At 35.8% G+C, this 486407-nt stretch overlaps 32 protein-coding genes and 5 long non-coding RNA genes across 108 annotated transcripts; 19 read left to right on the top strand and 18 right to left on the bottom strand.

Moving 5' to 3' along the window:
- Window positions 1–2699: 2699 nt before the first annotated feature.
- LOC147763624 (uncharacterized) lies at window positions 2700–4020 on the top strand. Its single transcript, XR_015333120.1, has 2 exons — window positions 2700–2966; window positions 3598–4020. It is a non-coding gene; the product is annotated as an uncharacterized LOC147763624 (long non-coding RNA).
- Window positions 4021–8177: 4157 nt separating this feature from the next.
- On the bottom strand, window positions 8178–16056 carry LOC147763623 (uncharacterized). Of its 6 annotated transcripts, XM_087005184.1 has the most exons (9): window positions 15774–16056; window positions 15097–15159; window positions 12958–15016; window positions 12656–12853; window positions 12070–12244; window positions 11694–11839; window positions 11139–11392; window positions 10464–10563; window positions 8178–9993 (listed from the first exon to the last, which is right to left on the bottom strand). In XM_087005184.1, exons 1-3 carry the CDS (start codon window positions 15908–15910, stop codon window positions 14929–14931), a joined length of 288 nt encoding a protein of 95 aa, XP_086861310.1. In that variant the 5' UTR covers window positions 15911–16056; the 3' UTR covers window positions 8178–9993; window positions 10464–10563; window positions 11139–11392; window positions 11694–11839; window positions 12070–12244; window positions 12656–12853; window positions 12958–14928. The 6 variants fall into 6 exon arrangements, 2 of the variants coding, with proteins under 2 accessions (XP_086861310.1, XP_086861309.1); XR_015332955.1 differs by having other exon boundaries at window positions 12958–13830; window positions 13911–16017; XR_015332956.1 differs by having other exon boundaries at window positions 12958–13450; window positions 13503–16016.
- A 1947-nt stretch (window positions 16057–18003) lies between these two features.
- Window positions 18004–24085, bottom strand: LOC147763622 (RNA helicase MOV-10-like). The gene is made up of 6 exons (XM_087003115.1): window positions 23865–24085; window positions 22553–23016; window positions 21581–21757; window positions 20743–20831; window positions 20120–20235; window positions 18004–19818 (listed from the first exon to the last, which is right to left on the bottom strand). The coding sequence occupies exons 1-6, from the start codon at window positions 24040–24042 to the stop codon at window positions 19754–19756; spliced, it is 1089 nt and encodes a 362-aa protein (XP_086859241.1). The 5' UTR covers window positions 24043–24085; the 3' UTR covers window positions 18004–19753.
- A 946-nt stretch (window positions 24086–25031) lies between these two features.
- LOC106154830 (uncharacterized) lies at window positions 25032–39575 on the bottom strand. The gene is made up of 11 exons (XM_087003112.1): window positions 39455–39575; window positions 38408–38576; window positions 37980–38114; window positions 36527–36566; window positions 35709–35821; window positions 35221–35289; window positions 34947–35075; window positions 28092–28151; window positions 27629–27740; window positions 27358–27385; window positions 25032–26506 (listed from the first exon to the last, which is right to left on the bottom strand). Exons 1-11 carry the CDS (start codon window positions 39514–39516, stop codon window positions 25969–25971), a joined length of 1455 nt encoding a protein of 484 aa, XP_086859238.1. The 5' UTR covers window positions 39517–39575; the 3' UTR covers window positions 25032–25968.
- LOC106154829 (monocarboxylate transporter 9) lies at window positions 39544–55059 on the top strand. 3 transcript variants are annotated; one of them, XM_087003108.1, is made up of 5 exons: window positions 39544–39667; window positions 46065–47837; window positions 48093–48423; window positions 52500–52713; window positions 52887–55059. In XM_087003108.1, coding segments are annotated over exons 2-5 (2154 nt in total). In that variant the 5' UTR covers window positions 39544–39667; window positions 46065–46229; the 3' UTR covers window positions 52888–55059. The 3 variants fall into 3 exon arrangements, with proteins under 3 accessions (XP_086859234.1, XP_086859236.1, XP_086859235.1); XM_087003110.1 differs by lacking the exons at window positions 52500–52713; window positions 52887–55059 and adding an exon at window positions 49597–50045; XM_087003109.1 differs by lacking the exon at window positions 39544–39667 and adding an exon at window positions 42970–43116 and having other exon boundaries at window positions 52500–55059.
- A 1140-nt stretch (window positions 55060–56199) lies between these two features.
- Window positions 56200–67371, bottom strand: LOC106154834 (uncharacterized). Its single transcript, XM_013529342.3, has 10 exons — window positions 67079–67371; window positions 62608–62751; window positions 62104–62195; window positions 60280–60391; window positions 59752–60009; window positions 59114–59231; window positions 58793–58935; window positions 58223–58366; window positions 57761–57886; window positions 56200–57584 (listed from the first exon to the last, which is right to left on the bottom strand). The coding sequence occupies exons 1-10, from the start codon at window positions 67119–67121 to the stop codon at window positions 56857–56859; spliced, it is 1908 nt and encodes a 635-aa protein (XP_013384796.2). The 5' UTR covers window positions 67122–67371; the 3' UTR covers window positions 56200–56856.
- A 2975-nt stretch (window positions 67372–70346) lies between these two features.
- On the top strand, window positions 70347–75520 carry LOC106154826 (uncharacterized). Of its 2 annotated transcripts, none has more exons than XM_013529327.3 (7): window positions 70347–70511; window positions 71103–71217; window positions 71747–71914; window positions 72319–72613; window positions 72961–73169; window positions 73649–73815; window positions 74092–75520. In XM_013529327.3, the coding sequence occupies exons 1-7, from the start codon at window positions 70488–70490 to the stop codon at window positions 74419–74421; spliced, it is 1308 nt and encodes a 435-aa protein (XP_013384781.2). In that variant the 5' UTR covers window positions 70347–70487; the 3' UTR covers window positions 74422–75520. The 2 variants fall into 2 exon arrangements, with proteins under 2 accessions (XP_013384781.2, XP_013384780.2); XM_013529326.3 differs by lacking the exon at window positions 70347–70511 and adding an exon at window positions 70534–70697.
- A 262-nt stretch (window positions 75521–75782) lies between these two features.
- On the top strand, window positions 75783–101496 carry LOC106156062 (vitamin K-dependent gamma-carboxylase). 3 transcript variants are annotated; one of them, XM_087003104.1, is made up of 16 exons: window positions 75783–75932; window positions 77307–77464; window positions 82799–82954; window positions 86802–86967; window positions 87525–87603; window positions 90209–90315; window positions 90841–91004; window positions 91421–91590; window positions 92891–93094; window positions 93249–93380; window positions 93762–93913; window positions 94692–94873; window positions 95264–95394; window positions 96640–96787; window positions 97127–97304; window positions 98675–101496. In XM_087003104.1, exons 2-16 carry the CDS (start codon window positions 77311–77313, stop codon window positions 98802–98804), a joined length of 2253 nt encoding a protein of 750 aa, XP_086859230.1. In that variant the 5' UTR covers window positions 75783–75932; window positions 77307–77310; the 3' UTR covers window positions 98805–101496. The 3 variants fall into 3 exon arrangements, with proteins under 3 accessions (XP_086859230.1, XP_086859233.1, XP_086859232.1); XM_087003107.1 differs by having other exon boundaries at window positions 94692–94876; window positions 95267–95394; XM_087003106.1 differs by lacking the exon at window positions 75783–75932 and adding an exon at window positions 76206–76389.
- A 462-nt stretch (window positions 101497–101958) lies between these two features.
- Window positions 101959–116117, bottom strand: LOC106156069 (ras association domain-containing protein 2). 4 transcript variants are annotated; one of them, XM_013531174.2, is made up of 11 exons: window positions 115948–116117; window positions 114263–114357; window positions 108343–108476; window positions 107932–108007; window positions 107536–107691; window positions 105864–106121; window positions 105460–105561; window positions 105096–105147; window positions 104730–104848; window positions 104341–104438; window positions 101959–103971 (listed from the first exon to the last, which is right to left on the bottom strand). In XM_013531174.2, exons 1-11 carry the CDS (start codon window positions 115985–115987, stop codon window positions 103911–103913), a joined length of 1191 nt encoding a protein of 396 aa, XP_013386628.2. In that variant the 5' UTR covers window positions 115988–116117; the 3' UTR covers window positions 101959–103910. The 4 variants fall into 4 exon arrangements, with proteins under 4 accessions (XP_013386628.2, XP_086859239.1, XP_086859240.1 ...); XM_087003113.1 differs by lacking the exon at window positions 115948–116117 and adding an exon at window positions 115335–115908; XM_087003114.1 differs by lacking the exon at window positions 115948–116117 and adding an exon at window positions 113613–113629.
- An 80-nt stretch (window positions 116118–116197) lies between these two features.
- On the top strand, window positions 116198–158830 carry LOC106156068 (uncharacterized). Of its 6 annotated transcripts, none has more exons than XM_013531165.3 (17): window positions 116198–116343; window positions 134003–135057; window positions 139704–139796; window positions 142514–142648; window positions 146709–146822; window positions 147733–147815; window positions 149709–149820; window positions 150613–150670; window positions 150930–151024; window positions 151293–151626; window positions 151917–153587; window positions 153820–153909; window positions 154150–154263; window positions 154447–154621; window positions 154974–156613; window positions 156854–156882; window positions 157113–158830. In XM_013531165.3, the coding sequence occupies exons 2-17, from the start codon at window positions 134611–134613 to the stop codon at window positions 157812–157814; spliced, it is 5892 nt and encodes a 1963-aa protein (XP_013386619.2). In that variant the 5' UTR covers window positions 116198–116343; window positions 134003–134610; the 3' UTR covers window positions 157815–158830. The 6 variants fall into 6 exon arrangements, with proteins under 6 accessions (XP_013386619.2, XP_023932521.2, XP_086859227.1 ...); XM_024076753.2 differs by having other exon boundaries at window positions 116240–116356; XM_087003101.1 differs by having other exon boundaries at window positions 116240–116366.
- Window positions 158831–159158: 328 nt separating this feature from the next.
- Window positions 159159–171282, bottom strand: LOC106156070 (folliculin-interacting protein 2). Of its 3 annotated transcripts, XM_087003103.1 has the most exons (20): window positions 170787–171047; window positions 170129–170249; window positions 169637–169747; window positions 169002–169102; window positions 168419–168484; window positions 167803–167888; window positions 166490–166573; window positions 166134–166303; window positions 165848–165930; window positions 165637–165757; window positions 165183–165358; window positions 164857–164974; window positions 164590–164642; window positions 162522–164288; window positions 162094–162262; window positions 161758–161819; window positions 161366–161492; window positions 160930–161045; window positions 160519–160640; window positions 159159–160440 (listed from the first exon to the last, which is right to left on the bottom strand). In XM_087003103.1, the coding sequence occupies exons 1-19, from the start codon at window positions 170930–170932 to the stop codon at window positions 160559–160561; spliced, it is 3759 nt and encodes a 1252-aa protein (XP_086859229.1). In that variant the 5' UTR covers window positions 170933–171047; the 3' UTR covers window positions 159159–160440; window positions 160519–160558. The 3 variants fall into 3 exon arrangements, with proteins under 3 accessions (XP_086859229.1, XP_013386632.2, XP_013386631.2); XM_013531178.2 differs by lacking the exon at window positions 170787–171047 and adding an exon at window positions 171122–171282 and having other exon boundaries at window positions 159159–160640; XM_013531177.3 differs by having other exon boundaries at window positions 159159–160640; window positions 170787–171046.
- Window positions 171283–171727: 445 nt separating this feature from the next.
- LOC106156071 (double-strand break repair protein MRE11) lies at window positions 171728–179948 on the bottom strand. Its single transcript, XM_013531179.3, has 9 exons — window positions 179785–179948; window positions 178768–179053; window positions 177779–178544; window positions 177503–177599; window positions 176596–176690; window positions 176279–176370; window positions 175912–176031; window positions 174991–175394; window positions 171728–172970 (listed from the first exon to the last, which is right to left on the bottom strand). The coding sequence occupies exons 2-9, from the start codon at window positions 179026–179028 to the stop codon at window positions 172796–172798; spliced, it is 2010 nt and encodes a 669-aa protein (XP_013386633.2). The 5' UTR covers window positions 179029–179053; window positions 179785–179948; the 3' UTR covers window positions 171728–172795.
- A 10-nt stretch (window positions 179949–179958) lies between these two features.
- LOC106156065 (cilia-and flagella-associated protein 96) lies at window positions 179959–184555 on the top strand. Of its 2 annotated transcripts, none has more exons than XM_013531163.3 (7): window positions 179959–180238; window positions 180668–180887; window positions 181209–181346; window positions 182330–182405; window positions 182819–182998; window positions 183444–183619; window positions 183888–184555. In XM_013531163.3, exons 1-7 carry the CDS (start codon window positions 180139–180141, stop codon window positions 183937–183939), a joined length of 942 nt encoding a protein of 313 aa, XP_013386617.1. In that variant the 5' UTR covers window positions 179959–180138; the 3' UTR covers window positions 183940–184555. The 2 variants fall into 2 exon arrangements, with proteins under 2 accessions (XP_013386617.1, XP_013386616.1); XM_013531162.3 differs by lacking the exon at window positions 182330–182405 and adding an exon at window positions 181950–182025 and having other exon boundaries at window positions 179962–180238.
- A 588-nt stretch (window positions 184556–185143) lies between these two features.
- On the top strand, window positions 185144–209196 carry LOC106156073 (uncharacterized). 16 transcript variants are annotated; one of them, XM_087004612.1, is made up of 5 exons: window positions 185144–185295; window positions 186314–186431; window positions 187034–187812; window positions 208006–208314; window positions 208564–209196. In XM_087004612.1, the coding sequence occupies exons 2-5, from the start codon at window positions 186323–186325 to the stop codon at window positions 208858–208860; spliced, it is 1494 nt and encodes a 497-aa protein (XP_086860738.1). In that variant the 5' UTR covers window positions 185144–185295; window positions 186314–186322; the 3' UTR covers window positions 208861–209196. The 16 variants fall into 16 exon arrangements, with proteins under 16 accessions (XP_086860738.1, XP_086860737.1, XP_086860743.1 ...); XM_087004611.1 differs by having other exon boundaries at window positions 187034–187818; XM_087004617.1 differs by lacking the exons at window positions 208006–208314; window positions 208564–209196 and adding exons at window positions 200873–201266; window positions 202563–202716.
- Window positions 209197–209228: 32 nt separating this feature from the next.
- On the bottom strand, window positions 209229–214381 carry LOC106167323 (uncharacterized). Its single transcript, XM_087004624.1, has 9 exons — window positions 214216–214381; window positions 213942–213978; window positions 213361–213557; window positions 212968–213122; window positions 212416–212576; window positions 212132–212213; window positions 211725–211920; window positions 211346–211478; window positions 209229–210832 (listed from the first exon to the last, which is right to left on the bottom strand). Exons 1-9 carry the CDS (start codon window positions 214264–214266, stop codon window positions 210621–210623), a joined length of 1224 nt encoding a protein of 407 aa, XP_086860750.1. The 5' UTR covers window positions 214267–214381; the 3' UTR covers window positions 209229–210620.
- A 2249-nt stretch (window positions 214382–216630) lies between these two features.
- LOC147763621 (uncharacterized) lies at window positions 216631–219409 on the bottom strand. Its single transcript, XR_015333286.1, has 2 exons — window positions 219348–219409; window positions 216631–217639 (listed from the first exon to the last, which is right to left on the bottom strand). It is a non-coding gene; the product is annotated as an uncharacterized LOC147763621 (long non-coding RNA).
- Window positions 219410–220505: 1096 nt separating this feature from the next.
- Window positions 220506–234808, top strand: LOC106167361 (polycomb protein suz12). Its single transcript, XM_087005078.1, has 15 exons — window positions 220506–220698; window positions 220885–220931; window positions 221080–221144; window positions 226081–226149; window positions 226804–226856; window positions 227159–227226; window positions 227756–227966; window positions 228210–228421; window positions 228786–228948; window positions 229240–229469; window positions 229972–230129; window positions 231329–231421; window positions 231651–231756; window positions 232174–232253; window positions 232364–234808. Exons 1-15 carry the CDS (start codon window positions 220548–220550, stop codon window positions 232560–232562), a joined length of 1905 nt encoding a protein of 634 aa, XP_086861204.1. The 5' UTR covers window positions 220506–220547; the 3' UTR covers window positions 232563–234808.
- A 1885-nt stretch (window positions 234809–236693) lies between these two features.
- Window positions 236694–243816, bottom strand: LOC147763620 (uncharacterized). The gene is made up of 6 exons (XM_087007205.1): window positions 243740–243816; window positions 243296–243481; window positions 239491–239616; window positions 238559–238726; window positions 238234–238317; window positions 236694–238032 (listed from the first exon to the last, which is right to left on the bottom strand). The coding sequence occupies exons 1-6, from the start codon at window positions 243780–243782 to the stop codon at window positions 237425–237427; spliced, it is 1215 nt and encodes a 404-aa protein (XP_086863331.1). The 5' UTR covers window positions 243783–243816; the 3' UTR covers window positions 236694–237424.
- A 3256-nt stretch (window positions 243817–247072) lies between these two features.
- LOC106167325 (uncharacterized) lies at window positions 247073–263489 on the bottom strand. 10 transcript variants are annotated; one of them, XM_087004231.1, is made up of 10 exons: window positions 262805–263487; window positions 262307–262576; window positions 261308–262225; window positions 253766–254116; window positions 253211–253660; window positions 251081–251137; window positions 250750–250812; window positions 250139–250192; window positions 248148–248299; window positions 247073–247654 (listed from the first exon to the last, which is right to left on the bottom strand). In XM_087004231.1, the coding sequence occupies exons 1-10, from the start codon at window positions 263274–263276 to the stop codon at window positions 247517–247519; spliced, it is 2925 nt and encodes a 974-aa protein (XP_086860357.1). In that variant the 5' UTR covers window positions 263277–263487; the 3' UTR covers window positions 247073–247516. The 10 variants fall into 10 exon arrangements, with proteins under 10 accessions (XP_086860357.1, XP_086860360.1, XP_086860353.1 ...); XM_087004234.1 differs by having other exon boundaries at window positions 253793–254116; XM_087004227.1 differs by having other exon boundaries at window positions 253211–254116; window positions 261308–262144; window positions 262199–262225; window positions 262805–263483.
- A 3292-nt stretch (window positions 263490–266781) lies between these two features.
- LOC147763619 (uncharacterized) lies at window positions 266782–268692 on the top strand. The gene is made up of 3 exons (XM_087005513.1): window positions 266782–267087; window positions 267643–267697; window positions 268189–268692. The coding sequence occupies exons 1-3, from the start codon at window positions 267020–267022 to the stop codon at window positions 268390–268392; spliced, it is 327 nt and encodes a 108-aa protein (XP_086861639.1). The 5' UTR covers window positions 266782–267019; the 3' UTR covers window positions 268393–268692.
- Window positions 268685–272151, bottom strand: LOC147763618 (uncharacterized). The gene is made up of 3 exons (XR_015333016.1): window positions 271604–272151; window positions 270551–270680; window positions 268685–269838 (listed from the first exon to the last, which is right to left on the bottom strand). It is a non-coding gene; the product is annotated as an uncharacterized LOC147763618 (long non-coding RNA).
- Window positions 272152–274703: 2552 nt separating this feature from the next.
- LOC106167387 (calexcitin-1) lies at window positions 274704–284176 on the top strand. Its single transcript, XM_013546170.2, has 8 exons — window positions 274704–274890; window positions 281091–281168; window positions 281498–281562; window positions 281726–281778; window positions 282048–282158; window positions 282413–282545; window positions 282782–282879; window positions 283336–284176. Exons 3-8 carry the CDS (start codon window positions 281505–281507, stop codon window positions 283441–283443), a joined length of 561 nt encoding a protein of 186 aa, XP_013401624.1. The 5' UTR covers window positions 274704–274890; window positions 281091–281168; window positions 281498–281504; the 3' UTR covers window positions 283444–284176.
- A 745-nt stretch (window positions 284177–284921) lies between these two features.
- On the bottom strand, window positions 284922–288443 carry LOC106167378 (death-associated protein 1 homolog). Its single transcript, XM_013546157.3, has 4 exons — window positions 288289–288443; window positions 287586–287694; window positions 287312–287369; window positions 284922–286433 (listed from the first exon to the last, which is right to left on the bottom strand). Exons 1-4 carry the CDS (start codon window positions 288329–288331, stop codon window positions 286314–286316), a joined length of 330 nt encoding a protein of 109 aa, XP_013401611.1. The 5' UTR covers window positions 288332–288443; the 3' UTR covers window positions 284922–286313.
- On the top strand, window positions 288397–295837 carry LOC106167377 (uncharacterized). Of its 3 annotated transcripts, none has more exons than XM_013546156.2 (9): window positions 288397–288508; window positions 288949–289076; window positions 289446–289561; window positions 289933–290026; window positions 290465–290534; window positions 290891–291217; window positions 291493–291710; window positions 293911–294072; window positions 294471–295837. In XM_013546156.2, exons 2-9 carry the CDS (start codon window positions 289000–289002, stop codon window positions 294583–294585), a joined length of 1179 nt encoding a protein of 392 aa, XP_013401610.2. In that variant the 5' UTR covers window positions 288397–288508; window positions 288949–288999; the 3' UTR covers window positions 294586–295837. The 3 variants fall into 3 exon arrangements, with proteins under 3 accessions (XP_013401610.2, XP_013401608.2, XP_013401609.2); XM_013546154.2 differs by having other exon boundaries at window positions 288442–288573; XM_013546155.2 differs by having other exon boundaries at window positions 288444–288577.
- A 294-nt stretch (window positions 295838–296131) lies between these two features.
- Window positions 296132–300221, top strand: LOC106167383 (glucose-induced degradation protein 4 homolog). The gene is made up of 5 exons (XM_013546166.2): window positions 296132–296412; window positions 297280–297447; window positions 297726–297827; window positions 298104–298234; window positions 298484–300221. Exons 1-5 carry the CDS (start codon window positions 296266–296268, stop codon window positions 298545–298547), a joined length of 612 nt encoding a protein of 203 aa, XP_013401620.1. The 5' UTR covers window positions 296132–296265; the 3' UTR covers window positions 298548–300221.
- Window positions 300192–305694, bottom strand: LOC106167382 (dynein regulatory complex subunit 3-like). 2 transcript variants are annotated; one of them, XM_013546164.2, is made up of 11 exons: window positions 305564–305694; window positions 304613–304799; window positions 304234–304350; window positions 303880–304046; window positions 303316–303516; window positions 303026–303145; window positions 302488–302600; window positions 302081–302255; window positions 301599–301730; window positions 301241–301435; window positions 300192–300955 (listed from the first exon to the last, which is right to left on the bottom strand). In XM_013546164.2, exons 2-11 carry the CDS (start codon window positions 304770–304772, stop codon window positions 300707–300709), a joined length of 1629 nt encoding a protein of 542 aa, XP_013401618.2. In that variant the 5' UTR covers window positions 304773–304799; window positions 305564–305694; the 3' UTR covers window positions 300192–300706. The 2 variants fall into 2 exon arrangements, with proteins under 2 accessions (XP_013401618.2, XP_013401619.2); XM_013546165.2 differs by having other exon boundaries at window positions 304613–304796; window positions 305564–305621.
- Window positions 305695–305727: 33 nt separating this feature from the next.
- LOC106167353 (TOM1-like protein 2) lies at window positions 305728–317174 on the top strand. Of its 3 annotated transcripts, XM_013546106.2 has the most exons (16): window positions 305728–305879; window positions 308007–308091; window positions 309126–309210; window positions 309597–309743; window positions 309884–310018; window positions 310533–310589; window positions 310863–311108; window positions 311683–311761; window positions 312081–312265; window positions 312700–312793; window positions 313171–313309; window positions 313670–313763; window positions 314231–314251; window positions 314862–314915; window positions 315135–315171; window positions 315604–317174. In XM_013546106.2, exons 1-16 carry the CDS (start codon window positions 305828–305830, stop codon window positions 315732–315734), a joined length of 1641 nt encoding a protein of 546 aa, XP_013401560.1. In that variant the 5' UTR covers window positions 305728–305827; the 3' UTR covers window positions 315735–317174. The 3 variants fall into 3 exon arrangements, with proteins under 3 accessions (XP_013401560.1, XP_013401561.1, XP_013401562.1); XM_013546107.2 differs by lacking the exon at window positions 314231–314251; XM_013546108.2 differs by lacking the exons at window positions 314231–314251; window positions 314862–314915.
- A 360-nt stretch (window positions 317175–317534) lies between these two features.
- LOC106167352 (signal recognition particle subunit SRP68) lies at window positions 317535–323809 on the bottom strand. The gene is made up of 11 exons (XM_013546105.2): window positions 323652–323809; window positions 322449–322629; window positions 322027–322222; window positions 321688–321770; window positions 321044–321239; window positions 320512–320751; window positions 319932–320156; window positions 319460–319554; window positions 319007–319148; window positions 318626–318763; window positions 317535–318366 (listed from the first exon to the last, which is right to left on the bottom strand). The coding sequence occupies exons 1-11, from the start codon at window positions 323737–323739 to the stop codon at window positions 318130–318132; spliced, it is 1821 nt and encodes a 606-aa protein (XP_013401559.1). The 5' UTR covers window positions 323740–323809; the 3' UTR covers window positions 317535–318129.
- A 146-nt stretch (window positions 323810–323955) lies between these two features.
- On the top strand, window positions 323956–329844 carry LOC106167357 (E3 ubiquitin-protein ligase CHIP). Its single transcript, XM_013546112.2, has 7 exons — window positions 323956–324187; window positions 324538–324736; window positions 324828–324993; window positions 325649–325724; window positions 328201–328257; window positions 328438–328554; window positions 329068–329844. Exons 1-7 carry the CDS (start codon window positions 324098–324100, stop codon window positions 329191–329193), a joined length of 831 nt encoding a protein of 276 aa, XP_013401566.1. The 5' UTR covers window positions 323956–324097; the 3' UTR covers window positions 329194–329844.
- Window positions 325924–327828, top strand: LOC147763617 (uncharacterized). The gene is made up of 2 exons (XR_015333243.1): window positions 325924–326492; window positions 327213–327828. It is a non-coding gene; the product is annotated as an uncharacterized LOC147763617 (long non-coding RNA).
- A 929-nt stretch (window positions 329845–330773) lies between the features above and the next one.
- LOC106167354 (TBC1 domain family member 15) lies at window positions 330774–339557 on the bottom strand. The gene is made up of 12 exons (XM_013546109.2): window positions 339395–339557; window positions 338570–338769; window positions 337383–337458; window positions 337061–337146; window positions 336709–336830; window positions 336343–336446; window positions 335873–336002; window positions 335304–335385; window positions 334935–335025; window positions 332949–333097; window positions 332602–332743; window positions 330774–332100 (listed from the first exon to the last, which is right to left on the bottom strand). Exons 1-12 carry the CDS (start codon window positions 339421–339423, stop codon window positions 331932–331934), a joined length of 1380 nt encoding a protein of 459 aa, XP_013401563.2. The 5' UTR covers window positions 339424–339557; the 3' UTR covers window positions 330774–331931.
- Window positions 339558–339592: 35 nt separating this feature from the next.
- Window positions 339593–347412, top strand: LOC106167355 (uncharacterized). 2 transcript variants are annotated; one of them, XM_013546111.2, is made up of 8 exons: window positions 339593–339782; window positions 340845–341020; window positions 341954–342119; window positions 342441–342532; window positions 343137–343353; window positions 344950–345105; window positions 345346–345426; window positions 345718–347412. In XM_013546111.2, exons 1-8 carry the CDS (start codon window positions 339719–339721, stop codon window positions 345870–345872), a joined length of 1107 nt encoding a protein of 368 aa, XP_013401565.2. In that variant the 5' UTR covers window positions 339593–339718; the 3' UTR covers window positions 345873–347412. The 2 variants fall into 2 exon arrangements, with proteins under 2 accessions (XP_013401565.2, XP_013401564.2); XM_013546110.2 differs by having other exon boundaries at window positions 343137–343470.
- An 8971-nt stretch (window positions 347413–356383) lies between these two features.
- Window positions 356384–369177, top strand: LOC106167343 (aromatic-L-amino-acid decarboxylase-like). Its single transcript, XM_087006822.1, has 13 exons — window positions 356384–357066; window positions 361692–361864; window positions 362278–362391; window positions 362620–362742; window positions 362931–363065; window positions 363279–363422; window positions 365061–365127; window positions 366388–366550; window positions 366691–366761; window positions 367141–367160; window positions 367514–367612; window positions 367921–368022; window positions 368254–369177. Exons 1-13 carry the CDS (start codon window positions 357039–357041, stop codon window positions 368959–368961), a joined length of 1947 nt encoding a protein of 648 aa, XP_086862948.1. The 5' UTR covers window positions 356384–357038; the 3' UTR covers window positions 368962–369177.
- Window positions 369178–370251: 1074 nt separating this feature from the next.
- On the top strand, window positions 370252–380791 carry LOC106167363 (synaptotagmin-15). Its single transcript, XM_013546124.2, has 8 exons — window positions 370252–370589; window positions 374544–374715; window positions 376275–376493; window positions 377237–377364; window positions 377499–377629; window positions 378017–378181; window positions 378422–378542; window positions 378761–380791. The coding sequence occupies exons 1-8, from the start codon at window positions 370442–370444 to the stop codon at window positions 379078–379080; spliced, it is 1404 nt and encodes a 467-aa protein (XP_013401578.2). The 5' UTR covers window positions 370252–370441; the 3' UTR covers window positions 379081–380791.
- Window positions 380792–380949: 158 nt separating this feature from the next.
- Window positions 380950–436238, bottom strand: LOC106167362 (protocadherin Fat 4). Of its 20 annotated transcripts, XM_087003279.1 has the most exons (60): window positions 436105–436214; window positions 428479–428649; window positions 427753–427985; window positions 427455–427511; window positions 423605–423691; window positions 423279–423368; window positions 422787–422903; window positions 422406–422522; window positions 421937–422030; window positions 420256–420368; window positions 419664–419843; window positions 419080–419214; window positions 418260–418421; window positions 417776–417981; window positions 417169–417298; window positions 416610–416701; window positions 416239–416323; window positions 415792–415920; window positions 415234–415411; window positions 414873–415012; window positions 413333–414640; window positions 412951–413058; window positions 412505–412645; window positions 411917–412051; window positions 411413–411529; window positions 410962–411061; window positions 410097–410212; window positions 409594–409687; window positions 409139–409272; window positions 408695–408820; window positions 408198–408384; window positions 406418–406530; window positions 405867–406076; window positions 405164–405268; window positions 404710–404829; window positions 404281–404430; window positions 403469–403706; window positions 402980–403255; window positions 401991–402548; window positions 399815–399921; window positions 399087–399197; window positions 397743–397920; window positions 397429–397520; window positions 397048–397191; window positions 396067–396172; window positions 395601–395788; window positions 394429–394612; window positions 393740–393874; window positions 393343–393473; window positions 392954–393133; window positions 392497–392678; window positions 392131–392199; window positions 391664–391858; window positions 391116–391250; window positions 389006–390475; window positions 387920–388015; window positions 385868–385920; window positions 385307–385350; window positions 384466–384504; window positions 383731–383862 (listed from the first exon to the last, which is right to left on the bottom strand). In XM_087003279.1, exons 2-58 carry the CDS (start codon window positions 428555–428557, stop codon window positions 385316–385318), a joined length of 10551 nt encoding a protein of 3516 aa, XP_086859405.1. In that variant the 5' UTR covers window positions 428558–428649; window positions 436105–436214; the 3' UTR covers window positions 383731–383862; window positions 384466–384504; window positions 385307–385315. The 20 variants fall into 20 exon arrangements, 18 of the variants coding, with proteins under 18 accessions (XP_086859403.1, XP_086859402.1, XP_086859413.1 ...); XM_087003278.1 differs by lacking the exon at window positions 384466–384504 and having other exon boundaries at window positions 383695–383862; XM_087003281.1 differs by lacking the exon at window positions 385307–385350 and having other exon boundaries at window positions 383721–383862.
- A 20953-nt stretch (window positions 436239–457191) lies between these two features.
- On the bottom strand, window positions 457192–460103 carry LOC147763616 (uncharacterized). The gene is made up of 4 exons (XR_015333091.1): window positions 459821–460103; window positions 458331–458423; window positions 458146–458219; window positions 457192–457920 (listed from the first exon to the last, which is right to left on the bottom strand). It is a non-coding gene; the product is annotated as an uncharacterized LOC147763616 (long non-coding RNA).
- A 19945-nt stretch (window positions 460104–480048) lies between these two features.
- Window positions 480049–485045, top strand: LOC147763615 (uncharacterized). 2 transcript variants are annotated; one of them, XM_087005413.1, is made up of 3 exons: window positions 480049–484475; window positions 484774–484848; window positions 485002–485045. In XM_087005413.1, the coding sequence occupies exon 1, from the start codon at window positions 480104–480106 to the stop codon at window positions 484052–484054; it is 3951 nt and encodes a 1316-aa protein (XP_086861539.1). In that variant the 5' UTR covers window positions 480049–480103; the 3' UTR covers window positions 484055–484475; window positions 484774–484848; window positions 485002–485045. The 2 variants fall into 2 exon arrangements, with proteins under 2 accessions (XP_086861539.1, XP_086861538.1); XM_087005412.1 differs by lacking the exon at window positions 485002–485045 and having other exon boundaries at window positions 484774–484974.
- The last annotated feature ends 1362 nt before the right edge of the window (window positions 485046–486407 follow it).

Raw genomic sequence — 486407 nt, 5'->3', positions numbered from 1 at the left:
ATCCTTTCTCCTTGCAAAATCAAAGCAACCAAAAAAACTGGACAACTCCACATAAATATTAATAGCAAAAATGTATTATCACTTTATCTTTATTGTCATCATCTGTGAAACAAGATATGAAATGAAAGTTTCTTCAAAGTGCATTGTGGATCAGTGTATATTGTGGATAAGTGTTCCAGTGTACGCGGACAAGGTCGTTCAATGACGGCCTGGGGCAGGTTAGTAAACTTCAAGTTGATATCATGTCAACAAGATGCAAGGACACTGTCAATCACAATTAGGGGAGAGGCATGCGTGGTTTCCCTTCAAAAACTATTATAGCCTAACATTGATTCTTCCCTCCGAAGTAAATGTGTGATTTTTTTCTTTTTAAACAAAAAAGTTAAGGTATGAAAACGCTGAATGTATTTCACACGTAGGTGTATATACAATACAAATAATGAAATCTGTGTCTCACTCTCACACGGGGGCGTCTCGATAGTCCGAAGGTTCATTGGTCCGAAGGTTCATTGGTCCGAAATGTGGTAACATTTTCATCGATTTTTTTAATCAAGGGTTCATTGGTCCGAAGGTTCTATAGTGAATATTCGGACCAATGAACCTTCGGACTATTGAACCTTCGGACTATTGCTACGGCCCCCTCTCACACGACACCCCCGCTGTCAGGAACCATAGTGTATAGAAAAAAGTGTAATTAGTACTTTTAAAACTTTCATACATAATGTTGTATTAACTCAATCAGAGGAAGCCATTGTTTGATCAAATTCAGACATGGGAAGCCAAGTTGTACAAGTTGTTCAGATAATGCTTCACACCTTGCAGTTCAAATTTTAATGTCCTTTGTTTCGAAGCCAGTAATCTGTTAAAACTAGATTACAGGGTGTTATTAGGAGTGCCCACCTGGAAGAAGGTGGATTTGTGTATGAAGTAACCAATCAGTTTCTAAGCTACGTGATGGACAGGTTAACTGATAAAGTTTAGTATAAAGAAATCTGTAAACTGAAATCTAGAGAAAGAGATGGTAATGAAGAGTAAGATGTAGAAGGTATAGAGAGTAGTATGTAGAATGGAGACTGGAGAGCTAGAGAGAAGGAGAGAGAGGACATACTTGTATCATGTAACTTTTAGTGTAGCAAAATATATTCTGTTGAAGTTACAACATGGAGTCGTTTCATTCTTTTCCGTGTGCAGAATTTAAGACAAGGAACCTGGGAATCTCTGTAGCAGTATTACAGATAGCGTTATCCAAAGTTTTGAGCCCATTGTGCACAAACCCTGGGGGTTATATTATAAAAAGGTTATTTTATGTAATGTGGGGGCCCCGGGATGGTTTAAGGGGGTTCCCCACAAGTGGCGTAGCTCGCCTTGGTCTTAAAATTATATGCATGGAAAGAAATGTAAGGATTCCAGGTTGTAACAGCACTCAACAGTTTCGCTGCGAAACTTTGAAGAAAACACAGGAACAGGTAGGAAAGGAAAGCAAGATGAAAACTGGAGGAAAGGTAAATAACACTGTATCGTTCTAAGGTAAGTGGAAAAGTGTTATTAAAATTGTTGAGGTTATAGAAGGAACCGACAACTATGTTATATGCACATTTAAGAAGGTAAAATATGTATATATATTGAAAAAAAATCGAAACAGGTTTAAAAAGGTATTTATCTGTAGAAATATGTAGTTATTTTGATATTGTTATGATTGTAATTTTGTCTGATATATAAGATATATTCAGTTAAGGAATAAGGTGCTTGGATGGGGGTGTGTTTTTGTGTTGTGTGATAGTATGGTGGGCAGAAACTTATCTTTTTCTTCAGTCAGGGTTTCTTGTTGTTGTAGAAGTCATTCTGAGATATTGGGATCTTTTAAGTCATAACCATAAGAACATGATGGATCTGACGAAGGAATTGGCACTGCAGTAGGGAGAGGTCTTGTTTGGAGGAAGAGTTAGTTTCAGTCTGACGTTTTTGTGTTTGTGGTGCTGTGTGTAACAGTAAAAAGGCAGAAATTAATATTTTTTTCCGGTCATGGTTTCTTGTTGATGTAGAATTCATTCTGAGATTTTGGGGTCGCTAAAGTCATAACCATAAGAACATGATTGATCCGACGAAGGAATTGTCTCTGCATTGGAGAGAGGTCGTGTGTGGACGAAGATTAGTTTCAGTCTGAGAAGAGTGGGTGTAAATAATCTCTTAGGTTTTCCTTCTCACAGGGGTGGAGAAGTTGAATTACCCTGCGGTTTAAAATATTTTTCTGAGTATTATTCTGAGTTGTGTGTTTGGAGGCATAATTATCCTCGTGACCATAATGGATAACGAAAAGTCTCAACCTTTTCCGTGGGTTAAGGGATTTTCAGGCAACCGTGCCAGCTTTGGCCAGGGCAGGTTCGGTTGGTCTGGGCGAAGGGTGCTCATTCGTCTCAGACAATCTGTGGGTTCTTTGACTTGGTGGGATCGGTGGCTTGTTAACTTTTTGGCTTCACTGCGGACAAGAAAGGACGGTGCGTATTTAAGGGAAATAATTGACAGGTAATTGTCGGTAAATAATCTCCTGGAGTTGGAGATGTTTGGCTGGAGAAAGCCGGTGTTGTGTTCTCCTTAGAGGTAGGGGATAAATTTTTGGGACCTAAAGTGGTCAGTGGATATATACCATGGAGATGGATATGGATTATAGGAGCCAGCATGCGCAGTACATTTTGGGTTTAATAACCTTGCGCGCGTTATACGTCACAGGTCTTGCGTAACTACCCACGTGCTACGATTTTTCCCTTGGGGGGGGCAGCAAGCGGCCATTTTGTACAGGAGCAATGTATAGATGGGTGAAAACGATACGTTGTTTTTAACCAAAAACGATGTCCCCGGGGCGAAACTGCCAACAACAAAAGTAAAGGAGCATACCAGCGTTGTTATGAAACGATGTGGTTAGCCTGTCAGTGACGAGTTAGGGAGAAAAGAGCAGCACTGATAGCAAGGTACTGTATACACGTGAACCGGCAAAGTTAATGATGATTTCATGTTGCAAAAGCATAATTAAATGAGTTAGTTATTTTCCAAACGATATTATTTGAATAGCAGATACGTAAATCAAACTAACAACAATAAACATTTTTGATGACATTGAAAATCAAAACCTGCGGTGCACGATAGGTTGGGGAGGACACTGCCACAACAAGTAATGCATGAATTTTGTTACACAACACCATATGCTTGTGTCATTGTTAACTCTGTGGTATTATTACTCAATTTACTGCTCAAATTAATACCTGATACTATTTCTCAGGCTACCAAGTACAAATCAACTTATTTTGTGGCAATTGACCTCCATGTTCTATCTTGTGTGCAGGTTGTTTATTATTATTATTATTTGTTCAAGCACATTTTAATGAAGTGTCTATGCTTTAACAAGAGAAATTTATGCTGAAGTTTAAAAGATTAAATCATCAGTAGTATGTACAATTAAAGCTATTAATTTGATTATGCATATTTGATTTTCAATTATCTTGATTATCATATGAGGTTTCTGCATTTTTCTCTTGCCCTCGAATCAATATCTAACAAGTAAATTGATAGTGCTTTATTACAATTTTTGCTTTATACTTTCAGATGTAAAAACTGTGTAGCAGTTGGTAAAGCTGTAGAGATTGATGTGAGCATATAGATCAGCGGAAATGGTATTACAGAAACTAGGAGGACAAGACATAGATAATGTACTAGTAGATCCATCATCACAGCAAGGATAGATGGTGTGATCTTGTCCCTGAAGCTATGCCACAAGTTTTCAAACTGGTTGAGTCCTTACTAAGACAAGCTGCTGCGGTGTGAATCGCAATATGTTCATTCAGGTTATACATGGCAGATTTATGACAAAAGAGACCTTCACAATATACTTCAAAGAAGTTATTCTTGCATCTATGCCTCATCAAAAGTACACAGTTACAGTGACTAGAACATTGTCTGCAAATAGTGAGGCAGTGAAGGCTGCAAGGTGCCATTGTTTTTCAGTATTAAGAATGACAGTATCTGTTATTTATTTATTTATTTTTATTTCTCATTTTTAATGGGAGGGAGACTCACTTTGTTCTTTCTATGCCCATTCAGTTAAGGGTTGATGGCAATATATGGTAAATCTGTCATGCCTGTATGTAGAATTTCTCTAGCTCAAATTTCTACATTTATTGGGTGCATTATGAAGTTTCCTGACTGATTAATGAGGTTACTTGTAAAAATACCTTGCTTACACACATTTTGTGATATTTTTACTACTTTATACATATGATTATTCACATCTCATCAGTGGTGTGTGAAAGGTACTTGGTATTTGCATTTTAGAACTGTAGATCTGTGTACCAGCAGGGTTATATTTCATATACAGGTATCTGCGAATGTTTCTTAAAATAAGCTTCATGTTTGATAATTAATTGGTTTGAAATAAATAAATAAATAAATAACCCAAATAAAATCAATTCATTTTATATTTCACATAATTTGTTTTTATTATTCTTCTAAGCATTTAATCATAACATCTCCCATCATTATACTGTTATTGTGTAATAACATTGAAAGTTTCCAAGTTTTTATTTACAGGTTGATGCTAACGTATTACAAATGAATGTAAGCATAAAAGCATATTTCCTTACTCAAATGTATCAAACAGTACCACTGGCATAATACCAGTAAAGATACAGGTAAAGATGACAGCATTGATAACTGGGTTTACAGCGCTGTTAGTGCAGCTTGGTAAGTGTCAGATTGTTATCTGATAAAGTTTGCTACTAGTACCTGAGAACAAAAGGTCTGGCACTTGACAATCAAGTTGATAAAATCACAAAACACCTGTAGAAAATAGAGTATACCCTGTACATGTACCTGCCCAACATTGATTTGTTCAGATTCTTGACTAAGGGGTGCGTTACAGGTGTCAAGGGCCAAGATTTGAACTTAGGGGGTTTGGCATGTCACTGGGCATTACCCCCGATTTCTGTCCAAATCTAATAAAGCCTCAGTTGCTTAACTTTCTCCAAATTTCCAATATCTACCGGTTGTGTTGTTTAATGCTTGGGGTCTCTTCTCTGGCGGCGGTTAATTGGGGACACCTGTGCGGCCTGTCAACGCACCTAGATTCACTTTTGCCGCCGCCACATTTTCAATTGCCGTAAATATCAAATTCATGAATAGAATAAGGAAAAATGACAGTTATGAAAAAATGTTTGGAAGTACCTGTCACCTTCGCCACAGTAACCATATGGGCTGTGATGCCCCCCCCCCCCACCACAGGCGACACCTTGCGGAGCAAACGTGCGTAATCCAGGGTGCAACTGAAAATAACCTTGACGCGCGACCTTATTATTAGTGAGTAATGTGTGAGAGATGTTTACGTCCAGTATTAAGACGGGATTGACCCAGGGGACACAGTTGTAGCTTGGTATACCAGACCAGCCAACTTGGTGACTCTTAACAGGGTTGCATAGCCAGTCAATACTCAGACAAAATAAGAACACAGGCAGTGTACAGTTAATGAGTACATTGGGAGATGAGTACATATCACCTGTGTAGTTAGAAATGTATGGCAATCATAATAAGCTTATATTAAATCTTTGACCTTGCATGTATTTGTTTCAGATTAACAGTGGCGGGAAGAAAAGAAGATGTTTTCTACTTTTCATAGGGTTATCATATTTTTGAAATTAATTTTTCCCCACTCGGGGAGCGTTTTTTGTTTTTCGTACTTTCGGGTTTACGGCGCGACATAGACCAGGCACTGAGATCTACACAACGCTCATTTCGTCTTCAATTCGGGCCCTACGATAAGACAACGAGGGTGTGGTGTGATAGCTAGGGATTTTCCACCGACGGAGGCATCATGGATCTTCAGCATTCAAGTCGTCTTTCACCTACGTAACGCTCCGGCAACCTGCAATCTCCGACGCGGCTGGGCCGTGATCAGCACCGTTCCTATCGTCATCGTGGGCTACGTCTTTTCGTGATTTTACGAAGAGGCCCTTACTACGCAAGTGACTACGCGCAAGATATACATGTAGACTATGAATTAATAACAAAGAACTGACAAATATATATTAAAACTAAAGAATTGTAAAAAGCAAATGGTCGAGAGACAACTCGATTTTTATGTTTTTTTTTTTGTGCTGTCTGAGCAATTGGATAAACCTATGTCCCTCTTCCTAATATGAAAAAAAAAAAAAAAAAAAAAAAAAAATAGGGAGAGGCTGGCGCAGCCGGCTCTCAGCACTGTTTTACATTTGCTTATTCAAGGTGTTGCCTGTTCTGAATCATTATTATTAGTATATTACTTCAACTGTCGTCAAACCTTTCATTGTATATATGTTCCACATTATTATCATTGGTATATTGTAACTTTTAATGTATATACTTTTTATAGTGACGCTTATACCAAAACTTGCAATGTATATATCTTAATGGCGCTTATAGCCGTGTTATTGCTATTCCATCCGTCAAAGTACATAATTTTAAAGGTAATGTTTATATTATTATTATAAGTTGTAAATACTATGGTGTATGTACAGGTTATTTCCACAAAAGGCTTATGTGACTGTTATTAAAATCTTTAATGTATATAATGTAATATAAGTATATATTTCAATGGCAATAACCACACCGTAAGAAAAATGTCATATAAATTCCATTTTCTTGTTTGGGAAAAGGAGGAATATGTCAGGAACCATAGTGTATAGAAAAAAGTGTAATTAGTACTTTTAAAACTTTCATACATGTTGTTGTATTAACTCAATCAGAGGAAGCCATTGTTTGATAAAATTCAGACATGGGAAGCCAAGTTGTACAAGTTGTTCAGATAATGCTTCACACCTTGCAGTTTAAATTTTAATGTCCTTTGTTTCGAAGCCAGTAATCTGTTAAAACTAGATTACAGGGTGTTATTAGGAGTGCCCGCCTTGAAGAAGGTGGATTTGTGTAACTGATTTGTAATAACTAAATTTTGTCATTTGCTACGGGAATGGGGGGGGGGGGTCTTAAAAATAAAAATTTTGGGCCGCAATTCCCACAGCAAATATGAAGGAGTACCAGTAGATAAGGCCGGTGCCATGAAACTGAGGGTCCGTGTGACAGAAAGTCCGTCCTCCATATAGTTAGGGTTAGTTTGACCTAAGTAGGTCAAAATCTAGGGCGAGGCTCACTTGTACAAATGAATGGGAAGCGGACTCTCTGTCATGGGGGACTTTCTGGTACATGTCACCGGTGATGGCACAGAAATGGGAAAATTCTTGGTTTTGTCTAGTTTTGCTTGCATTATACATTTATATAAAATCTGATTCTCAAAACAAATGCAATCGGCAAGTATTATGCTACAGGGATGGGAGTGAGGTGTTCTTAAGAAAAAAAAAATTGGACCTTAATTCCCTCAGCAAATATAAAATAGTGCCAGTAGATAATGACAATAATGGCACAAGGATGGAAAAAATCTTGGTTTTGTCTAGTTTTGCTTGCTATATACATTTATATAAAAATTGGGCCTCAATTCCCACAGCAAAAAAAAAAAAAAAAAAAGTGCCAGTAGATAAGGATAACAATGGCACAGGAATGGGAAAAAACTAGTTTTTTTCTCGTTTTACTTGTGTTATAGTCAAGAACATATACATTTATACACAATGTACCCCTTCGTTAACATTAAGGGGTGTTGGGTTCTTAAATCTACTGTGGGATTTATTTAAGTAAGATAGTTACTTCTCTAATTTGACTCAGGAAAGTCTAGGTAACGGCTCGAGTTATTCCTGGGGCTCCGTAACTTAAAAGCATCGCGTATTGCGAACGGCTACAGTGTATTACATGGGGCGAGCATGGACAAGTAATGGAATCGAGACGCTTGCGCTCGGTCGCAATGCGCGCTGCTTTCGAGTTACGGGGCCCGGGAGAGCAAAGTAACGCAGCACCACAGCTTAGTATCCAAAAACCAAAATTCAACTCATTACCTGGACATCGGCTAGTTTTATGGAAGAATTTGGAGTGACAGAAATAATGACGAGATTGTAAAAGTTTAAGTGAGAGGCGAAAGAGGACAATTTCTACTAATGATTAAACGAGCATACATGCGAGTCCATTTAAATTTGCAAGTCTCGCTTTTTTTAGCGATCTGTACACGACCACTTTTTTTACAAAAAAAAAAAAAAGAAAAAAAGAAAAAAAGAAAATTATAGAATATTTTTTATTCAACTATTATGTACAATTTTGAATATTTACAGTTGATTTAAAAAGGACTAATAATCAGTAATGAACTACGTAAACGCAATGAATTAATACATAGCAGTATTATCAAAAGTTCTAAGATTTTCCATCGTCTTCATCTAGCGTCGGAACGCACACAGTCCGATAATGCAGGTCTTGTGGTCGGAAACTGGTACCAGATGCTCTCGGGCCGTGGGGAAAAACCCGTCTAAACCCTTCGTGGGGAATGCCGGGAAAGTGCCCACGCCCGGATAATTCGGTCCTTATAACATGACGAAATCGGTTTCTATTGGCACGGCGCTGCGTACAGTTCAAGAATCGTCCCGTTTTAGACAGCATTGTGTGACGGAATAACCTTTGTCTTGACCAACTATTCTCTATATATACTATACACGAGGGGAAGCATAAAAACTTATTAAAGTAATTCTTACAGAAAACGGCACTGAAGCCATTAAAAAACTAACAAGAGACATAACAATTAAACAGAATCATTTTGACTTTATCTTGGAGAATTAAAACCATAAATAAAGTTGATCATTTTACAACTGCAAGCATCTTTCAAAACTTGATTATAGTTCTCTTTATGATAAAATGCAAACAGATTCAAGTAATATGATTATAACTCGGGAATATCAATGATTTCAACTAAACTTTGATATATAATTCGACTTAAAATACCAGGTTTCTAAAATGTAACTTTGCACTGAAATCGCAACTACCTGCATGATACAAGTACAGAATAAAGCAAGCTTGCTTCAAAATATTTCGGATCTCACATTACACTGTATGACCGCCCATGTAAATTTCAATCTGAATTTTTTTGATCCGGAGAAAAGGTGCATATGTGATGAAGTGGATGTATTTGTCAACTATAACACTTGAGAAAATCTGAATATTAGTAATGTGATCTCTATCTTGAGAGATGACAGCATCTCTCAAGAAGAGCAGACTGTACAAAAAATATAATGAAATATTTTCTCACACGTAAAATATTTCATTACAGATTTTGCACAATCTATCAATGTAAAATCTCTTCATGTAAAAGCGTTTACATGAAGTCAGATTTTACAAAGATGTGAGGGTTTGTTAGTAAGGTTAGTGTGCAGGTTAAGACCTTTTCAAATGCCATACTGACAAACAACTCCACATCATCAAAAGCACAAATTTGAAAAATGACCATCTCAGATTGAAACGAAACACAGACGACCACAAGTGGTGGGAATGTTTTTGTGAGCAAAAAACTATCTGCATTCAGAATGTGGATAAAGCAACTCTATATTCAAATTTATTAATATAATAATTATAGCAACTGTAGAGGTAGACTTTTCCTACAGAAGCACACATCTTATTCAATTGATCTTGTATGGAATGAAGAATTATCTTGAACCTCAGTTTTCTCTTCTGTTATTGAAATAAAATGGTTCACTGCATAAGGCATAAAATACAAATGAAATTTGATGCAATTTCACCTTGACATGTTTGTGACCCATGAACCCCAAATATTCTCAGCATCCAAAAGACTGATACATTATTAGACTGTATTCCCACTACATTCAGTACTGTATATTGCCTTCATTACCATTCCACATTCTCTATATTTGTTTGCAGAACAAGCCGTGTCCTTCAACACCAAAACTCGTGGGATGTCCGAGCATCGATGAAAGTGTCCACAGGGCTCCTTGCTAACGCTGTACAGTGTTTAACATCTTGGACATTTGGTCTTGGGTCGACGTTATCTGACATCATGCAGGCGTAATTATTGGAAAACTGCCAATTCATAGCCTACAAATGAAATCCAACTTTTACTCAAAAGTATGAAAAGCTATATCGAAAGCTTGCAGTAACTGCAACAAAGAAAGTATATCACTGGTATTTACACACCGTTAACATTAATGAAAAGCTTGGTTCTTAAAATGATCAGAGCGTTATTTCCAAATGTACAGTGAAATATGCTTCCTTTATTGAAATATATATATTATCTTTTTAGAGTAAGTAGACAGCAGTCTTCAAAAAATAAATTATTTCAAACATTTGACAAAAAAGTAAGAAAAGATGTTGCTATATTGAATATTGTAATGTTAGCCTACATGTTAAATTGTTGACTGTCTGTGCTACTTCTAATTCTACTGTTTGTTTACATAGGATATAGTTTTTGATCACTGTCAATAATAAGAAATGCCATAATACACCAATAATAATACTTAAAAAATTCAGAACCACTTTTCTTAAGTTGTTGATCCCCAATAACTTACAAAGTTATCTGTATAAAGATCCCTCAATCCTGAAGAAGTGTTTCATCTGGAGGTTTGGTAGTTGCAATCTTCATTTTTAGAATCCACCACTTTTGGTAGCCTGCAAATTTAAATTATTACTTCAAAATGTAATAAAAGTCAACCATTTGTATATGAAATGTGTTTTTAAAGTTTCAGCAGTTTGATGGGAAATAAATATCAAAAGCACTTTTGTCACAAACTTGGAAAAAACATTCAAGCGAAATATTTTGACATGCCACTGGCGACCTTCAGACTTAATGTCACAATGGGGTATTGCACAAATTAGTTTTAACAAAGGAAAGACAAGTTTAAGTAAAGCCTGAACAATCTAGATCCAGCGGGAGGAGTGTACTAGTATTCCATTAAGTGTTTAATTTGTGAAGGACTTATATGGGAGAGACAAAGAGAAAGTTGAACGTTAGAGTTAAAGAACACGGGAAGGAATAAGAAAGGGTACCCGAAGAGGGAAAAATACACTACAGCCCAAGGTAGCCTTCTGCTACAACGAACCATCACAAAAAACATTGATTGGGAGAGTGCCAAGATTCTACAAAAAGAAAGTGACTGGAGAACAAGAGGCGTAAAGGGAGGCATATAAACCAGGAAAATGCCTAACAATCTGAACAATATAGAGAGATGGAAATAAATACTCACTTCTACGGTGGCCTTTTATTACCACAACCACAGCACTGGAGGTGGGGGTGGTAGTTGCTAGTATACAATTTCTGGACCAGTGACAACGTCCCGGAGTCACATTGGTGGTGGGTGTTGGGGGCGGTAGCTCCAAGTAATCTGGACCAGTAACCACGCCCTGGAGTCACATTGGTGGTGATGGGTGGTGGGGGCGGTAGCTCCAAGTAATCTGGACCATTGACAACGTCCTGCAGAATATTGAGACTGTTGAGGATCTGAAAGTTGACGAATGGCATGTCAAAATATTTTGTATGAATGATAAGGTTTTTCCACATCTGTGACAAATTAAAAGAGCTTTTTACCTATGAAAAATGAGCACTGAATTTGCTAGAGTAAATTGTAAATGGAAAACAAAGGCCTGCACCGAGTGACAGGTCCCAAACATTCTTAAAACAATTGTCTAAGACCTTGCACAAAATGCTCAGTTTGTTGGAGTTGCACTGATAAAAGATCTGTATTATCTATACAATGAATGACAATCTAGTTCATTTACCCTTATCCTGTCCCATAACTTACCTTGAATGCTCTCTAATCACAACTATTGAAGGGCTCTTGAAACACTATATGATATAGCTGACATGGCTTTCTCCATTTTAGCCTTGTTAACCTTGTTAAAATGGACCGTCATCAGGACAGGCGCTCGCCAATGCTATCTGCCTCAACTACAAAATAAAAAAAAATTATAAGTCAAAAGTTTCCCTCTTTACTTCTCCCACCCAAATCCAATCTACTAACCATAAATATCTTAATCCTAGGAGTGGGTCATGGGTAAAAGACATTGCCTTCTGAATTTGAGCTGTCAAATTAATGTGGCTAACGGTCTTTAGTTTTTCAAGGTATGAAAAATCACTTAAGTGTTTTGTTTTCCCCAAAAAACAAGAGTGGTATGTACCTTTTAAGGGTTTCCATCTCTGTGAAACACCATATGCTTCTGATGCTCCCCCATGCAGCCCCCTAACATACAGACCATGGCAGGACTCAACCATGCACCAAGGATTGAATGTGACCCTCTTCTTGCACCTCTTTCAAAAAAGCGGGACTTTATCAGGAATTGCCCTAATTGAGTTCTGTAAATAGAAAGGAAAATTTGATTAGTTTTCAAAAATTGTATATCAAAAGCAGTCTGCAGCCAGAAAAATTGTTGGAATCGGTAGATTTCCAGAATGTGTCAATTTGGTGACATGGCTGTTAGATTTTTTCTATAAGTATGAAAAAAGAGCTTTTGATTTATTTTAAATGTAACTGTTACATCATGATTCGAGAAAAATGTCAAGGTCTTGTTAATACAAATATTAATGCAATCCAGTCTAGTCCTATTGAACTTTGTATTCGAACCAGTGAATCAAGATTCAGACATCTATATCTAGTTTTTAGGAAAGAAGGTGGACTGAATGGCCAGTAGGGTGAAAAGTTTATGGCACAGACTGCTGCTGAAAAATTAATTTTAGTGTATTGTTCTCGCCAGTAACACGGGTTACCTTGCAGGTTTTTCCGCCTCAGTGAAACACCATATGCTTCAGACCTTTCTCCAATGCAGCCTCCTCAACAGACCGTGGCAGGACTCACTGGCACCAAGGATTGAGGGCTGTATCGGTAGTGTGCACGTGGCCCTCTTCTCCTTGCAGTTGCCATGAAACGTTGGACAGGACTCGCTGGACGCTTCCTAGTGCAGCCACCTCGTAGACGGACCATGGCAGGCCTCGCTGGACGCTTCCCCAGTGCAGCCACCTCGTAGACGGACCATGGCAGGACTCGCTGGACGCTTCCCCAGTGCAGCCACCTCGTAGACGGACCATGGCAGGACTCGCTGGACGCTTCCCCAGTGCAGCCACCTCGCAGATAGACCATGGCAGGACTCGCTGGACGCTTCCCCAGTGCAGCCACCTCGCAGATAGACAATGGCACGACTCGCCGGACGCTTCCTTAATGCAGCCACCTCGTAGACAGGCCATGACAGGTCTCGCTGGACGCTTCCCCAGTGCAGCCACATCAAAGAGACAGGCCATGGCAGGACTCGCTGGCACCAAGGAATGGTCAAAGTAGCTTAAGTGTAGATGTGGGACGTCTCCTTGCAGTTGTGTTCTGTCAACAGAAAGAAAAATGAATTAATGACTTTTCATACTATGTCAGCACTCTGCAGTCAGGCTTACCTTTAAGTGGTTTCCATCTCATTGAAACACCATATGACAAGACTCGCTGGACGCTTCCCCAGTGCAGCCACCTCGTAGACAGACCATGGCAGGACTCGCTGGACGCTTCCCCAGTGCAGCCACCTCGTAGCCAGACCATGACAGGACTCGCTGGACGCTCCCCCAGTGCAGCCACCTCGTAGACAGACCATGGCAAGACTCGCTGGACGCTTCCCCAGTGCAGCCACTTCGTAGACAGACCGTGGCAAGACTCGCTGGACGCTTCATCAGTGCAGCCACCTCGTAGACAGACCATGGCAGGACTCGCTGGCTCCAAGGGATGGTCGAAGTAGCTTAAGTGTAGATGTGGGGTGTCTCCTTGCAGTTGTGTCCTGTAAACAGAAATAAAACGAGATTAGATTTCTTTCATTTCTCAATCCCCCCTTCCAAAAAGAAAAAAAAGATGACATACCTTAAGGAGTGTAGTCGAAGTCCCACAGGTGGCGCCCATCATCTTCTATGTCCTGTAAACAGAAATAAAAACGAGATTAGATTTCTTTCACTTCTCAAACTCCCCTTCCAAAAAGAAAAAAAGATTACATACCTTAAGGAGTGTAGTCGAAGTCCCACAGGTGGCGCCCATCATCTTCTATGTCCTGTAAACAGAAATAAAAACGAGATTAGATTTCTTTCACTTCTCAAACTCCCCTTCCAAAAAGAAAAAAAGATTACATACCTTAAGGAGTGTAGTCGAAGTCCCACAGGTGGCGCCCATCATCTTCCATGTCCTGTAAACAGAAATAAAAACGAGATTAGATTTCTTTCATTTCTCAAACCCCCCTTCCAAAAAGAAAAAAAGATTACATACCTTAAGGAGTGTAGTCGAAGTCCCACAGGTGGCGCCCATCATCTTCCATGTCCTGTAAACAGAAATAAAAACGAGATTAGATTTCTTTCACTTCTCAAACTCCCCTTCCAAAAAGAAAAAAAGATTACATACCTTAAGGAGTGTAGTCGAAGTCCCACAGGTGGCGCCCATCATCTTCTATGTCCTGTAAACAGAAATAAAAACGAGATTAGATTTCTTTCACTTCTCAAACTCCCCTTCCAAAAAGAAAAAAAGATTACATACCTTAAGGAGTGTAGTCGAAGTCCCACAGGTGGCGCCCATCATCTTCTATGTCCTGTAAACAGAAATAAAAACGAGATTAGATTTCTTTCACTTCTCAAACTCCCCTTCCAAAAAGAAAAAAAAAATTACATACCTTAAGGAGTGTAGTCGAAGTCCCACAGGTGGCGCCCATCATCTTCCATGTCCTGTAAACAGAAATAAAAACGAGATTAGATTTCTTTCATTTCTCAAACCCCCCTTCCAAAAAGAAAAAAGATTACATACCTTAAGGAGTGTAGTCGAAGTCCCACAGGTGGCGCCCATCATCTTCTATGTCCTGTAAACAGAAATAAAAACGAGATTAGATTTCTTTCACTTCTCAAACTCCCCTTCCAAAAAGAAAAAAAGATTACATACCTTAAGGAGTGTAGTCGAAGTCCCACAGGTGGCGCCCATCATCTTCTATGTCCTGTAAACAGAAATAAAAACGAGATTAGATTTCTTTCATTTCTCAAACTCCCCTTCCAAAAAGAAAAAAATTACATACCTTAAGGAGTGTAGTCGAAGTCCCACAGGTGGCGCCCATCATCTTCCATGTCCTGTAAACAGAAATAAAAACGAGATTAGATTTCTTTCATTTCTCAAACCCCCCTTCCAAAAAGAAAAAAAGATTACATACCTTAAGGAGTGTAGTCGAAGTCCCACAGGTGGCGCCCACCAGTTTGCAGTCTGCTTCCTGGACCTATAATAAAAAGAAACCTGGAAAGCATGGGAATATGCAATGACACTACGACTCCAGCCCACGACAGCAAAAAGGTGAAGTATCCTGCGAAGATGACCGAGCGACGATTCCTCGTGGGGAGAAGCGAAGATTTTAGCTGGCCAGCTAAGAGAAACGCCGAATCCACCGTCTAGACGTCTGCGTGTGCAGGGAACAATATGTCGAAGAGCGATGCGTTGACGTAGGATGAGTAGAAGATTCGGAGAAATGGGAGTCGACTCCCGTGTCCTTTGTGTTTGATACAGGGCGCAGCACATGGCATCCGTCCTGTTGCTCTAGATCTGTCCGCTGTTGAGTGAACGCACTTTTCAAATTTTGCGCTTTTATACCTTTGTTGACGTATAGTCACATGATGGCGTTCTTGTTGTCACCAATGGTCAACTTGTTCAAAGGGGATGGCCTTTGATAGTGATGCGCAAAGTTGGTAATGATATCTTATCAACATATACATTTTCTTTTATATTTTATATTTTGATTATTCTGCCTGTCAGTTTGTTTATAATAAGAGTAATAAGTTCTAAGCAATGTCTGTGAAATGTGCAGGCAAATTTGATGAAAATTTCTGAGCAACATACCTTCTCCCTAAAATTTTTATAGGTACGATGTCCGTTAAGCTGGTAGCTGTGAACTTCTCGCAGGCTACTTTAGTGTGCGTGTATTTGAACACTGATCCAAAATGTGGATGATGTAATTTGGCGTAGGGTGACTGCATTTTTGAGGCAGCCTGAGGGAGTATGGTTGTTCTGATTGTAGTGAATTGTAGAGAGACAATTGGAAGTACACTGGACTTAGGATGTTCAGTCACCCAAGTACTCTGAAACACAGCTGACTTGTTATTCTGAAAAATGAAAAAACAAATTATATTGATTTACAAAACCGGAAGATAGAAGCAGTGGATCATATTACTTATGCCAGGCAGAAGAAACGACTGAATGTATATTTTTATATTCAAAACGTCTACTGATTTAGGTAATAATTAATAGCCTGGAAGATAGCAGCAGTGGATCATATTACTAATGCAAGGCAGAAGAAACGAGTGAATGTATATGTCTATATTCAAAACGTCTACTGATTTAGGTAATAATTAACAACTGACGTCTCCCTTCATGGCGTCGGGTTATCAGTACTCCCACACCAGTAACATGAGTTATGAGTTGAGCAGAAACAGAAAAAGATTTTTTATAAAGATAATGCAAGTATATGTGTAGGCCCATTTATCTTTTTTTATATTACTAAACGTAAGAATTGTTTGTCCAAGTGAAACTTTACTTACATCAGCCTAGCAACTAAATCTGACGTTTTAACGTCTCCGAAAATAACTAGAATTTTTTGAATAACGCAATAATGCGGCCACCTTCGAGGTGTCGCCCGGTTTTTAAAAATTGAAAAAAGAAACTTTTCGGGGCGTCTTTTGTCGCGGGTCATTATTTTCAGTTGTTTGATGTTTTTTTTGTAATATTTTAGCCATTGATAGAATCTATAATTCAGTTACATCCACGATTAGCTAGACGAAATGGTGACAGGGAAAAGTCAAATTTTTTAAACGGCAAAAACTGCATTCTCTTAGAAAGCAATTAGCAAACATTCATTACCAGGCACTGTGAAAAATTCAACCGAAGTTGAAGACAAAATGTGTCAAAAATAAACGTGCATGTCGTAATACCTATTTAAAGCAGTATAATTTTTGTTAGTATTAAAAACGTGTAAATATTATCCACATAGGATATTTTTAAAGCCTTCGATATTTGAAATATTTAAACTTCCCATACTTTGAGGCATGCATGAGTCGGAAAATGTTTGCATAATTACATAAAAAACTAGAATTATCTCTTTATGTGACCACAGTTTACTCATGTGCCTTACATCATTCCCTTAAACCCTTTCCCAATATCGATTTCAGATATTTTTGACACATTTTGTCTTCATCTGAATCACGTGAACGTTATCAAGTGTCATAAGGCGTACATTACGAAAATATTTAGGTCTTGGAACGTGATTTGATGACTTTTTTAAATGCATATATATACAATTATAAATTTATAATTAAGTTATTTAATATCAAATTATAAGTTCTGACCGAGTTTTAAAATTTATTTTAGGAGGGGTAAAAAAACCCAACCCCATCTAATATATATTGGATACATCCGTAGGCTTATGTCCTTAGAACTAGGCGTACAAAATGTGTCTTCTAGCTAAAGTTATTATTATGGTGTATGTGTAATTTAAAAAAAACTACGTAAGAGTGACAAAAGGTCATGTGTTTCGAATGCACCCCCACTCTCCGATCAGACATTACTTTTGTATAATTCACAGTCCATCTTCGTTGTAGTTTGCAGGGCCGTAGCCTCCGGGGGGGCAGGGGGGGCAGCTGCCCCCTCCCCCCCCCCCCCTGGGATTTGAGGTGCAAAAAAAATAATCGCAATTTCTGACTTCTGATTGAGCAATAAATAACAGTTAAAATGCATCAGAATGCAGTATTATACATACAGTTTTTAAAGATTTTCCACACTGTGGGAGGGGGACCCCCCCCCCCCCCCCTTAGTGGCTTCGCCCCCTCGTGTCCGCTTACTGCCCCCCCTGGCAGTTTGCTCAGGCTACGGCCCTGGTTTGTGACTTTACGTCATTTCTTAGTGAAGCGGTGTTGTCCTCAATTTACCTTAAATGTCCAAATTACTTAGAAGAAACCACTTGCAAGAATTATAAGGCTTTTTATACTGCTAGGTCTATAGACGTGATACACACGATATTTTGCAACCCCACAAAATCTGTTTCTTAAAATTTTGGTTCCACCACAAAGCTTAGCACTATCATTCTTTTTTGCTTTATTGATATATTTTCAGTACATAAATAACCATTGTCTGTTGCCCAATTTTGCACAAAATTAAGATAATCCCCAAAACCTCATTAATTGTGTTTCCTCCATCCCAAAAAGTATTAAAAATTTCTCCTCATAATTTAGTAGTGCACTGTACATAAATGTATCATTATAATAACATCTTGTTCTTACTGATAACATAATTAGCTTAATTCTATAACAATTCTAAAATGTTAATAACAATGAAAATTCAAAGTAGATGGCAAGATTCTTATTGTGCTGATAAAGATAAAATATGTATATTCAATACTGATTAGGTACTGTATACTGGCTCATTGAAAAAAGGGAGCCGTTTCACAAAAAAATTAAGCTTAGACTGCTAAATCTGGATAGCCAACTATACAAAGTCAACTTTGCAATATTGTCTTACAACTACAATTTTTTAAGAATGATTGGTCCACAGTTGATGAGTAGAATATACATAAATGGGCTACTGACACCACTGCAAGTAAAAGACTTGCCAAGACAATCAAAATGTTAATCAAAGGAAAGTGAAAAGAAAGTAAAAAGACTGGAAAAAATGAGGCAAAATTGATAACTTGGTTAATGAGCGAACAATACTCTAGTTTTGATTAAATCAGAACTTTTCTTGCACCTATTTTTATTTTTGCCATTTTGTAAGTGAAAAAAGGGGAATAGGGGATTGGTGTAGTGAAAGCCCAACCTTAACCTTTGGATGCTATTCTCATTAAACATATGCATAAAAGTCAAAATTTAGACCACAAATAGATTCATGCAATCTACCAACCTTTTTTACAGTGAGTCATTGCAACTTATCAGTTATTTCTGGCCTAGGCTATCTGTAAGATTCTTACAACTGTGAAGTGCAACTTAGCCAGCTAAGTCTTTATAGGCTCAGATTTTAGACTACAAACCAACTTCAAACATTTAGTAAAGCAAGTGCAAGGAATAGTTAGTTTGAAGGCTCTGCCTCCCCATAGGGTGAGAACAAACACAGTCACACTGTATGATACATTACAGAAAACATTGGTTAAAAATATACTCTGGAATTTTTCATTTTCACTAGTATAGAATCAATTTGATTTCTAAAACTGACTTCTTATTATAAAAATACTCCTGTGAATTTAAAACTTTTTCATAAAGCATATCTGAAATACACTGATAAAATATTATTAAAAATATTAAAATTTGATATTCACAGATAAAATAGGCTCAAGTCAAAATGATTAAGACAATTATTGAAGCATTATTCAAACCCCAATTTTGATTATTTTCATACAATTAGTGATTCACAAGTTTTTTTAACAGAGTTGTACCTAATCTGACTACATGATATCTATCAAAATCTCTCTAAAATCAAGTGACAAAAAATGCCCACAGTTTCAAGCACCATAAAATATGGCTTAAGTAAGTAATATCCTCAATTGTTTCATAATAAACGTCATGTCACTTGAATGTACCATTCTCCAGAAAAAAAGATGAACTTGCAAGGTTTGATAAGTCTGCGTTTACAGGTAGATGTCATAGTTTAATATACATGAGGCAGCTTTATATCGTGGTCAACAATATTATATTATATCAGTTTCTCTAGCCTCCATGTCTTATTCGTCATAATATTTTGATTTTCAAATTCAGGGTCCCCCAGTAAAAGATCTTGCATTTCCTCTTGATCACAGAAGAATCTGAGTTGAGAATACAGTTGAGAATACAGAGTTAAAATTAGGCCTCTCCTCTCCACTCGGGGTCCTCTTGCAACTGAACCTGGCTGACATCCATGGTTACATCTTGAAAAATAATATATTCCCAAAAAAGTTTAAATGGTGCAGTAATAATAATAATAATAATAATAATAATAATAAAAATCAATAAATCTTGGACACATTACTTGTCGTACGTCTGAATAACACAACAGACAAGAAGAAAGTAGTTGCTCTTGAAAATGGACTTTAAGTAATGAAAATGCAAGATGACAGTTAGTAATTCACAGTATTTGAAATTCTGACTTTTCAGTCCTAATGATTTAGATTATTTATAGCCAATAATCTGAGAAAATAAAATATTCAACAGAGAAATTGATTGCAATACCTGACTGCTTAATATTCACTGCAACAAACCTCTCTACGACATCGTCGAGCTGATCAGTAGGGTCATCGTAATCACATCCTGTGTACGCTTTTTTCTCGAGGCAGTACTTAAGGAAACTACACCAAAGAGAAGTTGAAAATAAAGAAAGAATTGCCTACTTTCTTTTGTCTTTCTGTATGGACTTTCATTCACAATAAAAGAAAGAATTGCCTAGTAGACACTATTTTGTCTGTCAGTTTGGAGTTTAATTTACATGTTTTTTAACTTTCCTTTTTTTTTCTATTTTTTTTTTTTTATTTAACAGTCTGTCTGAACTAAAACATGATAGCTTTCTCTTTTTAATCTTTCTATCCTCTTTGTTTTTTTTTTTTGTCAGTCTGTCTGAACAAACATTAAAAATTTAATTTATGATCTTTATTAAATCCTTAACATTTCTTTTTTTGTTGGTTTGTCTGTCTGTCTGAACAAGAGTTCTTAGAAACAATGAGATTAAATAAAGATTAAATAAAGGAAAAAAATTTTGAACCTAACATGGCTGATTTGTGTTTGGTTTGAAAAAGTCTTATAATTTGATTGAACTTTTTTTGCTTACTGATCAAATAAATTAAAATAATTCACTTCACCTGTTCCAATGTGCATCTTGCGAAAGAAGAAACGGATTCCCTACAACAATCAATAGGGCCTTTGCTCTTGTGATCGACACATTAAACCTCTGAAAAAAAATTAATCCCACATGTAACTGTATGTGCGGGTGAACACTGAAGACAGTATAGTCTGAGACTAACTGTTCATACCTCTTCTGTGAATTCCGCATCACATGGCATAGTCTCTGCAGTGCCATAGTGGAAAGAAATGGTGATGAAAATAGTATGGACTCTAGCTGTTTAAATAACCTTACATTTCAAAATATGTGTGTGCACATCCACATGTACAAAGTCTTATGAATTATGTGTTCACGCATATACACATGCCACAGCACAATCATGGTAATGACACTATCTTTTCAATGGGCAAAAATTATCAAACTTTCAAATGTATACCTTTATAAACACATAAAGTATATAGTATTAGTGGTACTCTTACTGCACAGATTAGAACTATAGAGTAGCTTACTTTTTTATTCTGTTGTGACCATCCAATAGGAATTGGGTAGGAGTATTAAAATTTTAAAAATTAATGGCCTAAAAAATACCGCATCTGTAAAATTCACGATTTCCCCCCCACTGAAAAAAATCAAGTTATTACCATATGCTGAGGTGGCACTAGCAATTTTTTCTAAAGCCAAATTACTACTTTTTCATCACTTTTTTCTCCAAAATGGTTTAAATTTGACTAAAATAAGTCAAATCAACCCTATTTTGTTTAGCCAATTGAAGTCAGTTTTAGCATTTGGCTTAATTGGGCAGTGTTAACTCTACCCCAGTTTGTGTGTCCACATGCATAAGTGTACAAATGACTGACCTTTGGGTTCTTTAAAAAGCCCAGCTTGAACTCTGCGTCCAGAGCCAGGTAATCGGGGTTACTCCTCACGGTGGACACCATGATGACCCGTCTCTCCTGACCCTGAAATTCATCCACACTGCCCACCTTTATGTCCCGAAAGTTTTTCTTGAACAGCAGTTGCCTCAGTTTTTGAACCTGTGGAGAGAATAAAAAGGGATGTCTGTGCATTTACAGGCCCGTAACCAGCAATTTCAAAAGGGGGGTTCTTTTTCTGAAAAAGTGGACCTTTTTCCATAAAAACTTCATGTACCTAGATCAAATTTTACCCACAGTGGACCTTTCCCCAGCAAAAGTGGCAGTTCTTTAAAACCCCCCAAACCCCCCCTGGCTACACGCCTGATTTAATACTCATCCGTTACATTCAGCATTTACTTTATCTTTATCTTATTTTACTAGTAGTTAGCCATAACTCTGAACAGGCTGCATATTGTTAGTACATTACATTATAACCAAGCTCAGGTGGATTAGTAATTGAATTTGCCATGTGAGATGGGAGTGAGCAAATTCACCACAATTTCAATTTTAATTTTTTAAATTTTTCTTTATACTTTATCACATGTACACTTCTGTAGTTAAAGTAGGACTTTTCATAAGCCTAACAGTACCATATCTATAACATACTATTAACTCAGATGTATTGTGGCTGTACTTTAAGGTAAATGGAATATTGGACCTTTAAAGAATGTTGACTACTGGCTCTTTAGAGCTACGCCACATTCTTAGAATCTATTGCCCTAACTCAGCAAAAAGGCCCAGTTAATAATTGTAAACAAATTTGCAAAGTTTTACTAGGCAGCTTCAATTAATTGGCATTTGGCGTGAAGCCCGATTTGATATTGCAAACTGTTGTTAGTAACTTGAAAAGGGAGAGGGACTGGGGAGGGGTTGCCTGTATTCATCATGGAATAAGCTCTGTCATATTTCCCTCACTTGTTTTCTGTAGGGGGAAATAATTCCAATTTCATTCTGCAAGACTCGGATGCCTCTGGCCTCCAGTAGCTTCTCCACATATCCCAACACAATAGTTGCTTCTTCTGGATTGAAGAATGATGGACTCCTTTCCTCCCTCATGTCCTCCCCAACCACTCCATGGAATACAAAGGGACACCCCGTTTTTGGTAAACCTTCCCAGTTGCAGAGGGACTCCCTGGCAAGTCGGTCAGCACAGGCTTCTAGCTCGTTGTCGTAGAACTGTTCATTTGGAAGCTTGAGGATAGCAGGATGTGATCTGTAGTTTTTGAGGAGTTTTGTGAGGAGGAATGGGTTGTAATGGCCTTGACGTTGGTACAGTACCCCCGGTACATCTTGATCGTCGTCATCTGAGCCAGGACTCGAACCACCCCTCTTCTTGTACACATCACAGTAGGTCATGTATCTTTCTAAGAGTGAGAGTCCTGTAAGACATTAAAATGATGAGACATTTCATATACATGTATAAATATATTTATAAATGAAGTTATTCTTTATCAAAGAAACTAAATTACTATGAGGTTCAAAAGGTTTTAATTTCACCATTATATGTACAAAAGAGATGAAAGAGACATTTTGTCAATGCTTAAGTACAAAATCTCTACTACCACATCTAAAAGTATTTCAGTGTTTGCAATTTTACCAGAGCTTATAGAACTACCAAAAAAAAAACTGATCCATGTCAAAACCTAGTCCTAGTCAAAAGAAAGACTTTCTTTTGTCATATTTAAAATTATTGAAGGAATAATTCTGGGCACATCCATAGCAGTAAAAATGGTTCATTAATTGCATTACTTTTTATTTTACTTAAATCTTAGAAGCAGAAATCACTGGTCAATAAAAAGCTTTTAGAATAAGTCCTACATGTATATGATTTTACCAGACTCTCAAACACCTTTGTAAATATTATAGTTAATCATAGTACTTTTGTCCACAATTTTCAACTTCACTTTTCTTTTAGTCATAGTCTTATTTCATTTTTATTTAAGCCCGAGGTAGTAATGTAACTTCCCCTTTTAATGCATTTCATAACACATACACTCACACACACTGGCAGATTAAAAATTTCCTATTACTCATATTATCATTTTTATTATAATGGCTGTTGGGGGCATATTATTATAATTATAATTTTACTATTATCATTATCAAGTCAAAGATAAATCACCCCAGTCCACATTTAATGGCCAGAGGATACTTATCATTGTCATTAATATAAATGTAATAATAATAATAATAAAGATAATAATTATCATTATTATAAGTTACCTACCCAGTCCATATTTAATGGCCAAGGGAGACCTCAGAATTGGTCCAAGTTGTTTGGGATCGCCTGCCAGCACCACCTGACCGCCATCTTTGCTCTGAACGTCACACTCCAAGATTCCAGCTAACGTAATCAAACCCTCTGGCTCCACAGCATGACCTGCCTCGTCAATGAAAATGTGCATGAAGTGCCCTGGTGGAAAATTGGCTGAGGCAATCCTGGATACACAGTGAGATTTTCAATTTAAAAACAAGGCAGCAAAGCTGTCAAATGTACAGACAAAAAAACCCCAGAAAATAATGATGCAAAATAGGTCATTTTGTCAATTTTGATGCAATAATAAATAATGCTTATAATAGCACTGTTAGTCGACACTGAATTTTAATCATACCAACAGGTAACATGGTCAATAACAGGAGCGGACCCAGAGATATTTTCTGACAGTATTCCAAAGTATCTTTGTTGATCCATCCTCCATTTTGATGGTCTTCCAACAGAAAAAAATAGATATCTGTCAATATAAACTTAAAAACCCGACCGTCTTCCGGAAGACCCAGAAGATGGTATCAATCCATCCCTTCAATAAGATTACACTTTCAGGACCATGAGAGTTCAAATTCACATGATGAAAGTCCCAATATTTGAAAAATGATGACAGTGCATTAAATAATATTACATAATGTTTAAAGACATAAAAACCAATACAACTGCTTATGTGGAAATACAGAAAATGTGCAGAGCCTCAGGCAGATGGGAGTTAAAAGTCACAAATGCCAGTGTTTGAGAAAAAATTAATTTAATTTAATTTAATTTAGAAAAAATTTGACCTGCATTTTATGAAAGCTCATCAGTTCTGTAAGTTTCAAGCCAAAAGGTAAACGGTTTTTCACTTATCATGTTATCGGTGGTCAAAGTGCACGGCGACGACGACAGACGCAGGTGATGGCTATATGTACAGACACATCTGTGTCTGTACATAAAAATATGAATAAAAATTAATCTCAATTCAAGAGTACATTGATTTTCATTATTTAAATTATTTAACCTGCTGCACACTATCCTGTGGCAGTCATCATTTCAAGATGATGCTAGTTAAGGTGGTTGCTCAATTTTCACAATTTAAAAAAATTATACTTGCGTTAAAAACAAAAATAAAAGTGAATGCCACAAAGCTTCAAAACTGTTCAGTTCTAATTTATTAACTAAAATCAAACATTGCAAATGTGTCAAGTGCTAAAGGGCCATTTTTGTGCTGTATCACAGTATTTGAAACACACTCCAGGCTTCACGGTGCTATTGATTACTTAACTCTCAGGCCCCTTTGCCAGACCATCCTTTAGTGCAAAAAAATGTTGCATTAAATCAACAGATTACATACTAACATTGATGAGGATAGTTTATCAAGTATAGATCAATTATCATCTATACCACAAGTCCTCATAAGAACACTGCATATACCAAATTGCCATATTGTTTAACTACATTTGTACATATGGACTTCTTAAAGTATTGAACAACTAGGACATTGATGTCATGAAGTATTGTCCCCTCTCCCATCATCAGTGACTGGCATTCTTGCTCATATAAATGACTCTTTGACAAATTTCACACTTCACACATACAGTATGGTTTGAAACCTCTTTAAAATGATAATTACACAGCTATTAAAACTTTAGTCCAGTTAAAACAGTCACTCTGACACTTCATGCAGTGGTCTGGAAGACTTAAACAGCAGTTTGAGAGCAGAGCAAACCATGAAAAGTTTCATGCACCATTCAGGTGGAACAACTCTCAAGTAAACTGGCATTTTGCTAGATCAGTACAGTAGGTAAACTTTGTGAAGTGCACAAAGATCCTTACAGTAGGTTAGTCTTCCGTCTCATATTTTTCAAATAGTAAACTGTTAAATATATTCCTTGTTCGGGGTGACAATGACAAGTTAACGTCTTTCTGCACAGATCCAATGTTGAGAATGTGTCACAGTAAACCAGAAGTCTATCCAGTTCACATGAATGTCCTCAGAATATTAGTTTTCACTAAAATTTAAAAATTATGTCCTTGCCAAAAGACCACAGAAGATTACAAAACAATTACTAAACAATTAGTTGAATCAAAGATCAATCTCATCCACATAAGAATAAGAAGAATACCACTTGGAAAGTTTCCATAAACAGAACCCTCCAGCTGCCAAGGCAACTATTGTGTGGAGAATTTTTCGTGCAGTATCGTCTTTTCTTTCCAGAGCCACATAGGACGGCGAGGTGAGATCATAAAGAGGGAGTCCCTGTAGTTTTCTGGGGTCAGTGACCACTTGGTATTTACAACACGGGTCATACTGCCATGAAGCCATGTAAAGACCAGCACACATAACACTGACCACCCCCAATGGACACGTCAGGATACTGCCAACCTGAGGCCACAGCTTGCCAACAGCCAAGCAACACACCCCTGACAGGAGCGAGGTTTTGTGCAAACAGTTCCCAACTTTAATCCAGCGTGCAGTCTCGTCCCCGAGTTTGGTTGGTTCTATAATGATAAAGCTCACACAGTCCTCCAAGGCACGGTCTAGTTCATTCTCAAAATCTTCTGGTGCACTGTCATTTTCGTAGATCTCACGAATGATCCTGAAGTCATTTGGATTCATCTCCCTGTAATAAAGAAAAATGTACAATCTAATTTTACTTTTTTTTTTTTCGTTTGCATTTGAAGACATATGCCAATCCCTGAACAGCAGCCTATTATTAAATAAATAAATAAAATAAAATTACTATGTAAGAAACATTTCCAACAGCTTATGCACAGAGCTTTTTAAAGATCGGTCATAATGAATTATCACAATTTCAGTCCCAATATTTTACCTACAAATAAAGAATCGTGAGAATGAACAGCGCAGTAAATTATAACTGGGAATGGCACTATGACAAGGGCGCATAATCTGTATTCAACAAAATATATCGCAACACATGTAAAGGGAGTCACATTTATTGCAGTTGAACAAGTCAGTTAAAAAATTCACATATTGGGACCTACTCATTGTTTAACTTAGATACAAGTAGAAAACTTCAAAGATTTAGCACTACATTTCTTTTCGGCTACAGTTTATTGTATTGAGCAGCTGTGTTAAGCTTTAGTTCCAATTTTGTTCTGAGCAAATAACGACACTGATCGACGTCTGGTTTCATGTTAAATTCGCTAAAAATCCAATGTAACCTCTTCGATTCGATTTAGATCTGCAAGCTTAGTCCTTACCTTGCAAACTTATATAATATAAAAACAGCAACAGACGCACGCTTGAAAATAAAATGCTATATTCTGATTACAAAACCAATTAGTGCTAACAAACCATAAAACCATAAAAAACCCATAGCACCAAAAGAATGAGTTGTGAGAAAAAATAAAGATATGCAGTATATTACCCAACTCTTCCAGCCATGTTGCTGTGTTACAACTGTACGTGTAGATGGCACAAAATCAAGAAAGGCCCAAATTCATAACATACCTGTACTGAAAACGTTCTAGCTCCAGTTCTGAAAGAAAAATATATGAAACTTATATAATCTAAAAAGCTAAATAATGCACAGGTAATATTTTTAAATTCAAATTGCAAGTTCAATGATTAAAATCGTTTTAGGTCTCATTCAAATACATTTTAACTTTCTGCATTGTGGTAGCTGGTCTTTGGTACAACTACAGCAACACCTACACTTACAAGAAGAAGAAAAGGAAATCTCACAATGTCAATCAAATAAGTTAAACAAATCAGGCCTTACCCTCGTCAGTTTTGCAATTATAGTTACTGAAAGCGTCTTTTCCATATTCATTGATGAAATGTCTTTTATCGTCGTCTACAAGTATCTGATAGGCCTCCGTCACTTGTTTGTACTGAATGGTAAGAGAAAATGGATTCATGCTACATATAGTCGATATAAATAAACATCCACTGGTTATATACATGGTTTACAGACAGGCCCGTTTTGTAGAGGAGTATACAGAATTATTTTAAAAACTATTCAAAATATACGTTACAGCTTGTTTCATAATAGTCTAATAACTCAAAAAAATCACTGATTCACGTACCGGTGGATTGAATTGAAGTTATTTTCATTAGAACTATTTTTTTATAGTTTTACAAAATTCAAAGACTCAGAGACTGAAATAAGTCAATTGTTAAGTTACTCATGGATACTTTTTAAATCCTGAAGCATTACGTCAGACGAAGATTTGAACTCCCACCTTGTCGTCCCCGCCACCATTTCGATCTGGATGCAGCTCCTTGGCTTTTCGATAAAAGGCCTTCAACGGAAAAAAATACATGAAATCAAATGAAGGCAAGAGACCATAAACGAGTTCACATAGTTCCATTATTTTATTGTTTGGAAAATAATTTTCTACATGCTCACCCATAAAATGAGTACTCAGTATTATCATTTCAAGTGGATAATGGATGGCAAAGTTAATGAACTTAAAGGTAGAGTCAATATATAACATATTCGGGATTTTCCAGCTGAATCGACCCCCCTCCCCCCCCCCCCCCCCAAAAAAAAAAAAAAAAAAAAAATTATGAGGCCATTTATATACTGACCGGAGTATTTTCGCTCGTTTCCTTTTCTCTCTTATTTGAAAGACCAAAAATACCTGGTACGTTTGCCGTTTCGTTTTGGAAAGCAGCATACATTGGAGTGGGGAGGTACGGGTGGGCTGTAACGGTTTTTACGTCATTTTTAAAGACCTGTAGCTCAGTAGGTAAGAGCACTCGCCCTGTAAGCGAGGGGTCCCGGGTTCGATTCCTGGTCTGGCAGGTGGTTTTTCTGCACTCACCCCAAATCGTTTCAGACTGGAGAGGGGGATTGACTTTATTCGGGTACACAGATTTGAATTGTGGATGACGGTTTGTATAAGAATTAAAGTCGTCTTGCGTCTGTGGAAAAATTTTACACAAACGCTAAATCTGAGAAAGTTCGAAGGCAGGCAGTGCACTTCATTACGGGTAATTATGCTGACAAAGAAATAGTGTGTTTCTCAGATATGCTACAGTACCTAGGGTAACTCCACTATGGGACAGACACAAAGCTCGCAAACTTATATTCTTTTACAAAATGATTGAGGATTTCATGCCATTCTAGCTGTTCTTACTGTGAATTGAATACTTAACAGGAAGCGAAACTTGCCTGTTTGATCTCTCCTTTTGATGCACTTTTATTGATTCCTAACAGACGAAATAAATCTTCGTTCGAACCATCAGCCATGATCGACAACGCAACTTTTACGCGCGAAGCAGACGAACGGAAGTTGTGGGCGGGCGTTGCTTAATTATAGATGGCGCTGACTGGTCTATGGTGGAAATAATTTTTCCCAAATTCATATTTAAAAAATCAGAGGGTCTTAATAATCAGTATTTGTAGATAGTGTTTCAGAAAATTCTAATCAACCCAGCTAACAAAAGAATGCCTTTATATTAGAACATTGAGGGAACATTAGGTTTATGATACCAAAGTCTAAGACTGCCTAGATCGGTCTAACTCCCTGCATGGGGAGTCTAACTAAAGATAATTAGGCCTACCCCCTAACAGCTTTACTGGGCGTGACAGGTATTTAAGCCGGATAAGTTGATAGCAATTAAGTGAGACTCCCCAGGGAGATAGATCGATCCAAGTATCTGTGGGAATAGTCCCTATAGCGTTATGAAAAATATGTTAACCAAGAAAGTTTTGTCAATGTTTTGGAATATGTATTTGTGAAACGTTAGATCTAGATCTACACGATAACGTTTAGAGAATATTAAAGATGTAAAAATTAGGGCCATATGGACCTGTACCTCACAATTATAAGTATGTCTATTTAGAGATATAGACTTCAATTCTCATATTTTGATTAGTTGTGGGTGGATGGATAGGATCAGCGCTAGATGACCGTGATGAATTGGGGCTACTGTTCAACGTAGGCCTAACTCAACTCAATCAACTCATTTCACTGCTAGACTTATTCACTCTTATGTTAACTGCACTTGTGATTAAGTTGATTAAAATGTATTTCTTAAAATGGAATTAAGGCAATTTACGTTCCTCATTAAAAAAAAAAAAAAAAACTAGCAAGATTGGGCTGTTTTTAAACATCTTTTTAAGCACTTTGATGAAGTTGGTTTAAGTAATGATGTCTATTTAACCCTTCCAAAAAGTAATTAAAAGTAATTAAACTAGTTGTTTATTCAGTTTAATAGCTCTTCATCACATGTCGGTTATCTCGGGTACGTAGGCCAAAGGTTTATAAATCTGCACCACTCTTAAATCGCCGGCAAAAACCAAGCCCAATTTTAATAATGATAATTATGATAATTTTAATAAGCTGCCTAGGTATTGTTCAATCAGTGTAAGATAAAACGTAGGCTTGTGGCCCAGCGTCGGCGCGATCACTGCTTGCTATAGGCTATATCTGGGTAAATATGACCGACATATATAATTTTATTTTGACATTGTGGGGACGTTTTCAACACGTTAGATATGATCATTAAAATTGTGCAAATTGTAATGATTCAAAATCTGAAATCCTTTTTGAATATATTTTTTTCTTAAATTAACAAAACTTGTAGGCCCCTATGATTAAAAAATTCGTCAAATCTTACACGTTAATACATGTAGGCCTGGAGTTTGATGACAATATTTCTGGGATCATTTATAATAATGATAGTGTAGAACGTGAGGACAACATTCTGATAATGTTTGCTGATAAACTAACCAATATATAAAGGTTCTGACACAACTAACATACAGAGGTACACAATGTAGGCCTGCGTATAAGTATCGTATGTGACACCGATTACACGCACAATTTTGAGCGTGCACGTGTGAAGGCATCTTCACTGAATTTATTGAATATTCGTGAACAGTTTCAGTAACAACATCTCACCTCAAATGAGCCATACCTGTTGTAATTTGCATGCAAATAAGTTGCTCTTCGTTGTGTGAGCTGTCCTCCCGAATGCTCAATTGGCAGTTGGACAGAGACGTGTGTAGACGCAACAGTTTGTGTGGTGCAGTCACAAAGTCGCGTAGAAGGGCGTAGAAGCAAACACATAAATGTGAGTATCACTATTTCTTCAATAACCACCTCCATTAAACATCAAAGGGGAAGACGAATTAAAGAATATTTACGACAAATATTCGAGTCCTTATACTAATATTCCCATCGTTACTTAAATGTCATTCAAAATAGTAGTATTTAGCCTTTCGGTTACAATGCTTTAGGACTCCAAATGTACGATATGAACGGCAAAACGAAATTACTCGATGGGACCTTTTCATTGTACAGGCGTAAGGTAACATACTACCGTAGCTATAATAGTTATTTTTCTTTTCAGAAGTTCAACGAGATTCTGCACAACCTGCGCCTGCAAGCAACCTATGAAGCCTAGCCTTTGTTTCATAGCCAGGAACTCTTCGCCCCTTCGTGCATCAATTATATGAATACTGAATAAATACTTTTGTTATTTAAGTTTTTTATTTTTTTTTTTTATAAATTGTTGATAAAGATAGTAGTAAAGATAAAAGGAAATTTCGTGTTTGAGGACTTAATTTATGTCTAAATGTTTTTGGCCTAAGAATACATGTATTTAAAATTAAAATATTTGTAAACGTCGTAACAAATATATCCAGCGTTTTGTATAATTGGGACTTTAACATTTCAGCTGTTTTGACACACTAAAAGAAAATCTAAAACAGTTTCCAACAATCCACATTTATAATTTATTTGTAAAATTTACAATCCTGCTTTGTAGAACTTCACTTTAAATTTGTTCTATAGCAAAATGGAACTAAATCATTTGCCCTCCTGAACATAATTTTCCTAAATTTCCTAATATAGGATCAGCCCATTTTTGACGGTTCTAGTTTGCAACTGTATATTAATTTATATTGGGTGACCTATTCTTTATGTGAATACTTCAATTAATATAAAAATGAAAGTGGGAATTATTCTGATGTAACCTTAAACCACGTTTTTTTAAACGGCAATAGTTGAACTTTGCCCAAAATTTACATTCTGAGGGTATAACATATACACACTTTTTAGTTCCTTTTCTCTGAACCAAATTGAGGTAGTTAGAAAATATGTTTGAAATTAATTTCTGATTTCTTTATGTGTTTTTGTGACCATTTCCGGATTCCATAGATTCCTGAATATGGGTAAATTATGCTCGATTTAGTATATCTGTGACCCTTCAAATTGAACTGATTTGCCCCACGTAATACCACATAATACCCCCCCTTACCCAAGAAAATGGACTTGCCCCACCTGACACCTCTCCAATGGAATGAACTTGTCCTACCTGACACCCCTAAGATGCAATGTACTCGTCCCACCTGACACCCCTCTGATGGAATGGACTCGCCCCACCTGACTCCCCTCTGATCGAATGGACTTGCCCCACCTGGCACCCCTCTGATGAAGTGGACTCGCCCTACCTGACTCCCCTCTGATGGAATGAATTCGCCCCACCCAACACCCCTCAGTTGGAGTGGACTCGCCCCACCTGACTCCCCTCTAATGGAATGGACCCATCCCACCTGACACCCCTCAGATGGAATGGACTCACCCCATCTGACACCTCTCTAATTGAATGGGCTTGCCCCACCAGACACCCATCCAATGGAATGACCTCGCCCCACCTGAAAAGCCTCCAGTTGAATGGACTTGCCTCACTTGACTATTTCGACACATTTACGGTCCTCATATCTCGACTAGTTGTGTGACTGTGACCGTGACCAAGCCCATTCAATGTAACTCACGTCACTCACCTCATTCTACTCGTTACTGGACTTATCTACACTTGTGTTAGCTCACCTTGCGAGCAAATTTATCGGAGTTTTGCTTGAAATGAAGTTAAATCAATTCAATAGTTCAAAAGCTTACTTTAAACTACTTTTCACCATTTTCATAAAGTTCGTTACATTGCAGTGTTGATGTCGATTTAATCCTTCTCAGAAATAATGAACACTAGAAAATGGTGGTTGATTCATGTCGGTTATCTCGGGTACGTGCTGACAGTCCAAAAGTTCTCTAATCCTCTAATCTACACCTATACAAATATAGAAGTGCACTTCACATGCTCGAAGTATCAAAAATACAATTGAATGAATTCGAAGTTATATTTAATTTTTTAGAACATACACGTGTATAGACCGGGTTGACCGCCTCTACCAGCTACAGGCAGCCTGCACAGGTTGTCTCGATTTTACATCTACATTAATTTTTTACCTATACATTATGTAAGGAGCCTAAATTGTAACGTATGTTCCGGTAACGTACATTCCGTGCCATATAATTTTAATTTTTATATCGCTTGCCGATATATTTTGTAATAATTCAGTCATGGTTATATATATGACGTAAAGATGTTTTATAAATTTTTAAAAAATTAGAACAAAAGAAAAAAAAATAAAGAAACAGATAACATATTAGACAATAAATATATAGAACAAGGTAAAGTTTAAAATCAGTCAAACCAGGCTATGAAACTTTTTAAAAATTGTCTTCTGTCTGTTATTTTCAAGTACATGTTATTGCACCTGGCGAACGTGATGAACAACAGCTTCTCTTTCCTAGAAATCCTACTAAGATCTTTTCAAAATCTCATCAATAGAAATGACGTAGTTTAAATGAAACAAGCACGTCTTTAATATAATGCGAAAGTTACAATTTGCCAGTGGCGGTGTGGTCATGCAAGCTCGATCCTCCCCAGACATAGCAATCAGTCGACCAGTCAGTGACCGCACCGTTGTTTCACTCAGTATGGCAATATTGTCGGCACGGTCGAGGTCGCCCCCATGTTGGACCACTGGCAAACGCCTCCATTCTACCAAATTCCTCCCAACGTCTGTATCCCGACTTTCCCGAAGTTTGGCCATTGGTGTTGTGCTATGCGGTATATATATATACATGTATGTTCCGTGCATTCCTTCTTAGTTGTCCGTTATGTAGACAAAACTTTTTACACATACATATATTTGAAATGATTACACAACAGAGTATTTATCTCTTTTTCATACCGTAGTAAACTTACATATACGTTAAAAGTTCAGTCTGACTTTGCTTTGTTGCAACATCATCTAGGAATAATAGCATCATTTAATTTCGTATCTACCGTTATACATATCGTAACGGACTTTGTCGTAAGTAATTTGCTAGCTTAATGATCTTTCTGATAAACCAGCGAGTTGCTTTGCCTTCTTTTTTCTTTACTGATAACACTTTGAGTAACTCCCAGGCGATATCAGTCCACAGGTGTCAGTAATGATTTTTTGTAGCTGTGTCTTTCTACACTAATTCGGTAAATTAATGTAGCACTTCTCGGTCAGGACCCCATTTACAGCATTAACGCCGGGCTTGCAATCGTTTGGAGAACAAATTTAGGCCCAGCTGCACAACAGATCACAGGATATCGTCCTGACGGCCCTGGGGATGCAAGGTGTTTTCCAACGGAACTCGATGGTCTGCCAAGCCGTTGCTCTAGGTCTCCACCACCATTCATCGGTCGCCTACTGGCTTTCACGATGTAACTGGTTACTGTCCAAAATACTTGCAAAAATTATGCGAACAGTGAACGATCGTTCCTGTCTCCACCTCATATCTCCGGCTGTATCTCTTGCCTGCTTTAATTTAGAGACTTATCTCTTATGTCTTTTCAGCTTGGCTATTTTGTTCTGGAAACAGCTGACGCAAGTATTCTCTAGATTTGATGTCTGCCTAATAGCAGAATAACCAAAAAAAAGTTGCATTAATATAATATAATATAATATAATATAATATAATAATGTTTACAATGCTGTTCAAAGTGATTCATTCAGTTATCCCTTGGCATGTCCACTTTATTTAAGTCATGCAAGAAACTAGAAGTGGTTAATATGCATTACTGGGAATCAACACTCTCTTAAAATGTAACTTTAAGAACTAAATGTTTATCAAAACACTAATATCTGAGGCACACTCTGATCTGGAAGAGCAACAGAACACTGCACACATCTACAGTAGGTATTTTTGGATTTTAATTTATTAAAATTAATTAAATTAATCAAAATTATCTTTTGAATAGTTTACCTGTCTTATTGGTTCAGGTATCCTATACTTGCAGCACTGATGAACAAGACATACCGCAGTTTCTAGAGAAATTTTGTGACCAATTGAGACATATACAGGGTTTTCTGTGTTGTCAGAACTTCGAAGAGCCTGCAACATTGAAGACAGTGCAGTATATAATAAATAAATAAACTAATTTATCATTTTAAGTGACATCGTTTCTAAGTAGTATCATATTATATATAAAGTGTGTATTATAACAAATGAAAGAGAATAATTATCAACTAAAATGTACCTTTCCTAAAATTCTGCCAGAAGCACCAATGAGTGGGAATGTATCACCTCCTTTAGCCAGTTGCTTCACCTTAAAACATGATTTATAGCAATGTTTTGACAAACAAATAAAAATACCACAAACAAACAAACAAACAAAAAAGCTGTAATGAATATATATGTGTGTGTGTGTGTGTGTGTGTATAAAAAGATGCAGTTAATATGCACATAACTATCAGTTATAAAAGCTGCAGCCTATTATTGACTGTCTGTTAGCATAATGTATATTCAAATAACTAATTTCTAGATCTTGTAAAGTGTTTACAAAATTTTCCTTCTTAACAGGAACTTATTAATGCGCTTACCAAACTTCTTATTTTTATGAGGTCTGATTTTGATAGTAGGGTTATTTTCATCTTTTTATAATAAACTTATTGATACTTGAAATAGAACTGTGACAGAGGGGATGGAGCTTGTTTAATTAATGAGATGGCTATGACATTATTATACCTTGTCAGCATGTTCTGCATTCTTTTCCAGGCCATCCACCTGAAAGAGTTTCTTTGCCACACCCACTGTGGGTATGTCCAATATGATACCAAGGTGACAGGCAAGTCCAAACTCTACAATGGAATAAATTCAAAATATTTTTCCATATTTTATCTTGTCTGAAGTGGACATGACTAACATGGCATAGAAAACAGGACTTAACAAACACTTCATGGGGCTGGATACAAAAGCTATGGCATATATGCATATCAAATCAATTTTTCAAGCGCTGATCTTGAGCTTACCTGTATTCTTTACAATTCTTTTTTAATGAAAAAGTCAGTGGTTTAAACTATTCAATTAATCTGCAAAAATGATAATGTTATATCATGTATTTGGTCAAAAATTTAAAAGAAATCAGATGGATTAAAATAAGAAAATTGCAAGTAACACACCCATCTGTGATGCTTAGTACAATAGTATTAGTTATGTCTCCTTGATCTAAGCTAATTTGAATATAACAACATGCTGATAAAGTGATGTGACAAACTCAAGTATGATGTTCGAAATTTGGCCGGTGACGGACGCATTTATTGAAAGTCCCAAAACTAAGAGAAATGAAGCAGACTAATAATAAACACTGAATAGTGTTGACAAATGACATTTAACATCAATGTGTGCGCCTGAAATATCTACATTTGAAATAAAATTTCCAAAGAAATAGTGCACACATTTCAATTTGTGGGGTTGCAAAGAGTAGTATTATATGCCAGTTAAAACCGTATTTACCAGGTGAGCCAGTGAAAAGGAAACAACTCATAAGCAGACATTAAACTTACCTTTTGGATGAAGGATGCCATTACCATCAACTAAAACAACCTGTAATATAAATAGTGGATCATATTACTCCAGTCTTAAAGGAGATACATTGACTGCTGATCTAACAAGAATTTAATTAAAGCCTTGCAAGTGTATTGTTCTTAAAGGATTTAAAGAAAGTACACCAAGTTACATAGCTGTTTGAACAGTGTAGGAAAACCGAGGCTCTTTTTATATCAATTTTGATATAATTTATAATTATAATGTCAATATTTATGTCAAAATTATTGACCAATCTACTTTTCTGTTAGAGCTAAAAGTAAAAATAAATGACAGTTTTAAAGTCTCTCTGAAAGTGCATCTTTTAAATTGTTATATGATTAAAGTCTTTAAATTTTAAACAAAGTGCTTATCAGTTTAGTACTGTAATTTTTCAAACATTTAATATAATAAACCTGTGAAGTCCATTAATTAAAAATGTGTTGTAATATGTGTTAAAATATAATGGTATTTTCTGTTTAAGAAATAAATATAATTATATATTGTTCTTATTATCAAATAAAAAACTAAATCTAAACAGCAGAGGTATTATTTTTCAAGATCTCTTTAAAAGATCTACATGTACATGTAATTCTTTTTTTTTTTAACTATGCATGCTATAGAGTATCTACCTGTGATGTCACAATCACATGACTACTTGTCTATGATGTCACAAAAGTTTAATTTACTCTGCTTATGATGTCACAATCACATGTGTACACAATTTTACTACTGTTACAGCATAGCTTTGTACTAAAATTTAAACCTTTATGACAAATCAATCCAATTTGTAGAGACTGGTTATACATTTACATGTATATAGCAAAAGAGCATCCCTACAGTACAAACCACTGGCAAAGCAAAATGCTAATAATAATGAAATAAATTAAATTCTTTTAACATATAAATAGGACCGTATTCATTTGAAATTGTTATCAATTTTTATCCATTTGATGAACTGACTAACCTGAAATTTCACCAAAATTTGTGAAAAACTTTATGAGATATCTACCTTACAAACAATCTATGATGTATATAAAAATAGTATACTAGTTACCAACTATGTTATAATTTATATAAAAAATGTAGGAGGTAAACAGTGTTTTAAAAACAGGGCTGGTAGGAGAATATTACATAAGCTTTTATTGCCTTAACATTTTTTAATTTTCATTGTGCCTCTTCCTAGCTGTCTCTTTATAAATTAAGTTTACCAAATTAAACCTCAAGGCTCGTACTGTAAAACATATGCAATTAAAGGTAATTTTGTAGGTATAAAAAGATGAAATTTATTATAATGAGAAGAAGGATGAGATTATCAGCAAAACATGTCAAGGTTGGCTGAAATGGAATATGAAATCAAACTTAGTAAATCTCCAAGATAAAAGTTCGATCCCTCAAATTAATCTGATTTATGATAAATATATCTAAGTTTACCTGAGGCATAAGTTCCGGATTTTTCTTCTTAAGTCTCTCAAAGCTTTCCACTAGGAAAGGCACCTCACGGAAAGCTAGGAAACCAGGAATGTAGGGTGCTGTCAGCTGTATGTGACAACAATCTTCATACACAACCTAATAATAGTGGACAAATATTACCAGTAAAGGTCAAAATTGTTTTTATTTGAAAAAAAAAAAGCAAAGCTACAGTACAACAAAATGTGCATATAAAACTAATAGACTAAGCACAATTTCAGTTACAAATAAAGAGATAATAAAAAACTTTAAATGCCTTACCCAAAATGTACATAACATTTTTCTAACAGATAAAATACAAAGATGTAAATTTGTTCTAAAATTTGACAAAGGCATTTTTCAGACAACATGCCAGAATGTCAGTATGTTAATGATATTTTACATAAGCGTACCTTTAAATCTGGATAAGATGTCACCACAAGAGAGGAGCATGCATTTACATCATCTCCTTTCACAAATGACAGGTCTACACCCCCAACATATTGCAGACCTTCCTCTAGTTTACTCTGCCATGGTTCACAGTTCTCTAGGACCAGCTTGGTCTTCAGCTTATCTTGTTCCCTAAAAATAAGTATAAAACGAAGAATTAATAAGGTTTAGAATTACATTTGCCACATAAATAATCAATTAATAAAATAGCACTTTTGAAATAATTTTTTTCTTTTTGTAGTTTTCTTAGTCACCAGAGCATCTACACTTACTAAATACCTTTATGAGCTAAGGTAAATATTTTCACCAAATATTGATGGATAATGCACCAACCATTTGTTACTTTTTGAAATTTTTGCAGGGTAAGGAATTCTGTGGGAATAACAGCAACTTTTATGAATGTGGGATCAAATTTAATTTTCACAAATCATGCAAATGGAGTGACAAAGTTTGAGCAGGTCTTGACAATAAACAGTGGAGGCTTCACATGTGACACTGCTGAGCAATATGATACTGATGCTGCCTAAAATAAAGATCTTTATTTTACTGTATGGTTATTTTATAATCATTCATAATAACGATGTTTCCAAACTTTTTTGATCAAGTGTATAAATTTTTAATTATTGGTAGCTGTGAAAAGGGGACACATTCAGATTTTATCGACAAAATAAATAAATAAATAAATAAATAAATAAATAAATAAATAAATAAAATTAATTAAATTAAACAATGATAATAAATGAATAAATGAAAAAGCGACTAGAATCCTTTATCGGAGTAGGTGCATAACAGAAAATCAGCGTTGATTTCAAAAGTCACGTAAGCCAAAAAATGAGGCAAATCGTGGTCAAAATTGTGAAATCCTGTAAAAGACTACATGTATCAGGGTTTTTTTTCTTTAAAGATTTTAATGTATTCTTTTAAAATGAATCTATTTATACTGCCCAATGATTCCATAAAGTTCTTATATTGTATATGGTACAATCCCAAATTCCCGGTGTAATTCTTACCCCTCCCATTCACTTCTTAATTCTTCTGAAATATCTGTCGGTTCTGCCGGCGCCGTTTCCATGTTTGAGGAAATCCCTTCCTGCTACGTCATAAAGCTAACCTAATTTCAAAACGAGGCACCTTTTTTATTGCAGCTGTACCTGCAGCAGGAAGCACAGAAGCAGAAGATGCATTGATCTCTGAATATTGCGCTTCTAAGGTGAAATTATGTGGTAAGTTTAAAGGGAGATTGTCCTACCTTTAAGACATTCATAGAGAAGTTTATTTAAAAAATACAAATTAATGACTATTTTTGACAATTTTGCATTGCCCGACTAACAAAACAAACGACTCGCAAATTACATGATTTCGTGATGAAGCCCGCATCTCTTCTTTGATTTTCTTTGGCACCCACTGCCACTGTTGACGTATCATTCTTATGTGACTTGATGAATACAGATACAAAGTAAGACCTATTCAGATTTATCAATGGCGAATAAAGCATGTAGTTTTGGAAGGTGCTGCTAGTGCTAGAGCTGAGTATATGGAACACGTCAGGTAGTCTTAATTCCTACGACTGCATGACTTCACAGCTGTCACCGTAAAATTATGGCTCTGGATTGACAGAAATTATGTTTTAGTGAAATATAAATTTGTGGCAATTTTGACAGCAGCAATAGTGTACTTGCATGTGGCATGATAAAAGTAGACTCACAGTGTGCATATATATTCAAGTGTCAATCCCTTAATTGATATTATTGGTATTTATGCCATTAGACCCGCCCCCATTATGGGACAACCCCGGCTAATGGGTCGACCCTGGAAGTTCCTGTTTTTTCATCCAGCTTGTAGAATGTTAACAACCACTGATACCACATATTTATTTAATTGAGCATCATCAGTTCTGGATTATTATGGTATAGGTCTGACTTAAGTGGAACTAGTATCTGTATAATGAATTGTGGTTATGAATTAGAGGTACACCATTAGCTTACAAATCAGCAAGTTGTCATTGTCTTTTTGTCATGTGCAAACGTGTTTTTGCATTTGTCATTTTGTGTGCTAGGGGTACAGTACCCTAAGCTTATGGAAGGACACAAACCAACCTAAAAAAAAAAACTTATTTTTAAATCGTTACCCCTATATTGTATTTTGACCGTTATTTATTATTCAGTTAGCTTTTTTCTTTGCATTGCTTGGCATCTACATTTCATACTAGGAACCATCTGATTAAATTGCTATTCCTTTTCAATTTTCATATATCTTGATGCTTTTCAGATCTGCAAACATATAACCACAATATTGCAGGGATGTCCCTATACCTGAACCCAAAAATGTATAACCATGGTATGGCACATTAAATATCTATTATGAGCTGTATATATAAAAAAATAATTAGAAAAATAAAATGAAATAAAATGAAATAAATTAATTAGTTGATTAATTTAATTATAAATACAGATTATACAAAACTTTAAATTGTTTCAATACTTTTGGTGTATTCTTCATTATTGAAAAGTCAAGCCTCAAAGATATATAGTGAGCAACATCTGAGATGATTTCTACACTGTGTGATGTGATACTGGAATAAAAATTTTTGCAGGGTGAAACTATGCATGAGGAATGCTGTTATTAGAAAGAAAATAAAAAATGACAAAGTAGGGTGAAATTGTTTTGCTGTACAGTAAATTAAAATTGGAGAGAAAACAGCGAGAAAAAAATATCTGTGGATAAATTCTGTCAGCTTTTATGTGTTAATGCACCATGTTTACTAGTCTGCCTTTATTTTTGATCCTAATCCTGCTGTGGTAAAATACAATGGAGTGAAAGACTTCAATAAAGCTTGCCCAATAGTGAAATTAAAACAGAATACTTTTCTTTTGTCTTTCACACCTCAATCTGCACTTTGTTTTAGATGACTCTTCCCACACAAAGTCTGCTCCCTGAATAAATCGCTGTGCCATAAAAATTTATATTGAGGTTCATCAGGCAGTACAGATTTTCTGATCAGAATCAGTAATTGTGTACAAGCAGATTGATATGAGATGCAGAGCATAAAGGCAACATAGTTAGGAGGAGGAAAAATTGATGGCTCTGTATATCAGTATGGAAATGGCCTGTTGCTGGTGACCTGTCTGCTTACATGGCATCAAATAGAAAGCTACTTGTAAGGGTAGGACAAGAACAGTAGTCACTGTGAAAAAAGTGTTTTTTATCTAAATAAGCTTATTATGTTTTGTGTAGAGAGGTTATTATGGATCACATGAACCAATGTATCAGCACTGGAGGAAAAAAAAGTATCTTCAACTAAACTACTAGTAGTTATGGAGTATGCACAGTTTTATACTGCAGTCAGATTAAGAAAGATCAAAGGACAGTTTCTACTTTGCTTTTCTGTCAAATGAATGCCAAAACAAGTTTTGAGACTTTATCTGTACATTTTTTTATTGTTTGTATTTGATCGTTTACTTGTACAGTTCACATGCAAGTTGCACACAGTTCAAGTGGCTCTTATCTTTTGAAGTCTTCTGTGCACCCCTTGTGAAATGTTTACACATTTAGGTTAGGTCATGGTATAAGTTAGGAGCATATTAACATATGTCAAGGTGCACAAATAAAAGGATGCTGTAAAACCTGTCACAGATAATTATTGAAATGTATGTATTCATTCATAAAAAATCTGCTGATAACCAGATCTCGTCACTTGAGGAGAATTTTGTTTCTGTCCAGTCCTCTTTCCAAATGAGTTTGTATGCAATCAATATATGTAGAATTTATTAGAAATATTATTGCATGTCAGCATATTCAACATTTTTGCTTGATATGTAGAAAGAATTCAACTATGTTACCATAAATATCGTGAACCTCTTTTAGGGATTCTCTGATGAAGTACGCAAAATAAAGGTCTTCATGTCATTAAATATATCTTACACAGATGGGATTTTGTCACCCAATTGAATGAGTAAACTCATTTTTTTTCCTGCAAATTGTTATGTTGTAATATAATTGACAAATGGCCTGCTGAGGTACACAATTTGGCTTGCCTACTAGTACTCTCTCAAACAATGCACAATGCATGAAAGAATATTGATTGGTTATTTATCAGCTGTTCACAATTTGTTTCATTTACTGTTTTTTTTTTTTTTTTTTTGTTTTTTTTTTTTTTTTTTTTTAATATACGGTGAAAATGTACTGGAAAACACTAAACTTAAATGAAATAATCAGTAACGGAATAGTCCAAATCAAAGTGCATCTATAGAGAGCATGGAGAGTGTTGAAGCAAGTTGACATGCCACATTCATGGGATAGATTTATCACATGATAATTATTATTTGTTGTTGTTTTTTTTTAAATTATTGATATTTCATTGTCAGTTTACAAATAAGTTTTAAGGGCATTTGGAAAACAATATATATATGCAGACAATGCTGCAATTGCTTACATCCCACTTTGAATGGCATTTACAGATGATTCATAGTACTTTCTGATTATTAATGTGCAAGCTTGATCCTTGTGAGCTCAGCTGTATACACAGTTTTAACTCAAACAACAATGTCAGACAGCATGTGCAAGTATAGATGAATATGTATATCATTATATTAGGGTATTATAATCGGTTTAAAACCCATTGAGTGAGAGAAAGAAGCCATGAATAGTCCATTTTATGCATCTTGATACCTGGGTAAGTGAAATTCTGTAACTGGGTAAGTGAAATATTTTAAGCAAGGGCTTAAACCATATGAAAATTGCTTCTGAGTCAATACTTCATCTTTCAAGCTGTCATCGAATTATGTCACTTCCTGAAAGATGAGAACACTGATCATAATACTGTGATAGACATGACTAGTCATCCAGTCATATTTTACATAAAAAAAAAGTTTTTTTAATCTATTACAAGATTCTTTTATGACTGATGATGTTATATCTTCTTTTCGGAAACTCTAGACTTTAGACTGAGGTACCTGAGAGAGAGAAATACTTGCCTAAACTATTTCCAGTAATAAAAAAACTCTCCTCAGATACTTGGTTTCAGTTTGCCACTGTGAATAGATGCAGGCTATCATGAGGTTATTGCAGAGACTTTTTAGATATCTTTTTATTTATATATTTATTTAATTAATTACTTGCTTATTTTGCTATGCTATAAAAGAAAGGATAAGTCATGTGATGTGAATGAGCACTAGTTTTAATACAAGAATGATAGCTAGATTGTATGTTAAAGAGATTTCTAGGACAATGCCCCCCCACCCTAAAATGCCACACTTTGGCTTCGTTCACATGCAATGTCTATTTTCTAAATTCTATTTTCTATTCGCGCTATCTTATGATCACGGTCTGTGCCCTGAATATCCCGCCGCGTAATTACTGGCAGCACGAGCCAGTTACTTATAGTAACTTATAGTAACTGGCTCGCGCTGCCAGTAATTACGCCGCGGGATATTCAGGGCACAGACCGTGATCATAAGATATACCGAAAATAGAAAATAGAATTTAGAAAATAGACATTGCATGTGAATGAAGCCTTTGTGTCAGATAATGTGAGAATTGTAATTATGCCTGAGAGCATTGGCTTTCAGTTGGAGAAATGGTAAATTGTTCTTGTTAACAGTCTGTGGGTCTTGATTAGCTATTTTTGCACCTTTTTATTTAGAGAAAATATGCAATAAATATAGACCCACATACTGATTTAGTACAAAAATTAACTGGCAATCATTAATTTCGATATTGTATAATATTATCACAGGGATTAGTCAAAACCAGGTAGATCTTTACTTTCTTGGTTAAATAAATTCAATTCTATATCTGAATTTTTATTTATCTTTGATATGATGAAATAGTTGGTAATTGGCTGTAACAATGTGACTAATTTGAAGACAGAGACTTATAAAAAGGCTACTCAAGCTCACCTGTATTGAATATTTGGTGCACCTTTGTATTATATGGAGAGCTGTGGCTTTATTCCTCTGGAAACACCACTGATTTTGAAAAGTAAATGGAAAATACTTCAATTTAATGGTCTGTTAATCATCTTGATATTTCAATAATTGCATCCATTGATTGCAGTTATCACGGTAAATGGCCACCTTTTTGCCCTTTCTCCCTGGCAATTATATTATGGTATGAGTAAGAGCACATATAGTATTCTTATTTGTGTGTATGCAATGTATATCCATTTTCACGACATTCACATCAGTGCTTAACCATGAAAATGTACTTTACTCATGTCATTTTAGCCTTACTTCCATATTCGAGTCACATGGCATACACACAGAAAGCAATGGTATTGTTTGTTTCTCTTTAGCATTCAGGGCAGTGGGTTTAAATAGTGTCTCATTGTGAAGAATGATTGTATTTTTTTAGTACAGTTGGATGAAATCTCAACAACAAGCTGTTTTACTAATATAGATGCCAATGTGACAGTCACCTTGCGTTGTACTGTTAAATACAGGTGCTGTAAATACGTAGGCATATACATATATATTGAGTATTTGCATTTGCATTATTTATTCAAGTATACAGCTTAATATTGATACCAGTAACTGCGTTTTCTAATTAATTATGATAATAGAAGAACAGCACAGCTGGGTTCAGACTGCTTTTCACAAGTTAACAATATACCAAAGCAAGCCCCCCTAACCCTCCCACCTGTTGGTGATTGCTAAAACTCTGTTTACATGGGCCTTCCGATTGCTTATAAGAGAAGGGGTTTGGGCCTAGTCTCACCAAAGGTTACAGGGAATAGGCCTGGGTAGCCAAGTGTTGCCAAAGTGATCTTAGAAGTCTCCCAAGTCTTTTCTTTTGGTCTCTGTCACTCTCAGTCAGGGTTTGTGTGAGTTTAGAACTACGTGTATTAGCTAGGAAACTAGTAACCATTTTAAGAGTGAATTAAAATTTAGCAAGACAAAGTCTCAGGAGTCACAAGTCAATGGGTTTCAGATTATCAGACACTCTTGAGTCACTTGGCAAAGGATAGCATCTGGACAAGTTACTTTTGAGGAATGTTTCAATTGTGAGCTTTGTAGGGAGATATGGCCAAAATAAAGCCATATCACTATCCTGCAGCCATATATAAGCAAAATGCCAATCAGGATTGGATTGGATTCTGTCTCCACAAAAAACAGGCTACTTGATAATATTGTGCCACGTATTAGGGGTAGCATATAGCTTGCACTATATGGGATTCAACAACAAAGTTTCATTTTTTTATGGTGATGGTGTTTTTGTTGATAATGTCTAGAAAACTAATTATTAATAACTCAGTTGTCCATACTATGACTTTGAAAATATAATACCGTAGATGAGATGTTACCAGTCTGGGGTAGGGCTAACACTCGCCAATTTAGCCAAATGCTAAAACTGACTTAAATTGGCTAAAGAAAAAGGGCTTGATTTGACATGTTTTAGCCAAATTAGAACCATTTTGGTAACAAATTGACAAAAATGTGGTGATTTGGCTAAGCGAAAAAAAATTGCTAGCGCTACCCCAGCCAGTGTAGCACAAACCAGCTGTTGACTTTGTCAGCAAATACCCTTTGCTTTTATAATTTATAAACTAAAAGTAACAATAATGTAAACCATGCTGTGTTGATAATGAACTTTGATTAAATATCCCTCTTCATTATGTTGTAGGTTCTCCTTCATGCATCGAAGTCGTAGCATGATTTGGCACACTCTGAGCTGCAGAAACATCCTGAGACTACGGAGTTCAATGACTAAGTTACACTTATACAGCTGCCTTTTTAGCATATACACAGCAGAGCTATTTGCCAGTAACTGTTTAATATCATAGACAACATGAGCTTGGCTCACAATCAGAAGGGAGGTTGTCGAGATAGCAATAGAAGTGTGCATAGTACTCACTCTTCATCGTCATCGTCTTCATCTTCTTCTTCTTCCTCCTCCTCTTGGACTTACCCCACACCGGATCCCCCAGATGGAGGGTGGGGATGGGTGATAACCTTTGCTTCTTTCATCATCCACTTGATAGCTGATGGAAGTGCCTTCACATTTGGTGTGCTGTATGCAGAGTTCATGGACTACTTCCAAGAGAGCAACACCAAGACATCACTTATAGGCTCCCTCTATGTTGGCATTCCACTTCTCTGTGGACCACTAGGGGGAGCCATGACAAGCCGTTTTGGATGTAGAATTACAACTATAGTTGGAGCTATTATGGGGGCAACCGGCATGATATTGAGCTACTTTGTCGAATCTATGGATGTGTTATTCTTCACATATGGTGTAATATCTGGCATTGGATTATCCATGGTATATGTACCTGCAATTGTTGTAATTGCAAATTATTTTGAAGACAGGCGAGCATTTGCAACAGGGTTGGCCGTTAGTGGTAGTGGTATTGGAACTTTCATTTTTGCTCCTCTCACGGAATATCTGATCAACGAATATGGTTGGCAGGGAACATCTCTGTTGATTGGTGGAATTATGTTGAATATGTGCATATGTGGTGCCCTCTTTAGGCCATTACTCAGCAAGAGAGAAAAAAAGAGGTACAGGTACCTTCACACTTTGGAGAAGTTTTCAGCTTCTGTACACAACGTGCAACATGGAAACAAAACACCAGGGAATATGTCCAAGACAGGCTCATTGGATTGTTTGTCAACGGCAATCCATGACGGAAAGCAGATGCATCATAATACCACAGTGCAAATTATAGTGACTCAGGCCCCAGACCAAGATGGACCTTCTATTCCATTGCAGCATCCCAGAAACCATGCTGTTGATGCCAAGGTGTTGCCATGGTTGAAAGATGTACATCTTCCGCGTGAATGTAAAAGTCTGAGTGCACTGCCAGATGAAGCAGTAGATTTTGACTTAGAAGATATGGTTGAAAATACTGATGAAATGACTGAGATAGCAGATAGACCTGGCTTACCTAAAAATAATGTTAATGTCCTAAATCATGGTCATTATAAAAAGCACAAAAAGAAAAACACAGCTGAGAATCGTGTATGGAAAAAGCGTCATGGCAAAAAGAACACCAAACTTGCCCCAAGTTGTATTCCTGTAACTGAGAGTGCTCAGGTTTTCAAAAAGGATACATTTTATCGGGGGTCACTTATACGTACTCCAGGTAATATGCCTCAGGTACACAAAGTCAAATTCAAGGCCACCAGCTGCCCTGATATCTTCCTGAAGCATCCAGCGTCCTCATCAAGTTCCTCTTCAGATACAGATATATGGGACACTTGTGGACTCTTACAACTCGTCAGGCTATCAAAGGGGGTCAGGAACATTGTTCGTGAAATGACAGATGTGAGTTTGGTGAAGAATCCATATTTTTTGTTGTTTTTCTTCTCCAATGTGTTCCTGTACCTTGGCTACGACATTCCGTACATGTATTCTGTGGAAAGGGCTTTGCATTTGGGATACGACAACAACAAGGTAGGTGGTTAACTTCCAGATAATTTTGATATAAATGCCTTTTTTCTTCAATTATCTTTCAGGCCATTCAAGGTTGTTATTATTGTCATAGATGAGGAGAAAAAAAGGAAATACACTTCCATATGAATAGAACTATGTACCCAGTTAACCCAGTAAGTTAGTTATTGGCTTTAAAGATATAAGTATTAATTTGAATGTTTCTACTTAAAAAATAAGTGAAATGTTAATAAAGAACTATATTATTGATTATTCTAGGCATCCTTCATCATCTCAGTGGTCGGCATTGTCAGCATGGTTGGACAGCTTGTTTATGGTTACCTTGGTGACCACCAATGCATCAACATTCTTCTCCTATACGGCTTGTCTGTGATTGGCTGTGGAGTTGCCGTGATGCTGATTCCCACAGTGAACACATATGAGGGCATGTGTGTGATGATAGGGCTGTTTGGGTTCCTTTTGTCAGCTAACTACTGTCTGGAGTCAGTGGTCATTGTGGAGCTCCTCACCCTGGACAAACTGACCAATGCTTATGGCCTGATCATGCTTGGACAGGGAATGGCTAACCTAATAGGGCCACCCATAGCAGGTGAGGGAGTGTTATTTTAATGTTTATTTTGTTTTTAGGCATGTAGAATGAGAAGCAAAAAATAAGCAAATCTGCTGGTATATTTTGTTTCTATGCCTCCATGTAGAGCATGTTGTTATTTAATGTGTCATTTGGGTCAAAAAGAGATGTATATTTCAGATTTGTTTTCCTTTTGCCACCATATGTGGTCAAAATGTAGTGTCTGACTCTTGTTTTTTAGTTTCTAAATCAAGAATAGCTCCTCTTATTTAAAGGCCATGAAAAACCTTTTTCATAATGCTTTTGCTGTTGTTTACATTTTTAAAGTTCTCAAGTGATAGTGCCTGGTATTATATACATTCTTATCATTTTTGGTTTACAAGTGAAATAGAGAGATAAACTTGATTTTTTGTTATTATGGTAGAATTGACAGCTAATCACAACTAGCGCATCTTTAATACTGTGTACACCAAGCTGCAATGGGTTTGGTCAGTTAGACACCTAATACATTCAGGTGCCTGCAGAAATGTTCACAACCTTAAATGTTTCTACTGTATGTCTACCTGTCTGTTTGGCTGTCTGGCTGGTCTTTGCTTCTTGATGAAGAGAACTGACATGTATGTGCCTATTTTTAAGGATTTTTTTTTTTTTTTGTTTGAAATTCCAGATTAAGAGGAATTATCTTCATATACGAGAAAGTCGTTTTTTTTTTCCTGATTTAGATGCAGGACATGTCTAAGGTTAGACTTGAGGCATAATTGAATTGATGTTTCACCAAGTTGTGTCCTGCTGCTTAAATGTCAAGTTGTTCTCTTACTCCCTCGATGCATCAGTCTATAACTACTGGGCTCACTAAGTTGTTCTGCTAATCTTGGGCTCAGAAAAAACAGAAAGACATTTACATAGCTTAATTTACTTAACTCTTGTTTTGTTTTAGGGTCTGAAATATTTTACACAACAATTCAAATCATCCAGAGATGTTTTGCAATGCAATGGCAATTTGGAATGAATACTAATGTTTATGTGTGCGTGCGTGCGTGCATGTGTGTGTATTTTTATCAGGTGTTTATTTATTGAGGAAATGTATTTGATTGGTTTCAGTTTCTTATATAAACAGATGTGTTAACTATCATGAGGTGAACAGCTTAATATGTTACATTTTTTATTTTGTTTTCTTTTCTTACTTGCATTCAGGTGCATAAATAGCTACAGGCCAAGGAATGTGTCTGTTACTGGAGACAGTGGCAAATTTGGCATTTGAAGATATTTCAAAATAACAGGAAAAGAATAAGATTATCTTATTGGCATTAGTGGAATTATTACATTGAATGTGGGCATATTTTACCAATTTTAAACTGTCAATTTCCATTATTTTTTCTTTATTAGACTAGGTGAAAAATTTGATAAATTACAAATCTTAATGTCACATTTTCTTACATGTGGGCAAAATCAAAGTAGAATTAAGTCATAATGGTTTTAGATAAGATATGAAAGCACACATTCTGGCTTTTAACTGCGTGATAAAGTAAAACATTTTTTCCTTTTGAGAAGCAGTTTCTATCTTTAATTCAATCCTGATGTATACTGACAAGAACATTTATTTTAGATTTATATGTGGATGTTGTCTTTTTATAGTTTTTTTTAAAATAAACTGTGTTATTTATAATGAAAATTAAAGAGTTATTGAAATCTGGGCCCACACAACATGTATATAAATCTTGGAAGAGCGGATATACATATTTTGCCTGTTTCTTAGTGACTTGTCTCAACTTAGTCATTTTAATTTGAATATGTGAGCTAATAGGCTAAAAGCCCAGGTTCACACTGCCATTATTTGCTCCAACAGATTAGAATAGAATAACTGGAATAAAATAGAGCCTTCCAGTACTTTTATATTTTACAGAGCCTAAGTGTTTAGTGGTGAAATATTATATGCTGATAACACATCAGGCATTTACCTGTAGTGTGATAAACATCACAATGAGATGATTTTAACCTGGCTGTAATTACAGGGAAAGGCAAAGAGTTGAATGGCATTTCTTTATATTAGCAATACAAACCAGCTTTGTGTAGGCAGTCCTCAGTGGAGCTCTCTTTAGTGCGGTTAGGCAAAGAGCTGTAGTACATCACCGTCTACATTTTCAAATCAGCAGAGCTGTGTTGAAGTTGAAAAGTCATGAGTTTTGTGTGCCGTACCTCCTGTATATTCAGACAACTTGAGAAGCGCACAGTGGTTTAGGGCTAGGCATTGCTGTCTACGAGTTAAGAACGCCTGCCTGCTTTGGAGTGCTTTTAACAACATTATGAATATACACTAGCCAGAGTATATGTGTAACTAGAAGAATCTAGAAGTAGGCAGTATGTATATTAAAGGAATTCAGGGTGAGTAGTGCATGTCATGTGAATGTGTATATGTGTTGTGATATGTGTATATGTGAGTTATGTATACATACTTGTTAATTGCTGCTTCTTATGGTATATTATCCGTATGTTATAAGATATGTCACATAGTAATTATAGCAGTAGTTGCAGGCATAATATTGTGAAAAGCTACGTAAACATTGCATTAAACATGGTATTTTGTGAAAGGGACCTATTGTACCTTAAATTTTCTTATTTATTTTTAGATTACGTGTGCTTATATCCATTAAAACATTTAATCCTTTAGAAATTATACATTTGATTCCCACTTTAAAAATGGCTATTTTCACATGGTAAAGATACAGGCATCCAATACATGTCCCGTTATGTTAGATCCAATATTGCTTGTAAAATTCCAAAATAAAATTTTTTTGTCATTTTTTTCTGATAACCTTAATAGCCTATACAAAACATATGAGGCACTGGTCACAACATGTTCCATGGTAAATTAAATTTTATTTTTAGCAGAAATTGTAAGTCACCCCTTGACTGCTGCTTGCCAATTCTGGAGTTTCTGGTTTGTATGGGGGTAGTCACTTGGAATATTTTCCTGGAATTCAATTAACTTCAACCTGCATGGCTTAGATATTTTGATTACCTGCTGGGCTTACTCTGCCCTCCATTTGTAGAAAGATCTGCAAAATGCAGTTCAATCCCAGTGTATATTATTTTGTAAATGAGTTTCTTTGTGCATTTCCCTGAATCTGTATTTTATGGCTATCAGCAATGTAATTTAGCTATGGAATAATATAAAATATTTAGTGCATCATGCCAGTATTCATGATAATGTCTGACTTAGTGACAGTTACATTGGAAACTGATTACTATATCTCACACCCATTTACAAAAGCAGCAAATTTGTTGATTGATTTTTGTCCACCCTACATGCAGAAGCATGTAAGGTGGTGAATAAAGGAACAGAAAATGGAATTTGTACCCAGAAAGTGTTTATATTTATTGTGCTAAATTCCTGATAAGTATTTCACATAAAAGAAATAGGGGAAAAGCTATTTTGTCAAAAACATAACATATCAAACCCCCTTAAGGTCACAAAAGACTATATTGTAGAACAACAAAAGAACGTGACTTAACAGTAAACTTTCATTAGTCAAGGTACGTAGTCAGATAGTGTGTCCATTTTTTCGGGACACCCTGTAGAAAGAGTCTGAGAACAGAGTGTCATGTAAAATAAGAATTACCCTGCTTTCCTAAGATTACAGGTGGAACTCCGAACCACTTAATTCTGGCATTACTTTTTTGGACTAGTATATAATGTGAATGGGATCTTAACAGGGATGGCTCAAAAGCTATTAAGTAAAGTTAAATGTGCCAGAGGCAATACCATACAATAGTAAAAACCCCAATTTGAGGTACAATTATGTGTGGGGTGATGGCTGTGAAGCAGTGTGACACTGTGACATAGTTTCCGACATAAGTAATCTTATAATCGATATCAGTTTTAAAATGAAGTATGCCTACATGCAATTCTGTGAATGGATGATTTTCAATTGAAAAGTAAAGTAATAAGAAGGGGGAGGGGGAGATTATGCGTATATGCAGTATGTATGCAAATGGTAACCTCTCTTAACCCACTCTCCAAAGCAGGATGCATAACTGACTGTCCGTGTCATAACAATGCCTTCACAAGATCTTTCAACTTCTTTCTTTATTTTCAGGTTATTTTACAGACACAACTGGAAGCTTCGATTTCTCTTTCTTCCTATTTGGTGCCGTCATTATCCTGGCGGGGGTCTTGCCACTGCTGATACTCTGCGCCAAGTGGAGCAGGAAGGGAAAAGATGGCGAAGGAGTTGAAGAAGGGGGAGCCACAAACAAAGACAGTCCCAATACTAATGACGTTGTGGTGACAGCTAGGGAAACTGTGCTATAGTAATGTCATATATATTGGTTTTCCTTATAGATTAATCAGTCCTGAAATTAACTTGAAATATACATTGATATAGATCTGATTAAACCTGGGTCATATTTTGGATTGGCAATGTAGAATAGGGTTATATCTGAGATCAAAGTTAGCAATTATTGTTTCAAATGACCAATCTTAGGTGGAGCCACTGAGGAGGACTGGGTTAGTTGAACCAGCTGTTCAACTTTGTATGAAGACATAGAAGCTCTGATGATATATACTAAGCCATGTGTGTTCCCAACCTGTTAAAAAGTTCTAGATCTGGATGGCTAGTACAAGTTCAAAGCTACTCGTATTAATGAGTGAATGCCATTGGTGCAACCAAGTTGGGGCCACAGAAGTGTAATATAACATAAAGAGCAGTGACTTGACTGATACAGGGATATTGAGAAAAAAAAAACTGTTTATCTGAACAAGTAACCTATCGATCAAGATTTGAATATTCACCTAATGGCAGGTGACCTTTTTGTTTCACAGGAACTGCAGTTTTGTTCAGCAAAGGCTTTTGATGTATTATCTGGAAAGTCTGGTGCATTTTTTATAATAGTCCTGATAAGTGTCAGACTAAGAAAGGGTTAAGCAATTAATTTCTTTATAAGAAGTATAAACATAAACATTTTATTAGTATATATTTAATTATTATAAGCCAGTATTGATCAACTCTGCCTTTTCTTTTTGTTCTTCTTTTTGTGTGTTATGACAACTGATTGAATTTTTTTTTTAATTTTTAAATATTTACAATCTATTTCCAGCCAGCCAATATTCTTCTTTTACAGTGCCACTTACATAGCTTGGTGATACTGTTGTTTATATGCTGATGGTAACATTTTTCTTGCCAAAATTTGAAATTTAGTTCCCAGTTGAGTAGATATTATAGTGTTTAGAGGAGAATGATTGATTATATTCACCCTAAATCTGTTATGACCTTTTCTGAGTCGTTTCACCAAACAAACTCGGTGGGTAACTACAAACCTGTGGTTATATTCACAGTTTATTTCTCTCATTACTTCTTGATTTATTGACAAGTATGAAATCCCCATTTTATAATGTTCGACCACATGTTGATACTGGTGCTGCTCCAGGTAGATATGACTGATTGCACAGCTGCTTAAGACTGCGTTCAGAACAGCGGAGTGATCCAATATGGCAACCCACCAAAAAGTTTGCCGCTTAATTCCCGATTAGACACTGAATAGATTTCCTGCGGGGATTACGCAGCGTGCATTCAAATGGGTTGGCCATATTTGATCCGCGGATCTGTTTGTCCACTGTTCTGACAGGGCTCTAAAAGTCTTAAAAGTCTAGGATGTTTTTGCTCACTTAAGTTGCATGCAGCTAGCACAAAAATTCATGTGTAATAGCACCTATATTTATGTTTATGTGCTAACGTATGAAAGATATTGGTATAAACAACTTAAACTGCTGTCAGCTGGCTAATCATCTCCATATCTGGGGCTCGCAAATCTTTGGCTTTCCTATCACCACCTCAAATCTCGCACTGCAGAAAGGCCAACCTTTTTTTTTTCTCTGCTGATAGCCCTGTGCATAGGTTAAGGTACATCAGCTCACTTGCCAGTTATTACCATGTTAATTAGAATGAAAAAAAAAAATCAAATAGAAGCTGATGAATAATTGCTCAAGGCTTATTTTAAAACATTGTCTTCTTTTTGATGATGTTTGTATTCTAGTCACAACAATATATTGAAAATCTTTGCACAACTTGCACTAGAGCTTGAGAGTAAGTTCTGAAAGTTCACCTTGTAAGCTACTGCCAAAATTATATTTAAGTTGCTTGAATGCATTTCATCAAAACGTTCATTTGCATTTGTCAGATTATCTCTGTGGCATTTAAAACTCATGAGGTAAAGAACACATCCATGTGACTCTGTATGTTTTTGTAGAAATGATATACTAGTGTATTTTTTGTTGATTTTTAATAAGTGTTTATCACAATATAAATGTTTTGTTGGTTTTGAGATAAATTTTGATTCAAAATGGTCAATTTTGATTCAAAATTAAATGGTGCTCTCATTTCTCCTTGTTTCATCAGCACCATAGATGTTGGTGGCAATTCAAGTAAATAGCTGTTTATTATTTTTTAGTTTACATGCCACTGAATTGGTGTAGCAGCATACTGCACTACCCTTTCAGATATATACCTTTTTTCTGGTTAGAAGTTTAAGAAGGGCATTAGTACAATAGAAAACATTGTAGTGGTGTTTACCTAAGTCCTTTAAAGCAAATTTGACAGTTGCAAATGACTCTTGCAAAAAAAAATAGATGTTAATAAATAAAGCTTTATTCAAGATCAAGCCAGGTTGTTTTGCCTTTTTTATCTTAAATTAGAAAATATCACAATAAATTAAGACCATAAGTCTTAACCAATTCAAGATATAACCGCTAAATGTTCATTGGATGTAGTGGTAAGAAGCCTGATCCAAATTAATGTTTGCAAGTTGCATTTCTGCTGATCAAGTAATACTAAAAAGTGCCGAAATGTCATTACTTTTCAATGAATTCACGTATTACCTTAAGGATTGCATTTATAGATGCCCTGGAGATGGATAAAAGTTTATAAATGACACTTCATCCAAAAAGATTAATACGTTACTATTACATCGCCCTTTGATCACGTTACGGAACTTAAAGGAAAATTTACATTTTAGGAATAATGTAACGATTTCTCATCATTCATTTGTACATGGTGAATGCGGGCCATGTATATCTCAGAGCTTCCATACGTGTAATTAAATAACACCCTGACATGTAACAGAAAAGAAGTGAGTTTCTAATGTCCTCGGAAATTGGGGAAGCAGTTTTCAATAGCACGGTCTACAGTGCATTTCCCTCTTGGATTCCTATATATTCTTGACTCTATTAAACGCTTAAAGTCGGTAAAGTGGCCCCTATAATAATATTAATTTAGACCATCTAGCCCAACTGAACACCTGAACACACTCATTTAGTCAAAGCATAGAAGTATATCGTAGACGATATATTTCCATGGTCAAAGCTGGCACACGTGCTCTACTGTCGCACTATTTTCGAAATGATTCGATATATCAAGTTTAAGTGTGTAGAAAACGAAATATTGCGCGCGCGCGCGTGTGTAGCTATTAATTAAAGAAACGACAAGTATTTTTTACAGTCGTACCATTGATCGTTTATTCGGCGATTGCTAGACGAACCCGCGGGTTTTTGTTAAGCCTGTACTGAGAAAAAAAAACTTCATTGACACGAGTGATAAACATTTCATAGTTCCCCTTAATTCACATAATACCCTTAAGCCACCAATTCACAGCTATAGAAAACCCTTCCACAGACACACCCTCCTCATAGAGTTTTGAAATGCAGTATATTAAGTTACTGTAATAGATGACGGTTGATATAGAAATCGTCAAAATTTAATGCTGCGTTCATCGTAAACATGAAGGTACACAGACTCAGTAAAATTCGCAGAAAGAAGCATTTATCTTAAGCTTTTATTTCCACTATGGTCGATGATTAGCATAAGCACGAGGGGAATCGCAGAAGCTATTCAGATGAAATATTTCAAAAGATACAAATATACATCTAAATAAGTCTTCCTCCTGAAAGACATTTAAGGCACTAATACAATTGTATTCACTTTCGTAAGTCTTACCTATTTGATAAAACTCTAGCAACCATATTAAAATAATAAAAGCTGCCATTGTAGACTCATGAAGAAAGCATAGCTTTTAAAGCGTTTATAAAATACCTAACACACTGTAACGATTAGGAGTGAGCGAATATATATATATATGTTGTCCCGGGAAATATTTTCATCATGATCCATAAAATAATTTAAATTTCAACATTCAGATATAACGCACAGTTTATATGGACGCAGAGTATAAGTGGCAGAGATTATTTTTAGTCTTCCCTGACTCTCACCTTTCAACCAGAACGAGAACAACATAAAACATAAAACATGCCTACAAATTTAGCATTTAGACAAAACAGGCTAGAAGCAGTAACGAAATATTAATTTTCACATTCGACCGAATCTGCACCTAATCACAGGACTGATTCGGTTAGGCAAGTTCATAGGAATGTTTCTTTATTGGTTTTTCCACCATGAGAGCATCTTAAGGTGTTAGAGGTTCGTCATACGGGAATGACAGTATCAAAGCCTTCATGTACGCAGCTGCAGCTAGAGAACTGTAAGGTTGCCAATCCTTTTTCCTGGACCCATCAACGTAGTCCGCTATGCCACGGATGACAACAAAGCTGTCCTTACGGTTCCCTTCGATGGAGTCGAATACCGCTTGGAAGTCGCAGTCGTAGGCCTTAATGTTGTTAGCCACAGCGAACTCCTGGCGTATGTCATCGCGTCGCGTGATGGTATTTCCACACGCGATCAGCCCGTAGCGGAGGTTAAGTTTCGGAGCGCCGTCGACGCTGTCAGGGGCCGTGGGATGCTCCACCTCAACAATCTGGTTAGCGTCAACCACTTTGTATAGTCTGTCCGTCTTTGAAGGTGGCTTTTCGAAACGCGATCCCTCATCACCCAACCCGCGCAGTGCGTCGTCCATGTAGGCCTCCCATGGGCGACCGTAGAAGGGGTCGTTCTCGTACTTATTCCGCAGTCTGTTGATGACTTCGTGAATTGTTGGGTCGCTCGGCGCGTACCCTCTTGTATCGAAAGACATGCCTTTATCCGGTGTCTGACAGTACATATAAACCACGTCCCCGGAGTTCTCGGCCTGAGAGATGACCACGTCGCCGAGGCGTGTGTGCTTGGAGTAGTCGTTGTAGTCGGGGACGCCACCTCCGCAACCCACGAGTAGAACGTGCTCGACTTTATTGAATGTTCCTAAAATGTGACCGCAACATGTGTGTTTGTCTTATGGAGTAAAGACGGTATGTTTTTATGAGAAAAAAGTAACTATAGCCCTATAATGAAAAGGTTACACCTGCTAGTTATCGTTATGAGTGGATAATGATAAAATTTCTACCTTGAAAAAAGAATGCATTTGAGTCATGTCTTACCTGAAAGTCTAGTAATAACGTTTCCAGCTGAAATCATGGCACCTTTGCCGCTCCCCACCCTGGCGAGTTTGGTGGACACCACTTTATGTGGGCCTATCATTCCAACTGTATACACAAGAGATTCACCTAGAACATCATAGGAGAATGTAAAACAGTGAACAAATGCATGGGTACTATTTTTTCTTGAAAAAAATTGAAACCGAATTTTATTTTAATAAACATAAGTCTGTGTCTGAGACCATGATCCAAATGGATGCATCCCTTCTGACATATACAGAAATTAACCAATTAAAATGCAATAATTACTTTCCTTTTTCTTTAATACAACACTATATCATCACCTGTCATTTACAGTCCACAAATCACTCAATTGTGAGTTTTGGTTATTTTAATCCATTAATTTCATAGCGTTTTGGTTTGTCGGACACGTTATAATTAAGTGAATCAAACTATCGTCTTTACCTTCAGTCTTAAAGCGCACGTATGTTGTCTTTCTATCCATCATGGCGTCCACGGCGAGTTTTTCACAGTAAAGTAAAGTAACAATAGCGATAGTTGGCTGTTCGCTGCCAGACAACTGAGGGAGATTCTTTACCACCTTGATTTCTAAAAGAAAACGGTAAATAAACATGACTGTTCTTGAAGCAATATTGCAGTAGGTGTGGCTTGTGCCAGAAGGTGCATGTGCATGTTAATCTGTCATTGTGTTACATTTGACAAGTAGCAGTGGACTAGATAAGGGGCATATCGACATATTGGATAAATGTATTTCAATATCCCACTTGCGGCAATATAACTAGGCTTTATGTCTGAAATGCAACAGCTTTCTGTATTGCCCTAATATAATGTCAGTAAACGAGGAAATGCGCTGCGATTGACGCAATGTTTTGTCATTTGAAAATTAAAGAAAAAATTTACACGAGTCAGTACGCTTATAGGCTCATCCAAAAATGCGACACCTGTCGTGATAATTTCAAAATCACATTTTACTACTTTTCAGATACAACTGCTTTACTTCACTATGTCCATTACCATGAGTCTGCCCATGTTCCTCTGTGCTAGTGGGTATCCTCATCCAGCTTCCAGAGGCGACTTCAGAGATTAAACCTTTGGACTGGAGACCTTTCAGAATCACCGACACAGATAACAAGTCTTGGGAACGAAAACCAGCGATTCTGAATACAAAACATTAAATAAATGAGAGATATCACAATGAAAAAAAGGATAGATTGACCGTATACTGCGGATATTTTGATTAAATTCCAAGTTTTATTTTAGTCACAATTTGCTGTAAACTATGTGATAGTCATGTAGGAGATGGGCCCGTTAAGATGCTTTTAAGTAAACTTGTACCTGACTAGCTCCTCAGCAGCAAGAGAGTTTGGAAAAGCGTTTTCCAGAATATTGAGTACTTTCTGTTTCTTGGCAATCCATATTAACACGCGCCCTCTCTTCGATGGAGTCAGCTTTTCTATTTTTGAAATCAAGAGAAAATAAGATTAAATCAATGGCAAAAATATAAGCGTGCCAATCCCCTTACACCCTGCAGTTAAGCAAATACATGTATACATTTGAAAAAAGGACGAGCTTCAATTCGCTACACCTTTTTAAAGAATGTGAGAATGCTTTCATAATAACTACCAGGTAATTACACATGTACATGTCGTCCGAAGACAAAATACACTGAAAGAAGCATATTTGTCCTTTGTCCAAAAGTAGAACAATGAAATCTAAATGATGATGATGATGATGATTAATGTCAATCTGATGAATTATTATTATTATTATTATTATTATTGTTTGTATCAGTAGTAGTTATTGTAGTCATGGTAGTTGATTAGATATAACTTTATATTGTCACTGTTTTATATTCTGATGAGCCGTAGGGCTTAAAGGTTTAATAAATTGAATTGAATTGAATTGAAATCTAAATGATGATGATGATGATGATGTTGATGAAGATAATGATGATGGTGGTGATGATGACGTACCTCTAAACGAAGGCCCTTTCACCAGTTTCTTAAAGGAAGGCCCTCTCCGAACACCTGCCCCTTTACGTCCCGATCTCCCAGCGTCCTCCGTGGATAGGGTGGACATCGTGGTGGCCACCAAGACCTCCTGTTGGTGCATGTAGCTGGAGTCGCTAAGAGCAGATTCTTCGTTCACGGGGATCAACTCCAGCTCCACCTTACGGATCATGAGGAATTTACGTGTGAGAAGCAGAACCCGACGAGAGAAACTTGTGTAATCTGTTGAAAAAATGTTAAAAATGATTACATCTAGCAGCAAACATATTTGGTCACATAAATAGTTATATTTGCCGCCGTGACAGCAGTGACGCGCGAAAAAAAGTTGATGAAACAAATCACTACCGTCATGAGCGTTTCCAACTGGCATGTAATTAATTGAAACTTACACAACGACTAAGCTATTCATTTGAGCTGGAATCACGAAAAAAATGTTCAAAATTGTTCAACACCAATGTCCTTTGTAGGCCTATATTTATTGGGTCTTCTCACCTCGTGGAAACTCCTCAGGATCACACACTTCTTGGAAGAACTTCTCAGCTGTCGCGACTTGGGACGCTTCGTTGACACCATCTCGGAACCAAAAACGAAAAACGCGTTCTTCCTGAAATTGCCACCAAAATCATAATTAAATTTCATGATAATTACTTATAAAAATGTAATTGGGATATTAAACTGTATCTGTTAAAATGTATTTTTGTTGGCGTTTTTATTTCAGCTACAAGCGAAAATATAAATTAGATTATTAATGGAATGAGAATTCAACATTATTTTATATTGATTTCAAAGTTAATCGTTTATTTGGAAAAAAGGAAATCTATACAATGGTCAAGGCATAGTTAGATCTATAGGTCTAACGTTACTTACATGTCTGGAGTCAGAATGCAAAAATGAAAAAATTCGCAACGCCACAGTAACAGCGACAATGCGGTGCTCTTGTTTGCAGAAACGTTTATACGATTATGACGAAAGCAGAAACGTTAATGCAATTATGACGAAAGCAGAAACGTTTATGCGATTATGACGAAATCAAAACGTTTATGCGATTGTGATGAAAGCAAAACGTTTATGCGATTATGATGAAAGCAAAACGTTTATATGCGATTATGATGAAAGCAAAACGTTTATGCGATTATGACGAAAGCAAAACGTTTATATGCGATTGTGATGAAAGCAAAACGTTTATATGCGATTATGATGAAAGCAAAACGTTTATGCGATTATGACGAAAGTAGAAACGTTAGTGCAATTATGAAGTCGATTACGCTAGGACGTCAGCACTGACTCCATAACAACAACACCAAGCAGGGTGATTATGTCAATACAGATGCTGACAAACAAATTTATGTTTAAACCTCTTTTTTACCCACGGTCGCAAGTATATCATGGAATTCCACTAAGGTGCAGGTATAATGAAACAGGTTAGAGGTAAGTAACGGAATTTTTACACATATACATATTGAAAGTTGCCTTTAAAAAGATCTATTTTAAGCATAAGCGATTGTTAGATTGAATATTTGTGAAAATGCCGAAGTAGAAATCTTCGAAAGATCACAACAGGAAGGCCTATAACATCAGGGAAACTAGGAGTTTGTTTATATTTTGTCGAATAAAACGTAGCGATTTCTACTTAATAAATTACGTTATTTCGTCATGATTATGGATACTTAATTTGTGGAAAATGTGCAAGAACATTGGAAAACGCCACGAATATATCCCAAAACTTTTTTAAAAATAAAACCTCGAAATAAAAGTATTCAAATGTTTCTGTGAATGGCAACAGAAAGCACCCAAATTTCAGGAAAATATCAAACAAAATCATATATCGTAGGTTACTTAGGAAGAAGGAAAGGAAGTAAAGGGTTTATTAATTTTTAAAAGAACTGTTTCAGAAGACCTTGCAATCGTCGGAAATCACCACAAATATATCCCGAGCCTTTTAGGAATAAACTTCGAAATAATTTTGTATCTGAGGATGCAAACCAAATGGAAAACGATGAGGTCATTGGAGATCATTACTCTCTGACCACAGGTATCGCTAGGGTCTCTTAAAAAATTGTTGAATCTTCAATTTTGTGTACTATACCAGAGACCCTTGTGATATTCGAGGGAGGGAGAAAATTACCTATTGAGTTTGCGGATGCCTGAGACTGATGTAGAAAAAATCGAGATCACCAGAAAATACCATACTACGAAGTAAAAAACAGCAAAACAAAAGGACATCTTGGAAATGAAAAATATATATATTAATCACCAGAAAATATCTGACACATGCTCGCAAACAAGCAGGCATACATAAACACCCACGATCCATACCAAATAATAAACGTCGGGGTCGTCGGCTTCGGGATCTACCAAATATGCTCTCAATCCTGCTGACACTTGCGGCTCCTCCAGAGAAGGCATCACTGGAAAACGTTATAAAAGGCAGTGAGTGCTAAACATACATGTATAAACATATCTGCTTCAAACTTTTTTTATGAGACATATATACAAACATTCTCAAAATATCATTTTCACAAGTAATCAAATGATTTAGGCCTCAACTATTACAATCGTAGATAGCCTTTATCTTTTATGTAACGAAAAAAAACATCCTTTTTTAACACTGTATTCTTCAGTCGGAGATACGTGAATTTTGTTTTTCAAAATATTCAGGTAAAGCAACATCTTCATAAGAGTAAACGTTTATGTTATAATTCTAGCTACAAGACAACTTAACGGATTTGACGAAAGAAAACATCCAGGAAGCTGAATGTCCTATATCTATCCTGAACGCAACCAATGCATATATTGCGCTTGTGTTTATTCTTCGCTTACCTTTGACTGCCTTGTTAACGTAGATTCCGGTGTACGGTCCGCCCGCCACATGCTGAACTAGACTAAAGTCAATGTCATCTGGTGGCAGTTTTTCCACCCTGACCACCATACTTTCACCGAAGATCAACGGTGTCATCACAACCGCTGTAAAAAAATCAATGAAAAAATTAAGTGAATTTCAAAGGTTTGGGCGGCAAAGCAAAGCAGAATGAAGATATACATGTCTGGAATCTCAGAGTAGTAATTCAGAATTTCCATAATACAATATTCTTCGTATACATAATAAAACATAACAAATTTGCCTTACTTATCATAAATACTTCATCAAGCAAATTGGAAAGCAAAAAAAGTGAAGACAATCTTAGATCTGCGCTTCATTCTATAAAAAAATATTCTCAGTCTGGGTTGTCGTGCTATCTACATGTACGTATGTTTCAAAAGACACTTTAATTTTCACTTCTACACGGATAATTTTATACACGTAGCAAGGCTACCGTCATTCTAGCACAAACGAATTCAGTATTTCTAAGCCTATTGATGTAAATTGGCCCAAAGTAACTGTTATATGCATGCAAATACAAAACTTTTAAGTGTGAGTACTTTCCATGTAATAAATGATATACGAGCATGGAGTTTATTCCCGGACAGTAAGCATAAAACAATACATACAAATTTGATGTTTGTTTGTTGGTGCGTTACTGTCATTCTTTTTTTAAATTTTATTATTATTATTATTATTTTTTTTTTTTTGAAAGCGTCTCTGGTCACTGTTTTTTGTATATCAATCTTACGTTTTGATCACACCCCAGCACAAAATAGGAAATCTGTTTTACTTTATTTTCGATTAAAAGAAACCAAAGAAAGGCACATCCTTCTTCACTTGTGTTTTGTACAAGTAAGCCTTCCCTTCTCGGTTTCTTATCGCAATTTTACAGGGCGACTTAAAATAACATAATTTAACAACTGTGATGTGCAAAAACTGGTTCTATTTTTGGCAATTCAACTGTACTGAGCTAATCTCCCATTTTTGCCACAGCCATTGCATTCAAGCTATCTACGTATCAAACTGATTTTTGGCATAAAATGTGCGTTAACACAACAAAGCCTCATTTAGGTAATAAGAAGATATTTTGGTCCCGTCTCCATGCATTAGCGGTAACTCTAATTATGATGTTACTCTACTATGTAATGATTCTATCATATTCTTTGGTGTACCTGCCTATCTAGATTTTCAAATTTAAAGTAAAGAAAATAATATAAGTGTGAATTTATTTCGCTTTCTTAACAATTTGCTATTCTACGATTCTTTGCTGATCAGTTCCCAGTACAAAACAACTCCCCATAATAACAAATCCCTAACAGAAATCTGAGTGTAGGGACAAGTCGAGCAATGATTCGTGAGTTAGAGAAAATTGCTTTTTTTTTCTCGAGGTACATATTAGGTTCAGCGCAATCGTCCAGCAAAAAATACATTCAAGTGTAAAGCTATTGACAATCCGATCAAAATATCCGCCCATTTGTGTTCATATTTTAAGAGAATACTGGACTAGTAGAGGAGAACTTCTGTTAGTTTTATAAATTCAGGGCACAAGAAGACGATCTAAATAGATGACAGTAAGGACCTGCTTTATCTATCAATTATCACAGTGTAAAGTTAACCGAGAACAGCCTACAAAGGAGCGTAAACCCTCTCATATATTTCCATTGTAAGGAACAAATCAAATGCGTACACACGCCTGTATCAATAACACGTAAGGCAGCAAAGCACTGTCCTTGGTCGCCAGACAAAGCAATAGTCTGTTGCATTGTAATGGAAAAAGGTGTGACCTATCCAAATTTTGGTGGGTCGCCACCTACCTATATCTTTTGACGTTATTTATTGCGTCGCGGATTACATTTCTGAACAGATCTAACCAGTTATACCACTTTTGGTGCAGCACCTTCAGACCACAAGCTTACACAAACTATCTGTAACGACCCACGATATGATTCAAAAATAATTTTTGAATAACACAGGATGACCGTGGATGTTGTACAATCCACGATGCACTTACTATCTTATGCTTAGACGAAGCTGTTTATATCCTTTTGTTCTTTTTTTATGTTACTCTTCAATGCTAGTGTTTTGTTTTGCGGTATGTATCGGGTCACGCATATCACAGCCTCCTAAACATAAGTGCGAGCGTCACAAAATATAATTTGATATGGATCACATTAAATCGGAGCAGAGGTGAAGAGTGACAGGGGGCACAGCATACACAGGTCGTCTTGACCCAGAGATAGTAGCAAGCAGTAACGTAAAATAAAATACGCATTTCTCATTCAGGATTTTGATTTGATTGAAGGTTGACGTTGCCCTTAAAAGGATTGTTGTGTGCAGTAAATATAAAGACTTATTTCAAACAGTTAAAACATTGTATTATCACCATTTCTATGGCACAGGTGTATACTTGTTACTAGTATACTTGATGTGATAATAAGTATTTTGCACATTGCAAATCAGTGGGAAAGGGAAAACCTGGCAAAGATTTTCCAATTAGGTAAGGTTCAGAAAACAAATGGTATCATATAACCCTGATATTGCTCTTTCATGCGCAATGGGCAATATCCCTCGTGGGGCGGCATTTTAATTTGTGACCTCGTTGTAACAGGCCATGACACACGGTTGACACCACACCGGTGAACGAGGTCTATATTATTTATGGACTATACCGTGTGAGTGTTTTGTACATCTAACCCAGCACCACTATTTTCTTCTGCTAATTGAATGTAGTAGGTGCATTATCGTAGGTGTAGCCTATTCACAACGTGGAAAGTAGACGAGATCGGCGTATGTAGACGTGTTCTGACAACAAGAGACGCAAAATCTGTTTTCTATATGCCCATTTCCTTCTCCTTCTCCCTCTCCTATGCACACAAACGCACGTGCATGTACACTCCCACACATATTCCATCTCTGTATAATTTTAATAAGTTCTCACGTATAAGCATTGTGTAACTTCAAAATACAAATATAAACATAAACCCAAGGTTGACCTCACGAATGGTTTTTAATATAATTGGAGACCTTTATTTGGTAAAAGAAACCAACAATTTGTAATTTAGACGTTCCCTGACCCTTGAAATTAGGATGTTTTTAAATGACTGCGTACACGAAAACGAGAGACAGTATATTACGCTGTCTCATCTTAGCTTCTTACCCCATTGTAGATTGCTTAAATTACTTTATTTAATGTCTGCCTGTGGTTACATTCAACTGTATTACATTATATCCATGACAGATGATCTTTAAATACGTTATCAGACTGGTTTAAAAGGTGAAAAAAAAAATACATTTGAACATGTTGATTGCCATTGCAACAAGTGAATGTCGTATAAGATCTACCTTATATGCAATAACGTCTGAATTATGTTTTCGTCTTCAGGTAATATGTCTATGACATAGTAATCATGTACTAGGTCATAAAACATAATGTGAATAAATCGTAAACAGGCAGATCTTCCTTCAGGGGTTGGTTGAATTTAAATGTAATTGTACTGAGACGAGTAAAGTGGTTGACGCCGTGGTTGTGAGCGTGTGCGCGCGGGCGTGTTTGGCATTTGCACTGTCTAGGGTACTGCTTTTCAGGGTTGAATTCGTCTTCAAGTGTTTCGGTCTGATGTATGAATAAGAAAACAATCCCCTGCTTTAACCCTGACCTGACTTTAATATTTTCGCAGATAATTTTATTGGGGACAAGTCCAGCTTCGTCGTTTACAAGGGCCAGTTGGAGTATCTCAGGTACCCAGGGAACCTGTCATTTACTTGCCTGTTAAAGCACGGTGAGGAGGGTGCGTCGATGTTCTTGCGTTCTTTTTACGTTTCCTTCATATATTGTATATAGCAAATAAAATACACAATTAACTTTAAATGATGTCTGCGTACAATAAACCTTAAGGTTAAACACAGGTTTTAATTTTTCCGCATACATACTCAGGGCATACTGCTTAACGTTGGATTTTTAAGCCGTAATATAAAGGGAGATCCAGTAAAAAACACCAACTATATCAAGTGTGTAATACACCCGCTTAGTCTGACACCATACGAATAAAATATATATGTGTGTGATTTATATATGATTGCCTGAAGCAGCTACTGCCTGCCGGTGACGTTTAGTAACTTGCTTGATTCATACCAATTGAGTCTATATATAGATGTATAGTGTACTCTATATTAAATGAAAGAATGTCTTATCACTTGTAGGCTGTCGAATATGGTAACATCAACCCGGCTTGACCTGTCCCGTGTACCAAGGTATTTGTTGACCAAATAAAGAGGGCGTTTTTGAGAACCATGTTATGATAACAGTGCACACTAAACAAGTGGTGATATATCTAGATCGCGGATGCAGATCCAGTCAGTGTCATTTAATATATGGGGTATACCTTTTAAATGTACATTGTAATAGGCCGTCTGGGAGCCGAAACTTACCTTCTTCGGCCAGGTTGTCGAGATTCGTGTCCGTCAAAGTCATGTTAACGCTGAAGCTTTCACAGCACTTGTAGCAGTCCAAGTGTTAGTGAGTCGTTCACTGAACTTAACGCTTATCTTAAAACCTTGACTTGGGTGTTCTCACTTTCTGTCCTGTACATGTAATGCTGTGTTCTAGCCAAAGGACTCACAGGCAAGTTGTGGAGGCCGGCCGGTATAACTTTGAACGCACGCCTACAACCCAAACCGTGCCCTAAATGTTCTTAGCGTCCTGCGTCCAAACACATCCGGGCGCGTCACAGCCTCTGTCGCAGAGCTGATATTATTTAATAAAGCCACAAAGTTCTGTATTTTTATTCTAATTTTGCAATAAAAAAATCTAGCTTTCATTAATCTGGTTTAAAATGTCTATTCTTCGTTGGATTCTTCGATCACTCCTTCCTTTGTTCCCTTCTTTATTATTACAATCCCTATTGTCATATTTGATCATTCTATGTCATCAAGAAGGTGAGACCAACGTACTTTTGGCCATATAAAAAGAAAAGGGGCGATATTATTAGGTGACATAATCAAAAGCCCTAAACTTCCAAAATGCAAGTAATTTTCCAGTTTTCGTTTTCGCTTTTCTGCTTGAATAAGGGGATATTCATATTTACACTTTCTTCTTAGTAGATCTGAAAGTTTTTATTATGTTTTCATACAATGTATTCCCTGTGTGCCAAATACTTCTTGTCAAAGCCCACGCTTTCGACACTTCAAAGCACGATGCGATGACTAACGGCATTACTATTTTGTTTTTTATTTGTGGCATGAAATGTCTCTCTCTCTCAAAGTTGTCACACCCAGTCCGTAGGACACCTGTTTAGGTGGGTAAGAGACGCTCATTTTACGACAGCTCATTCTTATAGTGACATTCCAACCATATCGTCTCTTAATGTTATTCATACAAATGCAGCCAGGTAATAAACGCTATTGCTATGCAAGTAGAGCAGATAAAACCCGCAGCGTTACAACACACTATAACAGTCCCTATAATGTTGTTCGCACTCAGGCTGGTCATTGGAAAACTGCATATAACTAACTTTTATAGAAATATTGGAATTTCTAAAACACAGAGGAAAAATTATTGACTTGACATTGCCCACGATGTATATCCTAATAGTGCTTTTGATACTTTCCCTTTAAAGCCAAATGTCAACTTTGATTTATTTTATCAGTTCATTCAAAACACTGCATCCAAACGTGTTTTGTTGAGCATTTGTTGGATTACAATATCCACCACCGTAAGCTGCCATGAACCTTCATGCTTGAATTTCATTTTTTTTATCACTGATAAAGTTTTCAAAGTATTCTAAGCATGTTGTATCTAAGACATTTAGAGGATATCGCTAACAAAGCTCGCTTCATTTTGAAACGAAAGGTTCCCCCCAAATGCCACATCCATGATATCATACTGTCATTATTATCATGCTTATCACATTTAGTATTTTGTCACATTAGAAGAGAAGACTGAGGTGTCATCAATTTTCCATCTTTGTCTGCCCCCGTCTCTGCCTCACCCTCTCTCTCTCTTTCTCTGTTCCATCCAGTGACTTTCCTATGATTTTGTGAAAAAGTAATCAATGAAACCGAAAGCACCGAGTTTCGGCACAAAGGCAGGTGTAAATTGAGTATTATGAAGGTCTACTTATTATTTGTGACTGCACACATGTAGGCTAATTACCTTACTGCTCGTTATCCGACGGTCTTTAATAAGGACAGCATAACATAAAATAATGATGATAACGTTCGACATCCTTGAAAGAAAATTAGGTCTTTCTTATATATAATGCCAAGTAGGCTACATGTAATATCGTCGAAGGTTGATAGTTTGAATACACAGTGATAGGAATATGACGATTTATTTATCTATTTTATTTTTGGATAATTGATTTCTGTCTGACTGTCGCAGTCCCTGTCCCTTTGATAGATGCATTTTTAATTAGGAAGGAGAAACAACACTATTACCTTTACCGGATTAATTTTATTATAAATCATTTTGGCAATCTTATCACACCACGGGCTGCCCAGCGGAGAAAGTGAGCGGTATAAGAAGTGGCACTGAGTTGAGAAATAGCAAAAGCGGACCTTATTTCATAAGTTTGAGATCTGGAAGATTTAATCTCATTAATTTAAAATTAAATCACTGTTAAATACTGTTAAATTAATCACTGTTTAAAGGCTTATAAAAGAAAAAGGGACTGAAAGCAGTACGTTAGCGTCGATTTATGTTGAATTCTCATTTACTCTTAACACCGTGTAAAGCTACCCTGAGTGTCAGAGCAACGTAAAAGCTAGCTTGCTAAATATACCTTGTGATGGAGTCGCTTTTACTGGTATTGCTACTATGGGTTATATATGAAATCAAGATCGAGCTGGCAATACCGGAATCTAGAACCTAGGGTATGTAAAGCTCGACTTGTCTGATATAGTGACAGTTTTTTAAAAGTCGCTGCACCTAGGGTATGGAGTTTGCTTCCAACTTTACTTCTAGTAAGCCTATGTAGGATAGACTCTCCGACGGAAACTGAAGACTTTTATTTAAAAAATTATGGATAGAATTTTTATTAACGACTTTTTAAAGTGAGTGATGAAGTAACATTTTTAATATCATTACTTGTCTAATTCAATTTATCCTGTTTTAATCAAATTTTCTTTTCTTTTACTAGCTTTTTTTTTAGTGTGCATTGTTAAGCCTACCGAAAAAATTCGGATTTTATACTCAAATATATATTTTCATTCTTCTTATTATTGAATAATGTCTTGTTTCTTTCACCAGAATGATAATTATAGTGTTATCCATAGGATATCGCTACCATGCAGTGTTGATGAAACTGGGCCCTGTTTAATAATCACCAGTTGATGTTCGTAATCCAGTCCTTGGGCAAATACTGCCCGATGTTGAACATCCACTTTGGAAATGAAGCCCAGAGACAAAAATATGCAAATTTCCGTAAATGTGCAAATGGGCAAATTTCCGTAATTCCTCGCCATTCTAAACTTTGTCAATTGCTGGCGGTTCGTGAATCTCGTACATGTAGTTGGGGTAGGATAGCGGCATAAGTGAGGTGAGTTTCCAGTGTCCTGTGAAACTCAGGGTGTTCGCCTTGAGCTTGGTTACCTCAGATTGTGCTTAGCACAGCAACTGCAATTTATACTGTCTTTCTTGTGCCTTTTGTAAAACTAAAATTTATGATTCTTTGAAGCGATATGTAAATAATTTAGTACATCACAGTGAATTAATCTTAATATTAATGTGAATGACATTTGACAAGAAAGAAGAAGATGTAAAAAAAGGCTGTGAAAATGAAGTTAAATAGGCACCGAAACTATATATCCAATGTGAAGTCAGCTTCACCTCTGTTTGAACATGGCAGCGGGAGGGTTAAAGGAGGTAAGACAATTTTCACTTCCGTGCTCACAGGTGTGGACTAATACTGTTGATTAGTGTACGTGTTAACGTGTGGCCGAAGTGACATTCAGCAGAAGTGACCAACTGAAGCAGAAGGGGTGATTACAAATTGTTGGAGCTGACTGGGATCGTATCAGTCGGACGGACTTTGAACAGTGGCCTGATCTTGTACGAGATCTAATTGTATTATTACTATGCACTGACCACGATTGTAGTATTGCTCTCCTTAACATTTTAGCTAATTTGAATACATTAAAATGATCTGAATAAATCAAGTGTGGGTATATTATACTGATCGTCCTTTATAATTAGATCTCTCGGATTTATAACATTTCAAACCACTGATCGAGGTAAAACATGCATGTAGTCATGCAAATACCATGTAATATCAATATCTGGAAGAAAGCATGTGACGATTACAGTAGACAAGGCACACTGTCCACAATCCAAACAATTATCACCATCTGAACTGAAATACCTCTCATTTCAGCAACATTGGTAATATACAAAAGTTTCTGTGTGTTATTTTTATTTATTTTTTTTTGTCTGATACATTTTCCATTTTTGTTCCAGTTTTTGGACTGGTTTGTGTGGTTTCGAGATCCCAGAGAAATATGGAGGGAGCAACCCACTTACCTTATGCTAGAAATCTTTACTTACGTAGCTGCAATTTTAACACTTAGCCATGGTGAGTAAAGACATGTTTATAATAATAAATAAAGACAAAATGTGTTAATTACCGCATAAAGTATTTACATTCATGATATTGAACCTTTTCCCTGTGATGCCCTGTGTACTGATGACTAGATAAGCTTGTATAGTTGGGCTGGTGAAGACGGTACAATATATTGCAGTGAGATACATACTTATTGTATATGGCTGTCTCACACAACAAAATATTAGTATGTTTCTCATTTGAAACTTTGTATTATTAAAAAAAAGAAGGCTGCATGCAATTTTTTAATGAACACTGTATATTTATAATTATATATGTAACCAGAGTACAAATAGATGTCTCACCACTTCATCATTGAAAGTGTAGACAAGCTTGATTTTCTACAAGTCCTGCATGATATTTCTAAGGGCAGCATACGTAACATACCACTTGTTCATTATGTTAAATTCACAAATTTTATATTTGCATCACATGTGCTCCCCAAGGGAGTGACTGACCAAAACCATTCTCATAGCTACTCTGAATTCTGGCTTCATTTCAGCACTGCGGCATGGAGGACGCTACCCGTACCTGTGGCTGGCAACCATTTTCCATGGCTGGACTGTTGAGTGTATCAGCTACTTCTTGCCAGATATTGACAACTTCTGGCATGGACAGTCCAGTATTATATTCCTGGGAGGCAGACTGCCTCTACACATTGTCTTATTCTGTAAGTTTTGTATGGTAAAGTCAGAACATACTGGGTTGCAGTATAGAGATGGGCTAGAATGGGTTGACAATAATATGGAAAGCATTTTGTGTATATTTTGGTGCACAGCCAAGACATGCTGGAACTGTGGTGGGGGTGTGTGAAAAATTTTGATATTTTATTTTACTGGTGCTACTACTATGCAGGCCCATAGCCAGCAATTTCAAAAAGGGGGGGGAGGGAGTAGGAAAAGTGGACCTTTACTATGAAACCTCCATGTGCCTAGAGCAAATTTTACCCAGAGTGGACCTTTTCCCAGCAAAAAGGGCAATTGGTTTTAACCCCTGAACCCCTCCTCTTGTTATGGCCTGACTTTGTGTAAAAGGCTCAGTTTACTCTCTTCACCTTATTGCTTATATTTTCAGACCCATTCTTCATATACACTGCATCTGTATCAGTATCCAAGTTGCGGTTAAGTTCGTGGGTAGAACCATTTGCTACTGGACTGGCTGTGGTCCTGCTGGATGTCCCCTTTGACATCATGGGGATTAAACTGATGTGGTGGACCTGGCACGACACAGAGCCCAATATCTATGACCGCCATTACTGGGTGCCTTGGACCAGCTACTATTTCCATGCCTCTTTTGCCTTCAGTTTTTGTTTAATTTTCCATGGCACAAGAAAGTTATTAGACAACAGAGAGAAGTTTGAAGCTAGCAAGTAAGTCGTAGTTAATTATTTAATATCGGCTTCCTGATGCAAATCTTAAGTAAGATTTCTTTTGCCAGCATTAAGGAAAAATCGGCAATAGGAAGTCAATAGAAGAAATTTTATCTTCTTTGACTTTTATTCGTTATTTGTGTTTTAATAGGCCATTTACCACATATTCTCTTCAGTTGGCAAATATTTGTAAATGACCACCATTGTCTTTTGATGGTCATTGTTTTGCAGGTTTTTCTTTTGATATCAATTAATTTAAATTTCATGTACATATTTGGGTGTTTGTAACATCCTATATTTATAGACGACCAAGATGCCCAGTCACAATACATTGTTACACCTTTCAGTGTCTGTGTAGAGTTCCTGAGTACTGTGCTGACAGGCCTGTTCTCCATGCCTCTGGGAACCATTCAGTTCATTCTACTGTACCATCCCCTTCATGATGTATATCAGCTCCACTCAGAGGTGTGTGTTCTGGCCCTGCTTGCCCTCTATGTCATGGTGATATGGAGTGGAGACAGGAATCCTACGGAGGATGCCAGATCCGAGGGAAAAGGTAAGCGTGTGTGTGTGTGTGTGTGTGTGTTTGTGAGTGTTTGTATTGGAACTGCCAAATTTATGGCTGGGGAATTTTTTGTGTAATTCAAGGTAAAGTCATGTCCCTTTGTCGACAAACATAAAGCAGCTTGATGTTGTGAAGGTGTTTGCATGAATTTTCGCAACGTTTTATTTTTACAAGAAATGCACTTACTTGGAGGTACACATCATATTTCAATCTTAAACACACTCATAGTCAAAAGATGCGCCTTTTTCTCCACACTCACAACTAACACACTTTGTCCAAATAACAATGCATTGCTGCAACTTTCCAATAATTCCATATTTACTGAACTGAATGATGAAGATATCTATACTTTTAGTTATCATCTTTACACTCTACATAACACAAGACATTTTAACCCTACATTCAGCCACATCAGAATATCTCTAGTTGCCACAATCCATTTAAACAAGCCATTACATGGAAAATTTCAGATTTTTTCAGCTGGTTTGATGAGATATCTGCACTGGTCATCATCCACTATCTATTCTACGTGTACCTGGTGGTGTTCTCCAAACCAGAGCAGCAGAGTTCAATGGGACTCCATGAAACTGTTGGTCCTTGCAATGAAACGTCACCTGTGTATACTGCAGCAGGCATGGTAAGATCAGTTAAAGATGTTGAATAGGACTATATTGGTTATTGCATAAAGCGTAATGTATAAAAAAAAATCACTTTTTGTTGTTGCCAGTATTGAAACTTTTGAAGTATCTTAGATGGGCAGGTAAATAATTTGTTGAATTGGAAACCTTTGATTCTTTAACATACACATGAAGCTGATATTATGTGTTTTAAAGTAATTAGTTGAAGTTTTTCCTTTGTTTTTAATATAAGTAACAAATATACATAAATATAAATAACAAATGTCAAATTTCAGATTTTGTCTAAACGCAAGTACCTATGCCTCAGCGACTATGATGAAGGGTATTATGATTTCCACTGCATTCCAAACCAGAGGGAGCTTCCCCCCAAGACAAGCTGGTATAGGATATGTGGCACTCCTTTTCCCAATCATGTGGAGTACATATTTGTTGTGTGTACTTTTTGTGCCCTGGGTCTGTATGTGTATGTGCAGATGCTGGCCAATTCAGGACAATACCCACCAGTAAAAACAAAAACAAAGCCTGAGAAAGAGCCACATGGAAAGGAGCCTCATGTGAAAGAGCTACATGTATCTGGAAAAGGAAAGAAGCAGAAAAGGCACTGATGGATTTGTTGATTAATGTTGTCATGATGATGGATTAATAAAGATAAACTTTAGTCTACTTTTTATCATCGTTGTAGCCACCGTGCAGGTTTATTCAACTATAAATCATATATATTGTGGAAAACTCGTAGTAAATTTGCAGCACACAAAGGAGGATGAATATGTTTCCTTTATATTGTCTAGTAGAAATTGTTGACCACTACTAGACATGCCAAATGAATTCATAGTTTCCTTTCCAGGCAGTATGACAACTATTTGGTGAGAACTACTCAGTACTTAACAAATTGCAAGATGTTTGGTGTGATACTAGAATTTAAAAAGAAGATGATTCAAGGAAATGTGGCTAATTTCCTTTGCAAAAAGTTTTGTTATTGATAACTTGTATATGACTTAGATATACCATGTTTAAGATAGGCTTCATTTCTGTTAAACAACATGAAAAATAGATCACCAATGAAGGTTTATAATTGTGATAGATGAGTACAAATCAGTTGGCAAAACAAAAATGTTAATGTTTTGTCAATGTTTTAAAGTTAATGGAAAATACTATGTGGAGTTAAGTATTGAAAGTGTTATCAAAATTTGTTGAATGGGTCCGGTTGTGTAGATAATTAAGCCCCTATACCTTGATATTTTCATTTAAAGATGTTTAATATAGTGTAATTGCAGGTAATGAAATGCCTGTAATTGGATACATTCTGCCAAGTGCTTTTAAAGATAAATGTATATGAATGTGAATTATAGAGTTATGATACAACAGTGAGAACATTGCACAGTTTATTTGATTTATAAGTAAACATTAGGTCATGACATGACATGACATGACCAATTATACCCATATGAAAATGTAACTTGCAGTTGTTACTGTTTAATTTTAATATCTTCTTGTGTAATTTTCAACACGTTTGTCTGTGATGCATTTTAGATATAAAAAATTGAGGGATAGATTTATGTTAGTTTCTTAAAAGAATTCTTATTGAACCAAAATAGAACATAATTATATTGTTATACTTGTAGATATAACAAAATATCTTACACTAGAAATCTTTAATATATTCTCCACTAAAAAATGGAATAAAATATAAAATTAAAAGTCAAATTATTTTCTGTGTTTTACACATAACATGTATTAGCACAGGGGATTTTTAAATAACTTATTTTTTAGAATAATTAAACCATGAAAAGCAGAAAAAAATACACTCGGGTTACTTTCATTTACTGAACACATAACTTATTTTTATTTGAAACATTAAAATTCCACATGATGCGATATTTGACAAATCCGCCGAAAACTCCTTTCATTAAATGTGAAAAGTCTACATCCACTAAAACTTATGATAACTAATGTTATGACCGTAAGAGGTCGCCGGTTTCCACGTGGTCTTTTGTATTTGGAGATTAAAAGCAGGCACTCAGCTGAGGGAAGCGGAATGTTTGTACACAACCTTGTAGCTATAATGTCATAACTGTCGCAATACGCGCCAGATCAACTGTGGTCAAGTTACTAGCGGGTAAGTTCTGACAACCAACAAAGAGACTGAGGTATTCTAAGAGTTAAAGAGTTTCAGAAATGTTGATGGAGAGGTGATAGGTGCTGCCGAATTTACGTGTAGCCTTCACATGTGTTACTACTTTTTACATGTGGATTAACTCAACTGCTTCGATCGAGAACACACTGCATTTTTTCTGCAGTTTATTCCATGTATGCGTACGTAACTAATCGGAGGAATTGATCGACTGCTATTTTTGTGAATGAGTGTAGTCTGAGAATGTTAAAATTCAATGAGTGGGGCGTCGGACCCCGGATTTGAGGGAGGGGGTGGGAGAGTTGTGAACCCGGATTCTCTGGTAATCGCCAGCCACAACCAGGATGTTTAGTATTATTGATAGTGCCACGTCCTGCATAGTGTTGGAGGCGCTTGTTTTGTGTTGTGCAATTCTGTTTCACACATGATGACCTTGGCTTGGGTAATTATGACAGAAAAAGGTGTCCTGTTGAACATTGATTTTTCTTTCACTTACTCGGAATGATTTAATCGTTGTCATATAATGTTATTGTTACTATGCTATCCATGGTCCACAATGCTACATGTAGGACTCAGGCTATATGTATGAATTATATATATATATGTATAAATATACTATTTTTTTATTAACAAATTTTTTGTTTATTATTAATGAGTGTTATTTGTATGAAACTAGACATGTTTACAATTCTTTTATTTTATTTTAATTGCAAATTATTATGACAGCCACTGTCTGTCCTTAGATGTATTATCACACAGCTTAGCTTATTATGTCGTAAGGTAATATGATTAATAGGACAGATATTGGTTACAAAGTCAACATTTTGAGACTATTGCATTATTGATTTTAAAGTGCTTTTTGTAACTGGCTTGAAGTGTAATGAAACATTGGATTAATTGATCCCATGTGTAGAGAGAAGGAGAGAGAGAGAGAGAGAGAGAGAGAGAGTATCGGGTATTTATAGTATTTTTTCATATAATAGATAAAGTAGCATTTGTTTTTGAATGTCATTTGAATTGCATTTGTCATTGAATTTTGATGAGATGAAAGATTGTTCTGTTCGATTCTTACCATTCATTAATCTTCATTCAAGCAGAATACTACAAAAGATACCAATGTATTTTCATAACCATGAACAATCCTTCTTTGTCCATTAACCCCATATATCCTGCCTAGAAAGAAAATTGCAGCTACTGTAGCTAATATCCTAATCAGTATCTGCTAAGATATTGCGTGAGGACCATTAGTTTGTGTGATAGCACAAGCAACTAGCAGCCATAATAACCACCAGTTGGGTTGCTATTTCCTGAACTTTGTGTGCACAATTAAAGACACAGATATTGATTTCTGTTCCACAGTAAAATGAAGAAATCAAAGGAAGAAGTGGGCAAAGAGGACAAGATGAAAAAACTGCTGGGCTTCACCTGGGAAGACATCAGTAGCTGGAATGCCTTCGTTCGACTTCTCAGTCGCCCTTCAGACCCTGCCCTTCTTGGGCTGGTACGAGCTTTATATGGTGAGATGTAGAATTTTTATATCTGAAAATATTTGATAAACATAAAAAATTTTTTCTTAAATATTTCTGTAAAAGTTACTGAATTTGATATCTGTTATTTGCTGATATTTTTTAAGTGATTTACAATTATTGAAGAGTTTCTGTGCCATGTTTGTGTTTCCAGACATGAGTTTTATTGTGACAAGAAACGCAACAACAAAAAAAGAAAAAAAGGGAAAAATAAAAACAAACAAGCAAAAAAAAAAAAAAAAAGGAAACAAACAAAACAGCAATTATAAAGAATGAAATAAGGAAAAAAGAAAGAAAAAAATATCAAGCAAACAAAAATAGAAAAGCAAACAACCAACAGCAGTTTTACAGAGAACTAATTCTACAACAAAAAAATTGTGGAAATCCTTGCTATATTTGTGGTATCATGTTGAAATCTTAGATATATTGTGTAACATGTTGTAATATCATGTGTTGGAATCATGATCTTTTTAAATTTGTACATCAATATACAGCTTCATGACTGTAAAGATCATGCTCACTCAGAATTTTTTTTAGCTGAACTGTAATATTTGCTTGATGCTAAAAGTACAATGAATTCTTTTTTGAAAGTTGTTTTTAAAAATTTACAGTTCTATGCAGGAACCATTTATATATATATATTTTTGTAAATTCACTTTTTGATAAAAAAAAAAAATTGTTTTGAAGGCGTCATTGGAGCAGTGTTTGATGGTTTTTAAATGCTTTGTTTTATAAAGAAACCCAACAGGTCCTCCACATTATCACATGAGGCACAAGTTACTATTAAAAAGGTTAAGAAGATTACTGTGGCCCAAAAGGTTCACATGTAGCCCAGGTGGTTATTTTTTCATGTTGGCATGACCAAATAATCAAACACAGAAACTACTGTTCACAGATTCCAGTGAAATGGTCTGTCACTCTCTGCAAGGAATTGGAGTCCTTGAATGTGGTTATTATCGCAGGTTATTTCTAGGAGCACTTCTTCTAAATCAATAATTTCCATTCAGAGGTGTTTAAATTCTAAGGATTTTCTTTGAAATATTCCCAAGGATGTAGTTTATTGAGTATTTGGATTAGGATCTGAAATGGAGATTATTAAGGAAATAATTTCTGTGAATGAATGGCCATATGGTGGTAGTCAGGCTAATCTTATTTCTAATGCTGGGATCTATATGGATTGATGAATGATCAGGCATGTTAACTGAAGCACATAAAGCACTTAAGTTCTTCGTACTTTGATTTAAGATTGTGGCACGAAGCCTTAGTGATGATGTCCTCTTGGTTGATTCCCATCTTGAAAGTGTCACATCTTCTTTTCATTTCATTTGTACAGATCACTCTATATTTGAACAAAATGACCTGGGTTTCTTCTTTTTATCTTCTGTTACTGGACTTTCTTACCATTCGTCATCTATAAGAAGACAAAAAAACAGACAAAATAGTAAATATCATTGTGATAAATGGTAATTCTGCATTTTAGGCAGTTAAGCTTAATATCAAATGATTACCACAGTACAGTCTTTAGGCATCTCTGCTTATGCAGTAACTGTGTCTCTTAAATTTGTATGAAGGTAAATATTAAGCTACAGTGTATGTGACAGAAATGGTTGTATTTTTAATGGGTCAGGTTAGACATGACCGAGATATAATAAAGTACTGTTTTTACAGTTTAAGTCACATAGTAACTTGAAAAACCCTTTAAAATGCAAAATAATCTGAAAGTCATAAATAGATTACAGGGTTCATTGCAGAGAATGCCAGTATTAAAACCTTGATTGGGGAGAATCAATTAACTGATTTTGTGCTTTATATTTTAAGAAACCTTAAGGGGCCTGCACACGGTGAGCATTCGGCGCGCGCCACTTGTTGCTGCGCCAGATGCTCACGCTCCTCAGCTCCCCGCAAACGATGCGCTCTTTGCTCAGCAGAGATGCCTCCCGGCCTGCCCCTATTGGACGCACCGCGAACTGTGGGATCATGTGATTAAGGAAACATTACATATTTATTTTTTTCTGAAAATAATGGCAATCAGACTAACTATAACTGTGTACATTTTTGTTTACTTCGCTGGAGGCTGCCATTTTTCTTTGTTTCCGGCTACCGGCACATGCGCATTGTTGGCATGGCGTGAGCAATCGGCGCTTGCACCCCGCATACGCTGAGACATTTGCCTCAAGAGACCAAAAATATCAAACACATGAGATATTTTGCTCAGCCGTGCGAGAGGCAAAAATCTCACCAAAATAGCCCTGCACACGATGAGAAAACGGCGCTGCGCAAGTGGCACACGCCAAATGCTCACCGTGTGCGGGCCCCTTAATTTATATAATGCTTTTCTTTCATAGAAGATACAATGTATCAGTTGAGTTCTTTTAAATGCTTTACTGTATTTGCTTTTCTGTTCTTCCTTGATCTTGCTGTCTCATTTCTTATCTTGGTCACGTCTGCAACTCATCCGCCGCCAGCTAATCTCATACAGTATAGTGATCTAATACAGTGGAACACGGCACAACATTATAGTCTATTATAGTCTTGACAGGATATGGTAATTACTTCTCACAGCCCACAAACTACACATCATGGATTACCGTCAGGCTTAATTCTCTAGTTAATGATTCACTTTGTCATGGATGCTTTTAAGGTTAAATTCAAATTGGTCAGGATGTTTGTAAGATCTGTGCATTGTATTTTAGCAGAGTTGTTGTCTGTGCCACAAGGTTTCAAGAGCCACAAGGTTTCTGTTGAAGGTTCTTATTAGGTCTACCAGTGGGAGAACTGTCATGAAACCCTTATTAAATTTCCCACTCCTCTGCTTGCCCCAGAAATCTGTGCTTGGAGGTCAACTGTGGTAAATGAGGGTTTGTAGAGTCAAGGATTCATTTGGTGATTATGCATGTTGAATGCCCAAATTACAGAACTGCACAAAAAATCCATGCTTACATGCACGTATGTTTACAAACAAGGTCATGCATGTGTAATGCTGCCATTGAAAAAAAAAAAGAATTTATACGTACTGACACATTTTACACCTGAAACCATCAGTGTACACGCAGAGAAGATAAAAAAAAAAAAAAAAACTTTGGTATGTTTCAAACAAATTTAATCTCATCACCATGGTGAGAGGTTTTGAGAGTATTTATGTGTTACACATTGGGTTTTGTCCAAGAAGTAAAAATACATTTTGCAGCCCAGTGTAGAGGTCACAGCGCTTTACCCCCATGTTATGGTCAGATATAAAAAATCAGATTTGTTTGTTATGTTTCATATGATTTTTTTAAAGAGAAGACATTTTATTTTTATCTTTAGTCATGAATCAATAGTAGTTTTCTTAATTTAGGCTAAAATAAATTGATGTGATTTACTTTAAAGAAATTAATTTTTTGGGGGTCTCCATGACAAAGTGCGACAAAGTCTACCCACATCCAGTCTGTTTTGGACAAATAATTTTACAAGATAGATTTAACACGTGGATAAGATAATGGCTTTATAATAGACTTCACATCAAAAAGCCATAATTAGGTTCAGCTAGATGTTTGCTTCTCTTAAAAGCCAAGAACCTTTTTTTTCCTAATAAAGATGTGATAATTTTTTTTTTCTTTTGCCCAGTGTTGTTCTTTTTTTATGGGAAAAGGGGGAGCAGCTTAATGCACGATATTGTACATGATGGCATGTATACAAACTATAGCCATTGTGTCATTATGTTATCAACAGCCCTTTTACAATATGAACCCAGAATGTCTGTACTTTTGCAAGTCTTAAAAGTCTTAAAACCAAACTTACAAAGAGTTCAGGCCTCAATATCAAGGCATCCGCCTTAAAATTTCATCTTTCCCAATCATTGATTGCCCACTCAGACTTATGAAGGGGTGATAAATAATTGCTCTTAGGCATTTTTGTACTGGGTTTAAATAACATCTCGTTTATCAACTATAGTGGTATTGCCTGTGTAGCAGATTGCAATTACTTAGCAGTTCATCATTTTTATTGATCAGAAATCTTCACACCAAGTCTTGAGGTAGAGGACTTACCTAAGTGATTATTTAGCAATGTCTCCTGTCTGCCCTTGAAATGTTTTGCACATTTTGTCATGAATGTCTTATTGACTTTGTCAAATACGTAGTGATCTTTTTTCAGAATTATGTTGAACAAGAAACTGCATTTAGTGTTGAGCTGATATTGCTTTGAAAATCAATCAGTTGTGCTTATTTTTTGTTAAGTAGACCAAGATTGGATTCAATACATTTCTTTTTTAGAACTCATTTTTTCCACAGATTTTCTTTGTGTTTATAAAACTTTCATTTTTATTATTTTTTACACTAAGAGGTGATAATTAGGAATGATAAGTGAAAATATGATAAATGTTTCTACGCACAGACATAGACTGTATTTTATTTGTTTGCCTGGGATTTCTCATATTTCTGCCACACCACCCACTACTCAGCTTCAATCACGTCATAAGATAATGTCATGTCAGGAATGAAAAGACCGCAATCTGAGCAGAATGATTTGGCCTTTGTTAGTATTTAATCATTCAAATGATTTCAAGATCTGAATACTTGCATCTCATGAGATGTTAATTCCAAACATATACATTTTCTCATATGAGATAAAGTGATCTGTCTTTTGTTCTGATGGTCGATTACCTTTTCTTTATGTTATGATGATTGAGTTCGTTATGTAACAGCTGTTTTTTTATTATTTTTTTTTTGTTGAGACTGTTCAAATAAGATGAAGATGGGGCAGCTCAGAAATATTTAGAATATGCAACTTCCCCCAAGATTTAAATCATGTTGAAATTTAGAATGTATAAAATATGAATCTGTGGTCCACAGAGAGTCTTTTTTGCGGTGGGGTGGCTGGATCAGCCATTTTGTTTTGTGAAAAACTGTCAGTAGTGAATAATGTTATTCTACCAATGTTGAGATGAGTCCACAAATGTTTTTTCAGTTTTGAATATATTTTTATGTCATATTCAAGGATTCAGATGAGTCCACAAGGCTTTCCCCAACAGAGCAGAAAGCTGTGCAGCTGCCATTTGGATAGCCATTAAAACAAAACAAAACAAAACAAAACTATATTTTCAAGGACAGCTGGGCAGCTTACAAAATTTTGGAGTTGGTTGGTTGGGCTTGCTGTGGTTGGACTCCCTGTTAATTGATGACCAAATTACCGATTCACATTTTGGACTCCCTGTACCCCAAATCCCCAAAATGTTGGGATTGGTTGGTTTGGCTTGCTTGGTTGAACTTTCTGTAAATCGATGACCAAATTACAGATTCACATTTGTAATTTCTGATCTGAATATACTTCTTCTTTATATGCCAGGATTCCTGATGGTACTGGACATACCCCAGGAGAGAGGATTAGCAAGTGCTTATGCTAAATTTGGAGATTCATTTGAGTGCAGGTTCCCATTGTTCAACTTCCTGGAACCAATGTCTATGAAGTGGATGTACCTGGTCTACTTGATCATGTTGGCAGGTAAGATATGTGATGTGACATTGCGTTAAGAGTGATATTGCATTGTTAAGAGTGACATTGTGTTGTTAAGAGTGACATTGCATTAAGAGTGACATTGTGTTGTTAAGAGCTACATTGCGCTTAAAGTGACATTTTGTTAAGAGTGACATTGTGTTAAGAGTGACATTGTGTTGAGAGTGTCATTGCGATAAAGAGTGACAGTGTGTTAAGAGTGACATGGTGTATAAGGTGTGTCAGGGCGTTGTTTGTGTTAGTGTTTTAACTGTGATATAGTGCTTAATGTGACAGTGTGTGATATATCAGGTGGGAGGTTCAGTCTTAACAAATAGATACATTGATTTTATGGATACTTTTCTATAAGTCAGGTACTGAATTGTTTTAGATGTATAGATATAATTTAAAAATGCAGCATGGTAGTCTGAAATAAGCATGCACTTGCGGTTCTCTGTAAAATGTTTTGGATATTCCGTATTTTCATAAGGCAGATGTTTTTTTTTTCAATTTGAAAAGGGGTTAACAATTATCTATATATGGATTAAAACATACCACTCAATGAAAAAAAAAATAGAAAAAAGACTGATACCTACTAACCTTTAGCATGGCAGCCAGTGCAGAATCAAGTGAGTGGAAAGAGAAATAAGTCACTTGGGACTAAGAAGTTAGACTTCAACACGGTCAGGCTGATGTAGCTTTGAACCGGCGATTGTTATATTTTATGACAGCATGAGCTGCAAATTAGAATAAAACACACAAGATAATATTGCCATCAGCAAGTAATTGTGATATTCTGTGATGACATACTCAGACAGTGATTAGATTTGGTTATAAATACCCAATATACATAACTTTGCCATGTGACAAATAATATTCATTTGAAGAAGAGAAGCATGGCTGGTTTAATGTGTGTGGTTGTGTGTGTGCTCATAATTCAACTTGGTTTTTTCTTTAAAATTAGAATCATGACTTTGTGATTGATTGTATTTTAGAAGAAAATAAATATGTTCAGTGTACATGCCCAAGGTATAGATGGGCAATAAAAAAAGAATTTATTCATTATATGTTTTTGTGGTAGACAGTTTTTTACACTAATACATTGTATTGAATGGCATAACTGTGTTGAAGGTAATTTATTTTGTTTTGTGATTGTTGTTTTTGTAGTTCATTTGATTGTATTTTAGAAGAAAATAAATATGTTCAGTGTACATGCCCAAGGTATAGATGGGCAATAAAAAAAGAATTTATTCATTATATGTTTTTGTGGTAGACAGTTTTTTACACTAATACATTGTATTGAATGGCATAACTGTGTTGAAGGTAATTTATTTTGTTTTGTGATTGTTGTTTTTGTAGTTCATTACTGTATGTTTTCAAATTGTAGGTGTGTTTTCCATGCTTTGTAACTGATGTTTTCTGCAGCATGTAAAGGTTTAGCTTTTCTCTCAATAGATTCTCCTAAAAATAAAGCGTCACAAAGGAAGCGCCTTTGGGATTTTTAGTGAACTGGGGAACAGCATAAGTTTTTCTAATTACAAAATAATGTGATGGTGTATAATTAAGTCCAAAATGGTACAGTTTTCTGTCTATCCAGAGGGATTAAAGAGAAAGTTATCATGATATTAAGTCTTAGTCAACAGGGACTTGAAAACTATCTCTATGTGGTTGTAGAGTTTTGTGAATTTAAAGCATTTGCTCCAGGAATAGTGCTCTTTGATAAATCAGTTTTTTCAATCTGTACCAACATTTTCATTTGAGGCAGGTGACAGGTACCAAGCTTTTATTTCATGAAAAATTAGGATTGGCTTATTATTTTTATTATTATTATTATTATTATTTGAATACCAATGAATTCTACACATTGATGGACACATATTTTCCACTGTAGATTGAAATTTTGGAAATTCTAATTTTGGTTTTTGATGAGATATTTTGTGTTTTAGTAGAGAAAGCCATATTATATTTTGAGGTTGTTTTTCGAAGTCTGTTACCATAAAGTAGAACTGTTAGGAAAAAGAATGGGGAAGAGCCTCGAAGAGCTAAAATGCAGAGGGAGGATATTCAAACAGCTACCATTTTAAGTGGAAAATGAGCAAACAAGCATGTAATGAGCCTTGAAGTAGGATATCTTGTGACTGCCCACCCATTATTTTTCATATAATTGATAGATAAGAGCCGAATTCCCTGGTGTCTACTTAGGCTTGATGGATTTTGATTTAATAAATGTTCCCAGGAGTCCTGGTCTAAGATTTATTACAGCACACAACTGGATCAGGTGAACAACTGACATTCTGTGATGGAAAACATTTTTAACTGTTGGAGTGACATCTTATTGAGAAAATAAATGATTGATATTTTTGATCCAAGACAAAATATGAAAAATAAAGTTTGTTAATTGAAGCAGAAATCTAAATTTAAGTGATATTATCTCTTGTCAAGAGTGAGGTATACTTTGAAAATGGTTAATATGGTAATCATGGTCAGAGGTACCCAAAGGCGGATTTTTTTGTGTTAAAATTAATATTTAACAAATGATCCCAGGTAAATGGCATTTTCCCCAATTCACCTACCTTTAATCTTTCTTTCCTGACACCTGTCATAACTCTATAACAATTTTGGAAAAGGCCAAAGAACAAAACCCGAGCATAAGCAGAGGTTTTCCAGATATGTCTTTCATTCCACTGACTCGACTTCCAGATATTGTGAGACTTTTGCGGCGTCACTTGTGTTCTTTTCAAACTGTGTCAAGATGACTGACTACAGAGGTTGAACAGGGGACAGTGAATATGATTATTTTTTGCGATATGGATTGAGGCTATTTATCTGTCATTTTTATGTACAGACACAGGTGTGCACTTTCAGCGTAAACACAATAAGTGGTAGACAGTTTTACCTTTTGGCTTTATTTTGTTTTAAAAGTTTGAATTGTCCTCAGATGAATACAACTAGAAATGATCCATGCACTTAAAATGCATTTTAGATCCTACCTTGAGTGCCTTTAAATTTTTTGTCTAGCCCTCTGGGCCAGAAGATTTATAAATCCTCGATCAATTAAAGGTGTATAATTCCCAAAATGTTAAAAACTTAAAACTGGAAATTTAGAATATCATATGTTATGCTTATCACTATATGTTCCTCTGTAAAAGAAGAAAGGAAGAGAATATTGCAGAAACAAGATCACTCTTTATTTCATTTTAGTCCTGGTGGCTTTTTTCCTTCTGACAGATTTAGAATGTCTGGGGAATATTACAAGCCTTACTGGAAAGTAATTGGCTTAATAGGGTGCCAAAGGGCCATTAGTTATTTGGCAATTTGATGATAGTTCAGAGCTGTTTAGTGGCTATTTGTGTTGAATAATAAATTTTGATACAAAATAGATTTTTTTGATGGGATTTTATTTTCAACTTCATATTTGAAAACTAACGCCTAACAGGTTTCTTAAAGTCAGAAAAGAAGTTCATCAGTTGCTTATGGAAGTGGACAGTGTCAATATTAGCTATTGATTAAGAAAAATCACAGACACTTTAAACGTGTGCTTATAATATATGTGCCTGCTTGATAATGTTTGGGATGCTCTGTCCTAAAGTGACTGTGGAATAATGTTTCATATATTTCAATTCAATTGTCTTCAGAATAATGTTCATTACAGTCTTTCTTTATGTATATGAGGTATATTGTACAGATTGCAAACATGAATTTTTTGTCATCTTTCATCTGGTAAAATGAGAAGTGCTAAGTTCCACCTAAACTGTCATCAAAATTATTTTTGCTTTATACTACATGTATCTTTTGGTGCCTTTGGTATAATTTTGGCATGTAGTCTTTGGTATAAATTTTAGTATTTTATCTTCAGGTGCCTGTGGTATAATGTTGGGTATGTTCTACCGCCTGAGCTGTCTAATGTTTGTATGTTCCTACTGGTATGTGTACCTATTAGACAAGACAGTCTGGAATAACCATTCCTATCTCTATGGTCTCATTGGACTACAGCTGCTATTCATGGATGCCAACAGATACTGGTAGGCCACTCAATCACTGTGATGCTCTGTCATGTAGCATACTGTTGTACTCTGCACACACATGTGCGTATATGTTCATGGGGTGCGCATGCACATACATGCACAAACACACACACATGCACACACACACACACACCTAATATATTTTACCACACTCTTTCCTTACACATTATCATACATATTTCTTATCATACAATTTTACTCTTACATTGGAATCTTACACTTTTTCACCAATACAGCACAACACTAGCACTGTTTATATAATTGTGGAATGTATAAGGCATTTTAAACATGTAAATAGTGTTTCCTTAATCAAGAACTAAAACCAGTAAATTGTCTGATGATTGATGACATTTATGTCCTCATTGGATGATGTAATTGTTAGGTAATTGTCTTGTAAAAGTGTGCTTGAATAAAGGTTATTATTATTATTATTATTTTCATTAATATTTTTATTATTAAACAGGTTTGCTAGTAGTAAGTTAAATGCGTACCATCATTGAATTATGTATTTGACCTCTTCCTAATTTTATCTTATTTTTTCTCACATTTTGAAGGTCAGTAGATGGCTTGCTGAGGCCTAGTATAAGAAATGCCCATGTTCCTTTGTGGAATTATACATTAATAAGAACACAGGTAATTTCCTCCTCTTTTGCAATTTTTTTTTTGCACAATAATTTGGAATCTTAGGGTAGATAATCCAGAGTTATCAGGAGAAGTCTCAGCTGCATGCATTTATTGCATTTCCTCATGCAGATATCCAGATTGTTATGTGCATTGAGGTTTGAAATGAGTTTTGAATGTGTTTTGTGAGCACAAGGAAGAAACATTAGTACATTTTGTTTTGCATTTAAAACAGACTAGTTTCTGAATTGTGTGTAACCCTGCAGTATTGTAATTTATTAACTCACAGTGATATCTCACATTGGGATATGACGTTTGCAACAACCATTTTATATACTTGGAGTTGTTTGTCGATAAATTACTCAAAAAACACTAGCATCCACTTGTGATATTGTATTACTTTGTTTTTCTCTGTCTTGTTTCTTGCTAATGGTTTCCATCTTGCTGGTTAAGCACAGGACTCTTGGGAGTTCATTGCAGGAAATGAGTTCTCAGGAAAATAACATTGGATTTAGATTTTTCACTATACAGAAGTCATTTAGCTTTGTCTTAATATTTCTTTGTAATCATTTTAACCCTGGACTTTTTGCCAGTGAGGAAATCATTAATTTTTGCCAAAGAAATTAAAGGTGTGATGTCATTAGTTTAGCATCTGTGTATTCGTCATCAAAATTATTGCATGTTGATTCTTTTAGTCAATCCAAGAAAAAAGCAATACTGAATTTAATCCAGAAGTATTTCATTTATTTTGCTTCCTCTTTTAGTGGCTCTTCTCTATATGCATGCATCAGTTCAGTTATATGTGTTGAAGCCTAAAGCATTTTCAGCAAATAAAACTGCCCTAAAAAGCACTTTGCTATTCCACCATCAATCTATTGCAATCTGGTCACCTGATGAAAAAACAAGCACTGTGAAAGTTCACTGATTTCCAGATCGCCTTGAAAACCTGAAGAAATTTATCTTATCCAGTAGAATGTAGTCCAGGATAATGGTGATAATTTTCAAAGACTTCAGCTTAATTACTAGTACTAAAGGCAAACAACAGTAATATCAGGAAGAATGGAAGGCAGTATTCGGGTCATGTTAGCATTCTGTTTTACCAAATTACCATTAAATTGTGAGAAAACTGATAAACGAAAAAATGATAAAATAATGAAATCTTCAGCATTTAATGAAAGCTTTTTGTCATTGTTCATATGGTATATTGAGAAATTTTTCAATGAACCAAGGTTGAGGTTACAACTATATTTCTTTAGGTGTTTCAGCATTACTTTCTTGCATTGCCTAAAACCCTCTACCCTTGTTAATTTAAACTAGGCTATACTTTTTCGGACTGCAATTTCCTTGTCATTTCCTAAGCTTGTCCATTTCAATGCAACTAGAAGCCCAATCATATAAATTTTGATAAATTCCTTCAGGTAAATGGCCTTAATAAGTGATTGGTTTCTTGGTACAGCTGACAGCAGCTTGTTTTAAGTGGAATGATTATGGCAAGGTTCATGATTAGATTTATTACATTGCCTTCAGCCATTTGTAACAAGAGCGTGCTAGCCTAGGTTATGGTTAGGTAATGATTTTGGTAAAGAAATTTTTTTGCAAAAAGGATAAGAATTATTAATAATCTTTATTATATGTGATGCTTTCGGTCATATGCATTTTTTTTTTTTTTTTTTTTGTAAATTGCAATGACATATACAGGAATGAAATATTTGGCAAGCAGAGTAAATGAAGAAAAAACTGAAATAGACCAGAGTAGACACACTCAAGATATGTTTGCATAATCTTTTTCTCTTTTAGTTTAGTACACTTTATGCAGCATGCGACAAAAACATATTATACATCATAAAGTGTTCCTGTATGCATTTGTTCCGTTTCAATAGATAAATCAGCCATCTACAATGGCAACCATCCAAAAGGGCTGACAATCTCCCAATACAATTCTGAAATCAAATCACCAGTTGTGCACGGGGACTGATCTAATCCTCATCTGTGCATGATGAACCACTCTCAGCAGACATGCCTGGCCCAGTGTGTCCTCTGTACATTGAATAGACAAAGAAATCTGAAGAAAGAACAAGAATAACTTGATAATTAAGACAGTCAAACTTGTTAAGAGTTGTGAATAATTGACTAAGGCAAGATAATTAATCAAATTTCAAATTGTCACATAGTTGTGTTAATATTTTTTCTACTTTTTTATTTATTTTAATAAAAGTCATGAATATAGGTTATCGTTCAATCTTTTTAGACAAATTTTTTACTGCTATAATTGATAAGAACATTTTTAAGGAAATGAGATTATCAGTTTTGTTCAAATTAACTAAATTTTCATTGCCTGACTCTTCTGTTATTAAATGAGATTTGCTTACTTGTCTCTCCTGCCTAGTGAGCAGAACAATGTAATCCTTGCTGAATTCAAAATTTTCTGGTGCTTGATGAAAAAAGCTTGCTTTAGAATTTCTGATAAAAGGGTTTCTTGAATAAAAGAAAGAACTCCTCCATGTTGTATTTAATGAAAATGTTTTTTTTATGTCTTTAAAAAATTTTCTGAAATTTAGCATGTTTGACAAAGAATTTATTATTTAGTGGGTGCTGCTATTGTCATCATATTTTTCAGATTTTTATGGTGTATTTCATAGCGGGATTAAAGAAATTGGACTATGACTGGATGCACGGCCATTCAATGACAACACTGTCCAAGGAATGGGTATTTGACCCCCTAAGGTGGGCCAGTCTTTACTCATCATGCTAGATGTAGTGTGTTGGTTGTGACATTGTGTTAGGTGTGACATTGTGTTAGGTGTGATATTGTTTTAGGTGTGGCAGTGTGTTAGGTGTGATATTGTGTTAGGTGTGACAGTGTGTTAGGTATGACTGTGTTAGGTGTGACAATAGCAAAGCTTTGACAAGCTGTTTTCAGCATGACATTCTGTTAGATGCTGTACTGTTTCAGTTTCAAAGTTGGTTAACTGTTTTAATAGTTTCAGTTGGCATTCATTAGGTATTTTAGTTAAGACAGTGCTTGAAATGAAAGATTACATAAAACACTGGTATGACTTATTGTTATTCAGGCGTGGCAGTGTTTTAGATATGATTTAGTTTTAAAATTGGACATAAAATGTCTTGACAATTTTATCTGCTTGAAATTGAAGTCAAAACCTGTGCTTGATAGCTAGCACAACAATACAATATAACACTGCAAATAAATAAAATAATAAATAAAATCCACTTTGTGATGTGATATTTCAGATTCATTCTCACTGATGAGCAAATAGACCTATATGTAGTCCATCTTGGTGGGTTAACCATAGACCTGTTCATTGGCTTTGTATACTTTTTTGATGCCACCAGACCTATAGGGTTTGTCATAGGCTCATTATTCCATCTCATGAACTCACAAATGTTCAGTATAGGTAGGTACTCTACTCAGAAATGCTACAAAAATAGATATTTTTCAAAATTGATAGAAATTAGATTGAATATACCAGGACGAACAAAGCTCTGTGTTCAGGATAATATTTGGTTGTATATGTTGGGTAGAAATGCTCAAATTATATATAGATATTGATCTCAGCTTGGTATATTTGTTAACTGTTTTTGAAACCATTTTAGCTACAACATGGGCTAATTGGTAAATGACAAATAATTTGTATTTGGGAAAGCAGAGTATTTACATGTCAGAGGGTTAGAGTTTCTGTATCAAAAGGTCTGAGGTATATAACATACACATAGGGGGGTTAAAGGCAAAAAAACAAAAAAAGAAAAATGAGCAAAATATACTCTTACTCATTATTAATAACATTTGCTGAAAAGTGGGACTTTTTTCCAGGTATGTTTCCATGGACCATGTTAGCAACTCAGCCTGTATTCTGTCACATGGACCTGCCGCGTAGACTCTTCAGAAAAATGCCATGCTGGTTGACCCCTGTCCTCCCTCTGGACACCGAGGCTCAGCCCAGTGGCCACTGCCTCTACTCCAAAGAGGTGGTCAAACCTGAGGTATGCTGTGGGGTAGACTGAGTTAATTCTTTTTTTACATTTGATGGTTGCAGCATTTGAGAGAGAGAGAGAGAGAGAGAGAGAGAGAGAGAGAGAGAGAGAGAGATTCAGCTTCACAATTACAACAAGTACACACATAACTTCACATGATGCAGACACTTAACAGATTAACTTGTCATAAAGCTGATGAAAATAACACAAATGAATGTGTCATGTGAATATGACATGACAAGTATCTTCTGAACTTACAGCTATTATAATTGTACTGAATATACTTGACACATGCACTTTTTTCTTGTCAAAGTTATTTTAACATTACATCAGTAGAATTATTTGCTCAGTCTACAGCTGTTAGACTTTTGATTTATAATTTGATGAGGGAACTATCATTTTGAGTGTAAGGAGATCTATTTGACAAGCAGTTTGTTTACATGTATAACCATAAAGAAGAAACAACATATTTCCTTACTTTGTGAGTTATTATTACCAATACAGTTGTTATACTACTTTTTCCCTCTATTGTGTAATTTAAGATATCTCAGGTAATCACAAGAGATTTGACAGAGACTGGAAACAAAATTATTAAGAAGCACAGCATGTAGGATGGGGCATTTGTATAATTGTCTTTGACACCCACTCATTTGTACTTGCACAAACAACAAAATCATTAAGAAGCCTGGCATTTAGGTATTAGTAGGCGTGCTTTTAATCACGATTCCTTCCCAGTTGTATTCATACATAAATATATCATTTTGTTGCAAAGGTTTTAGTCCTTTGGTTGTAGTATTTTACCTGTTCATATATAAATGAAATAAAATAAATATATATACATGTATATCCACATTGTGTGTCTGCCTAATATCATCACATCATACGAAAGTGCTTTTCCATAATAGGATTAAAGAGGTTATAGCTGCTCTTTTAGGAGATGAGATTGGTGAAATACATCAGATGTGTCTCATTTGCTGATTGCCCCTGATGCCAGCTGGCTGCTGGGATGGATTTTATTTGTGTCTCTGATGATAAATGTCATTGGTTGCTAAATAACCTGTCTAGGATGTTCATTTCTATGCTGATAATGTCAGAATGAGTCGAGTAATTGGAAACTTGCCACAATCACTTGAATGACTGATTTTTTTTCTAAGAAAAAATGTGATATGCATTTGCCATTGAACTTGTAGATGTAGGAAAGAACAGCCATGCTGTAAAATGGTGAAAGTGAAGTGTTTCATAAGATATGCTCCTTACTTGACGTGTATAAGTAAATTATATGTGTATGTTTCTCTTCAATGTATTTTAGGACCAACAAAACATTAGAACAGATGAAAGAGAAAATGGTCACCAGCCCACAAAAAATGGCAGTTCTTCCAGATCTGAAAATAACAAACAAAGAAGACCACTCTTACACAGCTCACCTCAATTCTTTCACAAGATGGCTGCCTTGTGTGTTGTCAGCTATATCTCCACACAGTGTTTCCTGCCATACTCTCATTTTCTCACAAAGGTATGAATAATAAAAAATCAATCATTCTTAGAAATTTATGAGTTTATCTAGGTTTGAAAATGATATCCAGCGAATGCAATTAGTCAGATTGGGGTCGAAAATTACCTGGTATTTTTTTCTCTTTATTTTCTTTTTTTTTTTCATTCTATTCCAGGGCTATAATAATTGGACCAATGGTTTGTATGGTTATTCCTGGGACATGATGGTTCACACATGGTCATCACAACATATCAGAATTACATATGTTAATAAAGAAACTGGAGAAGTGGGGTACCTGAACCCAAGGGCAAGTGTACAAAGATTTTTTTAAAAGCATTTTCATATTTAGCAAAATCACAAAATCATACTGACACAGTTAAACCAAGCTTTGCTGACGTATCGTCATATTCAAGGTTTTTATTTAAGTTTTTCAAAGTATCATCACTTCTACAAAATCTGTTATATTTGGATATCAAATTGATTTTTTATTATTTTTTATTATTCAGTTACTTTTAAATTATTAACTCAAACAGATGTACTATGACACCATAATTCAGTCACAAATACCACGACACACCATTGCACCTTACCATACCAATCCATTGTTTTCTGTTCTTATAACTTGCAGTTAAAATTAACACACTGTTTCAACTTACCTTTTCTTATATTCTGTATAATTTATTTCCAGACTTTCACTGGAAGCAAGCGCTGGGCATCCCATGCGGACATGTTGAAACAGTTCAGCACCTGTATTTTAGACAGATTGAAACTGTACAACCTGACCAACATAGAGCTTACCTTTGATATATGGAAGTCCATGAATAACAGATTTCAACAGAGGTAGTAACATTATGTGTATTTTGTTATGGATGTCCTGTTTTCTTTAGGTTAACATGTTGTCTTTTTAACATTTGACTTTTTTTTTAAATGACAGCACCTTATGTAACCCAGGGTTGTCATTATTGAAATTTGAGCTATGCAGAGTTTGTTGTTAACAAATGAATGGTTCCTAATAGAATTACAAATGAATTGTCAAAAATATATGAATATCAAAAATTTACAGTTCTTATAATAAAAGCAGTCTATTTGTCTTACATATGGAATTGTCTCACCCAACACATTATCACACTCAGTTTTGTTATTGGTTAGAATCCATCAACTTTTGCTAACAGTGAAAAACACTTGCATCAGCAACATATAATTTTCTGTCATGTCTGATCCTAACACACTGTCACACCTAAAACATTCCATCTATCACACTGTCACACCTAAAACATTCCATCTATCACACTGTCACACCCAACACATTCCATCTATCACACTGTCACACCTAAAACATTCCATCTATCACACTGTCACACCCAACACATTCCATCTATCACACTGTCACACCTAACACATTCCATCTATCACACTGTCACACCTAACACATTCCATCTATCATACTGCCACACCTAACACATTCCATCTATCATACTGCCACACCTAACACAGTGATTAGTGTTAAACTAGTTTGACGGACATGTGGAAACTAACATTGAAGTAGTTCCAATTCAACTTGTTCAGTGAAAATGCACTAACAACCTGAAATATTGAATACTTTGTGAATGTTCTACAGGATGTTTGACCCCCGTGTGGACATCTTGACTGCAGACTGGCACCCTTTCAAGGCCACATCCTGGCTGATGCCACTACTGGTGGACCTTTCTGACTGGAGGGCCAAGATGGATGAAATAGAAGACCAAATTTATAACAACACCAACACCACCACTGATGTGGTCTTTGTGGCTGATTTCCCAGGTGCTGGTCTTGTGGATATGTTTGAATGCAAAGTTTTTTGCTAGTAGCTGAAAATGAAATACTTTCATATTTATTGGAGAAATTGAAAAACTTAAGTTGAAGGAAAAGTTGTCATAGTGTAGGTGGAGGGTTTGCTTGTGAAAAATGTAACCATTATCTCTTGATATAAACTGATATGCTTTGACACATGACCCAATCATTACTATAAAATATAAACTGCAATACTCTAACATTTAATGAAAAACTGTTGCTAGTAAATCTGAAAAACAAGAACACTTTTGCAGTCAACAAAATTTAAGAACCCTTTTATTTATTATGAAAAGTGATGTTCATCTTGTAACATTCAGTTGGCCTTCAGATCTGTAATATCTGCTGAATTGTAATTTTCAGGACTTCACTTAGAGAACTTTGTACAAGCAGATTTGGGAAACACAAGCTTGACAGTGTTGAAAGGAGAAGTGGTGGTAGAGTTAGTTGAAGAGAAGAAAAATAGATCACTGAAGGAAGGAGACACAATGAAAGTAATGATGAATTACAATTTCTATTTACTGTGGCACTTAATGTGTTAAACTCTGTTATGCAAATCTTATTTTTTGTTTATTATTAGTAAATTACATTTTGGCTACTTTCAGTGAGTATGCCTGAATCAACACTAGCTGTTAGTTTTCAACAATATTCTGCATGTATGTATCTGACAATTCCCAGGGAACACATTGAACATCAGCTAAAGATGAAGTCTTCATAGAAATTCTGCAATCTGTAAATAGTTTGTGTGGGAACTGGAGAGTTTGCCTTTGGATTAATTAATATGTGATCCTTCTGAAAATGTCACAACATTCATAGATACTAATCTTCCTGTTTTCTTGTGAAGTGTTTTGTCTCCCAGTTGTCTGACTTAATTATTTTCATTTTATATGTCACGTACTCCAGAGATGTTTTGACATTTAAAAAAAAATGCGCCTGGTTTATTGTTGGTTGTTTAGGATTAACCTGCTTCGGTGATTGGGGTGGGTGGTTTGTTAAGGTTGGCGAAGATGTGTTTCAGTATCAGCCTCAGCTTTACATGTTTGGCATTATCGTTTTAATGAAAAAGACAGCAGGTGGAAAATTTGTTGTATGTCTAAGTTATACCATGCTTTTTGATAAATAGACAAAAAGTAAGGTCATTTTATTTGCACTTATAACTGCTTTATAGCATGATGTTTAATCTCGTATGTTGTGGCTGGGATTTGACCATGTTGTATTCATCAGGGAAATCAGGTACTGGACTGTATGTAGGCTGATAAGTTGTGTCATTATGATTGCAGTAGTAAGTCATCTCCATTGGGAAGGTTTGTAACACTAATGACTTACATTGTGTGAAGGTCTCTCTTCCAGTTCAACAGTTGCAAGATGGTGGTAATTATGTATTGAACAGGCAAGCTATGAGAAGCTGCACGTTCAACAGCTCGGAGTTGTTGGATGTTCGTGATCAGTAGCATACACCTAAACACCTAAAACAATGTGTGTTGGCTACATCTTTTGTGTCGTTTGGAGAAACATTTGTTAATATAAATATGGTAAAAAGTTGAGTAGTGCAATAAAAAAAAAAATGAAAAGATTTATGTTAAGCCTTTGGCAAATAAACGTTTGTGTTAGCCTGGATTTTTTTACATGCATGATCATGTCTAAGGTTTATAGTGATGATTTTCTTTTTAGAAAGTAAATTTCACAATACTTGAAAATGTCATGAATTGTTTTATGTAAAATTTCTCACTTTCTTTCAGCTACCACCTGGTAAATTCCATAATGTCTACACTGTGTCTGAAACCCCCTCCTGCTACATGTATCTGTTTTGCAATACCACCGAGGATGAATTTCTGAAAAATGTCACAGAATATGAGCAACAACTAGAAGATGAAAATAGAATGCAAGGTAATAGCCAAATGAATAAGTATATAACATTCATTTTTATTGCATGATACTTTTTGGGCTTTATACATACCAGTAAGAAGTATGAAAATCAGTTTAGTTATTTAATTAAGCTTACTGTTTTATTTTTCACAGTTTATTATATTAACTCCACTTATATTACAGTTTATTATATTAACTCCACTTGCAAAACATTATTTTTAAAGAGAGTTGCCTAATCTTTAGGATAAATACATTACACATATTTCATTCATATAATTCTAAGAAAATTTCATTGCTCCACTTATGGGAAAAACCATGCAATGACCCCAACTCAATAGAAATCTTATTCGATTTCTGTAGAACTGGCTCAAGAGGTAGAGACTGGGGTGGCAGCCACAAGTAAAGAGGATGACCCACAAATCCAAAGCTACAGACAGGCGCTGAAGAACAAACTTCTTCATCAGATGAAACAAAACTCAACTTTTTGGCAGAGAAGTAAGCAGTTCTGGGCCAAGAAGTACTCAGTGCTCAAGACAAGGTAATGGGCAACATAGGACACTGTGTACAGTTTATATGCTGTTTAAGAGACCATTCACAGACCCTATCATATAAATTTTAGATCGAACTATCTCCAAGGGAATTCTCCCTTAATTGTATTTAACTTAAACGACTTAGATGTCTGTCATGCCTACAGAAGCTGATAGGGGTAATTAACTATTGTTAAGCAGCTTTAGGTGTCCCAGACATCTAAACCACTTTAGCTGAAAGCAATTTAGAGAGAGAAACCTCATGGAGATGGACTGATCCTGTTAGATTGATCTAGGGATGGGCACCCAGTCTTAGTTTCATTCATCCATTATTGTGTTACAGAATTCAACAATTTGTAATGAAATCTCATTGAACACACCGCATCACCACATGAGTACTGTGCAAAGTTGTATGTGTGACCACATAGTTCCAATATGGTGTGTTAATTAGGGTTTGTTTAAATTCCTGTTTCTTTGGTCAGTATGATTTTGTTTGATTTTGTCCTCTGTTTACTTCTGTTAGACTCTTAACTCTAGATAAAACATCATGTGAGGTGAGAGAACAGTTTCATTAGCTCTGTATGTATCAATTTAAATTATTGTTTTTCTTTTTATCAAGAGCTTATAAAATATGTAGGTATAATGTAAGGTGTCCTATACTTGTGTGTAAGTTTGACAGGACAATTAGATAGGTACATACAGTAATTACTCAATCTTTACATGGGGGAAAATTGTGAATTTTTCAGATTCTGTATTTTTTAACTCACAATTTCTTTCATTCTATGCAGTAAAAGCACCACAAATGCTGTATAAAAGTGTAATTTTGTGATAATAAAACTAAGTATCTGAAATTTTGCTAAATTTTGCCCATTGAATAGATCGAGCTATTACAATAATGTCAAACATTTGATACTTTTTAGTAGGACAGTGTGTTAGGTGCGAGAATGAATTACCAGTTGCAACATGAAGGATGCATCCATTAGTATTATACATTTAGCTATGTATGATGTATGGGGTTTACTGACACACAGACCTGCAAATGTGTAGCAAAGTAGATATTAGGCTTCATTCACATGCTTATAGTAACTTATAGTAACTGGCTCGCGCTGCCAGTAATTACGCCGCGGGATATTCAGGGCACAGACCGTGATCATAAGACATACCGCGAATAGAAAATAGAATTTAGAAAATAGACATTCCATGTGAACGAAGCCTTACTGTGCTACAGATAATTAAAATACAGATTATTTCTTTGATGAAGAATTGTTTGTGATGACAATGGACTGTCATGAATACATTTTCAACACATGACTAATTTAAAAGTGAAACTTGTTTGTTTGTCTATTTCAATAATTGGAAGACAATTCTTGAAAATTTTCAGTGTGACTATGACCAAGATGGCGCTGCAGAGTTTCTGGGACGGTCGACCCATGGAGGAGCTGCTGGCTGAGATGCCTATAGAGGACGATCCAGCTGGAGATGTTATGACTGATGATGATGATGACTATTGATCAGTAGGCCAATTAGAAGATTTGATAATTGCACTTTATTGTAACATTATTTAATATGTCTATTTGAAAGATTCAACCCTTGAAAAAAAGTTTTGAAAATTGTTTAACTTAGTCTAGTAGTTTTCAAATATATGGCCCAAGAGTAGGGTATTAAAAAAAACAGGCAATGTTAGTATTATTCAGAATTAAGATTGTGCACAGTATATTTGTAAGGTGGTGTTTTAATATCATGTCGATATTTATGCTTATTATTCAAAACCTCCTAAGGTATCATATGCCAGCCAAAGAAGTTGAATGTTTGATATTGTTGACAACTTTTCCGAGTTACAGTGGACAGCAAAACTAAAGGGATCAAATTATATTGAATTGAAACACAAAGTAAAAAGTTAATGTACCAGAACATGATAAGATGCCATAATAGACTATAATCTAAGGGTGCATTCCCAGAGAATCAGATCGATCCAGAGATTTAGATTTAGATTGACCTAACTCCCTGGGGGTTCACGCTAAATTGCAGTCAGCCGAGCGCGCACTTTAGTTAATTACTCCCTTACAGCTTTTAGTAGGCGGGACAGACGCTTAAGCCGGCTAAGCTGACAGTAATCTAGTGAGACTCCCCACAGGGATAGATCGATCTAAAATCTATGGGAATGGGGTCTAAGTTATAGCGATTTTAAGTAGATGTAAGTATATAATTCATACCAAATAAGATTGCCAGAACTAGAACAGTCTTAGTTGTTTAGTTGGACTCCTAACACATACAGACTACAGTTGATCTGTTCATGTGCTAAACGTGACAACTTACGGTGCTACATGTATATTTTTCAGTGTCAAGTTGCAAAGATTGATTGGTATGACAGCTAGTGCCTTACTAAAATTTAATGTAGAAACTCAGCCTCAACAAGTTGGCTGTTGGAAGACTTTTCTTAACATGAGCTAATTTGTTAAGGGGTTTCATGAAACCTTCAGTTGTCTGATGTGTTATTTAGCTATACTGATTTTAATCTTTTGGGAAGTATTTATCTCATTTTAACAAAAGATTTCCTGCAATTTCCAAAAGACCAAGCTCTCTGTAAAATACAGGGAAGCTAAAGCATTTAGAAATGTTTCATTTCATAATATCCAAGATCTATTGACTAAAGCATTATAGTATAAACTCGCCAGTCAAGATTTAAGGATGTTCAGCTAGTTTTGAAGTTTTCAGAGTCATATTTAGTACATTTACATGATAAGAAAGAAGGAATTATTTTCTATTCAGAATGGAGTTGACATAGCATCTTCCGTTTGATAATGTTGTGAAGAGAGATTAAGTGTGATGATGAACTAATTATTTGATAAATAAATATATGTTGGTGCTATGTTTTAATATAGTAGATTTAGAAATATATATTTACCGAGAAGTATTATAGGGTGACATACAGCTTTTTCAGTGTTCTTAATCTTTGTTTTTGAAATTTCCCTTTATTTATAATAACAGATAGTATGTATCATGTATTTCTTAGGAAAAATAGTGCCATTTCAGTGGAATTTGTTTCAGCTTAACAAATATATACTTTTGAATCAGTCCTGCAAGTTTCAAAGCAAAATATAGCATGGTTTTCATTTTATTTGTATAATGCTAGTAAAAAATATGCTGAAAAAAGAATTTTTTTTGGAAAAATGGTCTGATCAGGCTGATTTTCAAACTTGACCTGTATTTCATGAATGATCATCAGTTCTGTAAGTTTGAATACAAAAGGTAAAATGGTTTTCATTTATTTGTATAACAGTACATAAAACAGACACAGACACATCTGTGTCAGTACATAAAAAGCAGCTGCAAAAATTGGGAATCATATGTGGATGCTTAAAAGACATTTATATTTTGATATTATGAAATGTTTAAATGTTATTATCAGTATATTTAAGTAAATAGCCAATATAGTTTGCAATAGACACATTTCATGGATTAATTCCATTTATTGTAATTTATTTTTCTGTGCCATGTTCCAAACATTAATGTTTTTTTTTTTTTTTTTTTTTGCTTTCAATTGGAAGTCTTCAGTGATTCATGCTATGTATATGTTATTACTTTATACTAGTTAGTTTGTAGTATACTTATTGTGCCTTGTAGCATGCACTGACTAACAGATTCAATGGAGATGAACACGACTTTCTTGTATTATGTAGCTTAGATAAATCTAGAACTCCCCTAGTGTTTTACATGGGCAAATGAATAATAATAATAAATTTAGAACTGATGCGTCCTTGGATAAAACAAACTGTGCAATCTGTGTGCATGGAGTCATCTTAATCAAGTTTAAATTTTCATTGACTGATCAATCAAAAATGGGCTAATGAGCATATCATTAGACAAATTAGTCAAGAAGTGTGTAATAGTCTCTTTGTGTGATCTGATAAATACCATACATGTATAGTGAGGGAATAGATGGAAAGTGGGAGAGGAGATATGTACCTGAATAGAAGGAGTTATTGCTGGGGGGGGGGGGGGGGGGGGGGGTTGCTATTACACCATGTACTGTAAGCACCTGCTGGTGTGTAATTATAATGTGGTCATAATGGAGATAAGTTTTGTAAAATGGTGGAAAAAACTTCTAAACTTCATGAAGCCAGTAACAATAGTCAAAATGAAATATTTTGGAAATAAATTATTTTTTTGAAATAAATGCTAATTACCTTTATAATGCACAAATCATGCTTGTGTTTCTTTCAACATCTGGTTTATAGGAACACAGATTTAACATCGACTTGACTTTATCAAATGACTTTATTAAAACCTTGGACAAAATTGCTTAATAATGCGTGTTCATTGTTACAGACACTACAAGTGTCTTTATATATTTTGATTTGTCTGCCTGTCCATGTCGTCACCATCACTGTCCAACACGTGACATTCCCCCATAACTGCCAAACCGTATTTTGTTTTACTTTAAATTTACTGAGTTGCCTTGTTTGGCAAAGAAGCAGATTGCTTTGGAAAATCAGCATGATCCGTTCATATTTACAGTATTTATTGTTTCTTTGCACAGTTTAGGTGACATTCACCCTATAACTACCAAATCATATTTTTGTTTTACTATTAATTTACCGAGTGACTTTGTTTGGTAAAGAGGCAGGTAACTTTCAAAAATATACAGTACATTTACAGTAAATATACAGTTTTTTTATATTTATTCACACATAAGCATTTCCAGTGGCTTTAAAGCTCCTGAAACTGAATCACTTGCTAGTTTTTCAATGCCCATGTTACCTGTAGTACTTAATGTAAGAGGGTAAGAGTGATTATGCTGTTTTAAAGCATTATGTAAAAGTGCATCAAAATTGGCCAATTTGGTGCACTCTTTTCTGGGTCTAAATGTCCAAACATTTGTCAGATTTGCTGCCTTGTTTCCTGTATGGTGTCTGTATATTTGTCAGCTTTGCTGTCTAGTTTTGTTTTACATACAAATGTGCTTACTCCATCTAGTGGTACAATATCTGTAGGCGGCATCCCCTCTCTGATCCTCTAGTTTGGATTTCCTTTCTGCCTAAGTAAGGAATTTTAATAACTGTGACCATGTTAAACAGATAATAAGAAATAATTAGGAAAAGAATTTTGAAACGGGAGAAACTTAAAAAAACATATTAATACAAAAACTTATGTACAGGATAATATCTGATATTTTAAAACAGCTCAGCTTATAACCCAGATTAATACTGTTGAACCCCTATATGTTGGAACAACTACTACAATAACACAATCATTAATGCATTGAACAACCAATTCAATTGGAAATTTTATGAAAAACAAAATTACTTATAGCAAACTTAACTACATGTAAGGCAAAACAAATTACAAAACACCATACTAATAAACAGATACAAATATATTAAAATATTGACAATTCTAGGTAAATCATGCTTAAAAGAGAACCCAGCAGATCCACATTTTCCAACCCAAAGTGTGAAGATGGCGAAGAACCCATTTTAAGCCCATCTAGGTATGTCCTTGTTTGTGCTCGAGCACAGTCACACAACATGTTATAGGAGTGTAACGGTACTGCATATACATACACTCACACTGTACTGACTGTTAAAAGTTTTATATAGTATAACCATAATAAATTATCTTTTCATTACCAGTAGTAATGTATGTTAACTTACCATTCCTGAGTGGTGTACAATAGTGTACATAAATAGTCTAATATATGGTGTATATATTGTATGAATATTTATTAAAAAAATTGTGGGCACTGGTAAGTGTGCTGCCAAAAAATGTGTGGATTTCAAGTGCAATAAATAAATAAATAAATATATATAGTTTATTATAGCTCAATCCTACATGTATAGGAAAATGTAGGTTGTGTATGTTTCAGTTGATAGGTTAACTTTAGGAATATATAATAGGAAATACTGGGCATGTGATTTGTTTTCATGATTTAAAGAGGACAGCTTACACAGATGCAATTCCTATGCTTTTAGCAAACAAAACAAAAACATTTCTTTTTTAATATATGATCATTTGCAAAAAAATTTGCCCTTGATAAATAAGTGAGGCATGTCAACATTGCATGTAAAACAACAGTGCATACATATACAGACATAATATCACTAACTGGTAACTCTATGAGCACCTATGAACAGTAACTTTAACACAACAGCTATTACTAGACATATTACAAAAAAAAAAAAAGGGTTACAGCAGCATTTGGGTAAAACATCTCCTTCAGAATATTAATTATCACTCAAAGATATCTTGATTTATTCTAATGATGCAGAATGAGTCTTTAAAAAAATCAATAATTTGTTCCAATGACTCTCAAACAGTGGTAACTGCTTTAGGATCATGTAAATTTAAATGAAACTTTGCAAAGTATCAAAAGTTTCATAATTAAAAATTGTATAATAGTAAATATGTGCATCACATAAATGTTGGAATGGTTAATGTATTACATATTTCACCAAACTGGGTAACCTCGGTGTGATTTAAAGTCCTGAACTACTTGTGCCCACATTATGGATAATGCCTGAATCTAGATATGAGATCATGTTACGAAAGTCTTCTCAAAGTGCAGTGAAACTGCAGGTCTTCGTACATAAATGGAGTTAGGATTTCAGCTTTCTCACTCAAAGATATGTCTGGTAGTCAATCATGCTACGTTTTAAAGCTTCCCTGTAGTTAACGTACCTGTAAATTAAAATAAAAAGATAAAAAAGGGTGTCCAGTTAGGAGTGATCCCAAGATCTCCATGGGGGAAAAGCACCACTTGGCAAACTTGCAAAATCACCTGCTGCCCCCACACAAACTGATGATATATTATACAGGCATATGCTGAGAATAAGGTTTAATTTATAAAGAAATTTGTTGCAGGATAATACTAAAGGAACAAAGAACTAGAACCAAATATTCAAATTTAACTGTTTTGTAGTACTTGGTGAGTTTCACAGAGCCTACAGAATATATACAACACTCACTGACAATTAAACCCTTAGTTATATAGTTATTTTACAGTAAACACACTGTATAAATGAATACAGTGACAAGAGCGTCAATTACCAGTTTTTGATGCGCTGTACTTCTTTTTCTTCTTCTTCCTGGAATTTCTTGTAAATCCCCAGTAGCACAGTTTCTGGGAGGTTTAAATACTGAGCCACCTGGATGACAATTCATTATTCTCACAATAAATATACATATCTCCTTATAAATTTCATGGTTTTAATATCTAGTAGAATGCAGTTTTTTCTAGAGCACCAACTGACTACTACCTTATTATTATTTTCTGGGATTGAGCTTATTTGTTAAAATTTGATTTGTTATTGAAGAAAGATCCCTAAGAAAGCCTAGGAAAGGTGCCTAGAGTTTTATTCAAAAATAAAATTTCAACTTCAGGTCTCTGATGTTTTTTTTTTTTTTTTCATTTTGTATATTGTAATATGTATGTTTACCTCATGTGTGATAACCTGTGATGAATCTTCCATGATGAATAGTTTAATGTGATCCTCATCAGGACCCAGCTCTACCCTGGTGATCAGAGGACTGTCAGACTCCTCCAGTTTCCTAGTCTCTGGAGAAAAAAAGAGGAATCTGATATCAACTGTCAGTGAATCAATTAATTCTAGGCTTAAAAACAATGAAAAAGGATGATCATTAATGAAAGACAATACTGTCAACATATATTTTCCTACTACTTACTTCTGTTGTCAGACTTTTCTGCAATGTTTAATCAATTGAGTGATCATAAAATGGGCAATATTGTATAATACGGTTTTAAAATCCCAGCACTTGTGTGAGTTTATAGTGGCAGGACTTACCACCATTGTCCTTCACAATATAGAGAGCAAATTCTTCTGGGCTGTTTTCCACCTGTAAATGGCAAAAATCTATTACCCTCTCTTGCTCTGATCTATTAATCTAGCTTCCAACTTACAAATAAATAATTAACAAAATCACCTTTCTTGTCATACTGTTTCAAGATGACTTGCCTTATTTAGTTCAAAACAATTATTTGTGGAACAACTGTTTTTGTATGATTGCGTAATGTATTCTCAGCAAATTTTTAATTTTTATTTATACAGCACCAACCTTGAATTTTCTAGTATTCATAGATCAACAGTTTTTTAGAAATGATTTTGCCTATGATATTCCGATTAAAATTTTTACTTATACAGCACCAACCTTGAATTTTTCTAGCAGCAACTTGATGACATCGTGGACTGGTAGCAGACTGGACACCCTCACTGCCGTCACTGTGCCATGAGTGGGGGTAAACACACTGGTCTGAAAGACACAAAAATATAGCTGTACAGTACCATAAAACACAGTGAATTATAAAAAAAATTATCAAATTTACATAGAGAAAAGTTGGTTTTAAAATTTATCTTATAGGTTAAGGGCAGATTTTGTTTTAGCTGAAGACTGCATTTTTAAAAATTATATTGAGCTTTGGTGAAGTTTTCTTCATATAGATATATAACACAATGACAATTTCATTACTTATATTAACAAATGAGCAGCTACCAATAACAGTACGACAGCTAATACTTACTTCATTTAATTTTTTTTATTCACATATCACATACCTTTGGGTTATAAAAATGTCCATTAATTGTGTATCTTTTCTTTAATTTCTTGGTGGCTGTTTCACCCCTATAGGCTATGGTATTATACTTTTTGATCTCTCTTTTGTTCTTCCTCCCTCGTTTTACCACTGTTTCAGCAGCTGCTAATGCGCCAGTGTCTATATCATCTAAACTACCTCGGCGTTCTCTTTGAATGGGTCGGGAAGCAGGGGTTTCTTGACTAGAGATGCCACCTGCAGGGAGTGTTCTGGAATCAACCTAGTGGAGAAGAATTAAGTTTCTTATAAACCTTTTTTAATCCAATAGAGTCTTTTCCACGAAATTGTGAGCATGCGCAGTTCACGCCATTTTGTGCGGGACTGTTTCTCAGGGGGAAAGAGTAGAAGGCACTGAGCAGAAGGGGCCTTCGGTACTTTTGTAGTATACCCCCCACCCTGTAACTTTCTGTAACTTTCACTTTTCAAACAGTTTTTTACATTTTATTGTTTATCTATGTCAAAGCTGTTGAAATAAAATGCTTTTGTAATTACCTGTGGACTTTTTATTAGAGTTAATCACGTTTAATCCAGCCCATTGAAATACAAAGTTAGAATCTTCAATTTACACCCGCAGTCAATAACTTGCCGCATTTTCGTTGTCTAACTCTAAGGTAATTTTATGTGAACAAGTAGCTCATAATAATTTCACAGAGGAAATCCAAGTATACAATGTATCAATCCTATGTTCACATAAAATAAGGTAGAGTTAGCCAACAAAAACGCAGCAAGTTATTGACTGCGGTTACAATGTAAATTTTCACATTGTATTTCAATGGGGTGGATTAAACGTGATTAAAACTAATAAAAAGACCACAGGTAATTACAAAAACATTTTATTTCAACAGCTTTGACATAGGTGCAAAAGACACTGTAAAAAATGTTTGAAAAATGAATGTTTCAGGAAGTTACAGGGTGGGGGGTATACTTCAAAAGTACCGAATGTCCTATCTTTGCTGTCGATGAGGTAAGTTTTTAGTTTTTTCATTGAAAAGTCATCAGGTACTTCTGCTTAATTTCTATTCCAACTGCTCCCATGAATGTGTTTTCGAAAAAAATCAAGTGATAACATGTTACGAAACTTTGAAAATTCAGATTGAAATGAGCACTCCTCGATATGGCGTTGCAGTTTCACACTCCACACTTTCCCCCTGAAACTTCAAATCCCGCAAAATCTCGCGTTCCCACGGATAATTTAGCGGAAGACACGTGACCGTGGAAAAGACTCTATTTGTCAGAGAAATAGGACAGAAAAAATTAACAGATATTGTGATGATCAACTGTCTGCTAAGTCAGTAGGAAAGTCAACAGCTATGATAGAATACAGCTCCTTATTTGTACAAATGAATAAGTTGTGACAGTGTATCAGCAGTGACAACCAGAGTAACAGATAGTAAATATGACAATAACTTATATCAGAGCATGTAACATTATGCTGGACGTTGGAATACCAATAATAAAAATTCAATCATAAGATTAAATGATTTCTCAGCTAATTTTCATTGAAATATTCTAACTAGTTGGGAAAATATAATCAAACTGTATCGCAAAAACAAAAGAAAAGCTCAAGAGCATCCAGAATAATCAAAAGATTTTTTTAAAGAGTCTGGCTACATACACAATATTAACTGGCTCACCTCAGTACTTCGACCTGCCTCTGCAAATCCATTGATTATATCAGCAAGGTGGTTCTTCTTCCTCACCATGACAGCCTCTCCCTTCTTAAACTGGATTGGTTTTTTCACACCCCAGTACACTTGTAATAGACCCTCAATAACAAGACGGTCATTCACCTGAAACAATATCAAAATTTAGCTGAAACCCAAGTATTACTTAGCCTCATCGATAATGTTCTAATGTACTCCATAAAACAGTTAGAGATGGACATAATACTCAACTTAAAAAAACAGGCTAAACCTAGGACCTGTCTAGTGCAATGTAGATCCTTGGTTTAACCTTGTGAGTAATCTTTCTACACCATCTGTTCAGTTTTAACAAGCTTTTATTGGCCATGTGCCTGCAGAGACACCTACCATTTTGCTGTTGAGGTGCCGTTTCTTTCCCTCATGGTGTCTGTTGTATTCTGCTAACTTCGCCAGCAGTCTTTGTCTATAAATATTATAAAAGTAATACAACTGCAGCTGACAAAAATCTGTTATCAGCAGTTATCAGCCCCTAACAACTGAGAAAAACTTTTTGCAAGCTAAATGCCTGTGGTTTTGTTACATTTTCATCTGCAAACACTGAACAACAGCTATAAACAAATTCTTTGAAAAAGTAAATCAGGGAAGTCCTTTACGTTTCCTTCTTATCATTCAGTATCTATACAACAAGTCAGTTATCACATACGTACACACACAAACACACAGAGAGAGAGAGAGAGAGAGAGAGAGAGAGAGATGAAATCAATTTACCACTTCAAAATTAATACAGTTTATACATACGTTTCTTGATCACCCATTCTTCCTTCCTTCTTGCCAAAGTTTCTATGTGATTCGACAGAGGTGCCGTGACCAAATGTTTCTGGACCAAATAAAGCACTGTAGCATGGAATGTGACAATATGGAAGACCGTGGTGCTGAAAAAAAAAGTTCAGCATCCTAAATCACATGCAATATTAAGTAATTATATATGTTATGAGTCAGTGATTAAAGCACAGCTGGAATTTAAACCTGGAGGTACTTATAAGTTTAAAAAATCCCACTGTACAGGACACTACCACACTTTCAGATTTTTTTAAACCTTAGGTTCATAGGCTTGAGTCATTATGTTTTTTGTAATCTAGGACCATGATGTCAGTCTACTGGGGTAGCGCTAACACTCGCCAATTTAGCCAAATGCTAAAACTGACTTAAATTGGCTAAAGAAAAAGGGCTTGATTTGACATGTTTTAGCCAAATTATAACCATTTTGATAACAAATTGACAAAAATGTGGTGATTTGGCTAAGTGAAAAAAATTGCTAGCGCTACCCCAGTCAGATTACATTGTAATATACACCAAACATTTCTGTCTACCACAACCTGTTGAGTATATGTTCAGATAAATTAGCATTTTGATTATAAACTTGCCTTCTGAATCCTAAGATAAAAACATTCCTTTCAATAATTTGATCTTCTCTTTCAGCACTGTTAAATGTCTGCTTTTACCAAGCAATACATGGCAGCAATGCCACAGTTGAAATATAACCTATAATCGTCCTTTTAGTGGCATTACAGAACTTGGCAGACGGCACTAAAACATGTTATTGCAGCTGTAGGCAAGCATGTATAATATGGTACAAAACAACCATTTGGAGACCATAGCAATGAGTTAACATGATACCATTTTATAAGACTGGATGTGATGTGCCAACAAGGTCAATGTATGCCTTTGATACCTTAAAACAGGAATAATTTTGTCATAGCATCCAGCAGTAGCTACCAATAGTTTCAAATGTAAATTTAAAACCATTAGTTATGCCAAAGCTACGTAAAATGTACACAGTCAATGGGAACTTTAAATGTAAATTACCCAGATTTGACTTTTAAAGAAAAATGAGCACATTACGATAGAGTGAGAGGAAAATAACTACCAGTATTTTATGCTTGGAATCACTGCATGCATGCAGTTGTCATAGCATCGAATAAAAGAACATATAATGCCTAGTGTCATTCTGTTCTCTTTTTTACTTTTGGCTGAAGCAGGATGATGTTTTTAAATTTAGGATAAAAAAAGATGATTCTCCACATCTCCAGAAAAATCATATAGAAAAAAATCACCACATATTTCTCATATCATACTACATAACCTCCTTTCAAAAGTGTCACACATAAAAGACATAAAATGTGTTTGTCACGCAGTGTTTAAAGGTAGAATGGATTGAACAATGCTTCATATAATAACATACTTCTTAACACGACACACCCTTCCATCCAACATCATTAGACAAATTTTGCCACAAGCTGTTATCGTGAATATATACCAGTGTGTCCTGATACATATGCAGTATGCAGCCAACAGAATATGATTACTTCTAAATTAGATATCATTTACCTGAGTCCCAAATGCCACAGAGCTATACATAATACACATATAATAGTTCTAAGTATACATTAATATACATGTAACATTTTGATTAATACTAACTATGTAACTAAGGAAATTAGTATCAAATCCTTGGTAAATGATTATTTTCTATTATTACCAATATAACTTTTAAAGACATCTACTGGTAGAATAAAGATCAACACAAATTCAACAGAAACTGTGCCAACATCCCAAATATCATAGTGCTTAAGGTATAAGATCCTTAACCGACACCCACCCCTTTGCAAACTCCATCAACCAAAACTTACACTGATAAATATTCAATTAAGTAAGAAGTCAGTGCGGCATTCGTGTAAATAATCCAGCGTGACGTGACTTACTTGTACTTACCTTACCTAACCCGCTCACTGGTTCTCTGAATGTGACACATATGTATAAACAGGTAAGGTGTAGGCTAGCTAAGACTCAGTTCAGACTGGTTTTTTATTGAAATCTGTTTCATGTACAAGATGTTTTACCAAAATTGACAACCAAATTATTTGGCAAGGCAAAATCAGTTCACTGTCTGACACCATTGGTGCACTTCTGTAATAGAGGTAAGATTTTTGAGACACTTACGAGTCTCAGTCATCTGAATTTGATAGCTAATTTGGTCGTGCTTTGACACATTTCATCTGGGAGCTGGTCCAACTTTTAAACCTGTCTGAATGTGGCTGTAGCCCTAGTGACAGTATTATTCTGATGTTTATCTGCGTGGCCCTAGTCTATATGAGATGACAGCTGACATGCAATGGCCAGATATCTCACAGGGCACACTTCTGTCTATGTCACATTGTTGGCAGTTTTGTTTGTCTTTATTCTGTGATTTTAACAAAAGTTTTTCTTTCTTTTGAGCACTTTTTTTGTTAATTGTCTTGTTTTGCAATTTTCATAGATGTAGCAGGTAAGTTTGTCACTTGTAAAGCATTCCTAACTTTTTACGTAATAAAAAAGTTAATGTAAACCAATATGTCGTTTGCTTCCTTTTAAAAATGTATTAATTTTTCCAATTTTCCTACTACATTAATTTCCCAGTTAAACACTTCAGGAAAAGTAAGATATCTTTACTACCCAGTAAACTTTCTTCCTCATATAAGTATAAATTCCCCCTTAGTGACACTTTCGGTAGAATTATATCACAAGTAAGTAATTTTTAATTTTTTCCAATTTGATTCCTTTAAAATGGTCATCAATATCTGCTTTTTTAATACCCCCTCAAAACTCCATTGCCCACCACTGCAAATTAAATACATTTCCAAAATCAACAATTGTGGTAACCTAAACATTTATCAAACTTACTATCTAATACAACTATCCCTTGAAAGGCCTCTTGAAAAAAACAACATAAATCATTACTATCTTTATGTCACAGATAACATATCCCTTGTCCCAGACTAGAATAATGATAGTTATTGTGACCTACATTATCTGCCCCCACCTAATCTGCACTCATGAAGACTATATTCCTTCATAAATACTAACACAATTAAATCTAAAATAATATTTTCAAAATCAAGAAGCAAATACTGAAGTCTGCTATTACATATTTGATAAGAGTGTCACCTTTTTAAATGGACAGAAAATGGGATTTAAAAAGCACTCAGTGATGCTTCACTTTACACATATATTAGTATACAAATTAGCATATCTTAATGTCACACAGGGTCAGGGGTTGTCCAGATATGGTTGGAAAGACCACACAGTTCACGACCATTAATATTAAATATGACTGGTACACGGACATGTTGGACACACCACTGCATATTTGAATGCTGTCTTCATGGGGAGTATATATTGCCAAAAGTGATGGGAGAGACCACTTTCAATGCCGAATACACTTATCTTGGACTGTTGAGCTACTTGGTTTAAATCTATGCACAGACACTCCAAATGTAAGTACAGACTGAATAGAAAATAAGCAAAAAGAAGATATTTGAATGTAGAGCATATGATGAACATTACTGACAGAGAATGTCATAACAACGGATATGCACATAAGGGAGAGAGTCAAACTGCAAAGTATTGTATTATCAGGTCTGCAACAGTAACAGCTAGATGGTTTTCCAGAATATTGTTTTAATGTGTAGTATTAGCTATTTATCATATATTCTGATTATGTCATATTCATCTTGATATTCAGAGGTTTAACCATCTTTATTTTTGAACATCTGACTTTCTTCACTCATATTTGTCCTCTCCTGATTTACTTAAGATTGTGAATATATTTATGTTCAAAGACTGCAAAAATTCAGTACACCACTGCAGATTTAAAACACATTCACAGTATCAATTTTCAAATCTCAAACTACAATCCTCCTTGTGCAGCTGAGTTACTGGTTGTGCTACATCACAAGCACAGCAACTTACTTTAAAACAACTCCCAAATTGTGTTTGTTGTGCCTTGTTACAACCATGGAATCCACTCCGACTCCATGACCTCTTGGCAGCTTGCCAATACAAGTTAATCTAGAGATCATACCTCTGTCACTGTGACCCACCCTTTCAGGTTCTTATTCATCAGTAGACATATGATTCCTTCACCTGATGTCCTCACATCACAGCTATTTAAACACGCTTATCTTCTTGTCTTATTCCTTATATAATCACATTAGTCATTAGCATCAGAGGAATGCTGTATCTATGGTATTTAAACATATTTGTGGTCTCTTTTGAACTGTACAATGTCCTTAAAGAAAAATTAATGCCCTAAGCAACAGTAGCAGTACAGATAACAGAGTTGGTTGAGGTCATGGCAATATTCTTAAAATACCATTTATTATTTATCATTGCCGACTTACAAATATTTTATAGGAACCACTGAATACAGAGCCAATATGCACCTGGTTGTGTTGTTTTCTAACATTAAGCTCATTAGCAGATAGCAATTTAATGTAGAAATCTTTAAAAAATCAGTTACATTTTTAACCAAAAGAAAATTAACTTTTAATACAATCCAGACAATTGGAAATGCCAACAATTAGTTGGTTTACTTAAATTCAACATTAATTTCAGTTTAAAAGATCATATAATGAAAATAATCAGTGACTTAATGTTTAAAAAAGGTAAATGATACAACACTGTATACACTATCACAATAACATCTAACAATATAAGATAGCTGTGTTGATATAAACAACAACCTGTACTGCACGAGACTCTATTGATATAAGTACCATTAATAATTTATGTCAATACGGCACCAAGCAACTTGTCACAAGGACCTACAAAATAGCTTCTGTGTGTGACTTTTGTGTACTCTCAGCATTTGAGAGAGAGAAGAGAGACTTTGGAGACATGCTATTCTATCACGTTATTTGAAAAAGACCAACATAAACAGTTAAACATTACATATAGAAAACTATCTTTGTGTGCTTGTAATGGGACCATTTTCCTAGTGTTTCAGACATATATATAAATATATAAAAACACATCACAAACAATTGTCATCACACTAAAAGACGAATTCATTCTAAATGATACAAGGAAAAAATAATTTAAACAACATGCCTAATTCATTCAACCAAGTGCTTCAAACAACAACACACATAAAACATGCAGGGGTACTAACGTTCTTATAACCTTCAATAAAAAAAAAAACCCATATATACAAAACAAGCCATGCAATATCTACATTAACACAATCCTACCTAGTTTCTTAAAGATCCTGTAAAATATAGGTATAAAGCAGGGAATTAAAGCAAATAATAAATACATTTACCATTATAGAGACATGGAAAGCAAAGCATTTTTGTCAATGATGAAGAACCTTTTTTATAATGATAAAATAATCAAAATAAAAATACAGATAGGTGGAAATACGTTAAAATTAGCAAAATGTAAAAAGCTTCCCATTAAAAAGAACCTAGTACATGGTTCTTTCAATTGTCTTTGGGGAAGGTTTTGAGACAGAAAGCAAGAACAATGCTATGTATTTGAAATTATAAATACAAATAAATTTATCAGAATAATGATAAAAATGATAATTATAATAACAATGATACAGCCGTTACTTTTTATAGGAAATGCAACTAAAATCAAACAAAATATATACACCATACCCATATTAAGTCTCCTATAATTCCTCATAAATACACATCATACATGTAATGTAGAAGAAGCTGTGCCAAGGCCATGCATTATCAAAATGCATTTCTTTTAAAGGGTTCAAGACACAATTGATGCTTTTCTTTTAGATATACACATATCATAATAATTGTATTATTGTCCTATGTAGTTGAACTTGGTCAGAATGACCTCCACATTTGTACACATGCATTTTTCCTAATGGGTTACTTACCTCTGCGTGTTGTCCAGGATTTAAAACCTTGCCACATTCTTGACATCGTAGACACTGAGGGTGCCAGTCCTTGCCTAGTGACCGCTTACGCTCAGCTGGAATAGAATATACAGTGGAGATTACATTTTATGAAGTGGAAAGAATGCTAAGCTAAACTTCATAAGCAATGTGGGTATGTGATTTGAGAATTTCAAAATGAGTGAATGGCTGCTTTATTGATTTTAAAAAATGATACAAAACTAAATAATCTGATAGTAAATATTTGTACATTTATATCTATAAACAGAACTTTCTTTGCAAATATATCATTAACTGGCAGCAATATAACATAACATTGCGAAGATATCTCATCTCTGGACAGAAAATGGAAGATGAATTTGTGTAAAAAGTGTGTTCGTATAGCATACAAATGTTATTGTGTGCTTGGTGTAAAAGGTTATTCAATGTTAAATTGTAGTGTGGTGGTACCTGTAAAATATATAAAGCTCTGTGACACATATGACAGCCCAGAAAAAGCTTCTACTTTAATATTACTCTACCATTATTGTAAATACATATTATCTGGAAAACTATGGCACAAAAATAATTGAATTACAGACAAAAAAAAAACAATGTACACATAATGTACCATAAAATATTACTGTACTACTGTTACTATCAGAATTAATATCTTATGATTTTTGCTCTAGTTATAATTATAATCTTAACTTTATGTTCTTGATAAATGTACAAAATTCAATGACTTGTAGGCCTATGAGGTCATGTGATTTATATTTATATATTCACATGTCACATTAATAAAAAAAAAATATATTTATAAGATCAAGAAACATTAACATCAATCTAAGGCTGCGTACCATTAATAATGTTACATCTGGTCAACACTTTTATACTGCTTAGAGGCATGGACACTAACAATATCAACGATGAAAAAAACAGAAATGTTTGAAATGTGGGATATCGAAGGATGATTAAACTATCATAGACTGAAAACAAAAGTAATGCGGAAGCATTTAATAATCTAAAAATAAGATTATTACTAAACACAATCAAGAAAAGAAAATTAACTTACAGGGTATTTTGGGCACAGCATAAGAAAAGATAATTTGCAGAGGTTGCCATTGGAAGTTGAATGGAAAACATAGGAAAGAAAAATCAAGAACAACATGGATACACAACATGAAAGAATGGACCAATCAAAATTATAATGAAAGCATACGTATGGCACAAGATCGAGAGACATGGCAGCCAGCCTGCTGAGAGTGGATAGCGCCCAATGACTATGGTAGAATACTCAGTGATGCAAGTGCCTGTGCCTTTGGGTATCTTGCAGCAAGGTGGGCGGGATACCCACCTGCGTGATAACCACAATATTTCCAGTAAAATTAAACAAGCCCGGTTTTTGTGTTAAGGCAGGATTGAAGCTGCATGCATTAATGAAAAGATCTACAAGGACGAGACGTGGTACTAAAATTTATCAATCGATCAAACAATTGTTCAAAATCTAAATATTGAAATCAAAGGCAGTTTGACTTGTGTTGACAGTCAGGTGATCAACCACCTTGCCGGCAAAATATAGCGTCTAGTTCTGAACTGGTTTATGCAATGCAAGGGTTACAGGCATATAGTAGTATTGTGCAGGAGAAAGATTACTTTTATCAAAGCCGGCCTATGATTTCACTCACCGAAATACACTGGTTTTCCGCACTTTAAACAGGTGGACATTTTGTAGTGGTTGGAAAGCGGAAGTCAGCACCCATTCAGATATAAATATTTCGCGCCGAAAATTAATCCTTATTTATTATTACAATTGGCAAGCTATTTGACTCAACGGGCCAATTAATCAGTGTATTTTGATTATGAACAATGTATTTGTGGTTTCTGTCAAGCGTATAAGAAAGTCAAAAGCATTTTTATGGAAAACGTATAATTTCGAGCACCTGACAAAATCCCTCCGCCATCACAACCCGCTTGACGTCACCAGTTGAAAAATGGCGCACCTTCCTGGATTGTAATGCTACTAAAAGTTTTGAACTTCGAGAACTCTCCACGCTGACCACGTTTCAGATTCGGTTTAGAAGGTAAGACGGAAAGGTTTGTAAAGGTATTTTCTGTTAGTATCTACTCGATAGAAAACTTTCTTTGCAGTTTGTCGCCCGGAAAACGAAAATAAAGAGGATGACTTCTTAAAGTCTTTTGAGTTGTGTTGACAAAGTCAACGCAATGTGGGCCGAACTGAGTCACGCGAGTACCGTGAGCTTTAAAGTTAGGGAGACAGCCTGGACTCTGCTCAATTTTTTTGTACATTTAAGAAATAGGGAGGCCTCTTTTTAATTGTACTGAATCCTAGATTTATCGCCCAATTTTGGTGAACAGACGAGAAAAATGTTTATCGATAACGTCCATGTCCATAACACGGCTAAAACTTAGGTGAGCGGCAGAGTTAATGGGGATCAATAAATCCGTTTAGTAAATCCTGTTGGTGCTGAACAATAAGTTATACCTTGATAAACATTTATTGATGTAGTTAGAAGTATCGTGTAAAAAGTGTACACGTTTGGTGGGATCGGATTTTAACTATTAAAACAAACGTATTTTGTGGCAGCATTTCACCTTCCCTGCACAGAAAAAGGAAAATTAGGAGAATATGGTTTGAGAATTGAGACAGTGTAAAATATTCAGTATTTTTAGACTGGTCTTTTGCCTTATTTGTAGTAATTGTGAATGATAAAGACAGTTTTTAAGTTTCATTATTGATATAGAGCCTTTGAAAGGTCAGTTTCTTGGGTCAGTTACAAACTGATCAGCCTGAGAGCACCTGTCATATTACAGAGTCAGTCTATCCTGCAGCTGTCTGGACGTGTGCACAGCCAACTGACCACTGTTGTAATTTACTGACCACATGCAGTGACCAGTGCTACCCTTGGTGGTAATGAATATCTCCACCTGGCTTAACAACCAGACCTTACCAGTAATTTTATCAGTCATTATTTTTTTTTTCACAAATGTGAATTATACCATAAAGTTTGTTAGCTTCTCAGTTGTGGTTGATAGCTTTTTTATGATTGATTATTTTGTTGAGATTGTTGTTTGACAGACTTCTGTATCCAAATATGTCCATTGTTACCATTTACTCTAAAATATATACAACTTAAAAAAGGAGACCAAACTGGATAAGTTACAGCCTCTTAGGACTGATTTGTTACCCAAGTGTGGAGTGACCCTTAGTAATTTGATATTGGTGTTTGGTTTTTGTATGACTTGGTTGAAGCAATGTGGTATCGATTCCATAGCACTGGGGAGTATGTATACATTTATACAAGGCACCAGATCCCTACCCAGTAAAGTGGCTGTATGCCTCTCACTGTTGAGAAATTGTATACGGATGTTTTGTATGTGCCTTGGATCAGCTTACTTGAATGTCAGTTGTTTAATCTGTGTCTCTTTTCTTGTTTTGTCATAATTATTTAGCTGGAAAATGACCTACATGAAAAAAATACAAAGAGTTAGTTACACACTGTATAGGAATTTACAACAACTTTGGTTTCTATAAACACAGGATGCGTGGTATGAATGGGAGTGTCTAAATTGTAGGCTGGATCATTTTGTTTGAGTTGTTTTCCAAGCTGTATCCACAGACTCTAGGGTAAAGAATTTCATTGTCATTTTAGCATGTGATTTACAAATGGAGATACTTTGTGTGCCCTAAAGAAAACATTGTATCGAAATATCTGGTATGTTTTTTTTATTGCCCATATATCACAAGGCTGGCTTTGACTGATTTTACTGTTCAAAATTAAACTTCCCTGTTTTGTTACTAATACCAAAAGAAAAACTAAACGAAAAAAGTATTGGTCTTGGTAAATTTGTTTTTGTTTTATTTTAGAGAGCTTACAAAATAAATCTCAGCAGCTGCACCACTTCAACATTTAGGGACGCCATTTGTTTTTATGGTTATATTGTTAAGTAGAAGATCTCCCCAGTAGCATAAAACACTCAAAACTCTTCATCCAGGGTACTTCATATGCAACAGATACTATCATATTTATTCCAAACCACAGATCAGATAACTCCTAAAATCAGATTAGTAATACTATGGAGACACAAAACAGATGATAACTTCCCCCTAATGAAATAGTGCTATACCGAAGTCACTTGTAATTGGGATATAATTGGATTTGATATGATTTCTCTATCAGCTTAACTACACAGCTGATAAATAGGCCTGTTTAATTTAATTATGTTGTGTCAGTTTGATAATTTGTTGAATAGATTTTATGTAATTCTCTATGAAGTTAAATTTTGATTTATAAATGGATATTGTGCTTTTTAGAGATTTAGTCAAACTGTCAAAGTCTATGGATATTTCAAGTCTGCTCTCTTTTCCATATTAGGAGCACTTGTTGGGAAAATAAGCGTAATATTCCTGTTAATGTGAAGGAAAAGGAAATTAACTTGATGACATAGGAGAAATAATGACTTCATTTCAACAGTCAACAGATGGCAACTTCTGTGCAGTAAAGAAATGGGCAAATTATAATCCCATAAAATCATTAGACGATGTATTTCTCAACATAGAATTAATATATCTAGTTTTAAGTGAAGTTTTTTCATCTTTTTTACTTTATCTGGATCTTGCTGTGTGTTAGAAGTCCCCAAAAAGAACAGATTTACGTACTACTTGGTCTTTTTTGTCTTTGTTTCTGGGCTTTTGTGTTCAGTAAACGTCAGCTTCATTATTTGTGGGGTCATAAAAAAGACCACCGTGGACATGTGCCAAGAAATGATTTCATGGACCAGGAGCTGCAGACACAAAGCAGAAAATGGGCATTATGATCAAGTTGCAGAATGGTTTAGGTTTTTAAAAGCAATTTTGACTTTTTAAGTGTAAACAAGCATATTTCAGTGATGTTTTAAAGTGAATCTGTGCACAAAGCAAGCTCTTGGTGCAGCAGGAATACATCTATTCGGTCTGTTGGTCAAGCAAATCTAGATAATTATTCTGCTGTACGAGATATCTGTTCACTGGTCTGCTGGTCAGTAATGGTCAGCCTTTGGATGGACATTCTTTAACCGTTGGTTCCATAGACAACATGAAATTTGCATGATTTCAAACTTAATATTCCATTACTCATTCATGTAATAGTTGTTCACATTTGGCTCCCTTTTGATTCAGGCTAGGAATATTTAGTATAGTCAGGTGAAAATGTTATTAGCAGAGTGAATGTTTTGTCCAGAACCAAGGTTAATGTCTTGTGGTCAGGAGGTCTGGTGTCCAGTCAAGTACTACTGTGGGCATAAACAGACATTTGTGGTCAAGAAAAATTTCAGAAGCTCCTCTTTTGGATAAACAAAATTTGGTAATTTAAAATGTATTCTAAGGCAAAAAGGAAAAAAAAATCTGTCCATGATTACTGTAAGATTTTTATTGGCAGAGGCATATTTTTAAAACTTAAGTGCGTGAACTAGAAACATTACAGTGAGAACATTATTTTCAGTTATGTTACAAGATTGAGGAAGTTTCGCGTGTGAAGTTTGTGTACATGTTTGTAAAGGGTCTCTTTAAATTTGACTCAAGAAGGCTGCAAGGTGCACATTACACGCATGAACTATCCTTGCATTGTCTGCACCCTGATAATAACAGGCTTCATTTCGGTAGCCACCCTGATAATCAGGGTTTGAGGTTAACCAGCCAGACACAGTCTGTCAGGGTTTCACATTTAAAATATGGGTGAATGGTCCAACCCATGATTACCGGGGTGACTTGTATTTTGTCCAACCCCTATGACGCGGTAACAGTCGAGGTGTATTATTGACCGAAGCTTGACAAAAATATTTACTCAGTGCCACATTGTTGTTCTCCCATACACTACACACATAAGGAGCAACCGTGCGGGATAAACGTGAAGCGGACTCTTTGTTTGGCGAAGCGTAACTTGTCTCAATTTGGACGTAATATCAGGTGTTTAGACACGAGGTATCGTGTTACGCAGCAATAAACCGTCTTCCCAAAAGTTTACTTGAAAAAAGAAAATAGAACGGGGGTGAAATGAACTCTGGAGAAAATGCCTCTGCCATTTCAATGCAAAGACAGGGTGAACTGAGGCTGTATTGTTACAGAATGAAAGGCCCAGAATATTTTCTACAATAATAAATAACACGCGACTGAAGTAATTTCTTGATGAACCTTCCATTGCCTACAGAACATGGGTGTAATATTGATGTAGGAAAGTTGAACACTAGAGCATTTTCAGTTCTGTTTTTGGAGCAATACAAGTTTTAATAATCAAATTGGCATGTGCTGTTTCAAGTGACTGCCTTGCTTTTGTTAGATTAAGAATATTTAGTTTTAAAAGCATTTGTGGCCTTGACAAACACAGTGAAGTTTCTGCAGTGGTGTTGTGATGGGCATATGTATGTTGATTGGTATAAACTTAGAAACATAGATGATACCTTAGAAACATAGATGATACCTTAATCCACAGAAGTTTATATCATGAAAAGGAAGTTAAACTTTCATATTGTGTGAAGCCTGTGTTTTATCACAACTACAAACTTTAGTAAGTTATCTGTTTTTTTTCTAACATGACATTAACATTGGTCCACCATCATGTACCAATAAAATTAGAGCCAAACCAGAAAAATTTTGTAATATTTTTAGGGACCATTTCCGCAGATATTTGGATCAATCTGAGGATGGAAACCCAGTCTTAAACTCACCACTCATTCTGCTTTGGGCTAGAAGAATCTTTGACTGGTGCACTGTAGGCAGAAAAGTTTTTGGCACAGACTTTCTGATTACTTATTGCCAAAAGTACTTCATTGAATATAATAGATTTTTGGGAGACCCCCTTGAACATAACTTAGAGTTTGAACATAATCTTTGACTTTTAAAACAGAGTTGACAGCTTTGAGGGGGCAATTCACACCTATAAATCTACATTGTGACTTATTTAATATTATACAGTACAAACTAATATTGTATCAGTTTTATCTGAACAGATAACATGACAGAATTAGGCTTTGTCTTTTATCTTTTATTTCTCTTTTCTAAATTGAGTACATTGGCAGTAAACAAAGGAGAGAGATAAACAAGGAATGGCATTGTGTTAGTTGCATTTGATATATACAAGCATGCACGCACACACACACACACACTAAACCCTTCATAAAAACAGAATGCAAATTATTTATTTAGAAAACTTTTTTTTTCAAAATGGCAGGTGATTTTTATGAAACAGAAGCTACCCCACAGCAGGGTGGAACTAGTAGGCTTTGTGGGTCTCAAGTTGGACCTCATACCTGTGGCTATTCAGTCCAATGACAATCCCTTTACCAGCTGTCACTTAGATGCCTTTAGTTTGAAACTTTGAAAAACACCACTGTTCTCAGCTGATCCACTATTTTTTCACATTACATTTTTTATTGCAGAATCGAGATGCATTCATGTGTGCCTGCTCGTACCAATTCTAGTTGTTAGAAAGTTTGTTTTTTTAAGACATTTGAAGCCATATTAAATGATGACTCTTTTGTAAAAAATGATTTCTAGTCTAAGTAAACTTATAGTCTTTCATTTTGATTTGGAAGTATCTAGCTATGTGTTTTTGAGGTAGATCTTTACTGGGGTACTACTTTAATCTTCTATTCTGGAGGACGTTGTTTATTTAGGAAAAATGTGTGTTATTTTAATACAATCTTATTTCTCTTGCTGTTTTTAACTACAACTTTTCTAAAATGTCATTGTATCTAATATTTAAATCAAGGTGCAATTTATAGATTCCCATCTACATGTGTTGGCCAATTTCATTCTGTGAGGTGTTTTTGATGTATTGTGAAATGCTGTTTTTCATTTCGAGTTCCAAGCAGAGAAGGCTGGTTGGCTTCCTGTTCCTCTGAAACTTGAGTTATTGCCATAGTTATGTTCAGGAAACAACTCGACTGGTTCAGATTTAGTTTGACTTCAGAGAGAAATCTGAGATATTGCTGGTCAATGCAGCATTCAGGATGTACTGAAACATTTGAGGTTTTAGTTATAATGCATTTCAGTGACTTTTCTCTTTTACTGCTGTCTGTGAGATGTGCTCCGGCATTTCATTTGCGGTGATGTTTTAATGGAATTTACATTTGGGTGTTTCTGATACTAGAGGCTAGAATAATGTTTTACTTTCAGTCCCAGGAAAATTTTCTTCACTCGTGAGTGAGACTTTTATGCTTACACAACTTTGAAGTGCAGTATTATAAGTTAGTAGTGTGTGTCTTTATTTGGGAGATGCTGAGCCATTTCATCTCAGCTTGTGGTTTGAATTTTGAATTCTGTCCCTGTGTGGAGAAAATGCCAAGACTAATGTAAGGTTTGACTATAATTTTTTTTCATTGCCTTTGTTCTGTATGTGCTTTAACAGTTCTATATATATATGGTTGGTATTAAGGTTAAATCTTCTGTGGGTAGGTTTTGAAATAATCAAATAGATGGTAGGATATTGGACTACATTGTACTGATTTTTCAGCTGCAGTAAATAAGTAGATAGCTTATTGAATAAAAACATTAACTTTTTTTCTGAAGCACTGGAGTGTTTTAAGCAGTCTCTGCCATCAGATGTGTGTATATTTATAAACTTGAAAGAAGATTGAAGAAAAGAAAGATGGGCTTGGCTTGTTATATGTACTAATACATCAAAATTGAGCCAATTTAATCTATAGTTACCAAAGTAAACAGGATCACCAAACTCAGCCCTACAAAAATAAAAAAAATGTCTTGTGCAAATACTCTACGTGATGTCACACACATTAAGAGAATATCAATGAATGAAAAGCAGAGTAGAATATTGATCAGCTGTCAGGTAATAACACAGCAGCAAGGTAGACAGACCCACCATTATAATGGCACCACTGCATTGTGGGAAGGGTGACCTGTGTTATTATTCAGTCTGATGATGGCAATGAGAAGGGTGCTTTGTCAGGTAAGTGGGTTTTAATGTTGTACTCCGTTCAGACTTTTTCACCAAAGTCCAGAAGTTGCCATGTCCACTATGGATTGTAAAAAGAGTTGTAGTAAGGTGACAGTGACTCGGGGTTAATTAAGAAATAGGTCAACTAAGGTGATATCATGGCTAGTTGACAATTAATGTGCACTGGAAACACTTGTTACAGGTGGTACATTGATGATGTTATCGTTAACCTGGTAGCTTTGTGAATGTGGATATATTTATGTTCACACTTAAAGAGTTTGTTTATATATAATATGTATCACCTTGAATTTTTTTGGTGGGATATTTCACATAGTACAATCAAAATGTGGAAACATCTTCATATTTGGAAGTCACATTAATTGAATTTAGCTGAAAGATTGAATATTTTATTTTTATTTCATTTTTGATATATTTTGGTCATGGTAGTGTATTTTGGCCATTGGGGCAATTTGTTCAGCTACCAAAGTTAAACTGTAACTGGATGTTCAGTAAACAATGGATATGTTGTAGTTCGGTTATTTTCAGTGAGTCACAGTTTGATGTTTAGATTGCATATTGCAACATACAGGTAATTTTATTAATTGATGATGATTTACCACCATGTTACCATTTCCATTAACAATTTGACAGTTTTGTCTGTTCGATTACAGACTCAGTGCTGACACTCAAACTGGGGTTCATGTACTTGTTTTATGAAAACAACCTGCAGCTTCATCCATTTTGCTCAATATAGTTGGTGTAGGTTACAAAAATAAAAACAGGCTATAAATATTGACAGAAATTTTGTCTCTCTGTATCTTTTCATTGATGTGTTTTTCAAATGTGATTCAGAAATTTTCTTATACTCTGAAGTTAGAAGACTATAAGTATAATTAGATTGTTAATTTTAGTACATCAGTTCCATTTTAGCAAGTTTTTTTTAAAACTAAAGTGCATGGTCTCTGAAAAAAAAATAGTTTAATTGATCACAGCAGCAAGTGCACATGTACAGGAGTTCTTAGCATTGTGTGTAATATTGTCCTCTCATGAAGGAAACCCAGGTAAAACTATTCTCTCAGTGAAGAATATGATTCCCTCATTAAGAGACAGCAGTAGAACCCTCATATCTAAGACATCATTGTTCTTCCCTGTGCTCTGACATAACCTTTACCTTAATTAATCAGCCCTAAGTGCACTTGTCTCAGCACTTAAAAGGCTTTCAGTTCAATATCAACCTCTAATTAGATTGTGGATGTACTTGCCCGTGTTGACCAATATGAAGCTGAGCTGGCCATTAATGATATGTTTTTTGGCAAGTTTAGTGTGGTAAATTAAAATACAAAAAAAAATGATTAGACTTGGACTGTCTTAACTTTCATTATTTAATAATCGCAGTGCATATACTGAGAATGTAAAACTTAGGTTGACTTATAAAAGGTTATCAAGTTCTTTTCTTCTGTGCTGTGAGAGGAATGATTATTAAGATGAGCCATTAAGGAGACCATTTTTAGCTGTAGGATGAGACTGCTATGGACTGGGGTCATGCTTGCAGCATTAACAGCCTTAGCCAGGAGAAGTTGTATGTTAAAATGTATTGACGAATGAAGCTACTAAAATTAGTGAAAGGTAGATGCTTAAAGCAGTTATGTAAAGATACAGGCACTGAGGACCAGTGGTAGACCAGGTAAGGCTGCTACTCACCTGTCATAGGTGGAATTAAGTCCTTGAATGGAATACCTGTATCAGATTTAGGGGAGTATCCACTTTGATGCTTGGTAATGAGGTTCAGGAAGTTGTGGAGATTGTTCAGAAGACATTGACGGGTTTGGCTTCATATTGGATAGATATTATTGATGCTGTAAATTGTAAATCTACAGGTGGATGCGAGTTCATCTGTTTATTAAGTTAATTTTGTTTTCTCCCTTTCTTTCTCTTTTCTCTCTAACACTAACACACACACACACTTAAACATAACCTTATATAACCTGTGTCATACAGCAAGCTCACTAGAGTATGTTTAAACATCATTGTGTCCAGCTGGTCATCTTCAAAGCTAACACCTGGAGTGCTATCATGTTATTAACCCCCAATGTCCAAATCTGTATTTATTTAGACACTTATGTATTGATAGTTTGCACTCCTGGACATAAAAGGCTTTCAAAAACTCCTCCCTTGTGTCAGGTGGACAACGGTCAGCAAGTAAGACAAGATTGTGGTCTGAAATGGGATGGACACCTGTCTAAGTAAGATGCATCGCAGAGCATTGTCTGGTGAACAAAGTGCGTGTTAACCCTCCAGTATTGTGTGTGTGTGTTTAGATGCCGACCCTGGTATTGTGTGTGAGATCTGCGGAGTGTGGGCAGTGTCATATAGGGAAAAATATGACAGATTGGCAAGTGGAACAAATCTCATAGCCTGGGGAAAGTAGACAGTAAAAAAACAGGTATTCTGCCAATGTAAGTGGTGTGGTTTTATAAAAAAAAATGTGTGTTTTGACACTACTTACCTAGAGGGTTCAGGAGGTGATATTATGTGCTTGCTGTCTGCCTTTTCTGACAAAATAACAAGATTGTGGGTTGTATTCTGTGGACCACAGAACAGGCAGGTAATAGGGTACTACTACAAGTGAATATGGTTTTACTGTCTCCTTGTTTAAAAGACATGATACCAAGGGAAGTTTTTGAAGTTTAAAACTGAGTCAAGTATTTCAGTGACAAAGTGACCATGTGATTTGATAGAGATGTGGAAAAAATCAGCTGAGTTGCTTGTGATTTGGATTACTCAACAGCATTGTGGCATGTTTATCTCATACCTATAACCAGGTATGTGGATAGGTGTCAGGAAAGCACCTTTATAGCTTTAGAAGAGTCCACTATGCTTGTTTGATGGGAGAACATGGCAGTAAAATATTCAGAACATACCAAGCAGTTTTGAAGTGTGTAGTATTATGTCAACTAGAGGCTGCATATGGTACCTGGGGCATACAGAAGCTAAAATCTGACAGTGGACATAGATAAATGGTTCATAAGCAAGTGATGGCTGCATATTTAGGGTGCACAGGATGTTGTAAACCAGCACATGCCTTGGATTGATGTAAGTGTGGAAATATGTACAGGTATGTTGATTAGACTGGTTACATTCAAGGTATGTTGACTGTGCACTCCAGGTTGTGTCCTGCTACTGGAAAAGGTGTGAAATATAGACATTCCACAGATGGTTACTTTGAAATTGTCCATGTATCTTAAAATGCCTTGATTTTAGCACTGTTAAGCCTCTTGATAAAAGAGTTGTAAAACTATGTGCAAATGAGCTTACCAAGAACTAAGACATGTTACTTGACTAACAAAAATTGTATTATCATTCAAGGTATGTTTGCCAATATTTTAACACAGTTGTGTAGAAAGGTGTATAGTATCAAAAGGTTTTTATTGGCTGTGAAACTATTTACGGGCATGCTAGCCAGGATTTTGTCACAGTTTTGTTGAAAGTGCACAGTGGGTCTGAAGGTATAAAAAGGTAGGTTTACCAATGATTGTATTTTTGTCACACAGCAATTAAAAGGAGCTCTGTGGGTGTTTGTTTACAAGGAGTTTGTTTAAATTGTTTAAAGGACTACAAAACCTACTGTTTATAATTGCAAAACTGGTGAACTAGTTGGAAAGCACACTGTTCACTGTATCACAAGGCTCACGCTACCATCCACTTACTGGTGCACAATTCTTAATGGTGTTTATTCAGAGGTGAAATGGTAATTTATGCAAACTTAGTTTTTCTTTTCTAAATCCAAGTTCGTTTTAGGCTCCACTGTGTGCAATGCTCGAACAGATGATATTTTAGTTCTATCGACTCTGCTATCTTCATAAGTTCTGAATTAGATGGAGAAATGAAAAATATTTCCTCATAGCTTCATTTTTTTTTGACGCAGTAAATCAGTCATTGCAAATGTTTTTCATATACATGATAGATACTATCATTACTATTCTATTAATATTGTGGGAAAACACCATTTTCTTCTTGAAATGAAAGCTTTTATGAAATTAAAAGTGAGTGTCATTTAGGAAATTAGAAGCTGATAAAAGGAGATAGAGCCATGACAGTGGGTAATAAATCATCTGGGTTTAATTACAGGTGAGATCAGTTGCGAAGATCTCATCTTTTCCCTCTAGTTTCTATTTTATTTGATCCAAATATGGAATACTTAACTGGCAAGACACTCATCATTATTTTGACCTTTCTTAAAATGATGTCAAAAAAATCGGACATTATCAGCCACACACACACACACATTCATGCACATTCATGCACACGCACAGGCACGCACAGAGAAGCATACATGTTCGTTACTGCATTAGGTACCTGCCTCAAAATCATGTTGATCACAATCAGAGCTGATCATTTACTCTCTGGTGGACACTGCGGCCAGTGTGGTGTGGACAGGTGAGTCAATGCCATCAATATCAACCATATACCATGTTATCTACGATGTCAGGTGTGAGTCACAGGTAAACAGTTCATTTAGAACACTGGATGACAGCAGGTGGAAATCACAGGTATCTAAGCCTAATAACTGGTATTTTCAGCAACAAAATGGTTATTTGTTTAAAGATATGTACATTTTGTTTAGATGCACAATAAGTAAGCTGCATCAGTTGAACATTTAATGTATTAAAGCTTCAACTTGGGTGAAATATTGGCCACTTTAATGTTTCAAAGACTACAGGCAAAGCAGGTAAGAGTTATTTGTCAAGTGCGGGGAGACAAAATTATATCATAGATTAGAACAATGCTTTTTTAAAATTTTCATTTGATGTTAAGAACTTTGAGGAGGTATCTGTATTGAAATTGATTGAGGCAGAGACCAACTACACAACCTGCCTCTTGTAAAGGATAATTTTCATACTTTATTGCGAGACTCTTATGTCGTTATGGTGTAATCAGCTGCCGTCATATAAGTGTCCAACTTCAGGTGTTACTTGGAATTTGTCAGCTGCGCGTAACAGTCTGGATGCTAATTAGTTTTGTTACACAAGATCAGGGTGTCTGGGTAGTCTGCTTGAAGGTCACGAGACACTTCTGGGCATGCTGTGAAGATTTCTGAATGCTCAGAAATTTTCATTTCTGGTGATTTCTGTTGCTATCAAGAGTATCTAATATGGGATTACCTTTATGTGGTTATCTGAGAAATTGCTGTCTATGACATCCATACAAAATAGGATACAAATTCCCCGAGGTATATTGTCTTTCAGGTAAATCATCATCAGTTGTTAATGTAATGTCAGGTGTGGTTATGACTCACAACAAATATGTCAAGGTAGGAGATAGTAGAGGTCTTTATCATAAGGAGTTTTGATATCAGAAAGGTTTAACAGCAGGCACCATGATGTAACAAATTATAATGGTTTTGGTGCACTATGACCATGCATGTGAACTTTTGTAAGGGTAATGCACAGTCAGTTAAAATTCAAAAACTGAATTTTGTGCCAAATCATTTGTGGTTTCGAAAAGAGATTTGCTTAATCAAAAAGTATTTGATTGTGTTTAAGGATTGTTAAAAAAATTTAGATGACACTGTGAACACATGGAAAATGTTTTTGAAGTTAAAGTTACAAAGACTGCAAATTGTCTAAGCAAAAATATTGATCTTTTTCAAGGATTATTAAAATTTGGATGATATTGTGAACACGTGGAGAAGGTTTTCGAAGTGGAAGTTATAAAGACTGCTAATGATCCAAGACAAAGTATTAAGACAGTCAATGTGTCAGGAGAAGCTTTGTGTGCTTTTGCAATATATCTGATGAAGACAGGATATGTGACAGACATGATTGATCATAAGATGGACTCCATGCTCTTATTCAGAAGAGTCAAATAATACAAACTGCCTTTGCATGTGTATTTTTGGTATATATAATAAAAAGAAGTGCCTGGACAGGGCAGGCAGATTTCATCAGTGGACTTGTTGGCAAATCTTTAAGTATAAGCTTTGCCATGTCACCCATAGTTTAATATGCAGGTGATAATTTGAAAAAAAAATGGTGATTCTTGCTCTATACACTCAGCAACCACTTGTAAGATAATGATGAAAGAGGTGCCAGGAGTGCGGGGCAGTGAAATGGCAAAGATCAGGGTAATATTTTGAATATTACTGGTTGTCTTTCTATTGGGTTGCAGCTTGATGACATGCATGTATCATTTTTTCCAATTATGGGAACAGCATTGCAGACGGAGCGATGGTATCATGACAAGGACGACAAGGCTAAAGGTTTTTAAGGGGCGTTCATGACTAGGGGGTAGATGTGCATCAGATGTTGTGGTCAGTAGGAAGTTGCTGGTCAGTATTTAAGCTAAAGAGATTGACTCTCAATCAGATTTCAGCCAGATAAGTCCATCTTTAAATATGGTTGCCATAGGGACATCTGATATATTTTCAGACATTGCATAATGAACATCAAGGTTATGAGGTTCAATTTCTCCAGTCCCTAAGACACCAGTTTTTGATTACTGAAGCTGTGAACAGAAAAATATTATACTCTATTTAGATTGGCATTTATGTTTGTGTAATGATGGTAAAATGATCGCAGAATAAAGAAAAAAAAAGAAACGCCTTAGTTAAATAGTGTAACTACAGATATTGACCGTAAGTGAAAATACAAAGCAAGGTTTGTGATTACTGCACTTGGTTTTTAACAAAAACCACCTAAGACAGAGGCAATTGCAGAGATGTCAATTAAATGTCATTGCCTGTTATAAGAATATTGCTGCTTTTAAATATACACATGAGACCAGGAAAATTGCATGGGTTTTGTAGGAAATTACCTGTCAGAAAATATGCCATTGCATCTTTTATGAAAATCCCCAGGGGAGAGAATTCATTCTTTTTGTGAAGCAGTTCCTGTCAGAAAAGGCTATAATGTATCAATTATCTCAAAAATCATATCACTTAGTTGGCGTGGAAGGTATTAGCTTTGCAGAATTAGTTTTTCTTTTATGAGTTAATGAGCTGTGTTTTTTTTACAGTGGTAGAAATACTAATGGGTCTAAAAGCAAGAAAAGTATACATTTTGGTTGGCTTTCCAGTGTCCAGTTATTTGGGGTATTGAAATTTTTGCCTCTTTTCTTAAAATGATGTCTGCAAGCCCAAGTATAGAGCACTTCTTATAATAAGCATCAGAACCAGTTGCTTAAAGGAACATGCTAAATATGGAATAACGAAAAAGGATTTTGAAGTTTGCCCTCAGTTTCTATTGTGCCAGGTAGCTTGTGTACATGAACTGTCTGTTGAGGCACTAGTTGTATTGGGCTATTGTTGGAGTCTACCTGTGGTGAACCCATATACAGACAGAATGAGTAATGTTTGCACCTGTCTTGCCACCAGACAGAAGATGTGACAATGGTAGCCTTTTTTTCGTGGGGTTATGTATGCATACAGATACTCATTGCAATAACAGGTTGGCCCAAACAATACCAAGGGAAATATTATTCAGTTGAAATACAAATTAAAATAAAAAAAATCAATATAGATAATTGACATTGATTTTGCATAGTCATTTGGGTAATTTTATTTCTGTCTCTTTCTCTCTCTCAAAAATATTATGAAATAATAATAATAATATGAGATACATTTAAGACATTTTCAGAAATAAAAAAGGAAAGTGCTATGAAAATAGTACTTGAGGAATATTAGAATATGATTTTGAAACAGAAGATAAGATTAACTAGGGGAATTACTGTCTGGTGGATGACCATGAATCAAAGTATTTCCTGTGGAAGCCAACAATGATATTAATTGTCCTAGCCAGAAATAATACTAGTTTCAGATTTAATAGAACTGCTTTTGAAGTGTTCAGCGATTAATCTGTGGTCTGTCTAAACAGTAAACGGTGACACATCTTTGTGTGACAGTTGACATTTTGAGTTGACCTTGGTTAAGGGTCACATTCAGGTGTACTGTCACCAGGTGGCAGTTGTCTAATCTGTCAAGACAGGCACTTCGTAAACTGTTAACCTGACTTTTATTTTAGACACAAGGCTACTTGTCAGAATGATGGTCATTTTAAATGTGACTTGTACTTGAATGTAACAGTTACTTTGAAGTTGCCAGAAGTTAACTGTTAGGGCTCCGTTTGAAGCTTTATTACATTGACCATTTAATGGAACTGGATCCTGAGCTGCTAATAGGATTGAAGTTGAAAAGTTGGAAGAAAAAAAAAGTCACTGAGTTACTTCAGAGGCTTTGGGAATTGGAAGTGTTCCACAGCCTTCATGTTCTGTGACATTTGACCTGTTGAAAAAAAAAGTTTCTGCCTGTCTGGTTGTGCACTTCAATTGTGGACTTCAGATAGTCCATGGTACAGGATCTTACCTGACAGTTACTTTATAGACTGCACAATATTTTCTACTTAAAAATATGACATGGAAATATGGATGAACTTCAAGCTGGAAGAGTCCGAGTGTTTGTAAGTCAATAATGAAGTATGTGCAAGGAGTAGGTAAGTGGACTCCCGCTGAGTTGTATTTACTCCACACGTGGAAGTCCTCATCTTGTACGGCCCATAAGTTGTACTCCAACATATTTTCGGTTTAGAGGCACTTGTCTTGTAATTTGTGTTACTTTTGGATACAAGATAAAGGATGAATTTCATGTGGAAGCACTTTGAGGAAATTGCACATTAAGTAAGCCAAATGGACAATGCTTTTGTCTTGCAATGGCCAGGAAATATTTCATTTTATTGAAAAGGACATTCTGTCTTTACTCATGTGCACTTGATTTTGCGAAAGATATTTCTGAACTAGATACTAATAGAAAAAGAAAAGTGATAATACTGGTTTAGCTAAAGTCAGTCTTGGCAAGTCATATGCCAATGTTGTCCAGAATTGATATAAATGTGGGAGGTGACAGTTTACAAACAAAGTCACACCTATGGTCAGTGTGATCGTAGATCCAGGTCACCATTTGATATACCTTATCCTTAATTCCCTATGCCCAGGGGAGTGATGCTAATATGCTGTGGTCTCAAAGGTGAAAATAATTGTGATAAAGTGCTGTACTAAGATATGAGGTTCTTGGTCTGTATTGTATACCTGGATTTCATTAGTAACCCCTTCAAGTGTTAGTACACAAGCCCTTTGATTTAATTGTGGTAAGATTTAATGTGAGTTCAGAAGTGGACAGCTGTTCAGGAGTTTGTAGGTGATTTTAGTTTGTCTCATTTTAAATTCTCTTTTGTTTTATTTTAGTTACGCGTATGTATTTTACACAGCAATCTTTCTAGTGGTTATAATTTGGTACAGTCTTTGTATTTGATAAAGCCTTGTTAGTCAGAGTTTCAAGTATTTCTGACATGTTGTGCAGAACCAGCAGTATTTCTTACACATGGTGGACTTACTAACTCATCAACTCACTCAGAGTAAGAGATTCTTGCAGAGCCTTATATCTCATACTAATCATATCTGAAATTGCTTACATTCACAAAGTGGGCAGGGTTTGAGTAAACTGAACTCCAGTCATAACAGGGATGCTCTAACTGGATGTACTGATGATGTTCACTACCGTAAGTTAACAGCCTGGTTTGGATGTGTGGGGTATGAAACTATAAAAATATTGTTTTTTTTTTTGCAGAACCCACCTTATGCCATGGTAATTATCAGTTTATTCAGTTACTTTAGATGTATATGTTAAAACCAAAAAACAAATGCTCAGGCAAGGTCAGCTCACGACTCCTATCTTCCAGGCCAGTAACAGTTAGCATAAACTGATCTTGGCATAACCGAGCTATTTCGAACAATAAATAACTTTTATCAGTTCTTGAACTAACTTAGCCTAAAAATTTTAGTCTGTTTTGTATGTGGATAAATCAATGGTGCCCCATTTACTTGTCGATATTGGGCTATATCAGAAAGAGTTAAAAGAAGTTAAGTGTTTCTTAATAACAACAGTTGTTCTTTTTTAGTGGACTACTTCAGACTTTTAGGGACTTTGGTCCTGATCAAAGTAATCTGAGAATTTTGCTCTTAAAACCCAGAACCAACTTCTGAGATAAATTATTTTGTGAAACGGGCCAGCTTGCAGTAACACAAAGCAGCCCCAGTTTGGGGTCTCGGTGAAGACTGATATGGATGTCATAGTGAAAAAGACATGCCATGGTCTAGACTGTCTCTCTTGGAGACATGACTCTAAAATTAGAGACCGTATTTGAGTTCACAGCACTTATGAAATCATATCAGGAATATGCATCTAATTTGAAGTGTAGGGTGTAAGATTTATTTAAAGTTCATGTGTGCGGAGTAGGGGTAATTTATTGGGTTCTGTCAGGTCTTCTTTTAACTTTTTATCATCTGGGTGGAAAGTTCACATATTTGTGGTTGAAATGTCAGCAAAGATGTGTTAATTTTGTGGCAGAGTGTGTAATACTCAGAGCTCTGATACTGCAAATGTCAAACTTCATTATAATTTACTGTAACTGTATAGCAGGTTTTTGCAATTTATAAAAAGTTCTTATTACAGTTTATATTTAAAAATCCAGAGATGACTTTTTAGTCCAGCAATTGATATATAACTTTCAGTATAAACAGAAACCCCTGTTGTTATTTGAGTGAGGATATCAAAGGTAGTTGAGAGTTCCTAGAAGATGGAAAGAGAAACTAAATGCAGAATAGTAAAGGTTGTTTATATTGGCAAGATCCGTAGTAAGCGTTCAGTGTCTGTGCTAATAATCCTGTCATAGCACCATCAGTTCATACGCTCTGTTTAGACAAAGGTTGAGCTAACAGTGATTTCTATTTTTTCTCATTGCAGGTTCAATACTGTGCAGACCAATACAGGAAGCAGCCACAGTTGTGATAACTTGGAGGATATCGTAACGAGCACTGTTCGTGTGTGCATTCTTGGAGTATAATTATACCAGCGGTATAAGAAATCTTCACAATAGGACCCTTCTCTCGACATACAGTGTACATTGAAGTCGAACTCCTTTCTATGATATTGGAATCAGAAGACTAATTGTGTATACAGCTCAACAAGTACTACATGAAAGGATTCATGAATCATAGGACTGTAATTTAAAAGTTTGAGCCTTGGACTTGTTATGTATAGTTGTGTACTGCACCCTGAACTTCCATATTAGGACTGTAGTCCGTTTTCAGTAATTTTGAGCTTTAGACCAGCTATGAGCTCTTGTGTGCTATTTTAATAAGAACACGTTAATTGAAAGGATTTGGACCATATCTCACCTTTGAACAACTAACTCACTTGCCTCACTTGGATCTGCCGAAATTTGTTTGTCTTCTTGTGCTGTGAGACCATTCTGTTCCACCATGGAAAAAACTATATGAAATTTTTTTTCATTGATTCATTCATCCACGGTACTTATTTCAAGGTTGTGAAGTACGTCTACATATCAAAAAATGGATCAAGTGGATCACATGTTCAACCCAGGTACAACTGGAAAGCCTTACTATCATAGCCAGTATTATCCTTCATCTTCAACATCACATGACCAAATCAGCAGCATCGGGGTACGCGGGCCGCCATCTTTACAAAATGTCCAACAGAGGGACAGGCACATGGATTACTCTGAAACTTATGGGAGCAGAGAGCAGGGCTTGGACCCCAGGGGGATGCTTTCTCAACTGGCCATGGAAAATGGCACAGCGCGAGGCCAGCAGCCCTATATGATGGACACCAAGTCCAAAGGGTCCATACCACCACAGCTTGCGGACCACAGCTCTATGAGAGGACCACCAGAGACTGTATGGAGCCCAAGCTCACGCATGAGCATGTCGATTACCAATTCGAAAGGATTATTGAATGGGCCTGGAGAGAACAACTGCTTCCTGAATAGTGCCGTTCAGGTGAGTGAGGTTTTGAAACTATCACTTACACAGTGGGACAGCTAACACATTTCACAAATCTTGATTATCTGGCATTTTCTCAGGCTGAAGAGCTGTAGGACTCTTCAAAGGCCTCTTAACTTTAAGCATTACATTATTGTGATATAGCTGTACACAATTTCATTTATTTTATAATGTTGATCATCCTTTTCCTACATTTTACTCAAATTGAGCAGAAAGTTTCCCCTAGAATATAATGTAAATAATATACGAGATGAAGGGAATGAGATATGAGAATGAGGGATTGACAGTTATGTATAGTAGGTTCTGACAGACCACTGTATTACATTCAGTAGAACAACTACATGGGGTTTACAAAGTGAAAAGACACTACTAGGTACAAGTGAACACAGTGTTGAGAACAAGTCTCCTGCTGGAAAACAAGAAAAACCTTTGTTTTCTCGTCAACTGTGACACAGCAGGATTTGAAAGGCTTGAGAACTGATTCGGGAACCATGACAGGGACTGAATGACTCTCATCGGTAACAGTCACATGAAGACGTCATTTGTCTGTCTGCTGTCAGATTTAAGCTGTGGGAGTTGTTGGGAAGAAATATTGGGCAGGGGATTACAGTTATCGAAGCTGAAATTAGCGATAAGGAGAGAAATTCAGATAAGGAGCCTGGGGGTTGTCATGTATTGGTTCGAGGGCCTCTGCGAAGATTAAAGACAGCTCTATAAAATAAAAGAAAACTTTTGATAATTTGATCTTTTAACAAACATTTCAATAGTAGAAAGCTGTAAATAACACTCAAATTGACAGCAGTTTAGACTGAGAGCATTTTCTTTTCCAAAGTACAATAGTGAAATCAGATGATTCTAAAATAGAAATGCTTTGTTGACAGTCAGGTAAGTTTTAACACAGTTAATTCTATGTATATCCAGCAATGGTTTTCAGGACACACCACTGCTGAGCTAAATTAGTGGAATTTTTCACCTGGATAAGCCTTAGTGAGCCCCCATAGAATTATGACTAAAATCTATTTCTTTTAATACAGGAGCTGGTAAGCACTGTATTTGAAGGCTTTCAAGTTTGACCTGTCATTCTATATCTATTCAGGTGACAGCCCAGGTAGAGGGAGAGAAAGAGAGAGAGGTATGTCTTTGGCATCTTGCCAGGGCAGCCTCAGGTGACATCTCCAGGGGATAGACATTAGAGGGGGGGGGGGGAGATCTGCCTTTGTAATGGTTATAAATGGGTCATTGTCATATAACACTAAAAGTAATTTTTAAATGAAGATATGGGAAGAGAAGTGATGACATATGATTATGATATATACAAAATAATACATATATATACAGTTCTGTAATGGATAAGTAAGTACCCACATTTACATTTGAATTGCTAAGACTGACCAAGAAAGCAGTTTTAAAGTAATCTAATTTTAATGATATTGAGAGATGGGTTGTTAAGTTGATATAAAAAATTATATACAAAGAATTCCCAATGGCATTGACAAGTCACCAGGGTAGTGATAACACATACAGGCTGTTTAATGATTTACAATACAAAGTCGGGTGTCAGGTAGCACATGGCTGTTTACATCAGTTGTCTGACCTTGCAAAAACTTTAACCAAGGCATCATGCAGTCAGGTTGTTTAATGTCTAAACCAGTAGTTAATACTGCCTTTCTTAACAGATAGACCTTAAATAAGAGACATTTTTGGGTAAAGAAAACAAAGCTACACGTACCCAAAAAAAGAAGTGATAAGACTTTTTTTTAAAAGTATATAGCTAAGTTTACGTATTGACAATGGCATCAAGGGCATGTTATTCCAGATATTTTTTTTAACAAAGGATTCCAGATGATAAATGTCACCGCCCCAAATAATACAGGTATTAGATGTGGCTCAATTGGATCCAGGGGAACATTTTACCAGTTTTTCTATCCGTAGTTCAAGGCTCCTGACTTCAGGTCAACTAGCTCTTGGGCATGGGGGACCTTTTCAGTGCCGTTTGAATTCTAGGCCCTGGATATCCTCTTCCAGGGCTGCCGTTATTTTTATGTGGACATTATCACTGAGGCACAGTACATAGAATAACCCCGAATTTAACCAGGGACATCTGTGAATATCTAGTGAAAGATGGATTTGTGGCCCTGGTAGAGGGTAGCCCTTGGGTACTGATATAGAGTTAGGCTGGGGTTTGTTATGAGAACTAGGGACTATTCTAAAAAAAAATTCTGAAGTCAATATTTTCAATATAATTACCTGTGTAAAATTGCAAAACAGAGTTTTGTGAAACGAAGAATGAGAGCTACGTGGCATTGCTACTTTAAAACATCTTTTTCGTTGAAAGTATTGTGATGATTGTCAGGTGCAAAGGATGCAGTAGAATTCCCTTTACCTTAGAATATTAAAAAGCTTTATTACCTGTATAAACACATTAAAAAAGCATAATATCAAAAGCTTGGCAAGTTTTTGCAAGTGTAAAGACTTACGGAAGCTAAAAATGGTGTCTAATTTGTTAAACACAATACAAGAGGACAGGTAGATTATATTCACTGCTGCATAAATAGTGATTCCAGTCAAAGATAACTAGACCCAGACATCATTAAATAGATCTCTGAACATCATAACCACAAAAAAAAGCCAGAAGTGTTTGTTTAGGGTTTTTTGTGATGGAATACAAGAAGGTATTGGTTCTATCTGGCAATGCACAGTCTCATTTGGCTGCCCTAGTGTTATTAAATCCTTCCTGAATCATGTTTTAAGGGGAAGATTCCCTCTCATAGCTTAGTGCTGAAAATTTTGAATTATGATAAAAAAAAGTATGATGAAACTAAAAGTTAATAAATTTCATTGCAAACCAAAAGATTCACACCTGTTTCAAAATTACACTTTTCCAAGATTTGAGTTTCTAGGTTATTTTGGATAGTTGCCAATAGTAAATTATATCTATCAGGGGCCTGTTAAATATCACCTGGTCACTAATCAACTTGAAGGTCAGGTATAAAACTAACCAGCTGTCTTGTCCATTTCATCTTGACCAGCTGGACAGAGTTATCTGACCATAAGAAACATATCAACACAGGTGTAAAGGTACACATTGAAAGTGTTACTGGGATGAGCCAGGGAAGGCTCCACTCCAGGATATTGAAATTTGGACCTATTAGCAAATTGCATAACAGTAAATTGGACTGCTTCCTTTAAAGTCAATTTTCATGATAGAAAAGTTTTTTTTTCTGGCAGAAGCAGTGAAAAGATTACAGCTGCTGTCATTAGTTTGCTAGATAAATTTTGATTTGGTTAAAAAATGTATCTGTCTGAAAGCTTTTAGCCACATGATAAAGAAGCGTGATATAATGCTTTGGCAACAACTGCTGTAAACCTAAGATAATTTCTACCACATTATAAACAACAAAAAACTACTTTCAAAATACACCAGTAGCTAAAAATCATGCTAAAATTCAAATATGAATTCACAAAAGCTAGACAGGAAAATTGGGGGGGGGGGGGGGGGGCAGATTATTTATAGTTTCATGGTAAATATTTATAGGTAAGCAATAAAAATCTTTGATTTATAATGCATTTACCAACAAGCTAGTTGTTAATTTGTAAAGGTAAATAGCCGTAGGACATATATTTTTATAGCCAAAATAGTGTGCTCTGTTTCATGACATCTTCCTCTGTGAATAAAAATGGTAATTACACGTGCATGTGTGTAGAATTCCAACACCTTGGTCCATGTCATGACAACAGCACCGTTTCTCTAGGGCAATAAAATGGTAAATAAAAAATAGTTTAATCTCCCTTATTCAGTAGACCATACCATGTGACACGTCAAAAAGTTTTCCTTAGGCAGAACAGTTGAAAATTCATTTTAACCTTTTTTATATCAGCATATGGCATAAAGCTTTGAGGCAGATAAAACATTCAATTAGGATTGTTAACAGAATACTTGTTCTATGTCAAGACAGATGATGGCCTGCTCCTAGGCAGACGGGAAAATTACAATAATGTACATAAACCAAGTTTTATTGTGGTTGTCACTGCGCTTGTGGGCAGCACACTCACCTTTGTAGTCTAAAAAAGGTTTGATACCATGCTGTTTGATGGATTACTAACTTCCACAAAATATACAGTAAAGCTTTTATATTCGAGCTTTTCGACAACAGACTTGGGGCAAGATTTTTACAGGAAGTCAGCTTAAGATTGGAAGAGGTTACATCTGCAATAAGACCACTTTGTTTCAATACAGGGGTAATGAAGAGAATTCAATAGATTTGTTTTAATGCAGACACTTGCTGCGTATAGTGGTTACTTTGCTAGTATAAGTGTAGTATTCTTTGAGGTTGAGTAAATTGATGCTCATGGCATAAGTTTGAAGTAGCAGTTTATGAGTTTTAGCTTTTCTGATTTTTAGGTGGATCTACAAGGAAATGATGTTTAAAAACATCATATCCATTTTATTTCAGCTATGTATATACAGAGAAATGGGAATTAAATTTCAAATTTCTATTTCACACAACATTGAACTTTGAATCAAATTTTTCATTACCCACAGGTTTTAGATTTTTATCTTAGCATGCAGATATGTAGTAATGGACTTTGTTTCATACTCTGAATGAAGACATTTTTATTATTTCAATTTTTTTCTTTTGCAGGTTTTGTGGCATCTGGACGTATTCCGTCGTAACTTCAGGATGCTGACGGGACATGCATGCATGGGAAACTCGTGCATTTTCTGTGCTTTGAAGGTAAGATGTGTGCTATTTATTACATATGCAATCTTTTTACAATGTAAGATCCCATGTGGATGTGTGTGACTTTTGTCAGGATTGCTAAGTATGATAGTAAAAACTGTGACATGTTTATGTGTTCTAATGTTCTCAAGTTTGTGAACATGTTGTTTGGGAAGGGTGGCTATAGAGTGCACAGACCTCTCTGTATTCTTATCTTAGCTTGATGAAGCTGTACCAAGGGTTTGTTTTTTTACCTCCATTCAAAAAGATTATTTTTTCCTCTGTGCAATGTGGATAAGAAAGTACGAAATTAAATTAAAATTTGACCAAAGCTGGGCAGTTGCACATAGTATTTGAATCCCATTTAATTCTGTCTGTGCAAGCGGGTAATAAGTATAGCTACCACTCCTTACCTTGTATAGTATGTAGATAATATGGAAGCTGAAGAAATCATTTGGCACTTGGCAGTACTAAATGCAAATTTATAGAAGTCAAATGTGGTTATGTCAGGTACATATGTCCCCAGTGTAATGAGTTCAAGACAACCTCTTTTGTTAAACCTGTCCAAACATTCCCCTCCTTTTCTTATGATGTAAAAATGTCTGTATCAGAAAATAAGGACTGAAAATACATTCTCACTCAAGCATAGTAAAATTTAATCATATGCTTAATAAATTCTGATTTGGAATAAAATATAATAAGTTTACTGTTTTCTTGCTTTTTTTTTTCACAGTTGTTTCATAATTATCGAATTATTTCATCTGAAAAGAATACATTTGAATACCATGCCAAATATTTATTATAAAGATTGGAATGAGTAAAACAATTAATTTTATCATCTCCCCTGACAGTCATCATTGGCTGTGGCACGAGTCATTACTAGGCCCCATCCTGATCTGTGTTTATGATTTTATTATCACAATTTATCAGTAAATATATATATATCAATTCAAAATTTGAATCTGAAGCTAGTGCAACAGTAGCAGGTATTGTTGTATCATTTTACTTCCTACCAACTCTCAAAACCTGCCTTCATACGTCCCCTTTGAACACACATACCATCACATGAGAAAAAAAAAACCCGGACACAATAACTTTGATGTAATAATACAAGCCAAGCCCACATGTTTTACTCTGTAACATGGCCACAGTAGTCATTGTGATATAGTTATCAGTGCCACCATCCCCCACATATTTGTGGTGTTCTATCCTCTGTGTAGTTTTGTGGCTTGCCCACTCGTGTTCACTGGCCTGTGGAGTGGTGTTTGGACAATGGCTAAGGTAAGGAAGCAGCGTCTTGTCCACCATTTGGGGTTTTAAAGGGATCTAATTTGATGTAATTAAGGGACAAGTGGTAGTTTTATTTCATGTCCGATATATATTTCATATTTGACCATGTGGTTGAAAAAATGATGTGATCTAAAAAGGAAGAAAAGTTAATTTGAGAAAAGATGTTGGAAAACACAGGTGTATTTATGATAGCTGGCAAATGCAGCAGGTTTGTTGTTTTGCTTTAAAATGTGAAAGAATTGTTTTTTCTTTATGATATCAGTATTTGATTTGGTATTTATTTCAGTTGAAGTGTAATGTTTGCCTTCGTTTACAGTTCATATTTAGTATATTCTTAGTTAGAAAACTTGAAATAGGTCTTATAGTGATGGTTAAAAAGAACAAGGATTTCCTCCACATTCCAAAACACCCTTCCCAACTTTTCTTTTTAGGCTCTAAGCATACATTAAATAACTTACCTGTCATAGGGTTGACAGTGACAAGTGTGACTATGATTAATATTAAAACTATAAGTATAGCCTTTTGAAAGATAAAAAGAGCACTTGAATATTTTATGACAGGTTTTGCCTTCAAGAAGAAAGAATCCTTGGGGTTCAGTGCACTATGACTGTTGCAGTGTTCTGAAGGGCATACTTAATAAGATTTTAATAGAATATATTCTGAAAATTCAGATGAATCAATTCTTGAATAGAATAAGACTAATTGTATCTTTAAGAAAATAAATTCACACATATAGGCCTGATAAGTCTTTAAGTCAAAGACATGATAGATGTTTTTTTGCCACAAGGTTATATTTGACATGAAAATTGCTTACTCCATGTGGATTAACACATGTGAAATACTAATAAGTTACATAGAGTAAAAAATACACTTCTTGAATGCATATAATGTATGTACTGTCTGTACCAGCATTAAACATTGCATTAGATTTTTAAAAAAGAAGAAGGGATGTAGGCCTGTTGAACTGAATTGAAAGTTACAAAGTGTTCACTAATTATGGAAGGAAGCTTTGGAATGGATTTCGTATATCCCATTTTACTATCTTTACCTCTGTTAAACCTTGGGGGCCATTTGCTCCTACTTAGCAACAAGTAAACCAGTGGATTCCCCATTAATTAATTACCAGAATATTTATAACATTTGTGGTTAATGCACAGTCTTCAATGGTGTCTAAGTCAGTAGACTGTGGTTCTTTTTTCTAGGTTGCTGAATTAAATTTATAGATTAGGAAGTTATCAGACCAGAAATTGGCTGTGGATAAGAAGATAGTGTTAGTGATGGCTGAAATTTTTCTGTTAGAAGTTAGAACCAATCTTCAAGGAGTTGTTAGAAAATAACAACAGTCTCCTTACTCTTATACCAGAAGCCATCACATAGTCAGGTTTGTTGTTTCATGTTACAAGTAAAGTTCATTCTGTCAATTATAACAATTTATCTTCCAGGTGATATTCACACAGTTCCAGTATAGCGACCAGTCGGCGTTGCCACCTGATGCACTGAGGAAGGCGCTGGCACAGAACTTCTCCAATGAGCAGAGGTTTCAGCTAGGTCACATGGATGATGCTGCAGAGTGCTTCGTAAGTTGTTGCACATTGCATTTTGTGGCATTAAATCTCTGTTTTTGTAACATTGTCTTTCACAGACTGAGACATGTTGATAAATTTAATGATGCCTTTGATGTATTTATTGTGTTGAGGTAAAAGGATCAAAATCTAATGACAAATGCCGGAAATTTTCAAAGCCCCGTCTATCTTGATCTGTCATGTTACAGATTGCCCGACATGAATTGATCAATTTGTTAATCTACCTTACATAAATGATGATGTAAATCATTGATCTCTGCTGGTTTATTATGCTAACTTGATGGTAAAGGTGTTGTATAAAATGAGGTGTTTACAGTAATGTGCTTGTCAATCATTGCTGTAGTATGACTTGTTATCGGAATAGTTCTAGAATCGTACTTCACCAGGTGTTATCAAGTTGCCTGTTGTTGTCTGTCAGGTTGAGTGATTATAGCTGATATGAATAAGGATTTATTGTTGCTACAAAACAACGTTATATCAGAATTGTCTATACTTCTTTATATAAGGAGCAAGCAAAAGGCTTTTGTTGTCTAAATCAAATGCAAAAAAAAAAAAAAAAAAAAAAAATGCTGTAAATCTTTGCCACTTTTCGGCATGGTTCTTCATAAACAAAGTTGTTTTTAACTGTTGTTTATTCAGTTAATATGTCCAGATATGAAAGAGGAGCATGCAATTTGGTTATCAGGGCAGGTAAATCACAGCTGCCAGTTGTTTGTCCTGTTTGGTATCAGCAGGTTTGATCTGCTTTATTTGCCCATTAGTTCCAATCTCTCGTCAGGATCGGTGTAGCTGTCCCATTACTGATAGACATCTATGTAACATGTATGTAGTACGAACTTGTATGCATATCAAAAAAGTTTTTAAAGGTTTCGTGTAGAAAAATTGTCAAAAAGAGATGACAGGATAAAGAAAGCTTTTGGCTAGAAAAACATCTATCATGTGACAGCCTTGCTTTTATTTCTGGTGATTTTTTTTCTGTAGTTTTAAGACTGGCACTTTCGGCCTATCATGGTTAGTTTAATATTGGACACTGGGGGATTTTCTGTGACAAATGAGATCTGATTTTGTAAATGTCAATTTTCTGCTGCATTGGGGTTATTCCATCCACGCTGTTTCAGTGTTTCAGTAAAAATAACTGAAACTTGAGCTGCGTTAGAGATCAGGTCACATGAAAGTCTAACAATATTAAGAAATATTTGAAAAAATGTCAGTGTCAAACTTCACTTTTGGTGGATCAAAACAATCTGTGTTTTAGGGTGATAATGTCAAATAAAAATAGAAAACAATGTTAATCTGAAACCCAGCAGATGGAATATTGTGTTTTTTTTTTCTTTGTGGTTCAATCTTTTTTTGCATTGTGTGATAATTTGAGGGAAATCTGAGATTTATTAGGCTTCATTGTTGCCTTGGTAACAGAAAAACATTCAGTCTGCAATTTTTCTACATTAATTGTATATGAGCCTAGTTTATTCACGTAAAGCAAGGTACTAGAAAACTGTTTTTTAAGTCTTCCTGACAGTATCGATTCAATACTATTTTCAGGAAGCTTTGGCACACCATAATTGCTTTAATGTCTATATGCCTTGCGTAATCTTACAGTTCAGTTTCTTGTTTTGTTGTATTTAAAATACATTGCCGGATTAATGCCACGTAATAAGACAGTTTGAGAGCAAACAGAGATAGAACACCTGCCACATACTTTGAGTAGCCATGTTGGATGAAAATGAAATCAGTGCTTTAGGGGTATGGGGGGGGGGGGGGGGGATTGAACCACTCCCCTAGACCAAGCTCAATATAAAGATCTAGGGTTCCAGGTGAGGATGCCTCAGCAAAGCTGCAGTTCTGGTACTGAGCCTGTCAGGTGAACAGACAATTCTGACAGCCCTATAGTCAACAGTGACCAGCATATGCATTACAAACCAAAAACATTGATGGTATCTCATGTGTCAGTATGGTGTTATGTAGCATAACAACTACACACCTAGGATGAGTGGCATATTTATTCACCAGTCATGCTGGTACCAAGTTGAGTGCGGACGACTCAGTAGCTGAGGGCGCCTGGTACTCTGATCTCTAAAATAACTGATCTCATTATTGCAACTGTTTTATTAGACCCATCTCTCTCTCTCTCTCTCTCTCACAGAAGTGGACTGAGATAAGGAAACAACATAAAAAAAGAGAGCCACAGACTCTCTCCTTAATCTCTCAATGAAGACATCATTACCTGTTCTTCAGTAATTCCCTCAGACACGTGGAGTGCTGTAAGACATTGATGAGGAATTTATGTGTTAGCTAACCAGATGCTGATCATATTAATTTCTAGTGTAATAGCGTGTAAACAGCTGATGATGAGACGTTGAGTGGCAGAAGGCTGGAGAACGGCTGCCATAGGCAGACATTGATGAGGGGTGGGGTCAAATAGCCAGCAATAAAGTGTTTAATGTTTGGATATCTCAGTAAAAAGGTTCAAAATTTTTCGAGAAGTTAAAATTTGTGAGTTGTTGATGGTGAAGGCAGTAGTTTATTTTTACCATTTCTGGTGTATTCATTAGTTTTGTTGTGCTTTAATCGAAAATTGATATATTTTGAATGCAATCTATGTTGAAATCAGAGAAAAGCATAAATTTCCCCATTAGAGGATGAATGAAGTATCTAGGTTCATCTAATGCCAAGAATTAATGACAATAAATTTGCTAGCTTGGATGTTAACAGATTGCACATCTGTGAAGGAAAAAAAAAAACCAGATCGTTAAAATGTTCTGCATGTGTAAAAGGTTAAAAAAGAAAAAAAAAGAAAATGCTCTGAACTAGAAGAAAAAAAACATCCGTTAGCCGGTGAAGATGTTACGCTGATTGTTTGTGATGTTAACCTAGAGGGCAAGGTGCACTTTTTCTTTTAGAGGTGAGAGAGAAAATGATCTCTCTTGCAGCTGTTTTACTCCCATTACATGCTAGTAGTGACTAGATAGAATGTTTGAGAGCAAAAAGTCAGACCACCAACCAACTCATAATTCTGAAATCATGCTGAGATGCTAAGATGTAGATTATATGTTTGGGTTAATGAAATTTATTTTTTGTTTGCTTAAATGTTTTGTAGTTTGTTCAATTATATGTCCGTCTGTCTGTTTTTTAGTTCATTCTTTTTTTTTTTTTTTTTTTTTCAATTTCTGCAAACAGTCTCCAAATTGTATTTAATTTTGCTATAAAGCTAGGACTTGGATAATACATTTTGGGTATTTAGTTAAAACTTGAAAAAGTGTACTACCATGGGTCCAAGCTATGTAGTATTCCTGAAAGCTAGAAGCAAGACCACCAACTCTGCCCTAAGTGTACTATCTGAATGTCTTGCTGAGAGATATGGACAAGTAGATTCCATGCTGGGAATAGAAGTAGCAAGGCAGAGTCTCAGGGAATAGCTATGTTATGGGTCATTTTAGCATTTTGTTTATTTCCATTAAGGAGTCCAGTGGATTCTGATTGCTTATGTTTCTATTTTTTGTAGGGTTGAAGTGGCTAGTCTTATTTGGAGAATATCATGATAAGCAGGCTTGAAATTTAGAGCTCTCAGTTATCCTCAGACTGGGTTCCCATACCTAGGTCGATCCCACAGGATCGATCCATCTGTAAGGGGTTTCTCTCTAAATTGCTTTCAGCTTAAGTGGCTTAGATGTCTGGCACACCTACTGAAGCTGCTAAACGATTCAATTTAGTGAGAATCCCCTAGGAGATAGATTGATCCACAGTTAGTATGATAGAGACTGGGAATGGTCCCCAAGTTATCAGTCATTAGGTGTTAAAGAGTTGATTTAATTTTGTATTTTGTGTTCCAAGTTTTATTAAAGGTTTTATGAGAGAGCCCTTGACTCTAAATGAAAAATATGAAGTTTACACAATGGTTTTTACTCACCAAGTAACTTAAATGAAACTTCAGCCTAAAAAAAATTGTTTTATTTTACATGTTCATTTTACTTCATTGACATAAATAAATAAAATATACATCTCGTCTTGTTTTTCATACAGTGATTTAACAGTTCTACATGTTGATATTTTACAGGAGAACATCCTGACTCGTATCCATAGACACATAGCCCAGGATGAGAATGAAGATATGTGTAATGCACAGCACTGTATAACCCACCAGAAATTTGCTATGACTGTGGTAGAACAGGTAAGGCAAAACCAGCAGTGCTTGTAGGTTAAAGAAAATATATAAGAAAAATAAGAGAGAAGTGTTGGCAGAACATTTTCTAAGACAAAAATATATGCAACAGTAAAAGTAAGTTTGAGTGGTGCTTCTGAAACCCTTCACAGCCTTTGATCTTTGAACAAAATTTTCAAAGAAAAGGTCACTATGACAGAATTGAAATTAGTTGTATTTTCTAAACATGTGCTGGGGATGCCATGCTTGGCAGAATTTTGTAAAAAATACCAGATCTAGTAATACAGGTTGAGTCATTCCATTTCTCTGCAGAAATTCCAGGGATTATATTGTAGCTTCTCTCATTTCTGCAGCCTTAAAACTATGATAGTCTTTGAAGTCAGCAGGTCTGTAAGATGTATCTGATATTGTATGTATGTAAGCTATTTGAGCAACCTATTGGTGAGATGGTAGATATAGTTGGTATTCCTTTCATACTTGGCTCCTCCTTTACTCTGTAAATTTGAGGAAACACCTGGGATTCTTAGAAGTTTACTACTGAGAAGTGATGATCTGAAGTTAGTGAAAGTAGTCCCAGGACAGTGGTGACCTCTATTGGAATGAGCTCTAAGAGATAATATATTTTAGTTCAGTTTGTCCTCAGAGAGAAAAAAAAATATTCACACTTATATGAACCTATATGGTGAAGGAATCCATGATGAGTATATGAAATTAAAACCCATTGTTATGTGTTCAGGAGAGAATAGTTGTATTTTGGTAAGTTTCTTTGAAAGTATGTTGCTCATAACATTTACAGGGATGTGCTTTTTTGCATAATTTTCTATGGAAATATGTGTATTGTTTATTATTATTATTATTATTATTATTATTAATAATAATAATTCAGAAAAATAAAGTATATGTATTTGCTGTATTCCAGGTTGTGTGTAACAAGTGTGGGGCCACTTCAGAACCTCATCCCTTTAGTCAGATGGTGCATTATGTGTCTACAAGTGCCTTAGCGTAAGTCATGGGGATGCGTGCACATGTGTGTGCGTGTGTGTGTGTGTGTGTGTGTGTGTGTGTTTGTGCATTTGCTTAGTCACATACACAGATGGTTTTACTCGTGTATAGATATTCAGATGTGTTTCTACCGAAACATTTGTAATAACTACTGAATGCCTTCTTGCATGCATATGATCATTAATATGTGTGGCTATTTTTGTTTGGGTGTGTGATTGCCGTGTGTCAGACATGTATAATGTGAATACAGAGGAAAGAGTGAACAAAAAGAAAATTTCCAGTTTGTCAGCACACTGACTCATATAGATTTTCAACAGCTACTTAAAAACTATTGTTAGGTAGCAGTCTTGATAGATGTCTACTGACAAATGTGACATATTGTGGTGAATCATGCACGAGTCTATTAGAAACTCAGCACCTGTGCCTCCCACATAAAACCTGTGTTGGAATCATTATTTATTGAGATGCATTTTGTTCCTTTCCTAGAATGCTTAATAATGTCAAAAAATTGCTTTGAATGGTCCTTTTGAATGGTCTTTTCATTGACAAAGAAACAAGGAACTATGTGGCAACACATTTAAAACATATTGAATAGACATGTTTTCATGTAACTTACATAGAGTACACACCTGGTGCTTACATAGAGCACACTCCATCAGGCAGCAAGAAAACAATAACACTAGTGATTAGTCAAAATTTTGAGGTCTGTGATTTGATATCTTTGACTAGGTTATTGTTTAGACAGATACAGTTGTGTTTGGCTTGATAATTGAACTGTTTAGTTTATACTGAAATTCTATCTCTGTGCCTATATTAGGGCTATTCCTATTGTTTATAGAGAGGAAATTAATGTATTTAGCTTCCTGAGGGTGAAGAAATAACAGGAAAACCAGAAGTAATTACTGGTTAATTTAGATGACAGGAATATGATATATTTGGCATTGTTTATTATCAGATTGATACGTTATTCAGGTTTGATCTGTGTCTGTGGTATTAATTCATTATTGGTTCATTATTGATAATCTTCTTGTCCACATTCATTTATTTTAGATTCATTGACTGAAGAAAAATTAAGTTCATACCAAAAATACAAACTTTTGATTTAAAGGTAGCAAAAAGAAGAAATTTCATGCAACCTGAGGTTGTTCATTAATGTTGTAAAGTTTAAAAAGTGGACAGTATTTCTTAGATAAAAATTATTTAAAAAATTGGAAACAAAATTACATAAAATAAAAAAAAAACCTCACAGTTAACATAACTAAAAAGATTTTGCACACACTTTTCACAAGAATCCCTGGTTTGTGTAGATGTCTAGACATGTTAGGGTGCACACTGGAAGGCTGTGGCATGTGGGCTTTATTGCGCCTCCTTTCCACTGCCAGTCAGGATGAAATACCAGTGGGTTATGTAAGGTTACACATCTGTAACTGGGAAGTGATCAAGAAAAATAAATGTCTGGTTGCAGATGGTTGCAACTTCAGTATTGCATGTGGTTTGATAAATTGTCTGTAGAGTGTTTTATGGTGTATAGCTGGTAGCCAGGCTTGTGTTTTTTCGAGTGAGAGAGAGAGAGAGGTGTTCTTTTATGTTCATCTTCATGCATATTTATATTTTAAGTATTATCTATTGATTGAAATAAATATGCAACCAATTTTACTCATGATAAAGAAGATTTTCACTGACTGTTCTCTTCCATAATTATCATCTCGCTAAGGTATTCACTAAAAAAATGTTATTAAACTAGTTGTGCTTATGGTCATACCCTCAACTTTTTACACCTTTTGAAGTATCTTAAATGTTACTACCTTAGTGATGTAACTCTCACACAAACATACAAAAAAAGATGGATAAACTAAAAACTATTCCAGGGCTTTCTATAATTTCCTCTTGCAGGTGGCATACCCAGCGTATGGTCAAGGATGGGCTGCCAGCAGAGGATGTCCACAGAGCCTTCAGCTTACTACTGAGAAATGCCTCATCTGAGGGTGACATGAGGAGTTGTCCAGTGAGTATGATTTACTGGTTATTTGGTCTCTTAAATATGGACTATTATTGCAGGGGCTCAGAATCTATTCCTTATTATTGTAAGTGAGATGTTTATCATTTAATTGAAATGACACACATTCACATGAAAAACAACACCAGTTTTGGTAAAAAGGGCAATTTTAAGCTTCAGTGGACTTGCTGTTTAGAAAAAGTATTCCTGGGAAACCTGACTCTGAAGTCCTGGGCGGTTGCTTATAGTGAATTTGGTTACACTCTCTCTCTCTGAGTTTTGGTTCTTAAATGAGAATTAGTTAATTGTGCACATTGATTTAGTTCAATAGTAATTGCCAAATATTGTTTTAGGGAGTTAAACTGGTGTTAATTTCTAGGAAGGTCATTACTAATGAGATTAATTTTATGTTGCTCCTACCTATCATATATTACTCTGTTTGGGTCTAATGTGTGAACAGAACCCTATGTAGCACAGCTGTTTTGGGAGGAGAGGAAGTACGAGAGAAGAGAAACCTCTCATCCAGAAAATGACTGGTGTCACATTTCTCATCCACTATTGCCTCCGAGGCTAAGGTCTCTCTTAATTAAATTGGAGTGTTTATATTTGGTAATAGTTGTAAGGAGTTGCAGTTTTTGTGCCTCGCTTACTGTCAATTACAAGACAGGAAGTCTGGAGATCATTTTACCAACACACTTGGCTTAGGATGTCACTGAATATGACTAAAAATAAACATTTTAACTATTACCTATTATTTAACTATACCTTTTGACTGACTTTGATCAATGAATATTTTTTCAGAGTGACTGTGGTGAGAGAATACCAATCCGCAAGAATCTAATTAACTGTCCTGATGTTGGTAAGTAGACAGGTGATATCCTGTTGAATTATGACAGTGGTATAGCCTGCATGTTAGAATGCATTTATGATTATATTAATTAATTAATTTATTTGCATTTGATAAATAAGTATTCCATTCTTTCTGCTAACTAGTACATTAATGTTATAAATGGCAAATTTCATTACGCTGAAAAGACACGTAAATGTATAGTGTTCCCTAATTTTTCAGCTTGATAAAATCTGATTTTTCCTCAAAGTGCAATGTCTTTTTGTTCCAGTGAGCATTGGCTTAATTTGGGACTCGGATCGTCCAGACTCTGACCACATTACACAGGTCAATCGCTGCATTGGAAAGAATATAGTGCTCTATCATGTAAGTAGTGGTATTTATTGTTCCATCATCTCTTAATGCTGTGTAAGATGTACTTTTTAGAAATAGGTGTGTGGCTCTTTTGAGATTTGTTGAATTGCTAAAAAAACTCATTTTACTAAGGGAAATACAAATTATAAACAGGAAAATAATGTTTTCATATAATTAGCCTTGATATGATTGATGTCATCTGATGTGAAAATTAATACAAGATGTTCCTGCTGTGAAAAATTGAATCTTGTGTAATTCGACGCGATTTCGTATATTTCAGTTGTTTCACCTAGCAGACACTAGGGCCAGTACCTTAGAACTGAGGGGTGTAGTCTGTTACTATGGCAAACACTACTCTACATTCTTCTTCACAAAGAAAGGCATCTGGATCTACTTTGATGATGCCACCGTAAGAGAGATAGGACCTGATTGGTCCAGGGTGGTGGATAAGATGTGTCGAGGCAGATATCAGCCACTCCTGTTGCTGTATACAAACCCCAACGCCACGGCAATTGATACTGATACTGCACTGCAAAAGACTACTATGGTACCAGGACATGAGCCGTTTAACTGGCCAGGTAGTCCTGGCAACCCTGCTAACACAGGAAATCAAGGTATTACTGAAAGAAATTAAAAATGAGACTGTGTCAGTGACAGTATTGTTTAATATGTACATTTTCATTTTGATGACTATATAATGTAATATTATTTGTGGCTAGCTTTTAAAAAAAATGCCACAAATTATAGAAATAACTCATTTAGTGAAAACATTGTAGCAAGGTTGTTAAAAAAACACCGCAAATTATAAAAATTCATTGTTTAACAAAAGCATTGACTCATAGACAATTTTGAGAAAAATGAAAAATTTAAACATGATATCAAATTTTACAATATTGTGTTTTAGGTCCTGCATCTGTAGACTCCCGAAATTCCACACAGTCTCACAGCCGCCCTGCTCCACGAGCTGGTCAGTATCGCAGAACACGGGAAATGCCCCCATCTGCAACGCTACGCAGGGCGGTTACACCTAACCCAGAATCTCAACAGCAGAGAGAAGAGTTCACAGTGGAACCACGGCGTGCTGTCACTCCAACACCAGAGTGGCATGCCTATGACAGCGATGAGGATTCAGCCAATAAGAAACAGCTTGCAGTTGACCACAGGAGACAGTCGAGTTATTTGATAGCAGTGACTGGTTTACCAGAAGATGAGAAAACAGATACTAAAGGTCACAATGCTCAGACTGATTTGATCAATAAAGTGGCTCCACCTATGGTTCAGAACTCTGGTGATGTGCCAAATTCAAATTCAGGTGCTGATGAAGTGGACAATTGGACATTATCCACGCAGGGGCAGTACAGGAGACCTAACGCTCCTCAGCTGTCGCCAAACTCCACCTCTGCATTCAGTGCTCCAATCTTCAGCAAGCAGGGGCCGCAGAAACGTGACAGTGGAAAGAAAGGACGCCCAAAACTGGGGGCAGATATTATTAGGTACCAGTCCAATTCTGACACATCCCCATCTCCCAGTGGTCTACAGACTGATGGATTTGAATTTGGCCAGTCAGGTTCAAAACCAGGATCTGAATACATAGCAGGGTTCGACTTTTCTAGAGACATGGAGGACCAAATAAAAATGGAGCCTCTTCCTGAACATATTGTGGTCAACCCAAACCCATATCCACATACTGTGAAACGTGCTGTGTCAGTAGATGAGAGACTTGGTGGGGACATCACATCAGATAAACCTCAACAACAGGTGGCAGCAGCTCACAAGAAGCGCCCCCATAGTGCTCGCTCTGGCAGAACTAAAGAGCTGCTGGACCAAGGCTATGGTTCCTTGCCTCGAAAAAGTACAAGACATCAAACAATATCCAACCCGTACTACCCCCAGGAGTACCTTAATCAAAATCAAATTCATGAGCTGCTCCATGGCAAAGGAATAGAGGGCACCACAGAGCCCTTGCCAAAGAAAACCATGTCCAGATACAACTCTGAAAGTAGAATTGATGCTAAATATACTGCTAAGGGAGAAGATGTGTCAGATAACAACTACATCAGTCGACGGGCAGTGGAGAGTATTCTCAATAAACAGAAGATTATTCGTCAGAATTCATCCAGCAGTGCCAGCAGTGGTGTTCCTACACCAGTACTCCCAAGAAAGGACCTTGCAGGGGAAGGTAAAAGAGACGGCTTCTGCCTGCCATTGAACAAACCTGCCCTGAAAGTGGACATACCTGATAATGTGTCCAGAGACTCTGGCTACAGTGGAGATAGGGCAAGTTCTGCCAGTAGCACCTCCGCAGACTCTCCCCTCTTGGATCCACGCCACACAAATGGTGCATTCTTTGGTCGCACACATGGACCTATGCTGGGAGGGAAGAGCTCACACGGAGGACAGTATGATGGAAAGTCGTCTTCTGAAAGTCTAAATTCCAACCAGGGGAACAATGGAAACATTCAGCAATTTAAGACGGATCGTAACTTGACCCAGATTCCAGAGAACATCGCTACATTTCAGGCTCCCAAGGCAACTGCCTTCTTTAAGGAGAAGTTGAGAGAATCTTCCAAGCAAGGTTAGCAACTTATAGAATGATGAGGCCTTTCTTTATGATTTCTTTGGTATATTTCATAGAAAAATTGAATGATACTATGCAATAGGAGTGTTTCACATGTTTTCATTGGTTAAGTTCAAATTTGAAAGAGTGGGCTTAAATCTCCCTCTAAGTTAGATAAAATTTGTATGTATTTACTGTTTACTAGTACTGTTTGTTTATTTTCATCTTTTGATTTTTTTTTCAATTTTAGGAAGCAAACCTGAATCAACAGAGATCAATGTAACCAAGAAAGGACCAATGAGAATCCAGAAGGAATATGAAGGCGATGAACCAGATGGTGGTGAGTATTTGTCAGGCTGACACAGCAAGAATAATAATTTAATTACTTAACTCTCATTAGATTATGTAAAAACTTAACTCATGTTGAATACCATCAGAAATTTTGGAAATAGGTGTGAACTTTCATTAATTTTAGTTGGACTCGTAACAAACATACATCAAACTGTCTTCGCCATGGTAATACAATGTTTTTGAGGTGTTAGTACAAATTCTTAATGTGGTATAATTGCATTTGTTTTAGCTGAAACCTTTGAGAAGCTATGTTTGAAGGCAGAAGAACTTGAGAATGAATCATTTGAGAAGGAAAGACGAGGGGATCTTCACATGTCAATGTGGCTGTGTACCCAGGCTACAGGTAAAGACTTCTCCATCATGATGTGAACAATATATTGCTTAAATTTAACAATAAAAAATACTCCTTTCCACGCATTATTTTTGCATCACAGTTGATAGTAATATTTGAAAGCACCTTGAATTCTGAAGTGAGAAGTTAACATATTAAACAATCGTTGGGAATTTCATGTTTTTTTATTTCCAGCATACTTCAAGAAAGCCATGAATGCCCCAGGTGCCAGTCAGCACTCCATGGTGCACGCTCAGAAGAAACACAGTACGTGTGTGCTCCGGTCGCGCAGTCTGCACAGGCGTATCATGAGCAGGCAGACGTCTGCACAGTCCACGTGTAGTGAAGTCAGCAGTGAGGATCATATCAGGTATGAAATTATACCAGCTGTCCACATGATATGAGTGACTTGGTACAAAACAAAATACACTCAACTAATAAGATAGGTCATTCTCAGATCAGGGATTTAGAGACTGGTTCAGGGATGAATATAAAATGTTCTCAAGAACTCAGCTTTGGTGTTGAAATGGTCCAGAGCAGTTTTTTTTTATGTAGCAAAACTTATCTGTTGAAATTTATATTGAACAGTGTCAAGAAGGCTTTGTCTGAGAACGAAAAGAATTTGACAAACCAATTTTGAAAAAAAAATTAATTGATTTAGTAGATTTTTCCTGAAATCTAAATGAGACAATATTTGTATGTACCATCCCTTGTTGTTCCAGCATTAGCTCCCTTAGCACTACAGACACCGACACCAAAGACCTGGATTCCCCTCCAGTACGAGATGAACTCCAGATGCAATCTAGAGAGATCCCAAGGCAGACTTCTGCGCCAGATCTGCAATCCACGAGACACAGGGGTGACGGAGGTCATCGACACAGGTCAGAGGGCATGCATCGCAGTCACAGTGTACATGGGAGAATGGCAGCACCACCTATAGATAGTAATATTGCCCAGCAACCGAGAAAGCCATTGCCTAGCTACCAGGAGGTCATGTTCAGGAGGTCCACCAGTGTGTCTGAGGCACAGCACAGGGGGCAGTCTGAGATCCCACACTCTAAATCATCAGATGGTGTCTCCAATTCAGCAGTCAATGATGCTGAACGTGGCATCCAGCTGTATGGGACTTTACCAAAGAAATCAAAGCAGAAAGCTGGCCCTGTTGCAGCATCAGCAGCACCAGTGGGTGAGCAGGGACGTGGCGCTAACAGAGAGGCAGAGATTTATCAGGACTACTTAAGCAAACAAAAGGTTGTTCAGTCTCAGCAGCAGCAACAGCAACTGGTGCCCCCACCAGGAGACCAATTTGATAGGATCTCTATAACAAGCAGCCAGACAGTACCCACAAGCCTGGGACCTACCACACAGAGTCAGAGTAAGATGACCAAGGAGGAAATACGAAGACTGCTACAACAGAATATGATAGAAAAACAAAGGTCCAGATCATCAGAGGGTCAGGGTATGCACAGCCGACAGAGTTCTACTTTATCAACACATTCCAATTTAAGTGATGTTTCCTCATCCAAGTACAGCATATCATCAAATCATAGTCAACAACCTCAGCATCCTATGGGACCACCGTCACAGACGCAGGGGAAACAGCTTGCTCCACCTGTAGCAACACAACAAATGCAGTATCCCCAGTCCATACAGCACCAGCAGCCTCCTGTCAATAATAAACGTCAACAGCAGCAGTCAAGACATCCACAAGTACAGCCTCCAGTTTCACAGTTGAGGCAACCACAGTCAGTAGTACCACCACAGCCATCATCATCCACCCTCCCACCACAGCAACAATCTACCAGAATACCAAGGCATGCTCCTGAGAAGATTTACGCTGTGCCAAACTCTCGCCCCATCATTCCAAATCATAATCCACTCCAACAGGGACCAACACAGGGAGTTAAGGTACCACAGGGTCAGCATCCCCAAGGTGTACCCCAGGGACCCTCCCAGCACCCCCATCAGGGTTCGAAGTTAGATTTTAAGGAAAGTCATTATGCTGTGCCTAGAGTCCAGCCTGATGCTAACAACACTGCTGGTCAGATTAAGAAGATCAGTGGTCCAACTAGACCTAGTGGTCAAGCTATGATGAATGGCCCTACAAACTCTAGTGGTCAGATACCTAGTGGACCAGAAATGTCCAATGGTCCAGTGATTAATGGCCAAGGAATTCCCAGTAAGTTGCGGCAACTGGAGCAGCAGAACCTGCAGCTATTTCAGAGTCAGCAGCAGTGGCAGGCTGCAAACATCAAACCTGCTCCAGTGAAGCCTGCAGGGAAGAAGGTTCCACCACCACCTCCAGTCAGGAAGGACTCGGTCCTTAGCAGTCCCAAACCTGTCCAGAATACACAGAACAAAGGTAGGTTGCAGACTGGAGAAATGAAAAATTTGTGTAAGTGCAGTAAGCAGCAAGCTATGATGGCTCTGTATAAAATGCATGGGTGAATTTTCTCTCTGTACAAAAAAAAAAAAGCAGACCAATTAGATTTTTCAGTCTAGATATCATGCAGTTACAAAATTTTATTAACAGACAATCTTTATGAAATTGACATTGGTCTAATCCATGTTTTGTTTTTTCATTTCCCTCTTTGCTGTACAGTCTTGGGGGCTCAAACAAAAGAACATAAGGTAAGAAGGTTTTTCTCAAATATTGGATTTGTTCACTTCTCCATAAAAACCCAAAGCATTAGATATTGCAGTTAGTATTTTATCAGAAAATCAGAAAAAAATGTCCTATAAGTCATTCATTTAGTTTGTTCATATTACAGTTTTAATGGTAACTTTTACGTAATGCAGGTTATACATATATAATGGATGTGTAAAAACCAGAAAATATTGAATAAGTTTTATTTTTACAGGTTGATGTTAAGGCAACAAATGGTTCCAAGAACATGTTGGCACCATCAGTAGATGATCTGCCACTACCACCCTACCCAGAAACCAATGTCACAAATGGACCAAAACAAAATGGCCTCCACACTAGGGATGACTCGTACATTTTTGTTGAAAAGCCTTTGGAAATCAAACACAGCCGACAGAGGTCAGATCCAAGCTCTTTACAAAATGGACTACTTGATTTGGATCAGTTGGGAGTGAAAGACTTAGCAACTAAGTTTGAAACATTAAACACAGGTTTGGTCGATGCATCCAAGACATCAAATTCCACATCAAATAAGGGACCCTCACAGCGCAGACGTTCAACAGGGTCAAGGGCACAGAGGAAGAAAAGTGTCACGTTTTCCGAAAACATAATTCTCATTGGCGATCCTGATGAAAGTGAGGAAAGCTACGATAAGTTTATGCACGTGCTACATCAGACCCTTCAGAGGCGCGAGGCTAACAGCAGAGGGGCCCCTGTCAATGGGGGGATAGAAGACGCTATGGAGAACTGTGACGAGGATGATTTCGATGACGATTCTGTGGATAGTTTTGAAATGATTGATGCTCCTGCAGACAATGCTCTTGTGTGTAACTTGTGTAATATGAGACAGGTGGTTGAAGGGCAAACATACTGTCACCACTGTAGTTATTACATGGCTCAGTTTCAACCAAAAACGTAATGGCCGCAGTAATCTCTTTATAAAGTGATCTCATCAAATCCGTACCACACAAAAGATATTTCAGTAGTATTTGAGTCTCTGACTTAATAAAGCTTTTTTTTTATCAAGAAAAGGATGGTAATTGATCATCATCTTTGAAGTATTTGCTTCCGCCGACTATGAACCAGCAGTGCAAAATAAGATATAGTTTTTCTTCAAAATTGAGGGTGTCAAGTGCTTAATAATGTAATGTAGATATTAGAAAGATATGTGACATGATATATAGGGGTTCAGAATATAATTTATATCTTAACTAAGTGGCTGCTGGCACTGCTACATTTGATATATTGTGCAAATCTGTATCCTGGATAACAATGGTTGTCACTGTTAAGGTGTGTTTTTTGTTTATATATAAACATCTTTTAAGATGTAAAACATATCAGATTTTTCTCTTTTATACAGATGCATTATTTGTCTAAGAGGTTTTACACAGTTGTTAGTGTGTATTATCATTGCTATGTAAACAAAGTGACGTGTACATTTGGGTGAATGAGTGATTCATTATCAGCAAAAATAACTTGTGTAACAAGAGGTTTGTGTTGGTGAATGTTTGTTTATTGTTCTGACGATATATTTTCTCACAAATTAATGAAGCAATTGTGTATATAAACTAGGAGAATGTGATCGAAAATCCACAGAACTGCTGTATGCATTTACTAGTGCAAGGATTTGTTGCTTTTTAGATGCTATTGAAGGTGCTTTGAGGGCAGTCTTTGGGAATGTATCTTCACTTGTGTGAGCTTTGAAACCCAAAGTATTAACTAGGACAAAACATTTTATAACTAAACAAATACCTAAAATTTACACAAATTTGCATGGAATCATGGTTGTGTTGTAAATATTATATACAAATTTAGTCCAAATTTATGAACTTGATGTATCATACTCCTACCGCTGCAGTGATGCAGGAGAATCTCGATGTAACCAGGAATCACATACTTTATGGGCCTTTGGGCTGAAATAAAATATATACTATATATGACAATACGTTGCTTATTTTTTTAAGACCAAGGGTAGATGCCAAGGCAAAGACCAAGTTCTAGAAATTTTTCAAAAAAAAAAAAAAAAAAAAATCTACCAGTAGCAAAATTTTAAGGATGCCAATTTTCATGAATACGTATGTTTTTAACAGTGGGGCTTTGCAAGTTGAGAAATTTGTGGTGTTCTGACTGAATAGTGTGGGTCTGTGTATGAAGTTTACATTGTGTCACATCTGTATAAACAATGCCTGGTTGGGAAGAGCAACTTGCCCATTTCCCACTTAATAACTCGAAAACAAAACCAACAGTACACCAACAACTTGGGTCATTGAAAAATGCAAAGTAATTTATTATAAATAATTCTAACGTTACCCACTGTATTATCCTATAATAATATAGGACAAGGGAAGAAGCACCATCTATTGCACAATATATGAACACAGTATCTGTACAACAATAAATATACTCTGCCTAAGACATAAACAGCTCAAAAATCACGTATTACCATGCTGGCATCAATAATTTTCATTAATGACACAATTATTTCAGTTTGGCTAAAGAAATCTAATAAATATTTCATCCTTTAATATAGTTTGGTAGAAATTTAAGCCATATAACCAAAACAAATTATGTGCATAGACCAACACTGAGCCATGACAGATCAAAAAGTGGGAAGCTCATAAATTGTACCTCTTCTACCATAAATGTCTAAATTCGAATAATTATAATAAGTTAGTACAATACAACAATATTTTAATGGTCATAAATTAAAAAGTTAAAATCATATTTCATTTTACAAGACATTCAGGGGCTTCAATTTTTTGAAGGCCTCCAATGAAATGGTAAAATTGCATCATTCTTGAGGATGGGATTTCTTGCACTGATCTAATGATTCAAAACTAAGTCTATTTGATAAGTACTAACAGCCTTGAATAGCATCAAGTAACTTTTGAATGTAACAGGAGCTATACTTAAAACTTGGACTTACCTGCAAACTTATCTGCTGCCTTATTCATGTAACTATAAAAAGTTACCCATATGATAACTTGTGAAGGCTTTAACATGATATAGCATAATGATAAAGGTTCAAGATATCACAGTCAGAAGACCATCTTCAGCTTATAAATGAACATAAATGTCATGGAACAAATACAGCCAAGTTTTTTTAAACATGCCTGTTAACACATTTCATTCAAAAGATATTCCTGGAACTGAACTGTTTTTATTCTAAACATTCAGGGTCCTGGGATCCCAGCAAAAATATGTAAAATGAGCAAAATGTCCATCAGTTTTTCAAAACTTGACAGCATATTAACTTTCATCATACAGACTGTTCTCTGTTAAAATTTTCACCAATTCATCAAAACTTGAGCCTGATAAAATGATAAAATGATTATTTCTCTGGGAGCAATGGTCACTGTCATCTTGTCTTTGACAAAACAAACTGATGGCATGTCACATTATGCATGATGATTGGTGCAAACTGAATTGCTCTGTTCTCAATCCCTGGTTGGGGAGTGTAACGTCCCAGGAAACTAGTCCCAATCCCAGGCTGGTGGGTGTAGGGTCCTAAGAAACTAGTCCCAGTCCAAGGCTGATGGGTATAGGTTTCTAGGAGACCAATCCCAGGCTGGTGGGTGTAGGGTCCTAAGGAACTAGTCCCAATCCCAGGCTGGTGGGTGCAGGTTTCTAGGAGACCAATGCCAGGCTGGTGGATGTAAGTTTCTAGGAGACCAATCCCAGTCCTTGGTTTGGGGAGTGAATTCCAGCAACAGCCATAAGCAGTGGTAGGTCACTGACATCAACCCTGAAAAAGTAAAGAATAGTTATTTCATATGTATAACATTAAATGTATAAACTATTATGAGCTCAAACAAGAATGTTTTACAATGCCAAAAAATGATTTCCTTGATTACAAGTCAATAATAATTTTTTTTTCATCAAATTGCCATTCTTTTTTCAACAAAAAAATTGCCTTCACTGAGAAGTAATCTTTTATTTGGATCAATCAAAAATGCATTAGGAATGACCATTTCATTAAAGCCAAATATCTAAAAAGACTATGAAATAAAGCAATATTCTACAAAAGTTCATACCCAAGTAGTGAGCATATTTCCTTGTTGCTGCCAATCTTTTCACATTGCAAATACTCTGCCAAGATGCCACTCTTAAAATAAATCTCTTGAAGTCGATCCTCCATATGCATCAAACACTGCAAAATAAAAAAGGGTTTTGATATTGTCACTTTGCTGTTTTTCAGCAACAAATACTGGAAACATCTATAGTGTAACGAGGTGTGTAACACAGTTTTCTGGTGTACTAGCAACATGTCATGATCGCATTTGTAGGCCACATTCAACAGACATAGGTGACACACTTTAAAAAGAGTATTAGATAAGTGTGTTTACACAACTGCAAGATAAAACTTTGAAATATGACCCTTGTTTTTGGGCCCAGATGCACCAACATGACCGGAGAAGGACCACATTAGATAAAATAATGAGATAGTAACTGAACAACGTATCTACGTACAAATTCTGGTGCCATCCTGAGTCTCCATAGATTCTGTACAGACTCCACCATATTGCAAACCAATGGAGCTGGGTTGACCACCTCACCAAACTCTGACTTGTTGCGGGATGAAACAATCTCCACAGACCTATGATGAATGAAATGAAATAGAATAAGAAGTATTATATTGTGTAGGTGAAACAAATTATAAAAGAAGATATGATGAATGAACAAGAGACAGAAAAGGAGATAAATAAATGGCATCAAAAGACTTAAGGAATAAGAAAACGGTAAGGGATATGGGAAAAAGTTTTACAGAAACAAATCGAAAAACTCAATCGAAATACATACTAGGCCAGTAACTCCATAAATTACATTTTCAAAACACTGAAATACAAAACTATAAACCTTACCAGTTAGATGTGTCAGCTACTATGGACACAGCTTCTGCCACTGGCTCATCCAATATAGAATACTGAAACACACAAAAAAGAAAATATGTTATTTCTTTTTCTGCAGAAAAAAAAAATCCAGTACAATAACTTCTGAACACAGGAGTCTTTAATACATTAGAACTATGAATATTTTTTTAAAATAAAATATAATGTATGTTTAAGTCAACTGTTATGTGACATGGGCTGAAACCATGCTCATGTTAATTCAACCGATTTTCTAACCTATCAAAATCAAGCACCTTTCTAAAGCTAGCAACAAAACTGAGTTTGTCGTGTTCCAATGAATCACATTACCTGCTCAGTCATGACCAAATCTTTTCTGAGGCGCTTTAAAAAGCTGGTGTCACTGGTGCCGTGAAGCACAAAGTCAGAGACATAGTGGTCACTGTATCCGCCCAGCAGAGAGTGGCCAAAGTTACTGTCATACAGCTTGTTCTCTATCACCTGGGGACAGCTTGTAAAGCTGAAAAATATCAAATACAATGATTTATCAATCCAAACCAAACACTTTCTTTTACCTCTGATTAATTATCTGCAAATTTCTAAAAATATAAATAGATAATAAAAAATATGTAATATATTCAATCTATGATATATTTGTAAGTTCTTAAGTTCCTACTGGTTTCTTTCACATAAATGAGATTACAAAGACTGTCTTCTAATTACTTGAAACATGTAGGCCTGCAACCTACTTAACATGTATACTGATATTTAAAGCTCACCTTGGTAATGGCAGCTCTTTCAGACTCTCAAAGTACTCCAGAGCATCATGTAGAGATGATGCCGTGCTCAGTTCGGACTGGTGACGTCTACGACCTAGCTCTGTGGGCGTAACAGACCTGCACCTGGCTGGAGTGCTCCCCTTACTGCTCACACTGTCACGGCGAGCACCATCACTTTTACTTCCAGCACTGAAGCTATCACTACGCAGAAATTCCATTTTACTGCTGGAGTTAAAACTGTCATGGCGAGATCGCTCATGTCCCGGTTCTGCTTCAGCTGTATTATTTTTATTTATGACCAATTTACTTGGGCGGTTGGGCCTACTTTGTATTCCCTTGGTGTGCTCCAATTTGGAGTCTTTCTCAACAAGTGATATTTTCCCATGTTCTTCCTCATATGCAGAGTCTATTGAAGTCCTGTGATTAGTTGTATCAGCTTTGGCAAGGCGATCTCTAACCTCAAGCTCGTCAATGGTTTTCACTTCACTGTCACCCAGAAAGTATTCATCAAACATGGTACTGCTGTCCATGGAGGGCTGCCTGAAGTACACATGCTTTCCATGGTGTTGACACTGCAGGGCCACAGTGGGTGACAGCTGATTGTTACGAATACAGGCCTTACAAGAAGTCAAAAGATGCTGCTGTGGAAGCTGTGCAGCTTTACATGAGGCATCCGAAGTTCCAACATGCTCTTTGTATTCAGCGCACATTTCTGATGATTTAGACTTAAACAAGCCAGCATTGTTAATAGTCTGACGGTCATCTAATTTCAAATCTGACACTGAACGTCCCACGTGCCTAATTCTTTCCACAGCTGGTTCTTGGATTGAATCGACTGCCAGCTGGCAAGTAGAGGCCTGGGAGGTACTGCTGTTGTTGGAGCTGTCTGAATGGCTGCGCTCATGAAAAAGCACTGGAACCTGACTGCTGCTAGGTATTTTATTATCCTGAGCATCTTTGTCTGTTAATGATACTGTCCTTCTGTTGGCATCAATGATTGTAACTGATGTTTTATCCCCGAGTTCCTTTCTTGTAGCTGCATTCTTCTCATTGTTTAACATCCTACTACTGAAGACATCAGAATGGGTTCTTTCTGTGTTTAAGTTTGTTTTGGCACTGCTGAATGACATGTGTTGTTTTTTCTCAATCTTCTGTATCTCTGACATGTCACTATGGTGAGACAGAGAAGGTGCTTTCCCTTGTGCTATGCTGGCACTTTTCTCTTCTCCCTCTCTTACTAATTCATTAAAATTACTTACTGCCTCTGTCTGTTCAGTCAGTGGCAGACTTGAAAGTGAACCCAAACTGAAATCTAGACTAGAACATTCATCAGCTACATCTTCAATCTTAGAACTGTGCTGTCTGTTGAAAAGTGCCAGCTCTGGATGCCTCCCTCTTACAGAAGGTTCTGAACTTAATGTGGAGTCAAAACTTGTGAACACAGCACTGTCTAATGAATCCAGCTGTAAACATAGATCACCATGAAGTCTTGGCACTGGCTCAGTCTCATGTACTGACCTGTCTTGCAAACCAGGGGATCTGCACTCTAACTCCCTCTGGTGTTCAGTTTGTGAGGTACTGCCCTCTTCAATGTCCACAAAATCCACCTCAAGGGGTTCCCAGCTGTGCTCCCCACTCTCATGGACCTCACTGCAGCGTATGAAGTAGGTCAGGACAAATAACAATTTACGGACCAAATCTGCTTTCTTGCCTACTACTATAGTCCTGGCTAGCTTGAGTGGGAAACCAATGGCACCATATAAATCCCTGAAGAAATTCATATTTGTCCCTCAGTCAGAGAAATAAAGTGAACACATTAAAATAATTTTTTAACAGAGTGGAGAACATGATAGCCAAAAATATTGAATAAATTACAACAATGAATCTCAAATTCATATGAAATCACTTAAAGCAATTCATATTTTGATTAAATTTTCTAAATTAAAAAAAAAAACCTGCTGAGATGAACAACCATCAACACTGATCGTGCAAGGTAAATGAACAGAAAAGCAGCTGTAGTATGAGATCTCAGTAATTCATAGACTAAGCAGAACTGACAAACGCTTACCCTAACTGTGCCCAGAGAGGATTGTAAGGATGGGTTCTGGCCAGGGTGTCCAACTGAAAAAAAAGGCAGTACTTACATGTCACAGAGCAAGAATATTGTTGGTTCAAAGAGCCTGTCAAAAATTACTGTGATTTCTAATTATCAATTTGTGGTGAGTTTCGGTGCCTACATTTTTCCAACAAGAATATTGTTTGTGTCAGTGTTTAAGTTTTAAGTACTCCAATTTCACATGCATTAGATTTCACATCAGAGAAGTTTAAACCTTACCCATTTAGCAGAATGTTTGTCTAGATATGTTCTGGATGGAGTTGCCCCAGCAGGCGTCACTGTAGGGACCCAGGCAAGGTGATGAGTTAAAACAGCAGTGATAAGACTGCTTAGGAAACTGAAACAAGACACACATAAGTCTACGTACAGTTTATTCTTATATCTCCACAACTAAGTAGACATGTTTTTGTGATTTTGTTTACTTTTTGACAAATAAAATCTATAAATCAAATAAACTTTGTCTTGTTCAAAACAACACAGATGCAAGCACGCATGTACACAAGCTAAAATTACAATATATTTTTAGCCAAAAATTCATTACTCACAAACTAGTATTCTTTGTGTCATATTTCTCCACCAGTGACATGAACTCTCCAAGGAATTTCTGACTAAGGATTGCATGTCTGTAACTGTTGGTTGCCATCATTGTTAGCCAGACAGGCTCACAAATTCTAGGTGCTGTGTACAAGTCTAAAATCTCTTGACGGAAAGTAGCAAAGGCCTAGAAAAAAATCAAATATGTGGTTAGCAACAAGCATCTAATAATTTATTTGTCTGCTCAGATACGCACAAATGGACAACTATTATGTTATGTTATCTTATGTTATATTATATTAATATGTTGTATTGTGTTGTATTCTATCTTATCATATTATTCTAACATCCAAAAGAAGGCATTACTCCTACTGATAATCATAATCTTATACACTGACTAAATAAACAGGAGTCAATTTTTAAACAGTAACTCCCCTACCTTTTACAAGATCCAAATCCACTCACCTCATAGACCAAGTGCACAAAGTTCCTTTTATCCATACACGCTCTCTCCACAGCAGCCTTGAGCTTGTTGACATTCCCTTCTAACAGTGCTATGTGGGAGAAAAAGAAACTCTGGAACTGCCTGGAAATTTGAGAGGTAGAGCATTAAATATTGGACATAGTACATTGATTTTTTACTTCAGAGTACATTTAAGACATGACAGTTACTTACATAATCTCTTCTTCCTGCCCAGTCAGGTTGAACACAACTGCCATGCCCAGCTTAGCTTTTCTTCTTGATGTTGGAAGTGAACCCTGTAAATGAAATGCAATCATGTACCTGATATTGTATTTTTTTATCTATAGTGTAAAATTATGAAAAATTTGGAAACCTTATCACATTTTAACAATCATCTAAAAACATATCAAAATGATGTTATTTCATCTGATAGAACATTGAATTACGCCCAGTATGTATAAGTAAATCAGCCTTAAATATTGGCAGAATAATAACTCACTTCATTCAGCTGTGCAGTGAATTCCCCAGAGTGCCTGCGCAAGAGTCCATAGTCAAGCCGCATGCTCTGTGCACGCATCCAGCGTTTGTGCATGCTGTTATAGCTGTTAGAGTTGAGACTAGAGTTGCTGCCTGGAGATGGAAAAGGGGTCACCCACCCATCACTGGAAGCTAAATAAAGGAAAACAATTCATATTAGAAAACTTAATTACAACAAAGAACATATAAACAGAAACCATGACTGACATCAATTCTCAGATTTCTTTTTGAATATATACCTTTTAAAGTATTTTCTTTTGTGCGATGCACACTTAAATAAAAAGATGTAATATCCAGTTAAGTACAGGGAACACCCACCTAGAGATGAAGCTGCAAAACCACTATCCTCTTCATTAGCAGACACAGCAGGAGGAGAGGGCACGGCCACGGGGATACTGCGTGCTGTAAAGAACACAATCCAGTGTTATATCTCACACCTAACACAATTTAAAAAAAACTATCCTACATTATGAATATTTTTTTCTTACCTACCACATTGAAATTCCCACTACAAACTATACAACAAAAGCCCACTGTTTAAGTTAGACTAATTAATTACATCATATCCTAAAACACGTGCACTCATATTCACAAATATTTAATTACAGGGTTATCATTTCTGGCACAGCTTAATCAGTTTAATAATAATATGACAATTTAATCTTGATATCACGTAATTTCCCCCATATCAATTTTTTAAAATCTGTTCAGTCGCCGGAACTGTGCATGTCACATGCAATCATCAGCAACGCCTTCTATCACTGAGGTCAATATTCAATTGACAGCTGATTCTGTCCTGCTTTCGTAAAAAAACTTAATACACTCAATAAAGCAATCAATACATATCTGAACTGCACTTCCATATGAACTAAAACAACGAAAATAAACATAATACATTTTCAAACTATCTCTGCAAGACTGCAAGCATGCAAACGCACACACAAACACGCACACCCCTTTATCACGGCAGGTAATATATGTACGCATATACATTTCAGAAAACATTTAAATGTACCCTCAAAAAAAAAAACTACAGTAACTTGTACATGTCACTTTCACAAGTAAGACCTCCCATAACTCCACAGGTTAATGAGTTACAAGGCAAACTTGTCACCAACCACACACACACACATATGCATGACATAGCATATAATCTAGTTATCTCTGGTCACAGTAGGCTTAACTGAGTGACACGTGTCGTGGTCACTGCATGCTAGTCACAAGAAGTATGTGGCAGCATTGCAATTAACTGGTCTATTTTATCTCTAAAAGCCTGACAACATGATAACATCATTTGAAACCAATCAAAACTACCTCAACTACCTCATCCATTATTTCGTACACAATAATAATAATAATACAAAGAACTCGCCCCTTCACTCTGAAACTTAAGATATTCAAACCCAAAATACCCAAAATAATGCTGTCACTTTTGACATCTGTCCTCTACCAGCCCTTCATTCAGAATAAAAAATACAACTAGCCAACATCAGCGTCATCCTTCCCCTGCCCACTGCCACTGTATACATGATATAAGTCAGGTGTCATGCCCACATAGTACATAGTCTGCTGAGATAGCATTGCACTAAGCTATGCTGCCATTATTGGACTGGACATGTTCTGATACTCACCCAATGATTGCCCCTCATGACCAGATGCTAGGTATTCTGATGTAGAGCTTGTCAGACTGCAGGAATCATCATTGTCCATGAGAAGACTGTGGGAAAAATTTGAATGAAAACGATTATGAAACAGAATCTCGGGAGCCATCAAGAGAGCTATGATAATGAATACTGAAGCAACCTCCTTATTCAATTATCTTGCTCCATGTGATTCACCCCCCCCCCCCCCCACACTCCAACCCAAGCTCATTAGGTATATCAAAAGTACCCACTTTAAAGACATAGGGGCCAATAAGAACACCACAACAAAAAGACTGAAGGGCATTACAAAAGTAATATTTTCAACCATGCATATAGATACATGTACAAAAAGGTAGACAAGTGCACTAAATTAGAAAGGGAAAGCATGCAGTTTGTTGTTTGATATTTTTTTCTGACAAATGTTTGATTAGCTTCCAGACACATCTCACATTATATGTATGTAACATATATAAAGACACATGTGTAAGGCAGGTATAGACGACCTTTTATCAATTTGATATGAAGATAAAAGATTGACAATTTATCAGATAGGGATACCGATACAAGGGTAAATGTTTTCTGTACCCAGAAAGGGGTTACTTACCCACTGGAATCCCTGTTTGTTTTTGGTTCTATAAACACTTTTGTCACCATCAATTGTGGTGGTAGTCTGAAAAAGGCGAGTTGTAAATAAATTTGTTTACATTTTTTAGATTTCACATACATCACCTTATGCATCCAAAGTTTAATCACACTACACATATTGTTTTTAAATCTAAACAAGGACGTACATTTTAAGAAATATTTCCACAGAACTACAATACTTAAGAGCACGCAGCAAAGAATTAACAGATGTTTAGTTGACATATAGCTAATATGTATATACTGTGATAAACTGACCTACTAACTGAAACATTTTATCTTAAATATAAAAAGCTGTCAAATAGATAGCAATGACCTTAAAGATACGAAACAAAATTGTAGATGAAACCTAGATGACTCAGTATTTGCACAAAACATTCATAGATGGATGACAAAGCTAACGGAACTGACACCTTTCATATTTTCAATGAGTAAAAAGATTCATTTCTGATAAAATTGAGCATCCTTCTTCTGATTGGCATAGATAAATTCAGTTTGCCCATTAAAAAAAATTCAAGATTGATACATTATTTAATAAAACTAACCTTATACAGTGTACTTTGAATGCAGTCCCTTTGCTGGTCATAGGTACAGAGCCATACATCATTTCACCAAGGAGCTTGGCATCAGAACCTCGCTTCTCAAACTGGAAAAAAATAACATTCAATCTCCATATTAAAGGCACGATTTTTGCATATAGCACTGGAGAATTTGTTCTTCAATAAGCTCTACAATAATCTGGGCCAATGTTTTCCATCCTCAGATTTGGTAATAAATCTATTCCTTTTACAGTCTGCGACCACTTGTTTGAGGACCACGACATGACAAACTTTTTCAACAAGAGTGAATTTAGTGTCCTCTGAGATACCATTTGAATTTTTTAAATAAGTTTTTCAAGGAGCTTTTCATTTGATCTAGTTTCTTTTTTTTTCTTTTTTAATGTAACTGTTACATGATGATTCTAAAGAATTTTTTTTTTAAAGTTTGACAAAATCAAGATCTTGTTATTTGGATATTAATGCAATAGGGGACATGTCCATTTTTATTGAAATTTTTATACAAAACCGGAAATCACAGTTTGGGCCAGCAATTTTTATAAAAGTGGTGGCCCAAATGACCAGTAAACTGAAATGTTTATGGCACAGACTACTTTTTATTTATCATGAATGCCACCATTTACCTGGTACTTTGGCCCCTGTCTACACTGCCATTCATTCAGACCATCACAGCTGTCTGTTAATTGTGAAACATTTTGTTCCGTCTTGCAACATTTCTTTGGCTGTTTGGAATCCTTCAAAGAACAGAAAAATCAAATTTAAGGGACAATAGTAATGTTTTCATTGCAAGAAATCAGGTAAAAATCGAGATATAGTGTTCTTCAAGCAAGAATTGTTCATGAGCACCATAAATGCTTCATACATCCCCAAACTTTCTACCACAATTATATTGTAATGATGATGACAATTCTAAATAGCAGCTTGATCAAAAGAGGTTTGGTATATTCCTTACAATATCATGTTTTTGAAAGGAAAGATATTAAAAATATAAGTTGAAGAGCAATTTTGATACCAGATTTCTAGGAAATACTCCACATAATTTTAATTCAATTTGGCCCTGTAGAAATATCACCTGCCTTATATCCATGAATAATATATGTTAAATGCTGGTTTACCTTGCCAGGTTCTATCCGCGTGACTGCAACAGAATCGTATACCAGCTGCCTTCCTTTAATGTCATGATCACGGTAAATCACAAGACGGACCTGCTCTTCTTTCAAACTTGGACCTCTCCATCTACAAAGCAAATATAATGCATCAGCCATCGTATATAACTTAGAATCTGTGCTGAACTTCAGAAGTCCATGTGTTTTATGAAGTTGCCTATTATCAGAAAAAAGTATATAGTTTGCAAAGAAGCCACTTTTTTAAACTACATTTTAACATCAAAGAGGGTCAAAAGATGGTAGAAGAATGTTTTAAAAGGTAACAGTTACCAAAGTTGGTATCTAATATCATGAGCATCAAATAAATCCTTAAAATATATCATTTCTTATTTTAAAAAAACTGCATGCCATTCATAACACAAATAGTTCCTGGGAGATAAAAGATATTTCAAGTATCACCCCTGACCCCAAAGTAATTCTTTGCTGTAACAGAGGTATTACATACACTAAAACTCTTTGTTGAAATATTTTTTTAAAAAAAATAATAACATTAAAACCATGTGTAATATTTGAATTCCAATACCAAACCATTATAAGGCAGTAAATAACTATCAAATTTAACCATTCCAATATCACAAGTCAATGAACCATGGACAAGTAAATTTACCCTTCTGAAGGCAGATGGCTCACTCTGGCCCTGCCGCGGTGCTTTCCAATAGCTCTGTTCTCCCTCATGTCTTCCCAGCGCAATAAACATTGTTCCAATCCGTGTTTTATCATTAAAACTGCCGGCGATCGGTCTGGGAACTTCATTCTGGACTGAGGGACACCCAGCTAGATTAGAGCAGGTGTCACACGACTGAGAAGCACATGACCACTGTATATTGTAATCACGGTGAGTAAACACAACACAAACAGTCATGTGATGCCACAGCGGCTGATCGGTCTGTAAACTACACCTGAATGAAGGAAAATCTGAGCTTCAAAGCCAGACTGACTTACTTTTTGGGGGACTCCGAATGTTGATCTCTGCGACAACAGCCTTTGTTTCTCTGTTTGTTTCGACTGGGAAAAAGTTTGTGGAATAACGCCATTTTTGGTTACATCTTCGTCGCGTCATGTGACGATGTGTTATGCTGCCCCGCACTGAATAATTTAAGATCACCAGTACGTTAAAATTTAATTAAGTAAATAATGGATCTACTATGGTATTTTTGTTTCATATTGTGAGTCACAATCTTATAAAGTTATATGGTAAGTTATATCTTGGTAAAATATAAGGGGAACCGCCCGAGAGATACTACTCGCGCCACCTATGACAAGACGAGCCAATGCGATATTCTTAAACCTACTGGCCTGCTGAACAACCATCAGCACTAGTTATTTTGAGAATTTTCAAAGACAGTGGCAAGAGCTACCACAAATCAAGAATTTTCAAATGAAGATATATAGCAAGATGTTTCTTTTTACCTCTAATTCTGATAGATTTTGTGGGTATACGTATGAACATACTATCTATAAAATTGAGATATATGCTATTTCATGTCATATACATGTGACACGAAGTTACTTTATCACAGCAATGAGACAGCAACGATACACACGATATGGAATAATCCCAACTTTTATTGTTGTTAATTAAACTTGCAATAATATTGCATAACATATCATAAAAGGCATAAAACCAATTTTTCTATTTTGGTTTTTTGTACATTTTGCATGAAGTGAAAACATAATACTATTATACTGAGCAAAATAAAAATACATGGATGAGATGTTCCTTTTTTCTTGCCAATCCTCTAGCATATTTACAACCATATGTTGAAAAAATTTGCTAGCCATTTATAATTTTTCCTCATTCTGCTCAGCATGCATCTAGAGCAATTTCCTACTTTTTTAATTTTTAAGAAGTTTCTTTGGACACCAATTTGATATGGAGATGTACCAAGGTTTGCAAACAACAAGGTACCTAGAGAAGTGTGACTTGCCTAGTTTGTACATCATATTGTGGTTTCACATACTTAATAAAGTAAAAGTATGAAAACAGTGTACTAGTGTATTATTTCTGAAGAATGCATGGGTAGCAAGTGTATTCTATAGAGGCAGTTAATACTCTTGACTGGTGTGGTAAACTTCAATCAAATGCCACCTAAATTCAAACATGACAAGGAAGCACATATGGAAATATGAAAATGGAGAAGCTGGCCTGTGTCTGCTCTGAAACCCAGACACCAGTAAACTATAAAATAATACAATTAAAACCTCCTTTAATGATAATATAAAAGAAGACATCATAAATGACAAATTACAAGCACCATTCTGTTTTGTGCATAAATCATCTGTGACCTTGAAAATGCCAGCACCCAGCTGGTTGTGGTCCTTTTAATCCAAGTTTGACACCCATCCTGTGGACAATAGGATAATGATTTTCCAGCCAGGGCTGATGAGGTGCACTATTTTTGCAGCAATTATTGATTGGCCATGAGTATTGGGTCCTTCCGTCTGAACTTCTGAGTCAAAGAGAAGTGGAGTGGGGAGGAGATGGCTGCAAAGGGTATAATTTTTCACCTCCCCTGTGCTTCTCTATGTTCCCAATAGTCCAATTCAACATTTACAATTGCTGAGGCTGGCTGGGTTGCTAAATAAGATGATCAACTTTTGCCAAGAATCCTGTCACTACCTACGCCTCTTTGTTGGCATCGTTGGAAAGTCCTCATCGCTGTCATCACTGAATGCTACTCCCTTGCCCTTTCTCTTGGCTGATGCACTATTTACTTTGTGTGAATTAGACCTAAATGTGTTCATATCATCGTCATCATCTGATATGTCATGCATGGAAATCTGTGATGACCTGCAAGAGAGTTGATCAGCATATCTGTGAACACAAATTAACAACAAGGCAGCAAAGCTGTCAAATGTACAGACAAAAAGCAGGAAATAACTATGCACAAAATAGGCTACTGTCAATTCTGATGCAAAAGTACATTATGTTAAACTGTAAATTCAACATCAAATTTTAATTATGCTCAACAGGTAATACCAATGAAAGTAAAATGTGTAACAAGCATAAGGCTTCAGGCCCATGAGAGTTCAAGTTCACACTTTGAAAATGTATAACTTCCAGAAAAAGAAGCCAATTAGACTGCTTTTCCAACTCAGGCTGCATGCCAATTTTCGAACTTGACCTCCGTTTTAGTAAGATCGATTACTCCTGAGAGTTTCACGACAACAGGCCTATCGGTTTTCCTTGAAATGTGTTTACAGTGTTGCATATATGTTGAAAAGTGAAAGAAAAAAGCATAACTTCTACAATAGTGGCCCGATCATCCTGATTTTCGAACTTGACCTGCGTTTTAGCAGGATTGACCACTCCTGTGAGTTTAATGACAATTGGCCTATCTGTTTTTCTTATATTGTGTTTACAGTGTTGCATATATGCTGAAAAAAGAAAAAAAAGCATAACTACTAAAATAGTGGCCCGATCATGCCAATTTTCGAACTTGACCTGCGTTTTAGTAAGATCAATTTTTCCTGTGAGTTTCATGACAACAGGCCTATCGGTTTTCGTTGAAATGTGTTTACAGTGTTGCATATATGCTAAAAAGTGAAAAAACAGCATAACTTCTACAATAATGGCCCGATCATGCTGATTTTCGAACTTGACCTGCATTTTATGAATATTCATCAGCTCTGTAAATATAAAGCCAAAAAGTAAAACTGCCTTCCACTTATTGTGTTTACAAGGAAAGTGCACGACGGTGACGGCGTCGACAGACGCAGGTGATGGCAATATGTACAGACACATCTATATATATTTACTGAACTGTTTGAGAACAGTAAGTGACATGGTTTTTCTTAAATGGTCATCATGGGAGCAGTGCCCAAAATAGGTTTTTTTCAAATTTTGATGCAATATTACATAATGTTTAACAGCATGATGACCTAATTTTAATAATAAAATATTAGTATCATGGATATTCAGAAAATGTGACTAGCAAAGGTCTTCAGGCCCATGGAACTTCAAAGTCACAACTTGAAAATGCCAAAATGTAAACAAGACAGCACTGTTCTGATATGTTTTTTTTTCCATTTTTAACAATTTTTAACGTAAAACAAAATTAACAGTTTACTGCCATTTTTATATTATCAACTAAGGAAATTGATGAGATGGGAAAAATATTAACAGAGCAGTGTTAAATGTCTAATTTCTTCCATTCTGAGATTCTGAACATAGTGAATAATTCAATCTGACAAACTGCAATGATATGAGTTTATTTCCATTTTTGAAACTTTATTACACAATACACGATAACAAGTTTACCATCATTTTTACAAAATCAACTAACAATGTTGTAAAGATGCAGGAAATGTCAAACAAACACTTTTACGTATCTTATTAGTTTAATAATGAGACTGTTAACATGCCTAAGAATTGAATCTGAGGAAATGTGAAAAATATGCTGAAAAGTGAAAAAACAGCATAACTTCTACAATAATGGCCCGATCATGCCGATTTTCGAACTTGACCTGCGTTTTATGAATATTCATCAGCTCTGTAAATATAAAGCCAAAAAGTAAAACTGCCCTCCACTTATCGTGTTTACAAGGAAAGTGCACGGCGCCGGCATCGCCATCGCCATCGCCATCGCCATCGCCATCGGCGACGACAGACGCAGGTGATGGCAATATGTACAGACACATCTGTGTCTGTACATAAAAATGTATGGCCAGTGTGTAAAGAAATTAGGCATATAACTTTCAAGTTATAACACTGTAAGGTAGAAATGAATTCATATTTTTAAAAAATTAAAGTGTGCTAGATAAACCCAATGATAGATAATCTGTCAGTGTGTTATACAGCTGCTACTCACTTTGCTGATCTGGAAGACTGGGAAGCAGCAGCAAACGCATCCTTGATGGAAGAAGAGGCTAAAGGGACAGTTCCTTTGCCTCTTCCTCTTCCTCGTCCTCTCCCTCTCGAACTGCCTCCTCTTTCAGAGCCACGTCCTCTAGTGGACCCTCTGGTAGTTGTCTTTTTACCCCGTCCCTGCCCTGTGGGAATACCCTGGTTAGAATCTGGCTCATCTTGGTCCATGTCTTCATCACTACTACCAATATTATTGCTCTCGTTCTGGGGACGCAACTCCCGGGCTCTTTTGAAAGCTTCCTGCACTTCCTCGTCTTCTTCGCCAGCTTTCTTTTTGCGCTCGTCTCGGAATCGCATGACTTCCATGTCCAGTACTTCCTCTGTAGCATTTCTAGACCTTAAGTGATGCTAAAATAAGATATTGAGTCAAATACAGAGGGTCAGCAAACTTTATCACCCCATTTCCATAGATTTTTAGATCGATCTATCCCTGTGGGGAGTCTCACTAGATTACTGTCAGCTTGGCCGGCTTAAGTGTCTGTCCCGCCTACTAAAAGCTGTAAGGGGGTAATTAACTATGGTGCCCGCTCGGCTGACTGCAATTTAGCGTGAACCCCCAGGGAGTTAGGTCGATCTAAAACTTAATCTTTAGATCGATCTAAATCTCTGGGAAAGCACCCTATGTCATCCACTAATAAAGAAACTGGATAGTGGAGATACAGGAGTCTGGGAACATGCACGACCCCTTGTGGGTTTAATTACTCTTTCAGGTTTAAAAAAGAAAAAAAAAATAGCCTTAAAGACTCTTATCTGCTTACAGATTTTAAAACTTTTCTTCTGCCAGACTTAATCACTTAAAAAATATGGTATTATAATTAGCTCAAACTGTTTAATATAGCTATTAGCAAATTAATTCAGCTAATACCTGTGTTTTTTGCAGCTGGTACTTCACAAGTTCGGAAATAGCTTCTTTTTCTTCCTTGTCAACATATTCTTGCACAGCATCCCCAAGACCTTTTTCTGTCAAAAGACACAGTTTGTGAGTCTGGAAGAATGAACAAAACATTTAATTTAGTATTGATTTAACATTCATATCTCAGCTACAGACTCACTGCAGATGTTACCTTTCACAAAAAATCGAGTAAAACTTTCAGAACTCTCTAAGAGGTGAAACTGACTGAGAAACAAACTCAACATGCACTTGTGAACTATCTCCCATCTTTTGCTAATATGTATGACTATCATTCTGACTAGTTAGACAGAGGACGGCTGCTCTATATCTCTAGATTTACCTCATCTACATTTGAGAAGTAAGCTTTCACCATGTCTTCTACCCTTGCACTGTCTAAGGCCTCTGGCTTTAGTTGCTTGTCAAGGAATACATCTGTAAATATAATAAAAAGTTGTAAAATCATTAAATTGAATAAATTGTAAAAAAAATCTCCAGTTTTTCTTTAAAACCAATAGCAAAATGTCCCAATTTTCTTTGTCAGGTGGTTAATATTTATGTTAATATTTAATATTTCTGTTCCCATATTCTATAAAATTCTAAAACATAATTAGCATTCTCAGTCTTGTCAATCTCAAGCCTTTTCTTTAAAAATCCCACCTGGTTTAAAGTCCTTCTTGTCCACCTGCTTTTTCCTCATAAAATGGATGATGTCACGAGGATTTGCTACCCTGTCCACAAATTTCTGACTGAACCTAAAATAACAAAATCAAGGATGATTTTCTCATACTATGATAGCCAACAATGAGTCTGATTACAAGCTTCCTCTGTTTTATCCTATAGCTGTAATGGAAAATTATGTCATAATTTATATTAAAGACATGAATTAGGTCATTCACCTAGAATTGAACCAACAAACAGTTGATAGCTTCTGATGTCAACAGGTCTAATAACATAACATGAAAAATCAGGGGTTTTCCCAGGATTGGGGAACAGGGAGTCCAAAATGTGAATCTGTATTTTGGTCATAAATTTACAGGGAGTCCAACCAAAGCAAGCCCAACCAACCAACCCACAATCTTGTAAGCCATCTAGCCATCTTGGGAAACATAGGCCGTTTCTTGAGTCTAATGGCCGTCAAAATGGCAACTGGACAGCTCTCTGGGAAGAACCTTGATAAAATTGCTTATTGACAATGAGGGTTTCTATGGGACCATTCCCACCGATATTTGGATCGATCTATCTCCCTGGGGAGTTTCACTAAATTGCTATCAACTAATTGGCTTAAACGCTGTCACACCTAGTAAAGCTGTTAGAGGGTAATTATCTTTACCCCCTAGCTGATTTGGTACGCGTGACGGACATTTAAGCCGGATGGATGGATCTAGGCATGGGAACCCAGTCTATGTACAACCTGTTCCTCTGGTTGCACCAGACTACCTCCCATTCTAATATGTCATGCTTGTGTTCAAACCAACATAAAGATACATTTTCTCAAAACAAACATATTTCGGATTACACGATCAGACCATAACCAAGATCAAATCTCACAAAGCTAACTTTTTACCTGACAGTGCTGAAGAGGTCAAACCCTCCACTGTAATCCACTCTCAGTCTGATCAGTGGCTTATCTGGCTGCCTTGGGTTCCCAGTGTGCTCACTCTCTGTTATAATGATAAAAGACATGGTACAGTGTAGCACACAAATATGTTAGAGATATTTTCTCATATTGCCAGCTAACACTACGATAAACTATTTGTTTTATGTTCATAGCAAATTCTTTATTCTCATTTTGATGTTCTCTGAATTGTTCCTTTTTAAATCTTCAGACCCTCACACTTACCAGCTCTCTCAATCATTGCTTCAACTTTCTCTGAGCAGAAGGCCTCAACTTGTTTTGAAACTTCTGGCTCCTCTGGGTTCAGACTAGTCTCACTTAATACCACATCCTCCATGTAGAACGGGCGCACTGTCTCCAGTTCCACTTTGGTTATTTTAAAGTTTCTTCTGTTAATTTTCAGCAGCCCACAGTGTTTCTTTACAGACTCCCCCTGACTCAGTGAGGTAGCTATAGAGCTCCCTGGTTGGGTAATGTAAAAATTTTGCACAGGATTGTGACAAGGCTCAATAATGCACTCATGCTCATGACCCCAAAATACCAAGTCAAGGAAATCATCCAAAAATTGCTCAGGAATATAGTTTGTAGGTCCATGTTTGGCTCGATTTTGGTGTAATACAAACAGGTTAAACCAGTCTTCTTTGCTTTCAGTGGGTCGGAGCATGCTGACCTTTTTGCGCACAAACATCCTGTGAAGACGCTCATCTCGTAAAGCTCCAAGTCCATACAAGGCCAACTTAGTAGCCCCTTTCTGCAGCAGCACAGGACTAATACTGATCTCCTCCAAAGAAGTGGTTTTACCAAAATAGTTCACAAATCCTGCCACACTGAGAATGTCAAGTGCACACAAATTCCCCATGCCAGCAGGATCGTCATGGTTACCATGAATAGAAAATACTGGAATTCCCACATTGAAATTTGGATCTTCATAGTTGACAATTGGAAATCTGCTCTCACCAAAGTTCACTGCTTGGTCACTCAAGAATTCCACCTGACAAGAAAAAAATTAATTAACCAGCTTATCTCTGTAAACTTTACTGAACTCATTCTATAGATGAACAAAACTTTGCCAAAAGTCTAAAATGAGTCAGAATGGAGAGCAATGTATCACTTTCCACCAATTTAACAAAGGCAATATGGTAAAAAATAGTCATTAGGCTAAAATATAAATTATAATTTAATGACCTTACACCAACCAAACTTCCATAACATACCTGGCATGGTTTATCTCCCATACAATATTGTCTTAAAAGTTCCAAGCACCCATGAAGTGTCTTCCGAGACGGTTTATTCTCATGGAATAGATCTCCACCAAGAAGAATGAAGTCTACAGCCAGTTCTTTTGCCTTCTGCAAGATTTCCTCAAAGGTTACCAAAGAGTCATTACCACGCACCACATCCCTTTCCATGTAACCTAAGTGACAGTCTGTAGCTATCAGAATGTTCATTGTGTTTTCCTCATCTTCATCAGCCATGATGGACACTGCTATTTTGCAACAACTAAAACGGATATAAAATCAAGAAGGTTACCCATACTGGAATTAAAATTTCAGGAATTTAAAGAACTGTATCATTTTTTATGAATCCTTGTGAACTTAACAGCAAACTGGCTCTGATTTAAGCTGATTGCGTTACCTTTCCTGTTTGATATTTATATGTGTAACAACAAAGCAATAGAAAAGAACAGTGCATTTTCTATGATGATATGAATTAGAAATCCCTTTGAGCATGCTGGTTAAACAATTTCAATGTCAGGCTCCCATTTCTTTTTCACCAGATTGTCTTGTTAGACAACTTGCCATAATGCCCTAGTCTTTAACCAGCCTCCCTTCTTTTCTCCAAGGCATAGCCTGTACTGATGTTCATTGCATGCCAAACTCTTTTAAGAATGAAATTATTATCCCTGCCCAAAATATGCATTTAAAAATTTTTATGCCAAGTGAAAAAAATTAAGAAAGAAAAAAAGAAATATATACAGGAACCAAATGGCGTATTAGCACTCTTTACAAATGCCAAACGATTCAAAGAACAAAATCAAGGATGCTCCTTAGCCTATAATTCTCATTTGCCAACTGCAACTAGCTGCAGTGCAACTTGCAAAACCAAACCAAGTCTGCACTGCAGCTAGTTTGCATTTGTTGCTAAAATTCAATCATGAACTGAGACTTAAAATCAGACACTTAAATCGCACTGTTTTTATTTTTCGCTGTTTAGATCAGTCGCAATTTCACCTTGGTTCTATCTGGTATTCTTAACTCGGTTAACTTGTACACTGCCTGGTCACTTGCCCAGTCCTGATTGAAAATGGCGGGGATAGAGGTCGCTGTGGTCTTCACTTCCGCTTTTCTTTCTAGTTTCCTGTTGAGCGGTGCATTGTGGATAATTTCCATGGTGATACCCCAACAAAGGGAGGTTATTGTTATTTCGCGTAAGACTATGTGCAAAGAGCGTGTGGTTACTCCAATACGCAGAACATTTTAGGTAGACAACATTTGATTGCTTTGCCAAAAAGTTAGCTAAAGGATAGACAAACGTTTCAGACTTTGAGTTAGGAAGGTTGTTAGAGGAAACTTAAAAAAGACAAGATGGGTGAAAAAGGAGGAAAGACGGATATGGAGAGGATTGGAGTGTTTCAAGAGATGTCATACGCTACCATAGGCGACAGATATAGACGACCAGGAGAAAGTAAGTCAAATTAAAATTACTTCTTTAACAGTTAATCAATGAATGCCATCTACATATTAAAAGCCATTTAGATTTGTGGGTCAAATATGAGCATTAAAAACCTTTTTATTTCTTACAAACATGATAATAGAAATTAAGAAGATGGATGAATAGATGGCCTAAAGGGAAGCTTAATTTTCATTACTTATATAAGCCTTAATATTCAGCATATCAAATATGTACTTACGCAACTTTTTTTGCACTTATCAGTGCATACAACTGTGACTTGTAAATTGATACATCTAAATGTGTTGTTCAGTGTTTTTACTTTTTTTTTTTACTATAAAATGTACAAGACCAATAGAAGACAAAATAGGAACATGAAATACCTGTTTTGCTTATTTCCCATTGATTCTATGAATATGTACAATATATAACCTTATTTTCCAGTCCAATTCAATGTTTCTGCTTCAAAGGGAAAGCAAATGCTACCTGGTGGCTCAAAAGAAAGATCTGCATTGCAACATGGCTATTTCCATGAAAAATTCAACAGAGTGTTTGAATCAGAGGCATACACAGATCCCATTAAAATTAGGAGGCAAAGGAGAGTTAAAGAAATGCAGAAGAATATTGGAAAACAGTTTATTCCAAGCAGCGGTGAAAAAATGCCGTAAGTATATTTTCAGTACTGATAAAGTATTTAAAATGTGGAATTTTACCTCTCATTGGAGTACAGCAGAGACATCAATCATTTTTGCCCAGATATGTGTCCATATATACCCAGATATATGTCCATGTGAAATATTTTGGTATGAATAAGGATTTTATGAAAGTATATTTTAGATATGAATTTTCTTGCCCATTTATTTTATTTTTCATAACTACTGCCTACAGATAATTTGTGAAAAATGCTGCACCACAGAAGTTAAATCAATGAAGATAATGAAAAGCTAATTGATGCACTCATCACTATTTGTATGTCCTTTTGCAGTTCTGGTCTTGGAAACCATTATGGTACATTTGCTGGTCCTGTAAGTGCTTTTAGTCCTGTAGCCAAAGCAAGACAGGGATATAAAGCACCAGGAAGGAACTTTACAACTAACCCAGCCAAAAAAGGGACAGGCTATGGGTAAGCCCTATATTTATACTGCTATACTGACTGTTTGTTAATTAGGTGTTTGGTTCATTAATTTTTTTCATAAAAGCCTTGATTTCAGTGTTTCATATTATCAGTGACAGACTTGACATTAGTATATCACATTTTTGAAAACATACAATTTAATTTCAAAAATGTTAAATAATTTGTTTTCAAACACAACCAGTGTTAAAGAATTGAAAGAAGCTAAAAATGTTTTTTTGAGGAGTTAGATAATATATAGATCAGTGGAATTAATTTTTACTTATAATCATGTTTAGACAAACTGAAGAGGTTAATCTGCTTGGTATTTGTATAATACAGTGAGAAGTTCTACAGATACAAACAACAAAAATTTGTTATGACTGCAAGCTAACAAAACATAAGATTTTCACTGCTTGTTCTTGTTTTGTATCTATAGATAACGATTTATGAATAGTGAATGGCTTTGTCCATTTTGTTCTTTATTCCAGATAGCACCTAAAAGAAAGCAATATGTTAAATGCTTGTCTGCAACGAAAAAAGAAATTGTTATTTATGTATACATGTATCTACATTCTCTACTGTGGGTACTATATCATAAATTGTGTATTTCAGATATTTAAGTGTGACAATATCAAAATATCCTGAATACAAGGGCAATGAATATGACAAGACAAAAGAGATCTCCAAGGTAGACACTGGGTTTGATGGTGATCACCAATTGCACTGCACTTCATACATATGCACACTTATTAATCTACTAATATTTGTCAGGTGACAGGTGGTTTAGTATATAATTTGAAAAATTGTGAATTTACAACTTAAACTCATTAAAAAAACAACTCCCTATCACCTGCAAACTAACTTTGATTTCAGATGCATGTTGCTGTATTGTGATGACAGTGGCTTGAAGATAATACAAAATTCAGTGCTTGTCTCGTCTATCGCATTCACGAGTGGTCTTATGCACTTTGTCGTATTATTTAATTTTGCAGTTTTATCAGTGTAACAATTGGGGACTATCCTAAGTACTCAACGGAACAATATGAAAAAGGAAAAATTTTGCAAAAGGTGTGGCTTACTTTTGAATTTTCTTTTTTCCCCACTTTGCAAGTATTGTGTGAATGTTTTTTAAAGGAGTCCTGTTCACTTTTCACAACAATTTTTTTTCTTTTTTTTTTGCTAATAATTATTCTAATTGCACTAACATACTAATACCTCATTAATTTTTAATAATTTTTGGAAATAACTTAAAAACAACGAATTCAATATTATATTCACATTAAATAATTGCATTTCTATTTTATCTTCGATGTTAGAAAATGAAACTTGGTCTCAATATTTGCTAAATTTCATTTTTTTTTGTTTGTTTGTTTGTTCTCTTAAACATTTTGATTAAATTAACATACTTTTTTAAAAACTCATTCATAGCTTTTTTTTATTCTGTTGTGACATGATCATCATTATTATTTTTTTTCTTACAGCGTGAGAATGAAGCACACAGGAAAGCACTAAAAGGAGGTGCATTCAGATTGAACATGCATCCAAAAGCATACTTTGATGGTAATCCTTTCATGTCAGACAGGCCCTTGCCACCAGCAAAGAAAGGAGTATCGAAACCCCCAGATGTCAAACCATTCAGGCCCAGTAATCCACCCAAGAAGGTAATATATGTGTGTGTGTGTGTGTGTGTGTGTGTGTGTGTGTGTGACTTAGGCTACATGAAAGAGCATTACCTTTTAATTAAAATGTTATGCATCCTGTATTCAACCTCCCACATTTCTGATTGTTTAAAGACTTGTCCCAAATTTCAGTTCCGAAATGTGGTAACTGTGATGACACAACACAATACAACACAACAATCAGTCTGCCATGCACCAAAAACAATGTTACACCCAGCATGATTAGATAATTGTCACAAAACGGAACCTCACGTTTAAGTAGCTGAAAAAAAGGCACATTGATGAATATCCCAATAAATAGCTACAGGGAATATTTGAGAAATGTCTATATAATAATTATATATATTATAATATTATATTGATTGAAAATACGTAATGGACAAGCATGTAAAATTGATTGTGAAATAATTATATAAATAATTTCTAGGCTGGAGGATCCAAAGCCGGTACCTTTGACCCATACCCCTCACATAGTCAAGATCCATATGGCATAAAGTACAAGAGGCCAGTTCATGTAGTCAACAAAACAGGAAAAATATTTGTCCCATCTACAGGGCCAAAGACCGCTCCTATCTCTTCCATCTTAGACCAGAATGTTACAAAGTAAGTGATTCTTTTGAAATAAGTATATATTTATGTCACTAAATAAACTTTCTTTGCTAAATATTGTTATTATTGTTATCATTGAAATGATGATAACCATTACTATAATCATAACCTTGTTAATATTGGTTCCAAGTCTTGCAAGAAATTTTACCATAATTTAGAGGTTCTAATATAAAATTTATAAACATGGGATCTTAATTGTTTGTAGAATGTATGTTTTTTGAAGATGAAGATTTTATCTAAATTTACATCCTTTTCTTTTCAGAGTTGTGAACAGCATGAACTACAGAACAGTGCGATCAGTAACATATGGATAAAAGGATAGCATTTAAAGAGACATTTCTTGCATATCTTGTCATTATTTCATAGCTCATTCATACCTTACCATACCATAACTCTTACCTATATAATTTTATGCATTGGTGCCAACGAATCTTACCCACACACACATGTACTGTATTTGAAAAGAAAAGAATGAATAGAAGAAAAATGTTCACAATTTATAAACTGTACAAAGACTAGAAGAAAACACAACTAATGTATTTTGTTTTGTTGCTCCATTTGTATTTCTCAACTTGTGCTAAAACACAGATGTTTCCAAGTGATATACATGAGAGCCTAGGGATTATATATCTTTTTAAAAATGCGTAAGAATTTATTAGACTATGTAAAAGGTAGCAAGACAAACACAATTTTTATATCATCAAATTCATTTTCATATGTACATACTGCTCATATCGTGCAAATATCATAAATACTTGTACATAAATACATATACTTGTATATTGTTTTAAAATGTACAAAATATAGGCTTCTACAAGCTGATGCTAAGAAAATGATACAATATTTGTGTCAGGGGTTCATATAAAGATTTCAGTGAAATGTCAAAGTATTTTCTTTGTTTTTTGCTTGATCATTAAAAAAATGAATGTATTCTTGTGTAATCTGACTGCCTATCACAAATCTTGTAGACCACTGACAACACGTACCTCTTCATGGTATTTTCTCAATATTTTGAGTGTTTTCATGAAAATTGGTATAATTGATAAATATAATGAGTTTAATCCCCTAATAATAATTATAATCATAGTAATATATATAATAACTTTATCAGTATGCCTATTTACACGTTAACGTACTGTACTGGCATTATGCACTGTACATGTAGAGGATCATCACAATCTTGGGGTGGGGTGGGGGGGGGGCAAAACGCAGTTTTTTTATTGTTTGTTGTTGTTGTTTTTTTAATAACCGAGGTTGGACATAATCTCAAGAATGAGTAGGATAAACAAACCCTTGGCTAAACGATTTCAATCATGAAATAAAAACTTGGTGGAAGGTCAGAACAACAACGTGCAGCAAACACCGCCGTTTATAAAATACTATAATTGTGCATAACCCTTTCTTTTACCATCTGAAAACTGTGCCTTATAAATTTTTTGACAGTCGTAACGTATTTTAATTACTCTCATTCTTCACACTGTAAAAATTTGTAAGTCGAGTGTTGAGTCAAGACGTCTGCAACAGAAATTCCTGACGTAAATGCTCTTTAGAAAAGGAAGGTCTAAAGTTAGAGTAGAGGATACGCTTTCTTCCATTCAGAGATGCCTAATTTATGTCGATGAAAAAAGGAAAAGTTTTATTCGACCAAAGAAGCGCCGATAAAAGGAAAGGTAGGCAAATAATCTTTACAATAACTCTAGGTCGTAGTGAAGTGTTGCAAATTTTAAATGGCTTCCTTAAAATGTTATTTCAATTCATTAAAATAAAGTAGGTCACCGTCTGGGGTTCATATTTTCTTTTTGTGTGCGTGCCTTGTGTGTTAAACTTGTATATAACGTTTCTAGGGTAGCTAGCTAGGATATTTTGTTTGGTTGTTGTAGTTTTAAATAGGTTTTGCATTCATGCTTGATGAAATAGTTAAAGAAAATAGATTGTGAAAGGATGGCGTGGAAGTTGTCATTTGTTGTCTTTTCATATTTGGCTTTTATCTTTTATTCCTCTAACTTCCAAGGATAGTTGTTTACTTGAAGGAAGAAAGAATCCAAGAAAAACCCTTATATATTCTATCACATGGCCTTATTGTTGTTATTCTATTGATTTTCGTTTATTTATTTATTTATTTATTTATTTATTTGTGAACTCATTATATGTGTAACAGATAATGCCTGCCAGCATTATCATGCTACCACAATTCTGGATTTTTCCGTGGCACAGTTCTTGTAATGTAATTAAACGTTATTGAAAGCAAATGCACCACGTAAATAGTGGTTAATATGTATAATATGAAAGAAATTAAGTTTGGTGATATCACAATTAATTTTTACCTGTGACAACTATAGTTTTGTTGATGATGATGATGATTGTTGTTATTGTGCCAACAGAGTCAAATGCATTTGTCTTTTTACTCTAGACTCCATGTTTATGTGAACATTGGATTGTCAACTTTGTCAAAATTTTAATTAGCATCATCTTAAATATGGCAATAAGACTGTACTGTTTAATAATAAATGATATGAAAAAAGAAAGTGTCAGTTGGATAATTTTTCGTTTAAGTTGCAAAATTCTTATATTCATTCAAATGTTTTAAATTGTGGCCTAAAATTTTAACTTCACATGCAACACATTTCAGCATTTTTTCACCACTCTTATTTTATCAAGCTAACCTTTTTCCACATTTTATCATTGCAGTAAATAAAGATGCTTAAGATTTCAAGGCTGGATATCAACCTGCCTGCAGATCTAGTTCAGACATGTGCTGGTGTGAGGGAGAGCCAACTCTGCAAGTTTATTGCAACAAACAGTCAGGGTAGGAAAGCAATGTCACAATATATTTGGTCTGAATTAAAATATATGACAGTTCTTTTTTTCTTTTTATTTAATTGAACACATAAGACATTTGCAGTAATTGGCCTAGTGAAGTTAGTGTGACATTGACAGTTTGTACCTTTTGACATTGTAGACTGGACGCTAATCCTGGACAGATGCTCATAAAATGACTTATTTCCTCTGCAACCTCTATTTAGTTCAAATGACATCATATTGTATAACAAAAAAGTTTTCATGGTTATACGCTGTTTCCAGTGGTTATTAAGAATGTTGTACATACTTCTTTTATCATTTTTTTGTGAAGCAGATGTGGCTGTTATTAACTTTTGATTAAATTTTACTTCAACTAATTTGTAACTCGTTGTCATTTAGTCCAGGCTAAAAAGTTAAGATTTCTGGATTTTAATGGTTCAGTTTTTAACTTCTTCAAGCACATAATCTAGTGAACATTTTACCTGTTTACATGTATGTATGTATGTATGTATGTATGTATGTATGTATGTATGTGTGTTAGCATTATTATTATTATTATCAATTTTCCAAGCCTCTTCAAGTACACAGAACTGTATATTAACTTTCCAGGAGAGTTTCAGCACAGCATTGAGGTGCGTGGTAAGCAGAACAATGTGATCTCACTGGAGCTTTCTAACCTGTCAATCTCCTTCCAAGATGGACACTTTGTGGCTGAAGTAGAGCAAGCACTGAAAGTGTTTCAGGGAAGATCAGAGACTGAGAATGAGGCTGTTATTCCAGATGCCCACGTCACCAGCAGTCAAAATGCAGAACTGGAGAGCAGTCACTCAGACAGTGGTCAACCACCTGACCAGGTGACCCCTCAAGACCATTATGTAAGTCAAGTTCCCATGGCAACGAATGTTACACAGGGCCACCAACCTACTCCTGAGCCTTCTCCTCGGAGATTATTTAGAAATATTTCTAGGAAGAGGCCTGCTGAAACTGTCACAAGTGGTGCAATGAAATTCCCAAGAATTATCCAAGAAGAGAGACTGCCAAGTTTAACATCAGGCACAACTACCACAGCACTGACACAACAAACACATTCGGACACAAAACAGACTGAGGAAGTCAGTGTAGAGGAGTCTAGGCATGATATTGTTGAAGTGAAGGTAGAAACTGATGATGATGATTATGAAGACTTAACTGGTGCTATTGATGACAATACAGGTGACAGTGCTAATAAGCCGTCATCTTCGTACATTCACAGTGTTCCCATGGCGTCACAAGCAATAGCCTCGCAACACGTTGTATTAGGACACAGTTCTTCATCCACTGGGCACCACACTGGTCAGCACACAGCAGTCCAGCACAGTGGTCAAGCCACAGCCAGAAGACAAGAACAGGTAAAGGTAAGTCCTATTTGATTGTGTTTGATGTTAATAATGACTGTCACACCTAACACACTGAAATCCAATTTTGGCACACCCAGAATGCTGTCACATATCTAAGATCTTTATAATTTGGCTATGGTAAACTGTAAAACATTGTCACATCAGTTCAGTGATACTGCCAATATCATGCACACATAATACAATGTTACATGTAACACAATGTCACACCTAACACACTGTCAGTTTGTTGAATAAAATGATGAATCATCTCTGAGTATTGGTTTCTGGAATTAAAATCAATTTTGTGACTCCAGCAGGATTCTATGTATTGAATGCAAAAAATGTTGTGAGTTCGTATTTTATTATGTAAACCATGTAATTAGAGTAGATTTACAGATTATGAGCTTATAATATCTATGAAATTGAGGTCTGATAAAACAAGATTGACTGATAACATTGTCATTGGTTTTTTGACCAATCAGAAAAAAGGTCTATTGGTCGTTTTATCAGTGCATTTTCTGAGATATGCAAAATAACATATCGACTTCAGCCAGTCTATAATTGTATTTTATTATTATCATTAAGTTGCAATGTTGCTATATAAACAGGTGAAATAGAAATATGAAATATAAAAAAGCTTATGAAAAGACCATAAAATTCTGTACTGGTTGTTATGGTTTAGTGTTGGTGGCTCTTGAATTTTAGATTTTGAGACCTAAAATTACCCTGTGATGTGTTGAAAAAAATAGCAGTTACATAACTTTACTTAAATTATCCAAGTGGATCGCCCTTTTGTATATAAGACATTTATTCTAAAAGATATGATAGTTGCTTTGATATTTACATGTCTCCCTGGAAGGTCTCTGGAAGATAACACTCGTATACATTCTTGAAGTGCAAGAAAACAGACTTAAGCTTTGAGTGTCTGGGAATAATATATTCTTATAAAAGGATGGGTTACCAAAATGTTAAGAAGAAAATATGATTTCAGAGTCTGTAAGATCTATTAATGAAATCCCCTTGAATCCCCTTGTAACTACAGCCATTCTGCCATACTACCTGTAGGACACTGAATGCATATATATATATATAGAGAGAGAGAGAGAGAGAGAGAGAGAGAGAGAGAGATTATTAATTTGATGCTTCTAGCTATGAGAGTCTGTGTGACTGAATGCCTAATCTCAGCAGTATCAGGGTGAAGAATATGGTATCTTGAGTGAGGAAATGGCAAAATATTTTCAATAAAAACTTGTGGCTGTTGTATGAAATTAACCCAAGGTAAAACCTTGTATTCGTAAAGTTTAAGTGGGATATATATATATATATATAAGAAATTCTTGTCATAGAGACCTAACAAGGTGTTTGGCAAAGAGTGGGGTTTTTTTTTTTCGCTTACAGCAAATGTATTCAAGATCTTGAACTTGCTATATATATGTATCTGACCAAGGTGAAATAAGGATCTTTGCTTGATGGAAGTTGTGAATCCACTAAATTAACTTCATTAAATTTAAAAGTTGTAAAATGCTAAACCTGCTCATCAGTCAGGTTAGATTTGTCATACTACCTATCTGTCCTTTCATCCTTCCTTTTTTCCTTCCTTCGGCCACAAAGTTCGTTATAGGATTTTGCTATACACATCGATCTTTGATTATTGGACAAGTTTGCCTGTCTGCTCAGCTTGTTTAATGCTTTCAAGGGAAACTAGTACATATTGGATATAAGCTAGATAGGAGGTGTAGCTGAACAGTTTAGAAGCATATGGTATCCAGCTCTCATTTTATCATGAGGTGAAGTGCAGAGGACCTATTTCTTCCAAGTCTCTTTCAGACAAAGGTGTCCAAAATTTAAAAAAAAAATAAAAAAATCTTCGCTGGCATTTATTAACACAGTTGATAGGTTTAGTGTTGTCATAGAATATATGCCACTGTTAGTGACACAGTCTTTCTGTTTCACATCCAGTATTAATAATCCTGTTGCAGTAGGTAGCGAAGGCATTGATTTGACTTCCCTTGTCTTAAGAAAGCAGACATAGCAAAGAGAATATTTTGATATCTGAAATCAGATAAGAGTAAATTGCTGTTTTTCAAATGATGAACAGTCGTGGCTTAGTAATGTTTTTAAATAATTTAAAACAGATTCATGAACATTTCTCCCTGAAAAATATTCTTGATGGCGCAATAGAAAATTCAGAAAATGATACTAAGTGCACAGCATAAGTGGATTTTTTCAATTATTTTTTTGCAAAAGCTGCAGTTTTTATAACTGCATTAATTCAAGTGATCTACCATGATGTAAGAAGATTGATAATATTGTGTAGACTAGTTACAGCACATTTATGTGTCTCTTCCATAGGTGCCTGGTAGGAAACGAGTTGGTAAGGAACTACTAACAAATGCAGAGAGGGTTAAGAGGTATGGCATTTAACTATTACCATAGGGCTTGGGAAACATTGAGAATCAATCAGCTGTGTTGGGAAATAATTGAGAAACTGTTTTCATATATATCTAGAGGCCTCTTTACATCAAATATTGCTTACTAGTTAATGTATGTGAAACATAAGCTAAAAAGTTCAGGATTTTTCCTTCGATTAGAAGTATTTCTTTGTCAGATTTTTCATAACTGGAATCTGCTTGTTACATTGTTACATTACATAACATTACATAGTGACTTCTTTTTCTTTGTGGCACTCAAACTTTTAAGTGAAAATTACCTTCCTGTATATATATTCCTTTTCTTTTTACTAAAGATTTAGAAATAAAATTAAAGGAGACTGTGAACTGTGGGAGTATTTCAAGAAGTATGACAGGTTGAGGAAAAGACTGGAAAGAAGTAACAGGACACCAGAAAAATCTGAAAAAGATCAATTGTTCGCTGCTAAGCAGCAGTACCAAAGAATGAAACTGAACCGCAGAAAGATGTTAGAAAACAAAACTGAAAATGTTCAGATAAAAACAGAATCTCATTCTTTTGAAGAAGCAGACTGGTAATCCTAATAACTCCTAACAATTTGGTGCTACATATGAACTTCATAAATTTATTGGTCATAATACATATATATATTTATGTATATCTGAGGACAAGGTGAATTTTTGCCATTTAGAAATGCCCACTTGGGTTATTTTGAGAATGAGTGATGTTACAATTAAAGGAACTATTTTGTAATATGCATTATAGGAAGCACAGCACAATCTTGGGACAGTTTTTGCTACTTACCCCCTCCTACCCAACCGCCCACAGTATATGTATAGTGTGCTGCCACCTATGTGGCTGTTATATACGTATGTATTGTCTGCTGCCTCCTGTATGGCAGTTATATGCTATAGTGTCTGTAGTTCATGTAAATGCAGTGACATACTTGGGAATGATGTTGTGTCTTTTTATGGCTGCTGTCAAAATTCAGTGTCATATATATAGTCAATGGTATTGGATTACTGGATAATAAAATGTTGTATTCATTTTATGTAAAGATAAAGCAAAATATACATCTTCAATGAGAACACTTGGATCAACCTGAAGTTTTGTTGCCTTGCCTTATTTATAAATGTGCCAAGTGTCCTGAATTTACTGTGTCAGTCTGGCATTTTGATTGAGTGTCCACAATATTGTTGGAGTCCTATATTTCTGATAAAATGTGGAGAAAGATTTGTGAGATTAACATTTACACTAAGGCTCTATTCCCATAGATTTTAGATCGATCTATCCCCACGGGGAGTCTCATTAGATTACTTTCAGATAATCCGACTTAAATGTCCGTCCCGCCTACCACAAGCTGTAAGGGGGTAATTAACTTTCGTGTCTCCCCGGCTGACAGCTATTTAGCGTGAACCCCCAGGGAGTTAGGTCGATCTAAAGTAGGTCGATCTAATCTATGGAAATGGGGTGTAACACTCTATCATCCCTTCAAGCTTCAGTGTAGATTTATACAATTTTACAGACAACTCATTTCTTTGAAAGTGTCATGATTCAAAACTGTATATAGGTAATAGAAATTTGGTTCTAAAGTAAAGAGTACTGCTTGTGTACATTAATCATGGAGAACCTAGTGGTTGGTGATCAAAGCCAATGCATTTTGAAATTACAAGTTTGACTATCAAGAGGTACAGGTAAGTGTTTTCTTTTCTTCAGATAGAAAAATTGTTCAAGTGTTTAAAATGTAAAAAAGTAATAGTGTTTTAGGTGTGACAGTATGAAATTCTGCCAAGGAGGTTGTGTTTTTGGTTCCTTTTGTTAATATACATAGAAAAATAAGTTTTGAATCATTTACTTTGCAACTTCTGAGTGCATGTCTTTAAAGGCATTCAGAGGTCACATCTCCAAAACTATTTGTCATAGAAACAAATTTTCAGATATTTTGGAACCCTCACCAAAAAGCAGATCAGAGAGGTTCGGTAGTGACCCATATATTTCAAATCTAAAATGGCATATTTGCCTATATTTGCTTTCTGTTAGGTCTGCTGTCGGTCTGATAGCTCTTCACTGTGAGGTCTGTCTGTTAACAACATTTTGCCAAAAGTTTTGGGCAGAGTTTGATTAAATTTTCAAAAACTGTCTATTGGTGACTAGGTACCTTGCCTTGGTATTGGTTCATAACTTGTTGAATGTCTTCATAGATTTTTATTTGATTTTTTGTTAAAGATAATTACTTCTTTCACCAGATTGATGAACAGTTAATACATATCATGACTGATGAGCAGATAGAGGAATATGTCCCCACATTTGGGGACAGAATAGCCCAAAGTACATTAGTCGGGGAGCAGTGTGAAGGTGAAGAAAATAGCACCCAGTCATCACAAAGCAAGGAAGAGGGAATACTGGAGAGGTTACAAGAAGAGTTTAGACAAAAGTTTTTGAAGGAGAAAAAGTCAAGTAGATATGAGTCATTACATGGAAACCAAAATGCAAAAAAGAATATTCGAAGGATAGAACTAGGGTGGCTTCACAAAGAATGGGGCAAAGGGTTCACTCAGGTTAAATCTCAAAATGGAGGCGGGACTCGGCATTTAACAATCCCTTGTGATATGAAGATGAAAGACCTTAAGCAGGTGGCAATGGATCTCTTTTTTGAACATGGACAGTCTGGAAAAGGTGCAGTTTCAGATTTTCATTTTAAGATGTGCCACTTTAGTAAAAAAGAAATTGACGAAGAATGTACAGTGAGAGAAACCTATGACAAGAAAAAAGTCAAGTTGCTAAGAGTATATCTGGCAACATATCCAAAAGATTAATTTTCACACCAAGTGGGTCTGCAACTCGCACAGTAACATTCATCACAACAGAATCCATTTCTCTTCTATGTAATAAACCTATCAAATCACCATAACATTACCTACAATGGTGTTACCCTTACAGTCATTTGAATTATTTTTGTCGCTATGTCACAGAAATGAAATCCCTAGAAAACTGATGGTCAGACATTAATTTGATATTGCACTCTAGTTTTTGAACAAACAAGTTGACTGTACATTTGTCCTTTAACAGAACATATGTATATAAACAGAGTTTGTTAATGCATTGTCACATAAAAAAAGAAAATTATTATAAACCTCGTCCCCAAAGTGTGTTTACTTTTTCATTCCAAACTTTTCTTAATAGCACTACACATTTTTATACAACATTAATATTTCTGGGTCTATGAAATGTAGCCTTAATACACATCAGTAGATTTTCCATTCAGTATGTGGGGCTACACTTACAGTTGTAGTTAAGAATTTTAGCTTAAACATGCAGTAAGCGACATCTTGTCTAGTGCTAAGTGATGTTGTGTTTGCTGTAATTAGTCATCTTTCTGGGTGGTTTAGCATTGTGACAAGGTTTGGCATTGTTGGTTTTTATTGTTAATAAAAGTTTCAACATGTTTAAAAACTAAAAATTTGTTAACGTAAATTTGTTAAAAAGGGCATTGTGTTATATACCTCAAGCATGGTAAATAGCATCTATGGTCTGTCATGCTGGCAAATTTGTTGTTTGAATAGGTCACTTATCAGAGCATCCAATATATGCCTACATTGCTAAATGTTATGGGAACAGATTTTGAAAAATTTGGAGGGTTCTCCTTTTTTGGACAAAAAAAGAACTTTGGGTAAAGATCAAGTCTTTGTTTTGTGTTGACTTTTCATGATGTAGAATGCCAATTAGCAGGGTACACAAAAAGAGGTAGGTTATATCTTGTTTGTAAATGTTTTTAAAAAATTACAGTGTGTTAGGTGTGTCAGTTTTCAGAGGGTTGCATTTGTAACCCTGTCCAGTAATTGTATTGTCAGAAATGTTTGAGATTTGCCAGGTCTTCAAAACTGCATTGGAAAGTTTATCCCTTGTCAGTTTACATAAAGTAGTCGATTTTTTAGTTAAATTTATTTTATGTCAAGAATCCAAGAATCCTTTGAAGATTTCAGCCTTAGGAAATAATGTAGATTATTATGCTAATACATAAACTTGGATTAAAAGAAAGCCTTTCGTTGATACTGTACACATAGTAATATGAAATGTAATTCTTTTATATAGGTCCCAGGCAGGTGCCGACTTACAAATAAAGAAAGAATGAGAAAGTATGTAACGTTGAATGATTTCAAAATATTGAATCACCAATCAGTATTGAAATACTACTTATATGATGTTTGTTAATTGCTGAATGTTTGGTAGAATTTGGTTAGATGTGTATTTCAGTTGAATGAATTCACATCAAACATTTCATGTTATAGTGCTCCTGATGTTTCATTCAGGTACAGAGCAAAGTTGCGAGAAGATAAGGAAAAGTATGAGGAATACAAAAAGGCTGACTGCCTAAGGAAGAAAATGATTAGAAAGAACAGGACACAGGCAGAGATTGAGGAACATAGAATAAAGGCTCGCAAGCGACAGTACCAGAGAAGAAAAAGGCTTAAAGAGAGACAAATGTTGCTAAATAATGAAATAGAAATAAAGATAGAGACAGATACGTGACATATTTTATGTACTACATGTTTATGCAACTCTTGCAGTTGAAAAATGGATTTTTTTAAGAAAAATAGAATCAATATTATCACTTACTGAAGAAAAAGATATTTCACATGTGTATCAAAGCATGGTGTATCTTGATTTTTTAATCCTGTTTGTAGTTTCCTGTGTTTTTAGAATAAAAAGAAAGTTAATGAATTGATTTAGAAATTTCATTTTCAAAATGAAAATGGTCAGTGATGAAATGATGAATAGCACAACACTTTTGGCCTGAGTGAATTTGTATATCAGAGGCGACATCTTTGATATCCAATACTGTGGTGACAGTGGAGAAGAAATTGTGTCATTTTATAGTTTGAATCTGTGGTACATGGTATATTTGTTTTTGTATCCTGATCACACTGGAATAATGAACTTAGGCTGCTGTTGATCTGTCTGGGTTAGGTTAGGCTTGGTAATGTTATATAAGGATAAGCACATCTGATTGGGGCATTGATTGAGTATAATCAGTGAAGTCATGTTGCATAGACTAAAGTACTAATGTGAAAATGTGAATTAATAATAATGTCAGGGTGACAGTGTGTTCAATTCACTTCAGGTGTTGTATTATGTAAACCAAATATCTCAAGTGTTGGTGGTCACAAATTGCCTGCAGCAGTTGGTTTTCATCTGATGAGTTTCTGAAAACTAAAACAACAGAAATATAATTAAAGATGTTTAAAAGGGTGTTGACAAGCTAAGTCCAGACAGAAGGAAGAATAAAGATAGAAACATAGAGAGTGTGTAAGGCAAAAACTGTGGAGACCAAAAGACAGCAGACAGAAACCAAACAAATAAAAAGAGAAGACTACTAACAAAAGATGTGTGTTTAAGGCAACAAGTGATATTTTCCATGTCTTATGTAACACCTTGTAACGTTTAACACATCTTACCCAATACACTGTCTCACCTAGCAGAATGTCACACCTGAGCACACATCATACTCGTAATCCCACCCTGCAAAACACTTACTATAGCCTACAATGACAATAAATCATAATATGGTATCAGGAAATGCATTTGGAGCCTCCTGTGGTCAGTAATATACATAGAACCTAAGGTTATAATTTGATTCATGCTTGTATATGGATAGTAAGTGTTTGTTGGATGTGACAGTGGTAAAGTTAATGTGTATAGATAATGAAATGATGTGTTTGATCAAATGCATTCTTTCTGTCTCTCTCTCTCTCTCCTCAAACACACACACCGACACATACACACAGACCTCCCTTCTTAACTAACTATCACATATGATATCTTTGCAGATTTAAGTACACCATCACACCTAACACATTGTGACATTGTGGTGTTGTTTTGTAGGATAGACCTGGCCAGGGTAGTGCAGTTATTGCTGGACTAGCAAGAAACACATACATGCAAAAGTATAGACAACTGGTCAAATTAGACCCTGTTAGATATGAGCGCCATAAGAAACTAGACCGCCTACGCCATAGGCGACAGCGAATGAAACGCAAACTTCTTTCAGAGAACACTGTCTAGAATCCAGGTCTTAAGATGGTTAGTCTATTTGTGTTATTCTGCATTATAAAATGTTCATCTAATCATCAGTTAAACATTAAACACCACTTGAATGTGTGCATTTTCTTTTTATATTTGTCACATGGACAGATGTCATATTCTATGCATGGCAGATTTGTTTGAGGGGATAACATTTAGCTTTTTTTTATTGCTGATTAGAAAAAGATTTCTGTGTTGTGTTAGGTGTGACTTCAAACCAAGTATGTAATTGGAAAGAGTGACATTCTGTAAGATGTAACATATTCTTCATTGAGAGGGACATTGTGTTGGGTGTGATTGATTAAGAATGGTCTCAGTTACAGGCCATTCCAGTGTTCCAGACCTTGGTCCTCAGTTAAGCCATGCCCTGTCTTTTCTAGGCTGCAGGAATTGGGGCACCCAGGATGAATACGGTAGCATCTGTGACATCAGGTCACAATGTTGGACTAGGAACCTCATGGGAAAATGCAGCGTCAGGACAGAATGCAGAAGTTGGGATTTCTGGCAGCAATACTGTCCCGGTGCCGTCAAGGAAAAAACCGCACATGTCTTCTGGTGCTTTGAGAAGAAAATTGTATAGACAAAAGATTAAAGCTGATCCTCAGAAATATGAACATCATAAAAAAATGGACAGACTAAGACACAAACGTCAGCGGTTGAAGAAAAAGTTACAGATGGAGGGTGTGTCTTTAGGTCAGCAATATGACAAGTGGTCTTGAACGAACAATCTGTCCAAATAAACCTTTGACATCTCACTCTTACCCCCCCCCCCCCCCCCCCCCCAATTCTTAGGCATTATTACTACAAAACACTTAACACCAGAGAAATTTAAAAAAATAGAGCTGAGTAGTTTTTATACAGTATATATTGTCTTTCTGTGGTGGGACTCATGTTTTACAATGAATAATATGCTTATGAGTATGTGACTCTTCAGATCTGAAAACATGTTTATTTGAACAGAATGGCAAATGAGTATTTTTAGTGACAGATAACTTACTTGTTATTGGATATATTTATATCAATTTTAAAGCATTAAAGCATATATTAATGTTAGCGATTATTTTTGCCATGTTGTTGAACATTTAAATTGAATTATTCTTTATCTACTGTCTTTATCTAATGTTGCTGTATTACAGAAATGGCCATAGAGATGAAGTCAGTTTGTAGAGTCTTAATATTCATTTCAGTTTTATATACTTTAAGCCATGTGACATTGTATTTTTTTAGAGTAGATAATATTGTAGATAATAAAAAAGAAACAATTAAAACCATGATTGGCTGACAAAATGCACCAGGTGTTGGCCACACTTGCCACAATTCAACTGTGATGCAAGATCTTTATAATCACACCTATGACAATATAACCGTGCTATGAGGTTTTTACTATCACACCTATTACATTTCATTTATGACAAGGTCTTGATTATCACATCTCACATGTCTCCTGAGGCATAAGACCTTAATTATCATAAATTTTAAAGCTATTATGATTCAATTTCTTTTTCTGTTTTGGTCATTTAGATGTTAGTGGGACTTGAGAAACAACTTACTAAGCAAAAGCTGCCTGACAGTTATGTATTGCACAATGCATTCACTGTTTTGTCAGACATTTTAAGAAAAAGGATTTCCTTTATTTTGCTCAGAGACTTCGACTTTCTTTTAATTTTTTTATCAGTACAATTGTTTTATTAGTAATTATGATTTATTAGAAGTTAAAATGTGTACAGCCACAAGAAGTAGTTTAAGTTCCTTAACTATTCAGTTGCTTGGGTAGGGAATGCGTGGGAGTTTCTAGGGTTTTTTTCCCCTTCATGTAGCTGACCTCCAACCCCACCAAAATGAGCTTTTACCGAGGCATACCCCATGGTTTTGAGAAGGGCTTTGTTATTCCACTAGTGAAAATATAAGTGTTGTTGGGCTGAGAAGACTTATGAATGACTGACTTACTGAATGTTTTTCAGATGATTGGTTTCACAGAAGTGGTAAAAAATTACTACGGACAGAATGCAATTCCATGCTTAATGAAAAGATAATGTGGGAGGTTTTTAAGTGTAGACACAGTGTGTCTGTGCATACAGCAATGAACTACCTCCATTGCTGTTTTTGCCCTGCACTTTTCAATATATTGAAAACTGTTGGACTGATTAGCCTCAAATTTACTGGAATGATATATGACACTGAAAAATACAGGTCAAGTTTGAAAAGCAGTTTTATTTGAATGTCAGTATTAAACTAGTTGATTGTGTTAGGTGTGACGGTTGAAGCTTTTAATGCGTGTCCAAGTGTTCAATAACACAGTGGCAGATAACCATGGCATGCAATAGCAGTTTTACATTTCTGTTTTTTAAGTGAGAAAGTGTCAGATATATTCAAGTCAAATTGGGCACAGTGTTGCAATTGGAATGTCAAAAAAGCTTATATAGAAGCTTGAATTCTTATTTTTGCAGAAAAAAATACACTTCATATTTTACTTCTTTAGTTTTACCAACAGCTTGGGTTGCTTATTTATGAATTTGCAGAAAACTGTAGGTGGTGCCACAGATGAAGGTATAAAGTGGACAAGGCAGGTTGCAGGTGGAATCAGATTACCAGCTGGTACAACCAAAGGAAACCGTTATTTCAAGCAAGCCTGGACCTATGAGTACAGTTGGCTCCGTTTTGATAGGGAGAGGAACTTACTATTTTGTAGTCTGTGTCAGAAACATAACAAGTCCAATAAATTTACTCGGGGAACGAGCATTTTTAGGAAGTATGATTTATTCATGCATGATTGTATTACTGATCACAGGGAGGCTGCTGGTGCTGAGATGTCAGAAAACATCTGATATATTATGTTAGGTGAGACTTGGATTGTGTTAGGGAAAGTCGGGTGTGACCAACTGGAATTTTATGATCTGTGCTACAGACTTTACTAAGTTTGCTAGCAATTATCAGGTTTATTCAAATTACATGATATGCAAAAATTTTACAAGACAGTTTGTTAGGTGTGACAGTTGTTTACTATGATGGAAATGTTAAATTGGCAAATGATGCTTTGTACTTTAAAAATGTAAAGGGTTTAAAACTCTAATCGATGAGGTATTGTGCGGAATATAAACTTTTGAGACCTTTATCATTGCTTTAGACTGAAATCTAAACTTTTACAAAAATCATGCATACTGCAAGCACAATTTTGAAACTTTATCTGTCTTTATCTGTCCCCTGTACAATTAGTCTAAAACTTGTCTTACCACTTTCAAAGATGACTCCTGAAACCAGCTCTGATAACAGCACACGTGCTGCACCCTACAGTAGATATAATGCAGAGACTCCTACTTTTCATCATGATCCAGATGAAGATGGTGAGAAACAGTGGAAGATCGCTTCAACCTGCAGTTCAAATGTCCCGTTCATTCCTGTTTCCCCAAATGACCTGGACTCGGATTTGAAAAAAAGCAAAAAGAGGGAGTTTAAGGAGTCATGGCGAGCTAAATTCGGCTGGATTCAATACGATTCCCAAAGGGAAATGATGTTTTGTACCTTGTGTCAGAAACATAACAAGATTAATGCCTTTACAAAGGGCTGCACAACTATTAAGAAGGACAATGCCAGTAAGCATGAACTGATATCAGATCACAAAGAAGCTGTCAGCCAAGAGTCTCAGTGCACTTGACGTAACACATTGTGCTGCTGTGCAAGTGTGTTAGTTGTGCACCCTTTTAGCGCAACAAGAGCAATACATTCTCTTTAGGGATATGCATATAATTTTTATGCAGATATGGCATAGCAGAGTAAGTCACATAATAAAATTGTACAAATACTTCATTGTATTATATGTGACAGTTTTTTAAGTTCAGAAACTTAATGTATCAAATGGGTCATATTTAGAAATAAGTTAAATGTGATAGTTGAATAAATATATTAAAAGTTGTGCTAGCTGTGGTGGGTGTGACAGTCAGTTACGTAAATATTTAACAGAGGCAGAGAAGAATTTCAAATAATTTTTGTTGGGTATGTAATCTACCATATTTCCTATTTAATTAACATTTTAGTTGGCATTAGGTTATTAACATATAGCTGCCTTACATTAAGAAATCACCCTTTTTTTTCAAGTTAGGAAATGATCTTATGAAAAAACTCTAATTTGGTATATCCATAGTAGCATGTGATTTGAGACAGTTGTTGGCTTTGTCAAATTCTCATTATATTGTGTTAATGAGACTCATGATTCTATCACTGATGTTACTCCCTCTAATCAATGTTTCATGAAGTTATCACTGTGACAACACATAATTATGGAACCTTTATGAAAAACTGTGCTAAAACCATTTCATAATTTGTTAAGGTGATCATTCCTATCTTACTTTAGGTTATATGATTCACTGTATAATATCAGTTACTGTTACCAAGGTAAACATATTTTGTAATTAAGACACAAAAATGAAATAAACAAGTTCTTTGAAAATGTAATCTAGGGGTATATCTATTTTGTGACCCTATACATTCAGTCATTCATAAAGTTCATATGATAGAAAACAACATAATATGACATATCCTCCAAGCAACAAAAAAGATAATGCAATCTGTTTATCAATTTTTAAAGATGACGGTCCCCCTCAGCACCCACACGGGTCAAGCCACCTGGACACCAGTTACCACCATAATTTGGGATCCAAAACAGCGTCCAAACAGTGCTGCCATTTTGGGTGCAGAGCAGCCCAGATTCCGCAGGGTTCATTCCCAAGGCAGCCGCTGCTTCAAGAAATCCTGGACGTATGACTATAACTGGATCCACTACGATAAAGACAAAAATCTGATGTACTGCACTTTGTGTCAGAAGCACAACAAAACCAATTCATTCACCAAAGGATGTGCCATCTTTAAAAAGGATAATGTCAGCAAACATGATCTGATCAGTGATCACAGAGAAGCCCTGAATGCTGAGATGAAAGCAAAGCTCACTTAGTGTAGGGAAATGTTTGACAGGGAGTGTGTAGGTGTGACAGTGTTTTAGGAGTACAATAATTGGCTGTGACCATTAGTTCCTGCGTAGTAGTAGTAGTGGTAGTAGAAGAGCCAGTATGTGCTTCACCTTAAATCTTATCTTGTTATACATTTCATCTATTTAGCACATATAGTAGCTTAAGCATGATGTCATCATTCACAATTCTAGTTCACTTGTCCACTATCCTATTATGTCAGTATGTGCAACTATACAAAAAAAAAAAAAAACAATGAAATACAGAATATTCATATATAAAGAATTAAATTTCAACACAAATTCTCACATGTTCTGTCATACTGTTCTGTTAAGGCATTGGCCTTCGGAACATACTGATATGATTTAAAGAATGTTATACCATATATACTGAAAACTATGCCACAGTCACAGACAGCACTGTCACAAAGATTACCAATGTCTTGACATCTTTATGGTAACCAGAAATGCTTTCAGGCTTTACATAACACTTAGTATTCTGGTCACTTTACACCTAACACTATCTTTTTTAAGCACACAGCTAATAATTGCCTTGGCTTGTTTCACTCTCCAAAATTTAATGTCAAGCACAACACCACACCCAATGCAGTTCCAGCTAGTGTGCAATCACATCAGTTATTTCACCTAAAATACTATCACATCTAACAGCACCAGAACTAAACTCACATCACACGTAACACAATCAAAACCAAACACGCCATCACATCTATTTTAGCTACCACATCTTACTTTCTAGAACAGCCTTACTATTACTCCTACAACAGCCCATTGCTCCTAACACAATGTCACCTAAGGGTGCATTCCCATAGATTTTAGATTGATCTATCCCCGTGGGGAGTCTCACTAGATTACTGTCAGATAATCCGGCTTAAATGTCCGTCCCGCCTACTACAAGCTGTAAGGGGATAATTAACTTTCGTGCCAGCTTGGCTCACAGCTATTTAGCGTGAACCCCAAGGAAGTTAGGTCGATCTAGTTGGATCGATCTAATCTCTGGGAATGGGGTCTTAGGGCGTATCCCATAGATTTTAGATCGATCTATCCCCGTGGGGAGTCTCTCTAGATAACTGTCAGATAATCCGACTTTAATGTCCGTCCCGCCTACTACAAGCTGTAAGGGGGTATTTAACTTTCGTGCCCGCTCGGCTGACAGATATTTAGCGTGAACCCCCAGGGAGTTAGGTCGATCTAGTTTGGATCGATCTAATCTCTGGGAATGGGGTCTAACATACTGCCAATGAACACAATATCCTGTGTACCACATTAACAATATAGGGTGTTGATACCTTTGCAGGGGCCAAGGGCTGCCTTCCAGCAACGCCGACCTCCTCGTGGCAACTACCGCTCCTACAGCCAGAAAGAGAAAGAGATGATATTACAAGAGGCAAAAGGCCATACTATGATATACGTTGCTAAGAAATATAATATTCCCAAATCCACCATCACACACTGGAGAAGAGTTGCTTTGGAAAAACAGAAGCAAAATGTATCTTCACCCATCCACACGGCAGATAGTTAGCCCTTTGTTTGCATTATTTATGGGTCCTAGGACACTGTCACCTATAAAGCATTGTTTTGATAAGGGCATCCAATACAGGAAATTTTTGTAAGGGATTCGCAGTCCTAAGAATTTCAAGGGAAATTGGGTAGAGGGCAAATGTAAGGTAGATATGAATTAATCTGTCTTTTCAAAAATGGATTTTTAGTTCGTGTTCAGCGAGCAGTATTTTAAGGGTTATCAGACACGCATCAAATTCATTTTACTTTACTAAGTGTACTAAAAAAAGGTAAAGTGGAACATGGCCAGTGATGAGCTGTCTTTGTAACAGAGCAAAAATTTATTATTTTGCTTGTTTTAATATGTTGTTTTACATATTTTATTGTATATTCTGTATGAAATGCTCAAATATAAGGCTTTAAGTTTTGGAATGTAGAAGATATATTAACAAGATGTATTAAGATAATATATCCAACCTAAGAATATACACATCTGTTCTTTAATTTGTCAATTAATTATTCATTCCAGTTACATGCTTTTTCTTTTGTGCCATTTTCCTCCTTATCCAGGATTTTCCGGCCATTTGTTTTTTTTTTCTCAAATAGTAGTTTGTCTTACTTACTAATCACGTTTTGAGCCACTCTTGCTCTTAGAGGCCATATTTTATAATATTTCTGACTTCAATTATTATTTTTAATTTTGAGTTTTAAATGACTGGCAAGTCTACTTGATTCAAAATGACTACTTTATCCAAGATGGCAACCCAAATTTTACCAAATTTTTTTCAGTCATGATAAAAGCAAGCATTTATGAAAAATAGATTATTAACGATATTACCCAAATTTTATTGTTTATATGCACTCTGAAGGCTTTTATGATCAGGAAAAATGCAATATGGCTGCCATATGCCCCTTTCCATTATGAGTCAAAGGGGCATATTCTACTGAAAGTTCAAATGTTAATGAAGTGGGTTTTCATCTGACAAAATATGGTATCCCAGACAATTGTGTATTTTTTATAGAGGCAAATTTCAGATGGTATCTTAATCCAAGATGGCAACTGCATCCAAGATGGTGGTCAACAAACCATGTTCGGTTTAATTGTATTCCCTTGAACCCATGTTTGGCGCAGAAAGTACGAGAGACTTTCTTTGATTTGGCTTTCTTCTTGTGAAAAAAGTTCCTGTCGCCAAGAAAATGGATTATATGTGCTTCAGACAGATCACTAGTGGTACTGACCCTAAGATGCTAAAACCTCTGAATGAAGGCCATAGCATCCACTCTGTATACTCATTTTAGATTAGAATGTGGCAGTGTCTAAGGTGGGCTCAGGGAAACAGTCTTCAGAAGCTAGCATATTTTCCCATTTAGCATGCAAAACCCTTAGTCCCTATAGGAGCTTCCGGCTTGCCTCAAACAAGGATGGTTGATACACCGCCCTTTCATAAATGGAAGTGTTATTTTTGGGAGTCAGTTTCTTGAAAAGGCAAAGAGCTCTTGTAATTGAAACTCCATCTTGATACAGATTAAGCAGACCCGTAAATTTGCCTTTTGGATGAGAAGTGCTGAATGTGGTGGCATAATTTTATGCAAATCTTGGTTTTGTGCTTGCTACAGAACTTCTTAAATTTCTTAAAGATCTGATGATGGGGCTTTCTCTCTTGTGGCAATGTGAAAGAGGTTATCCAGTTTGAGCATGTGAATGGGTCAATCAAGAATTCTTCTATTGTTTCTCTGACCTTTTTAATCAGTTGTTGTTCTTCTCTTGAAAATGTGCTTGACCCTCTCTGATGCCCCAATGCTTCTTCCTTCATACCAGCCACTGACTGCACATCTCAGTCACCCTAGTTAACAAGAGGGCAGATCTAATGTACTGATCATGGATTACCTGGTTTTGAAAGATACTTTTCAGCAAGGACGTTTTACCTTCTTTGTTGTAGGTCTGCTCAATAGCCAAGTCTGTTCATATATTTTGGACTTTCTCAAGCTGCAAATCCCAGTAGACAGCTCTTTCCTTATTTATTTATTTATTTATTTATTTATTTATTTATTTATTTTATTTTTATTTTTTAATAAAAAGACAGCTATATACATGCCCAAAAACACCATCTTCTTCGTCCACCGTGCAGGCCTCGGCCTCATGCCTTTCTTCTAACCAGCTTTCAAATGCTTTCCACTTAAGCCCCAACATAGCTTTTCCAGCAACAGAGTAGACCCCCCAATCTTGTAGTAATCCTTTCCACTCAAAATCCTTTTTGCTATTCCGTACACAATCAATTCTTCCATTCCACTGTTTTCCATTGTCACCAATGCTTTCCATAGAATATTCTCTGCATTGTGAAACCTCATCATTATACTTATATGGGCATGTTTCTTTTTTATTTTTTCTAGGATGTCGTAGATTGTTTGATCACGTTTTCTCAGTTTTTTCTTGTCCCTTGCTTTGTGTAAGCTGCACAAAATAGTCCAAAGACTCTTGAACTTCATCAGGGTTTGTGGGTGACAATTGGAATATTAGCTGGTATCTGATTGTATAGTCTTATTACAGCAACTTCTTTTCTGTAAGATCCTCATAAAAACCAGTCTGTGTTGGGAGAACACTGTTATTAACCAATGCTGCATAAGACACAAAATCACATCTTTACTACAAAGTGCTTTTCTTTTTCTGATTGGACTGTATGGGTCTGGTAGTAGAGGTACACTGACTCTTGATCTTGCTTCTTGCCTGTCCTACAAGTTCATATGACTTGCTGGTATGTTAAATAGGCCAGAATCTGGACTCGAGAACTTTCTTCTCTTCATCAAAACAAGTGATTCAGGTTGAGCAATGTTTTTGGATCTCTTTGAGATATTGTAGAATAAGTTCAGTGATAATGATGATGAGTTTATTTGTTGTAGTTATAGGCCTCTGACCTAAAATACATACCAATCTGTACAAATACAGAAGATATATACAATCAAGGTTTTATGTGTACATACAGAAATCAATTATGAATACAACACAATTATTTCATTTACCTATCCGGACGGTTAACATTATAATCTACAATATCACTTCTTAATGCAAAGGCGTTCAGTAAAAATCTAGTTAGTAAGAAAATGCTCTCATTTATTGCATCAAGAGTCTTTCCATCTTTTGTGTCTTCATTTATATCCACATTAAAACACATGTGCTGTACTTTTAGGATTAAATAAGACAATTCTAAGAGCTTAACTGTTGAATTACTGAGTATTTCTTATTATGTATATATCCTCATAAATATAGCCACTTACCAAATAAATTTATCTATAATATCCATCATGTTTTTAAAAATGGTAATCAAGTAAAAAATTGTTTCCATACTTTAATTCCTGAAGAGGTTGCTATATTGCTTCTGTTGACAAAAGCTCTTTTTGGTCTTTAACATTAAAAGAGCTCTGTGCTAATAATGTGTGTGTACATAAATGCAATAGTAGTTCAAACGTAACTCTTGTTCTGAAAGATTTTCACTTCATACTGTAATATAGGTAGTAAGATGAATCTATAATATTGTAAAAAACCTACATTTGATAACAGTTTACTTTTATCATGATTGAATGAAATTATAAATTAAGGTATACATGACTTAATTGCAAAATTTGGTGAAATTTTGGTCACCATATTGGATAAAGCAGCCCATTTTGAATTGAAATGACATTCAATTCATGCCACAGATCATCAGGTAGTTCATATTTCCACAACATATATACAATAAAAACATTTACACATTAAACAAACTAAAAATATCAATCACTTAACAATTGATGCTTATTCTGTGTATTCACCATAGGTGAGGGCATCTTATATTTTTATTGACAAGCCCATTTTTATTGACAAGCCCATTTGTCCAGTAAGCAGAAGATTCATAAACCCCAGATATGTGGTTCTTTGTTTACATCATTAAAAATTTGATATCATATTTCACTTTTTTTCACTCTTATTATATAAAATCATTTCACAACATTGTAGACATTGATAATGTACCGGTATCTGTTCGATGTAACACAATAGAATTGTGTGTATCTAGACATGCTTAATCAGTCAACATACTTAAAGGTACCAACACTCGTATAGTAGCTAATCTTATGCACAGTACGTAACTAAACTACCCATGTCCAAATTCTTTTAGGTTTTGTATTGCAATTGGTGCTTTTTAATGTAATAAATCTCAATTTTGCAATTAATTCTTACGTTTTACTTATACGTGTATTTCATCAAGTTAAGTGTCATTCTTAATGCCTACGAGTTCGCAATAGATATATTTATATATTTATATTTCTCATTTGATATACACTGTATTAACCATTTACTAGCGTCTTTCATAATATAAGTCAACAAATATTGATTTTTTTCCTTCTGTAATTTTTGTAACCATTCCTTCGCGTATCGGCTTTGATCGTCCATAAATTATTTAAGAATCAATTTCGAGTTAGACTGCGAATATAATCAAATTGTCCTTAAACCCATTTCTTTCTCAATAACGGTTTGCTTGTGAAATAGGAATAATAAAAAATTCAATTTTACAAGTTTCCATCCACATATGTCGTGCCGCTTTTCAGTGTCCAACGGCTGATTGGAAAGGTTTGCTTCAGAATCTGCCATTGACTTCGTATGAGAGGCGCATAAATAGTCCTCCATAATAAGAGATTGTTACCAAAACTGCACTTAAAAGAAACGATCGACAAAATTTGAATGTCAGAACAGATTCCAGGGCCGTAGCCTGAGCAAAATGCCAGGGGGGGGCAGTAAGCGGACTCGAGGGGGCGAAGCCCCCGAAGGGGGAGGGGGTGTCCCCCTACCAGTGTGGAAAATTCTAAATCCCAGGGGGGGCAGCTGCCCCCCCTGCCCCCCCGGAGGCTACGGCCCTGGATTCATTTACCGTTATAAAGTATGGGGAAAATTTTGTTTACCCCATCAAAGTCCGTTTTTTGGCACTTCTCCCGCCAAAATGGTGTTGCCAATGAAATTTGAGGCTGAATCAGTCATAATTATATGCATTTTATCTTTGATATTACATATCCATTTTTGACAATGAAAAAAGTAAAATTATTTCAACTGAAAAAAATAATTACTTGACAAGCGGTTTAAGTTAACTCCGAAACCGATTCTACACGTTAACTCACTTGCCATACATATTAACACAGGGCATCATGATATCGATGTGATATGTGTTCATAATATATAACTCAACAGATCACCAAGATGTATTTTTCCCTTTTAGCTTCAAATATCAAGCAGACACGCCCACCCACCGCTCTTCCCGTGTCGTCGAAACGATATGCCCACGCCAGCTGAAATGTTCATGCCGTCATCAACAGCAAATACAGTCCAGTACGGAGGAGCAGAATTGGCAGGGGCAGACCACCCGGAAACTCTGACTTTTCACCCCGACACCAAGCCATTGACGGACGAGAGTCTGAACTTTCTCACTTTACGTATCCTGAAATTCAGCGGCCCGCTGGTGTCGGTGCGAGGGTTACAGAGGACATTTTCCTCCTGTCGCACGGGGCGAATGTACACTGCCCCAGAGGTAACGTTATTTTGAAAAAGTGAAGTGGTCCATAAAATTTATTTCAGATAATAAAGATAAAATATTTGAATTGCTGTTGTAAAAAGGAAAAAGTAAAATAAGAAAAAAAAAGTTAAAGTAAGTTAGCATGTATACATTTTTACAAATTTTTTTAATTAAAAATTTTTATATTAAAATATACGAAAAGGCCCTTTATATTTGCTTTCGCTTTTAAAAGTTTTTAGCGATCCCACCCCTTCTCTTTTCAAGGTCCAGCAAGCCATGGCTCACCTTGATATGTCAGGACTAGGGAAAATCTTGAAATCGTCCAGGAAAGTTATGTTTGCCAAAATAAGTCCTGGCGCCGTAAACCCGCACGCGCTTCAATTAGTGGCCGGCCAGAGCGTGGAAGAATACAGAGAGCATTTTGAACGTTGTCATAAACAGGTTCTCGCTTGGTCAGATCAGGTCAAAGTTCATGTTCTCGGCCTGTGCCAGAAAACTTACGGAGACCAATACGCCACCTATGTAAGACGGCTTATTGGATGTGACGCTCCCATTCAGTGATGTCTTAGATCGTGAAGTTATATATGGGCTGTTTCATTAATTAGATCAAAATCCCATTGTTCATGTGTGAAGTTTTTAACAATGTTCTTAGCTAGCTTTAAGATGTCTAAGGTTTTAGTGTTATTTACCTTAGTTTACGAAAGTTTTTTTTTTTTTTTTCTGAAGAAAAAATAAACAAAAGCATCAAGCAAGACTTCTGATGAAAGTTTTTTATTAGGTTTCCAAAAAATGAGTTGTCTTTTTAGATTGTTTGTTGTAACTTATATTCTCATTCAAATAAGCTTAAACTTCTTGACAGAAGTTAGATTTTAATAAATTATTTGCAATTCTTATGTATTTTTGTATTCTGTGTTTATCCATCGCTTTATATCACTTTGTTAAACAGTGTCGGTCTGGCGTAATATTAGATAACTCTTTTTTGAAAAGGAAGTTTTTATGGGACATGAAAGAGACTGAAGAAGTGAACTTCGTTCTGGTAAGACAATGTCGACTCCCCTTTATGCAAGAATACAAGCTGTCAGAAATACTGCCCACCCTCCAGTGAAAAACGTACGTCACAGTTGGATATAAGCTGTGTTTATTAAATGTCTCATTAGAACAACTAAACATGAACTACACAATGGAGTCTCCGTAAAAATACGAAGATGAATAGCATCTTTCATTATATTAAAAACCAATTACCAATTTGTTGATATTGGACTCTTGTTCACTTAATGGAAGTTCGTCTCTCTGGCACAAAAAAAAGAAAAAAAACGTATTCACTATTCTCAGTTTATCCTATATAGGTTTTAAGCCTCACCCCTGAAGACGGACCCTTAAATGCAATCTTTTTATTATTTTGCACGTTATACACTGTGCATTATGATGACGCTCTTATTCATGGTTTATATTTCATATAAAGAAGGTTGAAATCAAGAGTCTATGCCAAAGACCGCATTAGGCAAAACTGACATAACTGAAATACTGCGTGTTGTTATTAACGACTTGACCATTAGGATATATGCGGGCAATTAATTGTAACAATCGCTGACAAATATGCATATATATTTCAACATCTTAAAAGTTAACCGATAACAATAATTGATTTCAAAAATGGCTGTAAAGTATTCAAAACTTGAAATAGCAATCTAAATGGGAGTGATTCCTAAGCACATTTACACAGATGGGGTTCGAATCTCTGTCCTTCATTCTCCGTGAGAGATTATCGAAGAACACTTATCGCACAATGAAAATCTGAATTAGACCGTTTGTGGGATGTTGTATTCTTGATTTCTTTTTTAAAATCGTGTACTACCAAAGTTAGTGATGTTTTAGATTTAAACAAATTTAGTTCCATGATGGTTTACCGTTCCACGACCTAAATATGTCACCTTTGACACCAAAAGTAAAAATATCGACATTCAAGATCAAGAGGAGAAATCTATTGGCGAAAATAGTATTAAGTTTCCGTCGAGACAATTCATATATAATAAATGATTTTAAGAATGCGGTCCAATAGCCCCTAAAGTGTTTTGAATGTATAGAGGAAAATTTAGATTGGGCATTGAAAGAAAAGTATCGATAACCTGTTTCATGTAGTGTTTTTGCTCCCGTGTACACTTTACCTTGATGCAGTGATGTTTAAAAGGTATATTGATATTGTCGATGGGGATGTTTTTTTTCCGACAAAATCCCACAAACAGTTCCTTAAAGTAACTTCTTAAAGAGAGGGAGTACGTCAGTTCAATTTATGATAACAGATAATATTATACTGAGACTGTTTAGAAGGCGATGTTAGCAATCCCTTCCCGCTCCAGTTTCTTTCTTCTCTCCAAATTTGATTGGTCAGTTATAGAATAACGCCACGCCCTCCAACAGAACACAGCTGTCACGCAGACTGACACCACGCACAGCACCACCAAGATCACCAGTAACACCATGAAACCTATGTTCTGTATACAACTTCTAATGCTACTCTCAACTGCTCCCGAGTCTGGAAAAGAACACAGGGGTTGTTAAACAGGTTTGTTTCTTATGAGAATATAAAAAATGTCAATAATAAAGATACTATACTGTTGCTCAAATAGTTTAGTTTTCTCAGTTTAATTTTCAACTTTTTTATGCACCTCTCTATGATCCCAGAAATTGGCAAATAAAAGCAGTCATCCTTACAAGATAATCCGTAGGAATTTATCAATAGAACTGAAAACTGAAGTCACATATATTACCAATATGTCCCGTAAAATGCTTCTATGTATTTTGTTAATCAAATTTCTGGTTTGTGTTCATATCCACTCCCCCCCCCCCCCCCCCCCCCCCCCCCCCCCCCCCCCCCCCCACTAAGAATGCACCCCCAACAACAGTTGGCAACTTTCCAAATGAACACTTTTATATGCCTTAATCTGAAGTCTAGCGCTAACCATGTGAATTTAAAAAGCACAGCTGGTTTTTGATTTTTTAATTATTATTTTGCCATATTAAACATAAAATAACAAAGATAATGCACCTGATTTTCCTGAGTGTAGGACTTCGGGAAGAGTCTGAACCAGGATGGTAGCACCAATGGTGGAGTGGTCAGTGTAGTTAGTAGCTGACCTACGCCGACGACTAACTGCAGCCTCAAAAGGGCAGTCCGGCGCCTAATTCGTGAAATTTTTTATTATTATTTCCAACACAAAACTATCCTTTTTTTACTGGATAATGATATCACTAACCGGTGACTATCATATCACTATCGTGACCTACTGTTTAATGCATACCACTCTAAACATGGTCTGCGTTAATTTTTCTAAGTAATAAATGATACCATAAATCCGGTAAATATACACATTAAAATAAATAAATGAAAAAAAAAGCAAATAAAACAAATAAAAAATATTTCTTACATGGGTACATTTTAGATTTTCTGCATCTGGACAAAAGTCCACCTCGCATTCGATATGCAGCGTGTTTACATCTGGGAACCGAAAACATTCAAACGTGCCTGACTGTATGATGGCTCCATCTAGGGTTGGATCCGTGTGATGCTGAGAAAACCCTGTCACAAGTACAGCTGCTGGTGGATTGTCTGTAATAGGGCAGCTAAAAGGAAAAGAACAATTGAGTTTTTAGTTGGTGACGCGTATTTTGTTTCAATGTGAAGAACCTCACTTTCTTTCTTTCTTTCTTTTTATCATTTTGACATTGAGTTGGTTATTATATGTTAATGTAAGAGGCTTGCCCTTTTGTTAAACCTAGTGATATCTGTGATTGAGTAATGAGTGGGAGATCGATGTATGTCTGCATTGTTTACCTATTTTGAAGCAGCTGTAGATATGACCGCTTGGAGATACTTGGGGCTATAACGCAGCTGATGGGGTGGATACCTTTGGCATCTGCAAAAAGCACGCAATAACGAAAAACATTTTCAAGAGAACGTTGGTGATCGGAATAACCTTTTACGAAAAACGGGGTAATTATCTGTAATGCGATAGCTGAAATATGGAGGCAATAAATAAAAAAATGATTTTGTGTGTTCATTTTGTGATCATACGGGCAATTGGCGCCACTTTCTATATAACATAATAATATACCTACTACCAGAGGGCGTTAGTGTGATGCGTATAGCCACTGGTCGTCCCATAACACAGGAGATGACAGGTTCATCAAAGGGAAGACCGCTTGCGTTAACTGTCATGTCTACCAGATCCATCTTCACCTGCTCTGAGATTTTATTAGCTGCCTCTTGGATATATTGCCTAAAATAATTATTTTAACTTATGAATATGTATGAGTTTGATTAGTGTGTTAGTTTCTATTTATAAAATCTCTACACAAAATTGACATTTGACTTTTTCTTTCTTTCTCGTGGAAGACTGATTAAGAGCTGAATGGGAGAGGATGAAAACTACTCCTAAGCGTCTACTACAGGCCGCTTTATTTATACTTCAGTACAGCAAAAAAAAAACTTTTTTTTAAGAGGAGGGTGGAATTTGCCAAGAAATAATTGAATCATCGAAAAAAATCCACTCGCACTTGCGCAGCAAACACCCGACTTCTACACCACTCAGTCACACCAAACACAATGGTGCCACACCAAACACAATGCTGTTACACAAAATGCAATTTTTTGTTCTTTGCAGTACTTACAGCCTCTGTATGGACATTCCTTCCCTCATCACGGTCTGTGTGGTTGTCACGGTTTCACAGGAGAGCAGAAAGGCGTAGTCGTGCGATGTCTCTATCTTCGGACTGCGGACCGCGAGGACGGTAACTGTGTATGGGGTTTCAGGCATGCCGTCACCCTGTGGAAACAGTATAGCTTGGTTAAAGAAAAGGACTAAAGCAATGCAGGTTTAGCCCCCTGTGCTGTCATATCTGATTATACCTAATACAATTTTTAAAAAAGTGTTTAACTTAAAAGAGTTAATCGTCGTACAAGAGTCGCTATTCATATAACAGAACATCCACCCTAGATTTCAAATAGATAATTAATGCCGTGACGATAGTTAAAAAAATAATAAAAATGTTAAAAACCCTTACCATGATGCCACACTCGTTCTGAAAGGAAGCGTTCAGGACCAGTTTATGCGGGTTATAGATTGAGCCATTCCCTTCCTTGGCTACGCAGTTCTCTATGGATCGTTTTCCCTGCACGTACACGGCGCGGATGGTCACGTCCTCGCTGTCCGTCACTGACACTACTAGCTCGTCCGGATTGCGTGAACAGGAAAACGAGGCTGCAAGCATAAACAAATACATATCCTTCTTATGTTTTGTGGGGCTAGGGTAAGGCGGGATCATTGTATTTTCGATTTCTTTGATTTAGACAACGATCTACTTGATATATTTTACTTCAACGTCATTATGAAAGTATCGAAAATGTGGGCGCGCGCACAGAGAGAGAGAGAGAGAGAGAGAGAGAGAGGCGGGGGAGAAAGAGAGACGTCATAAAATTTAAAAGATAATTTAGCTGGTTGAATTCTTGCACAATAATATCGTATCGTATTTCAGGCTAAATCTAGAACACGTATCATGCAAGAACTGTCAAGCACCGTCTCTAGTGCTAATATTAACATGAAAATCTTATAAAAAGTACAGAAATGAAAAAATTGATCACTTACCTCTCGGTGCAATGACTTCTGCCCCAGCTTGGCATAGCTACAAAGACGAATACTAAGGAATAAGACATGAGGTATTCAATTGTGTCGCTGCTAGCGCTGATACATACATCGATGTGGGAAATACTGAAGGGAAGCACCGAAGGCAAGTAGTTGAAAAAAGCGGGACAGATAGGCCGACATTCATTATGCAAGGAAAGGCACAGGTACATGGATTGTCAAGCTACTATATAAAACATAAAATGATTAAACTGTAGGTAAATCCTTTGTAACTTACCTTACGCGCGGTTCCAACATCGACTTCCGTGGCGCGACTTGTCCACATCATCTGTTGCAACAGAGACACAAAACCTCTCAAACATAATTTGTATTACTGAAAATTTGCTTAAAATCCATAGGATGCTTAGCGTATCCCTCATTATAAAATAAAAGAGAGAAAGGGAGAGGAATGTGGTTTAGTTTTTTCCCAATATTTTGAATGAATAGACAAACATAAACTGCAGTCAAATAGCAGGGGAAAGTGTACACTTTTCGCATGGTGTTAAACATGTGTTGATCCTACGCAAAGGTAAAATTGCTTGGGTGAAGGTTATGTTGAAAAAGCAGTTAAGTTCTACAGATCTACCAAAAAGCACAAAAAGACGGTTTGGTTTTGCTTAAATAAAAAAGAGAAAACGTATCGCACACCAACAGCAGCACCAAATCCATCAATAAGCGCTAGTCACCGCCACGGTCATCCCCATATCAAATACATACAGTGATTGTTTTCGTAATGTTGTTGGCTGTCGTACATGGTTACCATAATCTTATTTATGTATTCCCAGAATTTCAAACCTAGAGTTTCTGGATAATGCAATCAGATAGAATAGATCTACCATGTTTAACAGTGCCATATACACTGCCATAAACACGCACACACAAGCACCAACTATTAACACACTGCTTGACCATATTCGAAATAAACGAGCACATTCCTCGAGAAATGATAATTCTTACCAACAATATAGCTGTGAATGCAGTTACAAGTATATCTCCTCGCGCCATGGTTTCGAATAGTTTGCAAACAACGTAAAACACCATTAGAACCAACCGACTGAACTGAAAGAAAGATTTATAGACAGAAAGACTTCTTACATGCATGATGCATATGCCTTACCCTCGCATTGAAATGATACAAAATCAGTCAGTTGTGGCTATAAATCAGTAATGACTGAGATCCATGACTACCTGGATACGCCGCATACACAGAACATATAGAAAGAAGTATCTAAAACTTCCTTACATCTGATTCAGAACGATAAATCGATTTTCAAACAAATTTAACTGATCTGAATGGAGCATCTGAAGAAAGTTCATTAAAACCTTTCAAATGTAAGAGTTGCCCCATTTAAATAGAAGTTATATCTAGAACGCTACAAATGAGTCGATAAATGATATTTAAGGACGGAAATAAGATAAACTGTTCAAAGTTACCTGTTTCAATCCGTCCATCCACACATACCGACTGAGCAATGAAAAGACCGTCTTTTCGCTGTTTACCTCTTCGTTTAAACCAACCACGGATACCGGCATTACATGCATTAATTACCTGGGATAATTAACCCCTAGAGAACTAATCAGTGCCCGAACCACCAAAAAACGGCATCTTTTACTTGGCTGAGACTGCGGTCCCTAGGGCTATGAAGTATTTTACATACCTGCACCTTTGACATTAACTTTCCTTTGACTTGGTAACTCCGGGGTTTATTGAGGCCACTCTATTATGTCATTAAACATGAATATGAATTATGTGTCATAGATATTCGTATATTCCTCGGTATTGCAGCACTTTTTATACAGTTGCTTGAAGTCGGGTTGTTAATTTCGCGATTAAAGAGTATGTAAAATTGTGAACAATTTCAATAACTTCAATTGCCTAAATTCACTTATAAATAGCGTAATATAAAATAATTAGGTGATAAAAAGTGATTTAATTTTGATTCAGTGTACATATAGGGCGGTTTCCCACTAAGGAGACAGGCGTATTTTCCCATGCGTAGCTCTAGTAACAAACATAGCTCCGGAAATGTGCTATCTAATTGATAGAAAGAACTGATACCCCATCTCTTCCCAATAAACGCGAAGAAACGAACTTTCATGTCTGATTTTGATTTGATTTCTAAAACGTAAAGATATGCGTAGGTAAAAAAGTTAAAATATTCCGATGTAGTAAAACCAACCAGGTGACGGTAACAGCCAGAGTATACCACTGTGCTTGTAGTAGTAGAATGCACACATTATATTCTTTTATTAAATCAAACCTACATTATCAGGGATGGCGTTATGTGTCGAGGGGACATGTTCTCAAAAGTATATTATGCTACGGGGAGTACGGAGAGGTCACGTTTGGATCACAGTCAGGTTACGCTAGTGTCAAGTGATTCTCACGGTTTATCTCGTAGTGACGCACTTTTGCTATATATGAAGCTTAATAATAAACTTGTTATTATAATTGTTTTCAGTTAAGGTCCTATATCCATTTTCAATCGTTTATTTTGCACATCATTTTTTCATAGAAGAAATGAATAGATTTTTAAAGTTTCTATTACTCCACAGAAGAAAACTTCAGCATTATCATCCATACCTGGATTGATTTTTTTCATGTACTGAACGATGTAAAAATTATAACAAAGGCATCAAAAAACTCAAAAAGTGTGTTTGAAAGCATGTTTATATTGAAAGGCCATAAAACGATGTATGCAAAAGACGTATTTGAACAATTTTAATGTAATTTTAATTTAAAAAGCACAAACATACTGTATCAAAGATACTTAAGATTGGACTTTTCAGGTTGAATATCCGTTGGGCGTTTGTCTCTAGTTAATCACAGCACAGTTCTCACAACTATACATATCCCAGTAAACTGAGTTAATTTTTTCGTCTTGGGTCTCTGGAAAGCTGAAATGTCGCCCCCTCTAGAACGGTTATTTCAATGTAACCAATACAAGGACTAAAACTGCGTAGTTCTCCCTTAATTTTACATCCTTCACACAGTGTTTGTGGTGTCGCACCGGGGTACCTGCAGATGTGATTGGCCCGAGTTATGTGGCTATATTAGAGTACCTCAAATACGACCACCATGGGTTAATGCAAGCCAAATGGTATAAAAATGAGCACTTTCAGTTTGTTCATGATGACGTCATAAAATGACGTAAAATGAATAATGTACGATCCAGATGACGTCACGCATTAACAATAGGTCCCCCTTACAGCCATTCTCCGCCTTTCCTGCGAGACATACTTATGTTTGAGCAACGCTTTCTGAGATTCTAATGTCCTAAATGAGCTGTTTCTATAAGGACTAAGTTGTGGTAGTTCACGTCCAGAATTAATGGAAAACTTCGGGTTGTTGTGCCCTGAGAGGGAGTGGCTGTAAAGTTCATGACCTTCAGGGGCCCGGATGTGTGTTAATTCTCGCTCCCTTAGGAGCCAGAGCGGGAGTCCAGCCTTGGCATTAAACAGATTCTTAGTGGCCCTTTCTTTCTCCCCGCGGTCGATCTGGTAGTGCATGTCTCCTATTTGCCAGGGGCTGAGACTCGGCAGACGGCCAGAGTGGGGCTGAACGAATCTGTGACGTTGGAGTCGATCTACCTCTGGCTGCTGGCGCCATCTGTGGTTACTCCAGCTGAGATAAGTTGACGTCATATCTAGAGGGTGTTATGCTACAGAAAAAAAAAACATGTAAGATATTATTTCTTCATGAAAGACTCAGCGTGAACCTCTTCATCTTTATTGATAAAATATGATATCGGTAAATAAATGTTACTTTTTCTCACTGAAAACTTGTTAATATTATTAATATTAAAGTCTAATAAGCGTATATTAATTTATTAAAATATCATGCTTCAAAAGAAGCACCAGCTTGAAATAATAATAATAATAAAAATTTTCTTCCACATATTCGCATAAAATTTATAGCTATTGGCCTACTAAACCAGTGCGCGTTTAAAAAGAAATTTTCCTTCGAAGTTATTTATATTTCCTAACTCAGATAAAACACGTCCAGTAGAGGTTCCTGGAGTCGTTATTTTCTTGTGAAATGTCAGGAAAACATTTAATTTTGTTTCGTATAGAATTCATTATGTAGAAATGTAAAGTATCGAACTGAAGTGTAGGGGCGGGTGCAGCAATGAAACGTGAATAGGAGAAATTAAGTTTTTTTCCCTCGAGAAAAATCGATTTTGGCTGGAAAACCCCGTGTAGGTTACCTTTAATATGTAAATTCTAGCATGCATTTCGTATTGTCAAAAAACCACATAACCACCGAGCTTATTGTGTCTTTTTCATATTTCAATCATATTGTGATGCAATCTTCAATTTCTTTCCTTAGCTTTTTGGTCAAATTAGATAATTTAATAGATTAACTAGAAAAGCACTCCGAGAGCGCAGACCTCCGTCAAGGCAGCAAAGTCTCCACCCAATGCCGTTTCACCCCTAAATTTTCGATATTTTTTATTATTGATTATTGATTGATTATTGAAACTAATCAATCTGAAACTAATCATCTGTTCCTTGGTCCTTAACTTTTTGAGTTATGTTGATGACAGACAAACAAACAGGGGTGAAAACAACTTCCTTGGCGGAGGTAATAAAATGGACTCAGTTACAATCCTCGCAATATAAACTGCTAAAAAAAATTGTCAGGAGCATAAAAAAGTAATTTTTAAAAGATCACGATGAAATAAACGAAATCCATCGGCAGAATAATTCAGAATATGAATAAATATGAAAAGAAACGAGTTTCGAATCCCCCCTCCCCCCCCCCCCCTCCCCACACACACACCGTAGTTGTTTTGTTATTCATGTCTCCGCTATCAATCCATGTCTCCGTCCATTTCCTTCCCAGGCTGTCTCCAATAATTAACTAACATCTACATGCAGGTTTATTAGTTTGAGTATCATATCAGCGCATTTCATCCAGGCTGTGCATAAGACGGGTTTGTAATTTTGCTTCAACTATTATGAAGATATGCTTTGATCTACCATAATTTGAATGCAAAGTCGGTCACTTGCGATACAGAGCACACAGTATACGTATCTTTACTTGTTTGGGTGGGAGGGAAGGAGTCTCTCTCCCAACATTTTTATTATATTAACATCTATCTATTAGCAGCTCATTAAAGGCTTGGGAGTATAAAAAAGATATATAATTCTGTCAAAACTTGTTAAAGCGGACGTATTAATAAATGCGTCCTTTCTTTGAAGTTTAGGTATACGATTAGACCCTATATATCGCATACGTAATGAATTAACGCCATGATAATTTCTAAACACAAATCTCAGACATCGTCAATATTAAACCGTGGATCTTGTGGTTTACTTTGATAGAAACATCATCTTTTATGAGCAGATTAATATCGGATAGCTTACCTGGTCACCCGACACCTCAAATCACGACAGCTCAGCTGCACGCTTTCTGCACATAGCAACTGTAAACAATACAGAAATTGCGACAGAGAAGAGTATGAACTAACTCCCCATCTCAACTAGCGCAGCTATATCATAAGGCTATCTAACTATATGTATATTTCTTTTTTAATCGATAAAGAGTTCTCATGACTGAAAGGAAAAGAATAACCCAAAAATAAGAGGCATCTTCGCGGGTTTTTATGTCTTGAAAAAAAATATTCGGTATCCATTCTGAAAAGGATCTGAATATGAAAATTAAAAAACGTGTTTTGCGAAATTGATAGACCGATTTACACGGCGATGGCTTAGTGGTAGGAAAGCGTGAGGCATGGCTAATTTAGAATTTCTGACTGAATAAAAATTGCATTACTAGGCCTATTTACATTCTAAATCATATATTTTGTTTCTGTTTATTGAAAGGCTCGCCGTGTCTTTAACTGTATATTTTACCAATGATTAAAGATCAGTTTAAAATCTATTGATTTTCAAATAATGATGAAAATGCTAAGACCTTCTTCAACTTCATAAACAACGTAGAACTACTGAATAAATAAATAAATAAATAAATAAATAAATAAATAAATAAATAACAATGACTGAAGAGTATGGATGACGTCCAAAATAGCGCATGGTCTTATTGAGGAGTGTGTAGTAAAACACTTTATATACATAATCAAGAGCTCAATAAGGTATTTAAATTCTATGAGTTTTAATTGCTTGTTTATCAGAGTGCAAAATTTTAACCAGTTCACGGGATTCAATATTTTTTAATTGAACATACATTAAAAGCTGATCCTTTTATCATATGGGTCCATTGTTTATACAGTCACCTCAACAAAAAAGTTATTTAAATAGAGTTTTTTCTGGAATAATCCGGGACTCGATATCTGTTTAAACAGTAAATGATTTCTGAATAAAATTTAGAATTAAAAAAGCAGCACTAACATGTTTTTACAACTGAGCTCATACCTGAATTACTACTGCAACAACAACAACAATCAAATTACTTGTCCTCAAAATTTTCAGCTGGATGCGCACAACCGGTGTTTACTTTTTGACAGGTGTGACCGGCATTTAAATCCACGTGCTCCTTATTTGGACGGCGATCAATTTCAGGTCAAAAGCCATGTCCCGTCATGCTTTGCGCCAGCCAATGTGTGCATGACTCTTTCCCGCGGAATCGACGAAGTCGGTCAAATATTAAGAAGCAAAATGCGACCAAAGAAGAAGGAAAAAGTCTCAAAGGAAGAGAAGAAGCCCCAATTTGAGCAAATCCAAGCCGATCATGAGTTATTCCTACAAGCATTTGAGAGTAAGTACAAGAAACGGGCGTAAATCGAAACCAAAATGGCCACGACGCCGACTCGATTGTTGTTTTTTACCCGTATGGGTAGCGATCGGCTATTTCTGTCCTTAATATACTGCAAACTTCAACACGTACCACACCCATCGATAGAAGTAGTGTATGGCTTTATAACATATTATTCATTGGTTTCAGAACCGACTCAGATCTACCGCTATCTGCGCACCAGGAACCTGATCGCGGTGAGTGCATTTCCCACCATTTTGTTATTTCATTGATAATGTTTTTCGCCGAATTTGTAGTAGAAAACAGTCGGATCTCCTTCTAATATTAACAGAATGTGTGTTAAAAATGACTTGGACATTAAACTGCCCCTTTTTGTCTTTCCAGCCCGTATTTCTCAACAGAACTCTCACTTACATGAAAGATCGGAGTACGAGAACTAACAAAGACAGGTAAGCCCACTCTTTTGTTGACGAGAGCTGCTTGTCGATAATGGTTTTTCATTTAAGTAGTTCACATTTGTCTTTGTGTGTGTATCTCTCTGTCTGTAAGCGTGCACGCACGTGTATGTTTGTGTGTGTGTGTTTTAAAGAGAGAGACAGACAGAGAGGGAGAAAGAGTAAAGGGAGAAGGATGTTATGTTGAGTAGTTACTATTTGACCGGCAAACGAGCAAGTATAACTCACAGATATCAACTCAAAAACAGAAAAGGATGATTTCAATAAAAAGAGTATTACATTTTAAAATTACAAAATTATTTAATCACAGAGGTAGTGATATACATGGATTTACATCAGAATAATGATTTGTTTAAAAATTCAGTTAAGCAAAAGGTGTCACTGTGAATCTCATTACACAAAGGCAGTTATCTTGTTGAAATTGGTGGTGGTGGTAGCTGTTTTTTATTTCAGCATATTTAAAAGTGAGTTTAATCAAGTTTTCATTTACTTTATTAAGATTTGACAAACTAAATGTTAAGTGTTTGAAAGAAGGGTGTATTTCAAGAAAAATGCTTAGAGTTAATCTTAGTTGGAAAAACTTAACAAAAGATCATTTATGTTTTAGCTTTATAGGAAGTAAATTGGTTGCATTGTATATATTAAGTGGGTTATTTTTGACTATATGGTATTAATTAGACGGTTCTCATTCCATTTTCATCTATTTCTTTTAGCCTAAAAAACTAAATTTACCAAAAAATGACAAAAACTTATCAAATATTCTAATTTTCTTAGTCAGTGTGATATTTTTTGATCAGCCAGAAAAAAAATTTTGTGAAGCATTGGATGAAAAAAATCCTATTTGGCATTTGCTGAATATTACTATATGTACATATTTTACTACTGTAGATCTATAAAAAGAAAAAAAGATAACATTTTCAAGTTTAAACAAGTTGGCTTGATATATAAATTTGACTAAGCTTATTGTCTCAAAAAAGGAGAGCTTATAATACTGGAAGTGATTTACCTCCTTTTTGTCCTCTTTAAAAACCTTGTTTAGAAAAATCAAATATGGAAGACTTAGTTTCTTTTCAATTTAATATATTTCAATACTTGATCTATTTCTGTTTATAAGCATAGGTTTTAAAGGGCATTGTTTTCTTGAACTATGGTTTTTGAAGGAAATTTCATGGATTATGTAAAAAGTGAGGATATCTTTTCTGATCCATTTTTATTATGCAAGTGTTAAACATTCTGATGATGCTGATCATTTGTGGTGGATCTTGTTTTTCAGTTTTTGTTTGAGTTATTTCTGTTATTTTTCAAAGTAGGCAAATTGTAGACAAAAACATTGCACTGGATAAAAAAATTTTCCTCATGTTTTTGGATACTTTCCCCAATAGACTTATGCCAACAACTCGTTTTTCAATAATTTACGATTCTCTGCACAATCGTTTCCTAGATCAATTTACTCCCAAGTCATCATAGTAGATCACTTGATTCAATATTTCTTATACATTGACAAATATAGTTACACTGAAAATCAGTCGTAAAATTTTGATTTATTTGACCCAGATATTCTTCTGCCTTCTATTTAACAAGGTTCCTATTATTGTATCAAGTATGTAGACTCCGGGCAGAATGTCCTCCTGTCCTTTGTACTATAGCGTATGTTTACAGTATGATACCTTAGAGTTGCTGACCAGAATTAATTACTTTAAAATTTTCCCTAGATGTTCTACTGGAAGCTAACATCCCTGGGGTAACTCCTGGCAGATTTTTGATTTTGACAAATAAAAAACAAAATTGCCAAACTAACGTAAATAGTGAATCGGCAAATGATTTAAGATATATATATATTTTTTTTTATCCAACCAAAGTTATAGGGTTTAAGAAAAATTCATTCATAAATACCATATTAGAATAGTTAAAATGACATAATAAGCACTGCTGAATGAATATTACTTTTCTATGTTTTTGTTGGACTATGTCAACTCTTCAAATCAGCATTTATTTGTTAAATATTAAGATCTAGCCAAATGGATTTTTAAATTGGACCAGTGAGAGATTTAACAGACATTTCGCTTTATTATTTGATTCATTTGTTTTCTTTTAGTCATACTAAATTCTTCCATATCCTGAAGACATTCTGTGTTAACTGCAGCTAGATATTTTCAAGCTGAGTGAAAACCTATTGGTTATTAATTTAAAAAGAGGGGGGAAAGATGTAAATCATCATCTAATGCATCATATGAATTTCAAATGGGTTAAAAGGCAAGCCTTCAACTAGAATAAGAAGGTTAACAGTTAAATTATCTGTAGAAAAGTGCATCAGTGTTCTCAAGAAGAATGAATTTTTTACCATACATAATATTTGATATTTATGAGATATTTGTATAGGTGACTATGCTGTTTGTATACATGAAGTAGTAATTTTAATAAAGGAAGAGATCTTAGTCTGAGAGTAGTCCTACCATAATATTGGTGTAAATGTAAAAACCCTTTAAAATACCCATTAATTTACAGTTTTGATATTGAGTCATTTTCAGCTATTTGTGTATAACATAATTTGCTCTAAAATGAGCTCAGAAATTTTTTTATTTTTAACGAAAGCTGTTGTGTGGTAATTTAACTAAGAGATTAGATAAATAAAGATAAAGAATCATATGTACTTTTGGGTTCAGTTATTTATTTCATTGTTAACAATATTTGATCTGCTTCAATAATGTATTTTGCAATCCTTCTTGGAGAAAAAAAAGGTTTTTGGGGGGCTTAAATTTTTTTCTATTTTATTTAACCACAGAAAGCTATTTTGCCACTGAAAGTTGGGGTTGTTAGGTAGAGATAAACAAATTTAATTATATTGGGGCAAACTGTAAATGTGTAATATTGTAGCACAACTTCAGAAAATATGAATATTTATGAATTTTCTCTCTCCCACCTACATTTTTTTTACTTTAAACTAGAGGCCAGCTGAATGCTGACATTATAATGCCTTACAAAAATTCTTGGTGGCCACAGTAGTCTTTGCCAGGGACATACCTGTGAATATTTAGTCAATCTGTTCTCCTTGAAGAGGGCATGTTTTGGTCCTTTTCTGTGTACTTGACTCACATTACGGGGATGGTACTGTCTAAGTAAAAGGAACCAAAGTATTTAGTTTCATTGGCTAAAAATGTGTAAATAGGTCTTTTTGAATGATTTTTGGTTGGGGAAAATTATAAGGACTTACATGTCTTTTTCGGTAAATTTATAAGTAAAACTGAAGACATGCAACATATACGATATCACCTTTCTGGTTTTGAAATGGTTTTTATTTTGGGGTGAGAATGTTCTTCCTTGTAGAGAATTCATGGATTGAATACTAGCTGGTTTTTGTGAAAAGTGTTGCCATTTAGGGTTTTCTTTCTTCTTTGACATTCTGAAACCCTGTTTATTTATATTTTTATGATTTATTTGGTTTATTTTAGGAAATGGGTCTCTTTTGTATTATGTAGAAGCATGAACATGAATGAATTTTTAGTTAATTTTTCTAACAGTAGCCCAAGTGACACATGAAAATTATAAAGAAATGTTTTTTATGAAATATCCTTTTTGTGTTGTATTTAATATTTCTTTTAAGAATAACTTATTTCAGTGTTTGTTTAAGAAAAAAAATGAATGAGCTAGCTCTCCCACTCATAGAATTTATGTTTTGCTACAAGCCAGGGTTAGGTCTAAGAAAGGTTGGGAGTTTTCATTTCTTTCATCTCTTTCTCATTCTGTGTATATATGTGTGCTTATTCTTTAAGATAGACTGTTTGAAATAGGTACATCTTTGCAAAAAAAAAAAAGAAAAAAAAAGAAAAATCCAAGCTCCTGGTGCGATGACAGCATGTATCATATGCACAAATCAACTGGCTGAGCATAAATGAGTTTAAGCTTAAAATAGAAAGAGCGCTGGCCAATTAGGTCATCTAAGGACTCACAGTCACGAAATGCACTGGCCCTATTTTGATGAGCTCATAGGTTGGGCTCCTCCAACCTCCTCTTCATTAGTGTTTAACTGTTTATGGGATCATTGTGGTGCTTTGAGGTGTTCTTTGGCACGCATTAATTGATATTTTTTCAAAGAGAGAGGCAGCGTCACTTCAGCGGAGGAGTTCTGTCAACACATAAGGAATATGACCTAGTTGTTTGTTCTTTGTTTCTTTCTGTGCATAACGTGAAAGGTTATGTGGTGCTTCAACCAGTCAGATCAGCAGACCTCGGTAGTCCACCTGGGGATCTTTTGTTAGTAATTTGCAGGACATCTGGCTATTGTTTACATGCTTGTTGTACCGAATAAACAGCTTAACGTGTATCCGATTCAAAATTTGAAGCCAAATCATTTGCCAAGTAGTCATTAATGATGATTTTTTTTTATTTGATTAACCTGAGCTATGACTGATATGGTTTGTATACATGGTCATTTGGCTGATGTTAATCCTCATTATTTTGTCTGTCATATTCCGTCAGAGTTATGTGAGAAATAAAAATAAATGGTCTTTACATAGTCTTATTTTCGTACATTTCCAAAATTAGAAAAAACAACATTTTTTAAAAAGTTGAATAAACAAAGAAGTAAAAGGACTTTGCATAGAATTTCCTGGTGAACACATATACAAAGGCATTAAAAAAGAGATAGATTGAATTTTGAAAAATTTTTTGGATGTTACCAGATGTGATTAGGTTGTACAAGTAGACTCGGACGTATTGATCTATCATGCTGTAGATCTAGATTACAAACTGCACTTAAAGATAGCTTTCTTTAATATTATTTATCCAAGGGAGAGTTTTCATTACAGAAGTAAATATGATGGATAAAAGGGTAAAACAATAGTTTTTGTACCGTGTGGTTTTCATCCAAAATAATTCAATTCCCATACATTTATTGGTGATTTGTTACTGAATGGTCTGTCTTTTGTTCCAGGGAAACATTCAAAGTTGACAGTCTCCTTGAAAAAGTGGAAGCTAAGCAAAATCAAACAACACCTCACAAGTAAGTTACCGTACTACATAATTTTACCGTGTGTCTTGCACACTGCTTAGTTCTGTAGGTTTTTTGTAGAGATATAACCCACATACTGGGACTTGTGAACATTATGTTCAGCCTTCATATATTAGCAAATGAATAAGGCATGACACTGTTAAATCAATTTTTGATTTAAGGGATTACAACTGTTAGTGTGAGATTCATATTTCACAATGAAAACATTGTAAATTACTCATGAAATGTAATAAATTCCATTTTTACACCAAAACAGCGGTTTTCGCAATTATTCTGGAATCTGTGTTTGCCATTGGACCACATGGACTTTCATCTCTTAAGAGATTAAATTAAAGAAAAAAAACTTTTTAGAAAAGAAATAATGGACTTACATTGAATGTCAGAATGGTATCCATTGGTAAGTATGGGAAAATTGTCGTTTACCCCAGGAAAATACATTTTTTTGACCAAAACGAACAGTTGTTATTCCTTTAAATTTGTGCAGCATGTCATCAACAAAAATGTACTTACTAGTATATCTCAGGGTATCTTATTATTAGAAAAAAATGTATTTTCTCTCTCACTGACATTCTACATGTTTGGTCTGTCTAATACACCGTCACGTTGCATTAATCTCTCATGTGTATATTGTAATTTGCTTTCCAGTTATAAGACAGAATACATGAGTTTTACATTTACTGGGTTCTATGATAAACAAGGTGAGACAAGTTGTATAAATAATATATAATATGTATGTATTATAGTAAATATTTCATTTCTGCTCATGATATGCAGTTTCTGTTATTCCCATCTTCCACTTTAGAAATAATCATAATCATTAATGTGATAGAATTAGCATAATAGGATAATATTATGAAGATTTCTTAGAATTTGTCCAATTTGATATAGAATATTTTTGTTTGTCTTAAGTATAAGAAAAATGGGCTATTGCTCGTTTTAATGCTCGTTTGTTTTCATTATTTTCATGTTATGCTCAAAGCATACAAACCTTTTTTTGCAGAAAACTTTGCCTCGGATACAGTAGATGTGGAAGCATTCCTAGTCAAAATATGCCATAAAAAGAGGAAGGTAATATTAAAGGCTAAAGTAAATGATGACTTTCAGCATAATTTTACTGTTTATTGCCTCAAGAGTCACATTTTCAATGCAGATTATGTAAGATTAAGCGGTGGGTGTACTGAAGCATGATGCTCTATGTGCTGTTTTGTCCAACTGTTGGTAAATGTGTAATTGTATTTGATTTGGCAGCATTTCATACGTCTAGGCTCATGAGAGCAAGTGAAAAAATTAATTTCTTGATTTGCTTATTGCTATTGGACATGTTGGTAGGAATGGAGAAAGTGACGTTAAACTATTGCTGTGAATGTTGTGGTTGTGTTGCATTAGGCAGCATGTTAGTCATTTGATGTATGTCAGTATTGTGACTGTAATGTATGTCAGTATTGTACTGATATAGGTAGTATTGTGTTTGGTGTCACCATTGGGTGGTGCCTGAGATGTTATCAGAGACTGTAAACTATCGCATGTAAGGTGTGCATGTGTATGGCCACAGTATTGTGTTAGATGTGACAAGCTTCACATTCACTGTCTTCTCCAGGATGTCTCCTCTCCAGTGATGCAGGTTAGCATAGGCACTGTCCAGGTGCCGGTCAATCCACACCAGAGGTCACCCAGCAAGGCCGCAGCAATATCAGTGGCTAGTGAGAAGTTTAATTACAACAATGGTCATGCTGTGAAGTCATACATGTTGCTGATTAAAGTAACAGTTAAAGGGTCTCATTCATGTAACAGCAGTGTTTCACATTCTCGTAAGTGTTTTTACTCCAAATTGATTAATTAATAATTGGCTAATTAATTTTTCATTTTGAACAAAATTGGATTATTGATGTTATAGCAAAGAAGTCGGCTAAACATTTGGTTAAGCCTTCAAGACAGCTATATATTCATCCATTTCCTTTTTTTTTTTTGCAAAAATAAATGACTAAATAAAGTTTTATTGAACTTTATTAAAGTTATAGCCAGAAAATTTATAATTTGTATCAATATTCAAGCCTCCAGTGAACCTCCTACGAAGAGAAGAAAAAATGGGAAAGTTTCCGACATGGATGGAACAGAATTGATTTTTGGTGCAGAACTTGTTATATATGATAAACATAAACGGTGCTTGCTCACTGACGGTGACTATGAATTAGCATTAACTGATCTTACCTCAAGGATGTCTCCAAAGAAACAAGCTACATGGGAGACAGTTATGGATGGGAAGGTAAAACTGCATGTCTAACTGTAACAGTGATTTTGTGTAACAATTTATTGGTTCTGGTCTAAAGTGTGTGAACAGTTATACATATACAGATTGCTAAGATATAGCAGTTTGGTGTATATTCTCTAGCAGAATGTCTGATGAGAAGAGATGAAAAATTGTTATAAAACGAGAGGATGCAAAGTAAAGATGTGAAAAATTTAAATTATTTCTCAAAATTACCATGTAGTCTCTATATATATTTGTATTGTAAATTTTCCTTTTTTTTTTTTTTTTAGCTGAGACTTTAAGCCAATTTGTCATAGAACAAAATAATGGAAAGTGTACATTATTAAATCTAAAGGTTAGGATTTTTGGATGTTTCCAGGCAGTGGGACCATTTGAAGTGTTCAGTATCTGTCCAACACTCAAATTTAAACTGTTGTGGAGCGAGGCCCCAGTTAACGGACCGGTCAGTCCTCCTTCACCACTGGTGTCAGACTCTGAATTCCTTCACAACAATCAATACAATGATGCTATTGACAACAGAAGTAAGTGCCAGGGGAAATACTGTGGGATCTGGAGATTTGGATTGTTTAACTGAAACCTAGAAAATACATCCAGTCCAATCATTATGAGTCCCACTCATCAGTTTGTAAGATGCATGCATTTCTTAATACCTTATCCTAATGATTATTTGAAGTGTAGGCCAGGTGATATAATGTTACAATAGGGTAGCTGTTGAACGTTTACAAACGTGAAAATGTTTGAGAAGTGTTCACCATACAGCTTTTGGATATGTTGATGCTCCCCATATTGTTTCACGAGTTCTTATTTTCTAGTTACCTCAAGAGAGTCGAGTCCAGAAAAGAAGACGAAGAACGGCCTCCTTCCTCCAGCCAAGAAGAAAACGAGGATATTTTATCAATTTTTATACAACAACAACACGAGGCAGCAAACGGAAGCTCACGATGACCTGCGCTGCCCCTGGTGCTCAATCAACTGTTTGCAGCTTTACTGCCTTCTACGACATCTCCGTCTGTGTCATGCAAGGTTTAACTTTGTGTTTGTGGTAAGTGGTGGCGCTGTCATCAGTTTTTGACGTCAGGCACTGTAAGGTTTCAAGTAGCTCTTCTGTGGGTGGATTGGTGAATACCACACTCTCATGAAAATGGCGATTAGATTAGGAGTGGCCCCAATTTCTGAGTTAAAAAATCAGATATCTGTGACATTCAAAATGTATTCCAATCGAAAATTCTTTAACGGAGGAGAGGAGATTTGTACTAACCTCTTTGTCTAAGAAGACGATTTATTCTGTTAAATTGATGTTAACTGGACTAAATCTCACAAATACACAATCAGTCACGAAGGAAGGAACAAACCCCCATATTCGCGCAATTTAAAACATGACTATTCAAAAATAAAAAAAGTCAAGCCCTGAAAAAATTGAATATGAAACTTCAGCTGATCATGTGAATGTTGAAAGTCATATAGTCAGTGGTTTTTGCCTTCATGGTATGGTTTCATCTGTCACATCTGTGCCTTGGGTAATAAAAGCAAACAAATTATTTCAGCATCATCCAAAAGGTGCACAGATCAACGTCTCAATCAATGAAGGTTATGATGGCTCCTACCTTGGTAATCCTCAGGACCTCCACTCACATATAGGTTACGCCTTTTGTAGACAGGGACCAGTACGGAGAACGCCTGTGACACAGGTCTTAGTGTACCGGTAAGTTATTAACTCACAAGTTTAACGTACTGATAAGTTAATAGTGCATATGTTACTGTTAAATTCATGCAAAGACCAATGGACTTAACAGATTAAAGAAGTGTAGTAGAAGATGTGGAGACATGCAGTACAACTGTATAAGACAGAAGTAAATGGCTCACTTAAAGACATCTAGTTAGTAAACAATGCACACCCAAACTCTTACCTTCTCATAAAATTCACAAATTATATATTTAAGTTATTCACAGAGAGGGAATTAAAAAAAATTTAATTAGTAATAAGGAAGGTTAAACATGATAGCAAGTATGTGTAGATTACCATACCTCTTCCTTAGATAATTTCTCAGGATTTTTTAAAAGAAGACCTGGATAACCAAATCTCTCTGTAATCAATTGTTTATTTAGTAGCCATATTTTAAACTATATAGCAGTGTTATACTCTACTCTGCAAATAAATTAATTATTTAGAATTTTTTACCTGATTGATTGATGTTGACTTCCATGGACATTCTACATATTTCTTAAGCCTAGATTACATTTGCACGTTTACTGCCTGTAATACTCTTTTTGTACGGCGTCTGAGCAGAGGTAGACCTTGGCCATGCAAAATTGCATGGAATCGTGTGAATTCAAGGCCATGTAATGTAGATATACTCGGCCCGTAGCTACTTACTTTTTCAAAAAAAACCTACGGTCAATTTCATCACACGGTTCCCATTTAAATGTGATCTAGGCTTTAGCATGCATTTTTTGTTAACAGTAAAACAATTCCATGTAATGCATACTTCACTGCGGTTTTACTGTTTGGTTTTATTGGTCACATCTTGTGTTTTCAAGTTAATGCAGTCTGTCATCTTACTCTTTTCATTATTATTACTCTGTAAAAAATTGGCAAGATGACAAGGTTTATACCTATCATCTTAAACTTGAATGACCGCATGATATAAATCTTAGGCTGAAATGTAACAGGAGAGAGGATTAATATTAATTACTTATACAGTGCTTGATACTCCTTAACTTGGATTCGTATGTGAGGTGAGTTTACATGTAAGATTTTGTGTCATTATATAACTGTTCTTATGTGCACAGATATAAAATCTGCCACCTCTGATATCATGGGGATTTGATTAGTTGAGGATTGTTGGTAGAAATGATGTGACTGATATTCTTGTTTATCATACCTTGGTGGTTTTGCTTTAGACCGACCAGACCAAAGTTCAGCCTTCTAGAATTCATGGAAAGTGAAGAAAGTGATCCTCACAATACAAGGCAGCTAGCACAAGGTCACAACAGGTAATGTTGTATCATAGACTGGGTTCCCATGCCTAGATTGATCCAACTGGATCAGTCTAACTCCCTGGCGAGTCTCACTAAATTGCTATCTACTCAACCAGCTTAAATGTCTGTCACGCCAACTAAATCAGCTAGGAGGTAAAGATAATAGGAACACGCTAACTAAGCAGTGGCCACTGGGTATATGATTTCAGACATTGACCTTAATGACCCTTCTCTTTTCCTGCAGACTGTATTACCATACAGGGACATGTCAGCCCGTCCGTCCACAGGAGATAGACGAAGACAGTGAATCTGAGAATGATCCTATGTGGTTGAGGGAAAAAACCATTCAGGTGAGAATTGAAACAAAGACATTCAAACCAGTGGGTTGGCCATATATTTGACCCTCGGACTAGTTGATTAGAACTGTTCTGAATGCGACCATATAGTAGGCTGACTGGCATATTGATGATGCCCTCTATTTTCTATCACTATTAAGGTAAAGACGCACACACCAAAAATAGTGTTTAGATCTTTCATTAACCAGTTTTCTAATGGCCAAACTTTGTTGCTGAGTGGCAAAAATGGCCACTTGTCATTGAGTTGCTGAAAATTACAGTATTTTTCCATGTGAAGGTAGATGATGAGGCCTTCCAGCCAAGGACGTTCTAAGTTTTGAAATTAAGAATACTGTGTGTTTTCAGGATTTATATTAATGTACAACATTGATACTTTACTGTTCAATATTAGTATTGATAACTTTGTTTCAGATGTTGGATGAGTTCACAGATGTTAATGAAGGAGAAAAAGAAATAATGAAGATGTGGAATATACACGTGATGAGAAATAAGTAAGTGAATATCCGTAGTACTCCAGCGTTATTTTAGGATACAAGATCTAAAGTTTGCTACTCAGATCTGCCCATAGTACCTCACAACTTGCCTTTGAATATCTTTTCAGCTATATAGCAGACTGCCAGTTCACCACAGCCTGTCAGACATTTGTAGCAGAGCATGGTGTTACCATTGTGGAGAAGAATCTGTGTAGGAACTTCCTTCTCCACATGATCAACTTGTATGACTTTGGTCTCATCAAGCCCGAAATCATCACACAAACCATGATGAGCATTAACAGAATAAAAGATGAGATTACATCTTAGCAGTGCTATGGAAGGATTCACCTAGGGCACACCCAATGCAGTGTCTAACCAGATGTCACACCCAACACATTCACACCTAACACAATGCGATCTCTACCAGGAGACAATATGGGATGGAATTGTTAAAATTTAGTGCTATGTCAGTCTTCTCTTATAAATTGATAATGGTGCATATAGGTAGAGTTAGAATTGTTAGAAGACCTTTGTGGTAGGTGTGGCATTGTTTTCCGAGTGTGAGCTTTCAGCACATTCCTACCTGAACAACCAAAATTATGCAAGAGAATTCAGGGACACCATTTGCTTGATGGAAAACTCTGGGTGAATTGAGAGGCAGTAGTTTCATCTGTGGGTGTACTGTATCGGAATTGCTGCTGTCTGTTGGCAGACTGAAAACTGTTGCTATTTGAGAAACTTAGCAGAATTTGACAGTGGACTGTGTGAAGTAGTTAAGCTTTATTAATTAGGGTCTAAAGGGAATATTTTATTAGGGAATGTTGTCAACATAAGGCATCTTCATGAGAAAAAGAAAATAATCAGGATATACCTTCCATTTGATGCAATAAGCTGGTCATAACCCTACAAAGTCTTGCTGCAATGAAATTGCAGCAATGAAATCTTCAATAATCGATTTAACTAGTTTAAACTAGCAAAAAGTAATTGAATTTGACATGTTGCATGCCTGGTATATTGTGTTTTTTTGCACCCAGGACTTTTTACTGTTATTAATGTTTGCACATTTAGAGCAAACTTGACAGAGCAGGATAGATCACTTTGCTAATTAGCATAAATGTTTGCTCACACAAAACTCATTTTGTTATTAGCTCAATGGGTGTGATATCCAGCCATATCCACAAAAACCAGCAAAGAATTGACAAAAATTAACTGTTTTTTTTTTCTTCATTTCATTTCCTTTTAATGTCCAATGTAGCTTGATGTATGTATTTGTATGGGCGTGTCAGACTGTATATACAATTTAAGGTGGGGCCCCTGTTAAGCATATGCATAAAAAGAAGCCAATAGAAACTTGTCTGATTTCTAATTTTCAAAAAATATTTGCGATTTTTTAAAAACTTTCATAATTGGGCTATTTTTGGACAGGACAAATGTAGTATTTTTGTGTCAAAGTGGAATACTTGTGGGAAAATGTTTAAAAAATGCATTTCTAGCATTTTGCTTGGAGGGCCAAAAGATAAAGGCCAAATAGAATATGTGGTATGATATTCTATTAGACAAGTGGAGTGTACAGTTAGGTACAGCAGTGTAAGATAAATAGAATTTCCAGAATTATTTGTATTGGGTTACATAATGTGCTGAATTGTTGTGAAAGTGTTAATGTTACAAAATGTTACAAAATGTTGTTAACTTGGTTGCAATATATTTATACCTCATAGAAATAACACAAGGGGCCTTAGATGAGAACAATGATAGAGGTAATTGTAATAGAACTTCAAGATGAGCTTTGTACCAGCAGACAGTGACCGGTAAAATTAACTTTGTAGGTCACGACTTCTTGTTAATTTGTTCTGAGTAACCCGTTTCAAAAACGGGTGAATTTAGCAAACGGCTAGTTGGTGACAATCTTTAGTTATCAGTAACTTTGCAAAACCAGAGTGACGTGACAGAGGCCCATTCAGAATATGGCACTAACTAGTCCGAGGGTCAAATATGGCGACCCATTCCAAAGCTTGCTGTTTAATCCACTAATAGGCACTGAATAGATATCCCGTGGAAAGTATTCAAGTGGGTCGGCCATATTTGACCCTTGGACTAGTTGGTCCCCTATTCTGAATGGGCCTAGAGTCCCCCCATTAAAGAGAGTCCGTTTCTCACTAATTTGCACAGGTAAGCCTCGTCATAGTTTGATCCACTTACGTCAGGCTAACCCTAACCTGTATAATTAAATGAAGGCTGGACTCTCTGTTACGAGGACCCACAGTTTCGTCACACCGGTCCTTGCTCTTCTGTGAACAGTCTCACTCTGCTGTGGACAAAGTGGGTATGTCTGTATTGTGTTAGGTGTGACACCATTGTTTTATTTTAAGATGTGAATGCAAGTAATCTCTTCTCCATGACGATGCAACTCCAACGCGGCCATTTTGATTATTTGTAATCGGCAGGTAAATATTTCTGAAACAAAAATATTCCAGCAACCCACTGCCATTTCTGTATCAATTGTACAGTGTTTGTTATATATTTTTATTGAAATAAAGTTCGGATTTTGCAAAAAAAAAAAATCAATCTCAAAATGTTGTTTGTATTCATTTATTTTACCACATTCTGACGTATGTGCGGAACCTAAAGTGAGTATTAGGCGAAAGAATTATTAGAAGACTCCTCTCACAGGATATCCTTGGCGTGTATAAGTTAAAATACGGTAATGATTCGATCTTTCAATGAGGAAAATTATGAATTTTACGGATTCTGTATAAAAGTCATTTATTCTTAAGATTAGAACATACATATTTAGTGTTAGCAACAAAATTGAAAAGCAGGCCACCTAATAGTTCTATTCCATGCACCTGAAGCATCAGAAATGCTACGTAGAAGTATATTTTTAATGATTTGCATTTTGTGTGTCTGAAAGATCGATAACTTTCCCCATGGAAAAATCATTACCGTGACATTTTTTGCTTGCTTTTGTTTTACAAGGCTACTTCACCATGAAAACCTCCGCCACTCCCTGAACAAGAGGGTTGAAGGAAGTAATCTGAGTGGTGGGTGAATCTTGACAATTTGTCATTTTTAGTATGTTAAGACCAGAAGTGCACTCGATTATACGTCCATTGAGTACGTGTAACTGTATATCTTGGATTTCTTCGTTCTTAGAAACTTGTGTTTCATGGGCCTGATTTTGTGCATATGTTAACAAGTTTTATGTTTCTTTGTGAAGCTTCAACCTGTTGGTTGCCATGGTATTATTAAACATTAGTATTTTTTTTTTCTTGATTATTACAGAGAGCGCCACAGCAGAAGGCACCAACAGCTTGTTCGAACTTCCTGATATTCCCAATTTTTTATGATACGTCTATGTATTTATCCAACTCTTCGTGGGTTGCTAAATTATTTAATAATGGCCATAGCTTACTGGAGGCTCGGCCTTCTCAATTGGCTCTTAGTGCAGTGGGGGTGTTAGGGGGGTCAATCGATTTCTGAAAAAAATCACACCAATGGTTCCCTCTTGAAATTAGAATTTTGACTAGCTGAACCATAGTTCTAAACCGTACCAAATAGCACCGTTCTCCTCTCTAAATTACCAAAAATTTTCGGGACCCGCTGAAGGGCCCGAACCCCACGCCAAAGGGGGGGGGGGGGGGAAGAGGGAGGTCGGCTTCGCATCCGCGGACACCCACACCTCCCACCCCCCCTTCAAATAATCCTGGATCCGCCCCTGTACTTTTAGATTAATGTTTGTCAGAACACTATTTTAACATCTCATGTAAGCAAAAAGAATGTTTCTTTTGACCGTCTTGTGTTTTAAAATCATAATATTGAAGTTGGGGTTATGTTGGCCGATACATTGAAGTACAGCGGGCCTGACAAAGCTTAGCATAAACGGCTGAATAGAGAAACAATGTGCACGACAAGTATTTCATTGCGTAATGATGAGACGGTTATTGATCTTTAGTTATGGTAGACTAATTCCGATCAATGAGCTATATAGCTCATTGAATCGTATTGACCACCGTTATGACGCTAATTCATACGTAGTTGTGCTGATAGTTATTTAATCTTTTAAATAATTAACTATGTGAATTATGTAATCAAATCGGTAGTGTCGATGATATCATAAAGATATCTACCCCCTTCGGCGATATTTTTCTATACTACGTCGATAAATGCCAATGTTACTTGTGTTCATTTCCAGTTTTTTTTTTAAACAAATTAAAAGCAGCAACAGGCTGTAGCGACTCGGAAAAAAGAAAGAAAAGAAAGCCTGCGAGTAACTGGACTGAACCGGTTTGTTTCGGTTGTTAAGATGTAGACAATGCAGATAGACGAAATTTTTTCTTACCGTAACGTGTTTCCAGAAAATACAACTAGAGTACAATAGGTATGTACAAAAAGAGAAAAGAAAAAGAAAAGAAAGCCAGTTATCCTGTGAGTAACTGAATTGAACGCCGGTTCGTTACGTCTGTTTTACTGTAGATAGTTTTTTTTTATTATCATAACGTGTTTCCAGATAATACAACGAAAATACAATAACTTTATACAAAAAAAGAACAACCAGTCACAAATGGCTTACATATCACACAGACAGGTGAATTTTACCTAAAAATAAATTGCGCTAAAAAAATTGTTACTTATTTGCAAGGCACTGAAGACAGATCTAATATTGGTATTAACGAGATGTTTGTCATTCATCAGCCGTTTATTTAATTTTTTCCGTACTAGATATGCCCCTGTCTTAGGTCAAATTCATTTTTACATGTTTTAGAAAAGTGCAATACATTTTTTTCCAACTAAACACCATTTCCTGCGTCAATTTTCTGCTACATTAATCACTTCATGCAAATAAATTTCAGAAACAGTCATCAGCGTTTAGAAATTTATATACTAGAGTATTATAACAGTTTACTACAAGAACCGAGACTTTTGATTTCAAATCTAAGGTCATTTAGGTAAATGGACAAAAGAGTCGGTGAAAAAACATCACCCCGTCGAATTCCAAGCTGAGGAGCCGTTCTAAGCATAAACATTTCCTTTGCTCAACTGACAGGACCAAAGTTAGAACATTATCATTCATAACAGTGGTCACCCGACATTAATTTCAAAAAGATAAATGCATGTAACTTTTATAAGTAAAGCTTTACAAAGGCAGGCGTGACGTATTTATCGCCCAGGCTAGGTAAAAAGTTTGTGGATTATATTCTGGTCATGATCAGATAACCATGACCATTGTTGTAATCGTTTTGACCCGAAGTGTTGTCTCCTGCGTTGTACGAGCCCCCTCCTCCAGCGCATGAATCTCCGTAATTATCTCCGCTAGCTCCACCCGAGTAACCGCCTCCGCCCCCCGACCCTCCGCCGTTGCCATATGCCCCGGCCCCACCACCGAATCCTCCCCAGGCATTGTGTGATTTCGGCCTGCCACCAGTACCTCCGTTAACAAAAGCGAATCCACCCTCACCTCCCGTACCGTAGGATCCTCCAAACTCACTGCTACTGCGCCCGTTAGTCAGCAGGCCACCGCCGCCGCCGCCTGAATTACTGGTGTCCGCAGTTGAAGCGCCCTCTCCGTTTGAACCACCAGGCCAAGTTGTACCACCGCTGTGACCGCTGTTTCCGGTAGTGCTTGTAGTGCCACCACACGTTGCTCGCCGAGTTGAAGCCCCCTCAATACCTCCCCCGCCACCAGCTATGATGATAGGCGTGTTATCAGCGTACGTCAAGAATGTGCCGCCACCACCACCGCAGGAGGAATAGGAATTCTCACCGCCCATTTGTCCTACTAGAATCTTCAGTTGGTCACCTGTAAAATAGCCGTTGGTCAAGAATTAGCGATAGTTATGCAGGCTGGGATGACTGCTCACTGCTGGGTGTGCACGAAGACTAACCTAAAAGATTTATTTTCATATAATTCGTGATACTTGCATATATGCACAGACATGCCCAAATACACTTTTCCATACCGTGCATGCACACACAAACTCACACGCAAGCGCATATTTACCTGCATTAAGCGTAAAGTCTCCAACCACATACGCGCCGTAGCCTCGGTTTGTACACCCACTATTGTCACACCCGCCAGCGGCACCTAAAAAATAAGCATATGCCAATAGTTTTGTGGGAAAGATCATTTAACCTTGCATAAATACCGGGTTTATTTTACCAGACCATGGAAGATTAGAATAAACTTCCATGACCAAACAGTGGAACAATGCTTCTCCAACATATAAAAACAAAAGTCCCGTTTAACATCAGCACCGTCGCAAGAGACTTCTACCAAAAAGTTAATTTTACGCCTAAGTAGTAAAGAGTCTGTGCCGTCCACTTACCTGCAGCCTCTATTCTGTAAGTACCACCGGCAGGCATGGTTATGGACTGGATGCCGTTGGTAACAGTCACCAGTCCCTGAAGGTCTGTACCGTCATAGTGAGAGCCCACCGAAGTAGGTCCATCCCTTCCTGTGGCGCCAAGGTTTGTGAATGTCCCACCTCCGAACGCTACAGAATAAAGAAGGATACAATATGACACCATTCTTAATGACACGCTACTTGGGATGTTCCCATGCTTCAGATTGAAATCAAGTATTGACATTAAATAATAGCCGTTGATGTCTTTTTCCTATAGCAAAAGTCCTCAAAAACAATATTATCTCACAACGAACAGGTACCTGAATAGTATTTTTAAAATAATAGTATTTTTAAAATGCCTATGAGGTAAACTTTAACATATTTTGAGTGCATTATCATTTATAAAAATGAGAAAAATACGTGGCACAATAGACTCTGCATAACTCCGACACTAAAGGACCGAAAATATGTTCAAATAAGGTAATAATCGTAAGCTACAGCTTATACCAAAAGGAAAAAGCTGAGCATTATTAATGCGGAGTCGATTTCTTCGTATTCTGATTGAAAAATTCAGAATTTGAGATCTTAAAATTCCCCGTCTATTAGCAGTCGCACTTGGTTGCACATATTTGAAACTAAAAAATTCCCGTATTCTGACTGACAAGAATTTGATTTAACGATGATAAGAGAAGATATTAACAGTTGTAAGCGTGAGATAATTCACTGCTACCCGGGCGATATATGCCAGAACCCCTCGAGCGTCAGCCAGAGGGTGGCAGTGTATTATTAAACGTACACACTCAGAGAAAGTACTCGTGTTTCACCCCAATATCACCCCTAAAACCGAGTATTTAAAGCGTACGTAGCCACGGTCACATAACATCTGTAGGCATATGTATAAGGAAATAACGTACGTGTTATGCAGGAAAACCCGTCTGAATCCAATAACAGGCCGCTGCTGCACTCGCATCTGTAACTGCCGGCGGTGTTGACACATGTTTCTTGACACTGGTGGGTGCCGTCCACACACTCGTCTTTATCTGTATTGTAATGACATCAACATATTGAATAATATATAAGATCATTAATCGAAAATAAATGTAACACAATCATATATCGCAGTAGATGGTATGATGTATGATACTCGTTTGAAAAACAACCAAAAAGTGAACCGTCACAGAATTAGTTCTTAATATTCAGACCATGTAATATGACAATAAAAAGGTGTTACAGGCTTTTGTAACCCTTTATTATCATCCAGATACCGAAAATGAGGTTACTCCTGCATCCAATTATTCAATTGAGAATCTATCTTTGTGCTGATTTAAAACAATAAAAAACCTCGAAAATATAAAATATCGGGGTTTATAATTCTCAGTGCAATGTATAAGCATAGGCAAATCAAAGCTTTAATCATCAATTTAACGCCTTTCTATTTTGAGGTGAGATAGCATGGGGGCGTAACTTCATCCCTGAACAAGATTTTATCACGAAAATTGGCAGAGTTGACCAGGAGAGTATAGGCTACAATCCCGTGCCGTCATTTTGGTTTAAATACTTTTGTTATAGAGATATGAGCCCCTAATTACAAATGTCCATTACAGAAAGGCATTATTTTGCTTTATCAACGAATGGCATTGTCCTAGAAAATCGTGGTGGTTGGCGCATGGATCTTAGTTTTTATCACGAAAATTAGCACATTTGACCACGAGTATATGGGTCACAATCCTGTGCCGTCATTTTGGTTTAAATGTTTTTGTTATGGAGTAATGAGCCCCTTATTACACATTTTATTAAACAAAGGCATTATTTTTGCTTTATCAACGATAAAATCCGAACTAAGAGTTTTAAGAAAAATCACTGGCAGTGATTTTGAGTACTGAATGGTGTCATTAAATCGCCCAAAAGAATGTATGTAAGTAAATAAGAAGTTTTGGACGAAGGATGACAATATCCTTAGGGAGAGCATTCGGATATAACAGAGAATTAGATATAGAGATAGAGAATAGAGAATCAGAGAGAATCAGCTAGAGATTACCTACAACATTATCTTGCAAAACGTGGAGCATAGAAAGTAAATTTCACTATTAAAACGCAGCAAAAGGAAACATTTTAACGCCTCATTAATACCGGTGATGAAAAAAGTGATATTAATACTGAAAGCAATTTCAAGGAAGACCGCCTATCTTGAATTGGTGCCAAACTAATTAATCATAAGAAACAAGGGAACAAATTGCTGGGTTACAAAATTTTTCAAACCTCATATCAATTATTTAAACCCGTTAAATATCGTAGTCGATAGAATGGTTCCTAAGGCTTTTATCAACAACAATAAAGATAGGGACTTTTTTGACTCTTTGTAAGAACAATCTGACAAAGGTTAATTGCGTCAAACACCAGCTGTGCTTAAAGCAGACGGCAGGAACCTTAATTATGCAAGGTCAGCAGCCCTACCGCCACCACAGAGACCCACGTTTGGACAGCAACAGATGGACAGCAGAGGAGGACAACAGTGCAATGGCAGTGGTAATGTACACGTTCGCCAGTTTTGTCCTTTTCGTCAAGCTGCATGTCGCAAATGTGGTATGGCTCCCACGCCTACTAGGCATCGTGAAATGGCAACCGTCAACCCCAGATTCCTTCGGCTTCCTTCTGGCCATATTGTTCACCCTCACCTGCGCAATGGCGAGACCAACCAGAGCCGAAGGTTATCATCATTGTTGGTGGCCCAGTGCCCTATCTCCTTCGACTGGAACTGGAACGAGCAAGTGTGGAATGTCCTCAAATAGCATTCCTCACTATGGCCGATCTAACTCCAATATACAGACGCCTCCCGTTGCTACCACCGGCGTACAACGCCATCCAGGATGCACTGACCACCTGCACCAAAATACGACCAAAATACGACTCGTGTACAAAACAGACCAGCCCCATCAGGACCTAGCTCTAACTCAATCATCATAGACTGATAACTTACCTTTAATCCAGCACGAACTGTATCCATGATGTAAACGACTATCAGTATTCTGTAATTCTCCAATGATGTAGGCCTACAGTCCGTGATTTGTTTCATAATGTATAGTTCACATATTTGTTACCATAACTTCAAAATCGATGGCTACACTTTAAAGGAACGGTTTGGAACTGCTACTACCAGAATGAAATATGCCACACTGGACGTGTTCATGAATATTTTAATGTACTTAAAATAACTGTGTACATTCAGGACTTAACTCTATACTGCGATGGACAAGCTATAAAGTAAATGAACTCTGGCATATTCATGGATCTCTTTTATATTTCACCGTCTCTTTGCGTTCAGGACTGCGCAAATTGTACTTACAGTTGCATCCAGTGTTAGCCACCGTAAAAGCTTAATCCATTGATTATTTTCTTTTACTATGATCGAAATGTTTTTCGCTTAATTCTTAGTTGTTCATGTTATTAATATTATTTGATACGATAGCCTTATTGTGCTGTTATACCTTTGCCAGGAGGCAAATCTTTCATCGCTGGAAGGTCATATGTCACGGGGTTTCATAACGTTTAAAATGAAAATTTTGAGTTAAAAAAACCCCTCTCTAATATATCGAGTGCTCTATAACCCCGTGCACTGTATAGCTGTACCTTATGACCATCTTTGTATTTAACTTGTGAAGTCACGTTTTATTTCTAAGGCGTGTCAATTAGTTATGGAAATTTGGACATTGATACCTTATGTTAATTAAGCAAAAACAACGACCTGCCTCTTGCAGCACGTAACATAGTAAGGTGAAGATATTAGCTGCATGACGCAGATGATCTTTGTATCCAATCTCATGTAATCCAGCGTTTGGGTATGATGATTTCACGCATTGTCCATGCAATCAGCATGTTCACTAAGTAAAATTTTCGGTATCTGGATGATAATAAAGGGTAAAATAACATTAAGTTCCAAAAAGCTCAAGTGCTAAAACGGAGGATCAGCAATTCGTAAGAGCAGTTGCTTCAGGATTGAAAGTAACACTTAGAAATTTGTAAGCTGTACTTCAGAAAGAAAATAAACGTATATATTCCGAGAACTTGACTCATTTCATCCATAGTTACGAAGCCAAAAACCCCGTAACAAATATATTGTACCTCTTCTTTCGCATTGAACAAGTTCTTTCTGTCCAACACATCCTAATCGTAAATAAGTTTATTCAGCTATCAAGTTAAATTGATGATGTAAAGGCAAAGTTCAATACGGTTTCAAATGCAATTGTAATGTTATCACGATGCGCCCTATAACAGTAGACCCAAATCTTCAAATACCATCGACCAAAACAACTGAGTTGAAATACATTAAAGGAAAGTATCATGGACGTACATCTACAGATAATACTATTTTCAAGGTACTGAAAAAAGACTTGTTAGCAAAGTGAAGCGCCTGATTGCCAAATTAAATGAACCAATAACCTTTAAAAATTCACGTGGCAATCTTGAATTAATGGCGAAAGTCAGTGTTGACGAGAATTCGTTGTGATTAAAGTTCGAGAATTCAAAAACTGACACGCATCGTGTCTGAAGCTTAGGGTAAGGCAAAGGGAGAGACAATCTTAAACTAAAACAACACACCTGAAAGTGGTATTAAATTTTCTTATTCTACAATAAATTAAAAAATAGGATAAATTTTATTATTTCTAAACGCTAAATTTCATGCTCAAATTCATGCGGTCAAACGTGAATAAGTCGACTTACCTAGCAAAAGGACACACACCTCTCGAGCGGACTCGTATTTGGCCTGGAGACATTCAAAGCCATGGGGACCGACCGGCTTGAATTTAGAACATTCGGCAAAACACCCCTGCCTGGTTGTGTTGGATTCGTGGAAAAGACCAGGTAGATTGGCATATTGTAGATATTGGTCGGTGGCGGTGATGACACCTGGATAAAAAAGGAATTATGTCTGATTTCGTTTACAAAAGCAAACTTCTTTTTGAGTAATTTTGTATGACAGTTAGGTGATTACACAATTTTAGGAAAATTCTTCTTTCCCTACTAGTACTAGCCATCTTAGGTTAAAGAAAAATTACAAAAAAATTACAAACTTGGATGCGACGCCATTTGATAGGATTGTAGAAACAACAAAAACCAAATATCATTCTTAGTTAAGTGAACATTTAAATTTTTATCATTACTTACCAAATAAGCTGACAACAACAATTAAATGGTAGTCAATCAGCATCTTAATGTTCTGATCTGCGAGAGTTATTTGGCTTGAAGGGCATTGACCGATTCAGCGCAAACGTTTGATTGTTTTATATACACTGAAATGTCTTAAGTGTTGGCAACACGGATCGATATATAGAAAATATCCATTTATTATCCATTAATTAGGCATACTCTAATTTCGCTCCTTCTGTTAGTCAATGTACCTATCAAAATCTTCGATCGAACATGCACCTGGTCATTTGCCACGAACATTAACAGAATAAAAGATGGAATGCCATTTTACCAGTGCCTTGTAATGTTTCACCGGGTTGTAACAGGATTGTGATAAATTATCACATCGTATGATTATTTCACTCATATCACTGATTTCCCGCCTGTGGGTCACGTGAGCGGGAGTATAAATTTTCAATATCTTTTCTAATTTTATTTGTGGTAACTTTAAACAATGTCTCTGCTATTCAGACAAATTATTTTGACAATTTATTTACTGGTACTACATATAATTTAACGATGACTTGTACATAAATCTTTTGTCACCAAACTTAATTTTGATTAACCTGAAAAATTAGAGAGGTATAGGGTGGCTGAGTGGGGGGCGGGGAGGATGATTCGGAAGTACCTTTATTTTGTCCTGCAGTTGCACATCTTGAATGTGTTTGGGTCGCTGATATATTATGCGGCAGAAGGATGCTCGATTTTTCAATTTCACAAGCCAGGATTCATTCACTGATAAAATGGCATATTCGATAAAGTTGGCGAAATCGGACAAAACACTGGGCGAAACATTGTTTTGGCTGCACAATTTAGGCCCTGTTGCACGCTCGTGGAAAACGTACTTCTTTTTGGAACGTTTTAGATAGAGGACCTATCATATTTCTCACTCTGCAGTGAACAAAGTAGATTCGTCAGTATTGTGTTAGGTGTGACACCATTGTGTTATTTTAAGATGTGAATTCAAGTAATCTCTTCTCCATGACGATACAACTCCAACACGACCATATTGATTATTTTTAATTGGCAGGTATATTTCTGAAACAAAAATATTCCAGCAACCCACTGCCATTTCTGTATCAATTGTACAGTGTTTGTTATATATTTTTATTGCAATAAAGTTCCAGTTTTTGCAAAAAAAGTTTGTGACTAATGCTTTACATATCAGTTTGCACCACCACATTTCCACAAATGTATATCTCCATTTGAATAAATAAGACAAAAACAAGCTTACAGGAGTGCCTTTCCAACGTATCAAGATGTCTTTAAATCATTTTCGTTACATTCATACATATTTGATAGTAGTGAGTCATTTATCTTCGCCCTTATAACTTTCTGGAATATGGCAGCAGCTTGGGGTAGAGATATTTTCCAGCATACCAGCATGTTCAATTTCTGAATCAGTGGCTTTTACAATTACTCAAGATCTCTTCACAGAGAGCTAGCCCAATGAATCATCCCCATACCACACCATACTCCTTCTTGTCACATTTTAAAAATAAAATAAGTGCAAAGTATGACATTTTTTCCATTCAGCTGCACTGGGGGTGGGGGTTTCTTCTGTGTTACTATTATTTTTTTTCATAACAAACAAAAATTAAATAAGAAAAACCCTTTATTTTACACATCACCAAAGTCACTGGCATACATTTGACAAAAAGCAAAATGCTGCTTGGTATTAAGGTAATTATACTTTTTCCATAAAAACAGAGCTGTTCAGCGCAAATATTGGATGCCACTGGATGTCAAGAAAAGATACACTGAGGGCATCACTGCCCTAAACTGTCAACAGCAAAAGATAACAGGAAATTATATCTTTATATAGATATGGAATACAATTTAGTCCAGGGTTCACAAGCAATCAATTTAGTGGATTGAACCTGTAAGATGACTTGTGATTTGTAGGCATAAACCTAATGGAATGTCATTCTGTGATATTCATTATATAAGAACATGACTGAGATCTAGATGAGCTATCAAACATTCTAGTTAAACTGAACTCTATTAATGTGTTTTTTTAAAAATCTATCATATAACTATCAAATAAAGTACCAAAGACTATGATAACACCAAATTTCACCAACAAAACACTGATAAGCATCTCTAAAGGAACCCACAGAAGAAACTGTCAGAACAGTTTACATGCTTAATTTACCAACAGCACTGCATAACCAATACATTAAGAATTACATGAGCACATTAACAGCATGTCATAGTGCAACAACCTCCCAACATAAAGAACAATCCTATGTGCAGGTGAGCATGGCAAAGCACATGATACACTATAAATAATTCAGTCCTCCCACTTCCCTTCTTGTTGTTTCTCAAGTATTTATTTATTTATTTATTTATTTATTTATTTATTTATTTATTTATTTATTTATTTGAACACTGCATGAGAAGTAGTTATCAGCCATATACCTTTCTTAAGATTCTTTGCTTATATTGCACACGTTTTTTTTAATTGAGAAAATAAAAGGAAATCTCGAATTGAAAGACATAACTCCCTATTTGCTCATATATTTGTTATACACAAAGAAACTGGTGAAAAAAAAATGCCACTGGTTTCTAAGGATAGTGTTAAAATTTTGATCTGAACTAGCTATGGTCACTAACTGAAACCCAAATTAAAATTAAACCACACTAACTCTGTCCAAACACCTTAACTTTCACTCTTGTAAACAGTTATTATATGCAAGATAACATAAGGCATAACATATGTTCATAACATTATACCCACTGATAAATCCTCACACATTTAAAATGAATATGGCCACATTTCCCTTTCAAATAAAACAAATACAGTAAGAAAGTGTTAAATATTAAGTCATACACTGCCTCCACTAATTTAAGAATTGCTGAAAGTGAATAAACTTGTATGTTAAAAACTCAGGAAATTGATTATGTCTAACTTGATGTGGGAACAAGGAAGCTCAATTACTAATTCTAAAACTAGAGAGTACTCTAAGACCATATGGAGAAGATAACTACTGAATGATACAACCAACAAAACTTCTAAAATCTGTCCACCCTGAAAGTGATCAAAATTTTGTGGAATCATACTTGAGATTTCTTGTCCACTAACAAAAACAAATAAATAAATAGATAAATAAAAATTAAAAAAAAAAAAAACACTTCACTGGCAGAAGTAATCAGTTGTTACTGTTATTGAATTTTTTTGACTTGACATATTGGTTGTGAGTAATGTGATTGGGCTGGAAGTGATTGTGCTAGATGTGACAGCCTTCCCCAAAAAGAAGATTTTACCTCCAATTCATCACATTTCTGAAGTATGAAAATAATGGGAGGAGAATCACAATACTGAACTCCAATAAATAAAGGATAGCCATAAAACACTGTTATCATTATCATGTTATCATATCATTATCATTAAAGAACGCTGCCTCCTTTTCTGGAATAAAATATTGATGCCCTTGTGTTGCATTTTATAATTTATACTTTTCATTTATATAATTCAGATGTATTTGAATTTTTAGAATTTTAAAGCTTCCAGATCAATAAATACTACATAATTCCAAAAAGATAAAAAAATAAATATTTGGTCTGACACTAGATTTCAAGCATCAAGATAATTTGCCATATTTTCTCTTGTTTACAAGTGAACATTGTCAAAACAGATGTCCAACCTTTAAGATGAAACTAATCACAGTAAAACAAGAAAAGTTAAATATCTCTAAGGAGCAAAAGCGTTCCAGAATTCTCTTGGGAAAGTTAACTTATGGACAGGTGATACAGTTAGTATACATATCCCCCTGGCGGTGGTTTTTCACCCTCTGGAAGAACTTCAGAAACATTTGACTCTAACCTGCTGTAGTCTTTACTGTTTGGCCGTCTGGTTTTTGTGTTTCTACCCTCAACTACAAAGGCAATTATCTGAAAAGAATAAAAAAACAATCTTTAATGCACAGATCAAAATTAAGAAATGAACCTCATATTGCACAATAACAAAATCAAAATATGGCATCAACTTACAAGTTTTATTCCAAAATAAAAAGGGGGGGGGGGAATAAACAATCTCTAATCAACAATTGTGCTGTTATCTGTCATCAAGATATCAGATGTCACTGCCACAGATGCAACTGGGTCAGAATGAAATTCCTTGAAACTGGGAAATCTTTAGAAACCCCCAGAGCAAGAGGTTGCCCAGAGTTATCTCATACATGCAAATCAACATCCTTGCAATACATTAAGCTCTATGGGGTGGGCGAGAGTAGGGGTGGGTGTGGGCATGGAGGGATTTTGCCACAACTATCTCTTAATTAATTAAAATAATTAAGCTATATAACTAACTTTCTACCTGTTGTGGATCACTTTGTGTCACACAGCAGAGATGTCAATTAAATTTAGGACAAGCGGTATCACTTACCTTTTGCTTGTTGTGGAACACAATATATCCCACAATACAGAGGATCACCACTGTAAAGAAATAGGCAATGAAGTGGCTCTTTGGTCTATCCTCTTCTGGTTGTAGCTTTACAGCTAACCCAGGCTTGCGAAAGCGGACACCTGTGGCACTTCCTTAAACAAACATAAAAATAAGGTGTAAATAAAGGGATAATCTGATACAAAGAAGAATGTGTTTGAACTAGAAGTGTGGGCTGGCTATAATATATGTAAGTTAAGTGCTTAGATTAACTAGTTTATGAAGTATAGGAATTTCTTTGAAATTCCAAGAGCTTCATTTTTTATAATTCTAAACTTTTTCAGAGTTTATCATTTTGAGACACTCACAAAAATGTACATTCTGACAAAGCCATGTTTTTACAGTTAACTGAATAATCATTATACATATTGCTGTAGGTAATCTATTTGGCATATCAAACTTTTTAAATTTCTCCTTGAAACAGGTGAAATACAAGCTCATTCCTCAGAAGTTTATGATGTGGTGCCCAAAATGTGATTGGCTATCATTATATGAACAGAGGATATATTATTGGTTTACATAGCAAAGCAAAATGAAATTTTCTGCAAGATGTTTTTCTGCAAGATGTCTGTTTGAGGTTCCTACCAATTAAGTTTCTCAATGTTGTTGATATAAGTGCTGCACTATAAGACTGTGGCTTAACTATTTGTAAAAATCAATAACAATAGCAGCAGCAGTAAAATCAAAACTAAAGAAGGATCCTTTGTGTCAAATAACATCACAATTTTCAACAATTCAGAAATTAGGGGGTCAACCATACTTCATCAAGAACTGGAACATCTTCTGGGATATCAAGTGAAATAAAAACAAAATGGGGAATTCATATTGGTATCCTACTTGCTCAACCAAACAGAAATTTATCAGTGTTCTGATATCCTTTTTCTTTCAAAAAAAAAAACTTGCTCCTTCTAAAATCCTCCACACACAGAACATACTACCCACTCTTATACCCCATTCACACTACGCTCAGTTATCCGGATAAATTGCGAATTAGGTCACAATTCGAATAAATGCAGTAGTGTGAACACAAGAGGATTTTTGTAATGCGCATTTTCAAAATCCTGCAAGCAAGGTGGATTTCTAAGCGCGATCCGGATAACTTACCGGAATCGACACCTGTACAGATCTTACTGCGCATGTGTGCAGATAAGTGCGGGTATCTATGAACGCTTGTTTATTACTTTAGCGATTGCACCAAACGTATTTGGACGTCACCACTCACTACAACATGAGGATCCAAACTTATTTTGCCACCTTATACTTCTCAAGAATGCTGGAATGTCTTTTGAGTTGCATTTGTCGTAACAAATTTTTGTTGGTATTTTAAGATTTCCTGTGCGGCGCATGCGCGAGTGTTCAAAACAGGAAGTTAAGCCTGAAATTTTCAACATGTAATTCGGTTTCGCTTAGCGTGTGTGAACGCAATACCGAATCGAATTCCTCAAGAAAAATTTGGATTGTAGAAATGCGCATTTTTGCAACTGTAGTGTGAATGGGGTATTAGTAACTTAAGTCCTACTGTGACAATAGGTTTTATTCCAAACCATGAATTTTCAAGATGGAGCACTTTGTTTGATTGTGAACCCCAAAGAACAAATTGTGTCTGTTTATTTTAAGGTGGCACTGTGAGCCTAACAGTGCAAACTGTATGAGGAAAGCAGTGATAGCTGTCACTGGGTTTGAGATTTATGATCTGAGCTGAAAGGTTGCTGGGTGCAAAAGTGTAAATGTGGTACAATGAACATTAGACCTTTATATAGCAAAATAATAATAAGATAAATAAATATATAAAATAATAAACATGACTGCAAAACAAAATTTCATGGAAATTTCAAAACTGTCTGTATAAACTGGTGAAATTTCCAGGAATATTTCCATTTTTTTTTTTTTGGTAACTGTATAGAGATCCAATGCTGACATAGAAAATGACATACCATCAGGTTTTTCAAAATACCCATAGTTGTTGTCTTGTTCACTCTCAAAAAAATCTGCAACCAGACAAAGCAAATAGGACTTTAAAACAGCAGAAGCAATTAAAAAAGTGAAAGTCTAGTAAGAAAACAGAGGGGAATGTAACAGTTTGCTGAGATATCAAAAGATTAATAATAAGTAAAATCAACACCAGTGCAATTACAATGGCAACAACATCAATAAAATAGTTTTTCACCAGAGAATGATAGTATTAAAATCAAAGTGAGAAAAGCACAGAAATACAATATCAATAAGAAAGGCTTTAGGTAATATACTAGTAAATGCTCATTATTCACCTATTGGCACAAGAATTGCCTTAAGAAATTATCTAGTGCATATTTCTACTTTAGCTTACTTTTAAATTGACTAAAATGGCGAGACAAAGAAAAGGTGACATAAAGTATAATTAGACTAATTTTGTTTAATAAGTGTGTACTTTTTGGGCTAATGTTTGCTGTCAAGCGTGGTTGCGTTAGTTGTGACAGTGCTGCACTTTATGTGTTTATTTCATATGATTGTGATTAAGATTGGTGTGAGATATAAGATACGAGGTGGGCACTACAAAAAGACATACCATCATTAGAGTTAAGCATGTTCTGATTATTTGCAGTTTCATCAGGCTCCCCTTCACCGTAGTCTACAACCATAAAATTATCACATTTAAATTTTCCATCATAAGTAAGTAAGTGAAAAGAAGCAGACACGATAACACAAGTACTTACTTTGGTGATGAGATAAAAGAAAGCACCATTAACAACAGGTGAAAAGAAAGACAAACTGCTAACCAATATCTGCAAAATCAATTTTTCCACCAACAGACCTAAATATTGCCAAAAAAAATGAAGCGAAACATTTATCACAATTTAGCCACAGACAACTATGCTGGTGGTGAAAATCAAACTTACCATCTCCTTGGTTCTGATTTCCAATTGGAACACCATTCCCAAGTTCTACTGTACTTCCTGAAGAGAGAAAGAGAATCTTGAAGATCTTAACAGAAAGGTTCACTCTTAAAGGTCATGGAAGTCACTTTGGAAGATATAATTTAATTTTAACTCCTCAACTATATTGCATTTTGTTGTCAGAGAGAGAGAGAGAGAGAGAAAGACGGAAAATGAAGCAGCTTCTAAAAGATAAAGCATCAGAGTCTGAACTCTATAATTCTGGCTTTCATTAAATTGGATTCTTTTTAATCAGGATGATTTCACTGTTTGAAACATATTTTTAAAATTTATAGCCATAATACAAAGTATTTCTTTGACTGGCCCACTTAGTACTGAAACTTTCAACTTATTTCTATGTTGTTGCAACACATATACAATTTCACTAAATATTTCAAACCTCCACGAGCTAATGCTTGGTGATAATGCAGTACAACTGCGTAGTTAATGTAACAGCTTGACATCCATTATTCACTAAAGCAACTGCTGAATTATTCACTCTAATAGGATATATACAGGTATGTGTGCGTGTGTACATATATATATATATATATATATATATATATATATATATATATATATATATATATATATATTCACAACTATTATGAAGCATTTGAAAGTATTACAGCAGGAAAACTCAACAATAATCTTTCCATTGAAAAAAAAAAAACAATATCTTTAGTTTTCATACACAGAAACTAATGATGAAAACAGAAAAAAATGTTCTGGTGGTAAACTAAAAAAGAAAAAAATCTTCCCACTTTTGTGTGATCTATCTCTTGGATATGTTTAACAGAAACCAAGGCAGCATAGATGTCAAATGTATAGACATAAAGCAGAAATTTATGACGACAGTTCACAAAGTTAAAGTACACAATGCTTAACAGCAAAATCACAACCAATTTCTCATTATGTACAACTGTTACTACCAAGGGGATTCAGACAATGTTGCTATTAAAGTGCCATAAATCACTCCAGTTAGTTTGAGGATAATACATCCATTATTGTGTTAAGAATGAAAAGTGCACACCCACAATGACATCGTCATTGGAATGGAATGCCTTGGTAAAAAAAACAGAAAATTGCTGCGATTTCCAGAAATATTAATTTTTTCTCTTGTTATATATAGGTCAAACACTTTAGTTTACAACTTCAAAAGAATCAGTTTTCCAAAGCAATTCTGATTTTGTAGATGAAAATAATAACTGTTTAAATTATGCCAATTTTTGTAGTAAATTTAATTTCTACCCACCATTCACAATGTTTTATGGTATTGTACAGTGCATTGAGAAAATGATTAGAAATAAGAAAAACATTGATATATATATGAATATTCCCTTTAGACCAAAATTTCTAGAAGTTCTGATGAGAAATCAAAAGGGAGTAAGACCTATATATGATACCTTTGTTACTAGCTTGTATTTTAGACCAAAAAGTGAAATAAAATGGGAAAGGGAATTGAATGTGTACCACAATGAAAAATGGTGGATGGAAAAGAATAACTCGATTAAGAAGTTGGATGAAATGAGCCTTAGATGGTTTCAATATTGACTGGTCCATAGAATCTTAGGAACAAATTCTTTTTTATTTCGGATAAATGTAGTAGAATCAAATTTATGTGTATATTGTATAAAAGAGGAGGAAACTTTTGTTCATTTGTTTTGGGAATGCGGTAGAATTTCAGAAATCTGGGAACAAGTAAGAGAATGGTTAGAAAATGATTTAAATATAAAAGAAAGATTAAACTTAATTGACATTATATTTGGAAAAAAACAAAGTTTGGTAAATTTAATTATTTGTCTGGTTAAAAAATTTATATATTGCCAGAAAATGACCAAAAGTGTCCCAGATTTCTTGAAAGTAAAAAGTTATATTGATCAATATATGGAAAGTGACTACTTTACTTATAGCCAAAATATGGATAATGATGGTTTTATTAAAAAATGGAAAAAATTAGGAAGTGATTTTGTGGATAGGAAATTTAACAGTTAAGTATCGTTAGAGCTTGTATGTATATATGGATGTGAGAGTGTTTTGTATTTTTTGTTTTGAAATAAAAAAAAAAAGTTTTCCAAAGCAAACTTAACTTACCAGTAGAGGCCCAAAAGCTGGTTGCAGTGGAGCTAATTAAATCTTTCACAGACACTCCCAATGTAGTGACTGACACAGTAACACCAGCACCTGTTGCACTTGGGGATGTAGAAGACAAAGAAGCAGGAACCTGTGATGATTGCTTGCTCAACTGTCCCTGATTTTCACCTGTCTGTGACTGTGTTGGTAGAGCACTGGCCGGTTGCTGTGCTGGTAACCCACTGGCTTGATTTGTCAGTACATTGGTAGCCTGTGGTTGTTTGGGTGCGTCACCTTCTTGTTTTGAGGGCAAACTGCCTTCTTTTGTCTGTCCAGGAAGGCTGCCAGACTGTGTCTGTTCAGGTATTTCGCCAGTCTGCGTCTGTCCAGGTAGGCGGCCAGTTTGTGTCTGTTCAGGTAGTTCGCCAGTCTGTGTCTGTCCAGGTAGGTTGCCAGTTTGTGTCTGTCCTGGTAGGCTGCCCATCTGTGTCTGTCCTGGAAGGCTGGCAGCCTGTGTCTGTCCCGGTAGGCTTTCATGTGTCTGTCCTGGTAAGCTGCCAGTCTGTGCCTGTCCAGGTAGGCTGCCAGTTTGTGTCTGTCCAGGTAAGCTGCCAGTCTGTGTCTGTCCTGGTAGGTTGCCCATCTGTGTCTGTCCTGGAAGGCTGGCAGCCTGTGTCTGTCCCGGTAGGCTTTCAGTCTGTGTCTGTCCCGGTAGGCTGCCGGTTTGTGCCTGTCCTGGTAGGCTGCCCATCTGTGTCTGTCCTGGAAGGCTGGCAGCCTGTGTCTGTCCCGGTAGGCTTTCAGTCTGTGTCTGTCCCGGTAGGCTGCCGGTTTGTGCCTGTCCAGGTAGGCTGCCAGGCTGTGTCTGACCAGGTAGGCTGCCAGGCTGTGTCTGTCCACGTAGGCTGCCAGGCTGTGTCTGTCCAGGTAGGCTGCCAACCAGTGGCTGTGTAGGTCCACTAACCAACCCTGACTGTTGGTTCAGGTTCCCAAGTGGGGGTTGTGTTGGTACACTACCAGACTGTGACTGTGTTGGTGTATCACCTGCCTGTGGCTGTACATTGCTTGCCTGTGGCTGTGTGGGTACACTGCCTGTCTGTCCTGATACACTGCCTCCCTGTGGCTGTGTTGGTGCCCCACCCTCACCCTGATTTACACCAATCACGTTGTTGGCAGCAGTAGGGCAAACAACTGAAAAAATGTGAAGCATGCAGTTAAATATTCAAAATAATATTCTCACTCATTTACATACTTGGTAAGCATATCTTACATTTGTCTGTGGCCAAGCCTTGCAAGGAAAAGGTTCATGGATGCTATCAAAGAGGATATGCAGGAGGTAGGAGTAGAGGAGGACCCAATGCAGGACCAGTGTGAGCTGAGGTGTACTATCTACCCTGAGAAGGATCCAAGCCGATGGAGTTTATCTTACATTTATTTGCCTGTAGTATTTAAATCTGTACAGTAATATATGATATGCTTCTCTTCTTCTCTACCTCCCCCTTTCTCACCTCCCTTTATTTCTTAACCAATTAGACTTTACAAATATTATCTTTTGTCCAGTAACAAACTGAATGGGTAATTTGCTTTTCAATATTATGTTCCATTAAAAATTTATTTATACATATACCATCATTAATATTAATTATATATGTGCAAGTTAGATTGTTCAGCATATCAAGCTGATGTGTTTTATTTTTGTCAACAATTCATGCCTCTGTACATATAAATCCTGCTGCTCAACATTCTCAGGTATTAGATATCAGATGAACATGGTTGCTTAGTTATTGGTTAACTTTAATTCCCAGTCTGTTCCAACTTTGTACTATAACTACAAGACAATTGTCACTTTTAAGTATTAAAATACTGAAATGACAAGGAATGACACCTCTATATTGCTTTAACATCAAAATAACTTGCTCTTTAGATTTTGCACTGCAAATTACATTAATCTTGAACTCAGTACAGTAAATGTTCATCTGTTACAGAAAAAAATATTTTTGCAGCTCCTGAGATTAAGGCTGCGTTCACATGAAAAATCTATTTTCTCAAAATCTAAAAATCTATTTGCGGTATCTTGTGATCACGGTCTGTGCCTTGAATACCCCACGGCATAATTACGGGCAGCGCTACTAGTTACTTCCAAAGCTGTAATTAATTCTCTGCGCTGCCAGTTATTAAGCCGAGGGGTATCCAGGGCACAGACCGTGATCACAAGATACCGAAAATAGATTTTTAGATTTTTAAAAAATAGATTTTCCATGTGAACAGAGCCTAAAAGTTATCGGTACAGCAATCTAACTCAGTGGGAGGTCTCGCTAAAGTGCAGTCAATGTAACCAGCTTAATTGTCTGCCCCCCAGAAGCTAGGAATGATAATTACCCCCTAGCTTCTGGAGATTGTGGGCCAGACAATTAAGTTGACTATATTAAGTGCACTTAAGCGAGAATCCCCATAGATCAAGATAGATCAATCCCGCTGGACTGACTACTATCAATCTGAACACAACCTAAGGTGTCATTTCGGCATTTAATGCCACCACTATAAGACTGGCACCAAAGTAACTAAAAATGCTATCTAGTTGTGTAAACGGGTATATGGTGATTACCTCCTTCTTTCTGAGACTGTGCTATCAAATATAGCATAATGCAGGTTTCCTTCATGTCATCTTTGGGGCAGTATGTGCTGCATATTGTATCATCCTGGGTCAGAACCTCATACTGTCCCTTCATTACTTGATCAGGTATCTTAATCGGGGCATTTTTTATCACCGAGCAGACAACACCCCATTTAGATTTATCTTCATCATTCAACAAATACAACACAGCCGCCTCGCTCAAACAACTTGGTGATTTTACGTTTGCGCATAAATCACTGGTTGCACTGCTTATAAGCTGTAAACAGGCAGCTTTCGTCAGCGTTCTGGCGTCTGATGCTGGGTTTACCACACCGGTACATCTTGAAGACTGTGCTGAAAAGATCTGCGAAAGGCATGCTGATTTTGTTTCACTCAATCCAGTATCTTCTGCTGAGGAAATCCAAAAGAAAAGCGATAAAACGCAACAGAGAAAACGTGTCATCGTACAGTCAGTGCTTCCCGCAGGTAACTATTGAATCTGACCAATAGATGTCGGGTCGGTCACAAATGTATTGCCAAGACGTCTATGTTGTTGCATTCAGTGAATAAGGTCGCGCGACAAGGTTATTTTCAGTTGCACCCTGGATTACGCACGCTTGCTCCGCAAGGTGGCGCCTGTGGTGGGGGGGGGGCAGCACAGCCCATATGGTTACTGTGGCGAAGGTGACAGGTACTTCCAAACATTTTTTCATAACTGTCATTTTTCCTCATTCTATTCATGAATTTGATATTTACGGCAATTGAAAATGTGGCAACGGCAAAAGTGAATCTTGGTGCGTTGACAGGCCGCACAGGTGTCCCCAATTAACCGCCACCAAAGAAGAGACCCCAAGCATTAAACAACACAACCTGTAGATATTGGAAATTTGGCGAAAGTTAAGCAACTGAGGCTTTATTAGATTTGGGCAGAAATCGAGAGGAATGTCCAGTGACATGCCAAACCCCAAAGTTCAAGTCTTGGCCCTTGACACCAGTAACGCACCCCTTAGTCAAGAATCTGAACAAATCGCTGTTGGACAGGTATGCTCTATTTTCTACAGGCGTTTTGTGATTTTATCAACTTGATTGCCAAGTGCCAGACCTTTTCTTCCCAGGTACTAGTAGCAAACTTTATCAGATAACAATCTGACACTAGCCAAGCTGCACTAAAAGCGCTGTAAACTCAGTTATCAATGCTGTCATCTTTACCTGTATCTTTACCGCTATTATGCCAGTGGTACGTTTGATACATTTGAGTAAGGAAATATGTTTTAATGCTTATGAAGTTATGTTCATTTGTAATACGTTAGCATCAACCTGTTAATAAAAACTTGGAAACTTTCAATGTTATTACACAATAACAGTATAATGATGGGAGATGTTATGATTAAATGCTTAGAAGAATAATAAAAACAAATTATGTGAAATATAAAATGAATTGATTTTATTTGGGTTATTTATTTATTTATTTCAAACCAATTAATTATCAAACATGAAGCTTATTTTTGGAAACATTCGCAGATATATGAAATATAACCCTGCTGGTACACAGATCTACAGTTCTAAAATGCAAATACCAAGTACCGTTCACACACCACTGATGAGATGTGAATAATCATATGTATAAAGTAGTAAAAATATCACAAAATGTGTGTAAGCAAGATATTTCTGCAAGTAACCTCATTAATCAGTCAGGAAACTTCATAATGCACCCAATAAATGTAGAAATTTGAGACAGAGAAATTCTACATACAGGCATGACAGATTTACCATATATTGCCACCAACCCTTAACTGAATGGGCATTGAAAGAACAAAGTGAGTCTCCCTCCCATTAAAAATGAAAAATAAAAATAAACAAATAAAAAACAGATACTGTCATTCTTAATACTGAAAAACAATGGCACCTTGCAGCCTTCACTGCCTCTCTATTTGCAGACAATGCTCTAGTCACTGTAACTGTGTACTTTTGAGGCATAGATGCAAGAATAACTTCTTTGAAGTATATTGTGAAGGTCTCTTTTGTCATAAATCTGCCATGTATAACCTGAATGTACAACGATTCACACCGCAGCAGCTTGTCTTAGTAAGGACTTAACCAGTTTGAAAACTTGTGGCATAGCTTCAGGGACAAGATCACACCATCTATCCTTGCTGTGATGATGGATCTACTAGTACATTATCTATGTCTTGTCCTCCTAGTTTCTCTAATACCATTTCCCCTGATCTATGCTCACATCAATCTCTACAGCTTTACCAACTGCTACACAGTTGTTACATCTGAAAGTATAAAGCAAATTTGTAATAAAGCACTATTAATTTACTTGTTAGATATTGATTTGAGGGCAAGAGAAAAATGCAGAAACCTCATATCATAATCAAGATAATTGAAAATCAAATATGCATAATCAAATTAATAGCTTTAATTGTACATACTACTGATAATTTAATCTTTTAAACTTCAGCATAAATTTCTCTTGTTAAAGCATAGCCACTTTATCAAAATGTGTTTGAAAAAATAATAATAATAATGATAACAAAAATAAACAACCTGCACACAAGATGGAACATGGAGGTCAATTGCCACAAAATAAATTGATTTGTACTTGGTAGCCTGAGAAATAGTATCAGGTATTAATTTGAGCAGTAAATTGAGTAATAATACCACAGAGTTAACAATGACACAAGCATATGGTGTTGTGTAACAAAATTCATGCATTACTTGCTGTGGCAGTGTCCTCCTCAACCTATCGTGCACCGCAGGTTTTGATTTTCAATGTCATCAAAAAATTTTATTGTTGTTAGTTTGATTTATGTATCTGCTATTCAAATAATATCCTTTGGAAAATAACTTACTGATTTAATTATGCTTTTGCAACATGAAATTATCAGTAACTTTGCCGGTTCACGTGTATACAGTACCTTGTTATCAGTGCTGCTCTTTTCTCCCCAACTCGCCACTGACAGGCTAACCACATCGTTTCAAAACAACGTTGGTATGCTCCTTTACTTTTGGTGTTGGCAGTTTCGCCCTGGGGACATCGTTTTTGGTTAAAAACAACGTATCGTTTTCACCCATCTATGCTTTGCTCGTGTACAAAATGGCCGCTTGCTGCCCCCCAAGGGAAAAATCGTAGCACGCGGGTAGTTACGCAAGACCTGTGACGTATAACGCGCGCAAGGTTATTGTGTGAGTGTCAGTCTTCAGTCGGTGCATGCTCAAACTACCCGAAAATGGATGCTTGACAGAATATACAAGTTTGGTCAAATACAACGGCCGAATAATGTAAATTTGTACAAACTTAAAAAAAACACAAAACATGGATTTTTTTTTCTAACGTTAATAGCGCCATCTTTACTCTCATTGCAGTACTGTACCTGGACCGTCAGGTAGTCTCCGTACACATAGCGTGTAGTGGTTGCATAATTTCCGTTAGGCCACTGGCGACAACATGACAGGGGCGGATCCAGGATTATTTGAAGGGGGGGGGGGGCAGAACGACAGGCCTCGGATGCGAAGCCAACCCCCCTGAACCCCCTCTCCAAATCCGCCACTGCATGATATATAATAATCCCCACTCCTATGCTTAGAAAAAAAAAGATTTTTTTTGAAAAAAAGTGGAGTACGTTTAGCTCTACAGACAAATACAGGTACAGTCTTTTTTTTCACATTAAATTATTTGTAACACTAAAAAATTGACCCCCTTTTGAAAATTATTTCAGATAAAACTAGGGAAGTGACGAAGTTTTTGCTTCAAAAGGCTTTATCAATATGCTTACATATTTTATGTTAATTAAAATTTTATGTAAGTTACATCTCATTATTATAAAATCAGTGAAGAAATATTGTGAAGAAAGTTTTTTGCATTTTCTCTCTCTCACTTTCTTTCTTTATTATTATTATTACTACTTCTATTATTAATTAATTAAACGAAAGACTTTACATTGATCAATTGTGGTAGTTGAAAGCAGTTCTATTGCTTTACAGCAATGGATGTGCTGTCAACTACCACAGTCAGTAAAAAGTCCGAATATCCTGCATCATAACTACATATCAGGTTATGTTATTGAGTTAATTAATTAATTATTAGATTGATTGTTTGATTTATTGAATAACTAATTTATGAATAATAATGAGAAATGAGCTGCCTTGGCAGAGGCTTTCGCTGTTTTTTTTTTAATTAACTAAGTCAAAAAAACACCCCATCTTTTCTTTAAGAAATAGCCCGTACGCTTCCAAGTCTCACATTAGGCCTACTGACATAAGAACACTGTTGTTTTAGCCAGGAAATTAACTGAACCTCAATATATCTAGTAATCTACTTAAAATATATTTAAATCCATTTGGAACGACAAAGAAAAAAAAAAACGTTGAGCGCAGTGTTACCAACGAACGAATAAGTTGGAATTTGACAACGGAAATAAAGGAAATGGTACAAAAAACGAGAACAGAATTTATTTCATTTTTTTAATAAGAAGACATTTTAGGTCAGTAATTCCCCCCACCCCTTTCGCCTTAAACGTTTGTCAAACATTTAAATACAAAGAAATGAAATCCACCAACATAACTGATATATAACTACTATAATATCATTATTTATAGTGTCTGCTTACTAGGTTCTTAGCCACTCTCACCTGCCACGAGGTGGCGTATTAAGTCACGTGCAGTAGATGCACAGCATATATACCACTCCTCAAATTACTTCTACAGATTTAGAACATTTAATAACATGACTCAGTGTTATTTAAGAAACGGTAACGGTAACACTGCTGGTGGCAAATAACGCTAACAAACATTCAGCAAGCCCAACCGCCCCTTGCTGCGGCCCATCGCGCTTGCTATGCTTAATATTCACAAAATAATAGTCTACCTGATCACGGCTGAGATATATTTCTATACCCTGGAAGCTAGCATGGGGAAGAGGTTATTATTTTTATTATAACTGCTCCACACCTTTATTGCAAATATGTATTGAATTGCATGAGAGAGCCGGGTCTTAGGGTTCACCATGCTGAAACCGTGTATGCTGCTCCAAAAATAGCTAGGATGGTAGGTGTACTACTCAGGCAAATCAAACTAGCATAATCTTTTTATATAAAAGTTCACATCCATATTATCTCTCCTCCTCTCCCAGTACTTATTGTAATATTGCTAAAGTTCAAGGGCATCATTGATTTTTTTGTTTTCTAAATGATTAAACATATTTTCAACAATGCTGTACCTGCTATAGGCCCCTATGAATCTGTATTTTAACAGAAAATATGCGATGATTTTGGTTTTTCTGTGCGATGATTTGTTGGTTATTGTCCTTTGTGTGGGTATGTCACCTTCTTGTTTTGAGGGCAAACTTCCTTCTTGTGTCTGTCCAGGTAGGCTGCCACCCTGTGTCTGTTCAGGTATTTCGCCAGTCTGTGTGTGTCCTGGTAGGCTGCCAGCTTGTGTCAGTCCTGGAAGGCTGCCAGTTTGTGTCTGTCCAGGTAGACTGCCAGTCTGTGTCTGTCGAGGTAGGCTGCCAGTTTGTGTCTGTCCAGGTAGGCTGCCCATATTTGTCTGTCCTGGAAGGCTGCCAGTTTGTGTCTGTCCAGGTAGACTGCCAGTCTGTGTCTGTCCAGGTAGACTGGCAGTCTGTGTCTGTCCAGCTAGGCTGCCAGTCTGTGTTTGTCCCAGTAGGCTGCCCATATTTGTTTGTCCTGGAAGGCTGCCAGTTTGTGTCTGTCCAGGTAGACTGCCAGTCTGTGTCTGTCGAGGGAGGCTGCCAGTTTGTGTCTGTCCAGGTAGGCTGCCAGTCTGTGTCTGTCGAGGTAGGCTGCCAGTTTGTGTCTGTCCAGGTAGGCTGCCCATATTTGTCTGTCCTGGAAGGCTGCCAGTTTGTGCCTGTCCAGGTAGACTTCCAGTCTGTGTCTGTCCAGGTAAACTGGCAGTCTGTGTCTGCCGAGGTAGGCTGCCAGTTTGTGTCCGTCCAGGTAGACTGCCAGTCTGCGTCTGTCCAGGTAGACTGCCAGTCTGTGTCTGTCCAGGTATGCTGCCCATATGTGTCTGTCCTGGTAGGGTGTCAGTTTGTGTCTGTCCTGGTAGGCTGCCAGTTTGTGACTGTCCTGGTAGGCTGCCAGTTTGTGACTGTCCTGGAAGGCTGCCAGTTTGTGTCTGTCCTGGTAGGCTGCTCGTCTGTGTCTGTCCTGGAAGGCTGCCAGGCTGTGTCTGTCCAGGTAGACTGCCAGGCTGTGTCTGTCCAGGTAGACTGCCAGGTTGTTTCTGTCCAGGTAGGCTGCCAGCTTGTGTCTGCCCTGGTAGGCTGCCAGGCTGTGTCTGTCCAGGTAGGCTGCCAGGCTGTGTCTGTCCAGGTAGGCTGTCAGCTTGTGTCTGTCCTGGTAGGCTGCCAGGCTGTGTCTGTCCAGGTAGGCTGCCAGGCTGTGTCTGTCCCGGTAGGCTACCAGTCTGTGTCTGTCCAGGTAGGCTGCCAGCTTGTGCCTGTCCTGGTAGGCTGCTAGTCTGTGTCTGTCCAGGTAGGCTGCCAGGCTGTGTCTGTCCAGGTAGGCTGCCAACCAGTGGCTGTGTAGGTCCACTAACCAACCCTGACTGTTGGTTCAGGTTCCCAAGTGGGGGTTGTGTTGGTACACTACCAGACTGTGACTGTGTTGGTGTATCACCTGCCTGTGGCTGTGTGGGTACACTGCCTGTCTGGCCTGATACACTGCCTCCCTGTGGCTGTGTTGGTGCCCCACCCTCACCCTGATTTACACCAATCACGTTGTTGGCAGCAGTAGGGCAAACAACTGAAAAAATGTGAAGCATGCAGTTAAATATTCAAAATAATATTCTCACTCATTTACATACTTGGTAAGCATATCTTACATTTGTCTGTGGCCAAGCCTTGCAAGGAAAAGGTTCATGGATGCTATCAAAGAGGATATGCAGGAGGTAGGAGTAGAGGAGGACCCAATGCTGGCACCAAAGTAACTAAAAATGCTATCTAGTTGTGTAAACGGGTATATGGTGATTACCTCCTTCTTTCTGAGACTGTGCTATCAAATATAGCATAATGCAGGTTTCCTTCATGTCATCTTTGGGGCAGTATGTGCTGCATATTGTATCATCCTGGGTCAGAATCTCATACTGTCCCTTCATTACTTGATCAGGTATCTTAATCGGGGCATTTTTTATCACCGAGCAGACAGCATCCCATTTAGATTTATCTTCACCATTCAACAAATAAAGCACAGCCACCTCGCTCAAACAACTTGGTGATTTTACGTTTGCGCATAAATCACTGGTTGCACTGCTTATAAGCTGTAAACAGGCAGCTTTCGTCAGCGTTCTGGCGTCTGATGCTGGGTTTACCACACCGGTACATCTTGAAGACTGTGCTGAAAAGATCTGCGAAAGACATGCTGATTTTGTTTCACTCAATCCAGTATCTTCTGCTGAGGAAATCCAAAAGAAAAGCGATAAAACGCAACAGAGAAAACGTGTCATCGTTCAGTCAGTGCTTCCGGGTATGACTAAGTTCCCATTTCCAGAGATTAGATCGATCTCTTTTAGATCGACCTAACTCCCTGGGGGTTCACGCTAAATAGCTGTCAGCCGAGCGGACACGAAAGTAAATTACACCCTTACAGCTTGTAGTAGGCGGGACGGACATTTAAGCCGGATTATCTGACAGTAATCTAGTGAGACTCCCCGCGGGGATAGATCGATCTTAAAGCTCTGGAAATACAGCCTAAAATGCGCAATACACTGCAATACAACGCAACACAGCGCAATACACATGATAACACAAGTCCAGTTGCAAGTAAACACAGGAAAGGGTAATCTCAAATAAAATAGGGTGATATAAAAGCAAAATATATAGTAGGCCTACATAGTAATTAATATTGCTGATACAACTTGATAATTTTTTCATTGTTTGGTCAGCTGCCATGGCGGCGAGTAGCTCTTCTTGGCCAGTTATTATACCAAGAAGAGCCACTCGCCAACATGCTGCCAACTGGACAATATAAATGTCTTGCTGATTTGTTAAGTTATATCAACGATATTACTTACATAGTAATATAGGTTGTTTTTATATCACCCTACTTTGCTGGGAATGGTCATTTCTTTTGTGTAATTGCAACTGGATTTGATTTTTGTATTGCACTGTGTTGCGCAGTATTGCGGTGTATTGCGCAATTCAGTCACACCGAGTGCTTCCCGCAGGTAACTCTTGAATTTGACCGATAGATGGTGGGACGGTCATAAAAGTATGGCCAAGATGTCAATATTATTGCATTCAGTGAATAGTGGAGTGTCAGTCTTCAGTACGGTGCATGCTCAAACTACACAAAAATGGATGCTTGACAGAATATACAAGTTTGGTCAAATACAACGACCGAATAATGTAAATCTGCACATACTTAAAAAATAACCTACACGGATTCTTCTTTAACGTTAATAGCGCCATCTTTACTCTCATTGCAGAACTGTACGTACCTGCTGGACCGTCAGGTAGTCTCCGTGCACATAGTGTGTTACAGTGGTTGCATAATTTCCGTTAGGCCAATAGCGACTACTTGATATAAACATAGAAGTAGAGAAGTAATCCCCACTCCTAAGCAACAAAAAAAAAAAAAAAAAAAAATATATATATATATATATATATATATATATATATATATATATATATATATATATATATATATATATATATATATTTTTTTTTTTTTTTTTTTTTTTTTTAAAGTGGAGTACGTTTAGCCCTACAGACAAATACAGGTAGGCTACAGTCATTTTTTTACATCAAATTATTTGTAAAGATGAAAAATTGACCCCCTTTGAAAAATTATTTAGATAAAACTAGTAGCACTTGGCGAGGGGAATGACAAAGTTTTTGCTACAAAAGGCTTATATGCTTCATTGTTAGATTGCAGCTCTTTACCACATCGCGGCTTTACTGGACGTAAAACTTGTTGTTTTAACTTTTAAATAAATTAATTGACTGGTGCATTAAGCAATTAATTATGGTGAGAACTTTGCACATTAATTAGTTGCATAAATAATCATTAATGTTGAGAAAAATTGAATTGATTAATAAATCAATATAATAAACATTAATGAAAAATGATCTGCCTTAGCGGCCGGAGGTCTGCGCTGTTTGCGTGTTTTTCTCGTTATCTATATTTTGATCAGGACTGTAAAGAGAGAACAGTAATGCTTACGTAAATCTATGCCAGTTTCCTCGTTATCCCCACCCACCCTCCGTACTTTATCTGAATGGTTAGCCCCTCCCCTCCCCCCCCCCCGGCCCTTAAAATTTGCATCCTTTGTATGCTGTACAGACCATTCCTCGTTACATTAATTTATACATAAGTTAATTTTATGTAAATGATATCTCATTATTATAAAATCGGTGAAAAAATGTCGTGGAGATAGATTTTTTTGCGTTTTTTCTCTCTTTCTTTCTTTCTTTCATTTAAACAAAAGATTTTACATTGATCAATTGTGGTAGTTGAAATCAGTTCTATTGCACAATGGCAATGGATGTGCTCTCAACTACCACAAACAGTAAAAGGTCTGAATATCCTGCATCATAACTACATTTCAGGTTATGTTATTTTTGAGTTAATTAATTAATTAATTAATTATTAGATTGGTTGTTCGATTTAATAATTAACTATTTTTTAAATAATAATAATGAGAAATGAGCTGCCTTGGCGGAGGTTTTCGCTGTTTGAGTGCTTCTGTAGTTAACTTAGTTGTAAAACACACCATCTCTTTCTTTCAGAAATAGGCCATACGCTTCCAAGTCTCACATTACTGGCATAAAAACACTGTTGTTTTAGCCAGGAAATTAACTGAATCTCAATATATCTCGTTATCTACTTTAAATATATTTAAATTCATTTGCAACGACAAAGAAAAAAAAAACGTAAATGTGTTGTTGCCAACGAACGAATAAGGTGGAAATTGACAACGAAAATAATGGAAAAGGTACAGAAAACGAGAACAGAATTTATTTCATTTTTTAATAAAAAGATATTTTAGGTCAGTAATTCCCCCTACCTCTTTCGCCTTAAACGTTTGTCAAACATTTAAATTTTAAAAAAAAATGGAAACCGCGAATATAACTAATATATAAATAATATCGTTATTTATAGTGTCTGCTTACTATAGAGGTTCTTAGCCACTGTCACCTGCCACGAGGTGGCGTATTAAGTCACGTGCAGTAGATGTACAGCGTAAATACCACTCCTCAAATTACTTGAATACAGATTTAGAACATTTAATAACATGACTCAGTGTGAGTTAAGAAACGGTAACGGTAACACTGCTGGTGGCAAATAACGCTAACAAACATTCAGCAAGCCCAACCGCCCCTTGCTGCGGCCCATCGCGCTTGCTATGCTTAATATTCACAAAATAATAGTCTACCTGATCACGGCTGAGATATATTTCTATACCCTGGAAGCTAGCATGGGGAAGAGGTTATTATTTTTATTATAACTGCTCCACACCTTTTGCAAATCTGTATTGCATTGCATGAGAGCCGGGTCTTAGGGTTCACCATGCTGAAACCGTGTATGCTGCTCCACAAATAGGATGGCAGGTGTACTACTCAGGCAAATCAAACTGGCATAATCTTTTTATATAAAAGCTCACCTCCATATTCTCTCTCCCTCTCTCCCAGTATTTATTGTCATATTGCCAAAGTTCAAGGGCGTCACTGATGTTTTTGTTATCTAATGATAAGACATATTTTCAACAATGCTGTACGTGCTGTATGAATCTGGTTTTTAACCGGAAAAATACGTGCCGTGATTTTTCTGTGCTATGATTTGTCGGTTATTGTCCTTTATTGCTAAACGCTATTTTTTCATTTGAAGAAGAAAAGGATTAACTCTTTTCTTTACAGGTGGAATATTTTTTCAGCGGTACAAAACGTATGTCCAACTGAAGCAGTTTCGGAGAAAAATATGATTTAATTAATCTGTCTTGTTAGTTAAAGGGACAAAAAATAGGATTAAAAACGCCTTTTTAGTGCATGGATTGCTTCTTATTTAACTTATCTGAGAACAATTGCTATGGGTAAAGCATAAAATGGCAGGTAAATGGCCTTAATCAATATCGAAAAAAAGAATCATATTCACCGTCCACTTTCGAACCCCGGGCGTCAGCCATCTTGACACAGTTTGAAATAACGCGGCATCTCGACTCAGATACGAGATGTAAACAATGCAGACAGCATGTCTCACTCGACTGCGAAGGTGAGCGTGGGCGAGAAGAAGAGGAATTGTTCACAGAATCTTTGCAGGTAAGCGGGTTATAGTCACTATATGTGCTTTAAAATGGGAAGGTGGCAGGAAATAAAAATATCTAGCAGTGGAAGTTTAAAAGCGTAAATAACTGCTACATTTCCTCGGATAACGCACTCGCAGTCCCCAAACCACTCGCACTGCGTACTACGTAGTTACATGAAGCGTGGTAGTGCACTTTGACCCTGAGGTTTATAGTTCTATAAACCAGGAGGAATACCGTTTTCTGCTCAATGTGGTCATCTACCAGTACTTGCAGACGAACCTCACACCATATTCCCGCAGGGGAATCCCATGAGATATACAATGTAACTCGAGTACTACATACTAGTTGGGATAGAGGGTGTTCTTTGTACAACACGTAACTCATTTGTAAATGTATTTATATTGTCAGATAAGATAAGATAAGAGTTTATTTAGCCAATTATATAAATCGGAAATCATTTTAATTTTGGAGCAATATAAAGAGTAAAATAATAGAATAATACAATAAATAAATAAATATGAATATGATTATAAGGAATGAATATGATTACAAGGAATGAATTTTATAGCCTTTCAGAGGAGGAACTGGTTGATACACCCCTTCAAGCACGAAGGAGAGAACAGGTATGTTAATAATTTTAGCAATACACCAGGTAACAGGGGCGGATCCAGGATTATTTGAAGTTGGGGGGGGAGGGGGGGTCCGCGGATGCAAAGCCGACCCTCTAGTTGCCGTGGGGTTCTGGGTCCGCTTAAAATTTTTGCTATTTTAGAGGGCGAACAGTGCCATTTGGTATGGTTTAGTACTATCGATTAGCTTGTCAAAATTCTAATTGCAAATGGGGAATATTAGTGTGATTTTTTTTTTTATCAGTTCTTTAAAACCATGTGTGATTATGTTATTTCTTCTTGTGGCCTTTATGATCTAATGCAGCTATAGCTATTTAAATTTAATTATTTTGTGCCATAATCAGACTATCTTCTTTATCAAAAGCTGGTTATCATGTAGTGATCATGCCCTCTAATTTGTTAATTTTTGTTAAAGAATAGTGCTGTTATGATAATATCAATACATTTTTTCTTTATAACCATTTTATGTAATTTTACTATTCCAGTGCCTCAAGTTATATCTGGAAAACTCACACCAGGAAGCACTCCAATCTTACAATACTGCTTCACTTCAATGTCGGCGTGACAAGTTGTGCAAAAGACTGCTACAAAAAATGTGCACTAATGACCACATAATCCACCACCTTTTACCAAAACTGAGTGAACAGTTTTATATTATAATGCCCACGTATTTTAAGTGCCAAGACTGAGATCACAGAGAGCCTCAAGGACTTTTATTTTCTGGGCATTGTCAACTCTTCAATAATTTAAGAATTTTGCCAAATACATCCAAAGATTCAATTCTCATGCAATTCTTGAAAACTTTTTTAGAATATATTTTAATGTCGAACATGTTTTTCTAAGAACTAGGCCTTTAGTAAATTAACAACATGTACTATCCAACTGTTATTATTATTAACATATTGTTATGTACAAAGCATAAGCTGCAGTATCAATGTAACATTAACTGGGTAGAGATTATGAATGAAATAAAAGTTTAAATATTGAAACATCTTTTATTTATATTTCAAATATTTGGCAAAAATACAAGAATAAAGTTTGCTACATAAGTTTGGAATTTGGCCAAATCATCTTTATTATTACATGTCACATGTAATGAATAAGACATACACAGATTTTGTAAGCTAGAATGCATAATTATTTTCATACTTATTAATGCTTTCTTCATAAATAAGCCTTCCATTCAAGCATTCACAAACTTTCACATTGTGCAGTACACTATAGTATGGTAACATATTTGAGAGAGACTTATTAACAGCCGGGCTATCATGTTAAGAGTCTGATGTACATGCAGACCCATGAGGATTGCAGATCAACAAATTATCCCCCTCTCTGTCAGTGTATTGACTCATGTGAGCTGACACAAAAATCTCCATGCAAAGGGATGTGTCATGAGAAAGGACTAACCCCACTTACACAAACATAAATTGTTTCATCAGAAGATATTCACACATACTTTTCCAAGATGTGCAGGGAATAAATAGAAAGGTATAAATATTTCTTTAAAAAATACAGGCATGGCTTCCCTGCATGAATTCTAAATAATGGCTTTGTGGAGAATTGAATACAGGCACAAGTGTTCACTCAAACCATTTTTGTAGGTCTTAAAAGAAATGACATACAGTCACTTGCCAAATACAGAATTTTATGCTGGAACAAAGTCACAAAACTGCAACTGGTGATCTTACAAAATCTGACAACACACTGGTTTAAAATCAAGTTGAAGTCACAATATGCCACCAGTACCATATTCCATAATACATTTGATGTCATCTAGATTTAAGAAGTAAATGCTGGACCAAAATGGTTTATTCTCAATATCAGGCATATGACTTAGTTTTGGGAGGAAAGACCACCTTGATTTCCAATCTGTCTGCATTATAGCATACATGTCAGTGCTAGATGGTTTGAAGTCAGCAGATTATGCTTTGTCACACTGGCAAGATGAGTTCACTGAATATATCCTGTAAGCAGCACTCGAAAGTCAGGAAAAGTCTCTCACTATCCAACTCGTCCCCGCTTTGGACCCTCAAGAAAAGTTCATCTTTTTTTGGTGGAGAGCCATGGAGTTCCTCTTCCATGTAAAAAACTCTTCTTCAGGACATCATACTGGCAGTTGTTCATAACCTTAAGGTCTAAAAAAGCAAATCAAAATAATAATAATCATAATTATAATTTATTAAGATTGCAACCCAGTGGGTTGAAGTTGTACATAGTGTTAAGAAAATTATAAAGAAAATAAAGTGAATATTTGCTTGAATAAAACTGAGTTAAAAGACTGCTAATTGAACTTTAAAATTATTGTACTTAGGATAAAAGACAACATAATACTATTGGAAATTTAAAAGTGCATATGGAATAAAAGAGCATCGGAATCTGTCGGTCTTAAATTGTGGCACTTTGTTACTATTGTTTGATCTTAAAAGACGATTGGATTGCTCAATAAAGATGTGATTCAGTTTGTCAGAGGATTCAGTTATTTTGTAAAAGAAAGTTTTGAACAGATCTCTTCATTTATCTAAAGTACACATATTTGCCAAGTTCAGGGTTTCATCATAGTGTAGGTCAGGGAAAATAATCTTCAAAGCACGAGTTTGGTCAGTCTCTAAGAGTTTGCATTGCTCTATAGTTAGTCCTGAATGCCACACAGGGCAGGCATATTCTAGAATTGAGTGTACAATACTTTGGTAAAGCTTAGCTCGTTTCAGTTGATGGAAGAAATAGAGTCTTGCATTATGTTTACATTATGTGTTGCCAATTTGGAAAAAAATTGATAAAAGAGAAATCATGCACCTATAATGCCTAATATATGATGAGTGAATATCAGCTTATAAAAATTCTGCTTACTCTAAAGACATGTTTTAGTCCCATGTTGGATCATCAGGATTCTTTAATTCCCTCTTCTTCAGCATCTTCCTCTTCTTCCATCTGCACTTCTTCCAGTTCAGGCATAGCATAGGAAAAAGTTACCTTGATACTGCAACCAAAAAAAAAGCAACAGTACATAAAATTAAGATAATCAAGTTTGAGAAAAATCATGTAAAAACATAACTGAAATAAGTATAAAATTCAACTGAAATAAGTATAAATGCCATTTTTCTCAATATGATCACCTTAAATTATCTAGACTGTCATCTTCAACTGCACTAGTATTAACTACAACTTAATTTTGAAGTTTCTTGATCACTTCATATTGGTTTAATCTCCGAAATACTGGTTGGACTCTAAAGTTAAAATTGTATGATCTAAATTATTACTCTGGACTATTTATCCATTTACAGATGTACTAAACATAAACATGCAATATCCCCTTTCTGATTTATTTATTTATTTATTTATTTTTAATGTAAAAAAGGAAACTTAATTGCCTTTAGAATATAAAATCAAAATACTATTCAAAGATATTTTCAATTATAGTTGACATGCCATTTAAAACTGAGTTAAACTTATATACAATATAACAGCTTCTGCACATTCATTTTGGGATTAAGATGCCTAAAGAAATAGCATCTTGGTCATACGTCTTAATTACTGTGTTCTATATGCCCAGATGTAAGAGGCACAAGAAATGTGCCCTCGGTAAGTCAACAATTCGCCCCGGCCATGGTAATGTACATGTAATGAAACCAGTATCTACCACCATGTCCATTTCCATTTAAACTTTCTTCACTGTATAAACTTACCCAAGCCCTGTCAGAGTCGACATATGAGCAACACTTGTAATTCCTGTTATCGATACCACTCATATCGATTAGTTACAATTTCATGGCATATTTCGACAGACGAGCCTGACAATCGTTAAGAAATACAACGAACACACGTAAATAAACATTAATATCTGTGCTTAATAAATATTTTTACTGGTGTCTTATCTCAAACATAATTGTAAATGGTACTCACAAATCCAGTAAATACTTCGCGGCCAGGCGATCCTTCGTATCCATGGCCATCCATGCAAGCAGGTTAATTTTCATCTGCCTTCTTCCTCGCCGGTGTTTATTGTTTGCCTGTCGTACATTTGCTGATACACTGTTTTACGCGCATTTTATTTTTCTGGTGTTGACTTTTGTAAAGAGTGTTTCCTTTTTCTTTTTGTTATCTTTCTTCCCTTCTTCGATGGAGTCTCAACTAATTCAGCCTCCTGTTCCATGTGCTTTCCCGGCAGCTTGAACTAGTTTTAACTAGGTCGCAATACGAGAATCTCGCGATATCCGGAAGTCTAGAGAGCTCAATGATGAAAATGGAGGTGGTTGTTGGTAAACCTCCGCTTAAGCGGAGGTTTTCTTTTTATTGTATTTTCCAAAAATGTTACAGAGCGATGGCGAGTGCCGGGAATGATAGATTAAAGGTTGGTAAATCGCGGAAAAGTAGTGTTAACCTCGGGATAAATCAGGATAAATCAATTTTGGCGCGAAAATCCTCTTTTGTGTCCTTTTAATTTCTCTAAGTATTAAGAGAAACCCCTCGTAGAGAGACTTATAATGGAATCGGAAGCCTTTTGCTTTTGAGTTTGGATTTTTTGTATTTCATGATAATGAAAGGCAAAGATGGCTAACTGTTTTACTAAATATTTAGTTGTTACTTGAGAGATCTAGTGATATGTCTCCACTCTATAACGGAGATTATTTAAATTCTGAGGTATTACTTGTAATTGGATAGCCCAATTTATAAAGCACAGAAACAAAAGTACTCATGCAAAGTTTTTAATACAAATGCCCTCAAAGGTTTTTATGCTCTGGCTTTGAATTGCTTCCTCGTGGATTTGTTTTGACCAGTCTCTCAGTTTGATAACTTGCTAGCTAGCCTACAGGCAAGCTAAACAATGTCAGTCCATATTTAGGACCTCAACATTGCTCCGCGGCTAAAGAAAGCAAACTTATAGCTAAAGTAAGGTCTTGTCGAATACACACCGGCCTTGCATTAATACAAGTTTATTGTTGCCCTTGTAAAGAAAGGTCAAACGGTCTGCAGACAGGGCTAGTTACTGTCACGTATGCCGGACACGCATGGCGCATACGCCTGCGTGCGCGCACACACGCTCCACATGTTAAGTGCTGATCCCCCCCCCCCCCCCCCGCCCCCCAACATATCTACCTCAGCAAGGGTTGAAACAAACCCTAGCAGGAAGGACTGAATTATCTCATTTGGGAAAAAAATGAAAGTCCTTGCGTAACTGACACGTCTCGCACCGAAGGGGGGAAATATTCTGACGGTGTGGAAAGGCGAGTACGCCAGTTGCCTTCTATTAAGGCAGAATTAATTGCAGCACGGGGATAGAAAACCATTACAAGGACTTAATTTTGACTGCGGCTTTGTTCCATTTTCAATTCATAGAATTGTGCTTTGATACCATTCAAGTCTATTTCAGAAAGAAATTCCTATAGAAAATACATTTATTTTGGTCGACACAGAACGACTGTTTGAAAATAGATTTTATTCTTATCATTATTATTATTTTGATAAAGCTATAGTCTATACTATATCTCCCATTGTAATAATATCGGTTTGATTTGGTTCTGTTTCGACTTTGCCTTCTAATCTAGTGGCTTGAAATTAAGAACATTTACATTGAACTGAATAGATAAGGGCGTTCCCAACTTTTCCAACTCATATACTTGTGTTTTAGATTGCAGCATTGTACCCTTTCAATCATCGTATTTCTTCTTCTATTCATGTTCTAATGTTATCCTTATGACGTACGTAGGAAAGGAGTGTGCGTTAAGCAGGTAGATCTAGTGCTAGCCTCGACCTAATTACATGCTATCAAATTGACTTTTCATGGGGGATGGGGGGGGGGGGGCATCCGCGTATGCGCCGTCAACCCCTGTATCGCCTCCCACGAGCCATCAACCTAAAATGTTCAACCGGCGTACAACCTATCAGGTCTATCTAGGTTTACTTTGATTTCGTTTATCTAACGATGGAATCAAAAGCAATGCCGAGAGTATGCTCTTCAGTCCAGTTGTATCTACTACAGTCCAAAGCTCTTAAATTATCCTTTGGATTACGAAGCGCTATACTCTCAGCCGACCAGAAAAACGCTAACTTCTGTTTCCCATAAATATTTACATATAACAACGGTAGAATAAGCGTACCACAAATACAAGGCAGCGACAAGGTCCAATAGATAGGCTACATCCAGGGGCATAACTTCGTTTGTTTTAAAAAAAAAGAAACTTAAATTGAACATTCCTTCATGAAAACGATCATTTAATGATGGTAATAACAAGGAGTTAGAGCATGGTGTCGTAAGTGCGTACTGGGTGGGACGATGAAGTGGGAGGGTGGGCACACATTACAAGTTTTATTAGAGTGCTTTGTCAGTTTTGTCACAGTTACGAAAGGTTTTTATATAACACGGCTCGCCCTCCCAACGCTTGAACTTGTGAATTCTTCTCATACTCCCCAACCCCCCAGGGGTGGGGGTATTCAGTAGGTCAATCAAAATGAAATGAAATATAAAACAATTAACAAGTCCTTTGATAAATCTAGCTTGGAGATACAAACTACACCATTACCTAAGTGATTTTGACACATGAAAGTAAGAAAGATATATTTTTCTTTAGCGTCTACAAATTTCTTATTGTAAAAAGTACACACGACCTCTGATAACCAAAATTAAGAAAAAAGTATAGAAATGTAAGGGCCAGGAACAGGCCAGTCACAAAACGGATGAAATTTCCAATAATGGACTAGCTCAGCCAAAAATATTCCTAGTGTCACATATAACTGTGTCCAATTTGGGCATACAGGTAAGCTGATGCTTGGAAAGTGCTTGCAGCGGTCGACCGTTACTGTTTTGAGAGCCCCAATGGTAAATTCCAAAAGGCGTACTTTTCAATGAAAAATCATTATTATTTCATGTCTTAGTTAATCAACTGTTTGCAAAAAAGGAGATCACAAAAGACGATATATGAACACGCTTTGTTGAGTAAATGATATAGCTATAAATCATTATGAGATCGTATGGAAGGATTACTATATGCTGGTTCAGAGGCCCAGTTCAGAGCCCCACACTTTAGATTTTAAAATAGGCACGGCCGGGGATTGGTTGAACCGTCTTACGTCACTTACGTGCAGCGTACGTATGCGCGTGGCTGGGAACATTATTCGCAGTCGCACACGCCGCACCCATCAAGACAGACTGACCGACGTATTCAACTGGTCTGCCGCACCAGAAAATACAGGTAAGAAATATATCTCCATTTGCTGCCAAGGTATGGGGCTTTCTTGCAGCAATAGACATTACTTTTGATAAGACTTTATGTAAGCTGAAAAATATTTATATATATATATATATATATCATGACGTCTTGCTTCAAAGAAATTAATGGCATCTTTGAGCAATTCATCATTTGTTACTCAAGGACCAGGCCAGTAGTTGAAAGAAAAACAGCATTGCATATCCAGTGTGCGTAGGACATGCGGATAAAAAACTTTAGATTATCTAAATAGCTGTATCATTCTCAATAGTGCAAATATTTTCATTTGCAAACACTTCAGAAACATGTTATAAGATTTGAAGTATAAAGTAAAAAGTAAAATTATCAAGTATGCATTTACTTCAATAACGTCAAACCGATAGTGTTAGATAATATATACGAGTGAACCTATAGCCAATTGGTAGCCCAATTTGTAAGTATTGAATGTTTTATTGGATTCCCTATGGTTTTCTTTATGTTAAGCTCCTACCGTCCAAATATTTCAACTTTAATGCATCTCAAAATGTCCTTATAAGATTTATAAAAATCGCAACTTTTTGAGAATTGTTTCATTGCAAGAATTTTGATTGTCCAAATCCAATCAACTTCTTTCTGTTAATTTACGTTTGTAGTATACTAATCATCATCTTTTTGAGTTTTAATATTATTATTATTATTATTATTATTATTATTATTATTATTATTATTATTCCGGTGTCATATCAAAATAGAGCCACATAAAAAACCGCGAGAAATAATAAGCACACGCTGTGTTGATGATCCGCTTGTAGATTTGTTTAAATATTTAACGTTAGGGACGACCAAAACCGATTTATTTATTTTAATAGTTCCATTTCCATAATATACGAGAGAATAACCTGGGCTTGATTCAAAGTTTTACCTGTTCAGTTGTTCAATCACCGGGGTATGCATTTCGAAATCAAAGGCTAGCTTACAGCAGTTGTAATTGAATAGCATTTCGTCTTTCTGAAGAACACGTTCGCTCGGGATCCGGTTTCGGTAAAAACACCGGGGGAATTTCGAATCATTTCTGTTAACGTAGCTGTGTCTGTATATGTAATCCCTGCTGATACAAATCAGGCCATGTCTTGTCAAGTAGTGATTATTGACCATTTATGCCCCCGACACAAAATCTACACAAAATTACTTCCGTGGACTGGCATTCATACAAAACTTTGATTAATCCATAAACGTAACCCAAATGATTACCGGAACAGCAACTTGCTAACAACACCGCCCAGCCGTGTAAGCGCACCTGTCCTTCTGATTAATAATAAATAATCCGCCGGCTCATATACTACTGGTGACCACAAATAGAAATACACAAGAAATTCCTAAATCATTCTCTGGAGATGCACTCAATTGTACATCCGCACCAACTAGAGGGTTTTGCAGGTGTTCGCTGAAAGGGAACACCTTATTCACCTAAGTAAAGACGCTGAAGATGGACCGCACCTGACTATATATTGATAATTTTCACACCCTTCGTAACGCTACATGCCACGGGATCACGTCACATGGAATGAATGTGCAATCAGCTTGTTTGATTTATTCACGTTATCGCCCTAAGCTTGTTACAAATATAACGTTGGTAGAACATTTTGAAAAAAAAACGCTTATGTTTTGTCTAAACATGTCCTGTAGGCCCTACTATACACTGGTATACTGTTCATATAATACTGTGTGCGTGGCTTATGAAATGATTCGGGTGCATTAGACTGGCTGACCTTATAAGGAATCTAAGTCAATCTGACATGAATTCCGACTGTATCTGTTTCATAGGAAAACAATGATAATGAAAGCCATCGCGAAATCTGTTCCAACTTTAAACTTAAATCGGAAAAATGGAGATAACCTCCCCACCCCCGCCTCAGAAATTGAATAAGATTGCACAGAGGCCGAAGGAAAGTTTACATATGCTCATATCTTTAAAATACAGTGACTCTTAAAATTCTTTTTAAAAAACAGGGCTTTAAATTAAACTTTGAAAATTGCTTACTTGAATTAAATGGAAACTGTCAAATTAAAAAAACTCTTGTGCTTTTGTCACGGGGGTTTTAATTGTGGGTTTCTTCTCGTTGTTTATTGCGTTAATTGTCCTTCGGAATGAGGTAGGCAAAGAACAACAAAGTCCTGATATTTCTTCAATCCAGGCAAGCGGGTTTTATTAGATTATGGATGAGAGGTTCAACTGAGTACGCCTTGTGAATAAATCTTCTTTGCATACTTTCCTCTTTCTATATTCTTAATTCAGCACTAATTAAGTAACAGCCACTACATGCTACTTGAATGGAATTTTCTTTGATATACTACAATGGTCACTAATTACATTCCACAGACACACTAGTTTGTATCTAGTTTAAACTACTGTATTTTTATATCACCTTTTTATAATTGAAGATATCACACTCATGCTTGGAGTATATATTACTTTTCTTAAAACCTATTCTTATTCTAATTATGCATAAATAAAACCATTATGACCCTTTTATTGGTTTATGTTGCAATGCCGGGTAGCATCTCAGAAATATCCGAGGTTAACAAATCTAATGGAGCATAAAATAAATTTATGAATCCAAGGCTAACAAATCTAATGATGCATGGAATAGATTAAGGAAGTTGTGATAACCGTCAACTCAGGTTTTCTCTTGAAGACTGTTGTACCTAGGGCTAAGAGAGATACAGAGGTTAGGTTGCTGCCCATTACCCAGCCTCCCTCCCACTTTCCCTATTGTGTTTTTTGTTAGCTGACTTATCCCCAGCTGATCGATTTATCCCACTCCTGATGCCCTGCCTTATCTGAAATCATTACATTTTTTGATTGGTAAGACAAAGTTAAGAAAAGACTAGTTAACTACAGTTTTTATAGCATCAATATATCTATTTTTCCCCGTTGACCTACCCTTTGATTAAACCCCCGTGCTGGTGGCTACTTGGGAAACAAATTTTTGTCCACTCTATTGTACCCTCTTCAGAGTTGGGCTTTGAAATTACTGATAGTCAACATCAAATTCATACTTCAGTGTTAAAGAAATTTAAATGTTGCAGCCTTTTTTCTTCTGTAAGCAAATTTATGAGAAGGGAGAGGTTCCATTCTCTAAGTGGTTGCAAGCCCGTTGTAACAGGGGCTTTGACGTGTTACAGCACCAAAACTACGCGATCACGCATGCATGCAGACACGCACTTGCACGCACGCTCAAACTTTATTAATTTACTGTTCAAGCAGCACTGCTAGTTGCTCGTTGTTGTTCATAACGTTGAAGAGCCATTGAAGTATTGGCAAACAGCAATTTATAAGACATCTTGAGTTAAAAAGGCGTCGTTACGCTTTATTTCAAGTTTGTTCCCGAGTTTCTTTATAATACTTGAGCAGGTGCTGCTTCTAAATCCATCCTCTATTAACGTAAGGAAGATCGACACCTGCCACCGTACCTGCATATCAGAATATGTTTCAGGTCATATCCAATTCCTTGCAACACTGTGCTTTTGGTCATATAGTTATTTTGAATCAAAACTGTAATTGGTTAACGTGCGCCTTTTCGTCCCGCGTTTATTTGGTTTCCTACACGTTCCTAGTACTGCAAAAGGTGCGTTAGAGTGGCTTGGGAACAAAGTGAATGTAAAACTAAAGTTCTTAAAAATTAGGACATATTTTGATTATATTCCTTCAATGCTGTAATTTGTTTATAAGGAAGGGAAAGGGGAGTCAGTGGCAAAAGAACAATAATAAAGTCATGTCTGCTTTCATTTCCATCGACTTTCTTCAGGATGGGATATGGAGCAGATTCTTTCTCGTTCTCCGATTTCGATCAGTAAACAATATAGGCCAAGAGCTTACGGAGAGTGATCTATTTTGGCGATATTTCACGGCAGAATTACTACAAACCAATCAGTAGAAATTATTTATTGAAATTGACCTGCTCGATTTATTACCCCCAACAAACAGCAGGGAAATTGATAGGTGGTTAGTGCTAAAGTCTGGTGGGAAATAATATGCGTCAGACAGCTGCCGTGACGGTTATATAGTGATCTATTGGCAACTTTTTCTGCTTAATTCTCTATGCATTTGTTTTATGACAGCCTAAGTATGCCCTTGTCTTTTTCCTTTGGTTTGTTTGCCCCTTGCTCGATATCATTTACCTTAGTATCCTATATTTAACAATGCCCGGAACATCAACTCCGTATATCTAGCTCCATACATCAGTCAGCCACACTATATATGTCAATGTTTACACAGCAGATTGTATTTATGATGGAGTAAGAGGAGCTGTCCTGCTCTTTTTATAGATTCTTTCCGATTGCACACTTTCACCTAGCACTCGCATAGTATGGACACATGGGCTAAGAGATCAGGTTTCATAAAACGGATCCTAGAGGGGATTCGTTTCATTTTTATATGAGGATCTCTCTCAAATTTTGTAGAAATTTACAGTGTCTAGAATGCAAACATGTAGGATTGACCCATTATCCCCCCTGACTTAAATAACTAGTTTTCTACAAATTGAAACTCTTTTATGCTTTTGAACTATACAATTGATATGCACAAATAAGACTGTTTTGCTTTAAAACCATAAACAGAACTAAAAAAATGTTTTCAGAGTCTATGATTTTGTTTCTTCAAGCATAAATGATCCGTGAATATAAACATGCATGTATTGTATTGAAATATCAAAGATAGCTTATCTGCAAAACTGGATCCTTCAACCTCTCTGAATACGAATTCTTGTTTGGTAAGAAGTCATGCATAAATACAGTAATCTGGAACGTGTTTATACTCTACGCTTTATGTCAAATTAGATCAAACGATGTTTTCACGCAACAGAATGAACAAGCACCAACAGCAATAAAACATGTTCAGTTACACCTTATCATCTCACCCAGTAATGGTCACTCAGGTCAGGTGGCCATTGACGCAGCCAACACCGAACTCAGAGGAAAGATAATATTGATGTTTCTATAAACTGATGATTCTGGATGCCCTAGGGGTAGTTGCTGGTAATGTTTTCACTGAACCGTACACATCACTCGTCGGCAGATGCTTATTCGTGTTTTCTTTTGACGTCAGATTTGCCTTTTTGAAATTTTTGAAACTAATAATTTGCCCCCCATTTCAAAAGGGTATACCAGGGTTGGCAATAAAATCAAATTACATATCGCCATGTTTCCCTTAGCAAAATATCAGGTCTGCAATTCCTTCTTGCAAATTTGCAGCAAGTTTGCTGCAATATGGCTGCAAATTAGCAGCAAGAAAAATTTTCTTGCAAACGCCTGCAAACTCATTGCTGCAATATTTTAGTTTGTAGCAATGTTGCTGCAATAGTGTTGCAATATTACAGCAAACTTTTCATTTAGCTGTGGGTCGTCACAAGAATATTCTTTTAATTAAAGTCATCAAATGAAATAGAATATAAAATGAGCGTAAGTGATAGCACAAGGTATATATACGCTAAGTTTATTTATACACAAGAGCTCAAAAAAGGCGAAATTTGTTGTTTTTGACGGACGAAATAAAAGAATTATATAAATTATGCGCTTTAAAAATACTTCGAATGAATGTCAAATATCAAGTATACGTTTTATGGGTAACGTCCAAATACACGGTAAAACTTTTTAAAAAAAATTTGTAAACTGCCCAAGAAAGTATGTTGATACGATATGATGGATAAAAAAAATCACCGATGGCGACAACTGTTTGTATAACGATAAATCTGTCGACAAAGCAGTTGCCTGGCTACCCACATATTTAGACATTAATGATTTAATGCAAATGGTGTTGACGTCACAATCACTCATTAGCGAAAATAATGAAGAAAATTGTTCTTATCGTTCTAAAATGCTGTTCATATAATGACCACCTATGGAATATAGCAAAGACTGAAATCACGTGAAATGTCTTATAGTATGTAAATCACTGCTATTCACTAGCCTGCTCCTCTTGCCCTGCAGTCTGTTGTCTATTGATGTGTAATCAATACCTCATCGTCTTAATGTGTTACAAATTAAGTCCCATTTTAATAAATATACGTCAATTGAGCTTACTTCTATTGTCGTATCGCTCGATTTTATTGTCATTCTTATCATTCATATTTATCCATTGTCCCTAGTGTTGTTCATCTATCAATCACTGAACTATTATTTAATAACTAATCCTTGCTTACCTTTAGTTGTCACGACAAGCTCAACCTAGGGGCTAACTGCAAACCTTGCTTCATTTTCTGAGGATCCGGACTATATCCATACAGGTAAGACAATGTATCTTCGAGTTCCCTGCTTACGCAGTTTTTACAAACAAACATCTGCTTTAATATCGCAATAGGAACCATGCTGGTGTGACACTCAACAAAATATGTGATGATATCATCTTTACGGAATATGTTTTCGAGTTTGGCGCTTAAGACCGATCTTTATATTTTCTATGGCAACAATCTGATGAACCGGTGTATCACTTGTGTTGCAGATCTTCATCACCTAAACGGCTCTTGTCCTCACATGTAATATGGATTATTGATTACAGGTTTGAAGATAAAGTCGTTGTTTTTTGCACCTTAAAAGTAATTGTGTCTCTTTGCAGAGAAAAAATGGCGCTTTCACCATGCCAGAGGTCGAAGTTGGAGAGCATGTTTACGACATTCTATGGTAAGAGACCAGGGCTAAATGTCCGCTCAACATTTCTTTTTCAAAATATTTTTCTTTGATTTGATTGAGCCGTAGCTTTAGTCGTGGATGTGCATTATGGTCAATACGGAATAATGGGGGCAGGAGCCATAACTTGTTTACATGTATGTGCTTTATTTCACAGATATCAACAGAGATGGCAAAATCGAGTGGGCTGACTTCACCGAATTCATTGAAGTAGGTGGTAGAAAGTTTGATTGGCGTTTTTTGTCTGTTCGATTAGTATGCCTTATACACAGATATGTTGAGAAAATTATATATATCAAATATCAAACTTATGGACTTAAATTTTATGACAGAGGAACTAAATCATAGTGCCTCTTAAATATGTAAGTAATATTCGTTGAAAGATAATTTCTTATTACTGATAGTCTTTATATATTTTTGTAACTCAAAGTTCGGTTACAAAGATGCATTCATGTTCTGGGTGTTTCGTATGTCAATAGAAAATCAGCGCTGTGAACGGCTGGGGAGAAACCCATGAGAAGAGAACTTCTGGCCTGTCTACTTTGAAGACGATCTGGGAAGGTCTCATCAAATATGCTGACGAAAATTTTGTAAGTAAAGTGAGAGCTAGAGAGATAAATGTAGTATGTTGATTACTTGACCGCAGTTTATTGTTCAACAAATGGAATAGTACACCCGTCATCGAATCAAATCCTAGTTTTAATATTTATGGCAGATGATATTATCATTTTCCCCCGGTACTGAGACTGAGAAGTTGGAACCCTCAAAAGAATGACTGAACTGTATAAAAAAAGAACTGACAACATATAGTATATAGCATAACCTATGTCATCTATTCCAATAGGATAACGAAGTGTCTCACGATGAATGGTTTAAAATGTGGGACGATGTTATGAAGGAGGCCACTTCTAAGGATAAATTCCCCCAATGGCTGAACGATTACATGAATTTCATGTTTGACGTTACTGACACATCAGGTAATGTTACTATGAGCATCTGTGTTCATAACTTTTTAAAAAAAAAAGATGATAGTCAAATATTTCAACATTTTCGTTCCTTCTTCATTATACATTATTAAGGTCGGTTGTGGTAAAATTTTATTCTAATGAAATGGAAAGTAAAATCAAAAGGACGTATTTAGATTATGCCACGTCATAAGCTTTGTTTGAAAAGTTTGAATCATCTAAACGCTTATCGTTGTGTATCTTATCAGGTGATGGCATCGTCGACGAAGGGGAGTACGTGAAAGCATTTCAACAGTATGGAGTCTCTGATGCTAAGTGCAAAGAAGCCTTCCAAAAGTTTACCAATGTAAGCAGTCATTATTTGAAATATACCGACAGAATGCTGTGAAACATGCAAACGATATTGCGCAGTGGCGGATTTAGAGGGGGGAGGGGTCAGGGGGTCCTTGAAATTAGAATTTTGACTAGATGAATCAAAGTTCTACACCGCACCAAATGGCACCATTCGCCCTCTAAGATACCAAAAATTTTCGTGGCCCTTCAGAGGGCTTTGCATCCTCGGACCCCCCCCCCCCCCTTAAAAATCCTGGATCCGCCCCTGTTGCGTAATTGATGACATCTTGGCAGAGATTTATAAATGATTAAATCGGCACATTGTATTTCATTAAACCGATTCTCTGAAAAAGATATGGAGAATGTTTCTTATCTTTGTTAAGTCGTTAGTTTTGTTAGTTGTTCCAGAACATTCCACAAACTTTATCCATATATGTCTTTTGCATTAAGCGACGTTTTTTTATTGCAGAATGGCGCCCTAAAGCTGGACAAAAAAGCTTTCGAAAATTTATGGCATCAGTATTTCACATCATCTGACGAAAACTGTCTCGCAAACCACCTGTTCCCAAGAGCATAGGTTTCGGCATTAGATAATCGTCCGAGTACCATGTTTGTGACCGCGCCAATCTCTTGGCTGCCGACCTCAGTGTACAGCATGACCGGGAGATGTGGACATTGTCTCCCAACTTTCCTTCGACACCTCTTACGATGATCCAGACATTCCTGCCCGCCCGCCGTCTTTCGTCATCAATACCCTGCACTCGACTCCACATCATTGGTGTACCTTTATCCTCCGCCACAGGGTGCGCGAGGTGGTGGATGGTGTGTGCGCGCTTCCATGATGGAGGCCTTCTGCGCGTTCCTTGTCAGTCGCGGGGTGTGGTAATGCAACACAGCAACCTTACCCTGCTGAGGACACTGCGGACGTGCAAAAATTCACACGGCTGCGACAGAGCCTAAATCTCTAGCTGTGGTTTTATGACTAATGAAATCCTGTCACTGTCAACTCTGTGCACCCTGTGGTCGTCACGTCACAGATGCCGTTCTTCTCGGCACTGCAATATGCATCAATAAAGACGTTTCATAATCGTACCCAGCACTTTCACAGTGTTCAAGTTAAAAAAGATAATATCCTTGTCTATTATGCTAGAAATCTATATGTTCATTTAGAATTAAATCTGCTTTGTCATTCAGTTGGTATCAGTTTATAGAATCACGATTCCCGCTAATGGTTCGTGTGCGGGCTATTCGGTCATTTTGTGAAACTGACAATGACATTGATGAAATGAAATAAATTAAAATTGTGTCTACTTTTTTTTACCTTTTTTAGAAATAATCTCTCAAAACCAGGCTTGTAAGATAAGGACAAGATTATTATGGGCCGGGGGAAATGTAACAGGACTCTACCAGGGCCACGTACAGTTTGATTTTTCACAGATATTTCTCTGGTTAATTCCTCGCACTTTTTTGTCGGGCGAGAAATTTTGCATAGGATTGACGTCAACACTCAGCTGGCCTCTGGTAGAAAGAATCCCTGGGTCCCGTAACTCGAAAGCATCGCGCATTGCGACCACGAGAGTGTCTCGATTCCATAACTCGCCCATACTCGCCCCATATAATACCTTATAGCCTCTATGTGATATCGCTATTCGCAATACGCGATGCTTTCGATGCAGTCAATCTGAACACAGATTCCCACTGCCACTGACATTTTTTGAGAGGTCAGACTCGCTTCCTGACACGTTGTAGATTTTCTACTATAGTAAAACAAACAAATAAATAATCAAAAGTAAAAAATAATCGGAGAATGTAAAATGGTGTTGCGAGTGACGGTAACAAAGTGACGTTTATTTTTTTGTGCGAGAACAGATAAATCTGTTAATAATTATTGAAGTTACTATAGACTGATGTAAGTAGAAGTCCGCTTGAACAAACAATTCTTTAGCTCGTTCACTTTTAATAAAATAAAAAATATTAAATGGACCTTTATACTGAGAATGAGTGTATATGTGATCATACATCAGGAACCAAACGCGCAGAGTAAAACACAAACTCTCCAGTGTCGCCATATTTTATTGAAAAAGTGCCAGGCGATCATAGTGTACAACGAAAAACATACTTAACTAGTTATTTGTTTCCCTGATTTACACACCGTAGACATCAGAAACTTTCACATAATTCAAAAGTTAACTGTTTCAACCAAGCTTCTGCGCCTTCGATTTCAAGAATGGTCGTATGGAATTTTTTTATACATGTAATACATGTGTGAAATATAAATAAAGTAATTATCGAAATTTCCCGTTAAAGGCAACGTTCCTCAACATAGGAATATAACCATAAAACGGGTTCTAGTTCTTCGAAAACAAATTCAAATTTGTAATGGTCAAAAGTCGACCTATACTCGAAAGAGCGTATAGTTGTACTAGTACGCGTGCCTACGGTAACATTATCTTATAGTGCTACATCAAATATCTTGTATCTAACACAAACTTACTGATGGGTCCCAGATCATGTTATACCAATAATCATTTCCTTTATACGCAATGTTTGTTTGACAAATCTTAATTCAAAATCAGGATAGCAACTTGACCTTGGAGTAAATCTAGTTTTAATATGATTTTAAGCATTGGATATAGTTTCCCCTTATTTGTTGTGTTACGTATCAAACCTTACCATGGTTTTTGAAAAAGTGACACAATTCAAAAACTTTATGAAGAAATGAATTAAGTACATACTAAACTGTATGAAAGGGAAAATAAAAAACATGTCCACACCATTTACCTGTACACTTGGAAATGCTGTCATTTCACGGTCAATTTGCATTCGGTAGACGAAAATAAGCGAGTGTGAAAACATCACTTGCTAACAACTTTAGCATGTGAGTGTATATGAAAAACACCTTTAAATATCACTTGCACAATTCCACATATACATTCTTATTATCCTCAACAAATATGTTTTACATAAATTTCATCATCTCCAAAATTCCAACAGTAGTTCAAACACAGTAGTTATAAGATAAGAACTCTCAAAAACATCCTCTTTTAAAATGACATAAGCAAACATAAACTGCTCATACTAAACATTCTAAAGAAAATAAAATATTGTGGAAAAAGCTCATTTAACTGGATAAATTTTATAGATTTATCATGGAGTAAATCTGTGAAAAATGCCATCTTTACCACAGAAAGACCCCTCATTAAATTTGTATTTTCATTTACTTAAATCAAAAGAAAATCATAAGCAATTAATATATTTTCTTCAAACTTAACGCACTACTGTTATGACCAGGTCTTGCACTTGACCCTGAGCACTTTTAGTCTTCATAAAAATACAAGTTCGAGTGATGATCAGTTATTCAGCTGGTCATATATGGCATCCTTTCTGTTTCAATTTTTTGTCCTACATCATGATTCCAGTTACATATAGTGTACAGCACCCAGATGACTACATTTTCCTTGGCTGGTTGATGTTGTGGACATGGGGGTGGTTTGGTCGTGCATCCTTTGCAGGGCGTGGTTTCTCATGGATGGCCTTCACAGCTTCAGTAGTGAAATCTTTATCACCCTGAAACAAATATTTAAAACGTTTCAATGAAAGATTTTTTAAAAGTTTAATTCCTTTTATGTTTACTTAAGCATACTGTAGGAATTCCTTTGCCACTTGAATTATCATTATGGGTGCTTTCCCAGAGATTTAGATCGATCTTAAGATTAAGTTTTAGATCGACCTAACTCCCTGGGGGTTCAGGCTAAATTGCAGTCAGCCGAGCGGACACCATAGTTAATTACACCCTTACAGCTTTTAGTAGGCGGGACAGACGCTTAAAGCAATAATAACTCTTCGTTTCGGCCAAAAAATGAATTTTCCTGGAGTAAACAACAATTTTCCCATACTTACCAATGGTTAATGAATCCATTTTTACATTCAAAGTTAGTCCCTGTTTTTTTTCTAAAAAGTTTGGTTTTTTGTTAAAATCTCTTAAGAGATTTTAACAGAGTATAGACATCAGTGGAGGTCACGTGGTCTAAAGACAAGTTCAAATATCAGAATAAAAGCTATAACTGCTGTTTTTGTGGTAAAACAGAATATATTATATTTCTATGAGTTATTCACAAGGTTTTTATTGTGAAATATAGATCTCATACGAAGAGTTATTATCCCTTTAAGTCGGCCAAGCTGACAGTAATCTAGTGAGACTCCCCACAGGGATAGATCGATCTAAAAATCTATGGAAATGGGGTATAAGATTAACACTGCCTGTGATGTTATTGGGATTAAACTGATAACTTTACCATTCATAGTAATTGTAATTTAGTTTTATAGGCAGATTTGCAAATCGATACATTTTCATTTAAACTGTTCCAAGTCTACATAAAAAAACAAAAATTTTTTTTAAATTCCTCAACAATATACTGATTCATTTGGATAGCGAGCACTCATACCTTTGTTACAGCTCCTGACACCAATACCTGTTGATGATGTTTATCAGTTTTAGGTTCGCTAAAACAAAATAAAAAATTTAGTGTTAGAACTTGACTCCTAATTCCCTAAAACATTATACCAATTGACTGTAAATGATTATGCACAAATGCATATATCACAAGCTAATAACATTTAAGTGCCACGAATTCTTTCTAGATTTCCTAGACTTCCATGAATAAAATGAACTCTAAGAAGTCCTGAACAACAAATTCTCCACATTATGGTGAAATCTACCTTCCATATTCTTCCTCTTCAGCAGCTATTTCCTCAGATTTTTTCTCTGGTGTGGCACCAGAGGCAGCAGGGCTCTTGTGTTGTGTAATACGCATACCACCAGCTTTTACTATAAGATAATAAACAATATAAGCCAGCTGATAGGAAGTGATGCCGACAAATGGAATATTCATGTTTGTGCAGGAAAATGCGATACAGCTTGTGACAACATTATATCAGTTTATCTTCAATTCACTAGTACTGAAATTTATAACATAAAACAAATGCTGTGAAGGTTCAGGATTGCATTTATATTTATATTTATCTTAAGGCCAATCTAAGCCTTCTACATCTTATTGGCTGCTGTTTTGTTTGTTAACTTTTGTGCATATTCTATTCTTTTTCATTTTCAATTTAAATATATCATCTATGGACAATAATTTCGCATATAAATAATAATAATAATAATAATAAATAAATAAAACTGGTTAACAGGACTGAAAACAAGGCCTCTTAAAGAAAAGCGGGTGGATTTCATGAGTTTATAACGGTAACATATGGTGGAAAGGCTTTGCTGCTGAGCGCTCGTGCTAAGCCGTTCTAAAATTGGTCGTAGACCCTTAGCCGAAAAGTCAACCAAGGACAGTGTAAATATGAATGAAACATTGACAAAAAAACTAACAGCAGTCAACAAATACTTGTCATTAGAAACATTTTATATCACCTGCTGGGGCATGGCCTGCTTTAAGATCTTCTTGTGATGACATATTGCTAAAATGCGTAAATCTCTGCCTAGTATAATAAATATTTCAAAGTATGGTGCAACGTGTCCGCCGTCTACTACCTTGAGACAGGTGTGTGATACGTCATGGATTTTCGTGTACACAATTGATGACGTTTAGCGGTGCACGTTGTTTGAAGAACGAAGTACGAGGAAAGAAAAAGTAGATATAAAGCGCAGTACTCTGCTATTTAAGTTTGTGGTCGGTTAGAATCGAAAACAATTGCAGTAAGTGAGTAACGATTTCGTATGAAGAACGTTTAATAATTAAGCAGATCCCTATTTCACAAACAATTAGTGAAGTTACTACCGCGGCACAACTGCATTTGTCTACTATAGTATTACTAAAATCCTTTCTCCCCATTCCCTACTACTGCACGTCACTCCTCCTTTTGTCAAAACCGCCCTTGTGCTGATGTACTAGTGGCTGCTTACAGTAACACTTTCGCTTCGTTAATTTTGCGTCATGATGATTGAGATATTGATAAATTAAAATTGCAAAAGAAATTAAATTGAAAGTTGATGTTTACGTGTCTGTAGTGCAACTGTACTACTGTAGTGTAGATCGATTTGCACAGCTAACTCAGGCTTGCTTGTTTTCAGGTACAAAGACTGCCAAGTTTGACAGCACTGCAATTTTTTTCTATATTTACCATGGAAAAATTACTGAAGGGGAAAAAACTGTCTGAAGATGAGTTGAGAAAAATTAAAGATTTGCTGAAGAATGATGAGTAAGTAGCTTGACTGCCATTGTGTGCAGTTTAAAAGATTATTTTGCCCATTGAAAGTTTGTAAGTATGTCTAGTTGTTGATATTATGTAAACAAAGTGGTATTTTTTTTATAGAGTGGTATTTTTTAGACACATTTTAATTAAAATTGAAAGAAGGAAAAAATGATAGCACATATGCTAAAGCACTTATAAAAAAAGTATCTATTTTCAGACGGGTTGTTTCATCTTGTAATCAGTTTTATTATATCATGTGGCTTTATCTATATTTTAGGTCTTGTTCAGTTGTCTGTTATATCTGAACTTTCTTACAAGTTGCATATGACTTTGTGATGTATATGTTTTAATATTGTTTTAATTTTCTTCTGTAAGAAAATCGGACAAGAAAATTGACTGGATGTACTCAGATGGTAAACCAAAATCAGAAGAATACCTCCTTGGAAAAAGAATTGATAATATTGATAAGGAGAAAGAAGAAGCAAAGAATGGTATGTTGTAATTAAATTGTAGGTCCATCAGAATAAGTCTTCGTTTATGAAGTTATTGATCTATGGTATTGACTACTGACATTTTTCTCTCAGATATGTTCATTTTCTATTCTTTGTGTTTGAGCTTTTTGGACAAGATTCAAAATGAAAATGATTATTATGAACAACAACAACAAAAATGTGTATACACGCACATTCACCACAGTTTTGTGTGCAACCTAAAGATGTTACATTTTTGAGTTTATTGAGAGAAATATTGATAGTTAACATGAATTATTGAAGAAAATGGTTGCAGATTCTTTATTTTTAACTTCAAAAGCTAGATTTACTTCTGAGCAAGTGAATATTGAAATATTTGTTCTTATTTCCAGACAGTGTTGGAGCCCTGTTTGAGGAGGCAGCAGCACATAACATACAGATTGACATGCAAGCTAAAATGAGGGAAGATCCTCTCTTTGCCATAAGGTAATATACTCCACTTTGTATTCTCACCTTTCACTCACTCATTCACTCACTCACTCACTCACACACACAAGCATGCTGAAAACTGTGTAAAACAGTCAGACATTTGTCCTACAGTTATGAAAAAATTTTGCTGGCCTGAGGGACTTTTTGCCACACTGACTGTAAATTCTACATGGGCTCTTCTTAAAGTTGTTGCCAGTCCCTTTGACTGAACAGATTTTCATACCAGTCTTTTCTTCTTACTTAAATTGGCTAAGATAAAGGTAGATTTAGTAATTTTACCAAATTGTACATTATAAATATGAAAGATAACAAAAAAGAGAAAATAAATGGATGTAAACCTTTTTTGCTAGCATTTTTATTGCAAGTTACTTTCAGAGCACCATGGCTTTGAAAAAGTAGACTGTAACTTTCTTTTTACATTTTATTTGTTTGTAGAAAAAAAGAAGAGGAACAGAGGAAAAGAATTATTGAAAATCCTGTCAAGATGAAACAATTGCAAAAGATGGTATGTATTTGGTTTTAAGAATTTTCAAAAGTTATGACTTCATCTTCATGTTGAAGTTCATCTAAAGAATTCCAATAGTTAACATATTACAGGAGTAAGCACCTTTTTGTTGTGTCAGGGGCGGATTTAGGCCGTCTTCTGGGTCCTCCGGAAGACGGTCACATTTTCAAGTTTACATTGAAGGGTATCCAATTTTTCCTGTTGGAAGACAATCAAAATTGGAGGATGAATCAACAAAGATAATTTGGAAGACTGTCAATAAATAGCTCTGGATCAGCCCCTGTGTGTAGTGGAAAATGTTTAGTCTGATACTTTTTGTTGATAGTTAAGGTATCGGTACCTCTCTCTTTTTACAGGTTGAATCCCAAAAGAAAGATAAAAAGAAGAAAAAGAAAGAAAAGAAAAAGAAAAAACACAAGTCCAGATCTGGCTCAGACACAAGTGAAAGTGATGATGACTTAGTCTCAACTTACTTAGACATTTTAAATCGCAAGGAAAAAATTAAAAGTGACAACAGACATAAAAATGATAGTAAGGACAAAAGAAAACCTCAGCATGAAGGTGGTCCTAAAGTTAGTGAACAGAGAAAAAAACATTCAGAAGAGGATACAAGACAACGTCACAGAGACGGCTATAGCAGTGAAGAAGAAATGTCCGGAAGAGGGAAGAACTATGGACTCTTTGTACGTTGTGGGTTCTTCTGAAATCTCTGATTAAGCATTTGCATCACTTGTAAAGTTATGAAAACGTGTTCTGTTTGTATTTCAGAAAAATATTTTTATTTTGCTAACTTATTCCAGTTTTTGACCGCTTCAAAAGTTCCATAAGTGAACAATTTCAAGAAATATTTATGTTACTGCATATTTACGTTAGATTATTCGTATCTTTGTCTTTCCACAGTCAGAAGTTCTTACATTTATAATTGGGCTCGATGGTTTCATTGTAATATATCTTACAGAAAGGCAGACACAAATCACCTGATAAAGAAAGACATAAAAAAGAACTGCACTCAAGAAAAGACCGAAAATCAAGGTCTAGGTCACCAGTGAGAACATCTGGGAGATCACCAAAGAGAAAAAGGTCAAGGTCCCCTGTTAGGAGAGAAAGATCAAGGAGCAGATCACCTGTTAGGAAAGGAAAACCACGATCACCAGAAAAGAGAGAGGCACCAAGAAAGTGAGTAGTCTGTTTTCTAAGGTTAAGGAGGATGGGCACATAATTAAATTGACAATGAACTTTCTGGTAAAAAAAAAATTACATTTGCAAATACTTCAGTCTGAAAGGAGTCATCCTTGGTATGATGTAGGTTTGATCACTGCCCAAATATGGTGTCCTTCTCCTTTCTACTGTCTAGCACTCCGTGGAGCAGGAGTTGGTCGGTCAACAGTGATATACTCTGGCATTTGAACATCACTAGCTTCGCTACTCTCTGAAGATACTTCTCTCACGTCATCTGTTTCATTACCTTCTCCCTCCTCGAGGAGAGGAAAAACTATATCTTCACCATCACTTGTACTGTCTCCACTTTCTGTATCGGACTTTGATGAACAGTCTGCATCTACCGTTTTATTTGTGTCTGGCTTGGAAGTTCTTTTTCTAGGTTCGGGTCTTTTTCGCATTTGATATAGGAAGCTCAGAAATTAATAAATTTCTGTGTAACACACGTTTTTCATTTTTTTAATTTTCTTTCTGAATAACATACACAGGGATTTCACTATTTGGTTGAGATAAAACAATGTATGGTTCGTTTTCCCATTTATCTGCAATTTTGTGCTTACCTTTGTATGCCACCATTTTTATAAAGAGCCTGTCCCCAACTTCCAAAACGGATCCTCTTATACGTTTATCATACAGTACCTTTTGATGTTCTTGTGCCTGTCTCGTTTTTCTTGTTGCCAGTTCATATGATTTTTCTAGATGCTTCTTCAAGTTAAAAATATATACAGATTGATTAGTATCCGAGTACTGACCCGATACTAAACCGAACACCACATCCACAGCTAGTCTTGGTGGTCTCCCAAACATCAGACAGTAAAGGGAAAACCCAGTTGTATCATGCACAGTGCAGTTATACGCATGAACAAGAGAAGTAACATGTGATTTCCAATCACTCTTTTCATCAATCTCTAAGGTACCTAACATATCAAGCAGATTTCTGTTGAATCTCTCGGTGATTCCATTCCCCATAGGATGGCAACTTGTGGTTCTGGATTTCTCTATGCCACACAACTTGCACATTTCTTTTATCAGACTACTTTCAAAATTTGTACCCTGATCACTATGTAATCTTTGCGGGAAACCGTAGTGATAAACAAATCCGTTCATGAAAGCTTCTGCAGTAGTTTTTGCTGTCTGATTTTTAGTAGGAATTGCAACTGCATACTTAGTAAAATGATCTGTAATGACTAATATATGTTGAAAACCACCTTTGGACATTCCTAACGTCAGATAATCCATACATACCAGTGCGAGTGGTTGAAATGTCTCAATTTTCACCAGAGGCGCTCGCACGTTTGTTGATGATTTCCTTTTTAAACATCTGTCGCACAAAGATATCCACTGCTCAAGATCCTTACACATACCTGGCCAGTAGAATCTCTCTCTCAGTAAAGCTTGGCGTCTGTCTTTTCCTAGGTGTCCCATGTCGTTATGTACGCCGTGCAGTGCTTTTTCTCTAAAAGATTTTGGTAGTACTAATTGGAAAATTTGCTCACCTTTAATTTCAGCTTTCCTGTAGAGTGCACCACGTTTCACAACCAATCGAGAAAATTCCATTCCAAGAGTGACACTCCCTTATCATCTAAATTCAGGATTTGGTTTTTTGTTTGTTGGTTACAGCCCTTAGAAAAACGCTCACCTTCTTTTCTCCAGTCTACGGGTGTCATATTATCATTCATGACGTCAGTGTCATTTAACACATGCTGTAACATGCTGAGGGTTTCAACATACTCTGTGTCTACTTTCTGGCATATGGCCTTAACCACTTCTGTTGAAATTTTTTTGAACTCACCTGCTGGAACTCTCGGCATTCTGGACAGTCTATTGACATCTGCATTTTTCTTGCTGGTTCTATACTTTATTACAAAGTCATAATTGCAAAGAGCAGCTACCCACCGATGTCCTGTGGCATCAAGCTTTGCTGATTTTAAGACGTATGTGAGTCAACGTAGTATTCAGAGAACCAATTATATCACTAGGTCACACTAAGTGCCTGTAACTCATTTGGTTTTCATTGTTCGAAAGAGGTGTTATAATGGAAAGTTGTACATGCTCCTTTAATTTCTACCACTTGAGCTTTTGCTAGTTACCTTCAAGGTTGAATTTTTTTATGATTTTACAAGATAGTTTCTATTAAAAAATTATTGCTTGTTTACAGAAAACTTAGTTCAAATGAATTAGAACGCAGACGCCAGGAAATGATGGAAAATGCACAATGGCGTGAAGAACAAAGGAGCAAAAATGTGAAACGCTACAGGGAAGAAGAAAAGAAAGAAGAAGAAACCAGGATCAAGCATGGCGATGGGGATAATTTTCTCAAGTATGTGGATTTCAAATGTTACAATGTTTAATCAAGATTTCTTATTTTGCAATCCTGAATGAAACCTTCAGGACCCCAAAACTCGAAAGAACTTGTTTCAACTATAGAGACTAGTTTTCAATGCAATTCACCCCTTCCCCTCCCTTTGATATGGTCACATTGCACCACAGCAAGAAAATATGCATGTTGTGATTGTTCAAAATGATTTTTCCTTCGGGGCCAGTGCCTAAAAAGGCTGGCAGTCAAGCAAGAAATGGATGCAATCATATAGCCAAATGATTTTGCCTTGTTAGACAACTGGAGCCCAGGTGCCTTTCAGTAAGTTGAACATTGTTTTTATCTTGGAATTTTTATGTTGGGTGAATGTTGAGTAAATGTTTTGCCTCATTTTGTTCTAGCCCCATGATGACCAAACATGCTGAGCAGAGTTCTGTTGAAGACAGGCTAAAGAGAAACAGATACAACATTCAGAGAACAAGGGCTGACCTTGATAAAGATTTCACAAAGCAGTGACTGGAATGAAGAGCTTTATAAGCTGCTGAATACCCACTTGGAATTATCAAAGGATTGGTCAACTTTTCGGAAAGAAGACACCAACAGTGTTCATAAATACAGACTGATACTAATGATGACTTAATAAGTGATTGTTGGTATTTGAATCTGAATCCTGAATTAGTTGATTTTTCTCTGTTGTTGGTCATCAGCATTCTACTACTTATAAAAAAATCACACTTTATGGACTAGTTTCTGGGATACACATTTTGAATGAAAACAAAGTACGTTTTGTGATAAATATTTTGAGTAGTATACAGGTCCATATTGAAAGTCTTACACATCAGGTATGTTAGTTGTTAAAAGAAAATAGAAATTTGAGTTACTGTGTGAAAGATGGTTATGGATTTTGACTGGGACCACCAAAATTCAGGTGATCTAGAAAACCTCTGAATAATCTAATGAATAAGTTGAATAATCTAATGAATAAGTGAAGTGGTTGAATGAAAATAGTGAATTTGAGAGATAAAGGGAATTGAAGTATTAAAAACAAGTTCAGAATTGCGTTTCATAGAATATTTTGTGCCCATAGTATGCTTTCTTATTTTGACTCATTTCTCTCTGTTTCTTTATATAATTTATTTTCTAATTTTAACTTTAGTGTAAAGTTTTGTAAATTGAAAGTATTTATATGTGCTGCTATTTAGAAATCTGTTTCTACTGTTCCAGGCATTGTCAACTTGTCAAATAATGGCAGCAGAACAATAATGTTAGAGAAAAATTTAGTTATTATATTTTTAATAAATATCATGTGGACAACTGCAGCAAGCCCTCCTGGCTTTCGTCTATTACAGTTATGTTTTATAAATTCGAAGTATTTGTATGTGCTGATGACTAGAAATGGGTATTTACTGTTCCAGTCGTCAACTTGTGAAATAATGTTGTCGCAGCAGAACAATCATGTTAAAGAAAGGGTTTATTTTATTTATTTGCTTTCAATAAATTACATGTTGACAACCGCAGCAAGCCCTCCCGTCTTTGATTTATTACAGTTAATTTTCTACGTCAATTTAAGAAAAAACGGCATTTCGGGCAAGAAGAAAACGGCAACACAGCGGTCCGCAACACAGTACGGGTACTTCGCTCTATAATTGTCTTCAAAGTTTTATCCTAATCAAATTGTCATTTTAAATACCCCGGGCAATATTCTGTCACTCGGTAAGAGATTTTAAAATGAAATGCCTAATGAAAGAATAAATGTTTGTTATTTTCATCACTATTGTTGTTGTTTTTGTTATGCGTAGATCTAGATTAGATTTAAGTTCGCTGCACAGGGCAACGAAAAGATGCGAAGTCGTGCCTGTCCTCTTATTAGCCTCGGTCTCAGTATTGATCGTAAACCTAAAAATTGAATTATTTCGGACTTTACTGGAAGGACAAAAACATATTTAACATATAGAATCATCTTGACTGATTTATTTGTAACATTTGTGACGGGAGTACTGAGGTGACATATTTGACATACAATTTTTCTGTTTGAAACTGGCGGTGGTCTCGATTTAAAACTATTCGCCATTTTGAAAAATCCGAAACTGCGGCTCTGCGGGATTTGTGCGTGCCACAGTTGGTTGTCCTTGGCGTGGTAAAGATTTAAAAACTATCCATAAACAATACATATTTCTTTGTTCATGGCTCTCGGTCATGCCTGTGCGAGTTGAATTGGACCCTCCGCCACCGGCGAAGTCGGTACAACCCGGTGTCACCACAACACTGCTGTACTGCGGGTCTAGGTTCCAAGGACACCAGAAAAGCAAAGGAAACTGTTATGATGTTGAAGTAATTTTGCAGGTAGGCCGGAATAATTTTATTTTGCCATTAAGTGTTTTTAAACATGCCCTAGAATTGTTAAGTACAGATTGTTAGGTGGTGATTATAATTTATAGTGATAAATGTAAGTCTATCACCCACATCCGACACTGGTATCACTACCTATTTAGTTACTGGCCCGTCATTCAATGAACGTGTTCGTAATCCTCATTGAGCCAACTGTCAAGTTTAATATTTGGCAAAAGTGGTTTTTATGTATTAAATTGTTTATCATTGTTGTTATTCAAACTGTCATTCCCAATGCAATGAGAAGCATGATAAAACTGCAGCTCCTTTATTTTATCATCCCCCCCCCCAAAAAAAAAAAAAATAAATAAATAAATAAAAAAAAATAAAAACCTTGAGCTTAAGAAATTGTGATATGCTTATTGTGGGTCTTGACTCTTCTGCCATCTGGAACTCTCATTCTATTGCAGTCTATCATGTTAAACATTGGTCTCAAATGTAACTGAAATTATTAGTGAGCCAGTAAATTTTCAAAAAAAAAATTTAGATAGTGAGTGGTCAGTGGCTTAAACAAGGACTGCTATCTTGCTGAAACCTGCTTGGGGAGACTTAGGCTCTATTCCCATAGATTTTAGATCGATCTATCCCCGCGGGGAGTCTCACTAGATTACTTTCAGATAATCTGACTTAAATGTCCGTCCCGCCTACTACAAGCTGTAAGGGGGTAATTAACTTTCGTGTCCGCCCGGCTGACAGCTATTTAGCGTGAAACCCCAGGGAGTTAGGTCGATCTAAAGTAGGTCGATCTAATCTATGGAAATGGGGTGATAAAGATCAGATATAACCAACTAAAACATTCTTTAATTTTTTATTTACTTTTAGCATGTTGACTTGAACAACTCATACTTGTGTGGATACTTAAAAATCAAAGGGTTGACAGAAGAGTTTCCCACACTGACAACTTTTTTTGATGGTGAAATCATCAGCAAGAGACATCCATTCCTGACCAGGAAGTGGGAGGCTGATGAAGACGTGGACAGAAAACACTGGGTATGGGAATATGGGGCAACTTTCTTTTAAGCTGCACATTTTTAGAGGTTGTGTTCAATTGTTTACCTTTTTTCATAGTAAAAAGAGACTAAAGGTGTTTTTACCAATTAAGCACATGTGTACAACATTTTGACCTTTTAGAAAAGGGCATTAGTCTAGTAAGTTAACAGTATCTTTTATCATGTTTAGTAGATATAATAATTTTTAGTAAGGATATTGTTTATGTTTGTATGAACACTTACAGTTGACAATTTGTGATGGTTAGATCTTTGTTTTAGGGCAAGTTTTTATCCTTTTACCAGTTTGCCAAGACATTTAACTCAGATACTTTTGATTATGAAGACCTGCAAAACACAGACTTTGTTTTCATGCGATGGAAGGTAACAGTCAACTTACTAGTAAATTAAAACAAACCTTATAGATAAAGAAATTAAACCAAAGACACTCTGCATTGTAGTATTACAGTGTGTTCATTATGAAAACACTAATTGTAAAACATGGAGAATGGTATGTTAATATTACACGATATGGTTGTAATTCAAATGAGTTCATAATCCCTGGTACTTATACATTTGCATTTAAGTTATGGTATCTAACCTGAAATATTTAAAAGTGAATTAATTTGAGATATGACTATGCTTAATCATTCTTTACAGGAACACTTCCTGGTTCCAGACCACACTATCAAAGACATTAGTGGAGCCTCCTTTGCTGGATTCTACTATATCTGTTTTCAGAAGTCAACAGCAACCATAGAGGGATATTACTATCACAGGAGTTCGGAGTGGTAATTACAATTAATTGGGTTATAAATGTCAACAGCAAGTCCCCTCTCTCTCTCTCTTTTTTTTTTTTTTTTTTTTTTTGTAACCAAATGCATTAATATACTAGGCTTTGAGAACTTAATATATCTTATGGTAGTCTTCTCTGGTCAGAAATAGCCTAGTGTCAACTAACTATTAAGTTGCGATTGTTCTGCAACACTTATGGCACTGGTATTGAAGGTGTTCAGCATCTGTTCTGTTTCAATTTCCAGGTACCAGTCTCTGAATCTCACTCATGTACCAGAGAAGAGTATTGCCATCTACCAATTCAGATAACAGTGACTATGTGGACGGGGAATTGTAGTAAATCTGACTGCCTGTAATTTTGACTGCCATGATACAGGGGATGCATGTATTTATTGTGTACAGGATGGAAATGTAGGGACAAAACGTATGTCACTCCCAATTTTCCACAAGTGCAGTAACAAGATTAGCAATCGTCAGATCTTCATGTCTGCTCTGGGTTTGGGGCAGTCCCCAACGAAGAAACAAAAGTGCAATTCTAATATTCTTTTGCCACAGTTATGAATTAGCTGGTTTATAAAATAATGACTTTCAAAGGAAGATTTGAATTTATTTGCCAGCTTGTTTTCCTCTGTGTGTTGCCTTTTGTCAGGCACAACAAGATACGAGAAGAGATGTTTTGTTTTTCCAGTTTGGTTTATATCCTCTGAGAAATCTATTTCTCATGTTTGGAACTGTTGTTTTATGCAGGCAACAGCAGAAATGATTTTAAAACAGAAGATTAAGAAATTGTGCCATTTTTAGTTTCTAACTTTGCATGAAAAAAAAATTTCTTCCAGATGGGAACTACTGCACTTCCAGTAGGGCAGAAGGATACACAACTGTTCTATAAGTTATTTTTATTTTGTGAAAATTAATGTGGCTTACCAGCCTTAAAGCTATTTGTAAAGACATTTTTAAATAATTTCTGAGGATTAAGCAAATATTTATATATACAGACACTAATGTGAACACATTCAGATCACTTGTCTGGCCATGACACTTGCTGTCCAGCATGTTTATTCACTTACTGCCAAACAGTGAAACCATGCATTTTTTTTAAACTTCTAAATGACTGTAGGTATTGTTCAGTAAAGTAAAAGTGCATGTCAAGATTGAAGATTAGCATAATGACTTGATTGGAAAATTTTTACAAAAATAACTGATTCTTTATTATTACTATTTTTCTTTAGATTAATTTGTGAAACCATAGCGAAGAATCCAAAACTGTTTGGAAAAACTGGCACACTTTGACTTCAAGTCAGATTCTAAATAAACATAAGTAAGCATTTTGTAACAGGTTTTATCTCATTTCTTTGGGTTTAGTTAAATTTTGCTTGATGTGCATCTATGTACATTTGACTCCTGGTAACGTATTCTCAAAATTTGTGCTGGATCTAGTATCTGTATGTTTGCCAGCTTTTGCTGTCTAGTTATGTACTTCCAGATTTTTATATTCTTTTCCCTTTATCACTGTTTAATATTTGCTGTGATATAATCCATGCTAGTCATTATGTTACAGTTTTAATTTTTCCTGATGTAACAGCAGTGTATCAAAAGGAATTTGTGACAAATAAGTATATATAGCAAATGCTCAATTATCAGGCATTTGTATCGTTTCTGATGTCATTTTAGATAAAATCTAGAATGTTTCGCAAAATGACTAGCTTTCACCGTCATGGATTGTTTAGATAGGATGGTATTGTTATAAGTTGCATAAAGTCACACAATCTGTATATTCTACATGAATCAGTTCATTTGCTTTTACTGGTTAATCAGTAACAGTTCTTCTGCCAAATGTAATAAGGCCTTCATTGTTGCAATTTTGTTTAATGTTTCTTTGTCAACTTCTGTTTTGGACAGGACTAAAATTTTTAAATGGATACACTTGGGTATAAAAGCCAGACAACCCATATGTTATTTTTAATAAAAAATATTTAATACAAATGTACTTATCTTATTATTACATATTTTACAAATATTTACATTGTTATAATAGTGCATTCATATTACATCTTCAAGAATGATAAAGAGCAACCAAGCAAGACGTTATACATAAACTGATATCTGAAGAAAACTATGTTTCACCCAAGTTTTACTAGAAATGAGAGTACAATGATGATATTTGTATGTTACATATTTACTGAACTAAACCATGCATTCATGGAGGCAGACCTCCCATGAAGCTCTGGGATTTGATGTAATTTTTAATTCCAGGAAATGCAGTTGCCAGGGGTACATGTATCACAGTTATTCTTGGAAAACCACCATATAAAATGGATCGCAACAGTTTATTCTCCTATGTAACATGCAGCATGTAAAGACTTCAAAACACCTTTCAAACAGTCATTGCATCCTACAGATAAATACCAAGGCAAGAAAATGCCTCTTCAAATACCAGCTCTGCCATTGATTTTATGCTTCTCAGAGATTTAATTATATCCCAGCTGCAGATCCAAGGTATCCATCTCTTCTCGCAAGTGGTCAATAAGATTGTTTATTTCTGACACCCTCATTCGGTTTCTCTTCACCTCCTCTTCCTCGTGTATCTTTGTCATGAGCTGTGACATCCACTGGTTGATCCTGGTCACTATGTCGTCTTCTCTGTTGTCTATCTTTAGTAAGTGGATATCATGAGAACTACTCACTGCATTGATGATTGTGTCCTTGTCAACAAACAACTGAAAAGAAGGGAAAATTAAGTTACACTTACAGTTAATTGCACATTAAAACAAAATATTTACATAATGGGAGGTATTCTAACCAAGATTTTTTGCCAAATTTACCATCAGTTTAAAAAATGATGTAGCTTTTTCTTTTGCAAAGTGTTGTGCAATTTAGACTGGAAAGTTATAAATATACTGCACTAATACTTGTACACTACAAAGATTGACACAAGAAGCAAATGGTTAATCATGTGTAAACTTGGCTTTAGTTAGAGTAAACATTTTGAAAATAAGATTTACCAGTCTGAGATCTTCCGGGATTTCCTCATCCAGTTCATTCTTCACTACCTTCTCCAGGGTGACAATAGATATTTCCAGTAGTTTCTCATGGTGTATGTTCTCCAGGTCTCTCAGGGCAGAAATATGACCCTGACAGTTCTCTATGAAACTTGAGACCAAATCGGACAGATTTCTTTCAAAGTCCTTGGTGGCTTCCTAAATTTGAGGATATATCAGTCTTTTATTAGTATCAACTTTGTATCGTTTCTCTGCCTTATAGCAATTCCATGTCATAAAAGAAGTTACCATTAAAACATTTTAGAAATACACTCATTTAATTATTATTTTTTTCTTGATTAATGCCTAGGTAAAAATATACCTCTAACTGATCCACCAATTGTAGTTCCAGTCCCATTAGTTTATCCCACAGTTCCTGGAGACGTTTGTTGTACTCTGTGATCTTGTTATCCAACACTTGCTGGTCTGTCAGATGTGTTAACTCTTGGAACAGCTGAAAAATTAAATAATTCAGTAAAATTTCCAATACTTCACCCATTTTGTGTTTTCCTTTATCTTGATTTATGATTTTTATTTATTCAAAAAAGTACCCTCTGATATAAAGCCAAATGTATTTTTACAATTTTCAAAACAACATTTTAAATTATGTATTACCAACAAAAAATTTTTGGAGAATATCAAATTTCATAAGCTGTTACTGTATGCCCAGTATAGTGGTCAGTCTTCTGGTGTTGTATGAAATGTCTTCACTTGTATAACATAACTGTATCCAGCATCATCAAATGCATCAGAAAACACCAATAATACTGATTATATTTTACTAATTATATTTGCAATGCTCACCCTCTTCTTATATTCCATGAACTGGTTTATCTGTTTCATTCCCATTTCCTTGTTTTCCCTCTTTGCCTCTTCAATGCAGTCCCAGAACTGATTAACTTCCTCCATTCGTCTTTCATGCTCTTGGAGACCATATTCAAATATTTGGTGACATGTAGCCACATACTTTTCTTTATAAGTACAAATGAGTCAAGGAGAAAAAAGAACATAAAGGTGAAAAAATAAAGCAGCAATAATTTGCCAACAGTCTATAAAATTAATAATAATACAAAATGGTCTGTATAATAGTGTCAATCTTCATAAACTACTTTCTTTGATGTAAGTGTAGAAGATCATAAAATACTCAAAATAGAAAAAACATTTTTTTAATGCTGATTAAAAAAAAACTGAATAGATTTATAAAAGGATATACAACAAGCATTTCATCCACTCCAGGCATGTCAGCCAGTTTCTGTCCTTCAGCATCTTCTGTGTACATAGCATGGAACAATGCAGGGCCATCCATATTCTCAACATAGGCAGCCTATAAAATACAGTAATTATATATCTGTTATATTATGTAGAACAGAAAAATTTTCCAAAGCATAGAAAAAGCACATTTAATACAAAAGCACTGTCTGAAATAGAATCTGTTCAAAAAGAGGAAAAAATATATTTCTTTCTAACTGAAAAAAATAAATAAAAATTAACATTGACAACAATAGCAATTGTGAAGACTTGCAAAATAATAATAATAATAATAATAATAATAATAATAATAATAATAATAATAATAATAAATGACACACAACACTGGCAACAAGATAACTTAAGAAACAGTGGTAAAGATCAGGACAGTGATACATCAAGACATAATATCATAGAGGACAAGTTCATTACAATGGCATTGGAATGGGCACTGCTACAAAAGTGCCAGATGACAACTAACACAAGTATTCAAACATTCACCTTATGTAGATTGTGTTCTTTTTCTTTGGCTTGCCTCTCTTCCTCTTTCTTATTTTCCACTTCTTCGTTGTGTGTAAGTTCTTCAATTGCTAAGTGATATTTCTCATTTGCAGCAGCCCGCTGTGAAAAAGAAGAGTTAACCCATAAAATGAGAAATATGAATGTCGAAATATTTCAGTGAAATTCTAACATTATATTATAGCTGACTGATGCTTAATTGATAAGGATTCCTAACATTGCAGAATTTCAGCAAAAAATCTACAGCTTAGTCTGCCATGAGATTCACTTACTGTATTTTCATCTATTAACCTGTAGTCAAGATAATCTAGAGATGGGAGATATGCAATGATAAATGGTCTGTAGTCTTGATTCTCAGTATACAAAGCTTCTGAACCATCCTCTGGGTTTTCTTCCTGGACACACACTTTACAAAATGGATTTCCATTCAAATTTAAAGTTTTCAGTCTTTTGAATCTCCTTAAATAAATAACCTGTAATGAGAAAGGTAAATCACATGCTTGGGCTGTAATGACAAAATGGTACCAATACAGAATGAAAGTAATTTTACTTTTGAAAGAGAAATGAAAGAGATGCATAAAAGGTGGTCCATGATTTTCAATTTTCAACAATTAACCATCTTATGATATTACAAAGGTTCTTAAAGATATCAATAAGTGCAGATTTCCAGTTTCTGATAAAATTTCAAAGCAATGTTATTTTGAATGTAAAACTTCTGTTAATTTATTTATGGGGAATATTTTGTACAGCGTTTCAGTTTTCAGTATATTTCAAGAGCATTGAATTTGTTTACTAAATTAAATCTTTTCCTGGCTTTAGTTTTCTCACAAACTTACATTTTCTAATTCATCCAATTCATTGTTTCCTATAGAGAAGACCTGCAAGTCAGGTAGACAGTCCATGTTTTCTATTTTGGAAATTCTATTGTTGTATAATGTCAAATCCTGGAGTTTTGTTAATTTCTCCAAGCCTTCAATAGCTTCTATGTTGTTGAATGATAAGTCTGAAAAATAAAAATGTGTTTGCCATAGCAAATGTTATTCTACAACTTATCAACATCCTATGAAGATTTAGCTTACATTTATATAGAAATTACAACATTAAAAAAAGGCAAGAAGAGTGGGATTGGCATAATTTCATTGATTCATCAAACAAACATAACTTTTCCTACTTTTTAATAATATATCTACCTAGCCATATCAGGTTGGTCAGTGTGTCCAGTCCCTCTATCTTTTCTATAATGTTGTTGTCCAGCTGCAACTTGGTCAAACTGTCAAAGCACCAAAGATTGTCTATCTTCAAAATATCTGAAAATGAATAAAATTAGTATGCCTAGATGCATATAACATTACATAACAAAAGGGTTCTTGCTTGCTGAAACCAAGAAACTATCAAACAAGTGGTAATATTACCATGTGCATGACATATCAAAAATGTTACAACTGACCGTATGTCTAGTAAAACAAATAACAGCATTTAATACCAAAATTTTTACAGTTATATAATAAACTACTGCTTAGCACGAAAATTTCAATTAGCGTTTGAACAAAAACTTAGATCAATTCCTACTTTTAAAATCCAATCTGAGTGACTTGACATCTGCAAAATCAATTCCCTCAGCTTTGGCAATCCTGCCAGCCTCCTCTTTGGGTCCCTGTTCCTCCACTGCTTTATGGAGCATATCATCATCTATCACAGATGGCTCCACTGTGTCATACAGCCGGCTCATTTTGAACTACTGGAACTCCAGTACCTACTAATTAAAGCACAAATATCAATATAAAATCCTTCCACTGAGTTATACATGTACTTAAAAAATTACCTCCAGAAGAATGCTAGACAGTAAAGACTTCTTCAGTTTTTGGCCTGACATGCAATGCAGGTAAGACCTCTATCACCCTATGTTAGAAACCCTAACTATATGTGGCATCACTTACAAATGACACGCTTAGAAACACTATTGCATAATTGGAATAAAAAGAGTAAAATGTTATCAAACTTGTTCATAAACCGATACAAAATGACTTTATTTGTGAATGGCATGCTTTAAAGTGCAATGGAGGACACACAGTGAAACCAGGATGTGGATATATGTAACGTTAATTTTTTTTGTAACATAGGGTGTTATGTGGCCTTGTCTGCAATAAGAACCTTGCAATGCATGTAACTTTAGTTTTAAGTAGAAAACTGAGGCATAGAAGCCGATTACTCAGATTGTCTTGAAAATTTTTGTCTCAATCAAGTTTCTGTGCACACGATCAACTCGTCCACATTAAAATTAAATTATTGGTTTGACAAATGCATAGTCTGGAGAAAAAATGCCAATGCTATATTGCCTATATCAGTCATTTCAATCCACTTTGTGCATACGGATAATTCATGTGCTAATGTATTTTACGTAAAAAAACAAAGGGAAATAGAAGTACTGCTATATGGAGGTGGGTGCTTTTTTTCGTTTTAATATAACAGAAATTTTATGGAAATATACGAATCGCATTAAAATAAAAACAAGAAATTTACCTTGCTTTGAAAAAATCGTCGTATTCGAAGTCCTCTAATATGGCGCCTGTTGTCAAGGTGATATTTAAATTACCCGAAAGTCTCGAAATATTTTTTTATTTTATTAATTCAAAACCTTCTATAGATAAGTTATTATTACTTTTTTTAATTATTCTATTTTCTTTTTAGCACTAGTAATGATAAATGAATTCGTTTTAAGGTGACGAGGATTCGAGAAATCATGTGACATGACGTCATTCACTAATCTCATCTCTCAATATCAAGATGTCGTTCTTCGCTGGAAATCCCTTTACCACCCCGGTGGGACAGAGGGTTGGTGAGTAATTTATAAAAATCACGTGGAATGCATAGCAATATTTGTATATTTGCTAGCGGTATGGGGTTATTGAGGTAACTTCTAGCGGTATTTCTGAAAAGACTAAATTATCCTCAATGTTTACATCCAATCTGACCGGCGATATTGTCAGTGCATCTGCGAGACAGAGCTGCTTCGAAGCAGCAAACATTAAACTTGTCATCCTGGGTCAAATATGCATGCATGTTTGTATTTAAGACAATGCAGAATGTTGAATTTGTAACTGCGTTTTACCCAAAATGGAGCGACCTTGAAAGCTGTTGGCATTGAGTACAATCGTGAATCTGAATGTAGGTTGTTTTGTCACCTGATGTGATAATCTGAGTCACAGCCTTAAGTGACACGGGGGTATAACAGCCTTCATGTCACAATTTGTGATGCAAAAGTGAAATTCCATGAGTAAGATTTGAAAAAGGGATTAGTTGCACCTTTTTGAGCCATCAGCTAATGTTTGTCCATGTCACCAAGATTTCTAGTCAAAATTCAGAGATGGAAAATTTGGTACATCTGCAGTATTCCCCCAATTCTATAAGACCTCGATTTTTAATGTTTTGCTATTACAGAATATCATGCATCTTAACAAGAAACTTCAACCCCTTTCAGATATTATGGTAGTGCAAGTTTCATGCACTCCTGTTTAGAATCTCTGATATGCACTATTTGTGCCGACTTACGTAAGATACAGGTGTCTATAAATATTTGTGTGTCGACCATATAATGGAAGCTCTCAAATCTGTCTAACTCTCACCTCTTCAAGTCGCCCACTCATGAAAAGTCGACCAGTCTTGCTGTCAACAGTGCTGTTTATGAGGTCCATTTATGGAGTCACATTTTAATGTGCAATATGGTGCAATGCAATGTCATATACTGGAAAAACTACTCTGGACACGAGAAAAGAGTTATTCACAAGAAAATAAGCTGATATAAAAGTAAAATATTTCTCTAGGTAATCGATACTGATAACATGACTTTATGATTTGTTTATAAACATAAATGTATAATCTGGTCGTCTGTCATATGAAGAGTTACTAGGGCAATAAAAAGAACATAGGCATGAAATTTTGAGAGTTGAGGCATATCAGGGGTAAAAAATTTTTGTAACTTTTTTGTTTAAACAGGGCATGAGTTAACTGTAAAAGCTTGAAGAATGTTAGTAAATTGCCAAACTATTTGAAGAGAAAAGACATTTGTAAAATTTACCACATAACTGAATTTTGAAAACTTGCTCTAACTAGGGTGTGGGAGGAGGTGCTTTAAAAGTCGAGTTGATAGCCTAATTATGATATAGGATAAATCATAATGAATTTTCCACCAAATCCGTAAGACATGGTTGAATAACAGCATACTAGTACTAGATAATCAACATTGTTAATTTACATATCAATGTGAATCAAAAACTAATTTTTCATTTAATGTTATTTAGCTGCTTACAAAAAAGTTTAGAAATACTATGAAAAGTTAACACAAATTTACATTCACAAATGTAAATAGTAGGGGGTGACATTGGAGACGTGTATTAGCATGGGAATATAAAAAACATCAGACTTTACATCGACAAAATAAAATACTTAGTTCAGTTTTAAAGATTGATGCATGTATTTTTTTCAACACATAGCAACTATGATAACTCCATAAGGGTGCTCCTGCAGCAGGCTCAGTTTTCAATACCTTTTTTTGTATTAAATGTTATCGTTTATGTGAAGGTTGTTGTGCAATTTTAAAATCACTTATTCAAAGGATATATGTATTCTTATTCAGCAGTACTTTGTATTTTCACAGATATAATGTGTTTTGGCAGATAAAATGATATGAGTTGGATTAATCTCATCAAGTGACCAAGTTACTTCAGATAAATAATCAACATGCTTACGTGTAGAGGAAAAAGACAGAGTACCAGGTGTAACTGATATGTAACATGGATTGTGGAAGTAGCATTTCCTGAAATGCATTTAGTTTGATAACAGTTATTTATAGATGCAGGTGTTGCACGTAGGCAATTGAAATGTCAACATTCTCTTAGGACTAACGTAAAATTCAAAATGTTACAGAGAAATATGTTAATTTGTTAATCCATTATTTTTTTTACAGACCAGGCCACTGATGCCTCCATGGCATCTGAGAACTGGGCCCTGAACATGGAGATATGTGACATAATCAATGAGACAGATGAGGGGTAAGTTTAAGGACTTATCAATATTGGATTAAAGGTTTGCCACAAATAATAGACTTAATTAGGTACAGGACATTAAACTTCAAAATGTACAGAATTTGAATCAGATTTACTTTTACACTGTTTATGTTTTCTTGTCACTTTAGTTTGGCATGTTTTCTGTGAACATCATCCCACATCTCATATCATGAATGACATGTTGGGAGCTTCAGTCAGCTCTTCCTTATTGATAAATGGTAAAATATGACAGTTATTTAGAATGAACTGTATGCTTAACCAAGTTATATTACGAATAATGTGTATAAAAAGTAGGAATCGAGAATGCTTTGGAACTGAGCTATTAGTATGTGAGTGATATTGAGTGCTGCTTCAAGCTAACTAAAATTAAGCTATAATTCACATTATTGATTTTTGAATATGTTCCTGTAGACAGTTGCCTTACATTCTTAGACATTGCAGGCTGGGCAACATGTGATATAATTCATATTATTGATTGGATTAATTTCTAGTCATAGATGTTCTCAAATAGTTCACAATCTGCTGGATAAATGATATTATTTTATTAGTCTTGATATTGATCTGATTAATATTTGTGGAGAATTACACAAAGGCCTACAATTCTTAGACACTTAAGTGATGAAGAAGAATATCAGTGGTGTTATCGATTATGTTGATATCATATCCATAGATGTTCCAGAGATGGTTATTATATAACAAAGCGCCTCGGTCTCAAAATAAATTTTAGTATACTATAACTTCTACTGCCCTCTAGACTTGGGTGGAGGGGCTAAAAAGAACCATAGTTTTGATAGGAAAAGGTCTGTGCTGAAACAAAATTTGATCTGGAGAACTAGGTACTATGCCATTTCTCAAGTTGGGTCTACTAAGGAGATAAATGATAAAGGTCCACTTATTCAGAAAAAGGAGCCCCTTTGAAATTGCTAGCTACAGGACTGCTCTAGTAGTAATGTAAATTATATTTATGTGCAAATAATACATTATATCAACAAATTTGTAAAGACATTTATTTATTCCAGCCCCAGAGATGCCATCAAGGCATTGCGCAAGAAACTGACCAATAATGTTGGCAAGAACTGGACGGTGGTGATGTACACCCTGACGGTAAGGAATAAGAAGACATTGGTGTTGTCATGACAGTTCACATTGCTGCCTCACACAGTGGCATTCAGTCGTTATCTGCACCACTGGTGTCAAATGAAAAGAGTTTTCGCATTGCCAAAGTAATAATACATATATTTATAAAGATCACGGATATTCGGTATGTGTATTGTTGATTTTGCATTAAATTTATTTCATGAAATGTCAGTTTGAAAGCAAAATGTGTACTCGAATTATTTGGTGTTGACATATATAGCTTAAGTTTGTCTCAATATTTTTTAAATTGTGAAATACATGTGGACATTGGTTCTTTTTTTTTGGGGGGGGGGGGGCTCTTTGTGCTCTTTTTGTCAGTAAATCATTGTATAAAACATTTTATAATTTCCTAGGTCCTAGAGACATGTGTGAAAAACTGTGGCAAAAGATTTCACATTCTTGTGGCAAACAAGGATTTTTTACATGAGCTGGTGAAGATAATTGGACCAAAGAATGACCCTCCGACTGTTATCCAAGAGAAGATTTTGAGTTTAATACAGGTAATTCTGAGCCTTGTTAAAATATTTGAGTCCTTTATTTTTGGAACCAGAACACCACAATTATGTGTTACAGCTCCGCTTGTACTTGAGCCATCAAGTTTGTACAACTAACATTTAAAGGTTCTTATTTTATATTTCAGACTTGGTCTGATGCTTTTAAAGGTGCTGTTGAATTGAAAGAGGTAGAAAAAGTTTACCAGGAATTGAAAAGCAAAGGAATTGAGTTCCCAATGACAGATTTAGATAGTATGGCACCTATTCACACACCAGCAAGGGTAAGATATAGAAAACATGAAGTTAAAAATGAACAACACTCAAGGCTTTTAATTAAGCAATTTCCAAGTTAGATGAAAATTCATCAAATGACTACACTTGTTTTATGACTTGAATTATAAAGGGGCAGAATTTCAGATAATTGAGATAATGTTGTTTCAAATTGATCAATTATGCCATCACGAAATGTGTGGTATAAATGAATGAACACAGATGGTTGAACTATACTGCACAGCTGCAAAACCACCCATCAAATTAGCAGGTCCACTGGCCTCCAACATGCTATCATGTTTTTCAGTTAAGGGAGTTGTGATCAGTTAGATGATGGTGGTCACACTCTATTAAAAAATGTCTGTGGTTTAAAGCAGCTTTTAATTGGTTACTTGCAATAATGGCTACATGTTTGAAGTTGGGGCAGCTTAATGTAATGTTATGTAAGAAGAGACTTATGTTTAGGTTATATTTTCCTTCAGACATCTTATCACAGTAGTAAAATTCAAACTTGTCATTTTCTAGACTGTTCCAGAAATGGATCCGGCTTCCTCCCCAGTAAGACAACCTTCTTCAAGGGCGGTAAGTCAGAGTGATGATATATTTTGGTAGCAATCATTGTAATCACATTTGAATATTTGATGTCTTTGAATACAAAAATGAATGGCAGATCTGCTAGCAAAAATGCCTTCATCAAAAGAGAAGAGAAATGTTACAGTGTTTAAAAGATATGGTCAGAAAGTGTGTGTGTGTGTGGGGGGGGGGGGGGGGGAAGAAGGAAAAAAGAAAAAAAGACTCAAAATGAAATGTATTAAACTGTTCAAAATCAGATATCTATGGCTGTTTAATCTTTAGGCCCAGTATGCCCCCCAGGGTCAGTACCCCCCTCAGCAGGCTCCCCAACCCCAGGGGCGTCCTCAGACTCTTCAGCAGCAACCCCCTCCACAAATGATGGGTGGACCAGTGAACCTGGCTCCAGAACAGATGGCCAAGTTGAGGAGTGAGGTGGATATTGTGATGGGAAATGTCAAGGTCTTTGGGGAAATGCTCACAGAAATGACTCCAGGGCAGGAAAATAGGGAGGACCTAGACCTACTACAGGTGGATATACCTTCAAAAATGCATGAGATTTTAATTAGAAAAGGCAGTTGAAGGAAATTTGTAGATAATGTGCTAATTAAATTTTTAATCCTGTTGTAAATGTATGTTTGGTAATTATCAGTAAAAAAGATAAAATATGCAGTCCACATGCCAAAAAGATAAACCAAATTAATTCCTTGGTCAGTCAAAAAAATAATATATAAAACTGTACCAATTGCTGGTAATAAATTTGACCTATTTATCCATCCCTCCAGAGCGTAAAAGTCCACCAAATGATGTAGTATTTTATGATGCATTACTGCTGCATGTGCAATAGCATAATTATTTAAATGAGAGTTAGTAAAAACAACTGAAGGTTATATATAGCACAAAAGGAAGCAGAAAATATCTGTTCATATCTTTTTGGGAAAGATGAAACTGCACCCTTTGTTATGCTAATAAAACCTATATGATGGCCTTTGATTGGGTTTAGTGGCAATGATTTCACATTTCAACTCACTTTAAATGCATCTTTAATTATTTTTCTCTGATTACATCACAGAATACCTGATGCTTGTTTTTTCTGTGATTTAAGGAACTAAATCGAACTTGTCGCCAAATGCAACAAAGAATAGTGGAGTTAATAGAGAAAGTAGCAAATGAGGAAGTCACAGGTAATATTGCCTTGGTTCAGGTAATAGATGCTGTAAAGATGACATTTAAAAATAAATCAATTAATATTTATGGTAACAGGTGTCTTTTTAGGGCAATTTAACATGTATCATTGATATGTAATTCCAAAAGCTTGGGGGGGGGGGGGATGTGGGGTGTCTGTCCACATTCACAATCTTCAAATCCTTTTTTCATCCATTTTATTAAATTACCACTAAACTTTCACACTTTAAGTCTGTGACGCGATAGTTCCTTGGGTATTTTTCTCAGTTGTACTGCTTTTTAAGAATTCAAAAAAGAGGGTTTCCCTGTATGTTACAGAGGAGTTATTGAGAGTGAATGATGACCTGAACAACTCCTTCCTGAGATACGAGAGATTTGAGCGTTACAGAACAGGACAGCAGACTCCGACTTCAGAGCAGGTACCTCCCCCCCAGCAGCCTGCTCAAAACTTCCTCCCCCCATCATACCCAGCTACACAAGCTACACAACCTCCCACACAACCTGTAAGTATTCTACAGCCTCAGTGCTTTTGTTGTTTTATTTTGTTGTTATCTCCCTTTTAAAAGTAAGTTTTTGTCCCCACCTTTTCTTTACAACGATATTTGAAGCCCTTGGAATTTATTCCCAATTTGAAAAAAAAAAAATCAAAAATAAAATTTTCCTACTCCTTTGCAGTGGAAGGGTTCTTGCAACATGTCACAATACTAAATAGTATGAAAAATATCAATTCTGATGGGGTTTTTTTTTTCTAATCAGGGTGATGTGACTTAAATAGTGAGTATCATAAGTTAAGATATTGTGAATGTGGTTTAGGTCATGGCTCACCATATTGTCACTGACTGAATTCTTTTTCAGTTTTTCTTTTAGAAGATACCAGGACATCTAAAAGTGTCACTATCTAAATTCAACCTTAAATGTCTGTTCTGACTTCTTGTAGGCAACAGCTTCATTGATAGACTTTGGAGACACTCCCTCTTCTGAACCACAAGGTGCAAATCCAAATGACATCCATGTTCGTCTAGCCAATATGAGTATGTAAAGTACTTGATTACTTGTGTATTCATGCAGTGACTCTGTTTTTAGATATGATATAACTCTGTTGCTAGAAATTCATCTTAAAAAATTAATTGGCACTGCTCTTATAAGAAAATCTGCTGATTTAGTTTCAGTTTTAATGACTGCTTATTTATTACTAATGAAGGATATAAACTGTAAAAATATAAACTGTAAAAATATTTCTGTTTTTTATTAATGCACTATTAAGTCTTTGACACCATGTTTTAATAATACCAGATTATACCAGAGTCAAAAAATTGGTAAATATCCAACACATTGTTTTCATTTAAACCTAGGAGATCAAATTATGCTATTTGTTGGACACTCAATTAATCAGTCAATATCTATTCAGATGTAGGAGGAAATAGTGTCAGTTCTACGCTGAATGCTCTAGATAGAACTGGTGCTAGCACGGCCCAGGATGAGGAGTTTGACATGTTTGCTCAGTCGCGGCAATCTTTTGAACAGAATAAACAGCAACTGAATGATAGGTGAGCACTTGACCCTGATTAACTGAAAAAAAATATATTATTCCAGGAAGTAATTTTTTAAAAAAATTGGTGTCTGGGGTAGGTTTGTGAAACGTCTGTCTGCATAAATACCTGACTCAGAATTACAAAATCAAACATCTTCAAGTTTCTTTGAGCTAGTCTGAAAATTGTTCTTGTTAATTGGGAGCTTTAAATACTAAAAGTGCAGTCATTTAGTCAGTTATTGTATTTGTTGGAAAGAAACACGGTAAGAATGTTTTGTAACTATAAGTAAGCTGTTGTGATGAATTTAAAAATGACGGTTTTATAATCAGTTTCTTCATAATTCTTTTGATAATCTTTGTGTTGTCTCATTCCAAGGTCGTATAACTACGATGCTCAAAACAAGCAAGACAGTTTTACAGGTGGACTGGGAGCCGCCGTGTCAGCTAAAACTAATCCTAATGCTGGAAATGTAAGTTTGCAAATCTTGCCTATTATAGTTACTCCTAAAATATGGTTGAAATTGCTGTATTTTGATGCAGAAGAATTTACATTTTCATTAAATTTAGTGATGATATAATGAATTTCCAAGTATAGTTATGGGGCTGAAAGGGTTTGTAGAGTAGATGAATGAGAGCTCTAGGATCATTTCCTTGAGGCAGGTGACCTTACTAAGCATTTGACAGTGACTTTCTCAGTTAAATAATACAAATAAATGCAGTATATCCTAATTGCAGTCTTTCTTTCTTGTCAATAAATGTTTTCATGAGAAAAAAACAATTTTTGAGTGTGTTAAGCTCATCAGAAATGGCTCAGTTTGCTATTTAGAAAAAATATAGTTCGAGGCAAGTGCCAGAGCTCCTATAATAATTCATGGTGGGAATCAGAGGAAAAATGGAAATTAAATTTAGATGACTGCTTTTGTTTTTGTACCATCAGGAAGAGGATGATGAACCAGAGGTAATGGGCCTTACAGTTACACCATAGTAGAACTGTAGACTCACCAAAATTGAATTTAATATTCTCACTTCTAACAACTTCTTTTTTTAGTTTGGGAACTAGATCAGCTAGGTCAGCCTGGCTTGGTTATGCTTCGTTTTTCTTTCATATTACAATTTGATACTTACTTTTCATATTTTAGATTTCATTTTGGAGTTTGAACATTCACTGATTCTTTTCTAACAATTTTATAGATTTTATATTTAAGAGCACATTGAATGGACTTATCTCCTATTGTGTTATATATTCTGTGTATATCATGCTTGTAGACATAGCTGCAGCTTCTGCTTTTTCATCTTCTGTTCAATAGTTTGCAGGAAGTATTTTTTTTTATTGGAATGGTGGCTTTTCTTTTCAGCACATGTGACGTTTTTATAAAGAGATATGTGGTGGGGTTTAGTTGGACTAACTGTACGCGGTGGAATTAAAGAAAACAGGATGGTGTAGAAAAAGTTCAATGTAGACTATTTAATTCATTGATATCATTTAACTAAAATGGATGATTAAGCAACAAGGTTGATGAGAGTGGAAATTCAAGTCAAGCTCATTATGTTTTCTTGTCTGTTTACAGCTACTAGCTAAAGATGGAGATTTTGATGAAATGGAAAGCTGGTTAAGAACAGAGGTAGTAAACTAGTCACATTAAATTTTTGTCACTTCATTTTGAAGTTAAAATAAAGATAAATGGTCATTTCCTGTTATTTTGTAACACTGTTATATTTGAACAATGTTATTTTGTCTTTTAATTTATTTTTCAGGTGCCCTAATTTTTTCTTTATTCATATACCAAAGCAACAGTGATGTGCATTTTTAAGCATTTTTAACAGTATCATATCTTTTTCAGGATGGTCAAAAACCCGAAGAACCAGTTACTAGTACAGGTCAGTATACAAAATTAAATTTACATTCAAAATCTTGTTGATGGAATCAGTTATACTCTGGTTTTTGCATTTTAGGGAAATTTGCAATTAGAAAATAAGATTTGTTTGTACAAACCAATGTTAAGGCACTCTGATTCTGTGAAAGACTTGTTAAAAGCTGTTTATTATGCCCATGTCAAAAGCATTTTATGTGCCTGTTTAAATAGTATAAGATATGACAACTGATTCCTATCCTCAGTTATTATATTGTATATGCACTAAATACATTTTTTTAAATGAATCATCCCACAGGTTTTTTTGCTGGTGTTTTAGGTTATTTTGAAGTTCACCATTTTTTATTATTAATAACAAGCACTAACACATGGGTATAGAGTATTATTTGATAAGGGGGTAATATAACACTTGTAATTGTGCACTTTTTTTCGGTTACAGAGTTCGACAGATTTTTAGCAGAGCGAGCAAGAGCTGCAGAATCATTACCAGATAGTAACTCTGGAAGCACAACGAGGTCAGGACGGCAGCTGCAGAAAGACGAAACAGAAAATGCACTCTTTGCCTTATAGAGGAAGAAGGGATGCTGTAACATTGCCATAATTTTTTTTAAGCTTGGTTTAAATGTAGCAGCATAGATCAAAATATTCAGATCATTGCAATATATCCATGCTATCTGTAACAGTGCACCACAGGGTCATAACCTTGAAACCTTTGAACCAGACTACTTTCTATTACTGCATCAGCATCCAAGCTTACAATGGACTTGTGTTGGAAGCTGTAGATTATTCCAGTTAAAATTTATATATGATTTATATGTATATATACATACACACAAACATACACATTCATTTTGTAAAGAGAAGGGGACAAGCTAGTAGATAAGAAAATCGAGGATTACAGAAATGACATGCAATTGTAAACACAGTTTACTGTTTGTGGTATCTAGTGTTTTGTAAGGCAGTTGCTGAAAAGTAATCAAATTACAGTGAAATGTAATATCTGCCATCTTTATGTTTTTAAGACAACCTGAAGTACACATTTAAATATTCTAGAGAATTTATACAGTTGAACAGACCTGTAATTATCCATAAATATAGTCAGAAGAGTAACAGTTACTGTAGTGCTAAGTCTGTAAAATGTACATAGACATCACAAAAGGAATACTTAAGAATCCCTATCCTGAGCATAGTATCACTCTTTAAGTGCTTGTAAATTTCTTATACACTGGTTGTGTTTTACCACATATGATGTTATTTAAAGTTGCCATATGAAGGGAAAGCTTGCACCCTTAATTAAAACCGCGCGCTTCACAATTCCCAGAATTCTGTTAATATTAAAGTCCCCTTAAAAGCTTTACTCAGTATTGGTTAATGTTGTTATGGAATGTAAATATTATTACCATTTAGACAGCAACGTTGTAATCTTAATTCATATCACTTAGATGATGCCAAAAATGATACCTATTTATTTTAAAATACATGAAAATAGTTCTTGATTGATAAGTGCTGGTCATTGACATCAGTCCATTGGATTTAGACTAATACTGAATACATTGTTACATTAGGAGCTCTTAGTATTCAGATGAATAGGTGGTCAGAAAGTAGTCTAATGGCAATGGGTGATGTTTCCCTGTCGGGTAATGCTGGGGGCATTTGCTTTCTTTTGTCAAAATAAATGTAAAATTGATTTTTCCCCCCGTCTCGTTTCATCCTTGGTTACTGTACATTTACCATGAATTGGATTCAGGTAATCAGGATAAGTGTTTTCATGTCAACTTTGTAATACTATGTTAAATTCGCCCTGCATGAGCATCATTTTCAATCATGTTAGCTGTGATCATGGTCAACTTGACGTTTTTGTATTTGTTTCAATTGGTTGTATGTCCTCCTTTTGATTGTAAATTAGTTTTGATTTTCATTTTTACATCTTTTAGCAGAGCTGTTATGGTATGCTTTTGCCCAGGTGTAAATGGATCATTGAATCACAATAAATACTTGATTTTATGTCCATTTACTTCTCTGGTATCTTTCCTTTGTTTTATTTTCCTTTTAGTTATCCAATTCTCTTTTCTCCTTGACGTTCATTTTAAATCCAAAGGAATTTTTGACATTAATATGGTACGTACTTAGTATGGTTTACACCAGATATTTCCAGCAAATGAATTCATTTGAATCAACTTAAGGCACACATTGCAATTTGTTACCTATTTCTTGCATTGAATTGGAGCAATGTAAACATGGCTTACGATACAATCTTCAAAAAGTCTCTATCTCTTTTACACCAGTGTCTTCTTTCAGTATAAATGTTACAGTAGTAAATCAAGAAAGTTTTTAAAAAAATTTGTTGCAATTGTAACTGGGCAAAATTCAAATGGTTTTGATGGTTTTATTTTTTTATGAAATACATTCACTTGATACATTTCTAGCAAATGGGTCGTCACCCTTCTAATATGCAGATTTATCAAAAACGAGAATCGTTACAGCATGAACTTTACATAAAAAAGTGAACAATTAAAATACTTGTAAAATTCACAGACTAAAGAAACGGGTTGAACCTAAAATGTTTCCCCTTGAATTAGTGTTTCATCACATCTGTCTTAATTACTAATCAACCTCCACCTATAGTAAGATATGCCTGATAAACTTAAACCAGGACAAGGAACTGATGAAAATGTTCATCATAAATAAATAACTGATGGCATATATTTTTATAGCAGAATATCAATTTGTCAAAATGAAAAGGACAGAGAAGCACAGTCATCTTTCCCTTCCATTTCTCTGATACTTTCGGGGTTCCACCATTTCATGCCACAAAGGTACATTCCACAGCAATCATGTGGACAAAAAATGTATATTTGTCTTTAAAAATAAATGACAGTCTCTTGTGGTACTCAGGGGTGTCAAAGAAAAAAAACTTTTTCCACTTCTGTTTCCAAAAGAAATCTTAGAATGTGAGGTGAGGAAGTTACTTCTTCCCCCAGCTGAACCACCCGGAGACCATGCCTGTGATTCCCTTCTTCTGTTGTTTCTGCTGCTCCAGCTTGTGCTCCAGGTCAGGGAACTCCACGTGATTCAGAGCAAGATCAAAATACAGTGGTTTACATGGCACTGGTTGGAAGTCTGGTGGGAATGATACAAGGTTAGGCTTCTTACTTCGCAATCCTGGATCATCTACATACTCGTCTAGACGCTCAATTAAAGGCTGAAATAAGAATTCAATGATATGTTATTTTCATGCAAGCACTTATCACATTTTACAATTGCCTTTTAAAAAGACATTCACAAAACCAGCATTCCAGTTGAAAGCAAAAATTAGATGCGTTAAACTAATAAATTCTGTCTTCCAGAAGGCCTCCGTCCGCCCCTGTTTGTGATAAAGGTCTTGTTACATTATGGTCATAAAACAGCAGTACTATTTAGATGCTGTTTGTCAGAATCTATCCCAACAGACATGCCTTTACCTTCTTAGCAATATCTCTGACAGAGACAGCAGACATCTGGTCCGTGAGGTCTCCCATGTTGAGGATACTAGAGGCTTGACACTCGTACTTAGCACTATTCACCTGCTGCTCAAGTGACTGAAGTCTAGCAAGGTCATCCTACAAAATAACAGGAAATTACTTCAATATTTAACAACCTGGAAGAGTAGAATTTGTTCCCATGATCCCCCTATGTACTATACAATATACTGTATATGCTATTCAAGATGTAAACAAATTAGAATTTTTACATGACTTGATGACTGAAATACATGAACTTTTTTCCAATACTTTTAAAACACATATGACCATTGAATAATAATAATTATAATAATAATGCCAGGTAAAAAATACATAACCAACCTTAAATCTTTTAGCTTGATCTCCTTTCATCTCTTTGTAACCTGAAAGAGCTGCCTGGATATATTTCTCAACTTTTTCATACAAGGCCAGTGCTTCTGGCCATTTCTTTCCTACTGCATAAGTCTGAGCTACATAAAAACACCTGGAACATAGAATCCCTCTATCAGTATCATGTGGATGTGAAACATAAGGCCTTAGATTTGAATGGAACTTTTAGTGTCAAAGTGAAAATGTTGACTTAAATCCTATCATCTTCCCAAACATTGAAAATGAAAATAATAATAATAATAATAATAATAATAATAATAATAATAATAATAATAATAATAATGTAAAAACTGAGAAATTTGATAAAAAATATCTATTAAAATGATGCCATCTTAAAAGATACCATTTGGGTGGAAAACCTTTTGATGATTACTATAACAGTAAGGGGAGGGGGGGGGGTAATACCTAAAAGCTTTATATGCTAATGTTTCTACTTCAACTTCGTGACCTAGACTTGCATCTTCTTCTACTCCAGGCAGGTTTGGAATTTCTGACAAATTCTGAAAACATAAATGTCCAATGTCATGCACAATGGTGGACCAAGGGGAGGGGTGGGGGCACAGAACCCCTTCTTCCCTCCCCAAAAAACAAGACAAAACCCAAGCAATGTCCCATTCTTGTGCCCAACATATTATATTGAAAATTCACCCTCTTCTACCATTTTATATTTGCCTCACTTTACTCAGGCAGCTTTTATTACCATTACCCCCCACCCCCCTTCAGACATATCCTACTTCAATCAGTGACACACTCCAGCAGAATTTGTTTCACTTTTTAGTTTTGCACATGTACCAACAGTAATCAAGTTGGACAAAAAAGTGAACAATGATGAAATTGTTAAATGAAAAAGACTGTATGTAAGTCAGATAAGTCTTACCTGGATAATAATTTCATAAAATCTGACTAAGTCCTGAGGTTTGGTGACCTTTTTATTCTCATCAAATGTGGCTGAGCCAGGTAGGTTTTGTTTGAGAGTATCAATCATCAGGAGATTTCTCTCTACTGTCTTGGTGAGACGTATATAGACCAGGTATGTGTGCAGAAACAGCAGGTTAGATACCTTCCCTTCAGCCTTCTGTCCTCTTTGTACCAGTTTAAAGTTCTTTTGGTCAAAATACATAAAAAGTGTTATAGAATATGGACTAACAAATTTTTCTTGTAAGTTTTCAATCAAGTTTTTTTTTTACAAGTTTTCAATCCTACCATCAATATTTACAATTTTATTCCCATTAAATTATGTGTGATTCAAAACATATTTGATATACAATACATTCTAGTAATAAGTTACTAATAAATAAAAGTTTATGTATACACCAATTAATGAATTAAAAAAAATACTATAAAAAACATTCAACAAATGTTAAATCTTTATCAAATGCTATATTAAACAACATTCAACAAATGTAACAACAGCAAAAGGGAGGAATAAAACGGTCTAAAGTTCAAATTGCTCTTACCTGGTCATCCTTCAGTTCATCTCGTAGAACCTGAAGAGCTTCCACACAGTCCTTCAAAAGTCTTTCATACACAGACACTTTGCTGTCAGTTGTTTCTGCAGATGCCAGTTCTGCAGCACTCTCCTGCAGACTAAGTAGGAAACCTCGGACTTGCTCGAACTTGACTGGCATTGTCCGCCCCCTCCATGTCACCTCTGACAGAGTGGCTGCCTGCTTCTCTCTGGTTTGTGCTATCAGCTCCTAACAAGTTGAAAACATCAAATGTGTGTATAAAACGTATGTTTCAAGAAGCATGGCTAACACACATACAGACATAAAAATAGAAAGAAGCGGATTTAAGGGAGTAGAAGTTCAATTGCCTTGTGGACAAAAAATCATAAACAGTATAATTTTGCTAAACAGATAAAGCCATTTAATTGATAATACTCCACTTTATCGGATAAGTTTTAACCAAAATCAAACCCATCTCAATATCTATTGAAACTGAAAAATGAAACAGACAAATATACACTACGGGTAAAAAATTTCTTACATCTATTTTAGATGTCAACATATCCTCTGCTCCTCCCCCTGTCTTGGCTCTCATCTGTACCAGGTCACTGACAGCAGTTTCATCTCCTATGTTGTAGGCACAGTAGCGGATGTTAGGAGCTATCTCATCTACCCTCTGCTTGTACAAAGCCTGGACATCATCACTGAAAGCTGTACTCAGCTTCTCGTAGATGGTTCTGTAACAGTAAGATAGTACCTCTAGAAAATAGTTCTACAAGGCAGGGTTGCCTTTATCATCACATTTTCACTCGTTATCTAAAAAATGACAGTGCTGATGTGTATCTTTGTTGCTACTGTATCAACATAAGCACAGAATCTATCCTTGAAAATCACTGTGCACAATAATATTGAAGAATATTCATGCTGTTTTTAGAATCTTGCTAGTGGTTTTGGTATTTTCATCACTAAAGTGGTCTTTAATCTAGCCGCATAGTTTTACATAAACAGGTGATTCAGGTATGGATCTAACTTCCAAGAAAGTTAAAAAAGAAAAAAAAACTATTTAACGATGTAATTAATTTAAAATATTTTCTCCGTTTTAAATAATGAAGGTCAAGAGTATGAATGAGGTCTACAAAAAGCATTGGTATATTAAGGATTAAAGTTTTTTACAGACACGCTTACTTTGCCTTTCCATATAGTTCTATGGATTCTTTCCATCTTCCAAGCTCAAACATGAGTGTCGCCTTCATCCATGCACTATAAGCCTGGAATAGATTTAAATTCAAGTATGTACAATTTTTGAAGAAATAACACAGCCAAATAAAAATTAATCTAAATAGAAGCTGTAACTCTTAGAATGGCTTATTTAATGACTGATTACCTTATATTTTATTAATCAAAATATACATTACAAATATCACTTCCATTAAAGAATTCAAAGCGATTTCACTTCAGATATCATTATCCTAGTGACAATATTCAAAAATCAATGAGGTGCAGTCTTCAATCTACTGTAACTACCTGAGCTTCTAATTTTGTCCTAGCATCACATTTATCACTATTACATAAACCAGCCAGTTCATCTGCATACTGCACTCCTTTTCTCAGCTTAGAAACCATGTGGAACTTTTTCCTTGGTTCTGTATTGGACTCTGCCTTCAGTTGCATAGCATAGCTCCAGCACCGCTCTGCAGACATTAATGGGAGGTACAAAAATCTGGAATAAAACAGATAGTGATTAACATATGCACAAATGGGTTACAATGGGCAGCAATGCTGATCTAGAAATGATGCAGAGATCAAAATTACTTGTTCTCATATTCGATATATTTATATATTTGTGATGTAAACATGTTTACTTCTTAAAAATAATTCACTAAGTATGCTGTGTCTCACTATCTAAATTGCACACATTTTTAACATCAAAATAACACGAAAATTACTTTGTATCAGTCATATTTTCTTCTGTAATCTTCTTAGGCTGCACCCTCCTTTTGTCTCCTTGCATAAAGTGCAGAGACTTTCTGATCCTCCTCAGCCTTCTACTACAGTAGCCCCTGTAACGCTGGTAATCTCCATGTCGTAACCCATGCTGCTGTTGAGCATCCTTTACAACTTGTAATACTACAAAAATAAAGAATTTCAAAATGTTCTCCTTTTAGTAATGTCTAATGCAAACTTTACGTTAATCTTTCATTTTATCACTGTGTGAAGAATTCAAACAAACTCTTTAATATCATTCTTTGAATTTAGTATGCCTGTGTCTCCTTGTGTAATCTCACAAAGATTAACTTAAACTGATTTGATAAAGTGCACCCCTCAAATAACTCCAGTTCTCTTCAGCATATCTGATAGCACAAAATTCACGCATTAGCACTCATAAAAATGGTTTCTGATATATACTGCATGGGCTAGTGCATGCCAGAGAAGGCCTCACAACTGTTACTTTACTCGTGGCTCTGTCAATGGGATAACTGGTTGGTTTTACAAGAATGTACAAGTTGAGATGAGAGGTAAGATAAAGATTTCAAAGCTCCCACATCACAGTGGATGTCAGGGGCGGATAGAGGCCGTCTTTTGGGTCTTCCTGAAGATGGTCAAAATTTTTCAAGTTTACACTGACAGGAATCTAATTTTTTATGTTGGAAGACAGTCAAAAATGGAGGATAGATCAACAAAGATAATTTGGAAGACTGTCAGAAAATATCTCTGGACCCACCCATACCATGGATGTGTAAGATGGTCATCACTTTACAGTTTTTGAGGCATTCACTTTCAGTACATATCAGAAACTGTGAACAGGAGTGCTAATGCATGAGTGCCCTGCTATATATCTGAATGGGCTTGTTGTTTCTAGTAAAAACTTTCTAAAAAAGCATTAATTGAATACAAGTTAGCACGAGCAGCCAAGCTTATTTATATGAATAGCAGAGGCATTGACTGAAGTCACCAAAAAACTGAATATGAAAGAAAAACAGACTTGTAAACATGTGGGCATACTGCTTAGCCATAAGTACCAATAAATGTAGCTGCAACGCTGAACTGAGAAGTTCACATGTGGAATTCGAGTTGGTGTTGTTCCTGAATAAAAAAGCCAAAATATGGGACATTATCAAGTACAAAAGTTAAAATTTAGTCATTTTTACCTTCAACGGAGAAGCCGTGCTCTCCTGCAGTGCCTTCGGGTGTTTGTTCAACCACTCTGCCATCTGGCACGCTTTCTTCCGCAGCCATTGCGACGTAAGCTTCTAATTAGAAATGCAATCGATAGGTGGAGCATGCCCAAGACGATGCACTTTACTGATAGTCATTTTCTGCACAAAAAATGCATACATTATTATTTAGCAATTTCACTGATACCAGTTTTAATTAACAATATAACTTTGCTGAGAACAAAAAATCCTATCTGAACGGTTCAAATATCATAGACGGTCGGTCTCTCTTAGAAGGGCGACATCTATTTTGCATACGTAAACAGATAAGTTTCTGGAAGTTGACAGGAATGTAAGAAGGCATGATACTTCTCGGTGATACAAGGACTATTGGTTTATTCTTTTCATAAAACTCACGGACTTTGAACTGAAACACAATCATGAGCGCCACAGATCTCAAAGAGCAGGGTAACCGATTGTTTGCAGTGCGCAAATTCAAGGATGCAGTGTCTTGCTACAGTAAAGCAATTGTAAGTCCCTTCATTTGCTTCAAGTGTTCAATCATCATTTTTGGAGTGTAGGAGTGGTCTTGTTCCTTATCTTTCTCCGAGAAGGTCTGGTTCAGACCCTGTAAACGAACGTACCAGTGTTTAAGCTCGTGGGAAATCTGGGTTCTAAAAAATATCACTGTAAATTCGTGGTTACGTTTGAAAAGAGTCAAATATTTATGCTGATTCTTATAAGTTATTCGAATATCTTTTTGGCTTCAAAATAACTATGTTGGTTCTCACATTTGTTATTTATTTATTTGTTTGTTTGTTTATTTGTTTGTTTGTTTGTTTGTTAAGGATGTTATCTATGATTAATTTTAACTTTTCAGATGAAAAGTCCTCAGGTTCCAACATATCACACAAACAGGGCATTGTGTTACTTGAAGATGAAGCAATGGGAGTTAGCTATACAAGATTGCAAACAGGCTCTTGAACTGGATTACAATCTAGTTAAGGGACATTTCTTCCAAGGACAGGCTCTGTTAGAACTCAAAGCTTTTGAAGAGTCCATAGCTTGTCTGAAAAAAGGTCTGTATCTTCATAATTTAATTTTTTAAATCCATATTGAAAAATATCATGAAGATGTAGAGGTTAAGTTAAAATACTCTTGGTTCTCTAGCAAATGACCTGGCCAAAGAACAGAAGTTGAATTTTGGGGATGATATTGCCAGTGCTTTAAGAGCTGCAAAGAAAAGACGATGGAATGCTATTGAGGAGAAACGCATCCAACAGGAAATTGAACTGCAATCTTATTTAAACAAACTAATCACTGATGAAAAGGAAAGGTGAGACAAATTAATACAGAATTAAAATTAACATTATCCATAGATTTACTGAAACAAATAAGCATACGATGTCAGAAACTATTGTGTTGTATCTTTTAACTGATATTTTTTCAAAGAATCATTTCTGTGACTGTGAAAATATTTTGTGTGTAATTTTTTGCTGTAATCACTAATTATTAATTGACATGTAAAGTCACAGTATATAAAATTTTTTAAAAACTTTTTTATTTTTATTTATTTATTTTATTTTTTTTTTTTGGGGGGGGGGGCATTGTTATCGATTTGGAAAACCATATTATCCCAAAACTTCCTTGAGTGCTTCACAGTACCATATATATAGATCAAGTTTTCATATCACCATTTTTTTCTTGATGGTATGCAGTTTTTGAATAATTGAATTTCTTATTTTTACCTCATTGGCAATTTCGAGTTGTGGCTTTCAACTCCAATCGGCTTGAAGACTTATGCCAGTTGCATTTTCTGGATGTCCATAGTAACAGTAGTGTATAATAAAATTTGATGGTGATTATGTTGTTAAGCATTATCTAAAATTGCACAAGTTGGCAAAAACCATATTTTGTGCACTGTCATCATTACTTTCTGCTTATTGTTTGTAAATATGACAGCTTTTTTCCCAAATGATACACATTTTTAGACAAATCCAAGCAGTCCGAGAAGTAGCTGGTGACTTAGATTGTACAGAAGAGGAAGAAAGCATAGAAACTGACCATGTAAGTATTTTTTTTTAGTTAATGGAGATGCTCATTCCATATAAATTTATATATACTTTAGTATGCTTGCAGGACAGAAGTGACTCTCCTACTGTTTAGTCTTAGCTTATGTTTTGGGTATTGAGCATAATTAACACAGCAGTTGTGTATTTGGCTGCAATAAATTCTCTATATAAAATTGAAAATTTAAACACTTTATCAGGGATCTCTCGAGGCTGCGTTTTTGCGCCATTGGCGCGCACATATTTTAAATGACGCATTTTTTCAATAGCAGTGCGTCCCAAGGGCGCATCAAAAATAAATAAAATTAAATACAGTAAAAAACGGAGTTTGTTTGTTCAACATATTTTAAACTGTTAAAATTGTGTATTTTTAAAGCCATCATAATTTTACTAAACTTGGAACAAGTGAGTCGGAAAACCCGAACGTCAAAGTTCTAGTCTCGTCTACTGCACGCGTTCTCTGCATGGAGAGTACCTTCTCTGCGTGGAGAGTATATACCGGAAGTTCAGAGATGGCCGCGCCAAAAGCAAAGCAGCCGAAGCTTTCGTTTTTTGGTAATGTACCAGATAGGGAGCCTCCACTAACTTCCGTTAGGAAGTTTCAGCAAAGTTGGCTGCAGAGATTCCCGTGGATGCGCTTCAACAAGGAAAAATCAACCATGTGGTGTGCACAATGCAAAAAGGCGGACAAACGTAATACCATGGCCCTGTGGATATCGTCCAACTTTCGCACCCGCCACGTTGGAATGACCGACCAGGCATCCAGGTAACTTAAATGAATTTATTCTGATTCAAAGTCATTTAAAAAACGAATGATAAGTGTTAGCACGTGTGCAGCCTACTTAAGAGATGTACGCATTCGTACAGGGAGTTGAAATTATTTTGGTACTTTTGTAGTATACCCCCCCCCCCCCCCCTGTAACTTTCTGTAACTTTCACTTTTCAAACAGTTTTTTTTACATTTTTTTGTTCATCTATGTCAAAGCTGTTGAAATAAAATACTTTTGTAATTACCTGTGGTCTTTTTATTAGTTTTAATCACGTTTAATCCAGCCCATTGAAATACAAAGTGAAAATCTACAATGCACTCGCAGTCATTATTTTGAGTTTCTTGTGTATTTGGCCTTGAGCAAAGTACTACGTTTTTGGTGGGATAAGCAGTCAATTAACACTATAATTATGTCTTCCATTTCCATTTGTATTGTATTGGATAAAATTTTGTAGTTTATTGCCAAGTTAATGTACCGTATGATATAGAAATTATTATGCCAAGTAATGGGATTGCATTTCAGTCATTTTAGTTTGAGTATCACTGATTGTTTTTTGTTTTTTTTATTTCCAGAATATTTATTGGTATATTCTGGAGTATCACTGATTGTTATTATGGACAAAATGATTAGTGAATTTTTAAGTTTCTAAGTATATATATTATGTGATTTATAAAGTAGTAGGCAGCATTACTGAATTGCAATGCTTATTTTAACAGTTACCAAAGGAACAGGATTACATGAGCACAGCAACTACCAAAGCCCTGAACTTGCAAAAGAAGGCCATCATGACAGCGATGACAGCAGTGGTTTGAATGGCCAAGGAGTTTATTCCACTTTCCAGGACAGTTCTTTAATGAACTTTCTCCAAGCTGTAGAAGTTCCAGATATAGGTCAGCTGAAGTGCTGCAGTGCAGTCTCATACTGCAGTTACAATACTGCAACTGACATACTTGATGTTTAATCTTGTTTGATTGATGAGAACATTACACAACAGATTCACCAGTCATTGCTGTCTTATGTGATGAAAGTGGAGATATTTTAGTTCATCATAAATTGTTAATCAGTTGCAGAGTAGTTGATCCACTAATTTAGCCCCAAAAAACTTTTTTTAAAGACTTGTATATTTCTGATGGAACTGGAAAGGGGATATTTACAGATATAAAGATACACTTGACATCCAGGGGAGTAAATCAGAATATAATTTTCTATTAAAAGTTATTTTATGAACACTGTTACACATGTGCATAAGCTGGTGTTGCTAAAATGTTGTCATGGGCTTTGTTATATAGAACTAAAAAAGAATGAAAAAAATAAAAACTAGTTATTTTTGTCTAGATGTTTTATTTTGATTATTTATATATTGAGAATACTTCTCAGATTTTATTTAAAAAAAAAAAAAAACAATCTTTAATATAAATTATAAATGCAATTAATAATGGTCACAATCAAATTATACTGACTATTAGTGACATTTTAAATGGACTTGTGGCCCAAGCATGCATTGAATGACTGGGCACAATGTTTCGCAAAATGGCACACTTTTCAATCTTGAGTGTGCCCAAATGGCACACTTGACCTTCAACCTAGGGAGATCCCTGCTTTATTTCAATTTATTTGTCATCTGTACATTTTAGGTGCAGTTATGAAAAGCTTCATGGTTTCATAGTTTTCTGATGACATTGTTTTAAAAAATATTTATTTTAGCAAAAAAGGCGTAGTGAACTGAATGACCTTTTTGTACAGCTAGATGAAAGAAGAAAGGTAGGGCATCAATATAGACTATTTACTAAAGACTGATTATTTTCAGTATTATAATAATAATTATAATAGTAATTATTTCTGTAAATAATTGTAATGCTGAGAGTACACGGAAGTTTAGTCAATTAGTGACTGTCCTAAGGTATTACATACATGTTAACCCCTCTCCTTCTACTTTGTCAGAAAAGAGATGTTCCAGATTACTTGTGTGGTCGCATCAGTTTTGAATTAATGCGAGATCCTGTGATAACTCCTAGTGGTATTACATATGATAAAAAAGATATTGAGGAGCACTTACAGGTAAACTCTGGAAAAAAGTAGAAAGTTTTTTTATTTTAATATGGTCTGATGTTAACACTGGCTACTTGCCAAATGCCAGTAAAATTGAAGTAGAACCAGTAAATTAATAAAATTTGTTCAATTACTGGCCAAATTGAATATTTCTGTTTTGGGCTAGTAGATTCTGGTGTCCTGTGGCACAGTAGTCTTAAAAGATTTTGGTGCTAACTGGTTTTACCCCTCACCTTACTTCAGTTTAGTTGGTTTTATGTGCTGTGCTTTCTAAATGATTGCAGTTATATTCCAATTTTTATCGTAACTTCTGATTGCATCATTTCACAAGTCTTGTTTTTGTCAGAGCCTCTTATTCTTTCTCTTATTCACACTACATTACTATTTTCTCTTATTCACACTATTTTTTGATAGATGATTCATTGCAATGTCCACCTTATAACTTCATTTTGTTTTTCATAGATCATACATACTTAAGAGAAAACAGTTACATGGGTACATTATTTATTTTTTCTGTTTCAGAGAGTTGGTCATTTTGATCCAGTTACACGGACAGATCTTACACAGGACATGCTTATTCCAAATCTTGCAATGAAAGAAGTAATAGATCATTATTTAGAGACAAACCCTTGGGCTGAGGATTACTAAAATAAATTCATTTTAATGTACAGAGGTTGCAGAGATGTGCTGCACCCTAGTGACAGTAGTGGCTGTGATGGAATGTTACCTGCAGGGCTTTGATAGCATATTGGCAATGCTCTACTGCAGTTGACATTTTACTGGTATACTTGAACAACACCAAAATATTTATCTCTTGCTATTAATGTACAGAGGCTTTGTTAGCCTTGCAATGTGGATTGTTTTACCCAGCATTTCAGTCATTGGTGACATAGTAATGTTTCTACAAATTCTAGACAATGTGACTATGTGCTTTGTTAGACGTGTTTTTATGTGAATAGTTTACATTTATTTGGAGAACACACTCATTCATTCTAGATGCTAAAGCCAAATTTCAGTGTTTGCTGCCATACTGCTTATTACTCAAATACTGACACGGTCTATCAAAAGCTAGCAGTCTTTAGAATGGGCATCATCTGAGATTTTACTTAAATTTTGCATATTAGCCAATGTAAATTCAAACAAGTTTGTAAAATCAAGGGGTCAGAAATAATGGCAAATTAGTTAGTTTGGTGCAGCAGTGAATAAAAGCTGGCAGAATTCAACCACTGATATTTTTTTGGTTGTTTTCTGCTAAATTACGGTGTACATATTACAACAAATTAGCCACATTTTGTGTTACTTTTGTATTGCTTTCAAAGATGATAAGAAGACATTCCCAGTGCATTGTTTCACCCGCGTCATCTAAAAGTGAGTCCCACTTTGGATTCTCACACTTTTCTAACCTTTTATGATGTCATGCATGTACACTGCCACCAGCCTCCTTTTTAAGCGATCTCAAATTCTGTCCATAACCATTATCCTTGTAATTAGTGCTAAAGAATCTGTCTCTATCTGTCTTTGAAATTTGTTTTATTTTGACATGTCTGCATTTTTATGCTAACACTGATGTTAAGAAAAGTTCACTGGTCCTTTGAAAAGCAGTTAGCCAACCCCAAACCATTTTTAATTATTCATCTACACATTTTGCTGAGACAGAAACATGCTTGTAAGAAATTGTAAGAAAGTACCATTCACCTGTGGTCTGTATATAACCTGAACATGTTTAAAAAATCTTGTATTACCAATCACTGTGTATTACACTTACTGATTATGTAAATATATGTGCTTACAATTTAAAATGTTTTTTTATTTAGGTGACAGAAAGGAAAGAAAGAAAACTGGAACTGAATAGCAGTTTATAATGAAAAAATAACTTGATGAATTCCTTTGAAACAATGAGAACAAGCTTGATGTCCTAATTTCCCCACTAGAATAAGAACCCAAAACTCATCCCGTTTTACAAAAACCCTTGTTGCACCATTTGAGGATATGTACATATAAGGCAAATATTAGTGAAAAGTAAACTGGATCATGGTAATATTTTATTTAAATAAAGTCAATTGTTGCTAGAGAAAATTTGAATTTCTTTTTCATTATTTGTTTTATTGCAGTAGAATATTTTTCAATCTTGTATTGTTTTTAACAAGAAATATTGTTGAACTTCAAACTTTTTCACTCTGTATAGAATAGTGGGCCCCAGTAATTAAGACAAAACATTAAAAAGGAAATTATGCTTCCAGGCTTTCTTTATAAACTGGAAGTTTATTTCCCTTTTCCAACCAGATAATGCATAATGAAAATAAATATTTGCATCCACTATTGCACAATTCTACAAGTTTGAGAGTTAAACATTGAGACTTAACTTTCAGCACTTTGTCATCTATAGATGGGCATCTGTGAGCAAGTAAATGTAAGGCACAATTTAAAAAGAAATTCTAAAGTAAATTTATGTAGGATACCACAGTTATCAAGATTTTCCCAAATTTAAGGATGTATGGAAAGTAAGAAAACAATCTGCTGTGAAGAAAAGTAAGTTTCTGACATGCTTGGAACCAAGAAAATGCCAGGTGTATATAAAAAGTATAGAAAAAGTAACTAAAAGCTTTACATTATTGACAGTTTAATTAACCAACATCACTGAACCCTGATTACCTGACACATAACAATTGTTCAACAATTTACAACTGAATAAATCAGATAATTGATATATAAAATATATACTGGCAATTTTACTAACTTAACATTTGAAAAGTCACATTAAATTTACACATGCACTATGATTCTTACTGATAATGATAAAGTTTTGTAAAGAATGGACAATCAATGCCATGAGTTAACTTTCACTTTTCACCATTTCTAGGAATAATTTCAGGACAGTAAGTTTGATTCCAACTTTGTACAAAAAATAAATTATTTATTTTCCCCCCTACAATTCAAAGAGCCTTAGATAGCGCATTGGTTCACTTTCAGCTGCTGTCTAACAGTGGCCAAATGTCAAAATTTATTTCATGTTTTAAATCTTAAGCCATTTCAATATTAGTCAACCACTATGAAGGTTTAGAAACACCGTGTACAGTCAGATTTTTTAACAAGATAACATTGAATCATTTATGATCATCATCTTTGAGAAGAAGATAAATTGTACTTATGCTGTCATGACTTTGAGTAAAAAGTCTATTCAACTTTACTTGGAATCCTTCCCACAAAAAAAGTTAATGTCATATATGACAAGATGCAGATACTGAATTATAGCTCACAGAATGAGTCTTAATTAGTTTTTCTAATAATCCAGTTTATTTAAGCCATTTTGAGAGGCCAAGATAGGACTTGAAATAAGTGGTTGTTTTGAATAAGAAAAGGCCATTAAAGTAAAAATAACCCTTGTGCTAGTGTACATGTGCTGCTTTTACTTTGAAATGAACAGCGCCTTTGTTGGGTTCTGGAGTTGGCGGGTCCACCACTTGAAAACAGTCAATCACTGATTTTCTACAGTACTTCAGAAATAATGTCTCAGCCTTGCTCAGCATGGCATCTATATTCAGTTTCATGGTAAGACTGTAACAAAATCCATACAAAAGGTTATACAATACTATGCTTCTATACATATATTTCTATTTTCAAAAATTTAAACAAAAAAGACTGCTGCATCCAACATAATAAGTTGAAGTCACCTATTATTGTCCTATATTAAAGGCTTTATACCATAACTGGAAGATATACCTGGTGCAAATGTTACGAATTTTTTTTTTTAATGTAAGAATAGATACAGTAATGGCTTAATATTTTCAATGGGAAAAATTGGGAATTTTAGATACTGTATTTTATAAAGTCATAATTTATTAAAATTAGAACACTCCTGTTGAGTGGCAGCAACAAAATTGCATGCCATCCTATACTTCTTTCTACACAAGAAAAACACCACAAGTGCTATATAGAAACATAAAGTTTAATGATTCCAACATAAAGTATTTGAAATATTGATAATTTTTCCCTTTGAAAAGATTGAGTTACAACCCTATGTAATGTATGGCATAAATCATTCAAATCCAAACTCACCTGTTGATGAACTGAAAGATCTCCACACCATCTGTACACTTAAAGATTTTTTTTCTATTTTCAACCAATACTGCAACACACAGAAACAATTCAAATGTGTAGCTTGGGTTGTATGGGGACTCTTCTATCCTCACTTTGCCACCTGACAATTTGAAGAAAAACATGGGTTAAACTCAAGTAATAAAAGGGCAATGACTTAATTAATTATTTTCAACTCTCAGGTTTTAACTATCTTGCTAACATTGACCTTAAAACATCACATTAACAAATAAAATATATGTATTTCTTAATGTTCAACAGTTGATGTATTTTCATAATGTCTCATTGTTTTGTTTGTACACTCCCACCTTGCTTCTCAAAATCTCTCCTTCTTTCACTATCTCTTGCTTTTTCTGCTTCCATTGAGGAGAGTTCTAAATGATGACTGCTGAGAATCTCAAAGCACTTTAATGAGTCCTCGAAAGCAAACTCACGCTTAAATGACAACAACAACCATCTGAAAAAAAGGAAAAGACATCAAATAAGTGTCTTAAGAAAATCACATAAATTCTAACTGATCAAAATGAAAGAGTAATATACAGACTTGACATTTAATATGGAATATTTCAGTTTCGAAGGTATGCCTAGGTGAAAATGCGTTCTTTTTTTTCACAAACACCGATCTCATATGAGATATGTGAATGAAAAAGTGTGAAGTCAGGTGTGTCGCTACCAATTAACTGAATATCAGGTTTGTTGAGCTGCTGCATTATGTAATATGCAGTGATTTAATTGGGTAGTGCTCCTTTGGGCTGGTTAAGGCTTGGCTTTGGCAAAACATGGTTCTGTCAAAAAAGTATCTATATGTCTGCAACGACTGCATAGAAGTATTTGAAATTTTGCATGCAAGTGTTCGGGTTTGCATTGTGTAAAATGAGCTATGCAGTGCTTTACGAATTTGTTAATCTGTGGCAGAATGGCGCGAAAAAGACATGCACTGCCAGACAGATAATTGCGCCAAACGAAACGGTCCGCACAGTTTTATAGAGTAATGCCAAGACTGATCTACCTACACAGAGGCCACGCCCAATGTACTGAAATCTCACCACAAGGGTACAGGACCCACTGTCTTTCGGGATATGCTGTTGCAACTAAACAAAAACTACCCTGTCCGATCATGTTGGGGGTAAATTGTCACCAAAATGCATTTTTCAAGGCCCTTAGCGAACACCAAACTGGTTTTAGCAGGTTAGAATACCAGACGACCTCCGAGGAACCCACTGTCAATAGCTAAACATCGTTGTATGTTTCTCTAACGAATTGGGGACCTTGACTGTTTCTGGGTTGAACACTGAAATCTCGTGGCTTTCTTTATTGAGGTCAGTTTTCACCTGTACCGCCCAACAGCCAAAACAGAGTTTACAGACATCCAGAAGAGGCCAACGACGAAGCGTGCGCCGCGTATAAAGTGACTAAGGTCATTAACAGCGTCAGAATTTGGAGTGGATACCACATTGGTGCCAAAACACTAATGGTAGTCATCGACAAAATCCTGAACCAGGCGAAATAAAGAAATAATCTGGGAACGATCTGGTTATCATTTGATAGGGGGCAACTTAGGAACAATTTTAGGTTGCACAGTGAGGTTGACAGTTCACACAGAGCACTTTTAATAGCAGATTAAGTACAGAACCAAGGGAACGAACAGCTACCTTGGTCATCAAAATCGCCATATTTGAACCACATAGACAATATGTGGGTAGACCATTACTCGCCGAATCAATGACCTACATGTCCTATAACAAAACAGGACCAAATTGGACAGTTTTTGACCGATGCCTGGAATGTTATTCCAGATTGAACTTTAAAAACCTAACCCAAGGAATGCCTTGCCACTTGAGAGCGCTGGTAGCAGCCAGAAGAGGTCAAGCGTAACAGCGACCGTTACTGTGACTAGAGACTAACATGAGGGTCCTTTGTGGAGCGTGTGGCTCTTTTACAGACAATAATTTGAAAAATATGGAGGTCCAAAAAATCTCTTTTAATGGTTGTCGTAAGACATAGAATAGGCAATGTGTTTTTGTTTGCTTCTCTGGCGAATTCCATTAATGAACTGATATCACAATGACATCAGAGAGATAATTAAAAGATATTATAACACGATTTTAATCCTTATTTTCATTTATCAGTCAGAAAAATAGGAAAAAAACTGATGAAAAATGATTTGGAAAAAAATATTCCATATTAAATGTCAAGTCTGTATTTTGAAGAGAAATAATCATATGTCCCAACAACCAATATTAAATATAACAATCAAATGTGCCGTTTTATAACAATAATGGAAAATATCTAACCTGTGGCAAAACATGAGATCTCCCATTTCACAGTGTGCCAGGTACTTGTGGAGAACAGGGTCCAGCTCTGTCAACAACTGCTGTACAAGAACTACAAAATACCAGAATTTGAAATATCAGCATCTATTAATCTATTAACATAATATCCCTATCTTGTTTTGATTTTTATACTGCTAAGGGCAGGCAAAAGGAGAAGAGGTAGGAAAAGGGAACCTCTGAAGCTGAATCATCTTAACAAGGTATTCATTCTCTAAAATATGTTACCATTACCAACAATTTCTGGAAAACACTACATTACAGGTTTAAAAAATGAATGTCCAATAAGGCAGGACTACTACAGTGTATCTATGTTGAGAAAGTCGTTTTTACCAATTTTATCTAACATCCCATGTTCTGTGAATTCTTCTTGTACATTTTCCATGTACTTGGTAAAACACCAGTAAGCTTCAACCTGTCAAAATGTGATTAAGAGTCCAAAATCAAAGATGTAATACTGCTGTTTTTAACTTTTATGACTTGGAACAGTAAAAACTTACACTCCCATCTTACCTTAATCAAAAGTGTTATGTGATAGCATAACTCTGTATAACACCTCTACTATCATAATAACTTTTTGTTTTTACTAGCCTACACATTTCTTTTTACTTCAAGTCATTAAAAAATTATTAATTGATCATGCATTTTTTTTTATCATTTCTGTATGATATTCAAAAGTGAAGGGATAATTTCAATTATCATACCTTTCCTTCAAATTCTTTCTAAGGTTTTTAATCTCTATTTACTTTTTTAATCTCTACATGACTTTGCTGAGACACATGTGGTGAGACATTTTTAAAAATAAATCTGATCCATCATCATCATAATCATCATCATCATCATCATCATCATCATCATCATAATCATTATTATTCTTGTTATTATTCTAAGTTAAGGCTCACTTCAGAATCAAACACCACCAGGAACCTGCTGACAATGTCATTCATGCCCTGAGCATAGCCAACGTGTGGGTTGAAGGCAGAGAACGTGACCAGTATATCTCTCAGCACTGTAAGGTTGGGATTGTCTCCACTGAAATCAGTCAACATTAATGTAATTGTGTTCATTTTTTCACTATATTTTTCTATCGGCTTGGAGTGCTTGTATGTTGGTAGTAGTGTGGTACATGCTAACCTATGCATTTATTAGATAAAATTGAAATTTATTAGTAATCAAATTTGTCCAGATTTGTTCTGAATGAACTGCACAAGAGGCATTTCTGGCATTAATCATTTTTACACTGCATATTGCTTTCTATTTTCCTATTATTCTAACTGGTTTATTGCAAATATTTCTATTCATTTATTGTATGGCCTGTAATTAGTTGATACAGTAGTAATTTTTTCACTCCCACATCTATTTCCACAATTACCTGAAATAGGGAATGTCTCTGTCTGTTCGAGGAACATCTTTATTGATTGTTCTCATTGCTTTTTTCAAGTCTTCTATGTGAAACTCATGTCTCCCTGCATAGACCTGTAAACAAAACAACAACAACAACAAAAAAATGCCAGCAATATAAGACCCATAACTTTTTTCATTCTATCAAAACAATACTGTATGACTATAAGGCCTTTAAAACAACGATATGTGTTGACTTTGCATATTTAAACTTTATTTTTCAGCCAATGCCTTGCATTTTATTGACTGAAACTTTTGCTATTAAACAATACTTTTCCACATTCATTTAAGATATTTGAAATATTACAACACGACTTTAAATAAAATAATTACACACCTTGGCTTGAATTTTCATAAATTCTACTTGCTGTTTTATATCATCTGGCATATTACTTCTTTGGTTATCATCATGGTTGTCAGGATACCTGATATATGTCGGATTTAACAGACCTTGACAATCTGTTCAGTAAAAGAATTGCATATTAGAAGATAAGAAAATTACAGTTCAACAATCATAAATCACACTGCATTGTAAACATGTAGCTTGTTTTTATTGCATATACCAGTACTCAGTTAATTACTGTACAAGGACTATTGCTACAAATATTACAGATTACAAAAATAAGCCAACCAGGTCTATTTAAATTAATAAATAAATAAATTAATAAATAAATAAAACAGTTATTCACCTTCTCTCTGAGACAGTTCTTCTTTCCATCTTTCCTTCAATGCCATATATCTCACTCTGTACTCTGCCTTTAAAACTTGCCTTTCCCTACAAAAATACTCAAATTCAGCAATATGATACACAGTTTTCAGAGTTTTGCAAAATGCATGGGCAATCTTTTGAGTGTCATTTAAAAACATGGATTGGTAATCAATATTAGTTAGTACTTATTTGAAGAAACTTGAAAAGGAAAAAAATCATCCCAGAAAAGTGAAAAAAAACATGAGCAACCACTCATGATCAGCTGTTTTTTCTTCATGCACCAAAGGCCTAAACAGACTCACCTTGGTGTAGAGGTACAAGGAAATAACCCAAATAGAAATGGCCATACATCACTTCTTAAGTCAGGAGATATTCCTCCTGAAACAAAGTTAATTTCAGTACAATTACTTCCAAACATTGATGATAGGGTAAAACAGGGTGAACCACTTTTCCCTAAATATTTTTTATGTTAGCAAATAATATGGAGAATAGAGAGAATATTCAAAAAGTGGACTTAATTTCATTACCGGTAATGGTGAATTTCTACCTTCTGTTTGTAGACAACACATTTCTTTTCTCTCGATCAGAAGAGGATCTCCCAGTTTTATTGCATTATTTACAGGAATATATAAATGGCAGCTTACAGTGAATGTGGATAAGATAAAAATTTGTGTGTTCAGTAAATGAAAATAGAGTGAGGTCAACCATATTTATGGTGGCAACAAATTAGAGATGGTTGATGATTTTTGATGTGTAGGTGTTACACTTCGCAGATTGGGTAAATTTAATAAAGTTATCAGTGAGATGGTTTCACATGCAACCAAGGTGATGGCTAGTCTGAATAATGTTTTTGGAATTTTACACTGTGATTTTTCAATGCAGTTACAATCAATTCATAAGATGCTGCTTTGCTCCATCGATATTGTTAATGTTAGTCCTTTGTTCACACTACTCGTTGAATGGACTAAGGTAAGGTAAAAATATATTAATCTGATTTTGTTTTTGCTGTTGTTTGTTATTTTCATGACTATATATCTGAAGAAAAATTAGAAAAATTAAACTACATGGTTTACAAGGAGTCTCATTTAAGATATTACCATGCATACATGTACATGTGATATATCAAACCATAGAAAGAAAAAAAAAAGAAAACTGATCTGTACAATCATAGACCCCATTTCCCCATAGATACCATCGATCTACATACCATCAATCCAACTCTGCGAAGACTATTGCTGAGTGCAATCAACTTACCTCAATGACAAGCCTCCTCTTGTCTCCAATGTACTCATATCATCACCAACTTTTCTTAAGTTTAAATTTATTCTACTCAACGCCAAGAGGAGATGCGTCATTCAATAAAGCTGACTGCACACAGAGTTCTGGCAGAGATGGCATGATATAGACCAATAGTGTTAATGGGAATGGGTACTTAATTCTTTATGAATCTTACCACTGGATGGTCTGGAATATGCCTAAACCTTCTTACCTGAAAACACTAGCTCCCTCAACTTATGTTCATTGACCAACCTTCCATCTTCTTCAAACAGTGAGTCAAACCTACATCTAGTCAAACACTTAGAACTTCTTCCTATTACAACATCTTCAGGTTTTGAGCTGGCTATAGTGCTTACTGGATCTCGAGGTGGAAATTCTACCTGCTCAAAGGATGAGTCAAAGCTACATGACCTAAATAATATAAAAGCAAATTTTAATTAAAATATACATTGAGAATAAAACAAGAATGTATGCTGGATGTTTACCAGGGCATGTTACTTAAAAATCAATTACCTTTAACACTATTTTGTTCAAATATGCAATTTACAAGGAAATATTGGGGAATTCTATCAATTAACAAATAACTAGAAATGGCAAGCAGAACTGTAGAATAAAAAAATAGAGTAGATTTATCCAACCGTAAACATTGTTCTAACTGAAACTCTACAACCATTTCCCTTGAAATAAACCCCAACATTACTCATTCATGATAGTATTAACAATTGATCACATACAGAGTATTGCATTATCTTAGACAATAAATCAGTTATGATTTTGCACCTAGAATGAAGTATGTCATCTAAATAAATCCAATATAATCAACAAGAAGAGACAATGTACAAAGAAAGAGAAGAGATGCTGATGCATGTACGAGGTAGGAGGCGGGGGGGGGGGGGGGGGGGGTATGCTCCAGAAATTTTCAGGTATAACATAGTTAGTGGCTGTTCTTATATAAGGGATGTTAAGTTTATCTTAACTTGATATGCATAAATACAATAAATATGCAACAAATAGTAATTTATTTCCGTTTATTTACCTTGTCAGTCCGTCCGTCATAATTCTCATCCCGCAGCCAAACAGGAAATGTGAAGTTTGAGTTGTATATCTCCTGTATATAATAAATACTACTTATTCAGGAGATATATCATTTTTGGTGTCTCATAAGGATAACAAATATCAAATAGAAAATAAGTAATAATATTACAGTAAATGCAATAGTATGCTGCGGGGTATCTCTTCACAAGGAAGTGGTTTAGGGTCATCGTAGGTGAAGAATAATCTTCGTCTATAGCTATTGATAACAAATATAAAACACCAATTGGATGCAGTTGGACCAAAATTCAACAAATGGGAAGTTAGCATGAACTTGTGCAACATGAATAATTTCATCGGCGTTTGTTTCATGTTACTAATTATTATATTTGGTATGTAGATAGAACTGTTCAGTTTTTTTTTCTAAAAGTTGATCAAATGCATGTATATTCATTAATTCTTTTCACATTTGTTTTACCAAGTAGCTTTACAATTCTGCCAGTGGCGTAGCTACCTGTTAATAATAATAATAATCATTATAATAATAATAATCTTTTATTGAAACATGGAAACCCGAAGGTTGAAGTTATACACCTTTTTATTTATCTATTTATTATTATAATTTTTTATCTATTTTTTTAAAGTCAGAGATCCCTAGTCATTTGCCTTAGTGAGCGTACACATGCAATTTTTTTTCAATTAGAGATTAAAAGAATGGTATACAGATATGTTCGCGGGACCCATTTTGGACCAGAAATTACACTTTCTCTACATCTGCTCAGTAGTGGTTTGCTGTATAAATGTAAATGTGGCATACCTCAAAAAGGCATATTACCAGATATGATAGCATATAGGCAGTCATTTGTTGATATGAAAATAGCGCCCGCCCCCCCCCCCCCCCCCCCCCCCCCCCCGCCCCCCACTCTTCCATCCATGGCTGCCTGCCTCAGGCAACTAGCATGTTGGTTTAACCACTTGTTAAAGAATTAATACAAAAAGTAGAGTATTAGTACCCTTAATTTAACCATAGCTATGCCCCTGTATGTTATCTATTGTGCTCAAGTATGACTTGGAACCTATGCAGTCTTCAGAAGTATATATCAGAGTTACATATCGATAAAATCTTAATAACTGACACACTACTTACTATTAATTCGGTACTATGTTGTATACAATTTGATGATGTAGATCTTTATAGTAAAATAAACATTTTGCTCCAGCCCAGCAAGAATAGGAGAATAAATATAATTTGATGATTTACTTGAGTTTCTCAAATGAGTGGTTTGAAAAATCATGTCAAAGATTAAAGCCACTGTCCAACAACGAAAATATTCATCCTGAATCACAGCTTTTAAATCCTGAATTAAGAAATTTTATAAAATATATATTGTCTTTTGTTCTCACAGTACTTGAATATATTAAGATATAATTTTTTTTTTGTAAATGTCTTTCAGCTTTATTGTCAGCTGAAGGCACTCAAACCACTACAACACCATCAACACAAAAGCAGTGTCAGGTTTGGGAAAACATTTCTCAAGAACTTTATTCTGAGGAAACTTTCAGAGTGAGCTGTCATAAGAAAGAAATAGAGTGTGATGGATTTGTTTGTGGAGGCTCCTTTACATACGATGTAAGTGACATTTGCTATGTGCAGTGTATTGAAGAAGATGTCAACTCCCCATATGGAAAATATTTGAGCATACAAGGCGATATTGGTGTACTAGAATCATTTAAAATGAAAACTGAACAGCAAAGCTGTCAAGTACACAAACACTGAACTGAAAAAGAAAATGGACCCAGAATTCCATAGAATGTTAACAGGCACTTTCAAAATTTGTTTATGGTGATGTGCCATCAAAAGCACGACAAGAGCACTTTTACCTGATGAGGTGAAACTCCATGCCTCAAAAACTAAGTTAAAATGATATACATACATTGGTGTTCAGAAGCAAAAATTGCTGAAATTTTTACTTAAATTCTCCTTTCCCTTGTTATGAGATGCATTTTTTTCTTAACAAATTGACTATTTTTATAGGCATATCTGCTTTCCAATATAAAGTTATTCCATAAAGCAGCTTTGTCTAATAATTTTCTTAAAAAAAGTAAATTTTCAAGTTATCCAAACATCTTAATGCACTTTTACAATCAAAACTGCTAATTTTTTCAAAGAAAGTTATTAAATTAATGGTTAAAACTTACTGAAATATACAAGAAAATTCATACTGTCTCAAAATTGGGTTGATTGTGGAAGAAAAGACACTGAGTGAGATATTTTTAAACCAGCAGGATTATAAAATACCGCAAAATGCGCAAAGGCTTTGGTCAAAAAAAAATCACATCTTGCACTGATTTTTAAACTCAACCTGCTTACTTTCCAGACAAAGCATCATACTGAATTTAAATTAAACAAAAATGAAGTTCGGTTGAACCTTATAGATGGATGAATGTTGCAGCAGAAATATAAGCATAAAAATGTACTTATATGAAATGGTGATAATTTAACCCAACCTACCTTTTCATCAAACTCATCATGCTCTCTGGACATCACTTTTTTGCCTTGTAGGGCCTCTTTGCCAGGTTTATTCCTGTCAGGAACATTCCATTGTGTTTTGGGGTGGAAATGAAGCACTGTGAGAACCCCCCGGCAGTGGACCTCCACATTGTTCTGCCACACAATGGAGTACACTTTGATCAGAGAGTACACACCAATGAAACTGTGCAAGTTCCTGGTAATACAGTGTTTTCTACCTCTGAGTTAAAAAAAAAATGCATTTAGGCCATTAATATGATATACTAACAAATATCATCAGTGGATTGCTTTTGTAATTTTTTTTTTTCATAGGATGAATATTGCACAAGGGCACATTAAAAAATGTGGGCATTCAAAATTTAGATACTGTATACCCATATAAGTCAAGGTGTAAGTCACTGTGTGAATAGATCCATAAGATTTTTATCCATTTTTTAAGCTTTCTTTGAGATATCACTGATTTTGTATTAAAATTTTATAGCAATTATAAGCACTTGTATTTGTTTTGGATCATTTTCAGGATTGCATTTCAACAACAGCCTTGGCGGTATTCAAGGAATTCTCGTAGTCAACATAGAGAGAGTGCCAAAGGAAAATATGGTCAACTTATCAGTAAGTATTTATATAGGTAGTTGATATATAACCTTTGAGACAAAGTCAAACAATAAATCTAAATTGTATTTTCCTCCATTGTTGCTGAAGTTATTGTTTTGTTTTCAATAGGGATTCTGCTGAGATGCCTTTTTACATTTTTCCTCATGTACAAGCATGATTAAAAATTTTATAATGTGATACCAGTATAAAAAAGAATAAATAGATAGATAGATACGTAGATACTTCTACCAGTGCAACTCTCTCTCTCTCTCTCTCTCTCTCTCTCTCTGTGCCTCTGTGTGTGTGTGTGTGTGTGTGTGTGTGTGTGTGTGTGTGTGTGTGTACTTACATGAGGGTCCTTTGTGGGGTGTGTAACCTTATCAATACAAAATCATATGATAAATTGGAAAATATATAGATCCAAAATATAGCTTTTAATGCTACACTGGCAAATTCAACCAATGAACTGATGTCACAATGTCATTGAAGAGATTATTAAAAGTAATTAAAACATGATTTTAATCCTTTTTATCATTTGTCAGCCAGCAAAATAGGAAAAAACTGATGAGAAATGATTTGGAAAAAAAAAAATATAAATATTTATTTATTCTTATTCTTTTAGGTGACGTTTAGGATAAGGTTGACTGCCCTTGGTAGGGAATTCTTCCCTCAAGGTCTCACCAGGCATATAGTTCCAGGGATTAAGATCCCAGTGCCTCTATGTCCATCAGCAACCACTACACCCGCCCCTATCACACATATGACCAGCAGCCGCTGTCTGAGCATTTTAAACAATTTGAAGAGCACAACAACAACAGCAGCACCAGCACCAACATCAGGTCGGTTGCCATCGCCTGCAACAGATAAAGATCATAAAGCCATTTCTTCCTCCACACCAAATCCCAGAGAAACGACAAAAGGACCTCATCACTCAAAGATCCCTCCTACAACTGAAGGTTTGGTGTTGTTTAGGCTGTGCTGTTATTCTTATAGCATAGTAGCATGGGGTGTCCATGTACATGTTGCATATATGTCAGTATAGTATCCTTACTTTTCTTTAACCTCTGTTGATTCTGCATGTTTCTCAGTTTTTATGTTTGTCGTCTTTTTGTTTCGTGAGACAATGGCATGTTTGTGTTTGGTTTCCCTGTTTATAACACATTTCTCGGCATTCTGTTTGCTACCAGACGGAACAGTACTTCTCCGTGAATGTCTATCATCTGCCACAATTTCCCAGTTTGTTGTGGTTACACGGCTTGATGTTTCTTTTGATGACGTCCTTAAACTGAAGGGCTGGTCCAGCCACAAGTCTTGTACTAGAAGCTAATCCTCCATATAATAGGTCATTTGGAATCCGTCTGTCTTTCAGTGAGCCACATAACCAATTCATCTGAGGCGTCTTTGTCAGAGTTGAGAAAACATGCCAGGGGTGGCTGGCTTTTTCAGTTTTTAATGGCCAATAACAGCGATGCCATAAAATGTCTGCTTCAGGACATGTTAACTATATATAATGCTTGGAACTAAGAGAGAGAATACAGATTAGATAAATTTAACTAGCTTTATTATGAATGCAAAGACTTTTTTACATCAATCGTCAGCAAATTTGCATTCATGAATGATGGCATATATATACATTCACTTATTTGAATATTTCAAGTTCACAGCATTCCTTACAGTGTAACTGTCATATTACTAACAGTTTATACAGTGTTTCTGTGATGTGATGTGAAATCCATCTTAAAATCCAACTAGTTATTCTTTTAGAGAGCCTTGGAGGCTCACTGCTGATCAATATAAACTGTTATTGCTCAAGTAAACATGGGGTAACAACTTTATCATTCAATGAACAAAAACTTTTCTGAACAATTTCCCTGTCTTGATGCACAGCAAAACCCTACTTTACCTAGTACAATGCCATATATATCCTGGTATCTTGCTCATTACAATGCTGCCATTTCCATCCAAATGGAGACCTCATTTTGACAACCAACGAAAGTAAATATGTCACTAAAATGACACGTCAATCATATTTCGTGGGTCTGTATCTATCAATAAGTCTGGACTATACTTACTACAAACGAGCATATAATGTGAAAAAATACTTAGGTATTGTAAGTTATGATGACACATTAATCAAATTACAAGTTTCTTTGTTCATTGAGTTATAAATATTATTTACTGCTTTACAACTAACTCTTTAATTTTGAATTATCACTGTTTTTTTTTAGTGACTCTTTGTTATATATTGTATTACGTAAAAATTGTCATGAGTCAATTTAAACATTATGAAAACTAACATGCTAGCCTAAAGTCAGACTAGTAAATAACTTAACCATGATTGTTTTTGCTCTGTATTAACATTATTGCTGTATACTTCCATGAGCCCTGTAGTTTTTCCCTTTTTTTTCTCTCTCATTATGAATATGTATTTCTAGGAAAAGGTAAGATTGGCCAGCAGTGTAGGATTGATCAACATAGCTGTGGAAATGGAGAGAAATGCAGAGACGGAGTGTGTGAATGTATTTTGGACTGGAATTGGGATGGTCAGAAATGTGTGGGACCTCCAGTCATTGGACCCACTAAGTTTCCTGGTAAGTATGAGAATTGTTCATTAAATTTGAACAAAGTGTATTAATTGTTTTACCCTGAGCAGTGTTTTGTGTATAACTCTTGTTGGCTTCATGTCAGAAATTACATTTTTGTCAGTCACTAAAACTACATGAGAATAAAAGCAATCAAAATAGATGATCGCAATTATAAATACCTCTTCATTATTTATTTTTCATTTATTGAATTTTATTACAAATTACTGAATATATATGTTTTTTCAGGCACAGTTACCACAGCAAGTCCTGGTGGGGTGACAAAGCCACACATTGCACCAAACTCTGCAACAGAAAAACCTGGCATAAGTAAGATAAAGACCAATTTATTATTTTACTCTATATCCATGATTCAAATTCAATTTTTATAGACAGACACTGTAAGTAAGCATCTGTACATATTCTGATCGATCTGTCTGTCCGTGTCGTTGCCACATGGGAAACCTTATTTTTGCTTTACTTTAAATTTACTGACTCTGACTCTCTCTCTCTCACACACACACACGCACACACACACACATACACACACACACACGCACACACACACACACGCACACACACACATTTAAGTTAACATGTGGATATTTGTTGTTCTTTCAGACTCCACTGTGATAGCAGCTGTAGTTGGTCCGTTAGCTTTCCTGCTGATAGTGGGGATAGGGGTAGGCATCTTTTGCTGGTACAAAAGACGAGACAACCCTTATGCTGGAAGGCAACTGCTGCTGACATCTGGTGATGATGATGCTGGGATGTGATAATCTTGGTGCTCAAAAGCAAAATGTTGGAGGGAAGGGGGGGGAGTATTTTACAAGATAATTTGACTGATCATCGTGATATATCTTCAATTAAAGATACTTTTTTGAAAAATGTGTAAGTTTTGATAATTGAAAATCAGTTCATTTTCCCCTTAAAATCAGCCCAATATGTTTTAAGTGATGGTAGAATATATTTAAATGATATGACAGGTAAGCAGGACCATTTGTAAGATCCTTTCTGCAAGTTTATTGCAAAATAAGAAGTAAAAGTGAGTAAATCACAGTGCCATATAGTAATTTTGTGCTGTAGAGGGTCTGAATACACATGTCAGAGAGAGCATGTTCTGATTCATCCAGCACAGCGACATCACATAAAAGGGAAATAAAAATAAATCTAATACTGAACTTAATAACTTTAAATGAAGCAATCCAACAATGGGAAAGGTACCACTGATCTGCAACTTCTTCAATCTTGCTTAATCATTAGGTAATTCCAGTATTAGATTTATTTTTTTCCTCACACATGATGTCAGTTCTGTTCTGTAATGCTGTTCACATATGCTTCTTTCCTGTATTGATATGTGGATTCTTCATGTGTGAAAATAGTGTTGTGACTTATATTTTTGGCAATATTTGATCCCTTGTGGCTTTGAACTCTACATAAATAACAATAGCATTTAGGCAAATATCCATTATTTTCACCTGAAGTAAATAACAGAATAGTGGAGACAAATATGTCTTACATTTCCTTTATCCAATTTAAGTGATCTAAGGCATTTGCTGAAAAAAATTATCTTCTAGACAAGGCGGGGATGGGTGCATGTAGCACACTTTCAGTTATTCAGTTGAATTTTTTAAATTAAGTGTAAAAATGTTTTACAAATATTCTATGAGGTGCTGCGCATTTGATTATTAGATAAATTTACCAATTAGTTATGTACCATTTAAGATCCATTAAACTTGAAGGTATGATTTAGCACCCATGGTTAAAGTCTTCATTTTAGTCTGGTTGGACCCTATTTTTGATATTGGGTAAGAAATTACATGATAAGTTGAATCTGTATAGATTTAGAATAAGAATTGGACTTTTTTTTGAAAACCAAGACTAAGGCCCAAATATTAATTTTTTAAAAAATTATGTGATAAACAGATGTAATTGTAGTTGTGTTGTATAATGGTATAATGCCATATAATCATTACACATTCCATGGAGACTGGTGTGTACTGTAGGCTACGTGGTTAAACCATGGAATGTTTGCACACAGTGGAAATTGACACAACCAGAACAATTGAATTTAGACAGCAGAGGAGTACTGCATAGTAGAGGCAACTTATTTAGAAACTGTTAGTAGTTAATATTTAGAATGAAATGTGTTGTTTGGGCTTGTTTTCTGATGTGGATAACTCCTTTTAGTGTCATTGAAACATTGTGTAATGCATAAGCTGTTCACAGTTTTGTACTTTTTTCATTCATTATTGACTGTCCCAGAAACAGAAAGTGAAAAGGGTGACATTATTATTATATAGGTAAAGAAAATCCCAATAAATGCTTTCACTGTGACATCTTCACCTAAACCACCCATACAATTACACAGCTGATAATATTTTACATTGTCTTTAAAATGTCATATTCTAGTTGCATTTATCCAAGAGAATATTTGTTGCTTTTGACAGGTTTTTATGTACAGACACAGATGTGTCTGTACATATAGCCATCATCTGCGTCTGTCGTCGCCGTCGTCGCCGTCGTGCACTTTTACCGATAACACGATAAGTGGAACACCATTTTTGCTTTTGGCTTGAAACTTACAGAACTGGTGAATATTCCTAATACGCAGGTCAAGTTCGAAAATCAGCATGATCGGGCCATTTTTAGGGAAGTTATGCTGTTTTTTCACTTTTTTCAGCATATATGCAGCACCGATAACACGATAAGTGGAAAACCATTTTACTTTTTGGCTTGAAATTTACAAAACTGATGAATATTCATAATCCGTAGGTCAAGTTCGAAAATCAGCATGATCGGGTCATTTTTAGGGAAGTTACGCTGTTTTTTCACTTTTCTCAGCATATATGCAACACCGATAACACGATAAGTGAAATAACATTTTACCTTTTGGCTTGAAACTAACAGAACTGATGGATATTCATAATACGCAGGTCAAGTTCGAAAATCAGCATGATCGGGCCTTTATTTTAGAAGTTATGCTGTTTTTTCACATTTCCTCAGAATCAATTATCAGGCATGTTAACAGTCTCATTATTTAACTAATAAGATACGTAAAAGTGTTTGTTTGATATTTCCTGCATCTTTACAACATTGTTAATTGATTGTGTAAAAATGATGGTAAACTTGTTATCGTGTATTGTGTAATAAAGTGTCAAAAATGGTAATAAACTCATCATTGCAGTTTGTCAGATTCAATCATCCACTATGTTCAGAATCTCAGAATGGAGGAAATTGGACATTAAACACTGTTCTATTAATATTTTTCCCATCTCATCAATTTTCTTAGTTGGTCATATAAAAATGGCAACAAACTGTTTATTTTGTTTTATGTTAAAAAAAATGTTAAAAATGGAAATAAACCCATTTCAGAACAGTGCTGTCTTGTTTACATTTTGGCATTTTTAAGATGTGACTTTGAAGTTTCATGAGCCTGCAGACCTTTGCTAATCACATTTTCTGAATATCCATGATACTAATATTTTATTATTAAAAATTGATAGTCATTATGCTGTTAAACATTATGTAATATTGCATCAAAATTTGAAGAAACCCCTATTTTGGGCACTGCTCCCATGATGACCATTTAAGAAAAACCATGTCACTTACTGTTTTCAAACTTACAGGAAAGAAACATAGGGCTAAAATACAGCTTCAGTAGGCAATGCAGTCTGTTTGGTAATTTTTTCTGGCAGTTAAACAGTTTTTTTGTGAAAATTTAATTTTTCACATATTGGCATTTTCAAGGTGTGACTTTGAAGTTCCATGAGCCTGCAGACCTTTGCTAGTCACGTTGTCTGAATGTTCATGTGCCTAATATTCCATTATTAAAAATTGATGGTCATTATGCTGTTAAACATGTAATATTGCATCAAAATTTGAAGAAACCCCTATTTTGGGCACTGCTCTCATAATGACCATTTAACAAAAATCATGTCAATTACCGTTCTCAAACTTACAGGAAAGAAACATGGGTCTAAAATACAGCTTCAGTTGGCAATGCAGTCTGTTTGGTTATTTTTTCTGGCAGTTAAACAGTTTTTTGTGAAAATTTAATTTTTCACTTATTGGCATTTTCAAGGTGTGACTTTGAAGTTCCATGATAATGAAGACCTTTGCTAGTCACGTTTTCTGAATGTCCATGTTACTAATATTCTATTATTAAAAATTGATGGTCATTATGCTGTTAAGCATTATGTAATATTGCATCAAAATAGAAGAAAACACAATTTTTGGTGCTGCTGCTATGATAAGCATTATGGGAAAACCGTGTTATGACTGTCAAACTTTTAAAAAAGAAACACAGGACTAAAATGCAGAATGAGTTGGAAAAGCAGTCTAATTGGCTTCTTTTTCTGGAAGTTATACATTTGAGTGAAATATTCATTATCTTTTTGGCATATTCATTGTGGGACTTGGAGCTCCCATGGACATGAAGCCGAATGGTAATCAAATTTTCTACTTGTCCATGCTATTTATTGTCAATAATCAAAGATTGGTGATAATTATTCTATAATTTATTATGTAATGTTACATCAAAATTGACAACAATATTTTTGCTTTGCTACTGCAAACATTATGAAAAGAAAACTTATTATTATTTTTAACTTACAAGTATGATTTTTAGGATTGGCATGCAGTTCAAATTAGAAAGCCAGGTCAATTGGGTTATCATTTATTATTGAATTTATGCAATTTTGTGTGAAATTTTCATTTTTCTCATTCTGGCACTTTCTAAGTATAAACTTGAACTCTGATGGGCCTGAAGCTTTATGCTTTTACTTTCGTCGTTGTTACCTGTTGTGCATAATTAAAATTTGATGTTGACTGTGCAGGAAAACATAATGTATTATTGCATCAGAATTGGTAGTCTCCTATTTTTGTGCATTATTGTTTTGTGCTTTTCTTAAGATGTGACTTATGGGCCTGAAAGACCTTTAAGAGGGTCAGTCTGTTAATATCCCTTGGGTATCACTTAGCTAATTTCTGAGTTATAAAGTCATTTGCCTAATTGAAAGGCCATTAAAGGAGATTTCATAAAGCACACTTGTTGATATTTCCTTGTAAACTCCCAAAAGTTAAGCTCTCTGCTAGATTAATAATAAGGAAGCAGTGATAATTATGCAGGTTATTATATATATATATATATATATATATATATATATATATATATATATATATATATATATATATATATATATATATATATATAATCAAAGATTAAAAGTTTGAATAGCAGCTTCATTGAAATTATATTTACCTCAGGCTCTGCCTAGGAGGTTATATTTTCACCCCTGTTTGTCTGTCATCAACATAACTCAAAAAGTTATGGACCGATTTTGCTGAAATTTTCAGGAACTGTCAGAATTGGGCCAAAGAGGACAATGATTAGTTTTTAGTGGTGGTCTGGCTCAATAATCAATCAATAATCAACAATTGCTGCCTTGGCAGAGGTCTGCACTCTCGGTGGTTTTCTAGTTTTGTTATGTTTTCCTTTACAATTTTTTCTCAAACACTTGCATTTGTGACTTTTAACTCTCATCCGCTCGAGGCTCTGCACATTTTCTGTATTTCCACATAAGCAGTTGTAATTTTTTTATGTCTTTAAACATTATATAAAATTATTTTATGCACTGTCATCATTTTTCAAATATTGAGACTTTCATCATGTGACTATAGTCTCTCATGGTCCTGAAACTGTAATCTTATTGAAGGGGTGGAATGAGACCATCTTCTGGGTCTTCTTGAAGACAGGTTATTAAGTTTATATTGACTGGTATCTATTTTTTTCTGTTGGAAGACCATCAAAATGGAGGATGGATCAACATAGATACTTTGGAATACTGTGAGAAAATATCTCAGGGTCCGCTCCTGTTATTGACCATGTTACCTGTTGTGCATGATTAAAATTCAGTGTTGACTGACAGTGCTATTATAAGCATTATTTATTATTGCATCAAAATTGACAAAATGACCTTTTTTTGCATCTTTATTTTCTGTTTTTTGTCTGTACATTTGACAGCTTTGCTGCCTTGTTTTAATTACTATAACACTAGCATCGGTAAAGCTGGTTTTGTGAAATATTGTTGAATCTCAGCCTTTGCTTTGCCAGCACCAAGTGATTTTCTCTTACAATTTTTTTTTTTTCAGTAAAGGAATGCTTACTGCTGAAGAAAGCATTCTATAATTATTAAGTTTATATTTGAGAACAATTTTATCGTGGCACAACCAGGCCCTTGACTACCATAAGGCCAATGATAGAACTTGATGCATAATTAATATCCACTGGATAAGAATTTATATTGTTGTCCTCTGCAATATTTAGGTTATTCACCAAGTAAAGATTTTTTGTGTGTTATTGAATATTCTTTTAAATTATCACCACCATTATATATAAAAATATAACATCAACAGCTGTAATTGTCATGTCATAATATTTTATTTATTTATTTATTATTATTGCTATTAGGTGTTAGTTTATTATCCATTTGATATAGAAATATAGCATCAACAGCTGTAATTATCTTGTCAAAATGTTTTATTGGTAAGAGTTTATCATATAATGTGAATCGTTTTTGCATCCAAATTGTTCAAAGTTTGGCCTTCTACTGGGCAAAAATTGCACTTGTATCTTGTTTTCTTTAAACATGAAGTATGTGATAAGGTGTTTTGTGGAGCATTTCAAAATTCTTGGTTGTACAAGTAATTTGCATTTTTAAAAAGTTTCCTTGCAATTAGGATATTATTTATTTATTTATTTATTTATTTATTTATTTATTTACTTATTTTGTACCAAAGACACATGAAAAGAAAAAAATTGTCTTTATTTCAAATTAACACAACCAATATATGCACAAATTTTATGAATGAATTTGGGGAATGCACTTTGAAATATGTTTATCTTGAATTGTAGCTTTTGAAAATATAACGTTGGCCTTGTTCTTTGTTTTGAGTTGGTGGTTGACAATCTGATTTTGGTTATGGCATTAGCTGAATCAGCATGTCTTGAATCTGTTGTGGTAATGATGAATTACGAGTAGCTTACATTTGCCTAGATTTCTGTGGTGTAAGGTTTCCTCATGTTGACTGCTTTTGTGTGCGTTTCAACCATATTTGTCATATATATGCCATCTTTTGTTAATCATACCCGTGTTTCTGATCAGCATTGTCTGCTGCAAAGCAGTTTTAATAGTTAACACAATAAGTTGTTTCATTCTGTATTCAGAGATAGTGTTCAGGTTCTCAGAATCCAACCTAGACCAGTTCTAGACATTAAGATGAATTCACACTACTATGTTTTTGCATGTTATCCAAGACTAATGGAGTCAAAGAGATTAAATATGTTATTGCAGAATGAGTTGAACTTTTGGTCTAAGTTGTATATTTAGAAAGGAGAAAGGTTCAGATCTGTACACCAGAAATAAAGAATATATTATTTTTATGCTTGTTCATCATCATTTACTTTTGTATTTTGAAAAGCATACACCAAATTTATCCTTTGTTAGAAGTCATGTTTGGTTTGTCTTGTTTAACATTACAGCCAGCATTTGAGATGGTTTTGTAGCATTTCTTGTAATTTAGGGGGAAAACCATACATTTGTGAAAGAATGAAAAAAGACTTCACAATCTTGGTTTGGTTTGGTGTGAAGTACCATGTCCTGAAAAAAGCGGATTCACACACTTTGCAATAAATATAGAATATTTAACTAAATTCAGGTTATTGGCTGCATGCTTGGCATCATAAGGAAGCCATTATGTAGAGGTTATCTTATACAGGATTTTCAAGCCAAATCTAACTTTTTTTTTTTTTTTTTTTTTTTTGAGGAAAAAAAAGCAAATTTCTCCCACTGTTGAATTATTGCACGATCTTTCCCTGCATTAAGATTAAATGCTTTGTGTATTCTTTTTATTAGATTACTTGGTTCTTAATGTATCCTGATTCATACAGAATGCTTTAAAGTTCCTGACATTGCATAAAGAAATTTCAACATCGGATGCTCCTTATTTGAGCTGTTTTATAGTTTCCAATGTCTGAATTGAAAAAGACGTATATCAATGCATTGGATATCATTGGTATTTAAAAATGTACCTAGGTACATTTTTAACGCGTGTAGTACGCCTATGCCAGTTGTCTCAACGTTACAATGAATGTGACTACAGACTAGATTTTCCATTATTTGTTGTAAAGAGAAACCAAATTGGGAGAATGTAAAGTTTACATGCAAAATTCCATTTAGTTTCTCATAAAAACTGCTTTATAATACAGAAATGTATGTATGAAATATAGCGGATCTCCATTTACTAGCATGTGGGACTCTTATTTCACTTGCACCATTGATTGGAGTTGACCGTCCCAATCTAATCACTAGAATGCATTTGGCTTGTGACGTAGTTCCGTGATTGACGAGGTAAACTTCCATCAAACGCGTTCATACTCGAGAACATGTATATAAGTTTGAAAATTGGGAGGCTGGTCCGCATCAACTCCGAAACTCTGGTTAACTAAATACATCAGCTCAGTAAGAAGTAGTGAAAACAAATTAACATTATTATCTGATTTTTAAGACATGTCTTGTCAATTGATTTTGATTTAGATGATTTTTATAATTGACATAGAATCCATATCTGGTAACGTCCATTGCCGTCAAAGATTTTCAGATTTTTTATTTTTGAAAATTGGCATTTGCATGATTACATGATAACATATACATTTTACATTATACTTTGAATACAAAATATGAATCAACATGTCATGATATATGATTTATCAGTAAAGTAAACTTTCATAACGCATGTCATTTTTCCTATACGTTTACAGAGTGATTTCATTTAAAATCTCCAGCTACCGGCAAGAAGTACTGATTGCCCTAGGTTTTCCCACGCGTCTGTTCACTAGAGATGCAACGTGTCACATTTTAATACTATTAAGCGACTAGGAGTGATTACCATAAGTACGAAGTGGAAACTTAGACGTGGAAAAGGAGAAAGGGCAATAGAAATTATCACTCCGAAGAACTGGTCAATAAAGATTCTCGTTGAAATGAGTTTGCACTGAAACAACGACGCCCGATTTTAGCTTATGTAACGGTGCACTCACAAACAGTTACTGAACATTATCACAAGAATGACAAACGAAAAACAGTGACTAATAGGAGATATGTATTTATTAAAATCTATCGTTATAAAGACTAATTACCTGTCACACCAGGTCTTGTATAAAACTATACTGCCTCGGTTATATTGTGTGGCATTCATTGCCCACGTATCCAGGATTTGTTCAAGTTTTGTTCTGTCCTATGACAATGAAGTTTTTCATACGCAGAGTTTGATAACAAAAGAAATCGGTTTAGGGATAAGATGGCATCGTTTTTACTGGTTTCTAGTTTAACTGGTTAGATAACCCAATGTTTGGATTGTAAAATGATTACAACCAGTATGTTTGTGAAGTTTTATATCTAGGAAATAACCCCAGAGGAAAACACGACGGGTCATCAATCTTAAGAACACCTGCACAAGTAGTCAGCTGTTTTGACCTTTTGATTCTCGAAACCATTAAAACTTGAATGACAAAAGTTCTTCCTATTTTTGCTAAACGCTTAGGGTAGGCCTATGTTGCTTTATTGGGCTAGTTTGAAAACACTGTGAAACATTCACTGTAAAAGTGTTAGTATTATATAACCCGTTTGATTACAAAATGCTCCATCATTGCCAGTAATTTATTACACATGCAATGGCGAACCCAGGACACTGCCTTGTGTGGACATGTGACCCCCCTCCACCCTTAGCTTCGGTAGTGCCCCATCCCCCCCTCCCCCCGCCTGCTCCAAACAGTATAATGCACGTAACTTTCCCTTCCCTGTGCCCTACATATTAGATCGTTTTAAAAAGATGTATTTGTCTTTATAATTGATACCATTTTATTTTGTCCCAGAATATATAGGATATCTTTTAATTTTCCTTCAGTCAGCGTCTAAATGAGACCACGGGCGGTACAAATAACCTGCTTGCATGAACATTGTACGTAGGCCATCGTCAGCTGCCTCCCAAACATTTTTCTCAGCTCTGCCTTTCCCCACTGTTTTCTTTGCGTAGGCTTACTTCCAAAATCGTCATGGCATCCGTATTGGTAAGCTATCCTTGTCAATATCGTGGATACATAAAATATAATTAAGTGGACATCTTTCGTACAATAGTCTAAGCTGCCCAATATCCTGTACTCCTTAGAACAAAAAATACTTCCTATATAGCCCGCGAGGTGAAACTGAGAAATCAATTTGCTTTCACTCGAGTGGATATCCTTTACATCATTTTAAAAATCTTTTTTTGCCTTAAAATGTTAAACTTTGCTCCTTAAGTTAATATTTGCTACTGTAGATTCTTGCCTAATTAATATATGGCGACAACATAAGGTTTTGGTCTTGGATGACACGTATAGGCCGTCTTACCTTAAACCATCTGGATAAAGAATTTTATCCTTTAAATGACTTGCAACGTATGTGGCTTGTTTGCTCTTAAATGAACCATGGGAAATAGACCAAATCAAAATGTAAAGTTTGCGGTGTAAAACAGACCTTTTACAGCATATTCGGAGCCTAGTTTCCCTTGCACAGGCCATTAAATTTAACCTTATCTAAATGTACATGAAAAACTAATTGATTTTGTAATTACTTCAAATTATCCGTTAAAATCTTTCTGTTATGATCTTGCTTTGGTACAGCTTAATCAGGTAATGAGTAAGTTGCAGGTGCTGTAATTACATAAACTACCGCCACTAATGTCTAGCTATAATACGCGTATATCGATTCCTCGCGCTTCCTACGCCGACACAGTTGTCAAGCAGCTTTTCATAGGCTACTTCCCAATGACAAGTCTCAGCCATGTCGATTGAACAAATTTAGTTGATTGCTACGGCTAATCAATTTTAAACCGATCAAATTTCCCACTTGAAGAATTGACACGGTTCGCCTTTTGTTTAAAACTGTATCGTTCATGAGGAATGGTGTAAATATTGAATCACCATGTTGGGAGGAAGAGTGCAAACGTAAGAAGCAAACCCCAATCTATGCTGAGATATGGGCTGAGAACGCTGTGGCACCCAACCACCCCTTAAAACGATATATAGCAAATCTAACCAATCATCGATATTTTGACATTTTTCTTCGGATGTAAATTATGTTACATACATTCTAAGCCTGCGTTTTCACAAGCTGCAATGAAATATATTTCAAAAACACAAATAGAACAATTCCATCAATTTATTTTTTTTTCAGATTTTTTTCGCAGATACACTAGACCGTGTCATTTTCTTAATGTGTAACATTATGTCAGCTCAAAAATTACAAATATATTGGTTTCAGTCAAATTCATGTTAGCTGTTCTTCGTCACATATTTACTGTTTGGAGCCCCACGGCAATCTCGCTGTCGTCACACGTGGCGTTTCAATTTTCGATCCAAGGCACTTCAAAGCTTGCTCTTTGCATACTTAAATGTAATTAAATATCGCGTTCCCCCGCACTATCTCTCGAGGCTGACTCAATTTTAACGATGTTTGGTTTTGTTCTTTAAAAGGATTGCTCTCCGTGTTCTTAATACCAAAATGTTTTGGCGTCTCACAAATTACGTCACCAAGAAAACAGACACTGCCTCCTGACGCTCGCCTCTGGCCGTCCTCTTATCAGCTGAAGAGCCCTTTTGGAAGATTTGATGACATTGATAGGTCCACGGTATTATGAGGGTCCAGAAATACTGAATTCCCCATCAGTTTCATCTTTCAGCTAGCATCGCAGAAGCACAATCAAGATAGTAATTAAGCAGCGCTAAAGCGGCTCCGCTGCAACTTTGACACGTTGTAGTTTAAAAAGTTATAAAAGAAAACACATATTAGCACTGTCTTAAGTTTCAGGTGAACAATATTCTGTTCGGACATTGAGCTAAGGACATGGATTTCAACGAATACAGAAAGCGAGGTAAGAGGCAAACTATATTTGTGACGCATAAAAAATAACAAAACGATTCGCCGATTGTAACGTTTCAGGGAAAGATTGCTGGGCACATTGTTGACAGAAGTATTATTTCAAACCAATGTGATTCTTTGATTTCAAGTATTTACGCAACAGAAATTCAAAATTTCTAGTTGTCCAACAAAAACGGTGCACCTTTTTTTTCGAAAAGTAAGTCAGGTATCAAATATCTATGTACAGCACGAAGTTATTTCTAAAAGACACCGGAAAATTCGTGCTTCGGATTCCACCTTGTCAGTGAGTACAACTTCCTAATTACCATCCAGATGGAGCATAGGCAGATAAGTATTGCTTGACTCGCGCTTCAATTTCTCCTTCAGATTTGGAATTTTCTTTTAAATTTGGAACAAATCAGTTACCCACTCAAACCCTTTACCCACTCAAAATGCTTCGACGGAATGGCTGTTGGATATATAGAAACCGTAATGGCCGAAGAATGCTTTGAAATGTATATGGAAGATGCAAGTATATTGAAGATATGGTTCACATTAGGTGGAATGAGATTTTTATAACACCTTAAATTGTTAGTACTCCAACGAAGCATTGGCATCTTTAGGGTTATACTGACAGCTGCTTTTTGACTTGGCAGAATCCACAATGGTATTTTAATTTTCTTAAAGCGTTATATTGCCAAGTAATTGAAAATTAAACCATTTAAAGTCATACAATAATGAAGCTTGTGTTCACTAACTTTATTATTGTGTGTCCATACTACCAAGCAAATGAACACTTTTGCTCCTTTAAAGAAATTTTGATTTATCCTTTATACGAGGTAGCAAGGGGTTTCTGTTTAGATTGTATTACTGTTATTATTATTATCGTTATGTGGTACCTTTTATATAATCATTATACATGTAGGAACTTGAAATTTTTCATCCATTAAAAACAGCTTTCTAGATCACTAACAAGCATGGCCGCCAAAAATATATTGGATTTTGATTTTTCTATACAATCCTGCTTGAATGGCAACACCGAGAAGTGCAAATAGGGCTCTTCTAAGGTACGGGATTGCATTTGCCTATAAGCAATCCTCATACGAAAGGTTCCTGGTGACTTTTAATTTTTCTTTAAATATAATTCAAGAAGCAGGTGCCTATAGTATTGAAATTGTTACATTAAATTGAACACAATAGGTATAGCCAGGGTATGATTTCGTTTTATTTAAACTTGCCAAAGGTAGTTTTGCAGGAATAAGCTAATCTGCGGACTAGCAAACAAATATTGTCTTAGACAATGGAATCAAATAGTTCAGTTTATTAGAAAATGTGCATATTTTTTCAGAAGTTTGCTAAGAATAAGGTCGATGAATCTCGAAGCCAATAATTAATAAATCGACGATTTAGAGACTGTGTCAGTAGGCCTAAGCATTAACTTACAGATGGAATTTCAAAAATTAAGATTTTGCTTAATTTGAATGAAAATATAAAAAGCACAGTTATGAACAACACGTTAGTTTTCATCATTTCCTTTGCTTTCTAATCCAACAAAACAGTTCCTTTTTCAAGAGTCCGATCATTATAGAGTCTGTCAGACCCTGTGTTTTAAAACCGGCGAACCTTCAAGTTCATAGGTTCTAGAGCTTGGGATCCCTTTGGACACTTGCTGTAAACACGGAAAGTGGAAGACATTGGAAAAAATGCGCACGCCTGACAAAGTTTATTTAGAATGAAGGCGAAATGCGATTAAAACTAGATCAGAGAGAAGAGAGGCATTGGCATATTTGTGAAACGAACATTTGCAAGTTTTAATCAATTTTTGGGGGGATATTAACTTTAGGTTTCACAAAACGAACGGGTATTCATGAAAAGCAAAAAATTAAATATACAGTCAGGTGTTGAAAAATAATAATAATAATAAACGACTGCCTTAAACCGCACACAAAAATCTTCCCACGCCATTTTATTACAGAGCCCAATCGTGATCTTCTAGTGTGAACTAAAGTGATTATAGGAACAAATTTACTTAAAATGCTGTGAAAAGTACATGACTTTTGGTAATCGATTGAGCCTTTGTGTATCCTTGGCATCAATTCCATTGAGATGCCAGTTTTGCCTTGAAGACACTGCTGTCATATTTGTTCCATAGAATTACAAAAAGTTCTCTTTGGCCAACGATAACATAATTGTTGATATTAGTTGACAGTCAGTTCTTTAGACTGGCGTTAATACAAATATTAAATTCTACAAGAAATATTTTCCAAAGCTTTCATCAATATACGTTAGCATCGTTTGGAGACATCTAAACTGTGTTGCAGTTTTAAACGACCAGGGACATATGTCATATAAATTAGTTGTGACTACCAGTGTATTTAACCCACTGTCTTAGATAAACTTGTACATCTTGGGGAAGTTCCGGTTGTCATTTAAAGATTGCAACGGTTGTATAGATGGTGGGATTTTTTCGATTTCGATAACTTTCTCATAAATGACCATGTCCATTTAACGGCACAACCGATCAAAAAGAAGTTGAAAAGAAGTATTCTTCAAGAAACCACCTTCTGCCAAAACGCCATTTGGTCACTACATTGCAAGGTCGAAGGGGCGCACAACGCGTCTTCTCTAAACAATGCGACAAATTAAAGAACAGAATAACATGCTAAATCAGATGAAGAAGTCAGTATGTAAATTCATAACTTGAACAAATAACAAATGGATAATTCGTGAGAGAATAACTGTAAGTTACGTACATAGTTCTAACACCATTTCTTCTCGGAAAGCATGTTTAAGCATTGTTACTTAGACAAAGCAATATAGTGCATTGTTACCTCGCGCGCCATTAGAATACATACTGTACATAGATAATATCCTTTTTTCTAACGTGGCACGTGTTTTCAAACAATACAAGAGGAACTACAATTATTCAAGGACGGAAAAGGTTCAAATGTTTTTTTATCGCCATCTCGTATAGTATCCGAATCAAGTAGAAACATTTGTTTCTCATTTGCACTTGGGATTGGGAATTAAGTGGGTTTTGCTAAGACGTTTGCCATTCGTCAAAGCGTGCATTTTTTCTATAATTGAGCTTGAGAAAAATAGATAGCATAACCAAGGCACCATTGTACATTATTTTTCTTAAAAAGCGTGACATTTATCAGCTGTAGGAAAGACCTGGAATCTTTTCAGCACAGAGTTTTAATAGTTGCATTTAAAGTGCATTGCATACTCAATCATATCACAAACGTAACAGATCCATTTTGGTGGCATAATCTTTGGACAAAGATACCTTTGTCTCGTTAAGGGTTTAGGCACTTTTTTAATATCCTAAATAATGGCGGCACCTGGAACTCGGAAACTTTGGCAGTCTCTCTCTCAAGGGAAATAATAATAACCCAATAAATGCGTAGCTTATCTAGAACGAAAGGTCTGTGATTCAATTATTTTGAGACTGTTTCCGTTAGAGTCCACTTTAGGGGGAGCCAGACTGTACTGTTTCGTGATCTGATTGCTTCGTTTTTGTCCAAGTCCTTTCTTTTTAATTTCCCCCTCTCCTGTGCTAAAGTATTTGGATGTAAAGATTATCACTTATTTCCTTCATCCATATTTTATAGGACATTAACATGATTTTAATCCATGGTCTGATGAGTAATTTTAATGTAATTAAAAATCTTAGTCAACTTATCACATCTTTATTTAAGAGCTTGAGATGCACCCTCAGATAGAGCAGACTTTGCTATTTACATATATATATATATATATTAGTCTAAAAAAGAAACGCAATTTTTGGTTTTTGACCACAGCGCTTCCAAATGCCGAAATATGGCCATTGTATTCAATGACAGAATACCATCTCAGTCCTGCATTAGAGCATTGTTACGCTTGATTGATTCCAGACAATGGCTAGATTTAGATTTTCAGACATCTTATCTGTACACAAATTGGGACAAAAGTTTTGTATAATTCAGTTGTCCCGATAATAATGCAGTTGTCCACAATCAATGCTAGTGGCCACTGGAATCAGAAAACCCAAGGTAAGAAGGTTAAACTCCATGTTGACATCATGCCACCGCTGTTTGATCTGGACAGGGGTCGTGTCATTGGCCATTGCTGATGGCACAGTGTTATGGTTTGGGCATAAGATTTGGGCGTAAGTGACAATTCCCAGCCAGAACTCGTGGTGATTGTGCCATGCATGCACCAATACCAAACCCTACACTTGCTCCAGCAGGACAACGTCCGTCCCCATACTGCCAGGATAGCACAGGCGCATCTGCAGGAACAGATCCAGACTTTTCTTCTTAAGATCAGGCATATGTCCCATTGTGCATGCCTGCGAGAAACTGAGGAGACGACTTCATGAGCGCCAGCCACAGCCTACCACCGTAATAGAGTTAAGAACTGCACTGGCGGAAAAATGGAGACGGATGACTCATAAAACCATATACATAACAAAACTTGCTTTCTTTCTTTCTTTTTTTCCTCTTTTTGGCCAGTACATATTCATAAACAATATTTTGCATATTATGTTTATGGACAGTACAGACATCAACGTACAAACATGTATACACCATTTTGGTCTCTCATTCCCTCTCTTTAATTCTGTCGAAATTTTTATTGTTTTCTTTTTTTTTCTAGGCAAAGAGATGGTGGATTACATAGCAAATTATTTAGAGAATATCCGTGAACGTCGAGTGTTTCCAGACGTCAAGCCGGGCTATATGCACGACCTGGTACCTGAGTCGCCGCCATTGCAGGGAGAAGCCTGGGAGGACATATTTGGTGACGTAGAGAGGGTCATAATGCCAGGGGTAGGTATTCATATTAGAAGTCTTGACATTCTTCTAAATAAGAGGAACATGTATAATATTTAGAATGATTCATAATGCACGACAAGGTGTTTATATTTCCAAAGTAAAGGTGGTATACATTATTTGGTGACACACATGTAGAGAGTCGAATCTCCAGTGTCACGTTTAGAGTCATGATGTAAGGTGTAAGGAAAAGAGTAGGCTTTATGTGCTGGCTTTATGTCACTGTTACAAAATATATGTAAATATACCACTGATGTTTGATAACCCAGAAAGACTCATTATGCCAGGGGTTGGTTTACATTTACAGGGAATATCATTAAAGCACATCTCTATCTTATCAAGAAAAGCGTTTTATATCAATTGACAACATTTAGGTCACTTCTATAAATTCGACATTTTATTCATTTCAGATCACCCACTGGCAAAGTCCACACATGCACGCATATTTTCCCGCTTTAAATTCTTTTCCTTCTCTACTTGGTGACATGTTAGCAGACGCAATAGGGTGTTTGGGCTTCACGTGGGTAAGCTTTTATAGTTATTTATAGTTGTTTCAAAAGATGCCAAACTCGATTTACGGTGTCTAGAAAACCCGATTTGAAGACATATGTAGCCTGTTTTATTGATATATCTATTTGTCTCTTTCCTTTTTTATCCTTATTGATTACTGTTTGAAGAACCTAATAATAATATTGTTTGTTTTAATTCAGAATTGTACATTGTTTCAACACTTTGCTTTTTTTTTTTTGCAGGCGTCCAGCCCTGCGTGCACGGAGTTGGAAACCATAGTAATGGATTGGTTGGGCAAGATGATAGGACTTCCTGCAGAATTTCTCCATAGCAACCAGCAAACTAAAGGTGGCGGAGTGATACAGGTGAAAATATGAAGTGTTAAGGTTAAAGCGGACGCAGATCTGTAGATTAAAAACTACACATCTTTAAACTCTATTAGCGACAATTTTAAATCCGTTTAGAGTTACGCATTTCTCATTTGTTTTTTGCAAAAATAAAAGAGGGATCGTCTTGTTTGAGCAGCTCACAACTTTTTCATTTGCACGTGCAGACGACCGCAAGTGACGCCACATTTGTTGCCCTGTTGGCAGCGCGCAGCATGGTGATCAAGAAATACCGCGCCATGGACAATAATCTGGAAGACGCGGAGATAAACTCGCGGCTAGTGATGTACTGCTCGGATCAGGTAAGTAATTGACGAATCCACGAAAGGCTGAAGAAAAGATTATTACATCGTCTATATCTGATAAACAGAATTTTAAAAAACCGTGACATTGTTCTGAATTAGACCCACAAATATTGTCATGTGATAATTAAAGAATATCCATATAATGATTTTCAGAGTTTTTTCCAAGAGTCTTACCTAATTTTAATGATAAACCTTTGTATTTATCTTAAGGCACATTCATCTGTGGAAAAAGCCAGTTTGATTGGTTTGGTAAAATTGCGTCTGCTCCCAAGTAATGACTCCCTTAGCCTGTGTGGTCAGACACTCAGGGACGCCATTGAAGAGGACAGGTCACGGGGGCTCATCCCCTTCTTTGTAAGTCTGCCCTGAACTAGGATCCCCAGTAAATATATATATTTCATTTCGAAACCACACATAAAACAGAATCATAGAGTGCATTCCGAACAAGTTGATCCGCCGACTATATATGGCCGACCCCACTAATAAGCGATACCACTTATTCCCTGAAGGTGTCCCCCTCTCCACCAGCGCCATTAAAGGGATTAAATCTCGATTCATAGGTTTAACTACTCGGCCCCTGCAGCAACGGCGCGTGTGGAGGCGGGGAGACCATCAGGTAATTAGTCGGAGCTGCTTTTAAGTGAGTCAGCCATATTTAGTCCGTGGATCAGCTTGCTGCTGAATGCCCCCATAGTGATATAAATATTACTTAGAATGTTGCTAAGACAGAAAGGGTTGGTTGGCCTTAATTTGATGTTTTATTTTGTAATATAAAGGGCGTTTACTTACAGTCTTTATATGCAGTCTGTATATGTGTGCTATCCTACTTTTCAATTTGTGCAATATATGAGACACTTAAAATTTCTTTATGATAAACCATCATGTTCTACTTCGTAATTTTAACTTCTTCTGTCCTGCTTGGTGTAAATCATCTTACATCAAACACAAGTTTAGATTAATATTTTATGATGAATATTGAAAACAGCTGGCCAGTCTACACCATTTCACCCTTTTCATTACAAGTAAACAAACACTGTTCATGAGAGTAAATAAATACCCCATAATATACTTCATCCTGGCTTCTTTTTGCTAAACAGTAACTATACATTTCGGTGTAGCTATATCCATTTCAATCATTAACTCTTTCAGTCAAATTCCCAAGGCACCCAGTCGACAAGACTGGTACATGTCACAAGCATTTCCAAATGGTATTGTGTGTAATTTAGCCTATCATTTTCACAGATGTCTCTCTAATGGATTTCCTTCGCGTAAACCTAGAATTTCTTGGGCGATGATTCTATTTCTCTTCGCGTAATAACACCACGTACCGTTATATTACATCTCGCGGGAATTGGAGTGTAAAAAATTACCGGCGGTGTTTCTCCCCGTCTTTATGTATAAGGCAGGGAGTGTGAAGAGAGGCCGAGTTCTATTGAATTTCAGATCTCCTTTTTTCGTATATCTGTTTGCAAGTTTGCAACGTTATTGAAGGAGAAAAATTGTCAGGCTATAGAAATTAAGGCGCATTATCTGGGGATCCCGCAGTTCAGTCGTTAAAAGAAGCTATGAACACCAAGTTTCAAAGACAAAGTATTAGATTATGATCGCCTTTTCTATCCTATCCCTTAATTTAAAATGTCAACTTCACCTTTATTCAAACCACTGCATCCAAACACATCTTCCAGACCGTTTCTAGATTCCAGCCATTCCAACGTAAATTCGTTGCAAACCATCTGTCGCTATTTTAAGTCACCGTGCTTGATTTCGAACCCTGGTGCTTAATTAAGCTTCTATAGTTAAGGTATTTTAAAGTTGATATTTCTAAACCACGGTTTTACGGTTTTTTGTCCAAACAAATATATACATTTTATTTACAACCCATTTCTGAAAGTTTTGGAACAGCTTAGCTTTTTTGATGTTATATTTGTCGGTCATTTCTACAATATTGGGCCAAGTCCTCTGAATTGTAATGTAATAACTTTTTTGTTCTAGGTTTGTGCCACATTGGGAACAACAGGTGCATGCAACTTTGACAACCTGGAAGAGCTGGGACCTGTATGTAAGTTAATCATTGTGAACAGATCACATCACCAATGCAAAAGTTTCTTGTTTAACTTTGTTATTTATAATTCAAACTTCAAGATTTTTCTTCAAACTTAACCGTTCGCTTCCAAAGATGCGTTATCCAGAAATCTTCGTGTTTTATCCGACGTCACAGAAATCAAAGCTACGATGTCTTTTTATAATCACATTAGTCCAATTGATCTAACACAAAAAAGGAGCTTTTTTGCATTTAACTATTATTCTAAGGACGGTTGCCAGATATACTGATAAACTTAAACAAGCTGCAGTGTCTAGATAATGGTTTTGTCTCTGTACATCTTTGAGTTGCATCTCTTACAGATTGTTGACGGATAGGGCAACTTAAACAAAGTAAACGAAATTGAACTATTTGCAACTTGTTTAATTTAATTTGAACTGATTGTAAATTCAATTCAGGTCCCACTGTGAGGGGAAGTTCTGGTGTAAACTTAATTACACTTAAAGAATACGTAATCTTAGGCTTTCTTGAGTATGCCTTACATGCTGAGTATTTTACGAATCGCATCTTTTAAACTGCCGTTTATTTATTTATTTATTTATTATTATTTTTTTTTTGGGGGGGGGGGGTGTCAAGGGGGGGATGAAAATAAAAACCCAAATGATATTGTTGATGTATTCAACAATTTACAATATTTATCAACACTACATGTATTAGCATTCAAGCTCTAAATACCTCTGTGTAAAATTTTGAATGGTTATTTTAATTTTGGTTTAAGCTAAATAAACAGTAACTTACATTATTATTATTGTTATTATTATTATTATTAGTTGTAGTTTCACTTCCTGTAAGATTTAGTATTTCAGAAATGGAGAAAAGTTGTTTTGCAAATTGTAGCCCTTTTACTCGTTAATGGCATACAGTGTGCGTAACGCCCCTTATATACAGTTGTAGCAAAAATTGAAAAATGAAAAAAAAATTCTGGCAATTTCAGGAAATTTCTTTTTATCACCAAAGGTGTATACTACACAAAATATTGCGAACTACTAACCCGTTTTTTAACTACTAACCCGTTTTGAAATGCCTCATTTTTTCGTCACCATTGAAACTCACCAGTATTTTACTCCATAATGAGAGCCTTAAAACAGTTTATGGACTGTATTTCCGTAAATGGCTTTGTCGAAATCTCCGGAAAAATTGTAGTTTTGTTATGTAAAATTCCAACACTCATTGTGTCCTTTCAACTTGTCGATATTAAGTGTTCAAACATAATTTCAGGCGAGAAGGAAGAAATGTGGATGCACATAGACGCAGCGTATGCTGGCACTGCGTTTCTGTGCCCGGAGTACAGACATTATCTTAAAGGCGTAGAGTACGCTGAATCCTTTGCCTTTAACCCCTCTAAGTGGATGATGGTTAACTTCGACTGCACAGCCATGTGGTAATCTCTCTCTCTCTCTCTCTCTCTCTCTCTCATCTTGATACGTTATTAAATTCAGTTGTATTCTAATTTTTTGTTTCATACACTAGTCAACAGTTGCAAATTCATGTACCAGCGTGATACTATTTCCTATATTGCAGGGTGAAGAATAGCGGTGCTCTCCATAGAACTTTCAACGTAGAACCCATATACCTTCAACATGAAAACACAGGTATATTGTTTTTCAGTGTTGAAATTGACACCACGTTTAACTTATATTTCTTTACCAATTCAACGTATTTGTTGTTTTTGTTTATGAATGAAATCACATTAAAGTTACTCTTGGTAAAATTGGCTAAATTGGTAAAATTATGGCAAATTATGCAGAGTGTATGTAAAAAATCGGTAATGATGAATCCTTTGTACCCCGTAAAAGTAAACGTTTTGATGAAATAATCTATCAAAGAAGTAACGTACAGGTGACTTAAAATGCTGGTAGAAAAACTTGACGAAGCGTTTTTGGATATTTTAAATCTGGACAAACCTATGTTTAACCACTGAATTAGTATTCAGTTCGTGAATCTTTTGTATATTTTTGCTTGCAAACATAGGAGCTGCCATAGATTACATGGTAAGTGAAGGTCGTAATGTGACTGAAAAAGGCACTTCTTAGATTGAAAAAGTGTCCTAGTATATTGTCTTGGGCAATGCGATAGAATCGTGCAAATGTAGCAATTGTGTTTCAAAAGTGGGTGCATATCGTCAATGTTGTCTACATTGCTCCTGATGTCTCTTGATGTCTCTGATGTCTCTTGAGATATTCACTGAATCTTGTAGTCGGTTCTTACATATTGATTTTAAGGACGGTTTGTAGTCAACACGGGCAATAGGTTTGCATCTTTACATCCAGTGACTTCGTTTTATGGTGCAGTATCACTATGTAAATTTGATTTTGGTGACAATGCAAATTCCTTATTTGTGCAGCACTGGCAGATAGCGTTGAGCAGACGATTTCGAGCACTCAAGTTGTGGTTCGTGATAAGGTCATTTGGGGTCAAAGGATTGCAACAACACGTGCGGAAGGTATGACGTCATGTGGTTGTTTAATGGTAATGCCTCATATAGTTATAACATAGACTACATCCAGCAGACGTTAATTATGCTCTTATCTAACGCGGTTTTATTGTGACAGAAATGATTGAATGTTTGTAAGGAGCGCTTAAAGTTAAAAACTGCACAGAGCAACAACTGTATTTCACAGTTTTTTTTTTCAAACACGTATGCAATCAAGCCATAAAACTACTTCTTGTTGCACTTTTCATATCATCAGAATTTTCATTTTGATTTATTGCTTCCATCGTTTCTTGCTATTCAATTTTTTTCGAAAACAGGGTATCCGCCTCGGAATGAAATTTGAGCGTTTGGTTCGACAAGATCCACGGTTTGAGATACCTTCTGAACGAATCCTTGGACTAGTGGTTTTCCGATTAAAGGCAAGTCTGTGAAAAGGCAGTCAAATAAGAAGTATAAGTTATCAGTTTTTTTAAAGCCGCTTGTATTCACTCTCTAGATCTTTTCTAACCCATCTTTTGTAATCTTTTCTATAGGCCTATACATGTATAAACATTTAATAGATCTATGAGTGAAAATCTTGCAATGACGCAGTAATTCTAAATGCCAGCATCCCCTTGGATAGGCATAACAAATGATGGGACGTCTTTCAGGGCGACAACGTGCTAACTGAGCACCTGCTGAAAAAGATCAACGCTCGAGGGAAGCTCCACATGGTCCCCGCCACCTTCAAGGGGCAGTACGTGCTCCGGTTCACGGTCACCTCTCAGTATACAACGGAGGATGACATTCTGCGGGACTGGACCATTATACGATCAACAGCCAATGAGATCTTGCAGGAGGCGCCTGAGGCACCGGTCCTTCTTCACGTCAACGGAGAGGCAGAGAAAATGTTACCAAACATGGAGGCAAAGAATAGAAAAGATTTTGGGATGAGCTTGTTGCTATTCAACGTCCCCATGTCTCCCAAGTTCATCAATGGTAGCTTTGCAGCACTGTTTGATAGTGCTGATCTGAAGGTGGAGTTTCTTCAGCAATATGGCGACCGGGACCTCACGCGACTGTTGCCGCTGTCACCTCGAAAGCGGTTGAAGAAGGCGTCCAAACAGCTCAGCCTGGACGTCGATTCGTCTAGGATCCCATTCCGACCTTCGCGTTACTTACGCTCCTACCAGAAAAATTCTCTAGATTCAAAAATCGAAGAAATTTTTGAGTTAACTCTAGAAGATGAGGCTGCCAAGGAGCAAGTTAGCGCAGATGCGACATCGGATGAAGTCACCCCTCTACCTGCCCAACCTGAGAAAAATGGCATTGAGAAGAAAGTATGCGAGCACTGCGGTTCCGTACTGAACTGCCCGTAAACCAAACCAATCTCAATTAACTGTATTCAGGATATCATGTAGGCCTATACATTTTAGTTAATGTGCCATATGCAGTCTAAGCGCTGAATCAGACAAAATATAATAAACCAATTCAACTCAAACTTTTAAGTGAGGCGCTCTACTTCAGGCCACACCATTCACTAGGGGACCATTCAGAATGAGAAGAGCCGAGTGCTAGCTGGTCCACGGCCTAAATATGGCGGACCTACATGACAGGAAGACCGCTTAATCATGTAATGGTCTCTCCGCCTCTTTCACGCCTCCCCAAGCGTCGTACCTGCAGGGACACATTAATTAAATATCCTCTCAATTCGAACGGTCGAGGGACGACGTGTGGGGAGGTGTGAAAGAGGCGGAAAGACCATTACAAGATTAAGCGGTCTTCCTTTTATGTAGGTACACCTTATTTGGGCCGTGGACCAGCTCACTCTGAATGGTCCCTAGGAGGCAAATGGGGTCCTACTTTTGCTACGCAGGTTTTGGGGTCGGATAGTGTGACCTAACTTTAACTTCTTGATTTTTTTTGTCATAGATTGTGTTAGAGGTTGGATAACGTAGTACAGAATACTATGATGGGACACAGCTATCGCATCGTGAACAGTCGCAATGACTACAAAAACGTTTTTTCCTTTCCCTGCTGCAGAAACGTTATGTCCAACTTGGGTAGAAAGACGTAAGAAGTGGATTTAGAGATTGATGGATTTGAATTATTTATATCCTTGAGGAACCTTTTTTTTTTGTTTAGCCTGCTCGTCCTATTTTATGTTAGAAATCACAAAAGGAGATCAATTAGCTAAATTAATTAGGGTTGTAAAGCTAGTCTGATGTGAATGTTGTGTGCTCAAAGCTTGAGAAAAATATCGGTCCGAAGATACTTTGAAAGTTATGCTAAACGACAGTTATTAATGGATCTGCTACGAGTTCTTATTTTTAGGTGGAAAATAAATTACAGAGAAGACATTTCATCTAGTTGCGTAAAGTCTGTTCTGTTTTAGTCTTAAAGCCATGCAAGCAGCGTAAAATCAGTAAAGTCGTGTGACAAATCAGCACAGGCAAACGGAATAGCCAAAACACAACTTACATTGAAGAAAATAATTCGACATAATTTGATCTGTCCAAGAATCTATGTTGATCAGATGCCTGCACACCGTAATCTAAGATTTGTCCATATGTTCAGAAAAATCGATTCGCGAAAGTGGCCTACTTGTAAATTTGCTGGTAATCACGTGGTTAATAAAGCTTGTTTGTGATATCAGCCGGCGCACCTGTTGGTTCACAAGCATACGGGTCTCCAATCCGTATACAGTGCAGCCACGTAAGTAAGATAACGCCGAGGTTAAGACTTTCTCTCTGCTGTCATCCTCACTGTCAACCGAACGTCTCTCCACGTCCGTCCCTGCTGAGGGTTTAGGCGCTGATGGCCCTGGACTCTATCAAACCCTTGCTTTTGGATTAAGCCATGGGGCATATTATGCTACGCGATTTAAGTGGGGACGGAGGGCCGCCCAGTCTTAAAGAGATGTCGAACGAAGCAGGCAGAACAGAGCCACCGGCGCATGCCGAAGGAACGGTGCAACAGGTGCCTGCTGCCTTTGACCCACTGGCAGGTAAATTACTGTATATGCCCATTGTAAATAAGACAAACGTAACAGTTTTCTGTATAAAATGTATCTGTTATGTAATGCACGTATACTGACGACAGTTAATCTCCATTTAAATAATTAACAATTAGAGAGTTGTATTTTGGTCTACGCTATCATTAAACACTGCGAGGCATAATATGCTACTAGGGTGACCCAGGTTTGGCAATGCTTGTGTATTTCTCATTGTCATCAGGAGAATTAGGTGGAATAACAAATAGTTATATTTTGTAATATTTATAAGACACCATACATTGTCCGAGTGATCATAGAATCCTATGCTGTGTGGATAGCGAGAGCTGAGAGATAAGGTTCCAATAGAGATTAATCGATAACAGTCCCGTCTTTTTCTAAAAAGACACATGAAGCAAGAGTTAATGCTCTGTATTTAACGTATGTACATTTTTAGTATCAGTTTCTTACACAACACAAATAAAATCCACATGTCAAAAACCAACCGAAATTAATCAGAAAAGGGCTTTCAAATTCTTTTTTCAAATAACTAGTCGTAAATTTGACCTACTTATTTCCCCTCCAGTCTATAAAGCACATACTCTAGGCAGGAATTATATGTGCAAATATCATTTTTCAGGAAATAATGTAATAAAACTCTGTCATGTTTTTGTTATATTATTTGAACACTATGACACTATGGTACTTGGTCGGGTTTAGCGACAATAATTTAATATAAGCACCTCGCTTAATATCGATATATAACTTTCGTGAAGAAACATTTTCCATAGGAATCAGAGACGCCGACGTACAGAAAAGAGGCAAAAAGTGTTTTAGTGTGTCATATGGATATGCTATTTCCATTACGTTATTAATGATGACTTTGCGTGATGTATTTACTGTGATTAAATTAATAAAAATAGAAACTTTAGGCGGCGTAATATAATAAACATTTGGATCTAAGATCTTATAATAATAATAATAAATTATTATAATTATTATTATTACTCGATCACCATAATTCCTGCTTTTTGAATCTCCACAACGCATTAGCAATTTACTTCTATTCCTCTGAAATTAACGTAATGTACACAAACATGGAATTGTTACGGCGAGGAGTAAATTTGATTGAAAAAGGCCACCCTATTTAGATAGGAATAGAAGAACTTCCATCAACACAGATAATGGCTAAGTTTAGTAACTTCAGTTTGTATGAAATAGGTAAGACTACAGAGTACATGTTGTTTTAATATGCATGAGAAACTGTAGGCCTACTTTGTGCTGGACCAGTGCTGCACTCGTGTATTTTAGAAACAAATTCCTATCAAGATACCATGGTAACGCCTTCTCTCTGTCAGAAGCCAGCTAAGTGACGACATAAATTATAGGCAAAAATTCGCTATACGGTTCAGGAAAGTGCTGAAAATTAGCCAGAGAAATAGCTGTGAAAAATCAATCTGTGGCCTTGGTAGGAGTAGGCAACACCGATGTGGGAGATGGAAATTCTTTTAATCTACAATATTGTTAGAAAGGCAAGTTTATTAAATGTTTATGCAGGAATATTTTCACGGCTACTGCACGAGTGGGATGGAAAACAGCTACTGAGTTCTCTTGTTTTAATCATTCTACTTTTAATACCCTCACACGCAAGTCTTAGACGTTTGAAATAGTCGTATACACGTTAGACACTATTATGAACCCAACTACAGTATAATTAACAATGTCGAAAAAATATTAGGAGAGAAATGAATGACGAAATTGTAAGTTTTATTTCAAAATAAAGCAAAAAGGTAATAACAAATAGGAAAACAGAAGTTAAAAAATTAACATAACGTCAGACATGGAAAATACGCAGTTCGACGTTTAAAAAGTTATCGCTATTTACAGACCATGAGGTAGCTCTGATATGCCAGTCCCGCCTTTTCTTAGCTAAGAGGAAACATCACTCACGCACTAAGACATGCTTATCACCGAGATTAAAAGGGACTGCTTTAGTAACTGGAGAACGACCGTAATTATTAGCGATATAAACGAGATATAAAATACTTCTACTGAAATGGAGTTTTATCCGAGTGTTTGAACAGCTACCAAGATAGAAGAGATTATTTCACTAATTCGTGGGCTGCTTGTGGAAAGCGTGATTAATTAAAGATTTTCGTACACGATAACAAAACTGCCAAACAACAAGATTTTAAATACAGCTAAATGGTTTTTGGCATTCCAAAGATCCAGTGATCCTCGATGAATTTTGAAATTGATATTTCTTAAAGTAAATACTTAATGGTAAATAGTGTTAAAATGACTGACAGATTGAATGCCATATTCGAAGCGTTATTTCAAATAAAATTCTGTAAGTTATACTCTCGTCACGCCATGCGCTATGAAAGAAAAGGACAATGAAAGCACTAATCAAGCTTGGGGAAAAGATAAAATGTATCAGCTTGTATTGTGATTGTAGGTGAAACAAATACTCAAAGCTATATTTTGTGTTTGGACAATGCAATTGCAATTAAGCGCCACAGTGATATTAGAAAATACATGTATATGGAGTCAAAACTCATTATTAAATGCTAAAGTCAATACCTTGAACTAATTCAAAATGAAGCTTCATTTTGTTATCATGGACAACTCTTTAACTTATTTGAAAAAAAAAAAACTCAGCCATCTGATATTTAGTTTTGCATGACCCATGATGGGACAGCACCTTTGACGTACGCCGGTGAGGCGTAGGCGGATAACGCTATATATCGCCATTTCTTATCTTTGAATATAGCTAATCAGAAAAAAAAATTACCGAAGTCGCGCTCCACTAATCCTTAGGTTTACGACAATTATGGTTAGGAACCTCAAGTGTGGTTTTAGATTATGAACAGGTAGTTAAGTTAGATGACGCTCAACGAAAAAAAAGTGTTACATTTTATTTAATATTCAAGATGTTACAAACACAGGTAGCATTTAACGCGCGGGCTTGGTCACCTAATATGAATGTAGACGTAAACAGTACACGTAACAGATTAGTGCTGACGGCAGAGCATTAAAAAGCAGTGCCTTTTTACTTTGTACATTTCAAATACCACAGTAGACGTTTGTCGATAGAGGGATTTTCGAAAATATGGTTCAAATTTTTTTTTGTCAAAATCAGCTGATTGCGGCCTTATTCTTCGTTTCAGGCCGCTTATTTTCTTTTCACGATGTTATAGAGGTCAATATACCTTGTATTAAAAATGATTAGTATTTAATAATAATCAAATGGAGAATAGAATATCATTGGAAATAACTAGTGGTCAAATATTAAGTATGTCTGAGAAAGCCATGTCAAAAAGTATATTGTGATGATGCTGGCTATATAGGGGCCTATATTTCCCCACGAGACAAAAACATTTAACTCCTTATACATGCACATGGATATATGGACGTGTTTATATTAAAACCACGGTAACGTTAAAAGAAAATAAAACATTTTCTCGTCCCATGCATGTTTTGAAGACATTTAACTTCCGTTCGAGTTGATGGTCTATTAGGAGGTCGTCAACGGGAACACTTAACATCGGCTTCATGTACCTTTTTTATAATAGAAATAAAGATCCATCAGAAAGGCTGACTAAAAGAGACATTAAAAGCAATATTCTGTTCATCATATAATCTCACCATGGTTGATGCTTTCTTTCTTCTCTAAATGCTTTACGGTTAAAAACATGTTTTAGACTCAGGTAAAATATAGGCAATAACGTGACGTCGACATGTACAATTTATATCAGTCTTTAGACGTAAACAATTTAGGTGGAAAACATACGTTGGAGAGGGTGGTAAATGGATGTTTGAGAGAAAAGGAAAAAAGAAAACAAGGAGCATTGCAGTAAAGGTGCTTTCATCCCCATTCTAAATCTGTGTTAACAGGGTCTTAACTAGTTTGTAAAATAATCTTTTCTTAACTAGTTTGTAAAATAATCTTTCGTCTCATGTTTTCAGGAACATGGACAATCGCCTTGGGCATCGGTGCTGGAGCCCTGGTAATTCTGTTCATCATCTTGTTGATATGTCTGTACCGCTCCAAGTGCGGCAACAAAGCCAGCAAAATGCGTGGAGACCTGACACTTGATGACATCAGCGGATACACCTGCATCGGAGACTATAAACGAAGGTCAGTGAATATTTGTGTGGTTCTTTTCTGATTTACTATAACCATGTACTAAATTTGCGAAAAAAATGTTTTTCAGGCTTACTATACTATAAATTTAATCAAGCTTTGATCTTTTTTAAAAATAATGCCTTAATACGGATGGACTATTATCCTCTGATATCAAGGGCCTCCGAAATAGTAGGACCTATTATATATATACATTAATACAAAATTAAGATATCATTAATTTAGTAACAGACTACTAGCGCACCCTGTGGTCAGAGAGTAAAGTACTGTTATGATGATAAAATGTTTCAAGCTATTTATTCAGCTGACAGTAGAAAATTAGTCATTTAACGACTGCACTGTTTACTCTATACTAACAGACGTGACTGGAGTGCAGTTAATATCCAAAGTTTGCTATTTTTTGGTGTAAGGAATGGTGAACAATACGGATAAGTACAAATTGGGCAGATTTTCTAACTAGATAATTTGACTTAACCAGTTTAACATTCGGATTTTAGGGTGTCACTGCCATGGGTTTTATAAGGAAGTAAATTAAAACATTTTAAATCTTTTGAAACAAATACCATTAGAATTGAAAGATGCGGTGTTAAATTTCGTAAACTTTTATCCTTCAAAACCTGCGTAGTCATTAAGGGTCATTTAGGACTGAAGCCCTATTTACATTTTTTGACTCTCCACTTTACCTCTAGTACATAATTAAAAATTGGTGATGATTATGCTGTTAACATAATGTAATATTGCATCACATTTGACAGAAAGACCTTTTTGTGCACTTTCATTGTTATTTACTGTTTTATTTATCTTGTTGTCATTCAAACTCCTAGGGCAATTACAAACAAAACTATTTGCTCGCAATAGCAAAGAAATGTACATGTACAGTTGAATTTATGTTAATTGACGTGTTTTATCTGTCACTTGTCAATCATCTTGTGAAGTGAAGGAGAGATGGCGTCAATGAGTGCAAACATCGGGGATAATCACTTGCTAGAAACAATTCAATTGAGCAATCAACAGGTTAACTATCAAGAAAGTGACACCTGTACATGTCATACTCATATTTGATTTCTTCAATTTGCAACGTGCACTAATTTTACAAGCCATACTAGATGCTCCTACATTTTCTTTAATTCATTCAATTTGTGACACATTTATTGTTTACATGCAAAGGGAGATAAATGATTTTATATTACCATTTGCAGCTCAAAATGTGACACACTCCTGATAATTTAGCTATGCTATCAGCTGTGATATAAATCCATTTAAAATATTGAAATATAGTGATGATATTTAACAGTTGTGAAGTATTCTGCAGGAGAGGTGAAAGGATGCTAAATAGTTTAACATTGCAGGAAGGTTCACAAAATTTTCGATAATCTATTTAAAATAAGCCATTTATTTTTGAATGGCCCATATAATCAGTGATACCAAATAGTGAAAGCAGACAGCTCCACGTATTATTGTTAAACATATGGTAGGTCAACTAAACTCAAGGTGTGACTAGAAATAGCTAATTTTGTTGGTCGTAATCAGTTTAACGGCAATTTCTGTTTCAGGGCGTCTGTTGCTGAAGTTTCGGGCGGGCCCCCGACTCGCAAGAGCTCCGCCCCAGTGAACAATCAACTGGTTCGGTCGGTGACAGTTGGCAGTATTCCAGATTTCTGTCTTCCTCCGGAAAAGGTGCAACCCCCCTCCTCTGGTACCCAGCGGAAAAGCACCACAGCCCTGCAGTTTCAGCAGGGATTATTATCTGGCCTTCAACTTGAACTATACAGGTATGAAGACTTTGATGTGGATGAATTGTTTTAATTCAAAATACCTTTGCAGTGGAAATTCTGGCTTGGGTGGTTAGACTTTATATCTATACTTCCATTGTCATTCTTAATTAAATCACCACACAGAAATAAATTAGGAAGTGGAGGTGAAGAATGGCACATACAGTAGACTTATCTCAGATAAACACGTGAAGGGTGTTCATGAAAATATGACAGATGCCAAGGATATTAAACAGAGGAAAAGAAATAAATTATAGAAAGCCTTGTCATTTTTATGCTTTCGACATGAATGATTTTAATGCGTTGGCGTACTGTATAGGAAACCTGCAGACCCGCATACTGTAACCACCGGAACATTAACTCACAAATGATTTGCCTATGTGCATTTGAATGGATAATGGTAAAATGACTCTATTCAGGCATTTACTGTCTAGAACAAGATGGGCAGTTAGGTATAAAACTGAAAACAATAGACAAACATAAAAACATGCACGACAGTTTGATAAAGAAGAGCAAACAATAGCAAAGCCATTGCCTCAACCCAAACCCATCCTCAGATCCGCTGTAAGCAAGCCTCCAAGCCATAAATGGTGGAAGGCATCGGTGCTAAAAGTCTCGATTTCGAATAAAAATGCCATATAATTTTAATGGCTCTACAATGTAAACACGCGTAATTATACAGTAAGCACAGGTCGATAAGATTGTATAGGAATCTAAACCTGTGGAAACATTTTCGTATATAGGTGTTCCGATGAAGATGACGATTACGATGCCCCACCCAGCCCCGCCGGCAGGATTTGGTTTGCGTTGGTCTATGACGCCGCCGTGGAGCAGTTGACAGTTACGTTAAACAAGGCAAAATACTTACCAGGTAACACATTATTCGCCTTCAAGCTGAACACCTTGTTAAATGCCTTAAATAGTGACATTACTTTGTATCAGTCACCAATAACTTGGCACATCCTACTTTACGAAACGAGCTAACCACACCCTCTCCATTTTCAGGCCGTGCCAAGAACGCACCAAGAGATCCGTTCGTGAAGCTGTACCTTCTCCCGGACGAACGTACCTGCCAGCAATCCAAAGTCCGCAGAAAAACGTTGAGCCCAAAGTTTAATGAGTCGTTTGTGTTCCAGGTAAGATATTCGATAGTCAGTGATTTTTTTTTGTGTGTGTGTGTGTGTGTGTGTGTGTGAATGTGTGTGTCTGTGCGTGCGTGCGTGTGTTATAATGGTACACAGCGGTACTGAAAATCTGAAATTGTTCAACATACAAATTATATTACAAGAGATTGTAACACTTACGTTTCGACTTTTGCTGCACTGGTTATTATTTCAAAAATCAATCATCAGACATACCTATCTACCAACTGATGATACGTATCCACTCCACAACTTGTTTCGAGGGTCCTCAGTTTTAAACCAGCTTTGATGGAAAAGTTTCTATTGCCACAAAAAGTGAACGCAATTATTATGAACTTATTATTAAAATAACAGGATAACACTTTTTCCTCGATTAATTAGGTCCCTGCAGACAATATTCCAGAACGCATTCTCCGCCTCTCAGTGTACGATGTTGACAAGCGTCGCGTCCGCCACTCGCTAGGTCACGTTCTTCTGCCATTAGCGGGAATGGACTTAACCAAGAACGGAGAAATGATTTGGCGAGACCTGGAACCGGTTTCTCAGGTATGATTAAAACCGATCACAAGGGTGCACTCAAAACATTAATCAGACATGTGTCGAGCTCTGCAAGTTGTTATGATTAGCTTATACTGTGCTCTCGTTTACTGGTAGGTTTACCTTCGCATGTTCTTTAATTGTCACCATGTCGCATTTGTGAGATTGCTTTTTTTTATTAATGCGTGTGAGTGGTGCGGTTTAATCATACATTCCAACTCTAGATAATACATTGATTATTATTCCCAGGCCTCGGCGTCTCTTGGTGATTTGAATGTGTCCCTGACATACGTCCCCAATTTGGAGAGGATTAAAATCGTAGTACTGAGAGCCAGAAATCTTTGTAAGCTGGACCTTGACCCAGAAACTGGTAAGAAACTCAAAGTCCGTGCGTGCATCTACAAAAACTTATAGACCACAATGGGAAGAATCATATTTAACCCTAGCTTTCCTTTCATGCTAGAGAGTCATACGTGCTCGTTTACATGTTCTTATGTATCAGACTTTGAAAATCCGTTCGTTTGATTTTTGTTTTTAAATGAGTAAATACAAAGACAGCTCAAGCCACATTTCTGGATAACATTTCAGGAGTGTATGTCAAAGTCCAGCATATGGTGGGTCGTAAACTTATCAAATCCAAGAAGACGGTTGCCCAGAGAGGTACCTGTGATCCCGTATACAACGAGAGCTATTCGTTTGCCGTCCCTGGGAGAGCTCTGGACAGCTCCAACTTCCAGTTTACCGTGATGTGCACGGCACCAAGCCGGTTCAGCCAGGATATCGAGTACGGGCGAGTAGTGGTGGGCTCTTTTATGTTTGCCCATGGGGAAGACCTCCTTCACTGGCAGGAGATGATCGCACAGCCGCGGTCTGCTGTGGCCAAATGGCATGCTTTGGCACCGCCGTAATGGACCGGGCAATATGAGGCAGTCAACAGTTCGTTATTGTTGGCCAATATGGGCCACCGTAATGAAGTAGAGTTTATTTGATTTTATTAGCTGTATTTCAGAGTAGTTTCTTCGTTTCCTGTGGGTTTCAGATTACGTTGGAAATTACAAAAACAAACGATTAAGCTTCTCTGAGGTTACTGGTCATAGAGTGCCAATTGCAAAAATACCAATATTTTGAGACGGCGTTAGGCAGCACTTTAGTGCTAATATGTTATCCTTGTTTTATGGTTGTAAATCTTTTGACCACAGCACAATGACTAGTTTGCAAGACAAACACTGAATATGGGCAGAGGAAACTTTCCACCCTAAAATTGAAATAAAAGGCCATCATGCACAACGAACTTTTGGGTAAATATCATGTGCCTATATATATCCATAGAAATTAGAAGGCATTACTTTGGCTATTTTTGCAAAAAACCTCCACCTGTACGTTGTACCCCATATCCAGTGTCTACACGAAGGTTGTCTTGCTAAACTAATAGAATATATAAAAGATTTAGATGCAGTTACCCCTAAAACATCATCTTGACAGCTGGAAGAATTTAATTGATCTCATATGTACAGAAACAAGAGGAGAGATTTAGTGGTTGGTGACAGCGGTAGCCTACTTTAGAAGCGTCACAATCGTTCGGTTGTGTCAATGAAATCAATCTCATATATAATCGATAAAGGTGCACTTAACCACATTACAACAAAAAAGTTTAGACCTGTATATTCTAGTGGGGAATGGGAGTGTGGCGAAATATAAACTGTTATCGGTTTAAATAGGTGAGGCATATAGACCATATACATGTAGTGAATCAGGGCAAGGCCTTACGCATATTTTAACAAACATTTTTAGAGCCTCGTTTTATGCCAAGCAAACGACGTCCATCTGAAATGCAAACGAGACCTTTCGTTATTCAGAATGTATTATTAAATGCGTATAAGTTTTAAACATGCCAGGACAAAAAGCAATAAATATTTTTCCGTAGCCTATATATCAAGATGTAAAAAATAAATCCGTCCATCCGAGAGTAGCAATGCTGCAAATAATGCAGTAAATATAATGGAGGAATTGAGTTTAGCAGGAAGAACTAAACAAAGGTATTTCCCGTGTTTGCAGGGCGCACAAGGGGATATGAAGCGCTCAAAACTTGAGGACACCGAGAGGATGGGACGGGCGCTTGCTGATACCAGTAGTAGATAAAACTGTCTTTGGGTCAACTGGAAAAAGACATAAACCATCTTCAAATTATTTGTCAGTTTAAGTAACATTTTTGTTGTCATCACTTTTATATTCCTCAAATGGTACTCGAGGTCTTTCTTTATAGCTCCTTCAACCAACATACTTGTGTCAATACTTAAGCTCAAGCGGAATTGGATTGAAATATTCGGTTCTTTTAGTAGTTCCTTTTCACTTTGTACCTGGTTAAGTTTGTAATTCAATTTCTGCGAATTATTTTGCAGTATTAAGTTTGAACATTTTGTCCTTTTCACCCCATTTATTTATACTGAAAGTGGACAGCTCTTCGAATGCGCAGACGAAAAGTTGACATATACGAATAGGTAACGGTGCGAACATGACGACACCAAACTAGAGAATCAAAATAAGTTCCTGTTATGCCATTGCAACGTTTGTTAGTACTCATTTAGCATCAGTTATAGAAATAAACGGTTGTTTTCATTATGCGCTCATTTTTTTTACCGATTTTTAAAAATGAAAATACATTGTAATAAACGCAGCGTATTGTCCATAGAAACGCAGATGAAGACCAACATACATACCCTTTACAACGAAAACTCTCATGCATAAATCAATAATACATTAATCCGAGACACGTACCGTTCATTTAGGCACATTTTATTTCCCAAAAATAAATAAACCCTTCGACCCTCTATCGGCGTGGTGGTGCAAAAAAGCAAATCTATCACCGCTCACATCATAGCAGACGCTGCAATATTTATCTCATTGGCACTGTCATTTTCAAACAACTTAAGATGTAATAAATGTATAGTATCATATACTATAAAATTACTTATAGATAAAAAAAGATATCCGCACCTTTGTAACATAACCAATACTTATGCACAATGACATAACCTACACATTCTTCAAATATTTTTGTGAAAACTGTGAATTGTACCTTGCATTCAGCTACATTTGGGAAGCTCATTCCTAGTAATGTTTGCTAAATTTTTTTTCTGATAAAGTAGGCACTACACCATCAAAGAAGCAGACCTGAGAGTTTCTCTTATTTAAGACTTATACATCTTTTGGCATAGGAATTGGTGGAGTAGCCTGAAATCAATGAGTAGATCTCAATTAAACCACTGCAAAAAGACTGGATTTGTAACCATTGTACAGTATAATTCTCCCAAATCCTGATTAAGTCTGGTAGAATTTAAGTACCATCTGAATGATGAAAATAAATAATTATAGGTTTAAACCTGGAGCATTCTGAGGGGTTGCATTGCAACCTTTCAAAGCGTATAAATCAATGAAAAAATTGTAAAGAAATATACATATATGCTACAATATTAAGGAAAAGGTGCACTTAGCTGCACATTTTGATTCCTACAGTCAAGCACATTACACTTAATATAATGCTACACAATTAGGTCAACAGAATACATCATTACATGTACAATACAACAATGACACCGTTACATCTAATGTCTAACAAAATTGTATTACGTTTGTCTGCAAGGCAAGATTGGGTAGAGATGACTAGATCATGACACCTGTCTAAAGGCACGATTTAACACACAAAACCACACATAAACAAACATCTGGAATGTTTTACTAAAATATCAAGACAAAAAATGTGACATTTAGTCAAAAATGCATAGATCGAATCTTCAAAAAATGATACCCAGAAAATTATGCATCATCATCTTCATTATTTCACACAGACCATTGACATAACTTTCTGTCAACTTTGTGCACTGTCATGCATGCACTGAATAAAAAAAGAGCATGTGCTTTATTTCACCTACATTTATCCTTATGCCACTTGTAGGTCTTGACTAGAATGGCAGCTAGCTACAGTGCCACTGTCTATAATATGATGGACCTTGGTTATTGAAATTGTGATTTATGGCTATCATGAGATCTAAGCTGCAGCTTACACGCGTGTATTTAAAGCAAATAAATATCATGGCATAAAATAAATCATATAAGAACTAAATAATATTTTATAATCCTTATTTTCTACAAACTACAGAAGTCAAACATGATCGTGATTACATAATGTCTTCTCTATGAGCTTTTCACTTTTAGAGATAACATTCCATTTCGGCAAAAGGCCATTATGAAATTAAGAAGATAAAACATCAGTTTGCATATGTGGAGAAAAACAGACTCCACGTCTGATCAATATAAAGAATGACATAAATATTTCACAAACATCATAACAAATTACTTCGGATTATACCTTCATGATGAATCATACCTCATATGTATGATTTTAACATTCTCTTACAAAAAGTGATCTTTATGCAGTTATTGAAAATATACTTGAGAAAAAAAATTGCAGATATAGCCAATCAAACACCCAGAACTATCTTTCCTCAGTCACAATAAAGAAATCAGAGACAAAAATTAAATCAAAATTATAACTTTGTATCAAATCTTGAAAAAAAGTTACTTGAATCAAAAACATTGCTTTGTATCAAAACCAATCATCAATTCAAAGATATGTGAAGTCCTCCTCATATCCCAGCTCGCTGCTAGGTCCTTCCGCGGTCTCGCTGGGGGTCACATGATGGTCGGAGAAGGTGACATGAGGCACAGTGCCTGCACTGACCTCATGGCTGCTCACAGACACAGGGGGGACAAGCGGCTTGGCAGTCTTCAAGATACCATTCAATTTTGGTGGGTCATTTGCCAGAACCTCTTTTGTGGTGGCTGTTGGTGCTGGTGGTGGTGGTGGTGGTGGTGGTGGAGGTGTTGGAGGAGGTACCTTGGAAGGGAGTGTGGGTTCTGGTTCTGTTGTCTTGTCTCCAGTTTTGTTTTCATCTGCACCAAAGGAGGTTTCTGCTTCCTCAAACTCTTGGAAAGAATGAACCGATGGCAAGTCCATGATCTTTTCTTCTGCTTTGTCATCTCCAGTCAGAGGTGTTTCTGGCAGATCATCCAAGTCAACAATCCCTGGAGAACCTTTTCCAAGATTCAGGCTTTGTGAAGGGGAAACTTCATGGCTGGTTGGTTTATCTCCATTGCTGGTCTCCTCTTTCTCTTCATCACCATCAACAATGGTCTCTTGAAGATCTTCAAGATTTATAACCACGGCTGGTGGTATATCTTCAGACCCTGAAGCACCACCCAGGAGTTCTGCAGCAGATGGGGAATCTTGATCGCTTGTACCTTGTCCTGAGCCTGGTTCCTCATCACTGCTACTTAATTGCTTGTCTGTCCCATCGCTGTCCCCTAAGCCAGATGTGACATCATCATTGTCATCATTATAATCTGGCGGAACCTCTGCACCATTGTCTCCTTCATAATCTGGCTCTGGGTGGTTTGATACATTGTCCGCATTATCCTTGGCAAAATCATCATAATCTGGTTGAAGTTCTGGCTGATCAGAAGAGGCAGCCCCAGGGGATTGACAACCCAGAGAGAACACCCTGGCCATGCCCTCTGGTTCAGTGTCACCCTCCATATTGACATTGTTCAAGCTCTTGATACTGGGGTCATAGTCCGAAGTGTCGTCCAAAATATCCAGTGTCACCTCCTGCTCATCTGTCAGCATTCGACTTCTGAAAACAAAAAGAAAGGGGGAGAAAATGAAAAAGGGGGAGAAAATGAAAAAGGGTTCCTTTTTTTGGGAAAAAAAAGATGCAAAAATAATAAATAAAATTCTCATGCTTTTTCCTCAAATAAAAAATTATTCTTCTTAAAATACAGCTTTAATTAATCAAATAAGCAACACAATTACTGAAAAATTAGCTTTACTACCTCAATATCATGGGCAAAATATTATTTACATCCTAACAAACTTTAGTGTATAAAACTATAATGCTCACTGCTACAACCATTTATAAATATATTTGATCTCAACATAAAGCTGAAAAAATTAAAAAATTAAGAAGAAATTGAGAAGAAAACAGTTGGCCAGCAAAGAAAAACACCACTCTGAAGAATACATATAAGCTCAAAGAAACAACAGTAGTAGGACACTTCTAAAATCAAAGTAAAAATGGTAACCCATAGACCACATTAGGAATCTTAATAAGTAGAATCTTATGAAGTGAATACAAGTCATGTATTAGTAAACAGCTGTGTTGTGAGAGTATATATATAAATATAGACACATCATGCTGCAGTGTTATTTGAATACTGAGATAGCCACGCCATTTTACCCATCTATTTCCACTCCTCGTATGTCTTAGACTAGACTCCTGTATAGAACAAAGCACAACCCTTAATATCCGCTTTGTGAGAATTGTTGGAATGATGAAACTTTTGGTAGAAATTTTTAATTAAGAGAAAACAAGATTACAATTTATGTAATATCTGTCTTCTCCATATGCTGCAGGAATACCAATGTAACTAAGTACAGTCATTATACATAATTTTCAATCACTGCATTTCTTCTAACAACCATTTTTTTTAGATTGATCCATTTTAGTTATTCATAAATATGTACTCTCTGGAAAGAAGGAAGCAACAATTTCAAAACCTTTCAATCAACTTTTTAAGTATTTCAGCGTGAGATGAAAACTGACAACTGCCCAAAAGCAAATTAATGCAATTCAGTTTATTTCCAACAAATAACTCAGAAAGTTTCATCAAACCTCCGTAAATATTAATTTTTTTTTTTGCATTAAGCTGATATAGTTCTATGTATACATGTAAATTGCAGCTCTTTATTAATTATTTTCACCCTGAAATAAATACAGTAACAATTTTAAAGTTTTTCAAAAAAGCATGTACTTTTGAATACATAAAACCAAAAGCTGCCATCATCTGATACCACTTAACCTACTCTACTGTGCATATACCAATAAGCAAAAACTGACACCATCTAAAAAAGTTAAAGTTAAAGAAACATATCCGATCTTTGTGGTATGCTTCAAGTAATTGTTATACCATCTCCACATATTAGGTGTTACTTTTTATATGATGATTATTTCCCAATGGTCATTTTCCATGGTCATATCATAAATAGTCTCCTGAGGAGCCCTTGAGTGATATATATACCTTATGTTGTCAAAGCTGAGTTTCTGACTCCTCATACTTTTGATCTGTGTAAATATATAAGCAAACGCAATTATGAGGCTGGGGGTATAAAGGCAACTGCAAGATAGGTGCTCATTTTCTTCTTCATTTCAAGTTGAAAATAATTGGGTCTATTCTAGCTACCTGCTTATTTTCCACATGTTTCAAATAAAATTAGGTATGGAAGATAGCACTGATGATCATAATTGGCATCATGATCAGTGATATATAATGAAAGTGGTATTTACTAAAAAAACTTCCCCTTGACCTATGTTGCTAACAGAATAAGAAATCAATAAAATAATAAACTTCCATTTTGAATTCGTACATACTAACATCCCATGCAATGGTGAATGACAAAAAAATAATTAAAAAAAAAAAGCAGTTCTCTTCATAAGGATTTCATATGTGTTGAGAAAAATTGCTACAAATAAATAAATAAATAAATAAATAAATAAATAAATAAATAATAGGATTTGATATATCAATGATATATAACAAACAATAAAAAATTGCCCCCAACGGTGCTCCCTCACATCTCACCTGGTAACCCTGCTATGGTAATCTCTGCCTGTACCCTGTCTTTCCTAGCATAACTTGGAACACAACGGGAACATCTTATTACTGAGAGCAGTTTTAATGGCTAGTTCAGTTTATGTTAGTATCATGCTGACATTTATCTTTTCTTGGAGGGGCATTTCTTAACCACACATGCAGGGTTTATCTCCCGGAGACCCAGACCTCACGACACCTACATGCAAGGGTGCCATGTTGTCATGGCAACTAAATGTGTTAGATGCTTATTATATCACTGGTGCAAAATAATAACGACCCATATTTCTATGCACAAAACAAAAAATCTCTTTCAAATTGGCCTTCATACATAAGTTTTGCATTTGTAGAAGGCAAAAATGAAGCACAGAAAAACAGTGAACAACCCTTACATTTTTGCATGCAAACTTGCACAAACACATTGAAAAAATTATTAGCAGAACACAAGTCTTTTATAATATTTTCATTCATCATATGGGCACTGATTAAATTTCTTTTTTGCTTCTCTATCATTCATAACTGTGTAAATGTAAAGAAGGCATCAATATTTGACGTCCTCCTCATTAACTTTCATGCTGTTACATGTAATATAAACCATCCAGGTACACAGTATGTGCCACCTGTCCTGTGGTTTATATTTACACAGATAACACATCTGCTCATATTACATGCTTCTCATATAGAATATATTAGGCTAAAGCATGCTTTATTTCTATTGTTTAGATTTTTAGTTGCTTTTAAGAAAAAAACTTTTACTCCCTGCATTGAATTTTTATATTTAAAATAAAAATAAATAAATAAATAAATAAATAAATAAATAAATAAATAAAGGCACTTATATCATTAATGTGCCAAACGTCCTAACTGTGCCAAAAATTATGTAATCTGGACTGGTTTGGGTAATCATTTTGATATTTTGGAGCGAAGCTCTGTAAAAAACAGCTGCATCTGTGGTGACAAAAGAGGTTCACGTTCTTCAAAATGTGTGTTACGTATGTTGTCATTCTAAACTTGTCACTATATTGTGCTACAGGCACTGTCATCATGGCATTACATAAAGTTAAATAATTTTAAATTTTAATCTAAATCCATGCTGATCATATCAATGTGTAGATCTATATGTCAATCTAACTGCTATTATCTCTATCCTGTTAATTTAACTCTAAAATAAGTTATTTTGTGTGCGGACTCTTCAATCAGTGACGAATCTAAGCTTCAATTTTAAAAGGTCAGGTTTCACAGAGGTCCAACAATTATTTTGATAATATTCTTTTCAGAATCAGTGTCATCATAGGATTGGTTAGAGCAATTAAGACATTAATTGTGAAGACAGTGACAGACCACAAACTATGGAAGTTTTAGTCACTGCTGAAAACAAAACATTTTCTTAACAAAAAATGTGACTACATGTGTTAGAACAATAAACAATACATATAAACATTAATGTCACATCAGGGAAAGGTTGCATACCTCAGAACCTTGTCAAACCTTCCGCAAAATGAAAGCTAAGGTAAAAACAGAACATATATTGACCAATCCCAATTTTAATTCAATTCATTTCAAGCAAAGGAAAAATTCTATAACTAAACCGCTGACTACGATATTGCATGTCAATTTTACACAGCTTTTCCCCTCCCTATACATAATAAATTTCGGATCTTTCACATGTTTCGCTATAATGTGTGTTATATTCAAAAGTAAACCCTGGAGAAATGAAGCTGCATTGTTTTGTTGCACGCATGCCAAATGAATTTATCAAATCAAATTCAATATCATGCTTCAAATTAATTTGACAAATGCACTAGTTTTAACACTATATTTTGACATTCATGTTCACTACAGTTTATCGGTCAAACAAATAGAATAATAATTAATCTTAACTGTCAAAAACATTAAATACATCATGTACTGTTGAATTACAAAAACAAGCTTAAACAAAAAAGAACTCAATGTATCAGTGCTTAAGTATACCTTAAGTATGATTAAATTAAAATTAATCCAATGATCTTAATTAAAATAAAGGAGTTATATTATTCCACTTACCCATCCTCAGTCTCTAAAGTATTGTAGGGCTGGACCCAGTCATCCGAGGCTGACCCATTGACCACTACCAAGTCTGGACCACTGCCCATACGGTCACTGCAACATGGACATCAAATATTAGCCACCTTCTCCAAGATACACATTTTGACATTTAATCTCATCATTTGGGATTCAACTTATAACGACATATTTTATGTATTTGGTGTTAAACATTTCTGTTTATTTTAGCATACAGTGGAGATATTATGTTATTTACTGTGCCCATTGCATCTGGCATGATGTAAATACAAAAGCAAGATAGAAAAATGTATAATTTATGACCGTTACCACAATATCCCAAAAACAAATATCAAGCAAAACAGAAACTATTTTGATGGAATAATTTGGGTAGGAGAGAGAGTGACTGTATAGAAAACACATGAAAACAAAAGAAAAGCTTTGCACATGTACAAATGATCATGGGCTACATGGAACTTACAGACCTCGAGTGTCTTAATTCTTAGAATACTTTCAGCTTAACATTACTTTAAAAACAACACAAACCAAATCCCAAGATATCCATATACATGTAGTGAAAGCTTATGAAATCACATAAATAAATAAATATATATATAATGCATATATACTGAATGCAGTGCCTGAAGTAGAAAGCATAAAATAATAAACTTTAGAGTTTGTTTCATAAAAAAAAAACATCAGAAACAAAGTACAAGTTATTTAAAAAAGCTGAAATGTGATAAGGTCAAAGTGTCAACAAGATGTGTTATGTAAAGCGGGGAAGTGAAAAGGCTAACAGATAATTTCTAGAAACAAAACAATAAAGAAACACCAGTAAGGGTAGAAACGTCAAGTTCAAAGGCAAAATATCCTGTGAAAAAAGTAAGACAAAAACAGATCATAAATAGTGAAACAAACAAACAAACAAACAAACACCAGATACACACAGAATATCCAGAAACACATCTAAATATTTTTTGGTGCAGACTGCAGAAATCAACCAGTCACACCACAGAAAGACTGAAACAGTTGTTAGTAATATACAGTTATAAGAGTGCTGCTCTACCCAGTGCACACTGTGGCACTTACGAGTTACTTCTCCGTGGCACTGTTCGAGGTCTGGGGCGGAGCATAGAATTGGTAGGGGTGATGGACCTACGCCCGGCAACACCCAACTTAGGGGTGCTGCGATTACTATTGGATCTTTGTTTGACTTCTCTGGGCGTGCTAATGTGAGGCCTGGGTGGAGGGGTATTGGCGAAAACCAGGGGCCTACGGACACTTTGTGGGTGTGCAGGTCTAGGTGTATGTTCTACATAATTTGAGGACACAGGTGTTCCGTGTATATATTCTTGAGGTGGTATGCGCCTGCCATAAACCACCTGTGGCACCATCTTTGGCTGTCGTCTGGCCCACTGAGAAGGCGGTGCACTTCTGAGTGAAATGTTGTCATGGTTGTAAGTCTCATTTCTGGGGATTGTGTAGACGATTGGTGGTTCACTACTGAACGACACCTCTGACGGAGGATTACTGTACTGCCTAAGAGGAACGCCCTCCTGGCCGTAAAACATGGGTTCCATCTCAAACACAGTAGGCCGCCTGCTGTTGTAGTTATTTCTACGCACTCTTGGGGCACTGTTTACATGACTCAGTCTGACATACTGGTCCTCAGGAGGCACTTCATTAGCCACCAGAGGTACAGAACTGTGAATTAGGCGAACATTTCCGGACCGCCGCGATGGAAGAGAGTGATGAGGATTTAAATACACTACAGTCTCTGGATCAAAGTAGGCACTAGTTTCTGAGTCCACTTCATCCACATAATCCGGATATTGTTCATATCTTATATTATGTGGGTGATTTTCAACAGGAATCTGTTCATATCTTTCATTTTGAGGCTGGTTTTCGACAGGAATCTGTTCATATCTTACACTTCGAGTCCGATTTTCAATAGGATTCTGTTCATATCTTATATTGTGAGTCCGGTTTTCCACGGGAATCTGTTCATATCTTACATTTTGAGGCAAACTTACAACAGGAACTTGTTCAAATCTTATACTTTGCTGCTGATTTTCCAATGGAATTTGTTCATATTGGACATTCTGTGATGGGTTTTCAGCAGGGGAATGTTTGTGTCTTACTTTGAGGGGAATTTGTTCGTATCGGATATTTTGTGGGTGGGTGTCTCTAGGCGAGGGTTCATACTGTACATTTTGTGGATGGATTTCACCTGGTGACTGTTGTGCGTGTCTTTCATTTTGTGGATGTGATTCTATAATTGGTTGATGTGAAGGTGCCAGCACAACTGTTTCATATGCCTCTTCTTGTTCTGTGTGCTGGGGAGGGACACTTTGTTGTTCTGGGGGCGAAAAGTAATAATCATGGTCGTGATGGGCTTGGTTATTGCTATTTATAACGTCTGGAGGGTGAGAGCGAGGCAGGGGATGAGAGGAGGGGGAGGGGTGGACAGTGTCCTCGGGTGCTGCAGAAAAGTCCAGGGTGATAGTCTGGACCTCGTGCCCTGCCTCGAGTGCAAAAACCTCCTTGGCGTCAGGTTCACTGAAAACAATGCATTGCTATGCAAGTTAAACATATACATTCACAGATGCAGACATGCTTGCAGAATTAGGTTGTGCTCGGAGATACTCCATAGAAATACTATAAAGATAAAAAATACATAGGACTACAATTTTACTACATCTGAAAGACATGCATGCAAAGATTTCATTACACAGATGAATGGAGGTGGTGATTTTGATTCCATGCTCAAGATGAAGTTGAATGTGTAAAATTAAGATCTTTGTATGAGTACCCAGCCCATTAATTAACCACATGTCACACTGTGTGTGGTATGCACATTATTTGGCCCACATTTATTATCATATAATAATAATATATAAGTTCACCAATTGGCGTACATCTCACAAAATAAGTTTTCCTTTTCACATAAACCAGTGCCTTGCTGAAAGCAATAAGCTTCATGTTTCAGTTAACCTCCAGCATTTGCCAAAATAATTTCAGGGTTAAGCATCTGACTAGCATTTACTACCTATACAGATATTTAGTATAAAGAAACTAGATTGATATATGGTGATATTCTCAAAAGCTGAAAAAAAAAATAAAAATAAATAAATCACAAGTGTTCTCAACTCAACTGGCATTTGAAATTAATATTATCAAAAACACTAGGTCCACTTACATGTCAGATTCCACCTCTCTGGGAGAAAGTTGTTCGGGAGACTCGTAAGCAGGGTTCACCATGGCAATGCCATCTTCACTGTCACGTCCACTGCCCACATGCATCTTCTCAGACATCTTTCTCTCCATCTCTCTCCTGTTAAAGAGACAACAAATAAATCAGTAAATGAATAAATAATCATGACAGGAATCAGCATCAGTGAATTAGCACACAAAAACTCCTGTTATGCAATCAGGGTTATAAAATCAGTTTCTTCAAACAGCTTGACTTATATATGTCAGTTTCTCACAAGACATTTAAGACAAGAATGAGGCAACAAGAACAGCAGAAGCCTCATGCTTTGAAACTAAAATATTAGAGTGCAAATAACTCTCCTGTTAAGCTGTTATTTGTAAAAAGTACTTTTGTCATAAGAAAACTGGTCAATGCATCATTCATGACAAAACAGATAACAGAATTCAGCAAAGATCATAATCAAAATTAAATGACAATTACAATAATTCAACACTAATATATTTTTCTTTGATATATTTGTGATGAAATCTTACTGTCTCCAAGAAATTGCCAGCAGCACTATTCCCAGGATTGTCCCAAACACTACCAGGATTCCGAGAGCAATGAGAGCAATCTCGGCAGCTGATAGGTCCTGTTGCTCACCACGCACAACAGCAGCTGGCTGCACCCTGAGCAGCTTGATTGCATTGAACAGACCTTTAATCTCATCCCTCTTCAAGTCCATCTTTCTGTATAAACAAATATATCATAATGTGAGATGAAATGCATCAAAACTTCTGATTTCGTGCACAAATATTATTTTCGCCTTCATATGCCTTAAGGTATATTATTTTCTAAATGTGGTGTGACTAGTGAAAGTGATTTCAAAGAATAACTCAATGAAATTTTCAATGAAAAGTAGAATGAATCTACATACTGCTATACACTTTAATGATAGAAAATTAAAAACGGGAAACCTAACCAACTCTCCAGATTCCAAATCATACACTTATATACTCACTTTTCTAGCTCTGCCTTGGGTACAATAGCTCCTGTGGTCTTGTTGACTGCATAGATAAACATATCAGTTCTGGAAATAAAGTTCCCAAAATTAAACTGAGCATAGCAATTTTTGCAAAAAGTAACTGCATTTCAATTGAATTGCATTTCAAAACAAATTTGAACCTGATTCTACATTGCTCCCTTCTAAATATAATTTAAAATAATGTGAAATATTAAATGAAAACAACTATTTATAGTCCCAAATGACATCTAATCAAAACAGAGAGAAAAGAAAAGTCATTTCAAATACTGATCTTATCTATCTTAATCTCAATGTTATATCAAATCTTATGAAACTTGCAACTCAAACTGAAGAACCACCCACTTTTCCAAATCTTCTTTGGAATTATTGACATGTGTCTGTATTTCTCCTTCTAGAAAGATGTCCCATTCCAAGATGTCTGTCAGATTGCTGAGGATTGTATCTTTGCGTTTCCAGGCTTCTTCTGGCTTGATTTCACCAACCAACTTCACTACTTCAATCCCATCTACCTTGATCCACTGAATCTAAATCAATATAATATCCACAGGTGAATATCAATATAAAAGTTCCAAGACCATTCACAAAAATATGGATCTGGACATATGGCAAATTTGAAAGCAGATCAGACAGGTTTGTTATACATATGCTGAGGCTGCACCAGTAAAATTCTGAACTCATAAACAGTCTTAATACATCACAAAGGAAATAATTGCTAAACTCTTCAGGAAAGTTTTTCCTTTTTTTCAGATTCTACCTCTGTATACCTTTAAGGGGTGTTTTTGCTCTACCGTTTCCTTACCCTGACCAGCACAGTGTCACTGAGACCCCCTCCATCTGTAGCTGTCACATTCATAGTAGTCCCCTTGTCACCAGGCCTCTTCACCATGGTCAGGTCACCTGTGGACTTGTCAATACTGATATATTGGTTGTCACCAGTGTAAGTTAGTACACCACTAGAACCAGAGTCGCCATCTATTGCCTAAAAAAGTAGTTACATTGTAGTTGGTGTGCAACGATGTGTGAAATAACATTTTATCTTTTCAGAAATCTGAAAATCATTATTTACCATTTAAATTCAAAATGTCGCTTTTATCATTTGTGTGAAAGATAACAAAATAAAAGATAAAATAAAACGACAGAAAAAGATTGTAAAGGATCTTTCCTTTCTGAAGTGAAATCCACACTTACCATGACTTTGCCAATAACAGAATTCTCTACCGTTTTTAATGAAAGAGTTATGACAATGGGTTTTATGGGGAAGACAGGCTTCTCATTCATATCTCCAACTTCTATGGTGAGAGTTAGCACATTAGGTCGGTCTGGAAACAAAACAGCCATAATACTTTCAGCATCTCTTATATAAACAGTAATCTTAAACCTTCTTTAAAAAAATACAGTTCAGAGTATTTGTTTTATCTGATTTAAGGGAAATGCATTTGCTGTTGCAATTTTCAACTCAACTTCTGACTGCTCTTTTCAGCGACTACTTCAGAACTACATACAAATCACCCACAATGGGTAAACTATAGAACTATAATTTATTAAACTTTTGGTGTAAAATACAGAAAGGACAAAAATACTCAACCTGTGTCTGTGTCTCTCCTCAGTCTTGTTCCAAATTCTGCTTTAATCTCTAGGGTGTAAACATTCTTGAACTCTCTGTCCAAGCTGGCATTACAATACACATCTCCTACGCTGCTGTTCTTGATGAAGAAAAAACCTGCAAATCAAAAATCTTATTTTATTTGAATTAAGTGATAGAATTTCAATCGAATTCCAATCAACCACCATAAATACCATAACATCACCTTCAAGTTAGCAAGCCTAGACACATATTAAAACATAAAATTGTTATCATTTACTCACTAGAAACCTTAGTTATCTTTCATATAACAAATCCATATTCACGTGTTTAAGTTTCAGAGGCTTAAAAACGTGTACACATAAATATAAGTAAATTTACATATTTCAATGAAGCTGAGTATACAGATCTGAACAGTTTCCTTATTTTCAACTCTGTGAACAAGTAGTTTATTGGTCAGTGCATCAAAGACGGGGAGGGGAAAATTGCACCAGCTTAAAGTAAGGGAAGGGAAGGGAAGGGAAGGGAAGGGAAGGGAAGGGAAGGGAAGGGAAGGGAAGGGAAGGGAAGGGAAGGGAAGGGAAGGTAAGGTAAGGTAAGGGAAGGGAAGGGAAGGGAAGGGAAGGGAAGGGAAGGGAAGGGAAGGGAAGGGAAGGGAACTGATAAATGAAAACAGTGCAGAAATTCTTTACTTTGATTATTCCCTGAGATGATGGTGTAGACCACCCCCCTGCTGCTGCTGTACTCCTCTGTTGTGTTGACATCTATGATGAACTGTGGGAGCCGGTTTTGATTCTCCTCTAGGATGACACTGAGTTGGTTCTTAGGAAACACTGGGAACTTCCCTGTGGTCACAGTGGCACTTTCTGTTGTCACCTGGAAAAAAAAAAATATATATATATATATATATATAAGCATGTCAGTGAAACTATTACAGAAGTTAAGTCACAGTTCATTGGGAAATGCTAGAATCAAAACATGTTCTTTAAGGACAGAATTCATTAAAAAATTAGTCAGTGCACACTCATGTCATATTATACTATTATCGGAGGCAATGATTTTAGACAGTCTGTGTTGAAAATTTTCCAGCCCAGTGGACCTTCCAGCACCCTGAGCTTCAGAGCTAACTTGACACTAACCTTTTCACTGTAGCCTATCTCCATCGTGTCAAGTAACCTCTGACCAGATTCGAGTGCCCCCGCCGCCCGCCAATCAAATTTAAAGCCCGCACTCAATGACTCATTGAACGATCTAGCCAATGAACGCGAACGAGTCAAAGCGCGCTTTGTTCAAATCCGGACCAATCAAAGATAAGGCTGAATATCAGGGACTTGCCGTAAACTGTGGGCAGCACGCAAAATACATCATCCCTCAGTAGATAATGATGCAGGGCATCATACTCCTCTGGTTTCAATTCCGATATACTCCATGCTTTCTTTGTGTACGGTTATGCACTCGGAACTACTCGGATGTCTCCGCACTCGACAATAACTATGTTGTTAGTATGGAGCTTGCGGAATCAGCCGAGGATTGCCGATTGACGATCAACCAATCAGCGTTTTCACCAAACTTTGGTGAAAAATTTTGAAACATGGATTCGATTGGCTTATATAAACTAGGTCAAACTATTTTCGTCAGAGGTTACTTGACACGATGGAGATAGGCTACAGTGAAAAGGTTAGTGTCAAGTTAGCTTTGAAGCTCAGGGTGCCTTCCAGCCACTCAAGTCTAAAAATCTACTGAACAAAAATAGACAAAAGTGACCAGTAACTGGGCATCTTTCTAAAGCTTAACTGGCCTAGCTCAAGTTCAACAGACACTTGGCGTGGGGCCAGCGTTTAGATGGCTGACTGGCTTTACTTACATCAGTGCTGGGAGCAGTAGTTGGAACCATTGTGGTAGTTGTCTCTATCACACCCGTCACATTCACTGTCACCTCAATAGCAACACTGAGAGCAGGATTGCCCAGGTCCAATGCAGTCACAGTGAGGTTGTACAGCTTTGTGGCAGAGTCCAAATCATGTAATGTCCTCAATGTGACAGCATCTGAAACTGAAATCATCAAATAATGAGATTAGCTGGCCTAGGTCAATAATAGTAAACATCAAATAATATCCTTTAGGGTCTACCAATTGTGGAGCTACTTGAAATTACCAAGTTATCTTTAAACAGATAAAACCCTCACCAATATAATTAAAAAATACTGTCAGGCAATGCAAAGGCTTTTTCTAAAACCTCTCTACTGATAAACAAGTAAAATGCTGTTTTAATCTTTTCTCAAAAATAATAAGGAAAGAGTCTGACATCATTTTCAAATGAAATGTACTTACTGCCATCAAAATCCAAGTAAAAGGAAGGTCTCCCTGGGCCACTGATCTTATAGTGCACTATCCCATTCAAACCCTGGTCTGGATCACTGGCAAACAGACGACCAACCTAAAACAAATTAAAAAAACAACACTTCTCCATTATCCAGATGTTTCTATGGAAAATGTAATTTAGAAAAACAAGAGGTTTTCTAGCAATTATTCTGTTACAAATAAATAACAATAAACTGAAGAGCGTTCCGAAAGTGCAAACTTCTACTAGGGCAAAATAATGAAATAATAAAATTCTTTTCAAATGTTAGGAGACACAAATTCAGTTGCATTTGAAACAATGTCTTTCCTTTCTGAATTACTTTCTATCGTGAATATTCAATCAAATTTGTGAAGAATTATTTGAGATATTTTGTCCACTAACAAACAGATGCCATTCTTATCCATTTACAAATCAGCCAATGAAAACTTGACAGTGGTGAAGATAATACATTATCAATGCAGAGCAACAAGGCATTCTCAAGAGAGAGTTGTCCAGCCATGATTTGAACGGCCATATTGGCCTCAAGAGATGGCATATATTTCCAAAGATGGCTTGAAGGCTTACAAAATTTTGGGGAAATTGATGGGTTGGTTGGTTTAGCTTGCTTGGGTTGGACTCCCTGTAAATTGTTGACTTAATTAAAGATTTGCATTTTGGACTCCCTGTACCCCAAATCCTGGGGGAAACCCCTGTACATGTATGACCAAATTACAGATTCACACTTAGGACTCCCTGTACCCCAAATCCTGGGGGAAACCCCTGTACATGTATGACCAAATTACAGATTCACACTTAGGACTCCCTGTACCCCAAATCCTGGGGAAAACCCTGTACATGTATGACCAAATTACAGACACACTCAGGACTACCTGTACCCCAAATCCTGGGGGGAAAACCCTGTACATGTATGACCAAATTATAGATTTGCAGAACACTTTATATTAGTTTACCTCTAAGCCAGGTCCCTCCAGTTCTGGTGTATGAAATATCACTGGGCTGGAGGTGTTGAAGACAGGGGCATTGTCATTCACGTCTTGGACTGTTATTGTCACATTGGTGGTAGTGTTCCTTGGTGGGGATCCACCATCTGATGCCTTAGGAGAGATGAACATAAAATATCAGAAAAAAAACTGAGCAAAATAATTCAAATTATTTATAGCATCCATATTGGTATATGGTAGCAAAAACTTACAGATGAAAACATAAACCGAGAGGCATACAGAGTCCAATGTTTAAAATGATTTATTTTTGGAGGGTTTTTTTTCTGCATCATCAAATTAATTGAGAAGATAATTATGGTTTCTGTAGCCAACAACTGTAATATAACTCACCTGTACGGTCAACATGTATTGTGTAACATTCTCTCTATCAATCAAACCAACCACAGAGAGTACACCAGATGAGCTATTAATGTTAAATTCACCTGGAAATAAAATACAAGCCCAAGAAATGAATATACTTCTAGTTACATCTCATGAGCAAGACAGAGAACTACATACCTTTAAAAGGGCAGTGACAGGTCAAGTTAAAAAAAGATATATTAAAAATACAGTTGCCATTTACAAACATGTTTTTCTTTTTTTATCTAAATCAATTTTTATGTATTCTGTAGTCTTTTAACAATAATGCCTACAATGAAACATACCTGTGTTTCCAGACACAATGGAGTAAGTCATGGCTGTATTTTCATCTCTGTCATCAGCCTGGAAGGTCCCAAGCACTTTTGGTTGGCCTGCGAAGTTTCCTTCTTGTACCTCATAAATATCCTTGCCTTTTGTAAACACTGGTGAGTTGTCATTGATGTCATTCACAACCACTTTTACCTTTAGGGAGAAATCAAGTAAAAGCAATGAAGTACACCCACACACAAAAAGACAAAGGAATAATCTCCCATAAAATTATCATTTTTTGCACTGTCTTACCTTAGGTTCTAGATTTTGTTGCCAGATCGATCTTGATTTCATATATAACCCATATCAGCAATACAAAACTCTATCCTGTGAAGGTTTGAATAGTTAACAATCTAGCTTCACAGTGGCCCTGACACTCAGGGTACACAGTCTTGGAGTTCATAGAGAACCAATTTTTTTTATACAAAATTCAAATGCTCAGAAGCAAGAGGACTCATAGTGATGACATCTGGTGACAATTCATTTTCACATTTCCTCCTTAAAGAAATGTCCATTAATCAAGAAAGACAGAGAACCAACCAGCTTGTATTTTTTTTACCTCTGTCAATGAAAAATATTCTTTTCATCATTGTTCATGTCTCTTTGATAGTGGACAAGATATCCCAAAATGTTCTTTACAAATATGAAATTTCCAGGTCTTGTAATATTCACCAAGAATACTTTCATTATTGCCTTTTTCCTTGGTAGAGGTGTGTGCTATTGGAGGGCTCTCTAGTTCAGTGATTTACACAAAATATGTCACTTTGAGAACATTCAGAAGAAGTTGATCTGCGGACTAACAGACTACACTCACATAAAAGCAAAACCAACTAATCCGCCTATAGTCTCCCCGCCTCTGCATGTGCCACTGAAGAGATTAAGGCTTCATTCACATGCAATGTCTATTTTCTAAATTCTATTTTCGGTATGTCTTATGATCACGGTCTGTGCCCTGAATATCCCGCGGCGTAATTACTGGCAGCGCGAGCCAGTTACTATAAGTTACTATAAGTAACTGGCTCGGGCTGCCAGTAATTACGTGGCGGGATATTCAGGGCACAGACCGTGATCATAAGATAGCGCGAATAGAAAATAGATTTTTAGAAAATAGACATTCCATGTGAACGAAGCCTAAATCATGGCTCTGAGCTGTAATTGCCAGACTCCTGCAGGGACGGCGAGTGTGGAGGTGGGGAGACCATCAGCAGATTAGTCAGCTCTACTTTTATGTGGGTCGGCCATATTTGGTCCTTGGATCTGTTAGTCCGCAGCTCAACTTGCTTTGAATGCCCTCTTTCATGACAGAACCAGTGTGTTACCTGAGCATATCCCTGTCTTTGAGGACTTCCCTGTGTTTTGGCTACCACTGTGAATAGATAGGATGCCTGGGCTTCCCTGTCTAGTATTTTGTTGGTGCTTATGAGCCTACCCTGAAATTGAGCATCATGTGTATGTATATATATGCTGAATAAGGAGCTGAACAATATTTGTTAAATTTGCAGTCATAAATGAAGTACACACTTTTCTTTTAATAGAAAGCATGAGTCCAGCTTTTTCAAAACCCATGTTATTGTAAATTTAAGAGAGAGAGAGAGAGAGACAGAGAGAGAGAGAGAGCGAGAATGAACCTGCATTAAGTGCTCAATAAACATTATTATTATTATTATTATTCTCCAAGTTTGCCCTACTCTAGCCTTATTTAAGTCTACATGTTAAAAAAATACACACTTTAAATTTTTATGCAGCAAAAATTTAACTGTCCAAGAAACTTTAACATTTGTCTCAATTGCCATTATATACGTACCATATCCTAAATTATAATTTCAGTCTCTCTTGTACCGTGATAAGCACTTATAAATTTCACTTCTGGCAGTAAAAGAAATTAAGAATTTGATTTGTTTATAGATCATGATTTTATCACCAGTCTGGGAAAATTTTCATCTTGATGGTAAAGGGCAAAATGGCTGACTTTTCCAGGAAAATTGGTTTATTTGCAATATTAGGGTCCAACACACATTGCATGCCTTTAAAAGCATAGTAAACTTACAACCGAAGAGTTTCCTCCAGCAAGTTTAAAAGCGTCCGTTCCCATAATTTCATATAACAGAGTCAGGGAAGTGTTCATCACAGCCTTCACTGTCACTACAGGGGTGTCTAAAAATACATGCATATTCACAGCATTAGTTCAATGGAAATAATGACATGAAGTATAGAAATGCTCAAGTTACTGTATTTAAATTTCAACATACAAATAAACAAAATTAGGTAATGCAATGAGCAGATTTTGAATGAACCTTGACAACAATGACACTTCCATTAATTTAATTAATAAAAATGAAAATGTCCCTAGTTTTTTTTTTTTTTTTTGGACACAAACAAAAATTCTGAAATTACTCTTTACTATCCCAAGATTTAACTAGAGGATCAGAGAGGCGATACCGCCTCTGGATATTGTACCACCAGCTGGAGTAAGCACATTCAGATGGAAAGCCAAAAAAAAAAGACACCACCACCACCAGCAGTCTTGTGCTTGACAGGATCTAAGAAATGCAATAAACAAGAGTTCTCAAAATATGAAAAAAAAAAAAAAAAAAAAAAAAAAAAAAAAAACTGTAACAATGGTCCAATCAAGCAGTTTTTCCAATTGACCTGTATTTTCCTAACAATGATCACTCCTGTGATTTTCTAGACAATAGGCCTATTGGTTTTCCTTGAAATGTGTTATCAGTGTTGACAAAAGAGGAAACACTGGGCATATCTGTGCTAGTTTTGAAGATATGAGGGGCAAGAAAATATGCAAAGTTCAGTTCAAGGTGAACAGTAGGTCAAAGGTCAATTTCAAGGTCACAGTTTATGACTTCCTATTCAAGTTAAAAAGTAACTATGGGCATTTCTTTGCCAATTTTGGAGATATAAAGGCCAGAAAACATGCAAAGTTCAGTTCATGGAGAAAAGTAGGTCAGTGGTCAATTTAAAGGTCACAGTAAGATTGCCAGTACATGACTTCCTACTCAAGTTCAACAGTAGCTATGGGCATATCTTTGCCAGTTTAAGAGATATTAGGGCTGGAAAATTTGCAAAGTTCAGTTCATGGTGAAAAGTAGGTCAGAGGTCAATTTCAGGATCACAGTTAGATTGCCAGTATATGACTTCCTATTCAAGTTCAACAGTAACTATCGGCATATCTTTGCCAGTTTTGGAGATATAAAAATCAGAAAACTTGCAAAGTGCAGTTCATCATGAAAAGTAGGTCAGAGGTCAATTTCAAGGTCACAGTTAGATTACAAGTATATGACTTCCTATTCAAGTTCAACAGTAACTATGGGCGTATCTCTGCTAATTTTGTAGTATTTCACTTTTTATTTTCACCACTAAATATTAGATGTTGAACTTTTCGATAAAGTGCAATGCCTAAGCAGTATCGAAAACAAATAACGGACACCACCTTCAGTGTTGCGCTTGATAAGCTCTACAAAATGCAAAAAACAAGAGGTCTCTAGCTTTAACAGTTCCAGAATTGGAGAGTTTTCAGTTTCGGCATTTAATGGCCGCTGCTCCCGTGAAAATGCACCGATTGACCCCAAACTCACGAAGATGAAAGAAGACCCTAAGGGTAACACCTGTCCATAATATTATAAGTTAGATCTGTGAAGTTTCTGAAACTTGGCATAAATTAATAATTTTTTTGCAAAAAATTCCCATTTTTAGAAAATTTTGGCCCGTTTGACCTTGAAATAAAGGTCAAAGGTCAAATCCAAGGGCATATTTGAAATCTCCACATATGACTTTCGGTCAGCCATCTGTAGAAATTTTTCCCATAATTCCTTCGGTATTGGAGATATTTAGCATTGAATTTTCAAAAAATTTGACAAGGGTGCGTTACAATGAGCGCCACGCCCAGGCCAATGCACCGATTGAGACAAAAAAAACCAGGGTGTTCAAGTTGAGATTATATGTGACCTAAATCCAAGAGATTGGGACATAGGTCCTTGCGGTCTAGAAGGAGAAGCGGTAACGGTGACTTGTATCCCACGCCATCCTGCGGAGCTGCAGGAGCCGCATGAGCCGGCGGAGCCGCATGAGCCGACGGAGCTGTACGAGACGGGTTGGGACTAAAACCATGAGTACCGCCAGCGTACACGCTGGTGGTACTAATAAGTACACTGCCTGAAATCCTGGCAAAGACTAAGACAAAAGTAGAAGACAATTAGCTGTTATATTACCTATTGCACTTCCCTCATCTACTGCTCCATTGTATGTAAAATTCTCAAAGATGGGTGTGTCATCACTGCTCTCCACGATGGTTACAAATAATAAAGCAGTGCCATTTCTTGGGGGTGATCCTTTATCTTGGGCATGTATGGTAACGGAGAAGGTGGAATTTTCTGTACTATTACTGATCAGGCCGCGCTGGATCAAACTGTTCCTGGCAATGTCTTGGGCAACTTTTACAATGCCTATCTCATCAATGCTAAATAAGTCACTGCCCTCTCCCAGTATTTTGTATACTATTTCTCCATTGCTACTTGCGTCACGATCAGAGGCAGATGCATATAATATTATAGAGTTTGCTCGATAAGGATCGAGCATGCTGACACGATAGTTCAGGGAACTGAACTTGGGGTCATTGTCATTGACATCATCCACAATGACAGTGACAGTAGCAGTGGAGGCGAGCTGCCCATCTGTAGCAGAGACTTTAAGGGTGTAATTAGGGTTACCCTCACGGTCCAGAGTATCGACTGTCTGGAGAGAGCCATTGGATAACAGAATAAAAGGAGCTGCAAAACAAAAAACCCATACTAAATAAAAATAAATAAATAAATTCCTTAACAACATAATTCTTGAATACATTTCAATTTAACAATGCACTAAGATAAACTCTAAAATAAACCTAGTGAACTGTAATAAAATGTTCTCTATAACAATATTTAATTTTCTAATAATAAGCTATTTAAAAAAATGCAGTAATTACTCAATGTTTTCAATGGGAGAAAATTGTGAATTTTACAGACATATATTTAAAGTCATAATTTCTTAAAATAAAATCATTCCTACTGAGTATTTTCATTAAAATTAAACAACAGGCTACTCTATTGTTCTATTCTGTGCAGTAAAAAAGCACCACAAATGCTATACAGAAAATATATCTGAAAGTTTGATCATTTTTGCCCATTGAAAAAAAATGAGTAATTATGGTACCAGAACTCACCAGATGTTGTCTCCAAACTTAAGGTCACAGTTCCATTCAAATCTAGGTCATATGCAGTCAGACTGGCGACCACACTTCCATTGGCGGCGTCTTCAGAGACGTGGACAGTCAAATCTGATTGGTTGAACTGAGGAGGGTTGTCGTTCACGTCCAGGATGGTGATGGAGACCAGAGTCCAGTTGGAGTTGGCCTTGGGCCCCATGTCCTGGGCAGTGACATTGAGGGAGTAATGGCTGGTCATCTCTCTGTCCAGTCCACCAAATGTGTGGAGAGACCCTACATTTTAAAATGTGAGAGATACTGTAACTTTGAACAGCTTATATCTTTATATGACAGATCTTGATATATTCATGAAAATTAATTGCTTTACTAGAAGAAATGAAACAAATGAAATCTTTTTCTTTTTTTTTCTTTCTAAATATTCATGTTTTATTGGAAAGCAATCATGTATCCCATTGATATCTGAACCACAAATTCAAATCAACTCACCAGTCCTTCTATTGATATAGAATTTCCCACCATCCCCAATCTCGATGAAGTACATTAGTTCATCGCTTCCATCCCAGTCTGTGGCATTGACCTGTCCAACTTTGTCACCCTGGGTAGCGTTTTCATAGACATTGAAGTAGTAGTTGAGCTGGGAAAAACTTGGGAACTGGTCATTGATATCTATCAGTTCTATGTACACATTAGCTGTGCTGCTGAACACTCCATCACTGGCGGTTACCTGTGGTAAGAGATTATTAATATGTGAACTGTTTGTGGTATGAGATTCTTTATTTGGGAATCAAAGAGATGAGGTTTGTCACTTGTGAACAACCATTTACCTATTGTAAGGAATTATATTCATTTTCGAACTCTTTACAATCTTGGTAAAAGATTGTCTGTTTGTGACCCAAACAGATGCCATTTGCAACCTTCATTTAAACATTTACACCAAATTTTGGTTAATAAAAGGAAATACAATTGAAGAAGGGATCAACTCAGCAAAGAATGCCACACATAAATAGTGAAATCAAATATCTTATTATTGTATTTGTCAATGAGATATGATAATATTACTGGTTCAAGAAATAATATAGCAAACAATGCAAAGAAACTAGAATATGAAAACTCTGGGGCAGATCCAGAGATACTTTCTGGAAGTCCTCCAAATTATCTTATTTGTTGATCCATCCTCCATTTTCAACCATCTTCTGCCAGAATAATTAGACACCTGTCAATGTAAACCTGAAAAATTCTGACCATCTTCCAGAAGGCCCATTTGCCCATGAAAACTCACAAATACTGCATAGACTTACTGTCAAATTATAATCTCTCTGACTTTCTCTGTCCAGTGCCCCAGTCACTGTGATGACACCTCCACTGGTCACATCGAATGGACTGGATGGAGAAAGGCTGTACGTTATATCTGCCTCTTTATCCTTGTCTTCTGCCTTCACTGGGGGGATCTACAGAGAGGTTAATAGTTTTAAATTTATTACTGACAAAAACATACATGAAGAAGTCTTTGGAATCATGTCATTTGCACCAAATATCAAACTTGGTTTTGCTTTTATTGGCACTGTGAGACTGCAATTAAAGGAAATACTTATACATTTAGTGTTCAGTGGTATGGAATATGTGGAGAACAAACAATAATTTATTACTTTCAATGAATATTTCATATACTACAAAGAAGAAGTATGTTAGGATTAAGAATACACTCCAATCATGACGTAGTGTCTTACCATGTGTACAGTGGTGCCAATACTAGCATCTTCAGATACTTTGCCAGTGAAACTGGTTGACACAAACATGGGTGGATTGTCATTGATGTCCTTCACTGTGATCTTTACCTCCACATTGGCCTGGACAGAACAAATTAAAATACAATATTCTGAACTTATACTCAGCACAGTATAAGGAGCAAATAGACATGATAGCAAAACTGATGATTTTTTCCTTTTTAATTATTCAAAAGCTAAAAAGCTTTAAGGAGATGTCAACAATTTACTTAAGATAATTTTTTTAAAAAAGTCCCTACTCATTCCAGTCAAATATACTTATCAACTAAGGTGAAATTACACCATCTTTTCAATTTTTCAGCAAAGGTGAAATTACACCATCTTTTCAATTTTTCAAATAGTATCACTTAATATTGACAATTTACTGAATCAGATATCATTTTCAAAATTCCCTAACCTTTCTTCCCTGCACAGCTGTGGTATCCAGTGCACTGACCGTCAATGTGAGACTGTCCGTCATGTTCTCTCTATCCAAGGGCAAACGGGAGTAAATACTGCCATTCTGAAGACAAATCAGGGTAGACTTTATGGAATTGTAACAACAATATATATAAAAGATTAAAATATTTATTACAGAAATAAAAGTCCATGTCTCACATGCCACGTCACATCCCAACTTCCAGCTTCACACTCATGACCTCTGACCTACATCACGTGACTTATTACATCATTACATCACAGACTTAACACACTGATATAAAACCTAATTGTACAAATTGTTAAACGAAAAGACTACATCAGTTAATGCCCATGTATATCCATTGCGGCATATCATATTTAAAGGAGAAACAAATTTAAAATGACATTCTGCAATTATATTTTGATACGACTTTTAAGAGATCTTTTTGATAATCACTGCCTGGCTAATGTAGCATGTTAAGTTACATAATTTTTTAGAGTTATTGCTGTTCAATATGTGTATAAATGTCAAAATATCATCCAGTCATCAGTGATGGCCACAACACTGACAGACAGATCAATCAGAATATATACAGCCACTAACAGTGTCTGTATATAATTATTATAATTATAATTATTATTATTATATTATTATTATTATATTATTATTATTATTACTGTCATCATTCTCACCGACCCACCTTAACTATCATGAACATGTGGGCAGACTCCATGCAGCAGGAGATGTTAAACTCAATTCCATCATTGAATTCTCTGGGCACAGCTCTTGCAAACACCCGGCCCACAAAAACCCCTGTAGTGTTGCTCTCGTCAACCTCAAATGTGTACATGGTGGCATTGAAGACCGGAGCAGTGTCCATGGCTAGGACCACATTTATGCGTAGGTCAGCCTGCAAAGTGACCAAGAATTGTGATCACCAATACGAAGAATTTTAAGCAATTGAACTTTCTCTGATGTTTTTAGAATTTATTTCATTCACACAATCTACATTTCTCTAAGTGTTCTAGGATTCAAATCACACAATTTATTATTTTGAGCCTTCTAGAATTTCAATAAAATTGAGGGATTATTAAATCAAAAGATATTTTGGCACACAGAAATATAATGATTATCTTTTTTAGTATGTGATAATAGAGCCTTTGATCTCTATAATGAATTTTTTAATATAAATTCTCCTTTAAGATTTTAAGAAGGTGTCCTTGCTTGGTTCACAATAATTAAATTTTTTACCGTATCATTATTCACTCCATCATCAGCCACAACTTTCATATTATAAACAGCAGGTGTGGCATTCAACATCTTATTCAGGAACAGAGTTCCATTTGGGTACATTCCAAATACTCCTGCAATACAGCATATTCAAAGTTACTCACAATGCTTGAACATTTATCACCTGTTTGAATCAGCCTTTAAAAAAAATAATTTTTCTAGTATAACAAGTAATTTCAAGTTAAACTTTATGTTTTCAAAATATTCTATAATAATAATAATAATAATAATAATAATAATAATAATAATAATAATAATAATAATAATAATAGCGCCTCAGGACCATTGTTTGGGCCCGGCTCTTTAGGACGTAATAAGGCTGTCAAATGCCTTCTTGTAGTCGTCCATGCTGTAGTGACATACAGCTTTAACATCATCAACTGGAAAATGAGCGACATCAGAAGACTAGACACCAAGACCAGGAAGATGCTGACCATGGAAAAGATGCACCACCCAAAAGCTGATGTTGACAGGCTGTACCTTCCAAGAGCAGAAGGAGGAAGAGGCCTGGTCCAACTCGAACTGTCCTTCAAAATTACCACCATAGGCCTGGACACATACCTGACATCAACAGAAGACCCACTCCTCCAACTAGTGAAATATCATGAGGATAGAAAAAAGCTCTTCTCGATCAAAAAGGAAGCCTCAAAATTCAAGCAGGAGCTGAAAATCCCAGAAATACCACCAACTGAGAATGAAGCAACAACAAAGTATGCCCGCAGAGTCAAACAGAAAGCAAAACAACTTGGCCAGCTACAAATGCGGAAAACCTGGGAAGAAAAGCCAATACATGGAAAGTACCCAAAAAGGACCAAAGAGGCAGATGTAGACCAAGAAAAGACCAACAAATGGCTGAAGACAAACGGACTAAAAGCTGAGACAGAAGGCCTGATCATTGCTGCACAAGACCAGAGTCTGGCCACTAGAGCCTACCACCATCACATCATCAAAGATGGAACTGACCCACAATGTAGGATCTGTGGAAGATACGAAGAGACCATTGACCACATCATCTCAGGCTGCCCAGAACTGGCAAAGACAGAGTACATTCACCGACATAACAAAGCAGCAACCTACCTGCATTGGAAGATCTGCAGAGAATACAAGATCAAGACAGCTGACAAATGGTATGAACATCAGCCCAACACAGTCACTGAGAACAATGAGATCACCATCCTGTGGGACATGCCCATACAGACCGACAGAGAGATCAAAGCGAATAGACCAGATATCGTTATCAAGAACAAGAAAAACAAGGAATGCACCCTTATAGACATGGCAATACCATCAGAACGCAACACCTCTGTCAAAGTAACAGAAAAACTGTCAAAGTACAAGGACCTGGAGATCGAGATCAACAGAATGTGGGGTACAAAGACCATAACAATACCTGTGGTCATTGGAGCTCTGGGACTTGTGAAGAAGGGATTAGAGAAATACACCGACAAAATCCCTGGAAACATCAACATCCACGAAGTCCAGAAGATAGTTCTCCTCGGCACAACACACATACTACGAAGGGTGCTATCAATGAAGTAGAAAGGAACAACTACCCTCTAGCGCCTCAGGACCATTGTTTGGGCCCGGCTCTTTAGGACGTAATAAACAATGCAGAAAGAGACCACACTTTATAATAATAATAATAATAATAATAAATACTGCCCTACCATCTGATGAACATATATCAGAAGGAAATTATAGTGATTTTATCCATTATAATAATTCTTAAAAAAAGACCTACCACCTGGATCTGATGAAGAATCAATTTTATATGTAATATTTCTAAACTCTGGGTAGAAGTCATCATCCGTGGCTGTGACAATAATGAGGGGAAGGCCAGGGGGAGATCTCTCATAGACAAAGGCACTGTAGGCTCTGCTATCAAACACTGGGGCCATGTCATTGGTGTCATTGACACGGATGTACACCTGGAATATTAGCATTAAGTCCAATTAACAGAGTAAGCATAACACACACACACACACACACACACACACACACACACACACACACACACACACACACACACGTATCATTTTATGTCCACTTATAAATGGAAAAAACAATCACCAATTAACAAATCCTTTTGCTCTGGCATAGGTATTACAGAAAATATAAAAGAAAAAAAAAGCTATATAACCCAACTATAATTATAATATTCCCCAATCACCGGTAGACAAAACTATTATTCATAATTTTTTTCAAATACACACAACCAAGAATTCCCACAATACTTACATGGGTCTCGTTTCTCCTTTGTGGGTCACCATTATCAGTGACCTGCACTGTGATATTGTACATCTCATAGCCAAGCTTAACGTGTGACCTTTCCCTATCCAGCATTTCCTTTACTTTCACACTGCCCTAAAACAGTCAACATAATGATTATATTTATTAATAAATAAATATTTAGTGCTACATCACTTATATTTTATTCTTTAAAAAAATGAATAACATCATATTTTCAAAGTATTTCATTATTCATCAACATTTTATGTATATACACATATATATATTCTTTTATATGTAAGTTACTATGATACGTAATAGAATTACTTGGCAAAATGATACGTTGTTTGAGGAAAAGAAACAAGTTTCCATATTTATTATTAAAGTAAACTATTTACACATTTAAGCTAAAAGATACTAGTATGTACACATGATATGATCAAATTCACATACTGTGTTTCCATACTGCACCACTTCAAAATCCTCTCCATCTTTCCCTGCCACACTGATGTTCAGCAAGCCATTCAGTCCCACATCAGCATCCGACACAGTCACATTGAAGAGGACTTGACCAAGGCTAGATTTTCCTGAAAAATTCCAAGTAATTAGTCAAGCTGAGTCCCATCTGTTATCTCTGGGTCCTTGGGGTTCATAATCCTAGCAGTTTACCTAGCACAAAAAAATCTTTCTACAGATATTCTTAATTTTACTAGCTACATGGATGGAAAATTTAAATAATAACAACAACAATAATAATAATAATAATAATAATAATAATAATAATAATAATAATAATAATAATAGTGTACAATTATGCTGTATAAAGTGGAGTCTAACTTAAATGCTCTACATTTGCCAGACCCCCTGAATGTTTGTCTATCAAGAAATGACTGAGAAATGTCACCTACCTTCCTGTGTGTCAATGATAGCAGTAGGTACATACACAAATATGGGGTCATTATCATTGGCATCCAATACTGTCACTGTCACTATAGCAACATCCTGGAAAAATTAACAATAATTTCAAGTCCTATAATGAGCATGAGAGAGAGAGGGTGAGAGAGAGAGAGAGAGCGAGCTTGTCCTGCTGGAAACTTTCTTGCAATTGAATTCTGGGCTCCGTATTATGAAAGGTTTGCTATGTTGCACACGTGCGCAAGTGTCTCGATTCCATAACCGATTCTATTTCGAGATACGGGGCCATGGAACCGAGACACTTGCTCACGTGCGCAACATAGCGAACCTTTCGAGATACGGAGCCCTGGAGGCTTCACACATCTAAAGCTAAATGTATAAGCTTTTAAGACAAAACAAATGTATCAAGAATACAAGTTATTATACAACATACATCTTTACATTTAACGAAGGTGCATTTTGTCAAAGATAACAAGGTACAGACAGCTAAACTTACTTTCTTTCCACTAGTGTCAGTGACGGATACATTGAATTGATATGAACTTTGAGTCTCCCTGTCAAGTTTCCTGTCAGTAAAAATAGTACCAGACCTCTCATCAATGAAAAAATTGCCTGAAAATTGACAAAATACTATCTATATTTCTGTATCCAAAGTATACTTTGAAGACTGAGAACCAGACAAACTGTGTCATTTATCACATGAATAACTTTAAGTAAGCAAATGATGATACCAATCCTCTCTCTCTCTCTCTCTCTCTCTCTCTCTCTCTCTCTCTCTCTCTCTCTCTCTCACACACACACACACACACACACACACACACACACACACACACACACACACACACACACACACACACACACACACACACACAATAGTCATATTGTTAATTCACTCAAAAGAAAGTGCTCCACTCATAGTAGCTGGGGAGCTTATAAGGAAAAATAAACACATTTAATCAGCCTTTTTAGTTCATGGTTCAGGCTGCCCTACAACTATTTCTGCTGGATGCGTCTTCAAGGGCACTAACAGATTTTAAAATAAAACAGAGTCTGAGACAGAAGATGCGTAAAGTTAGGTCCTATAGTACGAGTGATGGTCTACTTATATCATGCATACAAGGTATTACAGGTAATGGATACAATAAATAAATTTATTATAATTTATTTATTTATCAAGTTAGTTATTAATTATGTAATATCAATCTTATTGCTACAATTTGATTCATTACCTTGAGTGCAATCTTTACGCAGGTTGTGTGATAAATATAAACACATACATACATACAAATCAAATGCTTTAATATCGACTGATTATTCAGCTTTCCGAAAGATATGGATGCCATTAGCTCAGTTCATCATACCTGTCTGATCTGGAATAATTTCATATCTCAGTTTGTTGGCATCCATGGTGTCCCTGTCGTCTGCTGTGATTTGAGCCACAACTGTCCTATTGGGTTGATTCTGTTGGGAAAAAAATATAAAAATTATTGAAAGAACTAATTTCCTTTATAATTCTTCTAAGTACTTTGTTTTGTTTAATTCTTATATATAATATGCTTATAAATGCAACCATTTTAATATAATACATCATCAGTAAAAAATACAAATTTCAGTTAATTTTAATGTCACTAACTCCTTAAGATTTCATACAACTTACTCAATAATCATCATTATCATAACTGCACTAAGAATAGCAAACATTCAGTAACAATCAAACACATAAATGATCTGTAAGGTAAAAAAATAATGAAACATGAAAAATGAAAGACGCAAAGATATTTTTTTTTGTTGTTTGCACATGGCGATACTTACCTCCATGACAGCCACATTAAAATCTGAGGTGTTGAACACAGGAGGGTTGTCATTTTGGTCCTCGATGAACAACTGTAACTTTGTTGTGCTGGAGTAATTACCATCATTAACAGACACCTGGAACATTGAAATAAGTTGATATATATATATATATATATATAAATGAATGAAATTGATTTTGTAGACTATATAAAGATATGGCACTGAAAAGTGGACTAAAGATATCAATAGTCTTGCACTGCAAATGGTTGACTGATTTAATACCACAGTAGTAAACTGCTTTGAATTTGAATTAAACCTATAGTACACCAAGTGTATGTCCTTAAATTCTCCTATCAGAGTTGAAGCCATATCATATTTTTGTTTGTGAAATTTACCTTTAAATAAAAAAATCATTTTTAAAAATTAATGTCTAAACCTTTTTTGTTTTTGGCATGGTTGGACTGAATGATATATTAATTATATCTCATATTGCAAGAGGGGTTTAAGGAAGATGATTCTTACCTCTAGCCAGTAGTAAAATGGAGCTGTCATGGCTTCTCTGTCTATGGAGCCATTTACACGAACCACACCTATGTTGTTCTCTGTCTTGATCCAAAACAGTCCATCAGAAGTGTCATTCACAATTTTGTAATGTAACTGAAACAAAAAGGACTTCATATGTTTGGGCTGTTATATTTCATATTAATATGCACCACAAAGTATACCCATTTTTTTTGCATTTTGCAGCACTAATGGAATAAAGTCAACCAACAGAAAAACCTTGTCATTCTATTATTGTCTATCTCTTGTTAAAACGCCAATTCTTTCTCATGCATAGCATAAGCCAGTTATACTATAATTTTGGCATTATATAATTATTAATATTTCAATAAAAGATACTGGCATTATATAATTACTAATATTTCAATTAAAGATACGAGGTGCTTCGACTATGAATTTCTAAAAAAATTCTAAAAACAAAAAAGGAGACAGTATTTTTCTCTTTATAATTCTTTCTTTTCAAGAGGATAGCACATATATAATAATAAAGTTTAGTCAAGGGGAAAATATGATAGAGAAAAAAGTGGAATGTTCCACAAATTTACTGACCACAGGGTTTAGGTCCCTGTCCTGTGCCTGTAGCTGTATCACTGTGGTGTTCACTGCAGTGTTCTCTGCCAGTACCCTGTGGTAGGATTGGAATGGGAAAGAGGGCTTGTTGTCATTTATGTCTTCTATAGAGATAATAACCTGCAATGTTGTAATAAAATGGCTCTTAAACACATGATAAGGGAAAATGCATAAATACCATAGAAATGTATAAATAAGCTAAGACCTTAATGAATAAAAGTACGAATTACATTTAAAAGTGTTTCCCACCATAAGAGAAAAGATCAGAAAAAGAAGACACATTTCTTATTGTCTCAGCACACTGAATATCTTTTAAGACTAGAACAGAAAATCAACAGTAGCTATATCATAATGTGCACTTCCAAAACCTGATTCAAAGATTTCTGTACCTTTTCTTCAAAATAAAAACTGGTTGAAATACATACCCCTGCCACGGCAAATTTGCTTGGATCATCTTCTTTGTAAGCTGTCACCAAAACTGTGTGCACAGAAGCAGCCTCTCTGTCTACAGCTTGTACAACTTGGAGCTCCCCCTGGAGGGAAAAATTAACCCCAAGTTAGAGCAGCCCATATCTCACACTGCTGTTTGCTATGAAAAGCAGTTGTTGTTCATGATCTCAAGCACTTGGATCATATATATGTATCTTATATGTATATATAACCTAATTGTATTTAGTAGATAATTACTAGGCACTGCTCATAACTCTATTTTTACTACTGAAGATAGAATCAAGTGGCTTTGACATTACAATTAATCTTATACATTTGAAATAATGCAAATTCTACATCAAAACAATTCATACTAACCGTGGTCTCATTAATGTTATAGTTCTCCCACCCCCTGCCTCCTGTAATATTATAATACACACTTTCAGCACGGTCATTGGTGACAGTAGCATTAACATCAACAATGACAGCACCAGTGCTGTTTTCCACTACAGAAGCACTGTACCAGGCTGATGGGACGAAGTAAACAATGTCTGCCAAGGATGTATTGATGACCTGGATGGTGACACTGATGTTTCCAGTCAGGGGTGGGGACCCTTCATCTGTGGCCAGTATGGTCAGAGGGTAGACGCTGCCTGCAGAGAGCATGCTGTTGTCACCTGAAAGCATCCCCGTTGATGAGTCGATGGAGAACTGAGGACTGGGATCGAGCAGGCTGTACCTGATTATGCTATTTTCACCTTCATCTCTATCAGTGGCAGTGAACAGATATATAGTTTTGTTCAAGGGACCATCAGGAGGGATGATTGGTATGATGTCAGGAGCTGGTTCAAATATTGGGCTGTTATCATTCACATCTGTCACATTGATACGCACTATGGCAGTAGCACTTAGGCTTTTGTCATTGGGATAATAAGCCTTGATTGTTAGCTCATAAAATTGATCACTCTCATAATCTAGTGATTGGTTGACTGCAATACTGCCATTCGGGTGTATGCTGAATGCACTGCTGCCCTCTATTGTGTAGTCAAACGCCCCAGGCTGGCTTGTGTTTCCATCGAGTGCTTCCACTGTTAACACAATACCCGACACTGTTGTATTTTCTAGTAGAGACAGAGAGTAGGTACTGTTCCGAAACTTTGGTGGCGCTCTTACAGACGGCATGACTGCCACGGAGACTGACAAACTGGACACAAGGGGGGGAACTCCCAAATCTGCAGCATACACTGTCAGGTTGTATACCCCCTCCTTCAGTGGCCCACCCACACTGACCAAGCCTGAAGAATAGTTCACGACAAACTGCTCTGATCCCGTCAGCCAATAGATGATCTCCTTATTGTTTTCTGCATCCTTATCTTTTGCTGAGGCATTAAACACCAGAGCCCCAGGACTAGAGTTGATTGGAAGTTGCACAGTATCAGATGGATGGATGTTAAATTCTGGCTTATTATCATTCACATCTAAAACTGTGACATTCACTAGAGCGTAGCCATAATACCTGCCATCATAAGCAGAGATGTTGAGCTGGTAGAAATCCTTGGTTTCTCTATCCAGTGAATAAGCAGTGATCTGCCCACTGCTGCTGTCTATAGCAAAGTATGCTGTGTCACTGCTGACAATGTCATAGGTGATAGATTGGTCACTGGCATCTTCATCTTGTGCTACCACCTAAAGTAACAAATTCAACAAAGAGAAATGAAAAGAGTCACAACGAGGTATAAAGATTGACAGCCTCTGATGTAATAATATACAGCTCACAGATAAGTGCCAGTTCTTGATTACAAGAACACAAACACAAATCCATATTATCTCACCTTTCCACTAATAAAAACCTTAAAAATTCATCACAATATTTCCATTATAACTCATGATTTTAAAAACTACTTTCAGGAAAACTGACCTGTATAACATTTGTTCTATTTGGCATGTTTTCCTTAATTTCTGCCAGATACACGTCTAGTTGGAATTTGGGTGGCAGAGTGTTAACATCCAGAATATGAATCTGTACTTCAGTTGTACTTGCCAACATAGGAGTGCCATCTGAAATAACACGTTCCAAATTGATGTTAACTAACACATTACCTTATGTGCAGTATTTGATATAGCAAAAAAAAAAAAACAGCACTCTGGTCTATATTGTCATATTGCCCAAATGTTGTCTAAAATGACATTTAAAAAAAATACCTTGTTTCTTAATATATATATACATATATATATTTTTATTCTAAAAATTTATGCACATTATTACACATGTGACTTACGATCTCTAGCTTCAACAATGAGAAGAAAGAGTTTCTGTATATTATAGTTCAGATTGCTTGAGTTAGCGACTGATAGGACTCCAGTGGCTACGTCCATACTAAATATGGACCTGTCATTGCCTGAGATAATGCTGAAATTCACTTTGGAATTCTCATGACTTTTATCATTATCTTCCAGCTGGAATTAAAAAATAACACAATAACTGAAATAAAAGCTGGGCAATAGATAAATATGTACTTAGTTCTCTTTGCCAAAATATTATTCACAAAATTTATATGATTGTACATATAACTGATAGGTAATTGATAACCATAATTTGGTCAATACATAATTTATATTACTTTCATTATTAGCCAGATTACCATTATGATTGTCTTGTCAACTGGTGAATTCAAAATTGTAAAATTTCATTTGGTATTGCCATAAATAAAATCTGGCTTGACTGACCAAGTATCAATCAATCTATACACCATTTGTCATTTATGTCCTCAGTTCTCGGACAGGAAGAGAGATGGAAACGTTTTGCCGAAAATAACCAGCGCCTCAATGTTACTCACAAAGACTTTGCCCACTTTAGTCCCGGCTGTGGCATTGTCAGGAATGCTGAAGTTGAAGCTGCTCTGGTTAAATGTGGGAATGTTATCATTGTAGTCCAACACTGTCACAGTCAGGGTGGTGGAATTGCTCTGAAACAAACAGGTCAGCTACATCATTTTTCCTTTTCTTTTTTTTACACAAGGTTGTAATAAGCTTCAACCTATGCATACATCTGCCCAACTTTCAGTAGAGATTGCCAAACTAACTTTGAACTAATCATAACTTACATGCAGCCATCAAGATGCACACAGGTGAAAATGTTGATGACAATTCATTAATTTAAGAAAAGGACAAAGTTAAGAATTTACTTTAGTCACTTCAATGGTAACTTCAAGTTTGTTGGTGACAAAATTTAGGTATATGAGATCTACGAGATCTCCTAACAGCCATTTGCTGTGTGTACTTACAAACTTCCCATCTGTGACATTCAAGGTAAGATCATGTGTGTACTTGTTTTCTCTATCTAACTGTTTCCTCAGTATTACTCTTCCACTGGAAAAGGCATAAGTTATCAATACTAATTAATGTTATCAACAGAGTAATAAAATATCAATAGTCTTAAAGAAGAAAATCCTCGGGCTAGCTTAAGGATTTGAGAAGGAACTATTTTGATGACCGTGTGTGTATATTTACTGAAAGATTAAATAGGTGCAGTAAATCAATATTTGTGATAGTTAAGTTATCTGTGTGTACTGGCTTTGAATGTGAACAACAAGACAATAGAGGTCACTATGTGACCAAGACAAGATGGGATTTTGTTCCAAGACTGCAGATATACCTTTCTGAATCTATCCCAAACAGGCCATCATCATTTCCAGTCTGAATGCCATACTTTAGGGATTTCCCATCATTTTTATCAGCATCTGCAGCCTAGAAAAAGGCAAAATTTTCCATAAAGAAGTAAAAAATATCACATCAAACAGAACGCTGCAGCAGTAATTGTTACAAATCATACATATAGAGTCACCATTAACAGTGAACAGAACTAAACTCTCCTTTCAGGTTAGATCATAAAAATAAAATGCATTCTGCCTTAAGCCATAAATTCCTTACCTAGATGCAACACATCAGCGTTTTGGTAACACTAAAATCTAATATGGCAAACTTGTAGTGGCACCTACCTGTACTTGTATTAACAAAGTATTCACTGGCACTGCCTCAGATATGTCACCTACCTGTACTTGTATTAACAAAGTATTCACTGGCACTGCCTCAGATATGGCACCTACCTGTACTTGTATTAACAAAGTATTCACTGGCACTGCCTCAGATATGTCACCTACCTGTACTTGTATCAACAAAGTATTCACTGGCACTGCCTCAGATATGTCACCTACCTGTACTTGTATCAACAAAGTATTCACTGGCACTGCCTCAGATATATTCACAGTGTACGGTGCATTCAGGAACCCTGGCGGGTGGTTATTGACATCTTTGACCCAGATGTACACCAGAGTTGTCGCGGACCTGTAAGAGTATTGAACATCAAAGCTTAATCATTAAAGAATATTTAAAACTACTGGGAGATTGATTTCACATGTGTAGTACATAATATAGTAAATATATTGTAGGGTGGTAAACGTCTTATATATGAACTGCAGGTGATGTTTTAGGATTTGGTTCTAAATTAAATATTCAATATATTTAAAAGTACAGGTAAATTATTTCAAAAACTGTCAACCTCACAACACATTTGATAAACCTCTTAAATGCTTGTGTTCCTATTTTCCAAAATCTTTATTGATACAATGAAGTGCTATTGTTACAATGAAGTGATACAAATGTATCATTTTTTTTCTTGCACAGCAAATCAAAAGAAGAAATTATAATTTTTTGTACGTGGAAAAAAAAAAAAAAAAAAAACAAAAAAACATGGGTTTGCCATTAGCAAAATATAGTAAAGATGGACGGAGAATAAACCACAAACTTGTTTGGCCCGCTCACCTTCTTTGAGAAATGACAGCTGCCTGATCCGTGGCTTCCACTGCTAACACATACTGTGTCTTAAGAGGCAGAGTGGCCAGGCTGCCCCGAACCGAGATCTCACCACTGTCTTCATCTATACTGAATAGACTTCCACCACCAGAGGGCGATTGCATAGAGTATTTTACCTCCCCATTTTTACCATCATCTGGATCAGAGGCTTCAACCTGAATGATGCATAAAACTTAACTTCCGCCCTCTATAAAACTGACTACTTACACAGAGATGTTTATAAATTGAGAACTGTTTTAAAAAGTGCCCAAAACTTTGGAAGTACTAAAAAAAGGTTACAGTTTACACAAATGTATACATCAACTCCTGCCTTGTAAGTGCACAAAGCTTTCACAAGATAAACAGAACCAATGGTCTGAACACAACACACTGCCTCTACATACAAGTATCAATCGACTGCACTGCCATCTATATTCAGGCCCTTGAACCCTACCTGGCCAACAGTGGTGCTCAGAGTTGCTGTTTCATTGATGTGGAAGGTGTAGCTGATGTTTGTAAAAACAGGGCTGTTGTCATTGACATCAGTCAATGTCACTGTGACTAGAGAGGGACTACTCTGGTACATCTCAGTAGTCTGTGTCTCCTTAGCATACACCTGGGCAAAACAACATGGCAAATTTGATCGTACAGTAACTATGATCTTCACTTTGAACTTTTCGCATTTTACACAATACTGAAGCTTAGTACCTAATATAAAGCCTTTGGTCACACCGTGCCCTTCCTCACTGTATGTTATTATCAGCTTGAGCACTATTTACCAAGGGATCAGTAATTATAGTGATCATTATCAATAGACTACACAGATTAATTTACAGTAACTCGAATGAAAAGGTCAAACAAAACAACAGTTTTATAAAATTAAGTATGAACAGCCCCATAGTCAACAATTAAAAAAAAATCGATGTTTGTTTGCTTGTTGTTTTTTTTTTTTTTTGAAAAAGTGTTATTTTTACCCCCTTAGTCGACCCAACTTGAGAAAAGGCATAGAACCACAGTGGACCTTTTAAGATAATAAGAGCAGTTCTTTTGAACCACCTACCTGCCCTGTCTCCCCCTCCCACTTATAGCCTGTAATCTGCAATCCATCATTCATCACTTATTGCAAAAATAAGTCCATGGGAACTAGCTTCCTTGTGTACTCCTAACAATATTCAGGGGTCTTTTTGAAAGTTTGATCATAAATTTAAACTTCTAAAATAATATAATTCTTATTCTGAAAAAATCCCCAGCAATGAATTTAACCATAAACTTACCTCCATGGTGAATGTGCCTTCATTTTCTCTGTTCAAGGCACTGCTATTTTTCACATATATCAGTCCAGTGTTGTTATCTATGGCAAAGGCATTCTTTGTGTCATTTAAGACAAACTCAAAGGCTGAGAATGCAGGCTGCAAAACATGAAATATTCACAAAATGAAAAATTTTTACTAAGCTTCGTAATAGGCTTCACACAGGTAGCACAGCATTTACAGGTTATCTGCAGTTTGTGCTGAACAAAATTTTGAATTAAAAAAAAAACAAAATTGTTTAATGTCAAAAATTGAGGATACTTAAGAATAATATAAGAAGTTTGTACCAAAAAGTTGTGGAAGAAAAATAAGATTTTAAGAAAAAGTAATGTACATATGATGTCCTTCAAAGAAAATTAATGATAAATACATTGCATCACCATCATTCCTCTTTTAAAAACTGGGATTCTGCATTCAATGAAAAACCATTTGCATTATTTTAACCAAAATCATTTGCATTATCTAAACAAACATTATCACCTTAGACGTCTACCAATAAATTGTCTTAAGTTCCAAACCACACTCCAGCACTTGCTCTACCAACTTACAGACATATCTCCATCTGTGGCTGACACCAGTACCACTGGCGCCCCCTTGGCCGTGTTCTCTGGTACACTGGCAGTATATTCCTTCTTACTCATGACAGGCGGATTGTCATTGGTGTCATTCACTACGACACGCACTGTGGCTACTGCAGTCCTAGTGGTTGGCTTGTCCACTTGGTATGCCTAAATACAACAGGAGAACAAAGATGTCAAAGCTACATACCAATATGCTTCTTCCAACGTGTGAAAATTTTAACTACAGTACCATAAACAGTATATAAGCTGTAAGACCCCAACCAAGACTTTGACACACTTCCTACTGTACTTAAAATACTTCCTTATGTAGTTTTATTATAAATTAGTAATCCTAAGTTGATTATTATAATATAAATGTTGCTCTGAAGAATTACACATAAAATCTAACATTACCACGAATGTTATCCAATTGCTGAATAATTGTCAATTTAAAAGTATAAAAAATTTCCCATCCTATCACAAAATAAACACATTTAAACTTTTTTACAAAATATATTTTTTTACTTTTCAAAGAAAAAAGATATATTCCATGAAGTATGTTCTTCTTCACTACATATACCTTCAACTGTATTGTTACTGCATCTATCTGTTCTCTGTCAAGTTTTTTCACCACCTGGAGTACCCCAGATTCATTGTTCACTTGGAAGTAGCTCATATACTTTGGCGGATAAACTGAAACATATATCCCATTTATATGGAGTGCCACTCAAACATTAGTTATTTTGTCAATTTTGATGCAATAATATATTATGCTTCACAGCAAAGTCAACACCAAATTTTAATTATGCACAGTCAACAGTTAAAGGGATAATAACTCTTTGTATGATATCTTTATTTCACAATAAAAATATTGTGAACAACTCATAGAAATATAATATATTCTGTTTTACCACAAAAACAGCAGTTATAACTATTATTCTGATATCTGAACTTGTCTTCAGATCACGTGACTTCCATTGATGGCTGTACTCTGTTATAATCGCTTAAGAGATTTTAACAAAAAACCAACCTTTTTAGAAAAAAAACCAGGACTTACTTTGAATGTAAAATTGGATTCATTAACCACTGGCAAATATGGGAAAAATTGTTGTTTACTCCAGGAAAATTCATTTTTTGGCCATAACGAAGAGTTATTATCCCTTTAAGTTAAACAAGGATACTGTGAATATCTAACTAGCAAAAAGCCCATTAGTGTTCAAATTCACACATTAATATGTGCCAGAATGAGAAAAATCAAAATTTCACAAAAAATTCTATAAATTTAAGAAAAAAAAATTCAATCAAGCTGGGTTTTCTAATTAATCATGCACTACAGGTCACAGATATTTAGAAAATGTGACTAGAAAAGGTCTTCAGGCCTATGGAAGTTCAAAGTCACTATGCCAATATATGAAAAATGAATATCTCACAAAAAAATATATATATAATAAATGAAAATATAGTAATAATAATAATAATAATAATAATAATAATAATAATAATAATAATAATAATAATAATAATAATTGCATATTTTCAAGATAAGTATTCCTATCAATAATCAGAATGGTTTCCGACTTCATCCTGTATTTTGGTAATATTGATCAATTCTGTAAGTATGAAGACAACTGGTCTATCAGTTTTCCATTGCACAGCAACGATGGTGACAACAAGGACAGATGCAGGTATCGATTATGTGTCTGTTCAGAAAAACAGTGTGAGGTACTTTGCCAAGAAAATAAAATCATCTTTAACTGATATACAGCTATCCCTAAAAGTCTCCCTTTTGTGGACCAAATTATAACAGCCTTAAAAGACCAGGCAAAGTTGCAAATGTTATTAAGCCAGTGAAAAGTTTCAACTGCATATATGATTCACAGAAAACTCAAAATGAAAAACTCAATTTTTATAACAACAAAAAAAGTCACTTTTGATGTTTTATCAAAGAAATCTAAATCCAACTTATCTTTCAAAGCAATTTTCACAACTCAATTGAATGCCATATTATGTGAAAGTATTTCAGTGCACTTTGAATTAAACAAGTTCACCAATTAATGAAGGGTCAATGATACTGATATACTTGAAAATTAAAATACCAACAATTATAATGATTTTTATAAAGTTCAATTTATAAAGTTTGGTAAAAAATATACCAATATCAGCTGTCATTTATATTTTTAGAATAGTTTTTTATTCTGATTTTATACACTGTAAGGATCACAACATGCATCACACTTTGGAAATCTTTCACCTCCACATACCTGAAGAAATCTCATACATAACAGTTTGGTTGATACCCAGATCAGCATCATAAGCATGGATTGGTGGATGCACAGACAATGGAACAGAAGTTCTCTGTTAAAAAAAGAAACATCCCATATCAGGCTAAATAAAAAGATACATCAAGTACTTTAACTACCAACAGAAGTTTTTACTTTGCTTATGTAACCATGCATCACCAAAATAATTTAATCCTAAGACAATAGCTATAAGTAAAAGTCTATATGCACGAAGTATAGTTGTTGGAGATAAGTCTGACTATTGACTTTAACGAATCCCAAATATTGACACCTTTTAATATTTCTATTTCTGCATTCAAATCATGCTAATTAAATCCATTCAATTAATTTTTCATAGCATAAAACATGTGCCACTTATTCCATGTTATAATAATCATATTTTGAACATGAATAACAATCACACTTGGAAGTGAAGATATCTCCAACTCACATTTTCAAGTGCACTTAGTTCATAAAAATCCTTTTCAAAAACTGGGTTCAAGTCGTCTTCATCAATCACATTCACAACAAGTGTGGCACTTGCTGATAAGGGTGGGGTGCCAACATCCTGTGAAAACATTGATAATTATACTATTTGACAGGAATGAATTTATTAAAAAGAATCTGTATAACTGTAAAATCCAAATTCAGTCAATTTATTTATCATGATAAACTTCCCAGTCCTTCAAATGTTTTAATATTTTTTAAAAACTTAACTCACATAAATCAATTTAATTTCAATGCTGTCAGACCAGGGAATTATATCCAATATAATTCCCTGGTCAGACTAAGTTTTTATGTAAAAGGATGTGGTAAATTGTGCAATACATACATATGCCCAAACAACTAGTGAAAAGGTCCTTTTATCATTATCATAATCCAGTTGCTTAATGAGATTTAATTCTCCATCAGCAGCAGCTCCTCCCATTTTGAAATAACCATCTCCATTCTATCAATAAATAAAAAAAAGAACACAGTGAAGAGATGATAATCATACTGGTACTGCAATTCACACTGGTAGATCATGGCGTTTGGAGGGAGGGGGTACTTGGGAATGGAGGCATTTGGGACAGCATGTGGCCTCTTGATGAACCAATGTAATACTCAATTTATCTTTTGCACAAAAAATGTAATATGTTTTAAAATAACAGTTATGTTAAACTATTGTTTTAATGACTTTTAAGGAAACACTTTTCCCATGATTCCACTAAAACAATATAAAAGTTTTTAAAAATATAATTTAAAATCTGTTACAATGACATAATACATTAAAACCATACTATCAAATAACATTATGATCATTCATATTAAAATCTGAACTTACTGTTATTTTATAATTGCCAACTGAGTCAGCAATATCACCGTCATTTGCTTTATCTTTAAAAGAAAATACATCAGATCCCATCCTAAGTAGCTGGAGATAAAAGTAAAAAAATATCATTCCAAATATCATATCATTCATTCCATACCTTACACAATATTCATCTTATAACAAAGTATTACTAGAGTCATTAATTCAATTTTTTTTACAATTAAATGTTTTAACACTCCTGAAATGATACAAAAATTACTGGCTTTACATGACTAAAAGGAACATATCTCCTTTGAAATATTTTATCAAGTGACATAAAAAGTGATTCTGTATCTCACCTCAGACACATTTTTGTAATAGACTTTCTGTGTAAACCTGGGTGGGTACTCATTTACATTTTCAATATTGAACCTTAAATCCACACTCTAAAATAAATATACAAAATTAATTTAAGGTCCAACAACAAACCTAATTATAAATACCAACTTTAGGTGTAAAATGAAAATTTCATATAAAAATTCACAAATTCAAGAAAATTAGTTCAATAAAGTTTTTTTTTTAACTCAAGGTGTCATTTTGCCCTATTGATCACCCCTGTTGGTTTTCTTTTTATTGTGTTTACATGGAACTGGTCCAAAACTAGACAGTAAATCAAACAGAAAAATACACTGCATAAATATTAACAACAAAAATAAACAATACTGTAAAAAAAATAATAGATAAATAAATTCAAATAAACAGATTCAGTGAATTGACATCTATGCAAGACAGATTGCGAGTGCTTTAAAATTGATCTGTCTAAAAAAAGAAAATGTTTTTACTCTTCACAACCTCTTATGGTTTTCTGAATAAAATAAAATACTAAGTACTATTTAAATGCACTTTCAATATTTAAATTTGTAATTAACTTTACACAACAGTTCATTTAACATTGGGAGTTTGCCACGAGTAAACCATAAGCAAACTTACAATAAACATCAAGACAAAGACAAAAATATGACTTAATTACTATGTAAATTAAAACAAATTGTTAAGCAGTGCCTGTACATAAACATATACAGACACTTAACAAATAAATTCAAAGAAACAGATTCCATTGTATCTAGGCAAGATAGATGACAGAAGACTTTTTTAATTAATAAAAAATCCAAAATTTTTACCTAAATAGAGCAGTATGACCTGTCTAAAAGATATGTCTAAAAAGGTCTGATTTTGAAAGCTGAGCATTTGCATTTGCCTCAAAACCAAGTTGGCACAACTTTATTAAGTCACATGGATATTCTGACTAAAGCTTTCTCCAACAGTCTGACAGCTGGTTTACAGAACTGAAGGAAAAAATACTCATATTTATACTTCTTAATGAGAATGAGATTGATATAGATATTAGGAGAAGCTTTCAATGACAATTTCTTACACTTCCACAGCAATAAGAGTTTGAAGTTGAAGGGAGACTGAATTTCCCATAAGGAGTAATTGCTCATACAGTGATCACTATCAGAATCCTGGTACTTGTTGGTTTAAGTTTTTACCTCTACCAAGGAGGTTATGTTAGTCTGTGTATCTTTCTGTCTGTTTGTCATCAACATAACTCAAAAAGTTATGGGCCAATTAGTTTTTGGTGGTGATCCGCATCAATAATCAATCAATAATCAATAATAAAAATATCGAAAATTTAGGGGTGAAACGGCATTGGATGGAGACTTTGCTGCCTTGGCGGTGGTCTGCACTCTCTGAGTGCTTTTCTAGTTTTCAAATTAGTTTACTGTTAAAGTGATATAACTGAACAATACTAAAATTAAAAGATAAATTAAAATGCTGGTAAATTTTGGCTGCAACATGCAAGTGATATACGTACTTGCATTGATCTTAAACAATTATAATCATGGACAAAATCCTTATTAAGTCCAAGTTATAATGTTACATACTCAAAGGTTTTAATCTCAAACTCAAAGATTCATATGGTATAACTTCTTAGTAGTGTTAAGATAATGCGTAATTGTTATGTTTAATAATTACGCAAATATTGAGTCAATAGCAAAATGTGAATGCACTGTTTATAATAAAAATGGTCAAGGTAACAGGTGAGGAAGTGTCAATAGAGAGTATCAGAGGAGACGGGATTGTGCCAAAAGTGACGTGTTGCAGTGTAAGCGTGAAGCTGAGTGGTCATTTTTAGCTGAAGATGAAAGGAAGTGAAGATGTGGGCTTTGAAAAAGTTTTTCCAACAACAAAGTGAGATAACATTTTTTCTTTTGGTATTTTGGGCAGAAAATACTTTTAGAAGTAATAGGTACATGATATGAAAATGTGTTGCGATACCTGAAGGTGCATAATTGTGCTTAATTTGCAGTCAATTTGTTTTGAAGTATATGCTGCATAGACTGACAGTGAGATAAAGAGCATCAAGGGAAAAGAAATCCTGCAAGCTGTAAATCGTTGTCATGTGGAATTTTTGCATGTATGTAATCTGATATGCCCATATTAAATTATTTTTGGGTCTTCTGGTATGTGATGCAATTATAACGATGTTTGTCCTTGAAGGACCTTGTGAAAACCAGGAAGTAGTTCGCAACTGACAACTGAATTGCACCGAACCACGATCACTGTGCAATGATTTATCTTTTTTAAAGATTGTGACGAGTTTTTAGATGTTTATATGTCCAGCTGACATGAAATTCCACACATGTGAGTTCTGCTCTACATCACTTGACATTTTCACTTTTTTGCACTTCTTCCAAAAGCTAATGTACAATTAATGTGATGCATTAATATATTGGACAAATAAAACACTTCAATTGTGAATTATTAAAAAGTTAGTTTTTCACTGATAAGACCAACCTGACCAGTTTCTCAAGGCTATTGATTGACAGCCTGAGGTGATTGATTGCCAGTTGTCTCTGCTTGTGATTTTTAGCTCAAATAAGAGGCCATCAGAATATCATCTTCGTCATGGCATTTGTCACTGATAAGTGCCTACCCAGGTGTAATAGGTGAATTAGTGTGAAATTTCATGTCAGCAGGACATATAAACATCTAAAAACTTGTCACAATCTTTAAAAAAAGATAAATCACTGTACAGGCTGTCAATCAATAGATTTGAGTTACTGGTCAGGTTGGATCTTATCTACCTGTCCGAGGCGATAACCAACTGAGTGTTACATAATATAGTCAATTATTAGTAACTTAACCTAGTCTTAATTACTTTTCAGCTTTGTGATCGGCTCACCTAAATTATCTTTTCATCTTCTTGGGAAGGTCTATGTCAGTCTATGCAGCATATACTTCAAAACAAACTGACTGCAAATTAAGCACGATTATGCACCTTCAGGTATAATAACACATTTTTATATCATGTACCTATTACTTCTTAAAGTATTTTCTGCCCAAAATACCAAAAGAAAAAATGTTATCTCACTTTGTTGTTGGAAATTTTTTTTTTCCTCTGAACCCACATCTTCACTCCCATTCACCTCCAGCTAAAAATGACCACTTAGGGTCATGTCTTACACCACTTGATGTCACATCACGTAACACTTCCGGCACAATCCTGTCTCCTCCGGTACCCTCTAATGGATTGCTCCTTTTGGCTAGTGCTGCTGCCAACTCACTGTCTTGATAGGAAAAAGTTCTAGTCTAAGTTTTAAATCAAAGCACAATGGCAAGAAAATGATGTTTATGTAAACAAAAGAAACAATAATTACTTTAGGGCATTTGAAGTTTGTTAAATACATAAATGGATTCAAACATCTTTAAGAGAGTGCTAATTTCTAAACACATTTCCTGGTGAGACCTTATGGACTATAAATTACATGGAAAATAAGAAAAAAATGAAATTAGTTTTGTAAAAAAAATCCAATAATGCAGATTTTCAAAAGAAATCCCCTTTTTAATCAATCAAAGCTGCTCAGTAAATTTAAAGTAAAAAATAAAACAATTTGGCAGTTATGGGGGCTGCTGTTTCAAATGACGATAGTAAGAGTGATGACACGCACAGACAAAGTGACCAGAATAGACACAGACACAAACACTGTCTGTATACATGAGAATTTAATGCATCAAATTTATTTTCTTTTAAGGTTTGAATTACTGATTAAAACAAAATCAAACTAATCAATTAGTCATTAATGTTGATTAAATAAAATTATCTACAATATAAATTTAAGTAAATCAATCGAAAATAGTATTTACCCCTTGCTTGTCATTTCCACTTATTTTGTACCTACATGTGAGGCTAAATTGCAGAGTCTGAAAATAAAAAAAAAAACTCTTATAACTCATGTTGTTACATATACCTTAAAGATGATTCACCACGTAAATATAATTCAACCATAATTATCTTCTATAAGAAAGCTCTCTTTACAAACATGTTTATTTCATCATTTTAAAATGGACTAAAAAAACTCACTTTCATTTATTCTATTATATTCATATGTAACATAACTGTTCACAAATAGCCAGATTTCATTGTATCATACCAATAACTTACAGAAGATTGGTTCTCTGCATCTACAGCATGTTCAAGAACAAGTGCCTGTCTACTGATGTTCAGGCTGATGAATTCATCAGCAGGATCTATGCGCTCAATAGTAAGTCCAGTGACTAAAGGATTGGAAGAACCTGTGAAATTCAGCAGCACAGTGCCAGGCTGGGTGTCCTCTCTTATTGGGATAACAGGGGGTAAATCCCCACAAAAAGTTGGTATTGGTTCATACTGGGCATCTACAAATACCAAAGCAAAGTATTCATCTAATAATGGGTTATTGGTTAAGTATCCTCTCTTAGTTGGATCACAACTGGTATATATATGCCCACAAATGGTTGATAATGGACATCTGAACCCTGCATTCCAAAATATCCATTTCATAACAATGGGATTATCAATTAAAACATTATTTTTAGTATGACAATATAAGATGCATTTGCATTTTTGTCAAAGGATTTTGTTTACACTCTTGACAGGCTGATCTTCAGATAATTATGCAGTTTATGGTAAATTATCTAATAAAACATTTATTCTACACTACAAAAAAGGATATATATATATATATATATATATATATATATATATATATATATATATATATATATATATATATATATATATATATATTTTCCTCCCCCCCCCTTCACCTCTAATTTTTTTGTTTTACAATAAAGAATCACCAGCACATTTCTTTCTTTCTTTTTTTTTGTTCCTATAAAAATGACTTACCTGATCTTCTAAAATGTCCAATGATCAACAGCAGGAGCAGAACAACGCTTTGCTCCAGAATACCCTTCATCTTAATCATTCTTGTTCATCAAAATATTGTCAGTGCAGGATAGTCATCTTTCTCATTATTGAAGTGTGTCCATACTATCACTTTAGGATATCATATTTCTGCTGAAAAAAGAGGAAAAATTCACAATGAACTGCAGAGTTAACTGGAAACCAGACTTTTTGATCAGCAAGACCATAATTCATATATTTTTTTCACTGACCAGGAATGAACAGCTTATGCTGAGCAAGTTACTTTCAGTACACTACTATAGAGCTCAGTATGAAAAATCTTAACACAAATTTTTACTGTCACAAGCTCATTATTAACAAAGAAAGATTGTCAGTAACATTAATTTCCAATCTGTGGTTACATTAGGCAATTTCAATTATTAAAATTCACACTATATAAAAATATATAAATTATATAAATATATTCTTGAATCAATATATGTAACCCTTCCATTTAGTCTATATGAGGTTATCATGTAAATTTCGCCATCAACTGAAATTTTTCGAGAAATGCATCCCACAGAGTTTCCCCATTTTGTCCTTTCTCTTCATACAGGCAGGCTCATTGAAGCAGGCCCCTGCTTCATACAGTATCAGTAATATTCACACACATACATAACTTGGCTAGTTAACAGTCCTCTCTCCTGCTGTAACACAGATTATCTTCAAAAATTGCTGTTATTTACAAATCGGCTCAGTGCACTTAAACTGCTGGATGATATAATCTCTCCAGTGCACTGCTTTCCAAATTGGCACTTAAAATTTATTCCAGGTGCAATCACCACTTTCCCCTCACTCGATTTGAATTTCAAGGCCTAAATCCACAGTGTTATGATAAGATATAAGGTAGTTTAACAGTTAATCATTTCTTTGTGCACTTTTCTTATTCCCACAAGTTATTAATTAATTCTATTTTATGTCTTTTTGGTTATCTTGTTCATCTTATATCATGTTAGTAATCTAAAGTGTTCTTATTCTACCCTCATTTAATGGTGTTAATTCCCTGGATGTAAATGAAAGTCTTAAAATTCCATTTTAATAAACTTTTTATACAAGTTTTGCCTTACAGATTTTATATAAAGAGGCAAAGAAGGACAGATCATTTAAATGCATCTCTTAGGTTTTTTGGTGTCTATTTTTACATAAAAACAGTAACAATGTATGATAATCTTTGATCAGTCTACACAATTTTCCATGAACTCAGACAGGAGTCACCTTATTTACCATGGTGCTGTAAATAACTGACATACATAGAATACATATGAGAGAAATACAGTGTTGAATATGTTACTTTATTGAGACACTAATTTAAAAATACTATAAGTAAAATTATCGTTTTTTTTTTTTTTTAATTTTTATCAAAAGTCTCCACAGTAATTCTATATATATATCACTATTACTATTCACCCAAAGTAAACTTAAATGACACATCTTATCACAAATGATAATTTAGCACTCCCATATATTACACACAAGACAAAAGAGAATCTTATAGATTATAATTCACCAAGCAACATACCTTCAAGATTAAACTGCCTAACACCAATGGGTTTAACCACTGACCCAGCACAGGTCCGTTAGCTCATTATAATTCATCCAAATCAAGGTGAAGAGAGAGAAATTAGCCTCTAGTGGGGCCTGGCAGATAAGAAACTATATCCTCTATTACACAAAGCTCAGCAGGTTATAGATTTGAACAATTCTGCCTGGTAGAGAGTATTAATTGGACAGGTTATAATCACCCAAAGCATGAGACCTGAGAATAAAATAATTATTAACAAAGGTTTTATTTCTTTATCAGTGCTTGTGCTAGTAGTTGCCATCCAATACCACCTATTGTAAGACACCATAATTTCTGCTTGTTCCACTCAAGAAGGACTAAGTGTTGATTTTCTCACTACTGAACCTATTTATATAATATGGTCCATTATTTATCAAACAAATTTAAAGTGTGCCAATTTAGGCTGCTTTAACAGGAACCCAAGTGCACTTTTTGAAGAGCCACACCCTCGAGGCCCTCCCAGTGCTGTGCTGTCAAGTAGCCTTGTCTCACAGAAACTGAGCAATGTGTCCACGATTACACCTGAACCATTCTACCAAGAAAGCAGTTATCTAATCAAACTAGAGCAATTTCAGCATACTTAGTAGTTTCAATTTATGATTCCATGCAGTGTTTACCAAAAGAGCTGTGTCAGGTGATAACATTTTCTCACATATCTCAACCTCGTCGAAATTATTTCCAATCGCTTAAAGGTCCCTTGAACTCATACATGCCTAGAAACCACTTATGAATAATGTGGCAGTTAAATTCATTCAAGGCTGGAAAGCACTCTTTTGAATAAGCTAGGTTAACCTGAATTGGGCAACGTAGTTTCATTGTTACCCAACAATTCAAGTTGTGAAGTCAGGAAAACATTCCAAACATCACTGTTGTTTCTTTCAGGAGATCAATAACAAGAGAAGACTCAAATGAATTTCAATGACAGTGTAAATGCTGAGGTTTCACTCATCACAACACATCAAAACCCATCCACATCAATAAAATGTGAAGCCATGATGTGAAAAAAAAAACTTAAAAAAAAAAAACTTAATACAAAACTTTAATTCAATAAAATGAAATAAATTAAGTTTAAATGCAAGAATATATAGTCAAATAATAAAATAAAGATCTCTTCCCCTATTTATGAACCTCAATCATCACTGGTACTGCCAGGTGTGGCAAAGAATCCATAAAAAATACCATAATATATTACTCCTGTGTGTGTCATTTGTGGTCACCACAGTATATCAAAAACAGGACAGGTCTAAAATTGTACAGTAAGCAGCAGCAACCCAAACTTATCTTGTATGTCTTGTTTGATGCAAGCAGTAGCAGCAAGATTAGGATCTTACAGAAACACCTTGGTCCGTTGAGCTGCTAAGCACCCACGACAAATCTCAACTTTTATCATTGCTCTTCTGTATCTAATACTTCTGACGTTATATAACTAAACAGAAAATAAATAACTTTGAGTTTTATTTAGATAATGATCCTGAATAATCCTTCACTTTGCAGAAAATCTCCTATAGATTATGAAGTCCTACATATATATAAACACACTTGTCGAATAGTGCACATGAACAATAGGCAGGTCGCCTGGCAAGATATTTGCGGTTCAATGAATCACAGATATGCTTCACTCAAATGCACAACTACTGCGCCATTAACATTAATATTATTCCTAATAAACTCACCTGACTTCTCCCTATTAAGTCGCTACATAATATGCTTTTCAAATGATTCATTGTTATTCTAAACTTTATGAATCCCGTTATCTATACTATCTATACACAGCACGTGGCTACCTGGGTATATATGTACAGTGTTAAGTCACAGGGTCGAAGGTGCAGCGTGGCTGAATGGACATTATACCTGTGTGCTAAATTCTATAGTCAATCACTGTATAAAATGTGTAAAGTATTTGCATACAGACCAATCAATAGAAGTTTCAGAGCAAAGGACAACTCCCTGCAAAAGTAAACAGAGCCCAGTGCTATTATGCCAATCTCTAAAGGACATACGGGGGTGTGACAACACACTATTGGTTTTGTGAATGTTTTGTGAAATTGGTCAAAATAATTGAAATGTTAATATTCATCCGGCAAATATTTGTTGGCTCAGTAAACAACAATGCCATTCTTCACTGGGCAAGGAATTTGGAAAAAGAATTTATTCAACTGTTCTCTCATCATATTTCTGTTTATTCTTGCTGACTGGTATGCTATCCAGATAGCACCTCTTTGATATTGACACCTTACAATATGGTAATCGGCCATGACTAGTTTAAATCCCTGCAGTATTATTATAAGAAGTAGGGCCATTCAGACTGAAATGAATTTCACTGCTACCAAACACCTGAACTCATTAAAGAAATGGCACTGCTCCTTCTCACTATACCTATCAATATTCTACCTGCATTGGATTGACAATGAATCTGAAATGGAATCAAGTTTCGTGTCTGTTTTGAGAACAAATGACAAACATTTTAATTAACACTTTTAAGACTAAGGACGTTTACTAGTGAACTACCTATGCAAAGAATGTGTCTCTTAAAGAAGATACTAGTTGAGTACTAAATCAACAATGTAATCTCGTTCTCTGACTCAGGCATTCTACTGTGACTAGGTTTCATTATCAGTCTTCACCTCAGGCACACCAAGTATTTCCACTGGGTCTGTATATACTGGCTGTGCTCACATAAGGGCTAATTTAGCCCTAAACAGTGAATGACCCCAGCAGTTGGCAAGCTTTACCAAAGAACTTGAGCAGAAAACATTCAGACTTAAAATGTGCTTTCTTCAGTTAAAGAAATATCAAAAGAAGTACACTTACATAAAGCAAACATTTGTCTAAAACACTAGCTATGTCTTTCAATGTAACCAAAAAGGAGCACTATTTCATTAAATTGGACAACTACCAGTAATGATTTATCATGTGTCAAAAAAAGACTTCAATTTTGGTTTTAAAAAATTACGGCCAATTTCTGGTTAAAGTGCTTTTGTGATAAAGTTCCAAGGGGTAGATTTTTGGTTTAAAAAAAGTGCTCAAGATGCAAAGTAAGTCTTTTTTTAGACTAAGACACCATAACTATAACTAGCTAATCTGGACCCCAGGTAACCTGTAAAGTGTAGAAGGACTGTACCCATTTTATTTAAAGAGCAAAATGTCTAAAAAAAAAAGTAACTTATTTTCTTACAGTGGACAGATAACGATTTATCATGAAATGAAAAGCATAAAAATTCTCAGACTAAAATTAAAGACAATCCTTCAGTCGTCAGATCGTCTATCTGGTATCATCAAACAAAAAGTCTCTGTTTAAAACAGAATATGAACTTGACTAAAGTCATTTATTATCAGGATGCCTATCAGCCTCTCACTTGGAGGTGGGCCGTGCTGCTTCATGTTATCTCTATGCAAACACAAAAAGAAAAAAACAAGGACAAACTTGTCTATTTTTTTACAAATATGTCAAAACTACAAAGTTACTCCCTATGACCATTTCATTTTTTCCCACGACAACACAGTTTTCCAATTTTGAAGGATCTTTAAATTTCTTTTTTTATTGTTCAAATTATCAAAAAACACTTAAGCAGTAGCCCTTGATTTTTAGTCCTTCGTATATATACATGTATCACAAAGCCACCATATGCATAATAATCCAGGTATTCAAAGCAGCTTTTGAACACAGGGTTGTTTTCATAGGGCTTTGGAAATGAATATCTACAATAAAGCTAATGCTTCTTAATGTTTTAAAATATGTTGACAAGAACCACTGTAAACCTGCTAGCTACCTTTCCTTTATGTTCAGACATTATATAACCTATAGTCATATTGTTATAGTTTGTAATCAAATGCACCAAATGGCATTTAAGCTATTAAGATGGCAAACAGTATACATAACACTGGCTACCTTAAAGCTTGGAGCTTGATATATAAAACTGCCTGCTTGGCTCTTAATTGATGCAGTTGAAGGGCAATTTCAGAAGCCTTAGGTTAAAAAAAATCAATTAATTAAGTGTTTCTTCAGTTTCTTAGGGCCTTATTTAACTAAAAAAGATATCACCAAACCACGAAACAACTAAATAATCACCTCCTCTTCTTACTAGTAATTATCCCATCTGTCTCCATTGTCTACATGATGTAATTCATAACTTGGGAATCTTCCATTAATCCCACTAATTGCCCACCTTGCAGGTGAAAGTGATACCTGATGTGTCCGTCAACACTGTAGCCAGTACAATCACTATATCAATCTACAACAATACACTTAATTAAGTCCACAACCTGTCGCAGCTCACCTGGCTTAAAAACACCTTGATGACACACCATACAGGTAGAACAATGAACAGGCTTTATATCTTTTTATCACTGGTGCTCCTTTTAGGTGAATAAAATAGGTTAATAATTAATGTCTGTGCAACATTAAGCACCATCAGAATATATCACGCAAGGCAATAAAAAGGAATTTCAGACCAAATTAGCAGAATCTAGTCTACTAGTTTGGGCCAAACCTTCCTGGTTATCCTACGTAATTGAAAGTTATCTATTTTCCTGCTCTATAGACTGGGAAAATCTGCTTTAGATTACAAAAATGTCTTCTGTAGATTTATTCAGTTGAACTATAATAAAAAGTAATGTTTGACTAACATCATGTGACTTTATAGGCAGAATTCATTTTATGACACCATAAATGCAAAAGATAAAGTAATCTTTTACTTCTGGAAGTGCCTTGGCATTTGGCAAGACTTTTGTTTAAAAAAAAAAGGAAACAGAAAATTGAAGATGCAGTCTCTTCTGTATAACGTTTCAAATTTTAAATGTGTCAATCTCAACAAGATTTTAGTTTAAAACATAATAAACTTGATAAAGACCTTGAATTGTTTCTTCCTCTTAATTACATCAGTTTAAATTCATATTTATTGTCTTCCTTACATCATCTTAATCTCAACGTTAAAGAGATGGCAACAGATTTGATAAAGACTTCATTTTATTTTATTTTCGCTTGCTAAAATTTGCCCCCATAAGTTGATATACTTTATTTGGCAAAACTTCCTCATCTAATCATGGATATCAGGGTGTCATATGATAACCTATGTCAATGTTTGAAATACTTTCATCAAACTGTTTGCTTTTACACATACCTGTGATACCATAAAAGAACAAGCAGTATATATTTTCACAGGTTCTCTCAATTAAATACACAGGATTAACAACATTACAGCAATATTCATTTGGGTACTAGTACATATCCCTGTGCATTTTCATTATTTCAGGGCTGACAACATTATACCAGTTAATTCTCGAAAATGTTAATTATTTCTTCAAATTATTGTTAATTGGCATTCATACCTGATGAACAAGTTTTATTCCTGGCATAAAAGTCAAAATTAAGTTTTATTTAACTTCCTGAATTGGTATAAATGCACAAAGCTTCCAACCCTATCAGTATATGTATTATGGCCTGCAGATGAGGGCAACTCATGATAATTGTGTTCTGTTTCGAGCAGAGCACGACAGTTCAAGTCTCACCTTGGCTCAGTAACTACCATTATTATCTATCTTTACAGTCATATAGACCACACTGACATCAGCATGCAGCTCGTAATGTTAAGTAGCATGAAAGAAACCCAGACGGGGATCGGTGTCTTAAAAAAAAAAGACCAGGTAAGTAATTCCATAAAGTCAGGTGCAAATCCCCTTCTAATCTGCAGTTTAGAAACTATAGACCTTACGTAATTCTCTAACCAATGTCTAATGGTCTAAATACTTTATTCTAATTCAGCCGAGTTTGATTACACAGCAAATTCTTGTTTCACACGCCTCGTATTGACATGATATTCATTTTAATGCGTTACAGCTTTAGACTTGGAGTCACCGTACTAGTAGTTTGTCAGCTGCATGGTCAGCTTTGTCAGCAACTGGACATCCACTATACAACGCGAACAACCCAAACAGTCCACTTACCATTGAAGGACAGATTAAGGCAACTCTTTCACTTAATATTGACATGTTAAAGGAGCCAAACTTACCTAAGTCGTCTCTGCCGTTATGCTATAGCGTACGTCTCTATTCGTCATGTTGTGACACTCATACCTGGAACCCGCTTGAGGACGAGTCTAACTTCCACCGGGGAGGGGAGGGATCAATACGGGACGTTTTTATAGAAGTGTGTAAAATTCCGAAAACTTTTCAAACGTTTACCATTTTTAGGTAGTCCAACCTAAAAAAGCTCATATACCTAAAAAGAATTTAATAAGTTGGACAGAAGACCAAGGCGACTTTTGGTTTCAAATAGTTTTTACTGCACCGACCCAAAGCTTTTCCCCCTAGGAGAGGATTTGTAACCTTTGGCCTCGTTATCGCAGGGTGTGTGTGTTCAGTGGGTGTGTGTTGGACAGAGGTTATTGTCAGGTGTTTTTGTTGTTGCAGTGGGTTATTATATTTCGAAAGTAAAAGAAGTAAAAATAAATATTAATATAGTTTAGATTGACAAAGTGTTTATTTTAAAGTTGCATGTATTGCTCCATTCCCGATTCGTCCGTGAAGATTTTATCGACCGATTTTATATAATAAACAGCTGTGATTGATCGCCGTCTTACGCTCAGTTCAGCTAGGTCTGTTTTGTGCTGGTGCCCCGAAGGTAAACGTAGTCCGGTGTATAACACATATTTTTCGATGATCTTTCAACTGGCAAATAAGAATGGAGTGTCACTGAGAAAAAAGAATCAAGTACTGCACATTTTTTTTCGGTAAAGATGTTTTAAATAACTACTGTATAGTGTAAAGGATAAGACACAAATATATAATAATAATAATCATCATCATAATAAAATTTGGAAATCCTCTGAGATTTCACATGAGAACATCCTCGTGGGTAGCAGTCTGGGAAAAGTCATTTTCCTAATAGGGCTAAGGTGTAGATTTCTTTTGCTCGTTTTCACTGTTTAAACGTCGGGGGGGGGGGGGGGGGATAAATTTACAAGAATTGCTTATGTGTGACAAAAAAAAGGGTGTCAGCTGCAAATAAGTGAAAACCTGAAAGTCATGTACTTTCAAGGATCTTGTTCAGCGTAACAAAGATTTTAAAACAGTTAAATCACCTTTTTGATTTGTAAAATTAATCTTTTTGCAATTAAAAATTTTTTAAAAAATGGATGATGGTTATGCTACTTTTTTTGTTTTGTTTTAATTTGTTTTTCTTTTATAATTCTTTGATTGATCATTCAAAAAAATGATCATTCAAAAAAAGAAAGAAAAAGAAATCTTGAAAATGGATATATCTACACCTTGAAGAACAAGTTATTGCCTTGCAAAATATTCAATTTTACTTTGATTTTACTTTTTATGCAAAATGGCTGTAAAAGGGGGTGTTTACACAATGATTTTAGGTGTACAAAATGTACTACTTGCATGCCTGTTAGGAGCGTGGTGGGACAAGCCCACCCTATCTGTACAGGGTGTTTATAGCATCAGTCACTATAGCAAGTAGGAGCCACCACAATATACAACTGCTATTATCATTATTAATATAAATTTCAGGTGCGGATACAGAGATATTTTCTGATAGTCTTCCAAATTTTCTTTGTTGATCCATCCACCATTTTTGACCGTCTTCCGACAGAAAAAATTAGATACCCGTCAATGTAAACTTGAAAATCTGACCGTCTTCCGGAAGACCCAGAAGACGGCCTAAATCCACCCCTGAATTTGAATAATTGTAGAACATATAACATTTTATCTTTATTAATCCTAAAAAGTAAGCAAAAAGTAAGCATAGTAATTAAATATATTAATGCTATTTAGGTTGCATTTCTCATCCATATTTTTCTTTTCTGATAGCATGCATTACATGAAAATGATTTTTTTTTGGAGCCAAGCTTGTATGAAAAATTTAAAAAAGATAAAAAGATAATTTTTTTGCTTTATTTTGTTTCTATTTTATTTTTTCTTCCATATTGAAGCATATATTAACATTATTATTTTTTTTCTTTTTACATACTGAAGGTAGTACAGAGCCTCCCTTCTACTAGGCATGCCCTTGTCTGCACCTCCAACATTAGCAAAAACCCTGCTGCTTGCTGCCAGTGTCCTCATAAGCAACGCATCAATATAATAGCACCTGCCTAAAAGATAGTACAGGAATGGTGGTGGTGAGAAATTATGAGAAGAAGAGGAAAATGCCAACCCTAGTAATAGAGACATATTCCAAAGAAGTGTTTGTTGTTGCTGGATTTTTTGCAGCTTGTGTTTTACTGTACCAGTTAGCATCAGCACCTGGCTAGTATACCACCTTCACATTGTCACTGTTGATCCCAATAGCAGGTTTGTCACTTTAGTCCCAACCACTTTCATACTCAACTACATTGGTTCCAGTTGTGGTTAAGAGGACTAGAAAAAGCAATAAGTGCAAAAAAATGTGCAAAACTATGCAATATTTACATGTGTGGTAAATAGACTTGTAATAGTTACTATGGGCATAGCTACTGCCTCATAATGCAGAGGGCCTTACATCCTTAGCCTGGAAGGAATGAATGAGGGTTTTCTTACAACAATAACAACAAGACAAAAAAACAATAACAGTGAGGATAGCATAAATAAGAATATTGTGTTAGCCTGCAATGACTGTCATTTTAGAAAGTCATCTGGGCTGTGACGAACGAATGAAGGTACTCTTAGAAGTACTACAGTAACAAAAACAGCAATAACTATGAGGTTAGGATAAGTAAAGATTGTAGCCTTTTAAAATGATTGCTTTTTTTATTACTTGTATAAAGCCAGGTGGACTAGTATATTATATTATTTTATACAAAGTTGAATGTTAAGGATAGCTAGCCTATCTATTCTTCAAGAACAGCTGGCCTATCTCACTTATTACTCAAGGGTAACTGCTCTATCACCTACTTATTTAATCCAACTATAATGTAAAGCGACTGTACAATGATTCATTCAGGAATAGGTAATTGAAATGTAAAAGTAACTGTGTAATGATTTATTCTAAAATAGTTGAACTGTTATTTATTTATATGAAAAGATAGTTAAATTATTATTTACTTATGAAATAGACTAAAAAATATGGCAATCATTTATGCAATTATAATGCAGTGTAAAACAAAGTTAGATTTCGGTAGAATAAATATATGCTGCAAGTACAACTTGCATTTTCTTGTTTAATTTGTAGTTAAATATTATTAAATTCAAAAATAAATAAAAATTTAAAGTAAATTGAATTTTTTAAAAAAAATTCCTATTTATTTCCATAATCTTTGGGGGGGGGGGTATTTTATATTTTTCTCGACATATGTAATAAAACGATTTTATGCTGGGCAACTGCCAAAAAGATATGAGGGGCAAATATATTTGGAAATAATGTTAAGCTCTTATTCTGCACGAGATTATTTGTATGTTCGGTGCCGATGCCGCCGAATCTCTATTCATCCCCTCGCTTTTCGGCACGTTGTGTTAGCCTGCAACGAACCCCACGCCTATAGGGAGCGATGGTCGGCATCGCGTTCGAGGCCTGTCGTTCCGGACCCCCCTTCAAATAATCCTGGATCCGCCCCTGAAACCCATCAATTTAGGATATTTATCTTTAATAAGAATATAAATATGTATCGGCTAAAATATTTGTTTTCAAAGTATTTTCTATTGAAGGTAAGGGGGTGGAAGTAGGGGAATGATCAGACCTTCAATTACCCATTTTTTTTACAATCCTTCGTTATTTGCCATAGATTGACATCACTAAATAGGCTTCATCGTTAAGTAGCAAAATCACCTATTCTACGCACATTGCACCATTGAAATCGAAAAGTAATTAACGGTACATGTTTCATCAACTGATATTTCTTTAAGTCCAATATTTAATTTCTCAGATCATTGGCCTTACCTCCATTTTCAGAGGGGGTACCACCTGTATCTCTCTGCCGTCTGTCCATGGTCTGGCCACCATATCCCACGATGTCCCCGCTTTGTTTTCTTGCTGCATATATAGCGGGTATTGAACAGGTAGTCTAAGTATCGCTTACATTAAATCCCATGTGGTAAAAATGAAAACTCCACGCCAGTCATAAAAATATGCTTCGTATAAGCTGTGTAATTTCATGTTAAGGTTATTTAATCATTTTGGCTTTTTACTTTTTTACTTCTCACCCCAACCCCGAACCCGTTGAGGCAGATTGTTTAACTCCATCTTCAGCTAAAAGTATACTTTTTCATTTTAGTTATTAGACTCAGTCTGATAAAGTCCTCTTCATTATATGGTTGTTTGCTTTTTGTTAATCTTTTTTTTTTTAAATAAAAGACCATTTGGGTAATTGTAGTAGATGGAGAATATCAAAACGTGGCGTTTTTTCTATAAGTTTACCTATTACCATGAAACCTCCTTGCATGCAGGTCATATGTTGCCCTGAACAAACAACCTTCTTCTGGGGTTCACCCCCTTCCTTTCCGACCTGTTTATTTTGGTAATTAAACAACATAAAAGATCACAGGAGCTGAGGGAGGTTACTCCCTACCCCCCCCCCCCCCCACACACACACACACACGAAAGTTTTTTTAAACCATGCCAGTTCTGAACAGTGATAAGGCGGACTGTGGAGCCCTGTATGCCATCTTCTGTCAAGCAAATATAAGAAGTAGTAAAATATTTAAGCAAATGTAAAAACTAACTAAAACATTAAATCACACTAAGTATATTATCATTTCGTTATCCTTTCTCCTTGCAAAATAAATGCTACCAAAAAAACTGGACAACTCCACATAAATGTTTACAACAAAAATGTATTATCACTTTATCATTATTATCATCATCTGTGTAACAAGAAATGGAATGAAAGTTTCTTCACAGTGCATTGTGGATCAATGCATATTGCGGATAAGTGTTCCAGTGTAAGCGGACAAGGTCGTCCATTGATGGCCTGGGGCAGGTTAGTAAACTTCAGGTTGATATCATGTCAACAAGATGCAAGGACACTGTCAATCATAATTGGGGGAGAGGCATGCGTGGGTTCCCTCTAAAAACTAATAACATTGATTCTTCCCTCCCAGGTAAATGCGTTTTTTTTCTGTTTAAACAATGAATAGGTATGAAAACGCTGAATGCATTTCAAACGTAGGTGTATATACAATGCAATAATGAAATATGGGTCTCACTCTCATACGACACCCCAGAGTTCAAACTGACAGGATGCTGACGACAGCAACGCCCCCAGCCGACAATCTAAGATTGGAAGTCTAAGAGCGGGCAATTGTGAAACGGGATGGACATGTTGCGTTTCACTCCAGAGGAGTACAAGGGACGCGAAGTGAGAGCGATTTTCTTCGGGCAACCGCCTTCAAATCTCATGTGATCCTATGCCAATGCATCGAACCTGAGGATAGTTTCTTTACTAGCACAAAACATCGAATGTTTGCTCTTTTCCCCATGGTGTACTTCTGTGAATTCGACCCTTCAATACATGCGAACTCGTCGCTCAGGGAAATGTACATGTACAAATAACACTCAGCTTTTAGCCCGAACGTCGAATAACCGCCGCAGAAAAACATTAATCGTAAATGGACTGAAATCCAAGCTACTGGAGATGGGTAAGTGCCACCATGTCATACTCTCTTTTCATTTCTGTCATATTCCTCTTACGCCCATGTTTCTAGGTCGTTTTTGAAAGTTGAATGCCCTTTGAGGCTAGAACCAAAACCTTCATATACCCAATTTAGGTCACGCTTGTTTGGATGTCGTGTTTCTCTTCTAAGGCTGATGTGCATTTTCTCTCAAGTGTGAGTAAGTGATTTCCCCTTTTTATGTACAGACACAGATGTGTCTGTACATATAGCCATCACCTGCGTCTGTCGTCGCCGTCGCTGTCGGCGCCGTGCACTTTTACCGATAACACGATTAGTGGAAAACTGTTTTTCATTTCAGCTTGAAACTTACAGAATTGATGAATATTTATAATACGCAGGTCAAGTTCGAAAATCAGCATGATTGGGTCACTTGTAGGGAAGTTATGCTGTTTTTTCACTTTTTATTCAGCATATATGCAGCACCGATAACACGATAAGTGAAATACCGTTTTACCTTTTGGCTTGAAACTTACAGAACTGATGAATATTCATAATACCCAGGTCAAGTTCGAAATTCAGCATGATCCGGCCATTTTTAGGGAAGTTAGGATTTTTTTTTTTTCAAAATTTTCAGCATTTTTATAACACGGATAACAAGATAAGTGTAAAAATGTTTTTCCTTTTGGATTGAAACTGATGAATATTCATAATACGCAGGTCAAGTTCAAAAATTGGCTTGATTGGACTATTTTTAACCCCGGTGAAGTTGATTCCTGGTTCCTTATTCCTTATTCGGTTACTTATTCAAATGTGAAGTTGGTTACTTATTCCCGGTTCCTTATTCGGTTACTTATTCAACTTTTTTATGTTTTTTTTATGATTTTGATTCTAGAATACCTGTTTCATCATACTAGCACCCCCTCTTCATCTAGATGACACCCTAAAATTGTTAAATATACCACCAAAAACACAAAATATAACCCATTCCTTATTCAAAAGTCCTGTTACTTATTCGGTTACTTATTCCTTATTCGGTTACTTATTCCTTATTCGGTTACTTATTCAACTTTTTTATGTTTTTTATGATTTTGATGCTAGAATACCTGTTTCATCATACTAGCACCCCCTCTTCATCTAGATGACACCCTAAAATTGTTAAATATACCAATAAAAACACAAAATATAACCCATTCCTTATTCAAAAGTCCTGTTACTTATTCGGTTACTTATTCCTTATTCGGTTACTTATTCAACTTTTTTATGTTTTTTTATGATTTTGATGCTAAAATACCTGTTTCATCATACTAGCACCCCCTCTTCATCTAGATGACACCCTAAAATTGTTAAATATACCACTAAAAACACAAAATATAACCCATTCCTTATTCAAAAGTCCTGTTACTTATTCGGTTACTTATTCCTTATTCGGTTACTTATTCAACTTTTTTATGTTGTTTTATGATTTCATGCACGGGGAAGATTAGAGCCGAGAAAATCTACACCGTGCATATTTTCAATGTACGGGCGCCCTTTTGATTTCGCCCATAGGCGGCCGCCATTTAGGCTACTCTTAGGCCTATTTGGTTACTTATTCAAAGCTAAATCTTGGCGCCAAATCAAAACTTAAGCGAAAATGCCAGCGCTCTCAAAATGGCTGCATTGGCCCTCTCTATACAGTGTAGATTACGATTTATAAAAAGTTGGAATCAAATCGGCCAAATATAAAACCCGTGTCCTCAGCCGTGTTCAATGTAGGTGACGTGACAGATAGGCCTCAAAAGGTACGGAGTTCGGTTTTTTCGAACCAGGCGCGTGTATTAGGTCCAGGTGAGTTGATTTGGATGGAAAAATCTGAAATTCTTTCAAAAACGGACTTTCTGGAGGCCTGGTTAGGCCTAGGCCTACTTATTCGGGACTTTTGCTTTTTAAGCGGGAATGGAAGGTCCGATTTTACCAGACAAGTGTCACATCATTTTCAAGATGGAGCCCCATCCGCCAGTAGAGAAAATTTATAGTGTACCAATCAGCAGGCAGCAAGTCCACGGATGATCATTGTCACAATGACGTCAGAGCCTAAGCTCCTTGGAAAAAAGTAACCGAATAAGGAATAAGTAACCGAATAAGTAACAGGACTTTTGAATAAGGAATGGGTTATATTTTGTGTTTTTATTGGTATATTTAACAATTTAGGGTGTCATCTAGATGAAGAGGGGGTGCTAGTATGATGAAACAGGTATTTTAGCATCAAAATCATAAAAAAACATAAAAATGTTGAATAAGTAACCGAATAAGGAATAAGTAACCGAATAAGTAACAGGACTTTTGAATAAGGAATGGGTTATATTTTGTGTTTTTATTGGTATATTTAACAATTTTAGGGCGTCATCTAGATGAAGAGGGGGTGCTAGTATGATGAAACAGGTATTCTAGCATCAAAATCATAAAAAAACATAAAAAAGTTGAATAAGTAACCGAATAAGGAATAAGTAACCGAATAAGTAACAGGACTTTTGAATAAGGAATGGGTTATATTTTGTGTTTTTATTGGTATATTTAACAATTTAGGGTGTCATCTAGATGAAGAGGGGGTGCTAGTATGATGAAACAGGTATTTTAGCATCAAAATCATAAAAAAACATAAAAAAGTTGAATAAGTAACCGAATAAGGAATAAGTAACCGAATAAGGAATAAGTAACCGAATAAGTAACAGGACTTTTGAATAAGGAATGGGTTATATTTTGTGTTTTTATTGGTATATTTAACAATTTTAGGGCGTCATCTAGATGAAGAGGGGGTGCTAGTATGATGAAACAGGTATTCTAGCATCAAAATCATAAAAAAACATAAAAAAGTTGAATAAGTAACCGAATAAGGAATAAGTAACCGAATAAGTAACAGGACTTTTGAATAAGGAATGGGTTATATTTTGTGTTTTTAGTGGTATATTTAACAATTTTAGGGTGTCATCTAGATGAAGAGGGGGTGCTAGTATGATGAAACAGGTATTCTAGCATCAAAATCATAAAACAACATAAAAAAGTTGAATAAGTAACCGAATAAGGAATAAGTAACCGAATAAGTAACAGGACTTTTGAATAAGGAATGGGTTATATTTTGTGTTTTTAGTGGTATATTTAACAATTTTAGGGTGTCATCTAGATGAAGAGGGGGTGCTAGTATGATGAAACAGGTATTTTAGCATCAAAATCATAAAAAAACATAAAAAAGTTGAATAAGTAACCGAATAAGGAATAAGTAACCGAATAAGGAATAAGTAACCGAATAAGTAACAGGACTTTTGAATAAGGAATGGGTTATATTTTGTGTTTTTATTGGTATATTTAACAATTTTAGGGCGTCATCTAGATGAAGAGGGGGTGCTAGTATGATGAAACAGGTATTCTAGCATCAAAATCATAAAAAAACATAAAAAAGTTGAATAAGTAACCGAATAAGGAATAAGTAACCGAATAAGTAACAGGACTTTTGAATAAGGAATGGGTTATATTTTGTGTTTTTAGTGGTATATTTAACAATTTTAGGGTGTCATCTAGATGAAGAGGGGGTGCTAGTATGATGAAACAGGTATTCTAGCATCAAAATCATAAAACAACATAAAAAAGTTGAATAAGTAACCGAATAAGGAATAAGTAACCGAATAAGTAACAGGACTTTTGAATAAGGAATGGGTTATATTTTGTGTTTTTAGTGGTATATTTAACAATTTTAGGGTGTCATCTAGATGAAGAGGGGGTGCTAGTATGATGAAACAGGTATTTTAGCATCAAAATCATAAAAAAACATAAAAAAGTTGAATAAGTAACCGAATAAGGAACCGGGAATAAGTAACCAACTTCACATTTGAATAAGTAACCGAATAAGGAATAAGGAACCAGGAATCAACTTCACAGGGGTCTATTACCACAACAGTTTCGCTGTCTTTTTCCCTTATTCAGCATATATGCAACACTGATAACACATTTTAAGGAAAACCAATCAGCCCTTTGTCTTGCAACTCACAGCAGTGATTAGTCTGACTAGTATACAGATCAAGTTCGAAAATAAGCTTGATCAGTTAAGTTTTGATGAAGTTATTAGCCTTTTTGTATATAAGTGTTTTTTTCTTCAGATTTAATTTTTAGGCATGTTAACAGTCTCATTATGGGACTAATTAGATATGTAAAAGTGTTGTTTTAACGTTTTCTGCTTCTTAACAATATTGTTAGTTGATTATATAAAAATGACTGTAAACCTGTTATCGTGCATTGTGTAATAAATTATCAAAAATGGAAAGGAACTCATCATTGCAGTTTGTCAGATTCAATCATTCACTGTTCAGAATATGCGAATGGAGCAAATTGGACATTTAAAATTGTTCTTTTGATATTTTTCCTATGTCAACAATTTTCCTAGTTGATCATTTATAAATGACAGTAAATTGATTATTTTGTTTTATGTAAAAAGGTGTTGAAAATGGAAAGAAAATCATTTCAGTACAGTTATCTCTTGTTTACATTTTGGCATTTTGAATGTGTGACTCTGAACTTCCATGGTCTTGAAGACCCTTCCATATCACATTTTCTGAATATTCATGAAACTCTTATTATTATTTTTTTTTTTATAAAAAATTGATGGTCATTATGCTGTTAAGTATTATGTTATATTGCATGAAAGTTGAAGAAACCCCTATTTTGGACACTGCTGCCAGGATAGCGATTAAGGGAAAACCATGTTACTTATGATACTCAAATTTACTGAAAAGTTTCATAAGAATGAAGTGCAGCTTGTGTTGGAAAACCAGTGTGATTGTTTTCTGTTTTGGAAGCAATGCAGTTCTATAGAGTGCACTATGGTGCAATAAATGTATATGGATAGTGGGCAGTATATTAATTCAGGGTCATAAAGTAATTTGCTTAATTAATTTTCAAGTGGCCATTAAATGAGATGACATAAAACACACGTTGAGATCTCATTGTAAAGTCCCCTGGGTTTTTCTCTCTTAACTGTGTCACATAATTAGGAATCGATGATTATTATGCAGGTAAATGTTAGTCATGTTAGCAATTACACAGCTAGATTAAAAGTTTGAATAGCAGCTTTATTGGAATTTTTTTTATGTTTTATTTTACATTTTCTTTTAATTATTTTTCAAACACTAGCATCTTCAAGATATCACTTTCAACTCCTATCCACCAGAAGCACTGTGCATTTTCTGTTTTTCCACATAAGGAGTTGTGTTGGTTTTTATGTCTTTAAACATTGTGTAATTATATTATTTTATGCACTGTCATCTTTTTTCACATATTGGAATTTTCATTATGTGAATTTGAACTCTCACATATGGTCCTGAAACTGTAATCTTATTGACCATGTTATTCTGTTGTACATTTTGTGAAATTTTTATCTTTCACATACTGGCATTTTCATTGTGAGACTTATAACTCCAAAGGGCATGTAACAGTTTACTTTTATTGATACTACCTGTTGTGCAATATTTGCAACTTAACTGTTCTTTTAGGCAAATAATTAATTTTTTTTCTAAAAAGTGTTGTTTTTTTTGTGTATGATAATCTCTTAAGAAATTATTACAAAGTATAGCCATCTATGGAGGTCACATGGTCTGATGACAAGTTCAGATATCAGAATAATAGCTATGACTGCCCTTTTTGTAGTAAAACAAAATATATTATATTTCTGTGAGTTGTTTACACTGTTTAAACTTAAGTTGGATGATACATGTCATGGTTATGCAGCTAGACTGAATGGCAGCTTTAGTGGAATATTTTTGTAATTTTTTCTTTAATTTTTAATTTTTCAAACTGATGTTTTCAAGATGTGACTTATCACTCCCATCCACCAGGAGCCCTGTACTGTTACTTTGTAACATTTTCTGTATTTTTTTTTAATTTACAAGAATGATTCTTAGGATTGACATACAGTCCAAATAAGAAAAACAACTCTATTAAATTATATATATATATATATATATATATATATATATATATATATATATATATATATATATATATATATATTTTTTTTTTTTTTTTTTTTTTTTCACTTTATCTCGTTCTGGCATTTCCAAACTCTTATCAGCCTGAAGTCTTAGGGACTATTTCCAGACCCTATCACACTAACTGTGGATCGATCTATCTCCAAGAGAATTCTTGCTAAATTGCAATCAATGTAAGTGGCTTACCTGTTTGTCACGCCTACTGAAACTGGCATGCCAGAATCCTAAGCCACTTAAGCTGAAAGCAATTTAGTGAGAAACCCCTTGGAGTTGGATTGATCCTGTTAGATTGATCTAGGTATGGGAACTCAGTCTAATGCTTGTTACACATTTTACTTTCATCCTAATCCACTGTTATGCAGAATTAGAATTTGATGTTGGCTATGCAGTTACAGTAATACATTAGTGCATCAAAATTGACAGTATCCTATTTCCTGCGTTTTTATTTTCTGGTTTTTGTCTGTACATTTGACAGCTTTGCTGCCTTGTTTGTATTGTTTTTATGTACAGACACAGAAAAAATATAATCTAGTTTTTCATTTCTTTTTACAGGACAAAGAAGATGATGAGCAACCCCACCCGTACATGGACTTCCCTCTTGGATCCAAGCTAAGGTTAGTTAATTTTATTTTTCTAATGTGCTGAGATGGGTAAATTTAAAAAATCTAATCTAGTTTTTCGTTTTTTTTTACAGGACAAAGAGGTTGATGCGCAACCCCACCAGGACATGGACTTCACTCTTGGAGCCAAGCTAAGGTTAGTAAATTTTATTTTTTGGGGTTGTTAGGTTGGTTTAATTGAAGAAATCTAATCTTGTTTTTCGTTTCTTTTTACAGGAGAAATGAGATGATGAGCGACCCCACCCGGACATGGACTTCCCTCTTGGATCCAAGCTAAAGTTAGTAAATTTTATTTTTCTGATGTGCTGAGATGGGTAAATTGAAAAAATCTAATCTATTTTTTTCATTTATTTTTACAGGACAAAGAAGATGATGAGCGACCCCACCCGCACATGGACTTCACTCTTGGATCCAAGCTAAGGTTAGTAAATTTTATTTTTTTGTAGTATTGGGATAAGTAAATTGAAAAAATCTTATCTTGTTTTTCATTTCTTTTTACAGGAAAAAGAAGATGATGAGCAACCCCACCCGGATATGGACTTCACTCTTGGATCCAAGCTAAGGTTAGTAAATTTTATTTTTTTGTAGTATTGGGATGAGTAAATTGAAAAAATCTAATCTTGTTTTTCATTTCTTTTTACAGGACAAAGAAGATGATGAGCGACCCCACCCGGACATAGACTTCACTCTTGATCCAAGCTAAGGTTAGTAAATTTTATTTTTCTGATGTGCTGAGATGGGTAAATTGAAAAAATCTAATCTATTTTTTTCATTTCTTTTTACAGGACAAAGAAGATGATGAGCGACCCAACCCGGCATGGACTTCACTCTTGGATCCAAGCTAAGGTTAGTGAATTTTATTTTTTTGGGGTGCTGAGATGGGTAAATTGAAAAAATCTAATCTATTTTTTTCATTTATTTTTACAGGACAAAGAAGATGATGCGCAACCCCACCGGGACATGGACTTCACCCTTGGAGCCAAGCTAAGGTTAGTAAACTTTATTTTTTTTGTAGTATTGGGATGAGTAAACTGAAAAAATCTAATCTATTTTTTTCATTTCTTTTTACAGGACAAAGAAGATGATGAGAAACCCCACCTGGACATGGACTTCCCTCTTGGATCCAAGCTAAGGTTAGTAAATTTTATTTTTTTGGGGTGCTGAGATGGGTAAATTGAAAAAATCTAATCTAGTTTTTCGTTTCTTTTACAAGACAAAGAAGATGATGGGCGACCCCACCCGGCATGGACTTCACCCTTGGATCCAAGCTAAGGTTAGTAAATTTTATTTTTTTTGGGGTGCTGAGATTGGTAAATTAAAAAAATCTAATGTAGTTTTTCGTTTCTTTTTACAGGACAAAGAAGTTGATGCGCAACCCCACCAGGACATGGACTTCACTCTTGGAGCCAAGCTAAGGTTAGTGAATTTTAGTTTTTTGGGTTGTTAGGTTGGTTTAATTGAACAGATCTAATCTTGTTTTTCGTTTCTTTTTACAGGATCAAGAAGATGATGAGCGACCCCACCCGTACATGGACTTCACCCTTGTATCCAAGCTAAGGTTAGTAAATTTTATTTTTTTGTAGTAATGGGATGAGTAAATTTAAAAAAAATCTAATCTTGTTTTTCATTTCTTTTTACAGGACAAAGAAGATGATGCGCAACCCCACCCGGCACATGGACTTCACTCTTGGATCCAAGTTAAGGTTAGTAAATTTTATTTTTTTGGGGTGCTGAGATGGGTAAATTGAAAAAATCTTATCTAGTTTTTCGTTTCTTTTTACAGGACAAAGAAGATGATGCACAACCCCAACGGGACATGGACTTCACTCTTATAGCCAAGCCAAGGTTAGTAAATTCTATTTTTTTGGGGTGCTGAGATGGGTAAATTGAAAAAATCTAATCTAGTTTTTCGTTTCCTTTACAGGACAAAGAAGATGATGAGCGACCCCACCCGGCATGGACTTCATTGTTGGATCCAAGCTAAGGTTAGTAAATTTTATTTTTTGGTAGTAATGGGATGAGTAAATTTAAAAAAAATCTAATCTTGTTTTTAATTTCTTTTTACAGGACAAAGAAGATGATGAGCAACCCCACCCGGACATGGATTTCACTCTTGGATCCAAGTTAAGGTTAGTAAATTTTATTTTTTTGTAGTATTGGGATGAGTTAATTGAAAAAATCTAATCTTGTTTTTCATTTCTTTTTACAGGACAAAGAAGATGAGCGACCCCACCCGGACATGGACTTCACTCTTGGATCCAAGCTAAGGTTAGTGAATTTTAGTTTTTTGGGATGTTGAGATGGTTTAATTGAACAAATCTAATCTTGTTTTTCATTTCTTTTTACAGGACAAAGAAGATGATGAGCGACCCCATCCATACATGGACTTCCCTCTTGGATCCAAGCTAAGGTTAGTAAATTTTATTTTTCTGATGTGCTGAGATGGGTAAATTGAAAAAATCTAATCTTTTTTTTCGTTTATTTTTACAGGACAAAGAAGATGATGAGTGACCCCACCCGAACATGGACATCCCTCTTGGATCCAAGCTAAGGTTAGTAAATTTTATTTTTTTGAGGTGCTGAGATGGGTAAATTAAAAAAATCTAATCTTGTTTTTCATTTCTTTTTACAATACGAAGAAGATGATGCACAACCCCACCGGGACATGGACTTCACTCTTAGGCCAAGCTAAGGTTAGTAAATTTTATTTTTCTGATGTGCTGAGATGGGTAAATTGAAAAATCTAATCTAGTTTTTCATTTCTTTTTACAGGACAAAGAAGATGATGAGCGACCCCCACCTGGCATGGACTTCATTGTTGGATCCAAGCTAAGGTTAGTAAATTTTATTTTTTTGTACTATTGGGATGAGTAAATTGAAAAAATCTAATCTTGTTTTTTTATTTCTTTTTACAGGACAAAGAAGATGATGAGCGACCCTACCCAGACATGGACTTCACTCTTGGATCCAAGCTAAGGTTAGTGAATTTTAGTTTTTTGGGATGTTGGGATGGTTAAATTGAACAAATCTAATCTTGTTTTTCATTTCTTTTTACAGGACAAAGAAGATGATGAGCGACCCCCACCTGGCATGGACTTCATTGTTGGATCTAAGCTAAGGTAAGTAAATTTTATTTTTTTGTAGTATTGGGAAAAGTAAATTGAAAAAATCTAATCTTGTTTTTCATTTCTTTTTACAGGAAAAAGAAGATGATGAGGAACCCCACCCGGATATGGACTTCACTCTTGGATCCAAGCTAAGGTTAGTAAATTTTATTTTTTTGTAGTATTGGGATGAGTAAATTGAAAAAATCTAATCTTGTTTTTCATTTCTTTTTACAGGACAAAGAAGATGATGAGCGACCCCACCTGGACATGGACTTCACTCTTGGATCCAAGCTAAGGTTAGTGAATTTTAGTTTTTTGGGATGTTGGGATGGTTAAATTGAACAGATCTAATCTTGTTTTTCGTTTCTTTTTACAGGACAAAGAAGATGATGAGCGACCCCACCCGTACATGGACTTCATTGTTGGATCCAAGCTAAGGTTAGTAAATTTTATTTTTTTGTAGTATTGGGATGAGTAAATTAAAAAAAATCTAATCTTGTTTTTCATTTCTTTTTACAGGACAAAGAAGATGATGCGCAACCCCACCCGGCACATGGACTTCACTCTTGGATCCAAGTTAAGGTTAGTGAATTTTAGTTTTTTGGGATGTTGGGATGGTTAAATTGAAAAAATCTAATCTATTTTTTTCATTTATTTTTACAGGACAAAGAAGATGATGAGCGACCCCACCGGGCATGGACTTCATTGTTGGATCCAAGCTAAGGTTAGTAAATTTTATTTTTTTGTAGTATTGGGATGAGTAAATTAAAAAAAAATCTAATCTTGTTTTTCATTTCTTTTTACAGGACAAAGAAGATGATGCGCAACCCCACCCGGCACATGGACTTCACTCTTGGATCCAAGTTAAGGTTAGTAAATTTTATTTTTTTGGGGTGCTGAGATGGGTAAATTGAAAAAATCTTATCTAGTTTTTCGTTTCTTTTACAAGACAAAGAAGATGATGGGCGACCCCACCCGGCATGGACTTCACCCTTGGATCCAAGCTAAGGTTAGTAAATTTTATTTTTTTTGGGTGCTGAGATTGGTAAATTAAAAAAATCTAATGTAGTTTTTCGTTTCTTTTTACAGGACAAAGAAGTTGATGCGCAACCCCACCAGGACATGGACTTCACTCTTGGAGCCAAGCTAAGGTTAGTGAATTTTAGTTTTTTGGGTTGTTAGGTTGGTTTAATTGAAGAAATCTAATCTTGTTTTTCATTTCTTTTTACAGGAGAAAGGAGATGATGAGCAACCCCACCCGGATATGGACTTCACTCTTGGATCCAAGCTAAGGTTAGTAAATTTTATTTTTTTGTAGTATTGGGATGAGTAAATTGAAAAAATCTAATCTTGTTTTTCATTTCTTTTTACAGGACAAAGAAGATGATGAGCAACCCCACCTGGACATGGACTTCACTCTTGGATCCAAGCTAAGGTTAGTGAATTTTAGTTTTTTGGGATGTTGGGATGGTTAAATTGAACAGATCTAATCTTGTTTTTCGTTTCTTTTTACAGGATCAAGAAGATGATGAGCGACCCCACCCGTACATGGACTTCACCCTTGTATCCAAGCTAAGGTTAGTAAATTTTATTTTTCTGATGTGCTGAGATGGGTAAATTGAAAAAATCTAATCTATTTTTTTCATTTATTTTTACAGGACAAAGAAGATGATGAGCGACCCCACCCAGCATGGACTTCACTCTTGGATCCAAGCTAAGGTTAGTGAATTTTATTTTTTTGGGGTGCTGAGATGGGTAAATTGAAAAAATCTAATCTAGTTTTTCGTTTCCTTTACAGGACAAAGAAGATGATGAGCAACCCCACCCGGCATGGACTTCATTGTTGGATCCAAGCTAAGGTTAGTAAATTTTATTTTTTTGTAGTAATGGGATGAGTAAATTAAAAAAAAATCTAATCTTGTTTTTCATTTCTTTTTACAGGACAAAGAAGATGATGCGCAACCCCACCCGGCACATGGACTTCACTCTTGGATCCAAGTTAAGGTTAGTAAATTTTATTTTTTTGGGGTGCTGAGATGGGTAAATTGAAAAAATCTTATCTAGTTTTTCGTTTCTTTTTACAGGACAAAGAAGATGATGCACAACCCCAACGGGACATGGACTTCACTCTTATAGCCAAGCCAAGGTTAGTAAATTCTATTTTTTTGGGGTGCTGAGATGGGTAAATTGAAAAAATCTAATCTAGTTTTTCGTTTCCTTTACAGGACAAAGAAGATGATGAGCGACCCCACCCGGCATGGACTTCATTGTTGGATCCAAGCTAAGGTTAGTAAATTTAATTTTTTGGTAGTAATGGGATGAGTAAATTAAAAAAAATCTAATCTTGTTTTTAATTTCTTTTTACACGACAAAGAAGATGATGCGCAACCCCACCGGGACATGGACTTCACTCTTGGAGCCAAGCCAAGGTTAGTAAATTTTATTTTTTTGTAGTATTGGGATGAGTAAATTGAAAAAATCTAATCTTGTTTTTCATTTCTTTTTACAGGACAAAGAAGATGATGAGCAACCCCACCCGGACATGGATTTCACTCTTGGATCCAAGTTAAGGTTAGTAAATTTTATTTTTTTGTAGTATTGGGATGAGTTAATTGAAAAAATCTAATCTTGTTTTTCATTTCTTTTTACAGGACAAAGAAGATGAGCGACCCCACCCGGACATGGACTTCACTCTTGGATCCAAGCTAAGGTTAGTGAATTTAGTTTTTTGGGATGTTGAGATGGTTTAATTGAACAAATCTAATCTTGTTTTTCATTTCTTTTTACAGGACAAAGAAGATGATGAGCGACCCCATCCATACATGGACTTCCCTCTTGGATCCAAGCTAAGGTTAGTAAATTTTATTTTTCTGATGTGCTGAGATGGGTAAATTGAAAAAATCTAATCTTTTTTTCGTTTATTTTTACAGGACAAAGAAGATGATGAGTGACCCCACCCGAACATGGACATCCCTCTTGGATCCAAGCTAAGGTTAGTAAATTTTATTTTTTTGAGGTGCTGAGATGGGTAAATTAAAAAAATCTAATCTTGTTTTTCATTTCTTTTTACAGGACAAAGAAGATGATGCGCAACCCCACCCGGCATGGACTTCACTCTTGGATCCAAGCTAAGGTTAGGAAATTTTATATTTTTGGGTTGCTGAGATGGGTAAATTGAAAAAATCTTATCTAGTTTTTCATTTCTTTTTACAGTACGAAGAAGATGATGCACAACCCCACCGGGACATGGACTTCACTCTTAGGCCAAGCTAAGGTTAGTAAATTTTATTTTTCTGATGTGCTGAGATGGTTAAATTGAAAAATCTAATCTAGTTTTTCATTTCTTTTTACAGGACAAAGAAGATGATGAGCAACCCCACCCGTACATGGACTTCCCTCTTGGATCCAAGCTAAGGTTAGTTAATTTTATTTTTCTAATGTGCTGAGATGGGTAAATTTAAAAAATCTAATCTAGTTTTTCGTTTTTTTTTACAGGACAAAGAGGTTGATGCGCAACCCCACCAGGACATGGACTTCACTCTTGGAGCCAAGCTAAGGTTAGTAAATTTTATTTTTTTGGGTTGTTAGGTTGGTTTAATTGAAGAAATCTAATCTTGTTTTTCGTTTCTTTTTACAGGAGAAATGAGATGATGAGCGACCCCACCCGGACATGGACTTCCCTCTTGGATCCAAGCTAAAGTTAGTAAATTTTATTTTTCTGATGTGCTGAGATGGGTAAATTGAAAAAATCTAATCTATTTTTTTCATTTATTTTTACAGGACAAAGAAGATGATGAGCGACCCCACCCGCACATGGACTTCACTCTTGGATCCAAGCCAAGGTTAGTAAATTTTATTTTTTTGTAGTATTGGGATAAGTAAATTGAAAAAATCTTATCTTGTTTTTCATTTCTTTTTACAGGAAAAAGAAGATGATGAGCAACCCCACCCGGATATGGACTTCACTCTTGGATCCAAGCTAAGGTTAGTAAATTTTATTTTTTTGTAGTATTGGGATGAGTAAATTGAAAAAATCTAATCTTGTTTTTCATTTCTTTTTACAGGACAAAGAAGATGATGAGCGACCCCACCCGGACATAGACTTCACTCTTGATCCAAGCTAAGGTTAGTAAATTTTAAATTTCTGATGTGCTGAGATGGGTAAATTGAAAAAATCTAATCTATTTTTTTCATTTCTTTTTACAGGACAAAGAAGATGATGAGCGACCCAACCCGGCATGGACTTCACTCTTGGATCCAAGCTAAGGTTAGTGAATTTTATTTTTTTGGGGTGCTGAGATGGGTAAATTGAAAAAATCTAATCTATTTTTTTCATTTATTTTTACAGGACAAAGAAGATGATGCGCAACCCCACCGGGACATGGACTTCACCCTTGGAGCCAAGCTAAGGTTAGTAAACTTTATTTTTTTTTGTAGTATTGGGATGAGTAAACTGAAAAAATCTAATCTATTTTTTTCATTTCTTTTTACAGGACAAAGAAGATGATGAGCAACCCCACCTGGACATGGACTTCCCTCTTGGATCCAAGCTAAGGTTAGTAAATTTTATTTTTTTGGGGTGCTGAGATGGGTAAATTGAAAAAATCTAATCTAGTTTTTCGTTTCTTTTACAAGACAAAGAAGATGATGGGCGACCCCACCCGGCATGGACTTCACCCTTGGATCCAAGCTAAGGTTAGTAAATTTTATTTTTTTTGGGGTGCTGAGATTGGTAAATTAAAAAAATCTAATGTAGTTTTTCGTTTCTTTTTACAGGACAAAGAAGTTGATGCGCAACCCCACCAGGACATGGACTTCACTCTTGGAGCCAAGCTAAGGTTAGTGAATTTTAGTTTTTTGGGTTGTTAGGTTGGTTTAATCAAGGAGTTATAACAGAAGGAGATTACACGCAAGCTTCTCTATTGTCCGATGTCTGTTACGGTGGGCGGAGCTAGCTACGGGGGGCCTCCTGTCTCAAGGTTTCGTCTGGGTCGCTCTCCTCCGCTCGGAGATTGATTTTATATGCGTTATTTCGCGTTAGAATTCGAAATCAGTAGTGTCACAGCGGCGCTGTATGCTGACGATTTTTTTCACAGGTAGTTATTTGGACGATGTGCTGGGAGGGAACGATATCATAGAAAGCGATTTTAAGGTGGTGACTGAGGATGGTCGCCATGAGTTTTTTTGAGTCAGAGATAGATGGCTTTTCTTTTGCACAACACAGTGAAAAATCACCAAGGATAAGTCAAAAGAAAACGTCCCAACTGTGGTTTGTGAAAATGACATTCAAGTGAACGTCTGTCCTCACTGCCAAAGAACATAATATTAATACATAAACGTTTGGACCCTCCTGCCCTTGGGTCCCATAAACATATACATTGAGACAGTGCCTAAGCTTTGTGACTGCATGGTTTTAAATTTCTTTAAGTATTTTTTTTCTCTCACTCGGTATAATTTTAATATCCTAATGCATTGAAGTGAAATTTTAATCAAAGGTTGAAGCAATGCCACGACATGTCAATTTACTAAATACTCGTTATAAATTTCTTTATCTTGGAAATCTCCCTTTTTTTTAGGATTATTTTTACACATACTAACACTTCATATTTGTCGGTAAACAAGTACACAGTGCTAAACATTAAGAATATTCATTCATAAATATATTTATGTACAAAATATATCAGAAATTTTAGTATTAACTGAGCTTTTTAAAGTGAAACAAATAAAGATGAGAATTTTTAATTTCAAACTATTATTTACTATATTAACTTAAAATATCTTTTAAGTCAACTCTATACTCAAGCATCATGATAGTAGCATCTGTGAGTAAAACCATTTTATTATATCAATAGAAGAACAAAAACAAAATTTTACACATAAGCAGTAATTAATGAAGTCATAAGAATGATTAAGTTGCTATAGTTTTCCAGTTTTATGCAGTCTATGTTGGCATTTTTTCAACCGTGCAAATAGAAATAATTATATTCTTTTTTATCTGACTTGCTGATACCAGTCTGTGCCAGATACTATTCCACTCACAGGCCAGCAAGGTCTGAGAATCTAATGGGCTGGATGAAAAAAAAACCTAGAAGTGGCTAATTCTTACAAATAGGATAAAAAACATGGGATTTTCAAAAGGTAATTATAAGTAAAGACAACACTTAGTAAGAACATTTATAAAATGAACTGGAGTACATGTTACAGCTGAAAAAATTAACTGCTTTAAAGAAATTTCACTGAAACAGTCCAAATTTTACTTGCAATCAAGTAGACTGTTATACCATGGCACTCAACAAATTATATATAGGTTTTGAATTTTTTTCCACGTGACAGTAACATAAAATTTATGTCAACTTTTGAAATGTATAGAATCAGTAAGGTGACTGAAAATATTTTAAAATGTCATGAAGGAGCACTATTAATTTAATGCAATCTCTGTTGGCCAGTCTTATCCAGTTTCTTCTCCAAAAAGGACAACTCAAGTGAGAATTTCTTCAGGACCTTTTCTTCTGCCTGCCAATGCCATGCCACTCAGAAAAGAGAGAAACCTGTAGGTTAGAAAAAAACAAACATCATAATAGCATTATGAACTACTAGTATCCATGTAGACATTATGGAATTACGCAGTGAAGTTTAATGTATCTTGTTATGACTTGACTGAAATAATGTTCACCACATAAATGAACAATTTACAACTAAATTTATGTAGAATATCAAGATTCATGATCACAAGCTAATAACTCCAAGAAATTGAAAGAAATTGTACTTATTACAAGAAATTATTTAAATCCGCCCTGGTTCCTACTCTTCTGACAGGACAAAAAGGGGATTTCAGAGAGGCCGGTTGCTAAAAGGAAAATGCCCAAGGTTGTTGTATTTTGAAAAAAATTAAAAAAAAAGGGTACTGTTGTTAGTGAATGTTTAATGCATCGTAGGCATTATGAGAAAAGTAACTTACCCCAGACATGCTGACCTCCTTTTTTCATTGACATTTTTTAATTTTTTCCAGCCTGACCATAATTCATACATTCAATGTAGCCTTCTCCCATATCTATAATAGAAGGGAAAAAAACTTGAGCAGTGTTAAGATAAGCATGTAAAATTCATTATCAATTTTGAGAGAATTTCTGTTTCAACACTGCAAGATGAAATATTTACTTTCAAGTAATGAATAAACCTTAATAGAGTTCTATTCTTTTGTAACCACCAAGGCAAAGCTTCTTTCTTAAAATGAACTGAAACATCCAAGCTTGCCACCTAACATGCCAAAGTAGTGAAGTATAATTAAAGTAGAGAAGCAAGTACCCTTAATTATAGAGGTGTCTTACACAATAAGGTGTGTCTTACACACCTTGACCCAAAGGGAGATGTGTAGTGAGATAACAGGTAGAGTAATTGGTGGAGCCTAGGTGAACTTAAAACCTTAAGACTTTAAATTAAGACAGCACCAGGATTCATGTGTGTTCTTTTTTCAAAGGTTTAATATGAATTAAAACATATATATGTAAAAGGAAGACTAAATAAGTTTAAAATAACTATACCAAAGATACTGGACCGCCATGATGGAAAATGCTGGGTGGAGGCAAAACTTTTCCAGTCAAAATAACTGAGCACCTTACTTTAACAACAAAGTTACCACTCCAAAGCCACCCATCATGGTGAGAAGAAAAATGATGACCAACTGTCATGATAAGTCTTTTTAGTTTTAAACACGAAAAAGGTAAAGGCCAAAATGGTACATTTACCCATAACACTAGAGTAAAAAATTGGTATTCTGAACAAATCAGGTTATTTTTTTCAAGAAATATTGGAGCAATACCCATGCAATATATACCACGCCACGACCAAGATGTTCAAGAATCTAAACACACCAAATTTTTTTTTAATCTTGCATTTGAAAAGTACAAAAAGCGGTAAGGCTTTTGGCCGTAACAAGCGTAACACTTTTTGATCGGAACTCATGAAAATTGTCAATTGTCGTATCCAAGCTAGACCACATGTAAAATCGCAAAAAAAAAACAATACTGCTCAAGCAAGTGTGTTGCACACAACAATTAGTTAAATTTTATGACTGTCATGTGACACAAGTTTCAAAAAGTAGGAGGAAAATGTCTTTTGGAGTAATTTTTTTTTCGAAATATTAACAAGATGGCGGCTTAAGCATCTGCTTGTTATTCGGCTACTGAAAGTGCACCTAAGTTTTATTCTTTGCTATTGCCACAAATTACTTAACAATTGCAACTGTATAAAGACCAAACTTTCTTCATCTGATACTATATTTATAGGCACTTGTTATGAGTGGGAAGTATTTTTCGTGCAATATTTATTCTCCACACACCACCTCGCGAGATCAACGTGTAGCTGGACACTTACACAGTGAGACCCTACGACATAAAAGTTGCAATTTATCTTCATATTTCGTGTAGTTATGCATTTAAAAGCACTTACCTGTTTTTTGAAAATCTTGTCCAACGTAATATCATATAAATTCTGTATTTCTCTCATTTTTTAGAAACTTGGGACTCCGTTTCTGTGTCTGTCCTCAAAAATCAACAGACGAAGGCACAGATACTAACAAACGAGATTTAAACGAGAGTAGCAATTAAGCGTAACAGAGATAGGCATCTATTGTTCTCTGGGTTCTATTCATTCCGACCAATGAGAGACCGTAATACGGGCTCCGCCCCCACGCGTGTAATCTCCTTCTGTTATAACTCCTTGGTTTAATTGAAGAAATCTAATCTTGTTTTTCATTTCTTTTTACAGGAGAAAGGAGATGATGAGCAACCCCACCCGGATATGGACTTCACTCTTGGATCCAAGCTAAGGTTAGTAAATTTTATTTTTTTTGTAGTAATGGGATGAGTAAATTAAAAAAAAATCTAATCTTGTTTTTCATTTCTTTTTACAGGACAAAGAAGATGATGCGCAACCCCACCCGGCACATGGACTTCACTCTTGGATCCAAGTTAAGGTTAGTAAATTTTATTTTTTTGGGGTGCTGAGATGGGTAAATTGAAAAAATCTTATCTAGTTTTTCGTTTCTTTTTACAGGACAAAGAAGATGATGCACAACCCCAACGGGACATGGACTTCACTCTTATAGCCAAGCCAAGGTTAGTAAATTCTATTTTTTTGGGGTGCTGAGATGGTTAAATTGAAAAATCTAATCTAGTTTTTCATTTCTTTTTACAGGACAAAGAAGATGATGAGCAACCCCACCCGTACATGGACTTCCCTCTTGGATCCAAGCTAAGGTTAGTTAATTTTATTTTTCTAATGTGCTGAGATGGGTAAATTTAAAAAATCTAATCTAGTTTTTCGTTTTTTTTTACAGGACAAAGAGGTTGATGCGCAACCCCACCAGGACATGGACTTCACTCTTGGAGCCAAGCTAAGGTTAGTAAATTTTATTTTTTTGGGTTGTTAGGTTGGTTTAATTGAAGAAATATAATCTTGTTTTTCGTTTCTTTTTACAGGAGAAATGAGATGATGAGCGACCCCACCCGGACATGGACTTCCCTCTTGGATCCAAGCTAAAGTTAGTAAATTTTATTTTTCTGATGTGCTGAGATGGGTAAATTGAAAAAATCTAATCTATTTTTTTCATTTATTTTTACAGGACAAAGAAGATGATGAGCGACCCCACCCGCACATGGACTTCACTCTTGGATCCAAGCCAAGGTTAGTAAATTTTATTTTTTTGTAGTATTGGGATAAGTAAATTGAAAAAATCTTATCTTGTTTTTCATTTCTTTTTACAGGAAAAAGAAGATGATGAGCAACCCCACCCGGATATGGACTTCACTCTTGGATCCAAGCTAAGGTTAGTAAATTTTATTTTTTTGTAGTATTGGGATGAGTAAATTGAAAAAATCTAATCTTGTTTTTCATTTCTTTTTACAGGACAAAGAAGATGATGAGCGACCCCACCCGGACATAGACTTCACTCTTGATCCAAGCTAAGGTTAGTAAATTTTATTTTTCTGATGTGCTGAGATGGGTAAATTGAAAAAATCTAATCTATTTTTTTCATTTCTTTTTACAGGACAAAGAAGATGATGAGCGACCCAACCCGGCATGGACTTCACTCTTGGATCCAAGCTAAGGTTAGTGAATTTTATTTTTTTGGGGTGCTGAGATGGGTAAATTGAAAAAATCTAATCTATTTTTTTCATTTATTTTTACAGGACAAAGAAGATGATGCGCAACCCCACCGGGACATGGACTTCACCCTTGGAGCCAAGCTAAGGTTAGTAAACTTTATTTTTTTTGTAGTATTGGGATGAGTAAACTGAAAAAATCTAATCTATTTTTTTCATTTCTTTTTACAGGACAAAGAAGATGATGAGCAACCCCACCTGGACATGGACTTCCCTCTTGGATCCAAGCTAAGGTTAGTAAATTTTATTTTTTTGGGGTGCTGAGATGGGTAAATTGAAAAAATCTAATCTAGTTTTTCGTTTCTTTTACAAGACAAAGAAGATGATGGGCGACCCCACCCGGCATGGACTTCACCCTTGGATCCAAGCTAAGGTTAGTAAATTTTATTTTTTTGGGGTGCTGAGATTGGTAAATTAAAAAAATCTAATGTAGTTTTTCGTTTCTTTTTACAGGACAAAGAAGTTGATGCGCAACCCCACCAGGACATGGACTTCACTCTTGGAGCCAAGCTAAGGTTAGTGAATTTTAGTTTTTTGGGTTGTTAGGTTGGTTTAATTGAAGAAATCTAATCTTGTTTTTCATTTCTTTTTACAGGAGAAAGGAGATGATGAGCAACCCCACCCGGATATGGACTTCACTCTTGGATCCAAGCTAAGGTTAGTAAATTTTATTTTTTTGTAGTAATGGGATGAGTAAATTAAAAAAAAATCTAATCTTGTTTTTCATTTCTTTTTACAGGACAAAGAAGATGATGCGCAACCCCACCCGGCACATGGACTTCACTCTTGGATCCAAGTTAAGGTTAGTAAATTTTATTTTTTTGGGGTGCTGAGATGGGTAAATTGAAAAAATCTTATCTAGTTTTTCATTTCTTTTTACAGGACAAAGAAGATGATGCACAACCCCAACGGGACATGGACTTCACTCTTATAGCCAAGCCAAGGTTAGTAAATTCTATTTTTTTGGGGTGCTGAGATGGGTAAATTGAAAAAATCTAATCTAGTTTTTCGTTTCCTTTACAGGACAAAGAAGATGATGAGCGACCCCACCCGGCATGGACTTCATTGTTGGATCCAAGCTAAGGTTAGTAAATTTTATTTTTTGGTAGTAATGGGATGAGTAAATTTAAAAAAAATCTAATCTTGTTTTTAATTTCTTTTTACACGACAAAGAAGATGATGCGCAACCCCACCGGGACATGGACTTCACTCTTGGAGCCAAGCCAAGGTTAGTAAATTTTATTTTTTTGTAGTATTGGGATGAGTAAATTGAAAAAATCTAATCTTGTTTTTCATTTCTTTTTACAGGACAAAGAAGATGATGAGCAACCCCACCCGGACATGGATTTCACTCTTGGATCCAAGTTAAGGTTAGTAAATTTTATTTTTCTGATGTGCTGAGATGGGTAAATTGAAAAAATCTAATCTTTTTTTTTCGTTTATTTTTACAGGACAAAGAAGATGATGAGTGACCCCACCCGAACATGGACATCCCTCTTGGATCCAAGCTAAGGTTAGTAAATTTTATTTTTTTGAGGTGCTGAGATGGGTAAATTAAAAAAATCTAATCTTGTTTTTCATTTCTTTTTACAGGACAAAGAAGATGATGCGCAACCCCACCCGGCATGGACTTCACTCTTGGATCCAAGCTAAGGTTAGTAAATTTTATATTTTTGGGTTGCTGAGATGGGTAAATTGAAAAAATCTTATCTAGTTTTTCATTTCTTTTTACAGTACGAAGAAGATGATGCACAACCCCACCGGGACATGGACTTCACTCTTAGGCCAAGCTAAGGTTAGTAAATTTTATTTTTCTGATGTGCTGAGATGGGTAAATTGAAAAATCTAATCTAGTTTTTCATTTCTTTTTACAGGACAAAGAAGATGATGAGCAACCCCACCCGTACATGGACTTCCCTCTTGGATCCAAGCTAAGGTTAGTTAATTTTATTTTTCTAATGTGCTGAGATGGGTAAATTTAAAAAATCTAATCTAGTTTTTCGTTTTTTTTTACAGGACAAAGAGGTTGATGCGCAACCCCACCAGGACATGGACTTCACTCTTGGAGCCAAGCTAAGGTTAGTAAATTTTATTTTTTTGGGTTGTTAGGTTGGTTTAATTGAAGAAATCTACTCTTGTTTTTCGTTTCTTTTTACAGGAGAAATGAGATGATGAGCGACCCCACCCGGACATGGACTTCCCTCTTGGATCCAAGCTAAAGTTAGTAAATTTTATTTTTCTGATGTGCTGAGATGGGTAAATTGAAAAAATCTAATCTATTTTTTTCATTTATTTTTACAGGACAAAGAAGATGATGAGCGACCCCACCCGCACATGGACTTCACTCTTGGATCCAAGCTAAGGTTAGTAAATTTTATTTTTTTGTAGTATTGGGATAAGTAAATTGAAAAAATCTTATCTTGTTTTTCATTTCTTTTTACAGGAAAAAGAAGATGATGAGCAACCCCACCCGGATATGGACTTCACTCTTGGATCCAAGCTAAGGTTAGTAAATTTTATTTTTTTGTAGTATTGGGATGAGTAAATTGAAAAAATCTAATCTTGTTTTTCATTTCTTTTTACAGGACAAAGAAGATGATGAGCGACCCCACCCGGACATAGACTTCACTCTTGATCCAAGCTAAGGTTAGTAAATTTTATTTTTCTGATGTGCTGAGATGGGTAAATTGAAAAAATCTAATCTATTTTTTTCATTTCTTTTTACAGGACAAAAAAGATGATGAGCGACCCAACCCGGCATGGACTTCACTCTTGGATCCAAGCTAAGGTTAGTGAATTTTATTTTTTTGGGGTGCTGAGATGGGTAAATTGAAAAAATCTAATCTATTTTTTTCATTTATTTTTACAGGACAAAGAAGATGATGCGCAACCCCACCGGGACATGGACTTCACCCTTGGAGCCAAGCTAAGGTTAGTAAACTTTATTTTTTTTGTAGTATTGGGATGAGTAAACTGAAAAAATCTAATCTATTTTTTTCATTTCTTTTTACAGGACAAAGAAGATGATGAGCAACCCCACCTGAACATGGACTTCCCTCTTGGATCCAAGCTAAGGTTAGTAAATTTTATTTTTTTTGGGGTGCTGAGATGGGTAAATTGAAAAAATCTAATCTAGTTTTTCGTTTCTTTTACAAGACAAAGAAGATGATGGGCGACCCCACCCGGCATGGACTTCACCCTTGGATCCAAGCTAAGGTTAGTAAATTTTATTTTTTTGGGGTGCTGAGATTGGTAAATTAAAAAAATCTAATGTAGTTTTTCGTTTCTTTTTACAGGACAAAGAAGTTGATGCGCAACCCCACCAGGACATGGACTTCACTCTTGGAGCCAAGCTAAGGTTAGTAAATTTTATTTTTTTGGGTTGTTAGGTTGGTTTAATTGAAGAAATCTACTCTTGTTTTTCGTTTCTTTTTACAGGAGAAATGAGATGATGAGCGACCCCACCCGGACATGGACTTCCCTCTTGGATCCAAGCTAAAGTTAGTAAATTTTATTTTTCTGATGTGCTGAGATGGGTAAATTGAAAAAATCTAATCTATTTTTTTCATTTATTTTTACAGGACAAAGAAGATGATGAGCGACCCCACCCGCACATGGACTTCACTCTTGGATCCAAGCTAAGGTTAGTAAATTTTATTTTTTTGTAGTATTGGGATAAGTAAATTGAAAAAATCTTATCTTGTTTTTCATTTCTTTTTACAGGAAAAAGAAGATGATGAGCAACCCCACCCGGATATGGACTTCACTCTTGGATCCAAGCTAAGGTTAGTAAATTTTATTTTTTTGTAGTATTGGGATGAGTAAACTGAAAAAATCTAATCTATTTTTTTCATTTCTTTTTACAGGACAAAGAAGATGATGAGCAACCCCACCTGAACATGGACTTCCCTCTTGGATCCAAGCTAAGGTTAGTAAATTTTATTTTTTTGGGGTGCTGAGATGGGTAAATTGAAAAAATCTAATCTAGTTTTTCGTTTCTTTTACAAGACAAAGAAGATGATGGGCGACCCCACCCGGCATGGACTTCACCCTTGGATCCAAGCTAAGGTTAGTAAATTTTATTTTTTTGGGATGCTGAGATTGGTAAATTTAAAAAATCTAATGTAGTTTTTCGTTTCTTTTTACAGGACAAAGAAGTTGATGCGCAACCCCACCAGGACATGGACTTCACTCTTGGAGCCAAGCTAAGGTTAGTGAATTTTAGTTTTTTGGGTTGTTAGGTTGGTTTAATTGAAGAAATCTAATCTTGTTTTAAATTTCTTTTTACAGGAGAAAGGAGATGATGAGCAACCCCACCCGGATATGGACTTCACTCTTGGATCCAAGCTAAGGTTAGTAAATTTTATTTTTTTGTAGTATTGGGATGAGTAAATTGAAAAAATCTAATCTTGTTTTTCATTTCTTTTTACAGGACAAAGAAGATGATGAGCAACCCCACCTGGACATGGACTTCACTCTTGGATCCAAGCTAAGGTTAGTGAATTTTAGTTTTTTGGGATGTTGGGATGGTTAAATTGAACAGATCTAATCTTGTTTTTCGTTTCTTTTTACAGGATCAAGAAGATGATGAGCGACCCCACCCGTACATGGACTTCACCCTTGTATCCAAGCTAAGGTTAGTAAATTTTATTTTTTTGGAGTAATGGGATGAGTAAATTAAAAAAAAATCTAATCTTGTTTTTCATTTCTTTTTACAGGACAAAGAAGATGATGCACAACCCCACCCGGGACATGGACTTCACTCTTGGATCCAAGTTAAGGTTAGTAAATTTTATTTTTTTGGGGTGCTGAGATGGGTAAATTGAAAAAATCTTATCTAGTTTTTCGTTTCTTTTTACAGGACAAAGAAGATGATGCACAACCCCAACGGGACATGGACTTCACTCTTATAGCCAAGCCAAGGTTAGTAAATTCTATTTTTTTGGGGTGCTGAGATGGGTAAATTGAAAAAATCAAATCTAGTTTTTCGTTTCCTTTACAGGACAAAGAAGATGATGAGCGACCCCACCCGGCATGGACTTCATTGTTGGATCCAAGCTAAGGTTAGTAAATTTTATTTTTTGGTAGTAATGGGATGAGTAAATTTAAAAAAAAATCTAATCTTGTTTTTAATTTCTTTTTACACGACAAAGAAGATGATGCGCAACCCCACCGGGACATGGACTTCACTCTTGGAGCCAAGCCAAGGTTAGTAAATTTTATTTTTTGGTAGTATTGGGATGAGTAAATTGAAAAAATCTAATCTTGTTTTTCATTTCTTTTTACAGGACAAAGAAGATGATGAGCAACCCCACCCGGACATGGATTTCACTCTTGGATCCAAGTTAAGGTTAGTAAATTTTATTTTTTTGTAGTATTGGGATGAGTTAATTGAAAAAATCTAATCTTGTTTTTCATTTCTTTTTACAGGACAAAGAAGATGATGCGCAACCCCACCCGGCATGGACTTCACTCTTGGATCCAAGCTAAGGTTAGTAAATTTTATATTTTTGGGTTGCTGAGATGGGTAAATTGAAAAAATCTTATCTAGTTTTTCATTTCTTTTTACAGTACGAAGAAGATGATGCACAACCCCACCGGGACATGGACTTCACTCTTAGGCCAAGCTAAGGTTAGTAAATTTTATTTTTTCTGATGTGCTGAGATGGGTAAATTGAAAAATCTAATCTAGTTTTTCATTTCTTTTTACAGGACAAAGAAGATGATGAGCGACCCCCACCTGGCATGGACTTCATTGTTGGATCCAAGCTAAGGTTAGTAAATTTTATTTTTTTGTACTATTGGGATGAGTAAATTGAAAAAATCTAATCTTGTTTTTTTATTTCTTTTTACAGGACAAAGAAGATGATGAGCGACCCTACCCAGACATGGACTTCACTCTTGGATCCAAGCTAAGGTTAGTGAATTTTAGTTTTTTGGGATGTTGGGATGGTTAAATTGAACAAATCTAATCTTGTTTTTCATTTCTTTTTACAGGACAAAGAAGATGATGAGCGACCCCCACCTGGCATGGACTTCATTGTTGGATCTAAGCTAAGGTTAGTAAATTTTATTTTTTTGTAGTATTGGGAAAAGTAAATTGAAAAAATCTAATCTTGTTTTTCATTTCTTTTTACAGGAAAAAGAAGATGATGAGGAACCCCACCCGGATATGGACTTCACTCTTGGATCCAAGCTAAGGTTAGTAAATTTTATTTTTTTGTAGTATTGGGATGAGTAAATTGAAAAAATCTAATCTTGTTTTTCATTTCTTTTTACAGGACAAAGAAGATGATGAGCGACCCCTCCTGGACATGGACTTCACTCTTGGATCCAAGCTAAGGTTAGTGAATTTTAGTTTTTTGGGATGTTGGGATGGTTAAATTGAACAGATCTAATCTTGTTTTTCGTTTCTTTTTACAGGACAAAGAAGATGATGAGCGACCCCACCTGTACATGGACTTCATTGTTGGATCCAAGCTAAGGTTAGTAAATTTTATTTTTTTGTAGTATTGGGATGAGTAAATTAAAAAAAATCTAATCTTGTTTTTCATTTCTTTTTACAGGACAAAGAAGATGATGCGCAACCCCACCCGGCACATGGACTTCACTCTTGGATCCAAGTTAAGGTTAGTGAATTTTAGTTTTTTGGGATGTTGGGATGGTTAAATTGAAAAAATCTAATCTATTTTTTTCATTTATTTTTACAGGACAAAGAAGATGATGAGCGACCCCACCGGGCATGGACTTCATTGTTGGATCCAAGCTAAGGTTAGTAAATTTTATTTTTTTGTAGTATTGGGATGAGTAAATTAAAAAAAAAATCTAATCTTGTTTTTCATTTCTTTTTACAGGACAAAGAAGATGATGCGCAACCCCTTCCGGCACATGGACTTCACTCTTGGATCCAAGTTAAGGTTGGTACATTTTATTTTTTTGGGGTGCTGAGATGGGTAAATTGAAAAAATTCTCTACTTTTTCGTTTCTTTTTACAGGACGAAGAAGATGATGCGCAACCCCACCGGGACATGGACTTCACTCTTGGAGCCAAGCTAAGGTTAGTAAATTTTTTTTTGTACTAATGGGATGAGTAAATTGAAAAAATCTAATGTTGTTTTTCATTTCTTTTTACAGGACAAAGAAGATGATGAGCGACCCCATCCGTACATGGACTTCCCTCTTGGAGCCAAGCCAAGGTTAGTAAATTTTATTTTTTTGTAGTATTGGGATGAGTAAATTGAAAAAATCTAATCTTGTTTTACATTTCTTTTTACAGGACAAAGAAGATGATGAGCGACCCCATCCGTACATGGACTTCCCTCTTGGATCCAAGCTAAGGTTAGTAAATTTTGTTTTTTTGTAGTATTGGGATGAGTAAATTGAAAAAATCTAATCTTGTTTTTCATTTCTTTTTACAGGACAAAGAAGATGATGAGCGACCCCACCCGGACATGGACTTCACTCTTGGATCCAAGCTAAGGTTAGTGAATTTTAGATTTTTGGGATGTTGAGATGGTTAAATTGAACAAATCTAATCTTGTTTTTCATTTCTTTTTAAAGGACAAAGAAGATGATGAGCGACCCCAGCCGTACATGGACTTCCCTCTTGGATCCAAGCTAAGGTTAGTGAATTTTAGTTTTCTGATGTGCTCAGATGGGTAAATTGAAAAAATCTAATCGTTTTTTTCGTTTATTTTTACAGGACAAAGAAGATGATGAGCGACCCCACCCGGCATGGACTTCATTGTTGGATCCAAGCTAAGGTTAGTAAATTTTATTTTTTTGTAGTATTGGGATGAGTAAATTAAAAAAAATCTAATCTTGTTTTTCATTTCTTTTTACAGGATAAAGAAGATGATGCGCAACCCAACCCGGCACATGGACTTCACACTTGGATCCAAGTTAAGGTTAGTAAATTTTATTTTTTTGGGGTGCTGAGATGGGTAAATTGAAAAAATCTTATCTAGTTTTTCATTTCTGTTTACAGGACAAAGAAGATGATGAGCGACCCCACCCGGATATGGACTTCACTCTTGGATCCAAGCTAAGGTTAGTAAATTTTATTTTTTTGTAGTATTGGGATAAGTTAATTGAAAAAATCTAATCTTGTTTTTCATTTCTTTTTACAGGAAAAAGAAGATGATGAGCAACCCCACCCGGATATGGACTTCACTCTTGGATCCAAGCTAAGGTTAGTAAATTTTATTTTTTTGTAGTATTGGGATGAGTAAATTGAAAAAATCTAATCTTGTTTTTCATTTCTTTTTACAGGACAAAGAAGATGATGAGCGACCCCACCTGGACATGGACTTCACTCTTGGATCCAAGCTAAGGTTAGTGAATTTTAGTTTTTTGGGATGTTGGGATGGTTAAATTGAACAGATCTAATCTTGTTTTTCGTTTCTTTTTACAGGATCAAGAAGATGATGAGCGACCCCACCCGTACATGGACTTCACCCTTGGATCCAAGCTAAGGTTAGTAAATTTTATTTTTCTGATGTGCTGAGATGGGTAAATTGAAAAAATCTAATCTATTTTTTTCATTTATTTTTACAGGACAAAGAAGATGATGAGCGACCCCACCCAGCATGGACTTCACTCTTGGATCCAAGCTAAGGTTAGTGAATTTTATTTTTTTGGGGTGCTGAGATGGGTAAATTGAAAAAATCTAATCTAGTTTTTCGTTTCCTTTACAGGACAAAGAAGATGATGAGCAACCCCACCCGGCATGGACTTCATTGTTGGATCCAAGCTAAGGTTAGTAAATTTTATTTTTTTGTAGTAATGGGATGAGTAAATTAAAAAAAAATCTAATCTTGTTTTTCATTTCTTTTTACAGGACAAAGAAGATGATGCACAACCCCACCCGGCACATGGACTTCACTCTTGGATCCAAGTTAAGGTAAGTAAATTTTATTTTTTTGTAGTATTGGGATGAGTAAATTGAAAAAATCTAATCTTGTTTTTCATTTCTTTTTACAGGACAAAGAAGATGAGCGACCCCATCCATACATGGACTTCCCTCTTGGATCCAAGCTAAGGTTAGTAAATTTTATTTTTCTGATGTGCTGAGATGGGTAAATTGAAAAAATCTAATCTTTTTTTTCGTTTATTTTTACAGGACAAAGAAGATGATGAGTGACCCCACCCGGACATGGACTTCACTCTTGGATCCAAGCTAAGGTTAGTGAATTTTAGTTTTTTGGGATGTTGAGATGGTTAAATTGAACAAATCTAATCTTGTTTTTCATTTCTTTTTACAGGACAAAGAAGATGATGAGCGACCCCATCCGTACATGGACTTCACCCTTGGATCCAAGCTAAGGTTAGTAAATTTTATTTTTCTGATGTGCTGAGATGGGTAAATTGAAAAAACTAATCTATTTTTTGCATTTATTTTTACAGGACAAAGAAGATGATGAGCAACCCCACCCGGCATGGACTTTATTGTTGGATCCAAGCTAAGGTTAGTAAATTTTATTTTTTTGTAGTATTGGGATGAGTAAATTAAAAAAAAAATCTAATCTTGTTTTTCATTTCTTTTTACAGGATAAAGAAGATGATGCGCAACCCCACCCGGCACATGGACTTAACACTTGGATCCAAGTTAAGGTTAGTAAATTTTATTTTTTTGGGGTGCTGAGATGGGTAAATTGAAAAAATCTTATCTAGTTTTTCATTTCTGTTTACAGGACAAAGAAGATGATGAGCAACCCCACCCGGATATGGACTTCACTCTTGGATCCAAGCTAAGGTTAGTAAATTTTATTTTTTTGTAGTATTAGGATAAGTTAATTGAAAAAATCTAATCTTGTTTTTCATTTCTTTTTACAGGAAAAAGAAGATGATGAGCAACCCCACCCGGATATGGACTTCACTCTTGGATCCAAGCTAAGGTTAGTGAATTTTAGTTTTTTGGGATGTTGGGATGGTTAAATTGAACAGATCTAATCTTGTTTTTCGTTTCTTTTTACAGGATCAAGAAGATGATGAGCGACCCCACCCGTACATGGACTTCACCCTTGGATCCAAGCTAAGGTTAGTAAATTTTATTTTTCTGATGTGCTGAGATGGGTAAATTGAAAAAATCTAATCTATTTTTTTCATTTATTTTTACAGGACAAAGAAGATGATGAGCGACCCCACCCAACATGGACTTCACTCTTGGATCCAAGCTAAGGTTAGTGAATTTTATTTTTTTGGGGTGCTGAGATGGGTAAATTGAAAAAATCTAATCTAGTTTTTCGTTTCCTTTACAGGACAAAGAAGATGATGAGCAACCCCACCCGGCATGGACTTCATTGTTGGATCCAAGCTAAGGTTAGTAAATTTTATTTTTTTGTAGTAATGGGATGAGTAAATTAAAAAAAAATCTAATCTTGTTTTTCATTTCTTTTTACAGGACAAAGAAGATGATGCGCAACCCCACCCGGCACATGGACTTCACTCTTGGATCCAAGTTAAGGTAAGTAAATTTTATTTTTTTGTAGTATTGGGATGAGTAAATTGAAAAAATCTAATCTTGTTTTTCATTTCTTTTTACAGGACAAAGAAGATGATGAGCGACCCCATCCATACATGGACTTCCCTCTTGGATCCAAGCTAAGGTTAGTAAATTTTATTTTCTGATGTGCTGACATGGGTAAATTGAAAAATCTAATCTAGTTTTTCATTTCTTTTTACAGGACAAAGAAGATGATGAGCGACCCCCACCTGGCATGGACTTCATTGTTGGATCCAAGCTAAGGTAAGTAAATTTTATTTTTTTGTACTATTGGGATGAGTAAATTGAAAAAATCTAATCTTGTTTTTCATTTCTTTTTACAGGACAAAGAAGATGATGAGCGACCCCACCCGTACATGGACTTCACCCTTGGATCCAAGCTAAGGTTAGTAAATTTTATTTTTTTGTAGTATTGGGATAAGTTAATTGAAAAAATCTAATCTTGTTTTTCATTTCTTTTTACAGGAAAAAGAAGATGATGAGCGACCCCACCCGGCATGGACTTTATTGTTGGATCCAAGCTAAGGTTAGTAAATTTTATTTTTTTGTAGTATTGGGATGAGTAAATTAAAAAAAAATCTAATCTTGTTTTTCATTTCTTTTTACAGGATAAAGAAGATGATGCGCAACCCCACCCGGCACATGGACTTCACACTTGGATCCAAGTTAAGGTTAGTAAATTTTATTTTTTTGGGGTGCTGAGATGGGTAAATTGAAAAAATCTTATCTAGTTTTTCGTTTCTGTTTACAGGACAAAGAAGATGATGAGCGACCCCACCCGGATATGGACTTCACTCTTGGATCCAAGCTAAGGTTAGTAAATTTTATTTTTTTGTAGTATTGGGATAAGTTAATTGAAAAAATCTAATCTTGTTTTTCATTTCTTTTTACAGGAAAAAGAAGATGATGAGCAACCCCACCCGGATATGGACTTCACTCTTGGATCCAAGCTAAGGTTAGTAAATTTTATATTTTTGTAGTATTGGGATGAGTAAATTGAAAAAATCTAATCTTGTTTTTCATTTCTTTTTACAGGACAAAGAAGATGATGAGCGACCCCACCTGGATATGGACTTCACTCTTGGATCCAAGCTAAGGTTAGTGAATTTTAGTTTTTTGTGATGTTGGGATGGTTAAATTGAACAGATCTAATCTTGTTTTTCGTTTCTTTTTACAGGACAAAGAAGATGATGAGCGACCCCACCCGTACATGGATTTCACCCTTGGATCCAAGCTAAGGTTAGTAAATTTTATTTTTCTGATGTGCTGAGATGGGTAAATTGAAAAAATCTAATCTATTTTTTTCATTTATTTTTACAGGACAAAGAAGATGATGAGCGACCCCACCCAGCATGGACTTCACTCTTGGATCCAAGCTAAGGTTAGTGAATTATATTTTTTTGGGGCGCTGAGATGGGTAAATTGAAAAAATCTAATCTAGTTTTTCGTTTCCTTTACAGGACAAAGAAGATGATGAGCAACCCCACCCGGCATGGACTTCATTGTTGGATCCAAGCTAAGGTTAGTAAATTTTATTTTTTTGTAGTATTGGGATGAGTAAATTGAAAAAATCTAATCTTGTTTTTCATTTCTTTTTACAGGACAAAGAAGATGAGCGACCCCACCCGGACATGGACTTCACTCTTGGATCCAAGCTAAGGTTAGTGAATTTTAGTTTTTTGGGATGTTGAGATGGTTAAATTGAACAAATCTAATCTTGTTTTTCATTTCTTTTTACAGGACAAAGAAGATGATGAGCGACCCCATCCATACATGGACTTCCCTCTTGGATCCAAGCTAAGGTTAGTAAATTTTATTTTTCTGATGTGCTGAGATGGGTAAATTGAAAAAATCTAATCTTTTTTTTCGTTTATTTTTACAGGACAAAGAAGATGATGAGTGACCCCACCCGGACATGGACTTCACTCTTGGATCCAAGCTAAGGTTAGTGAATTTTAGTTTTTTGGGATGTTGAGATGGTTAAATTGAACAAATCTAATCTTTTTTTTCATTTCTTTTTACAGGACAAAGAAGATGATGAGCGACCCCATCCATACATGGACTTCCCTCTTGGATCCAAGCTAAGATTAGTAAATTTTATTTTCTGATGTGCTGAGATGGGTAAATTGAAAAATCTAATCTAGTTTTTCATTTCTTTTTACAGGACAAAGAAGATGATGAGCGACCCCCACCTGGCATGGACTTCATTGTTGGATCCAAGCTAAGGTTAGTAAATTTTATTTTTTTGTACTATTGGGATGAGTAAATTGAAAAAATCTAATCTTGTTTTTCATTTCTTTTTACAGGACAAAGAAGATGATGAGCGACCCCACCCGTACATGGACTTCACCCTTGGATCCAAGCTAAGGTTAGTAAATTTTATTTTTCTGATGTGCTGAGATGGGTAAATTGAAAAAATCTAATCTATTTTTTTCATTTATTTTTACAGGACAAAGAAGATGATGAGCAACCCCACCCCGATATGGACTTCACTCTTGGATCCAAGCTAAGGTTAGTAAATTTTATTTTTTTGTAGTATTGGGATGAGTAAATTGAAAAAATCTAATCTTGTTTTTCATTTCTTTTTACAGGATAAAGAAGATGATGCGCAACCCCACCCGGCACATGGACTTCACACTTGGATCCAAGTTAAGGTTAGTAAATTTTATTTTTTTGGGGTGCTGAGATGGGTAAATTGAAAAAATCTAATCTATTTTTTTCATTTATTTTTACAGGACAAAGAAGATGATGAGCAACCCCACCCCGATATGGACTTCACTCTTGGATCCAAGCTAAGGTTAGTAAATTTTATTTTTTTGTAGTATTGGGATGAGTAAATTGAAAAAATCTAATCTTGTTTTTCATTTCTTTTTACAGGACAAAGAAGATGATGAGCGACCCCACCTGGACATGGACTTCACTCTTGGATCCAAGCTAAGGTTAGTGAATTTTAGTTTTTTGGGATGTTGGGATGGTTAAATTGAACAGATCTAATCTTGTTTTTCGTTTCTTTTTACAGGATCAAGAAGATGATGAGCGACCCCACCCGTACATGGACTTCACCCTTGGATCCAAGCTAAGGTTAGTAAATTTTATTTTTCTGATGTGCTGAGATGGGTAAATTGAAAAAATCTAATCTATTTTTTTCATTTATTTTTACAGGACAAAGAAGATGATGAGCAACCCCACCCAGCATGGACTTCACTCTTGGATCCAAGCTAAGGTTAGTGAATTATATTTTTTTGGGGTGCTGAGATGGGTAAATTGAAAAAATCTAATCTAGTTTTTCGTTTCCTTTACAGGACAAAGAAGATGATGAGCAACCCCACCCGGCATGGACTTCATTGTTGGATCCAAGCTAAGGTTAGTAAATTTTATTTTTTTGTAGTAATGGGATGAGTAAATTAAAAAAAAATCTAATCTTGTTTTTCATTTCTTTTTACAGGACAAAGAAGATGATGCACAACCCCACCCGGCACATGGACTTCACTCTTGGATCCAAGTTAAGGTAAGTAAATTTTATTTTTTTGTAGTATTGGGATGAGTAAATTGAAAAAATCTAATCTTGTTTTTCATTTCTTTTTACAGGACAAAGAAGATGAGCGACCCCACCCGGACATGGACTTCACTCTTGGATCCAAGCTAAGGTTAGTGAATTTTAGTTTTTTGGGATGTTGAGATGGTTAAATTGAACAAATCTAATCTTGTTTTTCATTTCTTTTTACAGGAGAAAGAAGATGATGAGCGACCCCATCCATACATGGACTTCCCTCTTGGATCCAAGCTAAGGTTAGTAAATTTTATTTTTCTGATGTGCTGAGATGGGTAAATTGAAAAAATCTAATCTTTTTTTTCGTTTATTTTTACAGGACAAAGAAGATGATGAGTGACCCCACCCGGACATGGACTTCACTCTTGGATCCAAGCTAAGGTTAGTGAATTTTAGTTTTTTGGGATGTTGAGATGGTTAAATTGAACAAATCTAATCTTGTTTTTCATTTCTTTTTACAGGACAAAGAAGATGCTGAGCGACCCCATCCATACATGGACTTCCCTCTTGGATCCAAGCTAAGGTTAGTAAATTTTATTTTCTGATGTGCTGAGATGGGTAAATTGAAAAATCTAATCTAGTTTTTCATTTCTTTTTACAGGACAAAGAAGATGATGAGCGACCCTACCCGGACATGGACTTCACTCTTGGATCCAAGCTAAGGTTAGTGAATTTTAGTTTTTTGGGATGTTGGGATGGTTAAATTGAACAAATCTAATCTTGTTTTTCATTTCTTTTTACAGGACAAAGAAGATGATGAGCGACCCCCACATGGCATGGACTTCATTGTTGGATCTAAGCTAAGGTTAGTAAATTTTATTTTTTTGTAGTATTGGGAAAAGTAAATTGCAAAAATTTAATCTTGTTTTTCATTTCTTTTTACAGGAAAAAGAAGATGATGAGGAACCCCACCCGGATATGGACTTCACTCTTGGATCCAAGCTAAGGTTAGTAAATTTCATTTTTTTGTAGTATTGGGATGAGTAAATTGAAAAAATCTAATCTTGTTTTTCATTTCTTTTTACAGGACAAAGAAGATGATGAGCGACCCCACCTGGACATGGACTTCACTCTTGGATCCAAGCTAAGGTTAGTGAATTTTAGTTTTTTGGGATGTTGGGATGGTTAAATTGAACAGATCTAATCTTGTTTTTCGTTTCTTTTTACAGGACAAAGAAGATGATGAGCGACCCCACCCGTACATGGACTTCACCCTTGGATCCAAGCTAAGGTTAGTAAATTTTATTTTTTTGTAGTATTGGGATGAGTAAATTAAAAAAAAATCTAATCTTGTTTTTCATTTCTTTTTACAGGACAAAGAAGATGATGCGCAACCCCACCCGGCACATGGACTTCACACTTGGATCCAAGTTAAGGTTAGTAAATTTTATTTTTTTGGGGTGCTGAAATGGGTAAATTGAAAAAATCTTATCTAGTTTTTCGTTTCTTTTTACAGGAGAAAGGAGATGATGAGCAACCCCACCCGGCATGGACTTCATTGTTGGATCCAAGCTAAGGTTAGTAAATTTTATTTTTTTGTAGTAATGGGATGAGTAAATTAAAAAAAAATCTAATCTTGTTTTTCATTTCTTTTTACAGGACAAAGAAGATGATGCGCAACCCCACCCCGCACATGGACTTCACTCTTGGATCCAAGTTAAGGTAAGTAAATTTTATTTTTTTGTAGTATTGGGATGAGTAAATGTTACTGCCAGAGCAGTGTTTTATATATAAATCTTATTTCTTTACTTCGGACGCGCTACTCACTTGTTTGTCGCATCGGTGTTGAATAACAATTGTTTTTAGCGCGCTTATGATAATGATGGGATAGAATGTGATTCCATGTGGAATGAGATCGGCTGATATTAAATGCTGAGACAGCCGTAATTACAAGTGTTTTTGTAACAGGAATCTGGCCCATAAGGTTAGCAATTAATTTTAAGTTATGAAAGTTCATTTAAAGATAATTGCGAGAAGATAAAATTAGTTTTCCATTGTAAACTGCAACTTTGAGTAGCGTTAGAAATGCCGGTCTCATGTACAATGCACAGTACATGTAACACAATCACTGTGCCTTTCAGTATTGGAGTAAAGAAAGTTCAGTTAAGTGTAGTGTATTGTTTAGAAACGAGAATGTAGCTGTACTAGTTGCGAGTTAAAGATTGTTTGTTTTATGTTCGTAATCAATGTTATTTTAAAAGCGTATTTTTTCATTGTGTTAGTTGCGCCAGATGAGATTTACTACACAATCATTTAGAACCCAGTCGCTTGCATTACACTAGAATAGCCCAAAGTCGGTAAGAGTTACTTATATTTTGGAGATAAAGATAGGATAACATGCAACTGTTAAGTAAAGATGTTATTTAAGTGACTTAATAGCATTATATAAAAGAACTAGGGCAAGAATATGAGATGATTTTCATATTTTATTTCAATTATTTTTTTTCAGTTGACGGTTTAAGGTTTAATAAATCAGTAAAAACGACGCAAAGCTGTTGTTGTGGTGTGTGAGTATTGCAAGTGGCTACAGTCAACGACTTGGATTTGAGATAGCCCATACCAATAGTCCGCAACTAAAGCCCTGAGACGGCCCGTACCGAACAACCGAACCAAGAAGACAGAATTTATGACCTACTTACAACCTGTGGTAACTCTAGATATCTGAGATGCCTGGAGCCAGTCAACAGCCATTATTTAGTTGACCCGGCCCAGTCAAGTACTAGCAGTTACTGGTGGGACTGTAATTAAGGAAATTGAGCTAAGATCCAATCCGCAGCTTGCAATAAAGCTGAAATTGAGACTTTCTCGAGTATATGTTGACACTTGATTTCATATCCACAGATAACTATAAATACTAGTAGACCTCAGTGTAGCTGAATATATTATTGGCTATCTAAATATACATATGATTATTAATTTATTTGTTTGTTAAGATTAAGATACTCGGCAATTTTACATGTTTGCTGTTGATGTTCAAATGTTTTAGCTAGCTTATTACTTATAGAGAAACTGTCTACATTTTGAAATTTACTTGTCTTGCTTAGTGTAGATAAGTTTATTTGAGTTCAAATAAGTTACGCTGCCCATACCACCTGCCCCCTCCCTCCTTTCTAAGAATACGTGCTCACTGCTTGACATTAAAAATGGATGCAGCTACCATTACCAAGACTCCCAGCACTAGGACAGTTCCTTTTCAGACACCAACTGACCAAGAAGTAACATTCAGAAACATATCGCCTAAAGATGATTTGAGAAGAAGACTAATTGAGGAATTAGATCCAGATGACTCTGTCAGTCAAGCCGGCTCAAACGTATCTTATAAGGAGCGACAGTTAGAAGAAGAAGCTAGACAGGTTGCTTTGAAGGAAAGGCTGAAGTACCTTACAGCACAGCAAGAAATAGAAGAGCAACAGATACGTTTAGAGCAGAGAAGAAAGCGGCTCTTGTTAGAATCAGAACTGAATGAAAGCAAGAAAAGGGAAGAAATCTTTAGGAAAGCATTGAGAGGTGAAGATACTACTAAGAAGGAGTCAGACAGCAGCTATAGCCATGATGTTGTGAGGGCCTTAGAGAAGTTGAGCCTGAGTAGATTACCGATTCCAGAACCACCTGTATTTGAGGGAAATTATCTAACATATGTAACATGGCGACTAGCATTCAAGACTCTAATAGAAAGCAGAAATATCCCACCCAGTGAGAGGCTGTACTACCTAAAGAGGTACCTCGGAGGAGAAGCTAAAGAGACAGTGGATCATTTGTTTTACTTAGATTCAGAAGAGGCTTACATTGAAGCCCTTGAGATACTTGAAGATAGATATGGTGATAAATTTTTGATAGCAGAGGCTTTCAGAGACAAATTAGAAAAGTGGCCCAAGATTAACAGTAGAGACAGTAAGGGACTTAGAAAACTATCAGATTTTCTCAGGCAGTGTTTAGCAGCAACAGATCATGTAGGAGAGTTGAAGATCCTGGACGACTGTCGGGAAAATAGGAAGTTACTTCAGAAACTACCTGAATGGATCACACGAAGATGGGCCCGAATTGTCGAAGAATCACAAGGTTTCCCAGGCTTCAAGAGGTTTGTAGAGTTTGTAAAAAAGGAATCCGACATTGTAAATAACCCTGTTATGAGACCAGCTGAAACTGCATTTAGCAAGAAAACCCCCACTTCCACCAGTCTTATGACGAAGACGAGCGATCAAGCTATACCAACGCCTCCTGTCACGAAAAATGCCTGTACATTCTGTGAGAAAATAGGACACGACATCAGAGAATGCCGAAACTTCGAAAGAAAAACGCCACAAGAAAGAATGGAGTTTATAAAGAAAAGAGGTCTTTGCCTAAGCTGCCTTAGAAACGGTCACTTAGCCAAGGAGTGTAAAAGGAAGGAACAATGCAGTAGATGTGGTCGTAAACACCCTGCCATACTACATGGGGACTACGAAGCCCTATACCCAGAAGATCAACATGTAAGAACATTGTCAAGTACTTGCCAAGAGGGAGCTATCAGTTCAATGACAATTCCAGTCTATGTATCTGTAGGAAATTCCGGGAATGAAATCCTGACATATGCTCTTCTAGATAGTCAAAGTGATGTTACGTTCATTAGCGACGAGTTAGCAGCCAAGCTGAATGCAGAAAGCGTACCTACAAGTATCAGGATTTCAACAGTCAACTCCAGCTATGTAGTCAAAACTTCAAAGGTTCCAGGATTGACTGTAAGAGGTCTTAACTTAACAGAAACTATAGCACTACCAACCTGTTATACAAGAGAAAACATACCATTCAACAAGAAACATGTACCTAGACCATCGGATGCGAGAAGATGGAATCACCTGCAAAATATACAGAGCCAAATTGCACCGCTCCAGAATTGCGACGCAGGTTTACTTATAGGTTACAACTGCTCTCGTGCATTGGTACCCCTTAGTGTCAGAGTAGGAGCAAACGAGGAACCCTATGGAATACAGACACCCCTGGGACGGAGCGTCGTGGGAAGGACCGGACGAGAAGACACAGATGAATATCACCTCAGTCACAGAGTGATGAGGAAAGAAATACAAAAGGATTTGAGAGTCGATGATAGAGGAGAAGTGACTTTTGTCCACAGAACAAAGGTTAAAGAGACAGTAACTGAGCCAGAGATAATTCAGTTACTGGAAGCGGACTTTAGGGATGAGCACAAGTCAGAAGATTCCTTGTCCCAGGATGACTTGAAGTTCTTAAGGAAGATGAAAGACACAATCTATCAAGACCAAGACAATTTCTATACCATGCCTCTACCATTTAGAACTGATGCCCCACAGTTGCCTGACAACATGCCCATGGCCATGAGAAGACTTGAGCATCTGAGAAAGAAATTTGCAGACAAAGAATTTGCCGCCGAATATAAGAAGTTCATGGACGCGATGATAGAAAGCGGAGAAGCTGAACCTGTTCCAGACAAAGATGTAGCTGGAGGACACAGGTGGGTCGTGCCGCACCATGGAGTTTACCATAAACATAAAGGAAAGCTCAGGGTAGTATTTGACTGCGCAGCGAGATATAAGAACATTAACCTGAATGAGAACCTCATCTCAGGTCCAGACCTCACCAACAGTCTGATAGGATGTCTCCTGAGATTCAGAGAGGGATCAGTAGCCGTTGTAGGAGACATAGAACGAATGTTTTATCGGTTCAAGGTAGACCCACGAGATCGTAACTACTTCCAGTTCCTGTGGTGGGATGGAGACCTAGAAGGCACACCTAAGCTATTTAGGATGACAGTTCACCTGTTTGGAGCTGCCAGTTCCCCTGCGTGTGCTAACTTTGCTTTGAAACAACTGGTTGAAGACCATGGAGAAGAATTTGATGAGAAGGTTTGCTGGGTAGCTGGTAATTGCCTTTACGTAGACGACTTGTTATTAAGCATTGATTCTGCTGAGGAGGCAAAGCAGCTTATTGAAGGCGTACGTCAGCTATTTCAGAAAGCAAATATAAGACTTCACAAGTTTATTAGCAACAACCAAGAAGTTTTGGAGAGTATTCCCGTATCAGAAAGAGGGACACAGAGCACCACTGTTGATTTGCCTTTACCTGCCACAGAGAGAGTATTGGGAATTCAGTGGGATACCCATAGCGACCAGCTCAGCTTTCAGTTAACACTGAATGAAAGACCGATGACTAGAAGAGGAATTCTTTCGACTGTTGCCTCTGTCTATGATCCCCTGGGTTGTATAGCACCATTTATCCTATTAGGCAAACAGATACTGCAGGAGATGTGTGCGTCCAAAGCCAGCTGGGATGATCCAATATCAGAAGAACTCAGACCAAGATGGGAGAAATGGCTGCGTGAATTGCCAAAGCTAGCGGAAATTCATTTATCAAGATGCTATATTCCCCAAGACTTTGGAAAAATTGTCACAGCAGAGATACACCACTTTTCGGACGCAAGTACCAGAGGATATGGCCAATGCTCCTACCTTCGAGTAGTGAATAACAAAAACGAGTGCCACTGCTGTATCATGTTGGGCAAATCTCGAGTCGCGCCACTCAAGATTACTACAATTCCGAGATTAGAGCTTACAGCAGCCACAATGTCGACCAAGATGAGTACTCTGCTGAAGTCTGAAATAACCTATGAAAACCTCAAGGAGTATTTCTGGACAGACTCCAAGATAGTGCTAGGATATTTGAAGAACAATGTAAGAAGATTTCATGTCTTCGTAGCCAACAGGATTCAGACGATTCAAAACGCTTCTGACCCTAGTCAGTGGCACTACGTGCCAACCAATGATAACCCGGCCGACCATGCTTCTAGAGGGCTGTATCCAGAGGAACTGATGGCATCAAATTGGTTTAAAGGCCCAGAATTCCTGAGAAACCCAGTTCTAAGCATGGTAGAGGAAAATCCAGAGGTTGATCCAAATGATCCAGAGTTGAAGAAAGCAACAGTAAATGCAGTGGAGACTACAGAAAAGGCAGGAACATTTACACAGAAGTTCAATAGATTTTCATCCTGGACCAATGCCATTACAGCAGTGACAACCATTAGAAAACGTCTACTCAAAATGGGTTCATCATTGTCTGCTGACCGACGAAAGGCAGAACTTACTATTCTTAAGCTGCTTCAGGCTGAACGGTTCCAAGACGAAATTAGGCAAATCAAAGATGGATCGCTTCCGAAGAAAAACCCTCTCTCCAAGCTGGATCCTTATATTGACGAAGAAGGAACCCTGCGAGTAGGAGGACGTCTCACACGATCCTCACTGTCTTACGAAGTACAACACCCTGTAATTTTGCCAAAGTCAGGACATATTGTAGACCTAATTGTGCGTCATTGCCATCAGAAGGTAGCCCACCAGGGAAGAGGTTTTACTCTGAATGAGATACGTTGCCAAGGGTACTATATCATTGGTATAGGCAAGACGGTTGCTTCTGCAATACACAGATGCGTAACCTGTAGAAAAAACAGGGGCAAAAGTGAAGAACAGAGGATGTCAGATTTACCAAGGGATCGAACAGAACCTTCACCCCCATTCAGTTACTGCGGCATTGATTGCTTTGGCCCCTTCTCTGTGAAAGAAGGTCGCCGTGAAGTTAAGCGATATGGATTGATAGTGACCTGCATGGCGTCGAGAGCAGTACACATCGAATGCCTGGATGACATGACGACAGATAGTTTCATAAATGCTTTAAGATGTGTGATAGCTTTGAGGGGTCCCATACGGCAAATCAGATGTGATCAGGGATCAAATTTTATCGGAGCAAGAGTGCTTTTAGATAAATCACTAGAAGAGATCAAAAATGACGAGTTGAAGAAATTTATGATTGAGAACAAGTGTGATTTTGTGTTTAACAGCCCACATTCAAGCCATATGGGAGGTGTGTGGGAGCGACACATTAGACCCATCAGAAGTATACTAGCAGCAATGTTGGAGCAACATGGTTCTCGTATTGACACAACCACCTTAAGAACCTTCCTATATGAAGTCATGGCCATTATTAACTGTCGACCTTTGACCGTACAGAACCTACATGATCCACTTGGTCCAGAATCACTTACTGCGAACCATTTGTTGACAATGAAGCCAAAGGTAATATTGCCATTGGGAGAGTTTGGACCTGAGCACCTGTATGCAAGGCAAAGATGGCGCCAAGTACAAGTGTTAGCGGATAATTTCTGGAGTCGCTGGAGGAAGGAATACCTTCTTAATCTGCAACAACGAACAAAGTGGAAGGGGAAACGAAGAAACCTAGGAGTGGGAGACATTGTTTTGCTCAAAGATGAAGGATTATACAGAGGAGACTGGCGACTTGCCAGAGTGACAGAGGCGAGCATAGATGAGGATGGATTAGTTCGCAGAGTGAAGATTCTTTTGGGGAATCCTGATCTTTCTGCCAAAGGCATCCCCTCCTCTACGTCTACTATATTAGAACGTCCAATCCATAAACTAGTTTTGTTGTTAGAAGGGGATAAGTTGTAAGTTTTCCATAGAATAATGTTCGAGTATGGTTTTGTGATACATGATGTTCAAGAACTTATAAGTGAAGATCTAATGGTATTTGGGAGTACCAAAGCTATTGTATAGTGAGTTAATAGTTACAGTTTACCAGTTACATTGTTTCATGTGTAAGTTAGTTTTGTTTGTTTGTATAGAAAATCAATTAGATTTTGGCTGGGGAGTGTTACTGCCAGAGCAGTGTTTTATATATAAATCTTATTTCTTTACTTCGGACGCGCTACTCACTTGTTTGTCGCATCGGTGTTGAATAACAATTGTTTTTAGCGCGCTTATGATAATGATGGGATAGAATGTGATTCCATGTGGAATGAGATCGGCTGATATTAAATGCTGAGACAGCCGTAATTACAAGTGTTTTTGTAACAGGAATCTGGCCCATAAGGTTAGCAATTAATTTTAAGTTATGAAAGTTCATTTAAAGATAATTGCGAGAAGATAAAATTAGTTTTCCATTGTAAACTGCAACTTTGAGTAGCGTTAGAAATGCCGGTCTCATGTACAATGCACAGTACATGTAACACAATCACTGTGCCTTTCAGTATTGGAGTAAAGAAAGTTCAGTTAAGTGTAGTGTATTGTTTAGAAACAAGAATGTAGCTGTACTAGTTGCGAGTTAAAGATTGTTTGTTTTATGTTCGTAATCAATGTTATTTTAAAAGCGTATTTTTTCATTGTGTTAGTTGCGCCAGATGAGATTTACTACACAATCATTTAGAACCCAGTCGCTTGCATTACACTAGAATAGCCCAAAGTCGGTAAGAGTTACTTATATTTTGGAAATAAAGATAGGATAACATGCAACTGTTAAGTAAAGATGTTATTTAAGTGACTTAATAGCATTATATAAAAGAACTAGGGCAAGAATATGAGATGATTTTCATATTTTATTTCAATTATTTTTTTTTCAGTTGACGGTTTAAGGTTTAATAAATCAGTAAAAACGACGCAAAGCTGTTGTTGTGGTGTGTGAGTATTGCAAGTGGCTACAGTAAATTGAAAAAATCTAATTTTGTTTTTCGTTTCCTTTACAGGACAAAGAAGATGATGAGCAACCCCACCCGGCATGGACTTCATTGTTGGATCCAAGCTAAGGTTAGTAAATTTTATTTTTTTGTAGTAATGGGATGAGTAAATTAAAAAAAAATCTAATCTTGTTTTTCATTTCTTTTTACAGGACAAAGAAGATGATGAGCGACCCCACCCAGCATGGACTTCACTCTTGGATCCAAGCTAAGGTTAGTGAATTTTATTTTTTTGGGGTGCTGAGATGGGTAAATTGAAAAAATCTAATCTAGTTTTTCATTTCTTTTTACAGGACAAAGAAGATGATGAGCGACCCCCACCTGGCATGGACTTCATTGTTGGATCCAAGCTAAGGTTAGTAAATTTTATTTTTTTGTAGTAATGGGATGAGTAAATTAAAAAAAAATCTAATCTTGTTTTTCATTTCTTTTTACAGGACAAAGAAGATGATGCGCAACCCCACCCGGCACATGGACTTCACTCTTGGATCCAAGTTAAGGTAAGTAAATTTTATTTTTTTGTAGTATTGGGATGAGTAAATTGAAAAAATCTAATCTTGTTTTTCATTTCTTTTTACAGGACAAAGAAGATGATGAGCGACCCCATCCATACATGGACTTCCCTCTTGGATCCAAGCTAAGGTTAGTAAATTTTATTTTCTGATGTGCTGAGATGGGTAAATTGAAAAATCTAATCTAGTTTTTCATTTCTTTTTACAGGACAAAGAAGATGATGAGCGACCCCCACCTGGCATGGACTTCATTGTTGGATCCAAGCTAAGGTTAGTAAATTTTATTTTTTTGTACTATTGGGATGAGTAAATTGAAAAAATCTAATCTTCTTTTTCATTTCTTTTTACAGGACAAAAAAGATGATGAGCGACCCCACCCGTACATGGACTTCACCCTTGGATCCAAGCTAAGGTTAGTAAATTTTATTTTTCTGATGTGCTGAGATGGGTAAATTGAAAAAATCTAATCTATTTTTTTCATTTATTTTTACAGGACAAAGAAGATGATGAGCGACCCCACCCGGCATGGACTTTATTGTTGGATCCAAGTTAAGGTTAGTAAATTTTATTTTTTTGTAGTATTGGGATGAGTAAATTAAAAAAAAATCTAATCTTGTTTTTCATTTCTTTTTACAAGATAAAGAAGATGATGCGCAACCCCACCCGGCACATGGACTTCACACTTGGATCCAAGTTAAGGTTAGTAAATTTTATTTTTTTGGGGTGCTGAGATGGGTAAATTGAAAAAATCTTATCTAGTTTTTCGTTTCTGTTTACAGG

The sequence above is a fragment of the Lingula anatina genome, chromosome 2 (assembly GCF_051362555.1).
Source record: "Lingula anatina isolate TDL-2025a chromosome 2, LinAna3.0, whole genome shotgun sequence".
NCBI classification, from domain to species: domain Eukaryota; kingdom Metazoa; phylum Brachiopoda; class Lingulata; order Lingulida; family Lingulidae; genus Lingula; species Lingula anatina.
Note: the sequence above shows the minus strand (reverse complement) of the source record. Positions and strands in the feature narration are given on the sequence as shown.

Excerpts from the sequence above, each read along its gene's own strand:
- LOC147763623 (XM_087005183.1), bottom strand. The coding sequence starts at position 13,622 with ATGGTCTGTCTACGAGGTGGCTGCACTGATGAAGCGTCCAGCGAGTCT. Across the intron at positions 13,260-13,327 it reads GAGATGGAAACCACTTAAAG|AACACAACTGCAAGGAGACG; the intron begins GTAAGCCTGACT and ends TTCTGTTGACAG.
- LOC147763622 (XM_087003115.1), bottom strand. The coding sequence starts at position 24,042 with ATGCACATTTTCATTGACGAGGCAGGTCATGCTGTGGAGCCAGAGGGT. Across the intron at positions 23,017-23,864 it reads GGCCATTAAATATGGACTGG|GACTCTCACTCTTAGAAAGA; the intron begins GTAGGTAACTTA and ends AATGTCTTACAG. Across the intron at positions 20,236-20,742 it reads CAAGATGCACATTGGAACAG|TTTCCTTAAGTACTGCCTCG; the intron begins GTGAAGTGAATT and ends TCTTTGGTGTAG.
- LOC106154830 (XM_087003112.1), bottom strand. The coding sequence starts at position 39,516 with ATGGAAACGGCGCCGGCAGAACCGACAGATATTTCAGAAGAATTAAGA. Across the intron at positions 38,577-39,454 it reads TTAAGAAGTGAATGGGAGGG|GGAACAAGATAAGCTGAAGA; the intron begins GTAAGAATTACA and ends ACTTATTTTTAG. Across the intron at positions 35,076-35,220 it reads CTGGCAGAATTTTAGGAAAG|GCTCTTCGAAGTTCTGACAA; the intron begins GTACATTTTAGT and ends TCAATGTTGCAG.
- LOC106154829 (XM_087003108.1), top strand. The coding sequence starts at position 46,230 with ATGAGCTTGGCTCACAATCAGAAGGGAGGTTGTCGAGATAGCAATAGA. Across the intron at positions 47,838-48,092 it reads TGGGATACGACAACAACAAG|GCATCCTTCATCATCTCAGT; the intron begins GTAGGTGGTTAA and ends TGATTATTCTAG. Across the intron at positions 48,424-52,499 it reads AATAGGGCCACCCATAGCAG|GTTATTTTACAGACACAACT; the intron begins GTGAGGGAGTGT and ends CTTTATTTTCAG.
- LOC106154834 (XM_013529342.3), bottom strand. The coding sequence starts at position 67,121 with ATGACTTTGACGGACACGAATCTCGACAACCTGGCCGAAGAAG. Across the intron at positions 62,196-62,607 it reads CGTTAACAAGGCAGTCAAAG|TGATGCCTTCTCTGGAGGAG; the intron begins GTAAGCGAAGAA and ends AACGTTTTCCAG. Across the intron at positions 60,010-60,279 it reads TCCTGAGGAGTTTCCACGAG|ATTACACAAGTTTCTCTCGT; the intron begins GTGAGAAGACCC and ends TTTTTTCAACAG.
- LOC106154826 (XM_013529327.3), top strand. The coding sequence starts at position 70,488 with ATGGCAGCGGGAGGGTTAAAGGAG. Across the intron at positions 70,512-71,102 it reads CAGCGGGAGGGTTAAAGGAG|TTTTTGGACTGGTTTGTGTG; the intron begins GTAAGACAATTT and ends TTTTTGTTCCAG. Across the intron at positions 71,915-72,318 it reads TCTACACATTGTCTTATTCT|ACCCATTCTTCATATACACT; the intron begins GTAAGTTTTGTA and ends TTATATTTTCAG.
- LOC106156062 (XM_087003104.1), top strand. The coding sequence starts at position 77,311 with ATGAAGAAATCAAAGGAAGAAGTGGGCAAAGAGGACAAGATGAAAAAA. Across the intron at positions 93,095-93,248 it reads ACTCTCATTTTCTCACAAAG|GGCTATAATAATTGGACCAA; the intron begins GTATGAATAATA and ends ATTCTATTCCAG. Across the intron at positions 97,305-98,674 it reads TACTCAGTGCTCAAGACAAG|TGTGACTATGACCAAGATGG; the intron begins GTAATGGGCAAC and ends GAAAATTTTCAG.
- LOC106156069 (XM_087003113.1), bottom strand. The coding sequence starts at position 115,443 with ATGTTGTGTATCCATGTTGTTCTTGATTTTTCTTTCCTATGTTTTCCA. Across the intron at positions 114,358-115,334 it reads TGCTGTGCCCAAAATACCCT|CTGAGCGTAAGCGGTCACTA; the intron begins GTAAGTTAATTT and ends ATTCTATTCCAG. Across the intron at positions 104,439-104,729 it reads CACAGGTTATCACACATGAG|GTGGCTCAGTATTTAAACCT; the intron begins GTAAACATACAT and ends ATTGTCATCCAG.
- LOC106156068 (XM_013531165.3), top strand. The coding sequence starts at position 134,611 with ATGGATCAAGTGGATCACATGTTCAACCCAGGTACAACTGGAAAGCCT. Across the intron at positions 151,025-151,292 it reads AGAATATAGTGCTCTATCAT|TTGTTTCACCTAGCAGACAC; the intron begins GTAAGTAGTGGT and ends CGTATATTTCAG. Across the intron at positions 156,883-157,112 it reads CTCAAACAAAAGAACATAAG|GTTGATGTTAAGGCAACAAA; the intron begins GTAAGAAGGTTT and ends TTATTTTTACAG.
- LOC106156070 (XM_087003103.1), bottom strand. The coding sequence starts at position 170,932 with ATGAAGTTCCCAGACCGATCGCCGGCAGTTTTAATGATAAAACACGGA. Across the intron at positions 167,889-168,418 it reads ACAAACAGGGATTCCAGTGG|TCTTCTCATGGACAATGATG; the intron begins GTAAGTAACCCC and ends TTTTTCCCACAG. Across the intron at positions 162,263-162,521 it reads AAAGAGCTGCCATTACCAAG|CTTTACAAGCTGTCCCCAGG; the intron begins GTGAGCTTTAAA and ends GATATTTTTCAG.
- LOC106156071 (XM_013531179.3), bottom strand. The coding sequence starts at position 179,028 with ATGGCTGATGAAGATGAGGAAAACACAATGAACATTCTGATAGCTACA. Across the intron at positions 178,545-178,767 it reads TGGGAGATAAACCATGCCAG|GTGGAATTCTTGAGTGACCA; the intron begins GTATGTTATGGA and ends TTTTCTTGTCAG. Across the intron at positions 176,691-177,502 it reads GACCTCTTCAGCACTGTCAG|GTTCAGTCAGAAATTTGTGG; the intron begins GTAAAAAGTTAG and ends TTGTTATTTTAG.
- LOC106156065 (XM_013531163.3), top strand. The coding sequence starts at position 180,139 with ATGGGTGAAAAAGGAGGAAAGACGGATATGGAGAGGATTGGAGTGTTT. Across the intron at positions 180,239-180,667 it reads ATATAGACGACCAGGAGAAA|TCCAATTCAATGTTTCTGCT; the intron begins GTAAGTCAAATT and ends CTTATTTTCCAG. Across the intron at positions 183,620-183,887 it reads TTAGACCAGAATGTTACAAA|AGTTGTGAACAGCATGAACT; the intron begins GTAAGTGATTCT and ends TTTTCTTTTCAG.
- LOC106156073 (XM_087004611.1), top strand. The coding sequence starts at position 186,323 with ATGCTTAAGATTTCAAGGCTGGATATCAACCTGCCTGCAGATCTAGTT. Across the intron at positions 186,432-187,033 it reads TATTGCAACAAACAGTCAGG|GAGAGTTTCAGCACAGCATT; the intron begins GTAGGAAAGCAA and ends TTAACTTTCCAG. Across the intron at positions 208,315-208,563 it reads GAATGTACACTGCCCCAGAG|GTCCAGCAAGCCATGGCTCA; the intron begins GTAACGTTATTT and ends TCTCTTTTCAAG.
- LOC106167323 (XM_087004624.1), bottom strand. The coding sequence starts at position 214,266 with ATGATGTGGACAAGTCGCGCCACGGAAGTCGATGTTGGAACCGCGCGT. Across the intron at positions 212,214-212,415 it reads CACACTAACGCCCTCTGGTA|ATGCCAAAGGTATCCACCCC; the intron begins GTAGGTATATTA and ends TGCTTTTTGCAG. Across the intron at positions 211,921-212,131 it reads CTACAGCTGCTTCAAAATAG|CTGCCCTATTACAGACAATC; the intron begins GTAAACAATGCA and ends TTTTCCTTTTAG.
- LOC106167361 (XM_087005078.1), top strand. The coding sequence starts at position 220,548 with ATGACTCTTTCCCGCGGAATCGACGAAGTCGGTCAAATATTAAGAAGC. Across the intron at positions 228,422-228,785 it reads AGACAGTTATGGATGGGAAG|GCAGTGGGACCATTTGAAGT; the intron begins GTAAAACTGCAT and ends GGATGTTTCCAG. Across the intron at positions 229,470-229,971 it reads GGTTTAACTTTGTGTTTGTG|CATCATCCAAAAGGTGCACA; the intron begins GTAAGTGGTGGC and ends AAATTATTTCAG.
- LOC147763620 (XM_087007205.1), bottom strand. The coding sequence starts at position 243,782 with ATGCTGATTGACTACCATTTAATTGTTGTTGTCAGCTTATTTG. Across the intron at positions 243,482-243,739 it reads TGTTGTTGTCAGCTTATTTG|GTGTCATCACCGCCACCGAC; the intron begins GTAAGTAATGAT and ends TTTTTTATCCAG. Across the intron at positions 238,727-239,490 it reads CGGGTTTTCCTGCATAACAC|CGTTCGGAGGTGGGACATTC; the intron begins GTACGTTATTTC and ends TTTATTCTGTAG.
- LOC106167325 (XM_087004225.1), bottom strand. The coding sequence starts at position 263,276 with ATGACACGTTTTCTCTGTTGCGTTTTATCGCTTTTCTTTTGGATTTCC. Across the intron at positions 254,117-261,307 it reads GACACAAACTGGCAGCCTAC|CTGGACAGACACAGCCTGGC; the intron begins CTCGACAGACAC and ends TTGGCAGCCTAC. Across the intron at positions 250,193-250,749 it reads CATGCTTAACTCTAATGATG|ATTTTTTTGAGAGTGAACAA; the intron begins GTATGTCTTTTT and ends GTCTGGTTGCAG.
- LOC147763619 (XM_087005513.1), top strand. The coding sequence starts at position 267,020 with ATGTCTCACTCGACTGCGAAGGTGAGCGTGGGCGAGAAGAAGAGGAAT. Across the intron at positions 267,088-267,642 it reads TGTTCACAGAATCTTTGCAG|CCTTTCAGAGGAGGAACTGG; the intron begins GTAAGCGGGTTA and ends TGAATTTTATAG. Across the intron at positions 267,698-268,188 it reads AAGCACGAAGGAGAGAACAG|TGCCTCAAGTTATATCTGGA; the intron begins GTATGTTAATAA and ends TTACTATTCCAG.
- LOC106167387 (XM_013546170.2), top strand. The coding sequence starts at position 281,505 with ATGGCGCTTTCACCATGCCAGAGGTCGAAGTTGGAGAGCATGTTTACG. Across the intron at positions 281,779-282,047 it reads ACTTCACCGAATTCATTGAA|AAAATCAGCGCTGTGAACGG; the intron begins GTAGGTGGTAGA and ends GTATGTCAATAG. Across the intron at positions 282,546-282,781 it reads TGACGTTACTGACACATCAG|GTGATGGCATCGTCGACGAA; the intron begins GTAATGTTACTA and ends GTATCTTATCAG.
- LOC106167378 (XM_013546157.3), bottom strand. The coding sequence starts at position 288,331 with ATGTCATCACAAGAAGATCTTAAAGCAGGCCATGCCCCAGCAG. Across the intron at positions 287,370-287,585 it reads GAAGAGGAAGAATATGGAAG|CGAACCTAAAACTGATAAAC; the intron begins GTAGATTTCACC and ends ATTTTGTTTTAG. Across the intron at positions 286,434-287,311 it reads TGTCAGGAGCTGTAACAAAG|GGTGATAAAGATTTCACTAC; the intron begins GTATGAGTGCTC and ends TATTTGTTTCAG.
- LOC106167377 (XM_013546156.2), top strand. The coding sequence starts at position 289,000 with ATGGAAAAATTACTGAAGGGGAAAAAACTGTCTGAAGATGAGTTGAGA. Across the intron at positions 291,218-291,492 it reads GGAAGAACTATGGACTCTTT|AAAGGCAGACACAAATCACC; the intron begins GTACGTTGTGGG and ends TATATCTTACAG. Across the intron at positions 294,073-294,470 it reads GATGGGGATAATTTTCTCAA|CCCCATGATGACCAAACATG; the intron begins GTATGTGGATTT and ends ATTTTGTTCTAG.
- LOC106167383 (XM_013546166.2), top strand. The coding sequence starts at position 296,266 with ATGCCTGTGCGAGTTGAATTGGACCCTCCGCCACCGGCGAAGTCGGTA. Across the intron at positions 297,828-298,103 it reads TTGTTTTCATGCGATGGAAG|GAACACTTCCTGGTTCCAGA; the intron begins GTAACAGTCAAC and ends CATTCTTTACAG. Across the intron at positions 298,235-298,483 it reads TATCACAGGAGTTCGGAGTG|GTACCAGTCTCTGAATCTCA; the intron begins GTAATTACAATT and ends TTCAATTTCCAG.
- LOC106167382 (XM_013546164.2), bottom strand. The coding sequence starts at position 304,772 with ATGAGCCGGCTGTATGACACAGTGGAGCCATCTGTGATAGATGATGAT. Across the intron at positions 303,517-303,879 it reads AATTGGATGAATTAGAAAAT|GTTATTTATTTAAGGAGATT; the intron begins GTAAGTTTGTGA and ends TTCTCATTACAG. Across the intron at positions 301,731-302,080 it reads TCATGGAATATAAGAAGAGG|CTGTTCCAAGAGTTAACACA; the intron begins GTGAGCATTGCA and ends TTAATTTTTCAG.
- LOC106167353 (XM_013546106.2), top strand. The coding sequence starts at position 305,828 with ATGTCGTTCTTCGCTGGAAATCCCTTTACCACCCCGGTGGGACAGAGG. Across the intron at positions 310,019-310,532 it reads CTATTCACACACCAGCAAGG|ACTGTTCCAGAAATGGATCC; the intron begins GTAAGATATAGA and ends GTCATTTTCTAG. Across the intron at positions 312,794-313,170 it reads TGTTCGTCTAGCCAATATGA|ATGTAGGAGGAAATAGTGTC; the intron begins GTATGTAAAGTA and ends ATATCTATTCAG.
- LOC106167352 (XM_013546105.2), bottom strand. The coding sequence starts at position 323,739 with ATGGCTGCGGAAGAAAGCGTGCCAGATGGCAGAGTGGTTGAACAAACA. Across the intron at positions 322,630-323,651 it reads GCACGGCTTCTCCGTTGAAG|TATTACAAGTTGTAAAGGAT; the intron begins GTAAAAATGACT and ends TTATTTTTGTAG. Across the intron at positions 318,764-319,006 it reads ATCAAGCTAAAAGATTTAAG|GATGACCTTGCTAGACTTCA; the intron begins GTTGGTTATGTA and ends GTTATTTTGTAG.
- LOC106167357 (XM_013546112.2), top strand. The coding sequence starts at position 324,098 with ATGAGCGCCACAGATCTCAAAGAGCAGGGTAACCGATTGTTTGCAGTG. Across the intron at positions 324,737-324,827 it reads CATAGCTTGTCTGAAAAAAG|CAAATGACCTGGCCAAAGAA; the intron begins GTCTGTATCTTC and ends TTGGTTCTCTAG. Across the intron at positions 328,555-329,067 it reads ATATTGAGGAGCACTTACAG|AGAGTTGGTCATTTTGATCC; the intron begins GTAAACTCTGGA and ends TTTCTGTTTCAG.
- LOC106167354 (XM_013546109.2), bottom strand. The coding sequence starts at position 339,423 with ATGAGAATTATGACGGACGGACTGACAAG. Across the intron at positions 336,447-336,708 it reads TTATGAAAATTCAAGCCAAG|GTCTATGCAGGGAGACATGA; the intron begins GTGTGTAATTAT and ends TTTTGTTTACAG. Across the intron at positions 332,744-332,948 it reads GAGAGATTTTGAGAAGCAAG|GTGGCAAAGTGAGGATAGAA; the intron begins GTGGGAGTGTAC and ends TCAAATTGTCAG.
- LOC106167355 (XM_013546110.2), top strand. The coding sequence starts at position 339,719 with ATGAACTTGTGCAACATGAATAATTTCATCGGCGTTTGTTTCATGTTA. Across the intron at positions 339,783-340,844 it reads GTTACTAATTATTATATTTG|CTTTATTGTCAGCTGAAGGC; the intron begins GTATGTAGATAG and ends AATGTCTTTCAG. Across the intron at positions 345,427-345,717 it reads AACAGAAAAACCTGGCATAA|ACTCCACTGTGATAGCAGCT; the intron begins GTAAGATAAAGA and ends TTGTTCTTTCAG.
- LOC106167343 (XM_087006822.1), top strand. The coding sequence starts at position 357,039 with ATGGATTTCAACGAATACAGAAAGCGAG. Across the intron at positions 357,067-361,691 it reads CAACGAATACAGAAAGCGAG|GCAAAGAGATGGTGGATTAC; the intron begins GTAAGAGGCAAA and ends TTTTTTTTCTAG. Across the intron at positions 362,392-362,619 it reads GGTGTTTGGGCTTCACGTGG|GCGTCCAGCCCTGCGTGCAC; the intron begins GTAAGCTTTTAT and ends TTTTTTTTGCAG.
- LOC106167363 (XM_013546124.2), top strand. The coding sequence starts at position 370,442 with ATGGGGCATATTATGCTACGCGATTTAAGTGGGGACGGAGGGCCGCCC. Across the intron at positions 374,716-376,274 it reads ATCGGAGACTATAAACGAAG|GGCGTCTGTTGCTGAAGTTT; the intron begins GTCAGTGAATAT and ends TTTCTGTTTCAG. Across the intron at positions 377,365-377,498 it reads CAAGGCAAAATACTTACCAG|GCCGTGCCAAGAACGCACCA; the intron begins GTAACACATTAT and ends CTCCATTTTCAG.
- LOC106167362 (XM_087003277.1), bottom strand. The coding sequence starts at position 428,557 with ATGATTAAGATGAAGGGTATTCTGGAGCAAAGCGTTGTTCTGCTCCTG. Across the intron at positions 419,844-420,255 it reads CAGTAACAATACAGTTGAAG|GCATACCAAGTGGACAAGCC; the intron begins GTATATGTAGTG and ends TGTTGTATTTAG. Across the intron at positions 415,013-415,233 it reads CATTGTTGAAGCTAGAGATC|ATGGCACTCCTATGTTGGCA; the intron begins GTAAGTCACATG and ends GTGTTATTTCAG.
- LOC147763615 (XM_087005413.1), top strand. The coding sequence starts at position 480,104 with ATGACAATTCCAGTCTATGTATCTGTAGGAAATTCCGGGAATGAAATC.